Genomic DNA, 576,716 nt, shown 5'->3' with positions numbered 1-576,716 from the left:
CCCCTTCAGCAACCGGATAAAAGGAGACAGCGTTAACCACAGACACATCAAAGCAGTGCTGGTAGCCGTCGGTGCGACTGCTAACCGTATTGCTGTACTCATGCAGGCATTTTGACACGGTTCCATTAACCGGTGCAGGACCATCTTAACCAACGCAGCACCAACGCTGCATTCCGGAACGTGCCTGCGGAGTGTCAGTGCAAGCGATCAACCAGGGATTTCAGGCCTGTGAAGAACGCTTACGACGCCATTCCATCAAGATAAATGGAGCCAGTGACAACCAGGGAAACATCAGAGCAGTGCTGGCAGCCATCTGTGCGACTTCTAAGCATAGTGCTGTACTCATGCAGGATCTTTGACAAGGTTCCATCGACCGGCGTAGGACCATCTCACCTAACCCACCAAAAAACCTGCATTCCGGAACGTGGCTGCGGAGTAATCTGTGCAAGCGATCAACCAGGAATTTCGGGCCAGCGCGAAAGGCTTACGACACCCCTCCAGCAACCCGATGAATGGTGCCAGCGACAACCACAGACACTTCAGAGCTATGCTGGCAGCCGTCTGTGCTACTGCTAATCGTATTGCTGTACTAATGCAGGCATTTTGACACGGTTCCATCGTCCGGCGATGGACCATCTTACCCAACGCAGCACCAACGCTGCATTCCGGAACATGGCTGTGGAGTGATCTGTGCACGCGATCAACCAGGAATGTCGGGCCTGCGCGGAAGGCTTACGACGCCCCTACAGCAACCCGATAAATGGAGCCAGCGACAACCACCAGAGCAGTGCTGGCAGCCATCTGTGCGACTGTATCTGTATTGCCGTACTCAGGAAGGCATTTTAACACAGTTCCACCGACCGGCGGAGGACCATTCTACCCAACCCAGCACCAATGCTGCATTCCGGAATTTCGCTGCGGAGTGATCTGTGCAAGCGATCATGCAGGAATTTCGGGCTTTCGGGGAAGGCTTAGGACGCCCCACCAGACACCCGATAAAAGGAGCCAGCGACAACCACAGACGCATCAGAGCAGTGCTGGCAGCCGTCTGTGCGACTTCTAACCTTATTGCTGTACTCATGCAGGCATTTTGACACGGTTGCATCGACCGGTGCAGGACCATCTTACCCAACGCTGCACCAAAGCTGCATTCCGGAACGTGGGTGCGGAGTGATCTGTGCAAGTGACCAACCAGGAATTATGGGTCTTCGAGGTAGGCTTACGAAGTCCCTCCAGCAATCCGACAAAAGAAGCCAGCGACAACCACAGACACATCAGAGTAGTCCTGGCAGCCGTTTGTGCGACTGCTATCCTTATTGCTGTACTCATGCAGGCATTTTGAAATGGTTCCATTGACCGGCCCAGGACCATCTTAAACAACGCAGCACCAACGCTGGTTTGCAGAACGTGGGGGCGGAGTGATCTGTGCAAGCGATCAGCCAGGAATTTCGGGCCTGCGCGGAAGGCTTACGATGCCCCTCCCGCAACCCAATAAAAGGAGCCAGCGACAACCACAGACACATCAGAGCAGTGCTGGCAGCCGTTTGTGCGACTGCTTTCGGTATTGCTGTACTCATGCAGGCATTTTGATACAGTTCCATCGACCGGCGCAGGACCATCTCACCCAACGCACCACCAAAGCTGCATTGCGGAACGTGGCTGCGGAGTAATCTGTGCAAGCGGTCAACCAGAAATTCCGGGCCAGCGCGGAAGGCTTACGACACCCCTCCAGCAACCCAATAAAAGGAGCCAGCAACAACCCCAGACACATCAGAGCAGTGCTCGCAGCCGTTTGTGCGACTGCTATCCGTATTGCTGTACTCATGCAGGCATTTTGACCAGGTTCCATCGACCGGCGCAGGATCATCTTAACCAACGTTGCATTCCGGAACGCGGCTGCGGAGTGATCTGTGCAAGCGATCAACCAGGAATTTTGGGCCTTCGCGGTAGGCTTACGACGCCACTCCAGCAACGCAATAAAAGGAGCCAGCGACTACCACAGACACATCAGAGCTGTGCTGGCAGCCGTCTGTGAGACGGCTAAATGTATTGCTGTACTCATGCAGGCACCTTGACAAGGTCCCATAGACCGGCGCAGGACCATCTTGACCAACGCAGCACCAACGCTGCATTCGGAACGTGCCTGCGGAGTGTCTGTGCAAGTGATCAACCAGGGATTTCGGGCCTGCGCGGAAGGCTTACGACGCCCCTCCAGCAACCCGATAAAAAGAGCCAGCGACAACCACAGACACTGCAGAGCAGTGCTGGCAGCCGTCTGTGCGACTGCGAATCGTATTGCTGTACTTATGCAGGCATTTTGACTCGGTTCCATCGACCGGCGCAGGACCATCTTACCCAGCGCAGCACCAACGCTGCATTGCGGAACGTGGGCTCGGAGTGATCTCAAGTCAAGTCAAGTCAACTTTATTCCAGACATGTAAAGAAAATCACAAGGCTGAGGAGTAGGGAAAAAAAAGCCGCAATATTGCAGCTTGACAACGTTCCCTTCCCCTAAACTACATCGGCGGCAGGGATAATGAAAGCATATAAAGCATACATACATACATACAAAGCACTTAGTTCACAATTTGAACATAACAAAAAATAAATCGAAAAAATTAAGAACGTACGTTTTATCCGCAACCGGAAAAGCAATCAACATAATATATCTTACATCACCTACAAAAAGAAAAGGCATTTCAAAGCAATCACATTCCAACACAAAGAGCAATCAAGGCATCGCAAAAGCGAGGCTAGCAAAAATTACAAAAATAAAGTTTTCATCTGTTGGTTCGAAGGTAAACTAACGGAAGAGCTGGGTAGGCGAAATTGTTTAAGCAAAGTTGGTAAGGCGTAATTTATTGTCTGAAATCCGTAATTAGTGCGAGGACGTGGAACATACCAAACTTCATGATGGCGAGTTAGATAGGAGTGCGTATTTTCGCGTAAATTGATAGTTTCTTCTAAGAACAGTATTCGACGTTCGGACAAGGATTTTTACAGTTAGAGGAGGCGAAAATCATAAATCGGGGAAACTTTAATTATATATTTTGAGTATAAAGGCCCAGAAGACGAATAAGAAGGCACATTTGCTATTGCTTTTAGCGCGGTCTTTTGTACCGTTAACAGCTTGTTTTTATTGGTGGCAGTAGTGCTGCCCCAGATTAAGTTACAATATCTTATATTGGATTCGAACAGTGCGATATACAGAAGAAGCTTGGTTATCTCAGGTAGCATATATTGCATTTTTCTAAGAATTCCGACTGTACGAGACAACTTGGTCTGTAGATGCTCAATATGAGCATCCCACAGCATGTATTAATTAAACACCCAGGGATTTGACTACCTTAGTTATTTCTATGTCAATCACCCCCAATCTCAGAGGATTTTCTGTTATAATTCGTGTTTTTGGCTCTGAAAAATACAGCTTTTGTTTTACTTGAGTTAACTATGAGAAAATTTTTGATAGAGCAGAGATGCGGTTTATCCAAGACTTCATTTTCTTTTGCCACTAAGCCATTTACGTCTGAGCCAGTTAAAAAGAAAGTGGTGTCGTCTGCATACAATACATATTCAACTTCTTTATCTATATTTATTAGATCGTTAATATATATATTGAATAGCAGCGGACCCAGTAAGCTTCCCTGGGGAACTCCATGTTTAAGAGGCCTGTAAGCAGAGTGAAAATTATCGACCGTGACAAACTGTTCGCGGTTACTGAGGTAATTGGAAATTAAATTAAGCATCTTATCCCTAATACCGTATGCAGAAAGTTTTAAGAGAAGGGTAGTATGATTTATTCTGTCAAAGGCTTTTGATAAGTCTACAAATATTCCTTAAGTGATCATTTTGTTCACGATGTTCGTGAGAATGAATTCTTTTTGTCGGAGCAGTGCCAGTACTGTAGATGAGTGCTGCCTGAATCCGAACTGTTTCATTGTAATGACATTATATTTTTGAAGGAAATCAGACAGGCGTACAAAAATTGTTCGCTCTAAGCCCTTGAAAATATTGGCAGAATAGATATAGGCCTGTAATTATTTAGAACACCTTTAGAACCGCTTTTGTGTAAGACAATCACTTTTGCCTTTTTCATTTCAAAAGGAAATACACCTGTATCTAGAGCTATGTTATAAATGTGAACTAAAATTGGACAAATAATATCTATAACATGCATAACTGGTTGCATTTTAATTCCAAATGGGTCTTCATATTTACTAACCTTCATACGCCTGAAGGCTGACAGTACCTGCGTGTCGTCACACGAAGTAAGGAAGAGAGTATTGGACTTATAATTGTCTATGTAATAAATAGCACTAGGATCATGTCCAGAATTTCCAAGCGAAACGAAGTAGTCATCGAATTTGTCAGCTATGTCTTTACCGGTAAATGTTTCGTTATCAATAATTAAACTGCTAGGCACATTAGGTTGCTCCATACACAACTGTGTGTTTAGTCTTTTCCAAACGATCTTTTGATCTTTGATGCCATAAAATAGGTTGATTTGATAGTCATTTTTCGCCTTTTGTGACAGCATTTAGTTTATTCCGGTGTCGTTTGAAGACTAAGAAGTCTTCTGAGTCGCAACTTTTAATGAATTTCGGATACAGTTTGTTTTCCTTTGAAATCATTTTAAGAATATGGGCCGTGACCCAGAGCTTGCGAGCCTTTTTAGCTGCTTTAACTGTCTTGTATGGAAAACATTCTCTATAAATTAAAACGAACTGTTCTAAGAAGAAATGGAATGCTTCATCAGCATTTTTATATTTCAGTACAGGCCCCCAGTCAAACTTGATAACAGCACTTCTGAAAGTGTCTAACGTGTCACAATTATTATGCTGCATTTTCTTTTGTATTTTCATGCTATGGTAAGTATGTGTGACATCATAAGTACAAATTGCGTAATCTGGAAGATGGTCACTGAGGGAATTGTCAATGACTCCTGCCGATATAAGTACAGTTGACTTGCTGACAATTAACAGGTCAAGCATTGTTGCTGACGAGGGAGTTACGCGTGTGGGCAGTTTAATGACATTTTGAAGGAAATAAGATTCCGGAAGAAGTAGCATACGAGTTCGTCGGGGAGAATTTTCGTCTATATTATTGTTGAAGTCCCCGCCTACAAAAATAGTGTAACCACAAGCATGTGCAAATTCAAAAACATTCTCCATATATTCAAAAAATTTATCTATATTGCCATCTGGAGGACGATAAACAACAACAAATAGAATTCTGCCAGTGCTCACAGAAAGGATTTCGTAATGAGCTGTTGACGCAGTTATTTCTTTTTCCTTCTCACAATGCATGCTATCTAACACTAGCAAGCAAACGCCCCCGCCCCATCTACCAACTCGATTCAGGTGAAAGGTATGATAACCGCTAAAAGAAAAACCTTCATGATCGTTAAGCCACGTCTCTGTGATCATACCTGCAGTGTAATTGAATTGAAATTCGTTTAGAAACTTATGTAAAATTTCTTCTTTACCTCTTGCCGATTGCAAATTAATATGCAAAAGTGACAATGCTGATTCTTTTCCAACAGTCGCATTCAGGTCACTTGGTTTGGAGTAGCTGTTCATGATGCTTAGCAGTTTTTGTATTTAAAAGAAACACAATACAAGCAAGTGCTCTCCCGAGACGAGCTTTGCCAGGTCATCCTCCACACGAACAAAATGTTCGGATTCTCCATTAGTTCTCGGACTAGAACTTTACCGTTGGTGTGCCAAGCGTATTCAAAACCTTTCTCTTTAGCCCATTTCCTGGCAACAAGGAGAAGCGACCTATTTCGCTGAGTAAGGTTCTCAGTGACAGATACCATGGATTGCAAGTCTCTCAGTTTCTTGCATTTCTGAAGCCAGTTGTCTTTCTGTTGCAGCTGATAAAAACGAATGATTATTCCAGGAACCTTATCTGGCCTCGATGGCTGTCTGTGCAAGGCCTCAACTTCATGCAGATTCAGATTTGGAAGGTCTGCTGTGCTACCAACTTCATTGATTTTCGAGAGCAAATCTTCATTATCAGTAACGGCACGCCATGAACAACCAAGTTGTGGCATCTGCTACGCCATTCTAAATCATTTACTGTGCAAGCGATCAGCCAGGAATTTCGGGCCTGCGCGGAAGGCTTACGACGCCCCTCCAGCAACCCGATAAAAGGAGCCAGCGACAACCACAGACACATCAGAGCAGTGCTGGCAGCCGTTTGTGCGACTGCTATCCGTATTGCTGTACTCATGCAGGCTTTTTGACACAGTTCCATCAACCGGCGCAGGACCATCTCACCCAACGCACCACCAAAGCTGCCTTGCGGAACGTGGCTGCGGAGTAATCTGTGCAAGCGATCAACCAGAAATTTCGGGCCAGAGCGGAAGGCTTACGACACCCCTCCAGCAACCCAATAAAAGGAGCCAGCGACAACCGCAGGCACATCAGAGCAGTGCTGGCGGCCGTCCGTGCGACTGTTATCCGTATTTCTGTACTCATGCAGGCAATTTGACAAAGTTCCATCGACCGGCGCAGGACCATCTTACCCAATGCAGCACCAACGCTCCATTGCTAAACGCAGCTGCGGAGTGATCTGTGCAAGCGATCAACCAGGAAATTCGCGCCTGATCGGAAGGCTTGCGACGCCCCTCCAGAAACCCGATAAAAGGATCAAGCTACAACCGCAAACACATCAGAGCAGTGCTGGCAGCCGTCTGTGCGATTTCTAACTGTATTGCTGTACTCATGCAGGCATTTTGACACGGTTCCATCGTCCTGCGATGGACCATCTTACCCAACACTGCACCAAAGCTGCATTCCGGAACGTGGGTGCGGAGTGATCTGTGCAAGTGACCAACCAGGAATTATGGGTCTTCGAGGTAGGCTTACGAAGTCCCTCAAGCAACCCGACAAAAGAAGCCAGCGACAACCACAGACACATCAGAGTAGTCCTGGCAGCCGTTTGTGCGACTGCTATCCGTATTGCTGTACTCATGCAGGCATTTTGACAGGTTCCATCGACCGGTGCAGGACCATCTTACCCAACGCAGCACCAATTCTGGCTCCGGAGTGATCTGTGCAAGCTATAAAGCAGGAATTTCGGGCCTGCGCGGAAGGCTTACGACGCCCCTCCAGCAACCTCATAAAAGGAGCCAGCGACAACCACAGACACATAAAAGCAGTGCTGGCAGCCATCTGTGCGACTGCTAACCGTATTGCTGTACTCATGCAGGCACTTTGACAAGGTCCCATAGACCGGCGCAGGACCATCTTACTCAACGCAGCAACAACGCTGCATTCCGGAACGTGGGTGCGGAGTGATCTGTGCAAGTGACCAACCAGGAATTATGGGTCTTCGAGGTAGGCTTACGAAGTCCCTCCAGCAACCCGATAAAAGAAGCCAGCGACAACCACAGACACATCAGAGTAGTGCTGGCAGCCGTTTGTGCGACTGCTATCCGTATTGCTGTACTCATGCAGGCATTTTGACACGGTTCCATCGACCGGCGCACGACCATCTTACCCAACGCAGCACCAATGCTGCATTCTGGAACGTGGCTTCGGAGGGATCTGTACAAGCGATCAACCGAGAATTTCGGGCCTGCGCGGGAGGCTTACGACGCCCCTCCGGCAATACGATAAAAGGAGCCAGCGACTACCACAGACACATGAGAGCAGTGCTGGTAGCCGTCTGAGCGACTGCTTACGATATTGCTGTACTCATGCAGGCATTTTGATACGGTTCCATCGACCGGCGTAGGACCATCTTAACCAACGCAGCACCAACGCTGCATACCGGAACGTGCCTGCGGAGTGTCTGTTCAAGCGATCAACCAGGAATTTCGGGCCGGTGCGGAAGACTTACGACACCCTTGCAGCAAGCCGATAAATGGAGCCAGTGACAACCACAGACACAGCAGAGCAGTGCTGGCAGCCATCTGTACGATTTCTAACTGTATTGCTGTACTCATGCAGGATCTTTGACTAGGTTCCATCGACTTGCGCACGACCATCTTACCCAACGCAGCACCAACGCTCCATTGCGAAACATGGCTGCGGAGTGAACTGTGCTACCGATCAACCAGGAATTTCGGGCCTGCGCGGAAAGCTTACGATGCCCCTCCAGCAACCCGATAAAAGGAGCCCGCGACAACCACAGATACATCAGAGCAGTGCTGGCAGCCGTTTGTGCGACTGCTATCCGTATTGCTGTACTCATGCAGGCATTTTGATACAGTTCCATCGACCGGCGCAGGACCATCTCACCCAACGCACCACCAAAGCTGCATTGTGGAACGTGGCTGCGGAGTAATCTGTGCAAGCGGTCAACCAGAAATTCCGGGCCAGCTCGGAAGGCTTACGACGCCACTCCAGCAACGCAATAAAAGGAGCCAGCGACTACCACAGACACATCAGAGCAGTGCTGGCAGCCGTCTGTGCGACGGCTAACTGTATTGCTGTACTCATGCAGGCACCTTGACAAGGTCCCATAGACCGGCGCAGGACCATCTTGACCAACGCAGCACCAACGCTGCATTCGGAACGTGCCTGCGGAGTGTCTGTGCAAGTGATCAACCAGGGATTTCGGGCCTGCGTTGAAGGCTTACGACGCCCCTCCAGCAACCCGATAAAAAGAGCCAGCGACAACCACAGACACATTAGAGCAGTGCTGGCAGCCGTGAGTGCGACTTCTAACTGTATTGCTCTGCTCATGCAGGCATTTTGACACGGTTCCATCGTCCGGCGCAGGACCATCTCACCCAACGCACCACCAAAGCTGCATTCCGGAACGTGGCTGCGGAGTAATCTGTGCAAGCGATCAACCAGGAATTTTGGGCCAGCGCGGTAGACTTACGACACCCCTCCAACAACCCGATAAAAGGAGCCAGCGACAGCCACAGACACTGCAGAGCAGTGCTGGCAGCCGTCTGTGCGACTGCTAATCGTATTGCGGTACTTATGCAGGCATTTTGACTCGGTTCCATCGACCGGCGCAGGACCATCTTACCCAGCGCAGCACCAACGCTGCATTGCGGAACGTGGGCGCGGAGTGATCTGTGCAAGCCATCGACCAGGAATTTCGAGCCTGCGCGGAAGGCTTACGACGCCCTTCCAGCCACCCGATAAATGGAGCCAGTTACAACCACAGACACATCAGAGCAGTGCTGGCGGCCGTCTGTGCGACTGCTAACCGTATTGCTGTACTCATGCATGCATTTTGACACGGTTCAGTCGTCCGGCGCAGGACCATTTTACCCAACGCAGCACCAACGCTGCATGGCTGCGGAGTGATCTGTGCAAGCCACCAACTAGGAACTTTGGGCCTTCGCGGAAGGCTTACGACGCCCCTCCAGCAACCGGATAAAAGGAGACAGCGAACACCACAGACACATCAAAGCAGTGCTGGCAGCCATCTGTGCGACTGCTAACCGTATTGCTGCACACATGCAGGCACTTTCGCAGGGTCCCATAGACCGGCGCAGGACCATCTTACTCAACGCAGCACCAAAGCTGCATTCCGGAACGTGGCTGCGGAGTAATCTGTGCATGCGATCAACCAGGAATTTCGGGCCAGCGCGGAAGGCTTACGACGCCCCTACAGCAACCCGATAAATGGAGCCAGCGACAACCACCAGAGCGGTGCTTGCAGCCATCTGTGCGGCTGTATCTGTATTGCTGTACTCAGGAAGGCATTTTAACACAGTTCCACCGACCGGCGCAGGACCATTCTATCCTACCCAGCACCAATGCTGTATTCCGGAATTTGGCTGCGGAGTGATCTGTGCAAGCGATCAAGCAGGAATTTCGGGCCTGCGCGGAAGGCTTACGACGCCCCTCCTGCAACCCGATAAAAGAAGCCAGCGACTACCACAGACACATCAGAGCAGTGCTGGTAGCCGTCAGAGCGACTGCTAACCATATTGCTGTACTCATGCAGGCATTTTGACACGGTTCCATCGACCGGCGCACGACAATCTTAACCAACGCAGCACCAACGCTGCATTCCGGAACGTGCCTGCGGAGTGTCTGTCAAGCGATCAACCAGGAATTTCGGGCCTGTGCGCAAGGCTTACGACACCCTTCCAGCAAGCCGATAAATGGAGCCAGTGACAACCACAGACACATCAGAGCAGTGCTGGCAGCCGTCTGTGCGACTTCTAACCGCATTGCTGTACTCATGCAGGCATTTTGCACGGTTCCATCGACCGGCGCAGGACCATCTCATCCAACGCAGCACAAACGCTGCATTCCGGAACGTGGCTGTGGAATAATCTGTGCTAGCGATATTTCAAGAATTTCGGGCCTGCGCTGAATGCTTACGACGCCCCTCCAGCAATTCGATAAAAGGAGCCAGCGACAACCACAGACAGATCACAGCAGTGCTGGCAGCCGTCTGTGCGACAGATAACCATATTGCTGTACCCATGCAGGAATTTTGGCATGGTTTCATTGACCGGCGCAGGACCATCTTACCCAACGCAACACCAACGCTGCATTGCAGAACGCGGGCGCGGAGCGATGTGTGCAAGCGATCAGCCAGGAATTTCGGGCCTGCGCGGTAGGCTTACGACGCCCATCCAGCAACCCGATAAAAGGAGCCAGCGACAACCAGAGACATATCAGAGCAGTGCTGGCAGTGGTTTGTCCGACTGCTATCCGTATTGCTGTACTCATGCAGGCACTTTGACAAGGTAACACAGACCGGCGCACGTTCATCTTAACTAACGCAGCACCAACGCTGCATTGCGGAACGTGGCTGCGGAGTGATCTGTGCAAGCGATCAACCAGGAATTTCGGGCCTGTGCGGAAGGCTTACGACGCCAACCCGATAAATGGAGCCAGTGACAACCACAGACACATCAGAGCAGTGCTGGCAGCCATCTGTGCGACTTCTAACCCTATTGCTGGACTCATGCAGGATCTTTGAAAAGGTTCCATCGACCGGCGCAGGACCATCTTACCCAATGCAGCACCAACGCTGCATTGCGAAACGCGGCTGCGGAGTGAACTGTGCAAGTGATCAACCAGGAATTTCGGGCCAGCGCGGAAGGCTTACGACGCCCCTTCAGCAACCGGATAAAAGGAGACAGCGACAACCACAGACACATCAAAGCAGTGCTGGTAGCCGTCTGTGCGACTGCTAACCGTATTGCTGTAATAATGCAGGCATTTTGACGCGGTTCCATCGTCCGGCGATGGACCATCTTACCCAACGCAGCACCAACGCTGCATTCCGGAACATGGCTGCGGAGTGATCTGTGCAAGCGATCAACCAGGAATGTCGGGCCTGCGCGGAAGGCTTACGACGCCCCTACAGCAACCCGATAAATGGAGCCAGCGACAACCACCAGAGCAGTGCTGGCAGCCATCGGTGCGACTGTATCTGTATTGCCGTACTCAGGAAGGCATTTTAACACAGTTCCACCGACCGGCGCAGCACCATTCTACCCAACCCAGCACCAATGCTGCATTCCAGAATTTCGCTGCGGAGTGATCTGTGCAAGCGATCAAGCAGGAATTTCGGGCTTTCGGGGAAGGCTTACGACGCCCCACCAGCAACGCGATAAAAAGAGCCAGCGACAACCACAGACGCATCAGAGCAGTGCTGGCAGCCGTCTGTGCGACTTCTAACCTTATTGCTGTACTCATGCAAGCATTTTGACACGGTTGCATCGACCGGTGCAGGACCGTCTTACCCAACGCTGCACCAAAGCTGCATTCCGGAACGTGGGTGCGTAGTGATCTGTGCAAGTGACCAAACAGGAATTATGGGCCTTCGAGGAAGGCTTACGAAGTCCCTCCAGCAACCCGATAAAAGAAGCCAGCGACAACCACAGACACATCAGAGTAGTGCTGGCAGCCGTTTGTGTGACTGCTATCCGTATTGCTGTACTCATGCAGGCATTTTGACACGGTTCAATCGAACGGCGCAGGACCATCTTACCCAACGCATCCCAATGATGCATTCTGGAACGTGCCTGCGGAGTGTCTGTGCAAGTGATCAACCAGGGATTTCGGGCCTGTGCACAAGGCTTACGACGCCCTTCCAGCAATCCGATAAATGGAGCCAGTGACAACCAAAGACACATCCTAGCAGTGCTGGCAGCCATCTGTGCGACTTCTAACCGTATTGCTGTACTCATGCAGGATCTTTGACAAGGTTCCATCGACCGACGCAGGACCATATTACCCAACGAATCAGCAACGCTGCATTCCGGAACATGGCTGCGGAGTGAATTGTGCAACCGATCAACCACGAATTTCGGGCCTGCGCGGAAGGCTTACGACGCCCCTCCAGCAACCCGATAAAAGGAGCCAGCGACAACCGCAGACACATCACAGCAGTGCTGGCAGCCGTCTGTGCGGTAGATAACGATATTGCTGTACTCATGCAGGAATTTTGGCATGGTTTCATTGACCGGCGCAGGACCATCTTACCCAACGCAACACCAACGCTGCATTGCAGAACGTAGGCGCGGAGTGATGTGTACAAGCGATCAGCCAGGAATTTCGGGCCTGCGCGGTAGGCTTACGACGCCCCTCCAGCAACCCGATAAAAGAAGCCAGCGACAACCACAGACACATCAGAACAGTGCTGGCAGCCATCTTTGCGACTGCTAACCTCATTGCTGTACTCATGCAGGCACTTTGACAAGGTAACACAGACCGGCGCAGGACCATCTTAACTAACGCAGCACCAACGCTGCATTCCGGAACGTGGCTGCGGAGTGATCTGTGCAAGCGATCAACCAGGAATTTTGGGCCTGTGCGGAAGGCTTACGACGCCCTTCCAGCAACCCGATAAATGGAGCCAGTGACAACCACAGACACATCAGAGCAGTGCTGGCAGCCATCTGTGCGACTTCTAACCCTATTGCTGTACTCATACAGGATCTTTGAAAAGGTTCCATCGACCGGCGCAGGACCATCTTACCCAATGCAGCACCAACGCTGCATTGCGAAACGCGGCTACGGAGTGAACTGTGCAAGTGATCAACCAGAAATGTCGGGCCTGCGCGGAAGGCTTACGACGCACCTACAGCAACCCGATAAATGGAGCCAGCGACAACCACCAGAGCAGTGCTGGCAGCCATCGGTGCGACTGTATCTGTATTGCCGTACTCAGGAAGGCATTTTAACACAGTTCCACCGACCGGCGCAGGACCATTCTACCCAACCCAGCACCTATGCTGCATTCCAGAATTTCGCTGCGGAGTGATCTGTGCAAGCGATCAAGCAGGAATTCGGGCTTTCGGGGAAGGCTTACGACGCCCCACCAGCAACCCGATAAAAGGAGCCAGCGACAACCACAGACGCATCAGAGCAGTGCTGGCAGCCATCTGTGCGACTTCTAACCGTATTGCTGTACTCATGCAGGATCTTTGACAAGGTTCCATCGACCGGCGCAGGACCATATTACCCAACGAATCAGCAACGCTGCATTCCGGAACATGGCTGCGAAGTGAACTGTGCAACTGATCAACCTGGAATTTCGGGCCTGCGCGGAAGGCTTATGATGCCCCTCCAGCAACCCGATAAAAGGAGCCAGTGACCACCACAGACACTTCAGAGCAGTGCTGGCAGCCGTCTGTGCTACTTCTAATCGTATTGCTGTACTTATGCAGACATTATGACTCGGTTCCACCGACCGGCGCAGGACCATCTTACCCAACGAATCAGCAACGCTGCATTCTGGAACATGGCTGCGGAGTGAATTGTGCAACGATCAACCACGAATTTCGGGCCTGCGCGGAAGGCTTACGATGCCCCTCCAGCAACCCTATAAAAGGAGCCAGCGACAACCGCAGACACATCAGAGCAGTGCTGGCGGCCGTCCGTGCGACGGCTAACAGTATTGCTGTACTCATGCAGGCATTTTGACTCCGTTCCATCGACCGGCGCCGGTACATCTTACCCAACGCAGCACCAACGCTGCATTCCGGAACGTGACTGCGGAATGATCTGAACAAGCGATCAACCAGGAAATTCGCGCCTGCGCGGAAGGCTTACGACGCCCCTCCAGCAACCCGATAAAAGGAGCCAGCGACAACCTCAGAGGCATCAGAGCACTGCTCGCAGCCATTTGTGCGACTGCTGTCCGTATTGCTGTACTCATGCAGGCATTTTGACAAGGTTCCATCGACCGGCGTAGGACCATCTTAACCAACGCAGCACCAACGCTGCATTCCGGAACGCGGCTGCGGAGTGATCTGTGAAAGAGATCAACCAGGAATAATTCGGCCTTCGCGGTAGGCTTACGACGCTTCTCCAGCAACGCAATAAAAGGAGCCAGCGACTACCGCAGACACATCAGAGCAGTGCTGGCAGCCATCTGTGCGACTTCTAACCCTATTGCTGTACTCATGCAGGATCTTTGACAAGGTTCCGTCGACCGGCGCAGGAACATCTTACCCAATGCAGCACCAACGCTGCATTGCGAAATGCTGCTGCGGAGTGAACTGTGCAACAGATCAACCAGGAATTTCGGGCCTGCGCGGATGGCTTACGACGCTTCTCCAGCGACCCGATAAAATCAGCCAGCGACAACCACAGACACATCAGAGCAGCGCTGGCAGCCGTCTGTGCGACTTCTAACTGTATTGTTGTACTCATGCAGGCATTTTGACGCGGTTCCATCGACCGGCGCAGGACCATCTTACCCAACGCAGCACCAACGCTGCATTCCGGAACGTGGCTGCTGAGTGATCTGTGCAAGCGATCAACCAGGAAATTGGCGCCTGCTCGGAAGACTTGCGACGCCCCTCCAGAAACCCGATAAAAGGAGCAAGCTACAACCACAAACACATCAGAGCAGTGCTGGCGGCCGTCTGTGCGACTGCTAACCGTATTGCTGTACTCATGCATGCATTTTGACACGATTCAGTCGTCCGGCGCAGGACCATTTTACCTAACGCAGCACCAACGCTGCATGGCTCCGGAGTGATCTGTGCAAGCGACCAACCAGGAACCATGGGCCTTCGTGGAAGGCTTACGACGCCCCACCAGCAACCGGATAAAAGGAGACAGCGAACACCACAGACACATCAAAGCAGTGCTGGCAGCCATCTGTGCGACAACTAACCGTATTGCTGTACACAAGCAGGCACTTTGACAAGGTCCCATAGACCGGCGCAGGACCATCTTACTCAACGGAGCACCAAAGCTGCATTCCGGAACGTGGCTGCGGAGTAATCTGTGCAAGCGATCAACCAGGAATTTCGGGCCTGCTCGGAAGGCTTACGACGCCCTTCCAGCAACCCGATAATTGGAGCCAGTGACAACCACAGACACATCAGAGCAGTGCTGGCAGCCATCTGTGCGACTTCTAAGCATAGTGCTGTACTCATGCAGGATCTTTGACAAGGTTCCATCGACCGGCGCTGGACCATCTTATCCAATGCAGCACCAACGCTGCATTGCGAAACGCGGCTGCGGAGTGAACTGTGCAAGCGATCAACCAGGAATTTCGGGCCAGCGCGGAAGGCTTACGACACCTCTCCAGCAACCCGATAAAAGGAGCCAGCGACAACCACAGACACTTCAGAGCTATGCTGGCAGCCGTCTGTGCTACTGCTAATCGTATTGCTGTACTAATGCAGGCATTTTGACACGGTTTCATCGTCCGGCGATGGACCATCTTACCCAACGCAGCACCAACGCTGCATTCCGGAACATGGCTGCGGAGTGATCTGTGCAAGCGATCAACCAGGAATGTCGGGCCTGCGCGGAAGTCTTTCGACGCCCCTACAGCAACCCGATAAATGGAGCCAGCGACCACCACCAGAGCAGTGCTGGCAGCCATTTGTGCGACTGTATCTGTATTGCCGTACTCAGGAAGGCGTTTTAACACAGTTCCACCGACCGGCGCAGGACCATTCTACCCAACCCAGCACCAATGCTGCATTCCGGAATATCGCTGCGGAGTGATCTGTGCAAGTGATCAAGCTGGAATTTCTGGCTTTCGGGGAAGGCTTAGGATGCCCCACCAGACACCCGATAAAAGGAGCCAGCGACAACCACAGACGCATCAGAGCAGGGCTGGCAGCCGTATGTGCGAATTCTAACCTTATTGCTGTACTCATGCAGGCATTTTGACACGGTTGCAACGACCGGTGCAGGACCATCTTACCCAACGCTGCACCAAATCTGCATTCCGGAACGTGGGTGCGGAGTGATCTGAGCAAGTGACCAACCAGGAATTATGGGTCTTCGAGGTAGGCTTACGAAGTCCCTCCAGCAACCCGACAAAAGAAGCCAGCGACAACCACAGACACATCAGAGTAGTGCTGGCAGCCATTTGTGTGACTGCTATCCGTATTGCTGTACTCATGCAGGCATTTTGACAAGGTCCCATAGACCGGCGCAGGACCATCTTACTCAACGCAGCACCAACGCTGCATTCCGGAACGTGGGTGCGGAGTGATCTGTGCAAGTGACCAACCAGGAATTATGGGTCTTCGAGGTAGGCTTACGAAGTCCCTCCAGTAACCCGATAAAAGAAGCCAGCGACAACCACAGACACATCAGAGTAGTGCTGGCAGCCGTTTGTGCGACTGCTATCCGTATTGCTGTACTCATGCAGGCATTTTGACACGGTTCCATCGACCGGCGCAGGACCATCTTATCCAACGCAGCACCAGTGCTGCATTCTGGAACGTGGCTTCGGAGTGATCTGTACAAGCGTTCAACCAAGAATTTCGGGCCTGCGCGGAAGGCTTACGACACCCCTCCGGCAATACGATAAAAGGAGCCAGCGACTACCACAGACACATGAGAGCAGTGCTGGTCTGAGCGACTGCTAACCATATTGCTGTACTCATGCAGGCATTTTGACACGGTTCCATCGACTTGCGCACGACCATCTTACCCAACGCAGCACCAACGCTCCATTGCGAAACATGGCTGCGGAGTGAAATGTGCAACCGATCAACCAGGAATTTCGGGCCTGCGCGGAAGGCTTACGACACCCCTCCAGCAACCCAATAAAAGGAGCCAGCAACAACCCCAGACACATCAGAGCAGTGCTCGCAGCCGTTTGTGCCACTGCTATCCGTATTGCTGTACTCATGCAGGCATTTTGACCAGGTTCCATCGACCGGCGCAGGATCATCTTAACCAACGTTGCATTCCGGAACGCCGCTGCGGAGTGATCTGTGCAAGCGATCAACCAGGAATTTTGGGCCTTCGCGGTAGGCTTACGACGCCTCTCCAGCAACGCAATAAAAGGAGCCAGCGACTACCACAGACACATCAGAGCAGTGCTGGCAGCCGTCTGTGCGACGGCTAACTGTATTGCTGTACTCATGCAGGGATTTTTATACGGTTCCATCGTCCGGCGCAGGACCATCTTACCCAATGCACCACCAACGCTGCATTCCGGAACATGGCTGCGGAGTGATCTGTGCAAGCGATCAGCCAGGAATTTCGGGCCTTCGCGGTAGGCTTACGACGCCTCTCCAGCAACGCAATAAAAGGAGCCAGCGACTACCACAGACACATCAGAGCAGTGCTGGCAGCCATCTGTGCTACTTCTAACCGTATTGCTGTACTCATGCAGGCGTTTTGCAGGGTTCCATCGACCGCCGCAGGACCATCTTATCCAACGCAGCACCAACGCTGCATTCCGGAACGTGGCTGTCGACTAATCTGTGCAAGCGATCATTCAAGAATTTCGGTCCTGCGCGGAAGGCTTACGACGCCCCTCCAGCAATCCGATAAAAGGAGCCAGCGACAACCACAGACACATCAGAGCAGTGCTGGCAGCCGTTTGTGCGACTGCTATCCGTATTGCTGTACTCATGCAGGCATTTTGACACAATTCCATCGACCGGCGCAGGACCATCTCACCCAACGCACCACCAAAGCTGCATTGCGGAACGTGGCTGCGGAGTAATCTGTGCAAGCGGTCAACCAGAAATTCCGGGCCAGCGCGGAAGGCTTACGACACCCCTCAAGCAACCCAATAAAAGGAGCCAGCAACAACCCCAGACACATCAGAGCAGTGCTCGCAGCCGTTTGTGCCACTGCTATCCGTATTGCTGTACTCATGCAGGCATTTTGACCAGGTTCCATCGACCGGCGCAGGATCATCTTAACCAACGTTGCATTCCGGAACGCGGCTGCGGAGTGATCTGTGCAAGCGATCAACCAGGAATTTTGGGCCTTCGCGGTAGGCTTACGACGCCTCTCCAGCAACGCAATGAAAGGAGCCAGCGACTACCACAGACACATCAGAGCAGTGCTGGCAGCCGTCTGTGCGACGGCTAACTGTATTGCTGTACTCATGCAGGCACCTTGACAAGGTCCCATAGACCGGCGCAGGACCATCTTGACCAACGCAGCACCAACGCTGCATTCGGAACGTGCCTGCGGAGTGTCTGTGCAAGTGATCAACCAGGGATTTCGGGCCTGTGCAGAAGGCTTACGACGCTCTTCTAGCAATCCGATAAAAAGAGCCAGCGACAACCACAGACACATTAGAGCAGTGCTGGCAGCCGTGAGTGCGACTTCTAACTGTATTGCTCTACTCATGCAGGCATTTTGACACGGTTCCATCGTCCGGCGCAGGACCATCTCACCCAACGCACCACCAAAGCTGCATTCCGGAACGTGGCTGCGGAGTAATCTGTGCAAGCGATCAACCAGGAATTTAGGAAAGCGCGGAAGACTTACGACACACCTCCAGCAACCCGATAAAAGGAGCCAGCGACAACCACAGACACTTCAGAGCAGTGCTGGCATCCGTCTGTGCGACTGCTAATCGTATTGCTGTACTTATGCAGGCATTTTGACTCGGTTCCATCGACCGGCGCAGGACCATTTTACCCAGCGCAGCACCAACGCTGCATTGCGGAACGTGGGCTCGGAGTGATCTCAAGTAAAGTCAACTTTGTTCCAGACATGTAAAGAAAATCACAGGGCTGAGGAGTAGGGAAAAAGAGCCGCAATATTTCAGCTTGACAACGTTCCCTTCCCCTAAACTACATCGGCGGCAGGGATAGTGAAAGCATATAAATCATACATACATACATACAAAGCACTTAGTTCACAATTTGAACATAACAAAAAATAAATCGAAAAAAATAAGAACGTACGTTTTATCCGCAACCGGGAAAGCAATCAACATAATATATCTTACATCACCTACAAAAAGAAAAGGCATTTCAAAGCAATCACATTCCAACACAAAGAGCAATCAAGGCATCGCAAAGGCGAATCTAGCAAAAATTATAAAAATTATGTTTTCATCTGTTGGTTCGAAGGTAAACTAACGGAAGAGCTGGGTAGGCGAAATTGTTTAAGCAAAGTAGGTAAGGCGTAATTTAGTGTCTGAAATCCGTAATTAGTGCGGGGACGTGGAACATACCAAACTTCATGATGGCGAGTTAGATGGGAGTGCGTATTTTCGCGTAAATTGATAGTTTCTTCTAAGAACAGTATTCGACGTACGGACAAGGATTTGTACAGTTAGAGGAGGCAAAAATCATAAAACGGGAAAACTTTATATTATATTTTATTTTGAGTATAAAGGCCCAGAAGACGAATAAGAAGGCACATTTGCTATTGCTTTGAGCGCGGTTTTTTGTGCCGTTAACAGCTTGTTTTTATTGGTGGCAGTAGTGCTGCCCCAGATTAAGTTACAAAATCTTAAATTGGATTCGAACAGTGCGATATACAGAAGAAGCTTGGTTATCTCAGGTAGCATATATTGCATTTTTCTAAGAATTCCGACTGTACGAGACAACTTGGTCTGTAGATGCTCAATATGAGCATCCCACAGCATGTATTAATTAAAGTAAACACCCAGGGATTTGACTACCTTAGTTATTTCTATGTCAATCACCCCCAATCTCAGAGGATTTTTTGTTATAATTCGTGTTTTTTGGCTCTGAAAAATACAGCTTTTGTTTTACTTCAGTTAACTATGAGAGAATTTTTGATAGACCACAGATTCAGTTTATCCAAGACTTCATTTCCTTTTGCCACTAAGCCATTTACGTCTGAGCCAGTGAAAAAGAAAGTGGTGTCGTCTGCATACAATACATATCCAACTTCTTTATATTTATTAGATCGTTAATATATATATTGACTAGCAGCGGACCCAGTAAGCTTCCCTGGGGAACTCCATGTTTAAGAGGCCTGTAAGCAGAGTGAAAATTATCGACAGTGACAAACTGTTCGCGGTTACTGAGGTAATTGGAAAATAAATTAAGCATCTTATCCCTAATACCGTATGCAGAAAGTTTTAAGAGAAGGGTAGTATGATTTATTCTGTCAAAGGCTTTTGAGAAGTCTACAAATATTCCTAAAGTGATCATTTTGTTCTCGATGTTCGTGAGAATGAATTCTTTTTGTCGGAGCAGTGCCAGTTCTGTAGATGAGTGCTGCCTGAATCCGAACTGTTTCATAGTAATGACATTATATTTTTGAAGGAAATCGGACAGGCGTACAAAAATTATTCGCTCTAAGCCCTTGAAAAATATTGGCAAAATAGATATAGGCCTGTAATTATAGAGAACACCTTTAGAACCGCTTTTGTGTAAGACAATCACTTTTGCCTTTTTCATTTCAAAAGGAAATACACCTGTATCTAGAGCTAAGTTATAAATGTGAACTAAAATTGGACAAATAATATCTATACCATGCATAACTGGTTGCATTTTAATTCCAAATGGGTCTTCACATTTACTAACCTTCATACGCCTGAAGGCTGACAGTACCTCCGTGTCGTCACACGAAGTAAGGAAGAGAGTATTGGACTTATAATTGGCTATGTAATCAATAGCACTAGGATCATGTCCAGAATTTCCAAGCGAAACGAAGTAGTCATTGAATTTGTCAGCTAGGTCTTTACCGGTAAATGTTTCGTTATCAATAATTAAACTGCTAGGCACATTAGGTTGCTCCTTACACAACAGTGTGTTTAGTTTTTTCCAAACGATCTTTTGATCTTTGATGCCATAAAATAGGTTGATTTGATAATTATTTTTCGCTTTTTTTGTGACAGCATTTAGTTTATTCCGATGTCGTTTGAAGACTAAGAAGTCTTCTGAGTCGCAACTTTTAAGGAAGTTCGGATACAGTTTGTTTTCCTTTGAAATCATTTTAAGAATATGGGCCGTGACCCAGGGCTTGCGAGCCTTTTTAGCTGTAATAACTGTCTTGTATGAAAAACATTCTCTATAAATTAAAACGAACTGTTCTAAGAAAAAATGGAATGCTTCATCAGCATTTTTATATTTCAATACAGGCCCCCAGTCAAACTTGATAACAGCACTTCTGAAAGTGTCTAACGTATCACATTTATTATGCTGCATTTTCTTTTGTATTTTCATGCTATGGTGAGTGTGTGTGACATCATAAGTACAAATTTCGTAATCTGGAAGATGGTCACTGAGGGAACTGTCAATGACTCCTGCCGATATAAGTACAGTTGACTTGCTGACAATTAACAGGTCAAGCATTGTTGCTAATGAGGGAGTTACGCGTGTGGGCAGTTTAATGACATTTTGAAGGAAATAAAATTCCACAAGAAGCAGCATACGAGTTCGTCGGGGAGAATTTTCGTCTATAAAAATGTTGAAGTCCCCGCCTACAAAAATAGTGTAACCACAAGCATGTGCAAATTCAAAAACATTCTCTATATATTCAAAACATTTATCGATATTGCCATCTGGAGGACGATAAACAACAACAAATAGAATTCTGCCAGTGCGCACAGAAAGGATTTCGTAATGAGCTGTTGACGCAGTTATTTCATTTTCCTTCTCACAATGCATGCTATCTAACACTAGCAAGCAAACGCCCCCGCCCCATCTACCAACTCGATTCAGGTGAAAGGTATGATAACCGCTAAAAGAAATAAAACCTTCATGATCGTTAAGCCACGTCTCTGTGATCATATGATCATAACTGCAGCGTAATTGAATTGAAATTCGTTTAGAAACTCATGTAAAATTTCTTCTTTAACTCTTGCGGATTACAAATTAATATGCAAAAGTGACAATGCTGATTCTTTTCCAACAGTCGCATTCAGGTCACTTGGCTTGGAGTAGCTGTTCATGATGGTTAGCAGTTTTTGTATTTAAAAGAAACACACTACTAGCAAGTGCTCTCACGAGACGAGCTTTGCCAGGTCATCCTCCACACGAACAATATGTTCGGATTCTCCATTAGTTCTCGGACTAGACCTTTACCGTTGGTGTGCCAAGCGTATTCAAAACCTTTCTCTTTAGCCTATTTCCTGGCAACAAGGAGAAGCGACCTATTTTGCTGAGCAAGGTTCTCAGTGACAGATGCCATGGATTGCAAGTCTCTCAGTTTCTTGCATTTCTGAAGCCAGTTGTCTTTCTGTTGCAGCTGAGAAAAACGAATGATTATTCCAGGAACATTATCTGGCCTCGATGGCAGTGTGCAAGGCCTCAACTTTATGCAGATTCAGATTTGGAAGGTCTACTGTGCTACCAACTTCATTGATTTTCGAGAGCAAATCTTCATTATCAGAGAACGGTACGCCATGAACAACCAAGTTGTGGCGTCTGCTACGCCATTCTAAATCATTTACTGTGCAAGCGATCAGCCAGGAATTTCGGGCCTGCGCGGAGGGCTTACGACGCCCCACCAGCAACCCGATAAAAGAAGCCAGCGACCACCACAGATACATCAGAGCAGTGCTGGCAGCCGTTTGTGCGACTGCTATTCGTATTGCTGTACTCATGCAGGCTTTTTGACACAGTTCCATCGACCGGCGCAGGACCATCTCACCCAACGCAGCACCAAAGCTGCCTTGCGGAACGTGGCTGCGGAGTAATCTGTGCAAGCGATCAACCAGAAATTTTGGGCCAGAGCGGAAGGCTTACGACACCCCTCGAGCAACGCAATAAAAGGAGCCAGCGACAACCGCAGGCACATCAGAGCAGTGCGGGCGGCCGTCCGTGCGACTGCTATCCGTATTTCTCTACTCATGCAGGCAATTGGACAACGTTCCATCGACCGGCGCAGGACCATCTTAACCAACGCAGCACAGACGCTGCATTGCGGAACGTGAGCGCGGAGTGATCTGTGCAAGCCATCAACCAGGAATTTCGAGCCTGCGCGGAAGGCTTACGACGCCCTTCCAGCCACCCGATAAATGGAGCCAGTGACAACCACAGACACATCAGAGCAGTGCTGGCAGCCATCTGTGCGACTTCTAACCCTATTGCTGTACTCATGCAGGATCTTTGACAAGGTTCCATCGACCGGCGCAGGACCATCTTACCCAATGCAGCACCAACGCTGCATTGCGAAACGCAGCTGCGGAGTGATTTGTGCAAGCGATCAACCAGGAAATTCGCGCCGGCTCGGAAGGCTTGCGACGCCCCTCCAGAAACCCGATAAAAGGAGCAAGCTACAACCACAAACACATCAGAGCAGTGCTGGCGGCCGTCTGTGCGACTGCTAACCGTATTGCTGTACTCATGCATGCATTTTGACACGCTTCAGTCGTCCGGCGCAGGACCATTTTACCCAACGCAGCACCAACGCTGCATGGATGCGGAGTGATCTGTCCAAGCCACCAACCAGGATCTTTGGGCCTTCGCGGAAGGCTTACGACGCCCCTCCAGCAACCGGATAAAAGGAGACCGCGAACACCACAGACACATCAAAGCAGTGCTGGCAGCCATCTGTGCGACTGCTAACCGTATTACTGCACGCATGCAGGCACTTTTACAAGGTCCCATAGACCGGCGCAGGACCATCTTACTCAACGCAGCACCAAAGCTGCATTCCGGAACGTGGCTGCGGAGTAATCTGTGCATGCGATCAACCAGGAATTTCGGGCCAGCGCGGAAGGCTTACGACACCCCTCCAGCAACCGGATAAGTGGAGCCAGTGACAAACACAGACACATCAGAGCAGTGCTGGCAGCCGTCTGTGCGATTTCTAACTGTATTGCTGTACTCATGCAGGCATTTTGACACGGTTCCATCGTCCTGCGATGGACCATCTTACCCAACGCAGCACCAACGCTGCATTCCGGAACATGGCTGCGGAGTGATCTGTGCAAGCGATCAACCAGGAATCTCGGGCCTGCGCGGAAGGCTTACGACGCCACTACAGCAACCCGATAAATGGAGCCAGCGACAACCACCAGAGCAGTGCTTGCAGCCATCTGTGCGGCTGTATCTGTATTGCTGTACTCAGGAAGGCATTTTAACACAGTTCCACCGACCGGCGCAGGACCATTCTATCCTACCCAGCACCAATGCTGCATTCCGGAATTTGGCTGCGGAGTGATCTGTGCAAGCGATCAAGCAGGAATTTTTGGCTTTCGTGGAAGGCTTACGACGACCCACCAGCAACCCGATAAAGGGAGCCAACGACAACCACAGACGCATCAAAACAGTGCTGGCAGCCGTCTGTGCGACTTCTAACCTTATTGCTGTACTCATGCAGGCATTTTGACACCGTTGCATCGACCGGTGCAGGACCATCTTACCCAACGCTGCACCAAAGCTGCATTCCGGAACGTGGCTGCGGAGTGATCTGTGCAAGCGATAAAGCAGGAATTTCGGGCCTACGTGGAAGGCTTACGACGCCCCTCCTGCAACCCGATAAAAGAAGCCAACGACTACCACAGACACATCAGAGCAGTGCTGGTAGCCGTCTGAGCGACTGCTAACCATATTGCTGTACTCATGCAGGCATTTTGACACGGTTCCATCGACCGGCGCACGACAATCTTAACCAACGCAGCACTAACGCTGCATTCCGGAACGTGCCTGCGGAGTGTCTGTGCAAGCGATCAACCAGGAATTTCGGGCCTGTGCGCAAGGCTTACGACACCCTTCCAGCAAGCCGATAAATGGAGCCAGTGACAACCACAGACGCAGCAGAGCAGTGCTGGCAGCCATCTGTACGACTTCTAACTGTATTGCTGTACTCATGCAGGATCTTTGACTAGGTTCCATCGACCGGCGCAGGACCATCTTACCCAACGCAGCACCAACGCTCCATTGCGAAACATGGCTGCTTAGTGAACTGAGCAACCGATCAACCAGGAATTTCGGGCCTGCGCGGAAGGCTTACGACGCCCCTCCAGCTACCCGATAAAAGGAACCAGCAACAACCACAGACACATCACAGCAGTGCTGGCAGCCGTCTGTGCGACTTCTAACTGTATTGCTGTACTCATGCAGGGATTTTTACACGGTTCCATCGTCCGGCGCAGGACCATCTTACCCAATGCACCACCAACGCTGTATTCCGGAACGTGGCTGTGGACTAATCTGTGCAAGCGATCATTCTAGAATTTGGGGCCTGCGCGGAAGGCTTACGACGCCCCTCCAGCAATCCGATAAAAGCAGCAAGCGACAACCACAGACACACCAGAGCAGTGCTGGCAGCCGTCTGCGCGACAGCTAACCATATTGCTGTACTCATGCAGGTCTTTTGACATGGTTCCATTGACCGGCGCGGGACCATCCTAAACAACGCAGCACCAACGCTGGTTTGCGGAACGTGGGGGCGGGGTGATCTGAGCAAGCGATCAGCCAGGAATTTCGGGCCTGCGCGGAAGGCTTACGATGCCCCTCCAGCAGCCCGATAAAAGGAGCCAGTGACAACCACTGACACTTCAGAGCAGTGCTGGAAGCCGTCTGTGCTACTTCTAATCGTATTGCTGTACTTATGCAGGCATTATGACTCGGTTCTATCGACCAGCGCAGGACCATCTTACCCAACGAATCAGCAACGCTGCATTCCGGAACATGGCTGCGGAGTGAATTGTGCAATCGATCAACCAGGAATTTCGGGCCTGCGCGGAAGGCTTACGACGCCCCTCCAGCAACCCGATAAAAGGAGCCAGCGACAACCGCAGACACATCAGAGCAGTGATGGCGGCCGTCCGTGCGACTGCTAACAGTATTGCTGTACTCATGCAGGCATTTTGACTCCGTTCCATCGACCGGCGCCGGAACATCTTACCCAACGCAGCACCAACGCTGCATTCCGGAACGTGACTGCGGAATGATCTGAACAAGTGATCAACCAGGAAATTCGCGCCTGCGCGGAAAGCTTAGATGCCCCTCCAGCAACCCGATAAAAGGAGCCAGCGACAACCACAGACACGTCAGAGCAGTGCTGGCAACCGTTTGTGCGACTGCTATCCGTATTGCTGTACTCATGCAGGCATTTTGACACAGTTCCATCGACCGGCGCAGGACCATCTTACCCAACGCACCACCAAAGCTGCATTGCGGAACGTGGCTACGGAGTAATCTGTGAAAGCGGTCAACCAGAAATTCCGGGCCAGCGCGGAAGGCTTACGACACCCCTCCAGCAACCCAATAAAAGAAGCCAGCAACAACCCCAGACACATCAGAGCAGTGCTCGCAGCCGTTTGTGCGACTGCTATCCGTATTGCTGTACTCATGCAGGCATTTTGACCAGGTTCCATCGACCGGCGCAGGATCATCTTAACCTACGTTGCATTCCGGAACGCGGCTGCGGAGTGATCTGTGCAAGCGATCAACCAGGAATTTTGGTCCTTCGCGGTAGGCTTACGACGCCTCTCCAGCAACGCAATAAAAGGAGCCAGCGACTACCACAGACACATCAGAGCAGTGCTGGCAGCCGTCTGTGCGACGGCTAACTCTATTGCTGTACTCATGCAGGCACCTTGACAAGGTCCCATAGACCGGCGCAGAACCATCTTGACCAACGCAGCACCAACGCTGCATTCGGAACGTGCCTGCGGAGTGTCTGTGCAAGTGATCAACCAGGGATTTCGGGCCTGTCCAGAAGGCTTACGGCGCTCTTCTAGCAATCCGATAAAAAGAGCCAGCGACAACCACAGACACATTAGAGCAGTGCTGGCAGCCGTGAGTGCGACTTCTAACTGTATTGCTCTACTCATGCAGGCATTTTGACACGGTTCCATCGTCCGGCGCAGGACCATCTCACCCAACGCACCACCAAAGCTGCATTCCGGAACGTGGCTGCGGAGTAATCTGTGCAAGCGATCAACCAGGAATTTAGGCCAGCGCGGAAGACTTACGACACCCCTCCAGCAACCCGATAATAGGAGCCAGCGACAACCACAGACACTTCAGAGCAGTGCTGGCAGCCGTCTGTGCGGCTGCTAATCGTATTGCTGTATTTATGCAGGCATTTTGACTCGGTTCCATCGACCGGCGCAGGACCATCTTACCCAGCGCAGCACCAACGCTGCATTGCGGAACGTGGGCTCGGAGTGATCTCAAGTAAAATCAAGTCAACTTTATTCCAGACATGTAAAGAAAATCACACGGCTGAGGAGTAGGGAAAAAAAGCCGCAATATTGCAGCTTGACAACGTTCCCTTCCCCTAAACTACATCGGCGCCAGGGATAATGAAAGCATATAAAGCATACATACATACATACAAAGCACTTAGTTCACAATTTGAACATAACAAAAAATAAATCGAAAAAAATAAGAACGTACGTTTTATCCGCAACCGGAAAAGCAATCAACATAATATATCTTACATCACCTACAAAAAGAAAAAGCATTTCAAAGCAATCGCATTCCAACACAATGCCACGCTGCTGACTTTCTGCCGGCGCCACCTGGAGGTCGAACTGTGTTCCCGAGCGCGTGGCCGAACGTCTTCTTTGTCCAGAACGAGCGCGGCGGTGTTGGCAAACCTCGTCCGAGTGAACAGCTTTGTTCTCTGTATTTTCGCCGGTGACATTTTTGGTGGAGCCGTGCTGGGTATCATCCCATGTACGCTGACCGGGACGATAGCCCTGACGCTTCTCCCCGACGAGCAGACGCTACACCTGTCCACAAAGCGAGCCGTCGCCTGCGAGGCCTGCAACCCGAATTTGAGCCACTCACGATTCCTGCTCGGGCCATGACTTCCGCCACTGGCAGCCAGACAGGTCAGTCCTTCGGCAGTGCCCCGCCGTTCGTCTTTCTTGCACCTCGGTCGCCACCATCCTTCCACGGCGACCGGTTCGAGGATGTAGAAGATTGGTTTTCCGGTTTTGACCGTGTGGCCGCGTTCAACCAATGGGACGACGAGCGAAAGCTGCTGAACGTGTACTTCGCACTGCAAGACTCGGCGAAAACGTGGTTCGAAAACCACGAGGCGTCCTTCTCTAACTGGGCAGCTTTTCGCCGCGAGGTGCTCGCCACGTTCAGTTCGAGCGAGCGAAAGGAGAATGCCGAACTTGCCCTTCGCTCCAGGTCACAGCAGTCCAACGAGAGCGTGGCCATGTTTATTGAGGACATGACCCGCCTCTTCAATCGGGCCGACCCAGCCATGCCCGAAGCTACAAAGGTGAGGCACCTTATGCGTGGGGTAAAGGAGCAGCTGTTCGCTGGCCTCATGCGCGACCCTCCGAGAACTGTCGCCGCCTTTGCCAAGGAAGCGACGACCATAGAACGTTCCTTGCAGGAACGGAGTGCCCAATACGGCCGTCAGGCAAATGTAGCGGCCGCTCAGTACTGCACGTCCTTGCCAGGCCCCGGGGATGAGGCGCTGCGAGCGCTTGTGCGGAGCATTGTCCGCGAAGAACTGCGACACCTCCACTTGAGTGCTCCGTCAGAAAGCGTACCTTCGACAGGCGATGTTCTCCGTGACGAAATCCGGCGAGCGGTGCAGCCACCCCCAGCACCCCTTTCGGAGCCGCACGTAATGTCCTACAGCGATGCCCTGCGCCGACCTGCCTCGGCGCCGCAAGCGTTTCGCCCCGTTGCCGAACAACCACCACCCCATCGTTACGTGCGTCCCATCGAGCAGCAGCAGGACCCGTGCCCTCCATTCCGCAAAGCGTACGTGTGGCGAACGTCCAACGATCGTCCGCTCTGCTACCACTGCGGGGAGCCCGGCCATGTTCTGCGGAATTGCCCGTACCGGCGGATGGGTCTGAGAGGATTCCCACCGGACGCGCCTCCACCGCGCTATGGTGAAAGACCGCGGGACATAGAGAAGTACCTGAACTCTCAAGTGCCGCCCCCGACCTCACAGCGGCGACAGTCGCGATCGCCATCCCCGAGGCGCTTTGCTACGCCCAGTCGGCCCTCAACCTCCGGTCAGTTCAGAGCCACGTCTCCTCGGCGGGAAAACTGAAGACGGCGTCCTCCGGCGGTAGGGCCGCCGCCGCTGCACGAAGTCAACAGCCTCCACCCGACGATTGGACGCGACGGCCCGAGCGTCAACGACCCGATCCGACGACCTCACCGACGTGCTGCGAACGATTAGTTTCCGCTGAAATTTTAGTAACCGTCGACAGTTATGAACTGACCGCACTCGTCGATACCGGCGCTGATTTTTCTGTGATGAGCAGGGAGCTATCCATGACACTCCGTAAGGTTCTGACGCCTTGGTGTGGACCCGTGATCCGCACTGCCGGTGGCCATGTCGTGACACCAATCGGCGTCTGCACTTGCCGCATCCAAATCCGAGGTCTTACTTTCACCGGCTCCTTTGCCGTGTTAGCTGACTGTTCAAAGGACCTCATACTGGGCATGGATTTCCTTCACGAGTATGGTGCGATCATAAACCTTCAGGAACTCATGGTATCTTTTTCCGCCCAGCGAGCCGTTAACACAACCACCGAGCCCTGTAAAGTAATGTTGCCCATATGTGACGACCACATAACAATCCCTCCGCGAGCCAGCAAGTTCGTCACAGTCGAGTGTACTGACAGCACCGGCGCTCTTGGCATTGCTAAAGCGAACATGTCCCTGCTACTCGCTCGGCAAGTTTGTGTCGCCCGAGGCCTAGTAGACCTTGCCAATGGTCGTACCGAAATCTTAGTCACGAACTTTACTCGTGAACCGCAACATTTGACGAAGTCAGAAGTCGTCGCTTATTTTGACGAGCTTGGAGAGTGTACGAGGCAGTGCTCTTTATCCACCACGTCAGACCTCGCCGACGCGACGGCTACAGCCATTCCGACTGACGTGAACCCGCACCTCTCGGCCAGTCAGAAAAACTGCGTGCAAAGCCTAATCTATTCCTTCCGCGACTGTTTTGCGGAAACTTCCAAGGTCCGACAGACGCCGCTTACCCAGCATCGACTTGTCGTTGCTGACGACCAAAGACCAATTTTCCAGCGCCCTTATCGCGTGTCTTCCAAAGAACGCGATGCCATCCGCCGCCAAGTTACACAGATGCTCCAGGACGACGTCATCCAACCTTCGACGAGCCCCTGGGCATCGCCTGTTGTTCTCGTCACGAAGAAAGATGGCACCCTCAGGTTCTGCGTCGATTACAGGCGCCTGAATACCGTCACGAAAAAAGATGTGTACCCTCTGCCCCGCATTGATGATTCCCTAGACCGCCTGCGCCATGCCACCTTCTTTTCATCCCTTGACCTCCGCAGTGGGTATTGGCAAATAGAGGTCGACGAACGCGACCGAGAGAAGACCGCCTTTATTACGCCAGACGGTTTATACGAGTTTAAGGTACTCCCTTTTGGCTTGTGCTCGGCCCCTGCCACGTTCCAACGAATGATGGACACCGTGCTGTCCGGTCTGAAGTGGCAGACATGCCTCGTATATCTTGACGATGTCGTGATCTTCTCTGACACGTTTGATGAGCACCTGAAACGCTTGCGTGCTGTTTTCGAGGCCATACGTTCCGCTGGTCTCTCTCTCAAGCCAGAGAAATGTCACTTTGCATTTCAAGAGCTGAAGTTTCTTGGTCGCATAGTCAGCGCACGAGGTGTTAGTCCAGATCCCGAAAAGACGGCCGCCGTAGCTGCCTTCCCTAAGCCAACAGACAAACGGAGCCTGCGTCGTTTCTTGGGCCTCTGCGCGTACTATCGCCGGTTTGTTCCCAATTTCTCCCGGCTAGCAGAGCCTTTGACCCGCCTGACGAAGGATTCTGAACCCTTCATCTGGGGCCAAGACCAGGACAGCGCCTTCACAGAACTCAAGTCCCGTCTGCAGTGTACGCCTGTGCTTGGCCACTTCGACGAAGAGGCCGACACTGAACTGCACACTGATGCTAATAACGTTGGCCTCGGCGCGGTCCTTGTTCAGCGGCAGGATGGTCTAGAACGCGTGATTGCTTACGCCAGTCGCACTTTGTCCCGTTCAGAAGTCAATTATTCCACAACGGAAAAGGAATGTCTAGCTGTGCTGTGGGCCGTTACGAAATTTCGTCCGTACTTGTATGGCCGCCCGTTTCGGGTCGTGAGCGTCCACCATTCACTCTGTTGGTTGGCGAACCTGAAAGATCCCTCGGGGCGGCTTGCTCGATGGAGTCTTCGGTTACAAGAATTTGATGTCACCATCGTGCACAAGTCCGGCCAGAAACACAGCGATGCTGACTGTCTATCCCGCGCCCCAATTCTGTGCCCCACTGACGAGTCCGACGACGATTCCGCTTTTCTTGGTGCTCTCACCACGTCCACCCTTGCCCAACAACAAAGGGCCGATTCTGACCTGCTGCCCCTCATAGAATACCTTGAAGGAATCGCCCCATCTCCACCTCGGCTCTTCAAGCGCGGACTGTCATCGTTTTGCTTGCGCGATGGGGTACTCTACAAAAAGAACTACGGCCCAACGGACACTGTCTATCTGCTTGCAGTGCCAGCTGCGCTTCGTGACGAAGTTCTGCGCGCGTGCCACGACGACCTTTCTTCGGGCCATCTCGGGTTTTCCCGCACGTTGGCGCGCATACGCACCAAGTACTACTGGCCCAAGCTTGCTACGGTTGTCCGCCGTTACGTCCGAACCTGCCGAGAATGTCAGCGCCGGAAGACGCCACCGACTAAACCAGCCGGGCTCCTGCAGCCTATCAATCCCCCGCGCCTCCCGTTTCAACAGGTCGGCATGGACTTACTCGGTCCGTTTCCGGCGTCTTCCATGGGTAACCGATACATTGCTGTTGCCACTGACTATCTCAGCTGCTACTGTGAGACCAAGGCTCTTCCCCGTGGTACCGCCGCCGAAGTCGAAAGTTTTTTCATTCATAACATTGTGCTTCGTCACGGAGCTCCAACGGTCGTATTAACTGACAGGGGAACCCCGTTTACGTCGGCACTTACGAACGAGGCACTTCGACTCAGTGGCACCAGTAATCGAAAGACAACAGCTTACCATCCGCAAACCAACGGACTGACTGAGCGGCTTAACAAGACAATTGCCGATATGCTTTCTATGTATGTCGACGATGACCACGCGAACTGGGACCGGATACTTCCTTACATAACGTTCGCGTACAACACTGCGCTTCACGAAACGACGCGCTTCACTCCTTTCCATTTGGTGCACGGTCGCGAAGCCTTGGCCATGCTGGACGCCATGCTTCTTCCGGATCCTGCTCCCTCTTCTGTCGTGGATGCCGACCAATTTGTCCGTGACGCCGAAGTTACTCGCCAAGTTGCTCGACAGCGAATCCGGTGCCAACAACAACGCGACGCCGAGCGTTACAACCTCCGCCGCAGGGAGGTGATTTACACACCCGGTGACCAAGTCTGGGTGTGGAGCCCAATCCGTTTGCGAGGGCGCTCCGAGAAGCTTCTTCGCCGTTACTTTGGTCCGTACCAGGTGTTACGCCGCCTCAGCGCGGTGACCTACGAGGTGCTCCCTCAAGGAACTGCCCGGTCCTCTCGACACCCGACGTCCGAGGTCTTCCACGTGGCGCGAATGAAGCCGTTTTATTCCCGTTAGCCCCGGACCCCGCCATTACCTTTCGCCTTATTTTTTTTTTCTTCCACTCGCGTGCGGCATCGAGTCGATGCCTCTTAGATGGGAGGGGCAATGCCACGCTGCTGACTTTCTGCCGGCGCCACCTGGAGGTCGAACTGTGTTCCCGAGCGCGTGGCCGAACGTCTTCTTTGTCCAGAACGAGCGCGGCGGTGTTGGCAAACCTCGTCCGAGTGAACAGCTTTGTTCTCTGTATTTTCGCCGGTGACAATATCTTACATTACCTACAAAAAGAAAAAGCATTTCAAAGCAATCACATTCCAACACAAAGAGCAATCAAGGCATCGCAAAGGCGAGGCTAGCAAAAATTATAAAAAATAAGTTTTCATCTGTTGGTTCGAAGGTAAACTAACGGAAGAGCTGGGTAGGAGAAATTGTTTAAGCAAAGTAGGTAAGGCGTAATTTAGTGTCTGAAATCCGTAATTAGTGCGAGGACGTGGAACATACCAAACTTCATGATGGCGAGTTAGATGGGAGTGCGTATTTTCGCGTAAATTGATAGGTTCTTCTAAGAACAGTATTCGACGTTCGGACAAGGATTTGCACAGTTAGAGGAGGCGAAAATCATAAAACGGGGAAACTTTAATTATATTATATTTTGAGTATAAATGCCCAGAAGACGAATAAGGCACATTTGCTATTGCTTTTAGCGCGGTTTTTTGTACCGTTAACAGCTTGTTTTTATTGGTGGCAGTAGTGCTGCCCCAGATTAAGTTACAAAATCTTATATTGGATTCGAACAGTGCGATATACAGAAGAAGCTTGGTTATCTCAGGTAGCATATATTGCATTTTTCTAAGAATTCCGACTGTACGAGACAACTTGGTCTGTAGATGCTCAATATGAGCATCCCACAGCATGTAATAATTAAACACCCAGGGATTTAACTACCTTAGTTATTTCTATGTCAATCACCCCCAATCTCAGAGAATTTTTTGTTATAATTCGTGTTTTTGGCTCTGAAAAATACAGCTTTTGTTTTACTTGAGTTAACTATGAGAGAATTTTTGATAGACCACAGATTCAGTTTATCCAAGACTTCATTTCCTTTTGCCACTAAGCCATTTACGTCTGAGCCAGTTAAAAAGAAAGTGGTGTCGTCTGCATACAATACATATTCAACTTCTTTATCTATATTTATTAGATCGTTAATATATATATATTGAATAGCAGTGGACCCAGTAAGCTTCCCTGGGGAACTCCATGTTTAAGAGGCCTGTAAGCAGAGTGAAAATTATCGACAGTGACAAACTGTTCGCGGTTACTGAGGTAATTGGAAATTAAATTAAGCATCTTATCCCTAATACCGTATGCAGAAAGTTTTAAGAGAAGGGTAGTATGATTTATTCTTTCAAAGGCTTTTGAGAAGTCTACAAATATTCCTAAAGTGATCATTTTGTTCTCGAAGTTCGTGAGAATGAATTCTTTTTGTCGGAGCAGTGCCAGTTCTGTAGATGAGTGCTGCCTGAATCCGAACTGTTTCATTGTAATGACATTATATTTTTGAAGGAAATCGGACAGGCGTACAAAAATCATTCGCTCTAAGTCCATGGAAAATATTGGCAAAATAGATATAGGCCTGTAATTATTGAGAACACCTTTAGAACCGCTGTTGTGTAAGACAATCACTTTTGCCTTTTTCATTTCAAAAGGAAATACACCTGTATCTAGAGCTAAGTTATAAATGTGAACTAAAATTGGACAAATAACATCTATAACATGCATAACTGGTTGCATTTTATTCCAAATGGGTCTTCACATTTACTAACCTTCATACGCCTGAAGGCTGACAGTACCTCCGTGTCGTCACACGAAGTAAGGAAGAGAGTATTGGACTTATAATTGGCTATGTAATCAATAGCACTAGGATCATGTCCAGAATTTCCAAGCGAAACGAAGTAGTCAATAAATTTGTCAGCTAGGTCTTTACCGGTAAATGTTTCGTTATCAATAATTAAACTGCTAGGCACATTAGGTTGCTCCTTACACAACAGTGTGTTTAGTCTTTTCCAAACGATCTATTGATCTTTGATGCCATAAAATAGGTTGATGTGATAGTCATTTTTCGCTTTTTTGTGACAGCATTTAGTTTATTCCGATGTCGTTGGAAGACTAAGAAGTCTTCTGAGTCGCAACTTTTAAGGAATTTCGGATGCAGTTTGTTTTCCTTTGAAATCATTCTAAGAATATGGGCCGTGACCCAGGGCTTGCGAGCCTTTTTAGCTGTATTAACTGTCTTGTATGGAAAACATTCTCTATAAATTAAAACGAACTGTTCTAAGAAAAAATGGAAAGCTTCATCAGCATTTTTATATTTCAATACAGGCCCCCAGTCAAACTTGATAACAGCACTTCTGAAAGTGTCTAACGTGTCACAATTATTATACTGCATTTTCTTTTGTATTTTCATGCTATGGTAAGTGTGTGTGACATCATAAGTACAAATTGCGTAATCTGGAAGATGGTCACTGAGGGAACTGTCAATGACTCCTGCCGATATAAGTACAGTTGACTTGCTGACAATTAACAGGTCAAGCATTGTTGCTGACGAGGGAGTTACGCGTGTGGGCAGTTTAATGACATTTTGAAGGAAATAAGATTCCAGAAGAAGCAGCATACGAGTTCGTCGGGGAGAATTTTCGTCTATATTAATGTTGAAGGCCCCGCCTACAAAAATAGTGTAACCACAAGCATGTGCAAATTCAAAAACATTCTCTATATATTCCAAAAATTTAACAATATTGCCATCTGGAGGACGATAAACAACAACAAATAGAATTCTGCCAGTGCGCACAGAAAGGATTTCGTAATGAGCTGTTGACGCAGTAATTTCATTTTCCTTCTCACAATGCATGCTATCTAACACTTGCAAGCAAAGGCCCCCGCCCCATCTACCAACTCGATTCAGGTGAAAGGTATGATAACCGCTAAAAGAAAAACCTCCATGATCGTTAAGCCACGTCTCTGTGATCATAACTGCAGTGTAATTGAATTGAAATTCGTTTAGAAACTCATGTAAAATTTCTTCTTTAACTCTTGCGGATTGCAAATTAATATGCAAAAGTGACAATGCTGATTCTTTTCCAACAGTCGCATTCAGGTCACTTGGTTTGGAGTAGCTGTTCAAGATGGTTAGCAGTTTTTGTATTTAAAAGAAACACACTACAAGCAAGTGCTCTCACGAGACGAGCTTTGCCAGGTCATCCTCCACACGAACAATATGTTCGGATTCTCCATTAGTTCTCGGACTAGAACTTTACCGTTGTTGTGCCAAGCGTATTCAAAACCTTTCTCTTTAGCCTATTTCCTGGCAACAAGGAGAAGCGACCTATTTCGCTCAGCAAGGTTCTCAGTGACAGATGCCATGGATTGCAAGTCTCTCACTTTCTTGCATTTCTGAAGCCAGTTGTCTTTCTGTTGCAGCTGAGAAAAACGAATGATTATTCCAGGAACCTTATCTGGCCTCGATGGCAGTCTGTGCAAGGCCTCAACTTCATGCAGATTCAGATTTGGAAGGTCTACTGTGCTACCAACTTCATTTATTTTCGAGAGCAAATCTTCATTATCAGAGAACGGTACGCCATGAACAACCAAGTTGAGGCGTCTGCTACACCATTCTAAATCATTTACTGTGCAAGCGATCAGCCAGGAATTTCGGGCCTGCGCGGAAGGCTTACGACACCCCTCCAGGAACCCGATAAAAGGAGCCAGCGACAACCACAGACACATCAGAGCAGTGCTGGCAGCCGTCTGTGCTACTTCTAATCGTATTGCTGTACTTATGCAGGCATTATGACTCGGTTCCATCGACCGGCGCAGGACCATCTTACCCAACGAATCAGCAACGCTGAATTCCGGAACATGGCTGCGGCGTGAATTGTGCACCGATCAACCAGGAATTTCGGGCCTGCGCGGAAGGCTTACGACGCCCCTCAAGCAACCCGATAAAAGGAGCCAGCGACAAGCGCAGACACATCAGAGCAGTGCTGGCGGCCGTCCGTGCGACTGCTAACAATATTGCTGTACTCATGCAGGCATTTTGACTCCGTTCCATCGACCGACGCCGGAACATCTTCCCCAACGCAGCACCAACGCTGCATTCCGGAACGTGCCTGCGGAATGATCTGTACAAGCGGTCAACCAGGAAATTCGCGCCTGCGCGGAAGGCTTACGACGCCCCTCCAGCAACCCAATAAAAGGAGCCAGCGACAACCACAGAGACATCAGAGCAGTGCTCGCCGCCATTTGTGCGACTGCTATCCGTATTGCTGTACTCATGCAGGCATTTTGACAAGGTTCCATCGACCGACGCAGGACCATCTTAACCAACGCAGCACCAACGCTGCATTCCGGAACGCGGCTGCGGAGTGATCTGTGAAAGCGATCAACCAGGAATTTTCGGCCTTCGCGGTAGGCTTACGACGCTTCTCCAGCAACGCAATAAAAGGAGCCAGCGACTACCGCAGACACATCAGAGCAGTGCTGGCAGCCGTCTGTGCGACTTCTAACCGCATTGCTGTACTCATGCAGGCATTTTGCAGGGTTCCATCGACCGGCGCAGGACCATCTCATCCAACGCAGCACAAACGCTGCATTGCGGAACGTGGGCGCGGAATGATGTGTGCAAGCGATCAGCCAGGAAATTCGGGCTGCGCGGTAGGCTTACGACGCTCCTCCAGCAACCCGATAAAAGGAGCCAGCGACAACCAGAGACATATCAGAGCAGTGCTGGCAGTGGTTTGTCCGACTGCTATCCGTATTGCTGTACACATGCAGGCTTTTTCACATAGTTCCACCGACCGGCGCAGGACCATCCTACCCAACCCAGCACCAAGGCTGCATTCCGGAACGTGGCTGCGGAGTGATCTGTGCAAGCGATAAACCAGGAATTTCGGGCCTGCGCGGAAGGCTTACAACGGCCCTCCGGCAACACGATAAAAGGAGCCAGCGACAACCACAGACACACGAGAACAGTGCTGGCAGCCATCTGTGCGACTGCTAACCGCATTGCTGTACTCATGCAGGCACTTTGACAAGGTAACACAGACCGGCGCAGAACCATCTTAACTAACGCAGCACCAACGCTGCATTCCGGAACTTGGCTGCGGAGTGATCTGTGCAAGCGATTAACCAGGAATTTCGGGCCTGTGCGGAAGGCTTACGACGCCCTTCCAGCAACCGATAAATGGAGCCAGTGACAACCACAGACACATCAGAGCAGTGCTGGCAGCCATCTGTGCGACTTCTAACCCCTATTGCTGTACTCATGCAGGATCTTTGACAAGGTTCCAACGACCGGCGCAGGACCATCTACCCAATGCAGCACCAACGCTGCATTGCGAAACGCGGCTGCGGAGTGAACTGTGCAAGTGATCAACCAGGAATTTCGGGCCTGCGCGGAAGGCTTACGACGCCCCTTCAGCAACCGGATAAAAGGAGACAGCGACAACCACAGACACATCAGAGCAGTGCTGGCAGCCGTTTGTGCGACTGCTATCCGTATTGCTGTACTCATGCAGGCATTTTGACACAGTTCCATCGAACGGCGCAGGGACCATCTCACCCAACGCACCACCAAGCTGCATTGCGGAACGTGGCTGCGGAGTAATCTGTGCGAGCGATCAACCAGGAAATTCGCGCCTGCGGAAGGCTTACGACGCCCCTCCAGCAACCCGATAAAAGGAGCCAGCGACAACCACAGACGCATCAAAGCAGTGCTGGCAGCCGTCTGTGCGACTTCTAACCTTATTGCTGTACTTATGCAGGTATTTTGACACGGTTGCATCGACCGGTGCAGGACCATCTTACCCAACGCTGCACCAAAGCTGCATTCCGGAACGTGTCTGCGGAGTGATCTGTGCAAGCGATAAAGCAGGAATTTCGGGCCTGCGCGGAAGGCTTACGATGCCCCTCCTGCAACCCGATAAAAAAAGCCAGCGACTACCACAGACACAGCAGAGCAGTGCTGGTAGCCGTCTGAGCGACTGCTAACCATATTGCTGTACTCATGCAGGCATTTGACACGGTTCCATCGACCGGCGCACGACAATCTTAACCAACGCAGCACCAACGCTGCATTCCGGAACGTGCCTGCGGAGTGTCTGTGCAAGCGATCAACCAGGAATTTCGGGCCTGTGCGGAAGGCTTACGACACCCTTCCAGCAAGCCGACAAATGGAGCCAGTGACAACCACAGACGCAGCAGAGCAGTGCTGGCAGCCATCTGTACGACTTCTAACTGTATTGCTGTACTCATGCAGGATCTTTGACTAGGTTCCATCGACCGGCGCAGGACCATCTTACCCAACGCAGCACCAACGCTCCATTGCGAAACATGGCTGCGGAGTGAACTGAGCAACCGATCAACCAGGAATTTCGGGCCTGCGCGGAAGGCTTACGACGCCCCTCCAGCAACCCGATAAAAGGAACCGGCGACAACCACACACACATCCCAACAGTGCTGGCAGCCATCTGTGCGACTTCTAACTGTATTACTGTACTCATGGTGGGATTTTTACACGGTTTCATCGTCCGGCGCTGGACCATCTTGCCCAATGCACCACCAATGCTGCATTCCGGAACGTGGCATTGGACTAATCTGCGCAAGCGATCATTCAAGAATTTCGGGCCTGCGCGGAAGGCTTACGACGCCCCCTCCAGCAATCCGATAAAAGGAGCAAGCGACAACCACAGACACACCAGAGCAGTGCTGGCAGCCGTCTGTGCGACAGCTAACCATATTGCTGTACTTATGCAGGCATTATGACTCGGTTCCATCGACCGGCGCAGGACCATCTTAAACAACGCCGCACCAACGCTGGTTCGCGGAACGTGGGGGCGGAGTGATCTGTGCAAGCGATCAGCCAGGGAAATTCGGGCCTGCGCGGAAGGCTTACGATGCCCCTCCAGCAACCCGATAAAAGGAGCCAGTGACAACCACAGACACTTCAGAGCAGTGCTGGCAGCCGTCTGTGCTACATCTAATCGTATTGCTGTACTTATGCAGGCATTATGACTCGGTTCCATCGACCGGCGCAGGACCATCTTACCCAACGAATCAGCAACGCTGCATTCCGGAACATGGCTGCGGAGTGAATTGTGCAACCGATCAACCAGGAATTTCGGGCATGCGCGGAAGGCTTACGACGCCCCTCCAGCAACCCGATAAAAGGAGCCAGCGACAACCGCAGACACATCAGAGCAGTGCTGGCGGCCGTCCGTGCGACTGCTAACAGTATTGCTGTACTCATGCAGGCATTTTGACTCCGTTCCATCGACCGATGCCGGAACATCTTCCCCAACGCAGCACCAACGCTGCATTCCGGAACGTGCCTGCGGAATGATCTGAACAAGCGATCAACCAGGAAATTCGCGCTTGCGCGGAAGGCTTACGACGCCCCTCCAGCAACCCGATAAAAGGAGCCAGCGACAACCACAGAGACATCAGAGCAGTGCTCGCCGCCATTTGTGTGACTGCTATCCGTATTGCTGTACTCATGCAGGCATTTTGACAAGGTTCCATCGACCGGCGCAGGTCCATCTTAACCAACGCAGCACCAACGCTGCATTCCGGAACGCGGCTGCGGAGTGATCTGTGAAAGCGATCAACCAGGAATTTTCGGCCTTCGCGGTAGGCTGTCACGAGTGAGTGCGAGACGCAGCGGCAGGAAGTCAAACCGCCAAAGAAACCACGGCACGCCGCGGACGAAACCGACATAGACACTGGGAGGGAACGGAGCAGACGGTGCAAAGTGCGCGCGTCTGCGCGGAAGCAATAATCGTTTACGTGGAGACGGAGGAAAAGCAGACGGCGTGGGCGCACAGCTCCGGAGACCGCAAGTGCGTGTGAATCCACAGCCGCGAAGATACATGGGCGCAACGCACCCGCGGGGAGAGGAGAACGGTATGCAACGGCGTCCCCTCCGTGCGGCCGCCCCGAGTTCAGACAAAGGGACTCGAGCTTTGACGCCGGTGTAGGAAACACGCACCGAGGCTGCCCTCCTGGGCCGACGCAACCCCGGCAACGATCCGGACCGTCGAGACGCTCCTTCGGCTACGCTCCGGAGGCCCCGGCGAGGTCTCCTCTGGCGACATTCCTCACCACCAACCACTTTTAGTACCGATTGGACTGTTTTCATTATTCTACATTGACTCAAAAGACTCTAATTAGAACTATTTGGCGTTATTCTTACCACCACCTCCGCGTGGAAACTCTGATTTGTGCATGCTTATCGATGTGATGTAAACCACCTTTTTATTATTCAGTTTTTTAGTTGATGTGCATTGTTTGATTAAATCTTGTTTTTGGAGACGTACACCTCTCTGGTTCTGACTCACGTTCTCGACAAATAGTGACAAAATGAATGGCGATCCTTCCAGGATCCACTTTCGTCATTCTGTCTTAACGTTAATGTCAACACGCTTGTGTTCGTGCTAAAACTAGAGAGATGGACCTCCACAAGATTATGTTGAGAGCCGAAAAGCTCGGGTTCACGAAAGAGGAGACGATGTCTCTTTATGAAGAGAAAACGAGATACAAAGAGGAAAGGGAGTCGGCGCAAAGGGAGGCACTTGAAGCTGAAGAGAGAGCTAAGCGAATGGCAGAATTAGAAGAAGAGAGAGCTAAGCGAATGGCAGAATTAGAAGAAAAGAGAATGGCACAGAAGAAAGAAGTGCTCGAGCTCAAGTTGCGTCTTGCTAACGCTACTGTTGAAGCCGTACCAGAGGCGACAGGATTTGCGTCGGGTGCTACGGCCCCACGACCAACAGCTGTGTGTCCAAGGAAGCTGATGGCTCCTTTTGACGATAAGCGTAACGATTTGGATGCCTATTTGCATCGCTTTGAGAGAATAGCAGTAGGACAAAGATGGGATAAGAGCGAGTGGGCAACAGCTTTAAGCCTTTGTCTGGTGGGCGAGGCCTTAACAGCTTTTGGGAGAATGCCCGCATCAGAGTCGACAGACTACGATAAGGTGAAGAAAACGCTGCTACAAAGGTTCCGCTTAACCGCAGAAGGTTTCCGTGAAAGGTTTCGAGGTGGCAAACCCAATGATGCGGAAACAGCTAAGCAGTTCGCATCGAGATTGTCGAACTACTTTGAACGATGGCTGGAAATGGCCGAGGTAGAAAAATCGTACGAAGGGGTGAAAGACCTCATGGTTGGAGAGCAGTTTTTGTCCTGCTGTCACCCAAGGTTGGCCATATTCCTAAAAGAGAGGAAGTTGAAGACAGTGGAAGATTATACAGAGTATGCAGATCAGTTCATGGAGGCTCAAGGCCACATAAACCAAGGCAAGGTTAAAGAACACGTCGGGAAAAGTTGCAATGCAGACGCGGTAAAACGAGGAGTGCAAAGTGGCACATTTAAGCAGCCCTCGAGGTGTTTCTTGTGCAACCGTATTGGACACCGCGCCGCGGACTGTAGGGTTGGAGGAAGCAGAGGGCAGGCACAGTTAATCTGCCAAAACTGCAGCAAGAGAGGCCACCGAGCAGAGGAATGCCGATTTCGGACGCAAGAGAAGGCCGCGTGTGTCGTTCATCCCAGAAAAGCTGACATGAGCGCGGAGGATACCCGAAAGACGGACACAAAGGCAGGACGTGAGATGACGGAAGGTCAAACAGCCAGGCACGCAGCTGTCGGCGAGCTGGCGATGCCTGTAGTCGAGGGCGAAATTCATGGCCAGCGCGTCACCGTGTTGAGAGACAGTGGCACAAACAAGGTCCTAGTTAGAAGGAGCCTGGTTGGAGAGAAGGAGCTTAGTGGTCGGCTGGCGTTAGTCTTGCTGGTTGACAGCACGGTTCGCTACCTCCCGGAGGCAATGATTTGCATTTCTACCCCGTACTACTCGGGACCAGTCGTGGCAAAATGCCTAGATGAGCCCCTGTATGACTTGGTGCTTGGAAACATCACGGGCGTAAGAAAGGTTGACGACCCCGATGCCGATTGGAAGCCCAGTATGGAACAAGGCGCAGGCCCGGAGGGGAGAAGTGAAGAGGAAACACTTGTAAAGACCCGTGCGAACGTAGTTCCGCGCGAAGGCAACGGCGGTTTAGAGCCCGCGGAAGGAAAAAGGGACGAAACACCCATGATTTCGTCAGCTGTACAGACCAGAGCAGGAAAAGCAGCGCAGGGAAAGACAACCAAACTGAAAGTACCTGCGGCGGAGCTCCTGAAAGTGACTCCCGAGAGTTTAGCGCAGGAGCAGAGAAACGACTCTTCACTTGCGGATTGTTTCAAGAAGGTAGGGGAAATCCTAAGAAGAAAGAAATGCCGAACTACATTTCAGTTTCTCGTCCAAGACGGCCTGTTGTACAGGAAATGTACCTTCAGCTCAATAAGGGAAGTCCTGCAGTTGGTGATACCGAAAGAATTGCGACCAGCTGTCATGTGTCTAGGCCATGATTCGATAATGGCTGGCCACCAAGGTGCGAAGAACACGGGCAACAGAATAAATGAGGAATTCTACTGGCCAGGCGTCCAAAGCGACGTGAAGCGGTATGTCAGATCATGCGACATATGCCAAAGGACGATACCGAAAGGAAAAGTCGGGAAAGCGCCACTTGGAACTATGCCTACCATTGAAATCCCATTCCAGAGAGTGGCAGTCGATATCATTGGACCTATAACCCCCTCCTCGAAGAAAGGAAATCGCTACGTCATCACACTGGCAGACGTGGCGACAAGGTACCCAGATGCCATTGCGCTCAAAACTATTGACACAATTGAAGTCGCAGAAGCGCTCCTAGAGATGTTCTCGCGCTACGGAGTGCCGAAAGAAATGCTCACAGACCGGGGATCAAATTTCACATCAGACCTGATGAAAGAAGTTAGTCGACTCATGTCATTGAAGCAGCTGCTGACAACCCCATACCACCCGATGTGTAATGGCTTGGTTGAACGCTTCAACGGGACAATCAAGCACATGATGAAAAAAATGTGCCAAGAAAGACCCGCTGATTGTGATCGTTACCTCCCAGCACTGCTATTTGCATATCGCGAAGTCCCGCAGTCAAGTCTGGGCTTTTCGCCGTTTGAATTGTTGTACGGTAGAGCCGTCAGAGGACCACTTACCATCCTTCGAGGCTTTGGTCAAATAACAAATTGGAAACCGATCAGAAGATCACGTACACTTACGTGCTGGAACTGAGAGAGAGGTTGGAGGAAACCTGCGAGATTGCACACCGCAACCTTGATGCTTCCAAGGAGAGGTACAAAAAATTTTATAACCGAAAGTCGGTGAATCGACAGCTGAGGCCAGGAGAAAGGGCCTTGATTCTGCTGCCGAGTGACAAGAACAAGCTCACTATGCAGTGGAAGGGTCCATTTCCAGTAACAGGAAAGAAGAATGAAGTAGACTACGAGCTGCTAGTGAGCGGAAAGAAGAAGATCTTCCACATAAATATGCTCAAGAGATATGAAGAGAGGACTGCTAATGCCGACCAGATGATCTCCTGCATGGTCATCAGTGAGGAGTCGGATGCAGGGGAAGTGCCCACTTTCAATTCAAGGAAGACAATGGGACCAGAGGACGCGGTGCTGAACCCCATCCTAGATGCGGAACAGACGGCGCAACTCAAGTGTCTCCTCGAGCGGTACGGCACTGTTTTCTCAGACCTGCCCGGAAAGACGAAGATTATTGCGTGCAAGCTGCGCCTGACCACCGAGCAGCCCGTACACGTCAGGCAGTACCCTCTGCCACTGATAGCACATAAATCAGTTGAGAAAGAAGTAGAGAAAATGCTTAGACTGGGCATAATTGAGCGCACGGAGTCCGCCTATAACTCACCCCTCATAGTCGTCAAGACGACAGATGGCTCCAATCGACTATGTGTCGATTTCAGGCGGCTCAACAGCGTCTTAATCCCTGACAGCGAGCCCATTCCAAGAATCGATGTGGTGTTTGCGAGCGTCGCACAAGAAATATTTCTCGAAGTTCGACCTCGCGAAAGGGTATTGGCAGATACCTATGGAGGAAAGTTCCAAAGAAAAAACAGCCTTTTCATGTGCTAACGGCCTATTTCAGTTTCTATTCATGCCATTTGGCCTGAAGACTGCAGCGGCTACGTTCACAAAGCTAATGAGACAGGTACTGGGTGGTCTTCACCAGGTGCACCACTACATAGACGACATTCTGGTTGCCACAGACACTTGGGAGGAACATTTGATGGCACTCGAAACCCTGTTTGAGAGACTTCGTGAGGCAAACCTGACGGTGAAGCCCAAAAAGTGCGAGGTCGGATTTGAATCTGTGTTCTTTCTCGGACACGAGATAGGGATGGGGCGGATAGCGAAGAAGCCCGATATTGTAGAAAAAATACAGGCGGCACCAAGGCCAACCACCAAGAAACAGGTGCAGTCCTTTTTGGGGTTGACTGGATCCTACAGGGAATTCACTCCGCATTATGCAGACATGGCTCTCCCACTGGTAGAGACGACAAAGAAAGGGGCGCCAAATACAGTAAACTGGAGTGACCGGCACCCGGAAGCATTCAACAAACTGAAAGAAAGCATGGCGCAACCGCCCGTCTTGCTGGCCCCTAATGTCAACAAGCAATTTGTTTTACGCACAGACGCACCAGGGACAGCTCTGGGCGCAGTGCTGATGCAGGAGGAAGATGGCATACTTCACCATGTGGCTTATGCTAGCAAGAAGCTTAGCTTATGCGAACAAAACTACTCGACTGTAGAAAAGGAGTGTTTAGCACTTGTGTGGGCAATAAAGAAGTTTCATTTGTACCTGTATGGAACGCATTTTAGAGTGCAAACAGATCACCAGCCCGTACAGTGCCTGACAAAAACCAAATGGTCGAACGGAAGACTGATGAGATGGAGTTTAACCCTCCAGGAGTACGAGTTTCATGTCGAGAACATAAAAGGGAGAGAAAACTTGGGAGCAGACTTCCTTAGTAGGCTGAACTAGGGTTGGCTTTCAGCGTGCGTGGCATGCTTGTGTACCCGCAGAAAAGAAAAATCGATGTGTGCACGTGCTTTGCTATGCTTTGTGTGTATATTGTATGAACAGTGCGGTTTCCTGTGACTTTTGTGTGTCCGTGTTTGTGCATATTACGCGAGTGAGCAGTTTTCCTCGTGGGAAAACTCTTAAATGGGGGGGTACTTGTCACGAGTGAGTGCGAGACGCAGCGGCAGGAAGTCAAACCGCCAAAGAAACCACGGCACGCAGCGGACGAAACCGACATAGACACTGGGAGGGAACGGAGCAGACGGTGCAAAGTGCGCGCGTCTGCGCGGAAGCAATAAACGTTTACGTGGAGACGGAGGAAAAGCAGACGGCGTGGGCGCACAGCTCCGGAGACCGCAAGTGCGTGTGAATCCACGGCCGCGAAGATATATGGGCGCAACGCACCCGCGGGGAGAGGAGAACGGTATGCAACGGCGTCCCCTCCGTGCGGCCGCCCCGAGTTGAGACAAAGGGACTCGAGCTTTGACGCCGGTGTAGGAAACACGCACCGAGGCTGCCCTCCTGGGCCTACGCAACCCCGGCAACGATCCGGACCGTCGAGACGCTCCTTCGGCTACGCTCCGGAGGCCCCGGCGAGGTCTCCTCTGGCGACATCCCTCACCACCAACCACTTTGAGTACCGATTGGACTGTTTTCATTATTCTACATTGACTCAAAAGACTAATTAGAACTATTTGGCGTTATTCTTACCATCACCTGCGCGTGGAAACTCTGACTGATTTGTGCATGCTTATTGATGTGATGTAAACCACCTTTTTATTATTCAGTTTTTTAGTTGATGTGCATTGTTTGATTAAATCTTGTTTTTGGAGACGTACACCTCTCTGGTTCTGACTCACGTTCTCGACAGATAGTGACATAGGCTTACGACGCTTCTCCAGCAACGCTATAAAAGGAGCCAGCGACTACCGCAGACACATCACAGCAGTGCTGGCAGCCGTCTGTGCGACAGATAACCATATTGCAGTACTCATGCAGGTATTTTGGCATGGTTCCACTGACCGGCGCAGGACCATCTTACCCAACGCAACACCAACGCTGCATTGCGGAAGGTGGGCGCGGAATGATGTGTGCAAGCGATCAGCCAGGAATTTCGGGCCTGCGCGGTAGGCTTACGACGCTCCTCCAGCAACCCGATAAAAGGAGCCAGCGACAACCAGAGACATATCAGAGCAGTGCTGGCAGTGGTTTGTCCGACTGCTATCCGTATTGCTTTACACATGCAGGCTTTTTGACATAGTTCCACCGACCGGCGCAGGACCATCCTACCCAACCCAGCACCAAGGCTGCATTCCGGAACGTGGCTGCGGAGTGATCTGTGCAAGCGATAAACCAGGAATTTCGGGCCTGCGCGGAAGGCTTACAACGGCCCTCCGGCAACACGATAAAAGGAGCCAGCGACAACCACAGACACATCAGAACAGTGCTGGCAGCCATCTGTGCGACTGCTAACCGCATTGCTGTACTCATGCAGGCACTTTGACAAGGTAACACAGACCGGCACAGGACCATCTTAACTAACGCAGCACCAACGCTGCATTCCGGAACTTGGCTGCGGAGTGATCTGTGCAAGCGATTAACCAGGAATTTCGGGGCTGCGCGGAAGGCTTACGACGACCCTTCAGCCACCGGATAAAAGGAGACAGCGACAACCACAGACACATGAGAGCAGTGCTGGTAGCCGTCTGTGCGACTGCTAACCGTATTGCTGTACTCATTCAGGCATTTTGACACGGTTCCATCGATCGGCGCAGGACCATCTTAAGTAACGCAGCACCAACGCTGCATTCCGGTACGTGCCTGCGGAGTGTCTGTGCAAGCGATCAACCAGGGATTTCGGGCCTGTGCAGAAGGCTTACGACGCCCTTCCAGCAAGCCGACAAATAGAGCCAGTGACAACCACGGACACATCAGAGCAGTGCTGACAGCCATCTGTGCGACTTCTATTCGTATTGCTGTAATCATGCAGGATCTTTGACAAGGTTCCATCGATCGGTGCAGGACCATCTTACCCAACGCATCACCAACGCTGCATTGGGAAACATGGCTGCGGAGTGAACTATGCAACCGATCAACCAGGAATTTCGGGCCTGCGCGGAAGGCTTACGACGCCCCTCCAGCAACCCGATAAAAGGAGCCAGCGACAACCACAGACACATCAGAGCAGTGCTGGCAGCCGTCTGTGCGACTGTAACTTTATTGCTGTACTCATGCAGGCACTTTGACACGGTTCCATCGCCCGGCGCAGGACCATCTCCCCAAACGCACCAAAAAAGCTGCATTCTGAACGTGGCTGCGGAGTAAGCTGTGCAAGCGATCAACCAGGAATTTCGGGCCAGCGCGGAAGGCTTACGACACCCCTCCAGCAACCCGATAAAAGGAGCCAGCGACAACCACAGACACTTCAGAGCAGTGCTGGCAGCCGTCTGTGCTACTGCTACATGTATTGCTGTACTTATGCAGGCATTTGACTCGGTTCCATTGACCGGCGCAGGACCATCTTACCCAAGGCAGCAGCAACGCTGTATTCCGGAACATGGCTGCGGAGTGATGTGTGCAAGCGATCAACCAGGAATTTCGGGCCTGCGCGGAAGGCTTACGACGCCCCTCCAGCAAACCGATAAATGGAGCCAGCGACAACCACAGACACATCAGAGAAGTGCTGGCAGCCATCTGTGCGACTGTAACTTTATTGCTGTACGCATGCAGGCACATTGACAAGGTTCCATCGACCGGCGCAGGACCATCTTACCCAACGCAGCACCAAAGCTGCATTCCGGAACGTGGCTGCGGGGTGATCTGTGCAAGTGATTAACCAGGATTTTCGCGTCTGCTCGGAAGGCTTACGACGCCCCTCCAGCAACCCGATACAGGGAGCCAGCTACAACCACAAACGCATCAGAGCAATGCTGGCAGCCATCTGTGCGACTGCTAACCGTATTGCTGTACTCATGCAGGCACTTTGACAAGGTCCCTTAGACCGTCGCACGACCATCTTACTCAACGCAGCACCGACGCTGCATTCCGGAACGTGGGTGCGGAGTGATCTGTGCAAGTGATCAACCAGGAATTTTCGGCCTTCGCGGCAGGCTTACGACGCTTCTCCAGCAACGCAATAAAAGGAGCCAGCGACTACCGCAGACACATCAGAGCAGTGCTGGCAGCCGTCTGTGCGACTTCTAACCGCATTGCTGTACTCATGCAGGCATTTTGCAGGGTTCCATTGACCGGCGCAGGACCATCTCATCCAACGCAGCACAAACGCTGCATTCCGGAACGTGGCTGTGGACTAATCTGTGCTAGCGATATTTCAAGAATTTCGGGCCTGCGCGGAAGGCTTACGACGCCCCTCGAGCAATTCGATAAAAGGAGCCAGCGAATACCACAGACACATCACAGCGGTGCTGGCAGCCGTCTGTGCGACAGATAACCATATTGCTTTACTCATGCAGGAATTTTGGCATGGTTCTATTGACCGGCGCAGGACCATCTTACCCAACGCAACACCAACGCTGCATTGCGGAACGTGGGCGCGGAATGATGTGTGCAAGCGATCAGCCAGGAATTTCGGGCCTGCGCGGTAGGCTTACGACGCCCCTCCAGCAACCCGATAAAAGGAGCCAGCGACAACCAGAGACATATAAGAGCAGTGCTGGCAGTGGTTTGTCCGACTGCTATCCGTATTGCTGTACACATGCAGGCTTTTTGACATAGTTCCACCGACCGGCGCAGGACCATCCTACCCAACCCAGCACCAAGGCTGCATTCCCTAACGTGGCTGCGGAGTGATCTGTGCAAGCGATAAACCAGGAATTTTGGGCCTGCGCGGAAGGCTTACAACGGCCCTCCGGCAACACGATAAAAGGAGCCAGCGACAACCACAGACACATCAGAACATTGCTGGCAGCCATCTGTGCGACTGCTAACTGCATTGCTGTACTCATTCAGGCATTTTGCAGGGTTCCATCGACCGACGCAGGACCATCTCATCCAACGCAGCACAAACGCTGCATTCCGGAACGTGGCTGTGGACTAATCTGTGCTAGCGATATTTCAAGTATTTCGGGCCTGCGCGGAAGGCTTACGACGCCCCTCCAGCAATTCGATAAAAGGAGCCAGCGACAACCACAGACACATCAGAGCAGTGCTGGCAGCCGTCTGTGCGACTTCTAACCCTATTGCTGTACTCATGCAGGATCTTTGACAAGGTTCCAACGACCGGCGCAGGACCATCTTACCCAATGCAGCACCAACGCTGCATTGCGAAACGCGGCTGCGGAGTGAACTGTGCAAGTGATCAACCAGGAATTTCGGGCCTGCGCGGAAGGCTTACGACGTTTTTCAGCAACCGGATAAAAGGAGACAGCGACAACCACAGACACTTCAGAGCAGTGCTGGCAGCCGTCTGTGCTACTTCTAATCGTATTGCTGTACTTATGCAGGCATTATGACTCGGTTCCATCGACCGGCGCAGGACCATCTTACCCAACGAATCAGCAACGCTGCATTCCGGAACATGGCTGCGGAGTGAATTGTGCAACGATCAACCAGGAATTTCGGGCCTGCGCGGAAGGCTTACGACGCCCCTCCAGCAACCCGATTAAAGGAGCCAGCGACAACCGCAGACACATCAGAGCAGTGCTGGCGGCCGTCCGTGCGACTGCTAACAGTATTGCTGTACTCATGCAGGCATTTTGACTCCGTTCCATCGACCGACGCCGGAACATCTTCCCCAACGCAGCACCAACGCTGCATTCCGGAACGTGCCTGCGGAATGATCTGAACAATCGATCAACCAGGAAATTCGCGCCTGCGCGGAAGGCTTACGACGCCCCTCCAGCAACCCGATAAAAGGAGCCAGCGACAACCACAGAGACATCAGAGCAGTGCTCGCCGCCATTTGTGCGACTGCTATCCGTATTGCTGTACTCATGCAGGCATTTTGACAAGGTTCCATCGACCGGCGCAGGACCATCTTAACCAACGCAGCACCAACGCTGCATTCCGGAACGCGGCTGCGGAGTGATCTGTGAAAGCGATCAACCAGGAATTTTCGGCCTTCGCGGTAGGCTGTCACGAGTGAGTGCGAGACGCAGCGGCAGGAAGTCAAACCGCCAAAGAAACCACGGCACGCAGCGGACGAAACCGACATAGACACTGGGAGGGAACGGAGCAGACGGTGCAAAGAGCGCGCGTCTGCGCGGAAGCAATAATCGTTTACGTGGAGACGGAGGAAAAGCAGACGGCGTGGGCGCACAGCTCCGGAGACCGCAAGTGCGTGTGAATCCACGGCCGCGAAGATACATGGGCGCAACGCACCCGCGGGGAGAGGAGAACGGTATGCAACAACGTCCCCTCCGTGCGGCCGCCCCGAGTTGAGACAAAGGGACTCGAGCTTTGACGCCGGTGTAGGAAACACGCACCGAGGCTGCCCTCCTGGGCCGACGCAACCCCGGCAACGATCCGGACCGTCGAGACGCTCCTTCGGCTACGCTCCGGAGGCCCCGGCGAGGTCTCCTCTGGCGACATTCCTCACCACCAACCACATTGAGTACCGATTGGACTGTTTTCATTATTCTACATTGAATCAAAAGACTCTAATTAGAACTATTTGGCGTTATTCTTACCACCACCTGCGCGTGGAAACTGACTGATTTGTGCATGCTTATCGATGTGATGTAAACCACCTTTTTATTATTCAGTTTTTTAGTTGATGTGCATTGTTTGATTAAATCTTGTTTTTGGAGACGTACACCTCTCTGGTTCTGACTCACGTTCTCGACAGATAGTGACATAGGCTTACGACGCTTCTCCAGCAACGCAATAAAAGGAGCCAGCGACTACCACAGACACATCACAGCAGTGCTGGCAGCCGTCTGTGCGACAGATAACCATATTGCAGTACTCATGCAGGAATTTTGGCATGGTTCCATTGACCGGCGCAGGACCATCTTACCCAACGCAACACCAACGCTGCATTGCGGAAGGTGGGCGCGGAATGATGTGTGCAAGCGATCAGCCAGGAATTTCGGGCCTGCGCGGTAGGCTTACGACGCTCCTCCAGCAACCCGATAAAAGGAGCCAGCGACAACCAGAGACATATCAGAGCAGTGCTGGCAGTGGTTTGTCCGACTGCTATCCGTATGGCTGTACACATGCAGGCTTTTTGACATAGTCCCACCGACCGGCGCAGGACCATCCTACCCAACCCAGCACCAAGGCTGCATTCCAGAACGTGGCTGCGGAATGATCTGTGCAAGCGATAAACCAGGAATTTCGGGCCTGCGCGGAAGGCTTACAACGGCCCACCGGCAACACGATAAAAGGAGCCAGCGACAACCACAGACACATCAGAACAGTGCTGGCAGCCATCTGTGCGACTGCTAACCGCATTGCTGTACTCATGCAGGCACTTTGACAAGGTAACACAGACCGGCGCAAGACCATCTTAACTAACGCAGCCCCAACGCTGCATTCCGGAACTTGGCTGCCGAGTAATCTGTGCAAGTGATCAACAAGGAATTTCGGGCCTGCGCGGAAGGCTTACGACGACCCTTCAGCAACCGGATAAAAGGAGACAGTGACAACCACAGACACATCAGAGCAGTTCTGGTAGCCGTCTGTGCGACAGCTAACCGTATTGCTGTACTCATTCAGGCATTTTGACACGGTTCCATCGATCGGCGCAGGACCATCTTAAGTAACGCAGCACCAACGCTGCATTGCGGTACGTGCCTGCGGAGTGTCTGTGCAAGCGATCAACCAGGGATTTCGGGCCTGTGCAGAAGGCTTACGACGGCCTTCCAGCAAGCCGACAAATAGAGCCAGCGACAACCACAGACACTTCAGAGCAGTGCTGGCAGCCGTCTGTGCTACTGCTACATGTATTGTACTTATGCAGGCATTTTGACTCGGTTCCATTGACCAGCGCAGGACCATTTTACCCAAGGCAGCAGCAACGCTGTATTCCGGAACATGGCTGCGGAGTGATGTGTGCAAGCGATCAACCAGGAATTTCGGGCCTGCGCGGAAGGCTTACAACGCCCCTCCAGCAAACCGATAAATGGAGCCAGCGACAACCACAGACACATCAGAGAAGTGCTGGCAGCCATCTGTGCGACTGTAACTTTATTGCTGTACGCATGCAGGCACATTGACAAGGTTCCATCGACCGGCGCAGGACCATCTTACCCAACGCAGCACCAAAGCTGCATTCCGGAACGTGGCTGCGGGGTGATCTGTGCAAGTGATTAACCAGGATTTTCGCGTCTGCTCGGAAGGCTTACGACGCCCCTCCAGCAACCCGATAAAGGGAGCCAGCTACAACCACAAACACATCGGAGCAATGCTGGCAGCCATCTGTGCGACTGCTAACCGTATTGCTGTACTCATGCAGGCACTTTGACAAGGTCCCTTAGACCGTCGCACGACCATCTTACTCAACGCAGCACCGACGCTGCATTCAGGAACGTGGGTGCGGAGTGATCTGTGCAAGTGATCAACCAGGAATTTTCGGCCTTCGCGGTAGGCTTACGACGCTTCTCCAGCAACGCAATAAAAGGAGCCAGCGACTACCGCAGATACATCAGAGCAGTGCTGGCAGCCGTCTGTGCGACTTCTAACCGCATTGCTGTACTCATGCAGGCATTTTGCAGGGTTCCATCGACCGGCGCAGGACCATCTCATCCAACGCAGCACAAACGCTGCATTCCGGAACGTGGCTGTGGACTAACCTGTGCTAGCGATATTTCAAGAATTTCGGGCCTGCGCGGAAGGCTTACGACGCCCCTCCAGCAATTCGATAAAAGGAGCCAGCGACAACCACAGACACATCACAGCGGTGCTGGCAGCCGTCTGTGCGACAGATAACCATATTGCTGTACTCATGAAGGAATTTTGGCATGGTTCTATTGACCGGCGCAGGACCATCTTACCCAACGCAACACCAACGCTGCATTGCGGAACGTGGGCGCGGAATGATGTGTGCAAGCGATCAGCCAGGAATTTCGGGCCTGCGCGGTAGGCTTACGACGCCCCTCCAGCAACCCGATAAATGGAGCCAGCGACAACCAGAGACATATAAGAGCAGTGCTGGCAGTGGTTTGTCCGACTGCTATCCGTATTGCTGTACACATGCAGGCTTTTTGACATAGTTCCACCGACCGGCGCAGGACCATCCTACCCAACCCAGCACCAAAGCTACATTCCGGAACGTGGCTGCGGAGTGATCTGTGCAAGCGATAAACCAGGAATTTTGGGCCTGCGCGGAAGGCTTACAACGGCCCTCCGGCAACACGATAAAAGGAGCCAGCGACAAGCACAGACACATAAGAACAGTGCTGGCAGCCATCTGTGCGACTGCTAACCGCATTGCTGTACTCATGCAGGCACTTTGACAAGGTAACACAGACCGGCGCAGGACCATCTTAACTAACGCAGCACCAACGCTGCATTCCGGAACGTGGCTGCGGAGTGATCTGTGCAAGCGATCAACCAGGAATTTCGGGCCTGTGCGGAAGGCTTACGACGCCCTTCCTGCAACCCGATAAATGGAGCCAGTGACAACCCCAGACACATCAGAGCAGTGCTGGCAGTCATCTGTGCGACTTCTAACCCTATTGCTGCACTCATGCAGCATCTTTGACAAGGTTCCAACGACCGGCGCAGGACCATCTTACCCAATGCAGCACCAACGCTGCATTGCGAACCGCGGCTGCGGAGTGAACTGTGCAAGTGATCAACCAGGAATTTCTGGAATTCGCGGTAGGCTTACGACGCCTCTCCAGCAACGCAATAAGAGGAGCAAGTGACTACCACAGACACATCACAGCAGTGCTGGCAGCCGTTTGTGCGACTGCTATCCGTATTGCTGTACTCATGCAGGCATTTTGATACAGTTCCATCGACCGGCGCAGGACCATCTTAACCCACGCTGCATTCCGGAACGCGACTGCGGAGTGATCTTTGCAAGCGATCAAACAGGAATCTCGGGCCTGCGCGGAAGGCTTACGACGCCCCTACAGCAACACGATAAATGGAGCCAGCGACAACTACCAGAGCAGTGCTGGCAGCCATCTGTGCGACTGTATCTGTATTGCTGTACTCAGGAAGGCATTTTAACACAGTTCCACCGACCGGCGCAGGACCATTCTACCCTACCCAGCACCAATGCTGCATTCCAGAATTTGGCTGCGGAGTGATCTGTGCAAGCGATCAAGCAGGAATTTTGGGCTTTCGTGGAAGGCTTACGACGCCCCACCAGCAACCCGATAAAGGGAGCCAACGAAAACCACAGACGCATCAAAGCAGTGCTGGCAGCCGTCTGTGCGACTTCTAACCTTATTGCTGTACTCATGCAGGCATTTTGACACGGTTGCATCGACCGGTGCAGGACCATTTTACCCAACGCTGCACCAAAGATGCATTCCGGAACGTGGCTGCGGAGTTATCTGTGCAAACGATAAAGCAGGAATTTCGGGCCTGCGCGGAAGGCTTACGACGCCCCTCCTGCAACCCAATAAATGGAGCCAGTGACAACCACAGACGCAGCAGAGCAGTGCTGGCAGCCATCTGTACGACTTCTAACTGTATTGCTGTACTCATGCAGGATCTTTGACTAGGTTCCATCGACCGGCGCAGGACCATCTTACCCAACGCAGCACCAACGCTCCATTGCGAAACATGGCTGCGGAGTGAACTGAGCAACCGATCAACCAGGAATTTCGGGCCTGCGCGGAAGGCTTACGACGCCCCTCCAGAAACCCGATAAAAGGAACCAGCGACAACCACAGACACATCACAGCAGTGCTGGCAGCCGTCTGTGCGACTTCTAACTGTATTGCTGTACTCATGCAGGGATTTTACACGGTTCCATCGTCCGGCGCAGGACCATCTTACCCAATTCAGCACCAACGCTGCATTCCCGAACGCGGCTGCGGAGTGATCTGTGAAAGCGATCAACCAGGAATTTTCGGCCTTCGCGGTAGGCTTACGACGCTTCTCCAGCAAAGCAATAAAAGGAGCCAGCGACTACCGCAGACACATCAGAGCAGCGCTGGCAGCCGTCTGTGCGACTTCTAACCGCATTGCTGTACTCATGCAGGCATTTTGCAGGGTTGCATCGACCGGCGCAGCACCATCTCATCCAACGCAGCACAAACGCAGCATTCCGGAACGTGGCTGTGGACTAATCTGTGCTAGCGATATTTCAAGAATTTCGGGCCTGCGCGGAAGGCTTACGACGCCCCTCCAGCAATTCGATAAAAGGAGCCAGCGACAACCACAGACACATCACAGCAGTGCTGGCAGCCGTCTGTGCGACAGATAACCATATTGCTGTACTCATGCAGAAATTTTGGCATGGTTCCATTGACCGGCGCAGGACCATCTTACCCAACGCAACGCCAACGCTGCATTGCGGCACGTGGGCGCGGAGTGATGTGTGCAAGCGATCAGCCAGGAATTTCGGGCCTGCGCGGTAGGCTTACGACGCCCCTCCAGCAACCCGATAAAAGGAGCCAGCGACAACCAGAGACATATCAGAGCAGTGCTGGCAGTGGTTTGTCCGACTGCTATCCGTATTGCTGTACACATGCAGGCTTTTTAATATAGTTCCACCGACCTGCGCAGGACCATCCTACCCAACCCAGCACAAAGGCTGCATTCCGGAACGTGGCTGCGGAGTGATCTGTGCAAGCGATAAACCAGGATTTCGGGCCTGCGCGGAAGGCTTACAACGGCCCTCCGGCAACACGATAAAAGGAGCCAGCGACAACCACAGACACATAAGAACAGTCATCATCATCATCATCATCATCATCAGCCCTACTACACCCACTGCAGGGCAAAGGTCTCTCCCATGTCTCTCCAATTAACCCTATCATTTGCCAGCTGCATCCACCCTTTGCCTGCAAACTTCTTAATCTCATACGCCCATCTAACCTTCTGCCGCCCCCTGCTACGCTTACTTTCTCTTGGAACCCACTCTGTTACCCTTAAAGACCAGCGGTTATCTTGCCTTCGCATTACATGCCCTGCCCAAGCCCATTTCTTTTTCTTGATTTCGACTAGGATGTCATTAACTTGTGTTTGTTCCCTCACCCACTCTGCCCGCTTCCGATCTCTTAACGTTACACCTATCATTTTTCTTTCCATGGCTCGCTGCGTTGTCCTTAACTTAAGCTGAACTCTTTTCGTTAGCCTCCACGTTTCTGCCCCGTAGGTGAGTACCGGTAAGATTATGCTGTTGTACACTTTCCTCTTGAGGGAAATTGGCAAACTGCCACTCATGATCTGCGAGAATTTGCCATATGCGCTCCACCCCATTCTTATCCTTCTAGTTATCTCCCTCTCATGATCCGGATCAGCTGTCACTACCTGCCCTAAGTAGACGTATTCCGGCACAATTTCTAGGCTCTCGCTGCCAATTGTGAACTGTTGTTCCCTTGCTAGGCTGTTGAACATTACCTTGGTTTTCTGCATGTTAATTTTTAGACCCATCGATCTGCTCTGCCTGTCTAACTCGTTGATCATGATTTGCAGTTCACCTCCTGAGTGACTCAGCAAGGCAATGTCATCAGCAAATCTCAGATTATTTAGGTATTCTCCATTTATTCTTATTCCCAACTGTTCCCAATTCAGGCCTCGAAATACCTCCTGCAAACATGCGGTGAACAGCATTGGCGAGATCGTGTCTCCTTGCCTGACGCCCTTCCTTATTGGAATTTTATTGCTGACTTTATGGAGGACTATAGTAGCTGTGCAGTTGCTGTATATATCTTCCAGTATTTTGACATAAGGCTCTTCTACCCCCTGATTACGCAATGCCTGTATGACTGCTGAGGTTTCCACTGAGTCGAATGCTTTCTCGTAATCAATGAAAGCTATATATAGAGGTTGGTTATATTCTGCGCATTTCTCTATCACCTGATTGATGGTGTGAATATGATCTATTGTAGAATATCCTTTAAGAAAGCCTGCCTGATCATTTGGTTGATTAAAGTCTAACGTTGCCCTGACTCTATTAGCGATTACCTTAGTAAATACTTTGTAGGCAACGGATAGTAAGCTGATCGGCCTGTAATTTTTCAAGTCCTTGGCGTCTCCCTTCTTATGAATTAAGATAATGTTTGCATTCTTCCAAGCTTCTGGTACAGTCGAGGTCATAAGGCATTGCGTATACAGGGTGGCTAGTTTTTCTAGCACGATGTCCCCTCCATCCTTCAACAGATCTGCTGTTACCTGATCCTCCCCAGCTGCTTTTCCCCTTTTCATTGCTTCTAAGGCTTTCTTTACTTCATCTTTCGTTACTGGCGGGATGACGCATTGCTGTGCACTGCTCTCTTTCTCATTAGCGTTCTGATTACATTGGCTACTGTACAGGTCTGTGTAGAACTCTTCGGCTACTTTAACTATCTTATCCATATTGCTAATGACATTGCCCTGCTTGTCTCTTAATGCATACATCTGGTTTTTACCTATGCCTAGTTTCCTCTTCACTGTTTTTAGGCTACCTCCGTTCTTTAGAGCATGCTCGATTCTCTCCATATTAAACTTCCTTATGTCGGCTACCTTGCGCTTATTTATAAACTTTGATAGCTCCGTTAGTTCTATTCTATCGATAGTGTTAGATGCCTTCATGTTTTGGCGCTTCTTAATCAGATCTTTCGTCACCTGAGATAGCTTCCCGGTATCTTTTCGAACTGTCCTACCGCCTACTTCTACTGCGCACTCCGTAATTATTGATGTCAGGTTATCGTGCATTGAATGAACATCAAGATCATCTTCCTCAGTTAAAGCCAAGTATCTGTTTTGCAGCGCTATCCTAAACTCCTGTGCTTTCCCTCTTACGGCTAACTCGTTAATGGTCTTCTTCTTCGCTAGCTTCTTCCGTTCCCTCTTCAAGTCTAGGCTAATTCTAGATCTTACCATTCTATGGTCGCTGCAACGCACCCTTCCGAGGACGGCCACATCCTGAATGATGCCAGGTTTAGCGCATAGTATGAAGTCTATTTCATTTTAAATCTCACCATTGGGGCTCTTCCAGGTCCACTTCCTGTGTTCTCGTTTGCGGAAGAAGGTATTCATGATCCCTAAATTATTTCTATCCGCGAATTCGACTAATAACTCTCCCCTGCTATTTCTAGAGCCTATCCCATAGTCACCTACCGCGTGGTCGTCAGCCTGCTTCTTGCCCACCTTCGCATTGAAGTCGCCCATCAGTACAGTGTACTGCGATTTTACTCTATTCATTGCTGATTCTACGTCCTCATAGAAGCTTTCAACGGCCTGGTCATCATGGCTGGATGTGGGTGCGTAGGCCTGCACCACTTTCAGCTTGTACCTCCTATTCAGCCTAATTACTATAGCTGCTACCGTCTCGTTAATACTGTAGAACTCCTCTACGTTGCCAGCTATATCCTTATTAATGAGGAAACCCACACCTAGTTCTCGTCTACCCTCTAACCCGCGATAGCACAGTATGTGTCCGTCCTTTAGTACTGTATACGCCTCACCTGTCCTCCTAACTTCGCTAAGCCCTATCACATCCCATTTAATTCCCGCTAGTTCCTCGAACAGCACTGCTAGGCTAGCCTCACTAGCTAAAGTTCTAGCGTTAAACGTTGCCAGGTTCAGATTCCAATGGCGGCCTGTCCGGAGCCAGAGATTCTTAGCACCCTCCGCTGCGTCACAGGTCTGACCGCCGCCGTGGTCAGTTGCTCTGCAGCCGCTGGGGACTGAGGGCCGAGGGTTAATTGGTTTGATCATAGAAGGTTGTGGCCAAGTACTACACCAGGGTGGCCAAATCCTGCTCTGGTGAGAGAGTGCGTTGTCGGTACTGGTCACCGAGATAAGGCCGCACTCCAGGCCTGGTTATGCAATTCCATCGACACGCGGTTTTTTTTTTTTTTAAACCCGGTGGAGAATTGCGCGGCACCAGGATTTGAACCCCGGTCCTCTTGCACGCGAGGCGGATGTTCTACCTCTACGCCATCGCTGCTGTGCTCATAAGAACAGTGCTGGCAGCCATCTGTGCGACTGCTAACCGCATTGCTGTACTCATGCAGGCTCTTTGACAAGGTAACACAGACCGGCGCAGGACCATCTTAACTAACGCAGCACCAACGCTGCATTCCGGAACGTGGCTGCGGAGTGATCTGTGCAAACGATCAACCAGGAATTTCGGGCCTGTGCGGAAGGCTTACGACGCCCTTCCAGCAACCCGATAAATGGAGCCAGTGACAACCACAGACACATCAGAGCAGGGCTGGCAGCCATCTGTGCGACTTCTAACCCTATTGCTGTACTCATGCAGGAACTTTGACAAGGTCCCTTAGACCGGCGCACGACCATCTTACTCAACGCAGCACCGACGCTGCATTCCGGAACGTGGGTGCGGAGTGATCTGTGCAAGTGATCAAACAGGAATTTCGGGCCTTCGCGGAAGGCTTACGACGCCCCTTCAGCAACCGGATAAAAGGAGACAGCGACAACCACAGACGCATCAGAGCAATGCTGGTAGCCGTCTGTGCGACTTCTAACCGTATTGCTGTACTCATGCAGGCATTTTGACCAGGTTCCATCGACCGGCGCAGGACCATCTTATCCAACGCTCCATTCCGCAAAGCGACTGCGGAGTGATCTGTGCAAGCGATCAACCAGGAATTTTGGGCCTTCGCGACAGGCTTACGACGCCTCTCCAGCAACGCAATAAAAGGAGCCAGCGACTACCACAGACACATCAGAGCAGTGCTGGCAGCCGTCTGTGCGACGGCTAACTGAATTGCTGTACTCATTCAGGCACCTTGACAAGGTCCCATAGACCGGCGCAGGACCATCTTAACCAAAGCAGCACCAACGCTGCATTCCGGAACGTGCCTGTGGAGTATCTGTGCAAGCGATCAAAGACACATCAGAGCAGTGCTGGCAGCCATCTGTGCGACTTCTAACCGTATTGCTGTACTCATGCAGGATCTTTGACAAGGTTCCATCGACCGGCGCAGGACCATCTTACCCAACGCATTACCAACGCTGCATTGGGAAACATGGCAGCGGAGTGAACTGTGCAACCATTCAACCAGGACTTTCGGGCCAGCGCGGAAGGCTTACGACACCCCTCCAGCAACCCGATAAAAGGAGCCAGCGACAACGACAGACACTTCAGAGCAGTGCTGACAGCCGTCTGTGCTACTGCTAATCGTATTGCTGTACTTATGCAGGCATTTTGACTCGGTTCCAGACCGGCGCAGGACCATCTTACTCAACGCAGCAGCAACGCTGCATTCCGGAACATTGCTGCGGAGAGATGTGTGCAAGCGATCAACCTGGAATTTCGGGCCTGCGCGGAAGGCTTACGACGCCCCTCCAGCAACCCGATAAAGGGAGCCAGCCACAACCATAAACACATCAGAGCAGTGCTGGCGGCCGTCTGTGCGATTGCTAACCGTATTGCTGTACTCATTCATGCATTTTGACACGGTTCAATCGCCTGGCGCAGGATCATTTTGCCCAACGCAGCCCCAATGCTGCATTCCGGAACATGGCTGCGGATTGATCTATGCAAGCGATCAACCAGAAATTTCTGGCCTGCGCGGAAGGCTTACGACGCCCCTCCAGCAACCCGATAAAAGGAGCCAGCGACAACCGCAGACACATCAGAGCAGTGCTGGCGGCCGTCCGTGCGACTGCTAACAGTATTGCTGTACTCATGCAGGAATTTTGACACCGTTACATCTTCCGGCGCCGGAACATCGTACCCAACGCAGCACCAACGCTGCATTCAGGAACGTGACTGCGGAATGATCTGAACAAGCGATCAACCAGGAAATTCGCGCCTGCGCGGAAGGCTTACGACGCCCCTCCAGCAACCCGATAAAAGGAGCCAGCGACAACCACAGAGACATCAGAGCAGTGCTCGCAGCAATTTGTGCGACTGCTATCCGTATTGCTGTACTCATGCAGGCATTTTGACAAGGTTCCATCGACCGGCGCAGGACCATCTTAACCAACGCAGCACCAACGCTGCATTCCGGAGCGCGGCTGCGGAGTTATCTGTGAAAGCGATCAACCAGGAATTATCAGCCTTCGCGGTAGGCTTACGACGCCTCTCCAGCAACGCAATAAAAGGAGTCAGCGACTACCGCAGACACATCAGAGCAGTGCTGGCAGCCGTCTGTGTGACTTCTAACGGCATTGCTGTACTCATGCAGGCATTTTGCAGGGTTCCATCGACTGGCGCAGGACCATCTCATCCAACGCAGCACCAACGCTGCATTCCGGAACGCGGCTTTGGACTAATCTGCGCTAGCGATATTTCAAGAATTTCGACGCCCCTCCAGCAATTTGATAAAAGTAGCCAGCGACAACCACAGACACATCAGAGCAGTGCTGGCAGCCGTCTGTGCGACAGATAACCATATTGCTGTACTCATGCAGGAATTTTGGCATGGTTCCATTGACCGGCGCAGGACCATCTTACCCAACGCAACACCAACGCTGCATTGCGGAACGTGGGCGCGGAGTGATTTGTGCAAGCGATCAGCCAGGAATTCCGGGCCTGCGCGGTAGGCTTATGACGCCCCTCCAGCAACACGATAAAAGGAGCCAGCGACAACCACAGACACTTCAGAGCAGTGCTGGCAGCCGTCTGTGCGACGGCTAATCGTATTGCTGTACTTATGCAGGCATTTTGACTCGGTTCCATTGACCGGCGCAGGACCATCTTACCCAAGGCAGCAGCAACGCTGCATTCCGGAACATGGCTGCGGAGTGATGTGTGCAAGCGATCAACCAGGAATTTCGGGCCTGCGCGGAAGGCTTACGACGCCCCTCCAGCAACGCAATAAAAGGAGCCAGCGACTACCACAGACACACCAGAGCAGTGCTGGCAGACGTCTGTGCGACTTCTAACCATATTGCTGTACTCATGCAGGCATTTTGCAGGGTTCCATCGACCGGAGCAGTGCCATCTTATCTAACGCAGCACCAACGCTGCATTCCGGAACGTGGCTGTGGACTAATCTGTGCTAGCGATATTTCAAGAATTTCGGGCCTGCGCGGAAGGCTTACGACGCTCCTCCAGCAATTCGATAATAGGAGCCAGCGACAACCTCAGACACATCACAGCAGTGCTGGCAGCCGTCTGTGCGACAGATAACCGTATTGCTGTACTCATGCAGGCATTTTGGCATGGTTCCATTGACCGGCGCAGGACCATCTTACCCAACGCAGCACCAACGCTGCATTGCGGAACGTGGGCGCGGAGTGATGTGTGCAAGCGATCAGCCAAGAATTTCGGGCCTGCGCGATAGGCTTACGACGCCCCTCAAGCAACCCGATAAAAGGAGCCAGCGACAACCACGGACACATCAGAGCAGTGCTGGCAGCGGTTTTTTCCGACTGCTATCCGTATTGCTGTACACATGCAGGCTCTTTGACACAGTTCCACCGACCGGCGCAGGCCCATCCTACCCAACTCAGCACCAAGGCTGCATTCCTGAACGTGGCTGCGTAGTGATCTGTGCAAGCGATCAACCAGGAAATTCAGGCCTGCGCGGAAGGCTTACAACGCCCCTCCGGCAACACGATAAAAGGAGCCAGCGACAACCACAGACACGTCAGAACAGTGCAGCCATCTGTGCGAATGCTAACCGTATTGCTGTACTCATGCAGGCACTTTGACAAGGTAACACAGACCGGCGCAGGACCATCTTAACCAACGCAGCACCAACGCTGCATTCCGGAACGTGGCTGCGGAGTTATCTGTGCAAGCGATCAACCAGGAATTTCGGGCCTGCGCGGAAGGCTTACGACGCCCTTCCAGCAACCCGATAAATGGAGCCAGTGACAACCACAGACACATCAGAGCAGGGCTGGCAGCCATCTGTGGGACTTCTAACCCCATTGCTGCACTCATGCAGGATCTTTGACAAGGTTCCATCGACCGGCGCAGGACCATCTTACCCAAAGCAGCACCAACGCTGGTTTGCGAAACGCGGCTGCGGAGTGAACTGTGCAAGTGATCAACCAGGAATTTCGGGCCTGTGCAGAATGCTTACGACGCCCTTCCATCAAGCCGATAAATGGAGCCAGTGACAACCAGAGACACATCAGAGCAGTGCGGGCAGCCATCTGTGCTACTTCTAACCGTATTGCTGTACTCATGCAGGATCTTTGACAAGGTTCCATCGACCGGCGCAGGACCATCTTACCCAACGCATCACCAAACGCTACATTGAGAAACGTGGCTGCGGAGTAATCTGTGCAAGCGATCAACCAGGAATTTTGGGCCAGCGCGGAAGGCTTACGACACGCCTCCAGCAACCCGATAAAGGAGCCAGCGACAACCACAGACACTTCAGAGCAGTGCTGTTAGCCGTCTGTGCGACTGCTAATCGTATTGCTGTACTTATGCAGGCATTTCGACTCGGTTCCATCGACCGGCGCAGGACCATCTTACCCAACGCAGCACCAATGCTGCACTCCGGAACATGGCTGCGGAGTGATGTGTGCAAACGATCAACCAGGAATTTCGGGCTTGCGCGGAAGGCTTACGACGCCCCTCCAGCAACACGATAAAAGGAGCCAGCGACAACCACAGACACATCAGAGCAGTGCTGGCAGCCGTCTCTACGACTGTTAACCGTATTGCTGTACTCATGCAGGCATTTTGACACGGTTCAATCGACCGGCGCAAGATACCCAACGCAGCACCAACGCTGCATTCCGGAACATGGCTGCGGAGTGATCTGTGCAAGCGATCAACGAGGAATTTCTGGAATTTGCGGTAGGCTTACGACGCCTCTCCAGCAACCCGATAAAAGGAGCCAGCGACAACCACAGAGACATCAGAGCATTGCTCGCAGCAATTTGTGCGACTGCTATCCGTATTGCTCTACTCATGCAGGCATTTTGACAAGGTTCCATCGACCGGCGCAGGACCATCTTAACCAACGCAGCACCAACGCTGCATTCCGGAGTGCGGCTGCTGAGTGATCTGTGAAAGCGATCAACCAGGAATTATCGTTCTTCGCGGTAGGCTTACGACGCCTCTCCAGCAACGCAATAAAAGGAGTCAGCGACTACCGCAGACACATCAGAGCAGTGCTGGCAGCCGTCTGTGCGACTTCTAACCGCATTGCTGTACTCATGCAGGCATTTTGCAGGGTTCCATCGACCGGCGCAGGACCATCTCATCCAACGCAGCACCGACGCTGCATTCCGGAACCTGGCTTTGGACTAATCTGTGCTAGCGATATTTCAAGAATTTCGACGCCCCTCCAGCAATTCGATAAAAGTAGCCAGCGACAACCACAGACACATCAGAGCAGTGCTGGCAGCCGTCTGTGCGAGTTCTAACTGTATTGCTGTACTCATGCAGGATCTTTGACTAGGTTCCATCGACCGGCGCCGGACCACCTTAACCTACGCAGCACCAACGCTGCATTCCGGAACGTGCCTGCGGAGTATCTGTGCAAGCGATCAACTAGGGATTTCGGGCCTGTGCAGAAAGCTTACGACGATCTTCCAGCAAGCCGGTAAATGGAGCCAGTGACAACTAAAGACACATCAGAGCAGTGCTTGCAGCCATCTGTGCGACTTCTAACCGTATTGCTGTACTTATGCAGGCATTTTGACTCGGTTCCATCGACCGGCGCAGGACCATCTTACTCAACGCAGCAGCGCTGCGTTCCGGAACATGGCTGCGGAGTGATGTGTGCAAGCGATCAACCAGAAATTTCGGGCCTGCGCGGAATGCTTACAACGCCCCTCCAGCAACCCGATAAAGGGAGCCAGCCACAACCATAAACACATCAGAGCAGTGCTGGCGGCCGTCTGTGCGAAAGCTAACCGTATTGCTGTACTCATTCATGCATTTTGACACGGTTCAATCGACCGGCGCAGGATCATTTTACCCAACGCAGCACCAACTCTGCATTCCTGAACGTGCCTTTGGAGTGTCTGTGCAAGCGATCAACCAGGGATTTCGGGCCTGTGCAGAAGGCTTACGACGCCCTTCCAGCAAACCGATAAATGGAGCCAGTGACAGCCACAGACACTTCAGAGCAGTGCTGGCAGCCGTCTGTGCGACTGCTAATCGTATTGCTGTACTTATGCAGGCATTTTGACTCGGTTCCATCGACCGGCGCAGGACCATCTTACCAAACGCAGCACCAACGCTGCATTCCTGAACATGGCTGCGGATTGATGTATGCAAGCGATCAACCAGAAATTTCTGGCCTTCGCGGTAGGCTTACGAAGCATCTCTAGCAACGCAATAAATGGAGGCAGCGACTACCACAGACACATCAGAGCAGTGCTGGCAGCCGTCTGTGCGACTTCTAACCGTATTGCTGTACTCATGCAGGCATTTTGCAGGGTTCCATCGACCGGCGCAGGACCATCTTTTCTAACGGAGCACCAACGCTGCATTCCGGAACGTGGCTGTGGACTAATCTGTGCTAGGGATATTTCAAGAATTTCGGGCCTGCGCGGAAGGCTTACGACGCCCCTCCAGCAATTCGATAAAAGGAGCCAGCGGCAACCACAGACACATCACAGCAGTGCTGGCTGCCGTCTGTGCGACAGATAACCGTATTGCTGTACTCATGCAGGCATTTTGGCATGGTTCCATTGACCGGCGCAGGACCATCTTACCCAACGCAGCACCAACGCTGCATTGCGGAACGTGGACGCAGAGTGATGAGCGCAAGCGATCAGCCAAGAATTTCGAGTCTGCGCGGTAGGCTTACGACGCACCTCCAGCAACCCGATAAAAGGAGTCAGCGACAACCACAGACACATCAGAGCAGTGCTGGCAGCGGTTTGTCCGACTGCTATCCGTATTGCTGTACACATGCAGGCTTTTTCACACAGTTCCACCGACCGGCGCCGGCCCATCCTACCCAACTCAGCACCAAGGCTGCATTCCGTAACGTGGCTGCGGAGTGATCTGTGCAAGCGATCAACCAGGAAATTCGGGCCTGCGCGGAAGGCTTACAACGCCCCTCCGGCAACACGATAAAAGTAGCCAGCGACAACAACAGACACGTCAGAACAGTGCTGGCAGCCATCTGTGCGAATGCTAACCGTATTCGTCTTTTCTTGGGCTAGTTCGTTTTTCATGCTGTAGTTGTTTGCAGCGCACACGAAACACGGACGGACAGAAAAGGGAACGAAACACAGACCGGCGCAGGACCATCTCATCCAACGCAGCACCGACGCTGCATTCCGGAACCTGGCTTTGGACTAATCTGTGCTAGCGATATTTCAAGAATTTCGACGCCCCTCCAGCAATTCGATAAAAGTAGCCAGCGACAACCACAGACACATCAGAGCAGTGCTGGCGGCCGTCTGTGCGACGGCTAACTGTATTGCTGTACTCATGCAGGCACCTTGACAAGGTCCCATAGACCGGCGCAGGACCATCTTAACCAACCCAGCACCAACGCTGCATTCCGGAACGTGCCTGCGGAGTATCTGTGCAAGCGATCAACTAGGGATTTCGGGCCTGTGCAGAAAGTTTACGACGCCCTTCCAGCAAGCCGATAAATGGAGCCAGTGACAACTAAAGACACATCAGAGCAGTGCTTGCAGCCATCTGTGCGACTTCTAACCGTATTGCTGTACTCATGCAGGATCTTTGACAAGGTTCCATCGACCGGCGCAGGACCATCTTACCCAACGCATTACCAACGCTGCATTGCGAAACATGGCAGCGGAGTGAACTGTGCAACGATCAACCAGGACTTTCGGGCCAGCGCGGAAGGCTTACGACATCCGTCCAGCAACCCGATAAAAGGAGCCAGTTACAACGACAGACACTTGAGAGCTGTGCTGGCAGCCGTCTGTGCTACTGCTAATCGTATTGCTGTACTTATGCAGGCATTTTGACTCGGTTCCATCGACCGGCGCAGGACGATCTTACTCAACGCAGCAGCGCTGCGTTCCGGAACATGGCTGCGGAGTGATGTGTGCAAGCGATCAACCAGAAATTTCGGGCCTGCGCGGAATGCTTACGACGCCCCTCCAGCAACCCGATAAAGGGAGCCAGCCACAACCATAAACACATCAGAGCAGTGCTGGCGGCCGTCTGAGCGAAAGCTAACCGTATTGTTGTACTCATTCATGCATTTTGACACGGTTCATTCGACCGGCGCAGGATCATTTTACCCAACGCAGCACCAACTCTGCATTTCTGAACGTGCCTTCAGAGTGTCTGTGCAAGCGATCAACTAGGGATTTCGGGCCTGTGCAGAAGGCTTACGACGCCCTTCCAGCAAACCGATAAATGTTGCCAGTGACAGCCACAGACACTTCAGAGCAGTGCTGGCAGCCGTCTGTGCGACTGCTAATCGTATTGCTGTTCTTATGCAGGCATTTTGACTCGGTTCCATCGACCGGCGCAGGACCATCTTACCCAACGCAGCACCAACGCTGCATTCCGGAACATGGCTGCGGATTGATGTATGCAAGCGATCAACCAGAAATTTCTGGCCTTCGCGGTAGGCTTACGAAGCATCTCTAGCAACGCAATAAAAGGAGCCAGCGACAACCACAGACACATCACAGCAGTGCTGGCTGCCGTCTGTGCGACAGATAACCGTATTGCTGTACTCATGCTGGCATTTTGGCATGGTTCCATTGACCGGCGCAGGACCATCTTACCCAACGCAGCACCAACGCTGCATTGCGGAACGCGGACGCAGAGTGATGAGCGCAAGCGATCAGCCAAGAATTTCGAGTCTGCGCGGTAGGCTTACGACGCACCTCCAGCAACCCGATAGAAGGAGTCAGCGGCAACCACAGACACATCAGAGCAGTGCTGGCAGCGGTTTGTCCGACTGCTATCCGTATTGCTGTACACATGCAGGCTTTTTGACACAGTTCCACCGACCGGCGCAGGCCCATCCTACCCAACTCAGCACCAAGGCTGGATTCCGTAACGTGGCAGCGGAGTGATTTGTGCAAGCGATCAACCAGGAATTTCGGGCCTGCGCGGAAGGCTTACGACGCCCTTCCAGAAACCCAATAAATGGAGCCAGTGACAACCACAGACACATCAGAGCAGGGCTGGCAGCCATCTGTGCGACTGTAACTTTAATGCTGTACGCATGCAGGCACTTTGACTAGGTTCCATCGACCGGCGCAGGACCATCTTACCCAACGCAGCACCAAAGCTGCATACCGGAACGTGGCTGCGGAGTGATCTGTGCAAGTGATTAACCGTGAATTTCGCGCCTGCTCGGAAGGCTTACGACGCCCCTCCAGAAACCCGATAAAGGGAGCCAGCTACAACCACAAACACATCAGAGCAGTGCTGGCGGCCGTGTGTGCGACTGCTAACCGTATTGCTGTACTCATGCATGCATTTTGACACGGTTCAATCGACCGGCGCAGGACCATTTTACCCAACGCAGCACCAACGCTGTATGGCTGCGGAGTGATCTGTGCAAGTGACCAACCAGGAATTTTGGGTCTTCGCGAAAGGCTTACGACGCTCCTCCAGCAACCGGATAAAAGGAGCCAGCGGTAACCACAGAGACATCAGAGCAGTGCTCGCAGCCATTTGTGCGACTGCTATCCGTATTGCTGTACTCATGCAGGCATTTTGACAAGGTTCTATCGACCGGCGCAGGACCATCTTAACCAACGCAGCACCAACGCTGCATTCCGGAGCGCGGCTGCGGAGTGATCTGTGAAAGCGATCAACCAGGAATTATCAGCCTTCGCGGTAGGCTTACGACGCCTCTCCAGCAACGCAATAAAAGGAGTCAGCGACTACCGCAGACACATCAGAGCAGTGCTGGCAGCCGTCTGTGTGACTTCTAACCGCATTGCTGTACTCATGCAGGCATTTTGCAGGGTTCCATCGACCTGCGCAGGACCATCTCATCCAACACAGCACCAACGCTGCATTCCGGAACGTGGCTTTGGACTAATCTGTGCTAGAGATATTTGAAGAATTTCGACGCCCCTCCAGCAATTCGATAAAAGTAGCCAGCGACAACCACAGACACATCAGAGCAGTGCTGGCAGCCGTCTGTGCGATGGCTAACTCTATGCTGTACTCATGCAGGCAACTTGACAAGGTCCCATAGACCGGCGCAGGACCATCCTAATCAACGCAGCACCAACGCTGCATTCCGGAACGTGCCTGCGGAGTATCTGTGCAAGCGATCAACCAAGGATTTCGGGCCTGTGCAGAAGGCTTACGACGCCCTTCCAGCAAGCCGATAAATCGAGCCAGTGAAAAACTAAAGACACATCAGAGCAGTGCTGGCAGCCATCTGTGCGACTTCTAATCGTATTGCTGTACTCGTGCAGGATCTTTGACAAGGTTCCATCGACCGGCGCAGGACCATCTTACCCAACGCATTACCACGCTGCATTGCGAAACATGGCTCCGGAGTGAACTGTGCAACCGATCAACCAGGAATTTCGGGCCAGCGCGGGAGGCTTACGACACCCCTCCAGCAACCCGATAAAAGGAGCCAGCGACAACGACAGACCCTTCAGAGCAGTGCTGGCAGCCGTCTGTGCTACTGCTAATCGTATTGCTGTACTTATGCAGGCATTTTGACTCGGTTCCATCGACCGGCGCAGGACCATCTTACCCAACGCAGCAGCAACGCTGCATTCCGTAACATGGCTGCGGAGTGATGTGTGCAAACGATCAACCAGGAATTTCGGGCCTGCGCGGAAGGCTTACGACGCCCCTCCAGCAAACCGATAAATGGAGCCAGCGACTACCACAGACACATCACAGAAGTGCTGGCAGCCATCTGTGCGACTGTAACTTTATTGCTGTACTCATGCAGGCAATTTTACAGGGTTCCGTCGACCGGCGCAGGACCATCTTACCCAACGCAGCACCAAGGCTGCATTCCGCAACGTGGCTGCGTAGTGATCTGTGCAAGTGATTAACCAGAAATTTCGCGCCTGCTCGGAAGGCTTACGACGCCCCTCCAGCAACCCGATAAAGGGAGCCAGCTACAACCATAAACACATCAGAGCAGTGCTGGCGGCCGTCTGGGCGACTGCTAACCGTATTGCTGTAATCATTCATGCATTTTGACACGGTTAAATTGACCGTCGCAGGACCATTTTACCCAACGCAGCACCAACTCTGCATTCCTGAACGTGCCTGCGGAGTGTCTGTGCAAGCGATCAACCAGGGATTTGGGGCCTGTGCAGAAGGCTTACGACGCCCTTCCAGCAAGCCGATAAATGGAGCCAGTGACAACCACAGACACATCAGAGCAGTGCTGGCAGCCATCTGTGTGACTTCTAACCGTATTGCTGTACTCATGCAGTATCTTTGACAAGGTTGCATCGACCGGCGCAGGACCATCTTACCCAATGCATCACCAACTCTGCATTACGAAACATGGCAGCGGAGTGAACTGTGCAACCGATCAACCAGGAATTTCGGGCCTGCTCGGAAGGCTTACGACGCCCCTCCAGCAGCTCGATAAAGGGAGCCAGCCACAACCACAAACACATCAGAGCAGTGCTGGCGGCCGTCTGTGCGACTGCTAACCGTATTGCTGTACTCATGCATGCATTTTGACACGGTTGAATCGACCGGCGCAGGACCATTTTACCCAACGCAGCACCAACGCTGCATGGCTGCGGAGTGATCTGTGCAATCGACCAACCAGGAATTTTGGGCCTTCGCGAAAGGCTTACGACGCTCCTCCAGCGACCGGATAAAAGGGGACAGCGAACACCACAGACACATAAGAGTAGTGCAGGCAGCCATCTGTGCGACTGCTAACCGTATTGCTGTACTCATGCGGGCACTTTGACAAGGTCCCATAGACCGGCGCAGGACCATGTTATCCTAAGCAGCACCAACGCCGCATTCCGGAACGTGGGTGCGGAGTGATCTGTGCAAGTGATCAACCAGGAATTTCGGGCCTGCGCGGAAGACTTACGACGCCCCTTCAGCAACCGGAGTGAGCAATACTCAAGAAATCGAAATGTTGAAATAAAAGGAGTGAAAAAGGAGGATAGTGAAGACTTGAGGAAGATCGTCAGTCTAATTGGAAATGCCTTGGAAGAACAAGTCACACCAGATGACATTGAAGTGTGCCACAGGACGAAGACTCGCAACGAGTCGTCTCATAACATTGTGGTACAATTTAAGACCAGATCAAAGAGGGATTCCTTGCTTCTCAAAGCAAGGAAAACAAGGCTTTCAATGAAAAACCTGGACGAGAACAATGAGGAGAGTCCCATTTATGTAAATGAGCACTTATGTCCCGTAATGAAGAAACTGTTGGGAATCACTGTTGCAAGGAAGGAGGATTGTAAATGGAAGTTTGTGTGGACCAGGGACGGAAGGATTTTTGCTCGCAGAGATGAAACCTCGAATGTCATTATTGTTCGAAGCGAACGGGACATTCAGTTGATTGTCTAATGCACACCTAAAACTGTAGTGTCGACTCTTTTGTCCAAAATGGCATTACTGCCGCTGGATATCAATAACATTTTTCATTCAGAAGCAATAAACGGCTTGAAATGCTTCCATTTGAATATTACATCTGCACTGAACAAAGAGGATCAGTTGCACGTCCTTCTAGAAAATTTCACATTTAGTTTTGACATAATGATGTTGACAGAAACTTGGTATTGCTGCGACAGTGATGTCATGGTGGACAGGAACGACAGCACCTATTTTTTAAACAGATACAATAAGAGAGGAGGTGGTGTACTGCTAAACGTGAAGAAGAGCCTGAATTGCAACTTGCATGAAGAGTTCTCTTTTGTCAATGAACACATTGAATGCTTAGCTGCTGTTAGTTCTAAACACTTTTTTGCTGTCATGTACCGCCCTCCTGATGGCAATATAAGTAGTTTCTTTTCTTGCTTAGAAAGGCTCCTTTGTTATACAAATGAAAATGGTCTGACACTGGTATTGGGAGGGGACTTTAATATTGATTTGTTAAGCCAATCACCTGTGCAACGTCACTTCCAAACTATACTCTCTTCAAATGGGTTCTACAATTTAATAGACACGGCAACCCGCATAACGATAAGCACGAGCACATTGATCGATCTTTTATAACAAATCTTCCAACCCATGAGACTATAGCAGGCGTTTGCGCTGAAACCATAAGCGATCACCTACCCATTTTTATGTTCACTAGGCTACCCGTAATGAACTCTTATACCAAACATGATGTTCGGTTTACAAAGCAGAACATTAACAAACGAACGTTAGACAATTTTCGGGGGAAATAATGGAGCTAAACTTGAATCCAGTTTACCGACTAAACTCGGCAAATGAAGCCTAAAACGAATTTTTGAAGCTCATTACTTTCGCCTACTATCAGTCTTTCCCGGTGGTTCTCATTAAGAAAGCTACGAAGTCTTGCAAGCCTTGGATTACAAGTGAGTGCCTAGTTATGATAAAAAAGAAAGGAAAACTATATAAAAAGTTCCTGACCACCCGTGAACCAAATGACTGGAAGAAATTTAAGCAACACAGGAACAAAACAAGCGCACTGCTAAGAAATGCAAAACGGAATTACCTGTACAATATTTTCGAACCTGGTAGCAACAGAAATACCCACATAATATGGAAAAACCTAAATTAACTGTAAAACCGTTTTCCCCAAAACAAAGGCCCAACCGAAATAACAATAAACAATGATGTACTATGTGATAAAGAATTAGCTGAAGCCTTTAACCATTTTTTCATAAACGTGGTTTCGAATTCTTGCTCGCTCTCAAGTTCTTGCCCTTTAGCGACGAATGCTGTAGTCGGGAACCCTAACACACTTTTTTTAGATCCAACTTATGAAAGTGAAATCTACACAGTGTTTGTTTCACTTACAAACAGACATGCCACTGACATAGATAATATTCAAATAACCCCAGTTAAATTTGACTTGACCTAATTTTACCATAACTAAATCACGTATATAATCTTGCCCTCTCAACAGGCGTCTTCCCTGACAGAATGCAGTTATCTAAAGTTATTGCTGTGTTTAAATCCGGTGACAAAAATTCTTTATCTAACTACCGCCCGATTTCTATTTTGCCGATTTTTTCAAAAGGCTTAGAAAAGATAATACATCTCCGAATAACAAAGTTCGCCAATAAGTTTAATCTTATCAGTACCTCTCAGTTTGGCTTTCGTAAAGGCCGTTCTACCGAGACTGCTCTTTTAGCGCAAAAAGAAATAATCCTCAAAGCATTTGAAGAAAGAGAAATAGCTGCTGGCCTGTATATTGATTTTTCGAAGGCACTCGACTGCCTGCATCACACAACACTACTAAAAAAATTAGAATTGTATGGCATGCGAGGAACTGCACTACAACTAATAACGTCATACATGCAAAAACGGAAGCAATGGGTAACAATCGGAAACTACATGTCAACCTACAAAACAATCAATTCAGGCGTACCTCAAGGGAGCATCCTTGTTATTTAATTTCTACATCAATGATATCACAAGGATCCCTACAGCAGCAAAATTTGTAATCTATGCTGACGACGCTACTTTGTTGTTTCGAGGCAATAGTTATGACTCCCTGGAAAATAATTTTAGGAACTCTCTGAATTATTTACATTCTTGGAGTGTCTCAAATTCGATGCAGATTAACAGCAAGAAAACAAAAGTCATTATCTTCACTTCAAGGCAGTCATCAGCGCAACGTATTAATTTAACCTTCGGTGACACAACAATAGAATTCGTGGATACAATATAAATACTTGGTGTACATTTTCATAAACACATGTTATGGGACACTCACGTTAACAATATTGTTTCCCGAATTGCCAAAAGCGTCGGCTTACTAGCGAAATTCAAATATTTTCTACCGACCCCAAGTAAGTTACTATTGTTCAATGCATTGTTTCAGTCACATGTAAACCATTGTTTTCTGGTATGGGGAAGCACAACATTTACAAATTTACAACAGATTCACATGCTACAAAAAAAAGCAGTTCGCCTTATCGCAGGGGCAGATCCTTATGCACACACTAGAAGCCTGTTTACGCAATTCAAAGTACTTTCTGTGCATCGGCTTTACTCTTATATTTTAGCCAAAAGATATAAACAGGAGGTCCAAAACAATGAGGACCTCATTCAAACCATATCAAACCTACGTTTAAGAGAAGGTAGATCAACATCGCGGTCACCTGAAATTTGAAAAATTCCATTCATACGCACAACCATCAGCCGTCAAATTCTCGAATATTCACTTCCAACTTTTTAAAATTATCTCCATAAACATGATATTAATATCCGAAGTGTTAGCTCCCAAACTCTGAAGAATTTTTTACACAACAAGAGTGATGGTTATGCTCGCTATAATTGTATAATGATGTTTTTCTTTTCTCAGGTGTATTCTGCTGGTCTTGATGTGATGGGGATATCTTATTGCTGTGTAAAATGCAATTTTTCTTTTCAGACAAGTAGGTCTTGACTCACTTTCTATGTGTGTATGTCCTCGTGACTTTGCTGCTATACATGTAAATGTGCAACTGCTGTATGCCTTGTAAATGGGGGCTCGAAGCACGTCAAGTGATATATTTTCCCTTTTGTTCGAGTCCCTTTCTGCCTCGACGGAATAAAGTTCAATTTCAATTTCAATTTCAAAGGAGACAGCGACAACCACAGACACATCAGAGCAGTGCTGGTAGCCGCCTGTGCGACTGCTAACCGCATTGCTGTACTCATGCAGGCATTTTCACACGGTTCCATCGACCGGCGCAGGACCATCTTAACCAACGCAGCACCAGCGCTGCATTCCGGAACGTGCCTGCGGAGTGTCTGCGTTAGCGATCAACAAGGGATTCCGGGCCTGTGCAGAAGGCTTACGACGCCTTTCCAGCAAGCCGATAAATGGATCCTGTGACAACCAGAGAGACATCAGAGCAGTGCTGGCAGCGATCTGTGCGACTTCTAACCGTATTGCTGTACTCATTCAGGATCTTTGACAAGGCTCCATCGACCGGCGCAGGACCATCTTACCCAACGCATCACCAACGCTGCATTGCGAAACGTGGCTGCGGAGTAATCTGTGCAAGCGATCAACCAGGAATTTCGGGCCTGTGCAGAAGGCTTACGACGCCCTTCCAGCAAGCCGATAAATCGAGGCAGTGACAACCAGAGACACATCAGAGCAGTGCTGGCAGCCATCTGTGCGACTTCTAACCGTATTGCTGTACTCATGCAGGATCTTTGACAAGGTTCCATCGACCGGCGCAGGTCCATCTTACCCAACGCATCACCAACGCTGCATTGCGAAACGTGGCTGCGGAGTAATCTGTGGAAGCGATCAACCAGAAATTTTGGGCCAGCGCGGAAGGCTTACGACACCCCTCCAGCAACCCGATAAAAGGAGCCAGCGACAACCACAGACACTTCAGAGCAGAGCTGGCAGCCGTCTTTGCGACTGATAATCGTATTGCTGTACTTATGCAGGCATTTCGACTCGGTTCCATCGACCGGCGCATGACCATTTTACCCAACGCAGCACCAACTCTGCATTCCTGAACGTGCCTGCGGAGTGTCTGTGCAAGCGATCAACCAGGGATTTCGGGCCTGTGCAGAAGGCTTACAACGCCCTTCCAGCAAGCCGATAAATAGAGCCAGTGACAACCAGAGACACATCAGAGCAGTGCTGGCAGCCATCTGTGCGACTTCTAACCGTATTGCTGTACTCATGCAGGATCTTTGACAAGGTTCCATCGACCGGCACAGGTCCAACTTACCCAACGCATCACCAACGCTGCATTGCGAAACGTGGGTGCGGAGTAATCTGTGCAAGCGATCAACCAGGAATTTTGAGCCTGCGCGGAAGGCTTACAACGCCCCTCCAGCAACCCGATAAAAGGAGCCAGCGACAACCACAGACACATCTGAGCAGTGCTGGCAGCCATCTGTACGACTGTTAACCGTATTGCTGTACTCATGCAGGCATTTTGACATAGTTCAATCGACCGGCGCAAGACACCTTACCCAACGCAGCACCAATGCTGTATTCCGGAACATGGCTGCGGAGTGATCTGTGCAAGCGATCAAGCAGGAATTTCGGGCCTGCGCGGAAGGCTTACGACGCCCCTCCAGCAACCTCATAAAAGGAGCCAGCGACAACCACAGACACATCAGAGCAGTGCTGGCAGCCATCTGTGGGACTGCTAACCGTATTGCTGTTCTCATGCAGGCAGTTTGACAAAGTCCCATAGACCGGCGCAGGACCATCTTACTCAACGCAGCACCAACGCTGCATTCCGGAACGTGGGTGCGGAGTGATCTGGGCAAGTGACCAACCAGGAATTATGGGTCTTCGAGGTAGGCTTACGAAGTCCCTCCTCCAACCCGATAAAAGATGCCAGCGACTACCACAGACACATCAGAGCAGTGCTGGTAGCCATCTGAGCGACTGCTAACCATATTGCTGTACTCATGCAAGCATTTTGACAGGGTTCCATCGACCAGCGCACGACAATCTTAACCAACAAAGCACCAACGCTGCATTCCAGAACGTGCCTGCGGAGTGTCTGTGCAAGCGATCAACCAGGAATTTCGGGCCTGTGCGGAAGGCTTACGACACCCTTCCAGCAAGCCGATAAATGGAGCAAGTGACAACCACAGACACAGCAGAGCAGTGCTGGCAGCCATATGTACGACTTCTAACTGTATTGCTGTACTCATGCAGGATCTTTGACTAGGTTCCATCGACCGGCGCAGGACCATCTTACCCAGCGCAGCACCAACGCTCCATTGCGAAACATGGCTGCGGAGTGAACTGTGCAATCGATCAACCAGGAATTTTGGGACTGCGTGCAAGGCTTACGACGCCCCTTTAGCAACCCGATAAAAGGAACCAGCGACAACCACAGACACATCACAGCAGTGCTGACAGCCGTCTGTGCGACTTCTAACTGTATTGCTGTACTCATGCAGGGATTTTTACATGGTTCCATCGTCCGGCGCAGGACCATCTTACCCAATGCACCACCAACGCTGCATTCCGGAACGTGGCTGTGGACTAATCTGTGCAAGCGATCATTCAGGAATTTCGGGCCTGCGCGGAAGGCTAACGACGCCCCTCCAGCAATTCGATAAAAGGAGCAAGCGACAACCACAGACACACAAGAGCAGTGCTGGCAGCCGCCTGTGCGACAGCTAACCATATTGCTGTACTCATGCAGGCATTTTGACACCGTTCCATCGACCGGCGCCCGAACATCTTACCCAACGCAGCACCAACGCTGCATTCCGGAACGTGACTGCGGAATGATCTGAACAAGCGATCAACCAGGAAATTCGCACCTGCGCGGAAGGCTTACCACGCCCCTCCAGCAATTCGATAAAAGGAGCAAGCGACAACCACAGACACACAAGAGCAGTGCTGGCAGCCGTCTGTGCGACAGCTAACCATATAGCTGTACTCATGCAGTATCTTTGACAAGGTTGCATCGACCGGCGCAGGACCATCTTACCCAATGCATCACCAACTCTGCATTGCGAAACATGGCAGCGGAGTGAACTGTGCAACCGATCAACCAGGAATTTCGGGCCTGCTCGGAAGGCTTACGACGCCCCTCCAGCAACTCGATAAAGGGAGCCAGCCACAACCACAAACACATCAGAGCAGTGCTGGCGGCCGTCTGTGCGACTGCTAACCGTATTGCTGTACTCATGCATGCATTTTGACACGGTTGAATCGACCGGCGCAGGACCATTTTACCCAACGCAGCACCAACGCTGCATGGCTGCGGAGTGATCTGTGCAATCGACCAACCAGGAATTTTGGGCCTTCGCGAAAGGCTTACGACGCTCCTCCAGTGACCGGATAAAAGGGGACAGCGAACACCACAGACACATAAGAGCAGTGCTGGCAGCCATCTGTGCGACTGCTAACCGTATTGCTGTACTCATGCGGGCACTTTGACAAGGTCCCATAGACCGGCGCAGGACCATGTTATCCTAAGCAGCACCAACGCCGCATTCCGGAACGTGGGTGCGGAGTTATCTGTGCAAGTGATCAACCAGGAATTTCGGGCCTGCGCGGAAGACTTACGACGCCCCTTCAGCAACCGGAGTGAGCAATACTCAAGAAATCGAAATGTTGAAATAAAAGGAGTGAAAAAGGAGGATAGTGAAGACTTGAGGAAGATCGTCAGTCTAATTGGAAATGCCTTGGAAGAACAAGTCACACCAGATGACATTGAAGTGTGCCACAGGACGAAGACTCGCAACGAGTCGTCTCATAACATTGTGGTACAATTTAGGACCAGATCAAAGAGGGATTCCTTGCTTCTCAAAGCAAGGAAAACAAGGCTTTCAATGAAAAACCTGGACGAGAACAATGAGGAGAGTCCCATTTATGTAAATGAGCACTTATGTCCCGTAATGAAGAAACTGTTGGGAATCACTGTTGCAAGGAAGGAGGATTGTAAATGGAAGTTTGTGTGGACCAGGGACGGAAGGATTTTTGCTCGCAGAGATGAAACCTCGAATGTCATTATTGTTCGAAGCGAACGGGACATTCAGTTGATTGTCTAATGCACACCTAAAACTGTAGTGTCGACTCTTTTGTCCAAAATGGCATTACTGCCGCTGGATATCAATAACATTTTTCATTCAGAAGCAATAAACGGCTTGAAATGCTTCCATTTGAATATTACATCTGCACTGAACAAAGAGGATCAGTTGCACGTCCTTCTAGAAAATTTCACATTTAGGTTTGACATAATGATGTTCACAGAAACTTGGTATTGCTGCGACAGTGATGTCATGGTGGACAGGAACGACAGCACCTATTTTTTAAACAGATACAATAAGAGAGGAGGTGGTGTACTGCTAAACGTGAAGAAGAGCCTGAATTGCAACTTGCATGAAGAGTTCTCTTTTGTCAATGAACACATTGAATGCTTAGCTGCTGTTAGTTCTAAACACTTTTTTGCTGTCATGTACCGCCCTCCTGATGGCAATATAAGTAGTTTCTTTTCTTGCTTAGAAAGGCTCCTTTGTTATACAAATGAAAATGGTCTGACACTGGTATTGGTAGGGGACTTTAATATTGATTTGTTAGGCCAATCACCTGTGCAACGTCACTTCCAAACTATACACTCTTCAAATGGGTTCTACAATTTAATAGACACGGCAACCCGCATAACGATAAGCACGAGCACATTGATCGATCTTTTATAACAAATCTTCCAACCCACGAGACTATAGCAGGCGTTTGCGCTGAAACCATAAGCGATCACCTACCCATTTTTATGTTCACTAGGCTACCCGTAATGAACTCTAATACCAAACATGATGTTCGGTTTACAAAGCAGAACATTAACAAACGAACGTTAGACAATTTTCGGGGGAAAATAATGGAGCTAAACTGGAATCCAGTTTACCGACTAAACTCGGCAAATGAAGCCTACAACGAATTTCTGAAGCTCATTACTTTCGCCTACTATCAGTCTTTCCCGGTGGTTCTCATTAAGAAAGCTACGAAGTCTTGCAAGCCTTGGATTACAAGTGAGTGCCTAGCTATGATAAAAAAGAAAGGAAAACTATATAAAAAGTTCCTGACCACCCGTGAACCAAATGACTGGAAGAAATTTAAGCAACACAGGAACAAAACAAGCGCACTGCTAAGAAATGCAAAACGTAATTACCTGTACAATATTTTCGAACCTGGTAGCAACAGAAATACCCAAATAATATGGAAAAACCTAAATGAACTGTGAAACCGTTTTCCCCAAAACAAAGGCCCCACCGAAATAACAATAAACAATGATGTGCTATGTGATAAAGAATTAGCTGAAGCCTTTAACCATTTTTTCATAAACGTGGTTTCGAATTCTTGCTCGCTCTCAAGTTCTTGCCCTTTAGCGACGAATGCTGTAGTCGGGAACCCTAACACACTTTTTTTAGATCCAACTTATGAAAGTGAAATCTACACAGTGTTTGTTTCACTTACAAACAGACATGCCACTGACATAGATAATATTCAAATAACCCCAGTTAAATTTGACTTGACCTAATTTTACCATAACTAAATCACGTATATAATCTTGCCCTCTCAACAGGCGTCTTCCCTGACAGAATGCAGTTATCTAAAGTTATTGCTGTGTTTAAATCCGGTGACAAAAATTCTTTATCTAACTACTGCCCGATTTCTATTTTGCCGATTTTTTCAAAAGGCTTAGAAAAGATAATACATCTCCGAATAACAAAGTTCGCCAATAAGTTTAATCTTATCAGTACCTCTCAGTTTGGCTTTCGTAAAGGCCGTTCTACCGAGACTGCTCTTTTAGCGCAAAAAGAAATAATCCTCAAAGCATTTGAAGAAAGAGAAATAGCTGCTGGCCTGTATATTGATTTTTCGAAGGCACTCGACTGCCTGCATCACACAACACTACTAAAAAAATTAGAATTGTATGGCATGCGAGGAACTGCACTACAACTAATAACGTCATACATGCAAAAACGGAAGCAATGGGTAACAATCGGAAACTACATGTCAACCTACAAAACAATCAATGCAGGCGTACCTCAAGGGAGCATCCTTGTTATTTAATTTCTACATCAATGATATCACAAGGATCCCTACAGCAGCAAAATTTGTAATCTATGCTGACGACGCTACTTTGTTGTTTCGAGGCAATAGTTATGACTCCCTGGAAAATAATTTTAGGAACTCTCTGAATTATTTACATTCTTGGAGTGTCTCAAATTCGATGCAGATTAACAGCAAGAAAACAAAAGTCATTATCTTCACTTCAAGGCAGTCATCAGCGCAACGTATTAATTTAACCTTCGGTGACACAACAATAGAATTCGTGGATACAATATAAATACTTGGTGTACATTTTCATAAACACATGTTATGGGACACTCACGTTAACAATATTGTTTCCCGAATTGCCAAAAGCGTCGGCTTACTAGCGAAATTCAAATATTTTCTACCGACCCCAATTAAGTTACTATTGTTCAATGCATTGTTTCAGTCACATGTAAACCATTGTTTTCTGGTATGGGGAAGCACAACATTTACAAATTTACAACAGATTCACATGCTACAAAAAAAAGCAGTTCGCCTTATCGCAGGGGCAGATCCTTATGCACACACTAGAAGCCTATTTACGCAATTCAAAGTACTTTCTGTGCATCGGCTTTACTCTTATATTTTAGCCAAAAGATATAAACAGGAGGTCCAAAACAATGAGGACCTCATTCAAACCATATCAAACCTACGTTTAAGAGAAGGTAGATCAACATCGCGGTCACCTGAAATTTGAAAAATTCCATTCATACGCACAACCATCAGCCGTCAAATTCTCGAATATTCACTTCCAACTTTTTAAAATTATCTCCATAAACATGATATTAATATCCGAAGTGTTAGCACCCAAACTCTGAAGAATTTTTTACACAACAAGAGTGATGGTTATGCTCGCTATAATTGTATAATGATGTTTTTCTTTTCTCAGGTGTATTCTGCTGGTCTTGATGTGATGGGGATATCATATTGCTGTGTAAAATGCAATTTTTCTTTTCAGACAAGTAGGTCTTGACTCACTTTCTATGTGTGTATGTCCTCGTGACTTTGCTGCTATACATGTAAATGTGCAACTGCTGTATGCCTTGTAAATGGGGGCTCGAAGCACGTCAAGTGATATATTTTCCCTTTTGTTCGAGTCCCTTTCTGCCTCGACGGAATAAAGTTCAATTTCAATTTCAATTTCAAAGGAGACAGCGACAACCACAGACACATCAGAGCAGTGCTGGTAGCCGCCTGTGCGACTGCTAACCGCATTGCTGTACTCATGCAGGCATTTTCACACGGTTCCATCGACCGGCGCAGGACCATCTTAACCAACGCAGCACCAGCGCTGCATTCCGGAACGTGCTTGCGGAGTGTCTGTGTTAGCGATCAACCAGGTATTCCGGGCCTGTGCAGAAGGCTTACGACGCCTTTCCTGCAAGCCGATAAATGGATCCAGTGACAACCAGAGACACATCAGAGAAGTGCTGGCAGCCATCTGTGCGACTTCTAACCGTATTGCTGTACTCATTCAGGATCTTTGACAAGGTTCCATCGACCGGCGCAGGACCATCTTACCCAACGCATCACCAACGCTGCATTGCGAAACGTGGCTGCGGAGTAATCTGTGCAAGCGATCAACCAGGAATTTCGGGCCTGTGCAGAAGGCTTACGACGCCCTTCCAGCAAGCCGATAAATCGAGGCAGTGACAACCAGAGACACATCAGAGCAGTGCTGGCAGCCATCTGTGCGACTTCTAACCGTATTGCTGTACTCATGCAGGATCTTTGACAAGGTTCCATCGACCGGCGCAGGACCATCTTACCCAACGCATCACCAACGCTGCATTGCGAAACGTGGCTGCGGAGTAATCTGTGCAAGCGATCAACCAGGAATTTTGGGCCAGCGCGGAAGGCTTACGACACCCCTCCAGCAACCCGATAAAAGGAGCCAGCTGCAACCACAGACACTTCAGAGCAGAGCTGGCAGCCGTCTTTGCGACTGATAATCGTATTGCTGTACTTCTGCAGGCATTTCGACTCGGTTCCAACGACCGGCGCAGGACCATTTTACCCAACGCAGCACCAACTCTGCATTCCTGAACGTGCCTGCGGAGTGTCTGTGCAAGCGCTCAACCAGGGATTTCGGGCCTGTGCAGAAGGCTTACAACGCCCTTCCAGCAAGCCGATAAATGGAGCCGGTGACAACCAGAGGCACATCAGAGCAGTGCTGGCAGCCATCTGTGCGAATTCTAACCGTATTGCTGTACTCATGCAGGATCTTTGACAAGGTTCCATCGACCGGCACAGGACCAACTTACCCAACGCATCACCAACGCTGCATTGCGAAACGTTGGTGCGGAGTAATCTCTGCAAGCGATCAACCAGGAATTTTGGGCCTGCGCGGAAGGCTTACGACACCCTTCCAGCAAGCCGATAAATGGAGCAAGTGACAACCACAGACACAGCAGAGCAGTGCTGGCAGCCATCTGTACGACTTCTAACTGTATTGCTGTACTCATGCAGGATCTTTGACTAGGTTCCATCGACCGGCGCAGGACCATCTTACCCAGCGCAGCACCAACGCTCCATTGCGAAACATGGCTGCGGAGTGAACTGTGCAACCGATCAACCAGGAATTTTGGGCCTGCGTGGAAGGCTTACGACGCCCCTTTAGCAACCCGATAAAAGGAACCAGCGACAACCACAGACACATCACAGCAGTGCTGGCAGCCGTCGGTGCGACTTCTAACTGTATTGCTCTACTCATGCAGGGATTTTTACATGGTTCCATCGTCCGGCGCAGGACCATCTTACCCAATGCACCACCAACGCTGCATTCCGGAACGTGGCTGTGGACTAATCTGTGCAAGCGATCATTCAGGAATTTCGGGCCTGCGCGGAAGGCTAACGACGCCCCTCCAGCAATTCGATAAAAGGAGCAAGCGACAACCACAGACACACAAGAGCAGTGCTGGCAGCCGCCTGTGCGACAGCTAACCATATTGCTGTACTCATGCAGGCCTTTTGACATGGTTCCATTGACAGGCGCAGGACCATCTTAACCAACGCACCACCAAACCTGCATTGCGTAACGTGGCTGCGGAGTAATCTGTGCGAGCGATCAACCAGAAATTTCGGGCCAGCGCGGAAGGCTTACGCCACCCCTCCAGAAACCCAATAAAATGAGCCAGCGACAACCGCAGACACATCAGAGCAGTGCTGACGGCCGCCAGTGCGACTGCTAACAGTATTGCTGTACTCATGCAGGCATTTTGACACCGTTCCATCGACCGGCGCCGGAACATCTTACCCAACGCAGCACCAACGCTGCATTCCTGACCGTGACTGCGGAATGATCTGAACAAGCGATCAACCAGGAAATTCGCGCCTGCGCGGAAGGCTTACGACGCCCCTCCAGCAATTCGATAAAAGGAGCCAGCGACAACCACAGACACATCACAGCAGTGCTGGCAGCCGTCTGTGCGACAGATAACCATATTGCTGTACTCATGCAGGAATTTTGGCATGGTTTCATTGACCGGCGCAGGACCATCTTACCCAACGCAACGCCAACGCTGCATAGCGGCACGTGGGCGCGGAGTGATGTGTGCAAGCGATCAGCCAGGAATTTCGGGCCTGCGCGGTTGGCTTACGACGCCCCTCCAGCAACCCGATAAAAGGAGCCAGCGACAACCAGAGACATATCAGAGCAGTGCTGGCAGTGGTTTGTCTGACTGCTATCCGTATTGCTGTACACATGCAGGCTTTTTGATATAGTTCCACCGACCTGCGCAGGACCATCCTACCCAACCCAGCACCAAGGCTGCATTCCGGAAAGTGGCTGCGGAGTGATCTGTGCAAGCGATAAACCAGGATTTCGGGCCTGCGCGGAAGGCTTACAACGGCCCTCCGGCAACACGATAAAAGGAGCCAGCGACAACCACAGACACATCAGAACAGTGCTGGCAGCCATCTGTGCGACTTCTAACCCTATTGCTGTACTCATGCAGGATCTTTGTCAAGGTTCCATCGACCGGCGCAGGACCATCTTACGCAATGCAGCACCAACGCTGCATTGCGAAACGCGGCTGCGGAATGAACTCTGCAAGTGATCAACCAGGAATTTCGGGCCTGCGCGGAAGGCTTACGACGCCCCTTCAGCAACCGGATAAAAGGAGACAGCGACAACCACAGACACATCAGAGCAGTGCTGGTAGCCGTCTGTGCGACTGCTAACCGTATTGCTGTACTCATTCAGGCATTTTGACACGGTTCCATCGATCGGCGCAGGATCATCTTAAGTAACGCAGCACCAACGCTGCATTCTGGAACGTGCCTGCGGAGTGTCTGTGCAAGCGATCAACCAGGGATTTCGGGCCTGTGCAGAAGGCTTACGACGCCCTTCCAGCAAGCCGACAAATGGAGCCAGTGACAACCACGGACACATCAGAGCAGTGCTGGCAGCCATCTGTGCGACTTCTATTCGTATTGCTGTACTCATGCAGGATCTTTGACAAGGTTCCATCGATCGGTGCAGGACCATCTTACCCAACGCATCACCAACGCTGCATTGGGAAACATGGCTGCGGAGTGAACTATGCAACCGATCAACCAGGAATTTCGGGCCTGCGCGGAAGGCTTACGACGCCCCTCCAGCAACCCGATAAAAGGAGCCAGCGACAACCACAGACACATCAGAGCAATGCTGGCAGCCGTCTGTGCGACTTCTAACTGTATTGCTGTACTAATGCAGGCACTTTGACACGGTTCCACCGCCCGGCGCAGGACCATCTCACCCAACGCACCAAAAAAGCTGCATTCCGGAACGTGGCTGCGGAGTAATCTGTGCAAGCGATCAACCAGGAATTTCGGGCCAGCGCGGAAGGCTTACGACACCCCTCCAGCAACCCGATAAAAGGAGCCAGCGACAACCACAAACACATCAGAGCAGTGCTGGCAGCCATCTGTGCTAATGCTAACCGTATTGCTGTACTCATGCAGGCACTTTGGCAAGGTCCCTTAGACCGTCGCATGACCATCTTACTCAACGCAGCACCGACGCTCCCTTCCGGAACGTGGGTGGGGAGTGATCTGTGCAAGTGATCAGCCAGGAATTTCGGGCCTGCGCGGTAGGCTTACGATGCCCCTCCAGCAACCCGATAAAAGGAGCCAGCGACAACCTCAGACACATCACAGCAGTGCTGGCAGCCGTTTGTGCGACTGCTATTCTTATTGCTGTACTCATGCAGGCATTTTGACACAGTTCCATCGAACGGCGCCGGACCATCTCACCCACCGCACCACCAAAGCTGCATTCCGGAACGTGGCTGCGGAGTAATCTGTGCAAGCGATCAACCAGGAAATTCGCGCCTGCGGAAGGCTTACGACGCCCCTCCAGCAACCCGATAAAAGGAGCCAGCGACAACCACAGACACATCAGAGCAGTGCTGGCAGCCGTTTGTGCGACTTCTAACCGTATTGCTGTACTCATGCAGGCATTTTGACCAGGTTCCATCGACCGGCGCAGGACCATCTTAACCAACGCTGCATTCCGGAACGCGACTGCGGAGTGATCTTGGCAAGCGATCAACCAGGAATCTCGGGCCTGCGCGTAAGGCTTACGACGCCCCTACAGGAACCCGATAAATGGAGCCAGCGACAACCACCAGAGCAGTGCTGGCAGCCATCTGTGCGACTGTGTCTGTATTGCCGTACTCAGGAAGGCATTTTAAGACAGTTCCACCGACCGGCGCAGGACTATTCTACCCTACCCAGCACCAATGCTGCATTCCGGAATTAGGCTGCGGAGTGATCTGTGCAAGCGATCAAGCAGGAATTTTGGGCTTTCGTGGAAGGCTTACGACGCCCCACCAGCAACCCGATAAAGGGAGCCAACGACAACCACAGACGCATCAAAGCAGTGCTGGCAGCCGTCTGTGCGACTTCTAACCTTATTGCTGTACTCATGCAGGCATTTTGACACGGTTGCATCGACCGGTGCCGGACCATCTTACCCAACGTTGCACCTAAGCTGCATTCCGGAACGTGGTTGCGGAGTGATCTGTGCATGTGATTAACCAGGAATTTCGCGTCTGCTCGGAAGGCTTACGACGCCCCTCCAGCAACCCGATAAAGGGAGCCAGCTACAACCACAAACACATCAGAGCAGTGCTGGCAGCCATCTGTGCGACTGCTAACCTTATTGCTGTACTCATGCAGGCACTTTGACAAGGTCCCTTAGACCGGCGCACGACCATCTTACTCAACGCAGCACCGACGCTGCATTCCAGAACGTGGGTGCGGAGTGATCTGTGCAAGTCATCAAACAGGAATTTCGGGCCTTCGCGGAAGGCTTACGACGCCCCTTCAGCAACCGGATAAAAGGAGACAGCGACAACCACAGACGCATCAGAGCAATGCTGGTAGCCGTCTGTGCGACTGCTAACCGTATTGCTGTACTCATGCAGACATTTTGACACGGTTCCATCGACCGGCGCAGGACCATCTTAACCAACGCAGCACCAACGCTGCATTCCGGAACGTGCTTGCGGAGTGTCTGTGTTAGCGATCAACCAGGGATTTCGGGCCTGTGCAGAATGCTTACGACGCCCTTCCAGCAAGCCGATAAATGGAGCCAGTGACAATCAGAGACACATCAGAGCAGTGCTGGCAGCCATCTGTGCTACTTCTAACCGTATTGCTGTACTTATGCAGGATCTTTGACAAGGTTACATCGACCGGCGCAGGACCATCTTACCCACCGCTTTACCAACGCTGCATTGCGAAACGTGGCTGCGGAGTAATCTGTGCAAGCGATCAACCAGAAATTTTGGGCCAGCGCGGAAGGCTTACGACACCCCTCCAGCAATCCGATAAAGGAGCCAGCGACAACCACAGACACTTCAGAGCAGTGCTGGGTGCCGTCTGTGCGACTGCTAATCGTATTGCTGTACTTATGCAGGCATTTTGACTCGGTTCCATCGACCGGCGCAGGACCATCTTACCCAACGCAGCACTATTGCTGCACACCGGAACATGGCTGCGGAGTGATGTGTGCAAATGATCAACCAGGAATTTCGGGCCTGCGCGGAAGGCTTACGACGCCCCTCCAGCAACACGATAAAAGGAGCCAGCGACAACCACAGACACATCAGAGCAGTGCTGGCAGCCTTCTGTACGACTGTTAACCTTATTGCTGTACTCATGCAGGCATTTTGACACGGTTCAATCGACCGGCGAGAGACACCCAACGCAGCACCAACGCTGCATTCCGGAACATGGCTGCGGAGTGATCTGTGCAAGCGATCAACGAGGAATTTCGGGAATTCGCGGTAGGCTTACGACGCCTCTCCACCAACGCAATAAAAGAAGCCAGCGACTACCACAGACACATCAGAGCAGTGCTGGCAGCCGTCTGTGCGACTTCTAACCGTATTGCTGTACTCATGCAGGCATTTTGCAGAGTTCCATCGACCGGCGCAGTACCATTTTATCCAACGCCGCACCAACGCTGCATTCCGGAACGTGGCTGTGGCCTAATCTTTGCAAGCGATCAACCGGGAAATTCGCGCCTGCGCTGAAGGCTTACGACGCACCTCCAGCAACCCGATAAAAGGAGCCAGCGACAACCACAGACACATCAGAGCAGTGCTGGCTGCCGTTTGTGCGACTTCTAACCGTATTGCTGTACTCATGCAGGCATTTTGACCAGGTTCCATCGACCGGCGCAGGACCACCTTATCCAACGCTCCATTCCGCAACGCGACTGCGGAGTGACCTGTGCAAGCGATCAACCAGAAATTTTGGGCCTTCGCGGTAGGCTTACGACGCCTCTCCAGCAACGCAATAAAAGGAGCCAGCGACTACCACAGACACATCAGAGCAGTGCTGGCAGCCGTCTGTGCGACGGCTAACTGAATTGCTGTACTCGTTCAGGCACCTTGACAAGGTCCCATAGACCGGCGCAGGACCATCTTAACCAAAGCAGCGCCAACGCTGCATTCCGGAACGTGCCTGCGGAGTATCTGTGCAAGCGATCAACTAGGGATTTCGGGCCTGTGCAGAAAGCTTACGACGCCCTTCCAGCAAGCCGATAAATGGAGCCAGTGACAACTAAAGACACATCAGAGCAGTGCTGGCAGCCATCTGTGCGACTTCTAACCGTATTGCTGTACTCATGCAGGATCTTTGACAAGGTTCCATCGACCGGCGCAGGGCCATCTTACCCAACGTATTAACAACGCTGCATTGGGAAACATGGCAGCGGAGTGAACTGTGCAACCATTCAACCAGGACTTTCGGGCCAGCGCGGAAGGCTTACGACACCCCTCCAGCAACCCGATAAAAGGAGCCAGCGACAACGACAGACACTTCAGAGCAGTGCTGGCAGCCGTCTGTGCTACTGCTAATCGTATTGCTGTACTTATGCAGGCATTTTGACTCGGTTCCATTGACCGGCGCAGGACCATCTTACCCAAGGCAGCAGCAACGCTGCATTCCGGAACATGGCTGCGGAGTGATGTGTGCAAGCGATCAACCAGGAATTTCGGGCCTGCGCGGAAGGCTTACGACGCCCCTCCAGCAACGCAATAAAAGGAGCCAGCGACTACCACAGACACACCAGAGCAGTGCTGGCAGACGTCTGTGCGACTTCTAACCATATTGCTGTACTCATGCAGGCATTTTGCAGGGTTCCATCGACCGGCGCAGTGCCATCTTATCTAACGCAGCACCAACGCTGCATTCCGGAACGTGGCTGTGGACTAATCTGTGCTAGCGATATTTCAAGAATTTCGGGCCTGCGCGGAAGGCTTACGACGCTCCTCCAGCAATTCGATAATAGGAGCCAGCGACAACCTCAGACACATCACAGCAGTGCTGGCAGCCGTCTGTGCGACAGATAACCGTATTGCTGTACTCATGCAGGCATTTTGGCATGGTTCCATTGACCGGCGCAGGACCATCTTACCCAACGCAGCACCAACGCTGCATTGCGGAACGTGGGCGCGGAGTGATGTGTGCAAGCGATAAGCCAAGAATTTCGGGCCTGCGCGGTAGGCTTACGACGCCCCTCAAGCAACCCGATAAAAGGAGCCAGCGACAACCACGGACACATCAGAGCAGTGCTGGCAGCGGTTTTTCCGACTGCTATCCGTATTGCTGTACACATGCAGGCTCTTTGACACAGTTCCACCGACCGGCGCAGGCCCATCCTACCCAACTCAGCACCAAGGCTGCATTCCTGAACGTGGCTGCGTAGTGATCTGTGCAAGCGATCAACCAGGAAATTCAGGCCTGCGCGGAAGGCTTACAACGCCCCTCCGGCAACACGATAAAAGGAGCCAGCGACAACCACAGACACGTCAGAACAGTGCAGCCATCTGTGCGAATGCTAACCGTATTGCTGTACTCATGCAGGCACTTTGACAAGGTAACACAGACCGGCGCAGGACCATCTTAACCAACGCAGCACCAACGCTGCATTCCGGAACGTGGCTGCGGAGTTATCTGTGCAAGCGATTAACCAGGAATTTCGGGCCTGCGCGGAAGGCTTACGACGCCCTTCCAGCAACCCGATAAATGGAGCCAGTGACAACCACAGACACATCAGAGCAGGGCTGGCAGCCATCTGTGGGACTTCTAACCCCATTGCTGCACTCATGCAGGATCTTTGACAAGGTTCCATCGACCGGCGCAGGACCATCTTACCCAAAGCAGCACCAACGCTGGTTTGCGAAACGCGGCTGCGGAGTGAACTGTGCAAGTGATCAACCAGGAATTTCGGGCCTGTGCAGAATGCTTACGACGCCCTTCCATCAAGCCGATAAATGGAGCCAGTGACAACCAGAGACACATCAGAGCAGTGCGGGCAGCCATCTGTGCTACTTCTAACCGTATTGCTGTACTCATGCAGGATCTTTGACAAGGTTCCATCGACCGGCGCAGGACCATCTTACCCAACGCATCACCAACGCTACATTGAGAAACGTGGCTGCGGAGTAATCTGTGCAAGCGATCAACCAGGAATTTTGGGCCAGCGCGGAAGGCTTACGACACCCCTCCAGCAACCCGATAAAGGAGCCAGCGACAACCACAGACACGTCAGAGCAGTGCTGTTAGCCGTCTGTGCGACTGCTAATCGTATTGCTGTACTTATGCAGGCATTTCGACTCGGTTCCATCGACCGGCGCAGGACCATCTTACCCAACGCAGCACCAATGCTGCACTCCGGAACATGGCTGCGGAGTGATGTGTGCAAACGATCAACCAGGAATTTCGGGCTTGCGCGGAAGGCTTACGACGCCCCTCCAGCAACACGATAAAAGGAGCCAGCGACAACCACAGACACATCAGAGCAGTGCTGGCAGCCGTCTCTACGACTGTTAACCGTATTGCTGTACTCATGCAGGCATTTTGACACGGTTCAATCGACCGGCGCAAGATACCCAACGCAGCACCAACGCTGCATTCCGGAACATGGCTGCGGAGTGATCTGTGCAAGCGATCAACGAGGAATTTCTGGAATTTGCGGTAGGCTTACGACGCCTCTCCAGCAACCCGATAAAAGGAGCCAGCGACAACCACAGAGACATCAGAGCATTGCTCGCAGCAATTTGTGCGACTGCTATCCGTATTGCTCTACTCATGCAGGCATTTTGACAAGGTTCCATCGACCGGCGCAGGACCATCTTAACCAACGCAGCACCAACGCTGCATTCCGGAGCGCGGCTGCTGAGTGATCTGTGAAAGCGATCAACCAGGAATTATCGTTCTTCGCGGTAGGCTTACGACGCCTCTCCAGCAACGCAATAAAAGGAGTCAGCGACTACCGCAGACACATCAGAGCAGTGCTGGCAGCCGTCTGTGCGACTTCTAACCGCATTGCTGTACTCATGCAGGCATTTTGCAGGGTTCCATCGACCGGCGCAGGACCATCTCATCCAACGCAGCACCGACGCTGCATTCCGGAACCTGGCTTTGGACTAATCTGTGCTAGCGATATTTCAAGAATTTCGACGCCCCTCCAGCAATTCGATAAAAGTAGCCAGCGACAACCACAGACACATCAGAGCAGTGCTGGCAGCCGTCTGTGCGACTTCTAACTGTATTGCTGTACTCATGCAGGATCTTTGACTAGGTTCCATCGACCGGCGCCGGACCACCTTAACCTACGCAGCACCAACGCTGCATTCCGGAACGTGCCTGCGGAGTATCTGTGCAAGCGATCAACTAGGGATTTCGGGCCTGTGCAGAAAGCTTACGACGATCTTCCAGCAAGCCGGTAAATGGAGCCAGTGACAACTAAAGACACATCAGAGCAGTGCTTGCAGCCATCTGTGCGACTTCTAACCGTATTGCTGTACTTATGCAGGCATTTTGACTCGGTTCCATCGACCGGCGCAGGACCATCTTACTCAACGCAGCAGCGCTGCGTTCCGGAACATGGCTGCGGAGTGATGTGTGCAAGCGATCAACCAGAAATTTCGGGCCTGCGCGGAATGCTTACAACGCCCCTCCAGCAACCCGATAAAGGGAGCCAGCCACAACCATAAACACATCAGAGCAGTGCTGGCGGCCGTCTGTGCGAAAGCTAACCGTATTGCTGTACTCATCATGCATTTTGACACGGTTCAATCGACCGGCGCAGGATCATTTTACCCAACGCAGCACCAACTCTGCATTCCTGAACGTGCCTTTGGAGTGTCTGTGCAAGCGATCAACCAGGGATTTCGGGCCTGTGCAGAAGGCTTACGACGCCCTTCCAGCAAACCGATAAATGGAGCCAGTGACAGCCACAGACACTTCAGAGCAGTGCTGGCAGCCGTCTGTGCGACTGCTAATCGTATTGCTGTACTTATGCAGGCATTTTGACTCGGTTCCATCGACCGGCGCAGGACCATCTTACCCAACGCAGCACCAACGCTGCATTCCTGAACATGGCTGCGGATTGATGTATGCAAGCGATCAACCAGAAATTTCTGGCCTTCGCGGTAGGCTTACGAAGCATCTATAGCAACGCAATAAAAGGAGGCAGCGACTACCACAGACACATCAGAGCAGTGCTGGCAGCCGTCTGTGCGACTTCTAACCGTATTGCTGTACTCATGCAGGCATTTTGCAGGGTTCCATCGACCGGCGCAGGACCATCTTTTCTAACGGAGCACCAACGCTGCATTCCGGAACGTGGCTGTGGACTAATCTGTGCTAGGGATATTTCAAGAATTTCGGGCCTGCGCGGAAGGCTTACGACGCCCCTCCAGCAATTCGATAAAAGGAGCCAGCGGCAACCACAGACACATCACAGCAGTGCTGGCTGCCGTCTGTGCGACAGATAACCGTATTGCTGTACTCATGCAGGCATTTTGGCATGGTTCCATTGACCGGCGCAGGACCATCTTACCCAACGCAGCACCAACGCTGCATTGCGGAACGTGGACGCAGAGTGATGAGCGCAAGCGATCAGCCAAGAATTTCGAGTCTGCGCGGTAGGCTTACGACGCACCTCCAGCAACCCGATAAAAGGAGTCAGCGACAACCACAGACACATCAGAGCAGTGCTGGCAGCGGTTTGTCCGACTGCTATCCGTATTGCTGTACACATGCAGGCTTTTTGACACAGTTCCACCGACCGGCGCCGGCCCATCCTACCCAACTAAGCACCAAGGCTGCATTCCGTAACGTGGCTGCGGAGTGATCTGTGCAAGCGATCAACCAGGAAATTCGGGCCTGCGCGGAAGGCTTACAACGCCCCTCCGGCAACACGATAAAAGTAGCCAGCGACAACAACAGACACGTCAGAACAGTGCTGGCAGCCATCTGTGCGAATGCTAACCGTATTCGTCTTTTCTTGGGCTAGTTGGTTTTTCATGCTGTAGTTGTTTGCAGCGCACACGAAACACGGACGGACAGAAAAGGGAACGAAACACAGACCGGCGCAGGACCATCTCATCCAACGCAGCACCGACGCTGCATTCCGGAACCTGGCTTTGGACTAATCTGTGCTAGCGATATTTCAAGAATTTCGACGCCCCTCCAGCAATTCGATAAAAGTAGCCAGCGACAACCACAGACACATCAGAGCAGTGCTGGCAGCCGTCTGTGCGACGGCTAACTGTATTGCTGTACTCATGCAGGCACCTTGACAAGGTCCCATAGACCGGCGCAGGACCATCTTAACCAACCCAGCACCAACGCTGCATTCCGGAACGTGCCTGTGGAGTATCTGTGCAAGCGATCAACTAGGGATTTCGGGCCTGTGCAGAAAGTTTACGACGCCCTTCCAGCAAGCCGATAAATGGAGCCAGTGACAACTAAAGACACATCAGAGCAGTGCTTGCAGCCATCTGTGCGACTTCTAACCGTATTGCTGTACTCATGCAGGATCTTTGACAAGGTTCCATCGACCGGCGCAGGACCATCTTACCCAACGCATTACCAACGCTGCATTGCGAAACATGGCAGCGGAGTGAACTGTGCAACGATCAACCAGGACTTTCGGGCCAGCGCGGAAGGCTTACGACATCCGTCCAGCAACCCGATAAAAGGAGCCAGTTACAACGACAGACACTTGAGAGCTGTGCTGGCAGCCGTCTGTGCTACTGCTAATCGTATTGCTGTACTTATGCAGGCATTTTGACTCGGTTCCATCGACCGGCGCAGGACGATCTTACTCAACGCAGCAGCGCTGCGTTCCGGAACATGGCTGCGGAGTGATGTGTGCAAGCGATCAACCAGAAATTTCGGGCCTGCGCGGAATGCTTACGACGCCCCTCCAGCAACCCGATAAAGGGAGCCAGCCACAACCATAAACACATCAGAGCAGTGCTGGCGGCCGTCTGAGCGAAAGCTAACCGTATTGTTGTACTCATTCATGCATTTTGACACGGTTCATTCGACCGGCGCAGGATCATTTTACCCAACGCAGCACCAACTCTGCATTCCTGAACGTGCCTTCAGAGTGTCTGTGCAAGCGATCAACTAGGGATTTCGGGCCTGTGCAGAAGGCTTACGACGCCCTTCCAGCAAACCGATAAATGGTGCCAGTGACAGCCACAGACACTTCAGAGCAGTGCTGGCAGCCGTCTGTGCGACTGCTAATCGTATTGCTGTTCTTATGCAGGCATTTTGACTCGGTTCCATCGACCGGCGCAGGACCATCTTACCCAACGCAGCACCAACGCTGCATTCCGGAACATGGCTGCGGATTGATGTATGCAAGCGATCAACCAGAAATTTCTGGCCTTCGCGGTAGGCTTACGAAGCATCTCTAGCAACGCAATAAAAGGAGCCAGCGACAACCACAGACACATCACAGCAGTGCTGGCTGCCGTCTGTGCGACAGATAACCGTATTGCTGTACTCATGCAGGCATTTTGGCATGGTTCCATTGACCGGCGCAGGACCATCTTACCCAACGCAGCACCAACGCTGCATTGCGGAACGTGGACGCAGAGTGATGAGCGCAAGCGATCAGCCAAGAATTTCGAGTCTGCGCGGTAGGCTTACGACGCACCTCCAGCAACCCGATAGAAGGAGTCAGCGACAACCACAGACACATCAGAGCAGTGCTGGCAGCGGTTTGTCCGACTGCTATCCGTATTGCTGTACACATGCAGGCTTTTTGACACAGTTCCACCGACCGGCGCAGGCCCATCCTACCCAACTCAGCACCAAGGCTGCATTCCGTAACGTGGCAGCGGAGTGATTTGTGCAAGCGATCAACCAGGAATTTCGGGCCTGCGCGGAAGGCTTACGACGCCCTTCCAGAAACCCAATAAATGGAGCCAGTGACAACCACAGACACATCAGAGCAGGGCTGGCAGCCATCTGTGCGACTTCTAACCCTATTGCTGTACTCATGCAGGATTTTTGACAAGGTTCCATCGACCGGCGCAGCACCATCTTACCCAATGCAGCACTAACGCTGCATTGCGAAACGCCGCTGCGGAGTGAACTGTGCAATTGATCAACCAAGAATTTCGGGCCTGCGCGGAAGGCTTACGACGCCCCTTCAGCAACCGGATAAAAGGAGACAGCGACAACCACAGACACATCAGAGCAGTGCTGGTAGCCATCTGTGCGACTGCTAACCGTATTGCTGTACTCATGCAGGAATTTTGACACGGTTGTATCGACCGGCGCCGGACCACCTTAACCTACGCAGCACCAACGCTGCATTCCGGAACGTGCCTGCGGAGTGATCTGTCCAACAGATCAACCAGGAATTTCGGGCCTGCGCGGAAGGCTTACGACGCTCCTCCAGCAACCCGATAAAAGGAGCAAGCGACAACCACAGACACATCAGAGCAGTGCTGGCAGTCGTATTGCGACATCTAACTGTATTGCTGTGCTCATGCAGGCATTTTGACTCGGTTCCATCGCCCGGCGCAGGACCATCGCACCCAACGCAGCAGCAACCCTGCATTCCGGAACATGACTGCGGAGTGGGTTGTGCAAGCGATCAACCAGGAATTTCGGGCATGCGCGGAAGGCTTACGACGCCCCTCCAGCAAACCGATAAATGGAGCCAGCGACAACCACAGTTACCTCAGAGAAGTGCTGGTAGCCATCTGTGTGACTGTAACTTTAATGCTGTACGCATGCAGGCACTTTGACTAGGTTCCATCGACCGGCGCAGGACCATCTTACCCAACGCAGCACCAAAGCTGCATACCGGAACGTGGCTGCGGAGTGATCTGTGCACGTGATTAACCGTGAATTTCGCGCCTGCTCGGAAGGCTTACGACGCCCCTCCAGAAACCCGATAAAGGGAGCCAGCTACAACCACAAACACATCAGAGCAGTGCTGGCGGCCGTGTGTGCGACTGCTAACCGTATTGCTGTACTCATGCATGCATTTTGACACGGTTCAATCGACCGGCGCAGGACCATTTTACCCAACGCAGCACCAACGCTGTATGGCTGCGGAGTGATCTGTGCAAGTGACCAACCAGGAATTTTGGGTCTTCGCGAAAGGCTTACGACGCTCCTCCAGAAACCGGATAAAAGGAGCCAGCGGTAACCACAGAGACATCAGAGCAGTGCTCGCAGCCATTTGTGCGACTGCTATCCGTATTGCTGTACTCATGCAGGCATTTTGACAAGGTTCTATCGACCGGCGCAGGACCATCTTAACCAACGCAGCACCAACGCTGCATTCCGGAGCGCGGCTGCGGAGTGATCTGTGAAAGCGATCAACCAGGAATTATCAGCCTTCGCGGTAGGCTTACGACGCCTCTCCAGCAACGCAATAAAAGGAGTCAGCGACTACCGCAGACACATCAGAGCAGTGCTGGCAGCCGTCTGTGTGACTTCTAACCGCATTGCTGTACTCATGCAGGCATTTTGCAGGGTTCCATCGACCTGCGCAGGACCATCTCATCCAACACAGCACCAACGCTGCATTCCGGAACGTGGCTTTGGACTAATCTGTGCTAGAGATATTTGAAGAATTTCGACGCCCCTCCAGCAATTCGATAAAAGTAGCCAGCGACAACCACAGACACATCAGAGCAGTGCTGGCAGCCGTCTGTGCGATGGCTAACTCTATGCTGTACTCATGCAGGCAACTTGACAAGGTCCCATAGACCGGCGCAGGACCATCTTAATCAACGCAGCACCAACGCTGCATTCCGGAACGTGCCTGCGGAGTATCTGTGCAAGCGATCAACCAGGGATTTCGGGCCTGTGCAGAAGGCTTACGACGCCCTTCCAGCAAGCCGATAAATCGAGCCAGTGAAAAACTAAAGACACATCAGAGCAGTGCTGGCAGCCATCTGTGCGACTTCTAATCGTATTGCTGTACTCGTGCAGGATCTTTGACAAGGTTCCATCGACCGGCGCAGGACCATCTTACCCAACGCATTACCACGCTGCATTGCGAAACATGGCTGCGGAGTGAACTGTGCAACCGATCAACCAGGAATTTCGGGCCAGCGCGGGAGGCTTACGACACCCCTCCAGCAACCCGATAAAAGGAGCCAGCGACAACGACAGACCCTTCAGAGCAGTGCTGGCAGCCGTCTGTGCTACTGCTAATCGTATTGCTGTACTTATGCAGGCATTTTGACTCGGTTCCATCGACCGGCGCAGGACCATCTTACCCAACGCAGCAGCAACGCTGCATTCCGTAACATGGCTGCGGAGTGATGTGTGCAAACGATCAACCAGGAATTTCGGGCCTGCGCGGAAGGCTTACGACGCCCCTCCAGCAAACCGATAAATGGAGCCAGCGACTACCACAGACACATCACAGAAGTGCTGGCAGCCATCTGTGCGACTGTAACTTTATTGCTGTACTCATGCAGGCAATTTTACAGGGTTCCGTCGACCGGCGCAGGACCATCTTACCCAACGCAGCACCAAGGCTGCATTCCGCAACGTGGCTGCGTAGTGATCTGTGCAAGTGATTAACCAGAAATTTCGCGCCTGCTCGGAAGGCTTACGACGCCCCTCCAGCAACCCGATAAAGGGAGCCAGCTACAACCATAAACACATCAGAGCAGTGCTGGCGGCCGTCTGGGCGACTGCTAACCGTATTGCTGTAATCATTCATGCATTTTGACACGGTTAAATTGACCGTCGCAGGACCATTTTACCCAACGCAGCACCAACTCTGCATTCCTGAACGTGCCTGCGGAGTGTCTGTGCAAGCGATCAACCAGGGATTTGGGGCCTGTGCAGAAGGCTTACGACGCCCTTCCAGCAAGCCGATAAATGGAGCCAGTGACAACCACAGACACATCAGAGCAGTGCTGGCAGCCATCTGTGTGACTTCTAACCGTATTGCTGTACTCATGCAGTATCTTTGACAAGGTTGCATCGACCGGCGCAGGACCATCTTACCCAATGCATCACCAACTCTGCATTACGAAACATGGCAGCGGAGTGAACTGTGCAACCGATCAACCAGGAATTTCGGGCCTGCTCGGAAGGCTTACGACGCCCCTCCAGCAGCTCGATAAAGGGAGCCAGCCACAACCACAAACACATCAGAGCAGTGCTGGCGGCCGTCTGTGCGACTGCTAACCGTATTGCTGTACTCAAGCATGCATTTTGACACGGTTGAATCGACCGGCGCAGGACCATTTTACCCAACGCAGCACCAACGCTGCATGGCTGCGGAGTGATCTGTGCAATCGACCAACCAGGAATTTTGGGCCTTCGCGAAAGGCTTACGACGCTCCTCCAGCGACCGGATAAAAGGGGACAGCGAACACCACAGACACATAAGAGTAGTGCAGGCAGCCATCTGTGCGACTGCTAACCGTATTGCTGTACTCATGCGGGCACTTTGACAAGGTCCCATAGACCGGCGCAGGACCATGTTATCCTAAGCAGCACCAACGCCGCATTCCGGAACGTGGGTGCGGAGTGATCTGTGCAAGTGATCAACCAGGAATTTCGGGCCTGCGCGGAAGACTTACGACGCCCCTTCAGCAACCGGAGTGAGCAATACTCAAGAAATCGAAATGTTGAAATAAAAGGAGTGAAAAAGGAGGATAGTGAAGACTTGAGGAAGATCGTCAGTCTAATTGGAAATGCCTTGGAAGAACAAGTCACACCAGATGACATTGAAGTGTGCCACAGGACGAAGACTCGCAACGAGTCGTCTCATAACATTGTGGTACAATTTAAGACCAGATCAAAGAGGGATTCCTTGCTTCTCAAAGCAAGGAAAACAAGGCTTTCAATGAAAAACCTGGACGAGAACAATGAGGAGAGTCCCATTTATGTAAATGAGCACTTATGTCCCGTAATGAAGAAACTGTTGGGAATCACTGTTGCAAGGAAGGAGGATTGTAAATGGAAGTTTGTGTGGACCAGGGACGGAAGGATTTTTGCTCGCAGAGATGAAACCTCGAATGTCATTATTGTTCGAAGCGAACGGGACATTCAGTTGATTGTCTAATGCACACCTAAAACTGTAGTGTCGACTCTTTTGTCCAAAATGGCATTACTGCCGCTGGATATCAATAACATTTTTCATTCAGAAGCAATAAACGGCTTGAAATGCTTCCATTTGAATATTACATCTGCACTGAACAAAGAGGATCAGTTGCACGTCCTTCTAGAAAATTTCACATTTAGGTTTGACATAATGATGTTGACAGAAACTTGGTATTGCTGCGACAGTGATGTCATGGTGGACAGGAACGACAGCACCTATTTTTTAAACAGATACAATAAGAGAGGAGGTGGTGTACTGCTAAACGTGAAGAAGAGCCTGAATTGCAACTTGCATGAAGAGTTCTCTTTTGTCAATGAACACATTGAATGCTTAGCTGCTGTTAGTTCTAAACACTTTTTTGCTGTCATGTACCGCCCTCCTGATGGCAATATAAGTAGTTTCTTTTCTTGCTTAGAAAGGCTCCTTTGTTATACAAATGAAAATGGTCTGACACTGGTATTGGGAGGGGACTTTAATATTGATTTGTTAGGCCAATCACCTGTGCAACGTCACTTCCAAACTATACTCTCTTCAAATGGGTTCTACAATTTAATAGACACGGCAACCCGCATAACGATAAGCACGAGCACATTGATCGATCTTTTATAACAAATCTTCCAACCCACGAGACTATAGCAGGCGTTTGCGCTGAAACCATAAGCGATCACCTACCCATTTTTATGTTCACTAGGCTACCCGTAATGAACTCTAATACCAAACATGATGTTCGGTTTACAAAGCAGAACATTAACAAACGAACGTTAGACAATTTTCGGGGGAAAATAATGGAGCTAAACTGGAATCCAGTTTACCGACTAAACTCGGCAAATGAAGCCTACAACGAATTTCTGAAGCTCATTACTTTCGCCTACTATCAGTCTTTCCCGGTGGTTCTCATTAAGAAAGCTACGAAGTCTTGCAAGCCTTGGATTACAAGTGAGTGCCTAGCTATGATAAAAAAGAAAGGAAAACTATATAAAAAGTTCCTGACCACCCGTGAACCAAATGACTGGAAGAAATTTAAGCAACACAGGAACAAAACAAGCGCACTGCTAAGAAATGCAAAACGTAATTACCTGTACAATATTTTCGAACCTGGTAGCAGCAGAAATACCCAAATAATATGGAAAAACCTAAATGAACTGTAAAACCGTTTTCCCCAAAACAAAGGCCCCACCGAAATAACAATAAACAATGATGTACTATGTGATAAAGAATTAGCTGAAGCCTTTAACCATTTTTTCATAAACGTGGTTTCGAATTCTTGCTCGCTCTCAAGTTCTTGCCCTTTAGCGACGAATGCTGTAGTCGGGAACCCTAACACACTTTTTTTAGATCCAACTTATGAAAGTGAAATCTACACAGTGTTTGTTTCACTTACAAACAGACATGCCACTGACATAGATAATATTCAAATAACCCCAGTTAAATTTGACTTGACCTAATTTTACCATAACTAAATCACGTATATAATCTTGCCCTCTCAACAGGCGTCTTCCCTGACAGAATGCAGTTATCTAAAGTTATTGCTGTGTTTAAATCCGGTGACAAAAATTCTTTATCTAACTACTGCCCGATTTCTATTTTGCCGATTTTTTCAAAAGGCTTAGAAAAGATAATACATCTCCGAATAACAAAGTTCGCCAATAAGTTTAATCTTATCAGTACCTCTCAGTTTGGCTTTCGTAAAGGCCGTTCTACCGAGACTGCTCTTTTAGCGCAAAAAGAAATAATCCTCAAAGCATTTGAAGAAAGAGAAATAGCTGCTGGCCTGTATATTGATTTTTCGAAGGCACTCGACTGCCTGCATCACACAACACTACTAAAAAAATTAGAATTGTATGGCATGCGAGGAACTGCACTACAACTAATAACGTCATACATGCAAAAACGGAAGCAATGCGTAACAATCGGAAACTACATGTCAACCTACAAAACAATCAATGCAGGCGTACCTCAAGGGAGCATCCTTGTTATTTAATTTCTACATCAATGATATCACAAGGATCCCTACAGCAGCAAAATTTGTAATCTATGCTGACGACGCTACTTTGTTGTTTCGAGGCAATAGTTATGACTCCCTGGAAAATAATTTTAGGAACTCTCTGAATTATTTACATTCTTGGAGTGTCTCAAATTCGATGCAGATTAACAGCAAGAAAACAAAAGTCATTATCTTCACTTCAAGGCAGTCATCAGCGCAACGTATTAATTTAACCTTCGGTGACACAACAATAGAATTCGTGGATACAATATAAATACTTGGTGTACATTTTCATAAACATATGTTATGGGACACTCACGTTAACAATATTGTTTCCCGAATTGCCAAAAGCGTCGGCTTACTAGCGAAATTCAAATATTTTCTACCGACCCCAATTAAGTTACTATTGTTCAATGCATTGTTTCAGTCACATGTAAACCATTGTTTTCTGGTATGGGGAAGCACAACATTTACAAATTTACAACAGATTCACATGCTACAAAAAAAAGCAGTTCGCCTTATCGCAGGGGCAGATCCTTATGCACACACTAGAAGCCTATTTACGCAATTCAAAGTACTTTCTGTGCATCGGCTTTACTCTTTTATTTTAGCCAAAAGATATAAACAGGAGGTCCAAAACAATGAGGACCTCATTCAAACCATATCAAACCTACGTTTAAGAGAAGGTAGATCAACATCGCGGTCACCTGAAATTTGAAAAATTCCATTCATACGCACAACCATCAGCCGTCAAATTCTCGAATATTCACTTCCAACTTTTTAAAATTATCTCCATAAACATGATATTAATATCCGAAGTGTTAGCACCCAAGCTCTGAAGAATTTTTTACACAACAAGAGTGATGGTTATGCTCGCTATAATTGTATAATGATGTTTTTCTTTTCTCAGGTGTATTCTGCTGGTCTTGATGTGATGGGGATATCTTATTGCTGTGTAAAATGCAATTTTTCTTTTCAGACAAGTAGGTCTTGACTCACTTTCTATGTGTGTATGTCCTCGTGACTTTGCTGCTATACATGTAAATGTGCAACTGCTGTATGCCTTGTAAATGGGGGCTCGAAGCACGTCAAGTGATATATTTTCCCTTTTGTTCGAGTCCCTTTCTGCCTCGACGGAATAAAGTTCAATTTCAATTTCAATTTCAAAGGAGACAGCGACAACCACAGACACATCAGAGCAGTGCTGGTAGCCGCCTGTGCGACTGCTAACCGCATTGCTGTACTCATGCAGGCATTTTCACACGGTTCCATCGACCGGCGCAGGACCATCTTAACCAACGCAGCACCAGCGCTGCATTCCGGAACGTGCTTGCGGAGTGTCTGTGTTAGCGATCAACCAGGGATTCCGGGCCTGTGCAGAAGGCTTACGACGCCTTTCCTGCAAGCCGATAAATGGATCCAGTGACAACCAGAGAAACATCAGAGAAGTGCTGGCAGCCATCTGTGCGACTTCTAACCGTATTGCTGTACTCATTCAGGATCTTTGACAAGGTTCCATCGACCGGCGCAGGACCATCTTACCCAACGCATCACCAACGCTGCATTGCGAAACGTGGCTACGGAGTAATCTGTGCAAGCGATCAACCAGGAATTTCGGGCCTGTGCAGAAGGCTTACGACGCCCTTCCAGCAAGCCGATAAATCGAGGCAGTGACAACCAGAGACACATCAGAGCAGTGCTGGCAGCCATCTGTGCGACTTCTAACCGTATTGCTGTACTCATGCAGGATCTTTGACAAGGTTCCATCGACCGGCGCAGGACCATCTTACCCAACGCATCACCAACGCTGCATTGCGAAACGTGGCTGCGGAGTAATCTGTGCAAGCGATCAACCAGGAATTTTGGGCCAGCGCGGAAGGCTTACGACACCCCTCCAGCAACCCGATAAAAGGAGCCAGCTGCAACCACAGACACTTCAGAGCAGAGCTGGCAGCCGTCTTTGCGACTGATAATCGTATTGCTGTACTTCTGCAGGCATTTCGACTCGGTTCCAACGACCGGCGCAGGACCATTTTACCCAACGCAGCACCAACTCTGCATTCCTGAACGTGCCTGCGGAGTGTCTGTGCAAGCGATCAACCAGGGATTTCGGGCCTGTGCAGAAGGCTTACAACGCCCTTCCAGCAAGCCGATAAATGGAGCCGGTGACAACCAGAGGCACATCAGAGCAGTGCTGGCAGCCATCTGTGCGAATTCTAACCGTATTGCTGTACTCATGCAGGATCTTTGACAAGGTTCCATCGACCGGCACAGGACCAACTTACCCAACGCATCACCAACGCTGCATTGCGAAACGTTGGTGCGGAGTAATCTGTGCAAGCGATCAACCAGGAATTTTGGGCCTGCGCGGAAGGCTTACGACACCCTTCCAGCAAGCCGATAAATGGAGCAAGTGACAACCACAGACACAGCACAGCAGTGCTGGCAGCCATCTGTACGACTTCTAACTGTATTGCTGTACTCATGCAGGATCTTTGACTAGGTTCCATCGACCGGCGCAGGACCATCTTACCCAGCGCAGCACCAACGCTCCATTGCGAAACATGGCTGCGGAGTGAACTGTGCAATCGATCAACCAGGAATTTTGGGCCTGCGTGCAAGGCTTACGACGCCCCTTTAGCAACCCGATAAAAGGAACCAGCGACAACCACAGACACATCACAGCAGTGCTGACAGCCGTCTGTGCGACTTCTAACTGTATTGCTGTACTCATGCAGGGATTTTTACATGGTTCCATCGTCCGGCGCAGGACCATCTTACCCAATGCACCACCAACGCTGCATTCCGGAACGTGGCTGTGGACTAATCTGTGCAAGCGATCATTCAGGAATTTCGGGCCTGCGCGGAAGGCTAACGACGCCCCTCCAGCAATTCGATAAAAGGAGCAAGCGACAACCACAGACACACAAGAGCAGTGGTGGCAGCCGCCTGTGCGACAGCTAACCATATTGCTGTACTCATGCAGGCATTTTGACACCGTTCCATCGACCGGCGCCCGAACATCTTACCCAACGCAGCACCAACGCTGCATTCCGGAACGTGACTGCGGAATGATCTGAACAAGCGATCAACCAGGAAATTCGCGCCTGCGCGGAAGGCTTACCACGCCCCTCCAGCAATTCGATAAAAGGAGCAAGCGACAACCACAGACACACAAGAGCAGTGCTGGCAGCCGTCTGTGCGACAGCTAACCATATAGCTGTACTCATGCAGTATCTTTGACAAGGTTGCATCGACCGGCGCAGGACCATCTTACCCAATGCATCACCAACTCTGCATTGCGAAACATGGCAGCGGAGTGAACTGTGCAACCGATCAACCAGGAATTTCGGGCCTGCTCGGAAGGCTTACGACGCCCCTCCAGCAACTCGATAAAGGGAGCCAGCCACAACCACAAACACATCAGAGCAGTGCTGGCGGCCGTCTGTGCGACTGCTAACCGTATTGCTGTACTCATGCATGCATTTTGACACGGTTGAATCGACCGGCGCAGGACCATTTTACCCAACGCAGCACCAACGCTGCATGGCTGCGGAGTGATCTGTGCAATCGACCAACCAGGAATTTTGGGCCTTCGCGAAAGGCTTACGACGCTCCTCCAGTGACCGGATAAAAGGGGACAGCGAACACCACAGACACATAAGAGCAGTGCTGGCAGCCATCTGTGCGACTGCTAACCGTATTGCTGTACTCATGCGGGCACTTTGACAAGGTCCCATAGACCGGCGCAGGACCATGTTATCCTAAGCAGCACCAACGCCGCATTCCGGAACGTGGGTGCGGAGTTATCTGTGCAAGTGATCAACCAGGAATTTCGGGCCTGCGCGGAAGACTTACGACGCCCCTTCAGCAACCGGAGTGAGCAATACTCAAGAAATCGAAATGTTGAAATAAAAGGAGTGAAAAAGGAGGATAGTGAAGACTTGAGGAAGATCGTCAGTCTAATTGGAAATGCCTTGGAAGAACAAGTCACACCAGATGACATTGAAGTGTGCCACAGGACGAAGACTCGCAACGAGTCGTCTCATAACATTGTGGTACAATTTAGGACCAGATCAAAGAGGGATTCCTTGCTTCTCAAAGCAAGGAAAACAAGGCTTTCAATGAAAAACCTGGACGAGAACAATGAGGAGAGTCCCATTTATGTAAATGAGCACTTATGTCCCGTAATGAAGAAACTGTTGGGAATCACTGTTGCAAGGAAGGAGGATTGTAAATGGAAGTTTGTGTGGACCAGGGACGGAAGGATTTTTGCTCGCAGAGATGAAACCTCGAATGTCATTATTGTTCGAAGCGAACGGGACATTCAGTTGATTGTCTAATGCACACCTAAAACTGTAGTGTCGACTCTTTTGTCCAAAATGGCATTACTGCCGCTGGATATCAATAACATTTTTCATTCAGAAGCAATAAACGGCTTGAAATGCTTCCATTTGAATATTACATCTGCACTGAACAAAGAGGATCAGTTGCACGTCCTTCTAGAAAATTTCACATTTAGGTTTGACATAATGATGTTCACAGAAACTTGGTATTGCTGCGACAGTGATGTCATGGTGGACAGGAACGACAGCACCTATTTTTTAAACAGATACAATAAGAGAGGAGGTGGTGTACTGCTAAACGTGAAGAAGAGCCTGAATTGCAACTTGCATGAAGAGTTCTCTTTTGTCAATGAACACATTGAATGCTTAGCTGCTGTTAGTTCTAAACACTTTTTTGCTGTCATGTACCGCCCTCCTGATGGCAATATAAGTAGTTTCTTTTCTTGCTTAGAAAGGCTCCTTTGTTATACAAATGAAAATGGTCTGACACTGGTATTGGTAGGGGACTTTAATATTGATTTGTTAGGCCAATCACCTGTGCAACGTCACTTCCAAACTATACACTCTTCAAATGGGTTCTACAATTTAATAGACACGGCAACCCGCATAACGATAAGCACGAGCACATTGATCGATCTTTTATAACAAATCTTCCAACCCACGAGACTATAGCAGGCGTTTGCGCTGAAACCATAAGCGATCACCTACCCATTTTTATGTTCACTAGGCTACCCGTAATGAACTCTAATACCAAACATGATGTTCGGTTTACAAAGCAGAACATTAACAAACGAACGTTAGACAATTTTCGGGGGAAAATAATGGAGCTAAACTGGAATCCAGTTTACCGACTAAACTCGGCAAATGAAGCCTACAACGAATTTCTGAAGCTCATTACTTTCGCCTACTATCAGTCTTTCCCGGTGGTTCTCATTAAGAAAGCTACGAAGTCTTGCAAGCCTTGGATTACAAGTGAGTGCCTAGCTATGATAAAAAAGAAAGGAAAACTATATAAAAAGTTCCTGACCACCCGTGAACCAAATGACTGGAAGAAATTTAAGCAACACAGGAACAAAACAAGCGCACTGCTAAGAAATGCAAAACGTAATTACCTGTACAATATTTTCGAACCTGGTAGCAACAGAAATACCCAAATAATATGGAAAAACCTAAATGAACTGTGAAACCGTTTTCCCCAAAACAAAGGCCCCACCGAAATAACAATAAACAATGATGTGCTATGTGATAAAGAATTAGCTGAAGCCTTTAACCATTTTTTCATAAACGTGGTTTCGAATTCTTGCTCGCTCTCAAGTTCTTGCCCTTTAGCGACGAATGCTGTAGTCGGGAACCCTAACACACTTTTTTTAGATCCAACTTATGAAAGTGAAATCTACACAGTGTTTGTTTCACTTACAAACAGACATGCCACTGACATAGATAATATTCAAATAACCCCAGTTAAATTTGACTTGACCTAATTTTACCATAACTAAATCACGTATATAATCTTGCCCTCTCAACAGGCGTCTTCCCTGACAGAATGCAGTTATCTAAAGTTATTGCTGTGTTTAAATCCGGTGACAAAAATTCTTTATCTAACTACTGCCCGATTTCTATTTTGCCGATTTTTTCAAAAGGCTTAGAAAAGATAATACATCTCCGAATAACAAAGTTCGCCAATAAGTTTAATCTTATCAGTACCTCTCAGTTTGGCTTTCGTAAAGGCCGTTCTACCGAGACTGCTCTTTTAGCGCAAAAAGAAATAATCCTCAAAGCATTTGAAGAAAGAGAAATAGCTGCTGGCCTGTATATTGATTTTTCGAAGGCACTCGACTGCCTGCATCACACAACACTACTAAAAAAATTAGAATTGTATGGCATGCGAGGAACTGCACTACAACTAATAACGTCATACATGCAAAAACGGAAGCAATGGGTAACAATCGGAAACTACATGTCAACCTACAAAACAATCAATGCAGGCGTACCTCAAGGGAGCATCCTTGTTATTTAATTTCTACATCAATGATATCACAAGGATCCCTACAGCAGCAAAATTTGTAATCTATGCTGACGACGCTACTTTGTTGTTTCGAGGCAATAGTTATGACTCCCTGGAAAATAATTTTAGGAACTCTCTGAATTATTTACATTCTTGGAGTGTCTCAAATTCGATGCAGATTAACAGCAAGAAAACAAAAGTCATTATCTTCACTTCAAGGCAGTCATCAGCGCAACGTATTAATTTAACCTTCGGTGACACAACAATAGAATTCGTGGATACAATATAAATACTTGGTGTACATTTTCATAAACACATGTTATGGGACACTCACGTTAACAATATTGTTTCCCGAATTGCCAAAAGCGTCGGCTTACTAGCGAAATTCAAATATTTTCTACCGACCCCAATTAAGTTACTATTGTTCAATGCATTGTTTCAGTCACATGTAAACCATTGTTTTCTGGTATGGGGAAGAACAACATTTACAAATTTACAACAGATTCACATGCTACAAAAAAAAGCAGTTCGCCTTATCGCAGGGGCAGATCCTTATGCACACACTAGAAGCCTATTTACGCAATTCAAAGTACTTTCTGTGCATCGGCTTTACTCTTATATTTTAGCCAAAAGATATAAACAGGAGGTCCAAAACAATGAGGACCTCATTCAAACCATATCAAACCTACGTTTAAGAGAAGGTAGATCAACATCGCGGTCACCTGAAATTTGAAAAATTCCATTCATACGCACAACCATCAGCCGTCAAATTCTCGAATATTCACTTCCAACTTTTTAAAATTATCTCCATAAACATGATATTAATATCCGAAGTGTTAGCACCCAAACTCTGAAGAATTTTTTACACAACAAGAGTGATGGTTATGCTCGCTATAATTGTATAATGATGTTTTTCTTTTCTCAGGTGTATTCTGCTGGTCTTGATGTGATGGGGATATCTTATTGCTGTGTAAAATGCAATTTTTCTTTTCAGACAAGTAGGTCTTGACTCACTTTCTATGTGTGTATGTCCTCGTGACTTTGCTGCTATACATGTAAATGTGCAACTGCTGTATGCCTTGTAAATGGGGGCTCGAAGCACGTCAAGTGATATATTTTCCCTTTTGTTCGAGTCCCTTTCTGCCTCGACGGAATAAAGTTCAATTTCAATTTCAATTTCAAAGGAGACAGCGACAACCACAGACACATCAGAGCAGTGCTGGTAGCCGCCTGTGCGACTGCTAACCGCATTGCTGTACTCATGCAGGCATTTTCACACGGTTCCATCGACCGGCGCAGGACCATCTTAACCAACGCAGCACCAGCGCTGCATTCCGGAACGTGCTTGCGGAGTGTCTGTGTTAGCGATCAACCAGGGATTCCGGGCCTGTGCAGAAGGCTTACGACGCCTTTCCTGCAAGCCGATAAATGGATCCAGTGACAACCAGAGACACATCAGAGAAGTGCTGGCAGCCATCTGTGCGACTTCTAACCGTATTGCTGTACTCATTCAGGATCTTTGACAAGGTTCCATCGACCGGCGCAGGACCATCTTACCCAACGCATCACCAACGCTGCATTGCGAAACGTGGCTACGGAGTAATCTGTGCAAGCGATCAACCAGGAATTTCGGGCCTGTGCAGAAGGCTTACGACGCCCTTCCAGCAAGCCGATAAATCGAGGCAGTGACAACCAGAGACACATCAGAGCAGTGCTGGCAGCCATCTGTGCGACTTCTAACCGTATTGCTGTACTCATGCAGGATCTTTGACAAGGTTCCATCGACCGGCGCAGGACCATCTTACCCAACGCATCACCAACGCTGCATTGCGAAACGTGGCTGCGGAGTAATCTGTGCAAGCGATCAACCAGGAATTTTGGGCCAGCGCGGAAGGCTTACGACACCCCTCCAGCAACCCGATAAAAGGAGCCAGCTGCAACCACAGACACTTCAGAGCAGAGCTGGCAGCCGTCTTTGCGACTGATAATCGTATTGCTGTACTTCTGCAGGCATTTCGACTCGGTTCCAACGACCGGCGCAGGACCATTTTACCCAACGCAGCACCAACTCTGCATTCCTGAACGTGCCTGCGGAGTGTCTGTGCAAGCGATCAACCAGGGATTTCGGGCCTGTGCAGAAGGCTTACAACGCCCTTCCAGCAAGCCGATAAATGGAGCCGGTGACAACCAGAGGCACATCAGAGCAGTGCTGGCAGCCATCTGTGCGAATTCTAACCGTATTGCTGTACTCATGCAGGATCTTTGACAAGGTTCCATCGACCGGCACAGGACCAACTTACCCAACGCATCACCAACGCTGCATTGCGAAACGTTGGTGCGGAGTAATCTGTGCAAGCGATCAACCAGGAATTTTGGGCCTGCGCGGAAGGCTTACGACACCCTTCCAGCAAGCCGATAAATGGAGCAAGTGACAACCACAGACACAGCACAGCAGTGCTGGCAGCCATCTGTACGACTTCTAACTGTATTGCTGTACTCATGCAGGATCTTTGACTAGGTTCCATCGACCGGCGCAGGACCATCTTACCCAGCGCAGCACCAACGCTCCATTGCGAAACATGGCTGCGGAGTGAACTGTGCAACCGATCAACCAGGAATTTTGGGCCTGCGTGGAAGGCTTACGACGCCCCTTTAGCAACCCGATAAAAGGAACCAGCGACAACCACAGACACATCACAGCAGTGCTGGCAGCCGTCGGTGCGACTTCTAACTGTATTGCTCTACTCATGCAGGGATTTTTACATGGTTCCATCGTCCGGCTCAGGACCATCTTACCCAATGCACCACCAACGCTGCATTCCGGAACGTGGCTGTGGACTAATCTGTGCAAGCGATCATTCAGGAATTTCGGGCCTGCGCGGAAGGCTAACGACGCCCCTCCAGCAATTCGATAAAAGGAGCAAGCGACAACCACAGACACACAAGAGCAGTGATGGCAGCCGCCTGTGCGACAGCTAACCATATTGCTGTACTCATGCAGGCCTTTTGACATGGTTCCATTGACAGGCGCAGGACCATCTTAACCAACGCACCACCAAACCTGCATTGCGTAACGTGGCTGCGGAGTAATCTGTGCGAGCGATCAACCAGAAATTTCGGGCCAGCGCGGAAGGCTTACGCCACCCCTCCAGAAACCCAATAAAATGAGCCAGCGACAACCGCAGACACATCAGAGCAGTGCTGACGGCCGCCAGTGCGACTGCTAACAGTATTGCTGTACTCATGCAGGCATTTTGACACCGTTCCATCGACCGGCGCCGGAACATCTTACCCAACGCAGCACCAACGCTGCATTCCTGACCGTGACTGCGGAATGATCTGAACAAGCGATCAACCAGGAAATTCGCGCCTGCGCGGAAGGCTTACGACGCCCCTCCAGCAATTCGATAAAAGGAGCCAGCGACAACCACAGACACATCACAGCAGTGCTGGCAGCCGTCTATGCGACAGATAACCATATTGCTGTACTCATGCAGGAATTTTGGCATGGTTTCATTGACCGGCGCAGGACCATCTTACCCAACGCAACGCCAACGCTGCATAGCGGCACGTGGGCGCGGAGTGATGTGTGCAAGCGATCAGCCAGGAATTTCGGGCCTGCGCGGTTGGCTTACGACGCCCCTCCAGCAACCCGATAAAAGGAGCCAGCGACAACCAGAGACATATCAGAGCAGTGCTGGCAGTGGTTTGTCTGACTGCTATCCGTATTGCTGTACACATGCAGGCTTTTTGATATAGTTCCACCGACCTGCGCAGGACCATCCTACCCAACCCAGCACCAAGGCTGCATTCCGGAAAGTGGCTGCGGAGTGATCTGTGCAAGCGATAAACCAGGATTTCGGGCCTGCGCGGAAGGCTTACAACGGCCCTCCGGCAACACGATAAAAGGAGCCAGCGACAACCACAGACACATCAGAACAGTGCTGGCAGCCATCTGTGCGACTTCTAACCCTATTGCTGTACTCATGCAGGATCTTTGACAAGGTTCCATCGACCGGCGCAGGACCATCTTACCCAATGCAGCACCAACGCTGCATTGCGAAACGCGGCTGCGGAATGAACTCTGCAAGTGATCAACCAGGAATTTCGGGCCTGCGCGGAAGGCTTACGACGCCCCTTCAGCAACCGGATAAAAGGAGACAGCGACAACCACAGACACATCAGAGCAGTGCTGGTAGCCGTCTGTGCGACTGCTAACCGTATTGCTGTACTCATTCAGGCATTTTGACACGGTTCCATCGATCGGCGCAGGATCATCTTAAGTAACGCAGCACCAACGCTGCATTCTGGAACGTGCCTGCGGAGTATCTGTGCAAGCGATCAACCAGGGATTTCGGGCCTGTGCAGAAGGCTTACGACGCCCTTCCAGCAAGCCGACAAATGGAGCCAGTGACAACCACGGACACATCAGAGCAATGCTGGCAGCCGTCTGTGCGACTTCTAACTGTATTGCTGTACTAATGCAGGCACTTTGACACGGTTCCACCGCCCGGCGCAGGACCATCTCACCCAACGCACCAAAAAAGCTGCATTCCGGAACGTGGCTGCGGAGTAATCTGTGCAAGCGATCAACCAGGAATTTCGGGCCAGCGCGGAAGGCTTACGACACCCCTCCAGCAACCCGATAAAAGGAGCCAGCGACAACCACAAACACATCAGAGCAGTGCTGGCAGCCATCTGTGCTAATGCTAACCGTATTGCTGTACTCATGCAGGCACTTTGGCAAGGTCCCTTAGACCGTCGCATGACCATCTTACTCAACGCAGCACCGACGCTCCCTTCCGGAACGTGGGTGGGGAGTGATCTGTGCAAGTGATCAGCCAGGAATTTCGGGCCTGCGCGGTAGGCTTACGATGCCCCTCCAGCAACCCGATAAAAGGAGCCAGCGACAACCTCAGACACATCACAGCAGTGCTGGCAGCCGTTTGTGCTACTGCTATTCTTATTGCTGTACTCATGCAGGCATTTTGACACAGTTCCATCGAACGGCGCCGGACCATCTCACCCACCGCACCACCAAAGCTGCATTGCGGAACGTGGCTGCGGAGTAATCTGTGCAAGCGATCAACCAGGAAATTCGCGCCTGCGGAAGGCTTACGACGCCCCTCCAGCAACCCGATAAAAGGAGCCAGCGACAACCACAGACACATCAGAGCAGTGCTGGCAGCCGTTTGTGCGACTTCTAACCGTATTGCTGTACTCATGCAGGCATTTTGACCAGGTTCCATCGACCGGCGCAGGACCATCTTAACCAACGCTGCATTCCGGAACGCGACTGCGGAGTGATCTTGGCAAGCGATCAACCAGGAATCTCGGGCCTGCGCGTAAGGCTTACGACGCCCCTACAGGAACCCGATAAATGGAGCCAGCGACAACCACCAGAGCAGTGCTGGCAGCCATCTGTGCGACTGTGTCTGTATTGCCGTACTCAGGAAGGCATTTTAAGACAGTTCCACCGACCGGCGCAGGACTATTCTACCCTACCCAGCACCAATGCTGCATTCCGGAATTAGGCTGCGGAGTGATCTGTGCAAGCGATCAAGCAGGAATTTTGGGCTTTCGTGGAAGGCTTACGACGCCCCACCAGCAACCCGATAAAGGGAGCCAACGACAACCACAGACGCATCAAAGCAGTGCTGGCAGCCGTCTGTGCGACTTCTGACCTTATTGCTGTACTCATGCAGGCATTTTGACACGGTTGCATCGACCGGTGCCGGACCATCTTACCCAACGTTGCACCTAAGCTGCATTCCGGAACGTGGTTGCGGAGTGATCTGTGCAAGTGATTAACCAGGAATTTCGCGTCTGCTCGGAAGGCTTACGACGCCCCTCCAGCAACCCGATAAAGGGAGCCAGCTACAACCACAAACACATCAGAGCAGTGCTGGCAGCCATCTGTGCGACTGCTAACCTTATTGCTGTACTCATGCAGGCACTTTGACAAGGTCCCTTAGACCGGCGCACGACCATCTTACTCAACGCAGCACCGACGCTGCATTCCAGAACGTGGGTGCGGAGTGATCTGTGCAAGTCATCAAACAGGAATTTCGGGCCTTCGCGGAAAGCTTACGACGCCCCTTCAGCAACCGGATAAAAGGAGACAGCGACAACCACAGACGCATCAGAGCAATGCTGGTAGCCGTCTGTGCGACTGCTAACCGTATTGCTGTACTCATGCAGACATTTTGACACGGTTCCATCGACCGGCGCAGGACCATCTTAACCAACGCAGCACCAACGCTGCATTCCGGAACGTGCTTGCGGAGTGTCTGTGTTAGCGATCAACCAGTGATTTCGGGCCTGTGCAGAATGCTTACGACGCCCTTCCAGCAAGCCGATAAATGGAGCCAGTGACAATCAGAGACACATCAGAGCAGTGCTGGCAGCCATCTGTGCTACTTCTAACCGTATTGCTGTACTTATGCAGGATCTTTGACAAGGTTACATCGACCGGCGCAGGACCATCTTACCCACCGCTTTACCAACGCTGCATTGCGAAACGTGGCTGCGGAGTAATCTGTGCAAGCGATCAACCAGAAATTTTGGGCCAGCGCGGAAGGCTTACGACACCCCTCCAGCAATCCGATAAAGGAGCCAGCGACAACCACAGACACTTCAGAGCAGTGCTGGGTGCCGTCTGTGCGACTGCTAATCGTATTGCTGTACTTATGCAGGCATTTTGACTCGGTTCCATCGACCGGCGCAGGACCATCTTACCCAACGCAGCACTAATGCTGCACACCGGAACATGGCTGCGGAGTGATGTGTGCAAATGATCAACCAGGAATTTCGGGCCTGCGCGGAAGGCTTACGACGCCCCTCCAGCAACACGATAAAAGGAGCCAGCGACAACCACAGACACATCAGAGCAGTGCTGGCAGCCTTCTGTACGACTGTTAACCTTATTGCTGTACTCATGCAGGCATTTTGACACGGTTCAATCGACCGGCGAGAGACACCCAACGCAGCACCAACGCTGCATTCCGGAACATGGCTGCGGAGTGATCTGTGCAAGCGATCAACGAGGAATTTCTGAAATTCGCGGTAGGCTTACGATGCCTCTCCACCAACGCAATAAAAGAAGCCAGCGACTACCACAGACACATCAGAGCAGTGCTGGCAGCCGTCTGTGCGACTTCTAACCGTATTGCTGTACTCATGCAGGCATTTTGCAGAGTTCCATCGACCGGCGCAGTACCATTTTATCCAACGCAGCACCAACGCTGCATTCCGGAACGTGGCTGTGGCCTAATCTTTGCAAGCGATCAACCGGGAAATTCGCGCCTGCGCTGAAGGCTTACGACGCCCCTCCAGCAACCCGATAAAAGGAGCCAGCGACAACCACAGACACATCAGAGCAGTGCTGGCTGCCGTTTGTGCGACTTCTAACCGTATTGCTGTACTCATGCAGGCATTTTGACCAGGTTCCATCGACCGGCGCAGGACCACCTTATCCAACGCTCCATTCCGCAACGCGACTGCGGAGTGATCTGTGCAAGCGATCAACCAGAAATTTTGGGCCTTCGCGGTAGGCTTACGACGCCTCTCCAGCAACGCAATAAAAGGAGCCAGCGACTACCACAGACACATCAGAGCAGTGCTGGCAGCCGTCTGTGCGACGGCTAACTGAATTGCTGTACTCGTTCAGGCACCTTGACAAGGTCCCATAGACCGGCGCAGGACCATCTTAACCAAAGCAGCGCCAACGCTGCATTCCGGAACGTGCCTGCGGAGTATCTGTGCAAGCGATCAACTAGGGATTTCGGGCCTGTGCAGAAAGCTTACGACGCCCTTCCAGCAAGCCGATAAATGGAGCCAGTGACAACTAAAGACACATCAGAGCAGTGCTGGCAGCCATCTGTGCGACTTCTAACCGTATTGCTGTACTCATGCAGGATCTTTGACAAGGTTCCATCGACCGGCGCAGGGCCATCTTACCCAACGTATTAACAACGCTGCATTGGGAAACATGGCAGCGGAGTGAACTGTGCAACCATTCAACCAGGACTTTCGGGCCAGCGCGGAAGGCTTACGACACCCCTCCAGCAACCCGATAAAAGGAGCCAGCGACAACGACAGACACTTCAGAGCAGTGCTGACAGCCGTCTGTGCTACTGCTAATCGTATTGCTGTACTTATGCAGGCATTTTGACTCGGTTCCAGACCGGCGCAGGACCATCTTACTCAACGCAGCAGCAACGCTGCATTCCGGAACATGGCTGCGGAGAGATGTGTGCAAGCGATCAACCAGGAATTTCGGGCCTGCGCGGAAGGCTTACGACGCCCCTCCAGCAACCCGATAAAGGGAGCCAGCCACAACCATAAACACATCATAGCAGTGCTGGCGGCCGTCTGTGCGATTGCTAACCGTATTGCTGTACTCATTCATGCATTTTGACACGGTTCAATCGACCGGCGCAGGATCATTTTACCCAACGCAGCCCCAACTCTGCTTCCTGAACGTGCCTTCGGAGTGTTTGTGCAAGCGATCATCCAGGGATTTCGGGCCTGTGCAGAAGGCTTACGACGCCCTTCTAGCAAACCAATAAATGGAGCCAGTGACAACCACAGACACAACAGAGCAGTGCTGGCAGCCGTCTGTGCGACTGCTAATCGTATTGCTGCACTTATGCAGGAATTTTGACTCGGTTCCACCGACCGGCGCAGCACCATCTTACCCAACGCAGCACCAATGCTGCATTCCGGAACATGGCTGCGGATTGATGTATGCAAGCGATCAACCAGAAATTTCTGGCCTGCGCGGAAGGCTTACGACGCCCCTCCAGCAACCCGATAAAAGGAGCCAGCGACAACAGCAGACACATCAGAGCAGTGCTGGCGGCCGTCCGTGCGACTGCTAACAGTATTGCTGTACTCATGCAGGCATTTTGACGCCGTTCCATCTTCCGGCGCCGGAACATCGTACCCAACGCAGCACCAACGCTGCATTCCAGAACGTGACTGCGGAATGATCTGAACAAGAGATCAACCAGGAAATTCGCGCCTGCGCGGAAGGCTTACGACGCCCCTCCAGCAACCCGATAAAAGGAGCCAGCGACAACCACAGAGACATCAGAGCAGTGCTCGCCGCCATTTGTGCGACTGCTATCCGTATTGCTGTACTCTCGCAGGCATTTTGACAAGGTTCCATCGACCGGCGCAGGACCATCTTAACCAACGCAGCACCAACGCTGCATTCCGGAGCGCGGCTGCGGAGTGATCTGTGAAAGCGATCAACCAGGAATTATCAGCCTTCGCGGTAGGCTTACGACGCCTCTCCAGCAACGCAATAAAAGGAGTCAGCGACTACCGCAGACACATCAGAGCAGTGCTGGCAGCCGTCTGTGTGACTTCTAACCGCATTGCTGTACTCATGCAGGCATTTTTCAGGGTTCCATCGACCGGCGCAGGACCATCTCATCCAACGCAGCACCAACGCTGCATTCCGGAACGTGGCTTTGGACTAATCTGTGCTAGCGATATTTCAAGAATTTCGACGCCCCTCCAGCAATTCGAAAAAAGTAGCCAGCGACAACCACAGACACATCAGAGCAGTGCTGGCAGCCGTCTGTGCGACAGATAACCATATTGCTGTACTCATGCAGGAATTTTGGCATGGTTCCATTGACCGGCGCAGGACCATCTTACCCAACGCAACACCAACGCTGCATTGCGGAACGTGGGCGCGGAGTGATGTGTGCAAGCGATCAGCCAGGAATTCCGGGCCTGCGCGGTAGGCTTATGATGCCCCTCCAGCAACACGATAAAAGGAGCCAGCGACAACCACACACTTCAGAGCAGTGCTGGCAGCCGTCTGTGCTACTGCTAATCGTATTGCTGTACTTATGCAGGCATTTTCACTCGGTTCTATTGACCGGCGCAGGACCATCTTACCCAAGGCAGCAGCAACGCTTGATTCCGGAACATGGCTGCGGAGTGATGTGTGCAAGCGATCAACCAGGAATTTCGGGCCTGCGCGGAAGGCTTACGACGCCCCTCCAGCAACGCAATAAAAGGAGCCAGCGACTACCACAGACACACCAGAGCAGTGCTGGCAGACGTCTGTGTGACTTCTAACCATATTGCTGTACTCATGCAGGCATTTTGCAGGGTTCCATCGACCGGCGCAGGACCATCTTATCTAACGCAGCACCAACGCTGCATTCCGGAACGTTGCTGTGGACTAATCTGTGCTAGCGATATTTCAAGAATTTCGGGCCTGCGCGGAAGGCTTACGACGCCCCTCCAGCAATTCGATAAAAGGAGCCAGCGACAACCTCAGACACATCACAGCAGTGCTGGCAGCCGTCTGTGCGACAGATAACCGTATTGCTGTACTCATGCAGGCATTTTGGCATGGTTCCATTGACCGGCGCAGGACCATCTTACCCAACGCAGCACCAACGCTGCATTGCGGAACGTGGGCGCGGAGTGATGTGTGCAAGCGATCAGCCAAGAATTTCGGGCCTGCGCGGTAGGCTTACGACGCCCCTCCAGCAACCCGATAAAAGGAGCCAGCGACAACCACAGAGACATCAGAGCACTGCTCACAGCCATTTGTGCGACTGCTATCCGTATTTCTGTACTCATGCAGGCATTTTGACAAGGTTCCATCGACCGGCGCAGGACCATCTTAACCAACGCAGCACCAACGCTGCATTCCGGAGCGCGGCTGCTGAGTGATGTGTGCAAGCGATCAACGAGGAATTTCTAGAATTCGTGGTAGGCTTACGACGCCTCTCCAGCAACCCGATAAAAGGAGCCAGCGACAACCACAGAGACATCAGAGCACTGCTCACAGCCATTTGTGCGACTGCTATCCGTATTTCTGTACTCATGCAGGCATTTTGACAAGGTTCCATCGACCGGCGCAGGACCATCTTAACCAACGCAGCACCAACGCTGCATTCCGGAGCGCGGCTGCTGAGTGATCTGTGAAAGCGATCAACCAGGAATTATCGGCCTTCGCGGTAGGCTTACGACGCCTCTCCAGCAACGCAATAAATGGAGTCAGCGACTACCGCAGACACATCAGGGCAGTGCTGGCAGCCGTCTGTGCGACATCTAACCGCATTGCTGTACTCATGCAGGCATTTTGCAGGGTTCCATCGACCGGCGCAGGACCATCTCATCCAACGCAGCACCGACGCTGCATTCCGGAACCTGGCTTTGGACTAATCTGTGCTAGCGATATTTCAAGAATTTCGACGCCCCTGCAGCAATTCGATAAAAGTAGACAGCGACAACCACAGACACATAAGAGCAGTGCTGGCAGCCGTCTGTGCGACGGCTAACTGCATTGCTGTACTCATGCAGGCAACTTGACAAGGTCCCATAGACCGGCGCCGGACCATCTTAACCAACACAGCACCAACGCTGCATTCCGGAACGTGCCGGCGGAGTATCTGTGCAAGCGATCAACTAGGAATTTCGGGCCTGTGCAGAAAGCTTACGACGCCCTTCCAGCAAGCCGATAAATGGAGCCAGTGACAACTAAAGACACATCAGAGCAGTGCTTGCAGCCGTTTGTGCGACTGCTATTCGTATTGCTGTACTCATGCAGGCATTTTGACACAGTTCCATCGAACGGCGCAGGACCATCTCACCCACCGCACCACCAAAGCTGCATTGCGGAACGTGGCTGCGGAGTAATCTGTGCAAGCGATCAACCAGGAAATTCGCGCCTGCGGAAGGCTTACGACGCCCCTCCAGCAACCCGATAAAAGGAGCCAGCGACAACCACAGACACATCAGAGCAGTGCTGGCAGCCGTTTGTGCGACTTCTAACCGTATTGCTGTACTCATGCAGGCATTTTGACCAGGCTCCATCGACCGGCGCAGGACCATCTTAACCAACGCTGCATTCCGGAACGCGACTGCGGAGTGATCTGTGCAAGCGATCAAGCAGGAATTTTGGGCTTTCGTGGAAGGCTTACGACGCCCCTCCTGCAACCCGATAAAAGAAGCCAGCGACTACCACAGACACAGCAGAGCAGTGCTGGTAGCCGTCTGAGCGACTGCTAACCATATTGGTGTACTCATGCAGGCATTTTGACACGGTTCCATCGACCGGCGCAGGACCATCTTACCCAATGCAGCACCAATGCTGCACTCCGGAACATGGCTGCGGAGTGATGTGTGCAAACGATCAACCAGGAATTTCGGGCCTGCGCGGAAGGCTTACGACGCCCCTCCAGCAACACGATAAAAGGAGCCAGCGACAACCACAGACACATCAGAGCAGTGCTGGCAGCCGTCTGTACGACTGTTAACCTTATTGCTGTAATCATGCAGGCATTTTGACACGGTTCAATCGACCGGCGCAAGACACCCAACGCAACACCAACGCTGCATTCCGGAACATGGCTGCGGAGTGATCTGTGCAAGCGATCAACGAGGAATTTCTGGAATTCGCGGTAGGCTTACGACGCCTCTCCAGCAACGGAATAAAAGAAGCCAGCGACTACCACCGACACATCAGAGCAGTGCTGGCAGCCGTCTGTGCGACTTTTAACCGTATTGCAGTACTCATGCAGGCATTTTGCAGGGTTCCATCGACCGGCGCAGTACCATTTTATCCAACCCAGCACCAACGCTGCATTCCGGAACGTGGCTGTGGACTAATCTTTGCAAGCGATCAGCCAGGAATATCGGGCCTGCGCGGTAGGCTTACAATGCCCCTCCAGAAGCCCGATAAAAGAAGCCAGCGACAACCACAGACACATCACAGCAGTGCTGGCAGCCGTTTGTGCGACTTCTATTTGTATGCTGTACTCATGCAGGCATTTTGACACAGTTCCATCGAACGGCGCAGGATCATCTCACCCAACGCACCACCAAAGCTGCATTGCGGAACGTGGCTGCGGAGTAATCTGTGCAAGCGATCAACCAGGAAATTCGCGCCTGCGCTGAAGGCTTACGACGCCCCTCCAGCAACCCGATAAAAGGAGCCAGCGACAACCACAGACACATCAGAGCAGTGCTGGCAGCCGTCTGTGCGACTGCTAACCATATTGCTGTACTCATGCAGGCCTTTTGACATAGTTCCATTGACCGGCGCGGGACCATCTTACACAACGCAGCACCAACGCTGGTTTGCGGAATGTGGGGGCGGAGTGATCTGTGCAAGCGATCAGCCAATAAATTCGGGCCTGCGCGGAAGGCTTACGATGCCCCTCCAGCAACCCGATAAAAGGAGCCAGTGACAACCACAGAGACATCAGAGCAGTGCTCGCAGCCATTTGTGCGACTGCTATTCGTATTGGTGTACTCATGCAGGCATTTTTACAAGGTTCCATCGACCGGCGCAGGACCATCTCATCCAACGCAGCACAAACGCTGCATTCCGGAAAGTGGCTGTGGACTAATCTGTGCTAGAGATATTTCAAGAATTTCGACGCCCCTCCAGCAATTCGATAAAAGTAGCCAACGACAACCACAGACACATCAGAGCAGTCCTGGCAGCCGTCTGTGCGACAGATAAAACCATATTGCTGTACTCATGCAGGATTTTTGGCATGGTTCCATTGACCGGCGCAGGACCATCTTACCCAACGCAACACCAACGCTGCATTGCGGAACGTGGGCGCGGAGTGATGTGTGCAAGCGATCAGCCAGGAATTTCGGGCCTGCGCGGTAGGCTTATGACGCCCCTCCAGCAACACGATAAAAGGAGCCAGCGACAACCACAGACACTTCAGAGCAGTGCTGGCAGCCGTCTGTGCTACTGCTAATCGTATTGCTTTTCTTATGCAGGCATTTTGACTCGGTTCCATTGACCGGCGCAGGACCATCTTACCCAAGGCAGCAGCAACGCTGCATTCCGGAACATGGCTGCGGAGTGATGTGTGCAAGCGATCAACGAGGAATTTCTAGAATTCGTGGTAGGCTTACGACGCCTCTCCAGCAACCCGATAAAAGGAGCCAGCGACAACCACAGAGACATCAGAGCACTGCTCACAGCCATTTGTGCGACTGCTATCCGTATTTCTGTACTCATGCAGGCATTTTGACAAGGTTCCATCGACCGGCGCAGGACCATCTTAACCAACGCAGCACCAACGCTGCATTCCGGAGCGCGGCTGCTGAGTGATCTGTGAAAGCGATCAACCAGGAATTATCGGCCTTCGCGGTAGGCTTACGACGCCTCTCCAGCAACGCAATAAATGGAGTCAGCGACTACCGCAGACACATCAGGGCAGTGCTGGCAGCCGTCTGTGCGACATCTAACCGCATTGCTGTACTCATGCAGGCATTTTGCAGGGTTCCATCGACCGGCGCAGGACCATCTCATCCAACGCAGCACCGACGCTGCATTCCGGAACCTGGCTTTGGACTAATCTGTGCTAGCGATATTTCAAGAATTTCGACGCCCCTGCAGCAATTCGATAAAAGTAGACAGCGACAACCACAGACACATAAGAGCAGTGCTGGCAGCCGTCTGTGCGACGGCTAACTGCATTGCTGTACTCATGCAGGCACCTTGACAAGGTCCCATAGACCGGCGCCGGACCATCTTAACCAACACAGCACCAACGCTGCATTCCGGAACGTGCCGGCGGAGTATCTGTGCAAGCGATCAACTAGGAATTTCGGGCCTGTGCAGAAAGCTTACGACGCCCTTCCAGCAAGCCGATAAATGGAGCCAGTGACAACTAAAGACACATCAGAGCAGTGCTTGCAGCCGTTTGTGCGACTGCTATTCGTATTGCTGTACTCATGCAGGCATTTTGACACAGTTCCATCGAACGGCGCAGGACCATCTCACCCACCGCACCACCAAAGCTGCATTGCGGAACGTGGCTGCGGAGTAATCTGTGCAAGCGATCAACCAGGAAATTCGCGCCTGCGGAAGGCTTACGACGCCCCTCCAGCAACCCGATAAAAGGAGCCAGCGACAACCACAGACACATCAGAGCAGTGCTGGCAGCCGTTTGTGCGACTTCTAACCGTATTGCTGTACTCATGCAGGCATTTTGACCAGGCTCCATCGACCGGCGCAGGACCATCTTAACCAACGCTGCATTCCGGAACGCGACTGCGGAGTGATCTGTGCAAGCGATCAAGCAGGAATTTTGGGCTTTCGTGGAAGGCTTACGACGCCCCTCCTGCAACCCGATAAAAGAAGCCAGCGACTACCACAGACACAGCAGAGCAGTGCTGGTAGCCGTCTGAGCGACTGCTAACCATATTGGTGTACTCATGCAGGCATTTTGACACGGTTCCATCGACCGGCGCAGGACCATCTTACCCAATGCAGCACCAATGCTGCACTCCGGAACATGGCTGCGGAGTGATGTGTGCAAACGATCAACCAGGAATTTCGGGCCTGCGCGGAAGGCTTACGACGCCCCTCCAGCAACACGATAAAAGGAGCCAGCGACAACCACAGACACATCAGAGCAGTGCTGGCAGCCGTCTGTACGACTGTTAACCTTATTGCTGTAATCATGCAGGCATTTTGACACGGTTCAATCGACCGGCGCAAGACACCCAACGCAACACCAACGCTGCATTCCGGAACATGGCTGCGGAGTGATCTGTGCAAGCGATCAACGAGGAATTTCTGGAATTCGCGGTAGGCTTACGACGCCTCTCCAGCAACGGAATAAAAGAAGCCAGCGACTACCACCGACACATCAGAGCAGTGCTGGCAGCCGTCTGTGCGACTTTTAACCGTATTGCAGTACTCATGCAGGCATTTTGCAGGTTTCCATCGACCGGCGCAGTAGCATTTTCTCCAACGCAGCACCAACGCTGCATTCCGGAACGTGGCTGTGGACTAATCTTTGCAAGCGATCAGCCAGGAATATCGGGCCTGCGCGGTAGGCTTACAATTCCCCTCCAGAAGCCCGATAAAAGAAGCCAGCGACAACCACAGACACATCACAGCAGTGCTGGCAGCCGTTTGTGCGACTTCTATTTGTATGCTGTACTCATGCAGGCATTTTGACACAGTTCCATCGAACGGCGCAGGATCATCTCACCCAACGCACCACCAAAGCTGCATTGCGGAACGTGGCTGCGGAGTAATCTGTGCAAGCGATCAACCAGGAAATTCGCGCCTGCGCTGAAGGCTTACGACGCCCCTCCAGCAACCCGATAAAAGGAGCCAGCGACAACCACAGACACATCAGAGCAGTGCTGGCAGCCGTTTGTGCGACTTCTAACCGTATTGCTGTACTCATGCAGGCATTTTGACCAGGTTCCATCGACCGGCGCAGGACCATCTTAACCAACGCTCCATTCCGCAACGCGACTGCGGAGTGATCTTTGCAAGCGACCAACCAGGAATTTTGGGCCTTCGCGGTAGCCTTACGACGCCTCTCCAGCAACGCAATAAAAGGAGCCAGCGACTATGACAGACACATCAGAGCAGTGCTGGCAGCCGTCTGTGCGACTGCTAACCATATTGCTGTACTCATGCAGGCCTTTTGACATAGTTCCATTGACCGGCGCGGGACCATCTTACACAACGCAGCACCAACGCTGGTTTGCGGAATGTGGGGGCGGAGTGATCTGTGCAAGCGATCAGCCAATAAATTCGGGCCTGCGCGGAAGGCTTACGATGCCCCTCCAGCAACCCGATAAAAGGAGCCAGTGACAACCACAGAGACATCAGAGCAGTGCTCGCAGCCATTTGTGCGACTGCTATTCGTATTGGTGTACTCATGCAGGCATTTTTACAAGGTTCCATCGACCGGCGCAGGACCATCTCATCCAACGCAGCACAAACGCTGCATTCCGGAAAGTGGCTGTGGACTAATCTGTGCTAGAGATATTTCAAGAATTTCGACGCCCCTCCAGCAATTCGATAAAAGTAGCCAACGACAACCACAGACACATCAGAGCAGTCCTGGCAGCCGTCTGTGCGACAGATAAAACCATATTGCTGTACTCATGCAGGATTTTTGGCATGGTTCCATTGACCGGCGCAGGACCATCTTACCCAACGCAACACCAACGCTGCATTGCGGAACGTGGGCGCGGAGTGATGTGTGCAAGCGATCAGCCAGGAATTTCGGGCCTGCGCGGTAGGCTTATGACGCCCCTCCAGCAACACGATAAAAGGAGCCAGCGACAACCACAGACACTTCAGAGCAGTGCTGGCAGCCGTCTGTGCTACTGCTAATCGTATTGCTTTTCTTATGCAGGCATTTTGACTCGGTTCCATTGACCGGCGCAGGACCATCTTACCCAAGGCAGCAGCAACGCTGCATTCCGGAACATGGCTGCGGAGTGATGTGTGCAAGCGATCAACGAGGAATTTCTAGAATTCGTGGTAGGCTTACGACGCCTCTCCAGCAACCCGATAAAAGGAGCCAGCGACAACCACAGAGACATCAGAGCACTGCTCACAGCCATTTGTGCGACTGCTATCCGTATTTCTGTACTCATGCAGGCATTTTGACAAGGTTCCATCGACCGGCGCAGGACCATCTTAACCAACGCAGCACCAACGCTGCATTCCGGAGCGCGGCTGCTGAGTGATCTGTGAAAGCGATCAACCAGGAATTATCGGCCTTCGCGGTAGGCTTACGACGCCTCTCCAGCAACGCAATAAATGGAGTCAGCGACTACCGCAGACACATCAGGGCAGTGCTGGCAGCCGTCTGTGCGACATCTAACCGCATTGCTGTACTCATGCAGGCATTTTGCAGGGTTCCATCGACCGGCGCAGGACCATCTCATCCAACGCAGCACCGACGCTGCATTCCGGAACCTGGCTTTGGACTAATCTGTGCTAGCGATATTTCAAGAATTTCGACGCCCCTGCAGCAATTCGATAAAAGTAGACAGCGACAACCACAGACACATAAGAGCAGTGCTGGCAGCCGTCTGTGCGACGGCTAACTGCATTGCTGTACTCATGCAGGCACCTTGACAAGGTCCCATAGACCGGCGCCGGACCATCTTAACCAACACAGCACCAACGCTGCATTCCGGAACGTGCCGGCGGAGTATCTGTGCAAGCGATCAACTAGGAATTTCGGGCCTGTGCAGAAAGCTTACGACGCCCTTCCAGCAAGCCGATAAATGGAGCCAGTGACAACTAAAGACACATCAGAGCAGTGCTTGCAGCCGTTTGTGCGACTGCTATTCGTATTGCTGTACTCATGCAGGCATTTTGACACAGTTCCATCGAACGGCGCAGGATCATCTCACCCACCGCACCACCAAAGCTGCATTGCGGAACGTGGCTGCGGAGTAATCTGTGCAAGCGATCAACCAGGAAATTCGCGCCTGCGGAAGGCTTACGACGCCCCTCCAGCAACCCGATAAAAGGAGCCAGCGACAACCACAGACACATCAGAGCAGTGCTGGCAGCCGTTTGTGCGACTTCTAACCGTATTGCTGTACTCATGCAGGCATTTTGACCAGGCTCCATCGACCGGCGCAGGACCATCTTAACCAACGCTGCATTCCGGAACGCGACTGCGGAGTGATCTGTGCAAGCGATCAAGCAGGAATTTTGGGCTTTCGTGGAAGGCTTACGACGCCCCTCCTGCAACCCGATAAAAGAAGCCAGCGACTACCACAGACACAGCAGAGCAGTGCTGGTAGCCGTCTGAGCGACTGCTAACCATATTGGTGTACTCATGCAGGCATTTTGACACGGTTCCATCGACCGGCGCAGGACCATCTTACCCAATGCAGCACCAATGCTGCACTCCGGAACATGGCTGCGGAGTGATGTGTGCAAACGATCAACCAGGAATTTCGGGCCTGCGCGGAAGGCTTACGACGCCCCTCCAGCAACACGATAAAAGGAGCCAGCGACAACCACAGACATATCAGAGCAGTGCTGGCAGCCGTCTGTACGACTGTTAACCTTATTGCTGTAATCATGCAGGCATTTTGACACGGTTCAATCGACCGGCGCAAGACACCCAACGCAGCACCAACGCTGCATTCCGGAACATGGCTGCGGAGTGATCTGTGCAAGCGATCAACGAGGAATTTCTGGAATTCGCGGTAGGCTTACGACGCCTCTCCAGCAACGCAATAAAAGAAGCCAGCGACTACCACCGACACATCAGAGCAGTGCTGGCAGCCGTCTGTGCGACTTTTAACCGTATTGCAGTACTCATGCAGGCATTTTGCAGGGTTCCATCGACCGGCGCAGTACCATTTTATCCAACGCAGCACCAACGCTGCATTCCGGAACGTGGCTGTGGACTAATCTTTGCAAGCGATCAGCCAGGAATATCGGGCCTGCGCGGTAGGCTTACAATGCCCCTCCAGAAGCCCGATAAAAGAAGCCAGCGACAACCACAGACACATCACAGCAGGGCTGGCAGCCGTTTGTGCGACTTCTATTCGTATGCTGTACTCATGCAGGCATTTTGACACAGTTCCATCGAACGGCGCAGGATCATCTCACCCAACGCACCACCAAAGCTGCATTGCGGAACGTGGCTGCGGAGTAATCTGTGCAAGCGATCAACCAGGAAATTCGCGCCTGCGCTGAAGGCTTACGACGCCCCTCCAGCAACCCGATAAAAGGAGCCAGCGACAACCACAGACACATCAGAGCAGTGCTGGCAGCCGTTTGTGCGACTTCTAACCGTATTGCTGTACTCATGCAGGCATTTTGACCAGGTTCCATCGACCGGCGCAGGACCATCTTAACCAACGCTCCATTCCGCAACGCGACTGCGGAGTGATCTTTGCAAGCGACCAACCAGGAATTTTGGGCCTTCGCGGTAGCCTTACGACGCCTCTCCAGCAACGCAATAAAAGGAGCCAGCGACTATGACAGACACATCAGAGCAGTGCTGGCAGCCGTCTGTGCGACTGCTAACCATATTGCTGTACTCATGCAGGCCTTTTGACATGGTTCCATTGACCGGCGCGGGACCATCTTAAACAACGCAGCACCAACGCTGGTTTGCGGAATGTGGGGGCGGAGTGATCTGTGCAAGCGATCAGCCAATAAATTCGGGCCTGCGCGGAAGGCTTACGATGCCCCTCCAGCAACCCGATAAAAGGAGCCAGTGACAACCACAGAGACATCAGAGCAGTGCTCGCAGCCATTTGTGCGACTGCTATTCGTATTGGTGTACTCATGCAGGCATTTTTACAAGGTTCCATCGACCGGCGCAGGACCATCTCATCCAACGCAGCACAAACGCTGCATTCCGGAACGTGGCTGTGGACTAATCTGTGCTAGCGATATTTCAAGAATTTCGGGCCTGCGCGGAAGGCTTACGACGCCCCTCCAGCAATTCGATAAAAGGAGCCAGCGACAACCACAGACACATCACAGCAGTGCTGGCAGCCGTCTGTGCGACAGATAACCATATTGCTGTACTCATGCAGGAATTTTGGCATAGTACCAGTGATCGGCGCAGGACCATCTTACCCAACGCAACATCAACGCTGCACTGCGGAACGTGGGCGCGGAGTGATGTGTGCAAGCGATAAGCCAGGAATTTCGGGCCTGCGCGGTAGGCTTACGACGCCGCTCCAGCAACCCGATAAAAGGAGCCAGCGACAACCACAGACACATCAGAACAGTGCTGGCAGCCGTCAGTGCTACTGCTACTCGTATTGCTGTACTTATGCAGGCATTTTGACTCGGTTCCATTGACCGGCGCAGGACCATCTTACCCAAGGCAGCAGCAACGCTGCATTCCGGAACATGGCTGCGGAGTGATGTGTGCAAGCGATCAACCTGGAATTTCGGGCCTACGCTGAAGGCTTACGACGCCCCTCCAGCAATTCGATAAAAGGAGCCAGCGACAACCACAGACACATCACAGCAGTGCTGGCAGCCGTCTGTGCGACAGATAACCATATTGCTGTACTCATGCAGGCACTTTGACAAGGTAACACAGACCGGCGCAGGACTATCTTAACTAACGCAGCACCAACGCTGCATTCCGGAACGTGGCTGCGGAGTGATCCGTGCAAGCTATCAACCAGGAATTTCGGGCCTGTGCGGAAGGCTTACGACACCCCTCCAGCAACCCGATAAAAGGAGCCAGCGACAACCACAGACACTTCAGAGCAGTGCTGGCAGCCGTCTGTGCTACTGCTAATCGTATTGCTGTACTTATGCAGGCATTTTGACTCGGTTCCATTGACCGGCGCAGGACCATCTTACCCAAGGCAGCAGCAACGCTGCATTCCGGAACATGGCTGCGGAGTGATGTGTGCAAGCGATCAACCTGGAATTTCGGGCCTACGCGGAAGGCTTACGACGCCCCTCCACCAAACAGATAAATGGAGCCAGCGACAACCACAGACACATCAGAGAAGTGCTGGCAGCCATCTGTGCGACTGTAACTTTATTGCTGTACGCATGCAGGCACTTTGACAAGGTTCCATCGACCGGCGCAGGACCATCTTACCCAACGCAGCACCAAAGCTGCATTCCGGAACGTGGCTGCGGAGTGATCTGTGCAAGTAATTAACCAGGAATTTCCCGTCTGCTCGGAAGGCTTACGACGCCCCTCCAGCAACCCGATAAAGGGAGCCAGCTACAACCACAAACACATTAGAGCAGTGCTGGCAGCCATCTGTGCGACTGCTAACCGTATTGCTGTACTCATGCAGGCACTTCGACAAGGTCCCTTAGACCGGCGCACGACCATCTTACTCAACGCAGCACCGACGCTGCATTCCGGAACGTGGGTGCGGAGTGATCTGTGCAAGTGATCAAACAGGAATTTCGGGCCTTCGCGGAAGGCTTACGACGCCCCTTCAGCAACCGGATAAAATGAGAAAGCGACAACCACAGACACATCAGAGCAATGCTGGTAGCCGTCTGTGCGACTGCTAACCGTATTGCTGTACTCATGCAGACATTTTGACACGGTTCCATCGACCGGCGCAGGACCATCTTAACCAACGCAGCACCAACGCTGCATTCCGGAACGTGCTTGCGGAGTGTCTGTGTTAGCGATCAACCAGGGATTTCGGGCCTGTGCAGAATGCTTACGATGCCCTTCCAGCAAGCCGATAAATGGAGCCAGTGACAATCAGAGACACATCAGAGCAGTGCTGGCAGCCATCTGTGCTACTTCTAACCCTATTGCTGTACTTATGCTGGATCTTTGACAAGGTTCCATCGACCGGCGCAGGACCATCTTACCCACCGCATCATCAACGCTGCATTGCGAAACGTTGCTGCGGAGTAATCTGTGCCAGCGATCAACCAGAAATTTTGGGCCAGCGCGGAAGGCTTACGACACCCCTCCAGCAATCCCATAAAGGAGCCAGCGACAACCACAGACACTTCAGAGCAGTGCTGGGTGCCGTCTGTGCGACTGCTAATCGTATTGCTGTACTTATGCAGGCATTTTGACTCGGTTCCATTGACCTGCGCAGGACCATCTTACCCAACGCAGCACTAATGCTGCACACCGGAACATGGCTGCTGAGTGACGTGTGCAAACGATCAACCAGGAATTTCGGGCCTGCGCGGAAGGCTTACGACGCCCCTCCAGCAACACGATAAAAGGAGCCAGCGACAACCACAGACACATCAGAGCAGTGCTGGCAGCCGTCTGTACGACTGTTAACCTTATTGCTGTACTCATGCAGGCATTTTGACACGGTTCAATCGACCGGCGAGAGACACACAACGCAGCACCAACGCTGCATTCCGGAACATGGCTGCGGAGTGTCTGTGCAAGCGATCAACCAGGGATTTCGGACCTGTGCAGAAGGCTTACGACGCCCTTCCAGCAAGCCGACAAATGGAGCCAGTGACAACCACGGACACATCAGAGCAGTGCTGGCAGCCATCTGTGCGACTTCTATTCGTATTGCTGTACTCATGCAGGATCTTTGACAAGGTTCCATCGATCGGTGCAGGACCATCTTACCCAACGCATCACCAACGCTGCATTGGGAAACATGGCTGCGGAGTGAACTATGCAACCGATCAACCAGGAATTTCGGGCCTGCGCGGAAGGCTTTCGACGCCCCTCCAGCAACCCGATAAAAGGAGCCAGCGACAGCCACAGACACACCAGAGCAATGCTGGCAGCCGTCTGTGCGACTTCTAACTGTATTGCTCTACTAATGCAGGCACTTTGACACGATTCCACCGCCCGGCGCAGGACCATCTCACCCAACGCACCAAAAAAGCTGCATTCCGGAACGTGGCTGCGGAGTAATCTGTGCAAGCGATCAACCAGGAATTTCGGGCCAGCGCGGAAGGCTTACGACAACCCCCCAGCAACCCGATAAAAGGAGCCAGCGACAACCACAGACACATCAGAGAAGTGCTGGCAGCCATCTGTGCGACTGTAACTTTATTGCTGTACGCATGCAGGCACTTTGACAAGGTTCCATCGACCGGCGCAGGACTATCTTACCCAACGCAGCACCAAAGCTGCATTCCGGAACGTGGCTGCAGAGTGATGTGTGCAAGTGATTAACCAGGATTTTCGCGTCTGCTCGGAAGGCTTACGACGCCCCTCCAGCAACCCGATAAAAGGAGCCAGCGACAACCACAGACACATCAGAGCAGTGCTGGCAGCTGTTTGTGCGACTTCTAACCATATTGCTGTACTCATGCAGGCATTTTGACCAGGTTCAATCGACCGGCGCAGGACCATCTTAACCAACGCTGCATTCCGGAACGCGACTGCGGAGTGATCTTGGCAAGCGATCAACCAGGAATCTCGGGCCTGCGCGGAAGGCTTACGACGCCCCTACAGGAACCCGATAAATGGAGCCAGCGACAACCACCAGAGCAGTGCTGGCAGCCATCTGTGCGACTGTGTCTGTATTGCCGTACTCAGGAAGGCATTTTAACACAGTTCCACCGACCGGCGCAGGACTATTCTACCCTACCCAGCACCAATGCTGCATTCCGGAATTAGGCGGCGGAGTGATCTGTGCAAGCGATCAAGCAGGAATTTTGGGCTTTCGTGGAAGGCTTACGACGCCCCACCAGCAACCCGATAAAGGGAGCCAACGACAACCACAGACGCATCAAAGCAGTGCTGGCAGCCGTCTGTGCGACTTCTAACCTTATTGCTGTACTCATGCAGGCATTTTGACACGGTTGCATCGACCGGTGCCGGACCATCTTACCCAACGTTGCACCAAAGCTGCATTCCGGAACGTGGCTGCGGAGTGATCTGTGCAAGTGATTAACCAGGAATTTCGCGTCTGCTCGGAAGGCTTACGACGCCCCTCCAGCAACCCGATAAAGGGAGCCAGCTACAACCACAAACACATCAGAGCAGTGCTGGCAGCCATCTGTGCGACTGCTAACCTTATTGCTGTACTCATGCAGGCACTTTGACAAGGTCCCTTAGACCGGCGCACGACCATCTTACTCAACGCAGCACCGACGCTACATTCCAGAACGTGGGTGCGGAGTGATCTGTGCAAGTGATCAAACAGGAATTTCGGGCCTTCGCGGAAGGCTTACGACGCCCCTTCAGCAACCGGATAAAAGGAGACAGCGACAACCACAGACGCATCAGAGCAATGCTGGTAGCCGTCTGTGCGACTGCTAACCGTATTGCTGTACTCATGCAGACATTTTGACACGGTTCCATCGACCGGCGCAGGACCATCTTAACCAACGCAGCACCAACGCTGCATTCCGGAACGTGCTTGCGGAGTGTCTGTGTTAGCGATCAACCAGGGATTTCGGGCCTGTGCAGAATGCTTACGACGCCCTTCCAGCAAGCCGATAAATGGAGCCAGTGACAATCAGAGACACATCAGAGCAGTGCTGGCAGCCATCTGTGCTACTTCTAACCGTATTGCTGTACTTATGCAGGATCATTGACAAGGTTACATCGACCGGCGCAGGACCATCTTACCCACCGCATCACCAACGCTGCATTGCGAAACGTGGCTGCGGAGTAATCTGTGCAAGCGATCAACCAGAAATTTTGGGCCAGCGCGGAAGGCTTACGACACCCCTCCAGCAATCCGATAAAGGAGCCAGCGACAACCACAGACACTTCAGAGCAGTGCTGGGTGCCGTCTGTGCGACTGCTAATCGTATTGCTGTACTTATGCAGGCATTTTGACTCGGTTCCATCGACCGGCGCAGGACCATCTTACCCAACGCAGCACTAATGCTGCACACCGGAACATGGCTGCGGAGTGATGTGTGCAAATGATCAACCAGGAATTTCGGGCCTGCGCGGAAGGCTAACGACGCCCCTCCAGCAACACGATAAAAGGAGCCAGCGACAACCACAGACACATCAGAGCAGTGCTGGCAGCCTTCTGTACGACTGTTAACCTTATTGCTGTACTCATGCAGGCATTTTGACCAGGTTCCATCGACCGGCGCAGGACCACCTTATCCAACGCTCCATTCCGCAACGCGACTGCGGAGTGATCTGTGCAAGCGATCAACCAGAAATTTTGGGCCTTCGCGGTAGGCTTACGACGCCTCTCCAGCAACGCAATAAAAGGAGCCAGCGACTACCACAGACACATCAGAGCAGTGCTGGCAGCCGTCTGTGCGACGGCTAACTGAATTGCTGTACTCGTTCAGGCACCTTGACAAGGTCCCATAGACCGGCGCAGGACCATCTTAAACAAAGCAGCGCCAACGCTGCATTCCGGAACGTGCCTGCGGAGTATCTGTGCAAGCGATCAACTAGGGATTTCGGGCCTGTGCAGAAAGCTTACGACGCCCTTCCAGCAAGCCGATAAATGGAGCCAGTGACAACGACAGACACTTCAGAGCAGTGCTGACAGCCGTCTGTGCTACTGCTAATCGTATTGCTGTACTTATGCAGGCATTTTGACTCGGTTCCAGACCGGCGCAGGACCATCTTACTCAACGCAGCAGCAACGCTGCATTCCGGAACATGGCTGCGGAGAGATGTGTGCAAGCGATCAACCAGGAATTTCGGGCCTGCGCGGAAGGCTTACGACGCCCCTCCAGCAACCCGATAAAGGGAGCCAGCCACAACCATAAACACATCATAGCAGTGCTGGCGGCCGTCTGTGCGATTGCTAACCGTATTGCTGTACTCATTCATGCATTTTGACACGGTTCAATCGACCGGCGCAGGATCATTTTACCCAACGCAGCCCCAACTCTGCATTCCTGAACGTGCCTTCGGAGTGTTTGTGCAAGCGATCAACCAGGGATTTCGGGCCTGTGCAGAAGGCTTACGACGCCCTTCTAGCAAACCAATAAATGGAGCCAGTGACAACCACAGACACTACAGAGCAGTGCTGGCAGCCGTCTGTGCGACTGCTAATCGTATTGCTGCACTTATGCAGGAATTTTGACTCGGTTCCATCGACCGGCGCAGCACCATCTTACCCTACGCAGCACCAATGCTGCATTCCGGAACATGGCTGCGGATTGATGTATGCAAGCGATCAACCAGAAATTTCTGGCCTGCGCGGAAGGCTTACGACGCCCCTCCAGCAACCCGATAAAAGGAGCCAGCGACAACCGCAGACACATCAGAGCAGTGCTGGCGGCCGTCCGTGCGACTGCTAACAGTATTGCTGTACTCATGCAGGCATTTTGACACCGTTCCATCTTCCGGCGCCGGAACATCGTACCCAACGCAGCACCAACGCTGCATTCCAGAACGTGACTGCGGAATGATCTGAACAAGCGATCAACCAGGAAATTCGCGCCTGCGCGGAAGGCTTACGACGCCCCTCCAGCAACCCGATAAAAGGAGCCAGCGACAACCACAGAGACATCAGAGCAGTGCTCGCCGCCATTTGTGCGACTGCTATCCGTATTGCTGTACTCTCGCAGGCATTTTGACAAGGTTCCATCGACCGGCGCAGGACCATCTTAACCAACGCAGCACCAACGCTGCATTCCGGAGCGCGGCTGCGGAGTGATCTGTGAAAGCGATCAACCAGGAATTATCAGCCTTCGCGGTAGGCTTACGACGCCTCTCCAGCAACGCAATAAAAGGAGTCAGCGACTACCGCAGACACATCAGCGCAGTGCTGGCAGCCGTCTGTGTGACTTCTAACCGCATTGCTGTACTCATGCAGGCATTTTTCAGGGTTCCATCGACCGGCGCAGGACCATCTCATCCAACGCAGCACCAACGCTGCATTCCGGAACGTGGCTTTGGACTAATCTGTGCTAGCGATATTTCAAGAATTTCGATGCCCCTCCAGCAATTCGTAAAAAGTAGCCAGCGACAACCACAGACACATCAGAGCAGCGCTGGCAGCCGTCTGTGCGACAGATAACCATATTGCTGTACTCATGCAGGAATTTTGGCATGGTTCCATTGACCGGCGCAGGACCATCTTACCCAACGCAACACCAACGCTGCATTGCGGAACGTAGGCGCGGAGTGATGTGTGCAAGCGATCAGCCAGGAATTCCGGGCCTGCGCGGTAGGCTTATGATGCCCCTCCAGCAACACGATAAAAGGAGCCAGCGACAACCACACACTTCAGAGCAGTGCTGGCAGCCGTCTGTGCTAATGCTAATCGTATTGCTGTACTTATGCAGGCATTTTGACTCGGTTCTATTGACTGGCGCAGGACCATCTTACCCAAGGCAGCAGCAACGCTTGATTCCGGAACATGGCTGCGGAGTGATGTGTGCAAGCGATCAACCAGGAATTTCGGTCCTGCGCGGAAGGCTTACGACGCCCCTCCAGCAACGCAATAAAAGGAGCCAGCGACTACCACAGACACACTAGAGCAGTGCTGGCAGACGTCTGTGTGACTTCTAACCATATTGCTGTACTCATGCAGGCATTTTGCAGGGTTCCATCTACCGGCGCAGGACCATCTTATCTAACGCAGCACCAACGCTGCATTCCGGAACGTTGCTGTGGACTAATCTGTGCTAGCGATATTTCAAGAATTTCGGGCCTGCGCGGAAGGCTTACGACGCCCCTCCAGCAATTCGATAAAAGGAGCCAGCGACAACCTCAGACACATCACAGCAGTGCTGGCAGCCGTCTGTGCGACAGATAACCATATTGCTGTACTCATGCAGGCATTTTGGCATGGTTCCATTGACCGGTCAGGACCATCTTACCCAACGCAGCACCAACGCTGCATTGCGGAACGTGGGCGCGGAGTGATGTGTGCAAGCGATCAGCCAAGAATTTCGGGCCTGCGCGGTAGGCTTACGACGCCCCTCCGGCAACACGATAAAAGGAGCCAGCGACAACCACAGACACGTCAGAACAGTGCAGCCATCTGTGCGAATGATAACCGTATTGCTGTACTCATGCAGGCACTTTGACAAGGTACTCATGCAGGCCTTTTCACATGGTTCCATTGACCGGCGCAGGACCATCTTAAACAACGCGGCACCAACGCTGGTTTGCGGAACGTGGGGGCGGAGTGATCTTTGCAAGCGATCAGCCAGGAATTTCGAGCCTGCGCGGAAGACTTACGATGCCCCTCCAGCAACCCGATAAAAGGAGCCAGCAACAACTACAGACACTTCAGAGCAGTGCTGGCAGCCATCTGTGCTACTTCTATTCGTATTGCTGTTCTTATGCAGGCATTATGACTCGGTTCCATCGACCGGCGCAGGACCATCTTACCCAACGAATCAGCAACGCTGCATTCCGGAACATGGCTGCGCAGTGAATTGTGCAACCGATCAACCAGGAATTTCTGGCCTGCGCGGAAGGCTTACGACGCCCCTCCAGCAACCCGATAAAAGGAGCCAGCGACAACCGCAGACACATCAGAGCAGTGCTGGCGGCCGTCCGTGCGACTGCTAACAGTATTGCTGTACTCATGCAGGCATTTTGACACCGTTCCATCTTCCGGCGCCGGAACATCGTACCCAACGCAGCACCAACGCTGCATTCCGGAACGTGACTGCGGAATGATCTGAACAAGCGATCAACCAGGAAATTCGCACCTGCCCGGAAGGCTTACGACGCCCCTCCAGCAACCCGATAAAAGGAGCCAGCGACAACCACAGAGACATCAGAGCAGTGCTCGCAGCTATTTGTGCGACTGCTATCCGTATTGCTGTACTCATGCAGGCATTTTGACAAGGTTCCATCGACCGGCGCAGGACCATCTCATCCAACGCAGCACCAACACTGCATTCCGGAACGTGGCTTTGGACTAATCTGTGCTAGAGATATTTCACGAATTTCGACGCCCCTCCAGCAATTCGATAAAAGTAGCCAGCGACAACCACAGACACATCAGAGCAGTCCTGGCAGCCGTCTGTGCGACAGATAAAACCATATTGCTGTACTCATGCAGGATTTTTGGCATGGTTCCATTGACCGGCGCAGGACCATCTTACCCAACGCAACACCAACGCTGCATTGCGGAACGTGGGCGCGGAGTGATGTGTGCAAGCGATCAGCCAGGAATTTCGGGCCTGCGCGGTAGGCTTATGACGCCCCTCCAGCAACACGATAAAAGGAGCCAGCGACAACCACAGACACTTCATAGCAGTGCTGGCAGCCGTCTGTGCTACTGCTAATCGTATTGCTTTTCTTATGCAGGCATTTTGACTCGGTTCCATTGACCGGCGCAGGACCATCTTACCCAAGGCAGCAGCAACGCTGCATTCCGGAACATGGCTGCGGAGTGATGTGTGCAAGCGATCAACCAGGAATTTCGGGCCTGCGCGGAAGGCTTACGACGCCCCTCCAGCAAACCGATAAATCGATCCATCGACAACCACAGGCACATCAGAGAAGTGCTGGCAGCCATCTGTGCGACTGTAACTTTATTTCTGTACGCATGCATGCACTTTGACAAGGTTCCATCGACCGGCGCAGGACGATCTTACCCAACGCAGCACCAAAGCTGCATTCCGGAACGTGGCTGCGGAGTGATCTGTGCAAGTGAACCAGGAATTTCGCGTCTGCTCGGAAGGCTTACGACGCCCCTCCAGCAACCCGATAAAGGGAGCCAGCTACAACCACAAACACATCAGAGCAGTGCTGGCAGCCGTCTCTACGACTGTTAACCGTATTGCTGTACTCATGCAGGCATTTTGACACGGTTCAATCGACCGGCGCAAGATACCCAACGCAGCACCAACGCTGCATTCCGGAACATGGCTGCGGAGTGATCTGTGCAAGCGATCAACGAGGAATTTCTGGAATTCGCGGTAGGCTTACGACGCCTCTCCAGCAACGCAATAAAAGAAGCCAGCGACTACCACCGACACATCAGAGCAGTGCTGGCAGCCGTCTGTGCGACTTCTAACCGTATTGCAGTACTCATGCAGGCATTTTGCAGGGTTCCATCGACCGGCGCAGTACCATTTTATCCAATGCAGCACCAACGCTGCATTCCGGAACGTGGCTGTGGACTAATCTTTGCAAGCGATCCGCCAGGAATATCGGGCCTGCGCGGTAGGCTTACATTGCCCCTCCAGAAACCCGATAAAAGAAGCCAGCGACAACCACAGACACTTCACAGCAGTGCTGGCAGCCGTTTGTGCGACTTCTATTCGTATGCTGTACTCATGCAGGCATTTTGACACAGTTCCATCGACCGGCGCAGGACCATCTTAACCAACGCTCCATTCCGCAACGCGACTGCGGAGTGATCTTTGCAAACGACCAACCAGGAATTTTGGGCCTTCGCGGTAGCCTTACGACGCCTCTCCAGCAACGCAATAAAAGGAGCCAGCGACTATGACAGACACATCAGAGCAGTGCTGGCAGCCGTCTGTGCGACTGCTAACCATATTGCTGTACTCATGCAGGCCTTTTGACATGGTTCCATTGACCGGCGCGGGACCATCTTAAACACCGCAGCACCAACGCTGGTTTGCGGAATGTGGGGGCGGAGTGATCTGTGCAAGCGATCAGCCAATAAATTCCGGCCTGCGCGGAAGGCTTACGATGCCCCTCCGGCAACCCGATAAAAGGAGCCAGTGACAACCACAGAGACATCAGAGCAGTGCTCGCAGCCATTTGTGCGACTGCTATTCGTATTGGTGTACTCATGCAGGCATTTTTACAAGGTTCCATCGACCGGCGCAGGACCATCTTAACCAACGCAGCACCAACGCTGCATTCCGGAACGCGGCTGCGGAGTGATCTGTGAAAGCGATCAACCAGAAATTTTAGGCCTTCGCGGTAGGCTTACGACGCTTCTCCAGCAACGCAATAAAAGGAGCCAGCGACTACCGCGGACACATCAGAGCAGTGCTGGCAGCCGTCTGTGCGACTTCTAACCGCATTGCTGTACTCATGCAGGCATTTTGTAGGGTTCCATCGACCGGCGCAGGACCATCTCATCCAACGCAGCACAAACGCTGCATTCCGGAACGTGGCTGTGGACTAATCTGTGCTAGCGATATTTCAAGAATTTCGGGCCTGCGCGGAAGGCTTACGACGCCCCTCCAGCAATTCGATAAAAGGAGCCAGCGACAACCACAGACACATCACAGCAGTGCTGGCAGCCGTCTGTGCGACAGATAACCATATTGCTGTACTCATGCAGGAATTTTGGCATAGTACCAGTGATCGGCGCAGGACCATCTTACCCTACGCAACATCAACGCTGCACTGCGGAACGTGGGCGCGGAGTAATGTGTGCAAGCGATAAGCCAGGAATTTCGGGCCTGCGCGGTAGGCTTACGACGCCGCTCCAGCAACCCGATAAAAGGAGCCAGCGACAACCACAGACACATCAGAACAGTGCTGGCAGCCGTCAGTGCTACTGCTAATCGTATTGCTGTACTTATGCAGGCATTTTGACTCGGTTCCATTGACCGGCGCAGGACCATCTTACCCAAGGCAGCAGCAACGCTGCATTCCGGAACATGGCTGCGGAGTGATGTGTGCAAGCGATCAACCTGGAATTTCGGGCCTACGCTGAAGGCTTACGACGTCCCTCCAGCAATTCGATAAAAGGAGCCAGCGACAACCACAGACACATCACAGCAGTGCTGGCAGCCGTCTGTGCGACAGATAACCATATTGCTGTACTCATGCAGGCACTTTGACAAGGTAACACAGACCGGCGCAGGACCATCTTAACTAACGCAGCACCAACGCTGCATTCCGGAACGTGGCTGCGGAGTGATCCGTGCAAGCTATCAACCAGGAATTTCGGGCCTGTGCGGAAGGCTTACGACACCCCTCCAGCAACCCGATAAAAGGAGCCAGCGACAACCACAGACACTTCAGAGCAGTGCTGGCAGCCGTCTGTGCTACTGCTAATCGTATTGCTGTACTTATGCAGGCATTTTGACTCGGTTCCATTGACCGGCGCAGGACCATCTTACCCAAGGCAGCAGCAACGCTGCATTCCGGAACATGGCTGCGGAGTGATGTGTGCAAGCGATCAACCTGGAATTTCGGGCCTACGCGGAAGGCTTACGACGCCCCTCCAGCAACCCGATAAAAGGAGCCAGCGACAACCACAGACACATCAGAGCAGTGCTGGCAGCCGTTTGTGCGACTTCTAACCGTATTGCTGTACTCATGCAGGCATTTTGACCAGGCTCCATCGACCGGCGCAGGACCATCTTAACCAACGCTGCATTCCGGAACGCGACTGCGGAGTGATCTGTGCAAGCGATCAAGCAGGAATTTTGGGCTTTCGTGGAAGGCTTACGACACCCCTCCAGCAACCGATAAAAGGAGCCAGCGACAACCACAGACACAGCAGAGCAGTGCTGGTAGCCGTCCTGAGCGACTGCTAACCATATTGGTGTACTCATGCAGGCATTTTGACACGGTTCCATCGACCGGCGCAGGGCCATCTTACCCAATGCAGCACCAATGCTGCACTCCGGAACATGGCTGCGGAGTGATGTGTGCAAATGATCAACCAGGAATTTCGGGCCTGCGCGGAAGGCTTACGACGCCCCCTCCAGCAACACGATAAAAGGAGCCAGCGACAACCACAGACACATCAGAGCAGTGCTGGCAGCCGTCTGTACGACTGTTAACCTTATTGCTGTAATCATGCAGGCATTTTGACACGGTTCAATCGACCGGCGCAAGACACCCAACGCAGCACCAACGCTGCATTCCGGAACATGGCTGCGGAGTGATCTGTGCAAGCGATCAACGAGGAATTTCTGGAATTCGCGGTAGGCTTACGACGCCTCTCCAGCAACGCAATAAAAGAAGCCAGCGACTACCACCGACACATCAGAGCAGTGCTGGCAGCCGTCTGTGCGACTTCTAACCGGTATTGCAGTACTCATGCAGGCATTTTGCAGGGTTCCATCGACCGGCGCAGTACCATTTTATCCAACGCAGCACCAACGCTGCATTCCGGAACGTGGCTGTGGACTAATCTTTGCAAGCGATCAGCCAGGAATATCGGGGCCTGCGCGGTAGGCTTACAATGCCCCTCCAGAAACCCGATAAAAGAAGCCAGCGACAACCACAGACACATCACAGCAGTGCTGGCAGCCGTTTGTGCGACTTCTATTCGTATGCTGTACTCATGCAGGCATTTTGACACAGTTCCATCGAACGGCGCAGGATCATCTCACCCAACGCACCACTAAAGCTGCATTGCGGAACGTGGCTGCGGAGTAAACTGTGCAAGCGATCAACCAGGAAATTCGCGCCTGCGCTGAAGGCTTACGACGCCCCTCCAGCAACCCGATAAAAGGAGCCAGCGACAACCACAGACACATCAGAGCAGTGCTGGCAGCCGTTTGTGCGACTTCTAACCGTATTGCTGTACTCATGCAGGCATTTTGGCCAGGTTCCATCGACCGGCGCAGGACCATCTTAACCAACGCAGCACCAACGCTGGTTTGCGGAATGTGGGGGCGGAGTGATCTGTGCAAGCGATCAGCCAATAAATTCGGGCCTGCGCGGAAGGCTTACGATGCCCCTCCAGCAACCCGATAAAAGGAGCCAGTGACAACCACAGAGACATCAGAGCAGTGCTCGCAGCCATTTGTGCGACTGCTATTCGTATTGGTGTACTCATGCAGGCATTTTTACAAGGTCCATCGACCGGCGCAGGGACCATCTTAACCAACGCAGCACCAACGCTGCATTCCGGAACGCGGCTGCGGAGTGATCTGTGAAAGCGATCAACCAGAAATTTTAGGCCTTCGCGGGTAGGCTTACGACGCTTCTCCAGCAACGCAATAAAAGGAGCCAGCGACTACCGCGGACACATCAGAGCAGTGCTGGCAGCCGGTCTGTGCGACTTCTAACCGCATTGCTGTACTCATGCAGGCATTTTGTAGGGTTCCATCGACCGGCGCAGGACCATCTCATCCAACGCAGGACAAACGCTGCAATCCGGAACGTGGCTGTGGACTAATCTGTGCTAGCGACATTTCAAGAATTTCGGGCCTGCGCGGAAGGCTTACGACGCCCCTCCAGCAATTCGATAAAAGGAGCCAGCGACAACCACAGACACATCACAGCAGTGCTGGCAGCCGTCTGTGCGACAGATAACCATATTGCTGTACTCATGCAGGAATTTTGGCATAGTACCAGTGATCGGCGCAGGACATCTTACCCAACGCAACATCAACGCTGCACTGCGGAACGTGGGCGCGGAGTGATGTGTGCAAGCGATAAGCCAGGAATTTCGGGCCTGCGCGGGTAGGCTTACGACGCCGCTCCAGCAACCCGATAAAAGGAGCCAGCGACAACCACAGACACATCAGAACAGTGCTGGCAGCCGTCAGTGCTACTGCTAATCGTATTGCTGTACTTATGCAGGCATTTGACTCGGTTCCATTGACCGGCGCAGGACCATCTTACCAAGGCAGCAGCAACGCTGCATTCGGAACATGGGCTGCGGAGTGATGTGTGCAAGCGATCAACCTGGAATTTCGGGCCTACGCTGAAGGCTTACGACGCCCCTCCAGCAATTCGATAAAAGGAGCCAGCGACAACCACAGACACATCACAGCAGTGCTGGGCAGCCGTCTGTGCGACAGATAACCATATTGCTGTACTCATGCAGGCACTTTGACAAGGTAACACAGACCGGCGCAGGACCATCTTAACTAACGCAGCACCAACGCTGCATTCCGGAACGTGGCTGCGGAGTGATCCGTGCAAGCTATCAACCAGGAATTTCGGGCCTGTGCGGAAGGCTTACGATACCCCTCCAGCAACCCGATAAAAGGAGCCAGCGACAACCACAGACACTTCAGAGCAGTTGCTGGCAGCCGTCTGTACTACTGCTAATCGTATTGCTGTACTTATGCAGGCATTTTGACTCGGTTCCATTGACCGGCGCAGGACCAGCTTACCCAAGGCAGCAGCAACGCTGCATTCCGGAACATGGCTGCGGAGTGATGTGTGCAAGCGATCAACCTGGAATTTCGGGCCTACGCGGGAAGGCTTACGACGCCCCTCCAGCAACCCGATAAAAGGAGCCAGCGACAACCACAGACACATCAGAGCAGTGCTGGCAGCCGTTTGTGCGACTTCTAACCGTATTGCTGTACTCATGCAGGCATTTTGACCAGGCTCCATCGACCGGCGCAGGACCATCTTACCCAACGCAGCACCAAAGCTGCATTCCGGAACGTGGCTGCGGAGTGATCTGTGCAAGTAATTAACCAGGAATTTCGCGTCTGCTCGGAAGGCTTACGACGCCCCTCCAGCAACCCGAAAAAGGAGCCAGCGACAACCACAGACACTTCAGAGCAGTGCTGGCAGCCGTCTGTGCTACTGCTAATCGTATTGCTGTACTTATGCAGGCATTTTGACTCGGTTCCATTGACCGGCGCAGGACCATCTTACCCAAGGCAGCAGCAACGCTGCATTCCGGAACATGGCTGCGGAGTGATGTGTGCAGCGATCAACCTGGAATTTCGGGCCTACGCGGAAGGCTTACGACGCCCCTCCACCAAACAGATAAATGGAGCCAGCGACAACCACAGACACATCAGAGAAGTGCTGGCAGCCATCTGTGCGACTGTAACTTTATTGCTGTACGCATGCAGGCACTTTGACAAGGTTCCATCGACCGGCGCAGGACCATCTTACCCAACGCAGCACCAAAGCTGCATTCCGGAACGTGGCTGCGGAGTGATCTGTGCAAGGTAATTAACGAGGAATTTCGCGTCTGCTCGAAGGCTTACGACGCCCCTCCAGCAACCCGATAAAGGGAGCCAGCTACAACCACAAACACATTAGAGCAGTGCTGGCAGCCATCTGTGCGACTGCTAACCGTATTGCTGTACTCATGCAGGCACTTTGACAAGGTCCTTAGACCGGCGCACGACCATCTTACTCAACGCAGCACCGACGCTGCATTCCGGAACGTGGGTGCGGAGTGATCTGTGCAAGGGATCAAACAGGAATTTCGGGCCTTCGCGGAAGGCTTACGACGCCCCTTCAGCAACCGGATAAAGGAGACAGCGACAACCACAGACACATCAGAGCAATGCTGGTAGCCGTCTGTGCGACTGCTAACCGTATTGCTGTACTCATGCAGACATTTTACACGGTTCCATCGACCGGCGGAGGACCATCTTAACAACGCAGCACCAACGCTGCATTCCGGAACGTGCTTGCGGAGTGTCTGTGTTAGCGATCAACCAGGGATTTCGGGCCTGTGCAGAATGCTTACGACGCCCTTCCAGCAAGCCGATAAATGGAGCCAGTGACAATCAGAGACACATCAGAGCAGTGCTGGCAGCATCTGTGCTACTTCTAACCGTATTGCTGTACTTATGCTGGATCTTTGACAAGGTTCCATCGACCGGCGCAGGACCATCTTACCCACCGCATCACCAACGCTGCATTGCGAAACGTGGCTGCGGAGTAATCTGTGCAAGCGATCAACCAGAAATTTTGGGCCAGCGCGGAAGGCTTACGACACCCCTCCAGCAATCCCATAAAGGAGCCAGCGACAACCACAGACACTTCAGAGCAGTGCTGGGTGCCGTCTGTGCGACTGCTAATCGTATTGCTGTACTTATGCAGGCATTTTGACTCGGTTCCATCGACCGGCGCAGGACCATCTTACCCAACGCAGCACTAATGCTGCACACCGGAACATGGCTGCTGAGTGACGTGTGCAAACGATCAACCAGGAAATTCGGGCCTGCGCGCAAGGCTTACGACGCCCCTCCAGCAACACGATAAAAGGAGCCAGCGACAACCACAGACACATCAGAGCAGTGCTGGCAGCCGTCTGTACGACTGTTAACCTTATTGCTGTACTCATGCAGGCATTTTGACACGGTTCAATCGACCGGCGAGAGACACCCAACGCAGCACCAACGCTGCATTTCGGAACATGGCTGCGGAGTGATCTGTGCAAGCGATCAACGAGGAATTTCTGGAATTCGCGGTAGGCTTACGACGCCTCTCCAGCAACGCAATAAAAGAAGCCAGCGACTACCACAGACACATCAGAGCAGTGCTGGCAGCCGTCTGTGCGACTTCTAACCGTATTGCTGTACTCATGCAGGCATTTTGCAGAGTTCCATCGACCGGCGCAGTACCATTTTATCCAACGCAGCACCAACGCTGCATTCCGGAACGTGGCTGTGGACTAATCTTTGCAATCGATCAGCCAGGAATATCGGGCCTGCGCGGTAGGCTTACGATGCCCCTCCAGCAACCCGATAAAAGGAGCCAGCGACAACCACAGACACATCACAGCAGTGCTGGCAGCCGTTTGTGCGACTGCCATTCGTATGCTGTACTCATGCAGGCATTTTGACACAGTTCCATCGAACGGCGCAGGACCATCACACCCAAACGCACCACCAAAGCTGCATTGCGGAACGTGGCTGCGGAGTAATCTGTGCAAGAGATCAACCGGGATATTCGCGCCTGCGCTGAAGGCTTACGACGCCCCTCCAGCAACCCGATAAAAGGAGCCAGCGACAACCACAGACACATCAGAGCAGTGCTGGCAGCCGTTTGTGCGACTTCTAACCGTATTGCTGTACTCATGCAGGCATTTTGACCAGGTTCCATCGACCGGCGCAGGACCATCTTATCCAACGCTCCATTCCGCAAAGCGACTCTGGAGTGATCTGTGCAAGCGATCAACCAGGAATTTTGGGCCTTCGCGGTATGCTTACGACGCCTCTCCAGCAACGCAATAAAAGGAGCCAGCGACTACCACAGACACATCAGAGCAGTGCTGGCAGCCGTCTGTGCGACAGATAACCATATTGCTGTACTCATGCAGGCACTTTGACAAGGTAACACAGACCGGCGCAGGACCATCTTAACTAACGCAGCACCAACGCTGCATTCCGGAACGTGGCTGCGGAGTGATCCGTGCAAGCTATCAACCAGGAATTTCGGGCCTGTGCGGAAGGCTTACGACACCCCTCCAGCAACCCGATAAAAGGAGCCAGCGACAACCACAGACACTTCAGAGCAGTGCTGGCAGCCGTCTGTGCTACTGCTAATCGTATTGCTGTACTTATGCAGGCATTTTGACTCGGTTCCATTGACCGGCGCAGGACCATCTTACCCAAGGCAGCAGCAACGCTGCATTCCGGAACATGGCTGCGGAGTGATGTGTGCAAGCGATCAACCTGGAATTTCGGGCCTACGCGGAAGGCTTACGACGCCCCTCCAGCAACCCGATAAAAGGAGCCAGCGACAACCACAGACACATCAGAGCAGTGCTGGCAGCCGTTTGTGCGACTTCTAACCGTATTGCTGTACTCATGCAGGCATTTTGACCAGGCTCCATCGACCGGCGCAGGACCATCTTAACCAACGCTGCATTCCGGAACGCGACTGCGGAGTGATCTGTGCAAGCGATCAAGCAGGAATTTTGGGCTTTCGTGGAAGGCTTACGACACCCCTCCAGCAACCCGATAAAAGGAGCCAGCGACAACCACAGACACAGCAGAGCAGTGCTGGTAGCCGTCTGAGCGACTGCTAACCATATTGGTGTACTCATGCAGGCATTTTGACACGGTTCCATCGACCGGCGCAGGACCATCTTACCCAATGCAGCACCAATGCTGCACTCCGGAACATGGCTGCGGAGTGATGTGTGCAAACGATCAACCAGGAATTTCGGGCCTGCGCGGAAGGCTTACGACGCCCCTCCAGCAACACGATAAAAGGAGCCAGCGACAACCACAGACACATCAGAGCAGTGCTGGCAGCCGTTTGTGCGACTTCTAACCGTATTGCTGTACTCATGCAGGCATTTTGACCAGGCTCCATCGACCGGCGCAGGACCATCTTAACCAACGCTGCATTCCGGAACGCGACTGCGGAGTGATCTGTGCAAGCGATCAAGCAGGAATTTTAGGCTTTCGTGGAAGGCTTACGACACCCCTCCAGCAACCCGATAAAAGGAGCCAGCGACAACCACAGACACAGCAGAGCAGTGCTGGTAGCCGTCTGAGCGACTGCTAACCATATTGGTGTACTCATGCAGGCATTTTGACACGGTTCCATCGACCGGCGCAGGGCCATCTTACCCAATGCAGCACCAATGCTGCACTCCGGAACATGGCTGCGGAGTGATGTGTGCAAACGATCAACCAGGAATTTCGGGCCTGCGCGGAAGGCTTACGACGCCCCTCCAGCAACACGATAAAAGGAGCCAGCGACAACCACAGACACATCAGAGCAGTGCTGGCAGCCGTCTGTACGACTGTTAACCTTATTGCTGTAATCATGCAGGCATTTTGACACGGTTCAATCGACCGGCGCAAGACACCCAACGCAGCACCAACGCTGCATTCCGGAACATGGCTGCGGAGTGATCTGTGCAAGCGATCAACGAGGAATATCGGGCCTGCGCGGTAGGCTTACAATGCCCCTCCAGAAACCCGATAAAAGAAGCCAGCGACAACCACAGACACATCACAGCAGTGCTGGCAGCCGTTTGTGCGACTTCTATTCGTATGCTGTACTCATGCAGGCATTTTGACACAGTTCCATCGAACGGCGCAGGATCATCTCACCCAACGCACCACTAAAGCTGCATTGCGGAACGTGGCTGCGGAGTAATCTGTGCAAGCGATCAACCAGGAAATTCGCGCCTGCGCTGAAGGCTTACGACGCCCCTCCAGCAACCCGATAAAAGGAGCCAGCGACAACCACAGACACATCAGAGCAGTGCTGGCAGCCGTTTGTGCGACTTCTAACCGTATTGCTGTACTCATGCAGGCATTTTGGCCAGGTTCCATCGACCGGCGCAGGACCATCTTAACCAACGCTCCATTCCGCAACGCGACTGCGGAGTGATCTTTGCAAGCGACCAACCAGGAATTTTGGGCCTTCGCGGTAGCCTTACGACGCCTCTCAAGCAACGCAATAAAAGGAGCCAGCGACTATGACAGACACATCAGAGCAGTGCTGGCAGCCGTCTGTGCGACTGCTAACCATATTGCTGTACTCATGCAGGCCTTTTGACATGGTTCCATTGACCGGCGCGGGACCATCTTAAACAACGCAGCACCAACGCTGGTTTGCGGAATGTGGGGGCGGAGTGATCTGTGCAAGCGATCAGCCAATAAATTCGGGCCTGCGCGGAAGGCTTACGATGCCCCTCCAGCAACCCGATAAAAGGAGCCAGTGACAACCACAGAGACATCAGAGCAGTGCTCGCAGCCATTTGTGCGACTGCTATTCGTATTGGTGTACTCATGCAGGCATTTTTACAAGGTTCCATCGACCGGCGCAGGACCATCTTAACCAACGCAGCACCAACGCTGCATTCCGGAACGCGGCTGCGGAGTGATCTGTGAAAGCGATCAACCAGAAATTTTAGGCCTTCGCGGTAGGCTTACGACGCTTCTCCAGCAACGCAATAAAAGGAGCCAGCGACTACCGCGGACACATCAGAGCAGTGCTGGCAGCCGTCTGTGCGACTTCTAACCGCATTGCTGTACTCATGCAGGCATTTTGTAGGGTTCCATCGACCGGCGCAGGACCATCTCATCCAACGCAGGACAAACGCTGCAATCCGGAACGTGGCTGTGGACTAATCTGTGCTAGCGACATTTCAAGAATTTCGGGCCTGCGCGGAAGGCTTACGACGCCCCTCCAGCAATTCGATAAAAGGAGCCAGCGACAACCACAGACACATCACAGCAGTGCTGGCAGCCGTCTGTGCGACAGATAACCATATTGCTGTACTCATGCAGGAATTTTGGCATAGTACCAGTGATCGGCGCAGGACCATCTTACCCAACGCAACATCAACGCTGCACTGCGGAACGTGGGCGCGGAGTGATGTGTGCAAGCGATAAGCCAGGAATTTCGGGCCTGCGCGGTAGGCTTACGACGCCGCTCCAGCAACCCGATAAAAGGAGCCAGCGACAGCCACAGACACATCAGAACAGTGCTGGCAGCCGTCAGTGCTACTGCTAATCGTATTGCTGTACTTATGCAGGCATTTTGACTCGGTTCCATTCACCGGCGCAGGACCATCTTACCCAAGGCAGCAGCAACGCTGCATTCCGGAACATAGCTGCGGAGTGATGTGTGCAAGCGATCAACCTGGAATTTCGGGCCTACGCTGAAGGCTTACGACGCCCCTCCAGCAATTCGATAAAAGGAGCCAGCGACAACCACAGACACATCACAGCAGTGCTGGCAGCCGTCTGTGCGACAGATAACCATATTGCTGTACTCATGCAGGCACTTTGACAAGGTAACACAGACCGGCGCAGGACCATCTTAACTAACGCAGCACCAACGCTGCATTCCGGAACGTGGCTGCGGAGTGATCCGTGCAAGCTATCAACCAGGAATTTCGGGCCTGTGCGGAAGGCTTACGATACCCCTCCAGCAACCCGATAAAAGGAGCCAGCGACAACCACAGACACTTCAGAGCAGTGCTGGCAGCCGTCTGTACTACTGCTAATCGTATTGCTGTACTTATGCAGGCATTTTGACTCGGTTCCATTGACCGGCGCAGGACCATCTTACCCAAGGCAGCAGCAACGCTGCATTCCGGAACATGGCTGCGGAGTGATGTGTGCAAGCGATCAACCTGGAATTTCGGGCCTACGCGGAAGGCTTACGACGCCCCTCCAGCAACCCGATAAAAGGAGCCAGCGACAACCACAGACACATCAGAGCAGTGCTGGCAGCCGTTTGTGCGACTTCTAACCGTATTGCTGTACTCATGCAGGCATTTTGACCAGGCTCCATCGACCGGCGCAGGACCATCTTACCCAACGCAGCACCAAAGCTGCATTCCGGAACGTGGCTGCGGAGTGATCTGTGCAAGTAATTAACCAGGAATTTCGCGTCTGCTCGGAAGGCTTACGACGCCCCTCCAGCAACCCGATAAAGGGAGCCAGCTACAACCACAAACACATTAGAGCAGTGCTGGCAGCCATCTGTGCGACTGCTAACCGTATTGCTGTACTCATGCAGGCACTTCGACAAGATCCCTTAGACCGGCGCACGACCATCTTACTCAACGCAGCACCGACGCTGCATTCCGGAACGTGGGTGCGGAGTGATGTGTGCAAGCGATCAACCTGGAATTTCGGGCCTACGCTGAAGGCTTACGACGCCCCTCCAGCAATTCGATAAAAGGAGCCAGCGACAACCACAGACACATCACAGCAGTGCTGGCAGCCGTCTGTGCGACAGATAACCATATTGCTGTACTCATGCAGGCACTTTGACAAGGTAACACAGACCGGCGCAGGACCATCTTAACTAACGCAGCACCAACGCTGCATTCCGGAACGTGGCTGCGGAGTGATCCGTGCAAGCTATCAACCAGGAATTTCGGGCCTGTGCGGAAGGCTTACGACACCCCTCCAGCAACCCGATAAAAGGAGCCAGCGACAACCACAGACACTTCAGAGCAGTGCTGGCAGCCGTCTGTGCTACTGCTAATCGTATTGCTGTACTTATGCAGGCATTTTGACTCGGTTCCATTGACCGGCGCAGGACCATCTTACCCAAGGCAGCAGCAACGCTGCATTCCGGAACATGGCTGCGGAGTGATGTGTGCAAGCGATCAACCTGGAATTTCGGGCCTACGCGGAAGGCTTACGACGCCCCTCCACCAAACAGATAAATGGAGCCAGCGACAACCACAGACACATCAGAGAAGTGCTGGCAGCCATCTGTGCGACTGTAACTTTATTGCTGTACGCATGCAGGCACTTTGACAAGGTTCCATCGACCGGCGCAGGACCATCTTACCCAACGCAGCACCAAAGCTGCATTCCGGAACGTGGCTGCGGAGTGATCTGTGCAAGTAATTAACCAGGAATTTCGCGTCTGCTCGGAAGGCTTACGACGCCCCTCCAGCAACCCGATAAAGGGAGCCAGCTACAACCACAAACACATTAGAGCAGTGCTGGCAGCCATCTGTGCGACTGCTAACCGTATTGCTGTACTCATGCAGGCACTTCGACAAGGTCCCTTAGACCGGCGCACGACCATCTTACTCAACGCAGCACCGACGCTGCATTCCGGAACGTGGGTGCGGAGTGATCTGTGCAAGGGATCAAACAGGAATTTCGGGCCTTCGCGGAAGGCTTACGACGCCCCTTCAGCAACCGGATAAAAGGAGACAGCGACAACCACAGACACATCAGAGCAATGCTGGTAGCCGTCTGTGCGACTGCTAACCGTATTGCTGTACTCATGCAGACATTTTGACACGGTTCCATCGACCGGCGGAGGACCATCTTAACCAACGCAGCACCAACGCTGCATTCCGGAACGTGCTTGCGGAGTGTCTGTGTTAGCGATCAACCAGGGATTTCGGGCCTGTGCAGAATGCTTACGACGCCCTTCCAGCAAGCCGATAAATGGAGCCAGTGACAATCAGAGACACATCAGAGCAGTGCTGGCAGCCATCTGTGCTACTTCTAACCGTATTGCTGTACTTATGCTGGATCTTTGACAAGGTTCCATCGACCGGCGCAGGACCATCTTACCCACCGCATCACCAACGCTGCATTGCGAAACGTGGCTGCGGAGTAATCTGTGCAAGCGATCAACCAGAAATTTTGGGCCAGCGCGGAAGGCTTACGACACCCCTCCAGCAATACCATAAAGGAGCCAGCGACAACCACAGACACTTCAGAGCAGTGCTGGGTGCCGTCTGTGCGACTGCTAATCGTATTGCTGTACTTATGCAGGCATTTTGACTCGGTTCCATCGACCGGCGCAGGACCATCTTACCCAACGCAGCACTAATGCTGCACACCGGAACATGGCTGCTGAGTGACGTGTGCAAACGATCAACCAGGAAATTCGGGCCTGCGCGCAAGGCTTACGACGCCCCTCCAGCAACACGATAAAAGGAGCCAGCGACAACCACAGACACATCAGAGCAGTGCTGGCAGCCGTCTGTAGGACTGTTAACCTTATTGCTGTACTCATGCAGGCATTTTGACACGGTTCAATCGACCGGCGAGAGACACCCAACGCAGCACCAACGCTGCATTTCGGAACATGGCTGCGGAGTGATCTGTGCAAGCGATCAACGAGGAATTTCTGGAATTCGCGGTAGGCTTACGACGCCTCTCCAGCAACGCAATAAAAGAAGCCAGCGACTACCACAGACACATCAGAGCAGTGCTGGCAGCCGTCTGTGCGACTTCTAACCGTATTGCTGTACTCATGCAGGCATTTTGCAGAGTTCCATCGACCGGCGCAGTATCATTTTATCCAACGCAGCACCAACGCTGCATTCCGGAACGTGGCTGTGGACTAATCTTTGCAATCGATCAGCCAGGAATATCGGGCCTGCGCGGTAGGCTTACGATGCCCCTCCAGCAACCCGATAAAAGGAGCCAGCGACAACCACAGACACATCACAGCAGTGCTGGCAGCCGTTTGTGCGACTGCCATTCGTATGCTGTACTCATGCAGGCATTTTGACACAGTTCCATGGAACGGCGCAGGACCATCACACCCAACGCACCACCAAAGCTGCATTGCGGAACGTGGCTGCGGAGTAATCTGTGCAAGAGATCAACCGGGATATTCGCGCCTGCGCTGAAGGCTTACGACGCCCCTCCAGCAACCCGATAAAAGGAGCCAGCGACAACCACAGACACATCAGAGCAGTGCTGGCAGCCGTTTGTGCGACTTCTAACCGTATTGCTGTACTCATGCAGGCATTTTGACCAGGTTCCATCGACCGGCGCAGGACCATCTTATCCAACGCTCCATTCCGCAAAGCGACTCTGGAGTGATCTGTGCAAGCGATCAACCAGGAATTTTGGGCCTTCGCGGTATGCTTACGACGCCTCTCCAGCAACGCAATAAAAGGAGCCAGCGACTACCTCAGACACATCAGAGCAGTGCTGGCAGCCGTCTGTGCGACAGATAACCATATTGCTGTACTCATGCACGCACTTTGACAAGGTAACACAGACCGGCGCAGGACCATCTTAACTAACGCAGCACCAACGCTGCATTCCGGAACGTGGCTGCGGAGTGATCCGTGCAAGCTATCAACCAGGAATTTCGGGCCTGTGCGGAAGGCTTACGACACCCCTCCAGCAACCCGATAAAAGGAGCCAGCGACAACCACAGACACTTCAGAGCAGTGCTGGCAGCCGTCTGTGCTACTGCTAATCGTATTGCTGTACTTATGCAGGCATTTTGACTCGGTTCCATTGACCGGCGCAGGACCATCTTACCCAAGGCAGCAGCAACGCTGCATTCCGGAACATGGCTGCGGAGTGATGTGTGCAAGCGATCAACCTGGAATTTCGGGCCTACGCGGAAGGCTTACGACGCCCCTCCAGCAACCCGATAAAAGGAGCCAGCGACAACCACAGACACATCAGAGCAGTGCTGGCAGCCGTTTGTGCGACTTCTAACCGTATTGCTGTACTCATGCAGGCATTTTGACCAGGCTCCATCGACCGGCGCAGGACCATCTTAACCAACGCTGCATTCCGGAACGCGACTGCGGAGTGATCTGTGCAAGCGATCAAGCAGGAATTTTGGGCTTTCGTGGAAGGCTTACGACACCCCTCCAGCAACCCGATAAAAGGAGCCAGCGACAACCACAGACACAGCAGAGCAGTGCTGGTAGCCGTCTGAGCGACTGCTAACCATATTGGTGTACTCATGCAGGCATTTTGACACGGTTCCATCGACCGGCGCAGGACCATCTTACCCAATGCAGCACCAATGCTGCACTCCGGAACATGGCTGCGGAGTGATGTGTGCAAACGATCAACCAGGAATTTCGGGCCTGCGCGGAAGGCTTACGACGCCCCTCCAGCAACACGATAAAAGGAGCCAGCGACAACCACAGACACATCAGAGCAGTGCTGGCAGCCGTCTGTACGACTGTTAACCTTATTGCTGTAATCATGCAGGCATTTTGACACGGTTCAATCGACCGGCGCAAGACACCCAACGCAGCACCAACGCTGCATTCCGGAACATGGCTGCGGAGTGATCTGTGCAAGCGATCAACGAGGAATTTCTGGAATTCGCGGTAGGCTTACGACGCCTCTCCAGCAACGCAATAAAAGAAGCCAGCGACTACCACCGACACATCAGAGCATTGCTGGCAGCCGTCTGTGCGACTTCTAACCGTATTGCAGTACTCATGCAGGCATTTTGCAGGGTTCCATCGACCGGCGCAGTACCATTTTATCCAACGTAGCACCAACGCTGCATTCCGGAACGTGGCTGTGGACTAATCTTTGCAAGCGATCAGCCAGGAATATCGGGCCTGCGCGGTAGGCTTACAATGCCCCTCCAGAAACCCGATAAAAGAAGCCAGCGACAACCACAGACACATCACAGCAGTGCTGGCAGCCGTTTGTGCGACTTCTATTCGTATGCTGTACTCATGCAGGCATTTTGACACAGTTCCATCGAACGGCGCAGGATCATCTCACCCAACGCACCACCAAAGCTGCATTGCGGAACGTGGCTGCGGAGTAATCTGTGCAAGCGATCAACCAGGAAATTCGCGCCTGCGCTGAAGGCTTACGACGCCCCTCCAGCAACCCGATAAAAGGAGCCAGCGACAACCACAGACACATCAGAGCAGTGCTGGCAGCCGTTTGTGCGACTTCTAACCGTATTGCTGTACTCATGCAGGCATTTTGGCCAGGTTCCATCGACCGGCGCAGGACCATCTTAACCAACGCTCCATTCCGCAACGCGACTGCGGAGTGATCTTTGCAAGCGACCAACCAGGAATTTTGGGCCTTCGCGGTAGCCTTACGACGCCTCTCCAGCAACGCAATAAAAGGAGCCAGCGACTATGACAGACACATCAGAGCAGTGCTGGCAGCCGTCTGTGCGACTGCTAACCATATTGCTGTACTCATGCAGGCCTTTTGACATGGTTCCATTGACCGGCGCGGGACCATCTTAAACAACGCAGCACCAACGCTGGTTTGCGGAATGTGGGGGCGGAGTGATCTGTGCAAGCGATCAGCCAATAAATTCGGGCCTGCGCGGAAGGCTTACGATGCCCCTCCAGCAACCCGATAAAAGGAGCCAGTGACAACCACAGAGGCATCAGAGCAGTGCTCGCAGCCATTTGTGCGACTGCTATTCGTATTGGTGTACTCATGCAGGCATTTTTACAAGGTTCCATCGACCGGCGCAGGACCATCTTAACCAACGCAGCACCAACGCTGCATTCCGGAACGCGGCTGCGGAGTGATCTGTGAAAGCGATCAACCAGAAATTTTAGGCCTTCGCGGTAGGCTTACGACGCTTCTCCAGCAACGCAATAAAAGGAGCGAGCGACTACCGCGGACACATCAGAGCAGTGCTGGCAGCCGTCTGTGCGACTTCTAACCGCATTGCTGTACTCATGCAGGCATTTTGTAGGGTTCCATCGACCGGCGCAGGACCATCTCATCCAACGCAGGACAAACGCTGCATTCCGGAACGTGGCTGTGGACTAATCTGTGCTAGCGACATTTCAAGAATTTCGGGCCTGCGCGGAAGGCTTACGACGCCCCTCCAGCAATTCGATAAAAGGAGCCAGCGACAACCACAGACACATCACAGCAGTGCTGGCAGCCATCTGTGCGACAGATAACCATATTGCTGTACTCATGCAGGAATTTTGGCATAGTACCAGTGATCGGCGCAGGACCATCTTACCCAACGCAACATCAACGCTGCACTGCGGAACGTGGGCGTGGAGTGATGTGTGCAAGCGATAAGCCAGGAATTTCGGGCCTGCGCGGTAGGCTTACGACGCCGCTCCAGCAACCCGATAAAAGGAGCCAGCGACAACCACAGACACATCAGAACAGTGCTGGCAGCCGTCAGTGCTACTGCTAATCGTATTGCTGTACTTATGCAGGCATTTTGACTCGGTTCCATTGACCGGCGCAGGACCATCTTACCCAAGGCAGCAGCAACGCTGCATTCCGGAACATGGCTGCGGAGTGATGTGTGCAACCGATCAACCTGGAATTTCGGGCCTACGCTGAAGGCTTACGACGCCCCTCCAGCAATTCGATAAAAGGAGCCAGCGACAACCACAGACACATCACAGCAGTGCTGGCAGCCGTCTGTGCGACAGATAACCATATTGCTGTACTCATGCAGGCACTTTGACAAGGTAACACAGACCGGCGCAGGACCATCTTAACTAACGCAGCACCAACGCTGCATTCCAGAACGTGGCTGCGGAGTGATCCGTGCAAGCTATCAACCAGGAATTTCGGGCCTGTGCGGAAGGCTTACGACACCCCTCCAGCAACCCGATAAAAGGAGCCAGCGACAACCACAGACACTTCAGAGCAGTGCTGGCAGCCGTCTGTGCTACTGCTAATCGTATTGCTGTACTTATGCAGGCATTTTGACTCGGTTCCATTGACCGGCGCAGGACCATCTTACCCAAGGCAGCAGCAACGCTGCATTCCGGAACATGGCTGCGGAGTGATGTGTGCAAGCGATCAACCTGGAATTTCGGGCCTACGCGGAAGGCTTACGACGCCCCTCCAGCAACCCGATAAAAGGAGCCAGCGACAACCACAGACACATCAGAGCAGTGCTGGCAGCCGTTTGTGCGACTTCTAACCGTATTGCTGTACTCATGCAGGCATTTTGACCAGGCTCCATCGACCGGCGCAGGACCATCTTACCCAACGCAGCACCAAAGCTGCATTCCGGAACGTGGCTGCGGAGTGATCTGTGCAAGTAATTAACCAGGAATTTCGCGTCTGCTCGGAAGGCTTACGACGCCCCTCCAGCAACCCGATAAAGGGAGCCAGCTACAACCACAAACACATTAGAGCAGTGCTGGCAGCCATCTGTGCGACTGCTAACCGTATTGCTGTACTCATGCAGGCACTTCGACAAGATCCCTTAGACCGGCGCACGACCATCTTACTCAACGCAGCACCGACGCTGCATTCCGGAACGTGGGTGCGGAGTGATGTGTGCAAGCGATTAACCTGGAATTTCGGGCCTACGCTGAAGGCTTACGACGCCCCTCCAGCAATTCGATAAAAGGAGCCAGCGACAACCACAGACACATCACAGCAGTGCTGGCAGCCGTCTGTGCGACAGATAACCATATTGCTGTACTCATGCAGGCACTTTGACAAGGTAACACAGACCGGCGCAGGACCATCTTAACTAACGCAGCACCAACGCTGCATTCCGGAACGTGGCTGCGGAGTGATCCGTGCAAGCTATCAACCAGGAATTTCGGGCCTGTGCGGAAGGCTTACGACACCCCTCCAGCAACCCGATAAAAGGAGCCAGCGACAACCACAGACACTTCAGAGCAGTGCTGGCAGCCGTCTGTGCTACTGCTAATCGTATTGCTGTACTTATGCAGGCATTTTGACTCGGTTCCATTGACCGGCGCAGGACCATCTTACCCAAGGCAGCAGCAACGCTGCATTCCGGAACATGGCTGCGGAGTGATGTGTGCAAGCGATCAACCTGGAATTTCGGGCCTACGCGGAAGGCTTACGACGCCCCTCCACCAAACAGATAAATGGAGCCAGCGACAACCACAGACACATCAGAGAAGTGCTGGCAGCCATCTGTGCGACTGTAACTTTATTGCTGTACGCATGCAGGCACTTTGACAAGGTTCCATCGACCGGCGCAGGACCATCTTACCCAACGCAGCACCAAAGCTGCATTCCGGAACGTGGCTGCGGAGTGATCTGTGCAAGTAATTAACCAGGAATTTCGCGTCTGCTCGGAAGGCTTACGACGCCCCTCCAGCAACCCGATAAAGGGAGCCAGCTACAACCACAAACACATTAGAGCAGTGCTGGCAGCCATCTGTGCGACTGCTAACCGTATTGCTGTACTCATGCAGGCACTTCGACAAGGTCCCTTAGACCGGCGCACGACCATCTTACTCAACGCAGCACCGACGCTGCATTCCGGAACGTGGGTGCGGAGTGATCTGTGCAAGGGATCAAACAGGAATTTCGGGCCTTCGCGGAAGGCTTACGACGCCCCTTCAGCAACCGGATAAAAGGAGACAGCGACAACCACAGACACATCAGAGCAATGCTGGTAGCCGTCTGTGCGACTGCTAACCGTATTGCTGTACTCATGCAGACATTTTGACACGGTTCCATCGACCGGCGGAGGACCATCTTAACCAACGCAGCACCAACGCTGCATTCCGGAACGTGCTTGCGGAGTGTCTGTGTTAGCGATCAACCAGGGATTTCGGGCCTGTGCAGAATGCTTACGACGCCCTTCCAGCAAGCCGATAAATGGAGCCAGTGACAATCAGAGACACATCAGAGCAGTGCTGGCAGCCATCTGTGCTACTTCTAACCGTATTGCTGTACTTATGCTGGATCTTTGACAAGGTTCCATCGACCGGCGCAGGACCATCTTACCCACCGCATCACCAACGCTGCATTGCGAAACGTGGCTGCGGAGTAATCTGTGCAAGCGATCAACCAGAAATTTTGGGCCAGCGCGGAAGGCTTACGACACCCCTCCAGCAATCCCATAAAGGAGCCAGCGACAACCACAGACACTTCAGAGCAGTGCTGGGTGCCGTCTGTGCGACTGCTAATCGTATTGCTGTACTTATGCAGGCATTTTGACTCGGTTCCATCGACCGGCGCAGGACCATCTTACCCAACACAGCACTAATGCTGCACACCGGAACATGGCTGCTGAGTGACGTGTGCAAACGATCAACCAGGAAATTCGGGCCTGCGCGCAAGGCTTACGACGCCCCTCCAGCAACACGATAAAAGGAGCCAGCGACAACCACAGACACATCAGAGCAGTGCTGGCAGCCGTCTGTACGACTGTTAACCTTATTGCTGTACTCATGCAGGCATTTTGACACGGTTCAATCGACCGGCGAGAGACACCCAACGCAGCACCAACGCTGCATTTCGGAACATGGCTGCGGAGTGATCTGTGCAAGCGATCAACGAGGAATTTCTGGAATTCGCGGTAGGCTTACGACGCCTCTCCAGCAACGCAATAAAAGAAGCCAGCGACTACCACAGACACATCAGAGCAGTGCTGGCAGCCGTCTGTGCGACTTCTAACCGTATTGCTGTACTCATGCAGGCATTTTGCAGAGTTCCATCGACCGGCGCAGTACCATTTTATCCAACGCAGCACCAACGCTGCATTCCGGAACGTGGCTGTGGACTAATCTTTGCAATCGATCAGCCAGGAATATCAGGCCTGCGCGGTAGGCTTACGATGCCCCTCCAGCAACCCGATAAAAGGAGCCAGCGACAACCACAGACACATCACAGCAGTGCTGGCAGCCGTTTGTGCGACTGCCATTCGTATGCTGTACTCATGCAGGCATTTTGACACAGTTCCATCGAACGGCGCAGGACCATCACACCCAACGCACCACCAAAGCTGCATTGCGGAACGTGGCTGCGGAGTAATCTGTGCAAGAGATCAACCGGGATATTCGCGCCTGCGCTGAAGGCTTACGACGCCCCTCCAGCAACCCGATAAAAGGAGCCAGCGACAACCACAGACACATCAGAGCAGTGCTGGCAGCCGTTTGTGCGACTTCTAACCGTATTGCTGTACTCATGCAGGCATTTTGACCAGGTTCCATCGACCGGCGCAGGACCATCTTATCCAACGCTCCATTCCGCAAAGCGACTCTGGAGTGATCTGTGCAAGCGATCAACCAGGAATTTTGGGCCTTCGCGGTATGCTTACGACGCCTCTCCAGCAACGCAATAAAAGGAGCCAGGGACTACCACAGACACATCAGAGCAGTGCTGGCAGCCGTCTGTCCGACGGCTAACTGAATTGCTGTACTCATTCAGGCACCTTGACAAGGTCCCATAGACCGGCGCAGGACCATCTTAACCAAAGCAGGACCAACGCTGCATTCCGGAACGTGCCTGCGGAGTATCTGTGCAAGCGATCAACTAGGGATTTCGTGCCTGTGCAGAAAGCTTACGACGCCCTTCCAGCAAGCCAATAAATGGAGCCAGTGACAACTAACGACACATCAGAGCAGTGCTGGCAGCCATCTGTGCGACTTCTAACCGTATTGCTGTACTCATGCAGGATCTTTGACAAGGTTCCATCGACCGGCGCAGGACCATCTTACCCAACGCATTACCAACGCTGCATTGGGAAACATGGCAGCGGAGTGAACTGTGCAACCATTCAACCAGGACTTTCGGGCCAGCGCGGAAGGCTTACGACACCCCTCCAGCAACCCGATAAAAGGAGCCAGCGACAACGACAGACACTTCAGAGCAGTGCTGACAGCCGTCTGTGCTACTGCTAATCGTATTGCTGTACTTATGCAGGCATTTTGACTCGGTTCCAGACCGGCGCAGGACCATCTTACTCAACGCAGCAGCAACGCTGCATTCCGGAACATTGCTGCGGAGAGATGTGTGCAAGCGATCAACCTGGAATTTCGGGCCTGCGCGGAAGGCTTACGACGCCCCTCCAGCAACCCGATAAAGGGAGCCAGCCACAAACATAAACACATCAGAGCAGTTCTGGCGGCCGTCTGTGCAATTGCTAACCGTATTGCTGTACTCATTCATGCTGTTTGACACGGTTCAATCGACCGGCGCAGGATCATTTTACCCAACGCAGCCCCAACTCTGCATTCCTGAACGTGCCTTCGGAGTGTCTGTGCAAGCGATCAACCAGGGATTTCGGGCCTGTGCAGAAGGCTTACGACGCCCTTCTAGCAAACCGATAAATGGAGCCAGTGACAACCACAGACACTACAGAGCAGTGCTGGCAGCCGTCTGTGCGATGCTAATCGTATTGCTGTACTTATGCAGGAATTTTGACTCGGTTCCATCGACCGGCGCAGCACCATCTTACCCAACGCAGCACCAATGCTGCATTCCGGAACATGGCTGCGGATTGATGTATGCAAGCGATCAACCAGAAATTTCTGGCCTGCGCGGAAGGCTTACGACGCCCCTCCAGCAACCCGATAAAAGGAGCCAGCGACAACCGCAGACACATCAGAGCAGTGCTGGCGGCCGTCCGTGCGACTGCTAACAGTATTGCTGTACTCATGCAGGCATTTTGACACCGTTCCATCTTCCGGCGCCGGAACATCGTACCCAACGCAGCACCAACGCTGCATTCCGGAACGTGACTGCGGAATGATCTGAACAAGCAATCAACCAGGAAATTCGCGCCTGCGCGGAAGGCTTACGACGCCTCTCCGGCAACCCGATAAAAGGAGCCAGCGACAACCACACAGACATCAGAGCAGTGCTCGCAGCAATTTGTGCGACTGCTATCCGTATTGCTGTACTCATGCAGGCATTTTGACAAGGTTCCATCGACCGGCGCAGGACCATCTTAAACAACGCAGCACCGACGCTGCATTCCGGAGCGCGGCTGCGGAGTGATCTGTGAAAGCGATCAACCAGGAATTATCAGCCTTCGCGGTAGGCTTACGACGCCTCTCCAGCAACGCAATAAAAGGAGTCAGCGACTACCGCAGACACATCAGAGCACTGCTGGCAGCCGTCTGTGTGACTTATAACCGCATTGCTGTACTCATGCAGGCATTTTGCAGGGTTCCATCGACTGGCGCAGGACCATCTCATCCAACGCAGCACCAACGCTGCGTTCCGGAACGTGGCTTTGGACTAATCTGTGCTAGCGATATTTCAAGAATATCGACGCCCCTCCAGCAATATGATAAAAGTAGCCAGCGACAACCACAGACACATCAGAGCAGTGCTGGCAGCCGTCTGTGCGACAGATAACCATATTGCTGTACTCATGCAGGAATTTTGGCATGGTTCCATTGACCGGCGCAGGACCATCTTACCCAACGCAACACCAACGCTGCATTGCGGAACGTGGGCGCGGAGTGATGTGTGCAAGCGATCAGCCAGGAATTCCGGGCCTGCGCGGTAGGCTTATGACGCCCCTCCAGCAACACGATAAAAGGAGCCAGCGACAACCACAGACACTTCAGAGCAGTGCTGGCAGCCGTCTGTGCTACTGCTAATTGTATTGCTGTACTTATGCAGGCATTTTGAATCGGTTCCATTGACCGGCGCTGGACCATCTTACCCAAGGCAGCAGCAACGCTGCATTCCGGAACATGGCTGCGGAGTGATGTGTGCAAGCGATCAACCAGGAATTTCGGGCCTGCGCGGAAGGCTTACGACGCCCCTCCAGCAACGCAATAAAAGGAGCCAGCGACTACCACAGACAAACCAGAGCAGTGCTGGCAGATGTCTGTGCGACTTCTAACTATATTGCTGTACTCATGCAGGCATTTTGCAGGGTTCCATCGACCGGCGCAGGACCATCTTATCTAACGCAGCACCAACGCTGCATTCCGGAACGTGGCTGTGGACTAATCTGTGCTAGCGATATTTCAAGATTTTCGGGCCTGCGCGGAAGGCTTACGACGCCCCTCCAGCAATTCAATAAAAGGAGCCAGCGACAACCTCAGACACATCACAGCAGTGCTGGCAGCCGTCTGTGCGACAGATAACCGTATTGCTGTACTCATGCAGGCATTTTGGCATGGTTCCATTGACCGGCGCAGGACCATCTTATCCAACGCAGCACCAACGCTGCATTGCGGAACGTGGGCGCGGAGTGATGTGTGCAAGCCATCAGCCAAGAATTTCGGGCCTGCGCGGTAGGCTTACGACGCCCCTCCAGCAACCCGATAAAAGGAGCCAGCGACAACCACGGACACATCAGAGCAGTGCTGGCAGCGGTTTGTCCGACTGCTATCCGTATTGCTGTACACATGCAGGCTCTTTGACACAGTTCCACCGACCGGCGCAGGCCCATCCTACCCAACTCAGCACCAAGGCTGCATTCCGGAACGTGGCTGCGGAGTGATCTGTGCAAGCGATCAACCAGGAAATTCAGGCCTGCGCGGAAGGCTTACAACGCCCCTCCGGCAACACGATAAAAGGAGCCAGCGACAACCACAGACACGTCAGAACAGTGCAGCCATCTGTGCGAATGCTAACCGTATTGCTGTACTCATGCAGTCACTTTGACAAGGTAACACAGACCGGCGCAGGACCATCTTAACCAACGCAGCACCAACGCTGCATTCCGGAACGTGGCTGCGGAGTGATCCGTGCAAGCGATCAACCAGGAATTTCGGGCATGTGCGGAAGGCTTACGACACCCCTCCAGCAACCCGATAAAAGGAGCCAGCGACAACCACAGACACTTCAGAGCAGTGCTGGCAGCCATCTGTGGGACTTCTAACCCTATTGCTGCACTCATGCAGGATCTTTGACAAGGTTCCATCGACCGGCGCAGGACCATCTTACCCAAAGCAGCACCAACGCTGGTTTGCGAAACGCGGCTGCGGAGTGAACTGTGCAAGTGATCAACCAGGAATTTCGGGACTGCGCGGAAGGCTTACGACGCCCCTTCAGCAACCGGATAAAAGGAGACAGCGACAACCACAGACACATCAGAGCAGTGCTGGTAGCCGTCTGTGCGACTATTAACCGTATTGCTGTACTCATGCAGGCCTTTTCACATGGTTCCATTGACCGGCGCAGGACCATCTTAACCAACGCAGCACCAACGCTGGTTTGCGGAACGTGGGGGCGGAGTGATCTGTGCAAGCGATCAGCCAGGAATTTCGAGCCTGCGCGGAAGACTTACGATGCCCCTCCAGCAACCCGATAAAAGGAGCCAGCAACCACCACAGACACTTCAGAGCAGTGCTGGCAGCCGTCTGTGCTACTTCTAATCGTATTCCTGTTCTTATGCAGGCATTATGACTCGGTTCCATCGACCGGTGCAGGACCATCTTACCCAACGAATCAGCAATGCTGCATTCCGGAACATGGCTGCGGAGTGAATTGTGCAACCGATCAACCAGGAATTTCTGGCCTGCGCGGAAGGCTTACGACGCCTCTCCAGCAACGCAATAAAAGGAGTCAGCGACTACAGCAGACACATCAGAGCAGTGCTGGCAGCCACCTGTGTGACTTCTAACCGCATTGCTGTACTCATGCAGGCATTTTGCAGGGTTCCATCGACCGGCGCAGGACCATCTCATCCAACGCAGCACCAACGCTGCATTCCGGAACGTGGCTTTGGACTAATCTGTGCTAGCGATATTTCAAGAATTTCGACGCCCCTCCAGCAATTCGATAAAAGTAGCCAGCGACAACCACAGACACATCAGAGCAGTGCTGGCAGCCGTCTGTGCGACAGATAACCATATTGCTGTACTCATGCAGGAATTTTGGCATGGTTCCATTGACCGGCGCAGGACCATCTTCCCCAACGCAGCACCAATGCTGCATTCCGGAACGTGGCTGCGGAGTGATCTGTGCAAGTGATCAACCAGGAATTGCGGGCCTTCGCGGAAGGTTTACGACGCCCCTTCAGCAACCGGATAAAAGGAGACAGCGACAACCACAGACACATCAGAGCAGTGCTGGTAGCCGTCTGTGCGACTGCTAACCGTATTGCTGTACTCAAGCAGACATTTTGACACGGTTCCATCGACCGGCGCAGGACCATCTTAACCAACGCAGCACCAACGCTGCATTCCGGAACGTGCTTACGGATTGTCTGTGTTAGCGATCGACCAGGGATTTCGGGCCTGTGCAGAATGCTTACGACGCCCTTCCATCAAGCCGATAAATGGAGCCAGTGACAACCAGAGACACATCAGAGCAATGCGGGCAGCCATCTGTGCTACTTCTAACCGTATTGCTGTACTCATGCAGGATCTTTGACAAGGTTCCATCGACCGGCACAGGACCATCTTACCCAACGGATCACCAACGCTACATTGAGAAACGTGGCTGCGGAGTAATCTGTGCAAGCGATCAACCAGGAATTTTGGGCCAGCGCGGAAGGCTTACGACACCCCTCCAGCAACCCGATAAAGGAGCCAGCGACAACCACAGACACTTCAGAGCAGTGCTGCTAGCCGTCTGTGCGACTGCTAATCGTATTGCTGTACTTATGCAGGCATTTCGACTCGGTTCCATCGACCGGCGCAGGACCATCTTACCCAACGCAGCACCAATGCTGCACTCCGGAACATGGCTGCGGAGTGATGTGTGCAAACGATCAAACAGGAATTTCGGGCTTGCGCGGAAGGCTTACGACGCCCCTCCAGCAACACGATAAAAGGAGCCAGCGACAACCACAGACACATCAGAGCAGTGCTGGCAGCCGTCGCTACGACTGTTACCCGTATTGCTGTACTCATGCAGGCATTTTGACACGGTTCAATCGACCGGCGCAAGATACCCAACGCAGCACCAACGCTGCATTCCGGAACATGGCTGCGGAGTGATCTGTGCAAGCGATCAACGAGGAATTTCTGGAATTCGCGGTAGGCTTACAACGCCTCTCCAGCAACCCGATAAAAGGAGCCAGCGACAACCACAGAGACATCAGAGCACTGCTCGCAGCCATTTGTGCGACTGCTATCCGTATTGCTGTACTCATGCAGGCATTTTGACAAGGTTCCATCGACCGGCGCAGGACTATCTTAACCAACGCAGCACCAACGCTGCATTCCGGAGCGCGGCTGCTGAGTGATCTGTGAAAGCGATCAACCAGGAATTATCGGCCTTCGCGGTAGGCTTACGACGCCTCTCCAGCAACGCAATAAAAGGAGTCAGCGACTACCGCAGACACATCAGAGCAGTGCTGGCAGCCGTCTGTGCGACTTCTAACCGCATTGCTGTACTCATGCAGGCATTTTGCAGGGTTCCATTGACCGGCGCAGGACCATCTATCCAACGCAGCACCGACGCTGCATTCCGGAACCTGGCTTTGGACTAATCTGTGCTAGCGATATTTCAAGAATTTCGACGCCCCTCCAGCAATTCGATAAAAGTAGCCAGCGACAACCACAGACACATCAGAGCAGTGCTGGCAGCCGTCTGTGCGACGGCTAACTGTATTGCTGTACTCATGCAGGCACCTTGACAAGGTCCCATAGACCGGCGCAGGACCATCTTAACCAACCCAGCACCAACGCTGCATTCCGGAACGTGCCTGCGGAGTATCTGTGCAAGCGATCAACTAGGGATTTCGGTCCTGTGCAGAAAGCTTACGACGCCCTTCCAGCAAGCCGATAAATGGAGCCAGTGACAACTAAAGACACATCAGAGCAGTGCTTGCAGCCATCTGTGCGACTTCTAACCGTATTGCTGTACTCATGCAGGATCTTTGACAAGGTTCTATCGACCGGCGCAGGACCATCTTACCCAACGCATTACCAACGCTGCATTGCGACCGGCGCAGGACCATCTTACCCAACGCATTACCAACGCTGCATTGCGAAACATGGCAGCGGAGTGAACTGTGCAACCGATCAACCAGGACTTTCGGGCCAGCGCGGAAGGCTTACGACATCCGTCCAGCAACCCGATAAAAGGAGCCAGTTACAACGACAGACACTTGAGAGCAGTGCTGGCAGCCGTCTGTGCTACTGCTAATCGTATTGCTGTACTTATGCAGGCATTTTGACTCGGTTCCATCGACCGGCGCAGGACCATCTTACCCAACGCAGCACCAACGCTGCATTCCGGAACATGGCTGCGGATTGATGTATGCAAGCGATCAACCAGAAATTTCTGGCCTTCGCGGTAGGCTTACGAAGCATCTCTAGCAACGCAATAAAAGGAGGCAGCGACTACCACAGACACATCGGAGCAGTGCTGGCAGCCGTCTGTGCGACTTCTAACCGTATTGCTGTACTCATGCAGGCATTTTGCAGGGTTCCATCGACCGGCGCAGGACCATCTTTTCTAACGGAGCACCAACGCTGCATTCCGGAACCTGGCTGTGGACTAATCTGTGCTAGCGATATTTCAAGAATTTCGGGCCTGCGCGGAAGGCTTACGACGCCCCTCCAGCAATTCGATAAAAGGAGCCAGCGACAACCACAGACACATCACAGCAGTGCTGGCTGCCGTCTGTGCGACAGATAACCGTATTGCTGTACTCATGCAGGCATTTTGGCATGGTTCCATTGACCGGCGCAGGACCATCTTACCCAACGCAGCACCAACGCTGCATTGCGGAACGTTGACGCAGAGTGATGAGCGCAAGCGATCAGCCAATAATTTCGAGTCTGCGCGGTAGGCTTACGACGCACCTCCAGCAACCCAATAAAAGGAGTCAGCGATAACCACAGACACATCAGAGCAGTGCTGGCAGCGGTTTGTCCGACTGCTATCCGTATTGCTGTACACATGCAGGCTTTTTGACACAGTTCCACCGACCGGCGCAGGCCCATCCTACCCAACTCAGCACCAAGGCTGCATTCCGTAACGTGGCTGCGGAGTGATCTGTGCAAGCGATCAACAAGGAAATTCGGGCCTGCGCGGAAGGCTTACAACGCCCCTCCGGCAACACGATAAAAGTAGCCAGCGACAACCACAGACACCTCAGAACAGTGCTGGGAGCCATCTGTGCGAATGCTAACCGTATTCGTCTTTTCTTGGGCTAGTTGGTTTTTCATGCTGTAGTTGTTTGCAGTGCACACGAAACACGGACGGACAGAAAAGGGAACGAAACACAGCGCTGTGTTTCGTTCCCTTTTCTGTCCGTCCGTGTTTCGTGTGCGCTGCAAACACCTAACCGTATTGCTGTACTCATGCAGGCACTTTGACAAGGTAACACAGACCGGCACAGGACCATCTTAACCAACGCAGCACCAACGCTGCATTCCGGAACGTGGCTGCGGAGTGATCTGTGCAAGCGATCAACCAGGAATTTCGGGCCTGCGCGGAAGGCTTACGACGCCCTTCCAGAAACCCAATAAATGGAGCCAGTGACAACCACAGACACATCAGAGCAGGGCTGGCAGCCATCTGTGCGACTTCTAACCCTATTGCTGTACTCATGCAGGATTTTTGACAAGGTTCCATCGACCGGCGCAGCACCATCTTACCCATTGCAGCACTAACGCTGCATTGCGAAACGCCGCTGCGGAGTGAACTGTGCAAGTGATCAACCAAGAATTTCGGGCCTGCGCGGAAGGCTTACGACGCCCCTTCAGCAACCGGATAAAAGGAGACAGCGACAACCACAGACACTTCAGAGCAGTGCTGTTAGCCGTCTGTGCGACTGCTAATCGTATTGCTGTACTCATGCAGGCATTTTGACACGGTTCAATCGACCGGCGCAAGATACCCAACGCAGCACCAACGCTGCATTCCGGAACATGGCTGCGGAGTGATCTGTGCAAGCGATCAACGAGGAATTTCTGGAATTCGCGGTAGGCTTACGACATCCGTCCAGCAACCCGATAAAAGGAGCCAGTTACAACGACAGACACTTGAGAGCAGTGCTGGCAGCCGTCTGTGCTACTGCTAATCGTATTGCTGTACTTATGCAGGCATTCTGACTCGGTTCCATCGACCGGCGCAGGACCATCTTACTCAACGCAGCAGCGCTGCGTTCCGGAACATGGCTGCGGAGTGATGTGTGCAAGCGATCAACCAGAAATTTCGGGCCTGCGCGGAATGCTTACGACGCCCCTCCAGCAACCCGATAAAGGGAGCCAGCCACAACCATAAACACATCAGAGCAGTGCTGGCGGCCGTCTGTGCGAAAGCTAACCGTATTGCTGTACTCATTCATGCATTTTGACACGGTTCAATCGACCGGCGCAGGACCATCTTACCCAACGCAGCACCAACGCTGCATTCCGGAACATGGCTGCGGATTGATGTATGCAAGCGATCAACCAGAAATTTCTGGCCTTCGCGGTAGGCTTACGAAGCATCTCTAGCAACGCAATAAAAGGAGGCAGCGACTACCACAGACTCATCAGAGCAGAGCTGGCAGCCGTCTGTGCGACTTCTAACCGTATTGCTGTACTCATGCAGGCATTTTGCAGGGTTCCATCGACCGGCGCAGGACCATCTTTTCTAACGGAGCACCAACGCTGCATTCCGGAACGTGGCTGTGGACTAATCTGTGCTAGCGATATTTCAAGAATTTCGGACCTGCGCGGAAGGCTTACGACGCCCCTCCAGCAATTCGATAAAAGGAGCCAGCGACAACCACAGACACATCACAGCAGTGCTGGCTGCCGTCTGTGCGACAGATAACCGTATTGCTGTACTCATGCAGGCTTTTTGACACAGTTCCACCGACCGGCGCAGGCCCATCCTACCCAACTCAGCACCAAGGCTGCATTCCGTAACGTGGCTGCGGAGTGATCTGTGCAAGCGATCAACCAGAAATTTCGGGCCTGCGCGGAATGCTTACAACGCCCCTCCAGGAACCCGATAAAGGGAGCCAGCCACAACCATAAACACATCAGAGACGTGCTGGCGGCCGTCTGTGCGAAAGCTAACCGTATTGCTGTACTCATTCATGCATTTTGACACGGTTCAATCGACCGGAGCAGGATCATTTTACCCAACGCAGCACCAACTCTGCATTCCTGAACGTGCCTTCAGAGTGTCTGTGCAAGCGATCAACCAGGGATTTCGGGCCTGTGCAGAAGGCTTACGACGCCCTTCCAGCAAACCTATAAATGGAGCCAGTGACAGCCACAGACACTTCAGAGCAGTGCTGGCAGCCGTCTGTGCGACTGCTAATCGTATTGCTGTACTTATGCAGGCATTTTGACTCGGTTCCATCGACCGGCGCAGGACCATCTTACGCAACGCAGCACCAACGCTGCATTCCGGAACATGGCTGCGGATTGATGTATGCAAGCGATCAACCAGAAATTTCTGGCCTTCGCGGTAGGCTTACGAAGCATCTCTAGCAACGCAATAAAAGGAGGCAGCGACTACCACAGACACATCAGATCAGTGCTGGCAGCCGTCTGTGCGACTTCTAACCGTATTGCTGTACTCATGCAGGCATTTTGCAGGGTTCCATCGACCGGAGCAGGACCATCTTTTCTAACGGAGCACCAACGCTGCATTCCGGAACGTGGCTGTGGTATAATCTGTGCTAGCGATATTTCAAGAATTTCGGGCCTGCGCGGAAGGCTTACGACGCCCCTCCAGCAATTCGATAAAAGGAGCCAGCGACAACCACAGACACATCACAGCAGTGCTGGCTGCCGTCTGTGCGACAGATAGCCGTACTGCTGTACTCATGCAGGCATTTTGACATGGTTCCATTGACCGGCGCAGGACCATCTTACCCAACGCAGCACCAACGCTGCATTGCGGAACGTGGACGCAGAGTGATGAGCGCAAGCGATCAGCCAAGAATTTCGAGTCTGCGCGGTAGGCTTACGACGCACCTCCAGCAACCCGATAAAAGGAGTCAGCGACAACCACAGACGCATCAGAGCAGTGCTGGCAGCGGTTTGTCCGACTGCTATCCGTATTGCTGTACACATGCAGGCTTTTTGACACAGTTATACCGACCGGCGCAGGCCCATCCTACCCAACTCAGCACCAAGGCTGCATTCCGTAACGTGGCTGCGGAGTGATCTGTGCAAGCGATCAACCAGGAATTTCGGGCCTGCGCGGAAGGCTTACGACGCCCTTCCAGAAGCCCAATAAATGGAGCCAGTGACAACCACAGACACATCAGAGCAGGGCTGGCAGCCATCTGTGCGACTTCTAACCCTATTGCTGCACTCATGCAGGATTTTTGACAAGGTTCCATCGACCGGCGCAGCACCATCTTACCCAATGCAGCACTAACGCTGCATTGCGAAACGCCGCTGCGGAGTGAACTGTGCAAGTGATCAACCAAGAATTTCGGGCCTGCGCGGAAGGCTTACGACGCCCCTTCAGCAACCGGATAAAAGGAGACAGCGACAACCACAGACACATCAGAGCAGTGCTGGTAGCCGTCTGTGCGACTGCTAACCGTATTGCTGTACTCATGCAGGAATTTTGACACGGTTCTATCGACAGGCGCTGGACCACCTTAACCTACGCAGCACCAACGCTGCATTCCGGAACGTGCCTGCGGAGTGTCTTAGCAAGCGATCAACAAGAGATTTCGGGCCTGTGCAGAAGGCTTACGACGCCCTTCCAGCAAGCCGATAAAGGGAGAAAGTGACAACCACCGACACATCAGAGCAGTGCTGGCAGCCATCTGTGCGACTTCTAACCGTATTGCTGTACTCATGCAGGCACTTTGACAAGGTAACACAGACCGGCACAGGACCATCTTAATCAACGCAGCACCAACGCTGCATTCCGGAACGTGGCTGCGGAGTGATCTGTCCAAGCGATCAACCAGGATATTTCGGGCCTGCGCGGAAGGCTTACGACGCTCCTCCAGCAATCCGATAAAAGGAGCCAGCGACAACCACAGACACATCAGAGCAGTGCTGGCAGTCGTATTGCGACATCTAACTGTATTGCTGTACTCATGCAGGCATTTTGACTCGGTTCCATCGACCGGCGCAGGACCATCTTACCCAACGCAGCAGCAACGCTGCATTCCGTAACATGGCTGCGGAGTGATGTGTGCAAACGATCAACCAGGAATTTGGGCCTGCGCGGAAGGCTTACGACGCCCCTCCAGCAAACCGATAAATGGAGCCAGCGACAACCACAGACACATCAGAGAAGTGCTGGCAGCCATCTGTGCGACTGTAACTTTATTGCTGTAGTCATGCAGGCAATTTTACAGGGTTCTGTCGACCGGCGCAGGACCATCTTACCCAACGCAGCACCAAAGCTGCATTCCGGAACGTGGCTGCGCAGTGATCTGTGCAAGTGATTAACCAGGAATTTCGCGCCTGCTCGGAAGGCTTACGACGCCCCTCCAGCAACCCGATAAAGGGAGCCAGCTACAACCATAAACACATCAGAGCAGTGCTGGCGTCCGTCTGGGCGACTGCTAACCGTATTGCTGTAATCATTCATGCATTTTGACACGGTTAAATTGACCGTCGCAGGACCATTTTACCCAACGCAGCACCAACTCTGCATTCCTGAACGTGCCTGCGGAGTGTCTGTGCAAGCGATCAACCAGGGATTTGGGGCCTGTGCAGAAGGCTTACGACGCCCTTCCAGCAAGCCGATAAATGGAGCCAGTGACAACCACAGACACATCAGAGCAGTGCTGGCAGCCATCTGTGTGACTTCTAACCGTATTGCTGTACTCATGCAGTATCTTTGACAAGGTTGCATCGACCGGCGCAGGACCATCTTACCCAATGCATCACCAACTCTGCATTGCGAAACATGGCAGCGGAGTGAACTGTGCAACCGATCAACCAGGAATTTCGGGCCTGCTCGGAAGGCTTACGACGCCCCTCCAGCAACTCGATAAAGGGAGCCAGCCACAACCACAAACACATCAGAGCAGTGCTGGCGGCCGTCTGTGCGACTGCTAACCGTATTTCTGTACTCATGCATGCATTTGGACACGGTTGAATCGACCGGCGCAGGACCATTTTACCCAACGCAGCACCAACGCTGCATGGCTGCGGAGTGATCTGTGCAATCGACCAACCAGGAATTTTGGGCCTTCGCGAAAGGCTTACGACGCTCCTCCAGCGACCGGATAAAAGGGGACAGCGAACACCACAGACACATAAGAGCAGTGCTGGCAGCCATCTGTGCGACTGCTAACCGTATTGCTGCACTCATGCGGGCACTTTGACAAGGTCCCATAGACCGGCGCAGGACCATGTTATCCTAAGCAGCACCAACGCCGCATTCCGGAACGTGGGTGCGGAGTGATCTGTGCAAGTGATCAACCAGGAATTTCGGGCCTGCGCGGAAGACTTACGACGCCCCTTCAGCAACCGGAGTGAGCAATACTCAAGAAATCGAAATGTTGAAATAAAAGGAGTGAAAAAGGAGGATAGTGAAGACTTGAGGAAGATCGTCAGTCTAATTGGAAATGCCTTGGAAGAACAAGTCACACCAGATGACATTGAAGTGTGCCACAGGACGAAGACTCGCAACGAGTCGTCTCATAACATTGTGGTACAATTTAAGACCAGATCAAAGAGGGATTCCTTGCTTCTCAAAGCAAGGAAAACAAGGCTTTCAATGAAAAACCTGGACGAGAACAATGAGGAGAGTCCCATTTATGTAAATGAGCACTTATGTCCCGTAATGAAGAAACTGTTGGGAATCACTGTTGCAAGGAAGGAGGATTGTAAATGGAAGTTTGTGTGGACCAGGGACGGAAGGATTTTTGCTCACAGAGATGAAACCTCGAATGTCATTATTGTTCGAAGCGAACGCGACATTCAGTTGATTGTCTAATGCACACCTAAAACTGTAGTGTCGACTCTTTTGTCCAAAATGGCATTACTGCCGCTGGATATCAATAACATTTTTCATTCAGAAGCAATCAACGGCTTGAAATGCTTCCATTTGAATATTACATCTGCACTGAACAAAGAGGATCAGTTGCACGCCCTTCTAGAAAATTTCACATTTAGTTTTGACATAATGATGTTGACAGAAACTTGGTATTGCTGCGACAGTGATGTCATGGTGGACAGGAACGACAGCACCTATTTTTTAAACAGATACAATAAGAGAGGAGGTGGTGTACTGCTAAACGTGAAGAAGAGCCTGAATTGCAACTTGCATGAAGAGTTCTCTTTTGTCAATGAACACATTGAATGCTTAGCTGCTGTTAGTTCTAAACACTTTTTTGCTGTCATGTACCGCCCTCCTGATGGCAATATAAGCAGTTTCTTTTCTTGCTTAGAAAGGCTCCTTTGTTATACAAATGAAAATGGTCTGACACTGGTATTGGGAGGGGACTTTAATATTGATTTGTTAAGCCAATCACCTGTGCAACGTCACTTCCAAACTATACTCTCTTCAAATGGGTTCTACAATTTATTAGACACGGCAACCCGCATAACGATAAGCACGAGCACATTGATCGATCTTTTATAACAAATCTTCCAACCCATGAGACTATAGCAGGCGTTTGCGCTGAAACCATAAGCGATCACCTACCCATTTTTATGTTCACTAGGCTACCCGTAGTGAACTCTAATACCAAACATGATGTTCGGTTTACAAAGCAGAACATTAACAAACGAACGTTAGACAATTTTCGGGGGAAATTAATGGAGCTAATCTGGAATCCAGTTTACCGACTAAACTCGGCAAATGAAGCCTACAACGAATTTCTGAAGCTCATTACTTTCGCCTACTATCAGTCTTTCCCAGTGGTTCTCATTAAGAAAGCTACGAAGTCTTGCAAGCCTTGGATTACAAGTGAGTGCTTAGCTATGATAAAAAAGAAAGGAAAACTATATAAAAAGTTCCTGACCACCCGTGAACCCAATGACTGGAAAAAATTTAAGCAACACAGGAACAAAACAAGCGCACTGCTAAAAAATGCAAAACGTAATTACCTGTACAATATTTTCGAACCTGGTAGCAACAGAAATACCCAAATAATATGGAAAAATCTAAATGAACTGTACAGCCGTATTCCCCAAAACAAAGGCCCCACCGAAATAACAATAAACAATGATGTACTATGTGATAAAGATTTAGCTGAAGCCTTTAACCATTTTTTCATAAACGTGGTTTCAAATTCTTGCTCGCTCTCAAGTTCTTGCCCTTTAGCGACGAATGCTGTAGTCGGGAACCCTAACACACTTTTTTTAGATCCAACTTATGAAAGTGAAATCTACACAGAGTTTGTTTCACTTACAAACAGACATGCCACTGACATAGATAATATTCAAATAACCCCAGTTAAATTTGTCTTGACCTAATTTTACCATAACTAAATCACGTATATAATCTTGCCCTCTCAACAGGCGTCTTCCCTGACAGAATGCAGTTATCTAAAGTTATTGCTGTGTTTAAATCCGGTGACAAAAATTCTTTAACTACCGCCCGATTTCTATTTTGCCGATTTTTTCAAAAGGCTTAGAAAAGATAATACATCTCCGAATAACAAAGTTCGCCAATAAGTTTAATCTTATCAGTACCTCTCAGTTTGGCTTTCGTAAAGGCCGTTCTACCGAGACTGCTCTTTTAGCGCAAAAAGAAATAATCCTCAAAGCATTTGAAGAAAGAGAAATAGCTGCTGGCCTCTATATTGATTTTTCGAAGGCACTCGACTGCCTGCATCACACAACACTACTAAAAAAATTAGAATTGTATGGCATGCGAGGAACTGCACTACAACTAATACCGTCATACATGCAAAAACGGAAGCAATGTGTAACAATCGGAAACTACATGTCAACCTACAAAACAATCAATGCAGGCGTACCTCAAGGGAGCATCCTTGTTATTTAATTTCTACATCAATGATATCACAAGGATCCCTACAGCAGCAAAATTTGTAATCTATGCTGACGACGCTACTTTGTTGTTTTGAGGCAATAGTTATGACTCCCTGGAAAATAATATTAGGAACTCTCTGAATTATTTACATTCTTGGAGTGTCTCAAATTCGCTGCAGATTAACAGCAAGAAAACAAAAGTCATTATCTTCACTCCAAGGCAGTCATCAGCGCAACGTATTAATTTAACCTTCGGTGACGCAACAATAGAAGTCGTGGATACAATATAAATACTTGGTGTACATTTACATAAACACATGTTATGGGACACTCACGTTAACAATATTGTTTCCCGAATTGCCAAAAGCGTCGGCTTACTAGCGAAATTCAAATATTTTCTACCGACCCCAATTAAGTTACTTTTGTTCAATGCATTGTTTCAGTCACATGTAAACCATTGTTTTCCGGTATGGGGAAGCACAACATTTACAAATTTACAACAGATTCACATGCTACAAAAAAAGCAGTTCGCCTTATCGCAGGGGCAGATCCTTATGCACACACTAGAAGCCTATTTACGCAATTCAAAGTACTTTCTGTGCATCGGCTTTACTCTTATATTTTAGCCAAAAGATATAAACAGGAGGTCCAAAACAATGAGGACCTCATTCAAACCATATCAAACCTACGTTTAGGAGAAGGTAGATCAACATCGCGGTCACCTGAAATTTGAAAAATTCCATTCATACGCACAACCATCAGCCGTCAAATTCTCGAATATTCACTTCCAACTTTTTAAAATTATCTCCATAAACATGATATTAATATCCGAAGTGTTAGCACCCAAACTCTGAAGAATTTTTTACACAACAAGAGTGATGGTTATGCTCGCTATAATTGTTTAATGATGTTTTTCTTTTCTCCGGTGTATTCTGCTGGTCTTGATGTGATGGGGATATATTATTGCTGTGTAAAATGCAATTTTTCTTTTCAGACAAGTAGGTCTTGACTCACTTTCTATGTGTGTATGTCCTCGTGACTTTGCTGCTATACATGTAAATGTGCAACTGCTGTATGCCTTGTAAATGGGGGCTCGAAGCACGTCAAGTGATATATTTTCCCTTTTGTTCGAGTCCCTTTCTGCCTCGACGGAATAAAGTTCAATTTCAATTTCAATTTCAAAGGAGATAGCGACAACCACAGACACATCAGAGCAGTGCTGGTAGCCGCCTGTGCGACTGCTAACCGCATTGCTGTACTCATGCAGGCATTTTCACACGGTTCCATCGACCAGCGCAGGACCATCTTAACCAACGCAGCACCAGCGCTGCATTCCGGAACGTGCCTGCGGAGTGTCTGTGTTAGCGATCAACCAGGGATTCCGGGCCTGTGCAGAAGGCTTACGACGCCTTTCCAGCAAGCCGATAAATAGATCCAGTGACAACCAGAGACACATCAGAGCAGTGCTGGCAGCCATCTGTGCGACTTCTAACCGTATTGCTGTACTCATTCAGGATCTTTGACAAGGTTCCATCGACCGGCGCAGGACCATCTTACCCAACGGATCACCAACGCTGCATTGCGAAACGTGGCTGCGGAGTAATCTGTGCAAGCGATCAACCAGGAATTTCGGGCCTGTGCAGAAGGCTTACGACGCCCTTCCAGCAAGCCGATAAATCGAGGCAGTGACAACCAGAGACACATCAGAGCAGTGCTGGCAGCCATCTGTGCGACTTCTAACCGTATTGCTGTACTCATGCAGGATCTTTGACAAGGTTCCATCGACCGGCGCAGGACCATCTTACCCAACGCATCACCAACGCTGCATTGCGAAACGTGGCTGCGGAGTAATCTGTGCAAGAGATCAACCAGGAATTTTGGGCCAGCGCGGAAGGCTTACGACACCCCTCCAGCAACCCGATAAAAGGAGCCAGCGACAACCACAGACACTTCAGAGCAGAGCTGGCAGCCGTCATTGCGACTGATAATCGTATTGCTGTACTTATGCAGGCATTTCGACTCGGTTCCATCGACCGGCGCAGGACCATTTTACCCAACGCAGCACCAACTCTGTATTCCTGAACGTGCCTGCGGAGTGTCTGTGCAAGCGATCAACCAGGGATTTCGGGCCTGTGCAGAAGGCTTACAACGCCCTTCCAGCAAGCCGATAAATGGAGCCAGTGACAACCAGAGACACATCAGAGCAGTGCTGGCAGCCATCTGTGCGACTTCTAACCGTATTGCTGTACTCATGCAGGATCTTTGACAAGGTTCCATCGACCGGCACAGGACCAACTTACCCAACGCATCACCAACGCTGCATTGCGAAACGTGGGTGCGGAGTAATCTGTGCAAGCGATCAACCAGGAATTTTGGGCCTGCGCGGACGGCTTACAACGCCCCTCCAGCAACCCGATAAAAGGAGCCAGCGACAACCACAGACACATCTGAGCAGTGCTGGCAGCCATCTGTACGACTGTTAACCGTATTGCTGTACACATGCAGGCATTTTGACATAGTTCAATCGACCGGCGCAAGACACCTTACCCAACGCAGCACCAACGCTGTATTCCGGAACATGGCTGCGGAGTGATCTGTGCAAGCGATCAAGCAGGAATTTCGGGCCTGCGCGGAAGGCTTACGACGCCCCTCCAGCAACCTCATAAAAGGAGCCAGCGACAACCACAGACACATCAGAGCAGTGCTGGCAGCCATCTGTGCGACTGCTAACCGTATTGCTGTACTCATGCAGGCAGTTTGACAAAGTCCCATAGACCGGCGCAGGACCATCTTACTCAACGCAGCACCAACGCTGCATTCCGGAACGTGGGTGCGGAGTGATCTGTGCAAGTGACCAACCAGGAATTATGGGTCTTCGAGGTAGGCTTACGAAGTCCCTCCTCCAACCCGATAAAAGATGCCAGCGACTACCACAGACACATCAGAGCAGTGCTGGTAGCCGTCTGAGCGACTGCTAACCATATAGCTGTACTCATGCAAGCATTTTGACAGGGTTCCATCGACCAGCGCACGACAATCTTAACCAACAAAGCACCAACGCTGCATTCCAGAACGTGCCTGCGGAGTGTCTGTGCAAGCGATCAACCAGGAATTTCGGGCCTGTGCGGAAGGCTTACGACACCCTTCCAGCAAGCCGATAAATGGAGCAAGTGACAACCACAGACACAGCAGAGCAGTGCTAGCAGCCATCTGTACGACTTCTAACTGTATTGCTGTACTCATGCAGGATCTTTGACTAGGTTCCATCGACCGGCGCAGAACCATCTTACCCAGCGCAGCACCAAAGCTCCATTGCGAAACATGGCTGCGGAGTGAACCGTGCAACCGATCAACCAGGAATTTTGGGCCTAGATGGAAGGCTTACGACGACCCTTTAGCAACCCGATAAAAGGAACCAGCGACAACCTCAGACACATCACAGCAGTGCTGGCAGCCGTCTGTGCGACTTCTAACTGTATTGCTGTACTCATGCAGGGATTTTTACATGGTTCCATCGTCCGGCGCAGGACCATCTTACCCAATGCACCACCAACACTGCATTCCGGAACGTGGCTGTGGACTAATCTGTGCAAGCGATCATTCAGGAATTTCGGGCCTGCGCGGAAGGCTAACGACGCCCCTCCAGAAACCCAATAAAATGAGCCAGCGACAACCGCAGACACATCAGAGCAGTGCTGGCGGCCGTCAGTGCGACTGCTAACAGTATTGCTGTACTCATGCAGGCATTTTGACACCGTTCCATCGACCGGCGCCCGAACATCTTACCAAACGCAGCACCAACGCTGCATTCCGGAACGTGACTGCGGAATGATCTGAACAAGCGATCAACCAGGAAATTCGCGCCTGCGCGGAAGGCTTACCACGCCCCTCCAGCAATTCGATAAAAGGAGCAAGCGACAACCACAGACACACAAGAACAGTGCTGGCAGCCGTCTGTGCGACAGCTAACCATATAGCTGTACTCATGCAGGCCTTTTGACATGGTTCTATTGACCGGCACAGGACCATCTTAACCAACGCACCACCAAAGCTGCATTGCGGAACGTGGCTGCGGAGTAATCTGTGCAAGCAATCAACCAGAAATTTCGGGCCAGCGCGGAAGACTTACGCCACCCCTCCAGCAACCCAATAAAAGGAGCCAGCGACAACCGCAGACACATCAGAGCAGTGCTGGCGGCCGTCAGTGCGACTGCTAACAGTATTGCTGTACTCATGCAGGCATTTTGACACCGTTCCATCGACCGGCGCCGGAACATCTTACCCAACGCAGCACCAACGCTGCATTCCTGACCGTGACTGCGGAATGATCTGAACAAGCGATCAACCAGGAAATTCGCGCCTGCGCGGAAGGCTTACGACGCCCCTCCAGCGACACGATAAAAGGAGCCAGCGACAACCACAGAGACATCAGAGCAGTGCTGGCAGCCGTTTGTGCGGCTGCTATTCGTATTGCTGTACTCATGCAGGCATTTTGACAAGGTTCCATCGACCGGTGCAGGACCATCTTAACCAACGCAGCACCAACGCTGCATTCCGGAACGCGGCTGCGGAGTGATCTGTGAAAGCGATCAACCAGGAATTTTCGGGCCTGCGCGGAAGGCTTACGACGCCCCTCCAGCAATTCGATAAAAGGAGCCAGCGACAACCACAGACACCTCACAGCAGTGCTGGCAGCCGTCTGTGCGACAGATAACCATATTGCTGTACTCATGCAGGAGTTTTGGCATGGTTCCATTGACCGGCGCAGGACCATCTTACCCAACGCAACACCAACGCTGCATTGCAGAACGTGGGCGCGGAGTGATGTGTGCAAGCGATCAGCCAGGAATTTCGGGAATGTGCGGTAGGCTTACGACGCCCCTCCAGCAACCCGATAAAAGGTGCCAGCGACAACCAGAGACACATCAGAGCAGTGCTGGCAGCGGTTTGTCCGACTGCTATCCGTATTGCTGTACACATGCAGGTTTTTTGACACAGTTCCACCGACCGGCGCAGGACCATCCTACCCAACCCAGCACCAAGGCTGCATTCCGGAACGTGGCTGCGGTGTGATCTGTGCAAGAGATCAAACAGGAATTTCGGGCCTGCGCGGAAGGCTTACAACGGCCCTCCGGCAACACGATAAAAGCAGCCAGCGAGAACCACAGACACATCATAACAGTGCTGGCAGCCATCTGTGCGAATGCTAACCGTATTGCTGTACTCATGCAGGCACTTTGACAAGGTAACACAGACCGGCGCAGGACCATCTTAACTAACGCAGCACCAACGCTGCATTCCGGAACGTGGTTGCGGAGTGATCTGTGCAAGCGTTCAACCAGGAATTTCGGGCCTGCGCGGAAGGCTTACGACGCCCTCCCAGCAACCCGATAAATGGAGCCAGTGACAACCACAGACACATCAACGAAGTGCTGGCAGCCATCTGTGCGACTTCTAACCCTATTACTGTACTCATGCAGGATCTTTGACAAGGTTCCAGCGACCGGCGCAGGACCATCTTACCCAATGCAGCACCAACGCTGCATTGCGAAACGCGGCTGCGGAGTGAACTGTGGAAGTGATCAACCAGGAATTTCGGGCCTGCCGGAAGGCTTACGACGCCCCTTCAGCAACCGGATAAAGGGAGGCAGCGACAACCACAGACACATCAGAGCAGTGCTGGTAGCCGTCTGTGCGACTGCTAACCGTATTGCTGTACTCATGCAGGCACTTTGACACGGTTCCATCGTCCGGCGCAGGACCATCTCACCCAACGCACCAAAAAAGCTGCATTCCGGAACGTGGCTGCAGAGTAATCTGTGCAAGCGATCAACCAGGAATTTCGGGCCAGCGCGGAAGGCTTACGACACCCCTCCAGCAACCCGATAAAAGGAGCCAGCGACAACCACAGACACTTCAGAGCAGCGCTGGCAGCCGTCTGTACTACTGCTAATCGTATTGCTGTACTTATGCAGGCATTTTGACTCAGTTCCATCGACCGGCGCAGGACCACCTAACCCAAGGCAGCAGCAACGCTGCATTCCGGAACATGGCTGCGCAGTGTTGAGTGCAAGCGATCAACCAGGAATTTCGGGCCTGCGCGGAAGGCTTACGACGCCCCTCCAGCAAACCGATAAATGGAGCCAGCGACAATCACAGACACATCAGAGCAGTGCTGGCAGCCATCTGTGCGACTGCTAACCGTATTGCTGTACTCATGCAGGCACTTTGACTAGGTCCCATAGACCGGCGCACGACCATCTTACTCAACGCAGCACCGACGCTGCATTCCGGAACGTGGGTGCGGAGTGATCTGTGCAAGTGATCAACCAGGAATTTCGGGCCTGCGCGGAAGGCCTACGACGCCCTTCAGCAACCGGATAAAAGGAGACAGCGACAACCACAGACACATGAGAGCAGTGCTGGTAGCCGTCTGTGCGACTGATAACCGTATTGCTGTACTCATGCAGACATTTTGACACGGTTCCATCGACCGGCGCAGGACCATCTTAACCAACGCAGCACCAATGCTGAATTCCGGAACGTGCTTGCGGTGTGTCTGTGTTAGCGATAAACCAGGGATTTCGGGCCTGTGCAGAATGCTTACGACGCCCTTCCAGCAAGCCGATAAATGGAGCCAGTGACAACCAGAGACACATCAGAGCAGTGCTGGCAGCCATCTGTGCGACTTCTAACCGTATTGCTGTACTCATGCAGGATCTTTGACAAGGTTCCATCGACCGGCGCAGGACTATCTTACCTAACGCATCACCAACGCTGCATTGCGAAACGTGGCTGCGGAGTAATTTGTGCAAGTGATCAACCAGGAATTTTGGGCCAGCGTGGAAGGCTTACGACACCCCTCCAGCAACCCGATAAAAGGAGCCAGCGACAACCACATACACATCAGAGCAGTGCTGGCAGCCGTCTTTACGACTGTTAACCGTATTGCTGTACTCATGCAGGCATTTTGACACGTTTCAATCGACCGGCGCAAGACACCTAACGCAGCACCAACGCTGCATTCCGGAACATGGCTGCGGAGTGATCTGTGCAAGCGATCAACCAGGAATTTCTGGCCATCGCGGTAGGATTACGACACCTCTCCAGCAACGCAATAAAAGGAGCCAGCCACTACCACAGACACATCAGAGCAGTGCTGGCAGCCGTCTGTGCGACTTCTAACCATATTGCTGTACTCATGCAGGCATTTTGACACAGTTCCATCGACCGGCGCAGGACCATCTCACCCAACGCACCACCAAAGCTGCATTGCGTAACGTGGCTGCGGAGTAATCTGTGCAAGCGATCAACCAGGAAATTCGCGCCTGCGCGGAATTCTTACGACGCCCCTCCAGCAACCCGAAAAAAGGAGCCAGCGACAACCACAGACACATCAGAGCAATGATGGCAGCCGTTTGTGCGACTTCTAACCGTATTGCTGTACTCATGCAGGTATTTTGACCACGTTCCATCGACCGGCGCAGGACCATTTAACCAACGCAGCACCAACGCTGCATTCCGGAACGTGCCTGCGGCGTATCTTTGCAAGCGATGAACCAGGGATTTCGGGCCTGTGCAGAAGGCTTACGACGCCCTTCCAGCAAGCCGGTAAATGGAGCCAGTGACAACTAAAGGCACATCAGAGCAGTGCTGGCAGCCATCTGTGCGAATCCTAACCTTATTGCTCTACTCATGCAGGATCTTTGACAAGGTTCCATCGACCGGCGCAGGACCATCTTACCCAACGCGTCACCAACGCTGCATTGCGAAACGTGGCTGCGGAGTGATCTGTGCAAGCGATCAACCAGGAATTTTGGGCCAGCGTGGAAGGCTTACGACACCCCTCCAGCAACCCGAAAAAAGATGCCAGCGACTACCACAGACACATCAGAGCAGTGTTGGTAGCCGTCTGAGCGACTGCTAACCATATTGCTGTACTCATGCAAGCATTTTGACAGGGTTCCATCGACCAGCGCACGACAATCTTAACCAACAAAGCACCAACGCTGCATTCCAGAACGTGCCTGCGGAGTGTCTGTGCAGGCGATCAACCAGAAATTTCGGGCCTGTGCGGAAGGCTTACGACACCCTTCCAGCAAGCCGATAAATGGAGCAAGTGACAACCACAAACACAGCAGAGCAGTGCTGGCAGCCATCTGTACGACTTCTAACTGTATTGCTGTACTCATGCAGGATCTTTGACTAGGTTCCATCGACCGGCGCAGGACCATCTTACCCAACGCAGCACCAACGCTCCATTGCGAAACATGGCTGCGGAGTGAACTGTGCAACCGATCAACCAGGAATTTTGGGCCTGCGTGGAAGGCTTACGACGCCCCTTTAGCAACCCGATAAAAGGAGCCAGCGACAACCACAGAGACATCAGAGCAGTGCTGGCAGCCGTTTGTGCGGCTGCTATCAGTATTGCTGTACTCATGCAGGCATTTTGACAAGGTTCCTTCGACCGGCGCAGGACCATCTTAACGAGTGCAGCACCAACGCTGCATTCCGGAACGCGGCTGTGGAGTGATCTGTGAAAGCGATCAACCAGGAATTTTCGGGCCTGCGCGGAAGGCTTACGACGCCCCTCCAGCAACCCGATAAAAGGTGCCAGCGACAACCAGAGACACATCAGAGCAGTGCTGGCAGCGGTTTGTCCGACTGCTATCCGTATTGCTGTACACATGCAGGTTTTTTGACACAGTTCCACCGACCGGCGCAGGACCATCCTACCCAACCCAGCACCAAGGCTGCATTCCGGAACGTGGCTGCGGTGTGATCTGTGCAAGCGATCAAACAGGAATTTCGGGCCTGCGCGGAAGGCTTAGAACGGCCCTCCGGCAACACAATAAAAGCCGCCAGCGAGAACCACAGACACATCAGAGCAGTGCTGGCAGCCGTCTGTACTACTGCTAATCGTATTGCTGTACTTATGCAGGCATTTTGACTCAGTTCCATCGACCGGCGCAGGACCACCTAACCCAAGGCAGCAGCAACGCTGCATTCCGGAACATGGCTGCGGAGTGATGAGTGCAAGCGATCAATCAGGAATTTCGGGCCAGCGCGGAAGGCTTACGACGCCCCTCCAGCAAACCGATAAATGGAGCCAGCGACAACCACAGACACATCATAGAAGTGGTGGCAGCCATCTGTGCGACTGTAACTTTATTGCTGTACACATGCAGGCACTTTGACAAGGTCCCATAGACCGGCGCACGACCATCTTACTCAACGCAGCACCGACGCTGCATTCCGGAACGTGGGTGCGGAGTGATCTGTGCAAGTGATCAACCAAGAATTTCGGGCCTGCGCGGAAGGCTTACGACGCCCCTTCAGCAACCGGATAAAAGGAGACAGCGACAACCACAGACACATGAGAGCAGTGCTGGTAGCCGTCTGTGCGACTGATAACCGTATTGCTGTACTCATGCAGACATTTTGACACGGTTCCATCGACCGGCGCAGGACCATCTTAACCAACGCAGCACCAACGCTGAATTCCGGAACGTGCTTGCGGTGTGTCTGTGTTAGCGATAAACCAGGGATTTCGGGCCTGTGCAGAATGCTTACGACGCCCTTCCAGCAAGCCGATAAATGGAGCCAGTGACAACCAGAGACACATCAGAGCAGTGCTGGCAGCCATCTGTGCGACATCTAACCGTATTGGTGTACTCATGCAGGATCTTTGACAAGGTTCCATCGACCGGCGCAGGACCATCTTTACCTAACGCATCACCAACGCTGCAGGGCGAAACGTGGCCGCGGAGTAATTTGTGCAAGCGATCAACCAGGAATTTTGGGCCAGCGTGGAAGGCTTACGACACCCCTCCAGCAACCCGATAAAAGGAGCCAGCGACAACCACAGACACATCAGAGCAGTGATGGCAGCCGTTTGTGCGACTTCTAACCGTATTGCTGTACTCATGTAGGCATTTTGACCAGGTTCCATCGACCGGCGCAGGACCATCTTAACCAACTCTGCATTCCGGAACGCGGCTGCGCAGTGATCTGTGCAAGCGATCAACAAGGAATTTTGGGTCTTCGCGGTACGCATACCACGCCTCTCCAGCAACGCAATAAAAGGAGCCAGCGACTACCACAGACGCATCAGAGCAGTGCTGGCAGCCGTCTGTGCGACGGCTAACTGTATTGCTGTACTCATGCAGGCACCTTGACAAGGTCTCATAGACCGGCGCAGGACCATCTTAACCAACGCAGCACCAACGCTGCATTCCGTAACGTGCCTGCGGAGTATCTGTGCAAGCGATCAACCAGGAATTTCGGGCCTGCACCAAAGGCTTACGACGCCCCTCCTGCAACCCGATAAAAGGAGCTAGCGACAACCACAGACACATCAGAGCAGCGCTGGCAGCCGTCTGTGCGACTGTTAACTGTATTGCTGTACTCATGCAGGCATTTTTACACGGTTCCATCGACCGGCGCAGGACATTCTTAACCAATGCAGCACCAACGCTGCATTGCGGAACGTGGGTGCGGAGTGATCTGTGCATGCGATCAGCCAGGAATTTCAGACCTGCGCGGAAGTCTTGCGACGCGCCTCCAGCAACCCGATAAAAGGAGCCAGCGACAACCACAGGCACACCAGAATATTGCTGGCAGCCGTCTGTGCGACAGCTAACCGTATTGCTGTTCTCATGCAGGCACTTTGGCAAGGTTCCATCGACCGGCGCAGGACCATCTTACCCAACGCAGCACCAACGCTGCATTCCATAACGTGGCTGCGGAGTGAACTGTGCATCCGATCAACCAGGAATTTCGAGCCTGCACGGAAGGTTTACGAAGCGCCTCCAGCAACCCGATAAAAGAAGCCAGCGACACAAAAGACACATCATAGCAGTGCTGGAAGCCGTCTGTGCGACTGTTAACTGTATTGCTGTACTCATGCAGGCATTTTGACACGTTTCCATCGTCCGGCGCAGGACCATCTTACCCAATGCAGCACCAACGCTGCACTCCGGAACATGGCTGCGGAGTGATCTGTGCAAGCGATCAACCAGGAATTTGGGGCCTGCGCGAAAGGTTTACGAAGCCCCTCCAGAAACCCGATAAAAGGAGCCAGCGACAACCACATACACTTCAGAGCAGTGCTGGCAGCTGTTTCTGCGACTGCTGTCCATATTGCTGTACTCATGCAGGCATTTTGACACGGTTCCCCCGACCGGCTCAGGACCATCCTACCCAACACAGCACGAATGCTGCATTCCGGAACGTGGCTGCGGAGTGATCTGTGCAAGCGATGAATCTGGAATTTCGGGCCTGCGCGGAAGGCTTACGACGCCCCTCCAGCAACCCGGTAAAAGGAGCCAGCGACAATCACAGACACATCAGAGCAGTGCTGGCAGCCATTTGTGCGACAGCTACCCGTATTGCTGTACCCATGGAGGCATTTTGACACAGTTCCACCAACCGGCGCCGCACCATCCTACCCAACCTAGCACCAATGCTGCATTCCGGAAAATGGCTGCGGAGTGATCTGTGCAAGCGATCAACCAGGAATTTCGGGCCTGCGCGGAAGGCTTACGACGCCCCTCCGGCAACCTGATAAAAGGAGCCAGCTGTAACCACACCCACATCAGAGGAGTGCTGGCAGCCGTCTTTGCGACAGCTAACTGTATTGCTGTACTCATGCAGGCATTTTGAAGAGGTTCCATCGACCGGCGCAGGACCATCTTAACCAACGCAGCACCAACGCTGCATTGCGGAACGTGGGTGCGGAGTGATCTGTGCAAGCGATCAGCCAGGAATTTCGGACCTGCGCGGAAGGCTTACGACGCCCCTCCAGCAACCCGATAAAAGGAGCCAGCGACAACCACAGACACTTCCGAGCAGTGCTGGCAGCCGTTTGTGCGACTGCTATCCGTATCGCTGTACCCATGCAGGCATTTTGACACAGTTCCACCGGCCGGCGCAGGATCATCCTACCCAACCCAGCACCAATTCTGCAATCCGAAACGTGGCTGCGGAGTGATCTGTGCAAGCGATCAAAAAGGAATTTTGGGCCTGCGCGGAAGGCTTACGACGCCAGTCCGGCAATCCGATAAAAGGAGCCAGCGACAACCACAGGCACACCAGAGTAGTGCTGGCAGCCGTCTGTGCGACAGCTAACCGTATTGCTGTTCTCATGCAGGCACTTTGGCAAGGTTCCATCGACCGGCGCAGGACCATCTTACCCTACGCAGCACCAACGCTGCATTCCAAAACGTGGCTGCGGAGTGAACTGTGCATCCGATCAACCAGGAATTTCGAGCCTGCACGGAAGGTTTACGAAGCCCCTCCAGCAACCCGATAAAAAAGCCAGCGACAACCACAGACACTTCAGAGCAGTGCTGGCAGCTGTTTCTGCGACTGCTGTCCATATTGCTGTACTCATGCAGGCATTTTGACACGGTTCCCTCGACCGGCTCAGGACCATCCTACCCAACGCAGCACCAACGCTGCATTCTGGAACGTGGCTGCGGAGTGATCTGTGCAAGCGATCAACCAGAAATTTCGGGCCTGCGCGCAAGGCTTACGACGCCCCTCCAGCAACCCGATAAAAGGAGCCAGCGACAACCACAGACACTTCCGAGCAGTGCTGGCAGCCGTCTTTGAGACAGCTAATCGTATTTCTGTACTCATGCAGGCATTTTGACAAGGTTCCGCCGACCGGCGCAGGACCATCTTAACCAACGCAGCACCAACGCTGCATTGCGGAACGTGGGTCCGGAGTGATCTGTGCAAGCGATAAGCAAGGAATTTCGGACCTGCGCGGAAGGCTTATGACGCCCCTCACCAACCCGATAAAAGGAGCCAGCGACAACCACAGCCACATCAGAATAGTGCTGGCAACCGTCTGTGCGACAGCTGGCCGTATTGCTCTACTCATGCAGGTATTTTGACTCGGTTCCATCGACCGGCGCAGGACCATCTTACCCAACGCAGCACACCACGCTACATTCCGGAACGTGGCTGCGGATTGATCTGTGTAAGCGATCAACAACGAATTTCGGTCCTGTGCGGAAGACTTACGACGCTCCTCCAGCAACCCGATAAAAGCTGCCAGCGACAACCACAGACACATTAGAGCAGTGCAGGCAACCGTCTGTGGGACTGCTATCTGTAATGCTGTACTCATGTAGGCATTTTGACACGGTTCCATCGACCGGCGCCGGACCATTTTAACCTATGCAGCACCAACGCTGCTTTGCGGAACGTGGGTGCGGAGTGTCTGTGCAAGATATAAAGCAGGAATTTCGGCCCTGCGCGGAAGGCTTACGACGCCCCTCCAGAAACCAGATAAATGGGACCAGCAACAAGCGCAGACACATCAGAGCACTGCTGGCAGCCATCTGTGCGACTGCTAATTGTATTGCTGTACTCATGCAGGCATTTTGACACGTCTCCATCGTACGGCGCAGGACCATCTTACCCAACGCAGCACCAACGCTGCATTCCTGAACGTGGCTGCGGAGTGATCTGTGGAAGCGATCCACCAGGAATTTCGGGCCTGCGCGGAAGGTTTACGATGCCCCTCCAGCAACACGATAAAAGGAGCCAGCGACACCCACAGACACTTCAGAGCAGTGCTGGCAGCCGTTTGTGCTACTGCTATTTGTAGTGCTGTACTCCTGCAGGCATTTTGACACGGTTCCCCCGACCGGCGCAGGACCATCCTACACAACACAGCACGAATGCTGCATTTAGGAACGTGGCCGCGGAGTGACCTGTGCAAGCGATCAACCAGGAATTTCGGGCCTGCACCGAAGGCTTACGACGCCCCTCCAGCAACCCGATAAAAGGAGCCAGCGACAACCACAGACACATCAGATCAGCGCTGTCAGCCGTCTGTGCGACTGTTAACTGTATTACTGTACTCATGCAGGCATTTTTACACGGTTCCATCGACCGGCGCACGACCATCTTAACCAGCGCAGCACCAACGCTGCATTGCGGAACGTGGGTCCGGAGTGATCTGTGCAAGCGATAAGCAAGGAATTTCGGACCTGCGCGGAAGGCTTACGACGCCCCTCAGCAACCCGATAAAAGGAGCCAGCGACAACAACAGACACATTAGAGCAGTGCTGGCACCCGTCTGTGCGACTGCTATGTGTATTGCTGTACTCATGTAGGCATTTTGACACGGTTCCATCGACCAAGCGCAGGACCATTTTAACCAATGCAGCACCAACGCTGCATTGCGGAACGTGGGTGCGGAGTGATCTTTGCAAGCGATCACCCAGGAATTTCAGACCTGCGCGGAAGGCTTACGACGCCCCTCCAGCAACCCTATAAAATGAGCCAGCGACAACCACAGGCACATCAGAGTAGTGCTGGCAGCTGTCTGTGCGACAGCTAACCGTATTGCTCTACTCATGCACGCATTTTGACACGGTTCCATCGACTGGCGCAGGACCATCTTACCCAACGCAGCACCAACGCTGCATTCCAAAACGTGGCTGCGGAGTGAACTGTGCATCCGATCAACCAGGAATTTCGAGCCTGCACTGAAGGTTTACGAAGCCCCTCCAGCAACCCAATAAAAGGACCCAGCGACAACCACAGACACATCACAGCAGTGCTGGCAGCCGTCTTTGAGACAGCTAACCGTATTTCTGTACTCATGCAGGCATTTTGACAAGGTTCCACCGACCGGCGCAGGACCATCTTAACCAGCGCAGCACCAACGCTGCATTGCGGAACGTGGGTCCGGAGTGATCTGTGCAAGCGATAAGCAAGGAATTTCGGACCTGCGCGGAAGGCTTACGACGCCCCTCAGCAACCAGATAAAAGGAGCCAGCGACAACAACAGACACATTAGAGCAGTGCTGGCACCCGTCTGTGCGACTGCTATGTGTATTGCTGTACTCATGTAGGCATTTTGACACGGTTCCATCGACCGGCGCAGGACCATTTTAACCAATGCAGCACCAACGCTGCATTGCGGAACGTGGGTGCGGAGTGATCTTTGCAAGCGATCATCCAGGAATTTCAGACCTGCGCGGAAGGCTTACGACGCCCCTCCAGCAACCCTATAAAATGAGCCAGCGACAACCACAGCCACATCAGAGTAGCGCTGGCAGCTGTCTGTGCGACCGTTATCTGTATTGCTGTACTCATGCAGGCATTTTTACACGGTTCCATCGTCCGGCGCAGGACCATCTTACCCAACGCAGCACCAACGCTGCATTCTGGAACGTGGCTGCGGAGTGATCTGTGAAAGCGATCCACCAGGAATTTCGGGCCTGCGCGGAAAGTTTACGAAGCCCCTCCAGCAACCCGGGAAAAGAAGCCAGCGACAACCACAGACACTTCAGAGCAGTGCTGGCAGCCGTTTGTGCGACTGCTGTCCATATTGCTGTACTCATGCAGGCATTTTGACACGGTTCCCCCGACCGGCGCAGGACCATCCTACCCAACACAGCACGAATGCTGCATTCCGGAACGTGACTGCGGAGTGATCTGTGCAAGCGATCAACCAGGAATTTCGGGCTTGCGCGCAAGGCTTACGACGCCCCTCCAGCAACCCGATAAAAGGAGCCAGCGACAACCACAGACACATCAGAGCAGCGCTGGCAGCCGTCTGTGCGACTGTTAACGGTATTGCTGTACTCATGCAGGCATTTTTACACGGTTCCATCGACCGGCGCAGGACCATCTTAACCAATGCAGCACCAACGCTGCATTGCGGAACGTGGGTGCGGAGTGATCTGTGCAAGCGATCAGCCAGGAATTTCAGACCTGCGAGGAAGTCTTGCGACGCGCCTCCATCAACCCGATAAAAGGAGCCCGCGACAACCACAGGCACACCAGAGTAGTGCTGGCAGCCGTCTGTGCGACAGCTAACCGTATTGCAGTTCTCATGCAGGCACTTTGGCAAGGTTCCATCGACCGGCGCAGGACCATCTTACCCAACGCAGCACCAACGCTGCATTCCAAAACGTGGCTGCGGAGTGAACTGTGCATCCGATCAACCAGGAATTTCGAGCCTGCACGGAAGGTTTACGAAGCCCCTCCAGCAACACGATAAAAGAAGCCAGCGACACAACAGACACATCATAGCAGTGCTGGAAGCCGTCAGTGCGACTGTTAACTGTATTGCTGTACTCATGCAGGCATTTTGACACGTTTCCATCGTCCGGCGCAGGACCATCTTCCCCAATGCAGCACCAACGCTGCATTCCGGAACGTGGCTGCGGAGTGATCAGTGCAAGCGATCAACCAGGAATTTCGGGCCTGCGCGCAAGGCTTACGCCGCCCCTCCAGCAACCCGATAAAAGGAGCCAGCGACAACCACAGACACTTCCGAGCAGTGCTGGCAGCCGTTTGTGCGACTGCTATCCTTATCGCTGTACCCATGCAGGCATTTTGACACAGTTCCACCGACCGGCGCAGGATCATCCTACCCAACCCAGCACCAATTCTGCATTCCGAAACGTGGCTGCGGAGTGATCTGTGCAAGCGATCAAAAAGGAATTTTGGGCCTGCGCGGAAGGCTTACGACGCCAGTCCGGCAATCCGATAAAAGGAGCCAGCGACAACCACAGGCACACCAGAGTAGTGCTGGCAGCTGTCTGTGCGACAGCTAACCGTATTGCTCTACTCATGCACGCATTTTGACACGGTTCCATCGACTGGCGCAGGACCATATTACCCAACGCAGCACCAACGCTGCGTTCCGGAACGTGGCCGCGGAGTGATCTGTGCGACCGATCAACCAGGAATTTCGGGCCTGCACGGAAGGGTTACGACTCCCCTCATGCAACCCGATAAAAGAAGCCAGCGACAACCACAGACACATCAGAGCAGTGCTGGTAGCCCTCTGTGCGACTGTTATCTGTATTGCTGTACTCATGCAGGCATTTTTACACGGTTCCATCGTCCGGCGCAGGACCATCTTACCCAACGCAGCACCAACGCTGCATTCTGGAACGTGGCTGCGGAGTGATCTGTGAAAGCGATCCACCAGGAATTTCGGGCCTGCGCGGAAAGTTTACGAAGCCCCTCCAGCAACCCGGGAAAAGAAGCCAGCGACAACCACAGACACTTCAGAGCAGTGCTGGCAGCCGTTTGTGCGACTGCTGTCCATATTGCTGTACTCATGCAGGCATTTTGACACGGTTCCCCCGACCGGCGCAGGACCATCCTACCCAATACAGCACGAATGCTGCATTCCGGAACGTGACTGCGGAGTGATCTGTGCAAGCGATCAACCAGGAATTTCGGGCTTGCGCGCAAGGCTTACGACGCCCCTCCAGCAACCCGATAAAAGGAGCCAGCGACAACCACAGACACATCAGAGCAGCGCTGGCAGCCGTCTGTGCGACTGTTAACGGTATTCCTGTACTCATGCAGGCATTTTTACACGGTTCCATCGACCGGCGCAGGACCATCTTAACCAATGCAGCACCAACGCTGCATTGCGGAACGTGGGTGCGGAGTGATCTGTGCAAGCGATCAGCCAGGAATTTCAGACCTGCGAGGAAGTCTTGCGACGCGCCTCCATCAACCCGATAAAAGGAGCCCGCGACAACCACAGGCACTCCAGAGTAGTGCTGGCAGCCGTCTGTGCGACAGCTAACCGTATTGCAGTTCTCATGCAGGCACTTTGGCAAGGTTCCATCGACCGGCGCAGGACCATCTTACCCAACGCAGCACCAACGCTGCATTCCAAAACGTGGCTGCGGAGTGAACTGTGCATCCGATCAACCAGGAATTTCGAGCCTGCACGGAACGTTTACGAAGCCCCTCCAGCAACCCGATAAAAGAAGCCAGCGACACAACAGACACATCATAGCAGTGCTGGAAGCCGTCAGTGCGACTGTTAACTGTATTGCTGTACTCATGCAGGCATTTTGACACGTTTCCATCGTCCGGCGCAGGACCATCTTCCCCAATGCAGCACCAACACTGCATTCCGGAACGTGGCTGCGGAGTGATCAGTGCAAGCGATCAACCAGGAATTTCGGGCCTGCGCGCAAGGCTTACGACGCCCCTCCAGCAACCCGATAAAAGGAGCCAGCGACAACCACAGACACTTCCGAGCAGTGCTGGCAGCCGTTTGTGCGACTGCTATCCTTATCGCTGTACCCATGCAGGCATTTTGACACAGTTCCACCGACCGGCGCAGGATCATCCTACCCAACCCAGCACCAATTCTGCATTCCGAAACGTGGCTGCGGAGTGATCTGTGCAAGCGATCAAAAAGGAATTTTGGGCCTGCGCGGGAGGCTTACGACGCCAGTCCGGCAATCCGATAAAAGGAGCCAGCGACAACCACAGGCACACCAGAGTAGTGCTGGCAGCCGTCTGTGCGACAGCTAACCGTATTGCTGTTCTCATGCAGGCACTTTGGCAAGGTTCCATCGACCGGCGCAAGACCATCTTACCCAACGCAGCACCAACGCTGCATTCCAAAACGTGGCTGCGGAGTGAACTGTGCATCCGATCAACCAGGAATTTCGAGCCTGCACGGAAGGTTTACGAAGCCCCTCCAGCAACCTGATAAAAAAGCCAGCGACACAAAAGACACATCATAGCAGTGCTGTAAGCCGTCTGTGCGACTGTTAACTGTATTGCTGTACTCATGCAGGCATTTTGACACGTTTCCTTCGTCCGGCGCAGGACCATCTTCCCCAATGCAGCACCAACGCTGCATTCCGGAACGTGGCTGCGGAGTGATCTGTGCAAGCGATCAAAAACGAATTTTGGGCCTGCGCGGAAGGCTTACGACGCCACTCCGGCAATCCGATAAAAGGACCCAGCGACAACCACAGAGACAACAGAGCAGTGCTGGCAGCCGTCTTTGAGACAGCTAACCGTATTTCTGTACTCATGCAGGCATTTTGACAAGGTTCCACCGACCGGCGCAGGACCATCTTAACCAACGCAGCACCAACGCTGCATTGCGGAACGTGGGTCCGGAGTGATCTGTGCAAGCGATAAGCAAGGAATTTCGGACCTGCGCGGAAGGCTTATGACGCCCCTCAGCAACCCGATAAAAGGAGCCAGCGACAACCACAGCCACATCAGAATAGTGCTGGCAGCTGTCTGTGCGACAGCTAACCGTATTGCTCTACTCATGCACGCATTTTGAAAAGGTTCCATCGACCGGCGCAGCACCATCGTAACCAACGCAGCACCATTGCTGCATTCCGGAACGTAGCTGCGGAGTGTCTGTGCAAGATATAAAGCAGGAATTTCGGCCCTGCGCGGAAGGCTTACGACGCCCCTCCAGAAACCCAATAAATGGGACCAGCAACAAGCGCAGACACATCAGAGCACTGCTGGCAGCCATCTGTGCGACTGCTATCCGTAGTGCTGTACTCATGCAGGCATTTTGACACGGTTCCCCCGAACGGCGCAGGACCATCCTACACAACACAGCACGAATGCTGCATTTAGGAACGTGGCCGCGGTGTGACCTGTGCAAGCGATCAACCAGGAATTTCGGGCCTGCACCGAAGGCTTACGACGCCCCTCCAGCAACCCGATAAAAGGAGCCAGCGACAACCACAGACACATCAGAGCAGCGCTGGCAGCCGTTTGTGCGACTGCAATCCGGATGGCTGTACTCATGCAGGCATTTTGACACGTTTCCATCGTCCGGCGCAGGACCATCTTCCCCAATGCAGCACCAACGCTGCATTCCGGAACGTGGCTGCGGAGTGATCAGTGCAAGCGATCAACCAGGAATTTCGGGCCTGCGCGCAAGGCTTACGACGCCCCTCCAGCAACCCGATAAAAGGAGCCAGCGACAACCACAGACACTTCCGAGCAGTGCTGGCAGCCGTTTGTGCGACTGCTATCCGTATTGCTGTACCCATGCAGGCATTTTGACACAGTTCATACTGAAGAAGTTGGCGCGGCAAAACGAGGACAAGCGAGACAAACAAAGACGAGCGCTACTTACAACTGAAGGTTTATTCCAGACAATGCTCGAATAAATAGTGAAACCAACAAGAACAAAAAGAAACAAACGTCATGAACACCACAAGTTACCCCGTGAATCCCAATGATTTGGTTAGGAACAGATACGTTTGTTTGTTTTTGTTCTTGTTGGTTTCACTATTTATTCGAGCATTGTCTGGAATAAACCTTCAGTTGTGATTAGCGCTCGTCTTTGTTTGTCTCGCTTGTCCTCGTTTTGCCGCGCCAACTTTTTCAGTATGCATTTCAACCAACTCGCCCAACTTTCTGCTCTCCTTGACACAGTTCCACCGATCGGCGCAGGATCATCCTACCCAACCCAGCACCAATTCTGCATTCCGAAACGTGGCTGCGGAGTGATCTGTGCAAGCGATCAAAAAGGAATTTTGGGCCTGCGCGGAAGGCTTACGACGCCACTCCGGCAATCCAATAAAAGGAGCCAGCGACAACCACAGACACATCAGAGCAGTGCTGGCAGCCGTCTTTGAGTCAGCTACCCGTATTTATGTACTCATGCAGGCATTTTGACAAGGTTCCACCGACCGGCGCAGGACCATCTTAACCAACGCAGCACCAACGCTGCATTGCGGAACGTGGGTCCGCAGTGATCTGTGCAAGCGATAAGCAAGGAATTTCGGACCTGCGCGGAAGGCTTACGACGCCCCTCAGCAACCCGATAAAAGGAGCCAGCGACAACCACAGGCACATCAGAATAGTGCTGGCAGCCGTCTGTGCGACAGCTAGCCGTATTGCTGTACTCATGCAGGCATTTTGACACGGTTCCATCGACCGGCGCAGGACCATCTTACCCAACGCAGCACCCCACGCTACATTCCGGAATGTGGCTGCGGAGTGATCTGTGTAAGCGATCAACAACGAATTTCTGTCCTGTGCGGAAGACTTACGACGCTCCTCCACCAACCCGACAAAAGGAGCCAGCGACAACCACAGACACATTAGAGCAGTGCTGGCAACCATCTGTGCGACTGCTATCTGTATTGCTGTACTCATGTAGGCATTTTGTTCCATCGAGCGGCGCAGGACCATTTTAACCAATGCAGCACCAACGCTGCTTTGGGGAACGTGGGTGCGGAGTGATCTTTGCAAGCGATCAGCCATGAATTTCAGACCTGCGCGGAAGGATTACGACACCCCTCCTGCAACCCTATAAAATGAGCCAGCGACAACCACAGGCACATCAGAGTAGTGCTGGCAGCTGTCTGTGCGACAGCTAACCGTATTGCTCTACTCATGCACGCATTTTGACAAGGTTCCATCGACCGGCGCAGCACCATCGTAACCAACGCAGCACCAACGCTGCATTCCGGAACGTGGCTGCGGAGTGTCTGTGCAAGATATAAAGCAGGAATTTCGGGCCTTCGCGGAAGGCTTACGACGCCCCTCCAGAAACCCGATAAATGGGACCAGCAACAAGCGCAGACACATCAGAGCACTGCTGGCAGCCATCTGTGCGACTGCTAACCGTATTGCTGTACTCATGCAGGCATTTTGACACGTCTCCATCGTACGGCGCAGGACCATCTTACCCAACGCAGCACCAACGCTGCATTCCGGAAAGTGGCGGCGGAGTGATCTGTGGAAGCGATCGACCAGGAAATTCGGGCCTGCGCGGAAGCTTTACGAAGCCTCTCCAGCAACCCGATAAAAGGAGCCAGCGACAACCACAGACACTTCAGAGCAGTGCTGGCAGCCGTTTGTGCTACTGCTGTCCATATTGCTGTACTCACGCAGGCATTTTGACACGGTTCCCCCGACCGGCGCAGGACCATCCTACCCAACACAGCACGAATGCTGCATTCCGGAACGTGACTGCGGAGTGATCTGTGCAAGCGATCAACCAGGAATTTCGGGCCTGCACCGAAGGCTTACGACGCCCCTCCAGCAACCCAATAAAAGGAGCCAGCGACAACCACAGACACATCAGAGCAGCGCTGGCAGCCGTCTGTGCGACTTTTAACTGTATTGCTGTACTCATGCAGGTATTTTGACACGGTTCCATCGACCGGCGCAGGACCATCTTGACCAATGCAGCACCAACGCTGCATTGCGGAACGTGGGTGCGGAGTGATTTGTGCGAGCGATCAGCCAGGAATTTCAGACCTGCGCGGAAGTCTTGCGACGCGCCTCCAGCAACCCGATAAAAGGAGCCAGCGACAACCACAGGCTCACCAGAGTAGTGCTGGCAGCCGTCTGTGCGACAGCTAACCGTATTGCTGTTCTCATGAAGGCACTTTGACAAGGTTCCATCGACCGGCGCCGGACCATCTTACCCAACGCAGCACCAACGCTGCATTCCAAAACGTGGCTGCGGAGTGAACTGTGCATCCGATCAACCAGGAATTTCGGGCCTGCAGGGAAGGTTTACGAAGCCCCTCCAGCAACCCGATAAAAGAAGCCAGCGACACAACAGACGCATCATAGCAATGCTGGAAGCCGTCTGTGCGACTGTTAACTGTATTTCTGTACTCTTGCAGTCATTTTGACACGTTTCCATCGTCCGGCGCAGGACCATCTTACCCAATGCAGCACCAACGCTACATTACGGAACGTGGCTGCGGAGTGATCTGTGCAAGCGATCAATCCAGGAATTTCGGGCCTCCGCGAAAGGTTTACGAAGCCCCTCCAGCAACCCGATAAAAGTAGCCAGCGACAACCACAGACACTTCAGAGCAGTGCTGCCAGCTCTTTCTGCGACTGCTGTCCATATTGCTGTACTCATGCAGGCATTTTGACACGGTTCCCACGACCGGCTCAGGACCATCCTACCCAACACAGCACGAATGCTGCATTCCGGAACGTGGCCGCGGAGTGATCTGTGCGAGCGATCAACCAGGAATTTCGGCCCTGCGCGGAAGGCTTACGACGCCCCTCCAGAAACCCAATAAATGGGACCAGCAACAAGCGCAGACACATCAGAGCACTGCTGGCAGCCATCTGTGCGACTGCTATCCGTAGTGCTGTACTCATGCAGGCATTTTGACACGGTTCCCCCGAACGGCGCAGGACCATCCTACACAACACAGCACGAATGCTGCATTTAGGAACGTGGCCGCGGTGTGACCTGTGCAAGCGATCAACCAGGAATTTCGGGCCTGCACCGAAGGCTTACGACGCCCCTCCAGCAACCCGATAAAAGGAGCCAGCGACAACCACAGACACATCAGAGCAGCGCTGGCAGCCGTTTGTGCGACTGCAATCCGGATGGCTGTACTCATGCAGGCATTTTGACACGTTTCCATCGTCCGGCGCAGGACCATCTTCCCCAATGCAGCACCAACGCTGCATTCCGGAACGTGGCTGCGGAGTGATCAGTGCAAGCGATCAACCAGGAATTTCGGGCCTGCGCGCAAGGCTTACGACGCCCCTCCAGCAACCCGATAAAAGGAGCCAGCGACAACCACAGACACTTCCGAGCAGTGCTGGCAGCCGTTTGTGCGACTGCTATCCGTATTGCTGTACCCATGCAGGCATTTTGACACAGTTCATACTGAAGAAGTTGGCGCGGCAAAACGAGGACAAGCGAGACAAACAAAGACGAGCGCTACTTACAACTGAAGGTTTATTCCAGACAATGCTCGAATAAATAGTGAAACCAACAAGAACAAAAAGAAACAAACGTCATGAACACCACAAGTTACCCCGTGAATCCCAATGATTTGGTTAGGAACAGATACGTTTGTTTGTTTTTGTTCTTGTTGGTTTCACTATTTATTCGAGCATTGTCTGGAATAAACCTTCAGTTGTGATTAGCGCTCGTCTTTGTTTGTCTCGCTTGTCCTCGTTTTGCCGCGCCAACTTTTTCAGTATGCATTTCAACCAACTCGCCCAACTTTCTGCTCTCCTTGACACAGTTCCACCGATCGGCGCAGGATCATCCTACCCAACCCAGCACCAATTCTGCATTCCGAAACGTGGCTGCGGAGTGATCTGTGCAAGCGATCAAAAAGGAATTTTGGGCCTGCGCGGAAGGCTTACGACGCCACTCCGGCAATCCAATAAAAGGAGCCAGCGACAACCACAGACACATCAGAGCAGTGCTGGCAGCCGTCTTTGAGTCAGCTACCCGTATTTATGTACTCATGCAGGCATTTTGACAAGGTTCCACCGACCGGCGCAGGACCATCTTAACCAACGCAGCACCAACGCTGCATTGCGGAACGTGGGTCCGCAGTGATCTGTGCAAGCGATAAGCAAGGAATTTCGGACCTGCGCGGAAGGCTTACGACGCCCCTCAGCAACCCGATAAAAGGAGCCAGCGACAACCACAGGCACATCAGAATAGTGCTGGCAGCCGTCTGTGCGACAGCTAGCCGTATTGCTGTACTCATGCAGGCATTTTGACACGGTTCCATCGACCGGCGCAGGACCATCTTACCCAACGCAGCACCCCACGCTACATTCCGGAATGTGGCTGCGGAGTGATCTGTGTAAGCGATCAACAACGAATTTCTGTCCTGTGCGGAAGACTTACGACGCTCCTCCACCAACCCGACAAAAGGAGCCAGCGACAACCACAGACACATTAGAGCAGTGCTGGCAACCATCTGTGCGACTGCTATCTGTATTGCTGTACTCATGTAGGCATTTTGTTCCATCGAGCGGCGCAGGACCATTTTAACCAATGCAGCACCAACGCTGCTTTGGGGAACGTGGGTGCGGAGTGATCTTTGCAAGCGATCAGCCATGAATTTCAGACCTGCGCGGAAGGATTACGACACCCCTCCTGCAACCCTATAAAATGAGCCAGCGACAACCACAGGCACATCAGAGTAGTGCTGGCAGCTGTCTGTGCGACAGCTAACCGTATTGCTCTACTCATGCACGCATTTTGACAAGGTTCCATCGACCGGCGCAGCACCATCGTAACCAACGCAGCACCAACGCTGCATTCCGGAACGTGGCTGCGGAGTGTCTGTGCAAGATATAAAGCAGGAATTTCGGGCCTTCGCGGAAGGCTTACGACGCCCCTCCAGAAACCCGATAAATGGGACCAGCAACAAGCGCAGACACATCAGAGCACTGCTGGCAGCCATCTGTGCGACTGCTAACCGTATTGCTGTACTCATGCAGGCATTTTGACACGTCTCCATCGTACGGCGCAGGACCATCTTACCCAACGCAGCACCAACGCTGCATTCCGGAAAGTGGCGGCGGAGTGATCTGTGGAAGCGATCGACCAGGAAATTCGGGCCTGCGCGGAAGCTTTACGAAGCCTCTCCAGCAACCCGATAAAAGGAGCCAGCGACAACCACAGACACTTCAGAGCAGTGCTGGCAGCCGTTTGTGCTACTGCTGTCCATATTGCTGTACTCACGCAGGCATTTTGACACGGTTCCCCCGACCGGCGCAGGACCATCCTACCCAACACAGCACGAATGCTGCATTCCGGAACGTGACTGCGGAGTGATCTGTGCAAGCGATCAACCAGGAATTTCGGGCCTGCACCGAAGGCTTACGACGCCCCTCCAGCAACCCAATAAAAGGAGCCAGCGACAACCACAGACACATCAGAGCAGCGCTGGCAGCCGTCTGTGCGACTTTTAACTGTATTGCTGTACTCATGCAGGTATTTTGACACGGTTCCATCGACCGGCGCAGGACCATCTTGACCAATGCAGCACCAACGCTGCATTGCGGAACGTGGGTGCGGAGTGATTTGTGCGAGCGATCAGCCAGGAATTTCAGACCTGCGCGGAAGTCTTGCGACGCGCCTCCAGCAACCCGATAAAAGGAGCCAGCGACAACCACAGGCTCACCAGAGTAGTGCTGGCAGCCGTCTGTGCGACAGCTAACCGTATTGCTGTTCTCATGAAGGCACTTTGACAAGGTTCCATCGACCGGCGCCGGACCATCTTACCCAACGCAGCACCAACGCTGCATTCCAAAACGTGGCTGCGGAGTGAACTGTGCATCCGATCAACCAGGAATTTCGGGCCTGCAGGGAAGGTTTACGAAGCCCCTCCAGCAACCCGATAAAAGAAGCCAGCGACACAACAGACGCATCATAGCAATGCTGGAAGCCGTCTGTGCGACTGTTAACTGTATTTCTGTACTCTTGCAGTCATTTTGACACGTTTCCATCGTCCGGCGCAGGACCATCTTACCCAATGCAGCACCAACGCTACATTACGGAACGTGGCTGCGGAGTGATCTGTGCAAGCGATCAATCCAGGAATTTCGGGCCTCCGCGAAAGGTTTACGAAGCCCCTCCAGCAACCCGATAAAAGTAGCCAGCGACAACCACAGACACTTCAGAGCAGTGCTGCCAGCTCTTTCTGCGACTGCTGTCCATATTGCTGTACTCATGCAGGCATTTTGACACGGTTCCCACGACCGGCTCAGGACCATCCTACCCAACACAGCACGAATGCTGCATTCCGGAACGTGGCCGCGGAGTGATCTGTGCGAGCGATCAACCAGGAATTTCGGGCCTGCACGGAAGGCTTACGACGCCCCTCCAGCAACCCGATAAAAGGAGCCAGCGAGAACCGCAGACACTTCAGAGCGCTGTTGAGAGCCGTCTGTGCGACTGCTAACCGTATTGCCGTAATCATGCATTCATATTGACACGGGTCTATCGACCGGTGCAGCACCATCTTAATCAACGCAGCACCAACGCTGCATTGCGGAACTTGGGTGCGGAGTGATCTGTTCAAGCGATCAGCCAGGAATTTCGGACCTGCAGAAGGCTTACTACGCCCCTCCAGCAACCCGATAAAAGGAGCCAGCGAGAACCGCAGACACTTCAGAGCACTGCTGACAGCCGTCTGTGCGACTGCTAACCGTATTGCTGTAATCATGCAGGCATATTGGCACGGTTCCATCGACCGGTGCAGGACCATCTTACCCAACGTAGCACCAACGCAGCATTCCGGAACGTGGCTGCGGGTGATCTGTGCAAGCGATCAGCCAGAAATTTCGGGTCTGCGCGGATGGCTTACGACGCCCCTCCGGCAACCCGAAAAAAGAGCCAGCGACAAACACACACACATCAGAGTGTTGCTGGCAGCCATCTGTGCGACTGCTAATCGTATTGCTGTACTCATGCAGGCACTTTGACAAGGTTCCATCGACCGGCGCAGGACCATCTTACCCAACGCAGCACCAACGCTGCATTCCGAAACGTGGCTTTGGAGTGAACTGCGCAACGATCAACCAGGAATTTCGGGCCTGCGCGGAAGGTTTACGAAGCCCCTCTAGCAACCCGATAAAAGAAGCCAGCGACACCACAGACACGTCAGAGCAGTGCTGGAAGCTGTCTGTGCGGCTGTTAACTGTATTGCTTTACTCATGCAGGCATTTTGACCGTCCCTCGCAGGACCATCTTACCCAACGCAGCACCAATGCTGCATTCCGGAACGTGGCTGCGGAGTGATCTGTGCAAGCGATCAACCAGGAATGTCGGGCCTGCGCGGAATATTTACGAAGCCCCTCCAGCAACCCGATAAAAGGAGCCAGCGCCAACAACAGACACTTCAGAGCAGTGCTGGCAGCCGTTTGTGCGACTGCAATCCGGATTGCTGTACTCATGCAGGCATTTTGGCACGGTTCCCCCGACAGGCGCAGGACCATTCTACCCCACACAGCACGAACGCTGCATTCCGGAATGTGGCTGCGGAGTGATCTGTGCAAGCGATCAACCAGGAATTTCGGGCCTGCGCGCAAGGCTTACGACGCCCCTCCAGCAACCCTATAAAAGGAGCCAGCTACAACCACAGACACTTCCGAGCAGTGCTGGCAGCCGTTTGTGCGACTGCTATCTGTATTGCTGCCCTCATGCAGGCATTTTGACACGGTTCTACCGACCGGCGCAGGACCACTCTACCCAACCAAGCACCAATGCTGCATTCCGGAACGTGGCGGCGGAGTGATCTGTGCAAGCGATCAACCAGGAATTTCTGATCTGCGCGGAAGGCTTGCGACGCCCCTTCAGAAACCCGATAAATGGAACCAGAGACAACCACAGACACATCAGAGCAGTGCTGGCAGCCGTGTGTGCGACTGCTAACCGTATTGCTGTACTCAAGCAGGCACTTTGACAAGGTTCCATCGACCGGCGCAGCACCATCTTAACCAACGCAGCACCAACGTTGCATTCCGGAACGTGGCTGCGGAGTGATCTGCGCAAGCGATCAACCAGAAATTTCGGGCCGGCGCGGAAGGCTTACGACGCCCCTCCGGATAAAATGAGCAAGCGACAACCACAGACACATCAGAGCAGTTCTGGCAGCCGTCTGTGCAACAGCTAACCGTATTTCTGTACTCATGCAGGCACATTGACAAGGTTCCATCGACCGGCGCAGCACCATCTTAACCAACGCAGCACCAACGCTGCATTGCGGAACGTGGGTGCGGAGTGATCAGTGCAAGCGATCAGCCAGGAATTTCGGGCCTGCGCGGAATGCTTACGACGCCCCTCCAGCTACCCGATAAAAGGAGCAAGCGACAACCACAGACACATCAGAGCAGTGCTGGCGCCATTTGTGCGACTGCTATCCGTATTGCTGTACCCATGCAGGCATTTTGACACAGTTCCACCTACCGGCGCAGGACCATCCTACCCAACCTAGCACCAATGCTGCATTCCGGAAAATGGCTGCGGAGTGATCTGTGCAAGAGATCAACCAGGAATTTCGGGCCTGCGCGGAAGGCTTACGACGCCCCTCCGGCAACCTGATAAAAGGAGCCAGCGATAACCACAGACACATCATTGGAGTGCTGGCAGCCGTCTTTGCGACAGCTAACCGTATTGCTGTACTCATGCAGGCATTTTGACAAGGTTCCATCGACCGGCGCAGGACCATCTTAACCAACGCAGCACCAACGCTGCATTGCGGAACGTGGGTGCGGAGTGATCTGTGCAAGCGATCAGCCAGGAATTTCGGACCTGCGCGGAAGGCTTACGACGCCTCTCCAGCAACCCGATAAAAGGAGCCAGCGAGAACCACAGACACTTCAGAGCACTGCTGACAGCCGTCAGTGCGACTGCTAACCGTATTGCTGTAATTATGCAGGCATATTGACACGGTTCCATCGACCGGTGCAGGACCATCTTAATCAACGCAGCACCAACGCTGCATTGCGGAACGTGACTGCGGAATGATCTGTGCAAGCGATCAACCAGGAATTTCGGGCCTGCGCGGATGGCTTACGACGCCCCTCCAGCAACCCGATAAAAGGAGCCAGCGACAACCACAGACACTTCAGAGCAGTGCTGGCAGCCGTTTGTGCGACTGCTATTCCTATTGCTGTACTCATGCAGGCATTTTGACACGGTTCCACCGACCGGCGCAGGACCATCCTACCCAACCCAGCACCAATGCTGCATCCCGGAACGTGGCTGCGGAGTGATCTGTGCAAGCGATCAACCAGGAATTTCGGGCCTGCGCGGAAGGCTTACGACGCCCCTCCAGCAACCCGATAAAAGGAGCGAGCGACAACTACAGACACATCAGAGCAGTGCTGGCAACCATTTGTGCGACTGCTATCCGTATTGCTGTACCCATGCAGGCATTTTGACACAGTTCCACCTACCGGCGCAGGACCATCCTACCCAACCTAGCACCAATGCTGCATTCCGGAAAATGGCTGCGGAGTGATCTGTGCAAGCGATCAGCCAGGAATTTCAGGCCGGCGCGGAAGGCTTACGACGCCCCTCCGGCAACCCGATAAAAGGAGCCAGCGACAACCACAGACACATCAGAGCAGTGCTGGGAGCCGTCTGTTCGACAGCTAACCGTATTTCTGTACTCATGCAGGCACCTTGACAAGGTTCCATCGACCGGCGCAGCACCATCTTAACCAACGCAGCACCAACGCTGCATTCCGGAACTTGGCTCCGGGGTGTCTGTGCAAGCGATAAACCAGGAATTTCGGGCCTGCGCGGAAGGCTTACGACGCTCCTCCAGCAACCCAATAAATGGAGCCAGCGACAACCCCAGACACATCAGAGCACTGCTGGCAGCCATCTCTGCGACTGCTAACCGTATTGCTGTACTCATGCTGGCATTTTGACAAGGTTCCATCGACCGGCGCAGGACAATCTTAACCAACGCAGCACCAACGCTGCATTGCGGAACGTGGGTGCGGAGTGATCTGTACAAGCGATCAGCCAGGAATTTCGGACCTGCGCGGAAGGCTTACGACGCCCCTCTAGCAACCCGATAAAAGGAGCCAGCGAGAACCACAGACACTTCAGAGCTCTGCTGACAGCCGTCTGTGCGACTGCTAACCGTATTGCTGTAATCATGCAGGCATATTGACACGGTTCCATCGACCGGTGCAGGACCATCCTAATCAACGCAGCACCAACGCTGCTTTGCGGAACGTGGGTGCGGAGTGATCTGTTCAAGCGATCAGCCAGGAATTTCGGACCTGCGCGGAAGGCTTACGACGCCCCTCCAGCAACCCGATAAAAAGAGCTAGCGAGAACCACAGACACTTCAGAGCACTGCTGACAGCCGTCTGTGCGACTGCTAACCGTATTGTTGTAATCATGCAGGCATATTTGTACGGTTCCATCGACCGGTGCAGGACCATCTTACCCTACGTAGCACCAACACTGCATTCCGGAACGTGGCTGCGGGTGATCTGTGCAAGCGATCAGCCAGGAATTTCGGGCCTGCGTGGAAGGCTTACTACGCCTCACCAGCAACCCGATAAAAGGAGCCAGCGACAACCACAGACACGTCAGAGCAGTGCTGGAAGCCGTCTGTGCGACTATTAACTGTACTGCTGTACTCATGCAGGCATTTTGACCGTCCGGCGCAGGACCATCTTACCCAACGCAGCACCAATGCTGCATTCCGGAACGTGGCTGCGGAGTGATCTGTGCAAGCGATCAACCAGGAATTTCGGGCCTGCGCGCAAGGCTTACTACGCCCCACCAGCAACCCGATAAAAGGAGCCAGCGACAACCACAGACACTTCCGAGCAGTGCTGGCAGCTGTTTGTGCGACTGCTATCCGTATTGCTGCCCTCATGCAGGCATTTTGACACGGTTCCACCGACCGGCGCAGGACCATCCTACCCAACCAAGCACCAATGCTTCATTCCGGAACGTGGCGGCGGAGTGATCTGTGCAAGCGATCAAGCAGGAATTTCGGACCTGCGCGGAAGGCTTACGACGCCCCTTCAGAAACCCGATAAATGGAACCAGAGACAACCACAGACACATCAGAGCTGTGCTGGCAGCCGTTTGTGCGACTGCTAACCGTATTGCTGTACCCATGCAGGCATTTTGACCCAGTAACACCGACCGGCGCAGACCTTCCTACCCAACCCAGCACCAATGCTGCATTCCGGAACGTGGCTGCGGAGTGATCTGTGCAAGCGATCAACCAGGAATTTCGGGCCGGCGCGGAAGGCTTACGACGCAACTCCGGCAATCCGATAAAAGGAGCCAGCGACAACCACAGACACATCAGAGCACTGCTGGCAGCCATCTGTGCGACTGCTAACCGTATTGCTGTACTCATGCAGGCATTTTGACAAGGTTCCATCGACCGGCGCAGGACCATCTTAATTAACGCAGCACCAACGCTGCATTGCGGAAAGTGGGTGCGGGTGATCTGTGCAAGCGATCAGCCAGAAATTTCGGGTCTGCGCGGATGGCTTACGACGCCCTTCCGGCAACCCGATAAAAAGAGCCAGCGACACCCACAGACACACCAGAGTGTTGCTGGCAGCCATCTGTGCGACTGCTAACCGTATTGCTGCACTCATGCAGGCACTTTGACAAGGTTCCATCGACCGGCGCAGGACCATCTTACCCAACGCAGCACCAACGCTGCATTCCGAAACGTGGCTGCGGAGTCAACTGTGTAACCGATCAACCAGGAATTTCGGGCCTGCGCGGAAGGTTTACGAAGCCCCTCTAGCAACCCGATAAAAGAAGCCAGCGACACCACAGACACGTCAGAGCAGTGCTGGAAGCCGTCTGTGCGACTGTTAACTCTATTGCTGCACTCATGCAGGCATTTTGACCGTCCGGCGCTGGACCATCTTACCCAATGCAGCACCAATGCTGCATTCCGGAACGTGGCTGCGGATTGATCTGTGCAAGCGATCAACCAGGAATTTCAGGCCGGCGCGGAAGGCTTACGACGCCCCTCCGGCAACCCTATAAAAGGAGCCAGCGACAACCACAGACACATCAGAGCAGTGCTGGCAGCCGTCTGTGCGACAGCTAACCGTATTTCTGTACTCATGCAGGCACTTTGACAAGGTTCCATCGACCGGCGCAGGACCATCTTAACCAACGCAGCACCAACGCTGCATTCCGGAACGTGGCTGCGGAGTGTCTGTGCAAGCGATAAACCAGGAAGTTCGGGCCGGCGCGGAAGGCTTACGACGCCCCTCCGGCAACAAGATAAAAGGAGCCAGTGGCTACCACAGACACATCAGAGCAGCGCTGGTAGCCGTCTGAGCGACTGCTAACCGTATTGCTGTACTCATTCAGGCATTTTGACAAGGTTCCATCGACCGCTGCTGGACCATATTACACAACGCAGCACTAACGCTGCATTGCGGAACGTGGGTGCGGAGTGATCAGTGCAAGCGATCAGCCAGGAATTTCGGACCTGCTCGGAAGGCTTACGACGCCCCTCCATCAACCCAATAAATGGAGCCAGCGAGAACCCCAGACACATCAGAGCACTGCTGGCAGCCATCTGTGCGACTGCTAACCGTATTGCTGTGCTCATGCAGGCATTTTGACACGGTTCCATCGACCGCTGCTGGACCATCTTACACAACGCAGCAATAACGCTCCATTCCGGAACATGGCTGCGGGGTGATCTGTGTAAGCGATCAACCATAAAATTCAGGCCTGTGCGGAAGGCTTACGAGGCTCCTCCAGCAACCCGATAAAAGGAGCCACCGACAACCACTGACACATCAGAGCAGTGCTGGCAGCCGTATGTGCGACTGCTATTCGTATTGCTGTACCCATGCATGCATTTTGACCCAGTTCCACCGACCGGCGCAGGACCCTCCTACGTAAACCAGCACCAATGCTGCATTCCGGAACGTGTTTGCGGAGTGATCTGTGCAAGCGATCAACCAGGAATTTCACGCCTTCGCGGAAGGCTTACGACGCCCCTTCAGCAACCCGATGAATGGAGCCAGCAACAACCACAGACACATCAGAGCAGTGCTGGCAGCCGTTTGTGCGACTGCTATCTGTATTGCTGTTCTCATGCAGGCATTTTGTCAAGGTTCCAACGACCGGCGCAGGACCATCTTACCCAAGGCAGCACCAACGCTGCATTCCGAAACGAGGCTGCGGAGTTATCTGTACAAACGATCAAAAAGGAAATTCGGGCCTGCGCGGAAATCTTACGACGCCCCTCCAGCACCCCGATAAAAGGAGCCAGCGACAACCACAGTCACATTAGTGCACTGATATCTGTATTGCTGTACTCATGCAGGCATTTTGACACGGTTCCATTGTCCGGCGCAGGACCATCTTAACCAACTCAGCACCAACGCTGCATTGCGGAACGTGGGTGCGGGTTGATCTGTGCAAGCGATCAACCAGGAAATTCGGGCCTGCGCGGAAGGCTTAAGACGTCCCTGGAGCAACCCGATAAAAGGACCCAGCGACAACCACAGACACATCAGAGCAGTGCTGGCAGCCATCTGTGCGAATGCTAAACATATTGCTGTACTCATGTAGGCACTATGAAAAGGTTCCATCGACGGGCGCAGGACCATCTTACCCAACGCAGCACCAGCGCTGCATTCCGGAATGTGGCTGCGAGGTGTCTGTGCAAGCGATCAATCAGGAATTTCACGCCTTCGCGGAAGGCTTACGACGCCCCTTCAGCAACCCGATAAATGGAGCCAGCAACAACCACAGACACATCAGAGCATGCTGGCAGCCGTTTATGCGACTGCTATCCCTATTGCTGTACTCATGCAGGCATTTTGACACGGTTCCACCGACCGGCGCAGGACCATCTTAACCAACGCAGCACCAACGCTGCATTGCGGAACGTGGGTCCGGAGTGATCTGTGCAAGCGATAAGCAAGGAATTTCGAACCTGCGCGGAAGGCTTACGACGCCCCTCAGCAACCCGATAAAAGGAGCCAGCGACAACCACAGGCACATCAGAATACCTGGCAGCCGTCTGTGCGACAGCTAGCCGTATTGCTGTATTCCTGCAGGTATTTTGACACGGTTCCATCGACCGGCGCAGGACCATCTTACCCAACGCAGCACCAATGCTGCATTCCGGAACGTGGCTGCGGAGTGATCTGTGCAAGCGATCAACCAGGAATTTCGGGCCTGCGCGGAAGGCTTACGAAGCCCCTCCAGCAACCCGATAAAAATAGCCAGCGACAACCACAGACACTTAAGAGCAGTGCTGGCAGCCGTTTGTGCGACTGCAATCCGGATGGCTGTACTCATGCAGGCATTTTGACACGGTTCCCACGACAGGCGCAGGACCATCCTACCCCACACAGCACGAATGCTGCATTCCGGAATGTGGCTGCGGAGTGATCTGTGCAAGCGATCAACCAGGAATTTCGGGCCTGCGCGCAAGGCTTACGACGCCCCTCCAGCAACACGATAAAAGGAACCAGCGACAACCACAGACACTTCCGAGCAGTGCTGGCAGCCGTTTGTGCGACTGCTATCCGTATTGCTGTACCCATGCAGGCATTTTGACACAGTTCATACTGAAGAAGTTGGCGCGGCAAAACGAGGACAAGCGAGACAAACAAAGACGAGCGCTACTTACAACTGAAGGTTTATTCCAGACAATGCTCGAATAAATAGTGAAACCAACAAGAACAAAAACAAACAAACGTCATGAACACCACAAGTTACCCCGTGAATCCCAATGATTTGGTTAGGAACAGATACGTTTGTTTGTTTTTGTTCTTGTTGGTTTCACTATTTATTCGAGCATTGTCTGGAATAAACCTTCAGTTGTGAGTAGGGCTCGTCTTTGTTTGTCTCGCTTGTCCTCGTTTTGCCGCGCCAACTTCTTCAGTCTGCATTTCAACCAACTCGCCCAACTTTTTGCTCTCCTTGACACAGTTCCACCGACCGGCGCAGGATCATCCTACCCAACCCAGCACCAATTCTGCATTCCGCAACGTGGCTGCGGAGTGATCTGTGCAAGCGATCAAAAAGGAATTTTGGGACTGCGCGGAAGGCTTACGACGCCACTCCGGCAATCCGATAAAAGGAGCCAGCGACAACCACAGACACATCAGAGCAGTGCTGGCAGCCGTCTTTGAGTCAGCTAACCGTATTTATGTACTCATGCAGGCATTTTGACAAGGTTCCACCGACCGGCGCAGGACCATCCTAACCAACGCAGCCCCAACGCTGCATTGCGGAACGTGGGTCCGCAGTGATCTGTGCAAGCGATAAGCAAGGAATTTCGGACCTGTGCGGAAGGCTTACGACGCCCCTCAGCAACCCGATAAAAGGAGCCAGCGACAACCACAGGCACATCAGAATAGTGCTGGCAGCCGTCTGTGCGACAGCTAGCCGTATTGCTGTACTCATGCAGGCATTTTGATACGGTTCCATCGACCGGCGCAGGACCATCTTACCCAACGCAGCACCCCACGCCACATTCCGGAACGTGGCTGCGGAGTGATCTGTGTAAGCGATCAACAACGAATTTCTGTCCTGTGCGCAAGACTTACGACGCTCCTCCAGCAACCCGACAAAAGGAGCCAGCGACAACCACAGACACATTAGAGCAGTGCTGGCAACCGTCTGTGCGACTGCTATCTGTATTGCTGTACTCATGTAGGCATTTTGACACGGTTCCATCGAGCGGCGCAGGACCATTTTAACCAATGCAGCACCAACGCTGTTTTGCGGAACGTGGGTGCGGGGTGATCTTTGCAAGCGATCAGCCATGAATTTCAGACCTGCGCGGAAGGCTTACGACGCCCCTCCAGAAACCCGATAAATGGGACCAGCAACAAGCGCAGACACATCAGAGCACTGCTGGCAGCCATCTGTGCGACTGCTAACCGTATTGCTGTACTCATGAAGGCATTTTGACACGTCTCCATCGTACGGCGCAGGACCATCTTACCCAACGCAGCACCAACGCTGCATTCCGGAACGTGGCTGCGGAGTGATCTGTGGAAGTGATCCACTAGGAATTTCGGGCCTGCGCGGAAGGTTTACGATGCCCCTCCAGCAACACGATAAAAGGAGCCAGCGACAACCACAGACACGGTTCCCACGACCGGCGCAGGACCATCCTACACAACACAGCACGAATGCTGCATTTAGGAACGTGGCCGCGGAGTGACCTGTGCAAGCGATCAACCAGGAATTTCGGGCCTGCACCGAAGGCTTACGACGCCCCTCCAGCAACCCGATAAAAGGAGCCAGCGACAACCACAGACACATCAGAGCAGCGCTGGCAGCCGTCTGTGCGACTGTTACCTGTATTGCTGTACTCATGCAGGCATTTTTACACGGTTCCATCGACCGGCGCAGGACCATATTATCCAATGCAGCACCAACGCTGATGCGGAACGTGGGTGCGGAGTGATCTGTGCAAGCGATCAGCCAGGAATTTCAGACCTGCGCGGAAGTCTTGCGACGCGCCTCCAGCAACCCGATAAAAGGAGCCAGCGACAACCACAGGCACACCTGAGTAGTGCTGGCAACCGTCTGTGCGACAGCTAACCGTATTGCTGTTCTCATGCAGGCACTTTGGCAATGTTCCATCGACCGGCGCAGGACCATCTTACCCAACGCAGCACCAACGCTGCATTCCAAAACGTGGCTGCGGAGTGAATTGTGCAACCGATCAACCAGGAATTTCGGGCCTGCGCGGAAGGTTTACGAAGCCCCTCCAGCAACCCGATAAAAGAAGCCAGCGACAACCACAGACACTTCAGTGCAGTGCTGGCAGCCGTTTGTGCGACTGCTGTCCATATTGCTGTACTCACGCAGGCATTTTGACACGGTTCCCCCGACCGGCGCAGGACCATCCTACCCAACACAGCACGAATGCTGCATTCCGGAACGTGACTGCGGAGTGATCTGTGCAAGCGATCAACCAGGAATTTCGGGCCTGCACCGAAGGCTTACGACGCCCCTCCAGCAACCCGATAAAAGGAGCCAGCGAGAACCGCAGACACTTCAGAGCGCTGCTGACAGCCGTCTGTGCGACTGCTAACCGTATTGCCGTAATCATGCATTCATTTTGACACGGGTCTATCGACCGGTGCAGCACCATCCTACTAAACACAGCACGAATGCTGCATTCCGGAACGTGACTGCGGAGTGATCTGTTCAAGCGATCAGCCAGGAATTTCGGGCCTGCGCGGAAGGTTTACAAAGCCCCTCTAGCAACCCGATAAAAGAAGCCAGCGACACCACAGACACGTCAGAGCAGTGCTGGAAGCTGTCTGTGCGGCTATTAACTGTATTGCTTTACTCATGCAGGCATTTTGACCGTCCCTCGCAGGACCATCTTACCCAACGCAGCACCAATGCTGCATTCCGGAACGTGGCTGCGGAGTGATCTGTGCAAGCGATCAACCAGGAATGTCGGGCCTGCGCGGAAGGTTTACGAAGCCCCTCCAGCAACCCGATAAAAGGAGCCAGCGCCAACAACAGACACTTCAGAGCAGTGCTGGCAGCCGTTTGTGCGACTGCAATCCGGATTGCTGTACTCATGCAGGCATTTTGACACGGTTCCACCGACCGGCGCAGGACCACTCTACCCAACCAAGCACCAATGCTGCATTCCGGAACGTGGCGGCGGAGTTATCTGTGCAAGCGATCAACCAGGAATTTCTGATCTGCGCGGAAGGCTTACGACGCCCCTTCAGAAACCCGATAAATGGAACCAGAGACAACCACAGACACATCAGAGCAGTGCTGGCAGCCGTGTGTGCGACTGCTAACCGTATTGCTGTACTCATGCAGGCACTTTGACAAGGTTCCAGCGACCGGCGCAGCACCATCTTAACCAACGCAGCACCAACGATGCATTCCGGAACGTGGCTGCGGAGTGATCTGCGCAAGCGATCAACCAAAAATTTCGGGCCGGCGCGGAAGGCTTACGACGCCCCTCCGGATAAAAGGAGCCAGCGACAACCACAGACACATCAGTGCAGTGCTGGCAGCCGTCTGTGCGACAGCTAACCGTATTTCTGTACTCATGCAGGCACATTGACAAGGTTCCATCGACCGGCGCAGCACCATCTTAACCAACGCAGCACCAACGCTGCATTCCGGAACGTGGCTGCGGAGTGTCTGTGCAAGCGATAAACCAGGAATTTCGGGCCTGCGCGGAAGGCTTACGACGCCCCTCAAGCAACCCGATAAATGGAGCGAGCGACAACCCCAGACACATCAGAGCACTGCTGGCAGCCATCTGTGCGACTGCTAACCGTATTGCTGTACTCATGCAGGCATTTTGACAAGGTTCCATCGACCGGCCCAGGACCATCTTAACCAACGCAGCACCAACGCTGCATTGCGGAACGTGGGTGCGGAGTGATCAGTGCAAGCGATCAGCCAGGAATTTCGGGCCTGCGCGGAAGGCTTACGACGCCCCTCCAGCAACCCGATAAAAGAAGCAAGCGACAACCACAGACACATCAGAGCAGTGCTGGCAGCCATTTGTGCGACTGCTATCCGTATTGCTGTACCCATGCCGGCCTTTTGACACAGTTCCACCTACCGGCGCAGGACCATCCTACCCAACCTAGCACCAATGCTGCATTCCGGAAAATGGCTGCGGAGTGATCTGTGCAAGAGATCAACCAGGAATTTCGGGCCTGCGCGGAAGGTTTACGAAGCCCCTCTAGCAACCCGATAAAAGAAGCCAGCGACACCACAGACACGTCAGAGCAGTGCTGGAAGCTGTCTGTGCGGCTGTTAACTGTATTGCTTTACTCATGCAGGCATTTTGACCGTCCCTCGCAGGACCATCTTACCCAACGCAGCACCAATGCTGCATTCCGGAACGTGGCTGCGGAGTGATCTGTGCAAGCGATCAACCAGGAATGTCGGGCCTGCGCGGAAGGTTTACGAAGCCCCTCTAGCAACCCGATAAAAGGAGCCAGCGCCAACAACAGACACTTCAGAGCAGTGCTGGCAGCCGTTTGTGCGACTGCAATCCGGATTGCTGTACTCATGCAGGCACTTTGACACGGTTCCACCGACCGGCGCAGGACCACTCTACCCAAACAAGCACCAATGCTGCATTCCGGAACGTGGCGGCGGAGTTATCTGTGCAAGCGATCAACCAGGAATTTCTGATCTGCGCGGAAGGCTTACGACGCCCCTTCAGAAACCCGATAAATGGAACCAGAGACAACCACAGACACATCAGAGCAGTGCTGGCAGCCGTGTGTGCGACTGCTAACCGTATTGCTGTACTCATGCAGGCACTTTGACAAGGTTCCATCGACCGGCGCAGCACCATCTTAACCAACGCAGCACCAACGCTGCATTCCGGAACGTGGCTGCGGAGTGATCTGCGCAAGCGATCAACCAAAAATTTCGGGCCGGCGCGGAAGGCTTACGACGCCCCTCCGGACAAAAGGAGCCAGCGACAACCACAGACACATCAGAGCAGTGCTGGCAGCCGTCTGTGCGACAGCTAACCGTGTTTCTGTACTCATGCAGGCACATTGACAAGGTTCCATCGACCGGCGCAGCACCATCTTAACCAACGCAGCACCAACGCTGCATTCCGGAACGTGGCTGCGGAGTGTCTGTGCAAGCGATAAACCAGGAATTTCGGGCCTGCGCGGAAGGCTTACGACGCCCCTCAAGCAACCCGATAAATGGAGCGAGCGACAACCCCAGACACATCAGAGCACTGCTGGCAGCCACCTGTGCGACTGCTAACCGTATTGCTGTACTCATGCAGGCATTTTGACAAGGTTCCATCGACCGGACCAGGACCATCTTAACCAACGCAGCACCAACGCTGCATTGCGGAACGTGGGTGCGGAGTGATCAGTGCAAGCGATCAGCCAGGAATTTCGGGCCTGCGCGGAAGGCTTACGACGCCCCTCCAGCAACCCGATAAAAGGAGCAAGCGACAACCACAGACACATCAGAGCAGTGCTGGCAGCCATTTGTGCGACTGCTATCCGTATTGCTGTACCCATGCCGGCCTTTTGACACAGTTCCACCTACCGGCGCAGGACCATCCTACCCAACCTAGCACCAATGCTGCATTCCGGAAAATGGCTGCGGAGTGATCTGTGCAAGAGATCAACCAGGAATTTCGGGCCTGCGCGGAAGGCTTACGACGCCCCTCCGGCAACCTGATAAAAGGAGCCAGCGATAACCACAGACACATCATAGGAGTGCTGGCAGCCGTCTTTGCGACAGCTAACCGTATTGCTGCACTCATGCAGGCATTTTGACAAGGTTCCATCGACCGGCGCAGGACCACCTTAACCAACGCAGCACCAACGCTGCATTGCGGAACGTGGGTGCGGAGTGATCTGTGCAAGCGATCAGCCAGGAATTTCGGACCTGCGCGGAAGGCTTACGACGCCCCTCCAGCCACCCGATAAAAGGAGCCAGCGAGAACCACAGACACTTCAGAGCACTGCTGACAGCCGTCTGTGCGACTGCTAACCGTATTGCTGTAATTATGCAGGCATATTGACACGGTTCCATCGACCGGTGCAGGACCATCTTAATCAACGCAGCACCAACGCTGCATTGCGGAACGTGTCTGCGGAGTGATCTGTGCAAGCGATCAACCAGGAATTTCGGGCCTGCGCGGATGGCTTACGACGCCCCTCCAGCAACCCGATAAAATGAGCCTGCGACAACCACAGACACTTCAGAGCAGTGCTGGCAGCCGTTTGTGCGACTGCTATCCCTATTGCTGTACTCATGCAGGCTTTTTGACACGGTTCCACCGACCGGCGCAGGACCATCCTACCCAACCCAGCACCAATGCTGCATCCCGGAACGTGGCTGCGGAGTGATCTGTGCAAGCGATCAACCAGGAATTTCGGGCCTGCGCGGTAGGCTTACGACGCCCCTCCAGCAACCCGATAAAAGGAGCCAGCGACAACCACAGACACTTCAGAGCAGTGCTGGCAGCCGTTTGTGCGACTGCTAACCGTATTGCTGTAATCATGCAGGCATATTGGCACGGTTCCATCGACCGGTGCAGGACCATCTTACCCGACGTAGCACCAACGCTGCATTCCGGAGCGTAGCTGCGGGTGATCTGTGCAAGCGATCAGCCAGAAATTTCGGGTCTGCGCGGATGGCTTACGACGCCCCTCCGGCAACCCGATAAAAAGAGCCAGCGACAAACACACACACATCAGGGTGTTGCTGGCAGCCATCTGTGCGACTGCTAATCGTATTGCTGTACTCATGCAGGCACTTTGACAAGGTTCCATCGACCGGCGCAGGACCATCTTACCCAACGCAGCACCAACGCTGCATTCCGAAACGTGGCTTTGGAGTGAACTGTGCAACCGATCAACCAGGAATTTCGGGCCCGCGCGGAAGGTTTACGAAGCCCCTCTAGCAACCCGATAAAAGAAGCCAGCGACACCACAGACACGTCAGAGCAGTGCTGGAAGCCGTCTGTGCGGCTGTTAACTGTATTGCTTTACTCATGCAGGCATTTTGACCGTCCCTCGCAGGACCATCTTACCCAACGCACCACCAATGTTGCATTCCGGAACGTGGCTGCGGAGTGATCTGTGCAAGCGATCAACCAGGAATGTCGGGCCTGCACGGAAGGTTTACGAAGCCCCTCCAGCAACCCGATAAAAGGAGCCAGCGCCAACAACAGACACTTCAGAGCAGTGCTGGCAGCCGTTTGTGCGACTGCAATCCGGATTGCTGTACTCATGCAGGCATTTTGACACGGTTCCCCCGACAGGCGCAGGACCATCCTACCCCACACAGCACGAACGCTGCATTCCTGAATGTGGCTGCGGAGTGATCTGTACAAGCGATCAACCTTGGGCCTGCGCGCAAGGCTTACGACGCCCCTCCAGCAACCCGATAAAAAAAGCCAGCGACAACCACAGACACTTCCGAGCAGTGCTGGCAGCCGTTTGTGCGACTGCTATCCGTATTGCTGCCCTCATGCAGGCATTTTGACACGGTTCCACCGACCGCCGCAGGAACAGTCTACCCAACCAAGCACCGATGCTGCATTCCGGAACGTGGTGGCGGAGTGATCTGTGCAAGCGATCAACCAGGAATTTCTGATCTGCGCGGAAGGCTTACGACGCCCCTTCAGAAACCCGATAAATGGAACCAGAGACAACCACAGACACATCAGAGCAGTGCTGGCAGCCATCGACCGGCGCAGCACCATCTTAACCAACGCAGCACCAACGATGCATTCCGGAACGTGGCTGCGGAGTGATCTGCGCAAGCGATCAACCAAAAATTTCGGGCCGGCGCGGAAGGCTTACGACGCCCCTCCGGATAAAAGGAGCCAGCGACAACCACAGACACATCAGAGCAGTGCTGGCAGCCGTCTGTGCAACAGCTAACCGTATTTCTGTACTCATGCAGGCACATTGACAAGGTTCCATCGACCGGCGCAGCACCATCTTAACCAACGCAGCACCAACGCTGCATTCCGGAACGTGGCTGCGGAGTGTCTGTGCAAGCGATAAGCAAGGAATTTCGGACCTGTGCGGAAGGCTTACGACGCCCCTCTAGCAACCCGATAAATGGAGCCAGCGACAACCCCAGACACATCAGAGCACTGCTGGCAGCCATCTGTGCGACTGCTAACCGTATTGCTGTACTCATGCAGGCATTTTTACAAGGTTCCACCGACCGGCGCAGGACCATCTTAACCAACGCAGCACCAACGCTGCATTGCGGAACGTGGGTGCGGAGTGATCAGTGCAAGCGATCAGCCAGGAATTTCGGGCCTGCGCGGAAGGCTTACGACGCCCCTCCAGCAACCCGATAAAAGGAGCAAGCGACAACCACAGACACATCAGAGCAGTGCTGGCAGCCATTTGTGCGACTGCTATCCGTATTGCTGTACCCATGCCGGCCTTTTGACACAGTTCCACCTACCGGCGCAGGACCATCCTTCCCAACCTAGCACCAATGCTGCATTCCGGAAAATGGCTGCGGAGTGATCTGTGCAAGAGATCAACCAGGAATTTCGGGCCTGCGCGGAAGGCTTACGACGCCCCTCCGGCAACCTGATAAAAGGAGCCAGCGATAACCACAGACACATCATAGGAGTGCTGGCAGCCGTCTTTGCGACAGCTAACCGTATTGCTGTACTCATGCAGGCATTTTGACAAGGTTCCATCGACCGGCGCAGGACCACCTTAACCAACGCAGCACCAACGCTGCATTGCGGAACGTGGGTGCGGAGTGATCTGTGCAAGCGATCAGCCAGGAATTATGGACCTGCGCGGAAGGCTTACGACGCCCCTACAGCCACCCGATAAAAGGAGCCAGCGAGAACCACAGACACTTCAGAGCACTGCTGACAGCCGTCTGTGCGACTGCTAACCGTATTGCTGTAATTATGCAGGCATATTGACACGGTTCCATCGACCGGTGCAGGACCATCTTAATCAACGCAGCACCAACGCTGCATTGCGGAACGTGTCTGCGGAGTGATCTGTGTAAGCGATCAACCATAAAATTCAGGCCTGTGCGGAAGGCTTACGAGGCTCCTCCAGCAACCCGATAAAAGGAGCCACCGACAACCACTGACACATCAGAGCAGTGCTGGCAGCCGTATGTGCGACTGCTATTCGTATTGCTGTACCCATGCATGCATTTTGACCCAGTTCCACCGACCGGCGCAGGACCCTCCTACGTAAACCAGCACCAATGCTGCATTCCGGAACGTGTTTGCGGAGTGATCTGTGCAAGCGATCAACCAGGAATTTCACGCCTTCGCGGAAGGCTTACGACGCCCCTTCAGCAACCCGATGAATGGAGCCAGCAACAACCACAGACACATCAGAGCAGTGCTGGCAGCCGTTTGTGCGACTGCTATCTGTATTGCTGTTCTCATGCAGGCATTTTGTCAAGGTTCCAACGACCGGCGCAGGACCATCTTACCCAAGGCAGCACCAACGCTGCATTCCGAAACGAGGCTGCGGAGTTATCTGTACAAACGATCAAAAAGGAAATTCGGGCCTGCGCGGAAATCTTACGACGCCCCTCCAGCACCCCGATAAAAGGAGCCAGCGACAACCACAGTCACATTAGTGCACTGATATCTGTATTGCTGTACTCATGCAGGCATTTTGACACGGTTCCATTGTCCGGCGCAGGACCATCTTAACCAACTCAGCACCAACGCTGCATTGCGGAACGTGGGTGCGGGTTGATCTGTGCAAGCGATCAACCAGGAAATTCGGGCCTGCGCGGAAGGCTTAAGACGTCCCTGGAGCAACCCGATAAAAGGACCCAGCGACAACCACAGACACATCAGAGCAGTGCTGGCAGCCATCTGTGCGAATGCTAAACATATTGCTGTACTCATGTAGGCACTATGAAAAGGTTCCATCGACGGGCGCAGGACCATCTTACCCAACGCAGCACCAGCGCTGCATTCCGGAATGTGGCTGCGAGGTGTCTGTGCAAGCGATCAATCAGGAATTTCACGCCTTCGCGGAAGGCTTACGACGCCCCTTCAGCAACCCGATAAATGGAGCCAGCAACAACCACAGACACATCAGAGCATGCTGGCAGCCGTTTATGCGACTGCTATCCCTATTGCTGTACTCATGCAGGCATTTTGACACGGTTCCACCGACCGGCGCAGGACCATCTTAACCAACGCAGCACCAACGCTGCATTGCGGAACGTGGGTCCGGAGTGATCTGTGCAAGCGATAAGCAAGGAATTTCGAACCTGCGCGGAAGGCTTACGACGCCCCTCAGCAACCCGATAAAAGGAGCCAGCGACAACCACAGGCACATCAGAATACCTGGCAGCCGTCTGTGCGACAGCTAGCCGTATTGCTGTATTCCTGCAGGTATTTTGACACGGTTCCATCGACCGGCGCAGGACCATCTTACCCAACGCAGCACCAATGCTGCATTCCGGAACGTGGCTGCGGAGTGATCTGTGCAAGCGATCAACCAGGAATTTCGGGCCTGCGCGGAAGGCTTACGAAGCCCCTCCAGCAACCCGATAAAAATAGCCAGCGACAACCACAGACACTTAAGAGCAGTGCTGGCAGCCGTTTGTGCGACTGCAATCCGGATGGCTGTACTCATGCAGGCATTTTGACACGGTTCCCACGACAGGCGCAGGACCATCCTACCCCACACAGCACGAATGCTGCATTCCGGAATGTGGCTGCGGAGTGATCTGTGCAAGCGATCAACCAGGAATTTCGGGCCTGCGCGCAAGGCTTACGACGCCCCTCCAGCAACACGATAAAAGGAACCAGCGACAACCACAGACACTTCCGAGCAGTGCTGGCAGCCGTTTGTGCGACTGCTATCCGTATTGCTGTACCCATGCAGGCATTTTGACACAGTTCATACTGAAGAAGTTGGCGCGGCAAAACGAGGACAAGCGAGACAAACAAAGACGAGCGCTACTTACAACTGAAGGTTTATTCCAGACAATGCTCGAATAAATAGTGAAACCAACAAGAACAAAAACAAACAAACGTCATGAACACCACAAGTTACCCCGTGAATCCCAATGATTTGGTTAGGAACAGATACGTTTGTTTGTTTTTGTTCTTGTTGGTTTCACTATTTATTCGAGCATTGTCTGGAATAAACCTTCAGTTGTGAGTAGGGCTCGTCTTTGTTTGTCGCGCTTGTCCTCGTTTTGCCGCGCCAACTTCTTCAGTCTGCATTTCAACCAACTCGCCCAACTTTTTGCTCTCCTTGACACAGTTCCACCGACCGGCGCAGGATCATCCTACCCAACCCAGCACCAATTCTGCATTCCGCAACGTGGCTGCGGAGTGATCTGTGCAAGCGATCAAAAAGGAATTTTGGGACTGCGCGGAAGGCTTACGACGCCACTCCGGCAATCCGATAAAAGGAGCCAGCGACAACCACAGACACATCAGAGCAGTGCTGGCAGCCGTCTTTGAGTCAGCTAACCGTATTTATGTACTCATGCAGGCATTTTGACAAGGTTCCACCGACCGGCGCAGGACCATCCTAACCAACGCAGCCCCAACGCTGCATTGCGGAACGTGGGTCCGCAGTGATCTGTGCAAGCGATAAGCAAGGAATTTCGGACCTGTGCGGAAGGCTTACGACGCCCCTCAGCAACCCGATAAAAGGAGCCAGCGACAACCACAGGCACATCAGAATAGTGCTGGCAGCCGTCTGTGCGACAGCTAGCCGTATTGCTGTACTCATGCAGGCATTTTGATACGGTTCCATCGACCGGCGCAGGACCATCTTACCCAACGCAGCACCCCACGCTACATTCCGGAACGTGGCTGCGGAGTGATCTGTGTAAGCGATCAACAACGAATTTCTGTCCTGTGCGCAAGACTTACGACGCTCCTCCAGCAACCCGACAAAAGGAGCCAGCGACAACCACAGACACATTAGAGCAGTGCTGGCAACCGTCTGTGCGACTGCTATCTGTATTGCTGTACTCATGTAGGCATTTTGACACGGTTCCATCGAGCGGCGCAGGACCATTTTAACCAATGCAGCACCAACGCTGTTTTGCGGAACGTGGGTGCGGGGTGATCTTTGCAAGCGATCAGCCATGAATTTCAGACCTGCGCGGAAGGCTTACGACGCCCCTCCAGAAACCCGATAAATGGGACCAGCAACAAGCGCAGACACATCAGAGCACTGCTGGCAGCCATCTGTGCGACTGCTAACCGTATTGCTGTACTCATGAAGGCATTTTGACACGTCTCCATCGTACGGCGCAGGACCATCTTACCCAACGCAGCACCAACGCTGCATTCCGGAACGTGGCTGCGGAGTGATCTGTGGAAGTGATCCACTAGGAATTTCGGGCCTGCGCGGAAGGTTTACGATGCCCCTCCAGCAACACGATAAAAGGAGCCAGCGACAACCACAGACACGGTTCCCCCGACCGGCGCAGGACCATCCTACACAACACAGCACGAATGCTGCATTTAGGAACGTGGCCGCGGAGTGACCTGTGCAAGCGATCAACCAGGAATTTCGGGCCTGCACCGAAGGCTTACGACGCCCCTCCAGCAACCCGATAAAAGGAGCCAGCGACAACCACAGACACATCAGAGCAGCGCTGGCAGCCGTCTGTGCGACTGTTACCTGTATTGCTGTACTCATGCAGGCATTTTTACACGGTTCCATCGACCGGCGCAGGACCATATTATCCAATGCAGCACCAACGCTGATGCGGAACGTGGGTGCGGAGTGATCTGTGCAAGCGATCAGCCAGGAATTTCAGACCTGCGCGGAAGTCTTGCGACGCGCCTCCAGCAACCCGATAAAAGGAGCCAGCGACAACCACAGGCACACCTGAGTAGTGCTGGCAACCGTCTGTGCGACAGCTAACCGTATTGCTGTTCTCATGCAGGCACTTTGGCAATGTTCCATCGACCGGCGCAGGACCATCTTACCCAACGCAGCACCAACGCTGCATTCCAAAACGTGGCTGCGGAGTGAATTGTGCAACCGATCAACCAGGAATTTCGGGCCTGCGCGGAAGGTTTACGAAGCCCCTCCAGCAACCCGATAAAAGAAGCCAGCGACAACCACAGACACTTCAGTGCAGTGCTGGCAGCCGTTTGTGCGACTGCTGTCCATATTGCTGTACTCACGCAGGCATTTTGACACGGTTCCCCCGACCGGCGCAGGACCATCCTACCCAACACAGCACGAATGCTGCATTCCGGAACGTGACTGCGGAGTGATCTGTGCAAGCGATCAACCAGGAATTTCGGGCCTGCACCGAAGGCTTACGACGCCCCTCCAGCAACCCGATAAAAGGAGCCAGCGAGAACCGCAGACACTTCAGAGCGCTGCTGACAGCCGTCTGTGCGACTGCTAACCGTATTGCCGTAATCATGCATTCATATTGACACGGGTCTATCGACCGGTGCAGCACCATCCTACTAAACACAGCACGAATGCTGCATTCCGGAACGTGACTGCGGAGTGATCTGTTCAAGCGATCAGCCAGGAATTTCGGGCCTGCGCGGAAGGTTTACAAAGCCCCTCTAGCAACCCGATAAAAGAAGCCAGCGACACCACAGACACGTCAGAGCAGTGCTGGAAGCTGTCTGTGCGGCTATTAACTGTATTGCTTTACTCATGCAGGCATTTTGACCGTCCCTCGCAGGACCATCTTACCCAACGCAGCACCAATGCTGCATTCCGGAACGTGGCTGCGGAGTGATCTGTGCAAGCGATCAACCAGGAATGTCGGGCCTGCGCGGAAGGTTTACGAAGCCCCTCCAGCAACCCGATAAAAGGAGCCAGCGCCAACAACAGACACTTCAGAGCAGTGCTGGCAGCCGTTTGTGCGACTGCAATCCGGATTGCTGTACTCATGCAGGCATTTTGACACGGTTCCACCGACCGGCGCAGGACCACTCTACCCAACCAAGCACCAATGCTGCATTCCGGAACGTGGCGGCGGAGTTATCTGTGCAAGCGATCAACCAGGAATTTCTGATCTGCGCGGAAGGCTTACGACGCCCCTTCAGAAACCCGATAAATGGAACCAGAGACAACCACAGACACATCAGAGCAGTGCTGGCAGCCGTGTGTGCGACTGCTAACCGTATTGCTGTACTCATGCAGGCACTTTGACAAGGTTCCAGCGACCGGCGCAGCACCATCTTAACCAACGCAGCACCAACGATGCATTCCGGAACGTGGCTGCGGAGTGATCTGCGCAAGCGATCAACCAAAAATTTCGGGCCGGCGCGGAAGGCTTACGACGCCCCTCCGGATAAAAGGAGCCAGCGACAACCACAGACACATCAGTGCAGTGCTGGCAGCCGTCTGTGCGACAGCTAACCGTATTTCTGTACTCATGCAGGCACATTGACAAGGTTCCATCGACCGGCGCAGCACCATCTTAACCAACGCAGCACCAACGCTGCATTCCGGAACGTGGCTGCGGAGTGTCTGTGCAAGCGATAAACCAGGAATTTCGGGCCTGCGCGGAAGGCTTACGACGCCCCTCAAGCAACCCGATAAATGGAGCGAGCGACAACCCCAGACACATCAGAGCACTGCTGGCAGCCATCTGTGCGACTGCTAACCGTATTGCTGTACTCATGCAGGCATTTTGACAAGGTTCCATCGACCGGCCCAGGACCATCTTAACCAACGCAGCACCAACGCTGCATTGCGGAACGTGGGTGCGGAGTGATCAGTGCAAGCGATCAGCCAGGAATTTCGGGCCTGCGCGGAAGGCTTACGACGCCCCTCCAGCAACCCGATAAAAGAAGCAAGCGACAACCACAGACACATCAGAGCAGTGCTGGCAGCCATTTGTGCGACTGCTATCCGTATTGCTGTACCCATGCCGGCCTTTTGACACAGTTCCACCTACCGGCGCAGGACCATCCTACCCAACCTAGCACCAATGCTGCATTCCGGAAAATGGCTGCGGAGTGATCTGTGCAAGAGATCAACCAGGAATTTCGGGCCTGCGCGGAAGGTTTACGAAGCCCCTCTAGCAACCCGATAAAAGAAGCCAGCGACACCACAGACACGTCAGAGCAGTGCTGGAAGCTGTCTGTGCGGCTGTTAACTGTATTGCTTTACTCATGCAGGCATTTTGACCGTCCCTCGCAGGACCATCTTACCCAACGCAGCACCAATGCTGCATTCCGGAACGTGGCTGCGGAGTGATCTGTGCAAGCGATCAACCAGGAATGTCGGGCCTGCGCGGAAGGTTTACGAAGCCCCTCCAGCAACCCGATAAAAGGAGCCAGCGCCAACAACAGACACTTCAGAGCAGTGCTGGCAGCCGTTTGTGCGACTGCAATCCGGATTGCTGTACTCATGCAGGCACTTTGACACGGTTCCACCGACCGGCGCAGGACCACTCTACCCAAACAAGCACCAATGCTGCATTCCGGAACGTGGCGGCGGAGTTATCTGTGCAAGCGATCAACCAGGAATTTCTGATCTGCGCGGAAGGCTTACGACGCCCCTTCAGAAACCCGATAAATGGAACCAGAGACAACCACAGACACATCAGAGCAGTGCTGGCAGCCGTGTGTGCGACTGCTAACCGTATTGCTGTACTCATGCAGGCACTTTGACAAGGTTCCATCGACCGGCGCAGCACCATCTTAACCAACGCAGCACCAACGCTGCATTCCGGAACGTGGCTGCGGAGTGATCTGCGCAAGCGATCAACCAAAAATTTCGGGCCGGCGCGGAAGGCTTACGACGCCCCTCCGGACAAAAGGAGCCAGCGACAACCACAGACACATCAGAGCAGTGCTGGCAGCCGTCTGTGCGACAGCTAACCGTGTTTCTGTACTCATGCAGGCACATTGACAAGGTTCCATCGACCGGCGCAGCACCATCTTAACCAACGCAGCACCAACGCTGCATTCCGGAACGTGGCTGCGGAGTGTCTGTGCAAGCGATAAACCAGGAATTTCGGGCCTGCGCGGAAGGCTTACGACGCCCCTCAAGCAACCCGATAAATGGAGCGAGCGACAACCCCAGACACATCAGAGCACTGCTGGCAGCCACCTGTGCGACTGCTAACCGTATTGCTGTACTCATGCAGGCATTTTGACAAGGTTCCATCGACCGGACCAGGACCATCTTAACCAACGCAGCACCAACGCTGCATTGCGGAACGTGGGTGCGGAGTGATCAGTGCAAGCGATCAGCCAGGAATTTCGGGCCTGCGCGGAAGGCTTACGACGCCCCTCCAGCAACCCGATAAAAGGAGCAAGCGACAACCACAGACACATCAGAGCAGTGCTGGCAGCCATTTGTGCGACTGCTATCCGTATTGCTGTACCCATGCCGGCCTTTTGACACAGTTCCACCTACCGGCGCAGGACCATCCTACCCAACCTAGCACCAATGCTGCATTCCGGAAAATGGCTGCGGAGTGATCTGTGCAAGAGATCAACCAGGAATTTCGGGCCTGCGCGGAAGGCTTACGACGCCCCTCCGGCAACCTGATAAAAGGAGCCAGCGATAACCACAGACACATCATAGGAGTGCTGGCAGCCGTCTTTGCGACAGCTAACCGTATTGCTGTACTCATGCAGGCATTTTGACAAGGTTCCATCGACCGGCGCAGGACCACCTTAACCAACGCAGCACCAACGCTGCATTGCGGAACGTGGGTGCGGAGTGATCTGTGCAAGCGATCAGCCAGGAATTTCGGACCTGCGCGGAAGGCTTACGACGCCCCTCCAGCCACCCGATAAAAGGAGCCAGCGAGAACCACAGACACTTCAGAGCACTGCTGACAGCCGTCTGTGCGACTGCTAACCGTATTGCTGTAATTATGCAGGCATATTGACACGGTTCCATCGACCGGTGCAGGACCATCTTAATCAACGCAGCACCAACGCTGCATTGCGGAACGTGTCTGCGGAGTGATCTGTGCAAGCGATCAACCAGGAATTTCGGGCCTGCGCGGATGGCTTACGACGCCCCTCCAGCAACCCGATAAAATGAGCCTGCGACAACCACAGACACTTCAGAGCAGTGCTGGCAGCCGTTTGTGCGACTGCTATCCCTATTGCTGTACTCATGCAGGCTTTTTGACACGGTTCCACCGACCGGCGCAGGACCATCCTACCCAACCCAGCACCAATGCTGCATCCCGGAACGTGGCTGCGGAGTGATCTGTGCAAGCGATCAACCAGGAATTTCGGGCCTGCGCGGTAGGCTTACGACGCCCCTCCAGCAACCCGATAAAAGGAGCCAGCGACAACCACAGACACTTCAGAGCAGTGCTGGCAGCCGTTTGTGCGACTGCTAACCGTATTGCTGTAATCATGCAGGCATATTGGCACGGTTCCATCGACCGGTGCAGGACCATCTTACCCGACGTAGCACCAACGCTGCATTCCGGAGCGTAGCTGCGGGTGATCTGTGCAAGCGATCAGCCAGAAATTTCGGGTCTGCGCGGATGGCTTACGACGCCCCTCCGGCAACCCGATAAAAAGAGCCAGCGACAAACACACACACATCAGGGTGTTGCTGGCAGCCATCTGTGCGACTGCTAATCGTATTGCTGTACTCATGCAGGCACTTTGACAAGGTTCCATCGACCGGCGCAGGACCATCTTACCCAACGCAGCACCAACGCTGCATTCCGAAACGTGGCTTTGGAGTGAACTGTGCAACCGATCAACCAGGAATTTCGGGCCCGCGCGGAAGGTTTACGAAGCCCCTCTAGCAACCCGATAAAAGAAGCCAGCGACACCACAGACACGTCAGAGCAGTGCTGGAAGCCGTCTGTGCGGCTGTTAACTGTATTGCTTTACTCATGCAGGCATTTTGACCGTCCCTCGCAGGACCATCTTACCCAACGCACCACCAATGTTGCATTCCGGAACGTGGCTGCGGAGTGATCTGTGCAAGCGATCAACCAGGAATGTCGAATCAGGACGGAAGGTTTACGAAGCCCCTCCAGCAACCCGATAAAAGGAGCCAGCGCCAACAACAGACACTTCAGAGCAGTGCTGGCAGCCGTTTGTGCGACTGCAATCCGGATTGCTGTACTCATGCAGGCATTTTGACACGGTTCCCCCGACAGGCGCAGGACCATCCTACCCCACACAGCACGAACGCTGCATTCCTGAATGTGGCTGCGGAGTGATCTGTACAAGCGATCAACCTTGGGCCTGCGCGCAAGGCTTACGACGCCCCTCCAGCAACCCGATAAAAAAAGCCAGCGACAACCACAGACACTTCCGAGCAGTGCTGGCAGCCGTTTGTGCGACTGCTATCCGTATTGCTGCCCTCATGCAGGCATTTTGACACGGTTCCACCGACCGCCGCAGGAACAGTCTACCCAACCAAGCACCGATGCTGCATTCCGGAACGTGGTGGCGGAGTGATCTGTGCAAGCGATCAACCAGGAATTTCTGATCTGCGCGGAAGGCTTACGACGCCCCTTCAGAAACCCGATAAATGGAACCAGAGACAACCACAGACACATCAGAGCAGTGCTGGCAGCCATCGACCGGCGCAGCACCATCTTAACCAACGCAGCACCAACGATGCATTCCGGAACGTGGCTGCGGAGTGATCTGCGCAAGCGATCAACCAAAAATTTCGGGCCGGCGCGGAAGGCTTACGACGCCCCTCCGGATAAAAGGAGCCAGCGACAACCACAGACACATCAGAGCAGTGCTGGCAGCCGTCTGTGCAACAGCTAACCGTATTTCTGTACTCATGCAGGCACATTGACAAGGTTCCATCGACCGGCGCAGCACCATCTTAACCAACGCAGCACCAACGCTGCATTCCGGAACGTGGCTGCGGAGTGTCTGTGCAAGCGATAAGCAAGGAATTTCGGACCTGTGCGGAAGGCTTACGACGCCCCTCTAGCAACCCGATAAATGGAGCCAGCGACAACCCCAGACACATCAGAGCACTGCTGGCAGCCATCTGTGCGACTGCTAACCGTATTGCTGTACTCATGCAGGCATTTTTACAAGGTTCCACCGACCGGCGCAGGACCATCTTAACCAACGCAGCACCAACGCTGCATTGCGGAACGTGGGTGCGGAGTGATCAGTGCAAGCGATCAGCCAGGAATTTCGGGCCTGCGCGGAAGGCTTACGACGCCCCTCCAGCAACCCGATAAAAGGAGCAAGCGACAACCACAGACACATCAGAGCAGTGCTGGCAGCCATTTGTGCGACTGCTATCCGTATTGCTGTACCCATGCCGGCCTTTTGACACAGTTCCACCTACCGGCGCAGGACCATCCTTCCCAACCTAGCACCAATGCTGCATTCCGGAAAATGGCTGCGGAGTGATCTGTGCAAGAGATCAACCAGGAATTTCGGGCCTGCGCGGAAGGCTTACGACGCCCCTCCGGCAACCTGATAAAAGGAGCCAGCGATAACCACAGACACATCATAGGAGTGCTGGCAGCCGTCTTTGCGACAGCTAACCGTATTGCTGTACTCATGCAGGCATTTTGACAAGGTTCCATCGACCGGCGCAGGACCACCTTAACCAACGCAGCACCAACGCTGCATTGCGGAACGTGGGTGCGGAGTGATCTGTGCAAGCGATCAGCCAGGAATTATGGACCTGCGCGGAAGGCTTACGACGCCCCTCCAGCCACCCGATAAAAGGAGCCAGCGAGAACCACAGACACTTCAGAGCACTGCTGACAGCCGTCTGTGCGACTGCTAACCGTATTGCTGTAATTATGCAGGCATATTGACACGGTTCCATCGACCGGTGCAGGACCATCTTAATCAACGCAGCACCAACGCTGCATTGCGGAACGTGTCTGCGGAGTGATCTGTGCAAGCGATCAACCAGGAATTTCGGGCCTGCGCGGATGGCTTACGACGCCCCTCCAGCAACCCGATAAAAGGAGCCAGCGACAACCACAGACACTTCAGAGCAGTGCTGGCAGCCGTTTGTGCGACTGCTATCCCTATTGCGGTACTCATGCAGGCATTTTGACACGGTTCCACCGACCGGCGCAGGACCATCCTACCCAACCCAGCACCAATGCTACATCCCGGAACGTGGCTGCGGAGTGATCTGTGCAAGCGATCAACCAAGAATTTCGGGCCTGCGCGGAAGGCTTACGACGCCCATCCAGCAACCCGATAAAAGGAGCAAGCGACAACCACAGACACATCAGAGCAGTGCTGGCAACCATTTGTGCGACTGCTATCCGTATTGCTGTACCCATGCAGGCATTTTGACACAGTTCCACCTACCGGCGCAGGACCATCCTACCCAACCCAGCTCCAACGCTGCATTCCGGAACGTGGCTGTGGAGTGATCTGCAACCCGATAAAAAGAGCCAGCGACAACCACAGACACATCAGAGCAGTGCTGGCAGCCGTCTGTGCGACTGCTAACCGTATGGCTGTACTCATGCAGGCACTTTGACAAGGTTCCATCGACCGGCGCAAGACCATCTTACCCAACGCAGCACCAATGCTGCATTCCGGAACGTGGCTGCGGAGTGATCTGTGCAAGCGATCAACCAGGAATTTCGGGCCTGCGCGCAAGGCTTACGACGCCCCTCCAGCAACCCGATAAAAGGAGCCAGCGACAACCACAGACACTTCCGAGCAGTGCTGGCAGCCGTTTGTGCGACTGCTATCCGTATCGCTGTACCCATGCAGGCATTTTGACACAGTTCCACCGACCGGCGCAGTACCATCCTACCCAACACAGCACGAATGCTGCATTCCGGAACGTGACTGCGGAGTGATCTGTGCAAGCGATCAAAAACGAATTTTGGGCCTGCGCGGAAGGCTTACGACGCCACTCCGGCAATCCGATAAAAGGACCCAGCGACAACCACAGACACATCAGAGCAGTGCTGGCAGCCGTCTTTGAGACAGCTAACCGTATTTCTGTACTCATGCAGGCATTTTGACAAGGTTGCACCGACCGGCGCAGGACCATCTTAACCAACGCAGCACCAACGCTGCATTGCGGAACGTGGGTCCGGAGTGATCTGTGCAAGCGATAAGCAAGGAATTTCGGACCTGCGCGGAAGGCTTAGGACGCCCCTCAGCAACCCGATAAAAGGAGCCAGCGTCAACCACTCGAACATCAGAGCAGTGCTGGCACCCGTCTGTGCGACTGCTATGTGTATTGCTGTACTCATGTAGGCATTTTGACACGGTTCCATCGACCGGCGCAGGACCATTTTAACCAATGCAGCACCAAAGCTGCATTGCGGAACGTGGGTGCGGAGTGATCTTTGCAAGCGATCACCCAGGAATTTCAGACCTGCGCGGAAGGCTTACGACGCCCCTCCAGCAACCCTATAAAATGAGCCAGCGACAACCACAGGCACATCAGAGTAGTGCTGGCAGCTGTCTGTGCGACAGCTAACCGTATTGCTCTACTCATGCACGCATTTTGACACGGTTCCATCGACTGGCGCAGGACCATATTACCCAACGCAGCACCAACGCTGCGTTCCGGAACGTGGCCGCGGAGTGATCTGTGCGACCGATCAACCAGGAATTTCGGGCCTGCACAGAAGGGTTACGACTCCCCTCATGCAACCCGATAAAAGAAGCCAGCGACAACCACAGACACATCAGAGCAGTGCTGGTAGCCCTCTGTGCGACTGTTATCTGTATTGCTGTACTCATGCAGGCATTTTTACACGGTTCCATCGTCCGGCGCAGGACCATCTTACCCAACGCAGCACCAACGCTGCATTCTGGAACGTGGCTGCGGAGTGATCTGTGAAAGCGATCCACCAGGAATTTCGGGCCTGCGCGGAAAGTTTACGAAGCCCCTCCAGCAACCCGGGAAAAGAAGCCAGCGACAACCACAGACACTTCAGAGCAGTGCTGGCAGCCGTTTGTGCGACTGCTGTCCATATTGCTGAACTCATGCAGGCATTTTGACACGGTTCCCCCGACCGGCGCAGGACCATCCTACCCAACACAGCACGAATGCTGCATTCCGGAACGTGACTAGGGAGTGATCTGTGCAAGCGATCAACCAGGAATTTCGGGCGTGCGCGCAAGGCTTACGACGCACCTCCAGCAACCCTATAAAAGGAGCCAGCGACAACCACAGACACATCAGAGCAGCGCTGGCAGCCGTCTGTGCGACTGTTAACGGTATTGCTGTACTCATGCAGGCATTTTTACACGGTTCCATCGACCGGCGCAGGACCATCTTAACCAATGCAGCACCAACGCTGCATTGCGGAACGTGGGTGCGGAGTGATCTGTGCAAGCGATCAGCCAGGAATATCAGACCTGCGCGGAAGTCTTGCGACGCGCCTCCATCAACCCGATAAAAGGAGCCCGCGACAACCACAGGCACACCAGAGTAGTGCTGGCAGCCGTCTGTGCGACAGCTAACCGTATTGCAGTTCTCATGCAGGCACTTTGGCAAGGTTCCATCGACCGGCGCAGGACCATCTTACCCAACGCAGCACCAACGCTGCATTCCAAAACGTGGATGCGGAGTGAACTGTGCATCCGATCAACCAGGAATTTCGAGCCTGCACGGAAGGTTTACGAAGCCCCTCCAGCAACCCGATAAAAGAAGCCAGCGACACAACAGACACATCATAGCAGTGCTGGAAGCCGTCAGTGCGACTGTTAACTGTATTGCTGTACTCATGCAGGCATTTTGACACGTTTCCATCGTCCGGCGCAGGACCGTCTTCCCCAATGCAGCAACAACGCTGCATTCCGGAACGTGGCTGCGGAGTGATCAGTGCAAGCGATCAACCAGGAATTTCGGGCCTGCGCGCAAGGCTTACGACGCCCCTCCAGCAACCCGATAAAAGGAGCCAGCGACAACCACAGACATTTCCGAGCAGTGCTGGCAGCCGTTTGTGCGACTGCTATCCGTATCGCTGTACCCATGCAGGCATTTTGACACAGTTCCACCGACCGGCGCAGGATCATCCTACCCAACCCAGCACCAATTCTGCATTCCGAAACGTGGCTGCGGAGTGATCTGTGCAAGCGATCAAAAAGGAATTTTGGGCCTGCGCGGTAGGCTTACGACGCCAGTCCGGCAATCCGATAAAAGGAGCCAGCGACAACCACAGGCACACCAGAGTAGTGCTGGCAGCCGTCTGTGCGACAGCTAACCGTATTGCTGTTCTCATGCAGGCACTTTGGCAAGGTTCCATCGACCGGCGCAGGACCATCTTACCCAACGCAGCACCAACGCTGCATTCCAAAACGTGGCTGCGGAGTGAATTGTGCATCCGATCAACCAGGAATTTTGAGCCTGCACGGAAGGTTTACGAAGCCCCTCCAGCAACCCGATAAAAAAGCCAGCGACACAAAAGACACATCATAGCAGTGCTGGAAGCCGTCTGTGCGACTGTTAACTGTATTGCTGTACTCATGCAGGCATTTTGACACGTTTCCTTCGTCCGGCGCAGGACCATCTTACCCAATGCAGCACCAACGCTGCATTCCGGCACGTGGCTGCGGAGTGATCTGTGCAAGCGATCAAGCAGGAATTTCGGGCCTGCGCGAAAGGTTTACGAAGCCCCTCCAGCAACCCGATAAAAGGAGCCAGCGACAACCACAGACACTTCAGAGCAGTGCTGGCAGCTGTTTCTGCGACTGCTGTCCATATTGCTGTACTCATGCAGGCATTTTGACACGGTTTCCTCGACCGGCTCAGGACCATCCTACCCAACGCAGCACCAACGCTGCATTCTGGAACGTGGCTGCGGAGTGATCTGTGCAAGCGATCAACCAGGAATTTCGGGCCTGCGCGCAAGGCTTACGACGCCCCTCCAGCAACCCGATAAAAGAAGCCAGCGACAACCACACACACTTCCGAGCAGTGCTGGCAGCCGTTTGTGCGACTGCTATCCGTATCGCTGTACCCATGCAGGCATTTTGACACAGTTCCACCGACCGGCGCAGTACCATCCTACCCAACACAGCACGAATGCTGCATTCCGGAACGTGACTGCGGAGTGATCTGTGCAAGCGATCAGAAACGAATTTTGGGCCTGCGCGGAAGGCTTACGACGCCACTCCGGCAATCCGATAAAAGGACCCAGCGACAACCACAGACACATCAGAGCAGTGCTGGCAGCCGTCTTTGAGACAGCTAACCGTATTTCTGTACTCATGCAGGCATTTTGACAAGGTTCCACCGACCGGCGCAGGACCATCTTAACCAACGCAGTACCAACGCTGCATTGCGGAACGTGGGTCCGGAGTGATCTGTGCAAGCGATAAGCAAGGAATTTCGGACCTGCGCGGAAGGCTTATGACGCCACTCAGCAACCCGATAAAAGGAGCCAGCGACAACCACAGCCACATCAGAATAGTGCTGGCAACCGTCTGTGCGACAGCTGGCCGTATTGCTGTACTCATGCAGGTATTTTGACTCGGTTCCATCGACCGGCGCAGGACCATCTTACCCAACGCAGCACACCACGCTACATTCCGGAACGTGGCTGCGGAGTGATCTGTGTAAGCGATCAACAACGAATTTCGGTCCTGTGCGGAAGACTTACGACGCTCCTCCAGCAACCCGATAAAAGCTGCCAGCGACAACCACAGACACATTAGAGCAGTGCTGGCAACCGTCTGTGCGACTGCTATCTGTAATGCTGTACTCATGTAGGCATTTTGACACGGTTCCATCGACCGGCGCCGGACCATTTTAACCTATGCAGCACCAACGCTGCTTTGCGGAACGTGGGTGCGGAGTGATCTTTGCAAGCGATCAGGCAGGAATTTCAGACCTGCGCGGAAGGCTTACGACGCCCCTCAAGCAACCCTATAAAATGAGCCAGCGACAACCACAGACACATCAGAGCAGTGCTGGCAGCCGTCTTTGAGACAGCTAACCGTATTTCTGTACTCATGCAGGCATTTTGCCAAGGTTCCATCGACCGGCGCAGCACCATCGTAACCAACGCAGCACCAACGCTGCATTCCGGAACGTAGCTGCGGAGTGTCTGTGCAAGATATAAAGCAGGAATTTCGGGCCTTCGCGGAAGGCTTACGACGCCCCTCCAGAAACCCGATAAATGGGACCAGCAACAAGCGCAGACACATCAGAGCACTGCTGGCAGCCATCTGTGCGACTGCTAACCGTATTGCTGTACTCATGCAGGCATTTTGACACGTCTCCATCGTACGGCGCAGGACCATCTTACCCAACGCAGCACCAACGCTGCATTCCGGAACGTGGCTGCGGAGTGATCTGTGGAAGTGATCCACTAGGAATTTCGGGCCTGCGCGGAAGGTTTACGATGCCCCTCCAGCAACACGATGAAAGGAGCCAGCGACAACCACAGACACGGTTCCCCCGACCGGCGCAGGACCATCCTACACAACACAGCACGAATGCTGCATTTAGGAACGTGGCCGCGGAGTGACCTGTGCAAGCGATCAACCAGGAATTTCGGGCCTGCACAGAAGGCTTACGACGCCCCTCCAGCAACCCGATAAAAGGAGCCAGCGACAACCACAGACACATCAGAGCAGCGCTGGCAGCCGTCTGTGCGACTGTTACCTGTATTGCTGTACTCATGCAGGCATTTTGACACGTTTCCATCGTCCGGCGCAGGACCGTCTTCCCCAATGCAGCAACAACGCTGCATTCCGGAACGTGGCTGCGGAGTGATCAGTGCAAGCGATCAACCAGGAATTTCGGGCCTGCGCGCAAGGCTTACGACGCCCCTCCAGCAACCCGATAAAAGGAGCCAGCGACAACCACAGACATTTCCGAGCAGTGCTGGCAGCCGTTTGTGCGACTGCTATCCGTATCGCTGTACCCATGCAGGCATTTTGACACAGTTCCACCGACCGGCGCAGGATCATCCTACCCAACCCAGCACCAATTCTGCATTCCGAAACGTGGCTGCGGAGTGATCTGTGCAAGCGATCAAAAAGGAATTTTGGGCCTGCGCGGAAGGCTTACGACGCCAGTCCGGCAATCCGATAAAAGGAGCCAGCGACAACCACAGGCACACCAGAGTAGTGCTGGCAGCCGTCTGTGCGACAGCTAACCGTATTGCTGTTCTCATGTAGGCACTTTGGCAAGGTTCCATCGACCGGCGCAGGACCATCTTACCCAACGCAGCACCAACGCTGCATTCCAAAACGTGGCTGCGGAGTGAATTGTGCATCCGATCAACCAGGAATTTTGAGCCTGCACGAAGGTTTACGAAGCCCCTCCAGCAACCCGATAAAAAAGCCAGCGACACAAAAGACACATCATAGCAGTGCTGGAAGCCGTCTGTGCGACTGTTAACTGTATTGCTGTACTCATGCAGGCATTTTGACACGTTTCCTTCGTCCGGCGCAGGACCATCTTACCCAATGCAGCACCAACGCTGCATTCCGGCACGTGGCTGCGGAGTGATCTGTGCAAGCGATCAAGCAGGAATTTCGGGCCTGCGCGAAAGGTTTACGAAGCCCCTCCAGCAACCCGATAAAAGGAGCCAGCGACAACCACAGACACTTCAGAGCAGTGCTGGCAGCTGTTTCTGCGACTGCTGTCCATATTGCTGTACTCATGCAGGCATTTTGACACGGTTTCCTCGACCGGCTCAGGACCATCCTACCCAACGCAGCACCAACGCTGCATTCTGGAACGTGGCTGCGGAGTGATCTGTGCAAGCGATCAACCAGGAATTTCGGGCCTGCGCGCAAGGCTTACGACGCCCCTCCAGCAACCCGATAAAAGAAGCCAGCGACAACCACAGACACTTCCGAGCAGTGCTGGCAACCGTCTGTGCGACAGCTGGCCGTATTGCTGTACTCATGCAGGTATTTTGACTCGGTTCCATCGACCGGCGCAGGACCATCTTACCCAACGCAGCACACCACGCTACATTCCGGAACGTGGCTGCGGAGTGATCTGTGTAAGCGATCAACAACGAATTTCGGTCCTGTGCGGAAGACTTACGACGCTCCTCCAGCAACCCGATAAAAGCTGCCAGCGACAACCACAGACACATTAGAGCAGTGCTGGCAACCGTCTGTGCGACTGCTATCTGTAATGCTGTACTCATGTAGGCATTTTGACACGGTTCCATCGACCGGCGCCGGACCATTTTAACCTATGCAGCACCAACGCTGCTTTGCGGAACGTGGGTGCGGAGTGATCTTTGCAAGCGATCAGGCAGGAATTTCAGACCTGCGCGGAAGGCTTACGACGCCCCTCAAGCAACCCTATAAAATGAGCCAGCGACAACCACAGACACATCAGAGCAGTGCTGGCAGCCGTCTTTGAGACAGCTAACCGTAATTCTGTACGCATGCAGGCATTTTGACAAGGTTCCATCGACCGGCGCAGCACCATCGTAACCAACGCAGCACCAACGCTGCATTCCGGAACGTAGCTGCGGAGTGTCTGTGCAAGATATAAAGCAGGAATTTCGGGCCTTCGCGGAAGGCTTACGACGCCCCTCCAGAAACCCGATAAATGGGACCAGCAACAAGCGCAGACACATCAGAGCACTGCTGGCAGCCATCTGTGCGACTGCTAACAGTATTGCTGTACTCATGCAGGCATTTTGACACGTCTCCATCGTACGGCGCAGGACCATCTTACCCAACGCAGCACCAACGCTGCATTCCGGAACGTGGCTGCGGAGTGATCTGTGGAAGTGATCCACTAGGAATTTCGGGCCTGCGCGGAAGGTTTACGATGCCCCTCCAGCAACACGATGAAAGGAGCCAGCGACAACCACAGACACGGTTCCCCCGACCGGCGCAGGACCATCCTACACAACACAGCACGAATGCTGCATTTAGGAACGTGGCCGCGGAGTGACCTGTGCAAGCGATCAACCAGGAATTTCGGGCCTGCACAGAAGGCTTACGACGCCCCTCCAGCAACCCGATAAAAGGAGCCAGCGACAACCACAGACACATCAGAGCAGCGCTGGCAGCCGTCTGTGCGACTGTTACCTGTATTGCTGTACTCATGCAGGCATTTTTACACGGTTCCATCGACCGGCGCAGGACCATATTATCCAATGCAGCACCAACGCTGATGCGGAACGTGGGTGCGGAGTGATCTGTGCAAGCGATCAGCCAGGAATTTCAGACCTGCGCGGAGGTCTTGCAACGCGCCTCCAGCAACCCGATAAAAGGAGCCAGCGACAACCACAGGCACACCTGAGTAGTGCTGGCAACCGTCTGTGCGACAGCTAACCGTATTGCTGTTCTCATGCAGGCACTTTGGCAATGTTCCATCGACCGGCGCAGGACCATCTTACCCAACGCAGCACCAACGCTGCATTCCAAAACGTGGCTGCGGAGTGAACTGTGCAACCGATCAACCAGGAATTTCGGGCCTGCGCGGAAGGTTTACGAAGCCCCTCCAGCAACCCGATAAAAGAAGCCAGCGACACCACAGACACATCACAGAGTGCTGGAAACCGCATGTGCGACTCTTAACTGTATTGCTGTACTCATGCAGGCATTTTGACACGTTTCCAACGCACGGCGCAGGACCATCTTACCCAACGCAGCACCAACGCTGCATTCCGGAAAGTGGCTGCGGAGTGATCTGTGGAAGCGATCCACCAGGAAATTCGGGCCTGCGCGGAAGCTTTACGAAGCCTCTCCAGCAACCCAATAAAAGGAGCCAGCGACAACCACAGACACTTAAGAGCAGTGCTGGCAGCCGTTTGTGCTACTGCTGTCCATATTGCTGTACTCACGCAGGCATTTTGACACGGTTCCCCCGACCGGCGCAGGACCATCCTACCCAACACAGCACGAATGCTGCATTCCGGAACGTGACTGCGGAGTGATCTGTGCAAGCGATCAACCAGGAATTTCGGGCCTGCACCGAAGGCTTACGACGCCCCTCCAGCAACCCAATAAAAGGAGCCAGCGACAACCACAGACACATCAGAGCAGCGCTGGCAGCCGTCTGTGCGACTGTTAACTGTATTGCTGTACTCATGCAGGCATTTTGACACGGTTCCATCGACCGGCGCAGGACAATCTTAACCAACGAAGCACCAACGCTGCATTGCGGAACGTGGGTGCGGAGTGATCTGTACAAGCGATCAGCCAGGAATTTCGGGCCTGCGCGGAAGGCTTACGACGCCCCTCTAGCAACCCGATAAAAGGAGCCAGCGCCAACAACAGACACTTCAGAGCAGTGCTGGCAGCCGTTTGTGCGACTGCAATCCGGATTGCTGTACTCATGCAGGCATTTTGGCACGGTTCCCCCGACAGGCGCAGGACCATCCTACCCCACACAGCACGAACGCTGCATTCCGGAATGTGGCTGCGGAGTGATCTGTGCAAGCGATCAACCAGGAATTTCGGGCCTGCGCGCAAGGCTTACGACGCCCCTCCAGCAACCCGATAAAAGGAGCCAGCGACAACCACAGACACTTCCGAGCAGTGCTGGCAGCCGTTTGTGCGACTGCTATCTGTATTGCTGCCCTCATGCAGGCATTTTGACACGGTTCCACCGACCGGCGCAGGACCACTCTACCCAACCAAGCACCAATGCTGCATTCCGGAACGTGGCGGCGGAGTGATCTGTGCAAGCGATCAACCAGGAATTTCTGATCTGCGCGGAAGGCTTACGACGCCCCTTCAGAAACCCGATAAATGGAACCAGAGACAACCACAGACACATCAGAGCAGTGCTGGCAGCCGTGTGTGCGACTGCTAACCGTATTGCTGTACTCATGCAGGCACTTTGACAAGGTTCCATCGACCGGCGCAGCACCATCTTAACCAACGCAGCACCAACGTTGCATTCCGGAACGTGGCTGCGGAGTGATCTGCGCAAGCGATCAACCAGAAATTTCGGGCCGGCGCGGAAGGCTTACGACGCCCCTCCAGCAACCCGATAAAAGGAGCAAGCGACAACCACAGACACATCAGAGCAGTGCTGGCAACCATTTGTGCGACTGCTATCCGTATTGCTGTACCCATGCAGGCATTTTGACACAGTTCCACCTACCGGCTCAGGACCATCCTACCCAACCTAGCACCAATGCTGCATTCCGGAAAATGGCTGCGGAGTGATCTGTGCAAGCGATCAACCAGGAATTTCAGGCCGGCGCGGAAGGCTTACGACGCCCCTCCGGCAACCCGATAAAAGGAGCCAGCGACAACCACAGACACATCAGAGCAGTGCTGGGAGGCGTCTGTGCGACAGCTAACCGTATTTCTGTACTCATGCAGGCACCTTGACAAGGTTCCATCGACCGGCGCAGCACCATCTTAACCAACGCAGCACCAACGCTGCATTCCGGAACGTGGCTCCGGGGTGTCTGTGCAAGCGATAAACCAGGAATTTCGGGCCTGCGCGGAAGGCTTACGACGCTCCTCCAGCAACCCAATAAATGGAGCCAGCGACAACCCCAGACACATCAGAGCACTGCTGGCAGCCATCTCTGCGACTGCTAACCGTATTGCTGTACTCATGCTGGCATTTTGACAAGGTTCCATCGACCGGCGCAGGACAATCTTAACCAACGAAGCACCAACGCTGCATTGCGGAACGTGGGTGCGGAGTGATCTGTACAAGCGATCAGCCAGGAATTTCGGACCTGCGCGGAAGGCTTACGACGCCCCTCTAGCAACCCGATAAAAGGAGCCAGCGAGAACCACAGACACTTCAGAGCTCTGCTGACAGCCGTCTGTGCGACTGCTAACCGTATTGCTGTAATCATGCAGGCATATTGACACGGTTCCATCGACCGGTGCAGGACCATCTTAATCAACGCAGCACCAACGCTGCTTTGCGGAACGTGGGTGCGGAATGATCTGTTCAAGCGATCAGCCAGGAATTTCGGACCTGCGCGGAAGGCTTACGACGCCCCTCTAGCAACCCGATAAAAGGAGCCAGCGAGAACCTCAGACACTTCAGAGCTCTGCTGACAGCCGTCTGTGCGACTGCTAACCGTATTGCTGTAATCATGCAGGCATATTGACACGGTTCCATCGACCGGTGCAGGACCATCTTAATCAACGCAGCACCAACGCTGCTTTGCGGAACGTGGGTGCGGAGTGATCTGTTCAAGCGATCAGCCAGGAATTTCGGACCTGCGCGGAAGGCTTACGACGCCCCTCCAGCAACCCGATAAAAAGAGCTAGCGAGAACCACAGACACTTCAGAGCACTGCTGACAGCCGTCTGTGCGACTGCTAACCGTATTGCTGTAATCATGCAGGCATATTTTTACGGTTCCATCGACCGGTGCAGGACCATCTTCTTCGTTTCTTCTTGTGTTCGTGTTGCCATCGCGCTGTTTCTTAGTTTAAATGCATTACCAACTAGACCGGAGCCTTGCTCTTCTGTTCTGCCACGCGCACGTCAAAATTTTATGAAAATGGCAAATTGCCGAGAATAGAGCCACAGGTGACGCGCCAGCTTTCGTTCAAACAAGTGCCCTGATGCTAAACCACAGTGTTGCTAGAAGAAGAAAGTTCGACAAAACCGTGCATAGGCAGCGTTTGCTTGATTATCCGCTGCCAAATCAATGCACGTGATGCACAAGTGCCGCTTCATGCACTTGAGGCTATCGCAAAGCTCTGTGCCGTCGCCATTCAAACACGCTTTTAGGCATCGGTTCAAGCGTCGTGCTGTTGGATTTTGGCATGGCTGTTGGATTTTGGTCAAGAACCACTCATACGATCCTCAGAGCCGAGCAAAAATCTTGCCTGAGCATCCTGCTTGTGCGTTATAGTTGTCATAGCAACTATGGCGCCAAGTGGCAAAAATTTGGCCTGGGCTATCCCCGAAATTTGACTTTGCCCGATTGGACGAATTCAATGTCCAAGCATAACTTAGTTTCCTGGACACAATGGCGACTTACAAATTGGGCCGGGCTACTGCCAAAATTTGGCTCGGATCACCCCAAAAATTTGACTTTGGCCGATTTGGACCAAGATTGGTGTTCAATAAATGACCGTGCCTGACCCAGTTCATTTCCGAAAATTTGGCCCGGGCCACAAATGAAGAAATTGTTGAAATCTGAGATTTAGGTCACCGCGCTTTCGCTCGTCACACATCGGTTTATTTGGTAAACCTCGGTCAATTTTTCAGGTGGGCGAAAATTCGCATTTGAGAGAAACGTTTGCAACGACAGAGCAGAAAGAGCCATCGTGCGACTGTAAACTTTCACCTGCATTGTTAATGCCCTGAAGGATTGCTTATTTAAGAAGTGCCCTTACGACGCCGTTTCAGTGCCTTCTGCAGTCAAAACAAATAGGTTTCTGGACAGTTTATTACTTCCAACAGGTGCTTACCAAACTGCGGTGAGCTAAGAGCCGTATAAATCACCATTGCATTCGTCGTTTTCTCAATAACATAGGTGGGCTACCTCGGGCCATCCCAAATTATGGCGGCCAAATGCGTCATTTTTTGGCAATGCCGACACATTCTTTGAGCCACGAAACGTCTATTTGATATCACTTCATAATGCTTACGTATCACGTGCTTCACGTGACAGTGCTGACGGCCAATCAGATTGCAGGAAGTGATCATTCTCAGTACGTAGCCCTTTTCTACAAATTGTTAACTCGGGCACAAGTGCTTTCCTCCCTGCCAAATACAGCTTCGGTTCCCCTCCATAGACACATTTACCAACTGGGCACCAAGGATAACTGTGCTAAAATCAGTTTTCAAGGTCTGCGAAATCATTGCGAAAAACGGTAGGAGGGAGTAGTGCAATAACATGACTAGTGCAGCATGCAGTCTCTCGCTGGGCTCAAGATCGAAGACCCCTACCTGGTAAGAAATTCCGTGGCAATAAAAAATTCAGGGGGGGGGGGGGGGAGGGGTGCACTTTGTTGACCTAAAGTGCGGTGAGGCGAAAGCATTAAGCACGGTGTTGCTGCTTGTGTCACTAATATGTGGTTAAGACGTTAATTAGGCACGCAATTGTTTGTGAATCTTAAATGCTGGAGACACTGGAGGACGTTTGGAAGGCATCCATCTGATTCGACGCCTTTCTGCAAAGACTCTCCAGCGTCCTGGACAAGGAGAACTACATATTCGTACGCAGGAAGTAGCGTAGTCGTTAGCACGCTCGGCTGCGGAACGGAGTGATGGTGGTTCAAATCCCATCGGGCAGAGAGTTCTTTCTTACCGAGTAGAAGAGCGTAACAGACGGATGGACGCGAGCATGAGCCATTACAGGCTTTCGCCTTAATAGAGCGCCTGCAAAAAGTCTGCCCCGTTGGCATGAGCGCGTTCTCGATAGACATCAGAGACCTCTCCTCCCTGCTGCATGCTACCGCCTCGTGGCCACGAACTAAGGAAGAGACTGACCAGTGCATCCAGGAAGGCGTTGACTGGCTACCTTCTGTCGCCAGCAAGGGTTCCCGCATCGACTTCTGTTATACAGTACCTTCGCTCAAGGAAGTAGGCATAACACTTGTGCAGACCGGTAAAGACGAGAGCTTCGCCGTTCTCAGCTCGGTGGAGCACGAACGCAAGGGAGAGGAAGCCTTCACGAGCAACTTTCTATTGATCGCTACACGTCATAGGAAGCTCAAGAGAGATGGTAAATGAAGATGAACCAAGGCGAACCTCACAAGACTGGCAGCTTCGGTCAAGGACCGGAAGAGAATTTGCCTCGAAGCATTCTTCGCAGCAGAAACTTACGAAGGCTGGTATCCCTTCCCAGTCATTGTCAGCGAGTGGAGCCCGTGGAAAAAGCCTCTCAGCATCTACCTCCAGAAGTCAATCAGTGTGCTCCAGATGGAAGAACCCTACGTGTTGACAAACTGCTGCATTCATGAGGTACCCGCAACAAGACCCGTCGGTATAATTTGCCTTTGCTTAGGCATTAAGGACCAGTACTACCCCCTGCTGCGTGCCACTCTACTGCAAGTCATCAGCGAGCGCATCGACTGCTACGGCAGTGTCCGGTTCCAGAACTCCCATGGAACTGACGTCAGCAAATTTGTCGACCCCATTTATTTTTCCCGCGCTATAGTTGGCTTCAATGGCGGAAAGTATACGCAAAAGGAAGGCGTCGACTTTGCACCCATTCAACAAGACTTTCTTCACGTGGGAAAGCTCTTCTTCAAGTGATTTCCAGTGGCCTGTTAGCGCTCTTCATGCCTCCAAATTTTTAAGCACTTGCTTCAGTTCGTCGTCGCGGCTACTTTCCTCGGCCAACCTCCTCCAGGTATTTTTGGTGACGAGTGAAGAGACAACACTTACTGCATGTATTTCCACGTCATCCTTTTTGTCGTTGATTGTGCTGGACCCGGTTGTTTCCCGCGACAACATATCATCCAGCAGTAGCTCCTTGCCTGCAATGAATTGCATTTTTATGTCGTAGCAAAGGAGGCGTAAAAAGAGCCACTACAACCTCGGGGGCATGTCCCCAATGGCCTTCTGCGATATAGCTATCAAAGGGTGATGATCTGTTTCAGCAATCACCCTGCGGCCGTATACGAAGAGATTATTAAACTTTTCACAACCGTACACCACAGCCACTGCCTCCTTTTCAATTTGCGAATAACGATGTTTCCACGTGTTACCGTGGTCCTGCAGCAGCACGGCCTCGTGGTCCGTCATAGGCCGTTTGCTTGGACTGTCGCATAGCGGCTTCCATTATTGCGCATGATTTGGCGTTCAGTCAAAGGCCGCATTTTGCTTGGTGAGACATCTGAGTAGCGTCGCCCTCTGCGCTAACGACGGCATAAACTTGCTGAAATAATTGACGACGCCAAGCATTCTTTGAACTGCCTGCTCCTTCAGGTCTCGAAGGAATGGTTCGAAGGGCTCACCAGGGCCTTGGACACTCGTGCGGAAGATGTAGCGTTCATGTATCTCGTTCAGCTGCGCTGAGCAGCAGGCGTCAAATTTCTGCACGGCGGTTTCGTAGTGGCTCTTTCACCCTCGCCGAAGCTGAACATGTTGGATATCTCGATGGCTTCATCGTGCCCGGTACTCAGAAGAAGCGCTAGCTGTCTTCGCCGCTTGCGTGCGCAGCTTGTCGGCAGTTTCTGATGCGGCCAAAAAAATTTCAAAGCGTTGCTTGAAAGCCTGCCAGTTCTTGGCAATTTCCCCAGCAGTTGTCAGCGGACCTGGTGGCTTTAGGAAGTCAATTATAGTAGAAATGTTCGGTTTACCAAGAAAGGGAATCGGCGGCGACCCCACTTCTGACGCCATGTATCGTTGTAAAACGCAGACAGGACATGGCCGGCCGCAAGGAAGGTGAACAACAACGAGTAGGTTTATTCATCAGTCACTTATATACCGCAACTCGGAAAGGGTGTGCATCCCTAGCGCTGAAAGCATCCTGTCGGCGTCATGCACTTTGTCGACGCGCGGCTCGTGCCACGCCCGATACGATAAAGTATATATAAGAAAAGTCGGCGGCAAAGCATAGGGAACAGCTGCTGGGCTTGAAAGCGACCAAAAATGGCTGTGGTTTAGCTCTTGTTAAAGCTGGAGTGACGCGATAGCTGCAGCTGGCCGAGTGGAACGCGCTGAGCCGAATTGCAATGTCAGTGTTTCGCCGCTGCGTTTCGCTGGGCGTTCCTTCTTCATCTTCATCCCTGGACGTGGATCAACTCTCTCCCTCTCCTCCTCTCCACTCCTCCCTCACTCCGTTTCGCGGGCATCTGACACGGTGGCCACGGCGCCGCCACGCTGAAGGCGCGAAATGCTAACGTTATGTAGGCGTGCAGCGCACACCAGCTGCGTGCTCTGACGTCACTCCGCGCATGCGCACAGCTGGCGGAGGGATAGTGGCACGGCTCAGCACGCAGCCACGCTGACCTCGTTATGTGGCTGGCGCAGTGTAGCCATAGCTACAAAAGATAGCAGAGGTGAAACAGACACGAGAAAAAATGCTGTAATTGGGAGGCACACTAAAATGGAAGGGCTGGTAAAGGATGACCTCGCTAAGAAGTAACAGAGTAACAAAAGACAATTCGTGATGAAAACATGAAAGCCAAAATGCAAAAATGACGCCAAAAGGCTGTTAAAAGCAGATTGAAAATAAAATAAATTAAAAGAGCCAAAAAGGCCGTTAAAAGCAGGATGAAAAAAATGCCAAAAGGGCCAATAATAGCCAAAAGCTGAATTCAAAACCCATCCATTAAAACTGAGGTTATTGAAGAACTTAATTACCCTAACAGAACCTGGCTCAAAAAGTATGCCGTTTTATTACAGCTATCGAAGGTATGCTTAAGCAATCTTCTCCTAGCTTTAGAATGTGGGCAGCTTCTATGATTTCAGTATGAGCTCATTTGCATTTTTCGCGATGACAGTGCATTCATGGAGAAAAGGCTCAAAGGAACGCGAGGGGCATTTTAGGCAGTGGGCTCCCAGGCTTCTCTTTACAGTGTTGTAAGCATTATTAAAATGCTCATACGACGCTCATTGAGGCAACGCACGGTTCGCCCCACGTAGACCATGCCACAGCTCAAAACAATTTTATAGACCACACAAACTTCGCAAGGAACAAAAGGTGCCTGGTGTTTAACTGGATCGAGCACCTTGGTTAGCTTGTCGGCCGCCGAGAACACAACACGGACACCCGATCCTTTCAAGCCTGTGAGAAATGTTGTGCAGGTAGGGCGCCAGAGCAACCTTGTGTTGTTGGCCCGGGGCAGCACTCTCTTCACTTCCTTTGAGTTTCCTCAAGAGAGAGCCAGCAGGTGATCAGGGTAGCCAGTTTTTACCAGCCGATGAGTCTGCTGTTTGAAGCTATGGCTTATAGAGGGTGCACAGGACTTCATTAGGGCATTTGTGAAGCACAGGCTCACGATGCTTTTCTTAACAATCATAGGTGGTTTTCTGCTCTCGATAGCCTTAAGTCAAAAAAAAGCGTAGAGACCCTCTCTCGGGAAACTCAAGGCTCAGAACGAGGGGCACGAGGCACTTTTCAAACGAAGAGAGAGCACATCTGGAACGACATTAGGGAAAGTAAATTCGTTACTGGCCAAAATGATTAGGTAGTCATCGACGACTCTGAAGATCTTTACAGCAGCTGACGAAGAAAGCTGCTCTTCTAGCAATTGCTCATAATGGGCGAGGAAAATATCGCTTAGGATTCGAGCAATGCAACAGCTGATTCAAACTACGTTTTTTTTTTAATAAAATTACTTTCACCCCATGAAATGAGAGTAGAATTAAGATAAACCGTCAAAAGTTCTCAGAAGCCGGCCAAAGAGATACCAATAGAATTCTGAAATACGACGGATCCGAACGCGTGAAAACAACTTTCAGCGCACAAAAAAGTTTATTATGTAGAAGAGAGTAATAAATGTAATTAATGCTTAATGCATAATGCTTAATATTGATCCAACGGGCGTTGTATACCAAATTTCATTATCATGTGGTCTTACATAGGCCAAACATGCCGTAGCATCAATATTAAACTTGTGCACAATGCCAATTCATTGGATAAAATATACACGAACCTGGCAAAACATTCTGGTGTGTGTAAATGCGTACCATTGTTTGACGACACAGAATAGTTAGTTTTTCATAATGACAAGACTACCCGAGAAGTCGCCAAAGCATTTCATATTATCAGAAAAATTAATGGTTGCGTTAGCGAAACTTCTGCAATTTCGTCAGCGAAATAAATGACATTACTACACAAAGGGTAGCTTGGAGGGCAGGTACAGCACGTGCGAATATTGTGGCATTTTGTAGTGTTTTACGTGAACATCGATGTATGAATGAGCGCATGTGCGCCCAGTTTTGTGGGTACAAATTCACGTCTTTCTTCAAATAAATCAGTTGTAAGTTCAGCGCCGTGTTTGTCTCCTGTTCTTTCTGGTGCAGTTGACTAGCGCTGTTTGAATTTTCTTGTCACCTTGGAAGGAAAAGCCAGGTCACGTGCGTACTGTGCAAGCCTGAAGCCTGTCTTTCTGACTGCGGGCGTGAAGTCTTCGGGTATGGCAAACTTAGTGTCCTTTATCTTAGGGTCGCAGGATAAGATATTGTCTTTGATTTCATAACTGCAAAATTTAACCACAATCGGTCAGTGCTTGCCTTCAACAAAGCGACGTATTCGATGAGCCCTTTCCACGCTTTCAGGTGGAACTGTTTGGTTAAGGTGAGACGAGAAGAAGTCGCGCGTATTTTTTTTTTTCAGATTCAGACCTACTCTGTTAGAGTCATTTAGACCTAGAATAGGCAAATTCTTCCTGCGGGACCTATTGGAAACATCTTAGAAACAGGCCTTAAGATAGGCCACGTCCGCGGACAAGGTGTCAACACACGAAGATGCGTTTGAATCACCAGCCTATGCGGCCAGCCGTGAGGAATGCATGTCGTTCACTAGTGTAGCTATCCTGTCCAGTAAACATTTTAAGGACGTACTTGTAGCGTCCTCCTGCTGTTTAATCTTATGCAGTTCCTGAAGGAACTGCGACTGGCAAAGTACTAGTCACTTCATAAGGCGGAAACATGGGCTAGTTGGAATGCGTTCGAAATCATTTTGCTAGCGCTTAGTGAACACACGAAACAGAACACACGAAAAAACAAACGAGACTAGCGTCTGTCCTGTATATTTGTGTTCTTACTCTCGTGGGTTCACTAAGCGCTAGCAAAATGGTTTCAAAAGTTCTAGTCGTTCTATTACAGCGTGTAAATTCCATCCATGGCTTCATTATCCTAATTCGTCTCGTGTGTATCAAAATCGGCACGCGGGTTGCTCTCAACATCACCGCATATTAATAGTAAACTTTGACATAACAGACCATGACCGTACTTCAACTTAGCAACACACTTTTTCATAGCACAAAGCAAGTCTCTCTATAATAAAAACCAGCGCAAAAAAAACAACGGACAAGAAACAAGGAGGGTCACACGGACAGAAGCGCTGAAATTTCACCTCTATTTCGGAAAAATTATTGCAACGTATTTATGCAGAGCCGCCGCGGTGGCTGAGTGGTTATGGCACTCGGCTGCTGGCCCGAAACTCGCGGGTTCGATTCCAGCCGCGGTGGTCGAATTTCCATGAAGGCGAAATTCTAGAGGCCCGTGTGCTGTGCGATGTCAGTGCACGTTCAAGAACTCCACGTGGTAGAAATTTCCGGAGCCCTTCACTACGGCGTCTCTCATAGCCTGAGTCGCTTTGGAACGTTAAACCCCGATACACCATACTGACCTTATTTATACAGTATGCTCTCCGAGGCAATGACGTACAAGAAGAGCAAAACAATCTTTGTTGTTTCCTACTTGAAAGGACGGTAATTGTCCCTCTTGACAGCAGATAAAGAGGTTGGGTTTGCTGTGCTTCGCACAAATATGTTGCTGTCAAAGGCATCAGATGCTCTTGACACCCTCTTTAATATGACAGACCGCACGGTGCTGGCGAAAATAAAAAGTAAAGCCAATAATTTGTGCAAAGGACTGAATTGGATGGACTGGTTCGCGCAACTGAGAAAAGTAAAAGATCTGAACTGAATGCATTCTTTACCGTCAGAACTCACAAGCCGGAGCAAAAACTTCGCGCTATAATTTCGGAGAATGACACATGACAGAAATCTATAGCAGATTACCTACAGCACCAGCTTAACAAGTTGCCCGTCTAAGACCCATTCCAAGCACGGAGTCCAATGAAGTCGGCTTTTCTCAAGACGTCGGAAAAAGTGCTTTCGGTGTGTTCCATTCATGTTAAGAGCCTCTACTATTCAATCCCTCAGGATGAATTTCTTAGTTGCGTAGAAGAGAGCATTGTGAGGGGAAAGACTGCAGGTTAAATTTACTACGCGTTATATTAAAAACCAAACAAAACACTGGCAATAGGTAAAGGAGAGAGTCAACGAAAAGGGGAAAACTGCATTCAAGTTTCTCGCGTCCCAGTGATGAGCCTTGTGGGTAGTTGGTGCATCGAGCGAGGAGGTGTGGCGTGGCTGCAGCGCAGCCTGTGGGCTCCGGTCGATGCCCTGATGGAGACGTAGTATGCACAGCAGTCTCCACGGCAGCCGTCAGCCTCACAGTGTTGACGTACGGTTGACAGCGCTGTCCACGGCAGGCCTCAACGCTGCCGCAGGAAGCCGCCACACTTGCAGGATCCGGGTGAAGCCCCCAAGTCGGGAAGGTCGGCAAGTAGCGGTGGCGACGGAGGCGGCCCGTGCTAAGAGGCTGCCGGACAGGAAGGGAACAGCGGCGCCTGGGTTTGGTGGCTCAGACTCTGAACGACGGCTGTCTAGGTCTGGTAGCCCGGACGTCTGCGGCTGAGATCAAAGCCTGGAAACTCGGGGAGCCAGCTGACACGTCCGTCGTCGACCGCGTTCTTCCTGTTCTCTCCCCTCACGCGCTCTAAGCCACGTCTGACTTCCGTTTTGTCTTCTTCGTCCGCGGCGCGCTCTAAGCCACGTGTCACTTCCGCTTTGTTTTTCGTCCGCGGCCTTGTGCGTCTTCTCAAGCCGCAGTGTGGCGCTGGCTCCTTGCAAGCATCGATCTTTAGGCAGGAAATTGCCAACGAAAATATCTATGATAATTGTAGGGGAAGCTCTTTGTTGTTTGAGGCCAGGACGGGAGTTTTGCGGGCTAAGACAGAGTCAGCTACCACAAGATAGACACGCTGTGCGTTGCGTGCGGAGAGGAGGAGGAAACTGCTGAAAACTTGATACTTTTCTCTAAAGTTCGTCACCCTAGAGGGGAAAGCAGCGTGGCTGATTTCTCCAAGGCATTGGGGTTTAAGGACAGTGAAGGAAAAGTAGATTTTAAGCGGGTAGAAGTAACCAAGCGAAGGTTATCAGATTGGTGGCTAAAATGAAGACCAGAGTAAAATTTCACAAGTCATGGCTAGGTGGCTTGAACCACCGCCCGATTTAAAGGGTTCAGACTTATCCATCCATCCATCCATCCATCCATCCGTCCGTCCGTCCATCCGTCCATCCATCCGTCCGTCCATCCGTCCACCCATCCATCCATCCATCCATCCATCCATTCATCCATCCATCGAGTCCTACGGAACGGCTGGCTTTCAAAATTCTTGAATCATAGCAGGACTGATGAAAATATCGTCATCAACGACTCCTCTGGTGACCCTATTCCTTCAGACCTTGTTGTCTCAATTCTTAACCATTCGCGGAGGACTGTTCGGTCTTATCTGCTGCACACATGCCTTCAGTTCATAATCACCAATACGCAACTATGTCGCCAATATTATTGATACTTTTGGTGTCATAAAACTTATTGATAACCTCAATCTTCATTCCGCTCCAGGCTGTGATCTTACTAAAGCTAAGTTTTTGAAAAACACTTCAGCCTATGTTTCCATTATGCTAACAAAAACTTTCCCACAATCTTATGACCAATCTATCCTACCGAAAGAGTGGAAAATTGGGAAGGTGATTCCAGTCTACAAGTCGGGTAACAGAACATCGCCCCTCAACTATCCTCCAATCTCTCTAACTAGCACATGCAGCAAAATGTTTCAACAAATAATATTTACAAATCTTGTTAATTTTCTTGAATCAAACACGTACAAAAGCACAAAAACACAAAGACACGAAGAAGGAGACTTTGACACCACGAGCGCTTCTACTAATGAAAAGCTGGAAAAGGTGGTGAAAATGACTAATCCGTTCCATAAGCCCAAAGAGCCATGCACTATCAAACACCGTGATCCTTTTCTGGCATGTGCTTCTGGTGTGGTCTACGAAATTCCCCTTTCGTGTGGCTCTAGGTACATAGGTCAAACTGGCCGATGCCTAAATGAAAGACTGCTTGAGCACAGGAGGAAAGTAGGCAATTACAGGGACGGAAATCTATCTGTGCATTGCTATGACTGCGCTGAAAAGAACAAAAATTTCATGTAAACCGTTCTTCAGCGCGTGCAAGATAGCAGCCAAGCACAAATGCCAGGATGTAAGATAAATAATAGAAGCAGATCTGATTAGGAAAGCAGGTGTGTCATGCGTCAGCGCACCATCTGTTGCACTGACAGCCAAAGAAATTAATTTTCTTAGCGTGGACAATTTAGGTCGGTAGCGCGGTCAGATGACGCCATGCAGCGAGGTCGATTTAATGTGTGTTTCAATAAAACGGAGAGTTGAGCCAGTTGGTATATACTTCTGGGAATAACAGCGCTGAGACGAGGGACAAAGAAAGAAAACAACAGGACCGGCGCTGTCCTGTTGTCTTCTTCTTTCTTTGTCCCTCGTCTCAGCGCTGTTATTCCCAGCATTAATGTGTGTTTCTGTAAAAAAAAAGCGCTCGTGGTGCCTAAGTCTCCTTCTTCGTGTCTGTGTTTTTGTGAGCTTGTACGTGTTTGCAACGCACCGACTCGCCCAACAGTCCATGCTCCTGTGTTCTTGAATCAAACGTTTTCTTCTCATCGGGACAACACGGTTTTCGAAAATTTTACTCATGCGAAACTCATCTAAAATGTTTTACACATGCATTACACCGTATCCTTGACCAATCATCACTAGCTGACTGTATATTCCTATATTTTAGTAAAGCTTTCCATAAGGACTGTCACAGACTCCTCTAATTGAAACTAAATAACCATAATATTGACCCTAATCTATTGAAATGCATTGAGTGTTTTCTCGTCAATCGCTCAGAGTTTGTTACCACTAATGGTTTTAATTCCGGTTTTACTGAACTGCATTCAGGCGTTCCTCAAGGCACAGTCCTTGAGCCTCTCTTGTTCTTAATGTACATCAATGACCTTCCGTCTCTTGTTCACTCTCATACCCTTCTTTTTGCGGATGATTGTGTTTTTAGAGAAATAACCAATACTAATGACAGCTGTCTACTTCAGTGTGACCTTAACCCTGTAGCTAACTGGTGCAAGAAATGGTCAATAATGGTCAATGCAACTAAATATTAAAAAATTCAAAATCATACGTGTTTCAAGATAATCTACCGCCCCGTCTTCGTATTACATTGATAACATTTCTTCAGAGTCTGTAACATCATATAAATACCTTGGCGCTAACATCACTGATAACCTAAGCTGGTCTCTTCACATCGAACGCGTAATCAATAATGCTAATCGCATACTAGGCTACTAAAGTCGCAATTTTTTCAACGTTCCCTCTTCTTTTGAAACTTTTTGTATATAAAACAATCATTCGCTCCAAACTGGAGTATGAAACTTCAGTCTGGAATCCTAATTATGACATTCATATTAACGCTCTTGAGATGGTTCAATATAGCTCTGTGCCTTTCATTCTCACAAATTACAACCGCACTGCAAGCATAACTACAATGAAATCTAGTCTTTCTCTTCCTTTGCTCTCGCTTCGTCCCAAAGTGTCTCGTATTGCTTTGTTTCACAAATTGTACCATGACCGCATACGCCGTGGTCGCCTTATCCCACAGCCGTTTTATGTCTCCCATCGTACTGATCAACCTCATAAAGCCGGTTTTGATTCTTGCAATACCAGATATTTTTCTCATTCATTTTTTCCGCGTACTTTATGGAAAATCTGAATAACTGCGCAAAAACGACGGGACAAGAGAGAAGAAGCACAGAAACACACGAGACAAGCGCAGACTAACAACTGGTTTATTGCACCAACGCCTCCTTCCTTCGACAACAAAGCGCTTGCGCACCAACAGCAAAGACAAAAGCCATAATCATCACGCCAAACCAAGAAACTCCAACTCCTTGCGGTACAGGTGTATGGAAGCCTCGCTAACACATTTGTCAGGCCCTAATCTCGCGATTTCCAAGGCTTCAATAACTTCACGTTCTTTCTTATCCCTCGCGCATCCGATAATCTTAGTGCTGCCGAAAAGTGGAGTGCAATCTTTATCGTCATGCTTGCAGATCTTGCAATGGCTAGGCAGATGCTGCCCTCTAGAATCAGCTAAGGAATTGGCATGCTCTAATATTCTAATGTTGATGCATCGGCCAGTTTGCCCTACGTACACCTTACCACAGCTCAGCGGAATCTGATCGATTACATTCACTCTGCATTGCACAAACTTGTTCCTGTGGTTGGTGCTACACTCAATCTTCTTTTGCCTATGTGGTATGACCAAATTGCACAAGCGCGATAGCTTGCAAGGCGCCGAAAAAAGGACCTCTACGCCGAATTTACCGGCGACCCTCTTCAGGCCGTGCGAGACCCTGTGAACATAGGGAATTCCTTCATACTTCCGCCTCTCCTGGGCATCCGCCCCACGAGGCTTTGAGTTTGGGCGGAAGGACTTCAACAGGGACTCGGCAACACCCCGAAGGAGGGCCAGCGGAAAACCGGCGAACCGAAGGCGATCCAGCTGTACATCAAAGCTAGCCTTAACCATGTGAGGGCAGGACTTGGTTAAAGAAGTCCTGAGGCAAGTTGACGAAATACCCCTCTTGACCAGCTTCGAATGGGACGAGTTGAAGGGCAGGAGTGCCTTTTTTGACCTAGGCATGTACGCCCAGCATACCTTGGGCATGTACGGATGCCCAGGAGAGGCGGAAGTATGAAGTAATTCCCTATGTTCACAGGGTGTCGCACGGCCTGAAGAGGGTCGCCGGTAAATTCGGCGTAGAGGTCCTTTTTTCGGCGCCTTGCAAGCTGTCGCGTTTGTGCAATTTGGTCATACCACATAGGCAAAAGAAGATTGAGTGTAGCACCAACCACAGGAACAAGCTTGTGCAATGCAGGGTGAATGTAATCCATCAGATTCCGCTGAGCTGTGGTAAGGTGTACTAGAGCAAACTGGCCGATGCATCAACATTAGAATATTAGAGCATGCCAATTCCTTAGCTGATTCTAGAGGGCAGCATCTGCCTAGCCATTGCAAGATCTGCAAGCATGACGATAAAGATTGCACTCCACTTTTCGGCAGCACTAAGATTATCGGATGCGCGAGGGATAAGAAAGAACGTGAAGTTATTGAAGCCTTGGAAATCGCGAGATTAGGGCCTGACAAATGTGTTAGCGAGGCTTCCATACACCTGTACCGCAAGGAGTTGGAGTTTCTTGGTTTGGCGTGATGATTATGGCTTTTGTCTTTGCTGTTGGTGCGCATGCGCTTTGTTGTCGAAGGAAGGAGGCGTTGGTGCAATAAACCAGTTGTTAGTCTGCGCTTGTCTCGTGTGTTTCTGTGCTTCTTATCTCTTGTCCCTTCCTTTTTGCGCAGTTATTCTCATTTTCCATAATGTACCTCAGGCGACTAGAATCACCTCCCGCCGATATTGCCGGCCTTAAAGGGACACTGAGGAGAACCCTATCAAATTTTTTTTTGTTAGCAATATCTGATAGTTCGGCATTTCATGCCTTTGTTGACGCTTGTCCGGAAGCGAAAGATGCATTTATTTCAACGAAATTTGGATTCGAAGTTGAAAAATTTTTTCCCGCTGCTCCGATTCAAACTCGAGAACTCTTATGACGGCACAGAACGGAGTGACGTGAAACGTGACGTAAACGGAGACTCTGTGATTCCTGGCGGCTATCGGTGCGGTATAGCAGCTGCCGAAATGAAAGCTACCGCCGCCGCACGTTGAAGGCATCTATCGGGGGTCGCCACCGTCGCTTCGTTTACGTTTGCACCGGCGTCTTGCCAGCGTTACGATGGACCCCGTTCCCGAACCCGAGGACGTAGTTCTCGCCAAAACTCTGGCCTGCATTTCAGCGACCTCAGCCCCACAGAGCGTGCGATGTTTTTGAGGGAGCACGGTTAGGTTAGGCGCCGGTTCCCCCTTCCTCAGAGAGCAGCCGTTGCAAACTAAATATCATAACCCCAGTGCGGGGAGTCGCAAGAAGCCAGGACAAAGTCGGCGCATTGCGCCCATCGGAGGCTGGCCGGGGCTTTGGGGCCAACGGATTGTGATTCCTTGAACGGCGCGGTTGCACGGTGCAGCAGGCGGCGTCGAGATCTCCCACGGTTGCAAGGGCCAAATTATTTATTTTTTGCCACAAAAAAACAAATGGGTGCTCGAGGGCGGTCGCGTTTAAAGTCGGCGGCTTGAAACCAAAGCCGGCGCAGGACGCTTCAACGGCTTCCGCTAGATCCAACGGGTCCGGTGGATCTGGCTCTCTCGCCAACTTACATGTACCTTCAGATATGCACTGTGAATGGATTAAAATAGCCGACCTCGAAAAGAACAGCTCCGCCCAACTGCCGCAGCTATTGAATATAACGCGCACCTTGCCGCGAGCCAAATCAGTCTGGCCGGGCCGGCGGCGGCTGGCGCACTTGGCGCGAAATATATACATGCTCCAGTCTCCCCGCCAGTGCGGTCAGAGTGCGCCGAAGCCGCCGAACGCGTCGGCGGTCAAGCGCAGTTGGAGTATAGAGGGTCTCGCTTTGACCGACGTGACTTCGCCTCGCCGCAGCATAAACACGCCTTAACAGAGCCTACGCTTAGCCGCTAACCAACGTATTCGGCAGCGGCATCCATGGGAGCCACTGAAACCCCATGCCCACTCGCTGAATAAAACAAAAGAAGTACGGCGCCGAGGTTCGGAATCGAACCAGGGCCTTCGGCGTTTGAGGCGGAAACGCTGCCGCTCCGCCACGACGGCTCAAGTTACTGCCGTCAATGAAGGCGCATCTAGTGAATGCACTCTTCTGATGCAGAAATCTCCGCGCTTTCGCTAGATATATCCTGGCCTAACAGAGCTAGGCCATCAGCAATTTTTCTGAACTGCCTTGTACCTTGTCTCCCGTCCCTAATAAACGATTTCCGTTAAGTAGTTTGAAGTTGACTGGCACAGCTGGGAATGTCTCGCCGGGCAAGCGTGCGAATACACAAGTGCTGCCTTGTACGATCACCGACCATCGTGTCACCATAGCTTTTCATCGACCGTGGCGCTCATCTGACAAGCCTTAACAGGCTCCTTCAAAGGTTAACCAGCACTTGAAGCGACACTTGGAGTTCCTCTGCTGTTCGGCGCTTGTAAATCGAAGCGCATCAAAAACAAAACCACGGGGCACGCGAAGCTCATAGATGCGAAGCGCTATAACAAATCGAAACTCGCCTAGCCGCCTGTGGCGCCGCCAAGCATCCGTTTTCTTTGCTTCCAACATTCAGGTTGTCTTTTTCCTGCCTTCCTTGTGTGATAAAAGTGCACTATTGGTTTTAAAACAAAACTTACTTCAATATTGATCTGCGCAACCAACCTTTGTCAGATGCGCGATACCACGCAGGATGGAAAATTCCTCCAAGGTGGCGTCTCTTGTCCTATGGCGTCACCACGCTTGTACTTGCGAGATTGGCCTGTGGTGGCGATACCTGTATTTTGGTTCTTGCTATTTTCTACCTTACAAGAGCTTTGTTTTCAGTAAGAGCGGCGTTTTTGTGATCAGGAGCTGTCCCTTTAATGATTACGCGATGTCCCGCGAAGCCACAGCTTACAATGTATACTCAAGTGTTATTCAAATATGTCTCTCTGCAGTAATTTTTTCTAATTTTATTCTTGTTTTTTTCTACTCCGCCTCTGCAATGCCTGTGGCACCAAGGATAGAATAAATAAATAAATATTCTTTTGTTGTTGTTTTTTTGTTTTCACCATATAAGTAACTGTTCCTGTCAATAAACGTCACTTGGAAGTAAGCGTTCGTGTGTCTGCTCTAGCCTTTGTGCTTGTTGGTTTTAAGTTGCGCTCTATATATTTTTATCCCATTAGCGTCTACCATACTTTACAAATTACACTTGTTTTTGAGCGATAAAAATTCCCGTACCAATATTCTGGACTTGAGTTCGCACATTGGACACCAGATGTGTCCAGATGGACACTTTGAACACTAGGGGTCTCATGCCGAAAAGCAAGACACCCCTAATCCGATATATCGGTTCGGAACACATTCTTTCATTCTATGAGACGTCACAATCCCGGAAAACGTGTGCTCGTGGAATCCTTGTGGTGAGCACCGCTTTCTTTCTATTTATCTGCTGTTTTGCGCTGTATATTAAAAAAAACACTGATTCAGCTTTATAAGGAACAAAGAAAGAGCTATAGTGATTTGTTTAACTTTGAGGAGCAATTGTGTATTTTGCATAGTACAACTGGCCTGCGCGGGAGCTTACATGTGTTTCTGGTTGTAGGTTGCCTGGGGATGGAACCAGGTATTTTCTTTGGAAGAAGACCGTTTTGTCGGTTGACTGAAGCTCTCGAGGCGGCGGCCCATGTCGCTGTGGATGTTGTTATTGTCCCTCCCGACCCTAGCGTAGACACTGGTGAGGAGGAGGGAGACGACGACGGTACGACTGATACGGTAATAAACGACGTCTCAAGTGCGTACAGAAATACTTACTGACATTGTACCGATCCTGATTTGAATTCTAGATGAACATAAGTGTTTATATTGTTTTGTAGGCACATTCTAATTACAGTGGGATGGATGTGAGGAAACCCCTGACAATGCAAGGCTGCGCACCAAAAAGCAAAAATTCAGCACCCACCTTGGCAGAACAGCCAGCCAGAGTACCACTGGGCTACTTCAACTAATGGCGCTGAGGAGAGGCAGTTGAAGCGTGGTGGTAGTGGTGGTGGTAGTGGTTTTATTAAAAATAATAGTAAAAAGGAAGGAAAAGATTTTTGCTAGCCCCGGCATCTGCCATCGATACTGAAGCACCTGAGCTGGGGCAGCGGAAATAAAGGACAACAGGCAGAATTGAGAAATGAAATGAAAGAGGTGAGGGGACAGGAATAGAGGACAGGGGGAGAAGTAATATGTACAAACTATTTACACAATAAGTAATGTGTCCAGGTTGTGCGCGTGATTAGTTCATTTTAGAGGAATTAAATCACACACGCGCACAGCACTGTGTAGGTTACAACTGGAGTGGGGCGTCCAGTTATTAATCGTTCAAGGTAGAACTCGCGGAGCGTTCGGTCACTGCGTGTAACTACCTGACGGAGAACAGACGGGACGTCAAGCCCGTGTGTTCGAGGAATGCACAGAGGCTCACCAAAGTTTTCTCACGTATGCGCGCACTGCCCTGCGGCCACAATAGCGTCTTGATGGAGTCTGGTAGTATGCCCTGCGCCCTATAGGCCGCGAGCATATCGCGACGAGCATCGGCGAACGCGGAGCAGCGAAGGAGCAAGTCATCGTTTTTTGGAAAGTCTCCGAATGAGGTTTTTTGCACAACACTTGATGAAGAAATTCTCACTCACATTGTGATACAAACCGGAAGATATGCGCAGCAAAAACAATGAACATGGTGTTGTGATCAACATAGAGGACGTGCAGAAATTCATTGGGATTCTATTGGTGAATGCATATCACAAGCTCCCTAGTCAGCGTATGTATTGGTCTCTGGACGAGGACGCTGGGGTTTCCTGTGTTCCAAACTGCATGAGCCGACTGCGATTTGCGGCCATAAAGCGCTTTTTGCACCTTGCCGACGATGATTTGATTCAGGGCACAAATGACAGAACGTTCAAGGTGGGACCGCTGATGAAGCTCCTGAACAACAAGTTCAGACAGAATGGCATTTTTCATCAAATCGTGCCGGTAGACTAATCAATCATAAAATATTTTGGACATCACTCCTGCAAGCAGTTTATAAGAGAGAAGCCGATACGCTTCGATTACAAAAACTGGATGTTGTGTAGCGCCGATAGGTACTGTTATCCTTTCGATACATACATACATTCATATGGGGGGGGGGGGGGGGGGCGGGAACCTGTCAAGCTGTCAAGCTTTTTTCCCCCAATCTCCCCCATCATGTTGATGGAAATAAAGGCTATTATTATTATTATTATTATTATTATTATTATTATTATTATTATTATTATTATTATTATTATTATTATTATTATTATTATTATTATTATTATTGTGGCAAGTCTGCAACACCTGACACAAGGCCACTGGGATCTCGTGTCGTCCTTTCTCTTCTCTAAGTCGTACCAGCACCCAGCGACCATGGTGTATTCTTTGAAAATTTTTTTACAAGTCGCAGCCTTCTCGTGTCTTTATGCAAACTAGGATTTCGAGCAAACGGGACTATTCGGGAGAATCGTCTGAACGGATGCCCTCTGCGACCGAAAAAGGAGATGCAGTGAAAGGAACATGGAAAATGCTGCTTTTGTTTTGATGCCGAAAGCGAGGCTCCTTTCGTAAAGTAGGAAGACAGCAGTATAGTGACCATGGCTACGAACTACGGCACCATCGAAACCTTGAGCGCTGTAAACGAATGGCCATCGTCCGAGAAAGAAAGGGTAACGGTGCCTCAACAGAACCTCTTCAGCATCTACAACCGTGGCATGGGTGGTGCGGATCTGCACCATCATCATCATCATCAGCCTTACTACACCCACTGCAGGGCAAAGGCCTCCTCTCCCATGTCTCTCCAATTAACACTATCTTTTGCCAGCTGCATCCACCTTTTGCCTGCAAACTTCTTACTCTCATCCGCCGACCTAACCTTCTGCCGCCCCCGGCTACGCTTACTTTCTCTTGGAATCCACTCCGTTACCCTTAAGGACCAGCGGTTATCTTGCCTTCGCATTACATGCCCTGCCCAAGCCCATTGCTTTCTCTTGATTTCGACTAGGATGTCATTAACCCGTGTTTGTTCCCTCACCCACTTTGCCCGCTTCCGGTCTCTTAACGTTACACCTATCATTTTTCTTTCCATGGCTCGCTGCGTTGTCTTTAACTTAAGCTGAACTCTTTTCGTTAGCCTCCACGTTTCTGCCCCGTAGGTGAGTACCGGTAAGATTAAGCTGTTGTGCACTTTCCTCTTGAGGGAAATTGGCAAACTGGCACTCATGATCTGCGAGAATTTGCCATATGCGCTCCACCCCATTCTTATCTTTCTAGTTATCTCCCTCTCATGATCCGGATCAGCTGTCACTACCTGCCCTAAGTAGACGTATTCCGTCACAGCTTCTAGGCTCTCGCTGCCAATTGTGAACTGTTGTTCCCTTGCTAGGCTGTTGGACATTACCTTGGTTTCCTGCATGTTAAATTTTAGACCCATCGATTTGCTCTGCCTGTCTATCATGAATTAAAAGACTAGCGCATATAACAGAGACACAGACAAAGAAGTAGACAGGACGAGCGCTCGTCCTGTCTACTTCTTTGTCTGTGTCTCTGTTATATGCGCTAGTCTTTTAATTCATGATGAAACACCAACTAGCCCAGCTTTCCGCCTTGACTGCCTGTCTAACTCATTGATCATGATTTGCAGTTCACCTCCTGAGTGACTCAGCAAGGCAATGTCATCAGCAAATCGCAGATTATTTAGGTATTCTCCATTTATTCTTATTCCCAACTGTTCCCAATTCAGGCCTCGAAATACCTCCTGTAAACATGCGGTGAACAGCATTGGTGAGATCGTGTCTCCTTGCCTGACGTCCTTTCTTATTGGAATTTTATTGCTGACTTTATGGAGGACTATAGTAGCTGTGCAGTTGCTATATATATCTTCCAGTATTTTGACATAAGGCTCTTCTACCCCCTGATTACTCAATGCCTGTATGACTGCTGAGGTTTCCGCTGAGTCGAATGCTTTCTCGTAATCAATGAAAGCTATATATAGAGGTTGGTTATATTCTGCACATTTCTCTATCACCTGATTGATAGTGTGAATATGGTCTATTGTGGAATATCCTTTACGAAAGCCTGCGTGATCATTTGTTTGATTAAAGGCTAACATTGCCCTGACTCTATTAGCGATTACCTTAGTAAATACTTTGTAGGCAACGAATAGTAAGCTGATCGGCCTGTAATTTTTCAAGTCCTTGGCGTCTCCCTTCTTATGAATTAAGATAATGTTTGCATTCTTCCAAGCTTCTGGTACAGTCGAGGTCATAAGGCATTGCGTATACAGGGTGGCTAGTTTTTCTAGCACGATGTCCCCTCCATCCTTCAACAGATATGCTGTTACCTGATCCTCCCCAGCTGCTTTTCCCCTTTCCATTGCTTCTAAGGCTTTCTTTACTTCATCTTTCGTTACTGGCGGGATGACGCATTGCTGTGCACTGCTGTCTTTCTCATTAGCGCTCTGATTACATTGGCTACTGTACAGGTCTGTATAGAACTCTTCGGCTACATTGACTATCTTATCCATATTGCTAATGACGTTGCCCTGCTTGTCTCTTAATGCATACATCTGGTTTTTACCTATGCCTAGTTTCCTCTTCACTGCTTTTAGGCTATTTCTGCTCTTTAGAGCATGCTCGATTCTCTCCATATTAAACTTTCTTATGTCGGCTAACTTGCGCTTATTTATTAACTTTGATAGCTCCGTTAGTTCTATTCTATCGGTATGGTTAGACGCCTTCATGCAATCAGATCTTTCGTTACCTGAGATAGCTTCCCGGTATCCTTTCGAACTGTCCTACCGCCTACTTCTACTGCTCACTCCGTAATTATTGATGTCAGATTATCGTACATTGAATGAACATCAAGATCATCTTCCTCAGTTAAAGCCAAGTATCTGTTTTGCAGCGCTATCCTAAACTCCTGTGCTTTCCCTCTTACGGCTAACTCGTTAATCGTCTTCTTCTTCACTAGCTTCTTCCATTCCCTCCTGAAGTCTAAGCTAATTCTAGACCTTACCATTCTGTGGTCGCTACAACGCACCTTTCCGAGGCCGGCCACATCCTGAATGATGCCAGGTTTAGCGCATAGTATGAAGTCGATTTCATTTTTAGTTTCACCATTGGGGCTCTTCCAGGTCCACTTCCTGTTTTCTCGTTTGCGGAAGAAGGTATTCATGATCCGTAAATTATTTCTATCCGCGAATTCGACTAATAACTCTCCCCTGCTATTTCTAGAGCCTATCCCATAGTAACCTACCGCGTGGTCGTCAGCCTGCTTCTTGCCCACCTTCGCGTTGAAGTCGCCCATCAGTACAGTGTATTGCGATTTTACTTTATTCATTGCCGATTCTACATCCTCATAGAAACTTTCAACGGTCTGGTCATCATGGCTGGGTGTGGGTGCGTAGGCCTGCACCACTTTCAGCTTGTACCTCCTATTCAGCCTAATTACTATAACTGCTACCCTCTCGTTAATGCTATAGAACTCCTCTACATTGCCTCTATATACTTATTAATGAGGAATCCCATACCTAGTTCTCGTCTGTCATCTAATCCGCGATAGCACAGTATGTGTCTATCCTTTAGTACTGTATACGCCTCACCTGCCCTCCTAGCTTCGCTAAGCCCTATCACATCCCATTTAATTCCTGCTAGTTCCTCGAACAGCACTGCTAGGCTAGCCTCACTAGATAAGATCCTAGCTTTAAACGTTGCCAGGTTCAGATTCCAATAAAACTATGAGCAACTACAGAATTGGGATCCGAGGGGAAAAGTAGTGGTGGCACCTATTTACCCAGATGATCAACGTGGCCGTAGTCAACGCATGGAGAATTTACCAACTTGTAGGAGATTCACGGCTTGGCTTACTCTCATTCACCTTGAGAACACAGCGCTTGCAGACAAAGGACCAGAACAAGAAGGACACACACCTGCGCAGGTGTGTGTCCTTCTTGTTCTGGTCCTTTGTCTGCAAGCGCTGTGTTCTCAAGATGTACCCCAACCAACTCGCCCAGCAACAAACCTTGCTCAATCTCATTCACCCCTATCATAGCGAGACATTGCACGCGCATCGGTGTACCTAACCGACTCAAGAGGTCTTCACCATCAGTTGTGGCTGCTGTTGTTCTCGATCTGCACAGAAATTTTCTCAAGAAGCTCAAAAAACGGTTGCGCTGCACTGTCTGTCACAAAAAGTCGAAATGGTGTTGCGAAAAGTGCATTGCTACGGTTTGGATAAAGCATGGCTACTTCAATACGCTTCACGCACCGCGTTAACTTTAGCATTGCTGTGGGAAGCGCCCAGCATACTTTCTAAAGTACAGTGTCATATCTTCTCAACCAATAAAGGTAAAGCTGCAAAACCTAAAGCTATTTACTTAAGGTAATAAGATATGCAAAAGGTAGTAGAAATCCGCAATGATAGAACCCGCGAAGCAGACGCAGGACAAGAAGAAGAAGTAAGCACACACACAACACCGCTGGACTGGAGTTGTACGTCCAGCGGTGTTGTGTGTGTGTGTACTTGTCTTTGTCCTGCATCCATTTCTTGGTGCCACGATTGCGCATTCTGAACCAACTAGCCAAGCAATTTACTCTATTTTAGTAGAAATCCTACGACTAGGTTTTAAAAGAACGTCTTGCTGGGAAAGTTGGTAACTGTAAACGTTGGTTACAGGCGCGAAAAGAGACACAACACAAGGCAGAAAGACGGGATGGAGCGCCACTCACAACTGATTTATTTGAAGGCAATACGGAGAAATATATGCCATCTTACACGCACGGAATACTATCATCTTGAAATTTGATATGATAGCGAACGAGTGAAAAAGTTGTTCTCAGCCTTATACAAAGATATGGACGCGTCTCTGACGCACATGCTTCCTTTATTTGCAATGTAAAAAGCTTCTATTCGCTCGTTAGAGCAGCGCCCAGTTTATTCTATATAGGAGCGGCCGCACGAGAGGGGAATTTCATAGACAACACCTTTGGCGCACTTCATGAATGATCGCCCATGTTTGGTGCCACATCCCCTCTCTTCTTTTCGTTCTCTTTCAATACGAGAGCAAAGGCTTCCGAGCTTTTCTGGCGCTTAAAAAACAAGCGGAACATCATGCCTGCTGGCGACCTTTTTCAAGTTGTGGGCCAACTTGTGCACGTAGGGCACCACCACAGGTCACACCACCTCTTCTCGAGGGACATTTTCCCCAGCTCTTACAGCCTTGCTCTTCATCTTCTGTAGCAGGCTTTCAGCGACCGCCGTTACGAGCGAACAAGGGAACCCAGCTGAAGACAGCCTGGCCAATCGGTTTAGAAAACTTAGTGGCATCTTGTGAGAGCATGATTTTCTGAGAGCAGATTGGAGACAAAGTGAAGCAATCCCCCTTTTAATTAGCTTAGAATGAGCAGAGTCATATGGCAGAAACCCCTTTTTTGCGCGCGGAGCATACGCCCAACAAACCTTTTCCTCACTAAACTCAATACTAAGATCTATAAACTGTAAAACATTACCTTCAGGTACTTCACAAGTAAAACTTAAGCCATTTCCATGTTGTCTAAATAAGGATAAAACATCGCGCACACTTTCTTCGAAGTTCAAACTTCCGTCCTTAGTAACTAAGGGTAGAAAGCTGGGCTAGTTGGTTGAATGCATTATTATGGAACATGGTACCAGCGCAAGAAACAAGGACGAATGACGTGTTGTATTCTCCCTTCGTCCTTGTTTCTTGCGCTGGTACCATGTCCCATAATTGTCGTTAGTAAAAATTATTAAAAATTCGTCCACATACCTGAACACTTTAAAAACGTTGCTAGCTGTTAAAACCTGGTGCAAAACTTGATCCATTCCGGAAAGAAAAATATTACCCAAAACAGGTGCAACACAGGAGCCTATATATATGCCATCTTTCTGCAGAAAACTTTGCTGGTCAAAGGTTACGAAGGTAGATTGTAAATAAAACTTCTGCATGGGCCTTAATGGGTTAATCACGCAATTTCTCGCTATCTCAAATGATACTGGCTTTGTGTTCTCTGTAGATGTACAAGACCTGTTTTATTCGGTCCAAGATCAGCTTGGGTTGGCCGTAAAAGAATGCACTGAAGCAAACGGCGACGTGTCTTTCCAGAACTCATCAGGTGTGTCAGTAGATAATTTTATCTTTTTATTGCAGTTTTACGTGGCATCTAATTTTATCGTCTTTGACAACCTGCCTTGTTTTCGCAGCGTAATGGAATATGTGTTGGGTCATGCGTGGCTCCAATTTTGTGCGACATTTTTAGCAAAACTAGATCAGCTGTTTGACGGGTCTTAATGGGAGGGGGTGGCTTTAAAGGTTTTTCAGATATGTTGCCGACTTTTTAGCGCGTTTAAAAACTAAGGCCACGTTCGCCTACCACTCTACAGTAGGCGAAGTTTTAGACGCTTTATATAAACATGGACTTGGGCTAAAATTTAGCCATGAACTACTTGACGCAGCTGTTTTACAGTTTTTAGATTTGAAACTAACGTTCTCTAAAAGACACATATATATCTTCGATGTTTTAATGGAGGGGTTTCTGAACTCAGCTTTTAGCTCGTATTCGACTTTTTGGCATTGGTTTCTTTCGTCCTCCTTTTAACAGCTTTTGGCTCTTTTAATGCAATTTCTTTTCATTGTACTTTTAACGGCCGTTCGGCTGTTTTATTCCTCCCTTGTTTTCACGTTCGCGTCGCCTATTGTCATTTGTTACTCTGTTACTGCATATCGTAGTCATCCTTTCCCAGCCCTTCCATTTTAGTCTCTTCGCAGGTACAACATTATTATCGCGTGTCTTTTTCACCTCATTTATTTTTCTATCACGTGCAAGGCCAGCAGCTGTTGTCAGAATGGACCAACTAGCCCAGCAAAATGTTCTGCTAGATCACTATTTCCCCCATGTTTTCTCGCCCAATTTTCCTACACTCTGTCGCTCTGCAATAAAAGAACTAGTTGAAGTCAGCGCTGGTGTCGTCCTATCTTTCTCAGTCCTTGTGTTAGGTGTTCTGTTTTTCCATATATGAATTATCAACTAGCCCGTTCGACAACCCTTGCAAGTTTTTTCCTGCCGCCTTGAAGATGTCACATTCTCCAAGAGACTCGCTGTGGATAACCACCTCCGGTTCATGGATCTTCACCTAAACTTTTCTCAAAGCCATGATTGCTGACGCTATATGACACATTCACGTAAAATCTTGCTCCCATTTTCCTCTGCCCACTCAAAGCTAGTAAAGCAAGCCATAGCCGCCTCAGCCATGAAGAATGCACTTTGCCGGTTATGCCCGCATCAGGTTTCTGTAAGCTTTCTTTAACAAGTAAGCCGAGTTGCATGCGCAGTATTTCCCGAAGACTTTCTGTGGAATCTATGTGAAAATATAGTCTGTGGTTTAGGTCTGGTTAAACCTGGTTAAATTGCGAAAGCTCGCTTAGCTACCGGCTTCTCGTCGTTTTCAAAATCGTTCTTCTCGTTGTTCCTCTGTTTCCTGGGCACGTTGCAACCTCTTTCATTCTTAGCTTGGTTAGCTTTCTCCTTAGAATTTAACTGTTCCGAAGCAGTAGAGCAACTAGATTCAGATATAGTCGCTTCGTGGGTAACTTCCATGGCGAGACTTATCAACCAACGCGTAGCGCACCGCTTTATCCCAATGAAGCCGCCACGAAGCGAGCGCAAGGCGAGGAGGTCGTCACATCAATGGAGAGAACACCTCTTAGGCGCGGCGCCGGCTAGGGGGGCCACGGCACACGCGACGAGCGGCTCCCTTCTAGCTGCGGCGGGGATCAAAGTGACGTCACGCGTTGTCATAGCAACGGAGAGAGCTGACGTCACACCATCTGCTAAGCGCTCCGCCGGCTCTGGGGGGGGAGGTCCACGGCATACGCGACGAGCGGTTATACCTGGCGTAGTATTGCTTCCGCAATAAAACTACTAAAAGAGTCACCCAGACGTCGAGTGATCACGAACCAAGCCAGACTTCACGTGTACCTCTCAGCACCGCGCGCGCCCTGAGGAAGCGGACCGAGGACGACGAATGAAGCCGCGAGTTCTCGCTGTGTGCCGTTTGTGCGTCTGGGCTGTGAACTCTGAAAATGCTTCGCGGGCAAAGCTTGGCAACAGTGGGCAGTACTAGCCTCAGCTGTAGGTGAAATCTGCGTACCAACCAATATTCTAGCACTGATAATGCCTTGTTGGAAAAGCTACAACATTGTTTCTTTGCCGAGCAGTGTGTGGCGGTCGGGGATGTGGGCGGCGATTCGGTGCTTAATGACAGCTACTTACCCACATCTTCCGGTGTCGCCACGGCAGCTTCTGAAGAATGCAAGACAAAAAAGCACCACTCAGCGAAGGCAACACTGGCTGTCGCACACTCAGTGTGGCGCCTCGGGAAGGGACAGGAGCCCCGTGGTCAGCGTGCTGCAACACCAGTAAACAGAGGGTCCACACAAGGGCTGAGGGAGCAACGCGGAATCCTGTAATGTGCCGCGGCCAGAGGACAGCCGAGGAGACAGAGAATCCAGAAGCGAGCGCAGTTCACCTCAAAGAATGTACTTCTGAAGGAAAATTCGTCAAGCATGTAAAGAATGTAGTCACTAAATGCTTTCCGTGGTTCCATGAAGACGCAAAGTTGACTGTTGCTTCTTGTTCGCTGTGTTCCTTGCTAGCATATATTGAGACTCGGGCCAAGCGAAACGCCCAATGATCACAAAACACGCGAAGCATGCGGGAATGTTCTGTAGCAGTGGTCAAAGCGTATCATCTGCCCGCGTTCAAGCTAGGCTGGCAATCTTGGGGAAACCACTGGCGTCGCTTACCTCGGTTATGCACCGCTCGGGCCGAAGAATTCGCTGGAGAGAAAAAGAGCAAATGTTTAAAATGTGCATGCAGAAGGAAATTGCTCTGGATAGCGGCAACTTCCAGTCTCAGCAGTGGCTTTTTTCTCGCTTTACAGCGACGTTTGTTTTCTTTTTTTCATAAGCGAAGCCGGTTTATGGCGAGAGAGTGCCAACTCTAGTCTCTTACAGCCGTTCGCAATGTTATACTTGCTTACTGGTGGTCTCAGGGATGGGGATGTCTGAAACAGAGCCGATGCACAGAATGGTCTTAGGTAAAATCACCTTGGGAGCATGAACTGAAGGCAGGGCTTGGCTTGAATTTTAATGTCTTCGCTAAGCACTAGGAGAAACTTTTAGAAGCTATTCACAGCCGGCAATCCAGCAACGAACACCTAACTTTAGCTCGCATTCATTCACTCATTCATGCGTCTGGTGTTTCACTGGCATATGATTTGTTATTTCCGTTAATGCCAAACAGGACGTGTATTGCGACCGAAAATCTCAACACAGAGGCGTCAAAACAGTGTCGAACCGTAACCGCACCTTAATTCGAAACCGGAACCAAACCCAAATTTTTTCCTGGAACCTTAACCGAAACGATATTTTTTTTTCGACGTTTTAAACTGAACCCGAGCCTTAATTATTTAAAAGAACCGTTCCGAACCGGTTCAGGGCTCGGTTCAGCCCCAGTTTTTTTACAACCCAGTATACTTTTTTTTCAGACAAAATGAGATAGTCTAGTGCGTAGATTTCCCACCCGAAGATGTCTACGCTGGATACTGAAAAAATAGCACCCAATATATGCAACAACAAAATTGAAGGAAGTCTTTGTCTGGAAAGAAAACTGATTGATGCTTCTGTAATGTACTAGCGCCAATTCCAAACCATTGTACGCCAAATTCATGTGACATCTTCAGTTATTACTCCTCCGCTGTTACATGTTAGCGTATGGTTTTAAACAAATTGTTAGCACTGCTCTAATTCAGTAAAGGGCATAGACACCCAATTTTTGCTTTCGTGTTTTCTTTCAAACAATGCGTTTCACATTGGTATAGGTGTTTTCTTTCAAACAATGCATTTGACATTGGTATAGGTGTTTTGTTTCAAACAATGCGTTTGACATTGGTATAGATTGATTGCCGTGTGGTACTCGCCTGCGGCCACTAAATAATTTATATCAATGCCACAGCGTTAAAGACTGCTGTACGATCATTTTTTTTTCGCATGTGTACGCGGCCTTGCGACCACGCGCAAGGGCGCGTGAGGGCGCGTTGCAGATGAGGTGCTGTAGGATCAAGTTTGCTGCATGCGACCGAGCGGACGACTGCGGCGTTCTCCGCCCGTGTGGCAGCACAGGCATGTGCCGTAGCAAAACACGAAGATATCTTGCCGTACGAATCCACACACATTGATATTGGTTTGGCTTGGTTTATGCGGGTTTAACGTCCCAAAGCGACTTGGGCTACGAGGGACACCGCACTGAAGGGCTCCGGAAATCTCGACGACCTGGGGTTCTTTATCGTGCTCTGACGAACCCGACCGGCAGGCAAAACGCAGGCAAAACGCTAAGGCGCCCGTGTGCTGTGCGATGTCAGTGCACGTTAAAGATACCTAGGTGGTCGAAATTGTTCCGGAGCCCTCCACTACGGCACCTCTTTCTTCCTTTCTTCTTTCACTCCCTCCTTTATCCCTTCCCTCACGGCGCGGTGGAGGTGTCCAACAATATATGAGACAGATACCGCGCCATTTCCTTCCCCAAAAACCAATTATTATTATTATTATTATTACATCTCACAGTACAAGGGCCTCTAAAATTTCGCCTCCATCAAAATTCGACCGCCGCGGCCGGGATCGAACCCGAGTCTTTCGGGCCAGCAGCCGAGCGCCATAACCACTCAGCCACCGCGGCTGCCCGAGACATCTTTAGCTGTGAGATTGTTGGTAGCAGGTAAAACCGCGATCGGCCGTGATAGCCATGGATCTCGGCGCGGCCGATTGTGACGTCCGCGAACGAAGTCGCAACAAACTTTGCAACCCCGCAGGCGAGGTTCTAAAACAGCGTCGCGGGAAACGATTAACGTTTACGCTATTTCTAGTTCAGAAAGCGAAAAAAGGCATCACACCGCGATCGTGACACAACTCGTTCGCCCGCTAGTCGGCTAGACTCCTCTGAAGACCATCCATATATACAACCGTTCTAACTACCATCTACGATTTTTGCCTCGTAATATTTGAAGAGTGCCCCATTGAAAGTTACTCTATACCCAAATATGAAATATTTTTTTCAGAACGACAACGCGATTCGTATTGCGATTCTCGGAGCCAAGGATACGGGACTAGAGCAAGCTGTAAGTTAGCAGTTAATATTGGATCGTTTGTAATATATAAACGGGAGATTCACATAGCTGAGATCAGACACAGGTTAAATCATCAGTTATTCAAACTAGCACACTGCAGTCTTTTTACATGTATTATAATTGTCTTTACTTTTCCGCTTTTTCATTCACCCATGAACACTTAAGTTATCTATAAACGTCGGCTTTCACTGCCAAGTAAACGAACCTCCTGGCTGTCTGCCCAATTAACTGTTATTTCAAAGGGACTTATCTATTCATCGATATAAGAAGTGTGTGTCGAATTGTGCCTGTATTACAAATTCCATATTTTAGCACACTGCTGTCGAATACGAACACAAACGCACGAGGAAATTTTGACATTCCCAGTAATTTGGAATATCTACAATCAGTTGTAACTGCAGCAGTTGTGCATTTCACTGAACGGTTACCGTGCAACAGTACAGATTTCTCTCTGTAACGTTATTCGGTCCCTTAGAAAAGCCAAAATAGAAATAGCACTGTGTGGTGACAAAGGGGCCAAGCCATCTATCACTGCGCTGAAATGCATGGCTTTGTTTTTTGCACAGTGACAGCGGGCGACCAGTTTTATTTTAGCTGTCATTCTTTAGCTCATATTGCAGTGAGAATTGCACAGGCTGGAATGCAGCAGTGCAAACAAGCCTGAAGAGTTGTGCTCAGAACCAGTCAATGGTGACACATGCAGAAACAAGCTGGCATGTTGTCTGTACAACTCCATAAAACTCTGAAAGTGCCCATGTGAATGAAAACAAAGTGGTTGCTTTGTACTTAGTAAAAGGCCAGACATGCCTTTTACCTTCAGTGTAAACATAACATGACGTGGGAATTGGTAAACTGGCTTACATAGGGACGGCTCCTGGTTAAGGTTGGGAAAGAATTATTCATATATTTAGGGAAACAGGATGCACTGACCATTCATAGTGGTTATCTGCAGCATAATTTGTAGAAATATATTTACAAGGTGAAAGTTGTGTTGTTGCAAAATACAATGAAAAAAAATAAGCATTTAAATGTGTGTAGGGTATGTATGCATATTGCCACACTACTAACTCCTCTAGTGGCGACATACCGCGGCTAAACTGCATTTCCTGGCAGTTGGCAAGCCTTGAGCCATATCGGGGCTAGATGCTTTGCCTTCTCCATCTCTCGTGCTGCCTGCTGCCTTGCGTGTCCCAACGTCTTGAGCGTATAAGGAAAGCAAGTAAACCAGCCCTGCTTACGTCAACCGTTTCTCGGCGACAATATATCCTCGCATATTCGTGCGTGCTGTTCAGGGAAGTGTCAAGCGAGGATGACCAGATAACTCTTAATAATAATCTACAAAATATTCTTTCCTGGTGTCATTGTTGGGATATGCAATTGAACGCTGACAAAACAGTGTATATGAAAATAACCAAGAAACTTAATAACCTTTCTTTTCCCTATGCCCTCGGGACAGAACCACTAACCGAAGTCAGCGAGTATAAATATCTTGGCGTCACACTAACAAACAGCCTAAACTGGAACACTCACATAACTAACGTATGTGACACAGCTTTTCGGAAACTTTGCCTTCTCCGTCATAAATTGAAGCATGTCCCCGCCGAAACTAAACTTTTAGCTTATACATCATTAATAAGACCAAAACTTGAATATGCATGCGTAGTGTGGGACCCTTATACCAAAACTAACATTGACGCTCTCGAAAGAATACAGCGTAAGGCAGTCAGGTTTATTTTTTCGAAGTACCGTACAACTGATTCCCCGACAGCACTAATGAAACAACATGGAATACCGACACTGGAACTGAGAAGAAAAATTCAGCGCTTAAAATTTATGTTCCTTCTTAAAAATAACCTTCTTGCTCTGACTCCTGATCCGTACATAACACTACTTACGGCACGCCGAACACGACATCGACACGATGACTCTCTAACGCCATACAGCACCAGAACTAATGTGTTTAAATATTCTTTTTTTCCTCGCACGATAACAGATTGGAACAACTTACCTCTGCCTCTTCTAACCAGCGTTGATTCAATTGAAACCTTGAATTGCTCTTGAATATTTTTCTTGTCTCCTTTTTGGTTGCCCAAACTGATCGTGTTTTTGCCTTGCTGCAAGTTTGACATTTCATTTTTGCATATTTCATTCATTGGCTTACTTCTGTTTGTTTCTGTTTGACTTTCCCAAATGAAGAGCTCGGTTTGCATTTCGTTTAGTCCTTGTTTTGCTCATGTTCTATTGCCCATAGAACAAGTGTTTTGAAATTATTATTTGCTATCTTCGTTCTATACGCTGATGCCAAGTGTATGCCCCTCCTGCTTGGGCCGTAAAGGCCTGCAGTATTGAATAAATATAGCTTTACAGAAAAATTTAAGAATTTTTTTCTGACCAGAAAAAAAATGAGGGATTGTAACAGTGATGCTGGTTGCCAAAAAAGCAGATAGAAGTGAGCATTGTCTGCACCACCTGCCATGTATATAATTTTGGAACGTACTAGCTGTTGTTATTAACAACATAAAGCTTATTTCATTGCCAGCGCAAAAAGACTACGGACAAGGAACAAGGAGGCCGACACGGACTGAAGCGCTGAACTTTCAACTTTATTTCTAAAGAATTACTACAACGTATTTATACAGAGGCAATGACGCACAAGCAGAGCAAAACAATCTTTTGATCGGAAAATGACTCATGAATTAAATGAAGTCGCAGTGGCCGCAAGCAAGCAATAACCAGCGCAGCTCTTTACAATAAAATATTAAGGAGAGCAATAAAGAAAGCAATAAAAACAAAGTTGAAGATGAATGGCCAACAAGGAACACGCCATAAACAAGCAGTGACAAAAACATGGTCATGAAGCTAAAAACGATAAAAGGTATGAAAGGTATAAAAGTTTACCGAGTTAAAAGGCCAAAAAGTAACACGACAAAAAGATAAAAGTAACGCTAGATAAAGATAAAATTTTAAAAAATAACAAAAGATAAAGCTAGTTCGTAGACACGAAGGACAAGCGCTGCTATCAACTGATGTTTATTGGGAAACACACAAGGTTAAATAGCTCACACTAGGCAGCCGGCAGCGCATGCGCCTACCCCCAAAATGACAAAACGAATCACTGTGTTGAATTAAGATACCGAATTTCACAATCGTGGATGACAACAGATGATGTTCTGACGCACATGTCGGAGTTTTTGTGAATACGATAAGCCTCAGATAATTCCTTTGTTAGCTGATTGGAATGCCTATACAGAATTTTTGTTCTATTGAACAGAGGCACACATGCATTTTTGTCCAACGGGCTAGAATTGTTAAGTTCGCAGTCTCTGTAATGCAGGGCCAAATGAGAGGAAGGAGCCCCCTTTAAAGACGAATTATGTTGGCCTAGCCGTGTGCTTACACATTTACCAGTTAGGTCTAAATAACTCTTGCCGCATTTGCCCTTTGTGTTCACCTTGTGTCTCCTGTCGCAACGCTTTCGAAAGTTTTCATAGATCCGTTTCCTGTAGCAGGTTCTGCAATTGCTTTGTTGAGGTCATGGGAAAAAAGTGCGAAAAAGGCGAAGTATTTTTGCACTTCATGACAGCGAAAATCTTTTAACTCCCCATATGGTTGCGTTTGCCACCCTTCGCGTATTAACAGTATGAACGTTATTGCTATGAGCTTTCACTGTGTAATGAGGCTCGAACGGAATTTGGACGCCTTTTCTCACATGTGTTTATTTTGCCCATGTCCTATGACAGTGTCATCTGTGGTAAAAAGTACTCAGTGAAATGAAAATGCACATGTGCATTCAATTTCAATGATGCCTGTGGTTATGCTGAAGAAAAATAATTTGATGTGTCAAATACATTGACTTTCATTTTCTGTATGGCGGATCACAAGTTAAGTGCGCTACTCTGCAGTAGCATTAGGAGCTAGTATTTCAACTAGAGAAAATCTACGTTTACCGCTGCAGCTGCGCACGTTAAACATGACACAGAGCATTGAAATAATGCACAATACTGTAAAAACTATACTGAAGCCACTGTGTACTCCTAAACTTCTAGAAGCAGTCTAAAAAGGTACGGTCATGTATATCGTCACGTAGTGGTGACGGTAGTCGAAGGAGCGATGAAGACGGACAAAAGGTCTTCTAAAAGAAAACTGTTCATTGTGCTGACTTGCGCCCACAATGGACTGAATCGCTCGGCGGCGGCGAAGCGACAAGCGTGATCGGCGGTCGTCGAACAGAATTCGCGCCGCTGTCGGCCGTGCTCAATTTAAAGCTGAAAGCGAAATTTCGAGATAAAGCGTGCAAAGTTACTAGAACATTACAGAACAACGTAGAATCAGCTCTGCCTGGCGAAATTTCGACGTAGCCCAGATGATGGCAAGACACTCCTTCTCAGTTGTCGAATAGTTAGCCTCGGCCTTGGAAAGGGAACGGCTAGCGTATGCGATGAATTTCTCCAGCCCGTCGCTTTTTTGAACGAGGACGGCGCCTAGCCCCATGCTGCTTGCGTCGGTATGAACTTCAGTATCGGCGTTTTCATCAAAATGCGCGAGGATCGGTGGGACTGTAAACGACGCTGAAGTTCCTTGAAGCATTCTGCTTGCGGCGCTTCCGATTTAAACGGCACGTCTGCGTTCGTCCGTTGGGTCAGGGGCTCGGCGATGCGCGAAAAGTTTTTTTCACAAATCGTCGGTAATATGCGCACAGTTCGAGAAATCTGCGCACTGCTTTCTTATCGGCCGGCGGTGGAAACTGTTCAATAGCAGCTCTTTTCTGCGAGTCCGTGTGTACTCCCTCCTTGCTAACGATGCGGCCTAGAAACGGAGCTCTTCGTGGGCAAAGTGGCACTTCTCTACTTTGAAGGTTAGGCCATACGACTTGATGGCATCCAGTACTGTTCGAAGTCTTTTGAGGTGCTCTTCAATGTTCGAGGCGAAGAAAACGACGTCATCTAAATATACTAGACAAATTTGCCACTTCAGGCCTGCCAGCACTGTATCCATTACTCGTTTACGTCGTTTAAGTGGGGGCTGGCGTCATGACTTGAAGAGGGCGTCCGTAACATGGATGGGTACCCCGCACCTCCACCAGATGTCACGTAGTGGTGACGGCAGTCGAAGGAGCGACGAAGACGGACAAAAGGTCTTCTAAATGAAAACTGTTTATTGGGCTGACTTGCGCCCACGATGGACTCAATCGCTCGGCGGCGGCGAAGCGACAAGCGTGCTCGGCGGTCGTCGAACAGAATGCCCGCCGCTGTCGGCCGTGCTCAAGTTAAAGCTGGTAGCGAACTTTCGAGATTAAGCGTGCAAAGTTACTAAAACATGCCGGAACAACAAAGAAGCAGCTCTACCTGGCTGCGATCAATCCAGATAAATCTAGTAGGATCATGCGTCGCAAACAAAGCGATAAAGTGGTGTGGCGGCAGATTTGAAGAACAAACAAACACTGCAAACATTCGCGGCAATATTATTTATCATGCGCTAAACTAGATCTGTGGATGTAAAACCTGCCACATGGCTAAGCTAGAAGGGTGGGTTTATGAATCATTCTTATAGGGGGGAGGTGGTGGGCTGTCTCATTTGAAACAAGTATTTCTTGGAATTTTCTTGTTGAGAAGTAGGGGTTCGGCACGGTTTTCCTATGTAAAATTTCAGGCTTTGGGATAGTGATGACATCCCCCCACCCATAAATCCCCCCTGCCGTGCTACTATAGGCACTGTCGGACCTCTCTGTTTCTGTCGCCTCTATGAGTGGCTCTTGAAGTTGTGGATCAAACGTCATTGTTGGCACGGTCATCATTATGAATATGTTATGATGCTAAGTTTTGCATTCAGGGTCAAGAACTCAGACTTCTTAGTATATTTGCCCATTTTCGCTGCTGAATGAAAAGGCAATCCTGGCATGGCCAGCCACACGAAAACTTGTCATGAAGATAAACACAGTGTTCAAGACAAAAAAAATACTGCACGATTCTTTTTTGTCCTCACTGCTGCAGCAGAAGACATTGTTGACACTACCAGCTGCCCAAACATATGCAATATAGAGATTGCAATATTCATCAACAAGAGCAGCATTAAAAGGCAGGTTGAACAATAAGCTGAGGTATGACCATGCATGGAAGCATTGTTCACGACTTAGCCAAAAGCAGGCTCGTGCACACTTATTCAGCGTAAATCTGAGAAGGTTGTGCTATTCACCAGAGAGCGTGATTGAAGTGTGGGCACTATATGGACCACTTTCATGCGAGCACAGCATGCAAACAACCCGACATCAAAAGCCCTGCTGAGGGATCTCAGGCATGAAGCTCTAAATTCATTCCAGCAAACAAAGATTTTTTACAAGCTCATGAGCACGTTTGACAGCTGTCCTATCGAAAAATCATGACGCTCTCATGTACAAAGTGTTGCAGCAGGCCATTTAAATATACGACTCGTGCCAGCAAGCTGGGCACGGAAAGCTTCGAGGGTAGCCATGTACTAAAACTTCTCAGGAAGCTTACATTTAAATGCAGTACTTTACATTACATTAAATTGGGATAGTTCTTTCAGAAGTATCATGAAATACACAGCGCAATCCAAGAAACACAGCCTAAAAAAAGGAATGAAAGATGATACACGGCACAGAGTAACAGGTTCTATTTCAGTGGCACCATGTGTAACAGTTATATAAAAAAGGGAACACAAACAAGCATGCTCTTCAAAGTATATATATTCCAAATTTGGTTTTGTTTTCTTCTGCTATATTTTGGCAGCAGCTGTGTATTTATACACAATTTCACTGAACTAAATTTTTTGTCCTTCACCTTATCTGGTGAAATTAACCTTCTAGCCCTGCCAGGATGAACCGGATGTAAGTATACCAGTATATCTCGCCAAGTGCAGCCTGGAAGGAACCCAGGTACACATAGCTCCGTCGTCGCAAAACGACGCAGGCGAAAGCGGCGAAAGACACTACGTACCATGGTGGTCCACCAAAATAAGTGAAAGTTCCTTCCCGCGCTTACCGCAGTTGAGATAAGTGCGTTCGCCGAATGCTATTTGATTATGACCATGCAAGCCGGACTGTTTCATTCGAACGAGAGAGCGGGCACGGCGCGGAGACGACGCGACAAAGAGCAATAACTGGAAGGAGCTGGATGTCCCGCACGAACATTTCCGACGTCTCCCGTACATGAACAACGGCCAGAAACGAAGCGCCACTCATTTCCGACGTCTCCCGTACATGAACAACGGCCAGAAACGAAGCGCCACTCGCACTGGAGTCTCTTTAGGCCAGCTCATTCACGTGGTTTGAAACGCGCGCGCGGAGGAACGTAAACAAGAACGCGGAAAAAATAAACAAGAGCGCGCCCGGACAATATGGCGCCGAGCTCGTTTCCGCCTTAAAAAAATGTCACATGATGGCCTCTCCTTAAATTTTCCTTCCTCAATGTTCTCGACGAACCCGATGCCTCGAACGCCAGCATAGCTTCCGCAACAAACGAACGGGCAGCAAGCCGCAAGCTTCTTGGTGAACGCGCCTTGGATATGAGCTGCGCGGTTCTCCGCTCACCGCGTGATTCCTGCGTGCCCACGCGGCCCCACGGCGCCCGAAAAGCGTCTCCTCTATTTTCCCGAACGAGACGAGCGGGAGGCGCTGCCGTCTCGCGCTATCTCTGGGGGCAGTAGAGTACATTGCGAAGAGGAGCAGGAGAGGGTGGTTTTAGTGGGCGCCGTCTGATGGCGCTACGTGCGCGCCAAGCGAAGAGGAAAAGTAGCAGAAACGTGCTTCAGTACTCGCTTAACTGCGACTTCTGTAATTTCCGTGCTCATAATTACTAATGTACACCACAGTAGATGTCTCTACAGCACCCTTCTAAGACAACGTCGAACTCTCTAGGCGCGCCTTTGTTCATTCCGAAAACACAGAAACGCTCTTGATGCTTGAGAGAGGAACGCAGAACATGTTGGTGATCTGCTGTAAACTGTCACAACAGGCAATAAAGACAAAGAAAAGCTGGCGTGGCGGAGTGGTTAGCGTGCTCGTCTCGCACTCAGGAGGCCATGATTCGACTCCTCAACTCGACCAATTTTCCTACTCGGTTTTATTTATTAATGCTTCTGGGATTTTTCGCTCACAGCCGCTGGCGCCGACGACACCGGCTTTTCTGCGACACGGGGCCCTTAAGGCCGCTATACGATCACCTTCTTTCGGCATGCGCACGCTTCGTTGCGACAGTGCGCAAGAGCTGCGCAAGACACGAATAATGGAGAGCATGAACGCATCCGCCTGTGCGCACGAAGTTGGTCAACTTGCCGAACGAGCGGATGATCGAATCCCGCCATCGGCTGCTGTCCCGTGACGTAGCAGCGCAGCGGTGCCAGTCCGCGCTTCCTCAGGGAGATGGCCGCCCGCGAAGCCGAGTGAGAAACCAGGCCTATAGGTGGTAGCTGTGCCGAGAAACACATAATTGGCCGCATGTGTCTGTTACGAGTGTTGGCAGCGACTTCGAGCTTCACCGTGTGCAACAGCGGCAAGCGGAAGTTTCCCCCATGTTTTGTCGACGTTTGCACCGAGTTGCCCGAGCACCCTTCAAATCTACGCTGTCTACGCAAGACGTAACAGTGCCAGTGTCGCGAGGTGTTTATTTGAAGCCGTTTGTGGCAGTAACAAGTGTTCTTTACTCGTGCGAGAATCTTCACTAACAGCAACGAGAAGCAGCTCCTCAGGGTGAGTTTCTTGTGCATACAGCAACCTTCACAGCGCAGTGGCAAGTATCAGTGTAGTGAAAGTGATTGCAGCCGGAACGAGTGATATCGCCGGCAAGTATAATAACGCATGAAAAGCTTACTACGCACGCCTCGTTTTCCGAGTGCTGAAATAAACTTAGAGCTGTACAGCAGATCCTGGTTCGAGTGCACGCGTTTGTACTGAGTTTGAGAACTGCCGTGAGTGCGACGTGACAAAATGAAGTTTGGACTCCTCAGCGAGTCCCATTAGTTGCAGCGGTTGCAGTGATCGCGAGCACAAGTCGTGCTTCGGCATAGCCATCACCGATATCGATCGTAGGTCGTGTGTACTCTGTTAGACAACCGCCGTGAGGGCGACGAGACCGTTCTGAAACTTGTGTTTTGCGTATGCGAAACGACCTCGGCTGCACGGCTGTTGGGCTGTTTTCGGCCGGGACTACCGAAACGTAGCCAGCATTCTGCGGCATTGTGCTCCATAAAGTGCACTTTGCGACTATGAGTGGCCGGATTAGGATGGTATGCCGGCGGCACTTTGAAATCTATGTGAAATCATCGGTGTGCATGGAAGCTTTCACATCTGGAGCGTCTTTTTTTTTATTTCCTGCCGGCTAAGCGGGCCCATATCTGCAATAAATATTTGTGTGACAGATTGAATGAATCTAACTTGCCCTGCATGTGATCATGGTCCGAGCCAAAGCAGTAGTGTTAAACCTGGGATGTAACATGTTATCACCAGATAAGGAACATTTATGTACGAACAAAAACCATTTTCGCAACTCATTCACCATTGTTTCACAATGCAGAAGTCTCTAATATGGGCCCACTAGTGCTGCTCTTTTTCATGAGCATTTCATTTCACTTGATGCCAAAAAAAGACCACAACAGTTGCTTACGATTCTTAAAGCAAGCAACCCATATACAATTGTGCCTAATTAATATGAACACTGGTTCTGGATCAGAACTGTACATACAGAGTTTTCCATAATAGCGAATCGGAATTAAAAATGGAAAGCATTTTCAGTAAACTGCAGTGATTACAATTTATTTTTTACTTAGCAGCGTGGAGTGAAGTTGGGTTTTAGACAAATGCTTGCAATATTAGGTGCATTATCGTTGTTGCCATGGCTATTGGTAAAATGCAGAGATCTCTAAGTGCTCTGTGAGCCATGACAATCGGTATAGAAACTGTACTCTTTGAATCAGCACCTGATCCTATATTTATTGTAGCTTTCACTACACTGCTGTCGCCGAGGGGCTCAATAACTAGGCTTTATTGGTGTCGAACATTTATTAACCAAAGCTTCCTAAGTAAGCTGTACCAGCTTGTGTAAGGCATCCTCGAAGCCTTTAGAAGCATATGCCATCTATGCACATGCACACATGCATAGGCTGTGTTCATTTCCCTGTGACTGCCTGCAATGAACATTATTTGCCTGCTGGATGAAGGCGATGGTGGGCCTATGAGAAATGTACTTGTCAGGAATGTAGAATGCTTCCTAAATTTCCTTCACCTTCTTCGCATTTTTTTGCATTTCTAAATTTGTTTGCTTTAATGTAGATGCTTGTTTGCATCTTCCACAGTGCTCAGCTATTGGTTTGGGTGGACACACATCTGTTCACATTTGTCGTATGGTCGTGACAGGGCCATATTTGTGCATATTGCCAAGACGACGTTAACAAGGTTTATTTTGATTTTTGAAAATATGCTAAGCGCTATTGCACTGTGGTTGGCCCTGCAATGCTGACGTTGTGCCGTTTCTGAGAGTCCTACAGTGCCGGTTCAGCCGTCGACCTGTTCAGGTTGAGATCACATTTAATTTCAACCCATTTTCTTACTGCTTGGATTGTATTTGCAGATTCCCTGCTTTGCACATGTGCTGAGTTCTCTTGGTGCCCAACAAGCTTGAACTCGAGTAGTTTTTTCTTCTTCTCGTGTGCTCTGTTTAAAAAAACATTAGTGTTGCAAGTAAACATCTGAGAGATTATAACAAAAAGGCTATGCAGTCAAATTAATTAATTTGTGCAGTGAACAAAGTGCATCAGGAAATGAGTCGCCGAGACTTTCAGTGCCAATGATTTTGCCACCAGAAAGAGAAGTGCTTTGTCAGACAGAAAGTGCAAGCGGAGAGTGTCGGCGTGCCTGGCAGTTCAAGGTTAAACAAAAACTGCACGCTATGCTGCAAGTGGTATTAGGCGATTCCAGGGTCCGACAGCATATGACTCAGTGTGTATTTGTCGGCAAACACTTCAGCAGTCCTTGCGCTGTGTTATAGTATCTGGTTACTACAGTCCAGACCTTCGCATTGCAGTCCGTATTACAAGACAAAAATATGCGCGTCCCAATGGGCTTTGTGCATTTAAACCCTCTCAGTTGTCCAAACAGCAAATTTTCATGCTAAACCATGAATGCCTAGATAAAGTTTCATCCCCAGAAAAGCTGTTCATAAGTCAAGCCATCATATTACAGGACGGATATTAACGAGCCATGGCTGCATACAGCAGAATGTCATAATTTTTCTAGTTCTGATAATGCCACGAGCACCAAATCATTGCGCCATTTCTAAGACTAGCATGGGTTTCTAATCGTGAAAAACACTATGCGCTCTTACACAGCTAAATTGTTCCTTCCAAAACAGGACGCGTTTTGAAAAGCATTCCTGTGATAGCCAACTTTTCGCTCTTCGTGGCTGTCACAAAGTTCATGCCTGCCCTGTCCAGCTTTGACCTTCGTTTCCCAGAAACATGTCGCGGAGCGGCGTCGACTACTTTTTCCCCCTCCTCCGCGGGGGAACGGCATTCTCACCATAGCGCTGGAGGGGTCACTCAAAACTACTCCCTCCCCCCTCCTAGCATTGTTGCCATACAGGTGGCAAGCGCTTGCACGTGTTGGGAACAGCAGAAGCGGATTGAATGCCCCGGCACTGTTCGCGGCCCCCAATGACTCCTTGTGGTATTAAGGCATTGTGCCGAATTCTTTCGAAATTCCTTCATGTGTTCTTTTTTTTCTTTTTGGGAGCTGCATTCCTCTGTGCGTGGCTCTTGAAGAGTCTTTTTTCTTCCCTGTGTTGTTTTTTTTCTTTTGCCATGCGAAGGGGGCGACTGGAACGCCGCGCGCTGGCAGTTGGGCTGGAGATTTCGGTGCGTGCGGTCGTGAGTGAGGTCAGCCAGGGAAGTGGTCGGCAAGGAGCCTAGGCGGAGATCTGACGCGTAGAGCGCGGCGACGGCGTTCCCGAAGACGCGAGGGCCAAGTTCGCCCGTATCGGCAAGCCCCCATCAGCCCCGCGACGAGCAACCGCAGCCCGACGCTCCCTGCGACCGGACCTTGCCACTCCGCAGCTAAGCCACCGTTTCTCACCACTCACTTCAACTCTGTTATCTTTGTATTTTTGCTTTCTGTGTTTCTCATTGTAATCATTTGTACTGTATTTCCGTCTCTTAACATTTTTGTATAGCAATCGCCCTGATGTTTCATTCTTTGTGTTAATTGTTGCGTTAACGTGTTCAATTGGTGCTTGTGTTATTTGCGTCACGTCAGTGTACGGCGCTACCTTGTCGGGCATATTGTAATACTTGGTTGTTGTTTGCATAATTAAATTAATTTGCTACGGAACTTGCCTACGCCTCATGCCTCCGGTCAACGACTAATCATGCGTGGCCCCTATCGCCGGTCAGCAGTCGAATCACAATCTCGCACGCGGGGTGGAGAAGTTTGTCGCTCCTCCCCCTCCGAACTTACGGAGAGTGCAGTGGTGGGCAGGTTGGCCCGATTAATTGTAACTTCGGCGCCAACCAACGCCACAGCCGCCCACGATATCTTGACAAACTGGCGTCCGCGACAGGACTTGCTGACCACGATTGGCCGTGACCGCGAGGCACAGCGTTCAAGTAATATCTCACGTACTGTCAGAACTGAGAACAAAGAACCGTTGGTGCAATGGCAGAGTTAGAAAAAATAATTGCTCTCGGGAAGCAGCTAGGCTTCGAGGGGGTCGCCCTCCAGGAATTCCTCAGAGATGAGCGCGCGAAACAGCGCGAGCAAATGAAGAGCAGCGCAGGGAAAAAGCGGAACAGTTCCACCGCGAGCGCATGAAAGAAGAAGAGCAGCGACTGCTCGAGGAGGAAGAAAGGGACAAGGCGCGCTCCGCTCGTCGAATGCTCGAACTGAACGCTGAACTACAAATTCTCCACGCGGGAGGCGATGGTGGCTGGAGCGCTGGTTCAGATTCCGTTTCGGTTCAAAGCGAACCTCCATCGCGTTTCACGGTCGTCAGTCCACATAAGCTAATGGCACCGTTTAACGATAAAACGGACGACTTGGAAGCCTACCTGACACGGTTCGAACGAGTCGCAGAGGCGCAGAAGTGGCCGCGAGACCAGTGGGCTACTGCCCTTAGCACGTGCCTTGCGGGAGAGGCGTTGAGCGTTTTTGGCCGCATGCCGGGAGCGGATGCGGTAGACTATGACAAGGTCAAGCGAGCTCTTCAGCTTCGTTTCCGCTTGACGGAGGAGGGATTTCGACAGAAGTTCCGGACAGAAGTCCCCCACGAGCACGAAACCCCGTCCCAGTTCTTCTCCCGATTAGAGAATTACTGGTAGCGGTGGGTAAAGCTCTCTTCGTGCGAGCAGACCTACGAGGGTATCAAGAGCCTCCTTTTGAGGGAGCAGTTTCTCGAGAACTGCACGCCGTCGATGGCTACCTTCCTGAAGGAGGAAACGGCGGGCGATCAGAATGAGCTGCTACAAAGGGCTGACAACTATGTCACTGCTAGGGGGTCCACATACTTTGGCCGGCATGAACTTAAACGTGAAGACCGGCTCGTAGACAAGTCCTCCGACGCTGGCCGCAAGGGCCACCAGGGAAAACCGCTACTCGCGGCAGTATTTATTTATTTATTTAAAATACCTTACAGGCCCTATGGGGGCATTGTGTAAGGGGGGTTACAGAGTAAGCAGCCTTCTAAAGTGGTATACAAAAGATACACCTCAATACAGGGCTCATCAACATTACTACCAAGATAAAAACATGAAACAGGAACAACTGTAGTAATGAAAGGCCACAAAGGTACACTTAAGGAAATAACATGAGTAAAACTTAACGTAAGGCATTAATACTAGAAAGTAAAATACACAAAGAATGAACATATCAGGGAGTACAATTCTTGAAGTGATATTCGGGGAAAAAGACGCAAAAAAAGCAATAATATATACAGGTCATAGAAGTGAACCCACGACGCAGCATAAAATAGCAATTCACAGGAGCGAGATAGCAATGCATCAAAAATATCACAACAAGTTCGAAGCAGATTGCCAAGTGTAAGAAACAAGATAAAGTTATTTGTAAGTGCTATTATGAACAATGCTCGTGTAGGAGATGACGAAATTTTTCTTGATCTGACTCGAAAGCAATGTGATCAGGCAGATTATTCCACAAGCGAATGGCGGTACGGAGTGCGGAAAAGTTAAAAGCATGTGTCGTACCGTACATGCGCGCAAAACTTAAGTGGTTATTTAAACGACGAGACGTGTTCGAGGCGGTCTGTATATGTAGTGTGGGTTGTGAGGCATTATAAACATATTTGTGAAACAAGGGTAACAGAGCGATATTACGGCGAAGAACTAAAGGCTGTATGGAATGATCGAGTTTCATTTGCGTTACGCTGGAGTGATGGCTATAATTACGTGAAATGAAACGGGCAGCTCGGTTCTGGACTGATTCAAGCAGTTCGATTAAGTATGTAGGATGTGGGGACCAAATGGAAGATGCATAGTCGAGCTGAGGACGAACAAATGTCTGATAGGCCAATTTGCGGATGTAGGAAGGTGAATTACTCAGATTACGACGTAGGTAACCTAATGTCCTTGAAGCTTTTGCGCAAACGGCTGTAATATGGTCTGTCCAGGAGAGGTTATCGGTTAGGTGAACACCCAAATATTTATACGATACTGTATGTAACAGTTCGTTTTTATTGACGTTATATAAAAAATGTGAGTTGTCACGCTTACGACTAAAAGAAATTACCTGACATTTTGACACATTTAAAGCCATTAACCAGGAGTTACACCAACTATGAATTAGGCTAAGTTCATTTTGCAGGGCCAGGTGGTCGTCAGTACTGTTAATTGATCTGTAAATAATGCAGTTGTCAGCGAAAATACGTAAGCGAGAAGAAACATTAAGTGGAAAATCATTTATGTAAATTAGGAAGAGTAAAGGGCCCAAAACACTGCCCTGAAGCACACCAGAAGTAACGTAAGTAGGAGACGAAGCAATATAATTAACTACTGTGAACTGTTGACGATTCGAAAGAAAATTATGAAGCCATGTTAGAGTGAAGGAGTCAATTCGAAGTGCAGTTAATTTAGCCATAAGGCAAAAATGAGCTACACGATCAAATGCTTTGGAAAATTCAAGGAAAATGCAATCGGTCTGCTGGTTATTGTTCATGTTAAAGTGCAGAACAGTCGTGAATTCGAGTAACTGTGTCTCACATGATAATCCTTTCCTGAAACCATGTTGATGGCGAAAAAAGAAATTATTGGACTCTAGGTGGTTATAAATATGAGTAGCAATTATATGTTCGAGCATCTTGCAGCAAATTCAGGTCAATGAAATTGGACGGTAATTTTCCGGGGAGTGCTTATCCCCAGTTTTATATATAGGTATGATTTTGGCCATTTCCCAGTCATTGGGCAGCTGTCCCGATGACAAAGACTGCTTGAATATATGGTACAGAATGTTACTGGATATAGAAATGGTATTTTTTAATATCTTGGAACTAATATTGTCAATACCAGATGAAGTAGAAAACGTCAAATTATTAATAAGACATGCAATTCCCTCCACCGAGATTTCAATACTTTCCATGAATTGCCAGTCAAAATACAGCAACATCAGGTACATTGGTATGATCCTCGCGGCTGAAAATCGATGGAAAAAACGTATTAAACGTAGAGGGGCACACATTGTCAGGGAGGGGATTATTTTTATCGCTATGCAAGGCTATCTGGTTAGAGTCACGGTCAGGTGATATAACCCGCCAAAACTTTATTGGATTCGAATTTAAGAGAGAAGGTAAATCTGTGGAGAAATATTTATTTCTAGCTGCAGCTAAGGCAGAACAGTACGTTTTTAAGCAAAGGCTGTACCTTTCCCACGACGGAGCATTATTGACGCGTTTAACGGTATTGTACCGACGTTTATTTTTATTCCTGAGCTTACGTAGGGCATTAGTAAACCAAGGATTTGTTTTGTCATTTGTTATCGAGATCAACAGGATATATTTGTTAATTAGAGTAGACATTTCATTCTTGAAACATACCCAGTTATCTTCCACCGAGTGATTATAAAAAGAAGGAAGAAGCGTGCGGTTGAAAAATACTTCAAGTTCATCGTTTATTTTAGAGTAGTTTGCTTTATTATAATCACGTATTATTTTCTTTGAGATCCCTGAAAAGGGTAGTGGAACACTGATTGTTACCTGAAGAAGGTCGTGATCACTAAAGCCGTTTAGATGAACTACAGATTCAATTTTTCGGGGGTGTTGGTGAGTATAAGGTCTAGAATGTTAGTACCGCCGGTTGGTTTGTTAACGACCTGGAACAGGTTAAGATCTAAAGTTAAGAAAATCCACAGATCTTCGACAAGATGATGATAGATTACGCCAATTTATGAGCGGAAAGTTAAAATCACCGAATAACAGAATGCGCAGGACAGAGCTGGAGGGCCGTGGTTATGCTATTGCGTAGTTCTGTAACGAAAGAAGTGTGGTAGTCAGGTGGACGGTAGCAAGCACCTACCAGTAGTTTGGTCATATTTATTATTACTTCAACCCACACAATCTCAAGAGATGAGTTCGAGTCGATAATAAGTGAAGATAATGACTTTTTAACACCAAGAAGAACGCCCCCGCCTCTCTTGCTAGTTCGATCTTTGCGGCAAACATTATAAGAATGGTTATCAGGAAGCATTTCGTCGTCAGTAATGTCAGGATTTAGCCTTGTTTCGGTAAGAACAAGAATATTAGATTCGTTATCGTCAATCAGAGAGCAAACTAATTCGCGCTTGGGCATGATGCGTCGTATGTTTGCGTAAGATAGTGTCAACAAAGACCCATTGATAGGTAGCTTTGACTGTGGAAGAGCCCGTGAGCAAGTGCTTATGTCTAGCTATCTTTGCGACATGACAACGGTATCAGTGTTTTTGTCATACGTGTAAGTCTGATTACTTATAAACAGCCGATCTACTGACAGTTTAAAAGGAACTTTTTGAGGTTTGGCGAAGTCAAGCAACTTCTTTCTAGCTTGTCGCGTGGCTGGGGAGAAATCTTCACCGATTGAATATTTTAAGCCTTTTAATTTGTGTGCAGATGGCAAGATGCGTTGCTTGTCTTTAAAAAAAGTTAGTTTAGCTATTATAGGTGTGTTCTTTCCTTGTTGGTATTTCCCAAGCCTATGTACGCGTTCGAATTGCGAACTGATTGTTTCAGTTTGCAGTTTTTCAGAGCAGAATTTTATGACTTCCTTTTCAAGGGTAGCCCAGTCCTTATCAGGGTCATCTTCTGTCTCGAAAAACAGCAAATTACTTCGTCTGAGCCTGTTGTCTGCGTCCTCACGTCTTGAAGTTATTGTTTGCAGCTGATCTGAGGCCTCACTTAAAGTTTTGATTCCTTCTTCCTTCACGCTCGAATCTGCAGCGTTTTCTGAGGAAGTGGCCAACTCAAGCGCCGCAACCTTGGCTGTTAGAATGATGAGATCATTATCAGTGGCAGCTTGTTTATCCTTTGCGCTTTTTAATTCTGTCAAGAGTGCCTCTTGTGCGGCCTCTAGTTTCTGTATCGACTCAAGAGCCGAGGCAAACGCATCTGCCTCAGCCTTTGACATTGGACCTGGGTTCGTCTCAACGTCGCCAGAAAGCAAGAGGAGCAAATCAAACATTGCAGAGTAGAGCGAACACAGAAGTAAATTAGAACGCTTTAAGACATCAATCCACTCAAGTGGGCACGACACCGCGATCAAAGAGCAGTTGTTACTCCTAAAGCATGAAGCACACCGTACGTAACTAACCTGCAATAGCAGTAGCTGAGTACGCTGCATACTCGATGCGGTGTCGTGCCCGTAGTGGACGCTTGCTGGCTGGCTTTTAAGTCCTCCTTCGGTGGTGTCCGTTGTAGTCCCCAATCGCCGTTGCCAGATGTGCGCTAAAGTCTGGTCTGGATTCGGCGCCGTGATTACCAAGGCAAGCCGAGGTGGTGTCGCATCATCGGTGCGCAGTCTGCACGCGCCGGGAAGTGCTGAGCAAACGGCCCAATTGACGGTCACCTGCAATAGCAGTAGCTGAGTACGCTGCATACTCGATGCGGTGTCGTGCCCGAAGTGGACGCTTGCTGGCTGGCTTTTACGTCCTCCTTCGGTGGTGTCCGTTGTAGTCCCCAATCGCCGTTGCCAGATGTGCGCTAAAGTCTGGTCTGGATTCGGCGCCGTGATTACCAAGGCACGCCGAGGTGGTGTCGCATCATCGGTGCGCAGTCTGCACGTGCCGGGAAGTGCTGAGCAAACGGCCCAAGTGACGGTCAACTGCAATAGCAGTAGCTGAGTACGCTGCATACTCGATGCGGTGTCGTGCCCGAAGTGGACGCTTGCTGGCTGGCTTTTAAGTCCCCCTTCGGTGGTGTCCGTAGTAGTCCCCAATCGCCGTTGCCAGATGTGCGCTAAAGTCTGGTCTGGATTAGGCGCCGTGATTACCAAGGCAAGCCGAGGTGGTGTCGCATCATCGGTGCGCAGTCTGCACGTGCCGGGAAGTGCTGAGCAAACGGTCCAAGTGACGGTCACCTGCAATAGCAGTAGCTGAGTACGCTGCATACTCGATGCGGTGTCGTGCCATCCACACCACGCTGCTACATTTGCACGCGACCGGGGCACGTCGCGGCGCATTGCAAGGAGAGCCGGAGAAATCCTGAGCAGGGCAACCGAGCACGCCCGGGTGCAAAGGACGTGTCGGCCTGCATTCATAACGGCTATCTAGAGCTGAAAGATGGCCAGTTCCTGCCAGTGGTGAACCTCGGCAGGGCCCAAGAGTCCGGGGTCCTTCCCTTCGTTGAAGGCCTCATTGCTAGGCAGAGGATAAAGGTGTTGAGAGACACGGGGTGCAACATTGTTATTGTCCACCGAGACCTTGTAACAAAGTCCCAACTTACTGGCCGACACCGAGCCGTTTACCTGGTGGACCGCTCGGTCAAAACGCTACCCGAGGCGCGAATTTAAGTTGACACACCTTACTATAGGGGACAGGTGCTAGCCGGATGTATGGAATCGCCACTGCTCGACCTAATTCTCGGGAATATCGACGGCGCCAGGCATCCGTCCGAGCCCGACGCGACTTGGAGGGGAATAGCCCTGAGTATCGAAGGGGCCGAAGCGGGTGTATCGGATCCCGTACAGGAACAGCCAAGTACCCCGGACGAGGCCGCACCCGCGCCGGCCGTGACCACCCGTCAACAGTCCAGGCAGCAATCGTCGGAGATGTTCCGCAAGTTACGAGTACCAACCGCGATGGCAGAAGTCACCCCGACGCAGATTAGCCGAGACCAACAAGCGGACGAGACCCTCCGGCGTTGTTTTCAGATGCAGAGGGAAGAGGGAAAGGTCCGGTGCAAGGGAGGGGGCTCGTGCACATTTCTGCTAAGAGATGACAGGCTCTATCGCCACTTCCTACCAGAGTCAGGCTCGGGTACTTTGCAGCTGGTTGTCCCCTTTCAGAACCGAAACAAGGTTCTCCGCCTCGCGCACTGCGGACTGATGGCAGGTCATTTGGGGCACAAAAAGACTCGTGACCGCATTCTGGCTGATTTCTTCTGGCCCGGCGTGCATGCTGACGCTAGTCGGTTTGTGGCGTCGTGCGACAGCTGCCAGAAGACCGCCCCACGGGGATCAGTCAAAAAGGTGCCCCTTGAGAAAATGCCTCTGGTTGACACGCCGTTTCGCCAGGTGGCTATCGATATTATTGGGCCCCTCAAGCCCACAACTCGGAAGGGAAATCGCTACATCATGACGCTAGTCGACTATGCGACCCGGTTACCAGAGGCCGTCGCCCTGCCTAGCATCGAGACCGAGCGGGTGGCCGAGGCTCTCTTACAAATGTTCGCCCGAGTCGGTGTTCCGGAGGAGATTTTGAGCGACCGAGGGTCGAATTTCACCTCGGAACGCATGGCAGAAGTGGGCCGTCTGCTGTCTCTTCGCCTGCAGACCACCTCGCCCTACCACCCGATGGCCAACGGCCTCGTGGAAAGGCTCAACGGGACGCTCAAGAAGATGCTCCGCCGCATGTGCACAGAACAACCCAAGGAGTGGGATCGGTTTATCGAGCCGCTTTTCTTCGCCTACAGGGAGGTCCCCCAGGCAAGCATTGGGTTCTCCCCGCTCGAGATTTTGTACGGGCGGAACGTGCGAGGCCCTCTCACTGTACTGAAGGAATTGTGGACGGGGGACAAACTGGAAGAGGAGACCAAGACGGCCTACCACTATGTGATTGACCTGCGAGAGAGGCTCGAAACGACCTGTCAGATGGCACATGACGCTCTAGAAGAGGCAGGTGAGCGATACAAGCGGTATTACGACCGCGGGTCTAAATCGAGGGCATTACAGGTTGGAGACCAGGTGCTCTTACTGCTCCCCACCGAGCACAATAAGCTCACGATGAAATGGAAAGTCCCCTATGTGGTTAAAGGGAAAAAGGGAGAAGTCGACTACGAGGTAGATGTTGAGGGCAACCCAAAAACATTCCATGTCAATATGCTGAAGAAATACTTCAGCCGGGTCCCTGAAACCGACTCTCACGTGCGGGTGGTTGCGGCGGTAGCCTCCAATATAGACGATGGGGCGCTGGTGTGGCCTCTCGCGGCGTCCGAGAAACTGACCCCACCACAGGCAAAAGAGCTGCGGTCCCTCATTTCTCGACATGAGCTGTTTTCCTATCGGCCCGGATACAGCACGTGGGGAGTGTGCTACTTGACCGCTACCACCAACAAGCCCATCCAGGTTAAGCAGTACCCGCTTCCCTTCACAGTGCGTCAGGACGTTGAGAGGGAGGTTGCCGCGATGCTGCGGATGGGCGTGATCGAGAAGTCACGCTCACCGTATGATGCCCCAACACTCCTGATAAAGAAGCCCGACGGTTCGAAACGCTTTTGCGTAGATTTCAGGAGATTAAATGAGGTACTGGTCGCCGACGCCGAACCGATCCCCCGCGCCGACAGCCTCATCGTGGAGGTGGGAGGCAAAAAGTTCTTCTCTAAGATGCACCTCGCGAAGGGCTATTGGCAGGTCCCCCTGGACGATCACTTAAGAGAAAAGGCGGCGTTTCCGGCTCCCAGTGGCCTTTAACAATTCAGGAACATGCCTTTCGGCATCAAGACCGCCCCAGCCGTCTTTGCTAAACTGATGAGGAAGCTCCTAGACAGGATAGACAACGTCTATCATTACTACAACGACCTGATTGTAGCGACCGAGTCGTGGGAGGACCATGTCAAGGCACTGGAGCAAATTCTCACGCGAATCCGGGAAGCCGGGATGACCATACGCCCGAAGAAATGCTAACTCGGCGTCGATCAACTGTGCTTTCTCGGTCACACGATTGGAAAGGGGACCCTTGGCCCGATGGAATCAACACTGGACAGGATCCGCCAAGCCCCACGACCGATAACCAATCGCCAAGTACGAGCCTTTTTGGGCCTAGCGGGATACTATCGTGAATTTATCCCGAGTTACGCAACTGTTGCCGCACCTCTGACAGACCTGACCAAAAAACTCGCACCAAACAGCGTTAGGTGGGGGGATAACGAAGAACAAGCCTTTAACAGCCTGAAACAACTGCTCTCAGAGGCCCCCATCCTACAGGTTGCGGATTTCAGCAAGCCATTTGTACTCCGTACCGACGCCTCAGATCTAGGGTTTGGGGCAGTACTGTTGCAGGGAAAGGACGGACTTCTGCATCCCGTCGCGTACGCGAGTCGCAAGCTACTTCCCAAAGAGAAGGCGTACGCAGCAGTTGAGAAGGAGTGCTTGGCCATTGTATGGGCTATCAAGCGCTTCAATTTCTACCTCTACGGCAAACGTCTCACCGTCCAGACAGATCATCAGCCACTGAAATATCTGGACGAGGCTCAGTTTATGAATTCACGGCTTCTTCGCTGGGCGCTGCTTCTACAGGAGTACGACTTCGGGGTCGAGAGCATTAAGAGAAAAGATAACGTCGGCCAGCCTACCTCAGCCGGGTTTCAATAGCCATGGGGTGAACTAAACGCGTTGCGACGGCCCAGTTTCACCCTTAGCTAGAAATTTCTTTTTATTGTTATTTTGTGCATTGTTGGTAGTGTTTTGAAATGTTATGCAGCGCAAGATGTTTGCGTGTGGTCGTGTTTCAGTGTTGGACTGTTACGACCGAATGTGCAGTGTCGAACTGTTTTGACTAACTGGGACGTGACTGCGTGAGGCGTTTGTCGGTGCGCTATCCGGCGAGCCTCCGTGGGAAACTGGTGATACGACGAGGTGGTGCGCGCTGGTGACAGTGATGTGCGTGTCTTTCATCTGAGGTGGCTTTTCCGCCAGGAGCGTGTGTGCATGCACGAAATTCGTGTTTTGTTTGTGAATGTTGTTGAGAATATCATTTTTTTCGTGGGGGTTGTGTCACAAAGTTCATGCCTGCCCTGTCCAGCTTTGTTCTTCGTTTCCCAGAAACATGTCGCGGAGCGGCGTCGACGACTTTTCCCCCTCCCCCGCGGGGGAACGGCATTCTCACCATAGCGCTGGAGAGGACACTCAAAACTACTCCCCCCCCCCCCTCCTAACATTGTTGCCATACAGGTGGCAAGCGCTTGCACGTGTTGGGAACAGCAGAAGCGGATTGAATGCCCCGGCACTGTTCGCGGCCCCCAATGACTCCTCGTGGGATTAAGGCATTGTGCCGAATTCTTTCGCCATTCCACATGTGTTCTTTTTTCTTTTTGGGAGCTGCATTCCTCTGTGCGTGGCTCCTGAAGAGCCTTTTTTCCCCTGTGTTGTTTTTTTTTCCATTCTTTGTCATGCGAAGGGGGCGACGGGAACGCCGCGCGCTGGCAGTTGGTCTGGAGATTTCGGTGCGTGCGGTCGTGAGTGAGGTCAGCCAGGGAAGTGGTCGGCAAGGAGCCTAGGCGGAGATCTGGCGCGTAGAGCGCGGCCACGGTGGTCCCGAAGACGCGAGGCCTAAGTTCGCCCGTATCCGCAAGCCCCCATCAGCCCCGCGACCAGCAACCGCAGCCCGACGCTCCCTGCGACCGGACCTTGCCACTCCGCAGCTAAGCCATCGTTTCTCACCACTCACTTCAACTCTTTTATCTTTGCATTTTTGCTTTCTGTGTTTCTCGTTGTAATCCTTTGTACTGTATTCCCGTCTCGTAACATTTTTGTATAGCAATCGCCCTGATGTTTCTTTCTTTGTGTTAATTGTTGTGTTAACGTGTTCAATTGGTGCTTGTTTTATTTGCGTCACGTCAGTGTACGGCGCTACCTTGTCGGGCATATTGTAATACTTGGTTGTTGTTTGCCTAATTAAATTAATTCGATACGGAACTTGCCTACGCCTCATGCCTCCGGTCAACGACTAATCAGGCGGTGCCCCTATCGCCAGTCAGCAGTCGGATCACAATCTTTCGCACGCGGGGTGGAGAAGTTTGTCGCTCCTCCCCCTCCGAACTTACGGAGGGTTCAGTGGTGGGCAGGTTGGCCCGATTAATTGTAACTTCGGCGCCAACCAACACCACAGCCGCCCACGATATATTGACAGTGGCATACACTTGCACATTAGTCTCTTTGGGAAAGTATGCGATGAAATCCTTTATAGAATAATGCTCTGCATCGTACTGTTCTGAGCGCGATTTAAGTGATCCTAGCCAGCTAACTACCGTGGACCCATGCTAACTCTTGCTCATCCTGCCTTTCTTTTTTTTTAATCTCGGGCAACCCCAAAGGTATCATACTTTATTCATTAATGACCTTCTTTTCACTGTTTCATTTAATTAGTATTCACTGATTGCTATATGGTCTGCCATCCCACTATCCACATCAATATTCCTACCCTCTAGCACAACCATCTGCGTGCTTGAGCATGGATAATTTTTCAATATTAATAGAACTGCAATAATAGTTTTCATGTCAACCATACCAGTCTCCTTTGCGAGCTGATATGGGCCAGTATTTCCTTTGTGCTTGTACCCTACCCTGTTTCAAGCGAAGCAACAAAGAGACTTCCATTATGTGATGTGGTTAAAATGCTAGGCGCGTATGTTTACGCATGTGACTTTTATGTGCGTGTCTCATTTTATCCTTATCCTCATCTGAAATGGCCAGCCATGTATGTCATGGGGCCAGAATTTACAGCATTTATAAAAGGGTGCCTCCTTCTCTTCTACAATAAAGCTAAATTTTAAATACAGTTCTCCCGGCATCAATGGGGAAAGATTACAGCTGCTGTGAATTTTGTGTGTGAATGTGATTTTCTTACATTGACGGCAGTAAAAGGCATGGAAAGGCACAAATCTGCACTCAATATTAATTTATTCATAGAGTTGCTGTTTTGTTTACATTAGTAACACGAGTTTTCATTTAAGGCCCTAAGGAGGATTATCATTTTGTGCATTATTTTGAATAGGAAGCCGCCACAAGGAGGACAGTATCATTAAATGACAATTACAATAGCAAGCTTTCTGTTTCTCTATGAGCAAAAGAACTTGCCTATCTGACACGAAATTCGAGGCTTTAGCTGTGCAACCCAACCACCATGTCTGCTGTTTTTTTAGCACTTTCATCACATTTGACCACATCTAATAGCTGAAGTTGAGTTTCCCCCTTTAGGTGGCGATGAGAGGAAACACGTTGTTGATGATGACATAGGGCTTTCTTGATGATCCGGTGGTTATAACTCGTAAACATTCACGTTACTCGAAGAAAAAAGAAGGTTAACTATTTATTTCCAACAGAAATAAAACGAGAGGAAACAAAGCAAGGAGAAAACTGCTTACATGACTAAACCGGTGATCAGACGTATTCAGCCCTCGTTCAACCTAGAGCGCTTGTTTTTAAACCTTCTGTCTCCGCCCTTGGCGGTGACAGCAACCAATAAGATTACAAGTGACTCACCTCACCAATCAGTGGTTAGGGAAAGGAAAATAAGTTTTCCGCCAACTAATCACAGATTGGGGAAAGAGTACTGATTAAACATTCGGGAAAGGAGAGGTTGCCATCAAATACAAAAACAGCGCAAACGCGACCACCCTTTCCCACGGTACCCACGGCACAGCCGTTACTACTTTCCTAACATTGTCATCTGTTTTCTCTTTCGCACACGCGACAAACATATGACGACGAGACGATCCCTCAAGTTGTTTACAGAACACATCGAAAGAGAAGAAGACAGTCGTTGCGGGAATAATGGGTTTCATGGTCACTCGGCTCCTACCCAGCCGTATCTCCTTCATTCCCGAAGCCTCGGCAACCCCTTGGCAACGCACACATGTCAACAGCTGTATCTGGTTAGGGTTCTTCGCGGCGGGTTATGCCCGTGACAGCGCGGAGTAAACAAGGACGTTCGCGACACGAAGGGGAGGCAGGAACGGGACAGGTCCCTTTGTTGGCGACTTCCGACCCCACTGCTGGGTACCTCTTTGCAAACACGAGACCTACCAGTTCGCGGAAAGGTCACCGTACTCAACAGTTGACCTGCATATATAGCATATACCCGAAGAGAAAGACACGAAGGACAAGCACTACTATCAACTGAAGTTTATTGGAAAACACACAAGGTTAAATATCTCACGCAATGCAGCCAGCAGCGCATGCGCCTACCCCCAAAATCACAAAGCGAATCGCTGTGTTGAACCAAGATACCGAATTTCACATTCATGGATTACAACAGATGGTGTGCTAACGCACATGTTGGAGTTTTTGTGAATATGATAAGCCTCAGATAATTCCCTTGCTAACTGATTAGAGTGCCTATACAGAATGTTTGTTCTATTGAACAGGAGTACACATGCATTTTTGTCCAACCGGCTAGAAGTGTTAAGTTCGTGTCTGTAATGCAGGGCCAAATTAGAGGGAGGAGCCCAATTTAAAGACAAATTATTCTGGCGCAGCCGTGTGTTTACACATTTACCAGTTTGGCCTATAGAACTCTTGCCCAATGTGAACGGTACCTCATACACCACTCCTTCGACACAAAAGGGGACACAAAGAGCGTTGGAACGCTTAAATGGAACAAACGCCTATTAGTTGGTTGGTTTTGTATTAGGGCAAATAAAAAAAAATCTCGTTAATCGCAACCAAAATTTTCCGACCACCGTAAAAACGTTACCGAAAATAGGCTCGAAACCGCAACTTGACGTGAACGCGCAGCCCCATCTCAGTACGCATCACTACCTCCCTCCCCCCTCTTTCCGATTACCGTCTTTGGACGTTTCCGCTTTTCTCGCACACTGCCACCGCATCGCTTGCTTTCTGTCACGGTGTGCGTGCAGTTGTGTTCAGGTAGGCTTAAGCCTTACATCCGCTGTTCAGCGTCGTCTGCGACATTTTGTAGTGAAGTCAGCATCCAATGGCTGCGCAGAAGCGACCTCACAATGCCCTTACGTTGAAAGGAAGGTGGAGATAATCAACGACTTCTAGAGTGGTCGCTTCACAAAAACAGCGCTTGCGACGAACTACACTGTCCCCAAGAGCAGCCTCACGAGGATACTTCAGGACAAGGGTAAGCTGCGGCAGGCTTTCGGGACGTCATGCTTTGGCCCTCAAAGAAAACGACTGCGGGTGGCCAACCACGAAGATCTAAAGAAGTGTCTGGTGGTTTAGCTGCGGAGAGCCCGCAGTGAAAACATTCCGATCAGCGGGCCACTCATTCACGCGCAAGCAGAAGAATTTGTTCGGCAGCTCGGCATCGAAGGTTTCTTGTGCAGCGAAGAATGGTGGACGAGATTTAAAGATCGGAATTGCATAGTGTGTCGTGCCATTTCAGGGGAGGCTGCCGCTGCAGACACGACAGCATGCGGGGAATGGCGAGCATGACGGCTCCCCAAAATTCTGCAGAAGTGAGCGGCCTGTCTAGTATGGGTGGCGCCATTCAAAGAAAACGGTTGCGAGAGCTAAAACAAGCAAACATAAAGTCCTTTTCTCAAGGTAATAAATTGCAGTTACCACTGATTTCCACGGCATAGTGGGCTATTGACATTTTTTTCTAAATTTCAGTCGTGCGTTAAAAACAACAGTCACTGCTTACTGCTTTTGTGCAATAAAGTTTGTGCCCATAGTGTACCGTTCTCTTTATTATCTAGATTTCGCATTTGAGATCCGATTCCGTGGAGACTGCCAACTGCGCGCACAACTGCCTCGTCGGGACCAAGCAGCGCGGAACTGATTGAGAAATCCTGAACCTCCTCTCTCTAAACGAAACTACCGATTAACGGAACATATTTTCAGGTCTCTTGAGGTTCCGTTTAACGAGATTCCACAGTACTCAGAACAAAGCGAGCCCAGCTGCTTTCTTTACAATATCGCTCTCCGCCCATGTCATGAGCCCCGCCGCTCACACAAGCGCAATCGTCGAAAACAAAAATACCAGTTGCATTATAACCAACACCAGCTGCAATCGCTGGAGCGTTGCAAGAACACGCATGACTAGCAACGAGGTTTCACTGCTGATCGAAACGGGAACGCAAATAGCACACGGCATAATAATAATAATAATAATAATAATAATAATAATAATAATAATAATAATAATAATAATAATAATAATAATAATAATAATAATTGGTTTTTAGAGAAAGGAAATGGCGCAGTATCTGTCTCATATCTTTGGACACCTGAACTGCGCCGTAAGGGGAGGGATAAAGGAGGGAGTGAAAGAAAGGAAGAATAGGTACCGTAGTGGAGAGCTCCGGAATAATTTCGACCACCTGGGGATCTTTAACGTGCACTGACATCGCACAGCACACGGGCGCTTTAGCGTTTTTCCTCCATAAAAACGCAGCCGCCGCGGTCGGGTTCGAACACGGCATGCACAAGACACGAAACGTTCGCACAATAAACGCCCACGACCGCTGTGTAGTGCACGCCGTTTCGAATCACTGGTGAACAGTGCGAATGCTCCTTTTAGTGAACAGCGGCAGTCTCCCGACGGCTCCGAGCAGCGCTGCAGTAGACGTTGTCGTCGAATGGTTGTCGCCGAAAGCGTTCAAATCCGGGCACGCAAAAAGAATTTTGCACTAAGATATGGTTTAACGCCATCAACGTCAGCCTGTGAGCAGCACGAAAAACAAACTCGAGCAGTTTAAGAAAGTACGCCTACGCCGCACCTCAAATGGTACGCCGCGACCGGCTCCTGCCGCCCGGTTTGTAAACAGCAACTACGACGCTGTTGCTAAGCAGCCCGCACAAGATGGCCTCCCGAGCGAGAAAAAAGCCACGTGACTTCCTCCACACTTTTCTCCCATGTTGTTGTTTGGAAAGCGCCTCTCCTGACTTTTCCTTCTTCCATGGTCGAGAACGATGTGCCGACGAACTACGACTGCAACTTGAGTCCCGCGCGTTTCGGCAGGCGCCTGGCAACGCTTCTACGCGGTTTGACGCTCCACGCGTCCGTTCCACCGTATGTAGCAGAGCGATTTGTCCAACAGGCAAGGCGTCACTCCGAACGGGCGATGGCGTTCCGTGGACACCCTGGCAGCGCTGCAACACGCTGTCGCGTTCCACCCTTAAAGGCGCAGCGTAAGCGTCCTTCAATTTTTAAAATATCTTCTTGAAGCTGTTCCGGTTTCAGTTTCACGATTAGAACTGTGGCTATTACGTGTAGTTTTTTTTTATTCAAGAAGTATACCATGAGCCATAACTTAAGAAAGGAGGAATGGCAAGCATGCAGGATACAGAAGGTTAGAAAAAAGGAGTGGAGAGTTTCTGTGAAGGAGTCGCAAACGTTGCCGGTGAAGTGATTGTTCATAGTCAACTTCTCACAGTCACATTCGCGGCTGCACCGCAGACCAACCGCCCTGTGGCGCCGTTTTCTGCCATCAGCCGTCGCTTGGCACGTCCACAACAAGTGCTTCACATCACAAATGTCCGCTGCAGCGCCACAGTGAGGACACTTGTCATTTGCTGGCAGACCTTTTTCACGCCACCGATGATGCAGAGATGAGGTCAGAGCCGGCCCTTCACGAATCCGGACCTCCTCCTGCCGAGTAAGACTTCGGGGGAGAGGGAGCGGAGGAATTTGAGCGAGCGTTCGCTGGCGCAGAACTTCTTAGTCGGAAACATGAGACAGTTACAGGTCCCGGGGATGAGGGGAAGGTGGCGGATGGTGTGATGTGATGTATGAAGATGAGTCATAGCATCCGCTTGAATGTTATGTGGATTGTGAGCATGGCCGCGAAACCAGTGTATGCGCACAGGACATGGGTACTTTAAGCAGATTATATCAATTTATTGTGTACTCTGGAATGTCCGTCGAACAGCCTTAAGCTGTTTAAGGGCGGTGAGGGAGTCGGTGTAAAGATTAACTGCACTAAATGTGAGAACGAGCGGAAGGGAAGTAATGACACTGTAAATGGCTTGAAGTTCCAATGCCAGGGGAGTGCACGTATCTGCGGGGTATGTCGCGCGAGAGTTGAGATGTGGGAGGGACTGTACACAGCAGTGACTCTCCGTCTGCGGGTGAGACGTTTAAATTGCACCTTGTGTTTTTAGCGCTCCAACTTGTTAGCGCTCCAACGTAAAGCGGTTCGATTATTGATGCCCTCCAGAACCTACATCAGCGCAGAGGACTAATGAAGCAGCTTGCTATACCACCTGTTACAATCTCCTACACTATCAGATTATGCCTTCTTGTATACACAAAAATAACACAGGATTACAACAGCTTCTATAATCAATACCTTAGCAGAGATACAAGTTACTTTTTTCGGAAAACCTCAGCTGTAGTAGAGCGCCCTCGTACGAATTATAGAAAGGAAACTGTGGAATATCATATTATGCTAATCTGTAATGCTCACCCTAAATTGATTGATATTGCAACGAAATGTAAAACAGCTCGCAAATTTAAGCGTGAATGCTGGAATTTCATATTACTGTCCGCATGATTTTTGTAATGCGCGGTCTTGTGATCTCCTCTCGTTTTTCTTTTCACTCCTTACTCCCACCCTGAACAGAGCATTCTTTTTACTGATTGCCTTAAAATTTACGAACCAACTTTTTTTTACTTTCCTTTTGCTTTTTGCACAGTACTGTTACGTTATGTTTTTCATATGTACATTTTGACACACTACAATATTCTGGATAATGTTGCTTGTTCTTGTATAACTGTTCCTGTGGAGAGCGACTGCTGACGTGCCACTGTTGCTGCATCGTCAGTGCCCTCCGAGGCCAGGGCCTAGTCAGGAGGATGTGTTCCCTCCTTTTGCCCTGCCTCAAGGGCAAGAACTATGTATTACCTCAATAAACTTCAAACTGATATATTATCTGTGGCTGAAGGATAGCGCGCGCAAGCTGGCGGCCCGCATGAGCACGCGCACCACCAGAGAGAATATGTCTATGTGGCGAATCAGGTCTAGAGTAGCGTATGCTGATTTACTGGTGGCTGTCAACTACGGGATGCCAGTTCCAGATGTATGAAAGAAAAGGCCACGAATACGAACAGTTTCTGCCTGAGGAATCGGAGAACTATCTATCATAAAATTTATAGAGGGAGCTTTCCGTAAGACACCTTTAATTCCAATGCGAATGAAACACGATTTACGCGAGAGGGTTAAACCCAGAGGTGGGAGGCGAGATGTGAAGACATCCAGCTCATGCTGGAGGACCGACTGGTGAACAGACGCATGTGGGTGACAGCGCCACAAGGTTATATAAACGATTGTCTCTAGGGCTTGAACAAGAGGAATAAAAGCCACATTAAATATTGTGAAGGCGACAACGGGGTACACGTCTAATGGAAGATGGAAGGGAAGTTACCAAAGGGCTCTCCGTGGACGCGTACACTGAAGGCTCGATTTGTTAAAAAAAGCGTCAATGAAGAGGAGAAACGGTTAAGGAAGACCAAGAGTTTGCAGGGAGGCAAGAATGGCAGAGTGAAGGATGTTATCATATGCCTTCGTTATGTCTAACACTCACGGTTCGAAGAAGGTGGTGAAGCATGTCAGCAGCCGAAGTAGCAAGACCGTCCTCCGTTACAGTTTGTAAGCGCGAACAGATTCAAGAATATTGGATACAATCATGGGATTCCAGCCATCACGACAAGCGTGCGGCGAGAAAGTTTTCGTAGACTTGCAGCTAGAGGTGTGAGGGAAATTGGACAAAGGGCCGAGAGAGATACAGGAGGCTGACCTGACTTGGGTATGGGAACCTCAAAAGAATGCTTCCACTCTCCCGCAATGACGCCACAATGCCACACTTCATTGAAAGTATCAACTAGGGTTAACAAAGCTGTTCCCTGCCAAGTTATGGAATAAGGAGTTAGGTATGCCGTCCTGCTCGGGAGTATGATAGATTAGAAGCGTTCAATGAAGGCCAGCAGCTCTGCCATGGTTAGGTCGGAAGTAATCCTATCGGTGGACTCTGAAGGAGATGTAGAGGTGTAGTCATCATGTGGAAAAAATCTCACGGGCCGCCTGCAGTGGCGTGGTGTTGTAGTTGAATGTAGGTTACGTGAGGCACGAAAAACGGCAATACAACTGCAGATAAGTGGTTTGGTTACAGTCCAGCTCTTTTAGCAGGCTGTTATAAGTACCGTAGTTAGTAGAAACAACGTATCAACGTTTATATTCGTTATTATCGAACCGACCGCGACAAGAGCCAGAGATAAAATTGATTTAACCGGCGAAAACGTACCAGAATAGAGCACAGATAGTCACGCGGAAAGAGGCACCGCACATCACAAACCAGCGGCGCACATTGTCACTCACGGCACACACAATGGCCATATCGGCACGTTATCACATCCCTTCCCCCTTAGTTAATGCCGTAGCATTGCACAGGTCGTCATTCAGGAGTAGACCGTCGAACAACCAGTAGGGCTTCAGCGCTCGGCGGTTCGGGTTCTGGGCTTGTAGTTTCTTGTAATCAGAAGGAACTACCGGTCGCACTAGTTTGAATTGCCGGTTCCGACACCCATGGCTTTCGCATGTGTTCCCGATGTCGTCTATGCACATCTCCGCCAGATTTCTGGACTTCGTACATGACGTGGCCAAGACGCCGTAACACCCGAGCGGCTAGCCATTTAGGCCCTCGGCTAAAACCTCTTACGTACACTGAATCCCCACACTCAAAACTTTTTTGCGGCACACGTTGGTACAAGTCCGCGCTTTGAACGTCGGAGTGATGTCTTGATTGGGCAGAGTGGAAGTTCCGTCCCAGCACGAGCTCTGCTGGTGTCTTTCCAGCGCTGTTTTAAGAATAACTGAGCAACTTTACACGCGACTGTGCACTGCATGTCCTTCTTGAGTGCACTTCTGAGCTCGCGAACCATACGTTCTGCTCTTCCGTTGCTTGAAGGAAGATACGGCGCAGTGTACATAAACCGGATGCCGTTTAGTTTTAGCAATTCCTGCCTTTCCTTGCTTTAAAAACCAGTGCCAATGTCAGACACTATCAAATCTGCAAACATTCTGCGCCGCTTTTCGATCAGTGCAGACGACTGGGGGATGAAAATATCTTGATCTCAGCCTAGTTCGAAAACGCATCCACCTCAACAAGAAAACAGACGCCTTCGACTGGTCCCGCAAAATCGACATGAACCCTGCAATAAGGTCTTTCGGGTTTCGTCCAGCAATGTGTCGGCGTCTTTGGATGGCTTTGCCTGTTCTGTTGACACGACTTGTAGTGCCGAGCGAAATCTTCAGTCTGTGCGTCATTCATGGGTCACCAAACATAGGAGCTTGCGAGGGATTTCTTGGCCGTAATTCCTGAACGATTTGCATGTAGCATGCCAGGAATTTGCTTCCGTAGTCGTTCCGGTAGCAATACTCGTTTCCCAAAAAGACACAGTCGAGAAGGGCGGTTAGCTCATCTACTCTCACATCATAGTCTGAATATTCCGATGGCACATTGCGCTTAGGCCAGCCGTCAATGATCCGCGCCTTCACTTTCGATAACGGAGGGTCTTGCCTGGTATAGGATGCCACGTGTGCAGTCACTGGGGATCCTCCATTGCTTCTAGCAGAAGAACGTCGCCAGGAGCCTTGATTTTTCCTCGCGTGTTCTTAGCTGACAATCTGCTTAAGCAAATATTATAGTGGGGCAACCTAAAAAATGAAGAATAATAAGCCCGTGCCTGCACCACTGACGTATAAAAGGCTAACTTGCTTAAACAGTCGGCATTGGCATGATCTTGTGTGGTTTCTCGTCTGCGTCAGTCACTGGCACACATGACTATAACATGGCTGTGGAGTTCGCTGACCTTTCCGCGAACTCGTTGATATTGTGTCCGCAGGGAAGGCCGCTCCAGTGGGGTCGGAAGTCCCCAACAAAGGGGCCCGTCCCGTCCCTGCCTCCCCTTCGTGCGGCGGACGTCCTCGTTTACGCCGCGCCGTCACGGGGATGACCCGCCGGGAAAAACGCTAACCATGTACAGCTGTCGACATGTGGTTGTTAAGGGGTTGACGAGGTTTCGGGGGCGCACGAGATACGGCTGAGTATTAGCCGAGTGACCGGAAACCCACTATTCCCGTAACGACTGTGTTCGTCTCGCGCGGTGTATTCTGTAAACACTTTAGGGATCGTTTTGTCGCGTGTGCGAAAGAGATGAGAAAGTGGTAACGGCTGGGCCGTGGGTGCCGTGGGAGAGGGTGGTCGTGTTTGTGCTGTTTGTCTATTTGATTGCAACCTCTCCTTTCCCAAATGTTTAATCAGCACTCTTTCCCCAATCTGTGATTAGTTGGCGGAAATCCTTATTTTCCTTTCCCTAACCACTGATTGGCGAGATGGGTCGTTTGTTATCTTATTGGTTGCTGTCCCCGCTAAGGGCGGAGACAGAGTGTTTAAAACCAAGCGCTCTGGGTTGAGCGGGGGCTGAATTCGTCTGATCCACGATTTAGTCATGTAAATAGTTTTCTCCTTGCTTTGTTTCTTCTCGTTTTTTTTACCTATGTTGTAAATAAATTGTTAACCTTCTCCGTTCCTTGAGTAATGTGAGTGTTTGCGAGTAGAACCACCGGGTCATCAAGAAACCCCGATTTCATCATCAAGTAGTTTCCTCTCATCGCCAAGGAAGGGGAAATTCAACTGGCACAGTCGACACAGGATCGCAACTGGCTCAGTCGACACAGGATCTCAACTGGCGCAGTCGACACAGGATCGCAACTTCTTTCTACTCAAGGCATTGGACGGAAGGTGAGAACAAGTCGGTGGACAAGCTGTTTGTCCTAAAGGAGAAAACGTGAAGCTGCGTCGAAAGACGACGTCGAGAGCTTCAGGATCACGGGTCGAGTACGAGAGGACGTCGGAGGCTCAAGTCAGCTAGGAGCTGAAGGAGCCGGGCAACAACAAGCCATCGAGGGTTCGAGTCAGCGAGGTGCTGAAAAGAACCAGGCGTCCACCTCGAACGGGTTCGAGTCAGCGAGCTGCTGAAAAGTAACGAGGCGACCGAGTCAAACCAGGCAGGAGTCAGCGAGCTGCTTAGAGATCCAGGGCTGAAGCCGTCCGCATCTAGGAGCCGGTCGTTATCACTGAGGACGACGAGATCACAGTGGCAGAGAGCAACGAGTGAGGTACGATACCTTTCTGCTTTCTCCGAATTCACCATGTCGGTGTAGTGTTTAGTGCTACAAACGATAGCACAGAAAACGGAGATGGCTGCCGCACGGTATGATCGGGAGGGCATGATGCGACGCGTTGAGCAGGAGGAGGCAGAAAAGCTGACTGAAATTGAAAATTTGAAACTCCAAATGGAGCTAGAAAAGAGAAAACTTGCACAGATGCAGTTGAAATTAAGGCAAGGGACGAAAGTTGATAGCGAGGTCTTATTCGCAGCAGTTCAATGTTATAACTGCATGAAGTTTGGACATTCGATGATTGACTGTCCGAACTCAAAGCAAGAACCAGATGTTTCCGCGGTGAGGGCAGATGTGTGCAAACTAGTAGCTCGGGTAAAGATGCTGGCGCCTGATAAGCTACATTCCCAGTCGGAGATGACTGTTAATAAGGTCAGTCAACCAGATGAGACGGATGATCTGGCATGCGGAGACTTGCATACCGAAGGTCAGAGTTCTGAAACCTGTGTGGATTCAGGGACTGAAATAAAATTAACAGGAGACCAAATTCAGTTACTTTCTAGGGGTGAGTGCTCTGAAGAAACGAAACAGACAGATGCGGTTCTCCAGGTAGCGGACGCTGATCTGTCGTGTGTGCCGATGACTACAGCTTTGAAAGCTGAAGCGGTTAGACAGCAGGGCCTAATCTTGTGTGTCGCACCAGAAGAGATAGGCAAAGGAGCGTTAGTCACTCATGTGACGAACATGTTGTCAGAGCAACCCAGTATAGACCAGACCCAGGAGACACATGACTGTATTGCTGGCGAACAAGTGCTCAGCATCGTACCCCAGCCAGTGTGCGCTACCTCTGACGCAGCATTAAGGGTCGAGGACGGGGAGAAGGCGGATCTGATAGTGAGAACGCTCTTCGCTGTAGATAGTAATCCAGCTGCCAAAGATGAGTTGTCTTGCCAGTCGGTGCTGACACTGTGCGCGCTGACAGATCTAGCTGAAGGTGTAGGGCAGCTAGTAACATCGGAAACACACTCGGTACTAGAGCAGCCAGAAAGGAACCAGCCAGATGAAGAACATTAGGGCTCAGATTTCGATGAGAATTTCAGAATCGCGCACGAATCTGTTCGAGGCAGACTCGAGGCTTCAGTGGAGCGTCAGGCAGGTCCCGAAGCTGCAAATGTTTCTGCATCAGATTGGGAGCTAACAGGGACAGCTGCAAAGAATTTCGCAGCGGATAGGACACCGGTGGATGTAGGCAATGCCTCCATTCCTGTAGGTTTCCACATGGAGCCACCTGCCCCAACATCAGAAGTGTGCAAGCTCGGTGGCGAAGGTGATCGTAAAACGATAATGTGTGAGGGCAGGCTCTTCTCTGAGGAGAGCACCGGCCGCCAACGCTGTAAACAGCTAGCACTGCCTGAAACACGATGTCAAACTGCAGGCCAAATTGCCGATGACAGGCCTAACCCGACGGTAAAACTAAAAGTAAGGGTGTATGCAGACGCGATGGCAGCAGCAATCTTCTTAGCCCGCGGGGAGCCGGTGAGCTCTACTGATCCGATAGCGGCGGCAGCCTTTGCAACCGGCGCTATGCCGGACAATTTGAAATATTGGTCCACTCTTGTTGACAAAGCTAAAAATAAACATGAACTTCTTTTTCGAGATGTAGGCGGCTAGAAGTAATTTCTGCCAATTTGGTGCACCGATCTGACATGGTGGATTATGGAATGTGCAGATTGGTGTCCTAACCTTGTATGCACGGAATGAATTGAGGCTGTGTATGTGTGTGCGCAGTGCTGCTTGGAACCTTGTGGCTGGACTTTTATGTCACACTGACAGCAAGTGTCCGCGTGACATTCTTGGTTGGGAGGTGTGGAGTTCGCTGACCTTTCCGCGAACTCGTTGATATTGTGTCCGCAGGGAAGGCCGCTCCAGTGGGGTCGGAAGTCCCCAACAAAGGGGCCCGTCCCGTCCCTGCCTCCCCTACGTGCGGCGGACGTCCTCGTTTACGCCGCGCCGTCACGGGGATGACCCGCCGGGAAAAACGCTAACCATGTGCAGCTGTCGACATGTGGTTGTTAAGGGGTTGACGAGGTTTCGGGGGCGCACGAGATACGGCTGAGTATTAGCCGAGTGACCGGAAACCCACTATTCCCGTAACGACTGTGTTCGTCTCGCGCGGTGTATTCTGTAAACACTTTAGGGATCGTTTTGTCGCGTGTGCGAAAGAGATAGGAAAGTGGTAACGGCTGGGCCGTGGGTGCCGTGGGAGAGGGTGGTCGCGTTTGTGCTGTTTGTCTATTTGATTGCAACCTCTTCTTTCCCAAATGTTTAATCAGCACTCTTTCCCCAATCTGTGATTAGTTGGCGGAAATCCTTATTTTCCTTTCCCGAACCACTGATTGGCGAGATAGGTCGTTTGTTATCTTATTGGTTGCTGTCCCCGCTAAGGGCGGAGACAGAGGGTTTAAAACCAAGCGCTCTGGGTTGAGCGGGGGCTGAATTCGTCTGATCCACGATTTAGTCATGTAAATAGTTTTCTTCTTGCTTAGTTTCTTCTCGTTTTTTTACCTATGTTGTAAATAAATAGTTAACCTTCTCCGTTCCTTGAGTAATGTGAATGTTTGCGAGTAGAACCACCGGGTCATCAAGAAACCCCGATTTCATCATCAAGTAGTTTCCTCTCATCGCCAAGGAAGGGGAAATTCAACTGGCACAGTCGACACAGGATCGCAACTGGCGCAGTCGACACAGGATCTCAACTATGGCGGTGCTAGTTGCCGCCGCCAGCATATCGGCCTGTCGCTGGTGCGAGCCCGTCGAGCCACGGCTGCAGGTGATTTCGTTTGCTCAAACCACGCTTGAGAAGCGAACAGCATAATCTAAGCGCGCAAATGCGTTAGTCATGTGGTTTATTTTGTACTTCGCGGGCCTTCTTTGGAGCTGGGAAAAAGACACGTCAGGGTTTCCTTCTCGTAATTGATGAAATGGGGGTTTCTGAAGGTGCTCGGCCACTCTTCAAATGCAATGTGTGGTCTAAAGTGAAAATTAATTAATTTAGATGATTAATTTTATTTAAAATATTAATTGCGAAATAAAAAAATGCCTGGAGTGCAAAAGATGGCTGTCACCAATATTCAACTGGTTTTACTCGCCTGTCTTTTAGAACTTATTTTTTAACCCTCGGCTCAAGTTGGCTGGGACGGGTACCCGGTATATGGCGATTCCCCCCTCCGTCCCCCCCACCAAAAATATCAAAAATCTTAGCGGGTTACTTTCAAAAATTGCAATTCTATGTTTCTCAGAGCGATCGAAGGCTCACTATCGTAGTTTTCTCGCAGCCTGGCCATCTCGGCCGCCTCCACAATCTAGCGGACTATCTGATCCGAGTGCCTCATGATTACAGTACAGCTGACAAGGTCCACACGCAATATTTTTCTTTCCCGGAAACTTGATCTTTAATCATGCAATTGCGACGATGCAGCGCCAGATTCCTTGTGCCTGTCTCGTAGGTCTGGTATAGGCGTTATTTCAGGCGCTCATTCAGGCATCTACCCGTCTGGCTGACGTAATCTTGCTGCATGAAACGGGAATAGAGTACACCACGCCCTCCACACACTCAACGAAGGGGTTCTGGTGCGCCGTTTTACACCGCCGTCTTTCGGTGTCCCCCCTGCTTACTTGCGCGCACAAAGTACTTGCGCACAAAAGTACTCGTTGTACTCCCGAAGGATCTGCTGTCGTCGAAGGCATCTGTTGGTCTTAGTGACCTCTCTTGTGAGACAAACGGCACCATGCTAAGGAGAATAAAACTGAAGGCCAAATATGCAAGGAAATGAACTTGCACGTCCTGGTCCGTTCCATCGTGAACAGTGAAAAGTCTGAACTTGGTGTGTAATTTGCGGTGAAGGCCCACAAGCCGGAGAAACCATTTCGTGTCATCAATTCGGAAAGTAGAAGTAGTGTCTTGAACAAACAGCGCGAACAAAGACGAGCACAAAAGACAAGAAGGCGAACGACACGGCGCCTTCTTGTCTTTTGTGCTCGTCTTTGTTCGCGCTGTTTGTTCAAGATGCTTAACCAACTAGCCCGCCAAAACGTGTTAGAAGTAGTGGTTTATTAAAGTAATATTAAAAAGGAAGGATAAGAATTTTGCTAGCCCCGGTATCTGCCAGCGATACTGATGCACTGACCTGGGGAAGCGGAAATAAAGCATAGCAGGCAGAATGGAGAAATGAAATGAAAGAGGTGAAGGGACAGGAAGAGAGGATAGGAGGAGAGGTAATATACACAAATTATTTACAGAATAAGGATCCGTAGCTGTGATCCTTCAGCAAAAGTTTAACTTGCTCGCTATCGACGACCCCTTCCAAGTACGAGGTTCGAGTGATGTAGTCGAGTGTGCCCCACAAAAGTGGTTCGGCGTGTTCCGTGGATGTCAAAGACATGTACTATCGATTCCCCAGGATGAATTGCTCGCCTGCGTGGAAGAGAGCTCTTAATCCCGTGCTATGTTATTTAAACTTTATTTTCGCGATATAGTTTCTATAGAAAATGAATTACCTTGTGACCGATACCTTCACCTTTTCATATCTTCCACAGGAGTTCCCTGTTCAAGTTGTCGTATGCACCGCTTATGTCCAGGAAGGCTAAATACAAAGGTATGTTTTCCGCCTTAGATATTTCTATGCACTGGGTAAGCACGAACCTGCTATCATCTAAGCGACTACCCCTTCTGAACCCCTACTCAAGTTCTCAGAGTATTCTATTATTTTCTACCCAAGACTGCATTTTTAATTTCACCGCCTGCATCGCCAGCCTGTATATAAATGATGTTAGCGTAATCGGTCAGAAGGATGTGATGTTCACCTTATCGCCTTTTCCTTTATAAATCAAACTCACTTTACTCTGCTCCAGATGTGCGGAATTTGCTTATTTGTTACGACTGCCTCCAATGCTCTTATCAGTGTTTTCTTGCCTCTTGCACCAAGTTTATTAATCGGCTTGATTGGAATTTCGTCTATTCCTACGATTGTGCATTTCGGAATATTTGCTTCAGGCTTTTTTCAGTTAAGACTGGTCACTTCTAAACTGTTTTCTATTGTGCTCGCCTGTGTTGCTCCCTCATTTGGGGAGATTACCCGGTCGTCTTTCCTAATTGACTCAGCTATAATTGATGCAATGTACTTCACTGTGTCGTCTCCCTCTACACATTTTACGTCGGCATCTTGAATCTGTTCCTGCTTTCTGTGATTCGCTTCGCCCAGCCAGCTTACATGGTTCCAGAATTTTCTTGGCCCTCCTTTAGTTGTATCACGAACTTCAGCCAGCCAGCGATCAGAGTACTGCTTTATTTAAGCCTGGATGAGGACCTGCACTTGCTGTTTCTTTTGTCGATCAGATTCCCATTTTTGGTCTATATCCTCTCCAGATAACTGCGCCTTCTTTGCTTCTCTTTGTTCTCTTGAAGCAATGGCCTACCTAATTTCCTTATTCCACCAACTTCGTGGCTTCCTCTTTCCTCTTCAGTGGTTTACTCCTTTTACTTGTTTTATTTTTGTAGTAATGAGTAGTTCTAACTGATTATATTCTCACTTTTCCATGGGGCGTTAATCTATTGCTTCCTCTATGCCAGCCGCTATTAGCGATACTTGTTCATCGTTGAATTTTGCGTTTTTTTTTTACTTCTCTGCATTTTTTGATAAGGGCTCCCAACTAAAGCCTAATATGCTTATGATCCCTTCCCAGGCTGTGCTTTCTCTCTTCGTCTATTTCCATTATTGCGACTTTGCTAAACATCCCCTGCGACATTAAGCAGTAGTCAATGGTCGTCTGCCTGTTACAGGATTCCCACGTGATTTGTACCTCACACTTAGATTCTCTTTTTGCAATAACTAGGTTGTGTCGCTAACAGAAGTCTAGAAATAACTTCATCTCTCGACGCAAGACGCTTTCCTGCAACTCAAGGAAGAGGTCTTCGAAACAATTCCCAAAGCTGGCGAAAACAGTCATGGCTCTCGACATGAAAGGAGCCTTCGACAATGTTAGCCAAGTCAGCCGGTGGATTGGGGTCCGTGCTGCCGAGAGGCTCCCTTGGATAGCCTATATTAAGCTTACGGCGTTACGGGACGCCCTCGACAGGTCCTGGCTACGCTTTTCCTGCTGCTGCCACGTTCTGCGGGCGGCTGAGGTGAGTCCACCGGCGTCTTCTCGCAGTCCTCTCCACTCTTACTACCACCTGGCTCTCGTCCGCTGCTTCCTTCGACGCAACGCCAGCGACGCGTCGCAGCTCATCTACCCGCGTTCGTCCTCTTTGCAAGGCATCCCCGCTTTACCGGGGACGCTGAATACCTGGTGAACTCTTTCCTTTAACCTGTAGTGTTGTACGCGTGTTGACTGTGCGTTTTTCTTGGTGTTTTCGTTTTTTATTGGCTCTTTTCCTTTAACTTATGAATACGGCTTCCTTTTGATTTGTTTAATCTGTTTCTTCTCTTACTCAAACGTTCCCGCGATAGCGTTCCCCTTCGGCAGTCGGGGACGCGTTACCAATTCTCGACAATTGGCGTCTACGACAGGATGAAGCCGTGATTTGTTATTTTTTTTCTCTTTCGTGGGAGCATAAAAAGAAACGATGAGCAGGCTAAAGGAGTTAATTATATTGGGCAAAGAGCTGGGGTGTAAACACGCCAAGCTGCGTTCATGGGTTGCCGCTGAGCAGGAAAAGGAACGCGCTGCACGTGTAGCCGAACGCGAGCATGCCAAGGCGCAAGCAGAAGCCGAACGCGAGCATGCAAAGTTGCTAGCAGAGGCTGAAGAGCGTAGATTGCAGCTCCAATTAAGGCTCGCAGAAGCTGGTGGGGCAAAACTAGCCCGGCTGCAACATTTCCTGTTCCCAGCGGGCGGTTATCGCGAAAGGTTTCGAGAAAGTAAGCCGCTTGATAAAGAAACAGGCAGCAATACGCAGCACGCCTGCTCAGTCTTTTCGATCGATGGGTCGAAATGTCAGGAGCGGCCACAACGTGGAATGATTTACGTGAATTGGTGGTGGCCGAACAGTTCATGAGCAACTCTCATAGCCCTCTGGCGATTTTCCTTCAAAAATGGGAGTGCAAGACGCTGGTCAAAATGGCTGAGGCAGCAGACAACTTTCTAGAAGCCCAGCCACGAACTTGCCTTCGGTCACAGAATCGTCCTAGGAGGGCATCCCGAAAGATCGATGTTTCATCAAGTAAACAGTCAGGAAGGTGCCTCTTTTGTAATCAACCTAGACATAATGTTTCCGACTTTCGCTCTATGCCGGAACAGCTTTACTGTGTTTATTGTCGAAAAACAGGGCATGATGTAAGTTCCAGCTCAAGGAAGCACGAAAACCAGAACCAATCGTCCTGTTGTGTTCAGCCAGAGAGTGTTGCGACTGAAACGGTGTCCACAACAGCAGATAGGCTTGAACCAGCTGAGGATAAGGTGGTGGTCGAACTTGTCCGGAAAGAGCCTGCAGGCGCACAACACATGCCTGTACTACAGGGAGAGCTCCGAGGCCTGCCCGCAAGTGTTTTACGGGACATGGGGAGCAATACGGTGGTTATGCGAAGGGCCCTAGTTCCTGACTCAGCTCTCACCGGCCCGAGATCTACGGTGTTCCTTGTTAATGGTAGTAGCCTGGAAGTTCCCGAGGCAGAAGTCTATATCGTTTCTTCTTATTACACTGGCCCGGCCCTGGTGAAATCCATGAGGACACCATTGCCCGATGTCATAATTAGAAACATACCGGAGGCCCGGGAGCCCATGAAATCCAGATATTAATTGGAAGAAATCGGAAGGCGCTGCTAAATTATGTCCTGGCATAAGCAATGACGAGGTTGCCAGTGAAAATGGCTAAGGCGAGGACCCAGGAGTGGTGCTGGCTGGAAAAGAAGTTTCCGGACGAAGGAGGGAAAAAACTGTTTTAAGCATTGGTCCCATGAGGTTCACCAAGGAAATGCTCGAAACAGACCAAAGAGACGATGAGTCATTGAAGGCGTGCTGGGTGAAAGTAGGAAAGGTTCGGCAGGTAGTACTTCCAAAGTCTCGCAGATTACAGGTGTTAAGGCTTGCCCACGATAGCCCGTTGGCGGGGCATCAAGGCATTAAGTAGGCTAGAGATCGAGTTCTAGAAGAATTCTACTCGCCAGGAGTGCAGGAGGAGATTAAAAGGTATGTCAGGTCGTGCGACACTTGCCAAAGGACGTGCCCAAAATGTAGAGTAGGGAAAGCTCCATTGGGATGCGTGCCTCTTAACGACACTCCGTTTGATCAGGTCGCTGTCGATATTGTCGGTCCGCTGTCGCCCACTGCGAATATATTCTCACTCTCGTCGGTTTTAAAACGCGGTATCCCGACGCGGTGGCTCTGCCAGATTGACTCAGCGACCGTGGCAGAGCGTTTCGTGGAGATGTTTTCACGAACAGGTTTTTCGAGAGAGATATCCCTTGTGACCAGCTCCCCTGTTTCCCTTCCGAAATGATGAGAGAGCTCAATGATCTCTTGGCGGTCTCAGCACGACCCCTTAATATCTCAGCACGACCTTCTCCGCATGACCCCTTACCATCCAATGTGCATTCGGATGGTGGAGAAATTTAACGGCACACTCAAGCAGATGCTGCGGAAGCACAGTCAGGAGCAGCCGAAAAATTGGAGGTGACACTCAAGCTCCGCCTAGAAGGTATGACGCGATAGCATAATGGGTTAATTCCCATATAAGCAAAAGGTCATTCTCTACATTCATTGATTCCTGGGAGTCCTCATTCCGCTCCTGGAGCAATGGTGCAGCGGTGGAGCACGCTTAAGCTTAGCCTTGAAGAATGGAACGCAACAGCGTTCCACGAACGCCAACACAGCCACAAAGGCCAGCATAGCTTCCGCGCCGAACGTACGGGCACCAAGCCGCAAGCTTCATGGTGAACACGCCTTGGATATGCGCTGCGTTTTTCGCCGCTCACCGCGTGATTCCTGCGTCCCCGCACGGCCGCACTGCGCCCAAACAAGACGAGCGGGGGGCGCTGCCGTCGCGCGTTGTTGGGGCAGTGGCGTACATTGCGAGGATGAGGAGGAGAGAATGGTTTTAGTGGGCGCCGCCTGATGGCGTTAGTCGCTCTACGTGCGTAGTGTTCCTGTAACAGAAGCGTAGTGTTCCTGTATATGCTCCCGCAGGGAGCAGAGTTGCGCGACTGTTTTCCTCGCGCCGCTCTTGACGCCATTCGCCGAGCAGCCTTCACGTGATTCCGCAGACGACGTTTGTTCCAATTTGAAGTGGAGGAGCCGACTTTCCAGGCGCAACGCCGGTTCCTCGCCAGCCCCAGTACCCTCTCGGCTGCCATCATGATCGGACGCGTCCGGTGCAGTCGGCTGCGGTGCAGTCGGCCGCCTTTTCCGTGCGCTCCAGTTGTATATATTTTGATAGTGTGATAAAAATTACAGTTCAATACAAATACAAATACAAAATACAGAGACGCGCAGTACGTTTCATATTTAATAGATACAAGAGAACTGATTCCCCATATTCGCTAATGGCAGCAAATTATATTAAACCACTCCACGTCAGACGCAAGATAGCCCGCCTATCCCTCCTTCACCAGCTAATCCATGGAAAACTAGGCATTTCTCCAGTCCCCTATGTGCAGTTTTCAGAAACGCGTAGAACTCGTCGTCATCATGATCACACCTTAGCACCATACTTCGCGCATACTAACACTTTTAAATTTTCTTTTTTTTTTCACAAACGATTGACGAATGGAACGCCCTGCCTCTACAGGTGATATCGGCTGTTGATTTTGACAAGGCACTCTGAGAGCTATTTTAAATATATGTACTACATTACAAAATTTTATTTTTCTGTGTTTTACGATGTAACTGGTTTTGGGTTGAGTGAATGTATTTTTCTGCCCTCCCTGCCTGAACTGAAATGAGGGTCTGCAGTATTGTGTAAATAAATAAATAAATATATAAAATAAATTGTTCAGCAGGCTCGCTCAAACTCCATGCGGTGACTCATGTTTTCCATCAACAAATTATCTTCGTTTTTCCTTCAACGCTACAAGTTCCAAATGAAAATGTGAACAAAGGTTTTGTTCCGAACCTAACTGTTCGTGACAGAGCATTTCTCATGCGCAGCCGCTGCCAGCCTGTCTGCTTATTCTGCTGCCACCTCCAGCATTTTGCATAAATTGTTTGTTTTGCGAAATAAAGAATGTTTGACAAGCAAACTGTATGTGAAATTTTGTTCTAGTCCCAGTCTACTACACAGAAGTGGGAAGAGAGTCACTCTGCATGAGAACAAGCTTTGCCTAGGCTATTTAACTATTTTATTTGTTAAGAGTACCCTTAAGGTTCCACTGACACGGATGTTAACACTGGAGGAGAGGGGAACAAAAATAGCATGAAATACTTGAAAGCAAAATTCGATTTTCAGATAATTATTTTTCCTTGAGTAAAAGCATGGAGCAGTCCAAAACAAAGATATTTCAGAATGCAGTGAAGGTACATATATTTCAAGTAGGTCAAGAGAAAACGCAATACTGCTTAGGCACGTGATGTGCATGGCTTGAAAAGATGGCCATGGCAGAGGAAAAATGCAATGGAGGGCTAGAAGTCAGAGCAACATATGATACGTATATTTTGTGAAAGATAAGCGCGCGAGTTTGCGATATCTGTGCCCTTGGTTGGTTAGATTTAATTGCGTGCAAAGTGCATTGCTTTAGACTGCCCGCATTCACATCGTATTCAGCGTGGCTTCACAAGCTTCGTGCAACATCGGCGGTCGCAACCCTATAGAATAATGTATTTCAATGTGGTTCTGCAGGGAGATGCAATACCGCACTTCTCTTCATCGCACAACTCAGGCAGGTTTTTCATTTTCAAGTATTTATGCGCCATTAATGTCCGTACTGCGAGCTATCACTGTCATTGCGCGATCTTTCTGTGATGCTGTATGATATTTTCGGCAAATGAGATTATATTTCAGCGTTTTTTTCAACAAAGTATGAAGGGCTTAGCATCGATCCTGAGCACTGAGACAGTAAAATTAAAACAAGGATGCCCGCAATCCAGCGCCGTTTGTAAGCTTTTCAAAAAAAAAAAAAGCGGACTGCTCTACAGCGCAAGCCCCGTCATGATCCCAGCGCCCGTGCGCTCGAGGAGCTGCTTTCCCACACAGCCTGGAACAAAATGGCGGACCTTCGCGCAACTCTGCTCCCTGCGGGAGCATATACAGGAACACTATACGTGCGCGCCAAGCGAAGAGGAAAAGTAGCGGAAACGTACTTTGCTACTCGCTGAACTGAGACTTCTGTAATTTCAATGCTCACAATTACTAATATAAACCACACTACATGTCTCTAAAGCACCATTCTAAGACCACATCGTATTCAATAGACGCGCCTTTGTTCATTCCAAACCATCGATCTGCTGTGGCGGAGTGGTTAGCGTTCACGTCTCGCCCTCCGGAGGGCATGGTTCGATTCCCCAACTCGGCTAATTTCCTACTCGGTTTTATTTACTAATGCTTCTGGGGTTTTTCGCTCAAGGCCAACGCCGCCGACGCCGACGAAGACACGGGGCCCTTAGCGATATCGCATTCAAACATGGGATCATTATATCCATCCGCCTCTGTTCGCATACAAAGAGGTGCCGCAGACGACTCTGGGGTTTTCTCCTTATGGGCTGGTATTTGGACGTATGTGTGAAACCGCTCGAAGTCCTCAGAAGGCTCTGGACAAGGGAAGAGCTGGGGAAGACACGAAGATGGCATATAGTTACGCTCTTGACCTAAGAGAACGTCTCGAGCAAACTATGAGAGCGGCACATCTAAATTTGTTGCGTGGCCAACAATCTCAGAAGAGATATTACGACAGGAGGAGGAAGAAGCTGCATTTAAGGGCTGGATATCGAGCCATAATTCTTTTACCGAGAAGCCGCAATAAACGCCTGATGCAGTGCAAAGGTCCATTCGTGATTTCTGGCAAAAAGATCGACGTGGATTATTGGATCGACTTTGGCCCCACTAAGAAGCTATTCCACATCAATTTGTTCCAACGATACGAAGAGTGTGCGTCCCAAGAGACCGTGCAGGCGTCCTCTCCCGTCATAATAGAAAAATGTGACTCAGAAGAACAACCGCCTACCCTTACCACGGGGCACGGTAAGGGAACTGAAGGCGTGGAGATCTCCATCAAGCTCGATGAAGACTAACTGTAGGAGATTCAGAGCTTAATTGACACGTATGCAGACTTCTTTTCTGAGATTCCCGGAAAGGCTAATCTGGTGGATTGTCAACTCAGGCTCTCGACTTCTGAAGTTGTGAATATCCCGCAATACCCCGTATTACACGGTGTCTTAACAGTCACTGGAGCAGTCGGCACAGGCGAGAGAATTTGATTAAGATGGTTCTTAACAAGGACACATGCTGATTCGATGAAAAAAAACGATGCCAGAAAAACCTGCATAAAACCGTCGAAGCTTTCGACCGGTGTCTTCCTTGTACTTAGAAACAGCGCGATTAGACGCGAACAACACGAAGAAATGACACACATGAGCGCTTGTTCACAACTGAATTTCTTGTTTGAAGGGAAAATGCTTAAATAGAAGACATGAGAGGTTGGGTGACAGGGCTGCTGCAGCGATAACCGGCAATCAGTGTGGTCGCGTCACGAGATTTCAAAAATAGGAACAAACGAAAAAAAATATAAAAATAGGGTGTTCAGGTGACTATAACAAAAACAAAACCAATGAAAAATTACGAATGAGGGCGCAGAGTGCATTCAAACGATGAAGGACACAGAGCGGAATGTAGAGGTGAATACATAAAAATGAATTTAAAAGCTTTAAAAACGTGCCCAGGAGAATAAAGCGAGATAAAGGCACTACCAACAAGGGATCATTGAATCATCATTCAGCTGTATGTAGCACAAAATAAAGCTCTGGTGTTCATCGAGCGACCTAGAAAATTCAGCTCTTCTTCCGACAGCTCTTTTTCACGCATTCTTCACCAGCATAATGAGCTTGCAGGGTTTCGATGATTTCCCTCGTCAACGTATCGTCTTCGGCCGATAGTGGTGCAGCGATTAAAGTCTGGGGTGCAGATACTTTCAGAGCTGTTTTCTGTGATTTTACGCTTCTTACAGTGCGCAAAAATTGGCTATACTTTTAAAGTTGTGTTTATTTTCTTGGAGACGGATATTGATGCACCTTCCCGTTTGACCGATATACCACTTCCCGCATGACAGTGGGACGGAGTAAATTATCCCTGATTCACAGGGGACATATTGGTCAGAGTGTGTCGCCCTACACCCTCGGGTTTCCGGCGGGTTACTCACTTTGGAACAAAGGGCGGAAAGCTTGTTGGGCGCCGTGAAGACGACATCCACGCCGGCGCGCTGTGCGATTTTCTTTAGACGGTGGCTGATTGTGTGGAGGTAGGGAATTACAAAATTTCTGCGGTTATCGTTTGCAGCAGCAGGTCCGACATGCGGCCGAGACTTCTTGATCATGCAGCCGGCTAAGGATACAAGCAGGTGCAAAAGGTAGCCTGCTGTTAAAATCCGATTGATCTGGTTATTGCAGCTGTCCAGGAAGAAATGCTCACATGATTTTTTCATTGCCTTTTGGAAACCCAGTTTTACTATGCCCCGCTTGACAAGATTTGTGTGGGCTGACGCGAAGGGCAGGAGTGGCTTCTTGCCTCTAGGTTATTAAGACCTGCAGGTGTGGATATCGCAAAATCGGAGGTTCAGGTCAAGAAATCTGATCGACTGTCAAAAAAATCGCCTCATATAAGAAATAAAGGGCGCAGCGCGTAACCATCGCGCCCGCGCGCTGTAAAATAAAACAAAAAAAAACAGCGGGGAAGGACCCCCGGAAAGTGCGTAGCTTTGCGCGTACTGCTGCCACTCAGCTCGCCGGCGCGGCGCCGAGGAAGGCATGGTCGCGCGCGGCATCGATTCGCGGCATCGGCGCGCGGCATGACTCAGCGTGGCGAGAATGACCTAGATTTTTCTGGACGGTGATTTCCACGCTCGACTAATGGGGTCGCGCGCCCGGCGCGAGGAGGAGGAGTTTGTGCAGTTTAAGCTGCGTATATGTGCGCGCTTCCTTTGCGCGAGGAACAAACAGACGCGGGCTGCGTCTATTAATGAGGGGCTGCAACCGCTGTCTGTTAGCCCGAGCCGCCGTTTAAGCTTCCGAGAAACGCGCCCACTCGACTCCCGGGAGAACACTCGCCCAGCCAAGGACCAGTGAGGCCACGTGCGCCAGCCTGCGAATCGGCCCCGTCGTGCTCCACAGGTCGTCGGACTGTCGCAGTACCAGGTGAACAAATTGTGTTTTGTTTATTTGTCTCTCTCTGCGTTAGTGCACTTTAGGTGCAAAGATTTTGTTGAATTGTTATCTCTCTCCATGGTTACTTTGCATGAGTTGCATTGTATTTGCAAATCACTTCGTATCTGCTCGTTCGAGTGATTGTAAATTCCTCTGTATCGTCTCTTGGCTGTATAAACTTTGTTTTGTTTTGGGAACCTTTGGCTCCGACCCATTCTCTGGCTTGCGACCGGCGAAAGCTGGGCACCAAACGACCAACCCCCTTGTCACTTGGTAGCTGGTCTCCGGATGAGCTTGCCACGCTGAGTCGAGGGCATCTCCTTTGTGACCGAGACCGCTACCCCACACGCTCTAGGGTGTCTGGGAGCGCACGCAAAAGTGCGCGAAGTGGTGACATCGACTGATAGTTGGGTGTTTCATGCGTCAAAGGGAGAGGCAAGCATCGGTAAAATAAGAAAAGGGCCTGCGATACCGCTGAGGAGAAAGATTCGTGGCTGCAATTTAAAAGGACGACATAGTCGTCAACGTACCAGAAAATTTTTACCACGGCCGTCTCAGGAATCATGTCATGCAGGTTTCTGTCATGTTGGGCTAAAAGAAGTTCACTCAGAATGGTCGCTACACAAGACCCAATACACACACCCTGCATTTGAATATACTTGTGGTCATTCCAAATAACAAATGTTGAGTTTAGGTAGAATCCAAAAGTCGCAAAAAATCACGGACGGAAAGATTGTATTGTATTGGGTTTTATGGCGTGTAAGCAACTCAGGCTATCATGCGCCAAACACATGGTATAATTTATTTCAAGAATTGGGTGCCCTCAGCGAAAGTCCTTGTCCGGACAAGACAAAGACTCCGAGCAGCCCAACTAATCGAATGTAGACCTCAGCCTTCTTCTCAGGCCTGAGAGAATGGGTGAGGTGTATCATAAAATGCGTCAAAGCACAGGGTAAGATTTTCTAGCAATAATAGTTCTGTGATATTATATTTTGTTTAAAATCGCTGCGTCGTTTAGAAAACTAAATACAGATGAGGTTCTTACAATCTCCTAAAAGTAAATTGGTGTGGAATAGAATGCATTCATTGCAAAATACAGTAAAATATTTTTTCCGTAGCCGTTCGAGTTGTGTGCACGAGAATAAGATGTGATTTACAGTGAGCTCATCTCCACATTTCTCACATAAATGTCTGTCTTGTTTTGTCATTATAACGTTATGTGTTAGGTGTATGCCTCCGATACGGAGACGGCATAAAATAACGTCGATGAAACGGTTTTGGTGTGAGCATGACTTCCATTCTTCTATTATGGGTTTTACAAAGTGCAGCTTATTATTTCTTTCAGTGTTCCATCGGGACTGCCATTTATATCGGATTTTACACTGTACATGGTAAAAGAATGCAGCGCGAAAAAACAAGGACGAACAGAAGTGGACAGGAGAGGGCGCTGACTACCAACACATTTATTCAGAAAGATGAGCAGCTTATATAACGCAGTCCAACACCCACGTGACCAAGAAAATAGCAAACGCGTTCAACTATCTAATACAAAAAAAAACGAAGTACACAATATCAAAGTTATACATATCTAGGTAACGCGAAGCCAGCCAAGAACCGATAAAACCGAGAGGACCACGACGAACCGTAAGGTGCACGCATGGAAAATGACCAGTCAGTGACCTTTTCCCGCCAATGCAGCACGAGGCAAAACGAAAACGAAAATAACAATATGGTCACCGAACACTAAGTAAAAGTCGAAGCTAAAAGCAGGGTCGGGGCCAAACGCATAACAAAACAATACAAAACGCAACGCAAAAGCTGAGTCAACCGTTCACAGTCAAACTGAGTAAAAAAAGTTGAAAGTTCTCTAGAACAAGAATTAAAAGCAGACGTGATTAAAATAGACGTGTTTATAGTGGGCCTAGAAAACTGGACTCCTTGTCTGTAAGTAAAATTGAAGGCGTGCTGACGCACTTGTCTCCAGCTTTGGCTATCATCCTTGCCTCAATGATGACCCTTTCAATTTCTGTCCGCGCCCGTGCTCTGACAACCATGCGCGGGTAACATGGTTCGCACCCTTTGCAAGACTTGCAATGGTCGTCCAGGTGCCCGCCGCTTTTGTTACGGACCCTCCGGCGGTGTTCAAACAATCTCTCGTTGATACACTTGCCGGTTTGCCCAATATACACGCGTCCACACTTCAAGGGAATCTCGTAAATGACACATGTAGCACAATGTGTGGGTGGTTCTACATGTCTAATAGGGCAAACCTTTTTCTTTTGCTTTGTCAGCAGTGTACACACTCGTGACAATTTGCACAGGGCGGAGAAGACAAGGTTTGCGTTGTTTCTTTTTGCAACCTTCTTTAAATTGTGAGACAGCTTGTGAAGATACGGGATGACGGCCAAGGGAGGCCGTTTGGCCTGTTCTAGCTTGCCTGCGTCTTTGCCTTGCACTTTCAATTTCTGGAGAAGAGTCTCTAAAACGCTACTCACTAGTGTTGGTGAGTAGCCAGCACTGTAAAGACGTTGGACTTGGTTGTTAACACTGCTCTGCATCGTATGGGGACAGGTTTTTGTGAGCGCTGCCTGGATGGCAGAAGAAACAATGCCTCGCTTGATCAATTTCGAGTGAGCGCTGTCATGCGGAAGAAGACCTTTCTTAGAGCGAGGGTTGTACGTCCAACAGAAGTGGGTTTGTTCAAAACTAAAAAGTACGTCCAAAAACTGAAACTCAAAAACTGAAACTCAGCCCCCTGCAAATTGTCACGAGTGTGTACACTGCTGACAAAGCAAAAGAAAAAGGTTTGCCCTATTAGACATGTAGAACCACTCACACATTGTGCTACATGTGTCATTTACGAGATTCCCTTGAAGTGTGGACGCGTGTATATTGGGCAAACCGGCAGGTGTCTCAACGAGAGATTGTTTGAACACCGCCGGAGGGTCCGTAACAAAAGCGGCGGGCACCTGGACGACCATTGCAAGTCTTGCAAAGGGTGCGAACCATGTTACACGCGCACGGTTGTCAGAGCACGGGCGCGGACAGAAATTGAAAGGGTCATCATTGAGGCAAGAATGATAGCCAAAGCTGGAGACAAGTGCGTCAGCACGCCTTCAATTTTGCTTACAGACAAGGAGTTCAGTTTTCTAGGCCCACTATAAACACGTCTTTTTTAATCACACCTGCTTTTAATTCTTGTTCTAGAGAACTTTCAACTTTTTTGACTCAGTTTGACTGTGAACGGTTGACTCAGCTTTTGCGTTGCGTTTTGTATTGTTTTGTTATGCGTTTGGCCCCGACCCTGCTTTTAGCTTCGACTTTTACTTAGTGTTCGGTGACTATATTGTTATTTTCGTTTTCGTTTTGCCTCGTACTGCATTGGCGGGAAAAGGTCGCTGACTGATCATTTTCCATGCGTGCACCTTACGGTTCGTCGTGGTCCTCTCGGTTTTATTGGTTCTTGGCTGACTTCGCGTTACCTAGATATGTATCACTTTGATATTGTGTACTTCGTTTCTTTTGTATTAGATAGTTGAACGCGTTTGCTATTTTCTTGGTCACGTGGGTGTTGGACTGCGTTATATAAGCTGCTCATCTTTCTGAATAAATGTGTTGGTAGTCAGCGCCCTGTCTTGTCCACTTCTGTTCGTCCTTGTTTTTTCGCGCTGCATTCTCTTACCATGTTCACTGACCAACAAGCCCAAACAGCCGCTTTAGTCACACTGTACCAGCTTCGGGCCATCTTTGTCTGGAATGTGTATGTTCTTTATTTCTTTGTTCCGAGCATTTGCAGCATAATCATCCGCCTTCTCATTGCCTGTGATTCCGATGTGGTTTGGCGCCCAGTAAAATTTTGTTTTGTCCCTGTGTTCTGGCTCTTCTTATGTTATGAATGATGTCACCAATTAGAGGTGTAACTGTATTTCTGTGGTGAAGTGAGGTGAGTACGCTCAGAGAATCAGTGGAATGATACTATTCACAATGTTCCCATTTACAATTTTTTCTACAGCCACAGAGACTGCGTAACACTCTGCCGTGAAAATGGATGCGCGCTCAGGCAGCCGTACTGTTTTTTCCCAATTATTTTGAACCACAACACTTCCGGCTTAGTGTGCAGATTTTGATCAATCAGTATAGAATGCTGTGTATTCTCTGTATTTTTCGTTTAGGATTAAATATTCTTGTAATATATGCTCATGTGGTGCTTGTTTCTTTCTGAAGCTGTGTTAAAGTGAAGTCACACATAGAGGGCAGGTAGTACCAAGGCGGGAGTGGGTCAGGTTTATGGGCCATGTTAGGCAATGTGTTCATTACATCTATTTGTTGACATTTCTCTTCAAAGCGCAGAAGAAGTGGTCTGACTGCCAGAGGTTTGTTGGTCAACAGTGTTCGACATGGGCACTTTGTAACTATTGGGTAGCATATATGTGTTTTGGCATGGAACGAATTTTAAGAATGCATGAGCATGTGAGCATAGTTCTTCTGTCTGTGAGTGATGGTTCGTTAGTTTCAATATAAAGGCTATTTATGGGCGACGTTCTGTAAGCACCAGTTGAAAAACGTAAACCTAAGTTTTGCACTGGTTGGAGTCGTTTCAAGTACGATGGCCTTGCTGAGCCATGCACTATGCAACCATAGTCTAAAATGGAACGTACTACAGAGCGATAAATCTGTAGAAGGCATACCCGAGCAGAACCGCAATGTTTGCGTGAAAGGACTTTCAGTATGATCAAAGACTGCGATTCTTTCTTTTCCAACACTTTTATGTGGGGCTGGAAAGTAAGTTTTTTATCGAAAGTTATGCCTAGGAATTTGTGTTCATTCAGAAAAGGTAACTGGGTTTTGTTTATGTGTACAGTGTGATCTGTCTGTACGCCTCGTTTGAGTGAAAAAAGTAAGTCCACTGTTTTCTGTGGAGAGAACTGGAAACCGTTCTTGTCCGCCCATGTTGCCAGTTTATTTATTATAAGCTCTATTTGTCTTTCGCATGTAGATATGTTGGAGGATGTGCATACTATCTGAAGGTCGTCAACCTAGACAGAATACATAATAGACCTTGGGATTATTTTCCCAATAGAATTCATTTTTACTACGAAGAGAGCTGTACTTAAAATACATCCTTGAGGTACTCCGTTCTCCTGAATAAAATTCTTTGAGAGGTTGAGCCTAGGCGCACAAGGAATGAACGATTGGGGAAGAAGTCTTTTAAGTAGGGGTGTGCGAATATTGAAATGTTTGTATACGAATCGAATACGAATATGAAGAAAAAATGGCTTCGAATATCAAATTTCTGGTCAGCACAAAAAAAAGTAAATTCAGAAAAGATAAACAAGCAAACACCGTTGCTCACAATTTTTTTTTTTTTCAAAATAGTGTATGGCCTTTGCGACTGAAATAAAAAACTGGACTGTCTGAGCACTGTATAAAGAAACGATGTGTGCAAAAATATATACTACTTAACTGAACTGTATCCAACCTGTAATGTGTAAGGAAAAATGAAATCCATAACATGACAAGCCTGGAAACAAAAGTAACATGATGACTAGTAAAACCTCATTAATTTGAAGTTCAAAGAAATGACAGAAATGTCCGGGTTATTCGAAGGTCGATTTATAAAATGCCACGCAGTCCCGAAAAAAAAAACTACCGAAAATGCGGTACTCTTATGAGGCGGCTATATCATGCAAGCACCTGTAATCCCGTGATGAGCACCGAGTTTGGGCGTGCTGGAAGACATCGCGAAAGTAAGCGACGTGGGAACGCACATTAAGGTTGGATTGGCGAGACTGCTTCTAAAATAAAGAAAATGACCGGCGACGCGTCATTCAGCGTCTGAAAGCAGCACGGAGCTGAAATTGGACAACTGGGGATTGCGTGGGCCGACAGTCAATTGCCATTCCCACAGGCGAGTGGTAAAGCTCAGAAAGCAAATCTACGTGGCCAGGTTATTTTTTTGACCTAGTGACAGGGGCACTCCAAACGTTTTCACCGCTGCCATTACGCCCACTTAAGAGGTGCATGGGTTACAGTGCACCATGCAACAAGAGGAATTTTTACAGGATCGCTTGCCCTCTTGTGACACCTCGACTCGCCCCTTCGGAAGCCTCACGCGAAATTCCGCAACTAGGCTTTTCCGCATAGCTAAGTCGACCAAAACAAGATTGTGGTGTTCACGCTCAGAGAGTTAAGGTGACAGAACGAATTACATGGGTGTGGGCATTAATTAGACAACATATTACGGATGGATAAAAAAAATAAACGCACTTTCGTGTTGCAATTGTTAGAAGCGGGTTGTCCCCATCTTGTTCGCATAACAGTGTATGTGGGAAAGCCCACTTGCAGAATTGCGCACAAGGTCAAGCCTAGGGGCATCGGAATGCGATCGGTCCACGCGATAAACGATGAAGAAGAAAGAGAACAGGGCCTTTATATTGTTTTCCTGCAAACTTATACTCTATATTCAGATAATTTGCCCAGATATTGCGCTTTTGCAACAATCAGGTTTACGAAAGTCGGCGCGGTATACAATCGCTGCCGACTATTCGGGAATTTTCGAATATTAGGAAATTCACGAATATCATTTCTCGAATACGAATATGAACCGAATATGAAACATATTCGATTCGTATTATTAATTTCAAATATTTGCACACCCCTACTTTTAAGCAATTCAACATTCTGCCTCGGATTCCAAGCTCGGCAAGATCTTGAAGAGACTGCAAGACAGTGTTATTTGTGTATAAAGCATCTCTGACAGTATTTTCTAGACGAACTAAGTGATCTGTAGTGGAGTATTCCTTTTTTAGCACCACACTGATTGATATCAAGAAGGTCACAAGATTGAAGGACAAAAGTTAATCTGACGTTCAAGACACTTTCAAACGATTTGACGAAGCAACTGACAAGAGCTATAGGTCTATAACTTCTGGGGGAGGTTGATTCTTTCCCGGGTTTAAGAAATGCTACTATATGAGCTTTTTTCCAGGCTACGGGTAGTTTGCCCAAATACCCAAATTTTTCAAAACAATCTTAGAAGTGCCTCTACTGCAGACTGGGAAAGATGGGCCAGCATTTCAGTTCAGTTCAGTTCAGTTTATTACCTTAAGGACCCCCGTGGGGGTATTACATAAGGGGTGGATTATACAAAAAAAAATAAGTACAATGGTTGCCATGTGGGTTCAACATACAATATGATCTGTTAGTGCTTTGGAAAAGTTGGATGGGCAGGTGATAGCGGCGATGCTGTGGGAAAGGCCGTTCCAATCTAATGCTGCTCGGGGGAAGAAGGAGGCAGCGAACGTGGTCGTATGGGTCCGAGGCCGGGCAACTTGAAGAATGTGACCAGTGCGATGCGATATGCGAGCTGGTGATGTGATATAGCCTGCGTAACTGTGGGTGCTGTAAAAGAACTTATGAAACAGGTTTAGGCTGGCAATGCGGCGACGAATAACAAGGGTTGATAAGGCGGATTCTGCTTTTAAAGACGACACGCTGACATGGTATGAATAGGTATTGTGGATGAATCTAGTGGCACGGTTCTGGACGGATTCGAGGGCATTTATGAGGTATATTTGATGTGGATTCCATATGGGGGATGCATATTCTAGTTTCGGTCTGATTAGCGATTGGTAAGCCAGGAGTTTAACTTGTTGGGGAGCGTGACGTAAGTGGCGTTTCAAAAAGCTTAGTGTTTTGTTCGCGGATGATATTACATTAGAAATATGTGTGCGCCAAGATAAATCATGAGATAGCGTGACTCCTAAGTACTTAAATGAGTTAACTGCTTCTATTGGGATTTGAGCTATATTGTACGAAAAAATAAATGGTTTAGTGCGACGGGTGAAGGATACAATCTTGCATTTCTGAGGGTTAAGTGTCATCATCCACAGGTCGCTCCATTTCTGAACGTTAGTTAGGTCAGTCTGGAGGGCTTCTTGGTGGGAAGAGTTATTAATAGTACGATAAATGACGCAATCATCTGCGAACATACGAATGTGACATGATACGTGAAGGGGCAAGTCATTAATGTATATTAAGAATAATAACGGTCCGAGCACTGATCCTTGGGGGACGCCTGAGGTTACTGGAATGTAATCAGAAAATTCGTTATTAACTATGACTAATTGGGTTCGATTTGTTAAAAATTCCTTAATCCAGTTTAGAATGCTAGGGTGAATATTTAGGTAAGAGAGCTTAAGTAGTAATCTCTGGTGTGGTACTTTGTCAAAGGCTTTTGCGTAATCTAAAAAAATAGCATCAATCTGTTGGTTGCAGTCAAGGTTAGCATGTAAGTCATGAACAAATGTAGCCAGTTGTGTCTCACAGGAAAGGTTTTTACGGAAGCCATGTTGTGATGAATGAAAGAAATTGTTGGAATCGAGAAAGTTCATGACTTGAGAATAAATTACATGCTCCATGATTTTACAAGGAATACTTGTTAGGGAAATGGGTCGATAATTTAAGGGCGAGTTTTTGTTACCGGACTTGAAGATTGGGACGACCTTTCCCACTTTCCAGTCATGCGGTATGTTACCTGAAGAGAGAGACTGAGAGTACAATAGTGATAAGTAGGCCGCGGAAATGTGCTTGGTATTTTTCAGAAATTTCGAGTTAATTTCATTGATCCCGGCTGATGACGTTAGCTTGATGTTTTCGATACGAGATGATATACCATCTGCGAAGAAAGAAACTGGATCCATGGTTGACGCTGTGAAGGAACTTATGAGGGGGTTAGCAGGTAAATCACACTCTTTCGCAAAAACAGTTGGAAAGGCTCTATTGAAAATGTCAGCACATTCACAATCTCTGATGGTTTGACCCTTATCGTTAGTAAGAACAATTGTACGTGTATCCTTCGGGTTTACTACGTGCCAGAATTTTTTAGGGTTGTGTATTAGCATTTTTGGCAAGTCAGAGTGGAAAAAGGTGTGTTTTGCGTTGCGGATAGCAGCAAGGTAATCAGCTTCGGCAGTGTAGTACTTTTCCCATGATGCTTGGCTTGGGTTCCGCTTTGCTGCTCGATAGTGACGCTTTTTCTTGTTTTCCAGGCGTTTCAGGGCCGTTGTAAACCACGGTTTTTGCTGGTTAGCACGGAAACTAGCTACCGGAATGTACTTGTTTGTTAGTTCGTGAACTTTGTCCCTGAAAATCGTCCAATTTTCGTTAAGAGAATTTGTGTGGAAATCGGTTTCATAAGTTGTAAAAAAAGCAATTAGTTCTTCATTTATTGCTTGAAAATCACCTCTTTCATAAAGACGAATTGTTTTCCTGGAAACTTGACGAAGCATGGGTGTAAAACTGAAGGTAGCATGAATGACTTTATGATCACTTATTTCCCTTAGGTATGTAATACTTGTTGCGCTATCAGGGCTGTTGGTTAATATCAGATCTAGAGTGTTGGCGGAAATCTGTGCAATGCGCGTTGGCTCTAATATTAGCTGAGTAAGGTTGAAGTTAAGACAGACATCGACAAAATTTTTTGCTTCTGAAGAATTTGTCATGGAGGTGTAGTTACGCCAGTCAATAGTGGGAGAATTGAAATCACCAAAAAGAACAATATCTGCGTTAGGATACGATGATGTCAGTTCACTCATCACATTGTTTAGTTTGTAGGAAAAGTCCGGATCATTTTGCGGTGGCCTGTAACAGACTCCTACCAGCACAGTTCGGGGGGCAGCGTGGCAGAGCAGCCATAGCAGTTCTAAGTTAGAATCTACATTGATTAAGGATGCTGAAAACTGCTGATGTACGGCTATGAGCACGCCACCGCCACGGGCTCTTTCCCGGTCTTTACGGTAAACTTTAAAGTTGGGCAGCGCAGCTAAAATTTCGGTATCACTGATATTGTCTGTTAACCACGTTTCTGTAAGAATGAGAAGGGTGCTGTTGGTTGATAAGACAAGACTAGATACGATTTCCCGTTTCGGTAAAAAGCTTCGTATGTTAGTAAATACTGCAGATAAGGTAAGATTAGTTCGGGGGGTGTGCTGTCGGGGAGTTGCTTTAGAGCGAGCAGAGTGTGATTGCTATGGCACTTCTTTTACCGTTTCCGTCAAGTCGTCGAATATATACTGCTTGGGGCCTATGTACAGTGTTTTAAAGCGCAGTGCGTATTTATCAGATGTTTCTTTCGCGAAACGTAGTAAATGTTTGCGTGCCTTACGGACAGAATGTGAAAAGTCTTCTCCTATGCAGTAGTCGGTGTCTTTTAGTTTCCGGGCGTTTTTTAGGATGGATTCTTTTGTCTTATGGAAAGTGAATTTAACGATAATGGGTCGACATCGCTCACTTGAGTGACGGCCAAGACGATGTGCTCTTTCTATTTCTTTTGGGTCTATGGTGATGTCCAAATTTTCACTGCAAAGGTGGGTGACCAGTTCTTCAGACTCAGAGGACGTTTCCTTTGAGCTAGTATCAGGTAAGCCATAAAATAGCAGGTTGTTGCGGCGCGACCGGTTTTCGGCATCGTCTACTCTGGATTCGAGGTTACTGATTTGGCTCGCCGACGTGGCGGCATCAGTCTTAATGGATTCAACTTCTGTTTTAAGTGATGCGAGGTCCTGATAGTGGGTTTCTAATTCGGTAATGCGCTTACTTAATTCGGTGATCGATTTGTCTGTCGCTACTAACCTGCTGCTGAGGTCTTTTACTTCGCTGATTAACGTGCTTTGGCCCGATGTTAGCTTCTGTAGTTCTGCAAGTATGGCGGCAGTGTCAGGACCAGGGTTAGTTTTTATGTCACCGGATTGCATAAGCAACGAATGGACAACAGCAAAGCATTCAACGACAATACAAGTACAACACTGCGGGCTCGGCAGCTGAATTAAGAAGTAGTTGCTCGATTTCTTTGCAAAAAGAGAGTATGATTTTCTAACCTGCATGGCGAAGACAAGAGGGTTACTCGTCCGCGCAGTGGCACAGCTGCCGAGCCCACAAGGCGCCGCGGTCCACGGGCGATCTTTTATAGGTGGCGAAAAACATGATGTCTGCGGCGATTGCATTTCCCACGACGAACGGATGGTCCCAGAGCCAGGTGGTGGCGAAATCCAGGTAAACGTGACGTCAGCCGCTGTTACGGAATTGGTATCAGCTTCATGACTGCTGTAGTGATGACGATAACGTGGCCGCACGTCAACGCAGGCAGCAGCCAGAACAGGCAACAGCACATGTGTGAACACAGGAAGGAGCACCTGCATGGCGAAGACAAGAGGGTTACTCGTCCGCGCAGTGGCACAGCTGCCGAGCCCACAAGGCGCCGCGGTCCACGGGCGATCTTTTATAGGTGGCGAAAAACATGATGTCTGCGGCGATTGTATTTCCCACGACGAACGGATGGTCCCAGAGCCAGGTGGTGGCGAAATCCAGGTAAACGTGACGTCAGCCGCTGTTACGGAATTGGTATCAGCTTCATGACTGCCGTAGTGATGACGATAACGTGGCCGCACGTCAACGCAGGCAGCAGCCAGAACAGGCAACAGCACATGTGTGAACACAGGAAGGAGCACCTGCATGGCGAAGACAAGAGGGTTACTCGTCCGCGCAGTGGCACAGCTGCCGAGCCCACAAGGCGCCGCGGTCCACGGGCGATCTTTTATAGGTGGCGAAAAACATGATGTCTGCGGCGATTGTATTTCCCACGACGAACGGATGGCCCCAGAGCCAGGTGGTGGCGAAATCCAGGTAAACGTGACGTCAGCCGCTGTTACGGAATTGGTATCAGCTTCATGACTGCTGTAGTGATGACGATAACGTGGCCGCACGTCAACGCAGGCAGCAGCCAGAACAGGCAACAGCACATGTGTGAACACAGGAAGGAGCACCTGCATGGCGAAGACAAGAGGGTTACTCGTCCGCGCAGTGGCACAGCTGCCGAGCCCACCTAGTGTATTTGGTCGGGTCCTGGGGCTGCTTTTTTGCCAGAAGATAGTACTCTATTTATTTCATGGAGGGTAATTAAAGTATTGTATTGTTCATTAGCACCTTGGGCGTCTTGGTTTTCCGGCCGCGTTTTTGTATTTTAGAAACGACTGGTTGTAATGTGACGAGCTAGACACTGCAGCGAAGTGCTCATCTAGTATATCTGCCTGTTCCCTTATATTTGTTTGTGTACCAGGGGGTGTCAAAAGCGGTATTGTGTAAGGTGAGAAGGTGCCGTTTAATTTTCTTACATGTTCCTACTTTTTTTATGTGATTTGACTGTTTATGGATGACACATAGCTCTGCCATGACACTTTCTGAGCACTACGACGGACATACCGAGCTTTAGCTCCTGCCTTTTTAAAATTTATTAGGTTCTCGTGTGCGGGGTACCGGCGAAAAATACCCCAAGCTCTATTTTGTCGTTTTTTTTTCATCTTTACAATCTTGTGTCCACCAAACTTTTTCATTTGGCCGTACTATTCCCGAAGCCATTAGAATAGCCAAGTGTGCGGCAGCTAAGATACAATCAGTGAACTTTTCATTTATTTCATTGATATCAATACTTTCTAAAACTATTTTTTCTAACCTGGCTTCTGATCTAAAAAGTTCCCAGTCAGCTAAAGAGAGCTTCCAGCGTCGCGGTTTTGTCGGGGTTATTTCAGGTGCAGGTGTTACACTGATTGTTAGGGGGAGGTGATCACTGCCATATGGGTTGCCTATGACATCCCATTTAAAATCCTTAAAAACAAACGGCGAGCTAAAAGACAGATCTAAACAGCTCATTTTCTTGAGGCTGGAGAGCAGTAAGTGGTTTTACCGGAGTTCAGCAGGAAAATATTATTGCTCAGAATATAATCCTCTATAATGTGTCCTCGGGCGTCGGTTTTTTCACTCCCCCAGGACGAGGAATGTGTGTAAAAATCACCAACTACCAGATACGGCTCTGGTAGCTGCTCTAGAAGACCATCTAATTCATGTATTGTTACTATGAGATGAGGTCGAGATAAATATAACACAATGTTAGCGTTTTGTGTATGAGCAGATTACCTGCAACAGCTTCAAGTTTAGTCTTTAGTTTAAGCTCACGAGCCGAGACATCATTTTTCACTATGATAGCAACGCCACCTTAGAGCCGGCTTGCGTTCTCTCGGTCGCGGCGAAATACTGTTTGTTGAGTACATTTGTGTTTGGGGGCCTAAGTTTGTTTCTTGAATACATAAGGCCACGGGTGCGAATGTGGCTAAGATATCGCTTAAGTTATTAAATAATCCCCTACAATTCCAGTGTAATAGGCATGCCATTTTGGTTTTTTTAGGGATGTATTTTGAAAAATTAGGTCCCTATTTCATTGGGGCCAGTTATTACGATTTCTGCTTTTTTTCTGTCAAGAGAGCTCCGCGGCCGCTGCAGCGGAGGTGAGCTCAGTGCTATGTCCATCACCTCGCAAGAGGTTCTGGCACGCCGTGGAGAGTCCACGAGTGTACTGTTTGTAGGCCTCTCCCGACTGGGAGAAGCCTTGTGGACGGCTGACTCAGAGGCCGCCGGGCCCTTTTTCGAGGGTGGCACGGCAGCCTTCGCTGCGTCTGCCCGGGGCGCGGATGACCCTGCCTTCGGCTCACTGCGTGTGGAATGGGCAGATGCCGAAGCCTGGTGTGGTGCCCCGCCCCGTCGTTCCACATCGCGAAATTTGTTTTTGCCGTCAACAAGAGAGTTCCCCGAGTTTGTGTAATTCTTTTCAGTGCCTCCTGGAATGAAATGTTTTCTTGGGTTTTGATAGTAATAATTTCCTTTTCTTTCTTCCAGGATGGGCAAGGCCTAGAATATGCGGGGTGGTCCCTTTCATAATTAGCGCACTTTGGTGCTGCATTGCAAACATCAGATTCGTGTTCGTTAGATGCACACTTTCATTTCATTTCATTTCATTTTATTACCTTAAAGACCCCTCGCGGGGTATTACATAAGGGGTGGGATTAGCAGAAAAGGCACAAAACAATGCCACTAGTGATCATGAACAAAAAATGTTGTTTAGATTGCTTGCAAATGATGAAGGACAGGTGATGTCGACGATATGCTGGGGAAGGCCGTTCCAATCTTTAGCTGCACGTGGGAAGAAGGAGGCTGAAAAAGTAACAGTTCGGGCACGTGGGCGAAAAACTTGAAGCGTGTGGCTAGTGCGATGAGAAATGTATGATGCTGGCGTGATGTAAGGGGCACGGTTAAGTGATGAGTAAAAGAACTTGTGGTACAGTGATAGCGTGGCTATGCGACGACGAACGGAAAGAGGCGATAGTGCTGATTTGGTTTTTAAGGCTGAAACACTGACGTCGTAGGAGTAAGAAGAATGAATGAACCTTGTAGCGCGGTTTTGAACGGCTTCTAGATCGTTTACGAGGTTAATATGATGCGGGTCCCATATGGCGGATGCATATTCAAGTTTAGGTCTAATGAGTGACTTGTAGGCGAGCAATTTCACGTGATGTGAGGTGAGGCGAAGGTGACGTTTAAGAAATCCCAGAGTTTTGTTAGCCGATGATATCACGTTAGTAACATGTGCATTCCATGTTAGGTCATTAGATAATGTGACGCCTAAGTATTTGAAAGATGATACAGATTCTACGGACTCGTTAGCGATTTTGTATTGGAAGGCACGAGTCTTTTTGCGACGGGTGATGGAAAGAAGCTTGCATTTGCTAGGGTTGAGGGTCATAAGCCAATCTGCGCACCACTGTTCAATTTGGTTAAGGTCCTGCTGGAGGGCTTCATGATCAGTTATGTTTGTTACTTGGCGGTAAATTACGCAGTCGTCAGCGAACATTCGAATTTGGCAGGATACGTATTGAGGGAGATCATTAATATATATTAAAAACAATAGGGGTGCAAGAACAGAGCCTTGTGGGACGCCGGATGTTACAGGGAGAGGGTTGGAAGACTGGTTATTTACAATGACTGACTGAAAGCGATTTCTTAAGAAGGTTTGGCGGCCACAAAAACTCTGCGATCCATGGCCAAACCTTTGGCACTTGAAACACCGGCGAGGATTTGGGATGTATGGTATGACTGCTATTTTCATGTAACCTACTTCAATGGTATCAGGGAATTGGCTGGAGGCAAAAGTCAGAACTAAGTGCTTTGTTGGAATTTCCTTGTCTTATTTTCTGATTTTTATGCGCTGTGCGGCAGTAAAATTCTGGTCCTTGTGACCGTCTAGCATTCCTGCTTTTATCAGAGTGAGGAAGTCTTGTTCTGAAATCACCCCTTTGGCAGTGTGGACGAATCTGTGTGCACTAATAGAAACAGGTATTTCTCCAAAGGTTGCTATGTTTGAAAGCTTAGAATGCTGTGCTTTGTCTCTGATCTGGAGGAGTAGATCGCCGCTTGCCAGCTTCGTCCCCTTGTAGCCAAGGCCTAATGATTCCGTGAGAGGCTTTGAAACTAGAATAGGGGAGATGATTCTGGATGGTTTTTCAGGTACCTCACTGTGTACGACGTGGTATCTGGGGAAGGTTTTTTTTTGCAGAAACTGCGTAGTGACATCGGTACGCCCTCGTTTATAAGGGCGATCACTTGCTAAGAGAAGGTTAGCCATATAGAATGTGTTTTTCGGCTACGGTGCCAGCCACCTGCCATGGAGCCCAACTTGGGGACCGGACAGGAACTTGCAAGCAACCATTAGTAACACGAGTTTTCTTATAAGGCCCTAAGGAGGATTATCATTTTGGTGCATTATTTTGAAAAAGGAGGCCACCACAAGGAGGACAGTATCATTAAATTACAATTACAATAGCAAGCCTTCTGTTTCTCTATGAGCAAAAGAATTTGCCTATCTGACACGAAATTCGAGGCTTTAGCTGTGCAACCATCCCACCATGTCTGCTGTTTTTTTAGCACTTTCATCACATTTGACCACATCTAATAGCTAAATTTGAGTTTCGCCCTTTAGGTGGCGACTAGAGGAAACACGTTGTTGATGATGACATAGGGCTTTCTTGATGATCCGGCGGTTATAACTCTTAAACATTCAAGTTGCTCGAAGAAAGAAGAAGGTTAAATATTTATTTCCAACATAAATAAAACGAAAGGAAACAAAGCAAGGAGAAAACTACTTACATGACTAAACCAGTGATCAGACGTATTCAGCCCTAGTTTAAACCAGAGCGCTTGTTTTTAAACCCTCTGTCTCCGCCCTTGGCGGTGACAGCAAACAATAAGATTACAAGTGACTCACCTCATCAATCAGTGGTTAGGGAAAGGAAAATAAGTTTTCCGCCAACTAATCACAGATTGGGGAAAAAGTACTGATTAAACATTTGGGAAAGGAGAGGTTGCCATCAAATACACAAACAGCGCAAACGCGACCACCCTTTCCCACGGCGCCCATGGCCCAGCAGTTACCACTTTCCTATCTCTTTCGCACACGCGACAAACATATGCCGACGAGAAGATCCCTAAAGTTGTTTACAGAACACAACGCAAGAGAAGAAGACAGTCGTTACGGGAATAGTGGGTTTCCGGTCACTCGGCTCATATTCAGCCGTATCTCGTGCGTTCCCGAAACCTCGGCGACCCCTTGACAACGCACACATGTCGACACCTGTACATGGTTAGGCTTCTTAAGACGGGCTATGCCCGTGACGGCGCGGAGTAAACAAGGACGTCCGCCGCACGAAGGGGAGCCAGGGATGGGACGAGTCCTTTTGTTGGTGACTTCCAACCCCACTGGAGCGGCGTTCCTTGCGAACACAAGACCAACGAGTTCGCAGAAAGGTCAGCGAACTCCAGAACGAGATAGGTTGACGGGGGAAATCGTCTGTCACGGAACACTCGGACCGAAAGAATTGACTAGGCGACAGGTGTACCCACACAAACGCACATTTAATACAACCTACGTGACACACACACTAGAACACCAAACTAACAAAACTAACACAAAACACAAAGACTAAATACACACGACCCGGGCACACTGCTACCAGCGTCTGCTACTAGCGTTCTATTGTTAGCGGTCGGCGTTCGTGCTCACGGTTGGTTCGGTGCGGCTGCGGCGTAGTATGGATCCAGTAGCCGGCGTCGAGGCGGCGTTCGACGCGCTTGGGCTGGCGTCGCTGGCGGCGTCGCTGGCTGCGTAGTACAAGCTTCCCGTCCAAGCTCCCGTGGAAGTGATGCCGGTGTTGTTGGCGTTGGGGGGCACCACCCGGATGGATGGCAACAGCGCTGGAGACACCCCTGGCCGTGGCAGGTGGTAGCGTCCTCCGTTGACTCCCCGGAATGGGCTCAGGCACGGCAGGAAGTCCACGATGCGATGCCGTAGAACGCGAGCTCACCGGAGCAGTAGCCGGCGTCGCTCTCTTCCAGCCGATGTGTGCCTGACCCGCCGGAGCCTCCGCTTCTCTGCTGTCCCCCCCCCCGTGCCTCGCTCCCACTCGCCCTTTTATAGCCTTCGCATTAGTACACGCAATCCTTGTCGTCGTCTTCTTCTTCTTCTTCTCTTCTCCACCAATCATCTCTCTCCAACTCAGCGGATGCTTCTCCACCTCATCGAATGCTTCTCCTTCATCTTCTTTATTCTTCGGTTAATCCACGTAGTCTTCTTCACATTTCTTTCCTTTAAAGTTTAATGTAGGCCCCTTAATATATGTGACATGGTCAACCTATCTGACGAGGGTAGCCCTCCAAATTCATTATGCTCATGAACAATGCGCGAGCACTCCATCCCTCTCCTTGTCGGAAAAAGAGCTGATTTTTCTGGGCCGCTTGATGAACACCTAAGGTTTCTTTTGTGCCACATGCAGCTGAATAATTCAACTATTCCTTGTTGGTAGTGCCTTTATCTTGCTTTATCCTCCGCAGCGTCTTACTACACTTTAACGCTTTTAGTTCCCCCGTTTTGGGCCCGTTTTTAAAGCTTTTACCTTCTTCATTTTTTTATCTATTCACTTCTATATTCCCCTGTGTCCCTCATGGTTTGAACGCATTCTCCGCACTCTTGGGTAATTTTTCATTGGTTTTCTTTTTGTTATAGTCACCTGACCACCTTTTCGCGGCTCTTTACACCCTCTTTTTATCGCTCATTTCGTTTGCTCCTTTTTGAAATGTTCTGACGCGACCACACTTATTGCCGGTTGTCGCTCGCAGCAGCCCTGTCACCCACCCTCTCATGTCTTCTATTTAAGCATCTTTCCTTCAAAATGGAAATTCAGTTGTGAGTCAGCGCTCGTGTGTATAGTTTCCTCGTGTCCGCATCTCATCGCGCTGTTTCTAAGTACAATGCATTACCAACTATCCCGGAACTTTGCTCTTCGGTGTCTTCCCCTTTCTATTCTCACACTACTTCTGTATGTTACTGTTCCGTAATCCAAGCAGGTCAAAATGTAATCTCACTTTTATATCTTTATAAATAGCCTCCCTTTGGTGTCCTGTTCCGTGTTCCTTCTCGGAAATTCACATATTATGCCGAAACACCCCAGCACGGGGCGAACGTGCCAGCATAGCAGTGTTAGAGCAGTAAACTATGCAAAACTATAGTGAATATATGATGATGTGGTGGCTGATTCCTTTTCATTTTTTTTTTAATGAGGATGTGTCAATAGAACTGATTACGTGTTGTCGCTCTGCTACTGGGTCTATGTTTGAAACCTTCTAATATGACATATCATTGGGCGCACTCCTGTTAGCATCTGTTTTTAGTGTGCGATTTTTGTCTGTAAGTGTGTAAGTATTCTTTTTTTCTTTTCTCGTATGGGATCAGTTATGTTGGCGGCCTGCGTTGCAGACGACCAGGCACTGCTGACACCGTTATCTTTCCTTAAACTATTTTGCAGAGACCCATCGTTCACCTCAAATTGCTTCGCAGAATGGTCGCGCGGTGCTCGCGGGTAAAAATTTCAAGGATGCCGGTGTACCATTGATTAGTTCAGTTTTGAAAGAAAACAAGTGATTGACTCAAAGCAGCTTGTCTCAGATTGGTTGACGAAATGGTACCCAGAATTCTGTTCAGGCGTATAGTATTTAGGCGTTTTTTTTTATCCCGTGTCGGGGGGGGGGGGGGGGGAATTTTGCTGCCGCGAAAGTTGAGCGGAGAGCCGTGGTCCTCTTGACAGAGAGAGCGGTTCACGCTGCCCACTCTAGGCCACCTATTTTGACCCGTGTTGATTTCAATAGTCGGCACAGTGTTTGAAGACGTAACTTTTCCCGTTCCTGCAAAGTGCAGCGGGATCACCGACTCATCAAAGAAATCCCAGAATTTGGAACCATTACCATCACCACCTGGAGGAAATGATAATAATAATAAGTGGTTTGTGGAGAAATGAAATGGCGCAGTATCTGTCTCATATATCGTTGGACACCTGAACCGCGCCATAAGGGAATGGATAAAGGAAGAAGTGAAAGAAGAAAGGAAGAGAGAGGTGCCGTAGTGGAGGGCTCCGGAATAATTTCGACCACCTGGGGATCTTTAACGTGCATTGACATCGCACAGCACACGGGCGCCTTAGCGTTTTGCCTCCATAAGTGGCGGAAACGGGGGAGGGCCTTAACCTCCAAGAACAACAACATCATCATATTTAATTATTAGCTGCAATTATTCCTGATTCCCGAAGAATTTTTCTCTTCGGTTGCCAGAAATGTACAATATTAACTCAATATTCTGGAATTTTTTAATATGGTAGAGGTATATCGACTTCCTCAGGGTCATAAAGATACGTTATTATCATCGTCATCATCATCGCTATCACTTCGAGGGTCAACGGCATGTGTTGTTGCATGATCGTTGCAGTATGTCACACATGAGAACTGGCGCGTTTACCTGCTGGACAATCCGAATGTCATTAATGTGGACGGAGCTGTAGGCACTCTGTCTAATGCGTCATGCGCGCATGTGTAGTAATGTGTAATCCATATGATGGAAGGGCGCTGGATGGGAACCTGGTATGACGAGAAATTACATCGTCGTCACGTGAGCAGGTGTGATGTCATATTACAGCATCGTAACGTGACTAGGTTTCTCGCCACGTTACATATTGCTGTCAAGTGGCCTGGTATTACGTCACACTCATATGCTATCATCACTAATGATAATTAATCTTAGCGTTACCTAATTACACTATTCAGCATTGGTTGGGAATGTTTATAAAGGATGTTAATTCGGATTTATTAATGATGTGACATCATCATCTTTGTCACGTGACTCGTCGGCTCGGGACATCACATGGTGCCGTTTCTTGCGAACACGTTTTTGTGGATATGACCTTGAAACTGAGCCATCTAATGCTTTCGCATTAATAAAGGAATCCGGTCGCTTCTACATAGACATAAATACAACGCTCCCCTCTTGGTGTACTACAGTCGCAGCTTGTTTTCGAAGGCAGCATACAGAGGACTGAAAAGAACGTTTTCGGGTGGCAAAATTTTCATCGACGCTGAGTGCTCTCGCTATGCCGGATAGAGCTAAAAAATCGAAATATACTGATATGCATCTGCGTAGCCGTCAAATTGGAAAGCACATCGGCGACCAGTCTCTTTACATTCGCATTCTCAAGTCTGAGAAGAATATCATGAACTCCCCCACCCTCCCAGTTTCTCGTAGAGGGTGTAGAAGGTGTCTGTTTGTGAATTGCCAGTTCGTGCGTAAAGAGCGAGAGGCTTCCAATACGAATAAGTATACAGGAAGCAGTTGACACTGATAAGCTTACATTTATTTAGTGAAGAAAATTTTAAACAAGTACCCTCCGACGTACTGCTGGTAACCGCATAAGGGTTCATTACATCAGTGGTGTCTGTACACACCTTATTAAATAATTACAGACCGCTTAGTGCAGCTATTGTAATAATTAAGTAGTGATCACAATGGTACCATCATTTTGGCTTTCCTGTCGGACAGGATTCTCACATTTGCTTTTACTGAAAACCTTCTTAATCGTTGTTTGCTTCTTTTATGAGGTCGAGCAGCCGACCTCAAGGTGAGGGTTGAGTGAGGTCTCCAGTGGCCTCAGGAAAAGTGAGGTGAGGTCGTCTCAGAAGACCTTGACCTCAACTGATTAGGTTGGGGTTGAGTGAGTTCGGGAAATTTTTTTTAGTTGAGGTGAGGTCGAGATTTTTGAGGTCAAATGCCCACCTCTGCTGCTGACGTAAAACATGCTGCTGAAAGCTGGTTGTACGACCTGTCACATAGTTTTTTAAACGGACTAGAAAAGCTGAAAGAACGTTGTACAAGTGCATCAGTCTGAGGGGACAACATGCTTATAAATGTGCACTTTCAAAGCTCTGGCTCTATTCTTTCTTTGCAAAGGCACGAACTTCTCAGCACCCCCTCGTATATACGAATTTTCACCCCCTCAATACACCATACGCTTCGTCTACCGATCGGGTCGCAAACGTCAGGACGCTGTTACGTTTGGAGACACCAACATGCCAAGAATATTCAAGCCACAGGGAGTCATCAATCGACAGAAGCTTCAAAGAGCCGTCGACGGGGTTGCGGCGCCACGAATGCAGGTGATGGCGTCTACAAGAGACCTTGTCCCCCCCCCCTCCCCCCCCCCCTTGCTGTTTACGGGGTGAAACGGCCGTCCGCTGCCTGAGAACGGCTTTGGTGAACCTGTCGTTTGTTCTCAACGCCGGACCCACCCGGAACATAACGACGCCTTTCTCCCGGAGGGGACGGTGGGGCAGTCGGCGAGCGGCAGGGCTGCAAATGAGCCGTGGCAAATGCGGCCGTGTTTGACTAAGCCAACGACGCCGGAATCCTCTTGCTTAGAAAACAACCTCGTCTTGGACTAAGTGCTTTTCCCTATACGTGGAACCTTCTGCAAAAACTGCAGTGGCAACCTTTAGTTCCCACGCTACCGCTGTGAAGTGCAGGTGACTGACCTTCGACGCTGCCATGGGACCCCCTTCGGGCTATTCATCACTGTTGCCTGGACAGCGCGAACCATAACTTGCCAGAAGTGGCAAGAGTGTGTTGTGGGGGCGTCCTGGAAGGCGGACCCTAAAGACTGGACACGTGATCTACATCACAGTGATTCGACGCATATTTAATGAACTAAATTCCCCAACTAGGGACCTGGGGACCGCGGACCCTATTTAAGCAGCGATCTGGCATGTGATCAACCAGCTCCCGATTCACTCTTTCGAACTATGTAAAAATGTAAATAAACCCTTTCAGTCTCTTCTCCACCTCGAAGACCCTCTCATCTCTTCGTCACCCCACAACAGCAGTCTCCCGATCCGGAACCCGGGGACACCGACCTCGGCGAGAGACGGCACGGGCGAACCAGGGGCCCGCACCTAACAACTGGTGGCAGCGGTGGGATCGAAGCGCAATCTCCCAACACCGGTTTCCTGCTAAGGGATGGAGCCCCACATATAACAACTGGTGACAGCGGTGGTATCGACGCGCAATCCCCCAAACACCGGTGGCCTGGTATCGGCAAAGGAGCCCCACTCCTAACAACTGGTTGGCAGCGGTTGGATCGACCATGCGGCGTGGTGTTGTTTCCGTGGGTGAGTGCTTGAACTTTGCTTGAGATTCGCAAGGCTTCAATTGTTTGGGTTAATACATTGAACTGCTGGGAATCGAGGGAAGTTGATCAGTGAGTCTGATTGCGTGTAGCTCACGTCAACAGTTGTTCAGCAAAGTCAAGGCTCAGAGCAGCAAACATGGACCTAATGAATTTGCTAAGGTCAGATTTGCTGTCATTGTGTGAAGAGTTGGGTGTAGATGTAGGGGTTAAGATCAAAAAGACGGACATTTGCAAATTGCTCTTGGAAACCGCCGAGGAAATAATAATTAGCAATACGTGGGAACTACTCAAAGCGGAGCGAAAGCAACGGCTAGCGGCCGAACAAGAGGAACGGGAGCTCAGAAGGTTGCAGCTTGCGCATGAAATAAAGAAACTGGAAGATGAGATCTCGAGAGCCAAGACTCCAGAGAGAGCGAGTCAGGCTGGATCGTTCCAGTTGGACAGACGTGACGACGTAAAACATTACTGTGAAACAGCGCACAACCTGCATGAAGATTGTGGAGGTGTAAGTGTGTCGAAACGCAGTAACGAAAGCCACGCTGAGACAGAGGACGAAAGCTCAATTGCAGACAAGCAGGGCCTTTCAGGGGTAAGCGCTCAGGCCGATAAGCGGGCGGTGGAGGACTGCCTTCAGGAAAGCGAACTGCCCAACTCGGGGGCAGCGGGAGGTCCGTCTGTCAGCGGTGTGGAGCTGACACTGACCTGCGAAGGTAAAGCGGCCAGTTTGCAATTGGATGAAGGTCTCCGAGGTGCCTCTGAAAAACTAGATCAATCTAGTTGCGATTAGGAGACACAAACAGAAGTGTCTAGGCGTAAAAAAAGGTATAGGGCAAGGACCAAGAAAAAGCGGTTGAAATGTCAAGCCCTAAACTTAGCTGCACAGAAAGGTGCTAATGTTAGCATACATGAAATTGCGGAAGAAGGAGAAAAAAAACCTTCCCGCATTGGACCTTGTAATCTTGCAGCTACAGTTACTGGTCAGAGGGCACGCGCAAGTGCTTCTAAAGGCGACCGCAGTAATGGAAAGGGAAGAGCGCGTCTACCAAGCAGAACAGCGGCGAAGCTTTTCAAAGGGAATCGGCCAGCGGGAAGACACAGGCACCCCCGACCTAATAGTAAGGCGGTAAGGAAGAAATGAAATCTTCCCGAAAGATCAGAAGGCGCTAGTTTGCGAGACACCCGGCGCATGCGAGCGCAGGGGTCGAGCAACAGAGACCGCGCACGCATGCACGTTCAGCGCGCGCTCTGGAGAAGGATGCCTCCTGCACTTTCCGCACTGTATTCGAGGAAGCGCGCAGGGCGAAAGGGTAGGCGGGCTTGCTTGGGGCGAGAACAGAGAGCAGCTTCTCGCTCCGGTCGCTGTCCGTCGCCCGGAATCGGTTATCGGCACTGCATGGGCTACCGGGGCCTTCTGAGTGCGTCGAGGGGCTGTGGAGATGTCAGTAGCGATCAGGGATGCCTTTTTTCAGTTGCCCTTTGTCACGAGTTGACAGCAGTACAATCAGTCAGAGCGCGACCCCGGGGGGCGCGGCTGAGAGACTAATTCTTTCGACGCGGGGGTGGTGCGCCATGTTTCACCCCGCGTAGCCATTCGAAGTAGCTGTTTTTTTATTATTATTATTCCTCTTTCGGTTGTGTGCGTGTAAAATCGAGGAAGGAAATGCTACTTTGTTTTAGGTTAAAAATTTGTATTTGATCAAGTGTTACTGTTTTCGTAAAACTTAAATAAAGGTGATTGTGCCATTGAATTAGAAAGGACGTGTGTCAATTTGAGATGCTACCAAGTGGTAAAGGCACTCACAGGAGTTCAGCGAAGACATTTCCCGAGTTGATGATGAGCTGTTTGCATATGTAGAACCGTTCCAAGCAAGCAAATTTTTTTGTGTTTGAAAATTTGGCATAGGTTTGCATTTTATCTTCAGTAGATTCAGAAATGTAGAACTTGGTCGAGATACCAAGAGATTGTCGCTACATTCGCTACATTAACAGCAGTGTTGCTAATGTCAGGCGAAGGCAAAGAAAGCACGGATATTTGTGCCAATTTGAGTACCTGTGTTTAGCGGCGCTAGGTTAGCTAGCCGATTTTGGTATTCAAAGATTAAGCGAACGAAGTGAGGCTACTGACTTCTGCGGAGAACAGCTGTAGCAGCTTTCTGTACAAGTGATAGTGACGAGGCGCATGACTGACTCATTGAGTTTAAGAGAAGTCTCTCGCCAGTACGGGAAGGAGTAAGGATTGCGATGCGCAGTCGCACCTTTGCGAGTTCAACTAGAAAAGTTGATCATTAGACTCGAGCGTCAAGCTTCTTTGAAAAAAGCCAGTGGTGTAATTGGAGCAGGGACCAAATTTTAAGCAATCTATCGGTATTCTGGTGGTATAAGGGGATCAGAGCTTTGAGTGATAAGGAACAGTTTCTAATCAAGAATTTGTGGGCTTTGACACACCACCGCGTATTGTACAACTTGGCAGTCTGTCTTTGGCGACATCAGATGAGACGCGGACGCTCTCTTGACCCTAATTTCGAGCAAGATTGAGGTGATCGTTAGTTTTGCCTCCAAATTTTCCACCCCTCATCAAGTCGTGTACGGCGAATCGGGCCTTGGCAGCGAATTTGGCAGACATGGAAGCTGATCTTAGTAGGCGAGACTATTGCTGTCAGCTACAAAATTTTGTGCTTACGTTAATGTCGACAATGCAGTCGTTTTGCATAACAGCCGGGCGGCTCTCGGGTGAATATTGGGCACTGCCTGGGGAGTGGCGCTATGTTGAGTGGTTGGTTTCGAATAATGCCTCCGTTGTCCGAGGTTTTGGACTCTGCTCTGTGCTTGCAGACAAGATGAAGAAGGGCCTCCCACACTACAACTCAACTCATCTCTCCTCGACCAGTGCTTGTGACCACTGGTCGATCGAGATTGTCCTGGCCGCGGAGGAGCTGTTACGTTTGGAGACACCAACATGCCAAGAATATTCAAGCCACTGGGAGTCATCAATCGACAGAAGCTTCAAAGAGCCGTCGACGGGGTTGCGGCGCCACGAATGCAGGTGATGGCGTCTACAAGGAACCTTGTCCCCCCCCCCCCCCCCCCCCCCCCCCGCTGTTTACGGGGTGAAACGGCCGTCCGCTGCCTGAGAACGGCTTTGGTGAACCTGTCGTTTGTTCTCAACGCCGGACCCACCCGGAACATAACGACGCCTTTCTCCCGGAGGGGACGGTGGGGCAGTCGGCGAGCGGCAGGGCTGCAAATGAGCCGTGGCAAATGCGGCCGTGTTTTACTAAGGCAACGACGCCGGAATCCTCTTGCTTAGAAAACAACCTCGTCTTGGACTAAGTGCTTTTCCCTATACGTGGAACCTTCTGCAAAAACTGCAGTGGCAACCTTTAGTTCCTACGCTACCGCTGTGAAGTGTAGGTGACTGACCTTCGACGCTGCCATGGGACCCCCTTCGGGCTATTCATCACTGTTGCCTGGACAGCGCGAACCATAACTTGCCAGAAGTGGCAAGAGTGTGTTGTGGGGGCGTCCTGGAAGGCGGACCCTAAAGACTGGACACGTGATCTACATCACAGTGATTCGACGCATATTTAATTAACTAAATTCCCCAACTAGGGACCTGGGGACAGCGGACCCTATTTAAGCAGCGATCTGGCGTGTGATCAGGCAGCTCCCGATTCACTCTTTCGAACTATGTAAAAATGTAAATAAACCCTTTCAGTCTCTTCTCCACCTCGAAGACCCTCTCATCTCTTCGTCACCCCACAATAGAAGTCTCCCGATCCGGAACCCGGGGACACCGACCTCGGCGAGAGACGGCACAGGCGAACCAGGGGCCCGCACCTAACAACTGGTGGCAGCGGTGGGATCGAAGCGCAATCTCCCAACACCGGTTTCCTGCTGCGGGATGGAGCCCCACATATAACTGGTGACAGCGGTGGGATCGACGCGCAATCCCCCAACACCGGTGGCCTGGTATCGGGACAGGAGCCCCACTCCTAACAACGCCAATGCCTTGTCCTGCTCCCCGATACCGGTCTAGATTGCCAGCCTCTCCGCCCTCGAAGACGCTGCGCCTTTGCTCACCACTAGCGACGTGCCTTCAGAGCAGTGTAAAGTTCAATTGATTGCCTGTATTCTCGATTTCTCTCGCATCCATCAGCGGTTCCAGCATCCCGCACGCTTCGCCGCCAGGCTTCACATTTTTCCATTCGTGATAACTTCCTTTATTGGCGTAACTATAACCCTGATGGATGCAAATGGCTTCTGGTCATTCCACGGCATCTACGCTCCCAAATCGGCCCCTGTTTCCACGCTGACCCGCAATGGTCAGAGTATTCCCCGGAGTATTCAAGACGTACAGTACACTCGCACCCGTCTCAGACGCTACTGGCGCGGCATGCACTACTTCATCCATTGTTGTTGACAACGCTTAAAAAAAACACGGGCAGAAGAGCGAAAACATCGAAGACGACGTCAGCGCCTGTGACATCGTCTTCAATGTTTTCTGTCTTCTGTCCGTGTTGTTTAAGCGCTGTCAACAACAATGGATCAACGCCAAGCCCGACAACTTGTCCTATACAACTTCATCGTCAAGTATGTCCGCTTGTTTCAACCCTGACAACGCCGTAAGCAACAGCCTCATCGCGCCGCTGATGAATTGCAGCCACTACCCTTCCCGCCAAGCTGCTTCGACCGCATTGGAATCGATTTATACGGCTCTCTGCCGCACATCACTGCTGGCAACCGCTGGTTCATTGTTGCCATTAATAACCTGACCAGTTATGCTGAAACCGCGGCGCTTCCGGCTGCTAAAGCTGGCGATGTCGCGTCATTCGTTTTGTAGCGTTTCATTCTTCGCCATGGTGCTCCTCGTGAGCTCCTCAGTGACATAGGCGCGCCTTCTTCTCTGATGTCGTTAAAGAATATAAATCATCGGCTTGTGCCACCTGCCATCCAGAAATAAACGGTCCAACCGGACGCTTTAATTGCACCCTAGGTGACATGCTGACCATGTACGTCGCTGCCAACGACATGCACGAACTGGGACCTTGTTCCACCTTATATAATGTACGCCTATAACACTGCTACACAATCGATCACGGGCTTCTCTCCGTTTTGCTGCTTTACGGCCGGCATCCATGCGCTCCTATCGACATAGTTCTTCCCTACGCCCTGCCGCATCTGAATGTACAACCGTCTCTGAAGCTGCCAAGCAAGTAGAAGAGTGCCGCCAGATCGCACGGTCGCTCACGACAGACACTCAGGGGCGCCACAAACACCGCCATGATGAAGATCAGTTCGAACCGGCCTTGCCACCCGGTCCTGTTGTGTTCGTGTGCCTCTTTGGTCCTTGTTGTTTTCGCGCCATCCTGACATCTTCAAAAAGCGGTGCATTCGTTTGGCTGTGGATACCCTCCAGTGCTACCGGCCTCTCCAAGAAATTTGTTTCAAAATATGGCTCCTACCGCGGGGTTCTTGGACCTGGGTGGGTTTGCCTCATGTACGTACTGAAGTGCACACTCACTACGTTAGACCGAAGTACGCATAATATAGGCGCCGTTAGATCGACGCACGACGAGGTAGCTCAATTAATGCAGCAATCGTCGTGGGGGAAAGGATGGTGGAAGCTTGGAGATGTTGGTGTGTCATAATCGCTAGAGCGCAAAAGACGAGGACGAGACGAACACACGGGCACTTGCCGTGTGCGTTCTCGTCTTGTCCTCGTCTAACAATAATGAAAGGATTCTTTCCGGGTTCACGTCGATTTTTCGCCGACTGCAGTACATTGCAGGCAATTATTTATGTCACGCTCCCGTTTATCACTTCCTTAATTGCCTGTTGGCATGCCTCGTGCTGGTTTTCTTTTCCGAAAGTGTTGAATGGCTGATGCAGTGTTCTGTGCAATTCAGTTTGTGGCATTATATTCGAGTGGCGAAGACGTTTTCAACTGGAGCCGAAAGGATAAGCGCGCCAACATGCTCCAAGCACTTTGTCAACGGGGAAGAGAGTGCCATTGGAACGCCGCCTGGTTACCTGCTCACTATTTTCCCCCATGCGTTCGAAGGCTTGCGCTGGCCAGTTGTCAAGATTTAACGGGTAGCTGGTTTATTTGTATGTACTGGTTTGGTTTATGCGTGTTTAACGTCTCAAAACGACTCAGGCTATGAGAGACGCCGTAGTGAAGGGCTCCGGAAATTTCGACCACCTGGGGTTCTTTAACGCGCTCTGACATCACACAGTACAGGGGCCTCTAGAATTTCGCCTCCATCGAAATTCGACCCCGCGTTAGTGACCGATCAGGATTTTTTTGGGCCAGCTATTTGTGTGTACTTCTAATGAGACCACGACTGACGTTTTTTCTTTGCAGTACAACCAAAATTACGCATGCATGTTGAATACAAAGAGCTCCTTGCATCTGGATTTTCAATGGGTTTGCCGGATGATAAAAATATATGCAGTGTCTACTACTACAGGTCGAGAAGAACAGGAACCAGTGGCAAGTGCAACTGACCATGATCATTATTGACCAGCCAAGCTTGACACGTCTAGTCATGAACTTTGCATTGGTCTGGATGGCATGTGTGCTGAAGCTCAAATCCACTCAGCAGTTACTTCGCTGGAGTTTCGATGTCCTTTCAGGAACATTTCACTACAGTTCAGCATCACATTACGATGCAAATTTCTTTTGTGCCTGCAGTAGTTTATCCTAATGCTCATGACGCCTTGACGATGCCGAAGACAGGGCGTGCCCCCAAAACTTGATATTTTCTGGGCTGACCGACAACAAAAGTGAAACATGGGCCCAATTTGAAAAGAAAGTCTTCGACTTTTGCTCCTCATGGTTGAAAACTGCCGGCCAGCTACGTGACATCGAACCGGCAAATAGGCTTGGGCAGTATCAAGACGAAATGTAAAGGCTCGTAATCGTCAAATTCTTCAATTTTAAAGATAAAGAAGCAGTTCTTGCAGTCAGCAAACATTTTAAGCGATCTAGCGTTAGCATCGCCGAAGATCACTCTCCTCGAACTCGTTCTGCGCGAAAAACCCTACTACAATTTGCCGAATCTCAAAATATCACTTATAAACTCCGGCAGGATGCTCTCAAAGTTGGTGACAATATACATAAATTTGATCCTGAAACCCAGAAGCTGATACAAGATAAGCGATAGCAATCCGCATCAGCTCGTCCATTCAACTGCAAATATCGTTTCTCTCAAACAACATTTAATCCTCGGACTTTGTCACCGCCCCCAGACAGGAACAATACTTTTGTTGCTGAGTTTCTTAATGCCCTGCAAGCTGTAACCTCTAAATTTGCAAATGCCCCAATCCTTATTTATTTATTTATTTATTTATTTATTTATTTATTTTTTTATACAAAATGTCCCTAAAGGCTCTCATGGCTGAAGGTATTACATAGAAGGGGGAGGGGGGTGTCACGCAAATGATCAAAAATAGACAAGAACCATGGAAAGGAAAAAAAACAGCATGACAATGAAAAAAATAATAATTAGTTATAATTTACGTTCTAGCATAAGAGAAAAACAGAATCAAAATAAACAACGTTTTAACACAGAAGCACACAGTGAAAACATTAATACCTATACAACTTCATGGAAACAAGATCAAAAATAATACAACATGAATCTATAAAATAAAAAAGAAGGAGACCCACTGAATTGACAACCATGACCGCAAGGAAGTAAAGGAGTAGTAGTGGCAGTTATCAGTCTATAAAATTTATCAAGGCCAATGGCGGTAGCAATATGTAATGGTAGAGCGTTCCAGACAGTTCTAGTACGTGATAAGAGTGAGTTAGAGAATGAGCTAGGGAGTTAGAGAGCGCTTGTGTCTCGTCATAGTTCTTGTCTTGTGGTTTGCATGGTTTGGCGCAAGTTTTTCTCTAATTCAAGTATGCACCTAGCCCGAAAAGAGGCGTTAATACGAATGAGTGTTCGGAGGCTTCAATTTTCCGTCCATCACATGGTGTGACCTTGGTTCTATATCGTCAGAGCAAACTACTGAAAGCCATTTTATTCACATGTGCCTAATGTCTACCTTATCACAAATGATAAATTCTCCAACCAGACAAATCAACCGCGTTTCCAACATACTAGATCTCGTGTTAACATCTCACCCGACAGTCTATCACTTTTTTGGTTACAGGTGCGAAAACAGACACAACACAACGTAGAAAGACGGGATGGAGCGCCCTCACAACTGCTTTATTTGAAGGCAACACGGACAAATATATACCATTGCACACGCAAGGAATGCTATCATCTTCAAGGTTGATAAGATAGCGAACGAGTGAAAAAAATGTTCTCTGCCTTATACAAAGATATGGACGTGTCGCTGATGCACATGCTTCCTTTCATTGCAATAAAAAAAGCTTCGATTAATTCTCTGGCTTTTTTGCCTTTGCTCTTTGAAAGAATTCGCGCACCAGAAAAACATGGTACACAAGAGCGTGACTGGCAGGACCTTATATGCTTAGGCATATTTGGGCCTTCTATATCTTGCTCTACGTTTCTTTCATGGTCCCTGATTTCCCTGAGGCGCTCCGTCCCGTCTTTTTACCTTGTGTTGTGTCTGTTTTCGCGCCTGTAACCAAAAAGATGTACAGTTACCAACTTGCCCAGCAAGACGCCCTTTTAAGTCTATCTCCCCTAAGTTATCTAGATGCCGTCGGCGACTACAGTAATCGATTGACCTGTTCGATGCATTCAGAAACGTCAAAACGCCAGCACTAAACTAATACCGCTATATGAAAAAGGTGATTATACATCTATGAACGCTGAACTGAGCGACTTCGGCAATTCATTTCTTCCTTTGTCTGAAGGACGGTCAGTTGAATTAAACCAGTCAATTTTCCAAACTAGTGACCGCCCTTCTTCACAGTGGTTAATGTCAGCTCTTAAGGGGCGAAAAAATAAAAACTGATATTTCAGAACCGCGAAATTCACTAACAGTTCACATGCACGGGAAATGTACCGTTCGACATTAAAAGCTTTCCGCCAGTCACTAATGAATTCAAAAAGTTTCTTCTCATCGACACTACCATAATTAATTCGTAACAATCCGAAACAAACAATTCTGGAGGACTAATAAACCAAGAGCCTCAAGAGCACTAGTATCTCTAGCTGACCAGTCGGGTATTCTTTTACCTGACTGCGAAGTAGCTTAGGCTCTAAACCTTACCTTCAGTACACTTTTTACTCATGAACCGGATATTAGCCTCCCACATCATCCCATTTCAGGATAACACTATCATGGCTCCTGTAACGTTTACACCTCATGGCAAATTGATTCATTAAAATTCACTTCATCTGCGAATATTGATTGCATCAACACAACAGTTTTGAAAAACACTAAACGCGTAACCAGCAAAATTTTAACACATTTTCAGCAGTCTGTATCTACCGGCATGGTCCATAAAGAATGGAAAGTGGGTAAGATCGTTCCAGTCCCCAAGAAAGGCCCAGGAAACACGCATCGTCCCATCGCTCTCAAAAGCGTGTTTTCAAAAATCATGCAATATGTTATTTACTCTCATGTCACAAACCTCCTAGCACCTGTCAGGTTTTTTCACCCTAATCAGCGCGGTTTCTAGAGAGACCACTCCTGTGGCACACAGCTGGCACTGTTTCTAAACGAAATTAGTTCGAACTGAGACAAATGTTCCCGTTGATACACTTTTTTGAGATTTCTAAAACGCTTTTGATAATGTTCCCCACAAGGGACTCTTACAAAAACTTTTCACATTAAGCCTTAGCACTTCTGTTTGACCAACCCAAATGCATCTCTTCAAATATCCGTCTTTTCACCGACGATGGCGTTATTTACGGTCATATATGTAATTCTACGGACCACTTAGCTCTTCAGAACGAAAGTCCAGGAATGGTGTCGAAATTGGCAAATGGCTCAATGTTAACAAAGAGCTCTAATTAGATTCCACAGACGTAAATACTACCCTTCCTATAACTACTTGCTGAACGAGTCCGCTATCTCTTCAGTCTTCTCTTTGAAACAGGCGTTCACCTTTCCAGTGATCTCAAATGGTTTCCTCACATTGCAAATATTACTAACGATGTTAAGTCCACTCTTGGCGTCCTTCGACGTAACCTAATTCATGCGTCTTCTCACGCAAAGCTACTAGCGTACGTAGCCATTTTGAGGCCCAAACTGGGGTGCATATGCGCATTACGAGACCCGCATCGCCATAATCTAACAGCTACCATTGAATCGATTCAGAACCATGCTGCCAGATTTACCTTTTCTGATTATTCCCGCGACACAAGCATCCCTAACCTAAATGTTGCAGCCGGTTTTGTATCCGAAGCTTAAAGAGAATCTGTAACAAAGAAACTAAGAAAGGAAACAGAAACTAAAGCAGCGCAGGAAGAGGGACAAGAAAGAAGACGGGACAAGCGCTGTCCCTGTACCCGCGCTGCTTTTCCTGAAGTTTGTACCAACTCGCTCAGCTCGCCGTGTTACTGAAACCAAAACAAGTTGGCTGGAATCGACAGTTATCATGACGTGATTTTTTTCTTGGCTGTCGGTAGTTTTGATGTCAGATGGTTTTCATTTATCTTGTTTTAAGATCCCTAACTGCGCTGTTCTTTGCCGTGCTGCGTGCGCAAAGGTCACGAGGCCATGTCAGGCGCCATAAACACGCCTTTTGCCTCTGGAACCTCAGCAGATGTAATCCCAAAATTATAATTTTTTTGTGCTGAAATAAAACTTTCGAACTTCGTCAAATCAGGTGCGCCGGAAAATGTCTAGACTCGGTTTGTTTCACATATTCTATCATGCCTTGTCACCTAGCACTACAGCCATCATGCCAATTCATCGACTTCCAGCCGCATCACCCACGCCGTGGCCGTTCATCCGCCACATACCCGAACAACCACCCATCTCACATCCTTTTTTGTAAAGACTGCCATCGACTGGAAAGACCTTCCGCAGACGTCACCCTTCACTCTAATCCCAGCCACTTTAGTACTGCCATCGAACGACTTTTTTTGTTAATTCATGTCGAACCCACCCCTCATGTAAAACCCCACCCGATGAAACCCTTGAGGTATTGGAAATAAATAAATAAAAATAAATATATGTGACAATCGTAATGAATTTTTAAAGTTGCTCAGGGCCACATGGTTCTGATTTTTCTATTACCCGGTCAGCAGCAGTAGACTACAGAATCAGATGTTTTTAAACGTGAAGTAAACGGGGGAGCTGAAAATGTTTTGCAAAGTTAATGAGAACGTGTGGATGACTGCTGTGAAGCTGCAATGCTGAAATATTTTTCTTAGGTATTTAACTTAGCCATATGCAGCTGTCTGCGTTTACTCTGCTGTTCCTTAATATTCTGCGTCAAGCTTTCTACCTCTGTAAGTGACCGGCCAGGAAGGATGCTCTTTTCAAAGCGCAGGTCAGGTCAACTTTTGTTCCTACACGCCATGCCCAATCGACGCAGCATGCAACAGCCACTTTTTTTTTTACTTCCAGGCAAATAAAAATATTTGAACATAAACAGAGAGTAATAACAGTTGCTTCAATTGCTCTTCAGCATGACCACTTTGACGGCATTGCAAACTCTCATTCACTTTGCAATATTTTTCAGGAAACTCGAACAGACCACGTGAGCGCTGGTAGCGGCACATTTTCTGCGCCCAAAATGTAACGTGCCCATCGAGATCACTGATCATGAGACTCGTGAGTGTCAAATGCAGCATAAACTAGCTGTTACCAGCACCTTCAGCGGCCAGACCACCGGTCAAGCTATTTTGCTGGGGATTACAGCATTGAAAAACCCTCGGGTGCTGTTGAAGATTTGTGCAGTGTGAACTGTGTCGTTTTTGCACTCCTGCTAAGCATGCTTCTCTAACCTACTGAGCGGCGCGGTGTGATGTTTCCAAAGAAAATAGCCTCTTCACTTCCTTAATGAACCCCAGCTCGGTATTACTGAGTCGTCACTGGGCGTCCTTTTAACATTAATGAAACTTCAGCATCACGGCACTTTAAAAAAGCTTCAAGAATATTTGCCTTTGCTTCAAAACAATGTTTGTATCGCCCATCAAAAGGCTTACTCAAGCTAAAATGCCAAGAAGTACTTTGGTTAGGGCTAGTTGGTGCATAGCTTCTAGATGATGTCAGGACGGTGCGAAAACAACAAGGACAAAAGGGGCACACGAACACAACAGGACAGGCGCCAACTTGCAACTGAGGTTTATTTGCCCAAACCCCTTACATTTTATGAAGCGCCCGAGTCGTATGGCAGAAGCCTATCACGCGAGAATAAATTATGTAAACAATAATCAGAATTCCGGATGTAGGGGTTACTTCTAACAAACCGTAAGACACATTCATGCATTCAGCACTACACTCCTGATAAAGCAAACTAGGTCCCAAGAATATCCGAGCGCAAAACCAACAGGAAAGCAATTCATCCTCACAACAAGGACTCGCGCTTGGCCAAGGCAAACAGATCGCAATATCAAAATTCTTGCTTTAATATATCGTGTGATAATGAATGAATGACAAACTCGGAAAAAATTATGGACATGAAAACTTAAAACCTTCGAGAAATCCTCTCAGCGTCAAAGTACTAAAACAAGTGCCAAAACTTAAAACCTTCGAGAAATCCTCAGAGTGTCCAAGAACTAAAAGTATTGGATTCTACACAATCCTCCTTTAGCTGTTAAAACACATCCAGGAACAACAAACTATGCAGAGAAAACTACAACACATTAAAACCTAAAGACACCCTTCGAGAAAAGCCACCTCAGCGTCACTAATTGAAATGGACGGATTACTAACGCATGCGCTTCCCGCTTTCTTAATAAAATATGCCTCTACTACTTCTCAGTCAAACTTGCCTTTTCCGCACTTCAAAAAAATTGTTTTGTCTAGTTCCGGACGACACTCTTTACAGGTTTTGCTGTGGTCTGCAAGGAAGCTTCCATGTTGGTTGCGCACATTCCGGAAGTGCTCACTGGCGCGTTCATTGAAACATCGACCGGTTTGCCCTTTGTAAACGAGACCACAGCTTAGAGGAATCTGATGCACAACTTGTGACCTGCATTTAGTGAACTTTTTTTTGTTTAATAGGACAAACCGGTCGTTTCTTCTCCAGTTCATACATAGCACAGATCTTTGACAGCTTTGATGGGGCCGAAAACACAACTTGCACCTGATGGTTGCTTGCGACCTTTTTTATGCCATGGGAAACTTTGTTAATGTAAGGAATGACAGGGACATGTTTATTTCGTGCTTCCGGAAGTCTCTTATCATGAGGCCGCTTCAACTTCTTGATTAACATTTCATCACAACAGGTGAAGTTCAATTTCAAATTCTGCAGGGACTAGTAGCGACAGTTTTGTAGCTCTGTTGGAATTCTACTTGGGCTCGACAGCCATATCATTTTAAGGAAGCTTCTTTGTTCAGAAAAAAGGTGTTTGCATAGGGTCTTCAGTGGCGCCTGTACTCTGTGACATTTTCTTGACAGCCGTCGGTTATCAGATCAAAAGTCAACTTAGTGACCCACATCTTGTATCCGTTTTTAGATATGTGGATGATTTTTTGTTTATTCTGAAGAATGTTCCCGAGTATGATGCAGCTGCGCAGGAAACAAGTGTGTTATCCGTCTTCACCAATAACAGCCAGGGTCTCACATTTACGTGGCAGTTACCAGTGCATCGCGAACTTCAGTTTAGACATAAAATTGGTATTTATTAAGGATCACCTATGCTGGGAGTACAATCCCAGATCAAAGAAAGGGCTGTTACCGTTTGAGAGCGCTCATTCCAAATTCGTCAAAAGAGCAATAATCGCTAATTCCCTTCAGAATGCCTTGGGAAAGTGGTGCCATCACATGATGTCGGTGAGCTTTGGCGACCAAATTCATAGGTTGCAAGAAGCCGGTTACCCACCCCTTTTGATTTCGGCTGTCTCCGAAATGTTAATCCAGAAGTTGAAGCGGCCTCATGATAAGAGGCTTCCGGAAGCACGATAGAAATCTGTCCCTGTCATTCGTTACATTCACAAAGTTTCCCATGGCATAAAAAAGTCGCAAGCAAACATCAGATCAAGTTGTGTTGTCACTCCCATCAAAGCTGTCAAAGATCTGTACTATGATTAAACTAGAGAAGAAACGACCGGTTTGCCTTATTAAACATCAAAAACAGTTCACCAAATGCAGGTCACAAGTTGCGTATCAGATTCCTGTAAGCTGTGGACTCGTTTACATAGGGCAAACCGGTCGATGTTTCAATGAACGTGCCAGTGAGCACTTGCGGAACGTGCGCAACCAACATGGAACCTTCCTTGCAGACCACTGCAAAACCTGCAAAGAGTGCCGTCCGGAACTAGGCAATACAATTTTTTTGAAGTGCGGAAAAGGCAAGTTTGAGCGAGAAGTAGTAGAGTCATATTTTATTAAGAAAGCGGGAATCGCATGCGTTAGTAAACCGTCCCTTTCAATCAGTGACGCTGAGGTGGCTTTTCTCGACGGGTGTATTTAGATTTTATTGTGTTGTAGTTTTCTCTGCATAGTTTGTTGTTTCTGGCTGTGTATTAACAGCAAAACGAGAATTGTGTACAATCCAATACATTTAGTTCTTTGACGCTGAGAGGATTTCACGAAAGTTTTAAGTTTTGACACTCGTTTTAGTAGTCTGACGCTGAGAGGATTTCTCGAAGGTTTTAAGTTTGCATATCGATCATTTTTTCCGAGTTTGTTGTTGGTCATTCATTCATTATCACACGATGTATTAAAACAAGAATTTTGATATTGCGATCTGTTTGCCTTGGCCAAGCGTGGGTCCTTGTTGTGAGGATGAATTGCTTTCCTGTCGGTTTTGCGTTCGGATAATCTTGGGACCTAGTTTGCTTTTATCAGGAGTGTAGTGCTGAATGCATGAATGTATCTTACGGTCTGTTAGAAGTAGCACCTACTTCCGGAATTCTGATTATTGTTTACAATCTCTTATTCTTGTATGATAGGCTTCTGCGATAAGGTTCGGGGCTCTATAAAATGTAAGGGTTTGGGCGAATAAACCTCAGTTGCAAGTTGGCGCCTGCCCTGTTTGTTCGTGTGCCTCTTTTGTCCTTGTTGTTTTCGCGCCGTCCTGACATCATCTAGAAGCTAAAATGCCAACCTGCTTCAAAGCACATTAAACAGTCTGTAACATGATCAGTGACTGCATCGAAGTTCGCACTGCGCAGCCACCAATAAAGCTGCAACATAGAACTGTTTTCAGTGTACTAAAGTGGACACTCAGTGAATTTTCTGGTTGAAATATTGCCATCTGGAGTGATTTTTCATTCGAACGCATATGCTGGCAGGAACGTAGACACTCGCATCACTATTGCACGATACGAGAGGGGCCGTGACTTTTGATTCTGGCTTTTTAGGCATAGTTGAGAGTGGCTATATATTTCTAGAGGACAAAGATTTCTCTGCAATCCGCACAGTTTTGGGCACATGAAACACTGTCATTCTGATGCCTCCTTTCATAAAGGGCATCAATTCACAGCACAAGAGGTCAGGAGCACCTACAATGTGTCAGAACTCAGGATTCATGTAGGGCGAAAGATCCAGAGGATTAAAATGCACATATTAAACAGGATTTTAGTGCTGTGTGCTAGAAAACCTGCAGCCTCTACTTATAAAATACGAATCGTGTTACATATCACTTCCTGTCAAATATTTTTTTATTTAAAAGCACCGTGGTTTAGCCGATCATGTTTTAAGAAGCCGCATTCAGTGACTTCCTTGGCGAGTGTAAAAATTGCAAATTGCTGGGTTTAACATCATCATCATCAGCCTGACTACTCCCAGTGCAAGGTAAAAGCTTCTTCTATATCCATCCAATTAATCCTGTCCTCTGCCAGCTGCGGCCACCCTATCCTTGCAATCTCATCCGCCCACCTAATTTTCTGCAGCCCCCTGCTACGCTTCCCTTCCCTTGGAATCCAGTCTGTTGCCCTTGAAGGGACAATGAAGCGAAACTGAAGCTTGATTGTATGGATAGAATACCAGCTCCTATGCACAAAAGCACCACTCTCTGGAAACAAAGCCCTTGCAAAGGTAGCAAAGAGCAAGAACTGAAATACACGTATCGCCGCAGGCCAATATCACAAGTAAAAGCGTGATGATGATTAGGACAAGAGACAAGATAGATCTCTGAGGCTGACAAACATGCATGAAGGTTACGTGTTTGATCAATATTGAAGCACATATCTTTTGTTCTGGAACCACTAGTGCACTATTATCACACGACCAAGACGGATAAAAGACAACCTGAATGATGGAAGTCTAAGAAAACTGATAATTGGCAGCGTAACAGGCGGCCAGGTGAGTTTCGGTATGTTTTTGGGTGTTTTGCGGCTATGCGTTCTGTGTGCGGGCATGGTTTCGTTAAATGTCTCGATTTACAGGGGCGGAGCAGCACAGGACCTCGAAGTGCCTCTCTAAGTGCTCCTCGGACGAAGGAGCTGTGTATAGCCAATGTTCAACACGCCTCCACGTTAACAAACGCACCGCGTATGTGCCTACTTGCTCTTGTCCTGCGTCCGTTTCACTGGTTCCACCATTGCGCATTATAGTAGTAGTGGTATCTTTATTAGGCCATATAATACAATATGCCCTCGAGGTGAGGCAACAGGAGGAAGACGATCAAACCTCCTGACCAGGCCTACACCCCGAATAATACATCGAACAGTGGCCGCATGGCAAAAAAAAAAGACACTTTCAAAACAAACAACAAAAGTTATACGATAGAAATAGCAAACACTGAAAAAACGATGCAAAGATAATAAACAGCAATTCGCAGAAAACACGATATGCACACTCCGCAGTAAAGGAAGCAACGCAAAAGACAAAATATACAAAGTTAACTGAATTTAAAATCTTCAGTTTTTTCTTAAAAACAGATACACTATGGCTTTCTACGGCGATTTTTATTAGAGACTGATAAGCATTACACAATGTTACAATTTGGTTATCTATAGTTTGTTTTCCATAGTTTGTTCTAGGTCTTTCAGTGGATAAGACGACCGCACGTAAGCCATACGTAACGTTTCTTGAATTATAAGCATTCTGGAAAGACCTGAAATTATGTTTTACTTTATAAAAAAATGTGAACAGCCAAACTCAAATTGTAGGAATGAAAGAAATTGCGAACATGGAATGTTTCAAAAAGATTATGTTCGACAACTGGGCTTGTACATAATGAGCGTAGAGCTCTTTTCTGAAGAGAAAGCAATTTATACGAATCGGTTTTGTTGCAAGTTCCCCACACCAGGTTGCAGTATACACGATGGGAATGAACAAGGGCAAAGTATAATTGTCTTCTAACCTGTAGTGGAAGTAGCTGCCTAATACGATAGATAACACAAATAGACCTGGCCATTTTTAGTCTAATGCAGTTTACATGATCTGTCCACCCCATATCACTGCGAAAATACACACCTAGGAAGCGGCAACTATAAACTTGCTCGATGTTCAAGTCATTAAAAGCTAGTTTGACGCGATGATCTAAACGTTTGTTTTTAGGATGAAAGAGCATAAACTTTGTTTTGCTGACGTTTAACTGAAGTTGATTAACAGAGAGCCAAACCGCTAACTCGTTAAGCGAGGCATTAGATTGCCGTTCAAGTACTTGAAGATTGGAGCACAGAAAGAAAGACATTAGTATCATCGGCATATATAATAATATTAGGAGTTAATGGAATGTTGACAATGTCATTAAGGTATAAAATAAATAAAACTGGTCCTAAAATTGAACCCTGAGGGACACCGATATTTATCGTGCCAAAAGTAGATTTTGCATTATGAATATGAGTGTACTGGATACGTGCAGTTAGATAACTCTCCAAAAGTGCATTTGCAACTCCGCGGATCCCATAAGTCTCTAATTTATGAAGTAGTATTGAATGCTTCACAGAATCGAAGGCCTTGCACAAATCAAGAAAAATCCGAACAGAAAAAAGCATATTCTCAAAATTGTTAATTATAGAGTTTTTAATATCTAACAGAGCTAATTGAGTTGATTTACCGGTGGGGACAGATTAGATGCTTAGTTTGTAAGAAGTTATTTTTTCGCCTGAAGAGAACACGCTCAGCTAATTTTGAAAAAAGAGGCAATACTGAAATGGGACGATAATTGTTCGGGTCATTTTTGTTGCCACCTTTGAATATCACGGCAACACGTGCGACTTTTAATTTGCTAGCGAATACACCAGAGAGCAGCATTTTATTACAAATATGCGTAAGGGGACCAGCGATAATATTGACTGCACATTTGATAGGAAAAACAGCTACTTCGTCGTCTCCAGGTGAGCACGTGTATCTAAAGGCATTAATAATAGAAACAACTTCATCCGCTGAATTGGGCGTCAGAAATATAGAATCAGTGCTGCAGGAGGGAAAATAAGTGTCTACAGTCCGAATTAAATGGCAGCTAACTGAAGGCTGGTATGCTCCGGCAGATTAAAATTGTTCTTTGAGTTTATTTACAAGTGACATACCGGCATAATACACCCCATTGATTTTTAGCTCAGATGGAAGATCATTTTTCTTGTTCCCTATGATGGCGTTAATACGTTGCCAAAGTAATTTAGGGTTGTGCAAAATAGACGAGAACTTAATATAGAAAAGAGATTTAGCCTTCTTTAAATCTGAATTTAATTTGTTACGAAACTTCTTAAACCTAATTAAATCATCCGGGCATCGTGTTTCAAAAAATGACGGAACATTTAATTCTTTTGCTTTATTTGTTTCAAAAGCGCGCCTGTCAGCCACTCTTTTCTAGCCTTTCTGTGTTTTTTTAATAGTTTGGGTTGGGAACGCAGCGTCGTAACATTCAAGCAGTTTCTGAATAAATATATCATAGGCACGGGACGAGTCATCTTCACGATATACATCTACCCAGTTAATTGTAGACATCAAGTGACAAAATCTGGAGATGTTCTTTTCATCATAGATTCTTCGCGCACGTACAGGAGCAATCGATTTCGCCGTCTCAGGAAAAAGTGAGAAGAAAGGCAAGTGATCACTAATCCCAGAAAAAAAAAACACCTGATATGAAGCGGTCGGGTGGGAAATTAGTAAAACACAAATCAATTAATGTCTCAGTGTGTAATGATATACGGGTAGGCAATTCAATAACATTTTCACAGCCATGAGACAACATTATTTCATTTAAACTGATCTTCAAAGGGTTGTCAACCAAAAAGTTTATATTGAAGTCACCTAACACAATGACACGCAGCTTGTTTACGTCTGCAAATTTCAGAAACGAATCAATGAACTGAAAAACGTTGACTGAATTCCCTTGAGGGGGGCGATACACAACCATTATAGTGACTCTTGCAGAAGCAATGCAGACACTTTCAAAGCCAGTACAAACCAGTGAATAATTCGACAATATATCAAAGGACAAACAATTTTTGACATATAAAGATACACCACCACCACGCTTTCCGTCTCGGAATACTGAAATAGGTTTGTAACCAGCAAAGTCTAACATCTGCACATGAGCTAAACCAAGTTTCAGTGAAAGCGATAAAGTCAAAATTAAAGTTAAGTTTAAGTAATTCAGCTTCTACTTCCTCCGATTTATTTTTTACGCTCTGACAGTTCAAGTGGTAAAGAGACAGTGTTTTGCGAGGATTATAAGAACCATTTTTTAGAATGTCAGTGAAAGTCTCGGAAGTAAAATACGCCATTGTTTAGCAGGTGTACTGCGCAGCATCGCAGCTACAGCTCTTAAACAACCAACCCACTAGCCAACTGAACCAACTAGCCCAGCAATTTATTCTATTGAACTATTATTACAGAATTTTAATGTGCCCAAAATTACCAGTCGCTAGACATCAGTCTTGACGGTGCCTCGCCGGTGACAGCGACACCGCCGACTCATCGGCGCTAGGATTTCCTTGCCAGACCCGCCGCCTCAGCCCTCAAAAGCATCGCACGCTGTTAGGGTTGAGGTCGCTGAATGCAGGTCGCAGTTCTCTGCGAGAACTTGGTTGTCAGAATGGGGAACGGGATCCGTCGTAACGTTGGTGCAAACGTAAACGAAGCGACGACGGCTAATAGAGGCCTTCAACGGCCGGCCGGCAGTAGTTTTCGGCAGCTGCTAGGCGAGAGCGCAGCGCTCGCCACCAGCAATCACGGTGTCCTCGTTTCCATTTCCGCCATTTTACGTCACTCTTTTCCTATTTCGTCATCAGACAGTGCAGAGTTTGAATCGTAGCGGCGGGAAAAGTTTTTCAACTTCGAATTCAAATCTCTTACCAATAAATCCACCTTTCGCTTCCAGACAGGCGGTAACAAAGGCAAAAAATGTCGAACTATTGGATTTTACTAGCAAAACAATTTGATACCGTTGTCCTGATTGCCCCTTTAAGGACCAGCGGTTATCTTGCCTTTGCATTACATGCCCTGCCCAAGCCGATTTCTTCCCCTTGACTTCGACTAGAATAACATTAAATCCATGACCCACTTTCCCTTTTCTCTTGCCCTTAACGTTACACCTATCACTTTACTTTCCACAGCTCGCTGCGCTGTCGTTAAGTTGAACCCTTCTTCTCGTTAGCTTCCACGTTTCTGTGTTGGGTTTAACATCCCCAAACAACATGGTGTCATGCGTGATGCCTTAGTGGAGAGCATGGAATTAATTTAGGCCACCTGGAGTTCGACATGCACTGACATTTGCCAGCACACAGGAGTTTTTGTATTTCTCCTCCCCAAAACGATGAGAAAGAGCGACCTTGGAATCATCAACCGAACGCCAAAGTTCGTAATAAATCATGAGAGATGTATATACGTGTATTTGTGGCAGTAGTTTTCCCCTATCTTTGTAGGTCCTTTTTGACATTTGCTGTTTTCCCAGTCGCTAATATTGTTCCACGGGCTGAGGTGGTTTTAGTTGTTTTTTGTTTTTATTCTTTCTTGGTTTCAGTGATTTTATGTGAATTCTCTGCAGTATCCTCCCTTGCCTATACACAGGTCTGGTTTAGCCTTTATCTCGCCTTTTGTAAGCTTCGTTCACCATCAGCGCTGCGTTCTCCCTTTGTGCTCACCTTTTATATTTTCCCCTCGGATTTACATCGTATATACATCTATCATGATTTCTTCACTTCAGCATTCTAGCCTGATCAGTTCTAGTAACGCCCGTGTCTTTTTTTAGCACGTGGCTTTTTTAGGTGTTCTATTATCACACTTTTACGCGATTGCAACTGTAGGCGGCACCAGCGGCGCAAGTGAAGGAGAATGGAAGATCTTCCATTCTCCAGGTGAACAAGGATCATGTGTGGAAGCCGAGGCGACATTTAAGTATTCATTTTTATTTTCGTCTTTTGGTCGGTGTTCTGCCTGCTTCAAGTTAAAATCTTTATATCATTTAGTATTTTCCGAAGTAAAATTCAGTTGCAGATCTAGCGTTTGTCCTGTCTGGATTCCTTCTGTGTGCATCTTCTTTGTGTGCTAGCGACTACGTCGAATCCTGCTGAGGGTGGTTGGAGGTCGGTCGGAAGGGCACTTCCTTGTGCTGCGATGGATGTACAGTTAATTTATGATGCGTTCAATGCTCATGCTTGTGCAAATACTTCCTTTCCCTCAACTTGCACGGACTCAGAGTTAAGGTTACGTTTGCATGGTGTGTGTTTGACACCGCACAGCAACGTTACGTTATTTTTGGCAACTACACTGACCAATGGTTTGCAACGGGAGCTCTCCCACTGATTTGCAAACAGCGTGAGATCTTTAAAAAGCCTTTTCCTTGGCTGTGAGCTGCTGCAGGTGGTTCTTTTGGGCAACTGATAGCGCCGGTTACCTGCCTCACAATTCAAGTGAATGCAGTGCTCTGCATGGCGGCTGCGTTAAAGCATCAGTCTGCTGGCGCTGCGAAATTGCAACTGCTGCTAACAGGGTGTCCTCAACGGCCTCGGAGCAAATGCTCATTCATCATTCAGTTCAATTCCATTCAATGTTTATTTTCCACCAAGTGCCTGGAGGGTCCCCTTGGCTAAAAGCTTGAATAAAGCCAACAAGACCGTTACATAGCAGTATAAGTAACAACATAATATTGTCACCGAGAAACGGTTGACGTGCGCAGGGCTGGTTTACTTATACGCGCAAGACGCTGTTGGGACGCGCAAGGTAGCAAGCAGCTCAAAATATGAAGACGAGGAAACATCTAACCCCGAGATGGCTCAAGGCTTGCCAACTGCCAGGTAATACAGTTAAGCCGCGTATGGCGCCACTATAGGAGTTAGTAGTGTGGCATTACTCCCCCTCTCTGAACGACACCGACTCGGTGCGGCAGCAATGGGAGGCAGGACAACAAGGGTAGTCGCATGTGTCTGGCGTGCGGTGTAGACACGCGCGAGGGGCTAGCGGGCGTGGTACGGCTTCATCCGTGCGACGTGGACAACTTCGGAGGTCGGCCGTCTAGAAGAGCGAACTTCCCTGGGGGAGAACTTCGTATGTGACTTCACTGAGCTGGCGGAACACTTCGTAGGGGTCAAAGTATCGGCGTAGAAGCTTCTCAGAGCGTCCTCGCATGTGGATTGGGCTCTACACCCAGACTTGTTCGCCGGTCTGGTAACGCACATTTCGGTGGCGGAGGTTACAGCGCCGAGCGTCGAGAACTTGCTTGTGCCGGATGCCCTCTCGAGCGAGTTCGCAGGCGGTCTCAGCGTAACGAACGAATTGGGCAGCATCCATAACAGAGGAGGTAGTGCTAGCTGGAAACAGCACAGCATCCAGCATGGTTGTGGCTTCACGACCATGTACTAAACGAAATGGAGTGAAGCGTGTCGTTTCCTGGACTGCAGAATTATAGGCAAATGTGACGTAAGGGAATATGGCGTCCCTGTTCCAGTGGCCCGCGTCGATATACATGGAAATATACATGGAAGTCCTGTCAAATTGATCATTCACACAGTTTTAATGCCTCTGATTTTACTTTTCTGCCAGACCTTTTCAAGGGGGTAAAATGCTTGTCAATAGCCTGCTTAGCCCTTTCATGATACATCGCTTTGGGCAATACGACGAATCCCCCCTCCTTATCAGGAGTCCGCAAAGAGAGATCATTTTTCCTGAGGTAATGAATTGTATTGCTTACCGCTAGCATTGCCCCAAGAGAACACGGCTTTCTACTTGACAAGCAGTCGACACCTTCGGAAATACATCTAGCTTTTTCTTCCACCTCGGCACATTGCCCAACTTTACTAACCATGATAAGGAGTCAGAGCGGTGTCTCGTTAACCTCATTACAAAATTTAGGCCCGCAGCTCAAAACCCTTTGAACTTTATCTGGGAGACCAGATCCCGCTAAACACAACAGTTTTTTCTTCTTAGGAACATCTTGGGAATCCTCTTTTGCTTTCTTCAAAGCACACAATGATGGCAGGCCACAAGACCACAGAAACTCGGTAACATTAGATGCCTCTCTAGCCCAAGTCCTGATCAAGGCATCACAGGTTACCTGGCAACTTGTCCTGGTCGCGGCATGCACCCGTAAGCACGAATGGAAATACCGGATGTGTCTCCAGAGTTCGGCACTGAAGATCTTGGTGATTCTTCTGGTATGTCGCACGGACGCTTGGCAGGAATGAAACAAGGCTTGCACATCAGGCGGTACCAGTCCATTCTCCAGGGCGAAGAATAGCACTCTTGCCCGATAGGTATAGTTAATGTTATTAGGTTCACATAAGTAACTGAACGATCACGACACATAAAAGAAGGAAGCACAGGGCCCGATGTGCGAGAAATCAATGCGATCAATGCGGAAAGCTGGGCTAGTTCGTGTGTCATCATTAATTTAATGACTAGAGCGTAAAACTGGGACACAGACAGAGAAGACAGGACGAGCGCTAAACATCAACTGAGGTTTTACTGCGAGAGAAAAAGTACATAAATGTATTTGGGTCGTGCATGCGCTCACTGGGCTGAAACAGTACAAGCACAATCTAATCAAAATGGGGCAAACTATTCCTTATATACATTTTTTTTTCTTTTTTGGACAAGGCAAGTGATGTCGTGCTTACACAGTTATCCCCTTCGTTGTTAATATGATAAGCCTCACCAATCTCATACACAAGATTGGGGAGTGAGAAAAATTGTACCTAAAAGAAAAATTGCATCTAAGGAATAGTTTGTCCCATTTTAATTAGGTTGTGCTTGTACTGCTTCAGCATAGTGTGCGCATGCACCACCCAAATGCATTTATGTACTTTTTCTCTCGCAGTAAAACCTCGGTTGATGTTTAGCGCTCGTCCTGTCTACTTCTCTGTCTGCGTCCCAGTTTTACGCGCTAGTCTTATAATTAATGATGACACACCCACTAACCCAGCTTTCCGCATTGATCGCATTGATTACTCGGTCCAGTCGCGGCGGATTTACCCCCGGAGGCCGCCGTCTTCAGTTTTCCCGACGTGAGGATGTACCTCTGAACTAGCCAGAAGACGGGCGGCTGGGCGAAGAGAACCGCCTTGGAGATGGTGACCGGGACTGGCGTCGCTGTGAGGTCGTTGGCTGCACATTATCGGACAGGTACTGCTCGATGTCCCGCGTCCGTAATCCGTAGCGTGGTCGAGGTTCGTCAGGTGAAAAACCCCTTAAGTCCATTCTGCGGTAAGGGCAGTGGTGGAGGATGTGGCCGGGCTCCCCGCAGTGGTAGCAGAGCGGCCTATTGTTTGGCGGACGTCATACGTGCGCTTTGCTCATAGAGGACTGGGACTCCTGTAGTACGAAGGCCACAGCTGCAGATGGGTACCACAGTGGAGGCACAACAGTGACGGGGGAAAACGCTTGCCTCACTGGCCCAGGCCGGCTTTGTAGTGCTTGACTGTATGTCATCACATAGGGCGCCGGCTGCGGAGCTGGTGGCGACTGAACAGCACGCCGGAATTCATCTCGGAACACGTCCGGTATGGCAGCGGCCTGTGGGGCTTCGAAGCAAAGTTTCTCGAGTTCTTCGCGCACCAAGCTCCTCACAAGCTCTCAAAGCTCCTCAGTGGGTAGCGACGTGGGCGTACAGGGTTGAGCGGCTGCTACACTCGCCTGACGGCCGCAGTGCGCGCCCCCTCCTTACAGAGAACGCTCCATGCTTGTCGCCTCCTTGGCAAAGTCAGCCACCGCTCTTGGCGGGCCATGTACCAGTCCGGCAAACAATTCCTCTTTTACGCCGCGCATTAAGTGGCGTACCTTCTTGGCCTCGGGCATGACAGGGTCGGCGCGATTGAAAGGTCGCATCATGTCCTCGACGAACACAGCGACGCTCTCGTTCGGCTGCTGCGACCTCGACTGCATGGCGATTTCAGCCTTCTCCCTTCGTTCGCTGGAGTTGAACGTGGCTAAAAGCTCTCCGCGAAAGATCTCCCAGTTAGTGAAGGAAGCTTCGTGGTTCTCATACCATGTCTTGGCCGAGTCCTGTAGTGCGAAGTACAAGTTCCGTAATTTGAGCTCACCCTCCCACTCGTTGAAGCCCGCCACACGGTCAAAGCTGGCCAACCAGTCTTCGACGTCCTCAAACCTCTCACCGTGGAGTGATGGGGGGGACCGAATTGCGTGAAGGACGAGCGGCGGTACATTCCCGGATAGCTGACTTGTCTGGCTAGCCACAGCGGGCGTCATGGCCCTTACCGATGTTTTGAGTTGGCCGAACTCTGGTTCAGAAGAGCAAGGTTCCGGGCTAGTTGGTAATGCATTTTAGGGGAGAAACAGCGCAATAAAACACGGACACACGAAGAGGTTTGTCCGTTCTTCGTGTGTCCGTTCTTCGTGTGTCCGTGTTTTATTGCGCTGTTTCTCCCCTAAAACTCTGGTTGTAGGCCTAGCAGGCGGCGGCTCGCCCTGTGGACTGGTGTTGTAGCCACGCGTTGAGATCTGACATATAGAGTGTCCTCGAGGTCAGCGTATATGGACTGGTACCCAGCACCTCCACCAAATATGTCACCGAGAGGTTGACGTGCGCAGGACTGGTTTACATATACGCGAAAGACGCTGCTCGGACGCGCAAGGCAGCAGGCAGCTCGAGAGATGAAGACGGGGAAACATCTAGCCCCGAGATGGCTTAAGGCTTGCCAACTGCCAGGTAATACACTTTAGCCCTGTATGGCGTCACTATAGGAGTTAGTAGTGTGGCAGTATATTTAAAATAGACATGTTACCTGTAGAGTTCGGCGCGCTGTCGCATCTTTTTGTACATGTGTTGCGAATATTCCGCGAGAGGGCAGTGACCTAGACTGCGCGCCCGGTTTTGTTTTATTTTGTTTTGCTTTGGTGCACGCCGTTAGAACGGGACTCATACCTTTTTGGTTAGTCTCCCCATTCGTCCTTGCGGTTTCCTTCGCCGCTCCGGACGGCGGGGCTACCTGCCGGCATCGACCTTGGACCCCTGTCCCCTTGGAGAAGGATTTCGAGACCCCCTAGGAAGGAACTCGGGGTAAGGGAAAACGCTGACATCAGTTCCAAGTTTTCCTCTTCATCAAAACAGATGAGCCGCAGTTATCAGTTTATTTTTACGTGTGGAAAGTGGCGCGGGCATCTTCGGGGTGTACCCGCGAAGGTAGCCGCGCCCGTGTGCTTTTTTTCTCTAGCTACTCCTAGCTAGGAGGCGCTCGGCCTGGCCGAGTGCAGAGGGAGTGACCGTTGAGAGCTGGTGCAAGGCGCGCCAGTTTCACTGTTGGGACGCGGTGTCCCACGACTCTGTGCAGGCGGTCGGCTAGGCAGGCCGCGGATAGTTGTGGCCGTATACTGACTTTTGTTTGTAACCATCGGTAAATAGCCTGTATTAAAGTTCGTTTCTCACTAAATCGCTTCGCCTGCAAGTCATATCATCGAGAAGCCTTCAAGCGGTGCATCCAGTTTCTGGAAATCACCGGACCAACACCACCGGCAAACCTTTACTGGCGCAGTCGACAGGATTCGTGCTCTGAAGCGGCCCCGAGGAACGGACGAAGACATCCACGGAGAGAACGACGAAGTTCGGCATCCAAGGCGAGATACCGAAAGGACGACTGGCTACGGGGGTACGAAGGTGCGAACCGCATCGGGCGTGAAACGCCGAAGACAAGGCCTTCAACAGACACAGAGTGGTATCCCTGAGCAACGGCGGCAGTTGGAAGATTCAAGCGGACACGGCCTTCAGCGGACAGAAAACGGCATCCCCGAGTAAAGGCAGCAGCTAGCGGCTTCAGTCGGCACCTGGCCATTCCTGTTCGAAAAGAGGACCCTGAGCGCAGCTCCGAGTGAGTTCCCTGGTTCCTTCGTTTTCTTAGCGGTCACTGTTTGACTAAGGCTTGTGTAGTTGATGATAACCCGATTTGGTCATCTTAACCCCGACAAGGCATCTGCGATGGACAGCGGTAGTGACAGTGGTGATAGAGGGGACGGTGCAGACAAGGGCAGCAACGAGGCGTCGGGGTCACGGCATGGCCAAAACATTGAGAAAGAGTTGGATTTGTATGAAAAAAAGATAAGAGCCTTAGAGCTTGAGATGCAAATCATGCATGCTCGAAGCCAGAATGCGGCGCCTTCCGAGGGCAAGCGGTTGAGACAGTACGCTAAGCTACTCGCCGGCGCGTTCCCCAAATTGCCGGCAGTCGGTGAAGTACCCGTCTGGTTTGAGTCAGTGAAATGTTCGCTCGTGGCTTACAACGTGCCGAAGGAACATTGGGCGCAGCTTGTGTTCCCGGTGCTGGCTGGGCGGGCAACCTACTTATCGACACGGTTCACCACAGAGCAGCTCAGGGACTATGACAAGTTGAAGACGGTGGTCCTAGACGAGTTGAAACTTTCAGCCGCAGAGTATCAAAGGCGGTTTTCTGGGGCCACCAAGCGCCGTGAAAAAACCTGGAAGGCTTTTGTCACACGCGTCCAGAGTTACTTAAATTTTTATTTAAAGTCACGATGCGTGTCGCCTTTTGACGGATTATTGAAGCTACTGGTTGCCCACCAGCTCAAAATGGGGCTATCAGAAGAAGCACATGAATATGTCAAGCGGCGCGAGGGTGAGAAATGGCTGAATGCGGATGAGATAGCTGCACTGCTACAGACATACGAGGAAGCCGCCGGTAAGGGAAGCGCTCAGAGGAAAGCCGACAGCTTTAAAGGTTTTGACACGCCCCCAAAACCGAGAACTGAAGCCCCACCTACACCGAAGCATGGAGCAGAGCGAGGAGACAGAATAGCCGCAGTCAGGCCAGGAGGAGAAAAGAAAAAGGTATCGCGGTCGGGTGGCTGTTTCCGATGCGGAAGCTGGAGACATGTCGCGAACTGCCCATTTGATCGTGAGAACCCAGCTGACAGACGAGAGAATTCACCGCGCGATGATAGGCTAATGGCAGGCGTGTCCACCCATGCCTTGCAATCCACGCGTCCAGCGCTCAGGGACATTAAAATCTGCTGTAGGGAAGCGGTTATTGGCGCTATTGTGGACACCGGTGCAGATATCACCGTAATGCGCGAAAGCCTTGTATTTTAGGAGTTCTTATCCTCACATGGGACGATCGATCTCGTCTCCGCTTTCGGAGAGAAGGTAGAGGCAAAACTGGCAGTAGTTCTGTTGGCGCTGTGTCGTGGTGCTCCCCTGATCGAAAATGTGGACGATGCGATACCGGTGTTGTGTGCGCTCACCAACAAGCTCTCACAAGCCGACTGTCTAATTTCCGCAGACGCATGGGAACAGCTGCACGACTCGGGCAAAACGGACAGTGAGGGTCTCGTGTAGGCGGTGGGAACTCTGTCGCCGCCGGCTGAAGACAGACCAGATAGATCAGGGCCAGACGTGGGCACCGAGCCCGTCCTGGCGTTCGCAGACGAAACCCTGCCCCAGCAGACAGTTGACAGTAATGAGGTCGAGCCATCACAGGCGGGCGGCACGGCTGAGCTTAGCGGGGCACAGAAGTTTCGCATGGAGCAGCATGAGGGTGAGACTCTGCGTCAGGCCTGGCAGAACGCCAAGCAAGTAAAGGCGGGCATGCCTATCGTAGACGGAGTTTTGTATCATAAAGACAAGGTGCTAGGCCAAGGGGTACAGCAGTTAGTACTGCCAAGATTACGGCGCGAGGCCGCACTCAGCCTAGCACACGAGTCCTATTGGGGGGGGGGGGGGGGAACACCTGGGCTTTCGAAAGACTAAAGCTCGCCTAAAGTACAGTTTCTACTGGCCGGGCATGGAGTCGGATATTCGCAAACACTGTGACAGCTGCCATAGCTCTCAAGTGCGTTCAGACCACCGGCGAACCGATAGGGTACTGATAAAGCCTCTCACTCGCCCGGAGTTTCCCTTTCAGAACGCGAACGTGGATATCATAGGTCCGATTGAGCCATCGTCGGGCCGAGGTCATCGGTACGCGCTTTGCATAATAGATATGTGCACGCGTTGGCCAGAAGTAGGCTGCCTAAGGTCTTTGTCCGCCAGGGCAACCTGCGACGCGCTGCTTTCGTTGTTTAGCCGGACTGGGGTTCCCGAGGTGGTGTGCTCAGACTGCGGCACCACTTTCGCAGCCGCACTTACGAAGGAGTTCCTTGAAAGACTCGGCTGTACCCCACGCTTTTCCGCTCCCAATCACCCGGAGAGCAATCGGCGGTGGAGAGGTGGAACAGTCTTTAAGACCATGCTCTTACACGTAATCGAAAAGGAACCAAAAAAGTGGGACAAGTTCATTCCCTTTCTTCTTTGGGCCTATCGGGAGGTGCCACACGACACCACTGGTGTGTCACCCTTCCGAATGCTTTACGGCCGAGACCCGGTAGGACCACTCGGTATCCTGAAGCAAAGCTGGGCAGGAGACATTGAGGTACCCGGGGAGCTAGCGAGTGCTCCCGCTGAGTATTTGAAAAATCTGAAAGCACAGCTCGAGATCGCGGCCGACATTGCGGAGCTATCTACTAGAAAACAGCAAGAGGCGTACTCGTCGCACTACAGCAAGCACGCAATGGTAAAAACCTTTCGCGAAGGTGAGGCGGTCCTCGTCTTTTCTTTGGGTTGTCCCGAACATTTCAGCGCTTTAATAATCTTATTAGCACCAGCCGCAAGTATAGAATCTGAAAAACCAGCCTCTCTGCCTCTCTGGGCTTGGACAGCCAGGCTACTGGACATTTGATGAAAACACGATTTTTTGACAGCCATACCAATACTACCCGTCACAATTCCGAGTTTGACAAGCTTGGAGTGGCAAGACGCATAGCTAACTAGACGTTTTTCACTCCTGGGAGCGTAGCGCCAGCATACATAGTCAGACAAGAAGGTCAATGTTGGCCGGAAAAAAGTTGTCATGCCATATGTGCACGCCTTGTCACATCGTTTTAAGAGGGTAGGGACCAAGTATGGCGTGAGGGTCGTTTTTTCTGCACCTAATAAGCTGGGTAAGATAGGAGCAGCAGTTCAGAGGAAGCAGGATGGCTTTAAACAAAGTACTGCCTGCAAGGTAAATCATAGCAATAAGTTCATCAGTTGCAAGAAGGGCGTGGTCTACCAAATTCCTTTATCTTGTGGTCTAACTTACATAGGCCAGACGGGCCGTTGCATTAACTGTAGACTAATGGAGCATGTCAATTCATTGGAGAAAAAAGACACTCACCTGGCAAAGCATTGCAGTTTTTGTAAATGCGTACCTTTCTTTGACGATACAGAATTCTTATTTTTCATTGTGACAAGACCACCAGAGAAATCGCCGAAGCATTCCATATCACCAGAAAATCTAATGGCTGCCTTAGCAAAACGTCTTTAGTCTTGTCAGCGAAGGAAATGTCATTGCTGCATAAAGGGCAGATTGAAAGGCAGTTACATCACGTGTGTATGGTGGCATTTTGGTGAGTGTGTATCTGATCTTCTCTGTATGACCTGTCGTGCGTGCGCCCGAGCTTGTATGTATAAATTGACTTCCTGCTTCAAATAAATCAGTTGCAAGTTCAGCGCCGTGTTTGTCTCATCCTCTTTCTGGTCCTGTTGTCTAGCGCTGTTTGAAATTGTATTGTTACCATGGAACACCAACTCGCCCAGTCTGCTACGCTTCTGCTTTTTTCTCTAGCTACTCCTAGCTGGGAGGCGCTCGGTCTGGCCGAGTGCGGAGGGAGTGACCGTTGAGAGCTGGTGCAAGGCGCGCCAGTTTCACTGTTGGGACGCGGTGTCCCTCGCCTCTGTGCAGGCGGTCGGCTAGGCCGGCCGCGGATAGTTGTGGCCGTATACTGACTTTAGTTTGTACCCATCGGTAAATAGCCTGTATAAAAGTTCGTTTCTCACTAAATCGCTTCGCCTGCAAGTCATATCATCGAGAAGCCTTCAAGCAGTGCATCCAGTTTCTGGAAATCACCGGACCAACACCACCGGCAAACCTTTACTTTACCTCTAATTGGCAACAGTGAAAACAAGTTTGAACCAAGATTCTGAGCAGAGAAGATGTAGCAGGTAAACAACATATGTCAAATATCCTACGTCAAAAACACATTTCAACAACGTGGCAACAACACTGGTATTACAGCCAAATTGTAATACCTTGCGGAAAGGTGAATTTATGTCATTGAAATGCTCTGCTACATAAAATACCGGAAACTCTGTAGACTGCGTGTTTCTAACAGAAGGACTGATATTGTATGGAAACAGAGGAAAAATAACAATCATCATCATCACTAGCCTGACTGAGCACACTACAGGACAAAAGCCTCTCCCATATCTCTCCAATTAACACTGTCATATCTTATCACCTTATCACGCCCACTGTACCAGAAGTTTGGACGAACTCTAACATTCTCTTAATTCATAAGAAAGTAGACGCCAAGGACGAAAAATTACCGGCCGATCAGCTTACTGTCCGCCCCCCACAAGGTATTTACTACGGTAATCGCTAATAGAGTAAGGGCAACCTTAGACTTTAATCAACCAAATGATCAGGCAGGATTTCGTAAAGGATATTTCACAATATATTATATTCACACTATCATTCAGGTGATAGAGAAATGCGCAGAATATAAGCAACCCCTATGTAGAGCCTTTATTGATTAAGAAAACGCATCTGACTCTGTGGAAAACTCAGCGGTCATACAGGCATCGCGGAATCAGGATGTAGAAGCGCCTTATGTCGAAATACTGGAAGATATATATAGCAACTGCGCAGCTACTATAGTCCTCCATAAAGTCAGCAATGAAATTTCAATAAGGAAGGGCACCAGGCAAGCAGACATGATCACGCCAAAGCTATTCCCTGCCTGTTTACAGGAGGTATCCCGAGGCCGGAATTGGGAACAGTTGGGGATAAGAGTTAATGAAGAATACATAAATAATCTGCGATTCACTGATGACCTTGCCTTGCTGAGTCACTCAGGAGGTAACTGCAAATCATAATCAATAAGTAAGAAAGGCAGAGCAGAATGGTTGGTCTAAAAATTAACATGCAGAAAACCAAAGTAACTTTAAACAGTCTAGCAAGGGAACAGAAGTTCACAATTCACAGGGAGGCGCTGGAAGTGGGAAATGAATACGTCTACTTATGGCAGGTAGTGACCGCTGATCCGGATAATGACACGGAAATAATAATGGGGTGGAGCGCATATGGTAGGTTCTCTTAGATCATGAATGGCATATTCTTTCGTTAAAATTTAAGCAGCGCCAACTTTTAGGACGAATACACAGAAGACATGACAGGACGGGCGCTAGCCCCGCAACGTGTTTTACCATGAATGGCATTTCAGCAATATCCCTCATGAGGAAAGTGTACAACAGCTGTATCTTAACGGTACTCACCTACGGGGCTGAAACATGGAGGCCAACGAAAAAGCTTTCGCGTAAGTTAAGGAAAACGCAGCGAGCCATGGAAAGAAAAATGACAGGTGTAATGTTAAGAGACCGGAAGCGGGCACAGTGGGCGAGGGAACAAACGCCGGTTAAGTACATCCTAGTCGAAATAAAAGGGAAGAAATGGCTTGGGCAGGGCATTTAATCTAAAGGCTAGATAAATGCTGGTCCTTGAAGGCAACAGAGTGGATTCCAAGAGAAAGCAAGCATAGAAAGGGGCGGATGAGATTACAAAGTTTGCAGGCATAGGGTGGACGCAGCTGGCAAACTACAGCGTTAATAGGAGCGACATGGGAGAGGCATTTTCCCTGCAGTGTGTGCAGCCAGGATGATGAGGATGATGAGGATGACGATTACTCTGTCTATCAAGTATTCGGTTCAGATCCTCTTGTAATGCATGCTATGTATGTGGAATTTTATTTTTTTCTCTACAAATAAACATTGTCTTTTGTCATGTTCTTGATATTCATTTCTTGAGTATACGGTATGTACTGCTGTAAATCCTTATGTGTATTTTTGCCCTTCCCAACACTGCCTTGCAGCGGAATCCTGGGCCACATCAAGCTGCTTATTTAGTTTTTAGCCAAGGAGGCAGTCCAGTTTTTTGTTTTTTAGAAAATAAACTACAAATGAATACCAGCAGGTAAACTGTAGCAATAAAAAAGTATTAATGAATGAATGAACGAATGAATGAAGCTGGCAAAGGAGAGGGTTAATTGGAGAGATGTGGGAGAGGCCTTTGCCTTGCAGAGGGTGTAGCCAGGCTGATGATGATGATTACGTGCCAGCTGCGGCCTCCCTATCCCCGCAGACTTCTTGACCTCATCCGCCCTCCTAACTTTCTTCCGCCGACTGCTGCGCTTCCCTTTCCCTCCAATCCAGGCTGTTACCTTGCGGCAGTCTGTTAATAGTGGCTTGATAACAGACGATCGATTATCAAGCCTTCGAATTACATGTCATGCCCTACCTCATTTCTTCCTCTTGATTTCGACTAAGGTGTCATTAACTCAATTGTGATCCCTGAACCACTCTGCCCTCTTCCGGTCTCTTAACGTCATTGTAAAAACAAAAACTGCGCAAAAAAAGACTGGACTATAGAGCATAAGCACACGGGACGAGCGCAGACTGACAACTGGTTTATTACACGCACGCCTCCTCCTTTCAAAAATATAGCGCACGGGCACGAACCACACAAAGCCATGAAACGTCTTCATCTCGTCAGACCATGATGATTACCTCTTTCTTTTGTTTTTTGTTTGTTTTTGTGTGGTTTGTGTCCTTGGAGCGCATGCGCTTTGTTGTTGAAGGAAGGAGGCGTGCGTGTATTAGACCAGTTTTCAGTCTGCGCTCGTCACTTGTGCTCCTGCCCTATTGTATAGTCCGTTTTTGCGCAGTTTTTTTTTTATAATGCCGTTCCCCAACCAGTGCCTCACCGCACTTTTCTAGATTTCTTAACGTTACACCCATCATTCATCATTCCATAGCTCGCCGTGCTGTCTTTCGCTGACGTTGAACCCCTTTCGTTAGCCTCCATGTTTCTTCCCCATAGTTGAGTACCAGTAAGATACAGATGTTATATGCTTTTTCTCTTGACGAATATTCCTAAACTGCCATTCCTGATCTCAGAAAACCTGCTATATGCGCTCGATCTCGTTTTATTCTAGCTCTCTTTATTAATCTCATGATAAGAATCGTGATCAGAGTCTACTAGCCCAAGTAGACGTATTCTCTTACCACTTGCTGCACCTCGATACCAATTGCTGTTCAGTGCCGAGACTTTTGAACAGTGCTTTTGTAATCTGCATATTTATTTCTAGAACTACAGTACTGCTCTGCCTGTCTTACTCATTGATCATGTATTGCAGTTCATATAACAATAGTTGAATATAGAATACGGGTACATAATATACTGACTGAGATACATGCAGTGCAATATATCAAGGAGTTCTGCAAGAATTTTTTAGTGTGAATAACGCGCTACACACTAACAAAACGACAACTGGTGTGGGGGACACAGGACAAGCGCATTAACAAATGAGAATTATTCTGGTACGAGGGTACATAAATACATTTCATGAACATGCTGAGAAAATCAATTCATTGCCAACGGCTGTGTCGCACGCTCCTTCGTTTTCTTGATTAGATGCACCTCCTCACTTGATAACAACACCGAGGGTGTGCTCACGCACTCGTCTTCACCGGCCTCCAATATCTCAAAGGCTTCTTTTATTTCTCTTTCTTTCTTTTCCTTTGCCCGAGCTAAAATTGTTGTCCGATCAAAGTAAGGTGAACATTTGTGATTTGCGCAATGGGGACGAGGTTCCCAGGATTCGTTATTTTTCCTAAGTTATTACGGTGCTCTTTCAACCTGGTGTTAGACATCTGCCTGATTGACCTATGTAGCTCATGCCGCATGACAAGGGAATTTTGTAGACTATACCGGTGGCACATTCTACGAACTTTTCTTGGTGTGCGATAGCACAAGTGTTAGCAAATTTTTTCTTTGACTTACTCATTTCATGACAAAGGCTCACTAATTTCCTGGGTGCGGTAAACTCCAGGGGAACATCATATCTGTCTGCTACTTTATTTAAACCGTGCGAAACATTATGTACATAAGGAATGACAACACCAGCACCATGCTCTGCATGCTTTTTCTGCGGTATTTTTCTATCCAGTAGCTTTTGTAGATTCTTTTCAGCCACAGACGTTATTAGCGCATCACGGTACCCACTCATCCTTAGCCTATCAATTTCCCTCTGATGCTACGCTCTACCTGATAAGAACACGATTTCTTCAGACACTGCGCCAAACTGTTACTTGCTAAACTCCTTCTCACCAATTTAGAGTGCGCGATTTTTTTTCGCTTGTTTGGGCTGCGTTATCAGTTATGGATGGCGATAATGGTTATGTGGCATATCTGTTGGTTGTTACAGTGTTCGAACTTTTCTTTACTTTATTTTATTTAGTAGACAATGCAGCCTCAAAAGACCAAGCAGGTGGGAGCATACAGATACAAGTTTTAACATAGCAGTGCTTACAGAAGCATACCTGTAACATGAACTTGGTTGAAGAAAAGCAGGCACTAAAATGGTATGCACAACGGCTTATCAAGAGCACAAAAACACATCAAGAAAACAAAATTATGATAAGATGATACATTCGTAACAAAGGCTCGCGAACAATAACCACGGTTGCATAAAAATGTATAACGTTACCTTGCTTCTCTGCTTTTTATTTCGCTCTATACTTATATGACCAGGTGAATACTTAACTCGTTAACCCCACTTATGTAATGCCCAACCCAGGGCCCTTCAGGGTCAAAATTAATGCTGATGATGAAAACAATAAGCACATTAAAAAGTCGAATACGGAACTGCGCCTGCGCAAAATATTCACAGGTACCTACATGACAAAGATACCTGAAGCGTCCATCAAGATTGAAACACAGCGGTTAAAGCACACTCAAAATTTTCCGAAGAAAAAAAATGCTGCAGGCAGATCATTCCACTGGCTTATTATTGTTCACGGAAAGAATGAAGACTTGAACAAATTTGTGCGCGCGGCTTATGGGAGCAAATTGTGGACGTGACGATGCCTGGATGAACACGATGGAAAAGACATAAAATAAGTGTTTAAGATTTTGGCGCTCTGTGTAAATGGCAAATAAAAACTGAAATGCAATTTTCCTTATCAATTGAAAAGTTTGGATGTTATTGTCTGCGAGGACCTTTAATATAAAATGCGTAGCCCCATATTTATTAAATATAAAACGAACTGTGCGTCTTTGAACCATTTCCAGCATTTTCTTGCCTTTTATTTATTTTTATTTTTTTATTTTTTTATTTATACACAATACTGCCAGTCTCAGTAAGAGACCGTAGCAGGTGGGCTACCAGTACAATATAATGTTCAAAACACAAAAGAGAAATTACAAGCACATCAACAAAAAGAAGTCTTACAATACGTGTAGTCGAGGGTTTGACGGCATAGCGTCTGGTCAGGAATCATGTTGATGCAGATTGCTGGTCACTGGCCAAAGTCAAAAAATGAAAAGACGTTTCGGGAGCACTACGGCTCCCTTTTTCACTATGAAGCAATCGGCGCACGGATTCGTCCTTTTGTAGCACCCAGTAGCGTTTTTAATGATTTAGCATAGATAGGATGTAGAGTTCCGTCGTTCCTGTTTAATGTGTTAGACGATGTCTGTATGATAAGGGACTCAAGATTCTGCCGTGCTGATGTGTTCTTTTCTGTTGTCAATATCTTTACTTGATCCCAGTTAATCTCGTGGCCGGATTCTTGCGCATGCTCGGCGATGGCGTTAGATGCTGCTTTCCGGTTTCGGACGTCGTTCTGGTGCTCTCTCAGGCGTCTCCTGAAGTCCTTTGTTTCACCGATATATATTGATGAGCAATCGGCGCAGTCTATCTCATATACAACACCTGGAAATCTTTCACGAGGGAGCTTGTCCTTCACATTCACCAGTTCTGTTCGCACCTTGCCAGCGGGGATGTGCGCGATGTTGACGCCATGCTTGCGGAAAATACGTGCAAGCGGTTCGCTAATTCCCGCCACGTATGGGACAGCAGCTCGTTTTTCTTTTGTTTTTTCGGTGCTCTCGCGTTCTTCGGAGGTAGGCTGATTCGCTGTCATTCTTCTTTCGGTGTTCCTGATGAAGGAAAGAGGGTAGCCGTTTCTTCGAAGATCCGACTCTATTCTTTTCATTTCGCTCTTTAGATCGGCATCTTGACTGCAGACCTGTCTGGCACGGTTGATCAGGGAGACAACCACAGACCGTTTGTGAGCGACAGGGTGCACAGAACTGAAATTTAAAAATCTTCCAGTGTGCGTAGGTTTGCGGTAAACATTAAATACGAGGCCAGTCGGAGTACGGGTTACCGTGGTGTCCAGGAATGGGAAGCAGCCGTCGGTTTCTTCCTCAAAAGTGAACTTGATTGAGGGTTCAATGGAGTTCAGGTGGTCTAGAAAAAGGGCCATGTGCTTGCGCTCTAGGACACAGAAACAGTCGTCCACATACCTTAGAAATATTTTTGGTCGCGGCTGGAAAGTGGTTAGGGCTTTGTTTTCGATGACTTCCATCGTGATGTTCGCCGCTGTCACCGAGATTGCTGCGCCCATTGCTGTTCCGAAGGTCTGTTGGTAAAAGGTGCCATTGTAAGTAAAATAGGTGTTAGCGAGACAGAAGCGCAATAGCTCGCAAAGCTCTGCTGCGTCGAAAGGGGTCCGATCTTGCCATGAGTCCTCATCTTCGAGACGTTGCCTGCAAGCTTCAACGGCCAGATTGACAGGAACGCTGGTGAACAGTGAACAGACGTCGAAAGACACGAGCATGTCGTTGTCTTCAGGGACAATAGCTTTTACCTTGTCAATGAAATCGGACCGTGGAGGTACTGCGACAGAGTGCACAGGAGACCTTCTGAAGTCTACTATTGGGCATAGAGGGGTGCCTTCTTTATGAACCTTTGGAAGCCCGTATATGGCGGGTGCCGAGCCGTTCGTGCAAAGCAGCTGATAGTAGAGGCGCTTCATGGATGGTGGAAGGCCCTCGAAGATTTTTGCGAGCATTTTCTGAAGAGACGTCTGCACCTTTGACGTGGGGTCTTTTGGTAGTCGGCGATAGGTATTCTCGTCCTGTAGCAAGGCTTCCATTTTTTCTTGGTACGAAGAGCGGTCAAGGATTACCGTGACATTGCCTTTATCCGCAGGAAGGATTGCAATTTCATCATTAGCCTGTAGGCTACGAATTGCCTTGCGTTCGTCTTGAGGCAGGGAGTAGTCTGGTGACGTCTTCTTCATACGAGACAGCACACCTATCGCCTTCGTCCTTACTTCGTCTTGAACGTCTCGGTCCAGGAGTCGCACCACTCCCTTATCATACAGACATCGTCTAACACATTAAACAGGAACGACAGAACTCTACATCCTATCTATGCTAAATCATTAAAAACGCTACTGGGTGCTACAAAAGGACGAATCCGTGCGCCGATTGCTTCATAGTGAACAAGGGAGCCGTAGTGCTCCCGAAACGTCTTTTCATCTTTTGGCTTTGGCCAGTGACCAGCAATCTGCATCAACATGATTCCTGACCAGACGGTATGCCGTCAAACCCTCGACTACATCAATCTGCGCCATCAGTTTGGGCAACCGGTCATCACCGGAATTCGTCGTTTTGTAAGCATCTCCGGCAGCCTCACTGCATTTCGCACGCATTTGCACTTCAACCTCAATTGCAAGTCGTCTCAAGTTATACCGAAATCATTGCGTCTGATGAAACCCGTGAAAACCCGCTTCGGTATCCAGGTCGTCGCAAAGGCCGAACGTCAACTGCTTCAAGCACGGATAGATGAATGCAAGCTAACAAAGAAACGCCTGGAGACGTCAGCTGGAGTTCATCGCTCCGGAAATTCTCGCCAGCGCTCAATTAGTCGCCAACCAGGAAATGCGCAGAAGAATGGATAAGCACTCGAAATCGCAAGAACAGCAGATGCAAGCGTTACTTGCTGAAAAAGAAACAGGCACTAGGTCAACAACGATCTTCGAAGTAAAGAACCTGTCATGCTACAGTCTGAAACCTGCTGAGGCCAAGCTACTCAGCCGAGGTTTGAACTTCAACCAAGGGAAAGTTCCGAACCCACGAAAGGTTGCTTGTGCCGTCGAAGGAGCGGTGCGACTCCTGGACCGAGACGTTCAAGACGAAGTAAGGACGAAGGCGATAGGTGTGCTGTCTCGTATGAAGAAGACGTCACCAGACTACTCCCTGCCTCAAGACGAACGCAAGGCAATTCGTAGCCTACAGGCTAATGATGAAATTGCAATCCTTCCTGCGGATAAAGGCAATGTCACGGTAATCCTTGACCGCTCTTCGTACCAAGAAAAAATAGAAGCCTTGCTACAGGACGAGAATACCTATCGCCGACTACCAAAAGACCCCACGTCAAAGGTGCAGACGTCTCTTCAGAAAATGCTCGCAAAAATCTTCGAGGGCCTTCCACCATCCATGAAGCGCCCCTACTATCAGCTGCTTTGCACGAACGGCTCGGCACCCGCCATATACGGGCTTCCAAAGGTTCATAAAGAAGGCACCCCTCTACGCCCAATAGTAGACTTCAGAAGGTCTCCTGTGCACTCTCTGTCGCAGTACCTCCACGGTGTTTTGGCTCCACTGGTTGGAAAGACAGAAACGAACGTCAAGAACTCGTCCGATTTCATCGACAAGGTAAAAGCCATTGTCCCTGAAGACAACGACATGCTCGTGTCTTTGGACGTCTGTTCACTGTTCACCAGCGTTCCTGTCAATCTGGCCGTTGAAGCTTGCAGGCAACGTCTCGAAGATAAGGACTCATGGCAAGATCGGACCCCTTTCGGCGCAGCAGAGCTTTGCGAGCTATTGCGCTTCTGTCTCGCTAACACCTATTTTACTTACAATGACACCTTTTACCAACAGACCTTCGGAACAGCAATGGGCGCAGCAATCTCGGTGACAGCGGCGAACATCACGATGGAAGTCATCGAAAACAAAGCCCTAACCACTTTCCAGCCGCGACCAAAAATATTTCTAAGGTATGTGGACGACTGTTTCTGTGTCCTAGAGCGCAAGCACATGGCCCTTTTTCTAGACCACCTGAACTCCATTGAACCCTCAATCAAGTTCACTTTTGAGGAAGAAACCGACGGCTGCCTCCCATTCCTGGACACCACGGTAACCCGTACTCCGACTGGCCTCGTATTTAATGTTTACCGCAAACCTACGCACACTGGAAGATATTTAAATTTCAGTTCTGTGCACCCAGTCGCTCACAAACGGTCTGTGGTTGTCTCTATGATCAACCGTGCCAGACAGGTCTGCAGTCAAGATGCCGATCTAAAGAGCGAAATGAAAAGAATAGAGTCGGATCTTCGAAGAAACGGCTACCCTCTTTCCTTCATCAGGAACACCGAAAGAAGAATGACAGCGAATCAGCCTACCTCCGAAGAACGCGAGAGCACGAAAAAAACAAAAGAAAAACGAGCTGCTGTCCCATACGTGGCGGGAATTAGCGAAGCGCTTGCACGTATTTTCCGCAAGCATGGCGTCAACATCGCGCACGTCCCCGCTGGCAAGGTGCGAACAGAACTTGTGAATGTGAAGGACAAGCTCCCTCGTGAAAGATTTCCAGGTGTTGTATATGAGATAGACTGCGCCGATTGCTCATCAATATATATCGGTGAAACAAAGGACTTCAGGAGACGCCAGAGAGCACCAGAACGACGTCCGAAACCGGAAAGCAAGCAGCATCTAACGCCATCGCCGAGCATGTGGAAGAATCCGGCCACGAGATTAACTGGGATCAAGTAAAGATATTGACAACAGAAAAGAACACATCAGCACGGCAGAATCTTGAGTCCCTTATCATACAGACATCGTCTAACACATTAAACAGGAACGACGGAACTCTACATCCTATCTATGCTAAATCATTAAAAACGCTACTGGGTGCTAAAAAAGGACGAATCCGTGCGCCGATTGCTTCATAGTGAACAAAGGAGCCGTAGTGCTCCCGAAACGACTTTTCATCTTTTGACTTTGGCCAGTGACCAGCAATCTGCATCTTACAATACGTGTTACATAACTGCTAGTAGGCAGGTTACTAAAGAATACCTTTAAGAATCAGAACTGTAACAAAAAAGAAAACAAGTACAGCAGCAGTCATTCATGCCAGCAAGCATGCTAGTATTCGAAATATTTAACAATAGGGTAGCGGATCGGGCTAGTTGGTGCAGATTTGACATTTTCAGAAGCGCTAAAACACCGAGGACGCAGAGGGAACAGACAGGGACGAGCTCGTCCCTGTCTGTTCCCTCTGCGTCCTCGGTGTTTTAGCGCTTCTGAAAATGTCAAATTTAACAATAGGAACTTGAAGAAAGCGAAAAAAAGGTAACGGGTGGCAATAGACAATGCAATCATCCTTAAAAGTAACATTGTATCAAGAGATGTAAGTAATTGTTGGGCAGTCATCTGGTAAGATGTAGGACTATTGGCACATTACTGATTCTTGTTACATTCTACTAATCTTGAAGTGAAGGAAGACAGTGAGTCCGACATGGTAATCGATGGATCGAGTCGATTCCATTCGCTGATGGCTAAAGGAAAGAAAGAATGCTTGAGAGTGTTCGTTCGGCATGAGTATCCAGTAAGCGTGTGCGCATGTTTGTGCCGGGATGGTCGTGACTGTGAGAAGCATTCGTATTTAAACACATCTATACTGTAATTGTTGTGTAGTAATTGATATAAAAACTTCAGGCGGGATTCTTTTGCCCTAGATGATAGTGATGGAAGACAAGATGACGCGGCAAGATCGGTAGGTGAGTCAGAGGGTTTGTATTTGTTATGAATGAACCTTACAGCTTTTCGTTGCACCTTGTCAAGCCGAGTGATGTTAGTGATTGATTGTGGGAACCAAACAGTGCTTGCGTATTCTAAAATTGGCCTTACGAGGGTAGTGTAGGCAAACAGTTTGGTGTTTTGAGGGACCAGACGTAGGCATCTTCTAAGAAAGAACAGCTTTGGCAAGGCAGCAGAGGTAATATTGGCTATATGTGCGTCCCATCTTAGGTCAGAAGTTAAAGTTAACCCTAGGTATTTATGTTCAGAAACCCTTGAAAGCGTTGATTCCTTGATACCGTAGGCATAGTTATATGGCTGTTTTTTTCCTGGTGACTGTCATGCAAACGGATTTTTTATTGTTTAATGTCATCTGCCAAGTTTTACACCATTCAACAATTGTGTTAAGAGAGCTGCTTAGCATAAAGTGGTCTTCCGGATTTTTTATCGTTTTGTACAGAATGCAATCATCGGCGAAAAGTTTTATGTTACACTCAATATTGTTGGCAATATCGTTGATGAAAACTAAGAACAACATTGGTCCTAGGACAGATCCCAGCGGGACTCCTGATGTAACGGGAACTGGTCTTGACTGAACTTGTTCGAAAGTTACAAATTGTGAGTGGTTCGTCAAAAAATCTGTGATCCAGTGTAACACTTGGCCATCTCCAATTATGATGCGTAGTTTTGTTATTAGTTTGTTGTGGCTTACACTGTCAAATGCTTTAGAGAAGTCTAGTAGTATTATATCTGTTTGACTGCAGTCGTCAATACTAAGGGCTAGGCCATGCACAACCTCTGTTAGTTGGGTGACAGTTGATAAGCCACGACGAAAGCCATGTTGATGGGGTGATAATAGGTTTTCCGTCTCCAGAAAGTGCTTTAAGTGTTTTGCTATAATGTGCTCCATAATTTTGCACGACGTACTGGTGAGGGAAATGGGTCGATAGTTAGAGGGTGAGTTTGTATCTCCGGATTTATGAATGGGTAGAACCTTTGCTTTTTTCCAATCGTCGGGTAGCTTCGAAGTTCATAAAGACTTGCGAAAATGATACCGAGATATTTACTGCACCATTCTGCATATCGTTTAAGGAACTGATTTGGGATGTCGTCTGGACCACTTGCTTTCTTTATGTCTAGGTTTAGCAGTTAAGAACACCTTCATCTGATATGTGGACAGGACCAATACCTGGCGTAGATGTGCAGGAAGTGTTAGGGAGAATGCCGTCATCTTTTGTAAAAACAGATTTAAAGAAATTGTTGTGCATGTTAGCTTTCGTCTGTTTTTCCTCCATGGACAGGTTGGATGTGGCTGTTTTATCTTTGCGAAAATATTTCCAGAACCTATGAGGATTATTCTTAAGAAGTGTAGGGAAAGTAGAAGGAATGCCATACCACTGCAGAGTACTCGAGTTTTGGTAATATAAAGGATTTATAGGCCTGAAGTTTTAATTCCAAGGGTTCTGTTTTAACTAATGTCGCAGAATGCCAAGTTTGCATGTAGCCGAAGCGCAAGAGTTTTTAATATGCATTGACCACAAAAGGATGTTAGTAAGTGTAATGTCCAGATATTTATATTAGTTAACTTCCTTTACATGGTTTTCATTAACTTGGGATGAAAAGAGATAGGCACGTTTTTTCTTTCTGACACGAAGCATCACTGTCTTTTCGGAGTTTAACGTCATACCCGACTTCGCCCACCATTAATTAATTTTTGTCAAACTGGTCAATAGGTTTGTTTGATCGATTTCGCATGTTATATGCTTATAAAGAAGGCAATCATCTGCAAACAGGCAAATGTTGACATCAGGATGAATTTCAGTAGTAATGTCATTAACTTATATTAAGAAAAGAATAGGCCCTAAAACATTTCCCTGAAGACTAACGATGAAACTGGTAATGTATTGGAAGAAAATCCCCTTATGTCGACAAACTGGCTGCGATTTGAAAGCTACGCGTTTATCCAATTTATTACGAATAGAGGAACACCGAAATTTTAAAGTTTAGTCAGAAGCTCAATAAGAGGGACACGATCAAATGCCTTACTAGAGTCGAGAAAAATGAGGCCTGCCTGGCCAGATGAATCTAGAATTTTAGCGACATCATGGACTGTTGTTACAAGTTAAGTGCACGTTGATAATCCCTTTCGAAATCCGTGCTCGAAAGGAGACAGGTTGTTGCTTTCAAGAAAATTGGTCAGGAAATGTGCAATGATGGGTTCTAATAACTTAAAGCACGTACAGGTTAAAGATATAGGCCTGTGGTTTTCCATCAAGAGGCGGTCACCTTTCGTGTGAACGGCTATAACACGAGCAACACGCCAGTCATCCGGTACAACTGCAGTACATAATGGATAGCGAAAAATGGTCACTAATATATGGGACGCAGGTTCGGCATAACGGCGAAGGAGGGAATTTGAGATGTGATGAGGGCCTCCAGCAGGTTTTTTTTTTAAATACTAAGCACCAGTGTCAAAACACCTTCTAACCTTCTAAGGTCTGTCTCAGGAATTGATGGTAAAGCCATGTTGGCTGTATCATCCCTGTGAATACACGGAATGAAAGTAATTGTTCATAACATCACCAATTTAGGGGGGATCTGTGATCTTTCAAAACTTTCTCCATGTCTGCGCTTTTACTGCCACAGTAACGTCAAAATCTATCGGGGCTAGTTTTCATGAAATTTGGCAGCGTTGACGAGAAATACTTATTTCGGGCGAGTAGTAACTCAGTCGAGAGCTGGGCTTAAAGTTCTTGTATTTCAACAGAATTTTTAATTTTTCGCTTTTCGCACGCTTCTCCCTGCGTTTTAGGTGTATAATTTTTCGATTTATCCACGAATTTCTTCGCTTTGGTTCTATTTGTCGATCCGGAATAAATACGTCCATGCCACTCGTAACTGTGCTCTTAAACATTAGCCGTAATGTCATTGCATAAGAGTTTGGCAAGTTGTCAGCCAATTCCCAAAGCTCGTCAAGAATTGATTGCTCACCAGCATGGGCAAAATCTTTTACAGTTATAACCTGCGGTGTTTCTTTTTGTAGCCAGTCAGCAAGCCGACATGAGAAAAAAACAAGCTTATGAATGGATACGTCACATTCTATGCATACTTAAAATTCAGAAATGTCATTGCTGAATACACCAGGTCTATAATCGAGCCATTGTCTTCAGTCACACGGGTGTTCTCAAGTACAACCTGCTATAGGTCTCATGTAATCATTACATAAATTAGAAGGCTGTCAAGCAGGTGGAGCTCTGGCTTCTTATTCGAGTTGATGTATCGAAGATTAAAATCACCCGCCATGATTATCTTCTGGTGTTTAAGTCCAGACATGTAATCGTACAGCGATGCAAGGAATTAAGGAGAGGATGTTTGTGGACGATAAACCGCACACACCACAACGACGTGGCCCCAATAGTCGACCTTCAAGAACAGGCTTTCATGAGCTTCAATTTGCGGCAGTACGCTTGCAGCAAATGTATTATTCAAAATTATAGCAACTCCACCCCTACGGGTTAGGCGGTCACGTCGAAAAATTTGATAAGAGGGGGTATCAAGGATTCATCGCTAATATCATCATGCAGCCCGGTTTCAGTTATGATGGCTATATGCGGGTCATAATTTAAAAGAAGTATTACAAGTTCTTCAGAATTATTCGCCAGGCTACTGGCGTTAAAGTTTAGTACCCTCAGCTGCTTTAGTAATGTTTAGTACCCTCAGCCCTCGCGAGCCTCTCTGATAAGAACGCTCTCATTCTGCACGTCGTCTCAGGCATAAAGATTGCCGTCTATGCCCAATTTGTCATGCACAAGGAAAACACGTTTTTTAGGAAGAAAACCAGCTCAAAAGATGGAGACACAGAACAGAAACACAGGACCACGCAGGATTATCGACTCGATAGTCCAGCGTCGTCCTGTGTTCCTGTTCTGTGTCTCCGTCTTTTGCGCTGGTTTTCTTTCTGCAATTATGTACCGACTCGCCCAGCTCACCACTCTACTGGACGTTTTTTAGGGCTCGCCCGTTCAGTGCTCGCACTCTGCCAGAGCAGTTTTGTTTTACGGAATCTATTTCAACTGTAATCATTTTTGATGGAAGTCGAGGAGCCTCTCTGTTTCTTGGCATTTCGGAGTGCACCCTCTTTCTCCAGAAAATCTTGAAATACACAATTACGGGTCTATTTCCTGAATTTTTGCCAAGACGGTGTATCCTAGCGACAGAGCTGCAAGACTGTTGCAATTTTTCGAGCGAAACGTCGTGTACAACCGCCTTCAGCAAGGTTTCTTCATTCTCTTCATCTTGTTCATTTATACCAGAAATTACTAGATTTGATCGGCGACTACAGTCTTCAAGATCGATTAGTTTCTCATTGTGTAGCTGAACTTCGCGCTCTAACGTAGGAACTTTTTCCTGAAGAGTCTCAATGCTCCTGATATTTGCGCGTGCGCATCACTTCGTCCTGTTTCATATCTGTTAAAAGGTGCGGATCGGCTGCCTCCCCAAATAAGGTTGTTGTTCCGAGCAGTTGTGTGTCCTCTTTGTTCCTCGTTCCTTTGTCTGCCAGCGTTGTGTTTCCCAGAATCTTCGAGCTCCGCTTGCGCAGAAAACACACCCCGATGGCGCCATTAGTTCTGAACCCACAATAAAAAACAAGTGGCATTTCCAGCTTCACGCTGGCCGCACGCGTTGCAGAAAAGAACGTTGCCGTAGCCACTATGCCCCAGAAAGGTGCGGTGCCGGCGCGGAAAGCAGCGCGACACTGGCGCCACCTAACCAATGCAGGTTGCCTGGCTCAACCTAGGCACGCCGCCGCTTTCACATTTTGCCACCGCGCAGCTTAGCTCGGCCTATTTCACTTCACGATTGTGCCACAAAACACATCTCATCAGAAAGCCTGCCTGTTCTACACGAGCAGCGAGAAACCTTGCCTGCACAAGTATCGAGCTTTCAGCATCGGCACTGCCCGCAGGTGCGCAAGGCGACGGACTGCGCTGCTCCCTTCCTAGCCTGGCCGTTGCTAGGCCTATAGCCTGCTTCGCATCGGAGCGGCAGCGGGCGGCGCTTAAGAAGAAGCGCTGCAATTACGGTGCTACTCTCGTCATTGCTTCACTGTGAACCCGTGCATCTCGTAACAAAAAAAAAATACGGGGACACTTAAGCTACGCCTTTAAGGATATGACGCGACAGTGGTGCCTCTAGCCCACGCAAGCCACGGACACTGTTTCCTATTTCACCGTTACTATGATTATGTGAAAGACCACACGACACACACATAAAGCCCCGCTGTAACTAAGCCGAACGGATGTGGCTGCGTGGCGTAGCGGTAGCGTGCTGACTTGCAACCAAAGGGTCATGCGTTTCCGATACTCCGCTGATGTAGTTAGCGCTATCTATGGGAACAGGCACCTTTTCGAAACGCCCCGATTTTAGATCACGCCAAAGCCAACACCGGCTTCTCTGCGGCGTGGGACCTTTCTGCTTTCGCGTAATAAATATATCGATCAGCACAGGAAATAGCAGACTCCAGGCGAGCCGCTCCGGGCAGCAGCAGCAGCAAAGGGGCTTCGGGAATAAATTTTCCTGCATCACAGTTTTCTTTCCTACCACCAACTCGGTAATAATCAACGACGGAATTCATTTTTGACAGCCCTCTATCTCAGGCCTTGTTCTGTACGCGAGGAAAACGTTTTAGCGCGTTTTTCTCACGCTTGCAAGCCTGCCCGAGATCCGCGATTTACGTCATCATAACGCTGGCGCTCTCTGAGCTGGCATTGGCTGTTGCTGCCCACCAGTGCGGGGCGAGCACACAGATGGCGATCGCCAGTCTGTCAATCCGAAGTTGTCCCGTACCGGTGCGGATTCGGCGCGGTCTCCGCTTTAACGCAGGGCGCGAAATCGCATGAGGGGAAGTCTTATGGTGTCGCAAGAAAAGCGTTTGTATGTGAAGCCTTGGTTTGCAGCAGGTAAGCTGGAGTGGCGGAATCAGAGTCCAGGCAGTCACACACTGCAAGTGCTGCACTGGATCGGTGAAGTGAAGCCATGGCAACCGATGGACTGAGTCCCTCGCATGGTTTAACACCGCGTCGGATGCGCCGGCCGGGGGAACAACTGCGTAAATCGCATCGATCATCTGCGCAATTTATTTAATTTTAGGGATGGGCAAAACTTTAGTGTCAAAATTAAAAGGTTCTTTCATTTTAGCCTCCATTTCTGGCTACTTTAATCTATTGCGCAAAGGCAACACTGGCCTTTTCACGGAATGCTAGGTCTTCTCATTCCGCTTTTTGATAAATGCGACTGTAAAAAATATATATATAGAAAAATATATAGAAACGCCCTGTAGTCACTTACTGGTCGGCCGCTTTGCCTCTGAAAAGCAAAGAAAAGTGCAAATTATAGCACCGCCGTGCTCAGTTTACTTTGGCAGCACAGTGACCGTTTAGTCGGCGACGAAAGCCAGGTAGTGGATGTAATTAAAAGGAGGAGGATTCGCTGTCAGAAAAAATCTGTTTCCGATATGTTGATGATTGTTTGGCAGCAAAAAGAGGCATTCACTGCTAAGAAAACTGGGTCTGAATGTGACACGCCCCGCCACCTTACTAGAAACCCTCGACATATGTAAAAATAAATAATCTCTGATCCCGTTCCCAGGGGAATATAAAGCTGTAACAATGTAATCATGTGGGCTAGTTGGTGTATTTCAGACATAACTTCACCAGCGAAAGCACGAGACACCAGGAGAAGAACACAGGACAACGCTGGACTAACAAGTGAACCAACAGGACTTGTCGGGCTAGTTGGTTGATCATAATGCAAAAAAGACGAACTGCGCAACAAGAACACGGACGAAAGGGAGGCAGACACACACTAACGCAGACTTACAACTTTACTAAAGGAAGGAATACAAGGCAAATATATATAGCGATCCCCAACGCACTTCGAATCTGATCAATATGGCACGTGACAATCTGCCCAGGCGATAAACAGACCACACAAGAACCAACCGCTTACAAGATAATCTTATACCGGGCCGGCCCTTTCTATGAAAACAAAAGCAAAGGAACGCTTAGCGACAGTGCACACTTGAGAATTACGCGTTCTGCAAAGTAAGGAAATTCATAACAAAAACCACACCACTGTAGCCATCTGATACCACTGAAGCTCGAACCGCTTACAAGCGCAGGTGCTGACACCAAAACCAAGAGACGAAGCACTCCCCCTTTTGAAAGCAAACAAAACGGGAAACAAAAACAACCACATCGGTCATCGTCAAAAACAAAAAAAAAACAAAAAAAAACAAAAAAAACGGTGAAAAAGGGCACCAGGTCAAAAGGGTAAAAAAAAAACAACAACCATGAATCAGCTCAAGAAGCTACGTCACAAAAACAGTGAAAATAGGCACCGAGTCATTGAAAAAAACAAAAAGATGAAAGACGGGACAACAGTTTAAGACAACAACGGTTTTAAAAACGGGGGGGGGGGGTGAATGAAATCCAAAGCGTAGGAAAACATCTCAAACCATGACAAAACCGAAACAAAACTGAGATCGCTAATCAAATGAACAACGAAAGCATCAAACGCAATCAGGAGGCACTGCTCAATCACCAGGGCACAAACAGGCCACTAGGCTACACATGCCCCCGCAAAAACGAAAATTCTTTGGATGATAAGGAAATGGAAGCCTTGCTAACACAGTTGTCCGTAGTGACGATGTAAAATGCTTCGACGACGAGACGCTCCCATTTGTCATTCAATCTGGCCAGAAATTCCGTCTTTTCGAACCATGGTACACAGTCCCGTTGCTTCATTTTTGTGCAGTCCGCACAATGCTTAGCCAAAAACCCTCCATCGTTGTTTGCCACGCTCAACCGGTGCTCCCTTGCTCTTTCATTAAAGCATCTGCCGGTTTGGCCTATGTAGACTTTTCCGCAACTAAGGGGAATGCGGTAAACAACGCCAGAAACGCAATCTTTGAACTTCCTTAGATGTTTGATTTTGCAAGGGGTCTTCTTAGTGTTCTTCATCATCACGCACACCTTGGACAGTCTGCATGGAGCCGAGAAGACAACGTTGACGCCTCCTTTTCTCGCCACTTTCTTGATGTTGTGCGAGAATTTGTGGATGTATGGAATCACATGGGCCTTCTTTTGCTCGGCGTCTTCTTTGTCTTTGCGTTCTCTCTTAATTTTTTGAAGCACATTTTCACACACACTCGAAATGACGTGCGGAGGGTATCCAGCTGCTTGCAAACGCTGAAGCTGGTACTGGAAGCTCTCTTGGACTTTGTGGTCACAAGACTTTTTCAGAGCCGACTCAACACATAGGGAAATGATGCCTCGCTTGACCAACTTCGAATGGGCACTAGTGTAGGGAAGCAAAGCCTTTTTGGACCTGGGTTTGAAGGACCAGCACAAACGCTGTTTCTCAAAGTGCAGATCTAAATCCAGGAACTGAAGATGACCATCAAGCGGAAGCTCACTGGTAAACCGGAGCCCGAAAGATTCAGATGAAAATGGGGTCAGGAAGACCAGGTAGTCATCGACGTACCTGCACACGCGGGTGACAGCCATCCCTCGCAGTTTGTCTTGAAGACGTCGGTCAAAGGATGACAGAAAAATGTCGTTTAAGGCTGGAGCTATGCTCGAACCTATACAAATGCCTGCTTTTTGAATATGATAACTCTCATTGAAGTGGATGACGGAAGACTTTAGATAGAAATCTATAAGTTCCAAGAAGTTGCCAGTGTTGAGGCCAACTGAGTTCCGGAACTTCGTCTCTCCGTGAAGCTCCACGCATTCTCTGATGGCAGCGAACAGTCCTTCGTGCGGAATGGAATAATACATGTCCTCGATGTCGACGGAAAAAGCCGTCGTGGAAGTTGGTAGCCCTTTTCCCATCAGCTCAACGACTTCTTTGGAGCTTCTAACGAGGAACGGGTCATTGCCTAATAACACATTCAAATGTATCTGCAGGAAGTTCCCAAGCTTCCCAAGAAAAGTTCCCAAGAAAAGAAAGCGAGAAGCCGTGAGACTTTTAAAGGATTTGAAGTTGGAGCATTTGATGAAGGCCGTGAAAAACGAGGATGCCGGAACCCTTGAAGTGTTTTTCACTGGAAAAACGCATAAAATTGGTTGCCTCTTTCCCCTTTGGAGCTTCTAACGAGGAACGGGTCATTGCCTAATAACACATTCAAATGTATCTGCAGGAAGTTCCCAAGCTTCCTCTGCCAGCAGTTCCTGTCCGACACGATTAGTCGAAAGGGGCAACCAATTTTATGCGTTTTTCCAGTGAAAAACACTTCAAGGGTTCCGGCATCCTCGTTTTTCACGGCCTTCATCAAATGCTCCAACTTCAAATCCTTTAAAAGTCTCACGGCTTCTCGCTTTCTTTTCTTGGGAACTTTTCTTGGGAAGCTTGGGAACTTACTGCAGATACATTTGAATGTGTTATTAGGCAATGACCCGTTCCTCGTTAGAAGCTCCAAAGAAGTCGTTGAGCTGATGGGAAAAGGGCTACCAACTTCCACGACGGCTTTTTCCGTCGACATCGAGGACATGTATTATTCCATTCCGCACGAAGGACTGTTCGCTGCCATCAGAGAATGCGTGGAGCTTCACGGAGAGACGAAGTTCCGGAACTCAGTTGGCCTCAACACTGGCAACTTCTTGGAACTTATAGATTTCTATCTAAAGTCTTCCGTCATCCACTTCAATGAGAGTTATCATATTCAAAATGCAGGCATTTGTATAGGTTCGAGCATAGCTCCAGCCTTAAGCGACATTTTTCTGTCATCCTTTGACCAACGTCTTCAAGACAAACTGCGAGGGATGGCTGTCACCCGCGTGTGCAGGTACGTCGATGACTACCTGGTCTTCCTGACCCCACCGGGGGACGGCAATATTCAGGATTTGGCCTCAAAGATCCTCTCGGCATTTTCATCTGAATCTTTCGGGCTCCGGTTTACCAGTGAGCTACCGCTTGATGGTCATCTTCAGTTCCTGGATTTAGATCTGCACTTTGAGAAACAGCGTTTGTGCTGGTCCTTCAAACCCAGGTCCAAAAAGGCTTTGCTTCCCTACACTAGTGCCCATTCGAAGTTGGTCAAGCGAGGCATCATTTCCCTATGTGTTGAGTCGGCCCTGAAAAAGTCTTGTGACCACAAAGTCCAAGAGAGCTTCCAGTACCAGCTTCAGCGTTTGCAAGCAGCTGGATACCCTCCGCACGTCATTTCGAGTGTGTGTGAAAATGTGCTTCAAAAAATTAAGAGAGAACGCAAAGACAAAGAAGACGCCGAGCAAAAGAAGGCCCATGTGATTCCATACATCCACAAATTCTCGCACAACATCAAGAAAGTGGCGAGAAAAGGAGGCGTCAACGTTGTCTTCTCGGCTCCATGCAGACTGTCCAAGGTGTGCGTGATGATGAACACTAAGAAGACCCCTTGCAAAATCAAACATCTAAGGAAGTTCAAAGATTGCGTTTCCGGCGTTGTTTACCGCATTCCCCTTAGTTGCGGAAAAGTCTACATAGGCCAAACCGGCAGTTGCTTTAATGAAAGAGCAAGGGATCACCGGTTGAGCGTGGCAAACAACGATGGAGGGTTTTTGGCTAAGCATTGTGCGGACTGCACAAAAATGAAGCAACGGGACTGTGTACCATGGTTCGAAAAGACGGAATTTCTGGCCAGATTGAATGACAAATGGGAGCGTCTCGTCGTCGAAACATTTTACATCGGCACTACGGACAACTGTGTTAGCAAGGCTTCCATTTCCTTATCATCCAAAGAATTTTCGTTTTTGCGGGGGCATGTGTAGCCTAGTGGCCTGTTTGTGCCCTGGTGATTGAGCAGTGCCTCCTGATTGCGTTTGATGCTTTCGTTGTTCATTTGATTAGCGATCTCAGTTTTGTTTCGGTTTTGTCATGGTTTGAGATGTTTTCCTACGCTTTGGATTTCATTCACCCCCCCGTTTTTAAAACCGTTGTTGTCTTAAACTGTTGTCCCGTCTTTCATCTTTTTGTTTTTTTAAATGACTCGGTGCCTATTTTCACTGTTTTTGTGACGTAGCTTCTTGAGCTGATTCATGGTTGTTGTTTTTTTTTACCCTTTTGACCTGGTGCCTTTTTTCACCGTTTTTTGTGTTTTTTTTGTTTTTTGTTTTTTTGTTTTTGACGATGACCGATGTGGTTGTTTTTGTTTCCCGTTTTGTTTGCTTTCAAAAGGGGGAGTGCTTCGTCTCTTGGTTTTGGTGTCAGCATCTGCGCTTGTAAGCGGTTCGAGCTTCAGTGGTATCAGATGGCTACAGTGGTGTGGTTTTTGTTATGAATTTCCTTACTTTGCAGAACGCGTAATTCTCAAGTGTGCACTGTCGCTAAGCGTTCCTTTGCTTTTGTTTTCATAGAAAGGGCCGGCCCGGTATAAGATTATCTTGTAAGCGGTTGGTTCTTGTGTGGTCTGTTTATCGCCTGGGCAGATTGTCACGTGCCATATTGATCAGATTCGAAGTGCGTTGGGGATCGCTATATATATTTGCCTTGTATTCCTTCCTTTAGTAAAGTTGTAAGTCTGTGTTAGTGTGTGTCTGCCTCCCTTTCGTCCGTGTTCTTGTTGCGCAGTTCGTCTTTTTTCATTATAACAAGTGAAGTTTAATCGGGAAACGGCCCACTTGGGACACCAGAAGACGTATGCGTATCAGACACACTAAAAGACAAATACATAAGTGGCGATTCACCAAGGAGTTGACACACGCTCCGTAACTGGCAAACAACAAAAGGCACATACTTTGCCTGTCATACTTGCACACGGACACTTTGGTTTAGGAAGTTAAACTCCTTGTCAGTGAGATATAAAGACGGTGCACTGACGCATGTGTCACTGCCTTGCAACCTAATATGGTAGGCCTCCAGGATTTTCCTCTCCTCCCTGTTTTTTTTTCCTTTGCAGGTGACTGACATGTTGTTAAAAGCCGGAACACAATCTTTACAAGTCCTGCCGTGACGTGGGAGATTATTTGGATCAGACAAATTTCTCAGGGAATTGCTATGTTCGCGTGCGCAGTCATTAACACATCTGCCAGTTTGGCCCGTGTACACCCTGCCACATGACAGGGGTAGCTTGTAAGCGACACGAGTCGAACAAGCAACGAACTTGTTCGCATAGATAGGGCACCACTTCAACTTTTTTTCCCTCCAGTCTAACATTTCCGAGATCACATGTGCTCTGGTTCTTAATTTTCTGCAGCATCGACTCACCAACTGCAGTCAGCTGGTCAGCCGAATAGCCCGCATCACTAAGGCAGTGGACTTGGTGAAAGCTGTCATTCACTGCATGAGGGCAGCTCTTCTGCAAAGCATTCCTTAGGCAAAGGCTAGCTATGGCTCTTTTAATAAGCTTGGAGCTCGATGAGACATATGGCAATAGCGCTTAGTTCTAGGTGAGTAGCTCCAGCAGAAGTGTGCGTGTGCAAGTACGACAGGCAAAGTATGTTTCTTTTGTTGTTTGCCAGTTACGGAGCGTGTGTCCACTCCTTGGTGAATCGCCACTTATGTATTTGTTTTTTAGTTTTTTTAGTGCGTCTGATACGCATGCGTCTTCTGGTGTCCTAAGTGGGCCGTTTCTCGATTAAACTTCACTTGTTAGTCCAGCGTTGTCCTGTGCTCTTCTTCTGGTGTCTCGTGCTTTCGCTGGTGAAGTTATGTCTGAATATAAAGCTATCTTCACCGCATTTTACGAAAACGACCGATAGCTACGACACGCATGTTTCGTATTAGAGCGCTCGCTCTTAACGTCCCTGGCCTAGGAGCCGGGGCAGTCAACATGACATGCACCGGCGAGGAGGGGTGCCATGTATGCAGTCACCCGCACGCGCCGAGGAGCAACCACGGGGAACGCTGCTGTGTTGGGGACGAGCGCACGGAGGAATGATGCTATATAGTGAAGGACGAGGAGCTCGAATGAGCCGCCAGGGCTCGCAAGATGCGCATTACGCAAAGGCCTCCACCTAAACAGAAAACGTGCTAGGCTCATCACCCGCATAGCATCGATGTCTGATCGTGACATTACTTTTCAGTCTTTTTATCGAGAGAAGGCAGCCTCATTTCCTCATTTTGGAGCCCCCGTTCAGAGACAAAAAGCCAAAAAATTAAAAAGAAAGCTGAAGGAGTGCCTGCCACTGCATAGCTGTCACAGGCTTAAACTAATCGACATAACAGAATAGGGGTACAGAAAAAATAAACAAAAAATAATATTTCAAACTGAACGCCAGTTAGCAAAAACAATGCACGCTATGCCGCGAGTAGAAAGTGGAATCGAGGGTAGGAAGACACACAAAAGATGTTTGCGGATACAAACGATGAAAGTGAAGCAGGCGCAGGTAAAACAAAGACTCATGAGCGACAAAGAAAATGAGATGACAGTTTAGGTTGCAAAAACCCTACATCAGCTAAAACGGCGCGAGAAAAAAATAGCAAAAGACGGCAGGATAAGAAAGGCAAGGAAGAAAGAACGAGGCGAGAAAAGAGCAGGAATGTGAGGCAGAGGGCGACACGGAAAAGCCGGCATCACGCCCTCCCACCTTGGTCTGCTGGCACTCCAGCATAGCAGCAATAGCATCCTAGAGCTCTGAAGCAGGCAAAAGAAAGAAACAATAAGAGAAGGTTACGACAGTCAGTAATGCGAAATCTAAGCGCAGCTCTACCCACGCCATCTTCCACCCCTGGCATCTTCCTGTGGGGTCATCCCGTGGCAGCAGCAGCGACCTTGCGGTTGTCCTTTCCTCCGCTGTGGCCATGGAAGGTGGCGCTTCGTTCTGCTGGATGTATGTATGTATGTATGTATGTATGTATGTATGTATGTATGTATGTATGTATGTATGTATGTATGTATGTATGTATGTATGTATGTATGTATGTATGTATGTATGTATGTATGTATGTATGCATGTATGTATGTATGTATGTATGTATGTATGTTTATGTATGGATTGATGGATGGATGGATGGATGGATGGATGGATGGATGGATGGATGGATGGATGGATGGATGGATGGATGGATGGATGGATGGATGAATGGACGGATGGACGGATGGACGGACGGACGGATGGACGGACGGACGGATGGGTGGGAGGGTGGATGGATGGATGGATGGATGGATGGATGGATGGATGGATGGATGGATGGATGGATGGATGGATGGATGGATGGATGGATGGATGGATGGATGGGTGGATGGATGGATGGATGGATGGATGGATGGATGGATGGATGGATGGATGGATGGATGGATGGATGGATGGATGGATGGGCGGACAGACGGACGGACGGACGGACGGACGGAAACGGGGTGGTTCCTCTTTAAAACGGGGGGGGGGTTCCTCTTTGAAATGGGGTGATCGCAGTTGCCACCATGCTGAGCTTTTTTCCCTTTCTTTTTGTTGAACTCTGCCGTAAGTTATTGAAATAAGCCATTTTCTTTAAATACGTCTTCCTACAGTTTTAACTTTACGTCAACCCTGCTTTTGAGCCACCAATCTTCCAATCGCTTTTTGTAAATTTCTACAGCAGATTTATTTATATGACCATTATCTCTAAACCCTTGGGCCTCAGGAAGAGTGACTGTGCCTGCATCGACATCGTGATGGATACCATCACATTTTATTGTGAGGTGTTCTATTGTTTCTACCGATTTGCCACACACAGCACATGTGTCGTCTTCGTTAAATTTATTTTTGTAGACGTGCGTTCTAAGACACCCTGACCTAGTGCACTGCCTCTTGAGTTATCATAAAACGCTTCCTTCCTCATCTGCCCTTTCGAGTATCAATATTGTTCTACACTATGCTTCTTTTCCAAAGAATTTATCCAATTTTTACCTTCCGCGTTTTCAACCTGTCGTTTAATGCTCTGTCCTTCTCCGGCCTCGTGTCTGGCATACTTACTGGTTAGCTTCCTAGTTCTTTTCCGCCAGTGTGAGTCAACGCTCTTTCTGTATAGGTATTTAAATACCTTAGCTGGCCAACCCTTATCGCCCAATTTCTTCAGGCGTTCTTCGCATAGTATTTCACTCTGAGCTTCCCGTGCCTCGAACGATGTCCAGCCCATATCCCCCTGTGCTCCCTCGTTTGTGGTTTTCCCGTGGGCACCTAGTGCTAATCTTCCAACAGCTCTCTGATTTACTTCCAATCACGACTGAACTTCTGCCCTTACGCACAGAACCGCATTTCCGAAATTAAGCCCCGGCACCATTATTCCTTTCAAAATACCTCTTAGTACTTCATATTTGTTGTACCCTCATAATGCCCTATTCTACATTATCCCGGCATCTCTTCGCCATTTTGCTATGAGAGACTGTTCGTGCTTTTCCGTGTACATCTGCCCTTCGTTTACCCATACCCCGAGGTATTTGTATTCGGCCACTCGGGGTATTTCATGGCCTTGTATTTTAAGCTCCTGGTCGGTTGTATCGTTGGAAAGCATCACATCGGACTTATCTGCGCTAAAACTGAATCTCAGAGTGTCTCCTTCGTCTCCAGAGCAATTAACCAGAGTTTTCAAATAATCCTGGCTATCTGCTTGCAGTTCAATATCGTCCGCACACATTAAACCCGGTAGTCTTTGCACGACAACCTTTCCGCCTAATCTGCAAGACAGATTATAACCTAGATCGCTTCCTTGCCACTGTGTGCCAACACGCCCCCTGTCACGCGGCGTGTTACGCCGACGAAGGGACGGGCGCCTAAGAGCTGCGCTCCAAAAAACTGCGTGGCAGCCACATAAGTGAGAGGGCACTGAATGTGCTGCTCACAAGTGCAACTTTTTGTCTAATGAGCGCACATGCACGGGAACTATTCAGGAGGAGTTGCAGAGTTCGCGCAAGAAGGCTTGGACAGGGTGCAATGATTTTTACTAGCAATACCTGACGTTTACCAAGATAATGAGATAAAGAATCACTGTCACGTTCACAAGTGCCCTTATTGTCGAAAAGCATGAAAATTAAAAGGGGGCCGACCGTGGTCTGCTATGAAATGAAGGATGGGTTTCGGTGGAGGGAAGGAATATGGAATGTGTCTGGCACCGGGAATCCATCGGTAAAGTTCTCTGCCACTGTGAGAGGAATGCCGTTGTGCAGACCATTTCCTGCGGACAGAAGCAGGAGAAGCGGTCCGGACACAACAGCGGAAAAGCTGAAAGGAGCGGGTAAGTCCAATACGTGCAGCCGGGGTCATTGCAATGTCCGCAATTTCATTACGAACAACACCGGGGCGCCCAGGAACGTGAAAGGCTAAAATCGTGTATAGTGTTGAAATTTTGAGTAAAAGATGTAATGCCCCCTGGGGCCCTTAAGGGTAAATAAATGATGATGATGATGATGATGATGATGAAGTGTTGAGCTAGATGTTGGGCAATGGTAAGGCTAGATACCTTGATACAGAAAACAAAGGAGCCGACGAGGAACAATTACAATAAAAGGACATGAACAATGATGCGATATGTATTGGAATGCTTCAGTGAGTCAAGCATTATGCCCCATAAGCGCTCGTGACAGATATGAGACAAAAGTTTCCAACTTTCATAATGCGGCCTGCTTGACCTATGGCCACAAATGCCGATCCATCTGAGGAAATCTGTCTGTAAAGATATTGTAACGTGAAGATGTGCACACCAAAAGGGAAAAATATATTTACAGGGAAACAGCTTACAGCCACGCAGCCGAACAACCGGGCACGCGAAGCCCAGCAGCAGAAACGCACTTCGTCCTCTTCGCGTTCCAAGCGCGAGCGCACCAAGCACGAGCGTTCCAAGCACAAGCACAACCGTAGCATAACTCCCGGCGGCAAAAGCACCATCCCGGTGCTAAGTGGATGATGTAGCAGGCGTGTGGTACGGTTTGAGACGGACTACATGAACGACGTCAGTCAAAGGGCTAGTGGACGATGTCGGAGCATGAAGAGGTGTAATCTCGTAGGTCACGTCGGTCACCTGACGGAGAACTCGATAAGGGCCACTGTACTGACGTAGAAGTTTCTCAGAGAGACCGACATGGCGAGAAGGAGACCAAAGGAGGACGAGGGAGCCCGGCGGATAGTGTACTGGGCGATGCCGGCGGTCGTAAACTGACTTCTGGTAGGTCTGAGATGCGGTGAGCCGGTCTCGGGCGATTTCACGGGCCATAGTTGCTCGGGAGATGGCGTCACGTGCATACTCTGTGGTCGAGGCAGTAGAACTCGGTAGTAATGTATCCAATGGCAGCGCAGGATGCCGACCAAACAGAAGGTAGAAAGGAGAATAGCCGGTGGTATCATGCCGCGACGAATTATAAGCAAATGTTACATAAGGCAAGGCAACGTCCCAATCGCGGTGGTCGGGCGAGACATACATGGATAGCATATCGGTCAGAGTCCTGTTGAGGCGCTCGGTAAGCCCGTTCGTCTGGGGATGGTAAGCTGTAGTGAGCTTATGCTGCGTGCCACAGGACCGGAGGATATCGTCAACTACTCGGGACAAAAAGTAGCGGCCGCGGTCCGTCAGCAATTGGTGTGGAGCGCCGTGGTGAAGGATTACGTTCTGCAATAGGAAGTCGGCGACATCGGTTGCGCAACTTGTTGGTAACGCACGCGTGATAGCGTACCGGGTCGCATAGTCGGTCGCGACAGCAATCCAACGGTTGCCGGAGCAGGACGTCGGGAAAGGTCCGAGAAGGTCGAGTCCAACACGGTAGAATGGTTCGAGAGGTACGTCAATAGGCTGTAGAAGGCCAGCAGGCAACGTTGATGGTCTCTTCCTGCGTTGACAGAGGTCGCAGGAGGCAACGTAACGCCGAACAGAGCGGTACAGACCAGGCCAAAAGAAGCGGCGTCGGACCCGATCGTATGTGCGGGAGACGCCGAGGTGGCCTGCGGTCGGTAGGTCGTGTAGTTCCGCTAGGACAGATGAACGGAGACGCTGGGGAACGACTAGCAGGAGCGGAGGTCCGTCAGGACGAAGGTTGCGGCGGTATAGGACGCCATCCTGAATGACGAACAGTTGCAATGAAGGATCTCGGCTGGCACAGTTGAGGCGATCAATGAGAATACGCAAGGAAGAGTCTTGTCGCTGCTCGTCCGCGATGTTAACCAGATCGGAGATAGCGAAGAGGCACGGGCCGAGGTCGTTGTCTCCAGGATCAGGCGGCTCTACAGGGTGCCGAGACAGGCAGTCGGCGTCTTGATGGAGACGCCCTGACTTGTAATGAACAGTGTAAGAATACTCTTGGAGGCGCAACGTCCAACGTCCGAGCCGGCCTGTGGGGTCTTTCAGTGAAGACAGCCAACAAAGGGCGTGGTGATCGGTCACTACGGAGAATGGACGGCCAAACAGGTACGGTCGGAACTTAGCTACGGCCCAAACAAGAGCTAGACACTCGCGCTCTGTAATTGAGTAATTTCGCTCAGCTGTAGAAAGGAGGCGGCTGGCATATGCAATAACGCGTTCTTGCCCTTGGTGACGTTGGGCTAGCACGGCGCCAATCCCATAACCGCAGGCGTCTGTGCGAACTTCAGTCGGAGCCGGCGGATCAAAATGGGCCAGAATAGGTGGGGAGGTGAGTAAGTCGACTAGCGAAGAAAAGGCCTCCTCTTGGGCAGGGCCCCAGGTAAAAGGGGTGTCTTTCTTTAGAAGGTCGGTCAGGGGGCGAGCGGTGCCGGCAAAATTTTTGATGAAACGGCGGAAGTACGAGCAGAGGCCGACGAAGCTGCGCACATCCGTAGACGACTGGGGAATAGGGAAGTCCTTGACGGCTTTAACTTTAACAGGATCCGGGCGGACACCAGAAGCGTCGACTAGATGTCCGAGAATGGTGAGTTGGCGGCGACCGAATTGACATTTCGACGAATTGAGCTGTAGCCCGGCTCGACGGAAGACAGAAAGAATGCTCGCCAGTCTTTCGAGGTGCGTGGTAAACGTGGGCGAAAAAACCACAACATCGTCGAGGTAACATAGACATGTGGACCATTTAAAGCCGCGAAGCAAGGAGTCCATCATTCTTTCGAAGGTAGCTGGCGCATTACAGAGACCGAATGGCATAACTTTAAACTGATATAAGCCGTCCGGTGTGACGAATGCCGTCTTTTCGCGGTCATTGTCATCAACAGAGATTTGCCAATACCCGGACCGAAGGTCAATTGAAGAGAAAAATTTGGCTCCGTGAAGGCAGTCCAAAGCATCGTCTATTCTTGGGAGTGGATAGACGTCTTTTTTTGTTATGTTGTTTAGGTGCCGGTAATCAACGCAAAAGCGCCAGCTGCCGTCCTTCTTTTTAACCAGCACAACTGGTGAGGCCCAAGGGCTCGACGAGGGCTCTATGATGTCTTTACTGAGCATCTTGTCCACCTCTTGCTGTATGATGGTGCGTTCTGTACTGGACACTCTGTAGGGTCGTCTGTGAATAGGAGCTGCGTCACCGGTGTTGATGCGATGCGTGACCACAGATGTTCGAGCCAAAGGGCGGTCATCGAAGTCAAAGATGTCGCGAAAAGACGACAGAAGATACCGAAGGTCGTGAGCTTGCCCTGGCAAGAGGTCAGCAGCAATCATTTTTGCATATTCATCAGGTGGTGGGACGTCAGAGTCGCGGCAGTTCGACGAGGGTGGGACGCTTCTCACCGCCGATACGACGCATTCGGCAGCAGGGCACAGCGTGGCGAGCGACATACCTTGTGGGAGCGGCTGAACGTAAGAGGCAAAGTTGAGAACCGGAAGGGACGCTTGATTTGCCGACATGGTGACAACTGTATGCGCAAGGGCAACACTGCGTGTAAAGGGCACATCAGGAACCGGAGTAATGATGTAGTCACCATCGGGAACTGGCGGGACCGAGGAGAAACGGACATAAGTGGCGGCATCGGGGTCCAGGGGGACAAAGTCGGCGGTGCACAGTCGGTGAACAATTGGATCCGGTGGCTCTGAAGGAACAGGTAGAGCGAGTTGAACGATGCTTGTGGCGCAATCTATAAGGGCGGAATGGTCGGTGAGAAAGTCAAGGCCGAGAATGATGTCATGAGGGCAGTGTTCGAGGACAGTGAAGAGCACAGAAGTATGGCGGCCGGCTATTGAAACACGAGCAGTACACATTCCGACGACAATAGACATACCGCCATCTGCAACACGGACCACAGTTGAGGGGGCAGGAGTGAGCACTTTCCTTAGGCGACGGCGAAGACGAGCATTCATGACTGAGACGTGCGCTCCAGTGTCGATCAGAGCGGTAACAGGGACCCCGTCCACGTCGACGTTAAGGATGTTCCGATGAGCATGAAGAGTTAAAGGACGGTTTTCTGGTCGGGTCGTCAGAGCAGCATCACCCCCAGACGCTGCAGCCATCAGTTTTCCGACCGGGAGCGGGCATATGGGGCCGGCGACGAAGGGCGGCGAGGTCGGGGCGATGGAGATCGACGGCGCTGAGGTGACGACGAACGGTTGGTAAGCGGGGTCTGAGCGTTGTGGCCAGCAGAGGTCGTTTCCGAGGGCGAGGGAGAGCGGCGGGAATATGCAGAACCCGGCGGGTAGCGGCTGTAGGTCGAGGACGGACGGCTTCGGCAGTGTCGAGATATGTGGCCAACTCGGGAGCAGTTAAAGCAGATGGGCCTGTCATCAGGTGTTCTCCATTCATCTGGATTGCGGCTGCGTCGAGGGTAGTATGCACGTTCAGAACCGAGCTCCGGGGACATGCGGCGAGCATATGGGGCACTAACTGAGCAAACAGGTTGAATCCCAAGATTGGCAAATTCTTTGCGAACGACAGCCTGTATAAGGGATACTGCTGGAGTACTGTCTGTTGCGGGTGGATGAAACGCAACGGGGGACATTGCCTCTACTTCTGGGCGCACAAGTCGTGTCAGGCTCTCAGATGTCGGCAGACGGCTCGGTAGAGTCGAGTCTACACAGGACGACGTCGCAGTCGTATTCGGCAACCGCGTGAACTGCGGAGAAATTCGGCGGCTCTTCGCTTGTTCGAACCGGCGGCATTCCTTGATGATTGCGTCAACCGTTCCGCAGTCCTTGTATACAAGAAGGTTAAAGGCGTCATCTGCGATGCCTTTGAGCACGTGACCTACTTTGTCGCACTCTGACATAGTGGCGTCGACTTTCATGCAGAGAGCTAATATGTCCTGAATGTATGATACATAGGACTCTGTGGACGTTTGTGCACGGCATGCGAGCTCCTTCTTCGCAGCGAGCTGACGCCCGAATGGCTTACCAAACAGGTCACAAAGCTTGCGCTTGCAGAGATCCCAGCTGGTGAGTTCATCCTCGTGGGTCTCGAACCATACCCTGGCAGTGCCCGTCAGGTAGAAGATGACGTTGGCCAACTTTAGGGTCGGGTCCCACCTGTTGTGTGTGCTCACGCGCTCGTACATTGCGAGCCAGTCCTCCACGTCGACGCCGTCCGTTCCGTTGAAGGTCCCAGGATCTCTCGGATGGGCAATGATGAACGCCGGGTTGGCGGACGCCGACGGAGCGGCCCCTTCGCTGGTCATGGTTGAAGAGCCGGCGAGCTGACGACCGCTGCGAAGTTCCGTGCTTGCTGTGGCTGTACCCAGCACCTCCACCAATAATGTAACGTGAAGATGTGCACACCAAAAGGGAAAAATATATTTACAGGGAAACAGCTTACAGCCACGCAGCCGAACAACCGGGCACGCGAAGCCCAGCAGCAGAAACGCACTTCGTCCTCTTCGCGTTCCAAGCGCGAGCGCACCAAGCACGAGCGTTCCAAGCACAAGCACAACCGTAGCAATATGGTACAACACGCTGATTGGCGACATCAGCGGCCACGGCAGGAATAGGGCACTCATGTGAAAAGCGTGAAACATTAGATGATGAACCGAATTGTCGCATGGTATCTGGAGACTAGCACAGTGAATACGGCAAAAACAAAACGGCAGGTTCTTTAAAGCAGAAAAGGCGGAATTGAGCTTTGAGACTTGCTAATTCTACCTAAGGCGCAGGAGCAGCCCCCGGAACATGCAACGCAGCCGTTCATGTAGTGCAATATACTCCAGTAACAACTAGCACGGGAATGCGCTGGAGGTACAAGAGAATTTCGCTGGGCAACCTACCCAGGAGACTGAGGACACCGGAGTGAAGAGGCATGTGCAATAGCCGGAAGAAAAATTCGACGAAGAAGCAAACGAAGGGCAGCGGGTGGAACCGAAAAATGCGTGCGAAGAAAACCTGCAAGCTTGGCGGTGAGCAACTCCATTTTTTCATGTTACCGGAGGAGGTGGTCTTGGGAGGTTAGCATAACAGACGTCGAGAACGCGAATAGGAGACTGAAAGGGAAGCGGTGTACCTTGGAAACGAGCATTATATGGTCACGACGGCCCATGAGAGTACCATCTGAGAGATCAGACAACATGATCTAGTCGGACTAATTTCTATCTTAGCTTTGGATGCCCATCGGGTGATACGGCTGAGAACAATATCTTCCAAAGCTTTCCCTTGAAGCACCTAGATTACGAAAACCCTGAACAAGACACGGAAATGACAGAGGGTGGTGAAGCAACTGCCATGCTCCAGAGAAGTAGGCTGAGAGACAACCCCTGTGGGCTCCCTAAAAGTGGATGAGCTACCACCTCGCCTGCCCTGTCAGCAAAGAAGACGATTTTCGCCACGACGGCCTCGCGTGCCGTGTCATGCCTTCCTACTCGTCCTCCTTTTTCGCATTACCTTCACAATGAGTCACGATGTTGTAAAAAGGTCTGCAGAAGGTGACACTGATTTGAAGGCCAATTATCTGCCTATAAGAAATGCAGCACCAAACAGTGCCAAATGGAATCAGACACAGATTTTAAATCAGGTGAGAACAGCCAACGCCGGCATACCCTGAGCCCGAAAATGAATGCCGAATTGATGAAAGACGCTGGACAGCACATGTGGAGCCGTGAAACCGAACTGGGGGGGGAAGGTTGCGACTACTCGAAAATGGTAGATTCGAGAATCAAGCACCATTTCAAGACCTTCCCAAAAATTTAATTCATGCAGACTGGTCGATAAGATGATGTATCCGCTGGAGCACGGCCCGGCTTGAGACTAAAAATGAGCTGACCGCCACACCAACAATTTCGGATGTCACACGAATGAAGGATAAGCGCGCTAGGAGCCACGTTGTAAAATTATCTGGTCCAAGAGGCTGGCCGTCACAGAGATACTCACCGCCAGAGACGAGGTGGTACAGCAAAAGGCTGAGCAGCATCACCGACAGCAGCCCGGCGGCGATGATGTCCCACGACCAGCGCTGTGGTGCCGGTGCGTCGTGGTGGAAGCCACGGTGCCTGCGAGTGCCGTCATCAAGCTTCGTTTACGCTGCCTCCGGCATTCTCCGCACTCGGCCCAGTCGTGTTCAAAAAGACTGCCAACTCATATCCTTGGGCTGCCTCAATATGCGCTAATTCGTAGCAGGTAACGGGACCACCGAAGGAAAATCGCGACACGCGGTTCTGTCCGTGCTGAAAAAGGGTCTTACCTCAGCACAATCAGCGAATCGACCGGCATGTGGAACCTGGCGATGGAGCTCTATCTGGAAATTAAAAAGAGCCTGCATGTTTGTTCGCACGCGCAGACGCCATTTGCAAGGTGCGTACACTGTGTACGGAGCTTCTCTGCAACTTTGCTGTGTTACTTCACCTCTTATTCTGTCATCATTGAGACTGCACAAGAAACGTAGCTTTTTTTTTTCGCGCCGTCAAGCGATCAAGAATGTTTAGTACTTCGACTTAGTCTCATAACAAATTTATAGCAGATGTTCATGATTTAAGGGGGTTTAACGTCCAAAAGCGACTCAGGCTATGAGGGACGTCATAGTGAAGGGCTGCAGAAATTCACAACACATCGGGTTCTTTAAGGTGCACTGACATCGAACAGTACACGGGCCTCTGGAATTTTTGCCTCCATCGAAATTCAACCGCCGCGGCAGGGATCGAACCCACGTCTTGCGAGTCAGCTGGGGAGTGCCATAACCACTGAGCCACCGCTGTGGCTGTCGCAGATGTGACGTACAAGTTCCATTCATTGCATTAAAAACTGAAAGAATGATGCTAATGCACACAATGTGTTTTCAGCCCAGCTCCGTTTGTTTTATGTTCCCAAGTAGCAGTGATTGGAAGGATTGGACAATGTCGAATGATGAAACTGAACAGAACAGAGGCAATAAATGGAACTTGTAGCAGGTGTCACGTACAATTCAGTTTCATTCATTCCACCCATTCTATTCAGTTCGTTCATTCGACACTGTACAATACTTCCATTCACTGCCACTTGCAAACATGAAGCATCCGGAGCATAATTATTCTCTCAAGTTTTTATGCAATCTTTTCTTTCTTTATTCAAGACATTCCATTACAGAAATGCATTGGGGTACGCGACAAAAGGCAGTGCACGTGCCACAAGGGACCGGGTCCCTTGGCTCCAGCGGACACACAACCACATTTAGAAGTACGGAAAGCTGAGCAAGTTGGTTACAGTTATCCATGGTAAAACCGCGCGGAAAAAACACAAGGACGTAACAAACACGACGACACGAGCGCTGACTTTCAACTGGTGATTTATTACGCACGTGTGTACATACACTATTCCCGCCAAACACAACACAAAACAAAAAATATTCAAGAAACACTGCGTCATCACCTAACACATTAAATCTAGCTTGCTGCAAATGCATGCTCCAAACAGGTGATTTCGTGGTTAGCCAATGATAATGAGGGCTTGCTAATGCATGCTGCACCCCCCTTGTCAATATGATATGCCTCTACTAGTTCCCTTACTATCTGATCTTTATGTTTGAAGATGACGGATGTCTGATGAAGCAATGGGGCGCACGTGTGCTTAGGTTGCCTGCAGTGCAGCGCCAAATTCGAACCGGCTGCCCTGTCCAAAGAATTGTGATGCTCCCTCAGCCGTTCGTTAAGACATCGCCCAGTCTGGCCAACATACCACCCACCACATGAAAGAGGGATCTTGTATACTACACCTTCGACGCACTCAACCCTCCTCTCTGCGTGTGCTGTGGTACAACCACTACCAATCGTCCTTCCTAGTAGGGACTCTCGCTTCCGCTGCACAGCTCGGCAAATGTTGCTTAATTTTCTGCGAGACGAAAATACAACATCAACTAGAAATTTTCGCCCCACATTCTTCAAACGGTGTGATAATGCATGGACATAAGGGATGACAGCAATCTTCCGGCGATTCGTGACCTCATCTTCCTGAGGAGCACGCTTATGCTCCGATTTGATTTTGGCCATCAGCCTTTCGCATAACCTTCCGATAGTTGCCTCAGGAAAACCAGCGTCCTTAAGCCTAGAAATCTGGCCTTGCACACCTTCCTCAATGATATGGACACACGACTTGTTGAGGGTAATCGAGGTAATCGTCCACGTATCTGTGTACTTTCAGTACACCGCCCGGTAACTCTCCTGCAATTGCTTTGCCAATTCTGCTAAGGAACAAGTCACTTAGCAGCGGAGCCACGCGAGACCCAATGCATATCCCGGAACGCTGTATAAACACACTGTCATCCCATGCAACAATTGTGGACCGGAGGTACATACACAGCACTTCAAGGAAAGCATCAACAGATACACCGCAAACATTTCGGAAGCGCACTTTGTCATTGTCCTCACTTATACATTCCCTTACAAAGCGCAGCAAACACTCATGAGGAATTGAATAGTATAAATCCTCGAAGTCCACGCTGAACACATGACAGTCATCAGGATTATTATTCTGAAGGTACTCCAAGACGACGTCGGAGTTTCGCGTTCGGAAAGGGTCTTCAAAAGGAAGGGAAGCAAGCGCCTTCTGTAAGTAGCTGGAAACAACAAGCTGCCAAGTTCCCTTCTCCGAAATTATGGACCGAAACGGATAGCCTATTTTGTGGCTTTTAACCGTAAAAAATATTTCAAGCGTGCTGCGTTCCGATTTCTTTACGGACTCGCGCAAACGGTCGAGATTGGCCTTTTTAAGAAGGGCGACGGCACGTCTCAACTTTTGCGGCATTCTCTTGCACTTGTCGAAAATTCTTGGAGATGGCAGCAAGCGCTTTGTCCGAGAACACACTCTCCTTCATAACAACAACGCACCCCTCCTTGTCTGCTATCAGCGGTCTCAGGTTGTTGGCGGCCAGATGGTTCACTGATGCGCCAAACCCTTTTTGAGCCTTACTCTTGCCAAGGGCACCTTGAAAAGCTGAGAAGCACTCGGAGACGCACTGCTGGCGCTGCACTTCAGGTACCTGCCTAGCGATTGTCCTTGACAGGCCCAACTCTTCAGCTGGTAATAGCCGTGGCTCAAAACAGTATTTTGGTCCCAGCTCCAGTGTCTTGCGATGGCGTTCTTGCACAACAGCGTCATCAAAAACAACTATCCTACCGCGAGCACCGGCAGACATGCGTTCCTTGCTCGCAGACAATGAGCGGCGGACCCTGTTCCACAAGAAATTAGTGTGCTGGTCAGCTGTCTTGCACCAATCAGCAACAAGTCGGCGATCACTTCGTTCACGTTCATTGCCACAACAAACATTCAACCTTTCTTTGAAAAAACGAGCTTGTCTCCACCACTCCGAGGTGAAGATACGGCAGATCCTTCTTGAATGGCCGGGGGAAGGCTGCAACCATCCGCACATGCGCTGAACTTCCACGGGGCACGAGTGATGGTTCGCATGCCAGGACATGGTCCTAGCGTTACAAATGCGAATTGCAATGATCGAGACTAACATGGCGGGTCTATTATGGTTGACACACGAAGAAAAGACGGAGCCCAGGGAAATAGAAATGACATTTAGAAGTACGTAAAGCTGAGCAAGTTGGTTACTGTTATCCATGGTAAAACAGCGCGGAAAAAACACAAGGGCGGACCAAACACGACGACACGAGCGCTGACTTTCAACTGGTGATTTATTACGCACGTGTGTACATATACTATTCCCGCCAAACACTACACAGAACAAAAAATATTCAAGAAACACTGCGTCATCACTGAACACATTAAATCTACCTTGATGCAAATGCATGCTACAAACAGGTGATTTCGTGGTTAGCCAATGATAATGAGGGCTTGCTAATGCATGCTGCACCCCCCTTGTCAATATGATATGCCTCTACTAGTTCCCTTACTATCTGACCTTTATGTTTGAAGATGACGGATGTCTGATGAAACAATGGGGCGCACGTGTGCTTAGGTCGCCTGCAGTGCAGCGCCAAATTCGAACCGGCTGCCCAGAGAGGAGGGTTGAGTGCGTCGAAGGTGTAGTATACAAGATCCCTCTTTCATGCGGTATGTTGGTATGTTAGCCTTTCGGTATGTTGGCCTCTTTCGGTGGTATGTTGGCCAAACTGGGCGATGTCTTAAAGAACGGCTGAGGGAGCATCACAATTCTTTGGACAGGGCAGCCGGTTCGAATTTGGCGCTGCACTGTGGCAGCAAACAATGTTTCAGCAATTCTAGAATATTCGCTCAGCAAATGGGGATTCAGAAAGCTTAGTTTTTGATCGCCATATGTTGAGAGTGAATGCAACCTGGGCATAAATTTTTTTTAGTTGATTATATGGACCATACTTTGCACAATATTTCTAACATTGAAATTTTTTATTTCAGGTTTGCATTACAATACATGATTATATGGTATATATAAAGCAGGAGGCCAAAAAGTCGAAACTGCAAATAGGGCCTTCTACAACTACATGAACCTGATCATGCAGAACAATACTATGTGAAAAAAATAGAAACGAAGAACCAAACAGCAAAAGAAAAACAAATGCACAGCAGACGAATGCGATACCGGATTTCTAAGGACAAAACGTATTAAATATCCAAGGATTAAAATATGCGGTGTTTTAAGATAATTTGAGCTTGTACAATGATATTGATGATTTCAGTGAACGTCCAAGCGTCGTTTATTTGCCATAATTAGTCCTTGTTTTTGGTAATAAAAAATTGTTCGAGAAAGCAAGACGTGTCATATTTTATTAGCAAGCATATTTTCAGGAAAAAAATTAACACAAGAATATTTATTGATTACTTTAAAAAGGAAGACCAGTACCTGAAATTTGTATAGCTCAAGGGGCAGAATATGCAGTGGCTGGAACAAAGGTCAGATGGCTGGGTAGAAGAATAAAAAGTGATGATTCTAATTGCCTCTTTTTGCATAGAAATAAGTCGAGATAGATGGGTTCTTTATGCCCTACCTCATGAAGTGATACTGAAATTAATATTGGAGAGTATAAATGTGTAATTAATGATGAGCAATTTTCAAAACTGATAAATGGTAGTATTGTGATAAGAATCTTTTTTCCAAAATCAATTTTATTAACAACTTAGGCAACATGGTGATTAAACCTTAAATCTGGGTCAACAGTTACGCCTTGAAATGTAGCACAATGTGCATCCGGTATGGTAACATTGTTGATATGTATTCATAGATCTGAAATAATTTTTCTTCAAGGGGCGTTCAGTGCCAAAGAACTTCCTTTAGACGGATTAATTTTAACATAGTTGACGCGATTCCAGTTCTCTAAGGATCGTAGCAACGAGTCAAGATTTGTAACACAGAAGACATGTTGCCAGAACTCATGATGATTTTGTCGTCGGCGCACAAGAGACATTGGGTTGTATTTAAATATGACTTCACGTCGTTATATATACTCAGAAAAAGAAAGGGCCCAGGAATTAAACTTTGGGGCACTTTTTTATCATGTACTATATGAGACGACCACATAGCTTCAATACACACGCTCCAGTGCCTATCAGAACTTTAACTTTTGATTATTTAACGCCAACCTGAAATGTCATAGCTTTCTAGCTTAGAAAAAAAAATACAATTATTAATATTACTGAAGGATTAGCTGCTGTACGAGTATATGAAGGCATTCAGTCTATTTTCTTATTTCTACAAAATACCTACAGCGCCCCTACTGGGGCATTGTTGTAGGGGGAAACATCTTTGAAGATAAGCAAAGGCAAAAATGAAAATAATGCTTCAGAAAGACAAACACGTGCACGACAGATGCGGAGAAAATAAAATTTCAAAGACAGAACTGTTTTCGCAACACAGGAACTTTGGAAATGAGCACCAAAAGAACTAGAACACAATGCACAAGACCAAGAAATATTGCTACACTGATATCAACAGTGATACTAACAGTCATTTTAACATAACACAATCATATTAACAGGTGGTTTTTGCAAAGTGTTGCAACAAGATGTGGGAGGGGCAGCAGCAATTTGTGCAGGCCCACTGTTCCAATTCAGGTATTGTGCGTGGGAAAAAAAAAACTATATATGAATGTGTTTATACGGGAATTGCACCCGCGCACTTTTAGTGGGTGGTCGGTGCGGGCGGCAACGTAACTTGGCTCATTTATGTATTAAGGCGAAAGCCTTTAATGGCTCATACTGTCGTCAGTTTTCCGTTAGCAGAGGGTGCCTCGTATTGAACTCGGGAAATAAAAACGATAGCAGAAAACGAATGGTTGCTTGAGATAGGGGAGGAAAAACTGAACCTAGAAGCCTAGTTTGATGACTGTAGAGTAATTAATTATAGGCAAAAATGTCGAAATTGTGTCGAAATAGCGCTGATGTCGATATAGCCAAAGAAACAATGTGACGTCGATTCCACCGGAAGTCGTCACGGCATAGCGAAAATTCATCTTTAGTAAAACAGCGCGAACAACGTAGGACAAGATGAAGGAGGACACAGGACGGGCGCTGACTCTCAACTAAAGTTTATTAGGCAACACCAGGTGTTTATAAAGAAAAAATCACATAGACAAAGTACATGACATGTCACACTTAAAGCAATAAAACAAGAGGCAGAGATGCATACAACGCTCAAATGCCACCAAGAAAGGCTATCTGTTTGTCACAAAGAATGACTGACGTTTTGCTGACACAACTAGCCTCTTGACTGATATAAAAGGCTTCCACTAATTCCCGCGTGGTCTGTTCACTGTGCGTATAAAGCACCTTCGTGCTACGCCAGATGGCCGTGCATTCTTTCTTTTTCTTTTTCATTACCTCACACTTTTTGCAGTGCCTGACCAAGTAAGAAAGTTCCTTGTCATTTTCCAGATTATTTTTGTGCTCCTGTAACCTTTTATTTAGGCATCGTCCTGTCTGCCCAATGTACTGGGCTCCGCAGGAGAGTGGAATTTTGTACACAACTCCTTTGCGACAAGCGACGAGCTTGTTCCTGTGCTCGGTGCCACAACCTTTCCTTTTTCTCGACCGTTCCTTCTCCCTTTGGATCGCCGGACACAACTGTTTTAGTTTGTTGGGAGCTGATATTGCTACGTTAACCTTATATCTATTTGCCACATTTTTTAGCCCATGGGTGATACGATGTAGATAAGGAAGTATAGCAACTTTTTTCTTTTTTTCTTGTTGGTTGTTACGTGTATGCTGAGTGTCGTGCTGTTTCACCCACTTGAGCAAACGAGCGCAGGCGTCGCTTACCGTAAAACTTGGGTACCCGGCAAGCCTAATTCTGGATAGCTGAGATTGAAAACTGTCGCTGAGACAATGGTGACAGGATTTTGTCAAGGAATTACGGAGGCAGGAACTAATAATACCATTTTTTTACAATTTTGGAATGACCTGAGTGGGAACTAAGGAGCGGTTTTGTAGATCTGGGGTTATACTTCCAGCAGACATGATCGGGACTGAATCGCAGGCGCAAATCTAAGAACTGCAACTCTTCCTCGGAAGGTGCCTCGAAGGTGAATTCCAGCCCTGCTCCCCATTTTCTGAAAACCTTCAAAATGTCAGCCATGCGCGTTGTTAAGCGATCGCGTTCAGTAAACACCAGGTAGTCGTCCACATACCTAACGGTCTTTAGGTGCATTCCCGATAGTTCCCTCTCGAGGTCCCTATCCACGTACATCAAAAATATTTCGCTAAGGACCGGGGCGACGCTTGACCCGATACATACTCCTGCCTTCTGTGAACACAGTTTGCCCTGCCAACCTACGACGGTCGAACACAGGTAAAAACGGAGTAGCTCTAGGAAGCTTTCAACTGTCAGACCACACTTCATGACGAAAGCTAGCTCATCATTATCTTCTGTAATGCACATTTTTACACGTTTCAACAGTTTGTCATGCGAGAGGCTGTAATATAAGTCCATGACATCAATACTGAAGGCGACACGGCTTCCTGGGTTGTGATCCTTCAGGAAAGAAACAAGCGTAGCGGAATTTGGAATCCTGAATGGATCATTCAGGCACAGGGACGAAAGGTGTCGTTGCAGAAAAAATGACACATGTTGTTGCCACGTGTTCTTCTCCGAGACGATTGCCCGAAACGGAACGTCGACCTTATGCGTTTTCGCATTGAAAAATAACTCGAGGTGAAGTTTTTTGCACTTGCCAACCTGTGTGCACAGCCGTTCAAGGCCAAGGTTGTTGAGAAGCGTCACGGCATGCTTCTTGGTCTCCGCTTCCTTCAATGGTGATACCTCGAAGTTCTTGCTTGACCACTGCTGCTAACGCTTTTTCTTGGAATTGCTGTTCAGAAAAAAACAGCAAAGCCGCCTTCTTTATCCGATTGAACCGCCCTTAAGTCATTCGAACACATCCACTTGGCAATGGCATGTACTGGACTAGGCTTCTTCTTTTCCTCCTTCATGCGGTCAAGGACTTGCACACACTCTGTGATACATCGATGTCTTTCATTATCCTCCACCTGTCTTGCAATTGATCGTGACAATGAAAGTTTTTCCGCCTTGTCTAGTCTAGGCTCGAAGGCATGCTTGGGGCCGAGCTTCAGAACGTCAGTTAAGTCCGGCGGGACCTGTTCATCGCAAAAGATGAAAACCTTGCCTTCTTGGGGGTAGTTCCTTTTCTCCTTGGGCGGCAGTCGGGGACGCACTGTACTCCAAAGGAACTCGTTGAGCCGGTCCGACGTTGTGCACCATCCACGGAACGATCTCCATGCTCTTTGTCCGTCCGTAAGCCCGCAGTCTACCCGCAAGCAATCCTTGAAATGTCGAGCCTGCTGAGTGTCCTGCTGTTTCACCCACTTGAGCAAACGAGCGCAGGTGTCGCTTACCGTAAAACTTGGGTACACGGCAAGCCTAATTCTGGATAGCTGAGATTGAAATCTGTCGCTGAGAGAATGGTGACAGGATTTTGTCAAGGAATTACCGAGGCAGGAACTAATAATACCATTTTTTACAATTTTGGAATCACCTGAGTGGGAACTAAGGAGCGGTTTTGTAGATCTGTACAAAATTCCACTCTTCTGCGGAGCCCAGTACATTGGGCAGACAGGACGATGCCTAAATAAAAGGTTACAGGAGCACAAAAATAATCTGGAAAATGACAAGCAACTTTCTTACTTGGTCAGGCACTGCAAAAAGTGTGAGGTAATGAAAAAGAAAAAGAAAGAATGCACGGCCATCTGGCGTAGCACGAAGGTGCTTTATACGCACAGTGAACAGACCACGCGGGAATTAATGGAAGCCTTTTATATTAGTCAAGAGGCCAGTTGTGTCAGCAAAACGTCAGTCATTCTTTGTGACAAAGAGATAGCCTTTCTTGGTGGCATTTGAGCGTCGTATGCATCTCTGCCTCTTGTTTTTTCGCTTTTAGTGTGACATGTCATGTACTTTGTCTATGTAATTTTTTCTTTATAAACACCTGGTGTTGCTTAATAAACTTTAGTTGAGAGTCAGCGCCCGTCCTGTGTCCTCCTTCATCTTGTCCTACGTTGTTCGCGCTGTTTTATTAAAGATGCATCTGTACCAACTCGCCCAAATGAACGTTCTACATAGCGAAAATTCTCACAGAATGGTCGGAAAAACCTCGAATTTGTGTCAAATTAGATAGGAAAATGTGTGATTAGGCGTAATTATTACTTATGATCCCCGTAAGATGTATAATTTGAGTATCGATACAACCACGGGAACGGTGTGACGTCACATCCACTGGAAGTCGTCACGGCATAGTGAAAATTGTCACAGAATGGTCGGCTTTCACCTCTCAACACTTTAGTTGCCAAAGTGTCTTGTAATCTTTCTCTCTGGGAATACCAGTTAAGCTCATCGTAAAAGAAAGAGTCTCAGATACTTTCTCCATTAAGCCGCCGCGGTGCTTCAGTGGTTATGGTGCTCGGCTGCTTACCCGAAATACGCGGGTTCGATCCTATCCGCGGCGGTCGTATTTCAAAGGAGGCGAAATGATAGAGGCCCGTGTACTGTGCGATTTCAGTGCACATTAAAGAACCCCAGAGGGTCGAAAATTCCGGATCCCTTCACTACGGCGTCTTTCATAGTTCGAGTCGCTTTGGGACGTTAAACCCAAATAAACCATAAACCATACATTTTCATTTCTTCAAGAAGCGGCCACGCCAACTTGTCGCGAAAACCAGAAGAGCTTTTTCGAAACTAAAATCGCTAGAGACAAACCTGGAAGCCCGTTCGAAGGACGCGCGCCAGTTCCTCGGTATTCTGTTTTGTATCCGAGTCCAAGCGGTTCAAGCGTATTCAAGTACAGGGCGTACGTTGGACATGAATAAGATCTCCTTGAGTGCAACTAGCGCATCCCTAAAGTTCCGTCGGAGGAAGTTTAATATGCGGCTGGCTTTAGCCAATACATAATGAACATGTGTATTCCATAGCAGGTCAGCTGAGAAAAGGACTCCCAAGTATTATATATAACTGAAACAGGAGATATGTCTGTGCTGTCAAGAAAATAGTCGGTTTGGAGAAATTTTCGTAAACGAAATGAGATTACATTTGGAGAGATTTAGCGCCATATTCCATTTTTCGCACCAAGAAAACACGGAGTTGAGATCATGTTGTAAATTAGCTGCTTTTGCTTCCGAAGAAATATTGCGGTAGATGCAGTATTCATCTGCATAGAGTCCGATTTTAATTGAAATGTTGCTAGTAAGATCATTTATAAATGTTTTAAAAAGAAGAGCACCTAAGAACGATCCCCGCAGAACACGCGAAGTGACGCCCACACTTGCAGAACCGATTCCGTCGTAAAATACGCAGTTTTCTTCCGACCAGATAGGCCTTTATCCAGGTCAGGAGTGTATTACGGATATTTAAATGTGAAAGCTTCTGTAGTAATAGGCTGTGAGCCACTAAATCGAACGCTTTTCGAAAGTCTACAAAAATACAATCTGCTGGACCAGCGGAATTTAAGCAAACGGAAATGTCATGGGTTAATTCTACCAGCTGTGTTTCACACGAGAAGCCGTTAATAAATCCATGTTGTGTCGAACAGTATACATGATGTATGCTCGAGTATTTTGCAAGGCATGCTCGTCATAGATATGGGCGAATAGCTGCATGTTTTACTTTTATCACCGCTCTTATATATTGGAACGACATTGCCGGTTTTCTAGTCAAGAGGTGAATCACAACTGTTTCAAGATTTAACAGTTCCAGATACACGGCAACTGCAGCAGCGCAATTTTTGAAAACGTAATTGGAAATGTCAGGCCCTGGTGCTGATGTAACCTTAATTTTTTGTAAAAGCATGATAATAAATCAATCAATCAATCAATAATGATAATAATAGATCAATCTTTATTTTCGGTGCCCAGGAACAACCCAAAGGTCTTGGTGCTGGTACACCATACAACGCACAAAAATGTAAATTCAGATCCTCACAGAGGAAGAAAATCAAGTGAGGTAATGCAACAGTCAAGGCGATAGAGACAAAAAAAGACACATTAACTAGGCGTGACAGCGAGCATGAAGCATAAAAAGCGAAAACAAGAAAACCGCGAGGACAGCGGGAAATGAAAACAGCTAGAACAGGCAACAGACATAAATAACTAACAGAAACAATAAACAAAGGGAATTAACACAAGAACGACCTATCGTAGCAAAGTACCGCATACACGATTGGTCGGCGCTTGAAGATTTTCCGCCATGAACATACCCGACCAGACGGGTTTCCGTCGAACCCTGGATTTCACAGCAAAATACAATAAAGAATAAACCAATCTTTATCTTTGTATGAACGAATATAAAAATTTCCGAAATACATGCTAGAAATACAATCGTACATGACAAGAATTGTAGTTAGTGAACGCGGTACAGACAATCAGTTATGATTTCACGGTTTTAGAGTAATAATATTACTGAAAACAAGCAGAACTGATGAAACAACTTAGAGGAAAAAAACAACAATACAGGTGGAAATGCACAAGTGAGATAAAAACACAATGCTTGAAAGGGGAAGTTATATATGAAAAAAGGAGTGCCCAAAGTGGAACGTCACGGATATCCAATATAAACGAAGGGAGAGAGCTTTCGAATAAGTTAAGGTGAAGACAAAGAGAATTCAACAACTTCTGCATTCTGTCTAGAGGGGAGAGGGAGTGTAGGATCGTAGAAACTTAATAATATTAATTTTATTTTGTCACCGTCAATAGCAATACACGAGATACAGGCCGCTCTGAGCCTTTATATGGCTTGTAGGACCATGCCTAAAAAACAAAAAAACACATAGTGCCTGAAAAGCATGGCGATTTACCATTTGCCATTTGCGATTTTGGCTATTTACAGTTGGGTTAGGGCGCTCGGCTACTTATCCGTAGTTTCCAGGTTCGAACTCGACCGCGATGGTTGCGTTTTTATGGAGGCAAAACGCTAAGGCGCCCGTGTGCTGTGCGATGTCAGTGCACGGTAAAGATCCCCAGGTGGTCGATATTTTTCCGGAGCCCTCCACTACGGCACTTCTTTCTTCCCTTCTTCTTTCACTCCCTCCTTTATCCCTTCCTTAAGGGCGCGGTTCAGATGCCCAACGGTAAATGAGACAGATACTGCGCTATTTCCATTCCCCAAAAACCAATTATTATTATTATATTACAATTGGCGATGTACTACTGTTGTGGCCGCCTTCTGTCACTGCAAAGTCATGCGTAGTTGCGTACAATATTTTCTTCTTTAAGTACAGCTTCGGCCTTTACGATGCATAAAAAGAGTATCTGAACTATTGTTTATATTTGTTGAAGTCCATTGGCTAAATAAAGCAGCATTTACAGTGGAATTCGACGCCCAACTAAAGTTGTGGCGGAATTTTTCTGCTGTCTCTTTCGTCGCGTTCGATTTCCCGCCAAAGAGCAATAGCGCCGATGGACGTTTCGCTGCGGCAACAGCATCACAGTGACATCCTACCGCCGCTCACAGTCGCAACCGAAACGACATCCGCTTCCGCCGTTTCGACCAATCAGGTGTGGCCGCTGCAGCCGATTATAACCCTTTTATTACGACACAAACTCGGAATATGGCCCCAGATTTCGTGTATGACAGCAACGCGAATTGCATGGCAAATTGCTCTTTTTTAAGAAAAGCAGGATACATTAGGCATGGAAAATATGGATTTCCAAATATTTCACAAAATCATTGCTTTTATATATGCTACATGGTGACGCATTCCATTCTGTGACTCTCCGGCGGAGAAAACTACATTTAAATGTGTTAGTGCGAGCAAAAATTCGGAGTGAAGATTCTTCATGCTTATGCCTCGTTGTCCTTGCACTAGGATGTTTAACAGATTCTGGGATGGTTAACAATCTTTCCAGAAAGACTGTTAAAGAAATATAAGGCGTCTAGCCTTCCTTCGGGATGCTAACGCATGTATATTACTGTGCTTCACTAACTTAGAGGAGGAATCTGAGCTTTTATCTTTTCCAAAAATAAATCAGTTTTTTTTTACCCTTTCAAGTTGCTTAATATCTTTATTACAATGAGGGTCCCATACAACAGAGGCATATTCTAGTCTCGACCTTATGCATGCATTATAAGCTAAAAGTTTTGTACTAATTGGCGAACTTTTAAGCTTTTTTTCAGCAACGACTGTTTTATAAGAGCGGATACACAAATATCGGATATATGTTCCGACCAGCTGAGCTTGTCAGTTAGTGCAACACCAAGGTATTTATACTTATCGACTCCATAAATAGGACTTTTATGAAGTGAATATGTGAAAGCATTAACAGACTTTATCCTAGTAACACGCAAATGTACTGCTTTCTCCGCGTTGAGCTCCATCCCCTAGCGATCATTCCATCGTTCTATTGCCCGATTAGGTACCAAAAACCAGGAGCGAACCGACGCCATACAACCCACGCAGACGCAACGCGGAATACAAGCCAGGAGTCCCAGTCTGCGTTTAAACAGCCATTCGCCGCCGTCGATTGAGTGAAAAGCTTTTGCGCCGCTATTTCGGCCCGTACAAGGTTATTCGTCGGCTAGGTGAACTGTATTATGAATTTAGGAGGGTAGATGTGTAGGCTAGTTGGTGAGACATGAAGGAAGTAGACACCGCAGCGTACACGGGACAGTGATGCAGTGTATTGAAATTGCTGAAAAGGAACACAGGCCCCTATGGCTAGCACGTCAGCTGGCTGCGTGTCAGCATCATGTCAAACTCGCACGTAATTTACATGCAGATGTTCCTGCTTGTCTCCACACGTCAGCTGGCTGCGTGTCAGCATCATGTCAAACTCGCACGTAATTTACATGCAGATGTTCCTGCTTGTCTCCACACTGACGGTCAGCACACTGCATCAGCATGCTCGGTCATCGACGCACCGTCCCCTTACGGATACTGCGCATACCAGCCACCCTGTCAAGGTCCTGTGTACCCGGTCATCCAAGCGCCCTTCTCCTACGGAGGCTGCACACAAGAACCACCGTGCTGTGACAATCGCTGGGCGCTATCACAGCCAGCTTCATTGACATAAACAACTCCGACTATAAAGAGCACGCTGCCTTCAAGTTCCATCAGTGGGCATGTCGGCTGGCCGCGTGGCAGCATCATGTTAAACCCTCTCGTATTTTACATGCAGGTCAGTAACACATTTTCTGCTGTTAAAACAAGCGACCGATGTTTGATGCAGCTGACGTACCCACGTAGCGATTTTATGGTCCTCCTTGATTTTCATGATTTTCTTTTATCATTGTTGATAAACATCGCCCAACCCCGGGCCCCCGACTGAACAAATGCTAGCTGAATTACTCGAGGTCCAAACGAACATCCAAAGGCGCCTAAATGAAATTGAATTCGAACTAGAAATAGTAGAAGCATCAGTTACAGCCATCAAAGAAAAAAACGTAAAAATGTGTAGCCTCGAGAAGACTATTCGAAATTTAGAAGGCAAACTGACTGATCTAGAAGACCGCTCAAGGCGGAACAACATCCTTGTTTTTGGTATTCCCGAGAAAGACGAAGAAACAAATGATATAATCAAAAGTGTAGTCGAGGACGTATTTAATTCCATGTTTGGTGTGCGAGTAACATCCGCTGAACGAATACACAGAATAGGCCGGATTCAACCAGATAAATCACGGCCAATTATAATAAAACTGACCGACCACTGTGAAAACATTGACGTACTGAAGAACTGCTTGAAGTTGAAAGGCAAAAACACCTCTGTTTCGGAGCATTTTTCAGCCACTAGAGAAAAGCGAAAGTAATTGTGGGACAGCACAAGCGAAATTAGAGGAAGTGGAGAGAAAGTTAAGCGTCTCTACGACAAAATCAAAATAAATAATGAGCTGTTTCAATGGGATGAAGCCAGCAATAAAAGGGTTCCTGTTGGCAAACAGGCAAGCAGGCATAGCCGTCAAAGCTGAACCAAAACTTGCAATAAAAAGCATCGTCGATGCATCAACCTCAATGCTCGGAGCATCAAAAATAAACCCAAAGACCTGGAGAGCATAGCAACAGCGTACAAACCGCACATAATAATTGTAACGGAAACTTGGTTAAACTCTAGCATTTGCGACGACGAGATTACACCGCCAGGTTACAGTATGTTTCGAAAAGACAGCAATTCCCGAGGGGGTGGTGTGGCAATTATATCTCAAGAAGCGTTAAATGTAAGGAGACTACCTGATATACCTGCGATTGAATGTGTTATAGCGAAAGTACATCTAAAAGAATGCAACTTCATCGCAGGCGGATTCTACCGGCCCCCAAATAGCGATTGTACGTTTTTTGATGAACTAAACGAATTTCTATGTTCTACCAAAAGCCTTTCTTCAAACATGTTACTAGGCGGTGACTTCAATATTCCTTCCATTAACTGGGACGGCCCATTTCCAGTTCCCCTGTCTAAGGCAGCTGAACCACTTGTTGATGTCATATTTTTCTACGGCTTAACAAAATTGGTAAAGCAACCTACCCGCATCCTGAACGACACTTCTTCGATATTAGATTTTTTCCTGGTCAGCAGTAGCCTACTTCAACGTGATCAAAAATACTTGTTGCTAAGGGCATATCTGGCCACAAAATGATATTCTTATCCTTAGAACTCAAACATGTGACTAAAAACAAAAAGAAAGAACGTTTGGTACCGATATCATCTACATATTAGATGCATTGGATAGTTCATTCTCCAGCTTTGTCCATCATGCGGAGTCAACTGAATGCTGCGTGGACGACTTGTGGTACTTTTTCAAAGAACTTGTTCTAAAGAGCATCGAGCGCTTTATTCCCGTGGGCTAAAGAGAACGCAACAAATGAATCCATGGAAAACAAAAGAAATTGTACGCCTGGGAAGAAAAGCGAAAAAAATTAGAAAGCAGCATCGCAGGTGCCCTTCGGCCACTAATGCACACAAGCTTTGCGCATTGCGTTTGCATTTGAAAGACAGCATCAGGAAAGCCAAAAAACACTTCTACACTGTTTATATGAAGAAATTTCCCCTTTCTTCCCAGGCAAAGTTTTGGCGCCACTTCTATTCAAAAAAAGGAGCCCTTGTCCAGTTTTTAAAAGAATAATAAAACCGTGACCGATAAAGCATTGATAGCAGTGTCATTTAATGTGGTGTTTTGCTCTGTGTTTACAAACAACGGTGGTATAAGACCAATTCTCAACCTGCCCACTAATTGTCATCCTATCAATAATGTCTGCATATCAGAAGAAGGCGCTCTGTCATTTTTGCTTAACTTAGCTGCTAAAAAATCCCTTGGAATAGACGGTATACCAAACGCCTTCCTTGTAAGGTATGACGAATGGTTTTCAGAATACTTGTGTTTATTATTTAACAAATCCTTGTCGCGAGCAGAGTTACCAAATGATTGGAAATATGCTAAGATCACACCAATACCCAAAACAGGAGACTGCTCATTAATTACCTTTAAAACAGGGCCATCTCAATACTGTGCACATGCGCTAAGACATTCGATCTTATTATCTTCAAGCGCATTACGGCGTTTATCGAACTTAGAACATGACAGGTTGTAGGCAGCATGGGTTCCGTAATGGGTTATCGTCTACAACGCAGATAGTCGAAACAGTTCACGACATTGCAGCAGTTCTAGATCGGCAAGGTCAAGTTGACATGATTTTCTTATATTTCGAGAAGGCGTTTGACCGTGTCTGTCACCAAAAGTTGCATCTAAAAATAAAACTGGTGTTAAAAAATGACTCACTGCTACAATGAAAAGAGGCATATCTTTCTTTAATGAAACAAAGCGTGTTCATCGATGGAGAGTGTTCAAGGCCGGAACTTATTCGTTCCGGCATCCCACAGGGATCTGTTCTCGGCCCGTTATTTTTTCTTATCTTTATTAAAGCATAGTAACCACTATACCGGTGAAAATCAGGTTGTTTGCAGACGACTGCACCCTTTTTAATAATATTAATAGCCCAAAAGATCAGGCCGAAATAAATTCTTCACTCACCGCTATGGAAACATGGTGCTCGACATGGCAAATGAAGATAAACACAAAGAAAACCGTAGCAATGACACTCACCAGAAAACAGCAACCGTTACACTTTAAATACTGCATCACTGGAAAGGCTCTCTCTTCTGTAATAAGGTGCAAATACTTAGGTGTAGCTTTAACATCCGGCCTCAGATGGAATGAACATTGAACCTACATCACAAAAAAGGCCATGCGGAAACTGGGCTATCTGAGGAGATATTTGCGACAGTCAGCACAAGAAATAAAAATTCTAGCGTATAAAACCCATATAAGACCAATTTTTGATTATTGGTGTATTGTATGGTATCCATGGACCCAGCAAAACATCTGCAAGCTGGAGAGCATCCAGAGAAAATCGGTATGATTTATATTCAGTTTCTATAGCTGGCGCGCTTAACCAAGCATACTTGTTAAACAGGCTGGCTTAGACCCACTTCGAATCAGATGCTATAGAGAAAGGTTTAAGTTCATGCATTTACCGTACTATGATAAACTAGGAGTAGACAAGAATAGATACATTGAACCAGTCACTAGACGTCCAACGCGATCGCAGCACTGAAAAAAATTAAATGAATATTCTAGTAAAACTGATGGTTTCAAAAATTCGTCGATCCGAGATTGGAACTTGCTATCTCCACACACAGTGGAAAGTCTGTCGGCCGAGTCATTCTGCGGCGCGCAAAAGAAACACATCGATATGTAAATATTTTATTAGGAAACAGATAAAGTGTAACGTTTTTTAATTTTTTTGTTCTCATTTTTCCTGTCACAGCGATGGTCTTCAAATATCAAATAGCACTCATATGCCTCCCTTTTTTACATTTTTGCATGCGCAAACTCTGCTGAAAAATGTCTTGCAATAGTTTTATGCTGTGTTCTGTTTGATAATATCTGTATTTCCCATTCCTGTCTAAGGCCTGAAGTGAAGGCTGGCAGTATCTTCGAAATAAATAAATTTCTAGATATTAGGGGAGCCTATGACAACGTTATTCAATAGGATTTGTGCGACATACTGGGTACCTTGGATGTGGACGATGGAGTAATTAAATTGTAGAAGATATATATAAAAAGGTAACAGAGTGCTTATAAAATGGGGAAAAATGTATCAGGGCCTATCGAGATACAGCGGGGGTTTAGGCAAGGATGTCCTCTGTCTCCTTTGTTGTTCATGTTGTACCTGCAAGGGTTGGAGGCCAAGCTAGAGAGGAGCGGACTAGGCTTCAACCGTCCTTTTTTCAAGCAAGGAGAATAGACTGAGCAGTAATTACCGGGACTAATGTACGCGGATGATATAGTGCTGATGGCTGACAACAACGAAGATTTGCAGAAGTTGATCGACATCTGTAGTACAGAGAGAGATAGATTAGGTCTCAAGTTTAGTAAGGAAAAATCTGCAGTCATGATATATTTAATGATGAGGGTGACGAGCATACAATACAGGAGTTCCTGCTAGAAGTAGTGAATGAGTACAAGTATCTTGCAGTGTGGGTGAATAACGGTGCTGAGTATCTGACAGAGCATGAAAAATATGTAATGAATAAAGCTAGTAGGAATGCAGCTGTCATGAAAAGTAGGGCACTGTGGAATTACAATAAGTATGAAGTGGTATGAGGGATCTGGAAAGGGGTGATGGTTGCTAGTCTAACTTTCGGCAGTGTTGTCCTGTGCACGATGCCAGATGTTCAAGTAAGGTTAGAAATCAAACAACGCGGCGTAGGGTGGCAAGCTTTGGGAGCACAGAGCAAAACATCAAATCACGGGGTACAGGGTGATATGGGATGGGCGTCGTTCGATAGTAGAGAAGTTAGCAATAAGATAGCATTTGAGGAGCGATGGAGAAAAATGGGGGAAAAGCGGTGGGGTAGGAGTTGAGAAAGCGAACTAGAAAATTGACAAGCAAATATCCGGAGAGCAGTAAGGGGGCAGATCACCAATCATCGGTTAAGAAAAAGGTTAAGAAACAGAGAGAGCTCTATGGAAAACAGGGGTACTTACAAAATCGGCACTGGGAATATATAGTATCTTTAAACAGGAAATTACCAAAGAAAATATCAGTGCTAATTGTAGGGCAAGTTCTTTGTTATTTGGGGCCAGGACGGGAGTTTTGCGGACTAAGACATATAGAGTCAGGTACCACGAAATAGACACGTCGTGTGTAGCGTGCGGAGAGGAGGAGTAAACGGCTGAACACTTGATACTTTTCTGTAAAGGGCTTCACCCCACAGTGGAAAGCAGCGGGGCTGATTTAAAGAAGGCGTTGGGGTTTAAGGACAGTGAAGGAAAAGTAGATTTTGAGCGGGTAGAAGTAACCAAGCGGAGGTTATCTGATTGGAGGCTAAAATAAAGACAAGAGTAAAATATCACAAGTCATTGCTAGGTGGCTCGAACCACCGCCCGATTCAAGGGGTTCAGCCGTACTCAACCATCCATCCATACAAACGGTTCAGCCCCATCTATTTATCCATCCATCCATCCATCCATCCATCCGTCCGTCCCTCCATTCATCCATCCATAATGTTGCAGTAACTTTGCACGCCCTATCTCGAATGCTAGTGATCAGCCTTAAATTGAGCATGGCCGAGAGCGGCGTGCATTCCGCTCGACGACCGCCGAGCGCGCCTGTTGCTTTAGCCGCCGCCGAGTGATTCAGTCCTTTGTGGGCGCAAGTCAGCCCAAATAAAGAGTTTTGTTTAGACAGCATTTTCGCAGCCTTTCTGGCCTCCGGACTGCAGTCACCACTTCGTGACGATATATTGGGGTTAGTTATATTGTCCGGATTTATCTTTTACCTAATTGATTGAAGCAGGTTACCAATATCCTCGTAGAGAAATGTGTACCGCTGGTCTTTAAGGGTAACGGAGTCGATTCCAAGAGAAGGCAAGCGTAGCAGCGGGCGGCAGAAGGTTAGGTGGGCGGATGAGATTAGGAAGTTTGCTGGCATAGGGTGGGCGTAGCAGGCAAAGGACAGGGTTAATTGGAGATACATGAGAGAGGCCTTTGCCATGCAGTGGGGGTAGTCAGGCTGTTGATGATGATGAAATGATTGTGTGAATATCCAACACTACAAACCACTGGACGGATGGATGGATGGATGGATGGATGGATGGATGGATGGATGGATGGATGGATGGATGGATGGATGGATGGATGGATGGATGGACGGACGGACGGACGGACGGACGGACGGACGGACGGACGGACGGACGGACGGACGGACGGACGGACGGACGGATGCCACCTTGAAGATGACCGCGGCCACATTTAGTAGAGGGCTTCCGAAGAGGAGACAGCGGTGGAGCGGCGCGGCAACTTCTGCCGGGGTCAAGGTCACAGGGCGTTCTCCTTAGCGCATTACCGCTGCTTCGCCTACCTGCGCGCGCTGAAACGGTGTCGCTGCAGAGGCCCCCACCCAGCGCGAACGATGTGGTGGCGTGAAACAGTACAGGGAACAATTGAGAGTATGGAACAAATAGAAAAGTGTAAACAGGTAAGTAAAGGCCGGCAAGCGGTAGTGGGGCAAAGACGTCAGGCGGAAGAAGCAAGCTCAGGCGGTCGAGCCTGGCTGCTTCTCAACAGGCGAGTGGTGCAGAAAGGTGACGTTGATGACAGACACAGCAGGCGCGAAAAGTCACCCATGAATCATCGACGAGATGGTCGGGAACAAGTCTTGAGGCGATTTGGGAGGGCTGACAGTGCGCTCGACGTGGGCCTGAAGATGAACCAGCGTTCAGATTTGCGAGCATGTGATGTGCGTCGCCCCTGTAGAAGCAGCAGCAGCGGAAGCGATGGCGCTCCAGACGACGAAACGTCAAGGCAGGTGAAGGCGGAGCGAGCAACATGGCAGCTGACGTGAAATTCGTGGCCGCCTTGGAGCGCTGGTTGGAGGATGCCAGTCCGCCACGTGAGCGTCGCAAAGAGCGGGATGCGCTGGTACTGCGACCACAGACGGTGCTGGATTGGGTGCGGTGAAACGCGTTTGTGACGCAAGCATTCTGTCTCGTCTATTGCGGAGGCACAGTCACTTGCGAAGCCGAGAGATGGCCGGGGAGCCGTAGTAAGCGGCGCAGTTCTGTAAAGGGCTTCACCTACAGTGGAAGGCAGCGGGGCTGACTTACCCAAGGCATTGGGGTTTAGGGATAGTGAAGGGAAAGTGGATTTTAAGAGGTTAGAAGTAACCAAGCGAAGGTTATCTGATTGGTGGCTAAAAGCAAGACAGGAGTAAAATTTCACAAGACATGGCTAGGTGGCTTGAGCCACCGCTCGATGTAAAGGGTTCAGCCGTATCCATCCATCCATCCAGCGACAGTCCTCTGATGTGGCCTGCGTGCGCTCCTCAGGACAGGAAGGACAGATGGGCTCACCGGGGATGGGCATGATATAATGCCTTTGCTGTTGGGGCAGCCGCGTGCTACTACGCATCGTTATCGGAAATTCCGGCTGCTTATATCGATCCAGTTATCACTTCAAACCAATGAGCCGTATTCCAAGATTTCTGCCACAGCCTTCTCAGCAGCGCCACTGCTTCATCGACGGAAGCGGCAGGAGCATCGGCAGCAGTAACACCGGACTGTATAAGAGAGGCTCGCCACGAAGCATGTACGCGGCACTGGGCGTGGCGGCAATGCCAAGATGAGGGCTGCAAACCCTTTTGTCTTCTTCATCCAGGTGAGCAAACGCTACGGAAAATGCCTGCGTAGCAACAATGTTTGTCTTCTTTTGCTGCCGTGCCCACGACCCGGGCTTGATTTGATGTGTATTTTAAGTGTTTCACTGCGATTCTTGTTGCTTCTTGGGGGCGACATCGAGGCGAATCCCGGACCAGATAATTCGATTTCGGAGCAATTGAATTTGATTGCGGCAGAGATGCAGGAAATAAATAAAGGGGAAATGTAACAAACCAGACGCTCAACGTTGTCGAAAAGAAGCTGAAAGAGATGGGAAGCCTTCAGGAAAGTGTCATGGAATGCAGAAAAAGTAACTGAATTGGAGCAACAGCTGTCAGTAATGACAAAAAGAATTGATGATTTAGAAAATAGCAGCCGACGTTCAAACCTTATTGTTTTTGGCATAGAGGAACAATAATTAATGAACAACTTCAGACAATCGTAACAAAAGATTCTTGAATATAAGCTAAACGTGACGGTATCAGGTATTGGAAGAATACATCGGCTCGGTAGACGAAAGGCAGAGAATGGAGGCCAAGATAGACCTGTGATCTTTAGGTTACTAGAACATCGTGATAAAGTAGACATTTTAAAGCTGTGTTCTAAACTTAAAAGATCTACCTATTCAATCAGCGAAGATTTTTCACAAAATGCCCGAGAGCTAAGGAAAAATCTATGGAATCGAACCAAAGAAAATCGTGACAGGAAAGAAACAGTGATGCTGACGTATGATAAAGTCGTAATTAATGGCTGTCTTTTCGCCTGGGACAATGGTATCAACAACATCGTTAACTAACACAAAAAAAATTGGCTGTGCTTTAGCTCTGGTTAACCCTAGTTGAATTTCGAAAGCTTTTTTTCCTCGGCACGCTGTCTACGCAGCGTCTCATTTCGATGCTCTCGAGAACTCGAACCGGTCTCTTTGGCAGTGGAAGAGTCACTCCGGAACGTGGCACGACTTCTACCCGCATCTTTGTTACGACGCTTTTCGAGTCGTTCGGCGCGTTCTTTATTATTTATTTATTTACAAATACTGCTGTCTGGGATGAGAAACATAGCAAGAGTGGGCACATACATTAGTAAAAACAAATAACATGGGTAGCATAGAAATAGATAACATAAAGTATTAAAAACAGATCAACAAGTCAAATTGTCAGGCAAGTGAACAACGAACTTTTCAATTGGCAATGCGCGAAGTGAGCCGTCCAATCGATTCCAAATTTCAACAGTTAGCGGGAAAAAAGAGAATTTAAAGCAGTCCATATGTGGTTTGAAAGGAACAATGTTTAATTGGTGGCTCCGTAGGGTTGAACGCGCGTTTGAGGACACAAATGAGAAGGGTGCCAGAATGCCAGATGACGTGTGAACTATCTTATGCAGTATGATGATGCCTTCACGTGTGCGCCTTTGTTCTAACTTTTGCAAAGATAAAGTGTGCATATCTGAAGAAGGGGAAAAGTTGCAATCGTACCGGCCGAAGATGAATCGTATCGCTTTTTTTTGAACTGATTCTAAATGGTCAATGTCGCGCGCGTGATGAGGAGACGAAACAGTTGAGGCGTACTCCAGGATCGGTCGAACTAGTGATTTGTAAGCAGTTAATTATTCCTTCGTTGCATTTTTTTAAGGTTCGTTTGAGATAGCCAAGTTTGCGAAGTGCTTTCTCAGAAATGTTATTAATATGAGCATTCCATACTAAGTGGCATGAAAAAATAAAACCCAGGTATATGAACTCACTGACATGGGTCATGTAGTTACCTTTATTACTGTAAGAGAAATGCAGCGGATTTTTTTGTTACCGAAGGTCAGTGCAACGTTTTTAATGAAATTAATTTTCATTTGCTATGCGTTACTCTATTCACAGAACAATGAGAACATTTTGTTTAGTTCCTATTGATCATGGGCGTTAGCAACGTTACGGTAAAGCACGAAGTCATCGGCATATAGGAGCAACTTCACTGCGGTGTCATTAGTAACATTTGCTACATCATCAATAAAAATTCTAAATATTAGAGGCCCAAGCACCGATCGTTGGGGCACATCTGAAGTTACAGTGACTGACGATGACTGTGCATGGTTCAAAGTGACGAACTGGGATCTTAAGCGCAAGTAGTCGGTTATCCATTCGAGTAACTTACTGCCGTTAAATATGGCGCGTAGTTTACGAAGAAGCTTATTACGGCAGATCATGTGAAATGCTTTGGAATAATCTATACATAGTGCATCGCTTTGATCGCTGTTATTTAATGCGGAAGCTAGGTCGTGAGTAAATTCAATGAGCTGAATGACAGTGGAAAAACAAGATCCAAAACCGTGCTGACAGTGCGACAGTAGATTATGACAAGATAAGTACCCGACAATGTGCTTGTGATAATGTGCTCAACAAGCTTGCAGCAAGTGGAAATTAGAGAGATCGGTCGGTAATTACTAATTTGTTGTTAATCCCCCGATTTAAACACCGGGATCACATTGGCAGTTCTCAAAGCCTGGGGAACGGAGGATGTGTCCAGTGATTTATTGAAAATAACTAAGATAACAGGGCACTCCATTCCGAGTACCTCTTTAAGAACATATTAGGTATGGCGTCTGGTCCCGCACTTCTAGTTGTGCCAATTTTTAATAACAGATCGTGAACCCCAGCGTAAGTTACTTCTTGGTTGGGTAACTGGCGTTCCGAGCTGTGAGTGAAAGGAGGATTGGTACCATCATCAAGATGAAAGACAGAGTGAAAGTAGCTATTACAAACTTCAGAAATGGTTACGGGATTAGAGCAAGGCTTATGGTTGATAAGGAAGGATACAGAGTCATGTGAAGAGGGTGATATTGTTTTCCAAAATTTCGATGGGATTTCTTTCATGAAGGTTGACAGTGTTGTGTAAGTAAAAGTGTTTAGCCTCTGTCATTTTTGTTTTTAGCTCAGACTTGAGTGAAAGAAGTAGTGAGTCACAGTTTTCGTTTAGTGACCGGCTGCGCTTGCGCATACGCTTGATGCGTCTTATGAGATGAATTATGTCTCTTGTGTACCATGGATGCTTCGGGTTGTTTCACACATTTTGTGGGGACGAACTGAAGCATACAGCTATGTACTAAACTGTGAAACTGCTCTAACAAAGCATCAACACCGCACGTTTCACTGCCAGTCACGAAATCTCCGAAAGACGACTCTAGCAGTTCAACAATAGCATGGTCGTTAGCACGGGTAAAATCTGTGACCATATTGAATATCGGCTTATGGGGCTCACAAACCACGTTAACTTGCTTGAAAACACCTTGTGATCTGAGAGTCCATCGACTACACTGAAAGCCGCACTGTAGCAACTGTTCATTAACAAAAACAAGGTCAAGAACAGAGTTTACTTGAGTTGGACATTCAACCACTTGTGTTAAATCAAATGATATAGCCATATTACTTAAGGATTCACAAATAGCCTTGTCACGGCCTTTTGGAATTAACTAGTTTAAATCTATACAGGGAGTAATAAAATCACCTGTAATGATCAATTTATAATTGTGGAGCCTGTTTTCCGCTATGTATTCTGTAATGTGCGAGAAAATGTTTTCAGAACCGGGCGGACGGTATACAGCACACACAACGGTCACAAAACCAGAGATGTTTATCCGGCACCAAACAGACTAAGTATTCGGAAGTTCTGCTGGCATCTTTTGAGCGCGTTGTCTCTTCCTCGCTTCGTTCTGTCGCTGATGCGTCTGTTTCGCGCTCTCCATAAAGACTAGAATCCACTGAGGCGAAGCGCGCGCGTGTGTGTGTGTGTGTGTGTGTGTGTGTGTGTGTGTGTGTGTGTGTGTGTGTGTGTGTGTGTGTGTGTGTGTGTGTGTGTGTGTGTGTGTGTGTGTGTGTGTGTGTGTGTGTGTGTGTGTGTGTGTGTGTGTGTGTGTGTGTGTGTGTGTGTGTGTGTGTGTGTGTGTGTGTGTGTGTGTGTGTGTGTGTGTCCTGCGAGGCGACACCTCTTCCTCTAACGCAGCGGTGCACATCTGGTGATGCTCGGTGACGGCAGCGGCGTCGAAGGCGGCGACATCTGTAGGAGCGCGGCGGCGGCTATGCTAGGCAAGGGCGCAGCCGACATACGACATACGGCACACGGCGCGACGAGCCGAAATGACTCGCTGGCTGGCATAGTAAAGTTTTCGTTCTAAAACGAAGAAATCGAAGTAGAGCACAGTATGGAACCACGGGCCACTCGGTCAAGGCGCCGGAAACCTTGATCAATCAGTCGTGCGCAGCACCTGAGCTGGGCAGCAGAACTAAAGGATAACATTCAGGATGGAGAAATGAAATAAAAGACGTGAGGGGACAGGAAGTGAGGATATGGGGAGAGGTAATATACATGAATGAAGTAAAATATAATGAAATATTAACAAACACGTCTTTCATTTGTCTCCATGTGAATGCGCGGTCTGCCGTGAGCAAAACTGCTGATCTTGACTACCTGTTTAATTAACTAGATAAGTTTGAAGTCTGTTTGATTACGGAAACCTGGTACTCCTGTGATGAAGAAGTAAGTAATTAATATGCCCGGGTACGACTAGTTATTCATGGCCAGATCCTTAAATCATGGCGGTGTTTGTGCTTTAGTAAGAAAGTGTATAAATTGTGACCTAATACCAAGATTTTCTTCAGTTTCTGTGCTGCCAATCTTTTCTAAAGGACTGGAAAAAATTATCCCCACGCGAATATCATGTTTTTGTGACAAACATAAAATAGTAACAGATTCGCAGTTTGGTTCAATTCTTTTCTTTCGTCGAAATATTTTTGAGTTTTCTGAACTTAACAACTTCAGTGTCATTATAGGCGGCGATTAAGTAAATCTGTTTTCCGATAGCAGCACAGCAAATGATTTTAATTTGCTGCTCGCCCCAAATGGCTGCATTAACAGAATTGACACGCCTACAAGAGTTACTATGCGTACATAATCACTCATCGAACTGTTTATTACTAATTTTGATGAAAAGAACACTGTGTCCGCTGTCTTTCATTACGGCCTTAATGACCATTTCCCAATACTGCTAGGGGTGAAATCAGGTATCCAGAAAAATCCAGCACGTGCTTGCTTTCATCAAGCGATGACTGAGAAAAACCTTGCTTTTTCAGAGCGGCTGTTTCAGATATAACCTGGTTTGACATGCTCTCTATGACAGACGTGGAAGCCACTTCTGATAGTTTTCTTGTTAAATTTGAAGCGCTTTACACCGAACATTTTCCGTACAAGGCGCACGTAGCACCTCGGAAAGGGCGCAAGGAGTGAATGACGTCACAATTGCTCAAGGATATACAATCTAAAGAAAAAATGTTCCAAGACTTCATTATTACACGCGATCCCGAACTATTAGCAAGATACCAAGTCCTCAGAAATAAGTTGGGACAATCATGTTAACGCTGTCATAAGTAAGCTTTCTCGTGTTACAGGTATCATTAACTGGAATTGTGACTTACTTCCACGCAAAGTTAAACTTCTCTTGTATAATTCGCTCTTTATGTCCCAAGTAAACTATGCGCACTTAGTTTGGGGAACAACTACCGGTACCAATAAAAAGAAAGAATAACGTTTTACAGAAGCAGGTTCTACGTGCAATACTAAACGTCGGTTCTGATATAAACACATACGATTCATTCCGCCAGTTCCATGTCGTAAATATACATGAAATGTATAATGTTAGGCTGGCTGAAAGATATAAGAACGACGGCATAAAACAAAATGTGAATTACTTGCGTGACACAGAACACCTTTCGCTATATGTAAAAGTTTACCCTAGCAGACACAGCGAACTGTGCCATATTTCAACATGCCGCACAATATATGGTACATATAGCCTAGCATACACGTTGCCCTGTCTTTTAAATAAGTTTCATGCTGCAGAAGTTGATGTATCACGAGCATGCCGCAAGGATATACAGGATGTATGTGCTACTTTTTAGATTTCACCATGCTTTCACTCCTTCTTTAACTCTTTCGTTCCATAAAGCGTTGACCTGATTTTAATAAGGAAAGACCTATTTTTCTATGAAATATAATTTTTCTGTTGCTTTTTTGGTTTTTATTTGTGTATGAACTTCATTCGTTATTGTTTCTTTTAATGATGCGGCAGCCATTCTTGGCAACCATTTCTTGCATTTTGCGACGTTACTTGTGTACGTAATTTGCATGTTGCCTGCCGCCCTGCAGTGTGGGTGCCGAGGGGCATGTCAAGCCACAATTTCTGGCTTTCTTTCCTCGACCTTCACCATGCGTACATGAAAAATAAATTGAAATTGAATTTGACCATATGGCTAGAAGCGATCGTGCACCGCAAGTCAGATAACCTTTCGAAGAGGTGGGGCACGTGTCGAGATGGATCCGTTCTAGTGATGGTTCCAGGGCAGACGAAACAGCTGGCAAGCAGGGCTCGGCTGGTGGTGCCTTGGGACGGGAGCTCTCAGGTAGACGGGCGCCCGTAGCAAAAGCAGGTTGTACAGTTCGGGCGCGGATCGGAGAAGGAGTGAAGGCGTCCTCCAAGTCGTCATAAAGGTGCTCACATGACGACAGAAGATCGAGCTGGGAGGACAGCTTGGTTGCCAACTCCCACTTCACGAGGAGGTACGGCCAGGTCTGTGACCTATAGCTGAGAGTCCACTTGCACCAACCGAACGACGGGGCTGTGCGGGAAAAAAGGCCATAGCTGCAGACGCGAAGGGCCGTGAAGCTCGGGTGGCTGCCACTAGTTCGAGGGCGCGGGGTCCAATGCGTAGGTTGCGGGGGCGTTCGAGAAGTCCACGGTCCCCACAGTATGAAGGTCGTCTAGAAGGCGGCCACATTTATTGCAGGGTTGCCGGAGAGGAGCAGCGGCGGATCGGCGACGGCAGCGTCCGGCCGGGGCCAAGGTCCCAGGGCGTTCTTCATAACACATCCCCACTGCTTTGTCATCCTTGCGCGCGCTGAAATAGTGGCGCTACAGAGGACGGACGGACGATCGGATAGAACGATGGATGGACGGACGGACGGACGGATGGATGGCAGAAGCATGCCCTTTCAAAACGGAAGCATGCCACTTGCCACCGTTCTCGGCTTTTCTTTTGTATTTATTTAACTGTGCTACAAATTAGTCCTAAAATTCGCGATTTTTTAAAACATGTTCCCAGTCCTACACTTCTAACATTATATCACCGGTCTGCTTTTGAGCCACCAATCTTCCAACTGGGATTTTTTCTAACTTCCATGTCAGAGTTATTTACATGACCCTTCTTATCCCTAAACCCTCGGGCCTCGAGGAGGGCCTCGACATTCAGATGAATGCCATCACATTCGAGTATGAGGTGTAGAACTGTTTCTACAGATTTACGAAATACAGCACACATGCCATCATCTTGGTTAAATATCTTTCTGCAGCTACGCGTTCTAAGACACCCTAATCTAGCTTCAAAGGGTAGGGCACTGCCTCTTGAGTTATAGAACGATTCCTTCCTGTCTTTTACAGTATCGATATAATTCTACAGTATGCTTGTTTTTCATGTAATTAATCGAGGTTTTATAGCGAGAGCTACATTACGCCAGCCGCTTCGCGAGCTCAACGTGGCTGCGCGCTGAGTCATGGCGCCACCGCTCCGCCAGCTTTGCGCATGCGCGGAGTGATGTCATAGCCCGCAGCTGGTATGCGCGCCGCGCGCCTCGCCGCTGCGCCGACGGCGGAGTAGATGCCGCCCGCCTCGTCAGTTGTGCGCATGCGCAGAGTGACGTCAGAGCACGCAGCTGGGGCCAGATTTCGCAACTGTGACAAATTCTGTCACAAGTTATTGACAGTGACGTCAAAATAAGGACACGATGAGACGTCATTACGTGACGCAACGAGGAATCAGCCAATTATAGCAGGGCGGCGCCCCGAGAGCATTCGAGGGACCGTGTGCTTAATTTTTTGTAAAAAGAAATAAGAAATAAGCAACGATAAAAATAACTAACATTTTATTTTGTCGAAATATTGTGTTTAAAGTTCGAAAATATTAAGCAAAACAAAAAGCGTTAGAAGTTGTGAAATTAAACTGATTGGTGGGTATCTTTCGGTGCCGTGGGGTTGTGCTGACGGCAGTAAAAAGGCCGCTTTGCACTAAAGCAGCTGTTTCACGCCGTGTTTTTTTTTTTTGCACGGTGTCTGGAATCAAGCTACTGTGCGGTTGACCTAAGTGCGCAGAAAAATTTCAACGAATGCAGTGAAGGCTACGTGAGTGTGACTACCAAGCGAACTTGCAAGAAGCGCTCGGTACGAAATCGACGAAGACAACTTGTTGAAGTGTGTGCTGTTCGGCTCTTTCCGTCGATGACAAAAATGCCAAAAGGTGAGGTGTTGCAGTATGTGATGTGTGGTTGTTTTCGCCTTGGGAAACAGAAGACGACCACGAAGCGCCATTTGCTGGGAAAAATAAAGTGCTGTGCCAGCATAAGCGTGTCTTATTTATATGTAGCTGTGTGTCACAGAGGTGACGACGGAACCCACCCCTTCTGCGCACTAACTTTACAAATTGCCTCCAACACCCGCTGTACGCATTTGCTCACCGCCAGTTGTGCGATGCCGACGTGCGCCTCGCTGCCAACGGCAGCCTGAAAGCCGCCCGTGGCAAATAACCGCAATGCACACAGCACCTGCCGCCGCAACGACAGCGCGCTCGCACGCAAACCCCCCAGTTCATCGGCGAGTTCGTCGTATAGTCACTCCACAGTCTCCTTCTCCAGTCGAAAAAGGCGCCGAAACAGCTCATCCGGCAAGTCAAGCGCGTCTTCGTGCGCCCTCCTTCGCCGTTGCTCGCGCTAGTGCAGCCGCCTCAATCGTACGGCAGCGTACACCGCCGCCATTTTCTGTCACAAACTCAACGGTCAAATTGACAGCCTCAAAACTGTGACAAAAACTTTCAATAAGCACCTGCATAATTAGGTGTACAACGTCATCACTTCTGCCATATCCGTGACGTCATCTGCAGCCACCCATGACGCAAAAAGCAATATGGCCGCCGGCCACGACCGACTAATAGGAGCGAGGCTTACTGACACCTTTGTGACAAGTTTTGACAATTTTCATAATTGACAGTTACGTAATATAGCCCCTGGTGTGCGTGCCGCGTACCTAATTACACTAGCGGTTCGAGCCTTCAGCGTGGCGGCGCCGTGGCTGGTCACGTGGCTGGTCCCGTGGTGGGGAGCAGCTGGCGGCGGCGCGGCGCGCTGGCGAAACCGAGTGAGGGAGGAGTGGAGAGGGGGAGAGAGTTCACTTCCAGGGACAAAAATGAAGAAGGAACGTCCAGCGAAACGGAACGGCGGAAGATTGATTTTACTCCGACTGAGCGAGTTCCACTCGGCCAGCTGTAGCCATCGCACCCCTCCATGTTTAAGCAGAGTTAAACCGCAACCTATTTTTACCTTCCGCGTTTTTGAACTGTTTTAAAGTTATTTCTTTTTTTTCTCCGCCCTTGAATCCTTCATACTTACTGGTTAGTAGGCCAGTTTTTTTCGCCATTGTGAGTAAGCGTCTAAATACTTTATAAATACTTTCTCTGTATAAATACTTATATACCTCAGCTGCCCACCTGTTATCGCCCTATTTCATCAGGCGTTTTTCATATATAATATTTTACTCCCAGCTGCCCGAGCGCCGAACGATGCCCAGCTCATATCCCTTATACGGCCTCCTTTGTGTTTTTGCCGTGGATACCTAGGGCTAATTTTCCAACAGCTCTCTCGACTCAACTTCTTTCCTTAACCACAGTACCGCATTCCCGAAACTAAGCCCCACTAAAATACCTTTCCAAGACCTAGCAGTACATCATATTTGTTTTTCGCAAATAATGCCCTGTCTCGTTATCCCGGCACCTCCTCGCCTTCTGCCCAAACATACTGTTCGTAAGCAAGGCAGCAATGTGGGCTAGTTGGTTGTACATTTGGGGTGAATAACGCGCTACACACTAACAAAACGACAACTGGAACGGGGGACACGTACAGGACAAGCGCGCACTAACAACTGAGATTTATTCTGGTACGAGGGTACATAAATACATTTCATGAACATGCTGAAACAATTCATTGCCAACGGCTGTGTCGCACGCTCCTTCGTTTCCTGATTAGTTCTAGCTCCTCACTTGATAACAGCACCGAGGGTGTGCTTACGCACTTGTCTTCACCGGCCTCCCATATCATTATGTACATAATGTTTTACACGGCTTAAAGGAAGTAGCAAACTGATATGATGTTCCCCTGGTGTTTACTGCACCCCGGAAATTAGTGAGCCTTGTCATGAAATGAATAAATCGAGAAAAAAATTAGCTAACACTTTTGGTATCGCACACCAAGAAAAGTTCGTAGAATGTGCCACCGGTATAGTCTACAAAATTCCCTTGCCATGCGGCATGAGCTACATAGGTCAGTCAGGCAGATGTCTAAACACCAGGTTGAAAAGGCACGGTAATAACTTAGAATAAATAACGAATCCTCGGAACCTTGCCCCCTTTGCGCCAATCACAAATGTTCACCTTACTTTGATCGGACTGCAATTTTAGCTCGGGCAAAGGAAAATAAAGAAAGAGAAATAAAAGAAGCCTTTGAGATATGGGATGCCAGTGAAGACGATGCGTAAGCACACCCTTGGTGTTGTTATCAAGTGAGGAGGTGCATCTAATCAAGAAAACGAAGGACGTGCGACACAGCCGTTGGCAATGAATTATTTCAGCATGTTCATGAAATGTATTCATGTACCCTCATACTAGAATAAATCTGTTGTCAGTGCGCGCTTCTCCTGTGTCCCCCGTTTCAGTTGTCGTTTTGTTAGTGCGTAGCGCGTTATTCACACCAAAAATACTGTTCGTGGTTTTCTGTCTATATGTTTGTTTCGTTTACTCGTACCCCGAAATATTTTTATGCAGCCCCTCTGGGTATTTTATAGCCTTGTAGTGAAGCCACCTGACCAGCTGTAGCCTTTAAAATCATCCCACCTGACTTAACTAGGCTAAAACTGAAACTAAGAGCGCCTCCTTCGTCTCCACAACAATTATCCAGAATTTGCAAATGTTCCTGGCTATCTGCTAACAGCGCAATATCGTCCGCATATATCAAGTCCGGGAACCGTTACTCAACGACTTTTCCGCCTATTGGGTGCGATAGATTATAACTTTAGTTTTTCGCAGCCGTCTTTACGCATTTATTATGTAAAGCATGGATAGCAGCGGTGGTAGAGGACAACCGTGCCTTAATCTTGTGCGTACCTCGACATTGCGGTATTTTTATCCTTTCCCATGTAATTTAAACTTTATTATCTGGACATATTTCCTGTAGAAAATGAATTACCTCATGACCGATACTTTCATCTGTAAGGACGATGTGCCAACGCGGTAGTGGCAGTGCTATCGCTGAGCGCGCGCTGCTGCCTGGCTCTACAACAACCGCCGACGCCTAGAACCCGAGCGCCGACGCTCGTTCAGTGCCTGGTTCTTTTACGGCCATTAAACCCCTTTTCAAGTGGTGGAGATTGCTCCTGATCCCGTTCTGGAGCTGCGCAGCGGCACTGTAACATCAGAAATACCGAATAACGCCCCCCTGGCTCCCCAGCCGCCTCCTGCTCCGCTTGTCTGCTCCGGCACGCCTCGACAACGGGACCCGGCTGTCTTCAGTGGGCTCGGCGACTCTGACGTCGAGGACAGGCTGGCTTCCTACGAGCGGGTCAGCACGCACAACCGCCAGGATGACGCCATGAGGCTTAACAACGCCATTTTTTACCTGGCTGATGTCGCCAATCTCTGGTTCCGCAACCACGAAGCGGATTTCGCCACATCGTCCACGTTCAAGAACAGCTTTACCGAGGTATTTGGCCGCCCTGGCGTTCGCGAACTCCGCGCCGAACAGCGCTTACAAGAGCCGGCTCAGCAACCAGGCGAGACATTCACTAGCTACATTGAGGACGTGGTGGATTTCTGCAAGCGCGTGAACAGTCATATGTCCGAGGCTGATAAGATAAACATTATCATGAAGGGTATCAATGAAGATGCCTTTCAAATGCTTTTGGCCAAGCAGCCGAACACCGTGGCCTCCGTCATCAGCTTGTGCCAGAGCTACGAAGAGCTGCGTAAGCAACTTGTCCTCACTCGACGCACAGTACAGCATGCCGAGGTCCTGTCCGCTGATGCCATGACCGCAGGAAGGCAGCAGTTCAGGAACGATATTCAGCAGTTCATCATAGAAGAGATCGCACGTCAACTGGCGCTCATCTCTGGGGTTCAGGACCCCCCGCCCCCAATCGCTGCCTCCCACCGTTCAGCAGACGATCCGAGCCCAGGTCGCGGAGGCCCTGCCACCCCTGCCTCAGCAACCTGTGGCTGCCCCTCTTACGTATGCCGCCGTCCTGGCCAGACCACCATCCTATCCCTTGGGCCCTTTCCAAGCCGCCACTTAACCGCCGCTACCTTCGACGCCCCCGTCTGTTTTCTCGTATCGGCCTCGGGTGGCACAACCGTCGCCTCGCTTCCCGCCGGCCGTCCCTCCCTACGGTCGTCTGTGGCGTACTCGCGACAACAGGCCCATTTGCTTTCAGCACGGCGGAAATTTGGGCGAGTTGGTAAGTGTTCATTTTCGCTCTCAGCGCAACACGAACGGGACACAAGACGAAGGACTAGCAAAATGTATCAGCAGCCCTTCCATAACGTTATCCGAGAGGGAATTGAGCTATCTAACCTCCCACGTGCCTTCCAGATAACTTTTGTTGATTGATAAGTAGTTCACTGTTCGTATTAATATGCTTTTCGTTCTTCAATAAAAAACCAGTTGATAGCCAGCGCCTGTTTGTGCTAGTCCTTCGTCTTGTGTCCCGTTCGTGTTGCGCTGAGAGCGAAAATGAACCATTTGCTTTGCCTGCGGCTTCACCATCGTTGAAGGATGCATCGGGTCGCCTTGGCCGCTGGGCTTTGCGCCTTCAGGAGTACGACATTCGAGTCGTCTACCGCTCTGGCCGCAAGTACTCTGACGCTGACGCCCTCTCCCGGTCTCCGCTGCCTTCCGACGCTGCGACCATCTCAAGCATTGACTCCGTGCTGTCCTCGTTGCGCCCACCAAACATGCTTGTGGAACAGCGTAAGGACCCCTGGATTAGATCTCTCGTGCTCCATCTGCCTGAGCGCCCTGCGGCGGCTGCCTCTCGCTCCCTTCGCCGAAAAGCCCGCCACTTAATTCTGCATGATGGTCTCCTCTATCGTCATAATTACATGCCCGATGGTCGAAAACGGCTCCTCGTCATTCCTCGCCAACTAACAGCTGAAGTCTGCGCCTCTTTCCATGCCGACCCCCAGACTTCTCATGCGGGTGTTTTGAAAACCTTCACTCGACTTCGGCACCGGTACTACTGGCGTGGAATGTACAGCTTTTTACGTAAGTACATTCACTCATGCCTTGACTGCCAACGCCGCAAGTCCCCATCACAGCGTCTTTCTGGACCGTTGCAGCCATTACCTTGCCCTGCCTGTCCCTTCGATAGTGTCGGCATCGACCTTAATCGGCCCCTGCCCTTTTCCCCTTCATGTAACCGTTGGGTTATAGTCGCTATAGACAATCTCACGCGCCATGCTGAAACGGAGCCTCTTCCCGCGGCTAGAGCGCGCGACGTGGCTTTCTTCATCCTCCGCCAGCTCATTCTCCGCCACGGCGCCCCCCGTGTGCTTCTAAGTGACCGCGGCCGCGAGTTTTTATCAGAGGCTGTCTAGGCGCTCCTCGCAGAATGCCGCATCGTTCACAGAACCTGCACAGCGTACCATCCTCAGACCAACGGCCTCACCGAACGGTTTAACCGGACACTCGGTGACATGCTCACGATGTATATCAGTCCCAACCATTCCAACTGGGACCTCGTCCATCCGTTCGTCACCTACGCATATAATACCGCCGTCCAATCCACCACAGGCTATTCTTCGCTTTTTTCTTTACATCCGCGAACCTACAAGTATGCTTGACACCATTCTTCTTTATCTTCCTGATGCATCCGACTGCGCCACTGCTTCTGAAATTGCCAAGTATGCCGAGGAATGCCCCCAGTTCGCCCATTCCCTCACGTCCGATGAACAGAATCGACAAAAAGAGCGCCGAGATTCTGGTTGTCAAACCCACGCACCCATTCCCACCGCCTCAATTGTTTGGCTCTGGATCCGTGCTGTCTCTCCTGGCCTGTCGTCCAAATTCCAAGCCAAATATCACGGACCTTACCGTGTTCTGTATCAACCTTCCCCTGTGAACTATGCCGTCGAACCTCTGACACCCTCCTCTGACCTTCCCCGTCGTGGCCGTGAAACAAAGCACATCAGTCGTCTGAAGCCTTACCATGACCCCTTGATCTGCACTACGCCCTGATTAGCCAAGATGGCTCCTTTCATCCCCGGGAGCAATTGTAACGACGAACATGTGCCAACGCAGTAGCGGCAGTGCTATCGCTGAGCGCGCGCTGCTGGCTGGCTCTACAACAACCGCCGACGTCTAGAACCCGACCGCCGACGTCCGTTCAGTGCCTGGTTCTTTCACGGCCATTAAACCCCTTTTCACATCTTTTAGTATGTTCCACAGGCGTTCCCTGTTCACGTTGTCGTATGCACCGCTTATGTCCAGGAAGGCTAAATACAGGGGGTATGTTTTCTTCCTTAGATACTTGTATGCATTGGGAAAGCACAAACAGGTTATCATCTAAGCGCCTATCCCTTCTGAACTCATTATAAAGTTGTCCAATAATCTTAATAGCTTGTACCCGTGAATGCTTTTTATTTAATTTCTACGCCTGCATTGCCAGCTTGTATATAACATACATTATCGTTATCGGTCTGAAGGATTTTATGGGCATCCTATCTCCTACCTTTATAAATCAAATTCATTTTACTCTGTTTCCAGCTCTGCGGAAGTTGCTTATTTGTTATGACTGTCTCCAATGCTTCAACAACATTCCCCTGCTTCTTGGACTAAGTTCGTTAATAAACTTGATTGCAATTTCCTCTATCCCTACGGGTGTGCCTTTATGAATGTATGCTTCAACCTATTTTAAGTTAAGGCTGGCCAGTTCTCAACTGCTGTCTATCACGCTGTCCTGTGTTGCTCGCTCATTTTGGCAGAAAAAATGACTCAGCTATAACAGCGTCGGCCCCCTCTAAACATTTTCCCTCAGCATCTTGAATCTGTCCTTTTTTTTATTTGATTCGGTTTACGCAGCCAGCTTGTATGGTTCCAGAATTTTTGGCTCTCTTCAGTTGCATCGGGAACTTCTGCCAGCCACCGATCAGTGGACTTCTTTATTTTAGCCTAGACGAGGACGTGCACTTTTTGTTTCTTTTATCCACAAGGTTCCCATTTTTGGTCTGTTTCCTCTTTAGATAACTGCGCCTTTTTTGTTTCTCTGTGTTCCCTTGTAATCCACCCTTCGTTGTTTGATGGCCTCCTTAATTTCCTTATTCCAACAGCTTCGTGGCTTCCTGTTTCCTCTGCAGTGGCTTACCCCTTTTATTTGTTTCATTTAGGTACTGATCAGTAGCTCTGATTATAATCTCGTTTCTCCAGGGGCGTTTCGGTACTGCTATCTCTATTCCGGCTACTATTAACGCTATTTGTTCATCGTTTAATTTTGCGTTCTCTTATTGACTTCTCTGCATTTGTTTTGATCAGGGCTGCCGAATGCAAACTAATACGCACATGATCACTTTCCAAACTTCACTCCCCCTCTTTGCCTATTTCCATTTTTCGACCTTACTAAAGGTTCCCTGCGACATTAGGCAGTAGTCAATGGTCGTCTGCCTGTTATGGAATTTCCACCTGATTTATCCCTCACATTTAGTTTCTCTGTTTACAAAAAAACTAGGTTGTCACGCTCATGAAAGTCTAGCAATGACTTTCCTTTGCAATCTACGTATCTATCCAGATCCTTTATGTGGTCATTCATGTCACTGAGCAGAATAATATCGTCACCGTCTCCAAACTGTTTTATATCGTCATTGAGACACCTGACCAGAGCCTTGTATTCTTGCCTGCATTTGTCCCTTGTCCCTCAATAAACTACCTCTAGCCTTATCCTACACCTAACCGTCATGCACGACAGCTGACGTTCCGAATAAGTAAAACCATCTGACAATAGCTAGATTGTGTCGGTCACAGAAGTCTAGCATTGACTTTCCGTTGCAATCTGTGTACCCATCCACAACATTAGCAGCCATAAGGCATTGCGGAATCAGGGTGCAGAAGAGTATTATGTGAAAATACTGGAAGATATCTATAGCATTTGCAGAGATACCATAGTCCTCCATAAAGTCAGCAATAAAATTCCAAAAAGGAAGGGCGTCAGACATGGCGACGCAATCTCGCTAAGACTGTTCACCTCCTGTTTACAAAAGATATTCCGTGGCCTGAATTTGGAACACCTGAGGTTAACACTTTTTGGAGAATACCTAAGTAATAAGCGATTCGCTGATGATATTATCTTGCTAAGTCGCTCAGGAGATGAGCTGCAAAGCATGGTAAATGAGTTATACGGGGAAAGTAGAATAGTACGTAGTGAGAGTTGATTCGGATCATGGGACGGAAATAAGTAGAAGAATAAGAATGGGCGGGAGCGCATATGGCAGGTTTTCTCTGATCATGAATGCCAGTTTACCAATATCCCTCAAGAGAAAAGTGCAAAACAGGTGCATATCTAACGAATAGGCTAACGAAAAGGCTTCAACTTATGTTGAGGACGATGGTGGGCGAAGCTGGCCAAGGACAACATAGCTAGAGAGACATGGGAGAGGCCTTTGCTCTGCAGTGGGCACCGTCAGGCTGATGACGATCAGCCATGGCCTTTTACCGGCAGTTGTTCCTGCACCCTTCCCAGACGTGCCCATCAATAAACGGTGGACCTTCTAGATAGATCTCTGCAACGTGTCTCGCACAGTGTGCACACACCGCCTGCCGCCAACCACCTGCCGCGCGCCGTGATGGCGTCACGGTCCAATATGACTGATAGGGGTGGACGTCAGGGGACAAAATGGCAGCACAGTTTCGATTTCTCGAATCCAAGATGGCAGCCATTAAAATTTGTTGTGCCCTCCCATCTCTTTCCCCCCTCACCTCCCCGCCCCCACAAATATTGCCGCGAATATTTGCAGTGTTTGTTCGTTTTTCAAATCTGCCGCCACATCACTTTATCGCTTTGTTTGCCACGCAAGACGCGACTAGATTTATCTCGATTGATCGCAGCCAGGCAGAGCTGATTCTACGTCGTTCCGGAATCTTCTAGTAACTTTGCGCTCTTTATCTCGAAAGTTCGCTATCAGCTTTAAATTGAGCACGGCCGACAGCGGCCTGCATTCTGTTCGACGACCGCCGAGCACGCTTGTCGCTTCGCCGCTGCCGAGTGATTCAGTCCATTTTGGGTGCAAGTCAGCCCAATAAACAGTTCTTTTAGAAGACCCTTTCATCCGTCTTCATCGCTGCTTCGACTGCCGTCACCACTACGTGACATCTGGTGGAGGTACTGGGTAGCCTTCCATGTTCCGGACGCCCCCTTCAAGTCGTGAAGCCAGCCCTGAGCGCTTCGCACCCGAGTACGAGCCAGCAGCTCAGCGAGCCAGCCGACGTCTCCAGGGAGAGGAGCCTGAGTTCGGGAAACTGCCGGACCGCACAAGACAGCGAAAAGACGCGGCTACGAGCACCGCAACCTCGCCGAAGATGTCGACACCGATCATACTGCAGCAGCCGCGGGAGCCGCCAACATTCAATGGATCCCTAGGGGAAGACCCTGAAGAATGGTTGGATCAATTTGAGCGTGCGGCGTCATTCAACAAGTGGAATGATGCGGCAAAAATTGGACACTAGTTCTTCTCATTGGATGGCTCCGCACGCACGTGGTACGAAAACTACGAGTCGTCCCTTACGACATGGGAGCTATTCAGGAGAGAACTATTGAAGGTATTCACCAGTGTCGTGAGGAAAGAAAGAGCCGAACGACTCCTCGAGTCCAGGATCCAGCTTCCGAATCAGCCCGTCCGCGGTTACGTCGAGGAGATGAAGCGCCTATTTCGCCGCGCCGACCCCGGGATGACCGAGGAAAAGAAAGTTCAGTTTTTAATGCGCGGCGTAAAAGAACAACTCTTTGCAAGCCTCGTCCGCCAGCCGCCAAAAACAGTCGAGGAATTCATGCAAGAAGCCTGCACGATTGAGAAGACCCTCGACGTCCGAGCTCGGCAGTACAATCGTCATTCCTCTGCCTGTGCAATCCGTTCGGACACGCCGGCCACCACCAGCGACAGCTTGCGGGATGTTATCCGCGAAATCGTCCGAGAGGAGCTACGCCGATTACTGCCATCCTCCCCACAGCCACAAGCAGCGACTCTGATGGGCGTGGTACGGGAAGAAGTGCAACAGGCACTTGGCACCCCGACGGCCACAGAACCCCAGGCCATGACCTACGCCGCTGCAGTAAGGGCTGCCCAGCCCCAACGACACCCTCCACGTCCTCCCCGAGATGAGCCACTTGTTCCACAACGCCGCCTCCCAGCCCCCGCCCGCCCAGCCTATGACCGACGCTCAAGCCCCAGGAAGTGCGACGCCTGGAGGACTTCCGACAACCGGCCGTTGTGCTTCCATTGCGGTGAGGCCGGCCATATTCTTCGTCACTGCCCGTACCGACGAATCGGTCTTCGAGAATTTGCCATTAACGCCCCACGACCACGCTTCGGGCAACGTCCGCAGGAAGTCGACGAGTACCTGCGTCGAAAAGAGTACACGCTAAACCGCTTTTCGCGCTCACCATCACCGTCAACCTCGCGGATTGCGTCGCCACGACGCAGTTACGCAGCCGCGGTACGAGGAAGGTCTCCCAGCACCCGTAGGGGAAACTGAATGCAGCAACCTCTGGATGTGAGGTTGCTCAAGAGCGAAACGCCGAAGATCCTCCACCGACCACGCCCCATGAAGACGCTGCACCCGTGACGCCGCATGAAGAACCGGCACTCGCTGCACCGACGCCGCACACAATGAGAAGCCCGACCACGACGCAGGCTGCCTTGAAAACGACGCCGCCACCCAGAAGAGCTTCGACCACACGCCCCACCCGCGACTCGCATACGCGACGAAGCCGTGACCCGACGCCGAGAGCGAAGTGCAATGCAAGAGCCAGGACCTCTGACTTAGAGGTGACTATCGAAGGCCGGAAAGTTACCGCTCTAGTCGACACAGGAGCCGATTACTCGGTGATGAATGGGACATTCGCTGCGCAGCTGGGAAAAGTCACAACGGCGTGGGACGGCCCACAAATTCGCACCGCAGGGGGCCACCTCATTACGCCATCAGGACGATGCACATCGCGAGTGACTGCCAAAGGACATACCTATCCTGCGACCTTTGTTGTGCTACCGCAATGCTCCCACGAAGTGATCTTGGGTATCGATTTCCTTAATGAGCATCAGGCGATCATCGACCTGCGATCCAAGCTGATCACGCTTTCGACGGACGAAGCCATCGCTTCGATGAAAACTCAGGAAAATCACGTGGCCCTGAGTGTCCTGGAGGAAGAAATGAGCATCCCACCCCGATCAAGCGTTATCGTGACCGTAGGCGCCACGAAAGCCATTAACGCTGAAGCCATCATCGAGGGCAACATGCAGTTGCTCCTAGACCGAGGAGTCAGCATCGCAGGAGGCATCGCACATTTGCGCAATGGCCAGGCCGAAGTACTGCTGACTAACTTCAGCGAAGAATACCGGCACGTTAACAGAGGAACGACGATTGCTTTCTTCAACGAAATATCCGACGTACGAGACTCCTTCGCCCTCTCCGCCCCTCCGCAGAAGATTCACCTGACCAAGAGAACTCGCCCACTTTCGACATCAACCCAGCCCTGCACTGGAACAGACAAGATCAGATCCGCAATCTGCTTCAAAGCTACAGTGAGTGTTTTTCGACATCGCCGAAGGTGCGACAGCGCCAATTCCCAAGCCTCGAATTATAACAGATCAACACGTACCACCTCTCCGTCAAAGCCCCTACCATGTGTCACCGCGAGAACGACAAGCCATCCGGAACCAAGTCGAAGAAATGCTTCGCGACGACGTCATCCAGCCTCCAAACAGCTCATGGGCGGCACCGGTTGTTCTAGTGAGAAAGAAAGACGGCGCACTTCTATTCTGCGTGGATTACCGCCGCTTGAACAACATAACCAAAAAGGACGTCTACCCCCTCCCCCGCATCGACGACACACTGGACCGCCTCTGCAACGCCAAATATTTCTCATCGATGGACCTCAAGAGCGGCTACTGGCAAATTGAGGTCGACGAAAGAGATCGCGAGAAGACAGCATTCATCACTTCGGACGGGCTGTTTGGGTTCAAGGTGATGCCATTTGGTCTCTGTTCTGCACCAGCGACGTTTCAGCGAGTAATGGATACAGTGCTGGCAGGCCTGAAGTGGCAAATTTGTCTGGTATATTTAGATGACGTCGTTGTCTTCGCCTCGAACATTGAAGAGCACCTCAAAAGACTTCGAACAGTACTAGACGCAATCAAGTAGTCTGGCCTAACCTTGAAAGCAGAGAAATGCCACTTTGCTTACGAAGAGCTGCTGTTTCTAGGCCACATCGTTAGCAAGGAAGGAGTACGCCCGGACCCGCAGAAAACAGCTGCTATTGAACAGTTTCCACCGCCGGCCGATAAGAAAGCAGTGCGCAGATTTCTCGGACTGTGCGCATACTACCGACGATTTGTGAAAAACTTTTCGCGCATCGCCGAGCCCCTGACCCAACTGACGAAGGCAGACGTGCCGTTTAAATGGGAAGCGCCGCAAGCAGAAGCCTTCAAGGAACTTCAGCGTCGATTACTGTCCCCACCGATCCTCGCGCATTTTGATGAAAACGCCGATACTGAAGTTCATACCGACGCAAGCAGCGTGGGACTAGGCGCCGTCCTCGTTCAAAAAAGCGACAGGCTGGAGAAAGTCATCGCATACGCTAGCCGTTCCCTTTCCAAGGCCGAGGCTAACTATTCGACAACTGAGAAGGAGTGCCTTGCCATCATCTGGGCTACGTCAAAATTCCGCCCCTACCTCTACGGACGGCCGTTCAAGGTGGTCAGCGACCACCACGCGCTCTGCTGCCTTGCACATTTGAAGGACCCCTCTGGCCGACTCGCTCGATGGAGTCTGCGTCTCCAGGAGTTTGACGTCACAGTCGTTTACAAGTCTGGACGCAAGCACTCTGACGCCGATTGCCTCTCACGAGCCCCTGTAGCTGCACCGCCGCCGGACGACGATGAGGACGCCTTCCTGGGACCCATCAGCCCCAGCTCTTTTGCTCAGCAGCAACGCTCGGACCCCGACCTAAAAGGCCTCATCGAGTACCTGGAAGGCAAGGTTTCTTCACTCCCCGCTTCATTCAAGCGAGGACTGTCTTCCTTCTGTATGCAGAATGAGGTCCTTGTGAAGAACTTTACAGCGAACAAAACAGCCTACCTCCTTGTTGTACCTATTTGTGTCCGCGAAGAAGTTCTACAGGCTTCACACGACGAGCCGACAGCTGGACATCTCGGGTTTACTCGCACCCTCCGCTGCATTCAAGACAAGTATTACTGGCCCCGACTGTCTGCCGATGTCGCACACTATGTGAAAACCTGCCGAGATTGTCAGCGACGAAAGACTCCTCTCACACGACCAGCAGGATTTCTGAGCCCCATTGAACCTCCCTCAAGGCCCTTTCAGCAGATTGGCATGGACTTGCTCGGCCCTTTTCCAACGTCAACATCTGGAAATAAGTGGATCATCATAGCGACCGACTACCTGACCCGCTACGCCGAGGCGAAAGCGCTACCGAACGGAACAGCAACAGAAGTCGCCAAATTTTTCGTGGAGTGCATTCTTCTTCGACAAGGCGCCCCCGATGTGCTCATCACGGACAGAGGAACAGCATTCACGGCGGAACTAACGCAAGCCATCCTGCGCTACAGCCAAACCAGTCACAGGAGGTCAACTGCATGCCACCCGCAGACCAACGGACTGACCGAGCGCCTGAACAAAACTAAAGGTGATATGCTCGCTATGTATGTCGATGCTGAACACAAAACCTGGCATGTCATCCTGCCTTACGTCGTCTTCGCCTACAACACCGCAGTGCAGGAGACTACCCAGATGACGCCTTTTAGGCTCGTCCATGGCAGGGAGGCCACAACCACGCTAGACGCCATGCTGCCCAACGTTACAGAAGAAGAGAACGTCGACGTTGCCGCCTACCTTCAACGCGCAGAAGAAGCTCGAAGGCTTGCCCGATTACGGATCAAAGATCAGCAGCGGTCCGACGCCACACGCTACAACCTACGAAGACGCAACGCGGAATACAAGCCAGGAGACCAAGTCTGGGTGTGGACGCCCATTCGCCTCCGTAGATTGAGTGAAAAGCTTTTGCGCCGCTACTTCGGCCCGTACAAGGTTCTTCGTCGGCTGGGAGAACTGGATTATGAAGTCATCCCTGACGCAATGACTGCATCCCAGCGACGCCGCGTACGACCAGAAGTTGTCCATGTAGTCCGTCTGAAGCCGTATTATGCGCGCTAAAGGCCGCAGCATTTCCATGCTCTATTTTCGCAAGCTCCGTTTTTTTTCCTTACTAGTCGCATTATTTGTTTTAATGCATCGGGTCGATGCTTCTTTGAGAGGGGAGTAATGCCGCGAATATTTGCAGTGTTTGTTCGTTTTTCAAATCTGCCGCCACATCACTTTATCGCTTTGTTTGCCACGCAAGACGCGACTATATTTATCTAGATTGATCGCAGCCAGGCAGAGCTGATTCTACGTTGTTCCGGAATGTTCTAGTAACTTTGCGCTCTTTATATCGAAAGTTCGCTATCAGCTTTAAATTGAGCACGGCCGACAGCGGCCGGCATTCTGTTCGACGACCGCCGAGCACGCTTGTCGCTTCGCCGCTGCCGAGTGAGTCAGCCCAATAAACAGTTCTTTTAGAAGACCCTTTCATCCGTCTTCATCGCTGCTTCGACTGCCGTCACCACTACGTGACAATATCCTTTAACGGGTAGCAAAACTGTCGCGTTACGGGACCGCCACATACGTATGCATTCGTTCCGCTATATATACTCCGACAGCAAGAGGAACCCATCCAGGTATGTGGACCGAATTTGGTAGGCAAATAAAACCCTATGGGCAAATAAAACCCTATAGAAATAAAGCGACAACGAAATAATAGGGAAACACTGTATACATGCAATTACTAATTGAAGTGTTACCATACCGCACCGCAAGCCAGATTCTAGGCCCACCTTGACCCCCCAAACGAAGCAAATTCCGTTTGGGACGTATCGTGAGGAGGTGTAACTCGATAACGGTGAGACGAGCATCGCAATTTCTCCAATGGACGGCGCTAGGCGTCGATCGCTGCGCTAACGCTCGTTACATGAACGTCTTCTAGACGGTGGCGGCCTTTTTTTGGCAGTGTGTTTCCCGGACCTCCTTGTGGCCAGTTTGTTGGGCTCTCAGCCTCCATTGTTAACATTTTCGACTTCGCTTCCACCTACCTCTACGCCCTGAGCCGCCGTAGACCCCCTAAAAAGCTACTACGGCCTGCCTGGCGCCAGCCGATCTCTGCTCCTACCCTTCCACTAAAATGAATGCCACCTCGTGTAAACCCTCTGCGAACGCGTGCTCCATGCACTTCCCTCTTTTTGTCCACAACTTCAAAACCTTTCTCTAGACTTAACTGCCTTATATCCATATTAACCCATCTTGAGAACACGAAGCAGCACGAAAAAACGGGGACAAAAGAGACACATACAACAGGACGAAGCAGCACGGCTTCCTTGTCTCTTCTTGATAATGAAACAGCGTTTTTAGATCATTGCGGTTGATTGCCACGAGGCGATAGTAGCGCTGTACTTAAGCTTTGGTATTCTCAATAAAACTCAGTTAAGCAGCATTCGTCATGTCGCATGTGTGTCTTTTCTGTCCCCGTTTTTTCGTGCTGTTCTCAAGATGGATAAATACCAACTGCCCCAAACTTCGGTGCTTTTGCATAGTATCTCTATTAACAATCGCCACGCCCTTGCCAACCTCTCCGCTTCGTCCTTGCACCTTCAACACACCACGATCTGCACTTGCTGTAGAATTCCCGTTATGTCGTCAACTCCCTCAGCTAATCTTTCCATCACTGTGCGGTGTCACCAGTGGGGACACCATTTAGCACCGCCACTGCCAAATTGCACCCTGCAACGTTCTCTGAAAGTTTGTTCTTCGTCTCTTTTAGCACCGAGCCCACTGTCGCCCCTGGGATTATCTCAACTTCTACACGCCTATCACCCTTTACGTGCCCCATCGTAGCTCATTTGCACCTTCTCATGTTTGAGTCACCAGCGATAAGTACTAGGGTACTCTCTCCCTGCGAACTTCCAGATTGTGCATCCCTACCCGAGAGGACTGAGAGGCTGCCCTGCTCGGTTGCTCCGACCTCCAGGCCTAACAAACCGGCTCGTGCCCGGCCCACACAGAAGCTACGGGACCCCCCCCCCCCCCCCTGAATTTGTAAGGGTCAGGACCTTATCTTGTGAGCCAAAACGCTCTGTACATAGACAATAAACGTTTACCACCACCGCCACCTCTTATCAGTGACTGTGGCCTCATTTCGTGGGTTTACTTTGTTCCCCTTCTCTCCATCGCCTCCCGACTTCCCAGCTGGCACCTGCGCATAGATGTTCTTGTCCGAAAGTGCCTGGCCTACTTTCTTATCGCTGTCCATGCCAGTGCAGGCCCGATCCACGTGGCTGGCGCTGGAGTGTCCGCCAGTGTGGCTTTCATGGCGGTTCAACCCATTTCTGCTTCCAGTTCACCAAGGTGTCCCTAGAGTCTTCGCTTTTCTGACTTGTCTGCCTGTAGCTCTCCATACGTGACGTTAGTTTGGTGTTCTTGCGAACAACCCTGTCGAGGCGTGCACTTAATACGCAACATTTGCACATATAATCCTTGCCTTCAGCCTCCTCTACCAATTCGAACCACGTGCTCTTAGATAAGCCATGTTATAATGCGCTAAAACAACAACACAAAAGAGAACACATAGCACAGGACGAGTGCAAACTATCAACTGGATTTTTCGGGGCCGAACCCTTAAATACAGAAAACATCCGCGCATGTGTGCAAGGTACATTCACGACAAGTCCTGATACACATGTGCACTCATCATACCTTAAAAGACAGATCTCAAAAACGCCACCTCGTTATTGTACAATCCCACTGAAACATCACTTACACGGTTGACGGCGATGGTTCTTGCACGCAGCGTAGTGGCGACAATGTAGCTAACGATGGTTTCCGCTTGAGTGTATGATGATAGCACACACAACATGGAAGCACAAATAGAAGGGCCCGATGTATTAAAAATATGCTTTAACAAGAGCTGTTGTCGGGCTAGTTGGTGGTCGTCTACAGTTGTGTGCCATTATCATGCCATGTTGTGTGTGCCATCATCATACCCTCAAGCGGGAATGATTGTTAGCTACATTGTCGCCACTACGCTGTGTGCAAGAACCATCGCCGTGAATTGTGTAACTGATGTGTCAGTGGTACTGTAAAATAACATGCTGGCATTTTTGGTGGTAGTGGTTTTTTTATTAAAATAATAGTAAAAAGGAACGAAAAGATTTTTGCTAGCCCCGGCATCTGCCATCGATACAGAAGCACCTGAGCAGGGGCAGCGGAAATAAAGGATAGCAGGCAGAATGGAGAAATTAAATGAAAGAGGTGAGGGGACAGGAAGAGAGGATAGGGGGAGAAGTAATATGTACAAACTATTTACACACTAAGAAATGTGTCCAGATTGTCCGCGTGATTAGTTCATTTTAGAGGAATTAAATCCCACACGCGCACAGCACTGTGCATTTTTGAGATCTGTCTTTTAGGGTATGATGAGCGCACACGTGTATCGGGGATTGTCGTGAATGTACCTTGCGCACATGCGCGGGTGCTTTCTATATTTAGGCCCCTGTTCGGCCCCTGAATAAACCAGTTAATAGGCTGCACTCGTCCTGTGCTATGTGTTCTGTTGTGTGCTGTGGGTTTGGCGCAATAAAACATGGCTTCTGTAGACGATCACCAACTAGCCCGAAAAAAGCTCTTGTTAAAGCATGGGGTCAAATCAAATTCTGCCTAACGCAAATCCCGATCACCCAGACAAAGAATAACTACGTGTCTAAAATCACTAGCACAAAAAATTCTGAGGGGACTTAAGTCTGCTTACGTGGAGGAATCCGAAACCATGTGTTTTGAGGAATTGGTTTTGGTTTTTTTTGGGGGGGAAAGGAAATGGCGCAGTATCTGTCTCATATATCGTTGGACACCTGAACCGCGCCGTAAGGGAAGGGATATAGGAGGGAGTGAAAGAAGAAAGGAAGAATTAGATGCCGTAGTGGAGGGCTCCGGAATAATTTCGACCACCTGGGGATCTTTAACGTGCACTGACATCGCACAGCACACGGGCGCCTTAGCGTTTTTCCTCCATAAAAAAAAAGGAAAGAAAAGGTTTTTTGAGGAAAGGAAAGGACGCAGTAGCCCTCACATCTCGACATCTGGGTGGGCACTTCAACCGCACCTTAAGAGAAAATGTAGTCTCAGAAAGCATGCAATTTAGGGTTCATATGTCATTGGTCTGAACCCCTGTCGCAAGCTAGCCTCCGACTTGGCTAAAACATGTAAGTTGTGTGCAAAGAGAAACGGTATGACAACGCCCAGAATGCTGTACTACGAACGGTTGCTGAAAACTCTGGTGAATGTATTCGGGAATGCTGCCACCACATTGAGATCAACCAGTGACGACTTCGCTGAGATTTCTGGTGCAGCGAACGTCCAGACCCCGTAGAGTATCTGTTACGGGTCCAAGTTGGACTTATTTTTGGAAATGTGGCGGAGAGTTTGAAGGATGCTTCACTCCCACCAGCGGTTGGCCCGGTATTGCACTACCTCCGGGATCGGCCTTGTCTTTAGCGCGTCTTTCCTATCCTGTCTTTCTATCCCATCTTTCAACTCTCCTTCTATCTGCACGTGGTAGCGATTGTGGCTCGTCTTGAGCCAGTGAGCAGGCCTGTGCACTTCCCTTTCTTCCTGGCAGCAACAGACAACGTGCTGCACCCGGCGTTATTTTTTCGAACAAGCGTCATAGCTTCTGCGGACGCGGTTTTGCCGCCGCACGTCTTTCCATCAGTTTTCCTCTCTCCTGTATGCACGTGGCAGCGATTTTGACTCAGCTCGGGTGTGAAGTCATCACTCTAAATTTTGCGTCATACTGTAACGTGAGTTTGGCGTGACGTCATCACACTAAATTTTGCGTCATGTCCCGTGACTTTGATGTCAAATCAAAACAAATCAAATTCATTTATTTAACCACATTATATGCATGGTAGGATCTCTTGGGCAAAAAGCTGCTCGGGGCAGCTTGACGAGGCCCAAGAGACCATAACAAGGTAGAGCTGTGCAGATACATGATTGTAATATGGCAAGAAAACAATATTATATGCAATGTTACATACAAGGAAAACACGGCTTGTGTATACAATACAAAAATTGACTCTGTATAGAAGTGAGCATATTACATGTTGAAAAACGGACTATCGTAGGGGGTAGCCGTCGCTGTGGCTGAGTGGTTATGGCGCTCGGCTGCTGGCCCGAAAGACGCGGGTTCGATCCCGGCCGTGGCGGTCGAATTTCGATGGAGGCGAAATTCTGGAGGCCTGTGTACTGTGCGATGTCAGTGCACGTTAAAGAAACTCAGGTGATCGAAATTCCCGGAGCCCTTCACTACGGCGTCTCTCATAACCTGAGTCGCTTTGGGACGTTAAACCCCCATAAACCAAACCATAAACCTAAACCGAACTATCGTAGGCGACGTAATTTGTATTTGCATCAGTATTTGGTAAAGAAACACAATGAGATCAAAAGCTGGACAGACATTTAGGTTTTTACAGTGCATTTAGAAATTGTTCCCGCAAGTCGTTTCTTGTGGGCTTAGCGTAAAATTTAAACTTGTTCAACAGTGAGGGGAGGTTATGTTTCAATGACTAGATCTTATAATTTGTTCGGGAACGGGGAACCTGCCAGTTTTCTGTGTTTCGTGTGGATACGACAGGTTCGTGGGGTTGTAGTGAAGCGGCGACAATTAAAGTCACGAAATTAATTAGTCAAAGACAGATATGTACGCAATAATTCAGAAATCTTATAATGAAAAGACAGGAATGACCTTATAGGTTGCGAAAAGCGGGCCGGTATGTGCTAAGCGTTCGTGATTCCCGCTGTATCGTATAATTCTTTTTTGGATTGTAAAAATTGTTTGTTTATTTGTGTTGGTTGTGATGCTCCAGACAGGATTACAATAGCTGATATGTGAAGCAAATAAGGCAGGGCGTATTTGGAGCTTAACGCGTGTTGGAAGGAAAGTGCGACAACGCGAGACGACTCCAGCTACAGTGGTGATTTTTTTTTACATATATTAGCAACATGCAAATCCCAGCTTAATGTGCTGCTGAATGTCACTCCGAGTATGTTAAGTGATTCTACGATATCAATATTCTGTGCTTCATAGGTTATAACATGATTTGATTGAAACGTCTTATTTTTCGCTCTGAATACCATTATTTTAATTTTTCTCGGGTTTATTTTCAGTCCATTGGATTGCGACCAGGAGGATAAGTTAATGACAAATACTTGGCATTGTCTAATTAACACGTCTGTATCCGGACCAGCCATAAGTATAGAACAGTCATCGGCGTATATGACAAATTTAGCTGACCTACTGATGAGGAAAATGTCATTAATAAAAATATTAAATAAGAGAGGTCCTAAGAGGCTTCCTTGTGGTACACCCTTACTAACTGGCAGAAAACTTGATTGGTGTTTCCCCATACATACCATATGTGTGCTGTTCATTAAGTACGACTTCATTAGTAGAAGAGGTGTTCCGCGTATTCCATACCGGGATAGTTTAGTTAGGAGGATGTTGTGGTTTAGGCAGTCAAATGCTTTTCTCAAATCTACAAAGAGGCCAAGTGTAAAGTAATTTCTCTCAATATTTTCCAGAACAAATTCCTTAATTGTCAGTAGCGCAGTTACGGTAGATCTTCCGGCTCTAAAGCCATGTAATTCTTTGTAGAAAATATTTCTGCCTGTAAAATACCTTAAAAAAGGAGCGCACATAATTTTTTCTGCTCCTTTCGAAAAAATCTAAATAATACTTATTGGTCTGTAATTAGTTGCAGTGTTTCTCTCACCACCTTTGTATCACAGAAACTCTGGATCGCGTCATTTCATCGGGAAAAATTCGAGTATCAAAAATTAAATTAAAAATATGCACAAGTACAAGCAGAAGAAAATCTAAAACATGTTTTATGGGCTTGATTTGTAAGTTATCGCAGTCTAAAGCAGCGGAGTTATTTAGCTGACTGAATGCTGTGTACACTTCCGTTAAGTCAGTTGGTTCGAGGAAAAAGCTGTCAATTGTGTTGAAGGCTATATCCTGTTTCTGTATCGCGGAGGGTATTGTATGACCTACACTGATGAAGTGTTGGTTAAAGTAATCAGCGAGTGACTGGCCAGTGTATTCTTGCCCGCCATCAACGATGCTATCAGAGTTTGAGTGTGAACCACTTCGGCCCAAGACTCTATGACATTCCAGGCAACGTTACGGTGCCTGCTTGAAACATTAGAGAATAGCTGGTGGTAATACGCGAACTTAGCCCGCCTTAGGTCAGCATTGAGTTTATTTCTGAACTTCTTGAAATTTTGGAGTGATTCTGCAGTGCGCGTGCGCAAAAAAAACGTGATATAGAGTTTTTTTTTATCATTCGCGCGTGATATCTCGTCAGCCACGGTTTTTTTTATTTTCTTCGATGGTTTACCAGCTTTAAAGGGAAAATGCTTTGAATATATACGTGCAAACGTTTTGACAAAAACTGAATATGCCTCTGCCGCGTGCGTTTTTTCTAGTACAAGAGACCAATCACAAACATTAATCTCACTTCTAAACGATTCCATCGCATCGGTTGTTATGCACTGAAAAGAGAACACTTCCGCAGATGAATCTTTTTTGGCATTTGTGTGGCTGGAATAAGACATGAATACAGGACAATGATCACTCACATCAGACGAGACTGTGCCGGCATACTGAACAGTTGTTTCGATGTTCGTGATAAATAGATCAAGTGCAGACGCGGTTGAGAGGGTGATACGAGTGGCCGTAGAAATTATGTTCATGGAACCAGTTGAAGACAGCCTGGTAATAAAGTCTAAAGCTGCGTTACTCTCTACTAGCACATTATGTTAAAATCTCCAGAACATATAAGTTGTAATTTCACTGCTGAGACATATTCCAAAAACTCATCAAAGAAGTTCAGAAAGCAGAGCATTTTGCCGCTGGGTGGGCGGTACACAACTGATAATATTTCATTGCTGTTGCGTATTGATAATATTTCATAATCCGCAGTTTGTTTGCTGTATTTCGACATAAGTTCATATTTTTTGGAGTTTTCAGTGTAAATGGCAATACCACCACCTCTACGTCCTGGTCAATAAAGAAAAAAGCCCTTGTATCCGTCAATGTTGTATGTGCTACATCCTTCGTAATACCAAGTTTCCGTGAACATTATAGTGTTGAATTTGAAATGAAACTAGCTTAAAAGATTACTGATGGCATCTTCCTTATTCGTTGCTGATTGAGTGTTAATATGAAAGAGAGAAACACTCTGTGAGGAAGGGGCTGGAACTGATTTGGTTAGGGCAAAGGCTTGATACTCAATACAGCTCGTCTGCTACTTTATTCCTTAGCTACTTCTGTGCTAGTTATCAGTGAAAGGTCACGTTCTCCTGCTATCTGTATGATCTTTGATTTTTCTGTCAGCTTTGCGTAGATTTTCTATTGCATGACCAAACCGATTTCCACTTGTGCTCAATTTTCCTTTTGCTTGCCGCCCCAAGCGATTTCTTGAGTGCGGGACACAGATGCTCATTCACATACACGGGCCTGGAACCGGAACTGGATCCCAAGTCGGCATATCCGAAGTCAGCGTAAGTAAGCCTGGCTTTTTTGAGAGTTTCATCGCGCTTCGCATGCGATTTAAACTGAACGATGATGTTGGTTTCATTTTTGTTTCGAGTTCGCACTCGGTGTCAAGCCTCGACATCATCTGGAGTGATGGGAAGTTCAATGGCATCACCTATTTTGGACAGCATGTCTAAAACGTCTTCGTTTTACTTTACTTTAATGCCTTTGATCTCAATGTTTGCATTCCTTGAATATTGCTCCATGCCAACGATTCCCTTGTCGCGTTCATGTGCGTTCCTCTCGAGAACCTCACATTTTGCTTGAAGTTCTTGCTTTTCTGTTTCAAGTGCTCTGCTTTTGGCAATTTCTGTACCTAACTGTGTTTTCAGTTTTAAAATAATGGAATCCATATATTCCATACTCTGGGCCGTGGTTCTCTGCTCGTTCCGTATTTCGCGCATTTCCGTACGAAGGTCGCGTGGAGACGCTTCGCGTGACAATTTGAGTTCTTGGCGGAGCTCATCTTTGAGCTTTTGAAAATTTGCCCTTATTTCTTCTTTAAGCTTAACCAAGTTCTTATCCATTTCTTCGTGGCCCACGCAACTAAGCAACACACACACACAAACAAAAAGATTTTGGAAGGCAAAAACGCGCCCTTGGCAGCAGCGACAAGACCACAGCCGACTAAAAGTGCACACGGTACTAACCTGCGACAAGAGCAGAAAGACGGTCAGGCGTTGTTTCCGGGCATTGTCGCTGCTACCAAGTGAGCTTGGCACGCTGATGAACGATCCTTATATATGTCCGTTTCTTGACGAACGTGCCAGTTGCCGATGCCGCAGGTGCCGTTGATTACGCCGCCAGGTGATCAGCCGATGTCAGGTCAGCCTACACCGCTTGTGCTCCGTGCGGCGTGCTGTCAAGCCATCACCGTAAGCACATGCGCTGATACGGTATCTGGAAGCTTCAAAAACGGGTTCACTGGCGGGAATTCGCGACAAGAGCAGAAAGACGGTCAGGCGTTGTCGCTGCTACCAAGTGAGCTTGAAACGCTGATGAACGATCCTTATATGTGTCCGTTTCCTGACGAACGCGACAGTTGGCGATGCCGTAGGGGCCGATGGTTACGCCGCCAGGTGATCAGCCGATGACAGGTCAACCTATGCCGCTAGTGCTCCGTGTGATGTGCTGTCAAGCCATCACCGTAGGCACATGCGCTGATACGGTATCTGGAAGCTTCAAAAACGGGTTCACCGGCGGGAATCTGCGACAAGAGCAGAAAGACGGTCAGGCGTTGTTTCCGGGCGTTGTCGCTGCTACCAAGTGACGGCATTACGTTGACACGTAACTCATTTTTGTAAACCATCTTGTCACGTCGCTTTATCATTAAACTTTTACTCATCTGGAGTGACGTCATCGTGTGGACATTTTTCGAACAAGATCTGCGGAGACAACTGAGCTATAGTATGCTTTGGCATTAATAATAACTCACAAATTAGCGCTGATGATCCTAGCTGCCGGAATGAATAAACCCGGCTGTTAGGACATTGACCGAAATTCTGCCCTCTAGCCTGCACTTCCCTTGACTAGCCTAGATCTAAGTACACCTAAAAATCAAAATATTAAAAAAAATAGCTCATCTATATGACACGGGCAAGTCGCTCTTGCAGTCTTCAATCCGTCTGGTCTCTGCCATTACATGTCACCCTAAGAGCACCCAAACATGAGTGCGGCTTTTGTAAAACAGCGCGAACAATGTCGGACAAGAACAAGGACACGGGACGAGCGCTGTGCGCTGAGCGGAGTGCGGACCGCACAGCTGACAACAGACGACTGTCAAGGAAAATAAAAAGAAGAGATCAAGGTAGTGCGAATGAGCCGCTGCCAAAAAAGAAGATCGTGGTGGTGCCATATATACACAAAGTGGCGCACAATGTAAAAAAGAAGTGGCCAAGAGGCATGGTGTCACTGTCGTATTTTCTGCACCACAGAAACTCGCAGGCTTGTGCCCGAGAATCAGTAACCAAGGAGCTAGAGGCACTGGATGCGGCATAAAACATGCTGAAACGTTTGTCAAATGTGCCACGGGCGTGGTTTATGAAATCCCGCTCTAGTGTGGAGGCGCCTACGTGGGACAAACAGGCATTTGCGTGAATGAACGCGCAGGGGAACATGCCCGATCAATTCGAAATAAAGAAGGAGCGAATCTGCCGGCTCATTGCCTTGCCTGCAGTGGATGCGAGCCTCTGCTTAAGAAGATAAAAATTCTAGGAAAAAGTAACAAAACAGCGAGTGAGCTATTGGAGGCCTATCTCATAAAATAGAACGGCGATATGTGTATAAGCGACACTTCTGTAAAATTGTACAAGAAGGAGAAGAATTTTCTGCGCACATGTTGTTGATCAGGCGATAACTGGCTATACCCCCCTTCCCCCCTCTCTCACTCCGCTTGTTCTTTTTGCTGTGATTCTGCATATATAAGGCACCTTCACTCAAATAAACTCCGTTGATAGTTAGCGTTCTTTCCGTCTTCTTGGCTTTTTCCTGTGTTTGTCTCTGTTGAATGAGCAACGTGGTTCTTCAAAGCAATGCACCAACTAGCCCAACAAGAAGTTCTTCTAAACGACTGTCAACAGACCGCTGTTAAAAGACGAGATGCACCATGTTCCGAGTGCCGTCAAATAGTGAGCGGCGAAGACTACACCGCTGCGGTCAGATGGCAGACTGATGACGACGCGCAACTCGCTAGGCTTTGTTTAGAGAGGTTAAAACTGCGCAAAATACGCATCGCCGGAGGTGAGTGCATCGACAGCATCACCGGCTTTCGCGCACTTACGCGGTCGCAACGTGTAATGATCCTCCGCGCGCGCATTGGCTGCGTGTGGCCCGGGGAACGACGGGAGCGTCAAGGAATCGCGACGAGTGATGTATGTGATGGATGCGGTGCAGTGGAAACACTAGAACACCTGCTCCTTCACTGTGCCGCGTTCGCCGATGCTCGTCGCGATATGCTTGCGGCCTAGAGGGCGCTGGGCATACTACCAGCCCCCCTCAAGACGCTATTGTGGCCGCAGGGCAGTGCGCGCACCCGTGAGCGAACCTTGATGAGCAATTGTGCATTCCTCGAACAGACGGGCTTGGCGTCCCGTCTGTTCTCCGCCAGGTAGTTACACGCAGTGACCGAACGCTCAGCGAGTTCTACCTTGAACGATTAACTGGCCGCCCCACTCCAGTTGTAGTCAACAGTGCTGTGCACGTGTTTTTATTGCTCCATCATGAACTAATCACTTGCTCAGCCTGGGCACAGTTCTTACTGTATAAATAGTTTGTGTATAATACTTCTCCCTCTATTTTCTCTTCCTGTCCCCTCACCTCTTCCATTTCTTTTCTCCATTCTGCCTGCTATCCTTTATTTCCTCTGCTGCAGCTCAAGTGCTTCAGTATCGATGGCAGATGCCGTTGCTAGAAAAAATTTTTTCCTTTCTTTTTATTATTATTTTAATAAAAAACAACTTACTACTACTTACTACTACTACAAAAGACGAGGACACTACGGTGTTTTGTGTGTGCCTCGTTGCCTATGTCCTCCCCTTTTAATAATAATGACAATAATTGGTTTTGGGGGGAAGGAAATGGCGCAGTATCTGTCTCATATATCGGTGGACACCTGAGCCACGTCGTAAGGGAAGGGGTAAAGGAGGGAGTGAAAGAAGAAAGGAAGAAAGAGGTACCGTAGTGGAGGGCTCAGGAATAATTTCGACCACCTGGGGATCTTTAACGTGCACTGACATCGCACAGCACAGCACAACGATATGGCTGCAGGGTCTCGTCTGCCTTTATAGGAAGCAACATTGATTTTACATTCTGAAGCTACTGAAGGTTGTAAGAGATATCCTAAAATAAAGCATCTATTTTAACACTTTTTTTCTCTGCATAATGTTGCAACAAGTACTGGGAAATCAAGCACACGAATTCTTAACACTTAACAAAACTCTTAACAACCTAACTCTTAACAAAATATATAAACGGCATGTACATCATGTCACGCACCACCACGCAGGCTGTGAGGTGCATTGCAATGCATAATTGTGCTCAGTTAATTTTGTGTGAGAGAGTGATTCTTTCGCGCCAAAGCCTCTCTAAATACATGCCTCTCTCACTGCTGGCACAACTAGCTGCAATGTCACTTGGCCATCCATGCACACTAGAAGAGGTTTTAAGCCACATAGTCTCGGTTCATATGCTTTCAAGGCCTAATTCGTACAACCTGGGGTCGAATTAAGAGATAAATGCGTTCTCCCCCTTATTCGCAGCTGATACTCTTCAAAGCCGTCAGACCCCACCCCGTGATCGCGTGCGCTACCGAGTGCTCCCCGACCAAGGCGGGCCTTGCTCTGACGGAACAAAGGAACTACACACTGGCTGACACAGGCATTTAATGCTACAGCAACAATAACGCCAGCTAGGAACAAAATACGCTAATAAATCGAGGTATTCCGACTCACAAGCAAGGTTACGAGCGAATGTTCGCCCGCGATAGAGCAAGGAATACCCCGAGGCCTTACGGGGCGAGATACGGGAGCAAGTCTTCCCGCAGTTTCCTCGCCCCGCTGGCGAAGAGCAGAGCCGCGAGCGACACGTCCGCTCGCGCCGACGATCCCAGCCGAAGAGCCTGATCATCACTCCTGCGTGCGAGCTGCAAGCCTTCTCTCGCGCTGCGACGCTGGCGCCCTCTTTTGTTAGTTAAGGTAACTAACCAGGGAATGTGCCCTTCCTCGAGGAGAGGCTGCTGCAGACGGTGCATCGCGGGAAAGCAAACCACAAGGGGAAACAGCGGGGCTGATTCCCCACAACAGGCAGATAGCAAATAGTGCTGAAGATGCAGATGCGCAGTTGCATTTTTCGATTACAGCTGCATTGAGACAGTTGTACAACATGCCAACTTCTGCAGTCATTATTTCATAAACTATAGCAAATATTGAACAAAATTATTTCTAGCAGGAGCATGTACCGATAATAAAGCATTCTGTGCCTTGCTATGATTGTGAAGCAGTGGTAAGTACACGAGCTTTCGAGAGGGGGAGCACAGCGTGCCGCATGTGCCAATTTTAGCACAGCAACTAAATCGCGGTGTACTTTGCTTGCAGGCAACGACATCTCACGTGCAAAAACGCGGCAACAACCTCTTGCAGCTCCGATGCAGGCTGTGCACGTGGAAACATTGCAATGGGTAGAAAATGTACAAAAAATGCGAACTGCGTGGTGTAAGGTCCCGAAAAACCATTGGGTTGTGAGCGACACCGCAGTGAAGGGCTAGAGATTTATTTCGGCCGCCCGGGAATCGAACGTGCGCTAACAATTCAAAGCAGTCAGGTGCCCTTCGCACTTCGCCTCTATCGAAATAAGGCCGCCGCGCCGGAATTGAACTTCGCTCGTCCGGCTCAGTTGTGGAGCGCTCTAAACAATGAGCCATGGCGGCGGATGTATAACTGTCGAAAGTCCTCAGAGTATTCGTATGATATAAGCTCTTCGCAGTCGTAGCGACTCTGCTACAGAATGCGCAACTGTGCGCTCGTACGTAATGCAAGCCTACTGATGCCGAAAGTCCAAATATTCAACTCCTGGGGGCGCTAAACCTTTAGCATATATTTACTGCATTGTATGTTAAAGATCAATGAACCAGCCCAGAGATAACAATAACAATAGGCGAAATTTTAGCGAGTGAATGAAGTGTCCTACACTGAACGCGAACAAACCACGCACGAAAAAGCATTCGCAATCGTCATGTTTTACCGGCCTTTATTTAAATACTGAACGTTGAACACGGCCATAATAATAATCGAAGATTATGCGACCTTTTCCAGGACTTTATTGGAGCGTATGACCATATTAGGAGCCTATTTTAAGCTTGCCAGTGAGGCATTTCAACCAAAACACTATGCACGCGCATCTCGCCGAACGTCCTGGAAGTCGGAATACCCAGCATACCTTGCGGCTCGTCCAGATTGCAGACCACCTATGACATTTTTTTCAAAAGTGCTAAAAGAACACGGACAAAGAAGGAACGGATAGGGTCGAGCGCTACTTCAAACGGTTTATTTCGTGAAACCGCAAGTGCTTTATACAGTGGTCAAATGCTACTATAACACGACAGAACGTACGTGCGCGTTGAAAAAAAAATGGCAGGGGCTTAGCTAGGCTATGCCAGGGTATACGCAGCGAGAGGTACGTTTCCCTGGCTGAGCTTGTGGCCACTGGATGTTTAGCAATGAGAGACATTGGGCTCCATCTCGGCGGCTATGCGCCGTCTATTACGATCGGCAGTCTGGCATCTCCTCTTGGCAAGCCTTTCCTCTCTCTGTTCGGGCGTCTCCGCTGCTCTCTTCACCTTCTTAAGCTCATTCTCTCTTTGTTGAGTAGCCAAGCGCCAGGTGATAACCTCAGCACCGGGAGTTAATCTTCTCTTGTCTATACCGCCGTATAGCAGCGGCTGGACTCTCTTCCTCTGCATCCAAGTCAATCGTTGTGATACAGCCTCCAATTACATCTCCGCCTTTTATACGCAATGCTGCGCATGAGACGCGCGGTTCAGGTGATTGAGCGGCGTGCGGCGAGGCGGCGACGAAGCGCGCGGCGCACGTGTGGGGTCTCTCTGGTTAACATGTTATCGGCGCATACGCACAACTGCTCATCCGCGTGACGTCACGCGCGGCTCCGACGGTGGAGCGGGCGCGCGGCCGCGGCAACGCCGTAGCGCACTCCGCACCTGCTGCTCTTCTCCGGTTGCCATGATAACGGCGCATGCGCACAACTTTCCCCTCCCATGCACCGCGAAATGCTCGACTGGTAGCCCAGTGCAGCTCTCGCTACGAAAGTCCTGCTGCCGAGACCGACAGAAACCAGAAGACATGTGCAAGGTTACGTTGATGCACTGAAGAATGCGAGTTCTTTTTTTGACAGTGAAATCGAAGAAGCGCTGACACAAGTGCTTCCCAGTGATGCTATTTTCTGTGCTCCGATAATCTCTCGGGTAAGCTGATCACGACTACGTCTGATAATATAGAACTGACTTAAAAATGGAGCACAGTTCCAGCCCTTACTGCGGGGAATGGCTAGGTTGCTTCCGGAAGAATTTCTAACATTATTGTGCTGGCGTAGCCGGTCGTTACGAAAACAGCCTATTTGTCCAGCATACTTTTTGCCACAAGATAGAGGGATGCAGTAAACAGCACAATCAATACAGTACACGTACGACGTTTGGTGTTTGACGCCGCATGTTTGTCTGAACGAGGGGTAGGGCTTCGTAAGTTTGCAAACCTTGCTAAGCTCATGAGGTGCCGTAAACGCAGCTCTCACGTCTGTTTCCTGCGCTATCTTCTTTTTAAAATGTGGGAGACACTGTGCACGTAAGGGAGCACAGCAGCCTTTTTCTTATCGTTAAACTTCTGCGCGATATCTTCACGAGCGTTACGGTTTCTAAGGGTGCGATCTACTACCGAGACATGAAGTGAAACAGGGTAGCCAGCGGTGGATAACCTGTTGATTTGTTTGTGGGAGCTGCGGGGCATGCAGTGGTGGCAAGATTTTGTCAAGGCGTTTCTAAAACATAGCGCAATGACTCCACGCTTTACCAGTTTAGAGTGGAGGGAGCGAAAAGCTAAGAGGGGCTTGTTGCCGCGCGGTTCGTAACTCAAGCAAACGTGGTTGTCGGTGAGTGAAAAGTTTATATCTAGGAACCGTATTTTCCCGTCAGACGGTAGTTCATGGGTCGTTTTTAGATGGCTAACACTACTCTGGAAGGCTGCTAAAACCTTACTAGCTTCGTGCTGAAGAGAGTTCCGGTCACGGTCAATAAACACTAAAAATTCACCAAAAAATCTACAAACATTAAAAATGTTTGAACCCTCAAGGTGGCGCTCGAGGGCTCTGTCATGGTAGCTTAGAAACAGATCACTGAGCACCGGCGCTATACAGGAGCCAATTGCTTATTGCAGGAAGGGTACGTTATTCAACGACACAAAGCAATTTTTAGATGAAACTACTAGATTTCCAGAAAGCCGCCTCACGAAACCCCGGCATCATTTTGAAAGGAGGCAGCATCGAGGCGATCGATGCTCTCTTGAACATAATCTAACGAAACAGCGTGCGAAAGTGAGTAGGACATGTCTTTGACTTCGAGTGAGAAGGCCAGAAGGCTCTTGTCGGGATGGGATGAAACAAAGACTAACACTTCTTCTAAGTTTATAGCTAGAAAGGGGTCGTCAATGCTGGGCAGATTCAGCCTTTCTTGCAGAAACAAGGCAACACACTTCTGCCACCACTCAGTTCTCTGAATTAAACACCCTTAAGGGAACGTCAATCTTGTGCGTTTTTGTACTGAAAAATACTTCCAGGTGGCTCTGCGAAATATCTTCAATGCCCTTGTTCAATTTGTCTACACTAAGCCCAGTGCACAATTTTTTCGCTTCGGTCTTGCGTCTGGAGAGCGAGATCTCACCGTGAAAATTGAAGGTAGCGGAGACAGCCTACAGCGCTTTGGCGTTGTTACTGTCGCGGGAGAATACAGCAAAGCCGCCTTCCTTATCTGCTGTTATAACACACATGGATTGTTCTAACAAAAAGGCTGAAACGCGTTTCGGGGGAAGTTTGGACGTATTCAGTCTGCAGCGTTTGAGGACGTTAACGCCGCCGAAGGTGCAACGGCTGCCTCCGTCCGTGTAACTTGGTTAGACGGCTTTGTTTTGCTGGCTTCTCGCGCGCTTCAGTTTTCGTTGTTTTTATCGTCTCACAATAATTTTTGTTTTCTCCCGCTACAGTTTCAATGCCCTAGCGCTGGAGGCTATCACCGCCACCTTCAATTCTAACAGCGAGATCACGCTCTCCAGGCAAGACCGAAGCGAAAAAATTGGGTACTAGTCTTAGTCTAGACAATTTGACCAAACACATTCAAAATAGTTCGCAGAATCACCTGGAAGTGTTTCTCAGTGCAAAAACGCACCAGACTGACGTTCCCTTAAGGGTGATTATTTCAGAGAACGAGGCGTGACAGAAGTGTGTTGCCTTGTTTCTGCAAGAAAGACTGAATCTGATCAGTATACTGAAGAAGTTGGGTCGGAAAAACGAGGACAACAAAAATAACTTTATTACTCTCAAACATACACTAAAACAGCACTTTGAACCAGCACAAAATGTCCAAGAGCGGACTTGAATACAATTGTACACTGACTGAGAAGCTAGACAAAAAATGACCAGCGCTACTCACAACTAAAGGTTTATTCCAGACAATGCTCCAATAAATAGTGAAACCAACAACAACAAAAGAATAACCTCATAAACATCACATGTCACCCCATGATTCCCAATGATATGGTCAAGAACAGATACTAGCTATCAGAGAAGCGGACGGAAGTCTGACTAACGCACTTATCTCCCCTGATGCCCATATGGAAGGCTTCCATGAGCTCACGCGTGAGTTGATACCTGTGCCTGAATAGGATTGTCGTTTTTTCGAAAAGCGGTTTGCACTGGATTTTCTTTTTTTCCGTCTGCTTCTCTGGTACGGAGTATCTGTTCGTGACCAAATCATGGGGATTCACGGGGTAACATGCGATGTTCATGACGTTTTTTTTTGTTTTGTTCTTGTTGGTTTCACCATTTATTCGAGCATTGTCTGGAATAAACCTCCAGTCAGTGCCATATTATCGGGCGCAGTCGTGATAATGTTACTCGAGAAACTATCGAAGCACAGAAAAAAGCACCACTGGGAAACACTTGTGTTTTCTTCGCTCCTTCTATTTCCTTGTCGCTTCTTCTATTTCATTGTCAAAAAAAAAAGAACTCGCGTTCCTCAGTGTATCAACGAAATCTTGCACATGTCTTCTGGTTTCTGTCATATTCGGCAGCTACACATTTTAATCGTGCACGTACGGTCTTCTGGCGTGTCATAGTAGCCTTTGACCGCTGTATAAAGCACTTGAGGTTTCATGAAATAAACAGTTGGGAGTGCGCTAGTCCCTGTCTGTTCGTTCTTTGTCCGTGTTGTTTTGGCGCTTTCGGAAAATGTAAAACGTGCACCAACTAGCCCTATCCGCCACTCTTCTGACACCACCTACTTACAACGCCGGTAAGGGCTATGACGTCCACCACTTGTAGCCAGACAACTCAGCATTCCGGGAATGCCTCGGCGTTCGTCCTTGAAGCACCTCGGTCACCGCCACCGTTCCACAGTGACAAGCTGGAGGACATTGAAGGCTGACTGGCTAGATGTGACCGAGTGGCAGGCTTCAATAAGTGGGCGGTGAGAGTAAATTGTGCAGCCTCTGCTTCGCACTGTAGGACTCGGCCAAGACGTGGTTTGAGGACTACGAAGCTTCGTTCACCAACTGGGAGGTTTTTCGCCGACAACTGTTAGACATTCAGTACCAATGAGCGAAAGGAGGAGGATGAAATCACCCTGTACTCGAGGTCACCCTGTAATCGAGGACATGTCGCGACTCTTCAATCGGGCCGGCCCTGCTATGCCCGAGCCCAAGAATGTACGCCACTTAATGCGCGGCGTAAATGAGCAGTTGTTTGCCGGACTGGCACGTGACCCGCCACGAACGGCGGCCGAATTTACCAAGGAGGAAACAACTATGGGGAGTTCTCTGCAGCAAAGGAGAGCGCACTGCGGTCGTGCCGCTGCCCACTGCTCGCTTACGTCGCTGTCCGCTGAGGAGCTTCGGTAGTTTGTGAGGCGCCTTGTGCGTGAGGGACTGGCGAAATTCGCTTCGAAGCTCCACAGGCCAGTGTCATTGCCGTACCGGACGTGGTAGGGGGTAGGAGGTGGTAGGGGGCAACATGGATGGCGAACACCTTTTCGTTATTCATGCTGGTCTCAACGATGTGTTGAAGGGTAGGAACCAGAATCTAGAAGCAGTTAGAATGGTTGATGTGTAGGCTTAGAGAGGCCTCTGAGAGTGTGCATGTGACCATATGCACAATCCCAGGGGTCCAGAGGCAGTCTAGCGGAACGGAAAGGAGGGTCGTTGAGGCTAAGCGTGTAATTAGGTTAATGAGTCGACGACTAGGATACGGGGTAATGGAAGTTAACAGGGAAGTGTACGAGGTCAGGCCCCACCCTTTTGAACAGGATGACATTCACTACGGTGGTGCCACTGGCAAGAGGGTGGGCAGTAAGATAGGCCGCCCGGCAACAGCTTTTTTGAGGGAACCCACAGCTCGGAGGGAACCAGTGTAGAGAAGGAAGAACCAAGATCAAAGGGACGATGGAACCATAGGAGAAGAAATAGACACAAGCGCCAGGGCCAAGTTAGTTCAGATATAGGTTTCCTTAACATACAAGGTGGCAGGAATATACTGAAATGGGAGGAAATAGAAGAACAGTTAAAAGATCAGGATTGAATGGTATATGGTTTAGTGGAAACGCATCTTAGAGACATGGAGCAACAACCCTGTAACCCGGACTACGCAAGGGGAATATTGCAGTAGAACAGAGGACAGCAGAGTGGGGGTGGGGGGTGGAATTGTGGCATTCATTCATAAAAGTATGAATTTTCAAGGGGTTAAACTTGGATACAAGGAACATTTATGGCTAAAAGGAAAAGTGGCAGGGGAGCAAACACTCCTTGGCTTTATATACCTGTGGACAGGAGCTAATGCCAAAGAGGAAAACAGGAAAATGTTAGAATTTATTGCAAGCGACATTGATGAGCTAGGAGGACAGGGCGAGAAAATTATATTAGGCCACATGAACGCACATATAGAGGACATGGATGGGTACACATATTAGACAGGAAGCATGCTGCAGGAAATGTGTGACAGGCATGATTTAGTTGTATGCAACAGTACCGAGAAGTGTGAAGGGCTCATAACATGGGAGGCAGGGACTCTACACTCGACGATAGATTATGCACTCATGTCACAGAGGATGTATAATAGATTAGGGGTAATGAGCATAAATGAGCATGGTACCAGAAGTCTAGGTAGTGATCACAAGCGTATCAAGTTGAGTTTCAGAAGTGAAAGCAATGTGGGACTGAAGCGAGATGAACAATCAGAGGGCAATTTTTACTCAAAAAAGCTACTGGAAGCAGCAGCCAAACAAATTGAGAAAGTAATTTTTGAGTATAATGAAACAGAATGGACTTGCACCAAATTAACTCGATTACTTGAGCTAGAGCTAGCTAAGGTGCGAGTAAAGTAAAGCCGAAAGGGAAAAGACGCGAACCCAAGAGTTGGTGGGATGAGGAGGATAAGAGGGCGATAGAGAAACGTCAGCAAGCGTTCAGGGATCAGAGATATTCCGAGAAGGGGGGGAACCAGAAGTTGAAGTAGACAGAAAATGGGATACCTTCATAAAGTGTAGAAGAGAAGCATCCTGTTTGATTAATGAGAAAATTAGAATAAAGCGTGCCCCATAGATGTCAAAAGTAAATAAAAACAACAAAAAAGCAGCTCAAAAATTCTGGAAACATCTAAGTGCAATGAGTAAGAAGACTGGGCTAGAGCAAAGACTTATTGTTACAGATCAGGGTATTCGACTAGAAGGGGATGAAGCAATGAAACACATAGGAACAAGGATGACAAAAATTTAAAGAAAGAAATGCAGCACATAATTGATCGAAAGGAGGATAGACCGGTTACTGCAATTGCTTCACTTGAGTAAAGATAGTGGGAAAGGGCAGAGAAGAAGGTTCTTACTGGCACACCAACCGGACCGGATGGTATTTCGATTATGTTAATAAAGAAGCTAGGACCAAAATCCAAGCAAACATTAATACAGGTAGTGAATAAAAAGATAGTGGATGGGAAAGACTCCGATGAATGGCGATTAAGTAGAATGAACATGATATATAAGGGAAAGGGGAATAAAGCTGACGTAAGTAACTACCGTCCCATAATAGTGACATCTGTAGTTTACAGTGTGATGATGTAGACTCTAAAGGACAGATTGCAGGCTTGTGTGGAGAACGAGGGGGTGCTAGGGGAGCTACAAAATGGGTTCCGGAAACAAAGGAGGTTGGAGGACAATCTGTTTTCATTGACGCAGTGTATAGAGAGTGCTGAAAAGGAACACAGGCCCCTATGGCTAGCATTGCTGGATATTAGGGGAGCGTACGACCACGTTATTCAAGAGTATTTGTGGGACATACGGGGCACATTGGATGTGAAGAATGGAGTAAATATTCTTTTAAAAGATATATATATATATATATATATATATATATATATATATATATATATATATATATATATATATATATATATATATATATATAATTCAAAGTTGAAAACGCTTCATTTAGCCATAGATTTATTTTGAGTCGACGTTTCGGACCGAGCCTGTCCTTTCTCAAGACTGAAGTTACAGGGGTCTTCTTCCTCTTCTTAAGGAGTTGGCACTGGCACACATGTACGACACATGAACAAAAGAAACAAACGGTGGCCAAGAATACTAGAAAAGATACAGATAGAAAGGGAAAAAAGGGGTAACAAATAAAAAAGAAAAACGTGTTGTACCCCGCCGCCCACCCCGAAGCCGCGGGGAGCCGACCACGGTCGAGGGAAACAAAAAAAAAGGAAAACACGGAGCGGGAGAGGATAATGGCTACCCATCAAGGCAACAGAGCGGCGGCGTGTAAGGTGGACAGGAGCAGACGGTGGCGGGATCGCCCTACACACAAAAGTTAAAGACGCGTGCACTCGCGTGCCCCGTACACAAAGAGTAAACAAATAAACAGAATAAAATGCAGACAGGGTCGGAGCTTCCGTCATCTTGAACCACTCCGGCAGCCAGAGCCAAGGCCGAATCAGCGGCGCCGTGAGCTTAACTAAACACACGTGCACTGTGCATGAAAACACCCAGACAAACAGCAGTAAAACATCCGAGCTCATGCCAGTGCCGTGTGGCGGCTAAATGACAATGGCGGGAGCATTTAAGCGAGTAAGGTGTACAGAAACAGACGGTGGCGGAATTGTCCAACATATATAAATTGGAGATGCTTGCACTCGCGTGACCTGGCCAGAAAAAGTAAACAAATAAACAAAATAAAATGCAGACAGGACAGGAGACTTCCGTCATCTGGAACCATTTCCGCAGCCCGAGTCAAGGTAGAATCAGGGCGCCGTGAGCTTAACTACACACGTGCACTGTGCCTGAAAACACCCACAAAAGAAAAAAAGTGGAAAAACATCCGAGTTCGGCCAAGTGTGGTGTGGGAGGTAAATGTGAATGGCGTGAGCAATTAGGCAAGGGTTCTTCAATTGCACCCCATCGTCAAGGTAATCGAACTGGGAAGATAGGGGCAGGATGGGGTAGGGAATGAAGAAATTTGTGTGAGCTTGAAAAAGATGTCGCTGGCAAGAAACGACCGAGGTATGTCAAGTTGGCTCTCGTAATGTCAGCAACGGCCCTGCAAGGGGCGGATGGAGGACAATACACCTGGACTTTCATTAATGCCGTGAGGAATTGTTTCAAATTTGTAAATGAAGTACGACTCGCGTTGTTCTCTTTCCCGGGAGTTGTGGAACCCACCCTGTAGGACTGTTAACTTAATTGCATCAAATGGGTGGTTTCGCTCATTAATGTGTTTTGACAAGGGAAGGTTGGGTAGGGATAAGATATGCGCGCGGTGGTTATTAAAGCGAATTCGTAGAGGGTTGACGGTCTGTCCAATGTACTGCATACTGCACACACTGCATTCTAGGAGGTATATTACGTTGCAGGAATCACAATCAAAGTTGCCATTAATTTCCCATTTGAAGCCTGAAGCTGTGCTTACTGCACAGCTTGATGTTTGTATGTGTTTGCAGACCTGGCATCTACTTTTTCCACAGGGCCGGCACCCCAAAACCGGCTGGTTATTTGTTTTTGAGTGTACAAGAATATTTTTAATGTTTTTTGGTCGTCTGTAGATCACGTGAGGGGGAGCAGTGAAAATTTTGGTGAGGCGCTCGCTTTGTTCGAGGATGTTGAAATGTTTTCTGAGGATTTTGTTTACGTTAGGCGGGTTACTGGTGAAGGTAAGTACGAGATTGGCCCGGTGGTCTGTTTCGTCGTTGTAGCGACATCCCTCCAGTATTTGCTCTCGGTTGAGTTTAGATGCCTTTTCAATGGCATCGTCGACAATGGCGGGGGGGTATCGTTGCTTAATGAGGACTTCTCGCATGCGTTTGGAATTTTTTACGAAGTCCTGGTCTTGGGAACATATTCTTTTAAATCGATGTGCCTGAGAGTATGGGATGCTTGTTTTAGAGTGACGAGGATGGCAGCTTTGGAAGTGTAGGTATTGTTGGCGGTCCGTCGGTTTTCTATATACACCGGTGGTAAGTGAGCCTTTGTTTACCGAAATCTCAACATCTAGAAAGTTAATTTTGGTGTTGGAGTACGTGTAAGTGAAAGATATGTTGGGGTGGACGAGGTTGAAGTTTTCAATAAAACGTACGAGTTCTTGCTCTGTGTCAGTCCATATTAAAAAGATGTCATCCAAGTAGCGTTTGTATAGGGTGGGCTTAATGGGGCAATCTTTCAGAAATTTGGATTCAATACTATGCATGAAGATATTGGCGTAGGTTGGTGCCATCCTTGTACCCATGGCTGTGCCATTAATTTGCAAATAGTGTTCATTGTTAAATTCGAAGTTGTTATATTCGAGTACGATTTTTGCCAGTATTTCTAAAACACGTGGGGTAGGGGTTTCCTCCTTTCTGTTTTGTTCATACGCTTCGATCAGAGATTTAATGCCATCGGAATGAGGAATGTTTGTGTAGAGAGAGACTACATCTAGTGTTGCCAGGAAGGCTCCTTCCGGGAGTTTGAGACCTGCTATTGCGCGAAGGAAATGGTTTGTGTCGCGTATGTATGATGCGTGTGTTGTTGGAATATGTCTAATTAGTGTGTCAATGTAACTGGAAATTGGTTCTGTAATCGTGCCAATGCCAGATACTATAGGGCGGCCAGGTTTATTCTTTTTGTGGATTTTCGGTAACATGTAGAATCGGCCCGGCGACGGGTGTGGTGCGGTGAGGGCTTTAGATAACCGTAGGGATATGTCCCCATTCTTCGCAAGTTGACCCAGGGTCTCCGCTACAAAATGTTGGTATTGCGCAGTTGGGTCTGCTTCAACACGTTGATAGAAACTAATGTTAGAGAGTTGTCTATAGTATCTGGCATTGGCACGATTACAGAACCAATTTCCAGTTACATTGACACACTAATTAGACATATTCCAACAACACACGCATCATACATACGCGACACAAACCATTTCCTTCGCGCAATAGCAGGTCTCAAACTCCCGGAAGGAGCCTTCCTGGCAACACTAGATGTAGTCTCTCTCTACACAAACATTCCTCATTCCGATGGCATTAAATCTCTGATCGAAGCGTATGAACAAAACAGAAAGGAGGAAACCCCTACCCCACGTGTTTTAGAAATACTGGCAAAAATCGTACTCGAATATAACAACTTCGAATTTAACAATGAACACTATTTGCAAATTAATGGCACAGCCATGGGTACAAGGATGGCACCAACCTACGCCAATATCTTCATGCATAGTATTGAATCCAAATTTCTGAAAGATTGCCCCATTAAGCCCACCCTATACAAACGCTACTTGGATGACATCTTTTTAATATGGACTGACACAGAGCAAGAACTCGTACGTTTTATTGAAAACTTCAACCTCGTCCACCCCAACATATCTTTCACTTCCACGTACTCCAACACCAAAATTAACTTTCTAGATGTTGAGATTTCGGTAAACAAAGGCTCACTTACCACCGGTGTATATAGAAAACCGACGGACCGCCAACAATACCTACACTTCCAAAGCTGCCATCCTCGTCACTCTAAAACAAGCATCCCATACTCTCAGGCACATCGATTTAAAAGAATATGTTCCCAAGACGAGGACTTCGTAAAAAATTCCAAACGCATGCGAGAAGTCCTCATTAAGCAACGATACCCCCCCCCCGCCATTGTCGACGATGCCATTGAAAAGGCATCTAAACTCAACCGAGAGCAAATACTGGAGGGATGTCGCTACAACGACGAAACAGACCACCGGGCCAATCTCGTACTTACCTTCACCAGTAACCCGCCTAACGTAAACAAAATCCTCAGAAAACATTTCAACATCCTCGAACAAAGCGAGCGCCTCACCAAAATTTTCACTGCTCCCCCTCACGTGATCTACAGACGACCAAAAAACATTAAAAATATTCTTGTACACTCAAAAACAAATAACCAGCCGGTTTTGGGGTGCCGGCCCTGTGGAAAAAGTAGATGCCAGGTCTGCAAACACATACAAACATCAAGCTGTGCAGTAAGCACAGCTTCAGGCTTCAAATGGGAAATTAATGGCAACTTTGATTGTGATTCCTGCAACGTAATATACCTCCTAGAATGCAGTGTGTGCAGTATGCACTACATTGGACAGACCGTCAACCCTCTACGAATTCGCTTTAATAACCACCGCGCGCATATCTTATCCCTACCCAACCTTCCCTTGTCAAAACACATTAATGAGCGAAACCACCCATTTGATGCAATTAAGTTAACAGTCCTACAGGGTGGGTTCCACAACACCCGGGAAAGAGAACAACGCGAGTCGTACTTCATTTACAAATTTGAAACAATTCCTCACGGCATTAATGAAAGTCCAGGTGTATTGTCCTCCATCCGCCCCTTGCAGGGCCGTTGCTGACATTACGAGAGCCAACTTGACATACCTCGGTCGTTTCTTGCCAGCGACATCTTTTTCAAGCTCACACAAATTTCTTCATTCCCTACCCCATCCTGCCCCTATCTTCCCAGTTCGATTACCTTGACGACAGGGTGCAATTGAAGAACCCTTGCCTAATTGCTCACGCCATTCACATTTACCTCCCACACCACACTTGGCCGAACTCGGATGTTTTTCCACTTTTTTTCTTTTGTGGGTGTTTTCAGGCACAGTGCACGTGTGTAGTTAAGCTCACGGCGCCCTGATTCTACCTTGACTCGGGCTGCGGAAATGGTTCCAGATGACGGAAGTCTCCTGTCCTGTCTGCATTTTATTTTGTTTATTTGTTTACTTTTTCTGGCCAGGTCACGCGAGTGCAAGCATCTCCAATTTATATATGTTGGACAATTCCGCCACCGTCTGTTTCTGTACACCTTACTCGCTTAAATGCTCCCGCCATTGTCATTTAGCCGCCACACGGCACTGGCATGAGCTCGGATGTTTTACTGCTGTGTGTCTGGGTGTTTTCATGCACAGTGCACGTGTGTTTAGTTAAGCTCACGGCGCCGCTGATTCGGCCTTGGCTCTGGCTGCCGGAATGAATGAATGAAAAACTTTATTGTATTAGGGTTATTTTTCGCAGCGTAGGTGGAGCCCTCAGTCCAGGGCCCCAGCGGCCTTTGCAGTCTTGCGAGCCCTGTCGATCAGCTTGAGCTGCTCTTCAGGCTTCGAGCTGGACAGCGCAGCCTCCCACTGCTCCGGTGTAGGTATGTTGTTTATCGGCGCTGCCTGCATTTTCTGACAGGCCCATGTAACGTGGTAAAGCGTTGCGTGTTCACCGCATAGCGGGCATTTGTTTTCATAAGTGGATGGATAGATTTTGCTGAGTAAACTCAGATTGGGGTATGTATTAGTCTGTTTATTTGTTTGTTTATTTGTTTACTCTTTGTGTACGGGGCACGCGAGTGCACGCGTCTAACTTTTGTGTGTAGGGCGATCCCGCCACCGTCTGCTCCTGTCCACCTTACACGCCGCCGCTCTGTTGCCTTGATGGGTAGCCATTATCCTCTCCCGCTCCGTGTTTTCCTTTTTTTTGTTTCCCTCGTCCGGGGTCGGCTCCCCGCGGCTTCGGGGTGGGCGGCGGGGTACAACACGTTTTTCTTTTTTATTTGTTCCCCCTTTTTTTCCTTTCTATCTGTATCTTTTCTAGTATTCTTGGCCACCGTTTGTTTCTTTTGTTCATGTGTCGTACATGTGTGCCAGTGCCAACTCCTTAAGAAGAGGAAGAAGACCCCTGTAACTTCAGTCTTGAGAAAGGACAGGCTCGGTCCGAAACGTCGACTCAAAATAAATCTATGGCTAAATGAAGCGTTTTCAACTTTGAATTATATATATATATATATATATATATATATATATATATATATATATATATATATATATATATATCAACCTATTAAGCTCACAACTCACTCCCTATGAAAAGTCCCTTTTATCACGCGGCCTAAAATTCTGCCCGAATAATGGGCAGTATAATGAATACCAATTACTCAAGGATCTGGATGACTTTTCCCGAACACTTAGACTACGGGAATACTTTTTCGACAAACCAAGCCAAAATAATGCTTGGTGCCCGAAATCTCAGCAACAGCGGACACCCAAAATTGGCAGAGATAAATATCTAGACCTATATATTAAAGAGGTACAGAAGGACATATTGCAGGCCTTCGGGACACGAAAATCTGGCCCACCCAACCTCACAAAAAAACAACGTAACGCTTTAGACTCACTCGGGAAACGAACCGACATCGTCATTAAGCCCGCCGACAAGGGTGGAGGTATAGTTATTTTGGACAAAGATGATTATATTCAGGAGGCCAACCGCCAACTCAACGACTCAAAATTCTATAATAAACTATCATCAGACCCCACCTCTGAACACCAGAGGATCATAGCAAAAACTCTGAATAAACTAACCGATGAAGGTGAATTACCATGTCGAATAAGTAAGGCGCTGACGCCAAAAAATGCCTCCACGGGGCGCTTTTATATGCTTCCGAAAATACACAAAGAGAACCATCCGGGGCGACCTATTGTTTCTGGTGTCGGCACACTGACAGAACCGACCTCCGATTACATCGATTCCCTCATCAAACATATACATCCGAAACATCCATCTTACATACGAGATACTAGCCACTTCATGAGAGAATTATCCGATGTCATCTTAACTCAAGGCGCTTTCATGTTACCATGGACGTGGTGTCACTTTACACTAATATCCCCCATGACGACGGAATACAGGCCATGGTCGGAGCCTATAAAGAGCACAGAATCCTAGACTCTCCCAGTCCAAGTGCCATCGAAAGGCTTGCAAATTTGGTCCTTAAACTTAACACTTTCGAATTCAATAACTCATATTATCTTCAAACGAGTGGTACGGCTATGGGCACAAAAATGGCACCAAATTACGCCAACATATTTATGAACAAAATTGAATCAGACTTCCTTTCCTCATATCCAACCAAACCGGCTTTTTACAAACGTTTTCTTAATGACATATTCATAATTTGGGCAGAGACAGAGGAAAAACTAATTAAGTATATCACCTCATTCAGCAACATGCATCCAAATATCTCTTTCACACACACGTACTCAACTAATAGCATTAACTTCTTTGATGTGCTTGTTCGTGTTGACAGGGGTGCATTAATCACTAGCGTTTATAAAAAACCCACAGACAGACAACAGTATCTTCATGTCAACAGTTGCCACGCACGCCATTGCAAAACTTCAATTCCGTACTCACAGGCTATCCGATTCAAACGCATTTCCTCTCGAGCAGAAGATTTTCAAAAAAATGCTAAACACATGGGCGAAATTCTAAAGAAACAGCGCTACCCGCCTTCAGTCATCGACGATGCCATAAAAAGGGCGGAAGTTACTAACCGTAATCACACCCCCGCCAACACCGCATCGCTCTAATCTAGTACTGACATTCACAGACAACCTACCGAATATTAACAAAATACTTCAAAAACACTTCAATGTCATAGAACAAAGTGAGCGGCTCTCAAAACTTTTTCCATTGGTCCCCAGGGTAACATACAGAAGGCCAAAAATTTTACAAAATCACCTTGTGCACTCAACGGTTTATAAACCGAGGCCGGTGGGTTGCACACCTTGCGGAAAGAGCAGATACCAAGTTTGTAAACACATGCAAACCACAACACGGACTAAAGGCACCCGTTCAGATTTCAAACATATTATCCGAGAGGATTTAAACTGCGATTCCAGTAATGTTGTTTACATGCTCGAGTGATGTGATGATGTGCGGCACTTGTTGTGGACGTGCCCAGCGACGGCTGCTATCAGAAAACGGCTCCTCAGGGAGGTGGGCCTGCGGTGGTACCGCGAAAGTGACTTCGTGAAGTGGACAATGGACAACCGTTTCATTAACAACCTCTGCGACTACCTCAGCGCAACGGTTCTTCACTCCTTCTTTTAACTTTCAATCCCGTGCATCCCTTCCCCCCCTTTCCTTTTTCAACTTATGCCTCATGGCACACTTCTCGAATAAAAAAAAACATGCTCGAGTGTGGCGAATGTCAGATGCAGTACATTGGCAAAACAGACAATGCCTTCCGATTAAGATTTAATAACCACCGCTCACATACTCAATCTGTCCCTGGCCTCCCACTATCGAGAAACCTCCGCGAAAAAGGCCACGAGTTTGACAAACTTAAAGTAACGATATCGCAGAGTAGCTTTCAAAACACCCGGGAGCGCGAACAACGCGAATCATACTTTATTTTCAAATTTAACACAGTGCAAAAGGGCATCAACGAAAACCATGGCACCCTATCGTCTCTTTCGATGGCAGAAACCAAAGAAAATTTCAACCCTAATAGACAAAGTACCACCACTGACTGAGTCGTCTGAGGTCATACCCCTGTTGCATGTCAATTTCGGCTTGTTTCCATCTGCCGTTCAACTCATTCCTTGGTCCCGGGAGGGTCATATGTCCCCTTCTCTTTCTTCTTTTTTGGTCGCTATATATTTTTATATATTTTTTTATTTTTAAAATTTCTATGTGCTATATCTCTTGTTTTTTTTTGCATTCCTGTCAACAAGCCATTCCATCTGGTCCTCCTACGGGAAGCTCATCTGGTTTTAGCGGCTCGCGTGTCACCATGTGGAGCCACATTGGGCGGTCTCAACCTGTTCCGCCTCGTCCGGGCCATCTTTCGGAGCCGCTAGGGGCCGCACATACGCGGACAGAGGCATACCGAAACCCACAATTGGCGGACGCATCCCTTCTTCTGTAAAGCCCCACCACATTTCTTCTTTGCTTTCCCCTTTTTCTCTGCTTTTGCTTCTCTCTCTCTTTTTCTTTTTTTCTTTTTTCTTGTCGCAGTAGCCGCGTGCGCGCCCAGCCCGGCCTTCCTCTTTCGCTTCGCGCGCGTGTGTGTGTGTGTGTGTGTGTGTGTGTGTGTGTGTGTGTGTGTGTGTGTGTGTGTGTGTGTGTGTGTGTGTGTGTGTGTGTGTGTGTGTGTGTGTGTGTGTGTGTGTGTGTGTGTGTGTGTGTGTGTGTGTGTGTGTGTGTGTGTGTGTGTGTGTGTGTGTGTGTGTGTGTGTGTGTGTGTGTGTGTGTGTGTGTGTGTGTGTGTGTGTGTGTGTGTGTGTGTGTGTGTGTGTGTGTGTGTGTGTGTGTGTGTGTGTGTGTGTGTGTGTGTGTGTGTGTGTGTGTGTGTGTGTGTGTGTGTGTGTGTGTGTGTGTGTGTGTGTGTGTGTGTGTGTGTGTGTGTGTGTGTGTGTGTGTGTGTGTGTGTGTGTGTGTGTGTGTGTGTGTGTGTGTGTGTGTGTGTGTGTGTGTGTGTGTGTGTGTGTGTGTGTGTGTGTGTGTGTGTGTGTGTGTGTGTGTGTGTGTGTGTGTGTGTGTGTGTGTGTGTGTGTGTGTGTGTGTGTGTGTGTGTGTGTGTGTGTGTGCAGTGAGTTCACGGGTATGCGACGCGCCACCTTTGCTTCCCTAATATGCCATAGGTGTCAGTTGTGTTCCGTTCTCCCGGCCGCCCCCTCCCCCTTTTTTCTTTACTTTTCTTTATTCTTCTCTTTTTAAGCCTTCTGTGTGTCAAGTCCCATGCTATAAGAACACGCGCCCATGCACTGTATGGTCACTCTTGAAAAAGATCGGTCCTCCGATCGAAACGTCGAGTCAAATAAAAATGTTTCCTTAAATGAAGCGTATACTTCGATGTATATTATTTTAAGCAGTCAAGTACCTCATGTTTTCACAGCTACTTTTCTTCAATGGCTGCCATTAACGCTTCAAGGAACGTTTTCTGGAAATTTCCCCCCAACGCGCCAACATGGTCCCTGATTGAGACTCTCAGACGAAACACATGTACAATCACTTCGACGCATCTAGCCTGTGTGCCCCAGCCTTCATCTCGCAACCCGGAGCTGGAATCACTGACGTGGGGAACCTCCTGAACTTCGTGCCTCCCAGTGTAAGAGGACTGATTCTTCATTTGGGAACGAACGACATCTACAAGACAAGCATTGAGGCTGCCCTCAGTCGTTACGAAGAAGCACTCAAGATCATCCGCACAGCACGGCCCCATATCGATGTGATATACGCCACATTAGTCCTGCCGCGGGCCCCTAATCGCAGACATGGTTCTAGAAATTGGCGAATGGTGGACAAATTCAATCAGCGCGCCACCGGGTTCAACAACAGACTTATTCAATTGTGTGCTCAGAACCGAAATGTGTTCTACATCTTTCACTCGCTGGACGCATTCCCCGCTACCAGGGTCCTAGCTGCTGATGGCGTGCACCCAAGTTTTGGGGGAGTTTCGTTGCTCGCCTGGAATGTTTTCAACGTTATCCTCAGTGCTCGCCGGCCATACTTGACCCCATGGCAAGATCGCCTACCATCAGAGAAGATTCACCGACCCACCATAGAGCACAGCACCCGAATACCTGCCAGCTATTTTGAGGTCACAAGCAAAACCAATGAAGAAGCCGGGGCACCCACAACAGTGGATTTCCCCGGCCATTGCTGAAGCTGAACAGATAATTAAAAATAAACGGACAGCTGGGTTGCAGAACCGCCGTCAGAAGTGTCACCCGAAAAACACGTCAAGAATTTCAAGTGATGTCGGACGCACGAGCGAAAATACGACCACTTACCAAGCACTTCTACCCACGCCATCACAAAGATCACAGCACTGCACCATGTCTGCAAGCGCCGCCGAACCATCAAGAGTTCCGGCACCAGACACTACCACCAGAAACCCATACTCAGCACCAAACCACCCGACACCCGCTGTGGTGGGCGATACGTCACCGGTTGCCACCCCGACAAGCCCAGAATCACGGAGGATTCCCATATCAACAGCAACAGAACCAACTCTGGGCTCCCAACAAGCTTCCGTCATCCTGCAGAACTTCGGTCACGAGGTCGCCACGCCGAAACAAAGGTATGACCTCAGACGACGCTGTGGCTCAGCCCAACGGCTGAAGTTAAAGCAAAACTGACAGGCCGACCAGGCTCACGCGCACACGATTTCTCCTTCTGCTAATGTCACATGCTCTAGGAATTTTTTAAAATTCAGAAAAATTACTGACAAGCTAATCAGGCACGAGCTCCACATAAAATCTCTTCAAATATATCTTAAATCAGAAACTGTACCGAAGGGACTTCTCGTATCCCTATCGCCATTCATGAGTAACCTTTCAGAATCCCATCGAGAAGCATGGAGCAAAGAACTACTTAAGGCTTCTTTAAACCTCCTGAAAATAACAATTGAGCACTTTAGACAGATGTTAGCATCAACAATACTCGAGGAGAGGCGGGCGCGTCACAGCATGATACTCTCAGCATCCAAGACAGATGAGCTTGAGGTCTTTCAGTTGAGCAAAATTAAGCAAATTTGGACGAAGAAACTTAAAAAATTCTCTCGTGATGGCATTGTTGTTGAGGCAGGTATGGAGCGCACAATGGTATTGCAACTGGCAACGCACATATCCCCACCCGACAATAACAACGAAATGATAAACGAACATACAACCACATTAGACCAAACACCTGGAGAGCCACACCTTCCGGAAAATATAATCAACCTATCAAGCTCACAACTCACTCCCGATGAAAAGTCCCTTTTATCACGTGGCCTAAACTTCTGCCCGAATAATGGGCAGAGTAGAATTTCAAAAGGTCGTTCGTTTCTTCGAGGATGGTTCACAAACCCTTCCTCTAGTGTCGTTCGGCTTGGAAGATTGAACAGGAGGCGAGCTTGTAGATGATGACAGCAGAGCATATATTTACAACATACATATACAGAGAGTTAAACTGGAAAAAGCAGAACTGAATTTACAAAAGAACAAACTTTGCACTACTTTACTCATCGACCGGGCAGGTTAGAGCCTAAGTAGCATCACATTACATGCTAAGCATAGAGCCCCAGCTCAGACTCGACTGCATCCGTTTACATGCGCTTTTAAGCACTTGATTAACAAAGGACTAAGGGCGGTCATTTTCAGTGGCCCGCCCAAAGCATCAATTCTCCAATCAAAAATAACATGCGAGATGCGGACAACCCCTTGGGTTGGGCTTAGCCTCGAACCCAGAGTCTTGTTAACAATACAAACTAAATAAAAAACAAATAAGCCACCACTCTCTCTCAAGTGAGAATATCCACAGGCTCTCCCTTCGGAGCTAATCCTTGCCTCAGGCATGCATACCGCCACCCACCATCGGTCCGCGTCGCCCGTCAGCAACAGAGGAGGGGGCGAAAGGGCCCACGATGCTGCCGCGCTACCGACGGCGGGACACAGCTAATAAGCATGAAGGGGTTCGCCTGTCGCTCCGGGAAACCAGATTAAGGGTCGCCCCTGTCTTCCCACATTCTTGGCGAGTCTTGCCTGTCCGCCATGACAGGTGTCCGTCACGGCCCTCCTAAGAATGCGCTTTTGTTCACTAGCGCCTGTCTTCCCACATTCTTGGCGAGTACTGCCTGTCCGCCATGACAGGTGTCCGTCACGGCCCTCCTGGGAATGCGCTTTTGTTCACTAGCGCCTGTCTTCCCACATTCTTGGCGTGTACTGCCTGTCCGCCATGGCAGGTGTCCGTCACGGCCCTCCGGGGAATGCGCTTTTGTTCACGAGGCACGGCGGGACGCTGCGGTTGCCTTCCCGGCGATAGCCCACGTCGTGAGGGGGGGGGGGGGGGGGGTCTGTGCGTCAAGCTACCGTATCGTTTTCGTTCCCCGTACGCACTCAGGGGCTCTCGCCTATACCAATACCACCTAGACTAGCTCAAGGCCTCCGCACGCGTCCGTGACGTCACACACAGCAGATGTGCCTGGAAGTCAGCTTCACCCCACGCGGTTTTTCCGGTTGCTCGTCGGGCACCCATTTCTCAAAATACTGCGTGTTTTGTGCCAGCGTAATATTAGTATTTAACGGTTTTTGATTAGAATATGTATTCTTCAGGAACAGGCGGCAACGCGAAATAATCGATGCCTTCGCTATGCATGTTGCTCCAGATAAGCAATGCGTCAGCTCCGCTTCGGTGCTGTTAGGGAGAACTGAATTAAACTACCTCAAGATAAGTAATCTTCGGCTGTTGTAAAGACACGTGTTGTTCGTTTCTATTCTATTTTATTTATTTCTTCATATCGCTCTTGTCAGTGCGGTGCGGTCTTCCCTCTTCTGCGCATGATTTGACGTTAACATGTGTATATATATTCATGTTTCTTGATAGAATAAACAGTTGCTAGAAAGCGCTTTGTCCTGTTTGTTCGTCCCTTCTCGTATTTTGACAGCGCTTATCATCCTCTTCAAGAATGCATTTCTAACTAGCCCCAGTTGTTGACTTTTTTTTTAATTCTTCCTAGTCAGTTGTCTTGCATCCATAAAATGATTACACTATTCACTTCCCACTCATGACCACTTCAGTAAAAATCGAACATTCCCCTATGCTTTCCTTGGTTGCATTGACTGTCAGCTTCCTTCATATGTTATTCTATACTACTTCACGTTGCACGGATGTTTCACAACAAACCAGCAAGATTTCTAAAAAAAGTTGGAACGAATACAGTGAATAAAGAGTTTATTTAAGCACTTCACACTCACACACACATACACAAAGAATATAGCTGTCACCAAGTTGTGTGATTTGGTGAGTTGCGCACACAAGAATCCAGTACAATTTGTTCAGTGCCATACTGTATGAAACAGGAACAAACATACCCATTTGCATTTACATGCCCATCATACAGAAGGGGAAAAAATTTGGTACACAAGTTACCACTCACTACAGTTCTATCAAATGTTCTACAGCTGCAGTATGAAAAGAACATGTACAGATTATAAAATGCCTTAATACAAAGCTATCTTTATAATGTAATCAGGTGTGCAAGAAAGGTCCGCTATCTCAGAAACACTTGCCATTAAACGATACAGTCATCAATCCTCAACTCTTTAGAGTTTGATTTTTCGCTGCCCCTTCGACACTGTTGTGTTGTTTTTCGTTTTGCACAGATTATTTAACAGCGTGTTGGCAGCAGCACTCAAAATATGGTGCATGACTTTTTCTGGCGAATGACAAGAATCACACGTATCAAGGTCTCCAGAATCGTGGAGAATGGTTGACACAAGAGAAACAAGGGCCTCCTTCTGATTTGGAAGAGCCAGAAATTTGGATGCATACTGCTCACTCCTCAATTTGTCAAGGACTATTTCTGTATAAAGTACAGCGTTCACTACGACATCTCGTGGAAACTTTAATCCTCCTCTTGTCATGCCTGAAATGAGCAGTGTGTCATCATGGTCCAAACTGGTGTTATCCAGGACGAGATTGTCCTTGCACGACATACACATGAGCTTTTTCAGTGTTGCATGGGCACAGTATCCCGCAACATACGTAACAGCGGGAATCATCGACGATTTTTTTGCTACATCATCATTGGTCACTGCTATACTGAACTGTGCACAAAGTGATTCAACACTTATGACGGAGATCGGTTCTGCAATAATGTCAAGATCAGGCATGTCCAGTACTTTTTGAAGCCTTAGCTTGTTCTCAGATTCATAAATCTGCGTGATCGAGACATGGTATTGGGCTCCGGATAGCTGGCGATACTTCCCGAATCTATCCTCAAGGCAATCTGTTTGAAATTTTCCAAAGAGCACATACCGAAATCCCAGCTCTTCCAGGCAGTATAAAGCGATCTCATGCAGAGCGTGGCTCGTGTGGCCAAAAGCCATGTGAGTTTCTTTCGTCAGGTGGCCAGCATCGTGTCTGAGGCTAGCCCAGTAGTCTAGCCACTCTGGTATTTTCCTCAAAAATTCAAGCTGTAGACATGTTGTTGATGCAATCGGAGACTGCATTTTATCACGCAGCCGTTCAACTTTTCTTGGCGTCTTTACATTCACTATTCGCCACCATGTCAAAATGGTGTTTATGAAATCTGCTGTTCCTTTAGCATGTTGTACAGCGGAACATTGCAGTGCAGCTGCTGTCGATTCATTAAAAATCCTGAGAGCAAGCTTAACGTTCTGGCGCTCCATAGTTGATGGGTTCAGTGCTTTCAGTGAGAGTGTTGGTGCCAGCTTTTAAAGGTTATTTTGCTCAGCCTCATGCAGATCACACAAAGATTTAAATGATGCCGTAAGAATAGGTGGCTTTGGGTCATTGCTGCTTGGATCAGGGTAATATATACATTAAAAGAACGTCTTGCTGGGCAAGTTGGTACATCTTTGGATTACAGGCGCGACAACAGACAGACCACAAGGTAGATAAACGGGACGGAGCGCCACTCACAACTGATTTATTCAAAGGCACGACAAACATATATATACCAGCTGACACGCAAGGAATACTATCATGTTCCAATCTGATATGACAGCGAACGCGTGAAAAAATCGTTCTCTGCCCTATACAACGATATGGACGTGTCGCTGACACACATGCTTCTTCTCTTAGCAATAAAGAATGCTTCGATTAATTCCCTGGCTTTTGTGTCTTTACTTCTTGATAAAATTCGCACACCAGAAAAACATGGCTCACAAGAGTGTGACGGGCAAGACCTTATATGCTTAGGCAAATTTGGCCCTTCCTTATTTTGCTCCACATTTCTTTCATGTTCCCTGATTCGCTCATTAACGCAGCGTCCAGTTTGCCCTATATAGGAGCGGCCGCACGAGAGGGGGATGTCATAGACCACACCTTCGGTGCACTTCATGAACGATCGCCCATGTTTGGTGCCACACCCTCTCTCATCATTTCGTTCTCTTTCAATGCGAGAACAAAGGCTTCCGAGCTTTTTTGGGGCTGAAAAGACAAGCGGCACACCATGCCTGCTCGCAACCTTTTTCAAATTGTGGGATAACTTGTGCACATAGGGCACCACCACAGGTCGCACCACCTCTTCTCGAGGAACATCTTGGCCAGCTCTCACAGCCTTTCTTTTTATTTTCTGTAGTAGGCTTTCTGCGACCGCCGTTACGAGCGAACCAGGGAACCCGGCTGAAGACAGCCTAGCCAATTGGTTTTGGAAACTTAGTTGCATCTTGTGAGAGCATGATTTTCTAATGGCGGATTCGAGGCAGAGTGTAGCAATCCCCCTTTTTATTAGCTTGGAGTGAGCAGAATCATATGGAAGAAGCCCCTTTTTTGCGCGCGGAGCATACGCCCAACAAACCTGTTCCTCACAAAAATCAAAACTAACATCTAAAAATTGTAAAACATTACCTTCAGGAACTTCACAAGTAAAACTTAAGCCATTTCCATTTTGTCTAAATAAGGATAACACATCACGCACACTTTCTTCGAAGTTTAAACTTCCGTCCTTGGTAAGAATGATTAAAAAGTCGTCCACATATCTGAACACTTTAAAAACTTTGCTGGCTGGTAAAACCTGGTTCAAAACTTGATCCATTTGGGAAAGAAAAATATTACACAAAACCGGTGCAACACAGGAGCCTATACATATGCCAGCTTTTTGCAGAAAACACTGCTCGTCAAAAGTTACGAAGGTAGACTGTAAATAAAACTGTAAACTGTAAACTGTATCTACCTTGTGGTCTGTCTGTTGTCGCGCCTGTAATCCAAAGATGTACCAACTTGCCCAGCAAGACGTTCTTTTAAGCTATATTTCTAGTACAGTGGGCCTGTCTGTGTGTGTGTCGTCTCCATGTTTTATTGACCAATGGATTTCATGTTCCGTGGCTACCACCTGTCGTGCAAGGAATATTGCCTTCTGTATCAAGAATGGACTGGTGCCTGCTGAAGTAAGTGCCCTTTTCCGGCCTATTCTACCCTCCTGGGGGCATGTGAAGCGGATAAGTAGGATCCTCAGGTCTGAGTTATGGCGTCAAATCCGCCTGCTAAATGATCTTCTACGTGTATCCTGCCAAAAGCAATATCCTACCTGGCTCGCTGACAGAAATCTTCGCTCCGTGAAGACGTTAGCTTCCCAAATGACTGAACAACTTTGGGTGTGCATGTTAGACAAGCTGCTAAAGGAAAGAAGTATGAAGAAGAAGAATTGTGGGGGAGGTTTAGTGGTTGTGGGGGACATTCATCTGCCTGAGGAAGTGTCATCAGTGCTTCAAAAGGGGCCCAAGTTTGGACTGGAACCACAAGTGCCGCCTCAAGAACTGATAGCCATCAATCGTCGAATTGCCAGTAAGGCGAATCCAGAGGAGCATGAAAAGTGTCTACTTGAGGGCGTGGACTGCCTGCTAAAATCCTGTAACCGGGTACCTGGTCGGCATAAGGGTACTTCACCCCGAGCTATTGTGTCTTTCTTTAAGAACAATAACCTAAAGCTTTTACAAGCAGATAAAGAAGGTGGATTTGTAGTTTTATCGGAAAATAATTTCTCGGAAAGAGCAACCCGGGCAATTGATAAGAATTTTTCGCCTGTCAAAGTGAAAGCGACAAAAGTTAAGAACAGAGCTGTTGCAATGTGTGAGCAGCTCGGTTTAGTCCAGTTGAGCAAACAGATTGCCAAATGCAAGAATAATGCATTAAAAGTGTTCTTTTCAGTAAAAACGCACAAGCAAGGTATGCCCTTTAGAACTATCGTTACTGAAAAGGGGTCATGGCAGAGGCTGCTTAGCCGGTTCTTGTTAGATAAGTTGGGTAAGCTTGATATAGAAGACCCCTTTCTTACCAAAAAGTCCGATCAAGTGTGTGAATTCTTTGAATCGCATCGTGATGTTGGACGCGCCTTTTCGGTAGATGTTGTGGATTTATTTTATTCTGTTCCTCACGAAGCCTTGTTTACTGCTGTCAGAGATTGCATTGAAAGTAAAGACCCTATTTCCTTTCAAAATACTGCGGGTGTATCCATCGATGACTTTTTAACCCTTTTACAGTTTTATTTACAGTCTACCTTCGTAACTTTTGACGAGCAGTGTTTTCTGCAAAAAGCTGGCATATGTATAGGCTCCTGTGTTGCACCGGTTTTGTGTAATATTTTTCTTTCCCAAATGGATCAAGTTTTGAACCAGGTTTTACCAGCCAGCAAAGTTTTTAAAGTGTTCAGATATGTGGACGACTTTTTAATCATTCTTACCAAGGACGGAAGTTTAAACTTCGAAGAAAGTGTGCGTGATGTGTTATCCTTATTTAGACAAAATGGAAATGGCTTAAGTTTTACTTGTGAAGTTCCTGAAGGTAATGTTTTACAATTTTTAGATGTTAGTTTTGATTTTTGTGAGGAACAGGTTTGTTGGGCGTATGCTCCGCGCGCAAAAAAGGGGCTTCTTCCATATGATTCTGCTCACTCCAAGCTAATAAAAAGGGGGATTGCTACACTCTGCCTCGAATCCGCCATTAGAAAATCATGCTCTCACAAGATGCAACTAAGTTTCCAAAACCAATTGGCTAGGCTGTCTTCAGCCGGGTTCCCTGGTTCGCTCGTAACGGCGGTCGCAGAAAGCCTACTACAGAAAATAAAAAGAAAGGCTGTGAGAGCTGGCCAAGATGTTCCTCGAGAAGAGGTGGTGCGACCTGTGGTGGTGCCCTATGTGCACAAGTTATCCCACAATTTGAAAAAGGTTGCGAGCAGGCATGGTGTGCCGCTTGTCTTTTCAGCCCCAAAAAAGCTCGGAAGCCTTTGTTCTCGCATTGAAAGAGAACGAAATGATGAGAGAGGGTGTGGCACCAAACATGGGCGATCGTTCATGAAGTGCACCGAAGGTGTGGTCTATGACATCCCCCTCTCGTGCGGCCGCTCCTATATAGGGCAAACTGGACGCTGCGTTAATGAGCGAATCAGGGAACATGAAAGAAATGTGGAGCAAAATAAGGAAGGGCCAAATTTGCCTAAGCATATAAGGTCTTGCCCGTCACACTCTTGTGAGCCATGTTTTTCTGGTGTGCGAATTTTATCAAGAAGTAAAGACACAAAAGCCAGGGAATTAATCGAAGCATTCTTTATTGCTAAGAGAAGAAGCATGTGTGTCAGCGACACGTCCATATCGTTGTATAGGGCAGAGAACGATTTTTTCACGCGTTCGCTGTCATATCAGATTGGAACATGATAGTATTCCTTGCGTGTCAGCTGGTATATATATGTTTGTCGTGCCTTTGAATAAATCAGTTGTGAGTGGCGCTCCGTCCCGTTTATCTACCTTGTGGTCTGTCTGTTGTCGCGCCTATAATATATACACTTTCCACTGTTTCTCTGGTTTAGCCAATTGTTCCTAATTGACTTCAAAAGGTGCACAGGGTCCAAAATGAAAAACAGTGGACGGGAGGAATCAGCTGGGTGTGTGTAAACTATACTGGCTTTGGGGGGGCTAGCAAAAAATGTCATGGCTTTCCGATTGATAGCATTGTTGTCTGAAACAACAGCTAGTACCTTAAATCCAAGTGACTCAAGGTCAGTAATGAGCTTGTGCAAAAATAGATGCAGTGCTTTTGCATCTATCTGTCCGACTGGCAAAATGTGAACAACATCCTTGTTGCTTGACAAAAGGCTTTGTAGCGTGAACACATATGCTGTTTTAGCCGGATCGGAACTATTGGCTGCGGCGCCTGTAACGAAGCCTGCTTTGTACTCAAAATAGGTTTGAAGATGGATCTCATCCATCATTAATGTCACAGTGCGCTCATGCTCGGCCATTGCTTGCAATACAGTTTTAGCATAGTTCAAGAAATAAGGATCTTGCTGTTCAAGTGCTGGATTCATGTGATATGACGAACACAGTCGTCGAATAGTGTCTGGGTGCGGCAGCTTAATTTTAAGCGAGCTTCTGATGAACCTGTATGCATGTGGAGAAATGGTATACAGCAGACCTTAAAACACGAGTATGTCTGGTGGATATCGAGGCACATTTTTCAAAACAAGCTCGACTTGGCTTCGCACAAATTTCAGTACCTGTAAGTTCCATCCATGATGTTCTTGGAGCTCATAATCCTTGTTCACCTCATTCAGGAGCATTAGCACAGTTGCGAGAAGCTGGTGTTCCTTTTCGCTGCCACTAGCACAACTCTGCAGCTTTTCAACAGACTGCAGCACTTTATCAAGCTCCCTTAAATCCTTCATTTGTGACGGCACACATTCGTCTCCAAGATTGTGGAGACGGGACCCTCCGAGAAACACCTGAACAGACAGGTCGTCTAAAACCACCACTGATGAACGCACTGCAGAAGCTTGGTCGAGGGAGAGCTCCAGGAACAAAACCTTTGCCTGCGTAGTGACCACAGTCCAGAAGTCAGAAGTCTTAAGCTTCGGAAGGGCAGAACAGAGCTCCCCAAAACTGCAAATTTTGTTCCTGCGATCTTCTTCCTCTTGAGCAGCAACAGAAAGCTCTATCGCTTTTCGCAGTGACGCCGCCTCGAGTCGGGCCTTCTTTTCTGCAGGAGCTTCTCGCGAAGATGGTGGCTGAGAGAGATATTTCGGGCAGCCGGGAAACACACTCGGGACAGCAGCTGGCTTCAGGCGGACACGCTGCAGCGGAACTTCGATAACGTTTTCAGTGTTCTCGTCCGTGTACGTTGCAAACCTGACGAAGTCACTCGTTTGAAAGTGTTTTTCACACACCTAAAAACAAAGTAAAACCACAAGTCCATTAGGTTTGGGCGACAGGCTTACAAAATTCGGCAAGCGAAATAACTGGGAAATAAAACTCCGCAAGCGAAGTAATAAGAAAGTGAAGAAAAAGTCCCCTCTCCGAAGCAAGCCATAAAAAAAAATGTCGTGTGAAGCACAAAACCAAGGAAAAGGAGCAGCGCAAAAGCATATAACCACAAGAGAAGAAAGGACAAGACACGGCACAAAACGCGAAAACAGCGCTCGTGTCTTGTTCTTTCTTGCATGGTTGCATGCTTTTGCGCTGCTCCTTTTCCTTGGTTCAAAATGCACTAACTAGGCTAAAGAGAAGTTTTACTGAAGCAAAAAGTTTAAGGCAAGCATCCTGAAAAACAGCACCAAAAGCGACGCTTACCACAGTGTGCTTTCTTCGCGAGAAATAGCCTTCGTCCATGCTGCCCTTTGCGTCTCGTCGGCAGAAAACTTGTAGACGCGGGCACTAGGACCACCATCATAATTTGATCTGCAGCCTGGGGCGCAGCAGCAGCCAGGCATTTCAGAACTGAGGCTACGCAGGTTCAAACACGCAAACGAAGCCTCTGCAAATGAAAAAGCTTGCACAGTTCTTGAGCTCTTCCGTGAAAACGCGACACATTCACGTCAGCTAGCACCATGACCATGTGCGTACTGGTTGTCTCAGTGTTCCCAACCAACTTAGGATGCGGACTGGCATTAGCTTTGAAGCGCAAGTAGAGTTTGATATTAAACATTGTTCAAGCCGCAGTTGACAGCAAGGATGCAAGGCTTAACACGACATTTATTTTTGCAATATTTCAAACTATAAACTCGTTAATATAAGCGTGGCAAAAATAAGAAAAGAGCTTTCTTGAGTTTTAATTGAAGCGACAAGAAAATAGCCAAGTTCGAGCCAAGCCAGAATAATTCCAAATCCGATCGAGGGAACAGAATTTTTCCGCTTAGTCAGTTTTCTCCCAGATGGCGCCACGTCAACCTGCTGCGCGCTGCTTCTCTTAGCAGTGACGTAGACGCTTGGCGAAGAGGTCATGCGGGGGCCTTGTAAACTTATCTAGGTGGTATTGCTTATACTGGGGGGGGGGGGGGGGGGAGGTGGGCGGGGGCAGTTTCCGCGTGTGCCGGCGTCCCACTTCCTGCAAAGGTATGCAGCTGGAAAAGAGGGGCGGCCTTAAACGCCCCCTCTAATACCGCATTTACACGGGCACCCTTAACCATGGTTAAGTAAACTGCGGTTACCCTTAACTATAGTTAGCCGCGCTCACACGGAAAGCCAAACTGTAGTTACGCCACTAACCGTAGTTACCGTAAACCGAGCTGGCTAACCTCCGTTTGCGCTTAACCGACAAAATGGCGGCGTCCGTGGAAGGCATGGAGGCAGCAGCAGCAGTGTCGCAGCAATCGTCCTCCCAGAGGCGTGTCAACTGGCCTGATGTAACAACAGCGGCTTTGATTCGCATCTGGGAGAGCGGGTAGCTGGTCCTCCCAGATGCGAATCAAAGCCGCTGTTGTTACATCAGGCCAGTTGACACGCCTCTGGGAGGACGATTGCTGCGACACTGCTGCTGCTGCCTCCATGCCTTCCACGGACGCCGCCATTTTGTCGGTTAAGCGCAAACGGAGGTTAGCCAGCTCGGTTTACGGTAACTACGGTTAGTGGCGTAACTACAGTTTGGCTTTCCGTGTGAGCGCGGCTAACTATAGTTAAGGGTAACCGCAGTTTACTTAACCATGGTTAAGGGTGCCCGTGTAAATGCGGTATTAGAGGGGGCGTTTAAGGCCGCCCCTCTTTTCCAGCTGCATACCTTTGCAGGAAGTGGGACGCCGGCACACGCGGAAACTGCCCCCGCCCACCTCCCCCCCCCCCCCAGTATAAGCAATACCACCTAGATAAGTTTACAAGGCCCCCGCATGACCTCTTCGCCAAGCGTCTACGTCACTGCTAAGAGAAGCAGCGCGCAGCAGGTTGACGTGGCGCCATCTGGGAGAAAACTGACTAAGCGGAAAAATTCTGTTCCCTCGATCGGATTTGGAATTATTCTGGCTTGGCTCGAACTTGGCTATTTTCTTGTCGCTTCAATTAAAACTCAAGAAAGCTCTTTTCTTATTTTTGCCACGCTTATATTAACGAGTTTATAGTTTGAAATATTGCAAAAATAAATGTCGTGTTAAGCCTTGCATCCTTGCTGTCAACTGCGGCTTGAACAATGTTTAATATCAAACTCTACTTGCGCTTCAAAGCTAATGCCAGTCCGCATCCTAAGTTGGTTGGGAACACTGAGACAACCAGTACGCACATGGTCATGGTGCTAGCTGACGTGAATGTGTCGCGTTTTCACGGAAGAGCTCAAGAACTGTGCAAGCTTTTTCATTTGCAGAGGCTTCGTTTGCGTGTTTGAACCTGCGTAGCCTCAGTTCTGAAATGCCTGGCTGCTGCTGCGCCCCAGGCTGCAGATCAAATTATGATGGTGGTCCTAGTGCCCGCGTCTACAAGTTTTCTGCCGACGAGACGCAAAGGGCAGCATGGACGAAGGCTATTTCTCGCGAAGAAAGCACACTGTGGTAAGCGTCGCTTTTGGTGCTGTTTTTCAGGATGCTTGCCTTAAACTTTTTGCTTCAGTAAAACTTCTCTTTAGCCTAGTTAGTGCATTTTGAACCAAGGAAAAGGAGCAGCGCAAAAGCATGCAACCATGCAAGAAAGGACAAGACACGAGCGCTGTTTTCGCGTTTTGTGCCGTGTCTTGTCCTTTCTTCTCTTGTGGTTATATGCTTTTGCGCTGCTCCTTTTCCTTGGTTTTGTGCTTCACACGACATTTTTTTTTATGGCTTGCTTCGGAGAGGGGACTTTTTCTTCACTTTCTTATTACTTCGCTTGCGGAGTTTTATTTCCCAGTTATTTCGCTTGCCGAATTTTGTAAGCCTGTCGCCCAAACCTAATGGACTTGTGGTTTTACTTTGTTTTTAGGTGTGTGAAAAACACTTTCAAACGAGTGACTTCGTCAGGTTTGCAACGTACACGGACGAGAACACTGAAAACGTTATCGAAGTTCCGCTGCAGCGTGTCCGCCTGAAGCCAGCTGCTGTCCCGAGTGTGTTTCCCGGCTGCCCGAAATATCTCTCTCAGCCACCATCTTCGCGAGAAGCTCCTGCAGAAAAGAAGGCCCGACTCGAGGCGGCGTCACTGCGAAAAGCGATAGAGCTTTCTGTTGCTGCTCAAGAGGAAGAAGATCTCAGGAACAAAATTTGCAGTTTTGGGGAGCTCTGTTCTGCCCTTCCGAAGCTTAAGACTTCTGACTTCTGGACTGTGGTCACTACGCAGGCAAAGGTTTTGTTCCTGGAGCTCTCCCTCGACCAAGCTCCCGCAGTGCGTTCATCAGTGGTGGTTTTAGACGACCTGTCTGTTCAGGTGTTTCTCGGAGGGTCCCGTCTCCACAATCTTGGAGACGAATGTGTGCCGTCACAAATGAAGGATTTAAGGGAGCTTGATAAAGTGCTGCAGTCTGTTGAAAAGCTGCAGAGTTGTGCTAGTGGCAGCGAAAAGGAACACCAGCTTCTCGCAACTGTGCTAATGCTCCTGAATGAGGTGAACAAGGATTATGAGCTCCAAGAACATCATGGATGGAACTTACAGGTACTGAAATTTGTGCGCTGCCATACGCTGCCATGGCGGCGGAGCTGAACGCCGGGCTAGCGCCGGGCGAAGGCCCCTACACTGCAAAGCAGGTCAAGCAAAAAATGGATAATCTGAACAAAAAATACCGGTAAGTGCTATCTTTACTCTCATTGCATTGCTCACCTAGCGCTGTTTTTATGGCGCGACGTCAGCCCCACGTGTGCGGCAGCAGTGTGTTGGTTCAGCAACGTGCAAACTTTTCGCCGTCGTCGCGTATTGTTTACCTCGCGAGCGCCCAAGATGTTTCAATTATGTATGTACTCATATAAGAACTGAACAACGAGTGCCTTGTGACGGGAGCAGCGTATGTTACACAGCGCCAGTCCGTTTTTTTTTTCTTCGTAAACTGCGTAGTTGTTGGCCTAACAAAAGATGACACATACCCACACTGGGGGATCGGCCAAGAATCGGGTGGCTATTCACCTGTACTGAGTTAATAAAAAAGAAAAGCACCTTTTCGTCTTCGTTTGTGTACGCGTGCATGCACTGCTCTGCATGCAAACTTTGTCTATCTCATTTTCGCGGCAGCTGTTGTCGTTCAAAGCTTTTGTTTCAAACTGACAGAGCGCTGTACATAGTGACCTTGCCATACAGCCGCCAGCACGCATGGCAGCACGCATGGTCAGCGTTGTGATCATTACTTATCTCCTATTTAACTTGCACTGATTGATTGGCAGGCAAAATTCTCAGTCAATCAACTTCCGCTCAAGTGTAAGCATTGCGTGCAGAACCGAATACACGTGCTTCAAAATTTCACTCTTTTTTTCTTTTTCTGAGTTAAGGTGTCTTTATAGAGTGCTCGGGTACTTCTGGCTACCAGCTAAGGTAACAGTTCAGCAAATTTCTCGATTTTCTGAAATATATAACTTTAGGCCTCACTGGCCTACTATGCAGATATTGATAGAATGCTATCAGCTGAACCAATCACTTGAAAAGCTCCAACTGGTTCAGTTAAGTGACATTTTCACCAGTACCTGCCAGTTGGTACCTGCATATTGATGTAACATTTGTCTTAAGTACCAGTGTTCACAGGAAGTTTGATGGCCTAAAGAGATCACCAAGAGCACATTTATTATTGAAATCATTTCTATCTTTCCAGGCAGCTGAGACGAACTGGAACTGCCACTGGCTCTCCTGGTGTCCTGTGGCAGTTCTACTGGCAGCTGCACAGTTTCCTCGGCAGCCTACCCATCAATTATGATGGGCGGGTCGAGGAAAGTTTGGAGGTAATTTACAATTTCAAACATTACCCATTATTAGACCGCTCAGTCACTGTGGAATTCCATCACTATGAATTTTTTAAATGTACAGAATACTGCACAAGGCACGCCGGCTGCGGATACTAGGGAACTGAGTAGAAAAGGGAGGGAAGAGGTTGCACAGAAAAAAACGACACTTGTACAACCATGGTTGTCAGGCAAGTGCGAACAAAAGGTTCTTAACCCACAGCAGTTCAATCCAAAGTGTCATACTGCAGTTACCACCTCATCTCTATCTACTTTGGTTCATTGGTTTGGCCTCTTGCCAAGGTCATATACCAAGTTGTACGTAGTTGATTACTTGTAATCTGTTAATTGTAATTGAATACATTTTATGTAATTTTGTAATCAATTACTTTTTCAGACTAACATTACGGGTTATACAGTTATCCTTTATTTTTATAGCATTGTTTATTGCCTCTGGGCATAAGGAGAGTTGGGAAGAAAAGAGGAAGGATATAAGTGGCGAAATTGAGGCCACGTCCCAGTTACGGCAGGAGTGAGGGCAACCCCTACCCGGATCCTCCGGAGCACAATCTCCTCTGCACGGGTAAGACCGTGAGGCGGAGGGTTATCGCACTCTGAGGGACGAGAGCACGTGTGTGGCGCCGGAGGTGTTCCTTGTGAGGAGGGTAGCATCATCTATACTGAGGAATTGAGGCATTGATGTGGGTAGGGTCGGCAAGCAGGTTGCAGAATCTGCAGAGCTTTGTGAATTGATTAGGTCACGTGGGACCCACTCAATTCGAATGGCTTGCGGGATGCGAGCCACCAGGCTATGTATATTCTGGCAGATTTCTGGGCTGCGGCTGACGCGTCGGAGTAGACGTATTGCTTGAAGGGCGTCAGTGCGGATGATAATGTGGGCTGTAGGGAAGCAAGGTAACTGCGGCTACAGAGGGAAGCGAGTCTTGTATAGCAACCAGCTCAGCACAGAAGGAAGAAGGTTCCGCGAATCGAAACCTGACCGTCTTGTCAAGTGCAGGCTTGCAGGGACAGTAAACTGCAGTTGTTGTTACACAGCCCTGGGTACTGACATCAACATATATAATAATTGAGCCGCGTTATTATTATAACATATATAATAATGCTTGCCGCTCAGTCGTGCGGCTAAAATACCTCTGTGAGCTTGCACAGTGTTGATTTTAGAGAAATAGGCCAGAAGTTGCCAAGATCCGTCGGTGGCTTCCCTGCTTTTGTAATTGGGATCACAGTGGCCAATTTCCAGGTCTCAGGAACAGAGCCGTTTAGCCATACTGGAGCGGTAATTGACCACTGTAATCAGTTACATTTCAGATGGAGTTATTGTAATTAGAGTTGGTAACTTATTTTATGCAACGTGTACAAGACTGGTTATATATTACCAATGACACTATCGATGTCTCATTCATTTTAAACATGCTATTTATTATTGCTGTTCAGTGATTAGTTTTTGCTAGACTCTATAATTAAGTTCTTCAATAATATATCTATGCAGTTATATGCAGATAAAAGATTTGAACTGTCCCTTTGTTCTAGCTGGCATAGGTTGGGGCAGCTGATGATTGCATACTATTACGGCAGCTTTGACCATTCACCTGGGAAGATGAAAAATGCAATATACTATGTTTGGTCGTGTGCAGCTGCCAGTCGTCAATGAGGTGCCAGGCACTGCCGAGGTACTGGCGTCAGGGGAAGACGAGCCCCTCGGAGACAGAGCGGACCCCCAACTGCTGAGCACGTCTCCCCTGGCTGTGCTACCCAGTACGAGTGGAAATATGGGCTGCAGCAACCGAGGAGGAACAAGTGGAGGCGGCAGAAGCCGACGCAAGCGGGACAGCCGTTCCGTTGTGCACCAGCTTCTTGCGCTTCATAAAGACGAAGCCGCACAGGCGGTGAAAGCGGAGAAAAGGGCCCACAAATTTAGATAGAAAATGTTTAGAATGACACAAGAGGGCAATGATATTAACGCCAACTTGGTTCGGCTGTTAGACAAGTAAATGAAATCAAAAGAGGATAAAGAAAATAATGACAGGTAATTTAATTAAACTTTTTGCTGGCAAGTTGGTTCATTTTACTTGAAGGGATGCTTGTAGCGCGACAAAAAACAAACAAGGGACAGATGTCGAACGGGACAAGTGCTACTCTCAACTCGTTTAATTGAAAGATCAATCGCACTCATTTATACGATTTCCCTTTTCCTTCAAGAACACAATCACCAGAACACTCATGCGAATGACACACAAATTTCACACGCATCACATCAGGCTATTTAAAAACTTATGCTCGTTAGAGTACATCTTTACCGAAGGGCTGGTGGCGCACTCCAACCCTTTCTTTTTGATATGGAACGCCTCTATCAGTTCCCGTGTTAGTGCGAGCATGAAAAATGCGTCGAGAATGGGAGTGGAACGAATCCGGTAGTTCACTGCAAGTCTTGCAAATGCTCGTCATTCCTAAAAAAGACAAGAGGTCATTGGTCAAAGCAAATGCGCGCTAAAGCGGGAACTGATATAGGCGTTCCATATCAAAAAGAAAGGGCTGGACTGCATCAGCAGCCCTTCGGTGAAGATGTACTCTGACGAGTATTTTTTTAGATAGCCTGATCTGATGCAGGCGTGTGAAATTTGTGTGCCATTCGCATGAGCGTTCTGGTGATTGTGTTCTTGAAGGAAAAAGGAAACTATGTAAATATGTTCGATCGATCTTTCAATTAAACTAGTTGAGAGTAGCGCTTGTCCCGTTCCTCTCTGTGCCTTGTCTGCTTTTTGTCGCGCTACAAGCATCGCCTCAAGTAAAATGAACCAACTTGCCCAACAAAAAGTTTTATTGAACTTCATTTCTAGCACAGTGGGCCCTTCTTTCGTGTTTTCCTCTCCATCGCAAGAGTCTGTGTTAATCACACACATCACTTGGACGACATGCAAGGCAAGAAAGACGCTTGGCGTATTGCATAAGGAAAGGGCTGGTGCCGGTAGAGTTGGCTGCCGCCATAGACGTTGAAGATCTCTACTATTCTATTCCCCACAAAGAACTGTTTACCTCTGTTCTGAAGTGCATTGAAGAGAAACCTAGTTTGGGGAGCTGCTCCAAAGACCACTCTTCAAAATATTTACCTCCTTCAGAAGAAGGCCTTAAGAATTATTTTTAACCAACCATATGATTATCCTTCCGCTGCCCTTTTTCACAATAGTAACGTGCCGAGAATATTTAGTCTCTTTGATATACGTCTGTCCTTGCGCTACAAACAGGAAACTTGGGACAAAATTTCAACAATATCTCAAATCGCTAAGCTTGAGCTCCTTGTACCTACATACCCGCTACGCCGTCTGCGGCACTACAACCTTAACACGCCACGAACTAACTACGGGATGCAGATGCTTAGATATTATCTACCCGCACTACTCAACCGCATCTTTGATGCAGGCATTGACATAATTAAATGCAGCAATGCTAACCTCCGGGCGTTCTTTCACTAAATAATTCTCTTTTTTTATGGTTTGTGGCTGTTATGTATATGGTCGAAATATGCAGGTTCGTTGAAAGCTTAGCATAACCCGACAGCACGCCAATATCATGTTGTCTTCATTCATGTATGTTGAAAATTGTTCTTTTTTATACGTTGTCAATGTGTTCACTGCAGTGAAATTAAGTGCTATAATCTGTATATAGAATGTTTAAATCATGCTTCCAGTGCATGCTTTGAATTTTGTATATAACTTGTTCTTTATGTTATATTGTGCGCTTAGTTTGTGTTTCCGCTATTCATTCATGGATTGTGAATTATGCCTTAGTTTTATGTATGCCTTTCTTGTTTGCATGTGACCAATGGTGCCACTGTTGCTGGATGTTGTGGGCCTTGGGAGCTTGCCAAGCTACGGCATTTCTTCCCGGGGCCCACTGCTCTGTAGCAAGAAATAAATAAACTGAAACTGAAACATAAAACCCTTGGTGTTTATTTCTCCTCTCATCTACAGTGGGACAGTCATGCAGACTACCTGCGAAAGCTTTCGGCTGTTACTGGAATATTGTCACGTGGCCGAATGATCCTTCCTCAAACTGCTAAACTCCAAATATATCATGCCTTGTTTCTTCATATATAAATTATTGCATGTTAGTCTGGAGTACAACTAAAACAAAGTTCTACTTCTTCAGAAAAAGCAATCCTTCATGTAGCGAATATACAGCCAATGCACACAACTATGCATACTTTACTGCATGTAACATGATACGAGTTGATCGTATATATAAATTTTGATTACTACAGGTTATGTATTTTTCTACATCTGGTGCTAAAAAGAAAGGGTCGGACTGCGTCAGCAGCCCTTCGGTGAAGATGTACTCTTACGAGTATAAGCTTTTAGATAGCCTGATCTGATGCAAGCGTGTGAAATTTGTGTGTCATTCGCATGAGTGTTCTGGTGATTGTGTTCTTGAAGGAAAAAAGAAATTGTATAAATGTGTGCCATCGATCTTTCAATAAAACTAGTTGAGAGTAGCACTTGTCCCATTCGTCTTCTGTCCCTTGTCTATTTTTTGTCACGCTACAAGCATCCCCTCAAGTAAAATGACCAGTAAATGCAGTAAATATCATACATACTCCTATCATCAACTACCCTGACGACCATAGCATTATCTTCGATCATCAGTGCTGTTTTCGCAAGGGCTACTCATGCGACACCCAACTTGCCGGTTTTTTTTACGACATACATGCACTGACCGACGCTGGTTTTCAAGTTGAAGCAATATTTTTCAATTTTTCTTAAGCATTTGATTGCATTCCTCACCAAAGGTTGTTAAACTTTCACAACTGAACATTCACCCTTATATTATTGCATGGATAGCAGATTTTCTCTCATCTAAAATCCAGTTCACAGCAGTTAACAACTCAAACTCATGTTTTGCTAATGTTACGTCTGGAAGGCAGTTTACTTTTTCTCATCAATATTAATGATTTACCCAGTTACGTGACGTCTATAATCAGGCTATTTGCTTATGATTGTGTGCTTTATCGATGTATAACCTGCAACGCTGACAACCAATTACTGCAGTCTGATCTAGAAGCGATAAGCACAGTGTTCTAATTGGTTAATGCCATTAAATCTTTCCAAATCTAAGGTCATGTAATTCACCAACAAGCCACGTGTTCCTACCACCTACTCTCTTCATAGCTATAGTGTAGAACTCGCCACAAGTTACAAGTATCTTGGCGTGAACCTTCAGTCCAACTTATCATGGAATCATCACATTAATCTCACTCTTGCCTCCGCTAATCGTACTTTCAGACTTCTCAAACATAATTTGAGAGGCCGCAACAAATGTAAAAAAATCTTGCGCATACCACATTATTCAGTCCGAAACTCTTCATACACGTCTGCCATTTGGGATCCTCATCAGACTTATATCTTAAGTAACATCAAAGCCTTGCAAAACCGTGCTGCGTGATTCATCTTTTCTGATTATTCATGTTACACCAGTGTCACCTCATTGAAGTTTACAGCCGAGTAAGAAAATTTCCTGCCTATCACTTTCCGTAACCTTTATCACCATCCTTTCCTTCATGGTGAATTCTTTCAGCCACTGCCTATTGCCTTTCCATGTCGTGATCATCCTCACAAAGTTAAACACATTAACTACCAGTCATCCCATTATGCATATTCTTTTTTACCCTGCACAATAACTGAACTTTACCATCACACATTGCCATATGCGACCTAAATAAGTTCCAACACCTTAATCACGCATGTTTCAACAACTAACATGGTTTTTTTCAGCGTACTGTCTTCTGCCTTGTCTTCTTTTATTTTTCATATGTACTTCAGCGCACTTTTTCCGGCGTTGTCTTTTCCTTGCGGTGCTGTTATCTGTTCCTAAAATTCTGCTGCTATGTGCATTGTTCAGACTCTTCTTGTGGATGTCTATTTTTCATTGATATTTGTGAAACCACAGCGGTGGCCAAGTTGTTGAGCATCTGTCTCGTATGCGAGAGGTGCGGGGTTCGATCCCCAGTGCCGCCGGGTACCCACCGGTGATACAATGGGTACAAGCTTTCCCCTGCCCTGGTGCTCGGTTTATTTAGGGTGAAATGCTTGGGAAATGGGTCTTTGACCCCACCTTGAAAAAAAGAAAATTACCTTGCGTCATGGCGCTCTTTGGCCATAGATGCCTTTGCACCATAAAAAAAAGATGTTTGTGATTTCACCGGTTTGGTTTAGTGCATTATTATAACCTTGAAACAATGCCTTGTACCCACTCCCCCCCCCCCCCCCATGTAATAACCTCGAATGAGGGCCTTTGGGGATATTTTAAATAAATAAAATAAATAAACTGAACATTCATTATGAATGCTCAATATTTGTTGGTTTGCATTCATGATACCACAGCATGTGATTAGCAGTAGCAGTAAGTGTTTATTTTAAAATTAACAAAAAGGAAGGAAAAGATTTTTGCCCGCCCCGGCATCTTTTTTTTTTTTTATTCGAGAAGTGTGCCATGAGGCATAAGTTGAAAAGGAAAGGGGGGAAGGAATGCACGGGATTGAAAGTTAAAAGAAGGAGTGAAGAACCGTTGCGCTGAGGTAGTCGCAGAGGTTTTTAATGAAACGGTTGTCCATTGTCCACTTCACGAAGTCACTTTCGCGGTTCCACCGCAGGCCAACCTCCCTGAGGAGCCGTTTTCTGATAGCAGCCGTCGCTGGGCACGTCCACAACAAGTGCCGCACATCACATATGTCCGGTGCAGCGCCACAGTGAGGGCACCTGCCAGGTAGTGGCAGATCTTTGGCACGCCACCGATGACGGACAGATGGTGTCAGAGCCGCCCCTGCCCGAATCCGGCGCACGGATACCTCCTCCTGCCGAGTAAGACTACGGGGGAGAGGGTGCGAACACGGAGGAATTAGAGCGCGTGTTCGCTGGCGCAGAACTTCGGAATCGGAAACGTGGGACAGGAACGGATCTGTCATCGATACTGAAGCACCTGAGCTGGGGCAGCGGAAATACAGGATAGCAGGCAGTTTGAAGAAATGAAATGAAAGAGGTGAGCGGACAGTAAGAAAGGATGAGGTGATAAATACACTATTTACATAATACATTTGTACAAGTCGCGCGCGTGCAGAGTTAATAAAAGAACGGAAAAACACGCGCACAACAGTTCGCACACAACAGCTGCAGGAGGGTGCCCAGCTGTTAATCGTCCGAGGTTGCACACGCGGAGCGTTCGGTCACTGCACGGCACTACTTGATGCAAAACAGACGGGATGTCAAGCCCCTCTGTTCGAGAAGTGCACAGAGGCTCACCAAGGTTCGCTCACGGGTGTGCGCACTGCCCTGCAGCCATAATACCGATATTTTACAGGCATAACTTCAAAGCAGTAAACATGCATATGCACTACAAGAGTAGTATGTGAATAAGGAGTGGGTGCAGATAACCAGTAACATCACTGTTGCTTTCAGAGTATTTAAGAATAGAAAGCACAGTGCAAAACACAGGATATGAAAGATTTGTAAAAAATTGTATTTATTATTTTTTTGCAACTAAATTTGTAGCTATGCTCAGGTCATTCAAACAGGTTACTACTTTAGCTCAAGTGTTTTGCAATCTGGTCAACATCGGAGTTAAGTTTTGTTGCCAGTTTTGTGTAATTTATATGTAAACAATGTAATAAGAACATAGCACACTACTAATACAGCACACACAGCACACCACAGTAATAAGCACAGCGTCACGAACAACCAGCGGAACCGTCCAGGCACAGATCAGAGACCGCGTTTAGTCCAGAGCACGCACGAGCGACCAAGCGTTCGGCGCTCGAGCGCCACAGTGTTCGGCGGTTCTCGTCGTCTTCTTCGTTGAGCGCCAGCGTCTAAAGATTCTAAAGCCCGTGTCCACTCTTACAATTCCCCCCGGGCGAAAGGGCGCCATCCTGGCGGCCTAGGGCGATGCGACGACGGCGGGGTTGTAGTAAGGTTTGAGGCGGGTCGTGTGGACAATTTCGCGGCCTCGGCGGCGATGATCAGAGGATGGCGTAAGGGGTTCGATGAGGTAATTGACGGGGGATGTCTGCTGAAGAATACGGTAGGGTCCCTGGTACTTGCTAACAAGTTTGGACAAAAGGCCGGGACCTGAGGAGGGTACACAGAGCCAGACCAAAGAGTCAGGAAAGGTAAGCGGGAGAAAGTGCAGGGGGATCACGGGTGCTTTTCTGCTGCTGCTGGGCGTGAGAAGTGAAGGACCGGGCAAGCTGTCGGCATTCTTCGGCATAAGTTGCGGCTTCAGAAAGAGTTGTAAATTCGGAAGCATCAGGGCGGTAAGGTAGAATGGTGTCCATTGTGCAAGAAGGCTCACGGCCGTACAGGAGAAAGTACGGAGAGAATCCGCTGGTGGCTTGAGCAGCGGAGTTATAAGCGTATGCGACAAAAGGGAGAACGCGGTCCCAGTTACAATGGTCGGAAGCAACATACATGGCCAGCATGTCGCCGAGGGTGCGATTAAAACGCTCAACCATGCCATTTGTCTGGGGATGGTAGGCGGAGCTGGTGCGGTGAACAACGTTGCATTCCTGAAGGAGAGCTTCTGCCGGACCTCTATCACTGAGCAGCTCTTTGGGCGCACCATGGCGAATAATGATGCGATGGAGAATGAAGGATGCAATGTCGTGGGCTGTAGCAGATGGTAAAGGCGATGTTTCAGCGTAACGTGTAAGGTGGTCGATGGCAACGATGATCCAGCGGTTCCCGGCTGATGTGCTGGGAAGAGGGCCATAGAGGTCGATGCCAACACGCTCGAAGGGCTGTACTGGGCAAGGCAACGGCTGCATAGGAGCGGTGGGTCGGCGACGTGGATGTTTCCGTCGCTGGCATGCAGTGCAGGACTGAACGTACTGGCAGACGTAATGGGCCATCCCACGCCAGTATTACCGCTGTCGTAGATGGATGAAAGTCTTCAAGAATCCGGCATGGGCACACTGGGGATCATCGTAGTAGGAAGAGCAAATGAAGGAGCGCAGATGTGTCGGAATGACGAGAAGCCACTTGCGACCATCCGGGAGATAGTTGCGTTGGTAAAGGAGCTCGTCTCGGATGGCGAAATGGTGGGACTCACGACGGAGAGCACGGGAAGGAGGTTGAGACGATTGGCCAGATAGGAGATCAAAAAGGCAAATGATCCACGGGTCTTTGCATTGCTCGGAAGCCATATCAGCGAACTCAAACTTCAAAGAAGGCAGGGCGGATATACAAGGCGCTGCCTCAGATGGTACAGGGGAACGTAAGAGGGCATCAGCATCGGCATGTTTGCGGCCGGAACAATAGATAACGCGAATGTCGTGCTCTTGGAGTCGCAGAACCCATCGCGCCAGTTGACCAGAGGGATATTTCAAAGAGGACAGCCAGCAGAGGGCATGGTGATCGGTGACAACGTCAAAAGGGCGCCCGTACAGATAGGGGCGAAATTTGACAATCGCCTAAAGGATGGCTAAACACTCCTTCTCGGTGACAGAATAGTTGGCTACAGCTTTTGTGAGTGTCCAGTTAGCGTAAGCGACAACGTATTCGTTAAAGCCTTGCTTGCGTTGAGCGAGTACTGCACCGAGGCCGACGCTGCTGGCATCGGTGTGGAGTTCCGTCGGAGAACGAGGGTCGAAGTGACGCAAAATTGGTGGAGTGGTGAGGAGGCGACGGAGTGTCGTAAACGCTTCATCACAGGCTGGCGACCAGGCCGAAAGGTCGTGGCTGGAAAGGAGCTTGTTCAGGGGGTCGACGATAGTGGCAAAATTGCGGACAAAGCGGCGGAAGTAGGAGCAGAGGCCGACGAAGCTGCGGAGGTCTTTTACAGAAGTGGGCTTTGGAAATTCAGCCACAGCTCGCAACTTAGCCGGGTCCGGGAGACCGCCATCTTTCGACCCATGACAGAGAATGGTGAGCTGCCGAGCTCCGAAGCGGCACTTTTTCAAATTAAGTTGGAGGCCAGCGTCGGCCAGGCAGCGAAGAACAGCCTCGAGGCGCTGGAGGCGAGACGGAAAGTCCGAGGAAAAGATTACAACGTCGTCTAGATAACAAAGGCATGTGTGCCATTTGAGCTCTTGGAGTATGTTGTCCATCATGCGCTCGAATGTGGCGGGTGCATTGCAGAGTCCGAAGGGCATGACATAAAATTCATAGAGCCCCTCGGGTGTGACGAATGCAGTTTTTGGCCGATTGGCCTCCGTCTTTTTTCTTGACCAGAACCACTGGCGATGCCCACGGGCTGTGAGACGGTTGTATCACGTGACGCTGGAGCATGTCGGTCACCTGGGCGTCAATGATGCTGCGCTCAGAGGCTGACACGCGGTACACACTAAACAAATTCTCACCCTTAAGGGTGCAAATCAGCTGTCCCCAGACGAACACCCTTTTGGGTGCTAAAAAGGGTGCAGAGATCAGCACCCTTCAGGAAGGGTGCACAGCATGAAAGTTTAGAGGGCGTGCATCAGTCCAAGGCTTTTGCTTCATGAGTGGATCAATGTGGAGCACCCTTCCGTCATGTATTTGTAGCGGTGTTATGAAAAATTGTACCCTTTAATGATGGTGCATCCATTACATCCTCTAAAGTATCATTAAGTGCACCCTTTCTTAAGGGTGTTGACCTCTGCACCCTTTTTTAACACAGAACAATTGGAAAAGGGTGTTCGTCTGGGGACAGCTGATTTTGCACCCTAAGGGGTGAGAAATTGTTTAGTGTGTACGGACGTTGGCGCAAAGCGGCATGCGTTCCAGTGTCAATACAGTGGGTAACGGTGGTGGTGTGGCCCAAGGAAGGTTGCCGGTAGTCAAACGAAGCTTGAAAACGCTGCATAACGGCTACAAGCTGGTCTCGTTGAGTAGACGTCAGGGCGGCGTCGACGGAATGGTGAAAAATATCGACAGACGACTGATTCGTGATGGGAACAGGCGTAATGGCGCTGACGTGAAGGCCGGCCGTGCTAACGACGAGGGGGTATGCAGAGGCGGGATCGAGAACAGCAACGTTACCAAGCGATTGGCCACGGAGTAAAGTGGTAGGGCAGGAGAACGGGTTGGCTACATAAATAGCGCTGGAGCCACGAACAATTGTCAGCACAGCATGAGGCAGCAAAACAGACTTCTGGGCAGTGCATCGTAAAGAGGGGGTATAAGTCACAGTTGCATCTGAGTGCACAGCACAAGAAAGAGGCACCAGCGCTGAAGAGAAAGGTGGAACGTCTGTGTCCTCTGAGACGACCACAGTAGTGGCAGCAGCACCGGTTACGTCCAAGGGGGCGTCACTGTAGGGCGACAAGTCAAGTCGAGCACGGGCGCAGTCAATAACAGGGTGATGTGAGGAGAGGAAGTCCCAACCAAGGATAACGTCATGAGAGGAGCGGGCAAGGACGATGAACTCGATTGTGTAGGGAACGTTCCCGATGAGCAGGCGGGCGGTGCAGGCGGCTAACGGTCGAATGTCCTGAGCGCTGGCCGTGCGGAAAGAAACGGGAGGAAGGGGCGTCGTCACTTTTTTGAGTCTGCGACAGAGGGTGTGACTGAGAACCGAAACGGCTGCGCCAGTGTCAACAAGTGCTTCGACGGCGACTCCTTCGACGAAAACAGTAATATTGGCAGGTGCAGAAACAGGTCTTGAGTGAGCCGCTGATGACGCAGTTCTTGCCACCGGAACTGCGGTGGTTAGTTTTCCGCGTGGACGGCGGGTTGGCGACGGAGCATTGGAGAACGGGAACGACGGCCAGGAGACGGCGAGCTGTGGGAGCGGGGATGGTAACTAGGAGAGGAATCCGGAGGCGGCAAGTGTGACGCAGGCGAGGACGACGGCGGAAGGTCGTACGTTGGCTCACGCCTATTATCGTAGGGACGGTGGTCACGACTGCGACACAAACGAGCCACATGACCAGCGATGCCACAGGCGTAGCAAATAGTGCGGTTGTCTTGTGTGCACCAGGGGTTGAGTGGCTGCAGCTGTGATCGGGGGTGGGCAACCGGATGGTAAGGTGGGGTTGCAGGTCGCTGGGGTTCTAACTGCCGGGTAGGTGGCCTGTAGACGGGCAGCAGGTGAGGGCCGTGACCGCAGGTGGTAGGCAATGCGCGGGTGCGAAGCTCCAGGGCGAGGGATCGTTGGCACCTCCACCACTTGTAATAACACAGCACACTACTAATACAGCACACACAGCACACCACACCACAGCACAGTAATAAGAGCACAGCACAGTAATAAGCACAGCGTCACGAACAACCAGCGGAACCATCCAGGCACAGATCAGAGACCGCGTTCAGTCCAGAGAACGCACGAGCTTCGGAGTATTCGGCGCTTCTCGTCGTCTTCTTCGTTGAGCGCCACCGTCTGAACATTCTAAAGCCCGTGTCCAGTCTTACAACAATCTCTTCTGATACCGCTCATTTTAGGTTATTTGAATATGCATACATTACCATTCATCTCTGTTGTCACTTTTCTCTTAACTTTGCTATGGCCTGTTCAGAACTGGACGCTCTTCTTTTATAAACTGGTAATGAAACAACCAAATCTCTGGCGATCAGCAAAAAACTAAGCGTCTGTTTTTGTAGCTCTCACGAAAAGCTAAAGATTGTGCCACCTTATGCCAGATTTGCCAGATTTATGCAAAATGCTTCAGTTGCCTGCAAGGTGGTTCGCCAGGGCATTCCTTATTGCTACTCCTGACGGCTCTAATCGGCTACTCGTGTATACTGGTTGGGGACGCCTTTCGTTTGCACTTTGCACCGCACTCAGCCATCCTGCATCACACCCATCACTGAATTGCTCGCAGACATTGTGTAGCACACAAGCAGCTCGGACCACAATGTTCACATTGTGAATACTGCACTCGAGGCCTTTCAACAGCATTCAGAAGCGTGCCTTAACACGTCCAAACGCATTTTCTACGACACGTCTGGCACTTGACAGATGGTAGTTGAAGGTCTGTGCGGGCGACCCAGCAGTTCCAGAAAAGGAGTAGGGCTTCATTACATTCCTCTGCAGGGCGAACGCTTGGTCAGCAAGAAGCACTGGGCCAACTTGCACCCCTTGAATTGTCCTTGTTTCTAATTGAAACAGGTCACTGTCTAAAATACGCGGAAGTCGTGAGGTTTGAAACACTGCAGAGTCATTATTTTTGCCAGGACTCCCACTGTTGGTGTACAAAAACTTGTACTTGTGGTCAACCACAGCGAGGAGGATGATGCTGTACCACCCTTTATAGTTAAAATAATCTGCCGCCTCTTCCTTTGGAGGGCACACCTCGATGTGGCAGCCATCCAGGGCACCAACACCTTGAGGAAATCCACAAACTGCAGCGAACTGGCGCATGTGCTCCTGCAATTCATGCAACTTCGGGAAACACACAAGTTGAGCTTCCAAGTTGTTAACAATTACGGCGCAGAACTCGCGAAATATCATGTTCACAGAGGCAGGGCTCACGCCAAAAAGGTTCGCTACAGTCCGCTCTTCAGCTGACGTTGCGAGGCGGTAAAGGCCAATCGCCACGCGTTTTTCCAGAGCGATTGCCTTTCGCATGCTGGTGTCTTGCCGACGCATGTTCTCGCAAACGCCCACAATATAGTAAAATGTGGGGCAGTTCATTCTGAAATTATCGCGGAAGCCGCTGTCCGGAAGATGGGGCAGCGTCGTCTCGTACCACGAATTTGGGCGTGGATACATCCATAACGCTCGCTGCCGCGTGCATTGAAGAACCGCCGCCAACAAAAGGCGTTTCGATCGCCTGCGATGACGCCTACTTTTCGCTTCCAGCATATCGATTTCGGCGCTCAGAGCAAGCCGCTGCATGTGGAGACGTTGAAGTGCTGCCTGATGCGCCGCAAACACAGCCCAAAACTCAACGTCGGCGTCGTCCCCACCGTCCGCCACAGGCCCGCGTGAAGCCATCGCAGCCTGAATGCTGCTGAATGTCGACACACTCACAATACACGATATTGCACACACAGAACGTAAGCAGGCAATTAGACGCCGCACGTGACTGCACTGATCACGTACACGAGGTGCGCTTGCAATCAAAAGAGGCACAATGCTCCCACGACGGTTCCCAGCACAGTAGTGGCTACAAGTGGCTATTATGCCGGCTAAAAAGTCAGCTAAAACCATCGTTTGTAGACTTCTTTTTGCTTTTCGTTAATGTCCGCCACATGCGTAACCAAAGCTCTGCCCCGCAGGGGGCAGTGCGATAAACAACCTTTTTTTTTCTTTCATTTATCCTTTTTAAAGTAACCGTATTTAATAATACACTGGTATACGTGCAGTCACAAATTCGCAGTGGAGGCGATCACATGGTGGTTTCCGTCACACTAACCGACATGCCTAAACCGCGTGTAAGCACGGCCAACTACGGTTTGCGCTAACCATAGTTAAGTCCTATAACCACAGTTAAGCTTAACCATGGTTAAGGCTGCCCGTGTAAAGAGGGTATAAGAGTATAAACCGAGTTTGCTTTCAGCTCGTTTATGCTTACTAACAAAGAGGCCGCAACACTTTCACATTACAAGTGTCAGCTCTGCGGGGGCACAGTTTCTCCTGGGTACTCGACACTTCGAGAACCAAAGCAAAGAAACAATCAATAAAATAAAGTGCAACATTGGTGCAAGCTGCTGTAAAGTTCACTGAATGGGCAGCAACATCATGCACTGCGCAGAGTCCACATTATAAGCACACACAAGGCCACATTGCTCATCACTGTTCACAAGTCTGCGCACAACACTCACGGGCACCGTTCTATGCAGACGCCAGGCTGAAGTCGTTTCGTAAGTGCCCGACTTAAACACACGACACCCTGCTCACCGAGCGTCGGTTGAGTGGGAACATTCACGCCTTCTCGAGGCTGGCATGGTGGTACCTGACTCCCATGTCAAGTTGGGGAGCCTGGATAGCGCATCTGTGTTTCTATTCTTAGTGCTTTTCCTATGTTTCACCGTTATGTTATAACGCTGAAGTGGCAGCGCCCATCTAGCCAATTTTGCCCCGTGTGGAGTGCACATCGTCAAGTATGACAGGGGGTTGTGGCCAGAGACGACATTGACCACGGCACCGAAGAGCCAATAATCGAGCTTCTTCAGAGACCCTATAACAGCGAACGCGTCGCACTTTATGGTCGACCACCTCGCCTGAGTTGCGTCGCTGCGATGACTCGCGAACGCTATAGGTCTTTCTTTGCCCTTTTTCGTCATTTGTGTCAAGCAAGCCCCGGCAGCCGCTGCTGATGCGTCAGTGAAGAGCCAATACGGCTGGTGAGGTTGTGGAGTGCTCAACGCCACTGCTCTGCAGAGCGGGTCTTTGTGCTCTTCTAATGCGCACTGCGCATCTTCTGGCCCCTGATGCGTCACATCTTTAGGGAAATTGTTGTGAACCTCTCCAGTGCTCTCAGCATCACGGCCTAGGTCTGCATGGTCTCTGTCCATTATTTCGGACGTAGTGCCATTCAGCCCGCCGCCCGTATACCTCAGCTCAAGCTTTCTTAGCTCTGCTTTTTCATTCCACTCACTCTGTCGCGTTCGCTCCCGGAAATTCAATTCAAGGCGGCGAATAGTATCCCACCCTGCTTCTGATAGGGTAACAACACCTTGAATTTTCCATTCGGGGACACATTCGTTACGTCCGTTCACGACAGTCGGTATTTCCTGCGCCTGTGAATCCGTTCCTTTTCCTTCTTTCTGGCTCTTTGCTTCCGCCAAATTTTTAGGTAGCTTGCTATTAACCACACCAGCACTCCGAGATTCAGGGCCTAGGTCTGCATGGTCTCTGCGCTTTCCATCGGACGCATTGCCATGCTGCCCGCCACCCGCATAAATAAGCTCGAGCATTTTTAGCTGCTCCTGCTCCTCCCTTTCTATCTGTCTCATCCGCTCTTGAAATTTCAACTCAAGGTGACGAATAGTCGTTTGTCCTCCCTCTGAGAGAACACCTTTAAGCGTTTTAAATTCTAGGCCGAATTTAGAACTGAAGGAGTTCTTAAGACTGAAATTTTTCTCCATAGTCGCTCCCTCGTTCTGATCCATCTCCGTTTCAACACCGTCCTGTAGCGATTGCTGCCCCTGGCGAGGATTCGACCTCATTTCATTCTCAGGATTAGATTCGCTATCTTTAGCGGCTAACGTTCTCCTCGCATCGACCATGGGCCTCACAAACTAACCACCATGCCTGTCTCAACAAAACGCAAGAAATCCCACTCACCCGGCGCAGATCTTCTGTTGTCTGCCGCCCAGAGCCCGGATGATGCGTCCGTTCCACCAGCGTTGGCAGCAGCCGAGGTGGAGTCGTCCCTTGACAGCTCCTCGCTGCTCCGTGTCGGATGGCCTGTGGTTGTCAATGTGATGCCTGGCCTTGAGATGAGATGTGCCGAATCCTGTCGGCTGCGCAAGTAGAATTTCAAAAGGTCGTTCGTTTCTTCGAGGATGGTTCCCAAACCCTTCCTCTAGTGTCGTTCCGCTTGGAAGATGAACAGGAGGCGAGCTTGTAGATGATGACAGCAGAGCATATATTTGCAGCATACATATACAGAGAGTTAAACTGGAAAAAGCAGAATTGAATTTACAAAACAACAAACTTTGCGCTACTTTACTCATCGACCGGGCAGGTTAGAGCCTAAGTAGCGTCACGTTACATGCTAAGCATGGAGCCCTAGCTCAGACTGGACTCCATCCGTTTACATGCGCTTTTAAGCACTTGATTAACAAAGGACTAAGGGCGGTCATTTTCAGTGGCCCGCCCAAAGCATCAATTCTCCAATCAAAAATAACATGCGAGATGGGGACAACCCCTTGGGTTGGGCTTAGCTTCGAACCCAGTCTTGTTAACAATACAAACTAAATAAAAACAAATACGCCACCACTCTCTCTCAAGTGAGAGTATCCACAGGCTCTCCTTTCGGAGTTAATCCTTGCCTCAGGCATGCATACCGCCACCCACCATCGGTCCGCGTCGCCCGTCAGCAACAGAGGAGGGGGCGAAAGGGCCCCCGATGCTGCCGCGCTACCGACGGCGGGACACAGCTAATAATTAGTAAGGCAGAAACTTGGGCTAGTTGGATATTGTTTTAACTCATATTTTCTAGCGCTTAGTGAACACAAGGGACAAGAACACAAATACACAGGACGTACGCTAGAGTAGGAGAGGATGAAAGGAAGGGCCCATTGTACTAGATATGATATTTAGTAAGGCAGAAACTTGGGCTAGTTGGATATTGTTTGAACTCATATTTTCTAGCGCTTAGTGAACACAAGGGACAAGAACGTACGTCCTGAGTATTTGTGTTCTTGTCCCTTGTGTTCACTAAGCGCTAGAAAATATGAGTTCACACAGCTAATGAGCATGAAGGGGTTCGCCTGTCGCTCCGGGAAACCAGATTAAGGGTCGCCCCTGTCTTCCCACATTCTTGGCGAGTCTTGCCTGTCCGCCATGACAGGTGTCCGCCACGGCCCTCCTGGGAATGCTCTTTTGTTACAGGCAGCGCCTGTCTTCCCACATTCTTGGCGAGTACTGCCTGTCCGCTATGACAGGTGTCCGTCACGGCCCTCCTGGGAATGCGCTTTTGTTCACTAGCGCCTGTCTTCCCAAATTCTTGGCGAGTACTGCCTGTCCGCCATGACAGGTGTCCGTCACGGCCCTCCGGGGAATGCGCTTTTTTTCACGAGGCACGGCGGGACGCTGCGGTTGCCTTCCCGGCGATAGCCCACGTCGTTAGGGGGGGGGGGGGGGGGGGGCGTGCGTCAAGCGACCGTATCGTTTTCGTTCCCCGTACGCACTCAGGGGCTCTCGCTTATACTGGAGGGCCGCTTCGCGTGTGCCGGCGTCCCACTTCCTGCAAAGGTATGCAGCTGGAAAAGAGGGGCGGCCTTACAGGCAGTATAATGAATCATCCAGACTCAAGTCATGAGTCATCCAGACTCAAGGATCTGGATGACTTTTCCCGAACACTTGACTACGGGAATACTTTTTCGACAAACCAAGCCAAAATAATGCTTGGTGCCCGACATCTCAGGAACAGTGGACACCCAAAATTGGCAGAGATAAATATCTAGACCTATATATTAAAGCGGTACAGAAGGAAATATTGCAGGCCTTCGGGACACGAAAATCTGGCCCCCCCAGCCTCACAAAAAAAAACAACGTAACGCTTTAGACTCACTCGGGAAACGAACCGACATCGTCATTAAGCCCGCCGACAAGGGTGGAGGTATAGTTATTTTGGACAAAGATGATTATATTCAGGAGGCCAACCGCCAACTCAACGACTCAAAATTCTATAAGAAACTATCATCAGACCCCACCTCTGAACACCAGAGGATCATAGCAAAAACTCTGAATAAACAAACCGATGAAGGGGAATTACCATGGCGAATAAGTAAGGCGCTGACGCCAAAAAAATGCCTCCACGGGCGCTTTTATATGCTTCCGATAATACACAAAGAGAACCATCCGGGGCGACCTATTGTTTCTGGTGTCGGCACACTGACAGAACCGATATCCGATTACATCGATTTCCTCATTAAACATATACCTCCGAAACGTCCAGCTTACATACGAGATACTAGCCACTTCCTGAGAGAATTATCCGATGTCATCTTCCCTCAAGGCGCTTTCCTAGATACCATGGTCGTGGTGTCACTTTACACTAATATTCTCCATGACGACGGAATACAGGCCATGGTCGGAGCCTATAAATAACACAGAATCCTAGACTCTCCCAGTCCAAGTGCCATCGAAACGCTTGCAAATTTCGTCCTTAAACTTAACATTTTCGAATTCAATAACTCATATTATCTTCAAACGAGTGGTACGGCTATGGGCAAAACAATGGCACCAAATTACGCCAACACATTTATGAACAAAATTGAATCAGACTTCCTTTCCTCATATCCTACCAAACCGGCTTTTTACAAACGTTTTCTTGATGACATATTCATAATTTGGGCAGAGACAGAGGAAAAACTAATTCAGTTTATCACCTCAATCAGCAACATACATCCAAATATCTCTTTCACACACACGTACTCAACTAATAGCATTAACTTCCTTGATGTGCTTGTTCGTGTTGACCGGGGTGCATTAATCACTAGCGTTTATAAAAAACCCACAGACAGACAACAGTATCTTCATTTCAACAGTCGCCACCCACGCCATTGCAAAACTTCAATTCCGTACTCACAGGCTATCCGATTCAAACGCATTTGCTCTCGAGCAGAAGATTTTGAAAAAAATGCTAAACACATGGGCGAAATTGTAAAGAAACAGCGCTACCCGCCTTCAATCATCGACGATGCCATTAAAAGGGCGGAAGTTACTAACCGTAATCACATCCCTGCGGAATCCCCGCCAACACCGCATCACTCTAATCTAGTACTGACATTCACAGACAACCTACCGAATATTAACAAAATCCTTCAAAAACACTTCAATACCAGAACAAAGTGAGCGGCTCTCAAAAATTTTTCCATTGGTCCCCCGGGTAACATACAGAAGGCCAAAAAATTTACAAAATCACCTTGTGCACTCAACGGTTAATAAACCGAGGCCGGTGGGCTGCACACCTTGCGGAAAGAGCAGATGCCAAGTTTGCAAACACATGCAAACCACAACACTGACTAAACGTACCCATTCAGATTTCAAACATGTTATCCGAGAGGACTTAAACTGCGATTCCAGTAATTTTGCTTACATGCTCGAGTGTGGCGAATGTCAGATGCAGTACATTGGCCAAACAGACAATTCCTTCCGATTAAGAATTAATAACCACCGCTCACATACTCAATCTCTCCCTGGCATCCCACTATGGAGACACCTCCGCGAAAAAGGCCACGAGTTTGACAAACTTAATGTAACGATATAGCAGAGTAGCTTTAAAAACACCCGGGAGAGCGAACAACGCGAATCATACTTTATTTTCAAGTTTAACACAGTGCAAAAGGGCATCAACGAAAACCATGGCACCCTATCGTCTCTTTCGATGGCAGAAACCAAAGAAAATTTCAACACTAATAGACAAAGTACCACCACTGACTGAGTCGTCTGAGGTCATACACCTGTTGCATGTCAGTTTCGGCTTGTACCCATCTGCCGTTCAACTCATTCTTTGTTCCCGCGAGGGCCATATGTCCCCTTCTCTTTCTTTTTTTTTGGTCATTAGATATTTTTATATTTTTTTTATTTTTAAAATTTCACTGTGCTATATCTCTTGTTTTTTTTTTGCATTCCTGTCAACAAGCCTTTCCGTCTAGTCCTCCTATGGGAAGCTCATCTGGTTTGAGCGGCTCGCGTGTCACCATGTGGAGCCACTTTGGGCGGTCTCAACCTGTTCCGCCTCGTCCGGGCCATCTTTCGGAGCCGCTGGGGGCCGCACATACGCGGACAGAGGCATACCGAAACCCACAATTGGCGGACGCATCCCTTTTGTTAAGCCCCACCACATTTCTTCTTTGCTTTCCCCTTTTTCTCTGCTTTTCCTTCCCTCTCTCTCTCTCTTTTTCTTTTTTTCTTTTTTCTTGTCGCAGTAGCCGCGTGCGCACCCAGCCCGGCCTCCCTCTTTCGCTTCGTGTGTGCGTGTGCGTGTGTGTGTGCAGTGAGTTCACAGGTACGCGACGCGCCACCTTTGCTTCCCTAATATGCCATAGGTGTCAGTTGTGTTCCGTTCTCCCGGCCGCCCCCTCCCCCTTTTTTCTTTACTTTTCTTTTTTTCTTTTCTTTTTAAGCCTTCTGTGTGTCAAGTCCTATGCTATAAGAACACGCGCCCATGCACTGTATGGTCACTCTTGAAAAAGATCGGTCCTCCAATCGAAACGTCGAGTCAAATAAAAATGTTTCCTTAAATGAAGCGTATACTTCGATGTATATTATTTTAAGCAGTCAAGTACCTCATGTTTTCACAACTATATATATATATATATATATATATATATATATATATATATATATATAAATATATATATATATATATATATATATATATATATATATATATATATATATATATATATATAGTCATATGTATGTATTTATATAATTATATAAACGTAAGATAGTGCTTATAGAATGGGAAAAAATGTATCAGTGCCTGTAGACATACAGCGGGGGCTTAGACAAGGATGTCCTCTGTCTCCTTTGTTGTTCATGTTGTACCTGCAAGGGTTGGAGACCAAGCTAGAGAGGAGTGGACTAGGCTTCAACCGTTCTTTTTTTCAAGCAAGGGTAGCGGATTAAACAGTCATTACCGGCACTAATATACGCGGATGACATAGTGTAATGGCTGACAACAAGGAAGATTTGCAGAAGTTTATAGACATATGTGGTACAGAGGAAGATAGATTACGTTTTTCAAGTAAAGGAAAAATCGGCAGTCATGATATTTAATGATGAGGGCGGCGAGCATAGAATACAAAAGTTCATGCTAGAAGTAGTGGATGAGTACGAGTATCTTCGGGTGTGAATAAATAACGGCGCTGAGTATATGACAGAGCATGAAAAATATGTAATGAATAACGCTAGTAGGAATGCAGCTGTCATAAAAAATAAGGCGCTGTGGAAATACAAAAGGTGCAATGGTAAGAGGGATCTGGAAAGGGGTGATGGTTCTTAGCCTGACTTTCGATAAATCGGTCCGGTGCATGAGACCAGATGTTCAAGCAAGGTTAGAAATCAAGCAACGCGGCGTAAGGAGGGTAGCTTTGGGAGCACAAGGCAATACACCAGATCCGGGGGTACAGGGTCATATGGGATGGGCGTCGTTCGAGAGCAGAGAAGCTAGCAGTAAGATAGCATTTTAGGAGCGATTGAGAAAAATGGGGGGAAAGCAGCAGTCTAGGAAAGTTTTCAGATACCTGTACATCAGGAATGTTGACACGAAATGGAGAAAGCGAACTAGAATATTGACAAGCAAATATCCGGACAGCAGTGGGGGGGGGGGGGGGGGGGGGGGGCAAATCACCAAGCATCGGTTAAGAAAAAGGTTAAGAAACAGAGAGAGCTCTGTGGAAAACAGGGGTGCTTACGAAATCGGCACTAGAAATATACAGGATCTTTAAACAGGAAATTACCAAAGAAAATATCAGTGGTAGTTGTAGGGGAAGCTCTTTGTTATTTGGGGCCAGGACGGGAGTTTTGCGGACTAAGACATATACAGTGAGGTACCACGAGATAGACAAGTTGTGCGTTGCGTGCGGAGAGGAGGAGGAAACGGCTGAACACCTGATACTTTTTGTAAAGGGCTTCACCCTACAGTGGAAAGTAGCGGGGCTGACTTACCCAAGGCATTGGGGTTTAGGGATAGTGAAGGGAAAGTGGATTTTAAGAGGTTAGAAGTAACCAAGCGAAGGTTATCTGATTGGTGGCTAAAATCCTGACAAGAGTAAAATTTCATAAGTCTAGGTAGCTTGAGCCACCGCCCGATTTAAAGGGTTCCGCCTTATCCATCCATCCATCCACGGTCCGTGATGAAATCCGGCTATTTGTTCAGCCATTACTAGCTCTACTACGGGCGACCTATGTGATGACCTACAGTGATGCCCTACGAAGTCCTGAGCCAGTGATGAATGTTTTTCCCCCGTCGCTCCTGTGCCTTCTCTACGGTGCCCAATCGCAGCCGTATCCTCTGTGCTGCATAAGTTCAGGCCCACCATAGCAAAGCGCGCGTGTGGCGTACGCCAAACAATCTCCCGCTCTGCTACAACTGCGGGAAGCCCCGCCACACCCTCCGCCACTGTCCGTAGTCCTGAATGGGTTCAATACGGTTTTCACAGGAGGCACCTCGACCGCGTTACGGTGAACGGCCGCGGGTTACCGAACAGTATCTGGCCGGTAACGTGCAGCCCTCGACCTCGCAACGACGCCAGGGCCGATTGCCAACACCAATGCGCTTCTTTTCGCCCAGCCAACCGTTGTCCTCTCACAAGTTCAGAGGCACGCACCAAGAACGGGAAAACTGAAGACGGCGTCCTCCGGGGATACGGCCGCCGCTACTGGACAGAGTCAAGAGCCTCCACTTGATGACGATCCAACCGACGACGAACTAAACGACGCTCGGCTTCCCTACTGGTTTGCGCCGAAATTCCGGTAGTCGCCGACAACCACGACCTGACCGCACTCATGGATGCTGGCGCTGATTCTTCTGTAACGAGCCATCGGCTAGCCGCAGCCCTTACAATGTTTCTGACCCCTAGATCTGAACCGCAGATCTGCACAGCTGGTAACCATGTGACTACGTGATAGTGGTCTGCACTTCGCAAAAACAGATCCGCGGTGTAACTTTCCCTGGTTGCTTTGCTGTGCTACCCGAGTGCTCCAAAAGACCTGATACTCGTGTTGGAATTCCGCCGGGCGTGATGTGCTATTATCAATCTTCAGGAGCTAATCGTATCGTCTTCTACCCAACGCCTTGTCGACGACGATATCGAGGTATGCTGAACAAAGTTACGCGTCTGTGACGATTTGGTATTAATCCTGTCAGGAACCAGCATGTCTTACCGTAGTGTGCGATAACAGCCCGGTTGCTGCCAACTAGTCGGCAAGCCTCTGTAGCTCGCGGAATTATTATACTGAACAATGGTCGAAACAAAGTTTTGGGGACCAATTTTGGTTGTGAATTTCAGTGTTTTTCTGGCAACACAGCTATTGCGTATTTCGAAGAACTTAGCGAATGCTGAAGAAGGTCGTTCTAGCGGGCTAGTTGGCTCATAATGAAGCGAATGAGTACAAACTGCGCGAAAAAGATGGCACATAAGGCACACAAAAGCGCTTTGGCTGCGCTTTGTCTGTCCTTTTGTCTGCCTTGCGTCCCATCTTGTTCGCGCAGTTTGTACTCATTAGCGAATGCGCGGGACAGAAGGCATTGTCCGAAACCGTGGCACCAGGGGGGGTGGGGGGCACCGACCACTCCAATAAAAGCCGATGGGAGCCCGCACCACCCGTCTAATCAGAACCGCTGCCTGGAGAGTACTATCGAATCTTGCCGCGACTTTGTCTCGACCTCCAATGTTAGGCAGACGCCGCTCACAAAGCACCCCACAATAGTTGACGCAAGCCAGCGACCGTTATGTCAGCCTCCTTATTGAATCTTCGAAGGAACGCGATTTCATTCGCCGACAATTTCAAGCAATGCAACAGAACGACGTGCTAATGCCGTCGACGAGCTCGTGGGTGTCGCATGGTTTTCTAGTGGGAAGAAAGACAGAATCCTACGCTTCTGTGTTGGTTACAGACGCCTAAATAGTCACCAAAAGAGACTTTTATGCTCTGCCACGCATTGGCGACTTCCTTCACCGGCTGCGCCTCGCCAAATACTTCTCATCACTACGTTTACGCAGTGTCAATTTGCAAGCGGAGGTGGACGAACGCGACCGGGAAAGGCCGTCTTTATTACCCCGGGTGGTCTGTACGAATTCCGGGTGCTTCCTTTCGGCCTGTGCTCGGCTCCTGCAACTTTCCAGCGGACGATAGACGCCATACTTGCCGGTCTGAAATGGAAGTCCTGCCTCGTGTACCTTAATGACGTTGTCACTTTTTCCGACATGTTCGAAGAGGACCTGAGGCGCCTGCGCGCTGTGGTCGAAGCAATTCGTTCAGCCGGTCTTTCCCTCGAGCCCGTAAATTGACACTTCGCTTCCCAAGAGTTGAAATTTCTGGGCTACATCTTGAGCGCTCAAGGAGTTAGCCAGACCCTGATAATTCAGACGTCACCGCTGCTTTTCCCGTGCCAACCAATAAGCGAAGTTTGCGCCGCTTTCTGGTTCTCTGCGCCTACTATCGTCGTTTTGTGTAAAAGTTCTCCCAGATCGCGAAAGGTCCCTAACCGTTCTTCTGGGGCCAAGAGCAACAACAGTCCTTCGAAGCCCACTAAAAGTTTTTCTTAAGTACGCCCATACTTGGACATCTCGGCGAGTCTTCCGACACTGAATTGCTCACAGACACCAGCAACATCGGCCTCGGTGCGGTCCTTGTGCAGTGGCAGGATGGTCTCCAACGCATAATCGCATAAGCAAGCCGCACCCACGATCCGAGGCGAACTGTTCCACCACCAAAAAGAATGCCTCGCAATTGTGTGGGCAGTGACCAGAATTCGTTCGTATTTATATGGCCACCCTCTCACATGAATGGATGGATGGATGGATGGATGGATGGATGGATGGATGGATGGATGGATGGATGGATGGATGGATGGATGGATGGACGGACGGACGGACGGACGGACGGACGGACGGACGGACGGACGGACGGACGGACGGACGGACGGACGGACGGACGGACGGAAACGGGGTGGTTCCTCTTTAAAACGGGGGTGGGGGGGGGGGGGGTCCTCTTTGAAATGGGGTGATCGCAGTGGCCACCAGGCTGAGCTTTTAAGTTATTGAAATAAGCCATTTTATTTAAATGCGTCTCTCGCCTCGTTCCCTGGTTGGGATGAGTGCGCACGTACCAAGACCAATTGGATCGGGCGGAGTTGGTCCTTGGTGGAGCGGAGGAAAGATAGGGTGACAGAAGAGACCCGGCCTTTGGCGAAATTACGAATCGCAGATTTAGATTCGCTGAAGATGGTTTCTGCAAAGTTGGAGACCATAGCCAAGGCTATGGTCGCCTCTTCGGCCTCTTCAGACGATCTGACGGTGAATGGAGCACGCAACCAACGGCCGTCCTCATTAGTTTACAATAGCGAGCGAAAAAGCATCGCGATCATAGTATTCGGCACCGTTGACGTAGACCGCTGTCTGATCTGTTAAATACTTTTTTATGTTAGAGCCCTGTCCTTGCGGCGAGCGACATGATACTCTGGGTGCATGTTTTTCGGGAGAGGGGTAACGATAAGGTTGCTGTGGATATGGGACGGAAGCTGGGCCTTGTCGGCGACGGTCGTTTCGAAGCTTATTCCAAGCTTGTCGAGTATGTGACGTCCCGTGGAGGTGTGGGTGAGACGCTCGTACTGAGCGCTGAGATGAGCTTCCGAGAGCTCAGTCACAGTGTTGTAGACCCCTAATGCCAGTAGTTTATACGTGGGGGTCCGGTGGGGGAGATGGAGAGCCGCCTTGTATGCCTGTCTAATAAGGCAGTTGTTATAGTATTGTAAAGGGGTGAGCGTAGAAGCGAATGCCGAAATGGGTCACCAACGTGCCCTAACGAGGGCGCGGGAAGAGCGCTCCATAAAACGACAGTACACGTTGCTGGCGGGAGTCAGACTGGCCCCTCTCCTTGAAAAGCGGGGGAGCGTTTATTATCTTTTCCCTTTCCCCCGTGCAGCTGGGCGCCGCTGAGAAGGCGCCTGTGGTGTCCTTGGCGTCTGCTGCCTTGGGGAATCGTCACACCTCTCCCTTTGATATGAAGCCTGCTGCACGGCACTGGGGACGAGCCGTGTCTTGTTTACGCCTCTACAGTCCGTAGTAGATAACAGGCTTCCGGACCCGGGTAGACCGACGAAGCTGGGGGTGCAAAGGGGCCACACTTAACTGCTGTTGCCGCGCCGAGGCTGTTGTAGACGGCTCGGTGCTTAATGAGCAGCGAGGTGGGGACAGCTGTTCTGTGTCCGTTGTCGCTGCTAGTGCAGGAAGAGGCTCCTCGTCGTCTGAGAGAACGCCGGGCGTCCTTCGCGGTCGCACGTGGTCCGCATGCCTGTTCCACAGCGTTCCGTTTTCGAGTTCTATTTGAAGCGACGAAGAACTTGTGGGATGGCGAACCGTTCCGGCAATCCAAGCTGGGCCTGGTCGGAAGTTTCTAACAAAGACGGGCTCGCCGGGCGAAGGCAAACAGCTTTTGCGTGCGTTACTGTCGCAGCGCATCTTTAGCTTCAATTGCTTGAAGTCCGCATGCGCCCTTTGGCCGGGGTGCATTCGCTGAATGGGCGTTTGCAGCTGCCTGCCCATGAGGAGCTCAGAGGGAGGGGACTCAGTAAACGCGTGCGGCGTTGTTCTGTAGAAAATCAGGACCCTGTCGATGTTTGTTTGGAAATCTCCAGGCGCCGCCTTCTTGAGTTCCCCTTTACTGTTTGCACGACGCATTCCGCTGCTCCGTTCGATGCTGGGTAATATGGCGGGATCAGGATTCGCCGAATGCCGTTCTTGCTCAGGAAGTCAGCGTACTTCTCGCTGGTGAATGCAGTGCCGTTGTCGGAGACAATGATGTCTGGAATGCCATGCGTGGAAAATATGGTTCGCAGGCATCGAATTGTGGCGTCCGTTAAAGGTGCATGAACGGGAACCACCTCTACTCATTTACAGTAGGCATCGACTAGGACGAAAAAGTAGTGTCCTTGAAATTGACCACCAAATTCGGCATGCAGTCTAGAACATGGTTTCTTCGGAAACGGCCACGGATTAGACTGTGCTTTCCGTTCCATTCTCTGGTGTTCTTGGCAGATTTTGCAAAGTTCCACTTTCTGTGCGATGTTGCTGTCTAGTCCTTCCCACCAAATGTGGCTCCATGCGACTGCTTTCATCTTTTCCACGCCTGGGTGAGTTTCATAAAGGAGATCAAGAACATCTGCTTGTAGTTCTTTAGGAACGACGACTCGTGTTCCTCGCAGGACGCAGTTCTCATGAACACTAAGCTCTGTACGGTTCTTCTGAAATAGTGTCCAATCACTTCCTCTTGGCAGCTCATCACCAGTAAGGAGTGCCAGCCGTAGGCGTCCCATAACAGGATCACGATCTGTAGCTTTGGCGATGGCGGATGGTGAAAAAAGTCGAGAATATGTACTTTAAAGCATGAAGATATCAGCAGGCTTGGGCACTGTGCCTGGCTCTGCAGGAAGCGGTAATCGGCTCAGCGCGTCGGCGTTGCTGATGCTGGTGTCAGAGCGGTACACAAGCGTGTACATGTACGCTGACTGGGTAATTGCCCAGCGTATCATTCTCGGTGATGATCTGTCGGGAATAGGCTTGTCCTGTCCGAGAAGTCCCAGAAGTGCTTTGTGATCAGTCACCACTTCAATATCTTGGCCCCAGAGAAACTTATGAAACTTCGATACGCCGAAAATTAAGGCAAGGGCTTCTTTGTCCCGCTGACTGTAATTCTTTTCTGCTGGAAGAAGGCTTCTCGATGCGAAGGCAATGGGAAGTTCCCCTGTTTCATCTCGGTGTGCGAGAACAGCTCCGATTCCGTACGATGAAGCGTCGCAACAGAGAACGATTTGCTTGGAAGAATCGAAATGATGTAGTACCGGCGCAGAAGTCAGGAGAAGTTTCCTTTCTCTGAAAGCTTGTTCCTCTACGCTTGTCCACTTCCAAGGAGTTTCTTTTGTAAGTAGCAGATTTAAGGGCCGGAGAACTGTCGAAAGGTTACGCAGAAAACGCCTGTAGAGATTAATGAGTCCAAGGAAGCTTTGAAGTTGCTTGACGTCCTTGGGACATGGAGCATTCACGACAGCTTCTATTTTCTTTGGCGTTGGCCTCAGTCCGTCTGCGTTTATGACATGGCCCAGGTACTCAACTTCTGTCGCTAGAAATGAACACTTCTCTAGCTTGAGCTTGAGGCCTGCTTCCTGTAGACGCTGCAGTACACTGGCTACGTTGCTCAAGTGACCTGCGTCGTCAAATCCCGTTACCAAGATGTCATCAAAGTACACGGTGACATGGCGCATATCTTGTAGCAAATTTTACATTTCTCTCTGGAATATGGCCGGCGCTGAAGCTACTCCGAAAGGTAGTCTTGTGTACTGGAAGAGGCCCTGAGGCGTATTGATGGCCACTAGCTTCTGTGAGCTCGTGTCAAGTTCTAACTGCTCGTAAGCGTCTTTCAGGTCCAGCCTCGTAAACTTTTTGCCACCTGAACGTTTCGCCCAGAAGTCCTCGACTTGCGGCACAGGACATTTTTCCAGCACTGTGGCACCGTTAATTGTGACTTTGAACTCGCCACATATGCGCGCGCGGCCGTCTTGCTTGAGCACAGGAACAATTGGGGCTGCCCACTGAGACATTCTGACGGGCGTAAGTACCCCTTCTCGTTGCATTCTTTGCAATTCTTCTGCAACTTTGTCTTGCAATGCAAAAGGAATCGTTCGGGGTTTGAAGAATTTTCGAGGTGAATCTTCCTTGACAACAATTTTGGCTTTCACACCTTTGAATGTTCCTAGTCCGTCCGAAAATACTTCTTTTTAGCAACTAAGCAGCTCGTCAACGCTCGTAAGTGAGTCAACGGATCTGACGTCATTTAGGTCGAGCTGAAGCGCACTGGTCCAGTTTCGTCCGAGAAGGGTTGGACACTGGTCCGGAGCTACAAAGGCAGTGTTGCCTCTCTTCGTCCGAACTGGACTGAAACTGTAACCTTGCCCCTAACGGGTGTCAGTCTTCCGCAATAACTCTTCAGAATTACGTCTGATGGGTCTACTGAGAGCTCGGGAAACCGCTGTTGGAATGCGGTCTCCCCTATTACGGAGACACTGGCTCCCGTGTCTAGCTCCATTCTAAGAGGCCTGCCTGCGACTTGCAAAGCTGCTACAAACGCAGGAATTTTTTTTCTCGCTGTTCATCTGCCACGTCTCGTAGACCTGTGACTGTATTTCAGGAATATTTCCACTGTCCTCAAGGCTGTGAACTGACTGCTTTGTATGCCTTTGCGTACTGTACTTCCTTGACACGTTCTTTTGCTTCATGTCGGCAACCTTTGAGCGGCATACTCTGGCCAGATGCCCGATCTTGCTGCATGCGTTGCACCGTGATTTGGCGCGCTGGCATACTGATGCGTAGTGCGGCTCTCCACAGCGATAACAACTTATCGTCTGTTTCATTTGCTTGCTCATCGCATTGTGAACTGTCTGCGCTTCGGTCATGCCTTGAGCTTGTATCAACATGCTTGAGTCTCTTTTAGCAATCTCCATTGCAATTAGAAGCTTGACTGCTGACTCGAACGTCAGGTTTGGCTCTTCAAGCAGGCGTCGTTGCATTGACGCGTCATTAATGCCGCAAGCGAGTCTGTCCCGCAGCATGTCAGGAAGGAAGGTGCCGTACTCACAATTTGCTGAGCTTTTTCAGTGATGCGGTGTAGTCGCTGACAGACTCCTCCGGTTGGCGAGAGCGACTATTGAGTCTGAAGCGGCACATTACCACGGAAGGCTTCGGAATGTAGTGGCCCGAAAGCAAGTAGAATATCTCGTCGATAGAGACTTGATCTGGAGTTTTAGGCGTCAGCAGGCTCCGTAGAAAGAGGTAGGTACTGGACCCGCAGCATGTCAGGAACACGGACCTTCTCCTCTGGAACGCTGTTGGCGTCGAAGAACATCTTGACTCGCTCCAAGTACTCCATCCAGGCTCCTCCTTCCCCGTGGAATGGCTCCAATGCTCCGTAGGTCGGCATGGTTGCAGATGATGCGATGCCGGAAAACTTTTACCTCGTCGCCAGAATTGATATAGTATTGTAAAGGGGTGAGCGTAGAAGCGAATGCCGAAACGGGTCACCAACGTGCCCTAACGAGGGCGCGGGAAGAGCGCCCCGTAAAACGACAGTACACGTTGCTGGCGGGAGTCAGACTGGCCCCTCTCCTTGAAAAGCGGGGGAGCGTTTATTATCTTTTCCCTTTCCCCCATGCAGCTGGGTGCCGCCGAAAAGGCGCCTGTGGTGTCCTTGGCGCCTGCTGCCTTGGGGAACCGTCACAGCAGTCAATGCGGTCCCGTTCCTGGCACCTAAGGTAGAGGTAAAGGAGGGTATATGTCAGGCGACTGATAACAAACGCCTGAACAAGACGTCGGAGGTCAGCCTCTCGCATGCCTTTATGTTTATTAGCAATGCGACGAATTAGACGAATGGTCTGCGAGACAGCGACTGTGATTTTAGCCAGAGTGTCGGTGTTTCTCCGATTGCTCTGGATGAGAAGCCCCAATACCCTAATGTTGGATACTTCGCGTATGGGTTGGCCACTAGCAGTAATGCAGATCGGAGGATGGCCGTGGAGGCCGGGTTGACCTCGAATGAGCAGCAGCTCGGACTTCTGAGGTGAGCACGAGAGGTCGGCTCCGGCTACGTGGCGCTCAATGACATCCACCGCTTGTTGAAGTGCGGATTCATCCTAAGCATCGTTGCCTGTTGAAACCCAGAATGTGATGTCGTCTGCATATAAGGTATGGAATAGCCGCGGGATAGCGTCTAATATTGAAGGTAGCGTGAGCAAGACGACATTGAAAAGAAAGGGGAGAGAACGAATCCTTGGAGGTTGCCATTGCTACCTAAGGTTGTAGGGTCAGAGGGGAAAAAGCCAAAGCTAATTTCAGCTGTACGACCAGAGAGGAAGGTGCGTGTATACTCGTAGGTACGGTGACCAGGATTTGGAAGGGAGAGGTTAGCGAGAATAGCTCCGTGTGAGACATTGTCAAATGCTCTAGTTAAATCAAGCCCTAGAATAGGCTTTGTGCCCGCTCTGGTAGAGGGGCACAGTATCTCGAGAGAGAGCTGGAGCATAATGTCTTGCGCAGAGAGATTTGAGCGGAAGCCAATCATGGTGCGAGGTAGGAGATCATTTATCTTCAACATAATGATTAAGGCGGTTGAGAATGACGTGCTCCATCAATTTCCCAGCACAGAAAATGAGGGAGGTGGGGCGGGGGTGTTATAGAGCTAGTCGTTTGCCTGGCTTCGGTATGAAAGTCACGCGTGCATGCTTCCATGCTACAGAGATTTCGCCCTCTCTCCAGCAACCATTAATGAAGGCAGTGAGAGCCTCAATGGACGGGTCATCTAAATTCCGGAAAGTTTTGTTGGAAATGCCGTCCGGTCCCGGGGCAGAGTTAGTACGGAGCTGAGTGAGAGCGAATCTTACCTCAGCCTCTGAAATCTCCGCATCGAGGGCAGGGTTGGCACCACCCATGTAGAGGGGGAGAGGGTTCGGGGGAGCAGTATTGAGGTACTGGACACGAAGTTCATCGAGAAGATCCTGGTCTGAGCCGGGGTGTTGATGGACTATGTGGGAAATGCTGTCTCGTTGGGATGTTTTGCAACCGTCCGGGTCTAAAAGGTATCGGAGAAGTTGCCAGGTGCGGCTTAGCCCGAGCTGGCCACGCATGTTGTCACAAACTTGACCCCTTGCGGGGTAGCCAATGAGAGAGTGTGCGCCTCAATCTGTTTGTCTATATGAGCTATTCGACACCGAACAGTTCTATTGTGGCGTTGTGTTTTCCAGCGGTTTTGCACGCTTTCGCGGACCTGCCATAGGTGGAGGAGACGGCTGTCTGTACTGGACTGATCAGCCGTGGCAGGTGATTCCCGAGTAGTAGCCGAGACATCTGCGTGGAGATTGGAGATCCACTTATCCAGGTCGTTAATCCGAGTAGGGGCGTACTGAGCACGTAGGGAACGAAACTTGTCCCAATAAGTGATTAGGCTCGGGCGACCTTTCCGACGGTACGGGAACGTGCTGATGGTGGTAGCGAGGATATATTCGTCACTGCCAAGGGTATTTCCAGTTGTGAGCCACCGATCGATCCGCACGTTTTTGCAGAATGTTAGATTAGGTGAAGTGTCAATAGACACTCTGTTTACTACGCGGGTGGGAGTGTAAGGGTCAGTAACAAGGGTGAAGCCCAGTTCCTCTGCCCGTAACCACAGATTGTTACCCTTTTGGCTGGTGGCGCGGTAACCCCAAGCGGGGTGGTGGGCATTGAAATATCCTAAAATGAGGAGACCTGAATGGTGCGCGAGCTTGTTGACACAGGAAAGAAGGGGGGTGAAGTCGCATCTTCTATCTTTTGGGGAGCTTTAAAGGTTAAGAATGAAGAGGCTTTGGTCGCCCCTTTTACGATTGAGAAGTTCGAGCAAGACGCTGTCTACGCCAACGTCGTCTAATGAGTGTTGTACGGCCGGCAGGTTGCGTTGAATCAAAATAGCAGTGTAGGGAGCGATGACATCTAGGGGGGAGTATGGTTTATAGCCAGATAGTTTCACTGGGCCATGGGATTCCTGGAGGGCGATGATATCAGGGGGGATCTTCGAATTTTGGACGTACTGCTGGAGGTTGCCTCGCTTGCGGCGAAACCCCCTGCAGTGCCATTTCCACACGTTAAGTAGGTGGCGGGGCGCCATGGTGAAGTGTGGTGGAAGCTAAGATGGGTTTGGGGGCTGGAGTGGGAGGCAAGCGATCATATGGTTTAACCCGTGTCGTGGGCAGGGCGGCCGGTGCGTCTATCTTAGCTTCAAGACCTGTGACGCGTGTTTGGAATTGTTGCATGAGGGTGTTTAGTTGTTGTTGATTTGCAGCTGTATTTGTTGTTGGAACTGGTGCATTTGCTGTTGGATTTGTCGGGAGAACTCAGCAAATTTCGCTTCGAGCTTAGCATCAATTTTAGCTTCTAATTTGTCGTCGAGTTCAGCCTAAAATTCCTCGAGGTCAGCAAAATTAACGTATCGTTCTCAGCGGGAGGTGAATTTCCGCTTAGAGGGCGGACTTGGTGCAGTATCTTTTGGTTGCGGTGGAGTAGATATGGGCCCCTGATGTGAGGTGGTGGGAACCGGTTGAAGGGGTAGAGTAGGATTTGTTTGAGATGGTGGATCGGGTGCGAAGGGTGGACGCTTTAAAGAAGCGTTTTCTGGTTGTAGTCTATAGTTGCTAGCTTTAAGGGCTGTTATCTCGTCGCGCAGGGCTTGCAGCTCTGAATCGCGAGACTGAGACTGCTGAGAGGGAGAAGCAGCGACTGCCCAGCTCACCTGATTTTTCGCGGACACTCGGCGAGGAGACAACCTTGAGTCCAGGGGTGGGAAGGACCGTGAGCGACTCCGGCTGGAGCGCCGGTAAGAGGAGGAGGAGCGGTCGGAATCCATTTTGGCCGAGGTGTTCTCAGCCCCTTGGCGACGGGTTCGGGATCGGGAACGATGGGAGGCGGAGGCACTGTCTGAGTTCGCAGCGTGTAGCTGGCGTTGCAGTACGACAGGAGGCACTTTGTAGCGGCGTTTACACTTGGAGGAACCAGTCTGATGAGCACCAGAACAAACTACACAAGTGGGGGTGCATTCATGGGCCTAGTCAGTGTCGCGAGCTCCGCAGTGAGGACACTTGGAGAGCTTGGGAGACGGGCAAAAGTCCTCTCGGTGTCCCGTTTTGCGACAGTTAAGGCAGGCTTCCACCTTGTTCTTGAAGATGTAGCAGCGCAGAGCACTGCTGGCGTAGGAGACTTGGCGGGGGACCTTGGTCCCTGCGAAAGTAATGACCATAGATTGGGTCTTGCCTAAATGGCGGGCGTAGAGAATGCAGCGTTCTGGATTCTGGAGTATCATGTACTCCATGATTTCCTCCTGCGTCTCATCCACGTATTGGTGGTGAATGATACCTCGAGCGTATGAGCCTGGTGCGGCCAAATAGGTGGCAACTGGGTAGCTTGTCGGACCCAGGATGATTGCCTTGAGCTTCGTATAAGTGATGGCGTGGTCCCGGTTCGGGGTGCTAAAGGTGAGGGTGTTGTGAACGAAATTCACCCGAAGGCGGTCCTCCGCGGTGGTTGGAGTAGGTCAAATCGAGGTTTAAGGTGATTGCTCTGCGAAGAGCGTTCTCGCCCCAGGCACGTAGATTGAGGCCCCCGCGAGGGCGAATGATGACTGTAAAGTCTTCAAGAGGGAGGCGTGGCAGTGACGGAGCGCGGCGGGGCAGCTTACTTGACGGTGAGGGAGGTGGCTGCTGGGACGCGGAAGGCGACGCCGTCAGCGGTGGCGTTGGAGTGCGTTTCGAAGATGATGGAGTGGCGGAGCCGTGTTCGTAGCAGTGGGCTACGTAGGTCCAGTTCATGGGTATATACTCTTCAGGGTCTAGATCCTCCCCTTCCACGGTGACGACGTCCATGCCTGGCGAAGCACTGGGCCCGGCTGCGAAGCGGAGCCTATCGCCAGCGGCGGTAGGCTTGTCGAGGCTGGCGCTGGGCTCGGTGGAAACAAGCGTCCAAGTAGGCCACAAAAACGGAGTGCCGATCCCGAAAATGAGCTGGGCGGGTGCCGGGCACCTTCATGAACTTCGGGAGATAAAATAAAATTCAGCGAAAGGTGGAAAGTCGGTCAAAGTAGGAAAAACAGCTGGAGCGCATACGCACCCGCGTCTGCACACCAGAATCCGAAACTATATCAGCTGATCGCGAAGCAACAACCATGCTGGACACAATGCTGCCGCCAAATAGGGCTAACTCCTCTGTTCTGTTGTACACGTTGCGCAATTCGTCACGCCGAGGCCGCCCGTCAAATCGCTCGACAGCGAATCGGGCACCAGCAAGCACTGGACGCTCGCAGCTGTAACCTTCGCCACAGAGATGCGAATTACCGGCGCGGTGTTGCATTTGGGTTGCAAGCCCCAAGGGTAGCGTTGGCCTGGCGGCCTGGGGCAAAGCTGGAAACATACGAAGGTCCCAGCAAAGGATGAGTCGACTGGCAACAGAACAACTTGTTTATTCTGGCATCTCAAAAGAGCAGCCGGTCAGGGCGACCACGTTACTCGCAGGAAGAAATCGAAGTCTCTCGTTGGCGTCCGGGGCAGCTCTCTTTATATACCCTCGGAGTCGAGGGCAAGAAGGAGCGGCTTGGGAAGAGTCATCCGATACGGCGACGCTTGAACATGTTCAGGCGTGACGGGCGCGTCCGCCAGGCCGGCGCCGGTCAGACCTCCTCGCCTCCCAGTTGGGGGAGCTCCTCTCCCCGGCTGCCGCGCTTTGACAAGCGTGGGCAAAACATGCACACACACACACACGCACGCACGACGACACGTGGCACTGAAACCTGCCTGGACGCGCTTGGCGGGAGGCGTTGCGGCCGCGATGAACGAAGCCGCGGCGTCCGTTGCATCCGCGCCGGCTATACCGCGCGTCGAAGGCGAGACGTAACAGACCGCCCCGCCGGGAGAAGGAGATCCCGATGGTCAGGGGACGGCATCCGCTGTCCAGAGGGATGTCGCTCGATGATGCTCATAATCGAAACCGGTGGTCCCTCGACGTTGCTTGAGCGCAGCGCACAGAGAAGGCCTCGTTCTCAGGTTCAGGTTCATACAGGGCACTGCAAAGTGACTTCGGGAGAGTTGCCATTTTTGTGCTCGTTCCCAGCAAGCGTTAGAACTACGCCGAAACGCAACCGCTCAGTCAGCAAGCACGAGACAACCCTCACTAAGCTCTGCCAGGCTCTTTCCCCTTTTATACTACTGCCTAGTTCCTTACAGTAGTCAAGCAGCACTCAGAACGCGTCCACAAATTGGAAAATTGCACTAGAAAGCACATAATCACTTTGAAACACTAAACAAAAGCAATATGTTAAAAATCCTGCCTCAGGAAGAAAACATCAGTAACCAACAACTTTGAGGCGGATTCCTACGTTAGGGGCTTCGACTTAAGCCATCGGCGTTACCGTTGAGACTCCCCTTTTTGTAACGCACCTCAAAGGAATATTGTTGCAAAGCGAGGCTCCAGCGCAGGAGGCGGCCATTTTTGGGAGCTATGGTCTGCAGCCATTGGAGAGGGCAGTGATCCGTCTCAATGATAAACCTCGAGCCGGCTAGGTAGCATGACAATTTCTGAACGGCCCACACGAGACACGCACACTCTTTCTCGGTGGCGCTGTACACCTGCTCACGACAGGTCAGCTTACGACTAGCATACAGGACGGGGTGTTCCACTTCTCCATTGTCCCTTTGGCACAGTACAACGCCCATGCCTCGCTCACTAGCATCGCACTGAACAACGAACCCTTTGGTATAGTCTGGCGATCGTAGCACAGGCTGGCTTGTTAGGGCGCTCTTTAGGGCGCTAAAAGCTCTCTCCTTTGTCTCGCTCCAGACGACTGTTTGGGGCTCTGTTTTTCTTAGAGCATCCGTCAGGGGAGCCGCGATATCGGAGTACCTGGGGATGTACCTCTGATAGTAGCCGGCGACACCCAAGAACGACCGAATATCGGTCTTCGTGCGCGGTTGCGGGAAGTCTCGCACAGCGGCCACCTTTATTTCAGAGGGGCGGCGACGACCCTGTCCAATCACGTGACCGAGGTATACAACCTCGGCCTGTGCTAATTGGCACTTGGGAGCTTTGACTGTCAAGCCCGCTTCGCGCAGGCGGGTTAGCACTGCCCGCAAGTGTGCCATATGCTCAGACCATGAGGCGGAGAATATCGCTACGTCGTCTAAATACGGTAAAGCGAATTCTTCCTGTCCCCGCAACACTTTGTCCATGAGGCTTGAAAAGCAGTATGGCGCGTTCTTCAAACCAAAACTCAAAACTTTAGGACGGAATGTTCCCATTGGTGAAATGAACGCCGCATACCTACTAGCCTCTTCTGTAAGTGGAACCTGCCAATAACCCCTGACAAGATCTAGGGTGGAAATAAACTGAGCGCTACTAACTTTCTCAAGGCGCTCCTCGATGTTAGGGATCGGATAAATTTGATCCTTAGTAATGGAATTAAGCCTGCGGTAGTCGACGCAAGGACGAGGTTCCTTGCCCGGTACCTCAACTAAAATCAAAGGGGAGGTATAATCACTCTCACCCGCCTCAATAACACCGAGCTGTAGCATTTTCTTTACCTCAGCCTCCATAATATCGCGCTGGCGGGGTGACACCCGGTACGCCTTGGATCGTACTGGCTCTGGCGAGGTAAGTTCTATATCATGAGTAAGGACAGAAGTCCTACCAGGCCTCTCAGAGAACTGACCTTGAAACTCTTGTAAGAGTTGGTGTAGTTCGGTTTTCTGCTCAGGCGACAGCGGTGCTTTACTGAGTAAGTCACTAATGACCTGATCAGTGTCTTCCCTGTTCGTCACTGAGCCTAGTCCCGGAAGCTCGACCGGAAGCTCTTCTAACTTTCCCTTGTCGGGCATTTCCTCTCCAGTACCTGGTGCCTTCAACGCTACAGGCTCAATTTTATCCAGTTCTGACGTGCTCGGAATATCAGCTTGCTGCGCCTCCGACCCTTTCTCATTGTTCGACAACGTCGGCCCCGCAACTACCGCCTTTGCAGCGAGCTCCCGAACTCTCGGTCTGGTTAAGGCCTGAACGCTAGCCTCACCAAACAAAAGCCCCTTCTCGCGCAGGAGGTGATCGGACCTGTTCGAAAATAGGTACGGGTACTGGGGGGGCAGCCTAGATGACACTACGGCCTCCGTCTCAATTGCTCCGAAAGGTCCTTCAATAACCACTTTTGCTACGGGCAGACACACGCTGTGAGCTTCCACTGCTTGCTTGATCCATGCGCACTCGCCCGTGAACATATCGGGTTCTACGTAAGAGGTGTGAACTACATCCATTGTAGCTGCGGAATCACGAAGCACTCGGCACTCTTTCCCGTTCACGAGGAAGTCTCGCATGTAAGGCTCGAGAAGCTTCATGTTCTCGTCAGTGCTACATAATGACAAACACACGACTTCTCTTTTTGTTTCTGGACACTGCGCCGAAAAGTGACCCGGCTTCTGGCACGTATAACACACGCGCGCTTGCCTCGCCTCGAACCGCTTTCTGCGTTCGGCTTCGGCTGCCGCCGTCTCCTTACGTTCGGTCGGACTGCTTTCACTCGCATCCGCACTACGCGTGTCCCCCCTTGCTCTCATGGGTGTGAACTTCGGCCTCTCAGACTTGGAGCCAAATTCACCCTTTTGACCGTCCTTAGCTCCGCGAGCCCGACGCGTCACAAACTCCTCGGCTAGCTCGGCGGCTTTAGCCACTGTACTAACGTCTGGCCTATCCAAGACCCAGTACCGCACGTTCTCAGGTAACCGACTATAAAACTGTTCCAGCCCGAAACACTGCAGAATTTTCTCGTGGTCACCAAACGCTTTCTCTTCTTTGAGCCACTCCTGCATGTTTGACATAAGCCTGTAGGCAAACTCTGTATATGACTCATTTCTGCCTTTTTCATTTTCCCGAAACTTCCGACGGAACGCCTCCGCTGACAGCCTGTACTTTTTTAGCAGACTCGATTTCACTTGGTCGAAATCCTCTGCCTCCTCTCTCTTCAAGCGAGCGACTACGTCGGCCGCCTCGCCGGGTAACAAAGTGAGCAAGCGCTGTGGCCACGTTTCCCGAGAGAACCCCTGCTTCTCGCACGTTCGCTCAAAGTTAACCAGGAACAAACCAATGTCCTCTCCAAGCTTAAACGGCCGCATCAGGTCCGTCATTTTGAACGATACCCGTTCTCCTGCACCGTGTGCCTGACTTCCATTACGAGCGCGTTCCATCTCTACCTCGAGACGCTTCATTTCTAAAGCGTGGTCGCGCTCTTCTTTCTCTTTTTGCTCTTTACGTTCGCGCTCCTCTTTCTCTTTTTGTTCTTTCCGTTCGCGCTCGTCTTTCTCTTTTTGCTCTTTACGTTCGCGCTCGTTTTTCTCTTTTTCTTTTTGTTCCCTCTCCTCAATGGTCTCAAGGCATTCCGACAGCTCGTCATCCTCAGCCTCCAACTCAAGAATAGCCCTTAGCAGTTCTGGTTTTCTGAGTTTGTCTGAGACATCCAGACCCAACTCTCTTGCAAGCTCCAGCAATTTCGGTTTGCGCAACGACTTCAAATCCATGGCTGCTCCGAATGCTGCTTTCTCTACTGCCTACTATTGTCTTGCCGCAAACTAACCCGGCAGCAACGACAACACAATTACCAGCTCTGTTTCTGACACTAACAAAAGCCTGGCAAAACTCAGAAGAAGAAAGTCCCGCACTCACCAAACCTCGCAGCCAAGAATTCAGCGCAGTCGTTCCGCTGCAGGCAACCAGTCATCACACAGGGCTCGTTGCACTGCTCCCGGATGGTCGTTGTGCTGCTCAGCATACAGTTGACCGCATATCTTCGCTGCTGGCCTCCGTTGTCGGGATCTCACCGCTGGCAACCAGTTGTTGCATTTGGGTTGCAAGCCCCAAGGGTAGCGTTGGCCTGGCGGCCTGGGGCAAAGCTGGAAACATACGAAGGTCCCAGCAAAGGATGAGTCGACTGGCAACAGAACAACTTGTTTATTCTGGCATCTCAAAAGAGCAGCCGGTCAGGGCGACCACGTTACTCGCAGGAAGAAATCGAAGTCTCTCGTTGGCGTCCGGGGCAGCTCTCTTTATATACCCTCGGAGTCGAGGGCAAGAAGGAGCGGCTTGGGAAGAGTCATCCGATACGGCGACGCTTGAACATGTTCAGGCGTGACGGGCGCGTCCGCCAGGCCGGCGCCGGTCAGACCTCCTCGCCTCCCAGTTGGGGGAGCTCCTCTCCCCGGCTGCCGCGCTTTGACAAGCGTGGGCAAAACATGCACACACACACACACGCACGCACGACGACACGTGGCACTGAAACCTGTCTGGACGCGCTTGGCGGGAGGCGTTGCGGCCGCGATGAACGAAGCCGCGGCGTCCGTTGCATCCGCGCCGGCTATACCGCGCGTCGAAGGCGAGACGTAACAGCGGTGAACAAGTCTGGGTGTGGAGTCCAATCTGCATGCGGAGGGCGCTTGTGATGTCTGTGCGTGCCGCTGATAAGGCACTCTGCGAAGTGCGCGTGTGCCGCCGAACGGTTCAAAGCGGAGCATCGCCTGCGAGCCATTCCGTCCGAGCCACGATCCCAGAAGCACGGGCCAATAAACGTCGTTTTCTCGGGAACCTGTCTGCTCCTTGCCATGACTGGCGCACACATAAAAATTGGCGACGAGAATGGGACTACAAAGCATCGTACATCGTCAATGAAGGTGAGTGCTCCCTGCGTTCAGCTCTGCTGAAATTTGACGTTATGAACAGTGCTGCTGATGCACCGACTGATGTCATGATTGAAGCTGCCGCAGCTCCGACGCAGCTCGCTAGGCAACTGGTCAAATGGAACCGTTTGATGCCTCCGCCAGCGGCTGGGTGTCATACGAAGAAAGGTTAGCATCGTTCCTGGCCGTCAACCGGGTTCCTGAAAGTGACAAGGTGCACGCATTTCTAAGCATCATAGATGCTAGAACCTACTGTCTTCTGAAATCGTTGGTAGCCCCGGAGAAACCGTATGCTCAGAGCTTGGAGGTTATAAAGAAAACCCTCCGGGAGCCGCTGACTACCAAGCCTTCGGTCATCGCTGAGCGGGCCAAGTTTCACAAGCGACAACAGCACGAAGGCGGGTCTGTTTCTGATTACGCCGCCGAGCTTAGGAAGCTCTCCTGAACATGCGATTTTAGAAGCGCTCTAAACGAATCCTTACGGGACCGCTTCGTATGCGGTCGGCTAAGGGGGGACATGCAGCGCGTGCTGTTTACAGAAGATAGCAAGCTCACGTTTCAGAAAGCACTAGAGCTCGCTGTGGCCATGGAAGCAGCAACAAAAAGCACTGCTGAAGCTCGCACTTGTCTGCCGGGGCTTACTTCCGTCCATAACGTGCAGGCTGCATCGAATACCAGGCAGGAGGTGTGTGTTTGCTGTGGGTCGCAGAAGCACTCAAGCTGTGGATGTGTCGACATAGACAGCAAGTGCTACCGGTGTAGCCGGAAGGGGCCCATTCAAAGGGTCTGCGTAGCGCTGGCGGTAGGTCGCATAAGAAACGACCAGCCGAGGACAAGGTGAAAACGCTAAATCTCGACGAGCAGCCAGTAACAGTGACTTTAAGGGCGTCTTCATCAAAAACTGAACCTATAATGGTACAGATGACCGTGAACGATGTTTTATTCAGAATGGAGCTAGACACTGGTACCGCTGTATCAGTTATGCCAGTGTTCTTGTGTTATGTGCCAGTGTTGTTTCTATATGCCTGAACAGCGTAAGCTTATACAAAGCATTTTTCTTTCTTATTTTTCCTTTTTTCTTTTCTTCTCGGTGTTAATCTGCTCAAGCAGGCGGATGACACCACTGTTATCATTATCATATCTTGTAGCGCTTTTTTGTACTTTCTTCACCATGTATGCTCACTCCTGCCAAAGGCCTTCTGCGAAGGCTCGCAGTACCTCTGAATTAAATAAAGAACAGCGCAGACTTCTTCCAGCGGCTAGCCTCGAGGCAACTATGGTCAAGCTGCGCACCTACACAGAAGCCCTGGTCCAGCCACGAGGCGCCTTGAAAGTGAACGTGCGACACGGCGCAAACGCGGCTATCCTTCCACTCTACGTTGTGGACCAGGAGGGTCCTTCACTGTTTGGCCGGGAGTGGCTTCACGCCATTCGACTGGACTGGAATAAGATCTGAAGTGTTCACCGCATGCCAAGGTCGGATATTTGCATTTCTGGTCGGTTGGAAGAAAGGCTGCACGCTCTCCTTGCGAAGTACGACTCATTTTCAAAGATGAGCTGGGCACTATTACAGGCGAAAGTGCAGAACTATACTTCAAACCGGATCACGAAACTAAATTGCTCAAAACAAGAAACGTTCCACTTGCTTTGCAAAAAAACGGCCGTGGCTTAGCTTGGTTAAGCCTGGTGATTGCGAAGCAATAGTGTGTTATTCGCGGATCAGCTGGTAGTATGGCTGGTGGTAGTCTTGGGTTATGCTAGTGTTACGGCTTACAGTGAATCTAAGAGGAAGTCATCCGTCGAATCCGTGTATGCCGACAAACATTTCCCTCACCAGCGTGCCCATTACAAAATCTTCCAGTATCGATTGGCCGACGGTGCGGTAACACTCAATTTTCTCCGCGTCGTAAGATATGCCCACTCGGTGCTTGCAGTAGCGTTCGTTAAAGTACGGTAGCGTTACGCCGTAATAGATGTTGGGGTTATGGTCCCCGTCCAAAATGCGATACATTTCGTTGTACGTCTCCTCGTCGTCTTCACGATGCATTAGCGGTAGCTTGTATGTTTCGGCCACGTTGTACATGGCCAAGTTGTCTGCATAACACCCCCATCGTTCGTCGGTCATCTTAAGTTTGCCCCACTTGTGCATCTGCGTTCCTTCTCGAGCCGCTGCTGCCGCTGTTCCGGGGTTTCTTGGACACGCCTCTGCCGTTTAGTCGCGTTCCAGCGTTCTGAACTAGTAGAAGGAGACTCACTGTCGGGCAAACTCAATTTCTTTCTTTGCTTCTGCTGTTTCCACAGAGGAGGTTGCGCGTTGTCGCCTAGCTGCATACTGGGCACGCCGCTTAGAAAGTCGTTCTCCTCGTTCTTCTTCCGTCTCCGTAGCTCGCTGATGTTTCCTCTTTGCATTCTGCCGAGCTGCCTTGTTCGTAGGCACCATCGTAACATCTGGCTGTATGACTGCCTTGGCGAGAGGAGCGGAGCTGTTTTATACAGCTGGTGTGACGTCACTCTGACCGTAGCGCCCCTGGTGAGAGGAGTGGGAGTTAGGTCGCCGTTGGTGGCTACCGCCTCGCCTCGCTACGGCGTGAGATGGGGCCCCGTTTTTACACAGCTGGTGTGACGTCACACCGACCGTAGCGCCCCTGGTGAGAGGAGCGGGAGTTAGGCCGCCGTTGGTGGCTACCGCCTCGCCTCGCGATGGCGTGAGATGGGGCCCCGTTTTTACACAGCTGGTGTGACGTCACTCTAGGTCACGTGGTGTGACGTCACGCAGCGAGGTCACGCTAAAGGTCAATGGTGCCTACCACCGCCTCGCCGCGGAACAGCTGAAGTACGACCTAAAGTAGTATTGCTTCGCAATAAAAGCTGTTGTGTCTGAGTTGTCCAAGATGGAAAAAATGGGTGTGATAACACCAGTTCACACGTCGAACTATGCAACTCCTGTGGCACCCGTAATCAAGAAGGCTGGAGGCATATGCCTTTGCTTGATTTTAAAACTACGGTAAATCCTTGTCTTGATGTCACGCGGTATCCCTTGACTAAAATATATAACTTGTTTGCAGCGCTTTTTGGAGGCGTACATTTTTCAAAGATCGACCTGATCCGCGCAAGTGGTTATGTCAGACTCGTCGAAACAATACCTAACATTGAATACGCACAAGGGATTGTTTCTCGTCAACCGACTGTCATTTGGAATTTCGTCCACACCTGGTATTTTACAATGATCATGGACACAATGCTGAAAGGCTTAAATGGCGTTTTCTGCTGCCTAGATGACATTTCCATCACGGGGAAGATGACGGATGACAATTTAGCTAACCTCGAGGTTGTATTAGAGCGTCTTCTTCAGCGCAGCGTCAGAGTGAGAAAAGATAAATGGTCATTTTTTCAGAAGGAATTTCGCTACCTGGGCCACAAAATCCGTGCTGATGGCGTCTCCCCTTCGTCGGATAAAGTCGACGCATTAATTCATGCGTTGGAACCACAGACAAAGAGACAGCGGCAGTTGTTCCTGGGTGTCGCCAGTTTTTACGGCAAGCTTGTTCCCAGCTTAGCCGCTGCGGTGGATCAGTGCTTACGGCGCTCGACTACTGACCCGAATGATGTGGGTTCGATACCGGCCACGGCGGTTGAATTTCGATGGAAGCAAAATTCTAGAGGCCTGTGCACTGTGCGATGTCAGTGCACGTTAAAGAACACCACATGGTCGAAATTTCCGGAGCCCTTCACTACGGCGTCCCTCATAGCCTGAGTTGATTTGAAACGTTAAACCCCTATTAATCGAACCAAATGAACTTGGAAACGATTGCGCAACCGTTGTAAAGACGGCAGCGCGAGAACGTAGCGTGGTACTGGGACTCGCGTTGTCGAAAAGCTTTCAGTCAAGTTATGGCCTTGCTCGCGTCACCACCTACGCTCGCTCACTACGGCCCCGAAAGGAATCTCAAGCTGGCGTGCGACACGTCACTCTATGGGGTTGGTGCGGTTCTCTTTCACGTTTTTGGTGATGTAAGGGCCCGGACAGTCACTTACGCTTCGCGAACGTTATCCGAAAGAGAGGAACTATAGCAAGCTCGAAAAAGAAGCACTAGCTATCCTTTTCGGAGTCAAGCAATTCCGTTTCTACATATACGGTCGCTCGTTCACATTGGTCAGGGACCATAAGGCGCTACAGAAAATCTTGGGCTCGTCAACTGGAACTCCATCGATCGCAGCTGCTCGCTTGCAGAAGTGGGCCGTGACGTTGTCGGCATACTCGTACAATCTTATCTTCAAAAAATCGAGCGAGAACACAGAGGCGGATTTCTGCTCGCGTCTGCCGCTGTCTTGAAGAAGAAACTCTAGGCACTGAAAAATCAGTTTATTCCTTACGTTTAGAGTCGCTGCCTGTTTCTAGCCGTGACATCGCGCGCGTCACGAGTAAGGACCGGATTCTTTGTCATATGAAAGAATTCACGATCGTCTCCAGGCCTGCGTCTGTCACTGATGGAAATTGGAAGCCTTTTTTTCACAGGCGCAACGAGCTAACCGTGTATCAAGGCTGCGTCATGCTTGGCACAAGGGTGGCTATCCCCGAAAAAACTGGAAAGCTCGCTTCTGGAGGAACTTCACGACGGTCATCCCGGCATTGTACGCAGTAAAAAACGAGCGCGAAGTTACGTGTGGTGGCCATCCCTTGAGGTGGACCTGGAACGCCGCATTAGAAGTTGCGTCAGTTATCAAGAGCAACGTAACGCTCCAGTGAACGCACCGCTGCACCCGTGGTCGCGGCCGACGTCTCCATGGGAACGCGTGAACATCGACTTTGCTGGCCCTTTTCAATAATGTTTCCTATAGTTGTAGATGTACATTCCAAGTGGCCGGAATTTTTTGACATGCGGTCGGCAACTACGGAAAGCACGATTCATTATGTGACAGAGCTTTTCTCTCGTTTCAGCTTTCCGGAAACAATCGTTTCTGATAATGGTCCACAGTTCACTTCTCAGGAATTCAAGCGCCTTGAGCAGGGAATGGGCTCATGTCACGTCCTCACGGCTCAGTAGTATCACCCAAGTTCCAACGGCCTCGCAGAACGCTTCGTTCAAACCCTGAACAACGCCCTCCGTAAGGACTGCGCAGGCGACACGCTGCAGGTAAAGCTGCACAAATTTTTGCTCTCCTATCGCAATTCGCTTCATGGAACTACCGAGGAATCACCAGCCGCATTATTTTTGAGGCGACGTTCGCGCAGTCTTCTAAATGCTGCCAAGCCTTCGGTGGGGAAGAGAGTAGCCCACAAACAGTTTAAGCAGGCAATAACTCGAACGCGTCGCGAGCGTGTGTTCGTAGTGGGTGACAGTGTTGACTCGTAATTACTCGGGAAAACCTAAGTGGGTCCCCACTATGATTGTTACCCGAACAGGACCCTTATAATTTAAAGTTTGTGCAACCACTAGCTCCGAGGGGAACCTTCACTTGGCGTCGTCACAAGGACCAGCTGCTGCATGGTCCTCCTCATGGCGCCCCTTCTCCTGAAGGATCCACTGACAAAGCTGATGCCAGCGAGTTCCTGGCTTTTCCTGCAAGTGGAGGCGAACGTGCACCTCCCAGGTCACCGCCGTCCACGAGTACTCCGGCCACGCATCCAGTATCTTAGGCATCAGTGACAAGACGCTATCTCACGCGAGATCGGCATCCTCCGGATAGGTTTCAAGCCGGACTCTAATTACGGCAGTGTAAGAGGGGAGGAAGTGTGGTGTCTGTGCGCGTCGCTGGTAAGTTTCGCGAATTGATAACGCGTCCCCGACTTTGCGAACGCGAACGCTATCACGTGCAGGTTCGAACGAAACAACAAAGAGAACAGACAAAACACTCAACACGCGTACAACATTACAGATTAAAGGAAAGGGTTCACCCGGTACTGAGCGTGCCAGGTGAAGCGGGGATGCCTTGTAGACAGGAGGGAATGCGGGTTGATGAACTGCGACGTGTCGCTGGCGTTGCGTCGCGAGAAAGAGCCAGGTGGTATTAGTAGGAGCTGCAGAAAGACGCCGGTGGTCTCCCGTCAACAGCCCGAAGAACTTGGCACCAGCAGGAGAAGCGTAGCCAGGACCCGTCAGCGGCGCCACGAAATGCCAGATGCGTAAAGCAGGCTATCCCAGGGTGCCTTTCGGCCGCACGGACCCTCAATCCATCGGCTGCCAGGAACACAGGAGGCTTGCGTCAGTGATCCGAGGGAGGTCCACGGCAGCACGGACCCACCACCCGACGGCTGCCCCCTCCACGCTTGAATGACCCGATCTCCGTTGCGCTGTCTCCCTATAGACCTCGGGTTTCTGACACGTCAGCTTTCCGCTCCTCGTGCTCGCCACGCTCTTCGTCGCCCTCGCCTTGCGCACACCATTCGCACACGCACGCGCGCAACCCTGGGCTTCCACGCGCAGCGCCCCGCTGTCCAACGCACCACTGCCGACGCACCGCGTTCAAAAATCCCCTGAGGATTTGTTGTGCACCTCACATATGCCCCCCTTCGAAAAAGTGTTTTCTCAGAAAAAACTGCTGTTGCTGCACACAACACGAATGATTCTTTGGGAAGCAGACAAACGTCGTTGAAGTCACCGAATGCGCGTTACACAGTTACTCATGGAGGCACATAGTGACGCACACAGAGAGAACATGGTGACCACCATCATACATCTGGCACAAGGAAAATATAGAAACCTTACAAGTCATTGCATGCACACTTTGCACACGTCTGTACCATAAAGGTTAAAATTTACGCACTGAACAACTCATAACCGGAAAGCGAAGAGAATTTAAAAAAAACAACTCGTAGACACTCCCAGACTACCTTTGCACAGGTAACCATTGCATACAGAAGGGATAGTAGCGCTGTACTTTGGGCATTATTCTCCGGCAACTTACAAACGACTCAAGCAATCAGCGCCGCCGTTTTCTGATCCTGTCAACTTCTTCGATTAGAACGAAAGATGACGCTTTCATGGTTTCTTGGGGCGCCCGCTCTTCGTATCTTTTTCAGCATATTGATGTAGAATAGCTCCTTGTGTGGCCCAAGCCGATCCAATAATCCAGGTCGTTGTTTTTTCCATGAACCATAAATGGACCTTTCCACTGCCTCAATAGTTAGTTGTGGCTACTCGGCAGAAGAATGAGGGCTCGATCTCCAACCCTTAAATGCCGCTTCTTGCTGTTCCTGTGATAGTATCTCTTCTGAGACTGTTGGGCATGCAACAAAACTTGATGTGCCGCTCTAACAGTTTGCTCGAGACGTTCTCCTTGATCGACAACGTAATCATATGCCGTCTTCGTGTCTTCTCCCAGCTCTTCCCTGGTTCAGAGCTCTCAGAGGACTGCGAGCAGTCCTCGCACATATCGAAATATCAGCTCAAATTGATAAAACCTCAGACTGACCTGCGGCACCTCTCTGTATGCGAACAGAAGCGGAGCGGTATAATGATCCTATATTTTGGGCTGTTCCTTATTGAGCTTCCGCAGCGTCTGCTTGAGCGTGCCGTTAAACTTCTTCACCATCCACTGCACATTGTATGGTAAGGGGTCGTGCTGAGATGTTTCACCGCCAAGAGATCACTGAGCTCTATCATCATTTCGGAAGTGAAAAAGGAGCCCTGGTTACAAAGAATCTTCTATCTTTAGCAGAGCCACGGCGTCGGGATACCGCGTGGCAAAATCGACGAGAGTGAGAATATATCTATTCCCTTTCTCCGATGTGGCTACAGCGGACCAAAAATATCGACCGCGGCTCGATCAAATGGAGTGTCGATAAGAGGCATGCGTCCCAACGGTGCTTTCCCTACTTTGCCTTTGGGGCACGTTCTTTGGCAGGTTTGGCACGACCGGACATGCCTCTTAATCTCATCCTGCACTCCTGGCCAGTAGAATTCTTCCAGAACTCGATCCGTAGTCTTCTTGATGCCCCGCCAACGGGCAATCGTGGGCTCGGTGGCTGTGCTCCCGCACAAGTCACTAATCCCCTGGTATTCGTCAAGCAGGTGTTTGCCATCGCTGCCAACGCGCTCTTCGCTGCTCTGCTCGCCCTTCCCCCCACCACGGTGTCGACTGCAGCACCCAGCTGCTGTGATCACGGCATCCAATTCCTGCTTCCGCCCGACATCAACGCTTCATACTGTCCGGCAGCGCTACTACCCGGATTTCTATTCCTGGATGCTCAATGGAAAGCCGCGTCGCCACAGTCATCACCCGCCGATATAAAAGTGCTGAAACCACCTTCGCCGCTCTGTGGGCGCGGTGGCTGTGCTCCCGCATAAGTCACTAATCCTCTGGTATTCTTCATGCAGGTGTTTGCCATCGCTGCCAACGCGCTCTTCGCTGTTCTGCTCGCCCTTTCCCCCACCACGGTGTCGACTGCAGCACCAAGCTGCTGTGATCACGGCATCCAATTCCTGCTTCCGCCCGACATCAACGCTTCATCCAGTCCGGCAGCGCTACTACCCGGATTTCTATTCCTGGATGCTCAATGGAAAGCCGCGTCACCACAGTCATCACCCGCCGATATAAAAGTGCAGAAACCACCTTCGCCGCTCTGTGGGCTCGGTGGCTGTGCTCCCGCACAAGTCACTGATCCTCCGGTATTCGTCATGCAGGTGTTTGCCATCGCTGCCAACGCACTCTTCGCTGTTCTGCTCGCCCTTTCCCCAACCACTGCGTCGACTGCAGCACCCAGCTGCCGTGATCACGACATCCAGTTCCCGTTTCCGCCCGACATCAACGCTTCATCCTGTCCGGCAGCGCTACTACCCGGATTTCTATTCCTGGATGCTCAATGGAAAGCCGCGTCACCGCAGTCCTCACCCGCCGATATAAAAGTGCTGAAACAACCTTCGCTGCTGTCTGGGCTCGGTGGCTGTGCTCCCGCACAAGTCACTAATCCTCTGGTATTCGTCATGCAGGTTGGTAACAAGTATTCTGTTTGCAAAAAAAAAAAAAACTAGCAACTATTCATTAGTGCAGCTGCCGAGCCCGCAGTGCTGCGTTTTTCTTGTAGCCGATTTCGGCAATGTTTTTCGTGCCTTGTTGCTCTTGGCAGGTGATGTCGAATCTAACCGAGGCCCTAACACTATCGAGGATGTGCTCGCTGAACTAAAAAATATATCCGCTGGTCAAACCACGCTTATTTCCGAAATACAAGACCTCAAAACTCAGGTCAATTCCACTGAAGTTGCCATAGCCGGCTTGACTAAGCGAATGACCGATCTAGAGGCCCATTTTTAAGCTTTTTTAGATCTTCAAACCGATTTCGAAGCAATGAAATCTGAGAGTGCTGGGATTGCTGGACATTTAGGCATTCTAGATGCGCGAATTGAGGATGCAGAAAATCGCTCGCGTCGCAATAATCTTATATACTATGGCATTCCTTACACCAGCCCATCCGAAAATTTTGCAGGCTCTGAGGAAACAGTCATCAACCATTGCTGTCAGAACTTGAATATAACGAATAACCCCGAGAACATTGAACGCGCCCATCGCCTTGGGCGTAACAAATATAACCACACTCGTCCAATCATCGTCAAGTTTACTTCATCTAAAATTAAAGACTCCATATTATCGAATGGTCATAAGTTTAAGGAAACTAACTTCAGCGTTGGCGAGGACTTTTCCCTCAAAGTACGAAATGCGCGACATCACCTAGTCGCGTTGGCTAAAGAAAGGACAACAAAATTTGCTCTGAGCTTTGAGACATCGCATATTGGTCCCAAGCGCTACGTGTTCGATGAAACCACGAAAACAGTCATTGAAATAGTAACTCGTCGCTCACAATCAGATTAGCAATCAGATTAGATCATTATTTCACAGTGCTGTGTGTTCTGGCGTAAGAAAGGGAAACGCCGGTTCAAACCGTTAGAACGATAAAAATAATTGATAACAAGTGCTTGGATGAGCACGTTCAAACTTTTGATTGGAGGTCTCTGCTAAGTCAAACTCACATTGACGCTTATAACTCGTTAGTAGCCAAGTTTGATGAGATATATGCGAGTTCCACGAAGGAGGTTAAAATCAAGTTAAGAAATCCAGAGAAGAAATGGATAACGAATGATATACTTAAACTTTCTCATGAGAAGGACAAACTATGGAATGACTATAAACAAGACGTCGAGAATCTTGCCTTGAAAGAGCAGTATAGGGCACATCGTAATAAGCTTACTGCTATGCTGAGGCAAGCAAAGAAGCAATATTTTTCTGCTGAGTTTTCTAGGTGTAGCAGCAATACGAGGAGAACTTGGAGTCTATTAAATGAATTATTAGGTAGACAGAAGAAATCTGGATGAGAAGTTGCTCTGTACTTTTCTGAAAGCAGATTCTTCGACCATTGCAAATTCCTTTAATGATGCGTTTGTATCATCCATTAGGTAACTTAAAAAACAAACTGTTGTTTCTACCATTCATTACCAAGGCAAGAAAACAATTAATTCTGCTGCTTTTCCTCCTGTTGATCAAGATGAGTTGTGGAACCTTATTAGGACGCTACCAGACAGCAAACCACCAGGCTACGATAAGATTAGACTGCGTGATTTGCGAAACAATTACTCTAAACTTAAAGATGTACTTTTACATATACTTAATGGGTGTTTCAAGACCGGAGAAATACCATCAGGTCTGAAGATCTCAGTACTAAGACCCATCTACAAGTCGGGAAAAAAGACCGATCAAACAAATTACAGACCAATTGCCATACTTCCAGTCATTAGCATCCTGATGGAAAAAATTGTGCACCAATATATGACATGTTTTTGTGAGAAGTATTCTTGTTTGAGTACTACACATTATGGTTTCCGTCGTAATATTGGTGCGGTTGAGCTTCTCGAAGGTTGCTGTGATTTTATCAATGCTAACTTGGATGTTAATCAATGTGTTTTTGGATTATTTTTGGATTTATCTAAAGCATTCGATACCGTGGAGCACTCCGTTTGGTTACGTAAGTTGGAAAGTATTGGCATCCGTGGTCCATACCAACAATTTTTTGCAAGATACCTTTCGCACCGTAAACAAGTAGTGAAAATTAAAGAATCATTTAGTACTTTTTCTCATATTCAGTACGGCGTTCCACAAGGTTCTGTTTTGGGACCCTTTTTGTTTAATGTTTATGTAAATGATATGGTTAATCTAACATTAAATGCAAAATTATTTCAGTATGCTGATGATACAGCTTTAGTGATATCCCATGAATCAAGCCCACTCGCACTGAAATTACTTCAGTACGATATCAATAAAATAGTAGACTGGTTATCTGGAAATCAAATATACATAAACATAAACAAAACTGTGTTAATGTGTTTCAGAAATCCGCACAAGAATATTGATCTTACCCAGTCGGTTATTCTGCATGGTAGCAGCTGTGCCAAATGCGAATGTTCGCCACTACCCTACTCGGGCAGTGTTAAATATCTTCGCCTATATCTTGATTCCAACATGTGTTGGCCTTCCCAAATTGACTATTTATTAAAACGACTCCAACTCTTTCTGTGCAGCTGTATCGTATCAAATACACTACACCTATAAACTTGCGTCAGACTGTGTATAGATCTTTAGGAGAATCTATCCTTAGATACGGTGTTTCAGTGTATGGTTTTTGTGCACCTTGTAAGATTAAGAAGGTAGATAGTTTCCTGTGCAGAATCTCCACTAATTTATTGCATGGCACTGCTTACGAGAAGTCCGACCATAACACCAGAATGGTTACAGCAGGAGTTATTCCTCTGCATGACTTTTACTTGCAGGTGGTAGTTCTGAGAAACTACTTTTCAGCACAGTTTAAACAGCCGGATAAAAAACCAGAGTCGCTTAGGCACATAGCGCGTTATAAAGTTCCAAGGGTTTATACACATTATAGTAAAAGGACACGACAGTTCTATATACCCTACCACTTTAACAAACTACCTGCAAAGGTGCTTGATTGTGATTCATTGACGGCTGTGAAATCTGGACTGCAAGCGTGGTTTGAAAGCTTTAAAGAAAGGAAATACTGAGTTGCTTTCTAATTTCTATCTTGTTTGTGTTCTATTTATTAACTCCAGATTTTCTTTGCATTACATAATTATCAATCGCTAAATTTGTTGACTGAACTATATGTAATATTTCGGCTTTGTGTTATTGCTAATTTTTTTTCTTCTTTTTGCATTGTAAATTGTGCAATTTCAGCGTTTTGTATTGACCGCATGCTGTTGTGACTGCCGTGGCCCGCCCACAAGCGCTTGCGCTTCTGCGGGCACACGCTATGTACTGTATATACTTATCTTGCAATAAAATTCCTGTATTCCTGTATTCATCACGAACCGTCTGGAAAGCGTACCAAGAACGCTTCTTTATCTAGCCTCTCGCTCTCCATTATATGCACTAACATTCGTAGTTTTATTCATAAGCGTGAACTTATTTCTAGCCTTGTTTCGTCATCAAGCAGCAACCTAGTTATACTAAACGAGACTTGGCTGAGCAGTGACATAAAAGACAACGAAGTACTGACTGATCTACCACACTTTCAAGTTTTTCGGAAAGACCATAAAGATTCACGAGGAGGGGGTGTACTCATTCCTGTCAGCAAAGATTTATCATGTTCCCTAAAACAAGATTCATCCGACCTCGAAATGTTGTGGCTAATCTTTCACGCAGCACCTAACACAGTTTTACTAGGCGTTTGTTATAGGTCCCCACATAGTATCCAGGATTTTTTCCGTCAGCTTAATAACGTATTTAGTCAACTGTCCACAAAGCATCCTAATTCACATATCTTCCTCTTCGGCGATTTTAATTTTCCGAAGATTGACTGGCATAACCAGCCCGCACCTATAGCTAACAATGGAGAAACAAGGGAATTCCTAGATTTTTTGCAACAACCTCAACCTTACTCAGGTAATACTTGAACCTACCCGCGTAACACAGAAATGCGCCAATATTTCAGATCTCTTATTAACCAATCACCCAGACAGCGTACAGCCCGTTACATACCTACCTAAAATAAGCGACCACAAAGTAATCCACGCTAACCTTCTCCTTACGCCAAACTAGCGCCGCAGATACCATAAAACCATCCGTCTTAATTACAAAGGGAATTATAACGTCGTAAATAATGAACTTAACGCGTTTTTTCAAGTTTCCTCGTCCCGTTTTCATTTCCGCAGTGTTCAAGAATATTGGTTGCTGTTCAAAGACGAACTAGAAAGTAACTAATAGATTCATCCCCCAAGTTAGTTTTCGCTCTAATTCACAAAAGCCATGGTTTACTAAAACACTGAAACGTTTGGAGAACGAAAAGAAGCGCCTTTACCTTTCAGTCAAGTCTCAGGGAACGCATAGCGCATGGGTAAAATATCGCGAAGCTGAAAGATCATATCACGCCGCTATTTCTAATGCCAAGCACATCTTTTTTCACTCGGACTTGCCGAATATGCGAACTAGTAACCCCAGAATGTTCTGGAAAGTTATCATTCCGCCTCACGCACCAGAAATAACCCTCACCGATGAGTCAGGCACTGTTTTCACTGATGCTGAGTGCGCTGTCATGTTTAACTCTGCCTTCTCATCTGTATTTACGAAAGAAACTGATATACCGCCATCATTTTCAGCTCCACCCTCAATGATAAATTACGCTATGCCACCAGTTGTCTTCACGTCATCTGGCATTTCGCCCCAATTGAAAAAACGAAAATTTCATCGTCATCCGGTATTGACAATACTAACTCAAAGCTTTTGAAAAATAACAAGGATATTTGTGCGCAATTTTTATGCTTACTTTGTTCACAGTCACTGTTATCAGGTCAACTACCACGCGATTGAAAATGCGGTAAGGTCGTTCGAGTCTTCAAATCGGGTAAAAAAAATCACCGCCTAACTACCATCCCATTTCCCTTACCAGCGTACCCTGCAAACTCATGGAACACGTCATCTACTCCAATGTCATGAGCTCGACTGTCACAACCTTTTTCATCCTGCGCAACACGGTTTTCGAAAAGGCTTCTTATGCGAAACACAGCTGGTCATTTTTATTCATGATCTGCATGCTAATCTTGACTGTAACCTAGAGACCGATGCTATTTTTCTGGACTATGCTAAAGCGTTCGACAAGGTTCCTCACAAACGCTTACTACTAAATCTTTCATATTTGAACCTCCCCTCTAATATCTTTAAATGGATAGAAGAATTCTTTACTAACCGCTCACTGTACACCACCGTTAACAACCACAACTCTAATCCTATCCCAGTAACGTCAGGCGTCCCGAAAGGGTCTGTCCGCGGTCCGCTTCTGTTTCTAATTTATATTAACGATTTACCAACGCATGTATCTAGTAATATTCGCATGTTCGCTCATGATTGTGTAATTTACCGCAAGGTTAATAACGCTTCTGACCAAACATCTCTTCAACACGACCTTAACCGCATTCAGGAATGGTGTGCCAATTGTTTAATGAAACTTAACCCTCAAAAATGTAAAATCTTGTCCTTCACGCGTCGGCGCAACCCACTTCATTTCCCATACGTCATAGCGAACGTCCCTGTACACCCGGTTCTATCATACAAGTACTTAGGCATTACCTTGTGTAGCGACTTGTCCTGGAGCACACACGCTACGAACATCATTTCATCCGCTAATAAAACACTTGGATTTTTAAGACGTCATCTCCGCCAAGCCCCTAAACGCGTAAAGTTATTAACGTACAAATCCTTTGTCAGACCAAGATTAGAATATGCCTCACCCATTTGGAACCCGCACCAAGCTTACCTTATAAATACACTCGAATGAGTCCAAAACAGAAGAGCCAGATTCATTCATTCATCATATTCTTACATCAGTGGGTCAGCGTTGAAAGCTGAATCCGACCTAATGCCCTTATCATCTCGTCGCCGCATAGCCAGCCTTTGCTTGCTTCATAAATTTTTCCATAGTTCACTCGGCCCCGCACCCTATATCGTTCCTCCAGCCCGCATATCTCATCGCACTCGTCATCCTTTTCAAGTTTCCCGGCCTCGTGCCCAAACTACCACATTTTCCCAATCATTCTTTTCCCGTACTGCAGCAGACTGGAACGACTCACCCAACGACATCGCAGCCATCACATGCTCATCCAACTTTGCCAATAATGTTGCCAATCATGTTTCGTTGTGTTAACACTTGCTTACTAAAATATATGTACCCACCCCTTATGTAATACCCCTCGTGGGTCTTTAAGGTAATAAAATGAAATGAAATGAAAGGCTTAATACCTGTTATCTGCACGAATTTGGAAGTACTGCCTACCGAACCTCTCTGCGGGAGGCGAGATGATAGAGGAGGTACAGCAAACCCTTTTCGATAGAATATGACTCTGAAGTGCCGTGCTTGCCACGGAACACCTGGCGTACTTGCACCCAACACGCCTTCAATGGCCCATTCTCTCCTTGCTCTTTTTCTAGCATTTCCTTGGTGAACCGCATGGGACCGACGCTTAAAGCAGTACTTTCCCTCCTTCGTCCGGAACTTCCTTTCCAGCCCACAACAGTTTTGGGCCCTCACCCTCACCATTTTCACTGGCGACCTCGTTATTGACTATGTCAGGACACAACATAGCAATGCCCTCCAATTTCTTCCAATCAATATTTGGATTCGACGGCGCACAGACCTCTGGTATATTTCCAATTATGACATCGTACAATGGTGTCCCCATACATTTCAGCAGAGTCGTGCCAGTGAAGTAAGGGGAAGGGATATAGCCTTCTGCCTCGGGAACTTCCAGACTACAGCCATCAACAAGGAACACCGTAGATCTCGAGTCGGTGAGACCTGAGTCAGGAACCAGGGCTCTCAGCACCACCACTATATTGCTCCCCGTGTCCTGTAAAACACGTATGGGTACGCCTCGGAGCAATCCCTATAGTACAGGCATGTGTTGGGCGTCTGCAAGTTTTTTCCAGATAAGTCCGACCACCACCTTGTCCTCAGCTGGTTCAAGCCTGTCTGCTGTTGTGAACACAGTTTCAGGTGCAACACTATCTGGCTGAACACAACAGGACGACTGCTTCTGGCTTTCATGCCTTCTTGAGCAACAACTTACATCGTGCCCATCGTGCCCTGTTTTTCGACAATAAACGCAATAAAGCTGTTTTGGATTAGAGCGACAGTCGGCAGCCTTATGTCCAAGTCGATTACAAATGAGGCACCTTCCTGTCTACTTGACGGAACATCCTTCTCTCTCGGAATGCCAGCCTGTAGCGATTCTTTGAACGAAGACAAATTGATTTGCCGCTGGGCCTATAGAAAGTTGTCTGCTGCCTCAGTCATTTTTTCTAGCGTCTCACACTATCTTTCTCGAAGGAAAATCGCCAGACGACTATGACAGTTCCTCAGGAACTGTTCGGTCACCACCGAGTCGCGTAAATCATTGTACGTTGTGGCCGTTCCCGACATCTTGACACATCGATCTAAAAGACTGAGCAAGCGTGCTGCATATTACTTGCCTGTGTCTTTATCTAGCAGCTTACTTTCACGAAACCTTTCGCGATAACCCTCTGTTGTAAACAGAAAATGTTGGTGCAAGGCTAGTTTTGCCTGATCATAATCCATTGAATCTGCTGGAGACAATCTACCAAACACACGAAGAGCCTCCCCAGTCAAACACATACTGAGTGCTGTTGTCCATTTTTCCTTGGGCCAGCTGTGCCCTTCTGCGATACGCTCAAAACGTTTGAGGTATGCATCCAGTCATCCATTCGATCGTCGAAAGGCGGGATCAATTGGTGCGGGCTAACCGCTGCTGAGGTCCCCGGTGCGGGTTCTCGATTACCCCTAGCAACTTCTGCTAGCCTTATTTGAAGCTGCAGTCTACGCTCCTCAGCCCCTGCTAGCGAGTTTGCATGCTCGCGTTCGGCTTCTGCTTGAGCCTTGGCGTGCTCACGTTCCGCTGCACGTGCAGCGCGTTCTTTCTCCTGCTCAGCGGCAACCCGCGAACGCAGCTCGACATCTCTCAAGCCCATTCGTTCACCCAACTCGATCAAATCCTTTAGTGTTGCCATCGTTTCTTTTTACGAACTCACGAAAGAAAAAAAACACGGCCTCATCCTGCCGTGCGGACGCCAATTGTTCCGAATAGGTAACGCGTCTCCGACTTTCCGAGGGGGAACGCTATCGCGTGCAGGTTCGAACGAAAGAACAAATGAGAACAGACAAAAACAAAACGAAGCCGTATTTATAATTTAAAGGAAAAGAGCCGATACGAAATGATAACAATAAAAACACACACTCAACACGCGCGCAACACTACAGGCTAAAGATAAGAGTTCACCCGGTACTGAGCGTCCCAGGTGAAGCGGGGATGCCTTGTAGACAGTACGGAACGCGGGTTGATGAACTGCGACGTGTCGCTGACGTTGCGTCGACGGAAGCGGCGAAAGAGAGCCAGGTGGTATTAGGAGCGGAGAGAACTGCAGGAAGACGCCAGTGGTCTCCCGTCAACAACCCGAAGAACTTGGCAGCAGAAGGAGAAGAGTAGCCAGGACCGGTCGACGGCGTACCGAAACGCTTAAAGCAGGCTATCCAAGGGTGCCTTTCGGCAGCACGGACCCTCAGTCCATCGGCTGCCACCTCCACGCTGGCAAGGAACGCAGGTTGCTTGCGTCGGTGATCACAGGGAGGTCCACGGCAGCAAGGACCAAACGTCGGACGGCTGCCACCTCCCGGATTGAATGACCCGATCTCCGATGCGCTGTCTCCCTTTACATCTCGGTTTTCTGACACGTCAGCTCTCCGCTCCTCGTGCTCGCCACGCTCTTTGTCGCCCTCGCCTCGCACACACCATTCGCACGCGCGCAACCCTGGGCTTCCACGAGCAGCGCCCCGCTGTCCGACGCACCGCGTTCAAAAATCCCCATAGGATTTTTTGTGCACCTCACAATAAGTCACTCTGCGAAGTGCGCATGTGCCGCCGAACGGTTAAAGGGGGAACATCGCCTGCGAGCCATTTCGTCCGAGCCACGATCCCAGAAGCACGGGACAATAAGCATATTTCTGTCGGGAACCTGTCAGCTCCTTGCCACAGCTGTCGGGCAGATAACAGCGCTCTGAAAAGCTTCTCCCTACTTGGGCGCCTACAAGGTGCCCCGCCAACTTCGAGAGATCAACTACGAACTTCTTCCCACGACACAGTTCGATACTCTAGACGGCCGACCTCCAAAGTTGTCGACGTTGCCTGGATGAAGCGGTACCACGTCCGCTAGCGCTTCAGGCGTGTCTACACAAGACGCCAGACACATGCGACGTTCCTTCTCGTCCTGCTTCCCACTGCTGCGGCATCGAGTCTGTGTCCTTCAGAGAGGGGGAGTAATGCCACACTACGATGGATGGATGGATGGATACGGCTAAACCCTTTACATCGGGCGGTGGCTCAAGCCACCTAGCCATGTCTTGTGAAATTTTACTCCTGTCTTGCTTTTAGCCACCAATCAGATAACCTTCGCTTGGTTACTTCTAACCTCTTAAAATCCACTTTCCCTTCACTATCCCTAAACCCCAATGCCTTGGGTAAGTCAGCCCCGCTGCCTTCCACTGTAGGGTGAAGCCCTTTACAGAAAAGTATCAAGTGTTCAGCTGTTTCCTCCTCCTCTCCGCACGCAATGTACAAAGTGTCTATCTCCATGGTACCTGACTCTATACGTCTTAGTCCGCAAAACTCCAGTCCTGGCCTCAAACAACAAAGAACTTCCCCTACAATTATCATAGATATTTTCTTTGACAATTTCCTGTTTAAAGGTCCGGTATGTTTCTAGTGCTGATTTCGTCAGCATCCCTGTTTTCCACAAAGCTCTCTCTGTTCCTTTAACCTTTTTCTTAACCGATAATTGCTGATTTGCCCCCTTACTGCTGTCCAGATATTTGCTTGTCAATTTTCTAGTTCGCTTTCTCCATTTCGTGTCAACATTATTTATATACAGGTATCTGAAAACTTTCCTAGCCCACCGCTTTTCCTCCATCCTTCTCAATCGTTCCTCAAATGCTATCTTACTGCTAGCCTCTCTGCTCTCGAAAGACGCCCATCCCATATCACCCTGTACCCCCTGATTTGGTGCATTGCCATGTGCTCCCAAAGCTAACCTCCCTACTCCCTGTTGCCTAATTTCCAGTCTTGCTTGAACATCTGGCCTCACACACAGGACCGCATTCCCGAAGGTCAGGCTAGGGACCATCACCCCTTTCCAGATCCCTCTTACCACCTCATACCTATTGTAATTCCACAGTGCCCTATTTTTCATGACAGCTGCATTCCTACTAGCTTTATTCATTACATAATTTTCATGCTCTGTCAGATACTCAACACTGTTATTTATCCACACCCCAAGATACTTGTACTCATTCACTACTTTTAGCACGAACTCCTGTATTCTATGCTCGCCGCCCTCTTCATTAAATGTCATGACTGCAGATTTTTCCTTACTATACTTGAAGCCTAATCTATCTCCCTCTGTACTGCATATGTCTAACAACTTCTGCAGGTCTTCCTTGTTGTCAGCCATTATCACTATATCGTCCGCATATATTAGTCCCGGTAATGTCTGTTTTATCAATTCCCCTTGCTTGAAAAAAGCTAGGTTGAAACCTAGTCCGCTCCCCTCTAGCTTGGCCTCCAAACCTTACAGGTACAACATGAACAACAAAGGGGACAGAGGACATCCTTGTCTAAGCCCCCGCTGTATCTCTACAGGCCCTGATACATTTTTCCCCATTTTATGAGCACTCTGTTACCTCTATATATATCTTTTAAAAGATTAATTACTCCATTTTCCACATCCAATGTGCCCAATATGTCCCACAAATGCTCCTGAGTAACGTTGTCATAGGCTCCCCTAATATCCAGAAATGCTAGCAATAAGGGCCTATGTTCTTTTCCGCAATTTCTATACACTGTGTCAATGAAAATAGATTGTCCTCCAACCTCCTTTGTTTCCGGAAGCCATTCTGTAGTTCCCCTAACACCCCCTCGTTCTCCACCCAAGCCTGCAGTCTATCCTTTATAATTTGCATCACCACCCTGCAAACCACAGATGTCACTGTTATGGGGCGATAGTTACTTACGTCTGCTTTGTCCCCCTTTCCCTTATATATCATGTTCATTCTACTTAATCGCCATTCATCGGGGACTTTCTCATCCACTATCATTTTGTTCACTACCTGTATTAATGTTTGCTTGGATTTTGGTCCTAACTTCTTTATCAACATAATCGGGATACCATCTGGTCCTGTTGATGTGCCACTAGGAACCTTCTTCTCTGCCCTTTCCCACTCTCCTTGCTCAAGTGAAGCTATTGCTGTAACCGGTCTATCCTCCTTCGATAAATTATGTACCACGTGCTTTGCTGAAAATTTTTCCGTCATCCTTGTTCCTATGTGTTTTATTGCTTCATCCCCTTCTAGTCGAATACCCTCATCTGTAACAATAAACCTTTGTTCTAGCCTAGTTTTATTACTCATTGCATTTAGATGTTTCCAGAATTTTTGGGCTGCTTTTCTATCCTTTTTATTTACTTTTGACATCCATTGGGCACCCTTTCTTCTAATATTCTCATTAATCAAATAGGATGCGTCCCTTCTACACTTTATGAAGGTATCCCATTTTCTGTCTACTTCGGGTTTTGGTTCCCCCCTCTTCTTGGAATATCTGTGTTCCCTGGATGCTTCCTTGCGCTTTTCTATTGCCCTCTTGACCTCCTCATCCCACCAACTCTTGGGTTTGCATATTTTCCCTTTTATCTTTACTCGCACCTTAGCTAGCTCTAGCTCCAGTAATCGAGTGGCGCCGCACCGCGGCTGAACTTCATCATCTCGCACTTGAAAACCCTTGACCATTCTAGGGGCTAGAGGTTTGTAGTCTACCTATCTCTAAATCCCTGCTGTCTCGCGCGTCGCAACATGTCTAAGTAAACCTGACCTGTTGTCAAAAAATTCGGCGCATATTCGAAAAAACGGGGCTGTGTGTAAGCAATCGCGCCCGCGCGCGGTAAAATAAAACAAAAAAAAACAGCGGGGAAGGATCCCCGGAAAGCGCGTAACTTTGCGTATGCTGCAGCCCTTTCCACTCAGTTGGCCGGCGCGGCGCCGAAGGAAACATGGCCACGCGCGGCGTCGGTTTGGTGGTGGTGGTGGATGGTGGTATGAAGGGGGGAGGGGGATACTGGTCCTGACGTATGTTGGCCCTTTGAGAATCTTGGGGACCAGGGCAGGGGAAGGGGATGTAGGGGGAGGGGAGGGGGAGGTTGCCGCCGTCGTATCCGCGGAAGTCCTTTGCCGGTCAGCAGTCGCACCGCCACAGCAACGTCAGCGCCCAACAGGGAGGGGAGCCGCGGTGCACTGTGAGTGCGTGCAAGCACCGGGCGGGACGGAGAGGAGCCTCGGTGCACTGGGAGTGCGTGCAAGCACTGGGCTAGAATGTCCGAGTAGTTTCTACTCATCTTCAACGGAGAGGGCGTAACCTTGACCGCGCTAAAGTGATACCCTCTCTCCTTCGCTCCCGCGCGGGCGTCTTCGCATCGCAAGAAGGACCCAGAATCTTCTTGAAGGAGGTTTCCGCGCTCGACCAATGGGGTCGCGCGCCCGGCGCGAGAAGGAGAAAGAAATTGTGCAGTTGGTACTGCGTGTATGAGCGCGCCTGCCTTGGCGCGAAGAACGAACAGACGCGGACCGCGTCTATAAATGAGGGGCTGTAACCGCTGTCTGTCGCCCGAGCCGCCGTTTAAGCTTCAGAGAAGCGCGCCCGCTCGACTCCCGGGAGAACACTGTATCGGGAATGACGCACGTGCCATGCCTGGTGCGGCGATTCATCGTGCTCGCCTAGATTAGATATGCGCCTTGGTTGCCACACCCCTTGCGGCTATAAAACCACTGTACGTTCAGCAATAAAGAGCATTTGGTCGCTGGCCACCTCGACTGATACATGGTGTCATAAGTGGGATAGCTCACGTCGATGGAAACACGATGGAGCAACTGCTGTAGCTTTCTGAACCACTACTGTTGTCTGGGAATATCACCAAGAACTGGGAATTGTTCCAGCAGAAATTCGAGCTTTTTCTGGAAGCAACGGAATCTCCAAAAGAGCCCCGAACCACGGCCGCCAAAACAGCACTGCTGCTCAGCACTGCCGGAGACGACGCATTGGAGGTATTTAACAACTTCCTTTTTCTCGGGGGCGGGAACAAGCAAGATTATGCTACCGTTGTTAAGAAATTCAAGGCGTACTGCCAAGAACAACAGAATGAAGTCTATGAGCGGTACATATTCCGATCCAGAGTGCAAGGCGAAGGGGAGTCATTCGAGCATTTCTTGCGGGACCTCAGAAAACAAGCAAGAAGCTGCAATTTTTCGGGAATAGCTGATTCCTTAATCCGCGACCAAATAGTGTTTGGCACCAGTAGCCCACGACTGCGTGAAAAGCTCCTCAAAGAAAAAGACTTCACACTTGCCAAGGCTGAGCAGATTTGCAAAGCGGAGGAAGCAGCATCGCTGCGAAACAATGCCTGCGCGCAGCCCAATAAGCACGTGGCGCTAGTCATGAAGCGGTCTGGCCAGGTTCGCAAAGCGGAGCATGCGGTGCAAATAGTACCGTCGGCACAGCCCGATACGCAAGTGATGCTAGACAAGCAGCAATCTCGGAAATGCGCCAGATGCAATCGTTTACACGCCATACCCGGCAGATGCCCTGCGTTCGGCAAAACGTGTTTCATATGCCGAGGTGTTAACCATTTCGCAGCTTGCTGCAAGAAGGGCCCGCAAATCCGAGAAGTTGGCGAGGAGCAAGACAGCTTCGACATTCTCGATGTGACAGTCTCGAGCATCGACGCGAGAGCGGACTGGGTAGTACATGTGAAAGTAGCTGACCAGATGGTTAACTTCAAAGTGGACACGGGATCTCAGGCCAACTTGCTGCCCTACTCTACCGACGATGCAAGACGGCAGCAGATTTGAAACCGAGCTCTTCGGTGCTTCGATCATACAGCGGTGGTGTCATTCGACATTTCAGTATGGCAAGGCTACCAGTGACCGTGAACGGCCGGTCGAAGGACGTCAACTTCTATGTCGTCAAAAAGGGCAACCAAGCTATACTGGGACTACTAGCATGCGAGTCGCTTGGTCTGGTGTCACGTGCAGTGGGTGCTGTAAAAGAAGGAAGCACAACAGCGGGCGGCAGTGAGGACGTTCTAACCGAATTCCGCCAGCTTTTTCAGGGAACAGCCTGCGTGAGTCGCCAGTATAAAATGGTCCTACGCAAGGATGCGACGCCAGTTGTCCAGCCAGCTCAGCGGGTGCCCTTGGCGCTGAGGGAACCTCTGAGGGAGGAGCTGGCGCGCATGCAGCGAAGTGGCATCATTGAGTGGGTCCAGAAACCGACAGACTGGGTGAGCCCTTTGGTTATCGTGCGGAAAAAAGACGGAAAAATACGGGTTTGCATGGACCCTAGAAGTATCAACGAGTGGATACAGCGAGAGCATTATCAGATGCGAAGACGCGAGGACATAGAAGCTGAGCTCGCCGGCGCTAAGTACTTCACGCTCCTCGATGCAAGGGCGGGTTTTCATCAGGTACCTTTGGATGACTCCACAGCAACTATATGCACGTTGGGTACTCCGTTCGGGCTTTACCGGTTTTTGAGGCTCCCGTTCGGAATCTCATCAGCCCCGGAAGTTTTCCAGAAAATCCTGAGCGAAATATTTGACGGCTGTCAAGGTGTGAGAGTGTACATTGATGATATTCTAATATGGGGCTCGTCTAAGGAAGAACACGATGCGCGCCTGCGGAAAGTGCTGCAAGTGGCAGAAAAAGCAGGCTTAACTTTCAACGCTGAAAAGTGCAAGTTTGGAGTGACTGAAATTAAATTCTTGGGTGACGTCATTAGCCCCGAGGGAATAAAGCCTAGCCCAGCGTTGACGCAGTCGTTGAGGGAGACTCCATGTCCAACGGATAAAGCCGCTGTCCACAGAATGCTAGAAGTAGCAAATTATTTCAGCAAGTACTTGCCTAATCTCGCAGAACGTACTACGCTTCTTCGCAGCCTCATCAAAAAGGACTCTGTCTTTGAGTGGACCGAAAACCACGCTAGTGAGTGGAGGATGATCTGCGACATGCTTAGCAGTGCGCCTCTCCTAGCTATTTTCAACCCAGCCAGAGAAACTAAAATCGTGGCAGATGCATCAAGGAATGGTTTGGGGGCTGCACTTTTACAGCGCCACGGTGAAAACTGGCGGCCAGTCGCTTATGCCTCGCGTGTAATGGCCAACTCGGAGCAGAGGTACTCGCAGATTGAAAAGGAAGCATTGGGGATAACGTTCGGCTGTGAAAAATTTCATCACTTCGAATACGGACGTAAAACTGTTATCGAGCATGACCACCGTCCACTGCTTGGTGTTGCAGCGAAAGGAATCAGTGATATGCCACCCAGGCTTCAACGTTTTTTCTTGAGGCTAATGGCTTATGATTTTGAACTGCAGTATGTACCAGGAAAGAAATTCTTTCTCGCAGACATGCTATCAAGGGCTCCAGGGACAGCGACTAAGGACTACTCCGACGACACGGAAGATGTGGAGGTCCACGCGGTTGCAGTCCTGTCATCCTTAGTAAGCGCTAGAACACTGGCCCGTCTGGCCAAAGCAACGGCGAATGATCAGGACTTGCAGTCAGTGATCCGCTGCATTAATGGCCACGGTGATATTGTGGGAATAATGAAGCCATTCGCGTCCGAGCTCTCATTGATTAAAGGAATTGTATTTAAAGGCAGCAAAGTTGTAGTCCCGAAGTCAATGCGAAAGGAAGTTCTTGAACGTATTTATGAGGGACACATGGGCTTGAACAAGTGCCAAGCAGGAGCCAGGGGCCTAGTGTTCTGGCCGGGGCTGAACTCTGATATCAAAAACCTGTTGCAGAGTTGTGCAGTTTGCCGCAAATATACGTACAAACAGCAAAGTGAGCCTTTTATGATCGGACCTACACCGGCCCATGCATGGTACCGCGTGGGCGTTGACATTTTTCAGTACGGAGGCAGCTCGTACCTGTCGGTTTTTGATGCCCATTCGAACTTCCCGGAAGTGGAGAAGCTGACTCGTACAACATCCAGTGCCGTAATTGAGAAGTTGAGCGCCATCTTTTCAAGATACGGCATTCCAATGGAAGTCCAGTTTTCGTCTTATGAATTTGCTCTCTTTGCATCCAGGTACGACTTCAGCCACGTCACGTCGAGCCCCGAGTTCCCGCGATCGAATGGACTCGCTGAGAAGGGGGTTCAGATTGTGAAAGGAATCCTAAAGAAAACGGAAGAAACAAAAGAAGACTTCTGGCTCGGGTTGCTCAACTACAGATCCACTCCGCTCGAAGATGGCCGCTCCCCTGGTGAACTCTTGCAGGGCAGGAGGCTTCGCGCTCTACTCCCAGACTTCACGCAGCAGCCAAGCATACCAGTATTCAAGCGAGCCCAGGCAGACACTCGGGGGAGAACGTTACCACCTCTCAATACCGGCGATCTCGTGAGAGTACAGGAAAAGACATGGAATCGCCGAGCTCAAGTTACCGAAGCAATTGCACCGAGGTCTTATCGAGTAGTTACCGAGGACAACAGAGTGCTACGTCGCAACCGACAGCATCTGCTTCCAACTGGTGAGCTGTTCCAGCAAGAAGCCCTCGAATGTGACTACCGGGAGAGCGAACGAGCGTGTGAAGCACTGCAACCCACGGCACCTGCTGCAACTGGAGACTCGCCTGTGAGCTCCGAGAACATTCCGCAGGCGCCGCCGCCCGTGACTACGACTGGACCGACTGTGAGCTCAACGGCTCCGCAGGCTCTTACATTGCGCCGATCTACCAGAGATAGGAGACCACCGCAGCGCCTGCGGTACGACCGCAATTTCAACCAAGTACTTGGCATCTATTCTCCACAGGAGGGAAGATGTATCGGGAATGACGCACGTGCCATGCCTGGTGCGGCGATTCATCGTGCTCGCCTAGATTAGATATGCGCCTTGGTTGCCACACCCCTTGCGGCTATAAAAGCACTGTACGTTCAGCCCTGTACGTTCAGCATTTGGTCGCTGGCCACCTCGACTGATACAAACACCACCGCCCAGCCACGGACCAGCGAGGCAACGTGCGCCAGTCTGCAGATCGGCCCCGTCGTGCTCCTCAGGTCGTCGGACTGTCGCAGTGCCCGGTAAACAAATTGTGTTTTCATTATTTGTCTCTCTCTGTGTTAGTGCACCTCAGGTGCAAAGGTTCTGTTAAATTATAATCTCTCTCGATTGTTACTTTGCACGAGTTGCATTGTATTTGTAAATCACTTCGTATGTCCTCGTACGAGTGATTGTGAAATGCTCTGTATCGTCTCTTTGCTGTTTAAACTTTGTTGTGTTTGTGAACCTTTGGCTCTGACCCATTCTCTGGCTTGCGACCAGCGAATGCTGGGCACCCTTGCCACTTGGTAGCTGGCCTCCGGCTGAGCTTGCCACGCTGAGTCGAGGGCACCTCCTTTGTGACCGAGACCGCTACCCCCACACGCTCTAAGGGTGTCTGGGAGTGCACGCTAAAGTGCGCGAATTGGTGACACCTGTGTACGTCAACCATTTGTCGGTCTATTGTCAGTAAACCTTTACAATAGCCTGCTCGATCATTTTGGTTTATTGAAGTCTAATGTGGTCCTGATTCTTTTAGCGATTAAATGCCTTGTAGCCAACGGACAGTAAGCTGATTGCTCTGTAATCATCCTCTTTCCTATGGATTAAGGTTCCATGGTATATGGGAAGCGCAAAAACGGCACAAGGGACAAAGAAAGACGAACAACACAGGCGTGCCCTTGTGCCGTTTTTGCGCTTCCCATATACCATGGATCATCTTTACCGACTCGCCCAAGTTTCCACCCTTGTGGATTAAGGTTATTACAGCTATCTTAGGCGTTTCTGGTACGTTCGAGGTCAAAGCGGGGCAGCGCACGGAGCAGAGCGTGATTTCTCTTCACCTTGCATTTCACAGGCGAAACGTTCGACCACTGACCAGATGCCTGCGATACAGCTACATCAAGATAAAGCGGCGTCGTCCTGATGCGCCGGTGAATTGACTGGTCTTTGTGGAACACCGAGGGATCACGCCCACTTTGCCTGGCTTAAAAGGACGCCACGAGCATCGCGGGAACCGTTTGGCAGCGGGGCAGCGCACGGAGCAGAGCGTGATTTCTCTTCACCTTGCATTTCACAGGCGAAACGTTCGACCACTGACCAGGTGCCTGCGATACAGCTACATCAAGATAAAGCGGCGTCGTCCTGATGCGCCGGTGAATTGACTGGTCTTTGTGGAACACCGAGGGATCACGCCCACTTTGCCTGGCTTAAAAGGACGCCACGAGCATCGCGGGAACCATTTGGCAGCGGGGCAGCGCACGGAGCAGAGCGTGATTTCTCTTCACCTTGCATTTCACAGGTCTGAACTCTTATTACTTCTGCTAATTTGTTGTACGTACTGCCTCTGCTGCCTCTGCTGCCTTACTGTTCATTTTTGCTGCCTGACTGTCTAATTTTGCACGCCTGTGTTTTGGATCCTAACCTGTCGCAATGGGAACCGAGATAGCTGACCTAAAACGAGAATTCCGGAAGGAGTTAAGGGAGATAAAACAATCCTTGGAATTCGTAAACAAACAATATGAAGACATGAAAAAGGAATGTGCTGGCGTCAAGGAAGAGAATGCAGCTTTGAAGGTGTCCAATGATCTTTTGGCTCAGGAGGTGGACAGATTGAAGGCTCAGGTCCGTGATAATTCTCTCAGGATAACAACAGCTCAGGATCAGTATTCGAGGAACAAAAACGTTGAAGTGAAGGGAATTCCGGTTTAAAAAGACGAGAACCTTCTGAACGTTCTTGGAAAGGTGGGCGTAGCGTTGCATGAGCCCATAGGTGAGCATGACATTGAGGTTTGCCATCGTGTTTCTGTACGGAACAGCGGAACGGATGGGACAGATGGGTCGGATTAGAACATTGTTGTGGTCTTTAACCGGCGGTCTAAACGGGACGCAGTTCTTGAAAAAGCACGAAAGACGAGGTTCACTACAACTGAGCTGGGATTTGCCGCTGAGCAACCCGTGTTTGTGAACGAGCATCTGGCCCCTCAACTAAAGAAGCTACTTGGAATGACTGTGGCGAAGAAAAAGGAAATGAAATGGCGCTATGCATGGGTGCAGGGAGGCAAAATCTTTGCTCGTAAGACAGAAAACTCCCGTGTGCTTCGCGTAACATGCGAAGCTGACCTGGAAAAGATGATGTAGTTCTTTCCTATCTGCCGGCGCGGCCATTCTTGTTCCTTTTGCTCCGTTGATTATATCAGGTGACGTTCGCTGCCCAGGCGGCGGTGCCTACACCTCATTCTTACATTGTAACACGCAATCGGATAGGAACATGCATGACGAACTGATGTTGTTTCTTGCTGACTTTGGTTTCAAATTTGACATCATCATGCTCACAGAAACGTGGTACGAATCTGAAGAGGAAGTACTTTGCCTGCCTGGTTTTCGAACCTTTTTTTTAAATAGATCACATCGCCGTGGTGGGGGTGTTTTGCAACTTGTATCCGAGCACATGTCATGCAGCTTACTCACCGAGTTTTCGATAGTAACGCCAGATTATGAAGCCTTATCCTTACAGTATCAGAAATCTGTATTTGTTGTGCTATACCGCCCACCGGATGGTAAACTGGACGCATTTTTTGCTTTTCTTGAGAGCGTACTGAGTTTTGTGTCATTAAATAGCCTGCACATTACAATTGGGGGTGACTGTAACATAAACCTATTGCAAAATACAATTCAGTCACAAAAATTACAGGTAATATTGGATTCATTTGGTTGCAAAAACGTTATAAATGAGCCAACACGCATCAGCCACTCTTCTGAAAGTCTTCTGGATTTATTCATAACTAACAGCATTGAAGACACGGTACATTCTGGTGTTGTCTCAGCAGCCGTGAGTGACCACTTACCTATTTATATGTTTTGTAAACACGGTGAGATTATGAAAAAAAGTGTGAATCATTCTGAGTCATTCATTGTTCAAGAGATAAATCCGAGAACATTAAATAAATTTAGGGAAGAAATTCGGAAAGTAAATTGGAACCCTGTCTTAGAATGTGTAGACGCTAACAAAGCCTACAACATTCTCATTTCTATCCTTACTGCAGCCTACAGAACCTGCTTTAGATTCAAAATGATAAAGAAATCCAAGAAGATACGTAAGCCCTGGCTTACGAATAATTGTCTCAACATAAGAAAAAAATATGCGTTGTATTCTGTATTTCTGCAAACAAAAAACTATGCAGACCTTCTTGCTTATAAAAAACACAGAAACTTCGTGACAAAGTTTTTACGGAATGCTAAAAACTGCTATTTTGAAAACCTCTTGGGGAAACCGGGTGCTCGTGGTAATGAAATCTGGCGCGAAATGAACAAACTATTACAAAGGGGAAGCCGTCAAAATGAAGAACTTGAAATAATACTTAATAATGAAGCATTTAAAGGACAAAATTTGGCGAACAAGTTTAATGAATATTTCATAAATCTTGTTGATAGCGTCCACGATGAAACTGCCACGAGCTTCCTGAACAAGCAGATTACAAACAGTGCTTTCTTTGAGCCGGCATCTCCTGAGGAAATATTCTCAGTATTTTTGTCACTGAAAAATAGTAAAGCACGTGATATAGATGGACTTCAGATAGGACCTATCAAGTTTGTACTCGAACTCCTGGTACCAGTTTTCACCCATCTGTTTAATATTTGTTTGTCTACAGGTGTTTTTCCAGACAAAATGAAGCTAGCAAAGGTTTCGGTGTTGTACAGGTCTGGAGACAGAAATGACTTATCCAATTACCGACCAGTAGCAATATTACCTGTAATATCAAAAGGTTTGGAAAAAGTTATTTGTAATAGAGTGACAACGTTTTGTAATAAGTTTTCTATTATAACGCCTTAGCAGTATGGTTTTCGAAAGCAGGTGTCAACCGAACTGGCTCTACTGACGCGAAAGGAGTACATACTTGATGGATTTGAAGAAAGGAAGGTAACCCTTGGTATATTTGTGGATTTTTCGAAGGCGTTCGACAGGATTAATCATGCTACTTTACTATGTAAATTAGCACGTAATGGATTTCGGGGAATAACTCTAAAATTACAAAAATCATATCTAGAACAAAGAAAACAGTGCGTCGCTCTTACCGGTGAATATTTCATTTTTGCTTACTGTGAAAGCAGGGGTTCCGCAGGGCAGTATACTGGGACCGATCTTATTCAATCTTTATATTAATGATTTAATAAGCATTAGTGATCAAGCATATTTTGTTATCTATGCAGACGACACTAGCATTTTCTTTCAGTCCAAGGAGATTAAGGAACTCGCAAGTTTAGCCAATACCACCCTCGATAGGTTGTCTCAATGGAGCACAGTAAATTCCTTAAAAATGAACGCAGCGAAAACCAAATGTATTTTATTTGCGCCGGTGCAAAAGCAAATAAATCGTAGCTTGGATATCTATTTTGATAATTCTAAAATAGAGCTCGCGAAACAGGTTAAAACACTAGGAGTCATTTTTAGCGAAAATCGAACTTGGGACGCTCATGTTGGCCTTGTAGCTAAAAAGTTGGCGAGGGCATGCGGAATGATTTGTAGATTGCGACAGGTGATTCCACCGAAACTCAAGCTTCTTGTATATAATGCCTTGTTTCTCCCGCATGTAAACTACTGTAACCTTGTTTGGGGGACAACATCTGCTACACGCATCCACAAATTACTTTTAATACTGAAAAAAGCTATCCGCCATATTGCAAATGCCCCATACGATTCCCATACGCGGGATTTATTTCAATCATTTAATGTCTTGACTGTCACGCATGCATACATATTTAACCTGTTCTTAAAATACAAGAGCAGCTTAAAAACACAAATGAGCATTTTCTTCGAATGAGCCGCCTTAAAAAATCCTTGCAGCTGCCATACAGTGTAAGGCAAAGAGATACATGGTATTTGCCATTTTCCCGAACCAATAACGGTTTTAACAGGTTGCAATATCGTGTACCATTCCTGCTAAATAGCCTTGAAAAGTTACATATAGACCCGAACACCATGACTAGAAAACAATGGAAAAAAAATTTTAATGACGAACGACGGTATCCAAATTTAAGAAAAAAGTACAGAAGAAAAATGTTGTAATGTAAACGTTTTCTCTTATTTTGGAGCATGCTTGTTTTTATATTAGGTTCGTACGATTCTTTTATTTGTCTGTACGTCCTGAGTGTAAATGGTCTAACTTAGACCAGAAACTCGTTTTTTTTCCTTTCCCTTTTGCTGCATATGTATCCAAATATGTTGGCCTGCACGTAGGATGCTGTTGTACGCGAATACATTTGTATTGCTTTTATCTGTGAGATGCAACACATATATATATGTAAAAACTTGCATTTAACATGACTGAAAAACCTTCACGCTGCCAATCAAACAGGGGCAAGGGCCTTGTCAAGCTGCTTGTAGCAGCTTTTTTGCTCTTGTCCCAGCATTCCTTTGTTACACGCGGAAGAATGCTGAATAAAGATTTGATTTGATTTGATTATACATGGTAGCTAGTTTTTCTATAAGAATCTCCCCGCCATCCTCCAACAGATATCCTATTACCGTATCCTCACTTCCTGCATTTTCGTTTGCATTGTTCCTATACTTTCTTTACTTCCTCTTTTTACTGACCAGATGTCCCATTGCTGTGCACTACTGCCTCTCATGAAAGTCCTGATTAGATTGGCTACTGTATTCGGCTACTTCTACTCTCTAATTCAAGCCGCTAATGACGTGGCCCTCTTTTTCTCTTAACGCGAACATCTCATTTTTGCTATGCCTAGTTTCCTCTTCACTGTTTTTAGGTTATCTCTATTGCTTGTAGTATGCTTTATTCTGTCGATATTAAGCTTCTTTATGTCAATTATTAACTTTACTAGCTTTTATTAGCCTTGAAGGAACCAGGTGCAATCATTATGAAAAATTCTGACTTACACTAGTAGTGTAACTACACTGTATGAGATCGCGTTTAGGCACGTGTGTGCATTCTGCTAAGCTGAAGAAGCGTTGGCTCGTTTCGGTGTATAAAATGTGAGCACTGAATAAACCCTGCGTGCCCTGTCACTCGGCTCATGCTTGTCTCGTTGGCCAACACAGCCGATACAAACACCTGAGAAAAGAGAATTCCGTCTACTTGTGTGCCGCACGGTCACAATGTAGTAGAGTATGTCGACAAAGAGTGTTGCAACGTTGTATTCCAAGAGACATTGTTGGAGGGTCCTGTCGCATATTGCGGAAACAAGCTACAATGCATGTTAGGGAACACTGTAGTCATTGACGCGTGTGTGTTTCCACTCGTGTCATTGTGCTTTGGACTATTTTAAGTGATGAAGAATCAACCAGCCAGCCCCTCTACTCTTGTAAATGACACAACGCCACCCTAAACGCGGATTGGCGGCCGTGCTGCTCTTCCCGTCCACTGTTTCAAAACTGCCGATTTGTAGCCTACAACAAAGGCACCCTCTGAATGGATACTACAGGCGCCTGTTAGATCATGAAGCTTGGCCCTACCTGTGCTCGCACTCCTTCCGTTGCTCTGCGAAAAAAAACTGACACGACGGTTACCACAGGTTAACTCGAGGTTCAGGCATAGCTGCTAAGGAGTTTATACTCTACATGGTATGTTGTGGTAGAGAATATGAGAGCTACCTCACATCCGTATAGTTATAGGGCACTCTTTTTAGTTTTCCACGCGTAGTCTCTTTTCATCTAGGTCTGCTGCCCAGCCCATCGCTCTAGAAGCGCAGCGCCATCGATGATCCTTTCCGCAGGCGGTGCGTTTCGCAGCAGCAACCACACATAGATCGTGCTACATTTCGCTGGTCTCACCATACCCTAAGAGAGCAATTGCCTGGGCTAGTTGGTGGTTCACCGTGTGGGAACCGCACTGAACTTAAACCAACAAGACACACTTCAAGGACGACACAAGAAGCGCGAAAACGACGAAGCGCGCTTCGTCTGTCGTCCTTGAAGTGTGTTTTGTTTGTTCAAGTCGAACGCGGTTCCCACATGGTCAGAATATCCTCCTCCTTCCAAGTTAACCACCTTCCGGATGGTTACCCATAGTACGCTTTACTACTCTCTCGGCAGACCCTACTGCCACAGCAGCGTTCCTTTGGCGTCTAGGCTAACTACCCTCCCAGTGGTTGCTATCGCAACAGCGTACCTGTTGCGCGTTATCACGCTGTCGCCATACCCTGCTCGCTCCTCGGTAGCCACATTCCTAAAGGTTACCGTTGTAAGCATAGTCTGGTTACGCCCTTCTACGCTCTTGCCATAAAGCCTGTTCCCTGGTAACCTTCCTCGTCCTTCCACGGTAACTACCCTCCAGGTGATTTTTCTATCAACCGCCAACTGGTTCACCTCACGCTACACCCTCCTCTTTGCAAGGTTACTAACCTCAGGATGTTCCTCCCGTAGCCTGCACCCACAAGTTACGCTCACGTCATACCTTCCTCCTTGCAAGGTAACCACACTCCGAATGGTTCCCATGGCAACGCATCAAACGGTTACGATGACGACTAGGAGAGACTACTACGACGCGAAACCCAGGGACAGGCGCTAAACAGCTGTCGCTACATGATTATTTGCTTTCGCCTTGGGACCATTTTTGACTGTATGTACCTGTGAACGCGTAATACGTTTTGCCTTGCTGAACTCTTCTTGCTATCCAATATTTATTTTTGTTTTTTGGTGATGCCCGCGTATGCCTACATGCCGGAATTCTGAATTATTCTGCAGTGTAAGCGAGCCCTGTTTCTCGGCAAATAGGCAAAAGGGCGAAGAGATGCCGCGGTAATGAAAAATAGGGATTTATGAGGAACGAATATGAAGTACTGAGAGGCGTTCGTAAAGGAATAATGGTGACGGGGCATAATTTTGGGAATGCGGTTCTGTGCTTAAGGGCAGAAATTCAGCCAAGATGAGAAGTAAATCAGATAGCTGTTAGACGATTAGTACTAGGTGCCCTTGGCGAAATCACAAACGAGGCAGTACTGGGGAATATAAGCATGGGAAGCTCAAGTAAGATATTGTATCAAAAACGCCTGAAAAATCAGAGTACAACCGGAGGGCAGATAAGGTATTTAAATATATATACAGAAAGAGCATTGACTCGCAATGGCGGAAAAGGGCTAGGAAACTACCAGTCAGTATACAGGGCACAAGGAGTGAGGAGTAAATAGCATTGAAAGACAGGTATAGAACGCAAAATTTAAAAACTATTAGTTCAATAAAAAAAAGAAACAGTGTAAAACTATATCGATATCGCAAAAGGCAAATCAGGAAGGAATCGTTCCATTATAACTCAAGAGGCAGTGCTCTAGTCTATGAAGTTCTATCATAGCGTCAGAATGAAATTTAACGATGGCAAGATTGAAAGTGCAGGACTGAAAACATATTTAAAGCAAATGCTGAATTTTATAACCAATTTATGACACAGTTTAATAAAGTTAAGAAACATAAAGCCGAGCATGGTGGCAACTGCCACCACCCCGTTTCAAAGGGGACGCTCCTATCTTCCATTCATCCGTCGTTGTGTTGGTTCGCCGTTTCGCCTAGATACGTGAGACTTACCAACTTGTCCATCCGCTTGTGTTGTTCAACGTCCCGATCCCGTGCGAGCTAACAACGCTGAGAGCTGTCCGAATCAAAGCCAGCAGAGTGAAGTGAGGGTTAGTGCGCAAAAAGGACCGGAGAAGAGAAAAGCACACGGGACGAGCGCAGATTGAAAGCCCCCGGAGTAGGACCGTGTACAGCGGGAATCTCAGGCTGCGAGCACATGGGCGTCGGATGATCGACTCCCCGCCGTAGTGCGACGGGACACGTCCCTTCCTCGAGAGCGTACTGCGGAACGCCGGCCAAGCTGGCGCCCATTTCGGCAAGCCGGCTTGGCTGTGATGTCAAGGCCGCTAACGGCGCGAACGCTTCTGCTTCTCGCAGTGCTCTACGGTCACCGGCAGCTCCTCGGCCAGCCCGGCAGAGCCTCACTCTTCGCTGACAGCAAAGGTGGCTGTACGTGTAATCTTGCATCGCGCTCCATTTTATCTCACGGCAATCAAAATTATGCGCTTACCGGCGGTGCTTGCACTCTCGGCGCTGACCAAGAATGGAGTCCCGTGGTTTCCGTTCTTCACTTCGTCTGCTGCCTCGAGCACTGCGTAGCTGCTGATGATGATGGTGATGATGCTCTCACACTTAATGGCACTTATTCAGGGCGATGGATTGGCCCGGGTGCATTGTGCATGCAAACGCACTCACGGAAAAGAAGTGGTGTAATTGGATAATTTTGTCTCTTAGACTATAATTTGTACAAGAAAACGAAAAAGAACGGAAAGGAAAGAGCAGTCAATTCTCAGCCTAGAAGAGAAATCTACCTGATATAATCACGTGTCCACTCATACCTGATGTATGAGTGGGCATGGCGGACCTGCACCCAACATGTCGCTAACGAGGACGCTGTTCTACGTTCTGCAAGTTGTTAGCTTTTCAAGCACCATTCGTAGTGATTGGCGTGGTGTCGTGGTCCCGCCGTGCCCCTGCCAATGTCTTGCCTATTGGAGTATGAATGTTTTATTGCTTGAAACTTCCTCCTTTGTGTTGATATCAAAACGAATCCAGGCCCGACCCAAAGGAAGTTATTGAACAAATATTAGCCGGCCAGCTTTCTCTTCAAGCCGAAATCAGTGAAATAAAAGCAGAGCTAGTTAAGACAAAATAAGGTGAGCGATCGGCCGAGTCTAATACAATAAATGGAGAAAAATCTGAACGAAACATCAACCTTCACCGAGCAGGCACAGGAATTACACACAACTTTGAAATCACTAGAGAATCTAATGGGTTTTCAAGCCAAAAAACTGACCGATCCCGAAGATCAATTCAGGCGGTCCAACCTAATCATTCAAGGTATTACTGAAGAGCCTGACGAAACAGAAGCTACGCTGAAAGGTGAAATAAAGTTTTCGAGGGCCAGCTTCAAGTCAGTTGCTATTCTATCGGGCGCATTCATAGGTTGGGACGTAAGAACGACAAACGTCCTCCTATTCTCTACTTACAGAATTTTGTAGAAAAAGAAAATAATGAAAATTTTACCCAATTAAAAGGCTCACGAATAATAATTCAAAAAGAATATTCGAAATCTACGCTGAAGAAACGAAAACTGCTTTGGGATAGCGAGAAAGAAGAGAGGGGAAAAAAATAAGGTCACCCTTATTCATGACAAGTTAAAAGTGGATAAAGAGGTGTTCTTCTGGGATGAATCACAATATAAACGCGTAAAAATAGTCTACTCGGATAAGAAAGTAGATCAGCAGGACAAAGGCATGACGAGAGTTGCAATGTCAGAGCAATCATGTGCGCATAATAAAAATTAACGAGCGTAG

The 576,716-nt window shown here is 49.5% G+C and overlaps 1 long non-coding RNA gene and 1 pseudogene across 1 annotated transcript; one reads left to right on the top strand and one right to left on the bottom strand.

Moving 5' to 3' along the window:
- The first annotated feature begins 243,638 nt into the window (after positions 1-243,638).
- On the top strand, positions 243,639-259,928 carry LOC144123390 (uncharacterized; annotated as a pseudogene).
- Positions 259,929-263,930: 4,002 nt separating this feature from the next.
- LOC144123386 (uncharacterized) lies at positions 263,931-575,496 on the bottom strand. Its single transcript, XR_013313079.1, has 8 exons — positions 575,411-575,496; positions 408,020-408,073; positions 407,710-407,828; positions 390,871-390,888; positions 268,902-268,925; positions 268,666-268,698; positions 268,133-268,162; positions 263,931-263,974 (listed from the first exon to the last, which is right to left on the bottom strand). It is a non-coding gene; the product is annotated as an uncharacterized LOC144123386 (long non-coding RNA).
- Between the last annotated feature and the right edge of the window lie 1,220 nt (positions 575,497-576,716).

Source organism: Amblyomma americanum, chromosome 3, assembly GCF_052857255.1.
Source record: "Amblyomma americanum isolate KBUSLIRL-KWMA chromosome 3, ASM5285725v1, whole genome shotgun sequence".
Classification (NCBI taxonomy): Eukaryota; Metazoa; Arthropoda; class Arachnida; order Ixodida; family Ixodidae; genus Amblyomma; species Amblyomma americanum.
Note: the sequence above shows the minus strand (reverse complement) of the source record. Positions and strands in the feature narration are given on the sequence as shown.